The sequence below is a fragment of the Somniosus microcephalus genome, chromosome 16 (assembly GCF_052327205.1).
Source record: "Somniosus microcephalus isolate GS21.2 chromosome 16, FLI_Smic_1.0, whole genome shotgun sequence".
Lineage (NCBI taxonomy): Eukaryota > Metazoa > Chordata > Chondrichthyes > Squaliformes > Somniosidae > Somniosus > Somniosus microcephalus.
The window spans coordinates 26,013,277-26,420,277 of record NC_141002.1 but is presented as its reverse complement, the minus strand read 5'-3'; the positions used below and the strand labels follow the sequence as shown (position 1 = coordinate 26,420,277).

The window sequence follows — 407,001 nt, the reverse complement described above, 5'->3', positions numbered from 1 at the left end:
AGCTAGTAAGATAGATAAATAGATAAATAAGTCAAACCCGTGAGATGTTTTTCTTGGCCCATGATAGCCTGCAGTTAGTAACTAAGTGATTTTGCATGTTCTTTTAATGTCCCCTTTCTATTACAGAGTTGTCTCCAGTGGTAAGCGTGCCATCAGAAGCAATCCTGTAGTGTAACCAACCCGGTGCCATTTACTTCTATTAGAAATAGTTCTGTAATATAAAAGCAACATAAGTGCCACGATTACCCTCCATGGGCGTATGATCATTTTTAGAAAGTGCAATCTAGGTCACGAAATACTTTCCAGCAGGAGACCTGCTGGTATTTTCAGATGAACTTTCTTGGTACATCACTAAGTGATATTGCATTCTTCTGCATAGTTTCTTATCTATCATAACTTCCTTATTGTCTCAGCACATTTTTCTTTGCTTTGTTTTTTAAGTGCTGTATATTTTGCATTTCAGGTTTTACAGAAGTAGGCAATAAGATGGAGATTAATGAGGAAGAGTTTTCTGAAAGAATTACAAAGTATTTACAGCACAGAAACAAGCCATTCAGCCCGTCAGCTCCATGGCGGTGTTTATGCTCCACACGAGCCTCCTCCTGTAGTGTATGTACCTTTAAGGGGAGAACTACTTTTTGCAGTTCCTGTATACTGTAAGTACCGGCAGTGACCACACCGGTATATAAACCCTGAGTAGGGATCTGTACTTTAGTTTTTGAGTAACCTGCATCCAGTACACACCTGTTAATTGTTCCTCTGCACTCTCTGTCGATTTATTGAAGAATACCATACATTAACATTCACGGATTCAACAGTGGCGACGAGTTGATTCGAACCTACCTGCAATTCTGTAAAAGAAGGCCGATTCCACCAGTGCGGGCGTCGACCATCCGGAGAGGACTTGAACATCGCAGAGGAGGCTGTGGAGAGCTGGGCTTGGTTCCCCAGTCGAGACGATCCAGTACAGCGGGCTGGCAGCAGGTACGGCGCAGACCCTTCCCGGACGGCAGCGGCTGGAGCCGATCGACGGCACACAAAAAGGCCGAGCAGCGTCGACGGGGTAAGAGAGAGGGTGAAGCGCACAGGGCGCAGCCGGGGTTGAAGACCGAGCGGCGTCAACGAGAGAAGGGAAAACGCGCAGAGCGCGGCCGGGGTTTCAAGGGCTGAGCAGCGTCCGTGGGAGAGGAAAGAAGTGCGGGAGACGCCATTTTGAGCCGGCGGAGAAGAAGGGAGAGCGCGGGAGACGCCATTTTTAGCCAGTCTAACCACACCCAAGGATGCAGAAGAGTGGCAGTGTCACAGCGTTCGACAATGAAGTCGAAGATTGGGCAACATATATAGAACGTGTAGAAGTGTACTGCAAGGCGAATGAAGTGCCAGATGCCAGGAAAGCACTGGTATTGTTGAATTCCATGGGTGCAAAAACGTACGGCTTACTGCGGAACCTAATAACCCCAGAGAAGCCAGTGGAAAAGGATTTTGAAAGCATAGTGGCAATCCTACAGGACCACTTAAGCCCCACACCGCTGCTGATAGCCGAAAGATTTAAGTTTCACAAAAGGAACCAGCATAAAGACGAAAGTAATGCTGAGTATTTAATGGAACTGCGCAAACTATCGAAACACTGCCAGTTTGGAATGGGACTAGCAGATACTTTAAGGGACAAGTTTGTGTGTGGGCTTCAAAGTGAAGGAACCCAGAAACGGCTTCTATCAGAAAAGGATCTTACGCTGGACAAGGCTTTCAGCATGGCAGTATCACACGAAGCAGCCGCACGGGGCGCTGCAGAGATACAACGGAGATCGCAAGAATATGGCACAAATGAAATGTCATATGGAGCAGTGAAGTGTTATCACTGCGGCAAAACAACACACGACCACAAGGACTGTTGGTTCAAGGACCAAGTGTGCAGACAGTGTGGAAAAGTAGGACACAGAGCAAGTGTCTGCAGGTCGGGAAAGAAAACCAGCAGCAAGAAATCTCCACAGGAGAAGTACAAAAAGGTACATAAGGTGACGGAGAGTAGTTCAGACGAACAGAAAAGTGACACAGATTCCGGAAGCAAGGAGCTGGGTTGTCTGAAACGACATCATGTAATCAAAATGGAGGATCACCAAACTATCTGGGTCACGCTCAAGATAGACGGAGTCCAAGTGAAAATGGAATTGGACACAGGATCAGCCCTAACAGTCATAAACCAAAGGGACTACAAGTGGCTATTCTCACATATACCCTTGAGAGATACAGAGATTGTCTTGAAGACGTACACGGGGCAAAAAGTCTACCCCAAAGGAAAAATAAGGGTGAACGTGATATACAACGGCAAGGAAACACCAAAAATGGACCTATATGTATTGCCAGATGGAGGACCGCCACTACCAGGGTGTGAATGGATCCAGAAGATACAGCTAGATTGGCATTCCATACAAGCACTGACTGTAGATGCCAAAAAGGATGACGACGTCACACCGGGACGACTGTCAAAAATGCTAACTGACAGACAAGTGGTGTTCCAGGAGGGACTCGGAACACTAAAAGGCATAACAGCAATGATCAAAATAAAGGAAAATGCAAGCCCAAAGTTTTTTAAGGCCAGACCGGTACCTTATGCGATCCGCCCAGCCGTCGAACCAGAGCTGGAAGGTTTGGAACGTTCAGGAGTGCTATCCAAAGTGGACTGGAGCGAGTGGGCCACACCCATCGTTCCTGTAATGAAGAGGTCGTTGAGTAATACGCCTGGGGAACCAAAGAAGGTTCGCATCTGTGGGGACTTTAAGGTGACAGTGAACCCAGTCCTTCACACTGTACAATATCTGCTTCCGCGGACTGAAGATATTTTCGCCTCGCTATCTGGAGGGAAATGCTTCACTAAGATTGATCTGGCCCAGGCGTACCTGCAAATGGAGGTAGAAGAAGCCTCGAAACAGTACTTCACGATCAACACTCATAAAGGTCTCTACCAATACAACCGGCTGGTGTTCGGGGTAGCATCAGCTCCGGCTATTTGGCAAAGGGCAATGGATCAAGTCCTGCAAGGGATTCCAGGGACCCAGTGTTATTTGGACGACATCCTGGTCATGGGCGAAAATGACAGTGATCACCTCGCCAACCTGGAGCAGGTGCTCACTAGATTGAAGGATTATGGGCTCCGAGCTAATCGCCACAAATGCGAGTTTTTCCAGAAGCAGATCTCGTATTGTGGCCACGTTATTGATGAAGAGGGGTTACATAAGTCCCCTGAAAAGATTGAGGCAGTAGTCAAGGCTCCAGCACCGGAAAACGTGTCACAACTGAGGTCGTTCCTCGGGTTGGTGAACTACTGCCATAAGTTCTTGCCGAATTTGTCTACAGTTCTGCACCCACTGAACACCCTACTGCAAACGGGGGTACCATGGAAGTGGAATGATGAATGTAAACGAGCTTTCCAGAAGTGCAAAGAATTGATCACATCAAAAGAGGTGTTGGCTCATTTCAACCCGGCACTACCAATTCGGCTGGCGTGTGATGCATCACCCTATGGCATTGGAGCGGTGCTGTCGCACAAGTTCCCGGACGGCTCGGAGAGGCCAGTAGCCTTTGCGTCTCGGTCACTAACCTCAGCCGAGCGTAACTATGCCCAGATTGACAGGGAGGCCCTCAGCCTAGTGTGGGGAGTGAAAAAGTTCAACCACTATCTGCACGGGCAGAAGTTCACCTTGCTGACTGTGGTAAACCACTGTTTGTATTCCACTGTGTACATGCCTGTACATGCCTCGGCTGACTCCTCCCACGAATCCAGGTATAAAGGTGACTGCTCCACAGCCCCTTTGTATTCTGGACCGGTCGACCACTCGAGGCACACCTTCATTCTCTTGTTAATAAAAGCCTGTTAATTACTCGCTTCATCTCAGTCTTTTGAGTTATTGATAGCGCATCACTGACTGACCACCAACCACTTGTCTCCATCTTTAATCCAAAGAAGGGCGTTCCGGTGATGACTGCGCAACGGCTACAAAGATGGTCCCTTTTTCTAGGGGCGCACCAATATGATATCGAGTATAAGGGTACGAAACAGCATGGAAACGCTGATGGGCTATCACGCCTGCCACAACCTACTGCAGAGGAAGCATCAGCAGTGGATCCTGTCGAAATATTTCATTCGACTATAATTGAATGCTTGCCAGTAACTAACGCTGGTATAGAGAAGGAGACCCGAAATGACCCGACACTGTCTCGGGTATATGATTTGACGGTGAAGGGATGGCCAGCACATGGCGACTCACTGTTGCCAGCATTCTCATCCAGAAGCGAACAGCTGTCAGTATGCCAGGGGACCTTGACGTGTGGATCCCGAGTGATAATTCCACCCAAGTTAAGGGAGAGAGTGCTCAATGAGCTTCACGAAGGCCATCTGGGAGGGGTGAAAATGAAAAGCCTTGCTAGGGCTTATGTGTGGTGGCCGGGGATCGATCAGCAAATCGAGGACCTGACAAAGAGCTGCTCAGGATGCCAGAAGGTCCAAAATGCACCACCACATGCCCCTCTACACCCATGGGAGTGGCCCTCATCTCCATGGCAACGGGTGCATATTGATTTTGCTGGTCCATTCATGGACTCCATGTTCTTAATAGCTGTGGATGCGCACTCGAAATGGCCTGAGGTGATCAAAATGTCCTCCACCACCATGGAGAAAACTATTGCAGTCCTACGGACCATCTTTGCCAGGAACGGCTTGCCAGAGCAGATTTGCTCTGATAACGGACCACAGTTTGTGTCCGAAAGAGTTTCGAAGATTTATGAAAAGGAATGGGGTAAGGCATTACACCTCCGCTCCGTATCATCCAGCCACCAATGGATTGGCTGAGAGGTTTGTACAAACCTTTAAAAAAGCCGTAAGGGCCATGTGCGATGACGACATTCCACTGCAGCATAAGGTGGACAATTTCCTGTTAGCCTACAGAAATGCGACACATACAGTCACCAACCAGACCCCGGCCATGATGTTCTTTAACCGAAGGTTGAGATCTCGTCTGGATTTGCTCAAACCAAATGTACGAAGAGATGTTGAGAATAAGCAATTCCAGCACATCAATGAGAAGCCGACAAGGAGCTTCAATGTACGGCAACCAGTCTTGGCTCGCGACTACCGAACAGAGAAATGGCAACCAGGAACGATATGCACACGGCAGGGGCCATTAATGTACACCGTGGATGTTGGGGAGAACATTGTGAGATGCCATGTCGACCAGTTCCTAGAGTCACAGGAAAGAGTCCATCCCAGGTCTCGCGTACCTGGTGATGAACCCGACATACCGGTAGCATCTACCCCAGAAACAGTAGCATCGGAAGCTGATGAACCAACCAACGACGGGGCCAGAATCACCTCCGCACCAAGAGCAAGACACTCAGGAAAGGCGCTATCCAGAAAGGATCAGGAAGCCGCCCCAAAGACTGAATTTATAAATGGACTATTTGCCGTTAATGTTACATGTTAAAAGTGTTAATTGTTAAATGAATGTTATGGTACTGTTAATCTAAAAGGGGAGGAATTGTAGTGTATGTACCTTTTAAGGGGAGAACTACTTTTTACAGCTCCTGTATACTGTAAGTACCGGCAGTGACCACACTGGTATATAAACCCTGAGTAGGGATCTGTACTTTAGTTTTTGAGTAACCCTCATCCAGTAAACACCTGTTAATTGTTCCTCTGCAGTCTCTGTCTATTTATTGAAGAATACCATACATTAACATTCATGGATTCAACAGTAATGCTAGCTGAGTGTGTGGGCATATCTTTTGCTTTGAGAACTTCTGGATGGCAAACTCACAGGCTGGTTTTCTGCTGCACATGAGGAAGTCTTTGAGCTTACACGCAAAAGAACTTACTCTCCAACGATCATGATTAATGCTATGGGTTAGCAGTAATGAAAATTCTTGGTTGTTCTACATTTCAGGTCAATGGAACAGCTCAGACGTATGGCCTGTGGCCAGTTCTTGTACTGCCCTGTGTTTGGGATCACTGATACTTAACTGGGCTGTCTTGAGGAAGCTCTGACCTCTGTGTGACCTGTGCTTGTTTTCCTCTGTGTCTGGGTCATTCACACCTTGTTGGGGCAGTCTAGGGAAAGCTCTGAGCTGCAGGTAACCCTACACCTGTGTTTGGGATAGATAGAAAGTTCTGACCTGTGTGCAACGTATACTTAAGGTGCTCTTATGTTTCGGGTCATTGGCCTCTCATTGAGATAGTCCAGAGGAAAATGAAAGTTGTGTAACTAGTCCTACACTTGACCTAGGCATGGAGAGCTTGATATTGATGCAAAGCAGAATGAAAAGAGTCCCTAGCACTGCCACCCTTCAGCTCAAATAGTAAATCATTACCTCCCCCCAATCCTGAAAAATGCTTGTAAATTAGCAAAACCATTTGAAGTCTAAACTTGTGTTTTCATGCCATAAAGTGAAGAGCATTCTTGGTCATGGTCACTTTATAACGTGCTTTGTCATGATGAGGTGCCACATGTGCTAAAGTTGCACAAATTAATCTGTTAGGTTTTTATTTTTGAAGTTCTCCAAATGTTGCCAGTTTCTATCCTTTGAAAACAAAGCTGAATCTTCACCCCGTGCAACATTTGGAAGAGTATCTCAATGTTACAAAACTTTGTCTTCATAAGGAGAGACTTGGTTTTAGGATTTGAGAAAATTACTGCAGAATGATATCAATAAATGGCAAAATGAATGTTTGTTATAAGCTTTAATCTATCAAGGATCTTGGCGTTAAAACCTAGATGACCACACACCTTCCACGTCCGTTAAAGCCGTTTGATTATAGAAAGACTTGCATTTATATGGTGCCTTTCATGGCCTCAGGGCATACCAAAACACTTTACAGCCAATTAAGCACTTTTAAAGTGTAGCCACTGTTGTAATGTAGGAAACGTGGCAGCCAATTTGTGCACAGCAAACTCCCACAAACAGCAATGAGATAAATGACCAGAATATCTGTTTTAGGAGATGGTTGAGAGATAAATGTTGGCCAGGACACTGGGAGAACTCACCCTGCTCTTCAAAATAGTGTTGTGGGATCTTTTCACACCCTCCCCATCCTATTTGACTCCGAGCTCAACTTCCGACCACATATCCTCTCCATCACCAAGAATGCCAATTTCCACCTCCATAATATCGCATGTATCTGCCCCTGCCTCAGCTCATCTGTGTTGAAACCTTTATCCATGCATTTGTTAACTCCAGACTTGACTCTTCCAATTCTCTCCTTGCCAGCATCCCATCTTCCACTCTCCATAAACTTGAGCTCATCCAACACTTTGCTGCCCGTCTCCTAACTCGCCCCCACCCATTCACCCATCACCCTGTGCTCCTGGTCCGGGTCTGGCAATGCTTCAATTTTAAAATTCTCATCCTTGTGTTTAAATCTTTCCATGACACCCCCTACCTCTGTATCCTACTCCAACTCTACAACCCTCCGAGATCTCTGCGCTCCTCCAATTCTGGCCTCTTGCACATCCCCGATTTTCATCGCTCCACCATTGGCGGCTGTGCCTTCAGCTGCCCAGGCCTTAAGCTCTGGAATTCCCCCATTAAACCTCTCTACCTTTCCTCCTTAAGTTGCTCTTTAAAACATAACTCTTTGACCAAGCTTTTGGTCGCCTGTCCTAATATCTCTTTATGTGGCTTGGCGTCAAATTTTGTCTTGTAATTCTCCTGTGAAGCACCTTGGGACGTTTTACTATGTTAAAGGTGCTGTATAAATACAATTGAACCCACAACTGTCTGACTCCGGAGAGAGTGCTACCACTTGGTGTGTTCACTGTTTGTTTCCATTATTTCCTGTTGTTGCCGATGATCTTCCTGACTTCACAGCAGTGTATCTGTGCAAATTGGGGATTCTGAGACTAAGGGAAGCCATTGTTATTTGGCTGACAACTATTGCGCTGCAAATAACTCCGCACGATAAGAACACAGTATAAAGTTCTGCATTAATATAACCCACAAAAGAAAATTGGAATATAGAATCATAGAAAGTTATAGCACGGAAGGAAGCCATTTCGGCCCATCGTGTCTGCGCCGGCCAACAAAGAGCTATGCAGCCTAATCCCACTTCCCAGCTCTTGGTCCGTAGCCCTGCAGGTTAGAGCATCCCAAGTGCACATCCAAGTACTTTTTAAATGTGGTTAGGGTTCCTGCCTCTACCACCCTTTCAGGCAGTGAGTTCCAGACCCCCACAACCCTCTGGGTGAAGAACTTTCCCCTCAAATCCCCTCTAAACCTTCCACCAATTACTTTAAATCTGTGCCCCCTGGTTTTTGACCCCTCTGCTAAGGGAAATAGGTCCTTTTTATCCACTTTATCTGTGCCCCTTATAATTTTATACACCTCAATAAGGTTTGCCACGTTTCCTACATTACAACAGTGACTACACTTTAAAAGTATTTAATTGACTGCAAAGTGTTTTGGTATGCCCTGCGTATCTGGACCTACGCACTTATTCAGGAGCATAGTGCAAAGATATCTCAAAGGGGTCAAATCAGCTGGATTGAGTGTCAGCTGGATGAGCTGCTCGCCCATTTACAGGTCCGCCTGAATCTTGCATTAGACGGATCTTGGGCCTCAAAGGGGCAAAACTCACAAAAAAAAACTACAAAAATTCAAAAAATGACATATATACTTCAGTAATAAATTATTTTGATATGCAGTTAATACAGGGATATAATTGAATTAATTTATAGACTATATGTCATCTGTTAAAATAATTACAATGAATTTTGGCAGTTTTAAGTTTTTCTCTCTGTTCCTGACAGCTCGTCAGTACATCCATATCTCTCTCTCAGCTGATCAATGCACTCATTCTTTTCTCTCTCCATCTCTTCACAACAGATGGTCAGTGTGCTTCTCTTTTTCTTTCTTTCTCTATCTCTCCAGCTGATCAGTGCACGCCTCTCTCTCTCTCTCTCTCTCTCTGTTCCCAACAGTTGGCCAATGTGCTACTGACTGACTCTTTGGCCGGAATTTTCCCGTGCAGGTTTGGAGGCGGGTCGGCTGTAAAAAAAAAAGGCGACAATCGGCGGCGCGTCAGCAACCCGCCGTCATCCCCCTCCTCGGGCGCGTTTCCCAGCGTGCCACAGACCCAATCGGCAAAGGTGGGTGACCTGATTAAGCTCATTAAATCCTTGTTATCAGACCCTTAACAAGGTTTTTAACTGCAGCTTCTGAATTTAATGACATGAGCACGGGAAGCACGCAGCTTGGGAATCTCGCCTGTGAAAGGGAGGCAGAAGCTCAGTGGCCACTGTGCGAGAGCACTAATTGACAGCTGGGAATAGCAAATAAATACACACACCTTCGCTGCCCCAGGGAAAGGCCGTTGCTGACTCCATTTTGTGCGCAGATTTAGGTTTCTGGAGTTTGCAGGTCATTTCTGCAACATTGGAAGCCACTCTCACCACATTGCTACTTGTAAAGTCTGAGAGTTGTTTAGTTAAATAATACACAGACTACCAGAGTAACTTAAAACAGGACTTTACTATTCGAAGGTCAGGGCGAATCTGCCCAATAAATCCTGACACAGCACTTATATACCGGTGTGGTCACCGTCGGTATTACAGTATACAGAAGCCAACAAAGTAGTGCAACACCTAAAGTAGTTCTCTTAAAGGTGGACGGTTACATACAATAGTTCTCTTAAAGGTAGACGGGTACATACACTACAATCCTCCCTTTTTAGCTTACAACATACTGATTCCCCATTAAACATACATTATAACATATATACAACTTTATGCAAGACAGTTCACAGATTCAGTCTCTCTGGAGGTTTCCGGACTCTGTCCGGATAACGCCTCGGTGGTGTCGTAACTTCCGGCGGGGTAGTCGGTGCTTCTGGCAAGGTCGATTCAGCTTGAAGGACAGTGTCATGTTCATCTGATTCCAGTATTACCAGATCGGAGGTAGGTGTTCTGGGTATCTCTGTCTCAACATTAACCGTGTAAGGTGGTGGAGTAGGTTGGCCATTTGTGGCTGACCCTATGATCTGGTCAACATGGCGCCTTATTATACTGTCCCCAATGTCCACCGTATACATCAACGGCCCTAGCCTTTTTCCAATAGTTCCAGGCTGCCATTTCTCGGTACGGTAGTCCCGGGCCAAAACTTGTTGACCTATCTGAAAAGATCTAGTTGGCCTTTCATTCATGCCCTGGAATTGCCGGTTCTCTACGTCCCTTCTGACGTTTGGCTTAAGCAAATCCAGCCGGCATCTTAGTCGTCTATTAAAAAACATCATGGCGGGAGTTTGATTTGTGACCGCATGTGTTGCATTCCTGTACGCCAACAAGAAGCTATCCACCTTATGTTGTAAGTTAATGGCTTCATTACCCATGGCCTTTATGGCCTTCTTGAAGGTCTGGACAAACCTTTCAGCCAATCCATTGGAGGCGGGATGGTATGGGGCTGACGTGTAGTGCTTAACCCCATTGCTCTTTAAGAATTTCTTGAATTCTTCGGACACAAATTGCGGTCCATTATCAGAACAGATCTGTTCCGGCAGCCCATTCCTAGCAAACATGGTCCTTAACACTGTGATGGTTTTTTCCGTGGTGGTGGTGGACATCTTTATTACCTCCGGCCACTTGGAGTGTGCATCCACCGCTATTAGAAACATTGAGTCCATAAATGGACCAGCAAAGTCGATGTGTACCCTTTGCCAAGGAGATGAGAGCCACTCCCATGGATGCAGAGGAGCCTGTGGTGGCGCGTTTTGGACCTTCTGGCATCCTAGACAGCTCTTAGTGATTTCTTCGATGTCCCCATCAATGCCTGGCCACCACACAAACGCTCTTGCTAGGTTCTTCATTTTCACTCCACCCAGATGTCCCTCGTGCAGCTCCTTTAGCACCTTCTGTTGAAGTTTGGGTGGAATCACCACTCTAGATCCACACATCAGGGTTCCTCGACACACTGACAGCTGTTCTTTTCTCTGCGAAAATGCTGGCAGCGTTGGTTCGCCCTGTGCTGGCCATCCCTCCACCGTTAAATCATAGACTCGTGAGAGAGTCGGGTCATTTCTTGTTTCGTTTTCGATCATCGAATTTGTTACTGGTAGACATTCCACTATGGATGAGTGGAACATCTCTACCGGGTCCACTGTAGTCGCTTCTTCTACTATCGGCAATGGCAAGCGCGATAACCCATCAGCATTTCCATGCTGTTTGGACCTTTTGTATTCGATGTCATATTGGTGTGCCCCAAGTAACACGGACCACCTCTGTAACCTTTGCGCTGTCATGGTGGAAACGGTCTTGTTAGGGTTGAATATGGACACCAACGGCTGGTGGTCTGTCAGTAATGTGAACTTCTTGCCCTGCAGATAATGATTGAATTTCCTTACGCCCCACACAAGGCTGAGGGCCTCCCTATCTATTTGAGCATAATTTCGCTCCGCGGAGGTCAATGATCGGGACGCGAATGCCACTGGCCTTTCCGAGCCATTTGGTAACTTGTGTGAAAGTACTGCTCCAATTCCATAGGGGGAAGCATCACAAGCTAGACGAAGAGGTAACGTTGGGTTGAAATGAGCCAACACTTCTTCAGAGGTAATCAACGCCTTGCTTCTGCGAAAGGCCTTTTTACATTCCTCACTCCACTTCCATGGTACTTCTTTCCGCAACAGAGCATTCAGCGGATGCAGCACCGTGGATAGATTCGGCAGAAACTTGTGATAATAATTAATCAACCCCAAGAATGATCTTAACTGTGATACGTTTTCCGGAGCGGGGGCCTTCACGACAGCTTCTATCTTGTCAGGTGACTTGTGCAGCCCCTCTCGGTCAATGACATGACCGCAGTACGAGATCCGTTTTTGGAAGAACTCACATTTCTTGTGATTAACTCGAAGGCCATATTCCTTCAACCTAGTGAGCACCAGTTTCAAATTTGTGAGGTGTTCTTCCTCGTCTTCTCCCGTAATCAGGGTATCGTCTAAGTAACACTGCATGCTTGGAATTCCTTGTAATACCTGCTCCATGGCCCTCTGCCAAATTGCTGGAGCCGCAGCTACCCCAAAAACCAGTCTATTATAACGATACAAGCCTCTGTGTGTGTTGATGGTGAGGTACTGACGCGACTCTTCCTCGACTTCCATTTGTAAGTATGCCTGTGCCAGGTCTATCTTGGTGAAGTGTTTCCCTCCAGCCAACGAAGCAAAGATGTCTTCAATCCGCGGAAGCGGGTATTGTACCGTGTGAAGCACCGGATTCACTGTGATCTTGAAGTCTCCGCAGATGCGGACCTTCCCCGGTCCCCCTGGCTTGTTACTTGGTGAAGACTTCATGACGGGAACAATGGGCGTGGCCCACTCACTCCAGTCCACTTTTGACAGTACCCCTGATCGTTCAAGTTCTTCCAGTTCTGCCTCCACAGCAGGTCGTATCGCGTAAGGTACCGATCTGGCTTTGAAAAATTTTGGGCTTGCATGTTCTGCAATCTTAACCTTTGCTTTAATTCCTCGCAGTGTTCCCAGTCCTTGCTGGAATACCTCTTTAGCTTCGTCCAATATTCTGGACAACCGTTCAGGTTTGACATCTTCCTTTCCGGAATCTACCGTCATGGTGTTTAGTGAATGCCAGTCTATCTTTATTTTCCTGATCCACTCCCGTCCCAGAAGTGGTGGACCTCCCTCAGGCAACACATACAGGTCCATCCTTTGGTGCTTTTTGTCCTTGTATCTCACCTTGACTTCTATCTTTCCGATGGGGTATACTTTGTGCCCCGTGTATGTCTGCAATACTAGTTCCGTATCCCGTAGGGGAATATGCTTGAATAACTTTTTATAATCATGCTTATTCATGACCGTCAACGCCGATCCGGTGTCCACTTCCATTTTCACTTGGACTTTTGCAATCTGTAGTGTGATCCAGATAGCTTGTCGGTCAGCTTCATTACTCACATTGTGAATTCTCAGACTATCCAGTTCCTTGCAGTTGGAGTGTGAGTCCGAATTCTGTTCTTCCGGACTCTTCCTAGTCACCTCATGTACCTTTCTGTACCTCCTTTTGTGGTGACTCATTATTGTTGGTCTTCTTTCCTGACTGGCATACCTTAGCTATGTGACCGAGCTTGCCACATTTTCTACATTCCTGGTTTTTAAACCAGCATTGGTTCTGGTCGTGTGTTGTCTTCCCACAACGATAGCATTTCGTTGTACCCGAAGTAATTTGCTGCACACTGAGTGCTGCTGCCTTTAGCTGCATTTCCGCCGTTCCTTTCGCTGCGGCTTCGTTCGATGCAGCAATAAGGACAGCCTTATCAAGTGTAAGATCGTTCTCTTCGAGCAGTCGTTTTTGTGTTTCTTCCTTTGACAACCCGCACGCGAACTTGTCTCGCAATGCCTCTGTCAGATTCCCTCCAAACTGGCAGTGTTTCGCTAGTCTACGCAGTTCGACCAAGTATTCTGCGTTGCTTTCGTCTTTCCTTTGCGTTCTCGCATAGAATTTGAATCGTTCCGCCAACATCAACGGTGTGGGGTTCAAGTGATCCTTCAGAACAGTCACAATATCATCGAAAGTCTGATCCGCCGGTTTAGCTGGTGCTAGTAGATGCTTCAAGAGCCCGTATGTCTTCGCGCCCATCGAGTTTAGCAAGGTTATAGCTTTGTCATCTTCTTCTATTTTATTGGCCTCACAATAGATCTCAATGCGTTCCACATACGTGGCCCAGTCTTCTACCTCGGAATTAAAATCGTTGATGTTACCACGCTTAGGCATCTTCCTCTCTTCCTGATAACACCACGAATTATTTCTTTAAATTTTTTTTTTTTTTTTCCAAGATGGCGGTTCCTGCGAAAATGGCAGTTTCCCGCGCTTATCTTCTCTCCCCGCCCACTTCAATGGCGGTTTCCCGCTTCTGTCTTCTTCCCCGCCTAATGGCGGCTTCCCGCGTTTCTTCCCTAGCGGGAGGGGTACACTTTCCCCACGGGCTACGGCCGCTGGCTTTCAGGTTCACAGCCTGCGCGTCGGCTTCAGGGCTTTCCCTTTTCTCGGCAGGGCAACCGGCGCTGGGTACACCCCGTTGACGGCGAACAGTTTCAGCCGCTGGGCTGGCTCTCGCTCGGTTCCCCTTGCTCGGGCTCTGTCTCTCTCCCGTTCGCTCGGCTCTACCGGCGCTGGGTACACCCCATTGACGGAGAACAGTTTCAGCCGCTGGACTGGCTCTCGCTCAGTTCCCCCTTGGTCGGCTCTGCCTCTCCCGCTCACTCGGCTCCCAATTGCGCCTCCCAGCCCTCTCGCAGTCCGGTGCTTCCCTCCCCGGCTGCGGCTGAGTTTATCTCTTCCCGCGCCTACGCTCCCGGTCGCAGCGCTTCGTGGCTTCGGTCGCTGCCCGGCCTTTTTCGCCGGTCACGGTCTAGCTGTCTCACGACGCCGTTGCGTCCCCCAGCCTGTCTGTACCGCGGCTTCCTTGCTCCACGCTGCCCCAGTCTCAGCACCTCTGGACCCGACTTCTGTCCGGCTCCTTTCCCCCTCGACCGTAGTCGAGTGCACCGCCCTTATCCTCCGGTTATTCTTTTTACTTTCCCTTACTCACAGTCACCGTGGCCGCCTTGCTTCTCGTGCTGATCGGCTCACTCCTCACCGTGGCAGAAGGGACAGTCAGTGCCTGTTGCTGATGGAAGTCTTTGTCTCTAACTTCTTCTTCCTTTCTAGTTCTGCAGCCTCGAGTTTTCTCCCAGCAGAACGACGAGGGCGGTTGCCTCTTCTCGACGCTCGTTAACTGCTTCGGAAGTATTGTTGCCGCAGGGTACGATCGGACTCGTCGCCACTGTAAAGTCTGTGAGTTGTTTAGTTAAATAATACACAGACTACCAGAGTAACTTAAAACAGGACTTTACTATTCGAAGGTCAGGGCGAATCTGCCCAATAAATCCTGACACAGCACTTATATACCGGTGTGGTCACCGTCGGTATTACAGTATACAGAAGCCAACAAAGTAGTGCAACACCTAAAGTAGTTCTCTTAAAGGTGGACGGTTACATACAATAGTTCTCTTAAAGGTAGACGGGTACATACACTACACTACTCACTATCACAACATTGAGGGATTGGCCCTCTGATCGCTACTTGACCTGCCATCTTCGACATCAGTATGGGTGCCGCTTATACTGTCTCACATTGGTCCTCAGAATCGGACCAAGATGAGCCCCACCACCACCAACATCAACAGCAGCAACAACAACACCAACCTTCTCCTTAATAACCTGATGCTGCACAGGAGAGAGGGGGTCACCACAGGGCTGCACCGCACCAGAGGCGATACCCCAACACGGTATACAGGCAGAGGATCAGCTTCAGGAGGCTTAGGTTTTCGCGCCAGGCCGTCACAGACATTTGCAGCTTGCTGGAACAAGACCTACTGCCCAGAAGACCTGGTGGACATGCCTTATCAGTGGCTGTCAAAGTCACCACCACCCTCAACTTCTTCACCTCAGGCTCCTTCTAAGGATCTGCAGCAGACATTTGCTGGATCTCGCAGTCGGCTGCCCACAGATCCATCACACAGGTCACGATGCACAAGTCAGCCAATTATATCAACTTTGCCACTGATTAAGTCAGTGTTACAGAGCGGGTGCTCGGCTTTGAGGCTCTGGCTGGCAGGGCATCATTGACTGCACCCATGTGGCCATGAAGGCACCCCCACATCACCCAGGAGTGTTTGTGAACCGCAAGGGCTTCCACTTCCTCAATGTGCAGCTCATCAGCAACCATAAAAAGATCATCATGCATGTGTGCGTCAATTCTCCGGCAGTTGTCATGACTCTTTCCTGCTGCGCCAGTCCACCCTCCCTCAGCTCTTTGTAGCTCCAAACAGACTTACCAGCTGGCTACTTGAAGACAAGGGCTATCCACTGAAAACGTGGATCATGACACCCATAAGGAGGTCAAGTACTGAGGCCGAGGAGCGTTATAATGAGAGCCACATCTCCACCAGATGTGTCATAGAGCAAACAATAGGCATGAAGATGCACTTCAGATACTTTGACAGATCTGGAAGAACCCTTCAGTACGCACCATCCAGGGTCTCCAGAATCATCGTCGTCTGCTGCGTGCTGCACAACATAGCGCAGCAACGAGGATTGGAGCTGCAGGAGGAGCAAGGCGCAGAGCACACAGCCTCTTCAGAGGAGGAGGGGGAGGAAGCTGAGATGCAGATGCCACCAGTAGTGGTGCACATTGCTGCCCAGGATGTCCTCATCATGGCCAGATTTACCTAACTTGCTCCAATGCAGCCACATCCTGCACTAAGGCCGCGCGCCCCCCACAACACCATAAAGCATCCCTACAATGACCAAGGCATTACTGTCACCCAAAGCCCCAATGCTCGAGGTTAAATAATGTCTCACCATTCACTCCAAATGACAAAGCCACTTCCAAGCTTTGAGGCAAAAACAGGCAAGACCTGAAAGTGGTGCAAAGAAAAACATTTATGTGTACAATCAAAACAACTGAAACTTTGCACTAACATTTGCTGACCATGTGCATATCCTTGTGCATCTACTTTTGTGTCAGTTTTCATTTGCGAGCGCTTCTACGAGGTGCAACCCCTGTGGCTTCAGCAGAGGTAGCTGCAGACCAATCACTTCTCTGCTGTGACTGGTTAGGCCCTTTTGGCGGACGTCCTCTGGATTTTGGAGCCTGTGATGGCCCCGCCAAAGTCTGCTCCTCCTGCGACTGTGCAGGGGCAGACATGGCCATTGGGATCTGAGGAAACTTCTGGGGCTCTGACTGCGGGGGAGGCAACGGGAGAGAAGTGGGATCACTTTGAGAAGGGCCCCCACTTCCATGTCCCCTCTCACCATCATCCCTCTCATGGACCACCCACACTTCCCTGCCAGCAAGGAGCTGGCGAGCTCTTTGCTGCATGCACATCAGTGGGATGATGATCACAGAATCACAGAAACCCCACAGTGCAGATAGAGGCCATTTCGGCCCATCGAGCCTGCACCGACACATATCCCACCCGATCCCCGTAACCCCTACACCAACACATATCCCACCCTATCCCCACATATTTAATCCCCCTAACACTAAGGGTCAATTTATCATAGCCAATCAACCTAACTCGCACATCTTTGGACTGTGGGAGGAAACCGGAGCACCCAGAGGAAACCCACGCAAACACGGGGAGAATGTGCAAACTCCACACAGTCGCCCGAGGCCGGATTCGAACCCGGGTCCCTGACGCTGTGAGGCAACAGTGCTAACCATTATGCCACCGTGCTGCCAACAGTGCTAACCACTATACCACTGGCCCAAGTCAATGTTTATATCTCTCCTTGAGAGGAGGTCTATGAGTGCCTGCCATCTGTTGTCCACAGCTAGTATGTGCTCATGTGACTGGCGCATTTGCTGCTCCATGCATCACCTGTGACGTGGTGATGCTCATGTTGGAGATGGACTCCTCCATTCTCTGCACATTTGCAGACAGCACGGCTGCAAAAGCTGCCAGAGCCTCCTGCAATTGTTGCTGCTCCTCCAGGATCACCCTCTTTCTCGATGGCCCCTGAGGCTCAACGTCTGCATGCAGCTCAGCAGAGCTTGGAGCATCCTGTGCCCTCCAGTGAGGACTCGCCACTGCTGCCCCTGGCAACAGCATCTGCTCTTGCTCACTTGTCAATTGTGAGACACCAGGTGACAACACTACTCTATCTCGCATAGGACCCACCGAGGTGTGCGTATCTGCGCTGCTGCTGGCTGCACTTGGGTCTGCTGACGGTGCACCCTCAGAGGCTGGCGGTTCCTCTGAGGAGTCGCCTTCCTCCTCCGGCTGGACAGTGGGGGGGGGGGGTGGTGGGGGGAAGTTCATGGACCTGTGGGAGAGTAAAGAGATGAATTAGAATTGTTATAAGAAGAATGGGTAACATTGCCTTATGCACATGATGACATTTCACTGGCTGCTGACATGAGTCACCATATGTGGCTTTGTGAGATGTGATTCTGTCACCAGGTTGCTGGGATGTCCCCATGTCCGTTTCCCATCGCCAGCATCTCTCAAGCTCCTGAAATTTCCAGAGCTGCCGCCTCTGCTGGATACAGTGCAGGAAACGCTTCAATGACTGGAGGGCCACCTCCGGTTCTCTCCCTCTCCCTGTTGTTGTGGGCTCTCTTCTCCTGCAAGGAGGGAAAGAAGAGAAGTTTGAGTGAGAGTGATGGAATGAGTGTAAGGAATAGATGGGTTCCATCTTCAGATGGTGACTATGATGGAGTGGGGTGCCAATGCCAAATGGCCTCCTCCTGTGGTGTTACTTGCTATGATTACATTAGGATGAGGGTGAGTGTGAGGGGTGGTTAGTTAGATGGGGATGTGAGTATGTACATAGAGAGAGAGAGAGAGAGGGATGGGTGGATGTGCAAGGTACGTTGGTGTGAGGAATGATGTTCACGTGTAGGCTTGGGAAGTCAGAGTGGTGGGGATGTGGTGACAGGCACATCAGGATGGGGGTGAGTGTGGTATTGCACTCACTTTTCCTGACCTCATGAGGTCATTGAAGCTCTTCCTGCGCTGGGTCCGGTTCCTCCTGACCACATCCTTGCTGGTGACCTCCTCAGCAATATCCAGCCAGGCTCTCTTTGTTGTCTGTGGAGGTCTCCTTTGCCTGTCAGTAGGGAAGAGGACCTCCCTGCCTGCTCTGACAGCCTCCACAAGAGTATGCAGCGAAGAATCAGAGAACCAGGGTGCAGCCTTTGGCTATCCATGTTTGAAAATTTTACCTCTCCTGTGGCCTTTCTTTGACACCTTCCACCCTCCTCCGCAAACCTTCAAGTGAGTTCAGTGCAAGGCTGCTTTAAATATAGGCGCTGGTAACAAGTCATCGATGACATCGCTAGACCAGCACCATTTAATAGGGCCGGGAAATGCGTATGCCTGCTTTAATAGGAGCCATTACGGTAAAGTCACTCTGAAGAGCAGGCTGATCAAGACATCGCGGTACCAGCCCGCTATGTGGCCCGCACACACCTGACCCGACTCGGCAGGGAAAATTCCGGCCTTTCTCTTTCTCTCCCAACATCTGAGCACTCCTTTTGAAGCAGAACCTCAATTATTCTCCAGTTTCCATTATCAGCAGATAATTCCTCCATTCTGGCAACTAAAGATTCCGCTGTGTATCGTATTTCATAAGTTCCTGATGATAATCCATAGCAGTTTATAAGACAGAAGGAGCTGTCTGTATTGATTTGTATGTGGGTTCAATAACGACACATTGATGAAAGAGAATGTCTTTTAATCTAAAGTATGTTCAACTCAGTTAACAGCATTACAGGAGACACCATCTTAGAGATCCATCTAAAACGAAACTAAAACTAAACTCTCTCTCTCTCACATGCCCTCTGCTGGTCAGGCATAAATAATCAAACAGGCAAATGTGCTGGTAAGGCATAATAATCAAACAGGCAAATACCATCACTATTTGCTGATATCATTACACCGTCCAGCCCATTGTGATTGTGCTGGCTCTTTGCTGGAGCAGACCAAAGGTAATCCCACTGCCCTGCTCTCTCCCGATAGCCGTGTATCTTCCTCTACTTCAAATATTTATCTATTCGTCCGTTAAAAGATATAGTGGTCTCTGTGCAAAGCATTCCTTTCTTTCACAACTCTCTGCTAATGTGGGCTAACTGTATATATTTAGTAATATTATCCTAATTGATTAGCTGTTATATTGCACTCAAAACCAAAAAATCTAATCTATACAGGATGTGAGTTTTATATGTTAGTACAGTATAAGTGTGCTCCACTCTCATTAGTCCTTGAGAGAATGTTTTGTGTATCAGAGGAAGGGTGTGCTTTGAAGGATGTCTGTGCCCTGAGGTTGTGAAAGGCACTATATAAAATAAAGTTGGAACAAATTCTATGTTGCAACAAAACTTTAGGATAAGGTTTGACTGTGATAAGAACATAGAAACATAAAGGCAGGACTGACAAACTCCCTTTCAGCATACCAAAGCTCATCCCTCCAGAACATAACTCTCCCAAAATCGCATCTAATTCCTTTTGCATAACCCCAATGACCTATTCCAAACCTTTACCACTCTTTGGCCTAGAAATTCAGTTGCGTTAGCCAGCCGTTAGCGCCATAAGAGGGGTAGATTTCGAGCGCTCGGCACTTACCGCCCGGGCGCAGACCGATCTGCGCCTACGCCCAACTTCAGTTGACAGTTAGCGCCGGTGCAAAGTGTTTGCGCGCGCTCAGCTGCGCGCGCAGCTTATGACGTCATTTCGTCGTGCAACGCTGTTTGTGCGCCCCAAACCGGAACTTCAGTGGCGCCCGCCCAATGTGGGCGTGGCGCTGTTAAGAACTGTGAAGTGGAACGCAGCAGAGGCCCTGCGGGCCTCGGGGAGTGCTAATTAAAGGGCACTTACACTGAACTATAAAGGCCAGCCATTTTGCTGCAATGACTTTAGTGTTTTGGATTTCTGGACAGAGACCAAGGAACAGACCTTACTGATTTGGGCCAACATAGGAGAGGTATTTTTGGCTTCTGGCCAGAGCTTGGAAATTTGACTCATTGTGATTTCACTGTTTGCAAGTATATTATGGGGGCTGCATGGGGTTGCAACCCTCAGTTCCAGCATTATGTGCGAAGAGCTCGCAGACGCTGTGTGAGAGGGGCAGCCATGCCTAGACGCAGAGGGGCCATCAGGCGTCGGCAACGTAGGCCTTACCCACTCAGGGAATACCGGCAGCAGGTGTCCTATCTCACCATGACTGCCGCGCATTGTGTTAAGAGGCTGCGCTTCAGAAGGGAGGTGGTTGCAGAGATCTGCCAGCTGCTTCACAGAGATCTGCGTCCACAGCTGATGTGCAGGACGTCTCTGTTGGTGGAAGTGAAGGTCACGGTGGCTCTGAACTTTTATGCAAGCGGCTCCTTCCAAGCCGCTGCTGGGGACATAGCGAACATCTCCCAGTTCGCCGTGCATCGCTGCATCCGGCAGGTCACCGATGCCCTTTTCACAAGGAGACACCAATTCATCTCCTTCCCCATGACCCTAGAGAGGCAGGAGCAGCGTGCAGTCGGATTTGCGAGGATCGCCGACTTCCCCATGGTGCAGGGCGCCATTGACTGCACGCATGTGGCTATGCGGGCACCTATCGACAATGCCGAGGATTACCGCAACCGGAAGGGCTACCATTCCCTCAATGTACAGCTGGTGTGTGACCACAGGCAGCGCATCCTAGCTGTCAATGCCCGCTTTCCAGGAAGCAGCCACGATGCATTTATCCTGCGCCAGACTACTGTGGCTGACATGTTCCAGGCACAGCCTCCCCCAAGAGGATGGCTTATCGGGGACAAGGGCTACCCTTTGTGTACATGGCTCATGACCCCGCTCCGCGCGCCCAGGACCCCTGCTGAGGAGGCATACAACGAAAGCCATCAAGCCACAAGGAACATCATAGAGCAAACGATTGGCGTCCTCAAGCAACGGTTCCGCTGCCTGGATCGTTCCGGCGGCTCGCTACACTATTCGCCGGATAGAGTCTCCCAGTTCGTCATCGTTTGCTGCATGCTGCACAACCTGGCTATCCACAGGACTCGGGCACTGCCACCTCACGTTGGACCACCACCTCAGGAGGACGAGCAGGAGGACCATGAGGAGGAGGAGGAGGAGAAGGAGGAGTACCAGCCCAGGAGGGAGCCACAAGGTCCAAGGGCCGTCCGTCGGCGGCTTATTGAACGACACTTCTAGGCCCCCTGTCAGGGAATGGCTTGTGGCAATGAACGCACCTGAATGCAGCCGCTCCGCAAGCCCTCAGCCGGTTAACGCAACAACCACTTGAAACATCACACATGGACAAGCTGAATAAATAAAAAGCTTTATTTAACAAACTCAGGGCCCTTCCCACATGAAACACAAAAACAGACAAGACCCCCAAAAAACAGTCAAACACATATCTCACTCCCACAACCTGGGGAGGAATAACAAAACTTGTCCATCCAATTGGCCTTCATCTTCGGCCTTACCAAAATAAACCCCCCCCATAGAGAACACAAACGCCCCCATATAAAAAAACATTTGGCAACACACTCTACTTTGTGTGCCGAGAGGGCGAGTCCTTGTGCAGGCTTCTCCGGCCCCTGGCCGACCTGCTGCTCCGCCTCAACCTGGGCCCTGTGGGTGTTGCAAGGCTGGGGGAAGGCTCCTGAGGGGCACAATGCGTGACGGCAGATGCCCTTGGGGGTCGGCCTAGACGAGGTCCGGCCCTGGAGGGGCCGGCTGCTGACTGCTGCAGCTGTGGCTGGCCAGCATCAGTCTTTCCAGCAGCTCGTCGCAGCTTTGCTGGGGGAGTGGCAGTGGCGGCTGGAGCAATGGGGGCAAGCTGGCTGATGCCAGGCGCTCGCTGGTCGCCAGAGATACTGGCAGTCGGCCGGGCTGGCACTGCAGCAAGCGCAGCAATCTGGTGAAGGCCAGACCGCTGTGCTGCAGCAGCGCGGCGGGTGCCCTGGCGATGCGTCCGTGACACAGCGAGTGTGGCAGAAGTGAGTGCCCGTACTGCCCTGGTCTGTGCCCGCATCAGACCAGCCAGTGACTGCACGGCACCACTCATGAACTCTCGACTCGCGTCCTGTGATGCCTTGAATTCTGCCCGACTCGCGTCCTGTGATGCCCCGAATTGTTCAACACCCCTGGCCTGTGCTGCCGCGAGTTGTTCGAAACCCCTGGCCTGTGAGTCCCCGAAATTGGCCACACTATGAGCCAGGGACTCAATGGCCTGAGGCAACTGTGCCACAACCCCCATGAACTCGGTGTGGCGACGCTCCGAGTCCGCGGACATTTGATCAAGGAGGCGCGCCTCCTGGGTGAGGACCGTCTCCGGACTGGAGGCCGGACTCTCCCTCTGGGGAGAAGGCCGCCGAGCTGGCCGACCCTTCCCGCGTGGCTGGACGCCACTGGGCCCAGCAACTGCCCTCCCCTGCAACACTTCCCCCCTCTGGGGAGAAGGCAGCCGTGCTGGCCGACCCTTCCCGCGTGGCTGGACGCCACTGGGCACAGGAGCTACACCCCCCTGCAACACTTCCCCCTGGCTCTCCTCCAGGCAAGACGTGTCCCCTCCATTGCCATCCCCTGGCGCGGATGAGGGTTCCCCCGATGTGCCACCTTCCTCTTGCTCCTCGTCGTCCTCCTCTTCCGAGGGACTGACACTCGCAGCTTCAGGGACCTCCTCCTCACCAGCTGAAAGCAGGAAGGCACAAGAGTAGCTTTAGAGTGAGGACAGGGCGTCAGCGAGGGAGGCATGAGTGGTGGCATTATGCGCATTGGTGGGACAGTGGCAAAGGATGTAGATCTGAAGCGCAAGGGGACCGAGAGAGGTCCAAACGGTCATGTCCTTACCATTGGGGCCCAGCACAGGGTCGGCATCTCCAATAGCAACGGGGCCAATCACCCGGGAACGCATGAGTCGAGCCACGCGCTCCTCCAGGTCACTGAGCTCCTGGAACTGGGAACGGCCTCCCCTGGTGACAGTCCGGCTCTTCAGATTCTGCGCCAGCTTGGCCTGCCAAGAGAAAGGACGGCCTCTAAGTACAGTGTGGTGCCCTGTTGGTGTGTGCACTGCCTCCCATGGTGGAATAGCTTGGCCAGTGTGGTGCCCTGTTGGTGTGTGCACTGCCTCCCATGGTGGAATAGCTTGGCCAGTGTGGTGCCCTGTTGGTGTGTGCACTGCCTCCCATGGTCGAATAGCTTGGCCAGTGTGTAAAGTGCAGAAAGTGCTATTGATGAGCATGCCAGTGCCATAGCTGCTGGAGGAGGGCTGGCCATTAGGCCTTTGAGGTCCCTTTGCCCATAATGTGAGGTGCACATGCAAGGATGAGGAGGACACTGGAAAGGGTACTCACCCTGACCAACCGAGTGAGGTCGTTAAACTTCTTCCGGCATTGGTCAGCAGTCCTGGGGACATCGCTGTTGGCTGACCCTCTGGGCGATTTCCCTCCAGGCTCTCCTGTACAGCCTCTTGGGAGCCTTCTTGCCACTGTCCGGGCACAAGATATCTCTTCTCTTCTCCAAACCCCTAAGCATCACCTTCAAATCATGGGCAGAGAAGCGCTGCGCTCGCTCACGGGCCCTCTGCATCGTTGCTGGCGCTATTTCTCTCCAACAGCAGTGTTTAGGCCTAGCTGGAGGGCTGCAGTATCCAGGGCGTGGCAGCAGACCAAGTTGACCCTTCCCCCTTTAAGAGCTGGCCGGCGTCAGGGTGTCTGCTGTCAATCAAAACATGACCGCACCTGCGCTGCGCCCGGCCTCGGCGGTATCACTCTGCACCGCCGGCTTAGCGCCTAAAGAGAGGGGTGCAACGCCAGTTTTAGCGCTCGCCCAAACTCCTTGGCCAAAGCTACTGAATATCGGCGAAGTGGCCTCCACTTTCCGGTGGGCGCAAACTTTAGCGCCCGCCCGACTTTACCGCCCCAAAAGTGGCTATACTGAATTTCTAGGCCTTGGAGTTCTGACTTTCTCCCTTTACAATCTGTTTGTTACTTTTCATCAGTTTATTTTAATGCACCATTGGTTTACTTTGAAGTAATTCTCTAGGATTACCTCAACTGTACCATTTAATATTTTATATCCTTCACTACAGTCTGCCCTTAATGGCTTTCTTTCTAGATTGTACATCTTAAACTTCTGTAATCGTTCCTAATGTATTTTTGTTTATAAATTGCAATTTATTGTGTACTTACTCATCATAGCACTGCCAAGAGGCAGCAGGCTGCACAGCATCTGTCAGTGGTGGTCCGTAACCAGCTGCTAACAGCTGCATGAGAGCAGCCCAGATGATGCAGCTTCTGTATTTTTCCCCATACTCCCTTTTGGAGAAAGGCCTGGGTCTGCAGTTGGTGCCTCTCCTGAATGTACAGATGACATAGAGAGCCTGTGTGGGCCCTGGTGAGTACGTAGCCATGTCCTTCCACTCCAGCGCACAAGGCATTGGAGGCCAAATGAGTAACAACAACAACGTGCATTTACATAGCGCCTTTAACGTAGTAAAACGTTCCAAGGTGCTTCACAGGAGCGATATCAAACAAAATTTGATACTGAGCGACGTAAGAAGATATTAGGGCAGATTGGTCAAAGAGTTAGATTTTAAGGAGCGTCTTAAAGAAGGAAAGTGAGTTAGAGAGGCGTAGTTTAGGGAGGGAATTCCCGAGCTTCGGGCCTTGGCAGCTGAAGGCATGGCTGCCAATGGTGGAGCGATTAAAATTGGGGATGCTCAACATAGTAAAACATCCATGGCGCCTCACAGGATTGTTATCAAACAAAATTTGACTGCCGTAAGCTAAAATATTAAAAGTTTGTTTTTAATTTCTTGTTTTGATAACTTTGATTCCTGAAAGGGTGTCTCCATAAGGTAAATTTTCCAAGACCTCATGCCCTCGCTTGGGCCCTCGTGTACTTCGGTGACATGACCATTGCTGTCTTCAGTAGTTCAGTTTGGTTATTAATCACAGAATGAGTTTTTTGTTAATCCTAAACTGAAATCTCACACATTTTTATTAGGATTTGCCACCTCACCAAATGTAATCGATGTTTTTTGTAGGTCAAAGCACTCCAATTGATTTGTGTAGATTGTTCCCTATTACTGTTTTTGTGATGATAACGGTAAGTTGCAGTAAAACCTGAACTCTCAAGTGACAAAAAAAAATAGTTTGGTTCCTGATAAACAGCATTACACAAAAAAAATCTATTACCTCAGCATCGGACAATTTGCAGAGTAGAAGGCTCATAAATTATGGTCACATTCCTCTGAAGCTTGATAGGAAGGAGTGCCAATCAGGAAACTTATCAGTTTGTTTATATATGTTGTCTTCACTGGAAGATAACCTATCTCTACTGTCAGTCACAATTGTTTATTGAGACAGTTAAACCAGTTGGCAGAGGTGGATCTCCCCAATCCTGACGTTATGTGATGTAGATAACGCTGCCTGCACAACATTCAGCTGGTTCCATATCTCATACTCCAGTTATCTTGGGGATCTGATTCCAGTGGAAGCAGTTCTGCAAATGAGACCAATCCCACCTGTGAAAACGTCGCCCCAGTTACACTGCGGGGCATATTTGCCGCACACAGTTGACTGATTATCTTGTCCCACGAGCGGAGATTCCCTGACTTAATGACATGGAGCCGAGCATTCCCAACCCACAATCCACATTGTAATGCTTCCCGGTGTCCTTTTCGTGTCTCTCCTGCTTACTCCGTGCGTGTGTGTGTGTGTGTGTGTGTGTGTGTGTGAGAGAAATAGTTCCTAAAAATGCAAACAAAGAACAACTATAATCTTCATGAGGTACAATACAGCTGGGGTGGTGAAGATGGACAGTGCTTCGTTCCTTGCACATACCCCAGACTGGACGAAAGTTGCCCATTTCACTGATATATAAAGATTTGATTTTTATGTAGTAGAGCAAATTACATCTTTGATCACACTGTACTGGTATTTATCTGCTGTTGGAGGTCACCAAATGATCTTCACTCTAGTGTCAGCTGTGGCTCAATGGGGAGCACACATGCATTTGACTCACAAGGTTGTGGGTTCAAATACCCACTCCAGGGACTTGTAGCACATAAATCTCGGCTGACACTCCCAGTGCAATGCTGAGGGAGTGCTGCACTGTCTTTCGGATGAGACGTTAAACCGCGGCCCTGTCTGCTCTCTCAGGTGGACGTAAAAGAACCCATGGCACTATTTCGAAGAAGAGTAGGGGAGTTATCCCCGATGTCATGGCCAATGTTTATCCCTCAATCAACATAACAAAAACAGATTATCTGGTCATTGCTGTTTGTGGGAGCTTGCTGTGCGCAAATTGGCTGCCGCATTTCCTATATTACAACAGTGACTACACTTCAAAAGTACTTCATTGGCTGTAAAGTGCTTTGAGATGTCTGGTGGTCGTGAAAGGTGCTATATAAATGCAAGTCTTTCTTTCTACATTGTGCATCAGATGGTCTTAAGTCTTCTCACATTTTCAGTTGTGATAACATGTTTTTGGATTAAATTTAGACTAGTATTGTCCTGTTATAACTGTACTGCAAATGGTCAGCAGCAATCAACTAAGTGACTTTAAGACTTAAGGTCAACATGGAGATGACTTGTACTTTAACCTGTTCTGGATGTAAAGATGTGTGTTTCTTCCTACTCCCAAACATAGCAAGGTCAATTTCCCTCTGCTTTGCACATGGGGATTTCTCAGTTCCTGGGCACAAAGCAAAGGAAAATGGGGCAGAGACCTGTTACACTGGGCCTCTGCCCCATTTATGTTGGCCAAGTTTTTCCTAGGGTTCCTCTGAGAGGAGCTGGAGCAGTCGCAAGCAAGGAGATCCCATCCAAATTAGGTGGGAGTGATGTAACTGCACCTCCCATACGAATTAGGAGCAGGAGTAGGCCACTCGGACCCTTGAGCCTGCTCCGCCATTCAATAAGATCATGGCTGATCTGATTACTCCACATTCCCGCCTATCCCGCCTCACTTTACTCTGTGTGCACTGGGTGGACACCTATTTGAACCACTGATACCAGAACTTAGGCCTTGCACCCAGCCTTGTTCAGATTGGAGGGTCTGAGCAGAGCCCAGGTGCCAATTGTTGGAACCAGGCAGAAGGTAAGTTGTGTCTTCTCCAGGTGCAGTAAGTGTGTTGAGCCTGGGGGCTTTCCGCGGCAGATTTTGGACAGCAGTAGCTATTGCCATTACGTTAGCCCTACCGGGCCTGCAGCAGTGACTGACTTTTCTCCCAAAACTTCCCTTCCAGATACAGGGCCCTGCCAGGGGGCATGCCTGACTCGGGGAACTATCTGGTCTATTTCAGTGACCTGAACCCAGGAGTGCAGACAGGTTTATGTCATGTCAGATGGAAGATCCTTTGGGGGGCATTCTGTCTGACTAGCGCCCAACCTGGGTAGGTGGAGAAAAATCAGCCCTCGCGACTCAGGCAGAAACCCTCTGGCACCTCACCCCCAAGTGGCTATTATTCATGTGTGAGCCGACATAGCAAACATTGATTGGCGTTTCGAAGTCCCACCTTTAAAGGTTGTCAAATCAGGCTATGCAGTCACTTTCTAACTCTAAGAAGGCCCTTCATTAGCTGAGCACGTGCAGTTGAGGAGTAGCTGTTGTCGAATTATAATCAGGTCCGATTCTGCAAACACTGTTCAGTAGAAGTCACACATAGTGATCAGGAGCTTGATCCCTGGCTGAGGCCAATGGCTGTGCCCCACTATTGCAATGTGTGAGTTGATGTTCTTGAAAATAGTATATCTCCAACAACTATATTCCACGAGGTTCAGTGTTCTCTCAGTCGCTACATACTGATTAAAACACAGCTTTTGTTTTGTGTGATGCAGCACTGTCGGCACGGACTTTGCGTGAACAAAGAGATGGCAACGAGGCCAGTGGATGGAGAATGGGGGCCCTGGGGACCGTATGGAGCATGCTCAAGAACATGCGGCGGAGGGATCAGAAGTGCAGTAAGAGACTGTAACAAACCAGAGTAAGTTCCTCTTAATTCTCATGGACCAGGCAGTTTTAAAGTGCCCTTCTATGGTGGCCGCCTTTCACCAGCGAGGTTTGGGTTCCTCAACTGTGCAGGTCTCACACAACCAGCTGCGAGCCAAGTGTAAAACTGCTGGGAATCTCCCAAGGTAGGCCGAGAGGAAGACCTGGGGGGAAAAATTGGGTTAGTTTGCACCTCTTGTTAAACGGGGCGCAAATCCCCTAATGCCCAGGCACGGTGGCGTTAACGCCTCCCGCGAAATTCAGCAGGAGGTTAACGGTAGCGCCCTGCGCCACTGCACCGCCGCCGATGACGTCATCAGCGCCAACAGCACCCCGCTTGCTCCCCGGCCGCAAACTTCCCTTGCACCCCCTGACCTATCGCTGATATGTCCGACAGGATCAGCAGGCGTTTTTGCATCGGTGGCAGTGTTCCTTAAAGGGCAGGTGTCAGGCGACCATTTTTATTTTGGCCGACTGCCAGCACCTGCCTCCTATCACTTTTTTCATGCAGGGTGCCGGCCGCGATTGATCAGCCAGGCACGCCTCTTGAGTGTCGGGCTGTTTCCACGGCACCCCACTCCCCGGTGGGCCAGCCGAGCTAGGCCCCGCCCCTTTAATCAGGGAGGGAGGCCTGCAATGACGTGGTGCTACTGCACGTAGTGCATGAGATTCAGTACCAGCGCCCCAAGCAGCAGGTGGAGCGCCTCCTGCTTGGGACGCTACTACTGAATTTACAGCGGAGGGGTGCTAACTTTTTCGGGGCGCTAAAATTAGTGCCCTAGCGACGTTAGCGCCCAAAATGGGCGCCACCCAATTTTTCCCCCCTGTTCTTTTTTCGCAGTTTTCCAGGCTACCGTTCGTACATTTGGTTTGCTGCCACCTACAGAAGGTCGTGGTTTCAGAAATACGGCACACTGACGCAATAGAAAAGTGCCTAGAAAGCCATTTGTTTCCCATCTTCCCAAGACATTATAAACACTAGAAGGGCTGTACATTTAATGCCCTAAAATAAGGCTGTTTTCAGGGTCCTTATTGCTCACTATTCAAGGAAGGAAATTCTTTAACTGTGCGCTTCTGAAATAAATAGCAAGGTTGACAAACTATTCCATGGGGAAATGTTAGTTCTGCTTTGATCAACCTCCGTACACAAAAATAAATATTCAGTCATGCAATGGGACAGAAATACCTAGGGGTAATGTCTCTTTTAGAGTTCCACGCCACATTGAGATCATTTGATCAGGTGAAATTCTCATGTGGACAGTTGGACTTATTTTTTTAAAATCCTGCCATCTGTGTTTGCAATGGTCTGTTTGCTTCCTTTTTTCGTTTAATTGGTGTTTATGCTTTAAAATATTACCGTTCTGCAGTAGTTTCTTTTGCAAATGTATAGAAATTTATCAACATTTTAGTTGCTTTGCAGTGAAATTTAGATTTAAAAAAAAATTACGGACACTACAACTGTGGTTTAAACACCTTTCAGTGTGGATTTTATTTAGCATTTTTGGGCTCAGTTTTCCAAAGCCTTAAAAGACTGCTTGTTAAAAGGCAATAGAGGTTCCACTCTTCCACTGCCCACACAGCCTGGGAGCGCGCATCTTGACATTCCCCACCCCCAGCCCACGATTTTCCAAACATTAAAATTAATGGAGGGAAAATCACGGGATAGGAGTGCGCGATTTCACAGCAGGTGCTCCTGAATTCTTTTCTCCCACAGTTTTTTTTTAAGATCTGCTATTTCCCAGTGATTGTCAACCATAGCACTTGCCTGTGTGGCCTGTGGTGTCACACAACTGACAGAAGTATGAAACCTGCCCCAAGCTGAGCTCTCATTGACCATCCAAGTTCCTGGAAGGCAATCCTCCAGACGAGAATAGCCTGCCTAGATTTTTACAAATAAAGTAATAGACAGAAGCAGAAAGACCAGATAAATACTGACCGTACTGTAACCAAGCCCGCCACAGTGGAGCCAACTTTACAAATCCATGCTACCGGTGGGAAATCTTGCCCTGTCAGGAGGCTTGGCAAATAGATGACTGAAGACAGCAAGAATGACCCTGAATTGTAAGGATGTAATTTCCTTTGATGTAGAAGCAATCTCTTTAATGATTATCTTTAACCAACGGGATCTGAGAAAACTAACATCGTAGCAAACAGTGAGCTCGTGGCCTGGGTATCATGTTGCCTCTCGGAGATGGTCACATAGAATCATAGAATGGTACAGCACAGAAAGAGGGCATTCGGCCCATCGTGTCTGTGCCGGCTCTTTGAAAGAGCAGTCGTGCTCAGTCCCACTCCCCTGCTCTTTCCCCATAGTCCTGCACATTTTTTCCCCTCAAGTATTTATCCAATCCCCTTTTGAAAGTTACTATTGAATCTGCTTCCACCGCCCTTTTAAGCAGTGCATTCCAGATCACAACAACTCGCTGAGTAAAAAAAGTTCTCCTCAGCTCACCTCTGGTTCTTTTGCCAATTATCTTAAATCTGTGGCCTTTGTACCACTGGAAACAGTTTATCCTTATTTACTCCATCAAAACCCTTCATTATTTTGAACAACTCAATCAAATCTCCCTTTAACCTTCTCTGCTCTAAGGAGAACAACCCCAGCTTCTCTAGTCTCTCCACGTAACTGAAGTCCCGCATCCTCCCAATTAGACCGGTTCTCGACATCCAGTAGCAGAGGGAAATGCGTTGACCGAGAGGAATTCATATAAAGTGGAGCAGCGGAGGATAACAGACAATGGGCTGTGTGTCGACCAGCCAGGCATGAACGGAAACAACAATTAAGCTCAGTTTAAGACAACCATTGACATTACTGTATTTGAAATGCAGCCAGCCAGTCTATTGGTCATCTACTCACCAACTATACCACAGAGCAAAGGAAATCTCACACAGACACTCCCGAGACAAAGCCGGCTGATCTAAAATTGGCCAAAAGAAAGACAAGACTACCCATTTTCTTCACTCATCCCACAGATGCATCCCTTGCTAATGTGAGCAAAGTATATAGAAGCTCCCTGAACAATGGGCTTGAATCTGTGGAGTGGAGGTTCCAGCCGAGACGATTCACATTGGCTTGGACTGGGTGTGCGATGGCCAGGAAATCAGGTGAAGATCCATACCACCAGATCCCCATCGAATCACACGGCACTTCACCAAAAAAAGGCTCTTGCACATTCTGTTCGATAGCTTCATTTTAAAAAGTAAATCAGTGGAAACTGCAGTTCAATGAGTGATGGTGTGACTTTCTCACGAGGAATGTGCTGGTGGGTGAGCGCATCCAGTGGCACTGCTGCTGGTGTGTGAGCGCATCCAGTGGCACTGCTGCTGGTGTGTGAGCGCATCCAATGGCGCTGCTGCTGGTGTGTGAGCGCATCCAGTGGCACTGCTGCTGGTGTGTGAGCGCATCCAATGGCACTGCTGCTGGTGTGTGAGCGCATCCAGTGGCACTGCTGCCGGTGGGTGAGTGCATCCAGTGGCACTGCTGCTGGTGTGTGAGTGCATCCAATGGCACTGCTGCTGTGGTGTGGAGATGCCGGTGTTGGACTGGGGTGGACAAATGTAAGAAGTCACACAACACCAGGTTATAGTCCAACAGCTTTATTTGAAATCACAAGCTTTCGGAGTGCTGCTCCTTCGTCAGGTGAAGTGGAGAAATGCATAAAGACACAGCTTATATAGTCAGAGAATAATGTCAGATGTTTACAGGTAATCTTTCCAACTGCCATTTATCACACCTCGGCAGAGAGATAATCACAGCAATCAAAGGTGTGAATGGTGTCCAAACAGGTCAGTCAGGAAAACATTACATCAAAGAGCAATGCGGTGGGGTCACAAGGGGTCAAATGTTGCAGATGCTGGGGTCTGTATGAAAAACAAAAAAACAGACAAAAAAACTTTTTTTTGGGCTGGAAATCACAGCAGGTCCGGCCGCATCTGTGTAGAGAGAACAAGCCAACGACGACTCGAGTCTGGATGACCCTACGTCAGGTGGGGTTACATGTAGCGTGACATGAACCCAAGATCCCAGTTGAGGCCGTCCTCATGGGTGCGGAACTTGGCTATTAGTTTCTGCTCGACGATTTTGCGTTGTCGTGTGTCTCGAAGGCCGCCTTGGAGAATGCTTACCCGAAGATCGGAGGCTGAATGTCCTTGACTGCTGAAGTGTTCCCCGACTGGGAGGGAACACTCCTGCCTGGCGATTGTTGTGCGGTGTGTGAGCCCATCCAATGGCACTGCTGCTGGTGTGTGAGCCCATCCAATGGCATTGCCGCTGGTGTGTGAGTGCATCCAATGGCACTGCCGCTGGTGTGTGAGCCCATCCAATGGCATTGCCGCTGGTGGGTGAGCGCATCCAATGGCACTGCCGCTGGTGTGTGAGCCCATCCAATGGCACTGCTGCTGGTGTGTGAGCCCATCCAATGGCACTGCTGCTGGTGTGTGAGCCCATCCAATGGCACTGCTGCTGGTGTGTGAGCCCATCCAATGGCATTGCCGCTGGTGTGTGAGCGCATCCAATGGCACTGCTGCCGGTGGGTGAGCGAATCCAATGGCACTGCCGCTGGTGTGTGAGCGCATCCAATGGCACTGCCGCTGGTGTGTGAGCGCATCCAATGGCACTGCCGCTGGTGGGTGAGCGCATCCAATGGCACTGCCACTGGTGTGTGAGCGCATCCAATGGCACTGCCGCTGGTGGGTGAGCGTATCCAATGGCACTGCCGCTGGTGGGTGAGCGCATCCAATGGCACTGCCGCTGGTGGGTGAGCGCATCCAATGGCACTGCCACTGGTGTGTGAGCGCATCCAATGGCACTGCCGCTGGTGGGTGAGCGCATCCAATGGCACTGCTGCCGGTGGGTGAGCCCATCCAATGGCACTGCCGCTGGTGGGTGAGCGAATCCAATGGCACTGCCACTGGTGTGTGAGTGCATCCAATGGCACTGCCGCTGGTGGGTGAGAGCCCATCCAATGGCACTGCCGCTGGTGGGTGAGAGCCCATCCAATGGCACTGCCGCTGGTGGGTGAGCGAATCCAATGGCACTGCTGCCGGTGGGTGAGTGCATCCAGTGGCATTGCTGCTGGTGGGTGAGCGCATCCAGTGGCATTGCTGCTGGTGGGTGAGCGCATCCAATGGTTTTCAGGTAAATGAAAGCCTCCTTCTGTCAGATTTTCAGCTGACGTTGACCTTCAGGTGGCTAGTTTTCTATTACAGCACTGCAAAATAGTTTTTGTAGGATGTTAATTTTGCAGGATAAGTATTGTTTAATAAAGTGGGTGGATTGAGGACATGTTCTGACCAATGATGACATATTCAGTTCCTAACACTTACTAGTCTTCAGCTGGGGAAAAATTGATTATATATTTTTGTAGCTGGGGAAATCCAGTTCTTGGTGTTGTGTTGTTTTGTCATTCTAGTATTGTACATGTGAGAAGGTAAAGTTTATTTCCATAGGCTTGAAACTTTGTTTACCGTCTAACCTATTTATGTCTTGCTGTCCTGTTTGCTTCATTCCTAAATTATTATTTTCCCCAAACAGGCCCAGAAATGGTGGGAAGTATTGTGTGGGTCGCAGAATGAAATTCCGATCTTGTAACACTGAGTCGTGTCCAAAGGGAAGAAGGGATTTCAGGGAAGAGCAGTGCTCGGAGTTTGATGGGAAGCATTTTAACATCAATGGTTTGCCGCCAAACGTACGCTGGCTTCCAAAGTACAGCGGCAGTAAGTATTGTAAATTGTTTGTGGCGCAAAGTGGCAAAATCTTGTGGCATTTGTAGTCAGTATAAGTGTGTATGTGTGTGTTCTGCCGTTGTAGTTCTGATGAAGGATCGGTGCAAACTTTTCTGCCGTGTGGCTGGGACAACAGCGTATTATCAGCTCAAAGACCGTGTCACTGATGGTACTCCTTGTGGGCCTGATACGAATGACATCTGTGTGCAAGGCTTGTGCAGGGTAAGTCAAGAAATTGTATATTATTGGAAACCTAATGCATTTAACTTCTTATCCTTATTTGGAGTTGGGTGGCAGCTGGGCTGTAGCAGACCAAACACCATTGAAGGAGAACTGCATGCGAGGGTTGATACTGTGAGGCTGGGAACCACATGCTTTTGGGAGAGAGACCTGAGGCATGAAAGGCGTCTGTAGCGTTTCAGCATGTGCTCCAGTTACTCAGCACCAACACACTGGGTGTTGATGAGGGAGGTCCACTGTAATGAAGAAAACATTTTCTTGGATGGGCCTACCCTTGTACCAAAGGCTGAAGTTCCTCAGTGCTGGATGCCCACCTCCCTCCCTCCCCCCCCCCCCCCCCCGCCCCCCGCCACCAAAAGGTGCAGACACTTGCCCGATATCCAACCCCCACAAAGTCTGCACACTCCCAGCACATCCTGTGCTACACACATCATGGTGGTGAGCTAATCTCAATCTGGAGATGTGATTCCTGATGGGGACCCAGGAGTAGGAAACTTGGCTGAAATGTGTTATTGTGAGACGTGTACGTGTCCTGCATTAATATTCTTCATTAGGTTATATATTTTGCAATGTGCTGATCTTCTCCGATACCACATAGCTTCAGTTAATGATGCTTCACTGTGTATCTTATTGTGTAAGCCAGCAGTGGCCTGCCAAATGCTGAATATGTGGTCTCACTAGTGTCTGGTGCTGGCACCACCATTTGCCAGCAATCTTGCTGAGCATCATCAAATGAAAATGTTTAGATGTATTTTGACGAGCTTACCTACTCTCACAATTAATGATAATTTATTTGGCATATTATGAAAGCTGTTATTTATACATCAGCCACGTCTTGAGAGATCGCAACTGCTTAATCCCTAATTCCCAGTGCTTCTTTTACAGCAAGCAGGATGTGACCACGTACTGAATTCCAAAGCAAGGCGGGATAAGTGCGGAGTATGTGGTGGAGATAATTCCTCGTGTCGGACCCTAGCTGGTACTTTTAATAACGCACAATATGGTGAGTTGTGTTCGCTGGATGGTTAGAGAAAAAACTACCAAACCAGTGAGGACAAGAGGTTTTTCTTTTTAAGTGAGAAAGTGTTAACCCCATTTTAAAAGAGTTTGTGTTTTTAAAGTAGCGATTTAAAAATGTTTTAATTAAACCTGGTTTCTAGCTTCACTTTTCAGAATATTAATATTAGAGCTTCAGTTGATAACTGTGAAAATATACTTCAATTACTGACAAAAATTGTGAGAAAATCATGTTGAAAATACCAGGGAATGATTATAAGACTGTATTCTAAGGTCAGAGTTCAAACAATGCCATTATTACAGTCTATAGTTCATGTCCTTCGAACCCTTGATTTAAATTGCTATCTTGCAATCATGCCTGGGGTCTGATTTCCTCTGTGCGCTAATTTTAGGGCACTGGTTGTGCGCTTCTAATAAATTCCCCTCTACACTGCCTTAAACAGTTACAAACTTTTTTGTTTTAGGAAGAGGAAATGACCCCCCCCCCCCCCACAAATCCAATAATATTTTTCCAGTTCTGATGAAGGGTCCCAGACCTGAAACGTTAACTCTGTTTCTCTCTCCACGGATGCTGCCTGGCCTGCCGAGTATTTCCAGCATTTTCTGTTGTTATTTCCAATAATCTTGTTTTGTTTAAGATTTCAGCATGATCCCTACCCACAGAATGTTAAAACTGTGCGCGCACGTGTATATATAAATATACATGTACTGTATATAGGAAGAACTAATCCCAAGACTGTATTCCAATCATGGATCAGATGATGCAATAAACAATTTGAGTGTTAATCTCATCATGCTGTGATCCTCACCCAATTATTAGATTGCTTTCTTTTAGTATAATTCCTCGGTATCCATTATTCAAGGAAGGAACCAAGCTGAGGAGTTCAATAGAACGAAAGAGCTTGCGTTTATATAGTGTCTTTCACCTCCTCAGAACATCCCAAAGTATTGAGTCTTGACAAAGGGTTCACCTGAAACGTTGACTCTATTTTCTCTCCACGGATGTTGCCTGGCCTGCTGAGTTTTTCCAGCATTTTCTGTTGTTATCCCAAAGTATTTCACAGCCAATGATGTACTTTTGAAGTGCAGTCGCTATTGTAATCTAGCCAAACATGCCAGTCAGTTTACACACAGCAAGGTCACACAGTCAGCAATGAGATAAATGACCTGTTAACCTGTTTTTTTTTGGTGGCATTGGTTGAGGGATCAATATTGGCCAGGACACTGGGAGACCTACCTCCTCCTCTTTGAAGAATGCATTGCAATCTTTTATGTCCACCAGAATAGGCGGACTTGGTTTAACGTTTCATCTGAAAGACGACACCTCTGACAGTGATGCACTCCATCAGAGCTGCACTGGAGTGTCAGCCAAGACAGATGACATCATTAAGCTGGAAATGATATTGTTGTTTTGAATTCAGTCTCTGTCTTCATAGGTTTTTGTCGTGTATATGATTTTAATTTTACTTGAGAAGTTTCTTAATTATTAGAGCTCTTGTACCGGCGGCAGTGACTAGCATTGTACTTGCTTCTTTTTTATTCGTTCATGGGATGTGGGCGTCACTGGCAAGGCCAGCATTTATTGCCCATCCCTAATTGCCCTTGAGAAGGTGGTGGTGAGCCGCCTTCTTGAACCGCTGCAGTCCATGTGGTGAAGGTGCTCCCACAGTACTGTTATGTAGAGAGTTCCAGGATTTTGACCCAGCAAGGACGAAGGAATAGCGATATACTTCTAAGTCAGGATGGTGTGTGACTTGGAGGGGAACTTGGAGGTGGTGGTGTTCCCATGCGCCTGCTGCCCTTGTCCTTATAGGCGGCAGAGGTCACGGGTTTGGAAGGTGAAGAAGCCTTGGTGAGTTGCTGCAGTGCATCTTGTAGATGGTACACACTGGAACCACGGTACGCCGGTGGTGGTGGAGGGAGTGAATGTTTAAGGTGGTGGATGGGGTGCCAATCAAGTGGGCTGCTTTGTCCTGGATGGTGTTGAGCTTCTTGAGTGTTGTTGGAGTTGCACTCATTCAGGCAACTGGAGAGTATTCCATCACACTCCTGACTTGTGCAACTTCTGGTTGATGCACGTACAAAATTTAATCATTGTTGTTACCGTAATGGATGGAGTGCTCCATCATTGAATAATGAAAATTACTTTATTGTATTTTTATATCCTTTTAAAAAATAATCAGTTTTTAAGTGGACTTCAGTTAGTTGTTTTTTAAAAAAGAAAACAGAGTTCCTTTTTCTTGGCCTCTGGGCAAGCAATACACTAAACTGATTGGAGGCATTCGTATCTCCAGAGGGGCCATCCAGTCCAGCTGGTTTCCTACAGTGATGTTTGCCTCTGCTCAGAAGTCAGTTGCATTAAAATTTACTTTATGTCTTTGAAAGGCTAAATATATGTGAATGTGCAAATGCCAGTCAGACAACAACTTTCATTTATATAGCCCCTTTAACACAGTAAAATGTCCCAAGGTGAGCTTCACAGGAGCAGGCCCTACGCCTACTTTTACCAGGCGTAAGGGTTTCGTGGGCATTTGTTGGGCAGTAGTTGGGCAAACAGCCCAACCCTGCGCCAGCGAAAGTGATGTTTGGGTTGGTGTAGTCGATCCGTCAAGGCGAACCTTAACAGATCGCGCAGCACATGCGGAAACCCGGAACTTGCGGGGCCTTTTACAAGGCTTACGATTTGCGTAGGCCATCATGGGGAACGGAAAATCCAGGCCATTAGAACAGATAACCAAAAGCATGGTCAAAGCGGTAGGTTTTAAGGAGCGTCTTAAATGAGGAGAGGGAGGTTTAGAGAGGGAATTTCCGAGCTTAGACACTCAGAGGTTGTTCTCAGATCCTGCTGATGATATGAAAGCAGGCAAAGCTACTGATACGTAAGTCAGGTGTGAAAAAGACAAACAACTTACCGAATGGCCGGAAGACCATTATCTGCAGTGAATTTATTTGAATGGTAGAACTGATTAATAACGTGATTGCCTGCCTAATGGGTAACAACTTCTTTGATCTGTTGTGTCAAAGCCTGCCTAGGAATGCTGTAAGTGCTGCTGCTTCACCTTATTCCCAGTTCTCTGCGTGCCTGTCTGTTGCAACAGTGAGAGGGCCTCCTGTAGAGCTCAACATGCACATTTCAATCATCAGAGACCCAACTAATAGACTGTGGATGGAACTGCTAAATTTGAGCAGTTTGTGTAAGTCACATATTGTACTTGCTGTACTCCTTTACTTCTTTAATTCCATCATCCTGCTCCCCCAGTAGGGAAGCCACACAAGAGGTGTGGGTCGGAATTAGGAATACAACCCTGGTCCTCTGACCTGTGCTTTTTGCAAGCATGGCTACCCGATGAAAGCACATGGTTGTGGAATTAGCTCTTGTATTCCTTGTAAGTAGGTCAGCAGCTTCAGTCTGCACAATATGGCCTGACGGTATGGTGTTTTCCGTCTTTCTGTGTGGACAGGAGATAATGGTGGGCACCCAATTAACCCAGGTAAAAGATATTGTTGGAAAGTCCCTGTGGCATTTTAACCCTGGTTAACAGTTGTCCTGGCCAACATTTACCCCTTGACCAACACTGCTTAAAAAAAAACCTGATTATCTGGTTATTATTACCATTGCTGTTTGTGGGAACTTGCTTTGCGTAAATTGGCTACAACGTTTCCTACGTTGCAACAGTGACTGCACTTCAAAAATACTTCATTGACTGTAAACAACAACAACAACTTGCATTTATATAACACCTCCCTATCTCTGTAATCTTCTTCGGCCCCACAACCGCCCCCCCCCCCCCCCGAGATATCTGCGCTCCTCTAATTCTGCCCTCTTGAGCATCCCTGATTATATTCGCCCAACCATTGGTGGCCATGCCTTCTGTTGCCTGGGCCCTAAGCTCTGGAATTCCCTGCCTAAACCGCTCCGCCTCGCTACCTCTCTTTCCTCCTTTAAGACGCTCCTTAAAACCTACCTCTTTGACCAAGCTTTTGGTCACCTATCCTAATTTCTCCTTATGTGGCTCGGTGTCAAATTTTTTGTCTTTTAATACTCCTGTGAAGCGCCTTGGGACGTTTTACTACATTAAAGGTGCTATATAAATACAAGTTGTTGTTGTAGTAAAATGTCCGAAGGCACTTCACAGGAGAAGAGCTTTGGGATGCCCTGAGGTTGAGAAAGGCGCTATATAAATGCAAGTTCCTTCTCTCTTTTCTTTAACTCAATCATTATCACACACAAAAGTGCAGGCTTCAATTCAGAGGAGATGAGTGTTTGCTCCTGAAAGCTGCCTTCATGCTGTGTACATGAATAAAGAGAACCCCAGTTGTAACACTTAACTCTGCAAGCTTACTCTACTCCACCCAGCCTCAGAAGCCCAACCTAACTGCAGCAGTGCAAGTTTGTTCAAAACCACCCATTTTGTGCTACCTCTGCTTGGTAAATTGAGAGTAGTTCTGTGTGGAAGACTCGCAATCGCTAGGAACGATACAGGGAATCTTTATCCAATCAGTCTAGTGTAGATTCAAATCCAGGTCCCAATGGATAGAAGGACTGTGTACAAACCCACATCAAGTCCCACATCTTTCTTCAGAGATAAACTCTGGGGAAATTTTGCAACTAACTGATCTGCTTCAAATGGCAGGAGTGGTAAGAGATTGCAGCGTGATCTACGTGTTTACCGTAAATCTTTTTGACAGCAGAAGAGAGAAATAAATGTTATGGCAAATTGGTGCTCTTAGTTTTTGTATCACGCAGTCTGGATGATAATGCTGGTTTTTTTTTTGTCTAGTGTTTAGAAATGCTCTGCCAAAGACTCAGAGGTTTGTTCAGTAAGTAGCTGAATCACATAAAGCTGCAAAGTGCCAGGTTCGGTCTGTGCATTGTTAGTAGGCCTCAGCTGGGGCTAGGGTACAGGGCGCTACAATTGGCCACAGCACCTCTGCATTAGGGAGGAGAACATTTGGCCAGGGCTCACTGTCAAGTAACACTATAATTACACATGTGTGGACGTCAGGTTTGGCTGTGACCCCAGCAAGTCGTCAATACCTTAAAGCGGGGGGGCGGGGGGGGGGGAGAAGATTTATGAGAAGAAAAAATAACATTTATTCTCCACTGTTAATTAAAATAAAACAATTCCTAAGTTCCTGATTGAACCATCATTGAAATTCACTCTGTTTTGAAGTTAAAGGAACTTAATTCTCCAGTGTCGACACACCCAGGTGTTCAGCACTTTCTTACCATGGGCATGTAAAGCTGCCTGTTGGAGGTGCTGGGCTACAGCAGCCCTCCACCAGTCTCCTTAGTCCACTAATCTTCATGGGTCAGCCTTGTTAGTCTGTGCCTGGAACAATGCTGGTGTCCCTGTACATTCCCTATAACTGGGCCTGGACATTGTCTCAGCACATGACTAGGACAATGTGGGTGTCCATTCCCTATAACTGGGCCTGGATAGACTCTCAGCAGGTGGCTGGAACAATGCAGGTGTCCCTGCACATTCCCCATAACTGGGCCTGGACAGTGTCTCAGCACATGACTAGGACAATGCAGGTGTCCCTGCACATTCCCTATAACTGGGCCTAAGGCGGACATTCATCAATGAGGACCATATTCCAGCTTTGTGAGGGACTGCGCTGTCATGTCATTCATGCACATCAATGATTTTCACCCTTTCTCTCCTGAAGGCCCTGACACTTTGCTATAGTCCAGCTCCACAGACACTGGCAGCCATTGAGTATTAGCCAAAGTGGCCATTATAAGTACGGGAGTCTATGTAGCTGGCGGTCTGTTTGATTGTACAGGGGATTACTACCGAGCCTGATCCTATCCTCAGTCGTGTGTGTAGTGTATGTACCTTTAAGAGAGAACTACTTTTACAGCTCCTGTATACTGTAGTACCGGCAGTGACCACACCTGTATATAAGCCTTGAGCATGCCTTTGTACTCCCAGTCTTGAGACTACCCTACTCCAGTAAACACCTGTTGATTGTTAAGTTACAGCCTCCGTGTAGTTATTGGAAAACATCCTACTTTAAGAATCACGGATGTAACAGTGTGCAGCATGCCTTACTCGTGAGTGATCGAAGGCACTGTCGCTGGTTCACCTCCCCCCCCAATCCTAGCCCAGGGGTGCTGAGCCCAATTGTAGTGCTCCAACCACTGCCTTGATACAGACTGGGTATAAAAACAGGGGCCTTCTAGTCTGTATGGAGCACAGCACTGCACAGAGCAGTGGATTGGGGGGGCGGTGGTGGGGGTGGGGGCAGGGTGGTGTCGGAGGCGGGCTATGTGGGTATTATCACCAGCCTTATGGACCAGGTGAAGGTGATACTGTAATTGCTCCCAGTACCCCGGGGGCGGGCTCCCACTTTTGTATCCCATCCAGCAACATCTGCTGGAAAGTGTATACTGTGGCGGTACCACCGGTTGTACCTTACATAAAGACACGTAATTCCCTTTAACTTACCTTTTGGGGCCGTTGCCCTTTTAACTTACCTGTTGGGGCCATTGCCCCTTTAAGACGCGCCCTAGCGCGCTGACGTCACGTACGACGTGATGTGCGTGCGCCGGCACAGCCCGGCCCAGCGTCTTCGGCCTCAATGGCCAGCCGACGGGAGCGACGCGATCTTCCGCTCCCGCAGCAAGCACCGGCACAGCCCGGCCTCGCGACCTCGGCCTCAACGGCCAGTGACGCAGCGACGCGCATCATGTGATGCCCTAAGCGCGGAAAACGCAAACAACGTGGTGACGTCACAACACAAACGCGATGACGTCATCACGCTCCCCACAGGACTGCGAACTCAGTCCTCGTGGAGTCCCCGCTGGGACAAGACCTATACCACGGTGTTCCTACAGTCAGCCATCTTACCTGCCATCTTACCTGATGTAATTAGTCTGTTCCTGTAAATAAACAACTTGTTAATAGTTCGTCGAAGTCAAACTCTCTTATTTAGTGGCGATCTACACGAACCACTACAATACAGAGCAATGAAGGCTGCCATAGGCTTCTGGGGCTTTTACTGGTCAGTGTAGCCCCTTATATCTGTTTATAAAGCTGCTTGACCTTGGTTTATGAAATGTGTATGTTGTCCACTACAACAAGCATCTCCTATTATAATGTCCAAAGTGTTCCGTTACAATAACTTTAGTGTTGTAGCATTTACTCTGCGGAATATAGTCCTCGAGCTTTCATTTTATCGCGACATTGGTCTTTTGAGCTTTATTCTTTGCAAAATATTAATCTGATAAAGTTTTAAGTAATCAGTTACTCCTGGAAGTTTTCTTTGCTCGTCACTGAGGTTTTGAGTTTAGACAGATTGTCGCCCCCGAGTGGTGCCCAATATTATTACAACAATTTGATCTTAAGTGCATGTTTTGGCTAAGTCTTAAAATATCCCATTTAAGATCTTAAGTAAATAAGATTGATCAGCACTCAGTATAACTAATCCCCCCCCCCTCCAAAAAAAATAATTTATTTTAAAAAATTATAACGATATTTAACATGTGGGTCCAATGGGGCATCTGCTAACACACAGTGTCATTCTTTAGTCCGTTTCCACCCACAGATTTTAAAACTTATTCCACCCCCATTTCCCCACAGTTCCACTTGTGCCTGCAGCCCTCCAGCACTGCACTGCATCCACCGTTCTGGACAGTGACCATTGACAGTTGTAGGAAATCACAAGAAAGCTAATTCCTATCTTTATCTGATGCCCACACACATGGATAGTCACTGGATAGTGATCAGTGTTGGGAGCAGGAACCCTGCCTTATATTTTAATTTAATTGTCGACAGGGTGACCAACCATTTGATGCGGGGGGGGGGTGGAGGGGGCTTGCTGCCCAGTCATTTTAATCATCACAAACCAGACAGCAAATGTCCAGTTTTCAATTGGCCTTTTATATAAAAAAAAACACAGGCTGTGCACATATGGACTTGGGCCGAGACCTGGAATTTCCTGGATTGCACTTGCTCAGAAATGACCCAAAATTTATAGAATCATAGAAAGTTACAGCACGGAAGGAGGCCATTTCGGCTCATCGTGTCCGCGCTGACCAACAAAGAGCTATCCAGCCTAATCCCACTTCCCAGCTCTTGGTCCGCAGCCCTGCAGGTTAGAGCATCCCAAGTGCACATCATTGGCCCAGAAATTCGGGTCGGGGGCTTCCCGCGGATGCAAGCCCCCGACCTGCACTTACCTTGCACGCCGGCCGTTGAGCTGTGGGCCCCCGTGGAATTCCGATCCTGGGCCTGCTCCAACTGCCGGCGCGCAGTGCTTGCGTATCCCAGGGGCGCAGTTAGTTCGATGCGTCCCCTGGGATCACGTGGGCCATGGGGAGCCAATCGGAACAGGGAATGCTTCATTCATAAGTTTGACAGGAAGGGCTGTCAAACTTATAAATACTACAAGCCCCAAAACATCACTAAATCTTCAAATAAATGTTTAAAAAAAATCACATTTTTTAAATAAACTATAAATTACATGAAATAACTATTTTAAACAATAATTTAAATTTTTGAAAAAAATAATTTTATTTTCTAACGGGGCTAAAAATAAACTTACCTTTCTTTAATGTATTTAAAAATAATAAACCTGTGGAAAAAATGTTTTAATTTTAATTAATTCACCACTTACCTTGTAAAAAGCAGGCCTTGCGACTGCTTTTTATATGTGTAACTTCTGGAGACTTACCCTCCCGGGAAAACCTGCAAAAAAAACGTAAGTTCGATGCGCACGCGCAGCCTCTCCTGTGCACGCATTCGAACTCTGAACCCCTTCTTTCAGGGGAACGGAAGTGCCGGTTTCCCACGCATGCGCAGTGCATGCAGGAAACCGGCACTTCCATTGGGCTTACGGGTGAGTACCCCGTGCGTACTCACCCGGGGAGACCTGAATTTCTGGGCCATTACCTCACACTTCTCTGGATTGAATTCCATTTGCCACTCTTCTGCCCACCTGACCAATTTATTGATATCTTCCTGCAGTCTACAGCTTCCTCCTTTAGTATCAACCACACAGCCGATTTTAGTATCATCTGCAAACTTCTTAATCATACCCCCTATATTCAAGTCTAGATCGTTGATATATACCACAAAGAGCAAGGGACCTAGTACTGAGCCCTGCGGAACCCCACTGGAAACAGCCTTCCAGTCACAAAAACACCCATCAACCATTACCCTCTGCTTCCTGTCTCCGAGCCAGTTTTGAATACAACTTGACACTTTGCCCTGGATCCCATGGACTTTTAACTTCGTGACCAGTCTGCCATGTGGAACCTTTTAAAAGCATTGCTAAAGTCCACACACACTACATCAAACGCACTACCCTCATCTACCCTCCTTGTTACCTCCTCAAAAAATTCAATCAAGTTTTTCAGACACGACCTTCCCTTAACAAATCCATGCTGACTATCCTTGACTAATCCGTGTCTTTCTAAATGAGTATTTAGCCTGTCCTTCAGAATTCTTTCCAATAATTTTCCCACCACCGAGTTTAGGTTGACTGGCTTGTAATTACTCGGTCTATCCTTTTCCCCCTTTTTAAACAAGGGTACCACATTAGCAGTCCTCCGGCACCACACCTGAAGCCAGAGAGGATTGGAAAATGATGGTCAGGGCCTCTGCAATTTCCTCTTTTGCTTCGCTTAACAACCTGGGATACATCTCATCCGGGCCTGGGTATTTATCCACTTTTAAAGCTGCTAAACCCCTGCCACTTTCTGCACCGAACTTGCCAGCGGGAACTTGAGTCCAAATTTCCTGCTGAGCTCATTTGTCTTTGCTGGAACACCCGGGGCTCGTCTGTGCACAAGGCAGCCACTGCTCCCAGCTGAAACAGGCAGAGGCCCACTTAACTACGACAATTGTAAGACTCCATTTGCAATTTTCAGTACCAAAGAGTGGAGTGTGTGCCGCACACGATCTGCCCACTGGGCCTAGGCCTTGAGCGGTCTAACCAGCGTTCCTTAAAGGAACCGCTGGAGGCCACTCACAAAATGAAGACTAAAAAACAATTCTGTGTATTTCCGTGGGGTTAGGGTGAGCAGGAATGCTCCTTCTAGCCAGGCAATAATACTGGGACCCACTGCTGGTCGCTCAGCAGGCCCCACTTTGGGTAGCAGGCAGAAGGCCCCGAATCCCACAGATAGAGGGAGAGATACTTGCAGCAGTCTCCTCTCCCTCCAATTTGCTCCCCAGCACTTAACCTGCTGAAGGACTGGTCTCAGCCGAAGCCCTCAGTGGGAGATGTGTGGAAGTCTTTGAGGCTCTTCAACGTGGCTCCCACCTCTTCTAGCCCTGCTGCAACAACGCTTGCATTTCCCGGGGGGATACTGATGGGCTCTCACTGGCTGGCGGGAATCCCACCAGGAGCCCACCATGAATGTTTGATGACCTCCCCCCACAACCAAGGAAACTGGGCCGAGTCACAGAGGCAGGAATAGGCAAATCCAGTCCATAATATGAGTTTCTCAGCAAGCCCCCGCACCAGAATGTTATTGTACAATTGAGTAATTTAGAAAGGAGTTCAATGTGTTAATTTTAATATTTTTATCTCAAATACAGGTTGAGAAATCTCAATCTTCCTGATTCTAGCAAACTTGTGGTTGCAGGAACTGCTTGTAGATTGGAGCAAAATAAATTCTCTACCAAATAGTTCTTTAAAGTTGATTCTTTTCCTGGGAAGTAAATGTACAAATAAGATCGTTTTTATCATATTGTAGGAATGTCTAGTTCCTATCCAAAAGACTGAGGTCCACTCAGGCGATCAAACAAAATGAAGTTTAATGGAAACTAACAGGTTTAAACAAATAACTGCAGGAGAACATCGAATACAGATCTGCTCAGCTCAGAGGCTCCACGAGGCATGAGAGGGAGGGCCCCGGGTCGACATCATGACGTCATCACGTTTTTCCCGCCGCTGGAGGATCACGTGATCAACGTGATGACCTCATCGCGTTTGGACGCGCCCTTAAAGGGGCCACGCTATTTACATGCAAACAATATAAATAAAGATACAGATTCAGTCTGTAGCTAACAAGTTGTTAAAAGGGAATTATGTACATTTGTTTAGAGTCCCTTAGTGGCTCTGCCACATGCGCCACCCCAGAATTGCCTTTAACAGAAAAAGTCAACCGGCGAGGAGGTCTGACAAGCCTGTCAGAGCGACTTCTGTATTCCTGAGGTAGCAGCTGCTGGACGGCGGGCGGGCGGGCTGGCGGGTGGAAGCATTTGGTCTGGCGTGGGAGCCGTGGGTGGTCGACCACGTCTTGGCGGCTGTGCGGTCTCGACAGGACGGTCAAGGTCCAGGTGTGCCAGCTTAAGACGATCAATCAATACGTGGTCCGGTTTACCCCCGATCTCCACAGAGAAGCTTTTGTCCCCTGCTTCCAGTACATGGAAAGAGCCTGTGTAAGGGGGCTTGAGTGGGTCCCGATGGGCGTCATGGCGGATGAACACATATGTGGCGTTCTTCAGCTCTGCTGGGACGTGTGAAGTTTGCAAGCCATGATGCAAAGTTGGTATTGGAGCGAAAGACTTGGCTGTTTCCTGGTGTCTGGTGAGTTGGTCGGATGCGGACCATGGCTCTGTTGGACTCGGGAGGAAATCCCCCGGTACGTGGAGTGGTTGACCGTACACGAGCTCAGCCGAAGACGACTGAAGATCCTCCTTGGGTGCCGTGCACAAACCCAACATGACCCACGGTAGCTTATCTACCCATCCGGCGCCTTGGAGACCAGCCCTCAGTGCCGCTTTTAAGGACCTGTGAAAACGCTCGCACAAGCCGTTCGCCTGTGTATGATAGGCCGTGGTGCGATGTAGCTTGATACCGAGGCCCCGGGCCACAGCGTTCCAGAGCTCAGATGAAAACTGTGGACTCCGGTCTGAAGAGATGTCCGCCGGAACACCGAAACGGGCAACCCAAGTGGATATGAACGCCCTGGCGACGTCAGCTGAAGTGGTAGATGACAAAGGGACCGCCTCTGGCCATCTAGTGGTGCGGTCCACCATGGTGAGGATGTGTGTGAACCCCTGTGATGGTGGAAGCGGCCCAACCAGGTCTACGTTCACATGGTCAAAACGGCGCTCCGGTACTGCAAAAGTGGCCAATGGAGCCTTGACGTGGCATTACACTTTTGATTTTTGGCAGACAACGCAGGTGTTAGCCCAATCGCGGACATCCTTGTGCATTCCTTTCCAGACAAATTTTGACGACATCAACCTTTGGGATGCCTTCATTCCAGGATGTGAAAGCCCGTGTATGGCGTCAAAAATTTTGCGGCGCCAGGCGACCGGAACAATAGGGCGAGGATCTCCCATGGAGACGTCATACAGTAGCGTGGTGCCTGCTGCATGGAACTTAACATCAGCCGGTTGGAGGCTAGAGATGTCGGTTCTGTAAGCCTGCTCCTCAGGGTCGGATACTTGTTCGGCGGCCATGAGGGCATAATCGATGCCCAGCTGGACCGCCTGAACGGTCGCATGGGAGAGGCAATCTGCCACCAGGTTGTCTTTACCAGCGACGTGTTGGATATCTGTCGTGAATTCCGATATGAACGTTAACTGGCGTCGTTGTCGGGCTGACCATGGTTCAGCGGTCTTGGCCATGGCGAAGGTCAATGGTTTATGATCCACAAACGCGGTGAAGGGACATCCCTCTAACAAGAACCGGAAATGGTGGATGGCCAGAAAGAGTGCCAGCAACTCCCGGTCGAAAGTGCTGTATTTTCGTTCGTTGCGCCGCAGTTGACGGCTGAAAAACGCCAGCGGTTGCCACGTCCCATTCACCCACTGTTCCTGTACTGCGCCGATGGCGTAGTCTGACGCGTCGGTGGTAAGGGCGATGGTGGCACCTGGAAGCGGGTGCGCCAGCATGGTTGCATTGGCCAAGGCGCCTTTAGTGTTGACGAAAGCCTGTTCCATCTCGGCCGTCCAGTCGATCGGATCCTTACCGAATTTGCCCTTGAGGGCCTCGTACAAGGGCTGCATGAGCAAAGCCGCCTTAGGGATGAACCGGTGATAAAAATTGACCATCCCGAGGAACTCTTGCAGGGCCCTGACGGTCTGCGGGCGCGGGAAGGATGTAACCACCTCCACCTTCATCTGTAAGGGAACTGCGCCGTCTGATGTGATGCGGTGGCCCAAGAACTGGCACTTGGCCGGGTTGATGATCAAACCGTGTTGATTAAGGCGCGTGAAGAGGGTGCGTAAATGGCAGAGGTGCTCCTCTCTGCTAGGGCTGGCGATGAGGATGTTGTCGAGGTAGACGAATAGGAATTTTAGGCCCCGAAGCACGGAGTTCATCAAGCGCTGGAAGGCCTGTGCAGCGTTCTTCAAACCAAATGGCATCCGCAGGAATTCAAACAGGCCGAATGGGGTGATGACTGCGGTTTTCGGGACACCTTGCGGGTGCACGGGATCCTGGTGGTAACCACGGACGAGGTCGACTTTTGAAAAAATGGTATTTCCTGCCAAATGGGCCGAGAAATCCTGAATATGCGGGATCGGGTACCGATCAGGAGTAGTGGCGTCGTTCAGGCGTCGGTAGTCGCCGCATGGTCGCCATCCACCGCCAGGTTTCGGAACAATGTGTAGAGGCGAAGACCAGGGACTATTCGACCAGCGAATAATCCCCAGCCGCTCCATCGTGCCGAACTCCGCTTTAGCCAGGGTTGCTGTTGATGCAGCTTTTTTTTTTTGAGCGAAAAGCTGCAGGGAGGGCGGCAGCATCTTGTGTTCACGTCAAAACGGGCGTGGTAGAAGCACCACCCCGCTGATTGAGGAGCTGGAGCCGCGTCTGTGGGGGATGGGTGCCTCGTGGCAGCGCAGCACTGCTGTGTCACCGCGAAAATCTTGTCCGCTCCGGCAGCAAGCTCTGCGCAGTCTGTGACTTCGGACCTGGCCAGGGCAGCCTGAACTTGCTCCGGTAGTTGGCTGAGGAATAACTCCCTGAAGAGGAAGCATTCCGGTTTGGAACCGAGGAGCGTGAGCATTTGGCTTATGAGTTCGGACGGCTTGGAATCCCCGAGGCCAGGCATAGCGAGCAGCCGGCGGGCACGCTCCGACTTCGTGAGCCCGAAAACCTGTAGCAACCGCGCCTTTAACGTGTCATACTTGCGATCAGTAGGCGGACTACCAAGTAGGCTGATGATCCGCGAGGCTGTGGCGCTGTCGAGGGCAGAGACCACGTAATAATAACGGGTCTGATCCGCAACGATGTCTCTAATGGCGAACTGGGCTTCAGCCTGGATGAACCACGCGACTGGTTGTTGCTCCCAGAACTGTGGTAGCTTCATGGTAACGGCGTTCGTTTCCATGTTGAGTATCTTCTGCGAAAACCGTTCGCAAAAGTTGGGGTCACCAATGTAGGAATGTCTAGTTCCTATCCAAAAGACTGAGGTCCACTCAGGCGATCAAACAAAACGAAGTTTAACAGGTTTAAACAAATAACTGCAGGAGAACATCGAATACAGATCTGCTCAGCTCAGAGGCTCCACGAGGCATGAGAGGGAGGGCCCCGGGTCGACATCATGACGTCATCACGTTTTTCCCGCCGCTGGAGGATCACGTGATCAACGTGATGACCTCATCGCGTTTGGACGCGCCCTTAAAGGGGCCACGCTATTTACATGCAAACAATATAAATAAAGATACAGATTCAGTCTGTAGCTAACAAGTTGTTAAAAGGGAATTATGTACATTTGTTTAGAGTCCCTTAGTGGCTCTGCCACATGCGCCACCCCAGAATTGCCTTTAACAGAAAAAGTCAACCGGCGAGGAGGTCTGACAAGCCTGTCAGAGCGACTTCTGTATTCCTGAGGTAGCAGCTGCTGGACGGCGGGCGGGCGGGCTGGCGGGTGGAAGCATTTGGTCTGGCGTGGGAGCCGTGGGTGGTCGACCACGTCTTGGCGGCTGTGCGGTCTCGACAGGACGGTCAAGGTCCAGGTGTGCCAGCTTAAGACGATCAATCAATACGTGGTCCGGTTTACCCCCGATCTCCACAGAGAAGCTTTTGTCCCCTGCTTCCAGTACATGGAAAGAGCCTGTGTAAGGGGGCTTGAGTGGGTCCCGATGGGCGTCATGGCGGATGAACACATATGTGGCGTTCTTCAGCTCTGCTGGGACGTGTGAAGTTTGCAAGCCATGATGCAAAGTTGGTATTGGAGCGAAAGACTTGGCTGTTTCCTGGTGTCTGGTGAGTTGGTCGGATGCGGACCATGGCTCTGTTGGACTCGGGAGGAAATCCCCCGGTACGTGGAGTGGTTGACCGTACACGAGCTCAGCCGAAGACGACTGAAGATCCTCCTTGGGTGCCGTGCACAAACCCAACATGACCCACGGTAGCTTATCTACCCATCCGGCGCCTTGGAGACCAGCCCTCAGTGCCGCTTTTAAGGACCTGTGAAAACGCTCGCACAAGCCGTTCGCCTGTGTATGATAGGCCGTGGTGCGATGTAGCTTGATACCGAGGCCCCGGGCCACAGCGTTCCAGAGCTCAGATGAAAACTGTGGACTCCGGTCTGAAGAGATGTCCGCCGGAACACCGAAACGGGCAACCCAAGTGGATATGAACGCCCTGGCGACGTCAGCTGAAGTGGTAGATGACAAAGGGACCGCCTCTGGCCATCTAGTGGTGCGGTCCACCATGGTGAGGATGTGTGTGAACCCCTGTGATGGTGGAAGCGGCCCAACCAGGTCTACGTTCACATGGTCAAAACGGCGCTCCGGTACTGCAAAAGTGGCCAATGGAGCCTTGACGTGGCATTACACTTTTGATTTTTGGCAGACAACGCAGGTGTTAGCCCAATCGCGGACATCCTTGTGCATTCCTTTCCAGACAAATTTTGACGACATCAACCTTTGGGATGCCTTCATTCCAGGATGTGAAAGCCCGTGTATGGCGTCAAAAATTTTGCGGCGCCAGGCGACCGGAACAATAGGGCGAGGATCTCCCATGGAGACGTCATACAGTAGCGTGGTGCCTGCTGCATGGAACTTAACATCAGCCGGTTGGAGGCTAGAGATGTCGGTTCTGTAAGCCTGCTCCTCAGGGTCGGATACTTGTTCGGCGGCCATGAGGGCATAATCGATGCCCAGCTGGACCGCCTGAACGGTCGCATGGGAGAGGCAATCTGCCACCAGGTTGTCTTTACCAGCGACGTGTTGGATATCTGTCGTGAATTCCGATATGAACGTTAACTGGCGTCGTTGTCGGGCTGACCATGGTTCAGCGGTCTTGGCCATGGCGAAGGTCAATGGTTTATGATCCACAAACGCGGTGAAGGGACATCCCTCTAACAAGAACCGGAAATGGTGGATGGCCAGAAAGAGTGCCAGCAACTCCCGGTCGAAAGTGCTGTATTTTCGTTCGTTGCGCCGCAGTTGACGGCTGAAAAACGCCAGCGGTTGCCACGTCCCATTCACCCACTGTTCCTGTACTGCGCCGATGGCGTAGTCTGACGCGTCGGTGGTAAGGGCGATGGTGGCACCTGGAAGCGGGTGCGCCAGCATGGTTGCATTGGCCAAGGCGCCTTTAGTGTTGACGAAAGCCTGTTCCATCTCGGCCGTCCAGTCGATCGGATCCTTACCGAATTTGCCCTTGAGGGCCTCGTACAAGGGCTGCATGAGCAAAGCCGCCTTAGGGATGAACCGGTGATAAAAATTGACCATCCCGAGGAACTCTTGCAGGGCCCTGACGGTCTGCGGGCGCGGGAAGGATGTAACCACCTCCACCTTCATCTGTAAGGGAACTGCGCCGTCTGATGTGATGCGGTGGCCCAAGAACTGGCACTTGGCCGGGTTGATGATCAAACCGTGTTGATTAAGGCGCGTGAAGAGGGTGCGTAAATGGCAGAGGTGCTCCTCTCTGCTAGGGCTGGCGATGAGGATGTTGTCGAGGTAGACGAATAGGAATTTTAGGCCCCGAAGCACGGAGTTCATCAAGCGCTGGAAGGCCTGTGCAGCGTTCTTCAAACCAAATGGCATCCGCAGGAATTCAAACAGGCCGAATGGGGTGATGACTGCGGTTTTCGGGACACCTTGCGGGTGCACGGGATCCTGGTGGTAACCACGGACGAGGTCGACTTTTGAAAAAATGGTATTTCCTGCCAAATGGGCCGAGAAATCCTGAATATGCGGGATCGGGTACCGATCAGGAGTAGTGGCGTCGTTCAGGCGTCGGTAGTCGCCGCATGGTCGCCATCCACCGCCAGGTTTCGGAACAATGTGTAGAGGCGAAGACCAGGGACTATTCGACCAGCGAATAATCCCCAGCCGCTCCATCGTGCCGAACTCCGCTTTAGCCAGGGTTGCTGTTGATGCAGCTTTTTTTTTTTGAGCGAAAAGCTGCAGGGAGGGCGGCAGCATCTTGTGTTCACGTCAAAACGGGCGTGGTAGAAGCACCACCCCGCTGATTGAGGAGCTGGAGCCGCGTCTGTGGGGGATGGGTGCCTCGTGGCAGCGCAGCACTGCTGTGTCACCGCGAAAATCTTGTCCGCTCCGGCAGCAAGCTCTGCGCAGTCTGTGACTTCGGACCTGGCCAGGGCAGCCTGAACTTGCTCCGGTAGTTGGCTGAGGAATAACTCCCTGAAGAGGAAGCATTCCGGTTTGGAACCGAGGAGCGTGAGCATTTGGCTTATGAGTTCGGACGGCTTGGAATCCCCGAGGCCAGGCATAGCGAGCAGCCGGCGGGCACGCTCCGACTTCGTGAGCCCGAAAACCTGTAGCAACCGCGCCTTTAACGTGTCATACTTGCGATCAGTAGGCGGACTACCAAGTAGGCTGATGATCCGCGAGGCTGTGGCGCTGTCGAGGGCAGAGACCACGTAATAATAACGGGTCTGATCCGCAACGATGTCTCTAATGGCGAACTGGGCTTCAGCCTGGATGAACCACGCGACTGGTTGTTGCTCCCAGAACTGTGGTAGCTTCATGGTAACGGCGTTCGTTTCCATGTTGAGTATCTTCTGCGAAAACCGTTCGCAAAAGTTGGGGTCACCAATGTAGGAATGTCTAGTTCCTATCCAAAAGACTGAGGTCCACTCAGGCGATCAAACAAAACGAAGTTTAACAGGTTTAAACAAATAACTGCAGGAGAACATCGAATACAGATCTGCTCAGCTCAGAGGCTCCACGAGGCATGAGAGGGAGGTCCCCGGGTCGACGTCATGACGTCATCACGTTTTTCCCGCCGCTGGAGGATCACGTGATCAACGTGATGACGTCATCGCGTTTGGACGCGCCCTTAAAGGGGCCGCGCTATTTACATGCAAACAATATAAATAAAGATACAGATTCAGTCTGTAGCTAACAAGTTGTTAAAAGGGAATTATGTACATTTGTTTAGAGTCCCTTAGTGGCTCTGCCGCAATATATAAAATGTGCACTTACTGAACGTTAATATTTGGTGATGAGTTTGGCGTTGTGTTCTCCATTTTAAGTTGTGTTCCAGAACATTTGATATTCCCCAATCTGCTGACACGCACTTGTGATTTTCCTCCCCTTTTCTTGCACTCTTTCTCGCCCATTGGCTGTAATTTTACTTATCTCGGCGGGTGACGTCGGTGGCGGATCCCGACCCTGCTGCTGGCTCCATCCCACTCTGTGAAATGACTCCGTTAATAGGGCTTGTTAAGCCCGCCCGGCGCATTTCCTTGGCCAATTAGAGGAAGCAGGTCTGGTGACATCATTCATGACGCTTCATCAGCCAGTTTCCTTAAAGGGACCATGGCCAACTTTAATTTGACATTTGTGCTGTCAGTGTTCTGCAGCATTGAAGTGTTGCAAACACTGACAATCACTGCACAGAGGTGCAGGGCTGCACCCAGATTCTCCCATGACTCCCTCCATATACTTATGGAGGGAGTCACAGCATGCAGGGAGGTTCCCTTCCCTTCTGATGGGCGGAAGAGACCTCCCCAGGAGACCAACACAGCCTGGTTGCACATTGCACAGGAGGACACAAGCAGGGATGTGGTCAGGAGGACCAGGCTGCTGTGGTGCAAAACTTTCAATGATCTCAGTAGATCACAAAGCGTTCGTACAAAGCCACACTCACTTTCATCCTGCTGTGCCTCTCATCACATCCCCATCACTCTGCCTTCCCTACCCTACTCCTGCACATCCTTACTCACACCAACTTACCTTGCACCTCCACCCATCCCTCTCTATCTACATTATCACTTCCCCATCTCACTTGCCACCCCTCACGCTAACCCTCATCCTAGTGCAATCGTACCAACTAACAACACACAAAGGTAGGCACTTTTATCCAATGTTCATGTAAAGTTTCTGTTAATGTGCTGTCAAACATTGAAACCTTTATTTTCAACACTTTGCATTCTTGGACAGATTTGTGTGCACCTTTGGAAGTGGCTTAGTGAGTTGCAGTGAATGGTGAGACATAACGGTACCCCCCCGCAATGGTGATGAATGCGAAAGGATTGGCTTGGGCATTGTAGGGATTCTTTATGGTGTTGGTGTGGGGTGGTGCCAACCTGGCGCATCATGTGGCAGCCATATGGGTGTACAGTGTCAAGTGAAGTAAATCTGGCCATAGTGAGGCTATCCCTGGCCTCGTGTGCAGCAGTGTGCTTGGGTGCTGATGCCCTCTGTCCTGTGCAGCATCATGTGATTGCAGAGAATGTTGGTGTTGTTGTTGGTGCTGCTGTTGTGCCTGGTGCTGCTAGTGTTGGGGCTCATCGTGGTCGGATTCTGAGGACCAAGGTGAGAGAGTATAAAGGGCGCCTATGTTGATGGAATAGATGGCAGGTGAAGTAGAGATGACAGAAGCATCCTGTTAGTGGTGAGAGAGCTCTTCCAATGAGGTAAGAGTGGATGGAGAGTGGAAAGTGGAAAGCCTGCAGAATCTGTGCTGGAAATGGATTGAGAAACAGCTTGTGGCTGAGGAAAGTGATGACCTGTCAGGTGGGAGCTTTTACTGTACATTTGAAGCTGTCAAGGAATCTGCTGGAGCAATGGCCACTGAACTCCCACCTCAGGTTGACAGCCATGGTCCCCGAACAGCATGGTTCCCGTGGCCATGAAGCTAAAGTGAAAAGGTAAGTTAAAAAAGCCTATTAATGATCTGTCAACAAGGCAATAATGAGCTTAATTGGGTCTCCCGCCTCTGCCTGTCGTGTCTGCTCAAAAAAAAACACTTTCCCACCTGACCCACCACCGATGCTGCCCGCTGAGCCACGAAAATTTCCAGCCAGTGTTTTTCCCTCTCTTTCCCTCTTATTTACAAAAGTACCCAGAAGGCATAATTTGATATATTCACTCCAGTTTTTCACGTTCACTGTCCCGCCCACCAGCAGCGCACCAATTAAGAGGAACATCATGAGCAGCAGGCAAATTACTTCCTGACGCGCAGCCAAAGATGAGGCTCCTCGGAGCCACTGCGAACTCAGATGATGGGTCCAAAGTTGCAAGCATTATTCAGCTCAGAATTCTAAAACAATCAACAATGGCTCTAAACAATGACTTAGATCAACAAGCTCCTGTGATAGAGAATGCATGTTCAGGGAGTGAACAGCATCACAGTTTCTTCAGAAGCCTTAGACAGCAGCCCTTGCTAGAGTGAGGAGATGAAAGAATGAGGAAAGAAAAAGGAGTAAAAGAGAGACAGAAGTAGGGAAGAAGGGAGGGAATATGCAGGTACAGCAAGCAATTAGGAAAGCAAATGGTATGTTGGCCTTTATTACAAAAGGATTTGAGTATAAGAGTAAAGACATCTTACTGCAATTATATAGGGCCCTGGCGAGACCACACCTGGAGTATTGTGTACAGTTTTAGTCTCCTTACCTAAGGAAGGATATACTTGCCATAGAGGGAGTGCAACGAAGGTTTACCAGACTGATTCCTGGGATGGGGGGATTGTCCTATGAGGAGAGATTAAGTAGACTAGGCCTATATTCTCTAAAGTTTAGAAGAATGAGAGGTGATCTCATTGAAACATACAAAAGTCTTACAGGGCTTGACAGGGTAGATGCAGGGAGGATGTTTCCCCTGGCTGGGGAGTCTAGAACCAGGGGCCACAGCCTCAGAATAAGGGGTCGGCCATTTAGGACAGAGATGAGGAGAAATTTCTTCACTCGGAAGGTGGTGAATCTTTAGAATTCTTTACCCCAGAGGGCTGTGGATAGTCGTTGAGTATATTCAAGGCAGAAATCGATAGATTTTTGGATATTAAGGGAATCAAGGGATATGGGGATAGTGCAGGAAAGTGGAGTTGAGGTAGAAGATCAGCCATGATCTTATTGAATGGCGAAGCAGGCTCGAAGGGCTGAATGGCCTAATCCTGCTCCTATTTCTTATGTTCTTATGAATGAGAGGAAGAGTAGAGTGGATCAAAGAGGTAAGGAGAGAGGAAATGGGAGGCTGGAAAAGGAACTAGTGGCAGACAAGGGTAGAGCATGGGAGCTGGAGAGAGGAAATGAGAGAAAGGGGGCAAGAGGGAATGGGAAACAGAGGGAAAGAGCTGATTAGATAGATGAGACTGGGAATGAAACAAAATAAATAATGGTGGGACAGGGAGACCGGGAGTGAGAAACCGAGATTGAGAGAGTAACAGGGTTAGAAAAAAATTAGAAGGATTGAGAGAGACAGAGAATGAGAAGGAGGTATGGACAGGCAAAAAACAGAGATAGAGGTAATGAGAGGGTGAACAAGAAATGAGAAAGGAGAAAAGGAGGAGGGAGAGACAGAATGCGATAGAGACAAAAGGGAATACGAGAGACAGAGAAAGGGAAAGACATCAGCAATGAGTGAAATTGTGAGAGGAAGAGGGAATATGAATCAAGGGGGAATGAGATGGAGGAAAAAGAGGCATGAAAAGGAACCCAGGTTTTAGGCAATTAGTCAGAAACAGAGTATGTTAGAAGTAACATTGACTGGCTAGGTTTCAGCATTTTTTGCACAGTATACCTATAGCTACAATGAGAATGTCACGGAGTGTACTATTCAATGGCCTGGATTTTGCGGCAAGAATAACAGTGAGGATCTCAGTGCTCACCGTTATTATGGAGCAAATCAGACAGCAACTTTCAGCGACCGCACATGCACAGTTAAACGTGGAAGTCAGGAAGTTGCTGTTCGATTTGCCCTGCTTCCTCCACAAGCTTCGCTGCACTGGTACCTTGCCAATAGATTCGGCATTAAAACAAACGAAGGGCGTGAAGTTGCGGTACTTGCTGACTAGTTACCCACTAAACACGCCAGAAAGAGTTGGGGCTTGTCCATTCAAATGTAAGTGAATTTTTAACAGCGTGATAAGTCTTAATTACTACCAAACAACCACTCTGGTGCTGAAAATTTCTTGTGAAAGTGTGGAATCTCTTTCCTTCAAATTTTAATTATTGTTAGATTTTTTTTAATTAAAAAATTTAAATAAAATGTTTTACTGTGTTTATCTCTCTCTTAATCCCATCTTTCATTCCCTCTCTTTATTTCTAATCTAGACGAGGGAACTAGATGTAATATCTCCAAGGTTGCCGACGACACAAAGCTGGGTGGGCGTGTGTGCTGTGAGGAGGATGCTGAGATAGTCCAGTATGATTTGGACAGGTTGGGCGATTGGGCAGATGCAGTATAATGTGGATAAATGCGAGGTTATCCACTTTGGTGGCAAAAACAGGAAGGCAGATTATTATCTGAAAGGCAGTAGATTGGGAGAAGGGGAAGTGCAACGAGACCTGGGTGTCCTTGTGCACCAGTCACTGAAGGTAAGCATGTAGGTGCAGCAGGCGGTTAAGAAGGCAAATGGTATGTTGGCCTTCGTAGTGAGAGGATTCGAGTACAGGAACAAGGATGTCTTGCTGCAGTTGTACAGGGCCTTGGTGAGACCGCACCTTGAGTATTGTGTGCAGTTTTGGTCGCCTTATCTGAGGAAGGACGTTCTTGCCATGGAGGGAGTGCAGCGAAGATTCACCAGGCTGATAACTGGGATGGCAGGAATGACGTATGAGGAGAGATTGGGTCGATTGGGCTTATACTCGCTGGAGTTTAGAAGAATGAGAGAGGATCTCATTGAAACTTATAAAATTCTAACAGGACTAGACAGACTAGATGCAGGAAGGATGTTCCCGATGGCGGGGGAGTCCAGAACCAGGGGTCACAGTCTAAAGATAAGGGGTAAGCCATTTAGGACAGAGATGAGGAGGAATTTCTTCACCCAGAGAGTAGTGAACCTGTGGAATTCTCTACCACAGAAGGCAGTTGAGGCCAATTCATTAAATATATTCAAGAAGGAGTTAGATATATTTCTTAAGGCTAAAGGGATCAAGGGATATGGGACGAAGGCAGGGACAGGGTACTGAATTTGGATGATCATCCATGATCTCATTGAATGGCGGAGCAGGCTCGAGGGGCCGAATGGCCTACTCTTGCTCCTATCTTCTATGTTTCTATTTCACTTTCTGTACATGATTTTATATTGAATTAAATATTCTAATTTACACTTCCTGGTTTAGACTCTGCGATGCTCAGTTGGGATTCTTTAATCTGATTGCTTGAAGAGACGCGCTGTTGCTTGCCCTGTTCACACAGGTCCCAGATCCCCTGTAGAGGGTGCCATGCTGTTTCTGACTCCCAATGACTATAAGTTGCTGTGTAAAAGCCCACAAAAAGCCTGTGGACAGCTGTAAGCGTAATGAATGGCGAGCGCTGTTCGATCGCCGCTGACCACAAAATTCGGGCCATTATGTTTAAAACTTGTGGCTCTTTGGATTTCTTTTGACTCTTGAGCTTTGAAAGATTGCCCATGCTCGGTTTAGCGTGTAACTCCGGTGCAATGTCAAACCTGATTATAATGTGTTCAGGGGATGTTTTGGCCATCCTGAGCCCTTTTTAAACTTAGCTGGAGTTGATTTAAATGTTTGGAGAGTACAGATGCACCCCGCTACACGCTTGAAACATTTACTGATGTGAGGGGCGCTCTGTTATCCTGTGTAAGCACAGATATATAGAGCCTGGGTCAGAGTACTGCAGTGGGAGCCAAGAAATATAAACAAGGTAGTGCCTGCCTGTAACCCATACCACAGTTAAAGTGACTGAACATTGCACATATCAGACTGACAAGTGCAAAAGAAAATTAGAGCTAATTCCTCAGATTTTAGATGACGAGGGATTCTGTGAGCCACACTCACACAGAGCCCAGGTTGGAGTCCTATGTCTGTTCTGTGCTCCCTCTGAGTGCGGCTAGTGAAACTGAATAAGAAAGCAATTCTTCATTGTGCAAGATGGAAGTCAAAGTGGTTTTTTACTTCTGAAATTGTCGTTGTTGAGACTTGACAGCTGAGTGTGTGAGGAGCTGTTTTTTTTAGATATAAATGAACCCTCCTTACACTTTCAGTAATTATAGCACAGTCAGTGTTCTGCGAGCAGTAGCATACGAGTGGGAGCTATTATGACATTGCCATAATTGAGCAAATGCTGTCAGCATACAGGTTCCATGTGTGAACTGTCGCTGAGGTTTTCAAGCCTGTTTTCACTTTCACATTCTGTCAGATTCAATTAATTTTGTCAGTGCTGCTTCTTTAACTCATTATTGGGAGTACTATTGAATTTTATATACTTCCTGAAACTTCAATGTGTGGTTGAATGCAGCTCTTGCACATCGAGGGAGAATGAGACAGATTTCCTCTGTGAGTTAAGCATCCAAAAACCATAAGTGTTTTCCTTATCAGTGCCCTTCTGATTTTGCTACATGTTGGGCTCAGAGCAAAACGAGGGTGGGAGGAAGTCGACGTAGGGAGAGCTACCTTCGAATCCCAAAAAACTGCTAGGATGGTAGACTGCACTGGCAGACTGCACTGACCACCTGCTGTGCGCAGATGATGGCGAGAAGGCATGAATTGCTGGTCCGCCCCTCCAACCCTGAGTTGATCTTCCCATAAAAGGCACTAATAGTGCTAGGAGCCTGCCGTGGATATGGCTCAATGTTCATCTCACCTCTCTGCCATCTTTGGCACTGTTTACCATTCCATTCTCTTCCTGCATAGTACAACTGTCTGTCCTGCATAGTACAACTTCATAGGTCTCTCTTAACTCCCATCCTACCTTTTACGATGCAGCTACTACTCTGTCCTACCACTGACTCCAACCGAGCACTATTGCTGTACTGCCTGATGGACACCAGGTCCTGGATGAGTAGAAACTTAGTACGGCTCAAATTTGGCAACATTGAAGCTATTCTGTTGTTCTCTTGCCTCTAACCTCCTTCGCTACCGGCTCAGACTGAGCCCATTAGTGGCCGACCTTGGCATTTTCTTTGACCCTAAGTGAAGTCTATTGCCAAGAACAGAGCCCACTTTCACCCCTACCTCACCCTTTAAAAGCCCAGGAAATTTATTAGTAATTGTAAAGTTTCATTCGTACTAGTTTACTAGCAGTAATAAATCTTATTAGGTGTAGTAGGGTTTGTTAATTATTAATGAATAAAAATAAATTAATTAAGACTCAATAAAGATGGCAGGGCAGGTGATGTGTTGCGACTGCAGTACGTGGGAGCTCCTGGAGACCAGTGTGATCCAGGACGAACATGTCTACGGTAATTGTCTGCGGCTTGAGGAGCTTCGGCTCAGAGTTGATGAGCTGGAGGCCGAGCTGCGAACTCTGCGATGCATCAGGGAGGGGGAAAGTTACCTGGACACTTTATTCCAGGAGACAGTCACACCTCTTAGGATAGGGTCTTCTGATTTGGTCAGTGATCAGGGACAGGAGGATGTGACTGTGAGTGAGGCAGGTGTGGGGACCCAGGAGGTGGAAGAGCCTCAGCCTTTGCAATTGTCCAACAGGTTTGAGGTTCTTGCGGCCTGTATGGATGAAAGCAGTGGCTGCAGGACCATGGCACCGAGGTACAGGAAGCCATTCAAGCGGGGGGAGTTGATAGGAATTTAGTGGTAATTGGGGACAGCATAGTCAGGGGGATAGATACAGTTCTCTGCAGCCAAGAGTGAGAGTCCAGATGGCTGTGTTGCCTGCCTGGTGCCAGGGTTCGGGACATCTGCTCTGGGCTGGAGAGGAACTTGCAGTGGGAGGGGGAGGAGCCAGTGGTTGTGGTCCATGTAGGTACCAACAACATAGGTAGAACTAGGAAAGCTGAGAGAGTATGAGCAGCTAGGGGCTAAGTTAAAAAGCAGAACCTCAAGGGAATAATGTCTACATTATTACCTGAGCCACAAGCAAATTGGCATAGGATAAATAAAATTAGAGAGATGAATGCGTGGCTCAAAGACTGGTGTGAGAGAAATGGGTTTCAATTCCTGGGCACTGGCACCAGTACTGGGGAAAGTGGGATCTGTATCGTTGGGACGGTCTTCACCTGAACCGTGCTGGGACCAGTGTTCTGGCGAGTCATATAACTAGGGTGGTAGAGAGGGCTTTAAACTAAATATTGGGGGCATGGGATCAAAGATTAGAGACAAGACAATAGAGAAAGGTATTAATATGGGAAATGATAAACAGACCGTGACAGGAAGGGATAGAGTGTACAAATCTAAGAGTAAATCAACAGATAAGGCTAGAGGTTACAAAAATAATAAAAGGACAAAACTAAAAGCTCTGCATCTGAATGCATGTAGCATTTGAAACAAAACAGATGAACTGATGGTGCAAATAGAAATAAATAAATATGATCTGATAGCCATTACAGAAACATGGCTGCAGGATGACATAGATTGAGACCTGAATATTGAAGGGTACATGACATTTAGGAAGGACAGGAAGGTGGGAAAAGGTGGAGGGGTGGCTCTGTTAATTAATGATGGTACCAGCACAATAGAGAGGGAGGACCTAAGTTCAGGAAACCAGGATGTAGAAGCGGTTTGGGTAGAGATGAGAAATGATAAAGGCAAGAAGTCACTTGTGGGAGTGGTGTACAGGCCCCCTAACAGTAACCACATGGTAGGATGGAGTATAAAGGAATACATTCCAACAAGAAAGAAAAATTCCAAGGGGAGGACCCACCATCCGTGGTTAACTAAAAAAGTTAAAGATAGTATTAAACTTAAAGAAAAAGCATATAATTGCGCAAAGATGGGTGGCAGGTCAGAAGATTGGACAGAATATAAAAAACAGCAAAGAATGACTAAAAGATTAATAAGGAGAGAAAAATTAGAGTACAAGAGAAAGCTAGCTAGAAATATAAAAACAGATAGTAAGAGTTTCTATAGCTATTTAAAAAAGAAAAGAGTTAACAAAGTGAGTGTTGGTCCTATAAAAAGTGAGTCTGGGGAATTAATAATGGAAAATAAGGATATGGCAGTTGAATTGAACAGGTATTGTGCATCGGTCTTCACTATAGAGGATACAAGTAACATCCCAGATATAGCTGTAAATCGGGAAATGGAAGGGAGGGAGGAACTCAAGAAAATTATAATCACCAGGGAAGTGGTATTGAGCAAATTGTTGGAGCTGCGGGCTGACAAGTCCCCGGGTCCTGATGGACTTCATCCTAGGGTCTTAAAAGAAGTGACTAATGAGATAGTTGATGCGTTGGTTTTCATTTTCCAAAATTCCCTAGATTCGAGGAAGGTTCCATTAGATTGGAAAAAAGCGAATGTAACTCCTTTATTCAAAAAGAGAGGAAGATAGAAAGCAGGAAACTACAGGCCAGTTAGCTTAACATCTGTCATAGGGAAGATGTTAGAAGCTATTATTAAAGACATTATAGCAGGGCATTTAGAAAAGTTCAAAGTAATCAGGCAGAGTCAACATGGTTTTGTGCAAGGGAAATCATGTTTAACCAATTTATTGGATTTCATTGAGGAAGTAACATGTGCTGTGGATAAAGGGGAACTGGTGGATGTACTGTACTTAGATTTCCAGAAGGCATTTGATAAGGTGCCACATCAAAGGTTATTGTGGAAAATAAAAGCTCATGGTGTAGGGGGTAACATATTGGCATGGATAGAAGATTGGCTAGCTAACAGGAAACAGAGAGTAGGCATAAATGGGTCATTTTCTGATTGGCAAGATGTAACGAGTGGTGTGCCACAGGGATCAGTGCTGGGGCCTCAACTTTTTACAATTTATATAAATGACTTGGATGAAGGGACCGAAGGTATGGTTGTGTGGCGGAGCCAACAGGGGATTCAGGACAATTGTATATAATTCCTTTAACAGCAATGTAGTGCAACCGGGGGCTGCAACTTTAATGTATCTGTTAACTGTACTATGGCTTCTTTCCTTTACTCCGCGTGATGACGTCATGCCGCCCGTCACGTGATCCCCAACGGCGGGAAGAACGTGATGACGTCAGTGCTCGGAACCTTCTAGCAGCTCTAGAGAGGCTTTCAACCAGACCAGACCTATTTGCATTGTATCCAGCAGTTTACTGTACAACTTCGTTTGTTCATTAAATTTTATTGTTTTTGATTCTCTGCATCGATCTCAATTCTTCAGCTAGGAACCTCTGTTCCTACAGTTGCTAAATTTGCTGATGACACAAAGATAGGTAGGAAAGTAAATTGTGAAGAGGACATAAGGAGGCTACAAAAGGATATAGATAAGTTAAGTGAGTGGTCAAAGATCTGGCAAATGGAGTATAACGTGGGAAAATGTGAATTTGTCCATTTTGGCAGGAAGAATAAAAAAGCATATTATCTAAATGGTGAGAGATTGCAGAGCTCTGAGATGCAGAGGGATCTGGGTATTAGTGCATGAATCACAAAAGGTTACTATGCAGGTACAGCAAGTAATTAGGAAAGCTAATAGAATGTTATCGTTTATTGCGAGGGGACTAGAGTACAAAAGTAGGGAGGTTATGCTTCAGTTATACAGGGCATTGGTGAGACTGGAGTTTAGAAAAACAAGAGGTGACTTGATGGAAACATATAAGATCCTGAGGGGTCTGGATAGGGTGGATGTGGAGAGGATGTTTCCTCTTGTGGAAGAATCTAGAACTAGGGGTTACTGTTTAAAAATAAGGGGTCGCCCATTTAAGACAGAGATGAGGAGAAATTTTTTTTCACAAAGGGTCGTGAGTCTTTGGAACTCTCTTCCTCAGAGGGCGGTGGAAGCAGAGTCTTTGAATATTTTTAAGGCAGAGGTAGATAGATTCTTGGTAAACAAGGGGGTGAAAAGTTATTGGGGATAGGCGGGAATGTGGAGTAATCAGATCAGCCATGATCTTATTGAATGGCGGAGCAGGCTCGAAGGGCCGAGTGGCCGACTCCTGCTCCTGATTCGTATGTTCGTATGTAGGCTGCTGAAACCCTCATCCATTCCTTCATCACCTGGTGGATCAATTAGTCCACCGCCCTCTTCGCTGGTCTTTCCACTTCCTCCTCTCTTCACAACCCCCATTTAATCCAGAATTCCTCGCCCCAAGTCCTCCGACAGAATGTCCCACACCGACAGCGTCCCTGTCCAGGTCCACTTGCTCCTTTTTGCCCAAACAAATCACACTCAAGATTTTTGCATGCCAGATCCTCTGTGGAATATTTGAGATATCTTCTCCAGCCCACACTCCTATTAATCTGCCTCTGGTTGGCCCCAACCTCTTCTACTCCACCATCGACAGTGGCCTTACAGCCGTTCTACTTTCTGCCCCCTGGGACTCTGTTCCAACCCACTTTGTCTCTCTCCTTGCCTTCTGCTGTTGCTTTTGTTGTTCACTTTTGACTTCAACCGAATGATTTAGTCTTAATCTTATAATGCACGTTATACTGTCTCTGTCCTATTGATCCAGCATAAAGTGAGCATCAGACAGTTGCCTCTTGAGCCTTGTTAATTTTCTCAGCTCATGATAGGGGTGGGTCCTCCATCTGGTGTTCCTAGTAGGGAGGGACACTAGCAAGCAGTGCATCTTGGGAAATTGAAATTCCCCACAGTACCCTCGCTACGAATGCCAGTCTCCACTGAGAGTGCCAGGGAAGAGTATCTGGTACGTGTGTCTATATCCTGCCCAGCATGTCGCATTTTATTAAAGGTCCTTGGAAATCTAGTCAAAATAAAGCAGTTTTAAAATGATGATGCAATACATTACAGTGCCACTTGGTCCTAGGAATTCACAGATCCAGTTCATGGTTGGGGCCTTAAAAAGGTAACCTCTCCCATGGATGGACTGGTATCAGGTGTGACTTATATGGGTTGATTTTTATGACCTTTGCCCTTAAAGAAGACCCATTTCCCTGGGAGCAAAGAGAAGGAAAAGCCTGTTTCACCAGACCGCCTCTCTGACTACCTTGCCTCAGGATTTGGGGCCTCCTCAGCTGGTGTGGGCCTATCACAGGCATACAAAAGTGCCGGGGGAGTGGGGGGGTTATGTATTTCCTGGCCTCCGCTTCATTTTCCTGAGGCAACGCGTGCTGAATGCCCCAGTGCAGGGAACTCGGTGAAACCTGGTGCTATGAGCTTCGCCTGGACCCTGTTGATCAGAAGATTCATGGAGGTACCTGGGGGCAGGCCAAAGATGGGCAGGTAGCTTTGCTTTTTAAATTGTAAAACCCTGCCAGGATGTTTTCAGATAGTCAGGACATTCCAGCTGCCGATCTCCATCAGAGTTAGAAGGTTCAGCTTTGAAAACCCAATCAAATCTGCAACCGTTTTGCAGATGCAAGACCAGCCAGGGGTGGACCTCTGTGGGGTATGCTCATGGCCCAGGACAGGAAACGATCACTACTGGGCTCGGGATGGGAAAACTCACCTGGGGTCCCTGCTTCTGATCACTATCCAGTGACTCCTACTGGAAAGTGCACCTGTGTATATGTTGCGTGAGGTTGGGATCAAGCTCTGCGCTGTTGCTGTCCATGCTTGAATGGTCTGCCGACTCTCAAAGCCTCGGCTCACTTGGATGAGGTACTCGAGAGCTGCCAGTCCCAAAGGAACCGTATCCCAAAAAGAATCAGCTCCGTCAGGGTAGTGGGTTCTGCTGAACTAAACGGTAAACTTTTTGTAGTGTTTTCTGTAGCTATGAGTGAGCATCATTGTGTATGGAAAAACTGAATTAATCTGAATTGATTTTATCCTCTGTTTATATAACCCTGTAGCTGTGTACAAAAGCAATTTATGCCTGGATTCCCATGCGTAGAATCCAATCATGTGTAATGCACTTAAGTGCAATCAGAGCTATTACCCATAGTTATGAGCAAAATCCAGTTCTTCTTCCCATCTGCTGCTGTGAGAACACGTGGAGGGTCATAGAAAGGTCGGCATACGCACTGATTGGATGCAGTTGCCCAAAGTAAAAGTAAGATTGCTGAGAGATGTCTTTAGCATACCTTGAGAATGGCTCCCCTCCTTTAAATGGCGACACCTAATGGTTCTCTTCAAGAGAGAATGTGCCTCATTCAAGAATAGTGCAATGCTGGCACTTTAATGTTTTTCCTGCAGTTTTAACTAATGGTAATTAAATGGAAAACTACAGTACAAAATTAGCAGAAAAACATGTCAGGGTTTTTGGAAGTGAGTGCTGAATTGCATCAGCTAATTCTAATTGTGTGCAAAGTGATAGTTTATTTTTGTTGAAGTTTATACACTTTCTCAGCTGAGTTCCTTCAGTCTCAGCTTATAAGTTTCACAATAATTGCTCATACTTACATTGAGGGTCATAGAGTTCTATACATTATGGTGAGGGGTGCTTGGTGACAGGACCAGAGTTAAATCTCTGTTCAAAGAGGCTAATAGCTTGTGGGGAGGGGGAGAGGGAGGGGTGAAGTGATAGATGGAAGTTCTGCATGGATGATGCCACTGGAGTTAATGATGGTCTCTTGAAGTTAAATATCTACGAGGTCAACCTTATCAATAACTGGAAGCTGAATTGGAGTCTTTCAGATGTGCACAGAATTGCTGAACTAAAGCTAGTTGATCTGAGGGGTTTAGGGAGGGAAGTCCAAAGTGTGAGGCCAAGGCGGCTGAATGCACAACCACCAAAGGTGGGGTGAATGGAGGGAGGGTGTGCAAAAAGCTGGACTGTTCGAGGGAGTTGTAGTGCAGGAAGAAATTACAGAGATGGGAAGAGGTGAGGCGATGGAGGAATTTGAACACAAGCGTATTTAAAATTCCAGGAATGATAGGCGAGTGAGACGGCATAGGATAGGGTAGGGGCAGCATTTGGTCACCACTCCTAATATGTTATTCTTTGGCTTGAAATCCAATTTTTCCTAACATCTCTGTGAACTGCCATGGGACATTTTTCTACTTTATAAAGACGGGTGCTATAAAAATTCAAGCGTTAGCTGTGGCTCACTTGTAGCACACTCGCCTCTGAGTCAGAAGGTTGTGGGTTCAAGTCCCACTCCAGAGACTTGAGCACGAAATCTAGGCTAACACTCCAGTGCAGCACCGAGGGAGTCTTTCAGATAAGACGTTAAACAGAGGTGCCATCTGTCCTATCAGGTGGAAGTAATGGATCCCATGGCACTATTCGAAGAAGAGGAGGGGAGTTCTCCCCAGTGTCCTGGCCAGTATTTATCCCTCAATTAACATCCCTAAAAGACAGAGGGCTTGAAATTCAGTAGGTTAGTGCCTGGCGGGGTTGCTAACGGGGCGTTCAGGCATTAGCGCCGCGGAGGGGCGAATCCTGCGCCGCACAGCAAATTTGTCGGCCCCGTAGCACCGGCGATAACAGTTACTGCCTCGGTCCCTTTCACCATGCAGATTGTGACGTCAGTGAGTGTGCAACGCTCACTAGGCGCCTGATCTGCAAACTTCAGTAGTGCCCCCCGCCTTACCGCCTCGCGCCGACAGCGCCAGAGAGTGGAGGCGTGAACCAGCAGGCTGGCAGGGCGCTACTTAAAGGGATGCACCCCAGCTGTCGAGAAACTTCTGTTCCAAAGGACAGTTATGAGTGGCCGAGAGCACAGGATGTATCTGCAGCCCAATAAAGGCTGCTTAGTCCCTGGAGTGTTGCGGGTTGTCAAAGCACTTCGTATTTCATTCCACAGCATATCGCCGTTCTGCACTCCCCGAATCATTGGGGGCTGGTGTGCAGACTCCAGTGGCCCTCCCCTGTAATGGCTGGGCCAGTGCTCACTTCTGATTACATAACATCTCATTCGGTATCGCTTGGAGCCTAACACCACTCACCTATGCCATTAGCCTGATTTAGCGCTCCCCTGCATTCTTTGAGCGCTGAGACTGAATTTAGTGGGCAGCAAGATTGATTAGCACCAGGCGCTAAATTTCCAACTTCTCAAAAATTAGCGCCCCTTCCTGGGTGCTGCTGAATTTTTCCCCCAGAGTATTTGATCATTATCTCATTGCTGTTTGCAGGACCTTGCTCTGCGTAAATTGGCTGCCACGTTTCCTAAATTACAACAATTCTAGTTCATTGGCTGTAAAGTGCTTTGGGACATCCTGAGGTCTTGAAAGGTGCTATATAAATGCAAGTCCTTTCTTTCTGTAATTGCAAATTGTTGCTGTTGGTGAGTGAGTTGCAGAAACCTGGTCACAGCATCAGATTAAAGAAACAATCCAATGTGGAGTCACAAACAATTTATTATGGCGCAAATCTTGGCTTGTGTTGTGGACGTTAACAGAAGAGATTATCCTTTGCACTGCATGTACTAATATTATTGATTTATTTTAAGGGTATAATGTTGTAGTACAAATACCTTCAGGAGCAACTAATATTGACGTACGGCAGCACAGCTATTCAGGGAAGCCAGAGGATGACAACTATCTTGGTAAGCATTTTGAGAAGAAGTGTTGCGGTTTATTTGTTCAGTGCTTTGTAGTCTTCAGCTCTCTGTAGTAGGGTATCATGATCTACTTTACCTTTAACAATTCAGCCAATTCCCATTCACGAAAAACACCTATTCAACGATTACAATCTTGAGAAAAGTTGACTTCCTCCAGACTATTGTCGTATAAACAAAATTTATTTTCCTATTTGAAATCTGAAATGCAGAATCAGTTTATAGGAGTATTGGACCTTCCATAATTTGTATTTGAACTTTCTTATGCTGAAAATGTATTTATTTATCTATCTGCAGTTTCTAGAGAAAACACTATTTTCTAGGAACCAGTTGAAAAGCACTAGCAACACTGTCTTTGAAAAAAATCTCTTATTAACTTCTTTCCAAATTCTTCCAGTAGACAAGGATCCCTTGTCACTTCCACACCTCAGCAATCCTCCTCCAACACAATGAGCTGGATTTTGTCAATGAGGACATGATGGAGGCAGGACTCCCACATTTTGGGTTGTAGTCCCGCCTCCATCGAGGTGTGGCCAACCCACGCTATTTTCCCTTGATTGACCTTGTTAAGCGCGCCCAGCGGGCTCAGCAGGCCAATTAAGGGACACCTGGTTACTGGTGATGTCAGTGATTGACATTTCATCTGTCACGAGCTTTTGACAGATGAAAAATCAGCGTTTGACAGCTCTGTAAAGCTGTCAAACACTGACAATCTGTCTTCTAACTTGAGTCCTTCTACTCAGACACAGTTAGAGAGCTCTCCAGACCAGAAAGCAGAGGCTGCAGCTTTTGACAGTTCAGCGGCCATTCTGCTTTCTGTGCCGGTGAGCTGAGGGACTCCCGAAAACTGAAGGAAGGAAGCCTGCAGGAGAAAGTAAAGTAAAACTTATTAAAACACTTTACACTTACCTCACACACTTACCTCTGCACACATGCACCTATCACTCACCTGCACAACGGACATCTCGACCCCTCCAACCCCTTCAGACCGACGGCCCGCCTCGCTAACTTGGCGTGGTTCGGAGCCGTCGGACAGCCCACACTTCAGGGCTAAAAATAGGGATTAGGCAAAAAACTGCCTGTTAACTACCTGTTAACAGGCAATTAATTGGCACTAATCCCCTTCCCGCCTCGGGGAGGCGGCTCCCAGCACAGGTCGGATACCCGCCTCCTGGGACACTGGCACGGAGGCAGGTTGGGGGCGGCATGGGTTCGTGCCCCCCCGATTCTGCAATTTTCCCCCCACTCCCACCTCCAAACCTGCCTCCACGGGGCTTGGAAAATCCAGCCCAATGGCTCAAGCTCTGACTAACCGTGACTAATGCCATGGGAGACTTGCTGGTAACCTTGGGACGGGGTTAGGAGGCAGTTGTCATTAGTTTACATAATGTCATGAACCATAACAGCAAGCGAGATCCGCTTATAGAGATTGTCTGAATGCTGAGTTTACGTTACTCTAGTTTTGATTTATGTAAAAATGATTATATGTATATTACACAGAAGCATTGGTTTATTAGTTCATTTAGAATTAGTGCTGTTGCTCTTGGGAGTTTTTTTGCTAAAGTGAGTTAGTTGATTTTAGCTTATTCAGTTCTGCAGCGGAATTTTCCCTTTTAATTGATGATGTGGTGAAAACTGAGCTAGCCTTTATTGTTTTGTAGTGGAATGCCATAGAGTTAGTTTTATTTAGTGGAGTGCCATAGTTAGTTTATGTGTCAGCTTGACTCAGTTGGTAACACTCTGATTCAAAGTTGTGGGATCAAGCTTTAATGCAGGACTTCAGTACATAAACTAGACTGGCCTTTCAGTGCAATACTGAAGGAGTGCTGCACTGGCAGAGGTTGGCCAGAATTTTGAGGAGGAAGGCGGGTTATGGGCGGGGGTTTCTGAGGCGGTCGGGAGGCCGGGTTTCCCGCAGGCCCTGCTGACTTCAACAGCAGGGCCCGACTTGCATTTGAGGCCTCGGTTTCCCACCCACAGCCAGCCAGATTGAGAGGATGGCTGGCTGTGGGTGGGTAGGCCTTCAGCTACACAAAGGAGGGAGGGAGGGTTCGCGTGGGGGCCGGGCTGTTAAATGGATCGGGGTGTGCGGGGGGTAGAGAGGATCGGGGGTCGGGTAGACAATCGGGGGGGGGGGTGTAGGAAGGATCGGGGGTTGGGTAGACAATCTGGGGGGTGGTGTAGGGAGGATCGGGGTCGGGTAGACAATCGGGGGGGGTAGGGAGGATCGGGGGTCGGGTAGACAATCGGGGGGGGTAGGGAGGATCGGGGGTCGGGTAGACAATCGGGGTGGGTGTAGGGAGGATTGGGGGTCGGGTAGACGATCAGGGGGAATAGAGAGGATCGGGGGTCGGTCAGACGATTGGGGGGGGGGCGGGGGTGGGTGAGAGAGGATCGGGGCCGGATGATGGAGGGGGGTGAAGGGAAGATTATGGCTGGCCACCAGAGGATCGCTGGGGGCGGGGGGGGGGTGGCGGGGAGGCTGCGGAGAGATCGTGGCCGGCCACCAGAGAAATCATGGCCGACCGCAGCATCATCGCTGGGGTCGGGGGGGGTGAGGTGAGCAGAGGCCTCGTGGGGGAGGTCTTTGATCGCAGGGAGGTAGGTTAGGTAGTAAGTGTAACATTTGCATATTGAATTATCATTGGCCCGCAGGCATCTGTAAGGAATAGCTATTATATTCACATGTGATCACATGCTGAGTTGTCATTGGCCTGCAGGCATCTGTAAGGACTGCTATTGTTTTGAAGACCCAGGCTAGGGTCCTAACTCCATCTTGTCCCCACTGCTGTATGATTGAAAACACAGACCTGATGCTTCATAAAAGAGTTTAAACTGTAATACTCCGTTGTCCTGCAATTTATTAGTTTTGTACAAAGTGTGCAAAACAAGACATGGGCCCCGATTTTCCCCCAGCCGTCAGGCGGGGTTTCAGGCGTGTGGGGGTGGGGGAAACCTTGAATTTGGGGGTCCTGACACCATCCCGCCCAAAACCCCGCCCCACGTAAGTTTCAGGGATGGCGGGTACCCACCCCGCACTGGGACCCGCCTAAACCAGGCGGGAAGGGATTAGTGCCAATTAACTGCCTGTTAACAGGTAGTTAACGGGCAGTTTTTAGCCTAATCCCTATTTTGAGGGGTTTCGTGTGGGTTTCCCGACGGCTCCAAACCACGCCAGGTTAGAGCAGGCAGGCCATCGGGTTGAAGGAGTTGGAAGGGTCGCGATGTTGGCGCTCAGGTGAGTGATGGGTGCATGAGTGTAAAGGTAAGTGTGTTTGGTGTGTCTAAAGTGTGTAAAGAACTTTTACTTACCTGTACTTACCTTCACAGCCTTTCTTCCTGTAGCCGTCGGGAGCCCATCACTCAGCCGGAACTTAAAGCTGAACGGCTGCGATCTGTCAAAAGTGACAGCCTTCAGCTTTGAGTGCTGCTGAGAGTTCTAACTGAGTCTGTGCAGAATGACTCATGGTAGAACTCAGACTGTCAGTGTTTCACAGCTTCAAACAGCTGTGAGACACTGATATTTCATCTGTCAAAAACTCTTGACAGATGAAATTGCAGTCTGTGACGTCACCTGTTGCCAGGTGGCCCTTAATTGGCCTGCTGAGCCTGCTGGGCGGGCTCAACAAGGTCAATCAAGGGAAAATCACGCGGATTGGCCGGATGTCAAAGTAGGCGGGTCAAAAACCCGAAAGGGGATGTCCCGCCTTCTTCCCGACAGGTTCGGCAAAAATCTACCCTCTGGTGTCAGAACAGGGATTTGAAATGGACATCGTTGGAGCTCCCTTACCTCGAATGAATTGGGAATCTTTGAACTTACATAGAGAATGGTGCAAGTTCAAGCAACATGTGGAGTTAATGTTCTCGGGTCCATTGAAAAGCAAAGGGGAGGAAGAAAGATGCAGCTACCTACTCCTGTGGATCGGAGAAAGAGGGAGAAACATTTTTAACACATGGTCTCTCACCGCGGATGAAGCAAAGGTACTGAAAAGTTATTTTGACCGTTTTGAATCATATGTGATGCCCAAGACAAATACGATATTCGCTAGGTACAAGTTTCAGAAGAAAGTACAAGGAGCTAGTGAGTCGTTTGAACAGTTCGTGACTGAGTTAAAACTACTGGTAAAAGACTGTGAATATGCCGATAAAGATGAGATGGTCAGAGACTGCATCGTGTTTGGAATACATTCAGCTAAAGTGAGAGAGAAACTTTTGAATGTTGGGTCCGGTCTAATGCTGGACAAAGCTATGGACATAGCTACATTGCACGAGGTAGCCCAAGCATAGTTGAAAACCATAACCAGCGCCATGAACAGCTCGTGTGATCAGACAGTGCACACAGTTAATAGACACACACCAAAGAACACTGCCCAGAGAGCGTGTTTCAGAACAGAAAGAACAGCGAGAGTTCTAAAAATGGGCGACACAGACATAAAACGCTTCAAAAACTGTGGATATTATGGAAACAAGATGCATGGAGAAAAGGAGCAATGCCCTGCCAAAGGAAGGCAATGTGCTAAATGTGGTAAACGGAACCACTTTGCTAAAGTTTGCAGGACTGTTTTCGGATAAGCAGTGCACACAGTGAGTGACAGCCAAATGCCAGATAGAGAGCCAAATGCAGAGGAACTGTTTATTGATTCTGTATCACAGAAAAAACAGATTTCAGAGACTGAGCAAGCCTTTGCCAATATTGAGATAGGAAAACAGGGCACAGAGCTTAGGTTTAAACTAGACACTGGAGCTCAGGTTAATGTAATTCCTCTGAGTGAGTATCACAGCTTGAAGGATGAGTGAGCTACAGCCCACCTCATGCAGACTGACCAGCTATGGGGGTGAGCAGCTCATTGTAAAAGGCACATGCGTGATGAAATGCAAGTACAAAGAAAGCGACATGATGTTGGACTTTTACATTGTTGACACTGGAGCACCTCCAGTGCTAGGTCTAAAGGCATGTTTAGACATGGACCTCGTCAAGCTAGTGCTATCATTGACAGCACCAGTTGAGAAGCAGACAGTCATGGAGGAGTTTGCTGACGTTTTCAAAGGAATCGGACTATTCCCAGGTGAATGCACTATTCACCTTGACCCAGCAGCAACCCCTGTGGTTTGCCCACCGAGAAGGATACCCCTTGCTCTATGTAGTCACCTGAAGGAGGAGCTGCAGAGCATGGAGAATACAGAAATCATCGTCCGGGAAACAGAACCGACAGAGTGAGTCAACGTGTTAGTAGTGGTTGAGAAACCACGTACAGGCAAGCTCAGAGTCTGTCTCGACCCCAGAGATTTGAACAAGGCTATCAAACGCCCTCACTACCCTCTACCAACGCTAGATGACATCACACTCAAGTTACTGGGAGCACGTTACTTCAGTGTAATGGACGCACGATCAGGATACTGGACTATCAAGCTCATGGAAGAGTCATCTAAGCTGGACACTACCAATTTCTGCGTTTACCATTTGGTCTTATCTCAGCTCAGGATGAATTCCAGCGGAAGATCGACGAAACCTATGAAGGCCTCAACAGAGTAGTTGCAATCGTAGACGACATCCTCATCTATGGCAGGCATAGAGAGGAACATGACAGGAACCTCCGTGCGATGCTACAAAGATCACGGGAGAAAGGTATCTGGCTCAACCCCGAGAAAAGCATAATCGGATCCACCGAGATCAGTTATTTCAGGCATCGCCACTCAACTGATGGCATTAAGCCAGATCCAGAGAAAATCTCCACCATCAAGAAGATGGAGCCGCCGAAGAACCGCGCAGAGCTGGAGACAGTACTAGGCATGGTTAACTACTTAGCCAAGTTTGCTCCGAGCCTCTCCGAAATCAACGCACCCATGTGTCAGTTGCTCAAACAATCCAATGAGTTCCTGTGGGACAAACAACATGACACAGCATTTCAGAAAATGAAAGACCTAATCACCAGAGAACCAGGACCAGTTCTTGCCTACTTCGACCCCAACAAAGAGCTCAGACTACAAGTGGACGCGTCAAAGTACGGACTAGGCACAGTATTACTGCAAGAAGGAAAGCCCATCGGCTACGCTTCCAGATCTCTCTCAGACAGTGAAATCAACTATGCTCAAATCTAAAAAGAGCTATATGCAATTCTGTTTGGATGTAAGCTTTTCCACCAGTACGTCTATGGCCGACAGGTCATTGTGGAATCCGACCACAAGCCCCTCGAGTCAATCATGAGGAAACCACTAGCCGCAGCCCCACCAAGGCCACAGAGAATGATCCTTCAGCTACAGAAGTACGACTTCACAATCATTCACCGTCCAGGCAAAGACATTCCTGTCGCAGACACGCTCTCCAGAAAGTCTCTTAGCTACCAGGACAGCAGCCTCAGTGAAGGCATGGATGTGCAGGTGCACATGGTGTACAACAGCTTACCTGTGAGTGACTCAAAACTGAAGGAGATCCGAGCAGGAGCAGAGAAAGATGCACAACTCACACTGTGGATGGCCTGAAGAAAGGAGGGAATGCCCTCAGAGCATATCTGAATTCTTGAACCACAGAGACGAACTGTCACAAATCAACAGAATCGTCTTCAAAGGGGAGAAAATCATCATTCCTACCAGTCTCAGAGAAGAGATGTTGACAAAAATTCATGCTGGACATATTGGCATGGAAAAATGCAAACAAAGAGCACGTGACATTATCTTTTGGCCCGGAATGTGCAAACACATTGAGGACATTGTCGAAAAATGTTCCATTTGTCTAGAATGCCGCCCATCAAATGTCAAAGAGCCCATGATACCTCACCGTATCCCAGACAGGCCCTGGCAGGTCGCGGCAACGGATCTGTTCACATGGAACAACGAGGACTACATAGTGACTGTTGATTACTACAGCAGATTTTTTGAACTGGACAAGCTTCACAGCACCACATCTGCAGCTGTGATCCACAAGCTAAAGGCAGCCTTTGCTAGGCATGGCATGGTAGAGACTTTAGTCTCAGACAATGGCCCCCAATACAAATCAAAAGAGTTCGAGTCATTTGCCAAGGCGTGGGATTTCACACATGTCACATCAAGCCCACATTACCCTCAAAGTAATGGCTTTGCTGAAAAAACTGTCCAGATTGCAAAAACACTCATGGACAAAGCCAAAGCGGACAAAAGAGACCCCTACATCAGTCTCCTTGAGTACCGCAACACTCCGGTTGACAACTTCAAGTCACCAGCACAGCTGTTGATGAGCCGCAGACTTCGCTCAATCCTTCCAAGCACCAACCAGCAGCTGCAGCCAGAGGTCGTCAGCTGCAAGCAAGTGCATGCAAAACATGTACAGAGACAGCAACACCAAAAGAGATACTATGACAGGTCAGCTAGACTACTGCCGCCGCTGCACAATGGAGAATCCGTCAGAATCCAGGAGCATGACTACTGGAAGCCAGCAGTCGTCATCCAGCCAGCTGACACTGAGCGATCGTATCACGCCCGCACCCCAGAAGGACAGGTGTACCGCCGCAATCGCAGGCACCTCCTGAACACCAAGGAACAACACCATCATTCTGACGAGAGGATCAGTTCAACAGAGTGTGATGAACAGAGCAATACACAAAACACATCATACTTACCTGAACCTAAACCTGAACCTGATTTGTTGACCGATTCAGGAGCATGCTCAGTTCCATACCACACAAGGTCGGGACGAGTGGTCAAGCCTAGAGTTATCCTTGACTTGTGAACTGTCAAAGGGTGTAGGCGGATCGCTGCCCTAAAAAAAAAACTGTACATCGTTATTGAAATGTTGAGATGTTTTCAGTGCTAGTTAAATGCTGAGTTTACTTATATGTTTATGCTACCGAGAATATTATGTAGAAGAAAGGTTTAAAAGTAATGCATTGTGGCGGTACCACCGGTTGTACCTTACATAAAGACACATAGGCCTAGAAATTCAGTTGCTTGCGCCAGCCGCTAGCGCCTTAGGAGGAGGAGATGTGGGGTGCTAAGCGGCTAGCGCCCGGGCGCAGCGCGATCTGCGCCTCTCGCCAACTTCAGTTAAGATTTAGTGGCGGCGCCAAGCCTTTGCGTGCGCGCAGATCCTGACGTCATTTCATGGTGCAACGCCTTTTGTGCGCCCCAAACCGGAAATTCAGTGGCGCCGGCCTATTGTGCACCTGGCGCCCCTAGCGACTGGTAGAGGGGAACGGTTCCCAGGCGCGGGGGGCGCTAATTAAAGGGCACTCCTCCTGCAGTAGAAATGGCAGCCATTTTGCAACACTCCTTCTTTGTGAGAGACGGCTCTTTGGAGAGAGACAAAGGTAGAGAGCTTTCTGGTTTGGCTCAACACTCGCACAGGTACTTGTGGCTTCAGGCCACAGCTTTGCACTTGTCTTTAACTTCAGAGCCATAGCATTGATTGGAAACATATAATGGGGGCTGCAATGGGTGGAAACGTTGGGTTTCTCCATTGCATTCAAAGGGCTCAGAGACGCCGTGAAAGAGTGCCAGTCATGGCCAGACAGAGAAGGGGCAACAGGCGTCGGCAAAGGAGGCCTTACCCACCCAGGGTATACCGCCAGCAGTTCTCATATCTGAACATGTCTGACGAGCAGTGTGTTCGGAGGCTGCGATTCAGAAGGGCGGTGGTCACTGAGATCTGCCACCTGCTTCGCGGAGATCTGCAGCCACAGCTGAGGAGCAGGACGTCTCTGTCGGTGGCAGTGAAGGTGACGGTGTCTCTCAACTTCTATGCCACCAGCTCCTTCCAATCCGCTACTGGGGACATTTCCAACATCTCCCAGTTTGCGGTACATTGCTGCATCCGCCAGGTGACCAATGCCCTTTTCAGAAGGAGACGTCAGTTCATCTCCTTCTCCATGACCGTTGACAAGCAGCAACAGCGTGCAATGGGCTTTGCAGCATTAGCGGGCTTCCCCATGGTGCAGGGCGCCATTGACTGCATGCATGTGGCTTTGCGGGCACCTCTAGAGAATGCTGAGGATTACCGCAACCGGAAGGGCTACCATTCGCTCAACGTGCAGTTGGTGTGTGACCACAGGCAGCTCATCCTAGCTGTCAATGCCCGCTTTTCAGGCAGCAGCCACAATGCCTTCATCCTGCACCAGACTTCTGTGGCAGACATGTTCCAGGCCCAGCCTCACCCACGAGGATGGCTTCTCGGGGACAAAGGCTATCCTTTGTGCACCTGGCTGATGACCCCGCTCCGTGCGCCCCGCACCCCTGCTGAAGAGGGATACAGTGACAGCCATCAAGCAACCAGGAACATCATTGAGCAAACAATCGGCGTCCTGAAGCAACGGTTCCGCTGTCTGGATTGTTCCGGAGGAGCCCTACAGTACTCGCCTGAGCGAGTCTCCCATTTCGTTGTAGTGCGCTGCATGCTGCACAACCTGGCTATCCGCAGGACTCAGCCACTGCCACCAGACATTGGAGGACCACCAGAGGAGGAGGAGGAGGAGGAGGACCAGCACAGGAGGGAGGCAGAAAGTGCAAGGGCCGCCCGTCGGCGGCTTATTGCACGTCGGTTCTAGGCCCCCTCTCAGGGAATGGCTTGTGCCAATGGCACAAGATGAATGTCGCCGCTCCACAAGCCCTCAGCCGAGCAGGGCAACCAGGACTTCCAAAAGAAAGCATGGACAGTGCGATTTCAGAAAATTTATTACTTTGATACCTCTATGCCCTTCCCACATAACAAACTAATGGAGAGAGGCCCCCCCCAAAAACACAAATAGACCAGTCTCGGCCTTTCCAAAAAAACAAATAGACCAGTCTCGGCCTTTCCAAAAAAACAAATAGACCAGTCTCGGCCTTTCCAAAAAAACAAATAGACCAGTCTCGGCCTTTCCAAAAAAACAAATAGACCAGTCTCGGCCTTTACAAGTAAAACAAATAGACCAGTCTCAGCCTTTCCAAAAAAACAAATAGACCAGTCTCGGCCTTTACAAGTAAAACAAAGACACCAGTATCGGCCTTTACAAGTGAAACAAAACATTTGGCCACACCTTCTACTTTTTCCCCCGCGAGGGTGATGCGTTTCGCATCCATGACTGGCCCCTGCCCGCCCTGCAGCTCCTCCTCAATGGGACCCCAGTGGCTGCAGCAAGGCTGGGGGAAGGCTGCTGAGGGTCAGATGGCGAGACGGCAGATGCCCTTGGGGGTTGGCCTGGACCAGCTCTGGGCCTGGAGGGGCCGGCTGCTGACTGCTCCAACTCTGCTTGTGCGGCAGCAGTCTGTCCAGCGGCTGGTGGCAGCTGCAATGGAGGAGTGACAGTTTCAGCTGCAGGAATGCTGCCAACCTGACAGATCACAGGTACTCCCTGGTCGCCTGATACATTGGCACTCGCACGGGCCAGCACTGCAGCATGCGCAGCAATCTGCTGAAGCACAGACTGCTGGGCTGCTGCGGCGTGGCGAGTGCCCTGGCGATGCCTGGCCGATCCACTGAGGGTGGCAGCAGTTAGTGCCCGTGTGGCCCTGGTCTGTGTCCGCATGACACCAGCCAGTGAATGCACGGCACGACTGAACACTTGGCTAGAAGCCGCCTGTGCTGCCGCGAAGTCCTGCAGACTCCTGGCCTGTGCTGCCCCGAATTCCTGCACACTCCTTGACAGTGACTCTATGGAGTCAGGCATCCTTGCCACTGCAGCCATGAGCTCAGTGTGCCTGCGCTCAGCCTGGGCGGCCATTTCCGCTAGGAGCCGCACCTCCTCTGCGCTCACCATAGCAGGACTGGAGGCCGCACTCACCCTCCGGGGAGAAGGCCGCCGAGCCTCCCCACCCCTCCCGCGTTGCTGCAGCCCGCTGGGCCCCGGAGCTTCACTCTCCTCCGACCCTTCCCCCCTGCTCCCCTCCAGGGAAGACGTGTCCTCATCATCGCCATGGGCTGCCTCGGCTGAGGGTGGCACTGATGGTCCGGCTTCCTCTTCCTCCTCCTCGCCCTCCGATTCACTCACAGTGCCAGCTTGAGGGCCCGCCTCCTCACCTGGCGATTCAGCATCTGAAAGTAGGGAGGCACAAGAGTTGCTTTAGAGTGAGGACAGGGCGGCAGCGAGGGAGGCATGAGTGCTGCTATGCACTGCATTGGTCCGACAGTGGCAAAGGATGCTGTTCTGAGGCGCAAGTGGAAAGAGAGAGGTCAAAAAGGTGATGCCCTTACCATTGGGGCCCACTGGCGACGGAGCCAATCAGCCGGCCTGACATAATGCGCTCCACATGCTGCTCCAGGTCGGAGAGCTGTTTGAGGTCAGGATGGCCTCCCCCGGTCTCACGCTGCTGCCTTCGGTTGTGCGCCACCTTGCCCTGCAAGAGAAAGGACGGCCTCTAAGTACAGTGTGAAGCCCTGATCTTGTCTGCACTGCCTCCCATGGTGGACTAGCCCTGACAGTGTGAAGCACTGATCTTGTCTGCACTGCCTCCCATGGTGGACTAGCCCTGACAGTGTGAAGTCCTGATCTTGTCTGCACTGCCTCCCATGGTGGACTAGCCCTGACAGTGTGAAGCCCTGATCTTGTCTGCACTGCCTCCCATGGTGGACTAGCCCTGACAGTGTGAAGCCCTGATCTTGTCTGCACTGCCAGTGTGTAAAGTCCTGAATGTGCAAGTGATTTTCATGACAGTCCCATAGCTGCTGGATGAGGGCTGGGCATTAGGGCTTTCAGGTCCCTTTGCCCATAAACTGAGGTGCACATGCAGGGATGAGGAGGACACTGGAAAGGGTACTCCCCCTGACAACCCGAGTGAGGTCATTGAACTTTTTCCGGCATTGTACAGGAGCCCTGGCAACCACGCTGTTGGAGGTCACCCTGTTTGACACCTCCCTCCAGGCTTTCCGATAGGCGCTAGGCAGCGGCCTCCTGCCACCTTCAGGGAACAGAACATGGCGCCTGCGCTCCACTGCGCCAACCAGCACCCTCAGGTCACCCTCGCTGAAGCGCTGCGCTCTCTCCCTGGCCTTCTCCATTGTCCTGGGCGTTGTACAGATCAAGCAGCAGTGGTCAGGCCTTGCTTCAGGGCTGCAGTGTGCAGGGCGTGGCAGCCAAACAAATCCACCCTCCCCCTTTAAGAGCTCACCGGCGCCAGAGTGTCTGCCTTCAATCAGCAACTCGCCGCACCTGCGCTGCGCCCGCCCTTGGGGGTATCGCCCCTGGCCGCCGGCTTAGCGCCTAATGATAGTCGTGCATCACCTGTTTTAGCGCAGCAGCAACCTCTTGGGGCGATGCCACTGAATATCGGCGAAGGTGGCGCTAAGTTGTGCCGGGCGCAAACTTTAGCGGCCGCCCGGCTGTAGCACCCCAAACGTGGCTATACTGAATTTCTAGGCCATAATTCCCTTTAACTTACCTTACTGTATGTTTAACTTACCTTTTGGGGCCGTTGCCCTTTTAACTTACCTGTTGGGGCCATTGCCCCTTTAAGACGCGCCTAGCATGCTGACGTCACGTCACGTACGACGTGACGTGCGTGCGGCAGCTGCCGGCCCAATTCGGCCTCAACGGCCAGCCGACAGGAGCGATGCGATCTTCCGCTCCCGCAGCAAGCGCCGGCACAGCCCGGCCTCGCGACCTCGGCCTCGACGGCCAGCGACGCAACGACGCACATCACGTGATGCCCTAAGCGCAGGAAACGCGAACAATGTGATGACGTCACAACATAAACGCGATGACGTCATCACGCTCCCCACAGGACTGCGAACTCAGTCCTCGTGGAGTCCCCGCTGGGACAAGACCTATACCACGGTGCTCCTACAGTCAGCCATCTCACCTGATGTAATTAGTCTGTTCCTGTAAATAAACAACTTGTTAATAGTTCGTCGAAGTCAAACTCTTTATTTAGTGGCAATCTACATGAACCGCTACAGCATAACCTTTCTCTTTTAAAAGAAAGGGGATGTAACATTTGCATATTGAATTATCATTGGCCCGCAGGCATCTGTAAGGAATACCTATTATATTCACATGTGATCACATGCTGAGTTGTCATTGGTCTGCAGGCATCTGTAAGGACTGCTATTGTTTTGAAGACCCAGGCTAGGGTCCTAACTCCATCTTGTCCCCACTGTGCTGTATGATTGAAAACACAGACCTGATGCTTCATAAAAGAGTTTAAACTGTAATACTCCGTTGTCCTGCAATTTATTAGTTTTGTACAAAGTGTGCAAAATAAGACAGTAAGTAGGGGCCCTGGATCCAGGCGGTAGGTATAAAGGCACTTACCTCCTGGATCCAGCAGTCCCCGTCTTGCTGTAACTGCCAGGTTTCACGAATAGTGTGAAACCCATCCACATACAGTTAAAAACAAAACGGAGATTTAAAAAAGAGGCTTCCAGATCCATTATAATATTTAAATTGTCATTCCAATCCCTGGGAGCGGGTTGGTTGCCTGCCCCTGTCCTGCCTACGTTAAAACTGGAAATGGGCGGGTTGGAGGCAGGATCAAGTCGGGAATCCCATTTTTTAACAGTTTAACTATCCTCACGCTCCAAACCCACCTGTTTTTTAAGATTTAAAGTTCCCCCTGTTAAATCAAGGTCTTACCTGCCTGTTGCAGTGGTTCATGTGGACATTGAAGATCCTGTGACACCATAGGAAGAGAGTAGAGGATCCTCTCTTGACGTCATGGCCAACATACCTCCCTTAAGCAGCACCAACCACCGAGAAATTATATGAACTAGTTTCTCACCTCACTATCGCTCAACTTTTCTCAAGATTGTAACCTTTGAACAGGTGTTACGGCAGTGCATAAAATGGCTGCTGCATTTACCTACATAGCTAATCACTGCAGTTCCAAAGAAATTAGTTGTGTGAAAAGCACTTTGAGACATATTTGAAAGCTGTAATAAGGATCTCATTCACAACATTCAACATTTACTGTGGGGGAAGTAATAAAAGCTGATCTTTGTATAACACAGAAACACAGAAACCCCACAGTGCAGATAGAGGCCATTTCGGCCCATCGAGCCTGCACCGACACATATCCCACCCGACCCCCGTAACCCCACGTATTTAATCCCCCTAACACTAAGGGTCAATTTATCATAGCCAATCATCCTAACCCGCACATCTTTGGACTGTGGGAGGAAACCGGAGCACCCGGAGGAAACCCACGCAAACACGGGGAGAATGTACAAACTCCACACAGACAGTCACCCGAGGCCGGATTCGAACCCGGGTCCCTGGCGCTGTGAGGCAACAGTGCTAACCACTATGCCACCGTGCTGCCCTTTGTGTATAACTTGTGATCTATCTGCTTCATTTCAACTGTACTTTCCTAACGGAAAATTCCTGTTCTGTGCTTTAGCGTTATCTGACAGTCAAGGTAATTTCATCCTGAATGGAAACTTTGTGGTGAGCATGTTTAAACGAGAAATAAGTGTGCAGGGAACCACAATTGAATACAGTGGCTCGGACAATGGTGTGGAGCGCATTAACTGCACTGATCGCATTGAGGAAGAGCTGACTCTGCAGGTAGGAATTTTCTGACAGCGCAACACCTTCTTATGTATTTATAAATGGTAATTCTCTGCCCCCGTGCTCCTAGGGAGGAACCTCCCCTGCCAAGAGTGCATACCAGGAATTCCCGTGTGCACTTATGATTTTTCCCAACCATTATTTTGGGAGCACTAAACAGCGCTTGTTGTTAAAGTCACAGCACCTTGACATTAGTTGACATTCACAGATTGCTTTCTTTTAAATCTTGCTAGGTTTTATCTGTTGGAAATTTGTACAACCCCGATGTGCGTTACTCTTTTAATATACCCATAGAGGACCAACTGGAGCAGTTTGTTTGGGATCCGTATGGTTCATGGCAAGAGTGCAGTAGACTGTGCCAAGGTAAACTCCGACCTGTTATTTACATTTCATTTTTGAATCTTAAAGTAAGTTTAATATATAAAAATAATTTAGCTGTTGGCTTCAAAATGGGCCTGTCTTTGTGAAATGTGAACGGTTTACACCATTTCCCTGGCGGCTTCACCAGCCTTCTGCCAGAGGCATCACAGGAGACCGGGGGGAAACCCCACATCATTTCAGTGCCTCTTGATCTTTCCACATATGTTGCACTAACCTGTGCATTACATCAAACTGTGTCATTATGTTAGTTACATGTGACATTGCAGGGAAAACGATTCACAACGTTTCTGTTTCTGTTAACCTCCCCAAACAATTAAATGCTTGTTGGACACTTTCTCATTAAGTCAATTCTCCTTTAAATTTGATAACACAGCCAGTATGTAAACATCTTAACTGTGGACTTACACTTAGGACACTTCTGAATTTTGTAGGCAAACCAGGAGCTTCCCAATGACTGATTCCACTCTGCTAGATGCAGTTGGTACAGCCAATATAAACACTCTGTTCTCCCATAACAAGTTCTTGACTGTTTAAAGTAGCTTATTATCATTGTGCTGCCAATCCTACCCACAGTGTGGAGAAAGCAGGATTATCTTATTTAAGATGTATCTTGAAGTGATTCACCTTGAATTTAGGTACACATATTCCGACAATATTACAGAGAAAGTATTGAGGCAAAGACAAATCTTAGCAATTTTCTTCTCCAATTTTTTTCCGTCCTCCTCTCTTGAAGGTATTGATTCCTTTCTGGCTACTGCTGCAAAGGAATTTGATATTCACCAGTACCTTGCATGAGTGGTCATTGTCCACGTGTGACTCTTCACCCTGAGTATTGGCGGGCCATTCAACCGTGGAGGGATTCTCTCCTTACCTGATGCCCGCCAAAAGTAGCCTTCCAGCAGGGGGACCCCTGGCTGATTTCTTCTTCGTAACCTAGAAGTACTGAGGCCAATTGCCATAGCCCTAACACAGCCCTGGCGAGGATCAGCTAACACAGCACAGACTGGGGATCAACCTTGGACTCTTTCTAACTTGTATGAAGTAGATTACACATCAGAATATATTTACGCATGTAAAATGTCTCCTCCAAAATGCTGGAAAATGCACTAAATAAAGTCTCCAAGATTTGCCAAGGAACATAGATTCTATCCCTGATGTGTGATGTGTAGTATACTCACTTCTGAAATTACCACTACACCATTGCTTGTCTCTGTTTATACTGTACCCAATCCTCCTTGATGTTAGGGAGGAGTGAACTTCACTTCCTCGCAGTGTATCTCAGTAGAATTATTTTGTTACAACCAGACTGCGGTTCTGTATATCAAAGAGTAGATTGAAATAAATCTATCTTATTCAGAGAACACTCCTGCCATATATTATAAACTAAAACATCAGACTTGCTGTCGGGCAGACTCCAGATTCGCTGTAAAACACGAGAATGTATGCGCTGATCTGCTTTCATCTGTTACACATAGGAGAACGGAGGAGAAAAGTTGTCTGTGTGCGTAAGAGTGATCACTTGGTTGTTTCTGACCAAAGATGTGAACATTTGCCTCGTCCAGCCACAGACAATGAGCTGTGCAACGCAGAATGTGAATTAAGGTAAAAAGTAGTATTTTAGTTGGCCTTTATGAAACTGAATTTTCAACAATTCACTTCTGATTTCCAGCCAAGGTCACCATTTGACAACACATCAGAGATCGAGTATCCGTTGTGTGGCGAATCATGGGGGCTGTGTTACCATTAACATACACCCTTCTTAACAACCTTGAACAGAAGTGGCAATGAATCAAGGCTGATGATGCACTGAACAACTGGGCCCCTAACGCTACTGAATGTTGAAAGGGTTAAATTCAGTGTAAAGGAAGCAAGATTTTTATTTTGGAGAGTCATCCTTGCACGCAGCATTTTACTTAAAATCTGCTGCTCGGTAGATTACCAGGTGGAGCAATAGATCACAACGTTAGGGTTAAAGTTTCATTTTAATCGTTGGAAAATCTGTGTGTGGTGTTGTGCGATTGCTTGATTTGTGCTCCCAGCATGCACTGGGAGTGCGAAGCAAAATTTCTACGCCCGCCACCCCTCCCCCCACCACTCCCCATACCTTTTCACCTGTGGGACACAGCTAACCTAATATCAGAAGCGTTAAAATCTCTACTCAGTTGCTAATGGGTACGGGACCACAGCAGAAAGCAGACGTAAGTTTGCACTCAGTGGATATTCTCATTCGGGGAAGCCACAAAAAGTGGCTGATGTGCAAGAAGGAAATGCCGCACTGGGGCAGTGTGGAGGTGCTCTGTTGAAGTTAATGGGAATTGGGGGTGATTTCTCAACTGCTGGCAACCCATTTTGTGCCTGAAAAACGGGTGTTCGGCAGTGGTACATTGTGAGGTGGGAGGGGCACCTCGGCCACCGAAGGCCCGCCTGATGCAATTTTCATTTGGTGCTTGCTGACCCTGAAAATGGTTTGGGCCTCCTGATTCCAGGCGGGTGGATTGGCCACTCGCTTCCCGCCCATTTCGAGCTGAAGTCGAAAATCTCCCCTCCCAAGGACCCCCCACCCCTGCCCCCTGCTTGTCAGTACATCGATATCTGGCTGTTCTATCTGGGACTGCTCAATGCTAACACTACTTGGAACAAACTGAAAAATGGTTTAATTCTGCCTCACAGTCCTCGCCTTGATGAGCACCGAGAACCATCAGGTGAAAAATAAAAATCTCGTTTGCCATATTTTTATGGAAGTTCCAAAAAATAAGTGCTTCTTGATAGAATTAAAAACGATTGACTTTAAAATATAAGTAGCTCTGCTCTAATTCTAGGTGGCACGCAGTAGGTAAGAGTGAATGTACGGCGCAGTGCGGACCGGGGTACAGAACACAAGACATTCACTGTATGAAGTACACCCACGGTAAAGGACCAAGCGAGCCCATGGACGACAGATACTGCAGTGATCAGCCAAAGCCTCCCGACAGACAGCCCTGCCATGGTGACTGTCACAGGACTAGTTGGCATTATACGTCCTGGTCGCAGGTAACGATTAGACTGAGGCAACTTAACTGCCTCACACTGCAGACAGATGAGCCTGGATTTTGTGATTAGTATTTTGTTAACGCCAGCGGTAACACTTACATTAAATGGGTTACCACCAGTATTAAAAGAACGGCAATCAGGAAATCCATGCTCTGAAATCATTGGCCCAGAAATTCGGGTCGGGGGCTTCCCGCGGGTGCAAGCCCCCGACCTGCACTTACCTTGCGCGCCGGCCGTTGAGCTGTGAGCCCCCGTGGAATTCCGATCCGGGGCCTGCGCCAACTGCCGGCGCGCAGTGCTTGCGTATCCCAGGGGCGCAGTTAGTTCAATGCGTCCCCTGGGATCACGTGGGCCATGGGGAGCCAATCGGAGCAGGGAATGCTCCATTCATAAGTTTGAGAGGAAGTGCTGTCAAACTTATAAATACTACGAGCCCCAAAACATCACTAAATCTTCAAATAATTTCTTTTTAAAAATCACATTTTTTAAATAAACTATAAATTACATGAAATAATTATTTTAAACAATAATTTAAATTTTTGAAAAAAATAATTTTATTTTCTAACGGGACTAAAAATAAACTTACCTTGCTTTAAAGTATTTAAAAATAATAAACCTGTGGAAAAAATGTTTTAATTTTAATTAATTCACCACTTACCTTGTAAAAAGCAGGCCTTACGACTGCTTTTTAAATGTGTAAATTCTGGAGACTTACCCTCCCGGGAAAACCTGCAAAGAAACCGCAAGTTCGATGCGCACGCGCAGCCTCTCCCACGCACGCGTTCGAACTCTGAACCCCTTCTTTCAGGGGAACGGAAGTGCCGGTTTCCCGCGCATGCGCAGTGCATGCAGGAAACCGGCACTTCCGTTGGGCCTACGGGTGAGTACCCCGTGCGTACTCACCTGTGGAGACCCGAATTTCTGGGCCAATATTGTTATTAAAATGTGCACCTCAAAAGGAGAACTGTGATGATAATTCATATTACCTGACATTTATAAAACAGTGCATGCAATACTATAAGTAACATCCATATTTATTAAACTGAAGTCCACGTAGAAAGAAGAAGGACTACTCACGGTAACAGGAGAATAATATTGGATTTCCAACTCATATTTGGGTCTCGGTTGTGCATTCCTGTGTACAATCTCAATGATGGGTATTTTGGTTTTCTCAGTGTTCAAAAAGCTGTGGCAGTGGAACAAGGACTCGGGAGGCTTACTGCATGAACAACCTGGGCAGGCGTCTCGTTGACCGAGAATGCAATGAGCATCACAACGATGTATCTCAGAGATGCAATGAATTTTCCTGCCCTGAATGGACAGCCAGTGAATGGAGTGAAGTGAGTAAAGCTTTAAGGAGTTAAACGAATGACACTAAAGACCAAATGAATGTGAATACTTGTCTAAGGAATGCCACTACCTGTATATATAAATCAATGTGCTGCATCAGAGTGTTGGGGCTGGTGGAAGCCCATAACTGTATGTGCTGTTGGGTTTGTGTCGTCAGGCAATATCTTGACACTATCAAAGAGAGAGAGAGAATATCTGACTGTGACCTATGCAGGGGTGCTCTTGTGCACTTAGTGGATGAAGAGCAGTATTGGCTGAGGCCTGGGAGCCTGTCACTTGCTTGCTCCCTAGGCTGGGTTGTGGAGAACTGAAAAGTAGACATGAAAATTTAAATTAAAAAATGCACAGGTACAAACCGAATGGATTTGATCCTTTCTCAAATTGGCCATGTGATTTTAAAATAAATGGCTAAAGTAGTGATGTAAGAGGTGGCCTTATGAAGCAAATTGGCATACCAAACTGTGAGGATGAATGCAAGAAACTGGAGTAGGAACTTGGGAACACGAGTAGGCCATCCAGTCTCTCAAACCTGCTCTGCCATTCAGTTATATTATGGCTGATTTGTACCTGAACTCCATTAACCCGCCTTGGCTCCATAATCACTTGATACCAGAGTTCCTGCTAAGGTGTGTGGGTGCGCGGCCGTGCAGTGGTCTGAGAGGTCCCGCTTTTACATTGTAGATACCGCGCATACACAAAAATTTGAATGGGCCACGTATTGGGAGAGGTAGGCTGTGCAGGAGGCAGTGCAGCTTAAAGGGGCCATTGGGGGAGGCAGGCTGTACAGGAGGAAGTGCAGCTTATGGGGGCCATTGGGGGAGGCAGGCTGTGCAGGAGGAAGTGCAGCTTATGGGGGCCATTGGGAGAGGTAGGCTGTGCAGGAGGCAGTGCAGCTTATGGGGGCCATTGGGAGAGGTAGGCTGTGCAGGAGGAAGTGCAGCTTATGGGGGCCATTGGGAGAGGTAGGCTGTGCAGGAGGCAGTGCAGCTTATGGGGGCCATTGGGAGAGGGAGGCTGTGCAGGAGGAAGTGCAGCTTATGGGGGCCATTGGGAGAGGCAGGCTGTGCAGGAGGCAGTGCAGCTTATGGGGGCCATTGGGAGAGGGAGGCTGTGCAGGAGAAAGTGCAGCTTATGGGGGCCATTGGGAGAGGGAGGCTGTGCAGGAGGAAGTGCAGCTTATAGGGGCCATTGGGAGAGGTAGGCTGTGCAGGAGGCAGTGCAGCTTATGGGGGCCATTGGGGGAGGCAGGCTGTGCAGGAGGCAGTGCAGCTTATGGGGGCCATTGGGAGAGGGAGGCTGTGCAGGAGGCAGTGCAGCTTATGGGGGCCATTGGGAGAGGCAGGCTGTGCAGGAGAAAGTGCAGCTTATAGGGGCCATTGGGAGAGGGAGGCTGTGCAGGAGAAAGTGCAGCTTATAGGGGCCATTGGGAGAGGCAGGCCGCACAGGAGGCAGTGCAGCTTAAAGGGGCACATTGCTTGATTCCCTTACCCAACAAAATCTGTCGATCTCAGTCTTGAAAATTCCACTTGTCCCAGCATCCACAGCCTTTTGGGGAGAGAGTTCCAGATTTCCACCACTCTTCATGTGAAAAAATGCTTCCTGATTTCACTCCTGAAGGGGCTAACTCTAATTTTAAGATTCTTGTTCTGGATTCCACCATCCGAGAAAGTGTTTCTCTGTGTCTACCCTATCGAATCCCGTTATCATTTTAAATACCTCAATTAAATCACCCCTCAACCTTCTAAACTCAAGGGAATACAAGCCAAGTTCGTGCAATCTGTCGTCATAACTTAACTCTTTAAGCTTTGTTATCATTCCGGTGAATCTGTGCTGTACCCCTTCCAAGGCCACTTTATCTTTCTTGAGGTTAAGTACCTAAAACTGATGAGGTCTACCCAAGGCTCATAAAGTACATGGACAGATATGCGGCAAATTTAGTTCAGTGTAGATAAATGTACGCTAAAAATATACCCTAATGGTAAGTCTGTGGAGTTGGGGGAGCAGAGATTCTGGGATGGAAATGTACAGATCTTGAAAAACTGGAAGTGTTAGCAGAAAAAGCCATTAAAAAGGGCAAATGGCTTTTCTAGAGAGGGGCTTAGATTAAAAGCAAGGAGGTGTTGATGAGTGTGTACAATCATTGACCGGGCCACAGCTGAAGTATTGTGTACAGCTTTGGACACCCCATTGTAGAAAGCATATTGGGAATGGTGCAACATAGATTTACTGGGATCAAACCTGGGAGAAGAGGATATCGTATAGTGAGAAACTTGAAAAATGAGGGCTATATTGACTAGAATAGAGAATGTAAAGCACGGATCTAAAGTAGTGGTTCTGCAGTTCCATATTCCCAGTAGAGAGGGTGGGATCATGGAGTCACCCTGTAATAGAAGTACTCAAAGCTGGTCAGTAAATTTAATAATGTAACAATGTGAGAAAAGCTCATTCAGACCATTGGGTCCACTCCATCCAGGATCAATCCGGCTCCTAACAAGGAGGCTTAGCTATGTGCTGCAATAGGATCTGTTTCTGTGGCATCCCTTACGCAGGGGGTGAAAAGCAGTGGTACAAGCAGCAGGGGAAACAAGTTAAGATTGGAGGCTGAAGGCCTGGTTGAGGAGAAGGATTTTATTTAGGTTTTTGAAAGAGATGGTAAGGTGCAGGTATTTAGGAAGGGAGTTCTTGGGGGCAGGGAAGAGCAGGCACTGATGGTAGAGTAGAGTAGAGGAGAGTATAAAGAGGGTGTGTGCAGGGAAGTATGGCTGGAGATCACCACGATAGATGGGGCAAGACCATGGAGGGAATTGAAAGTAAGGACAACGTATTTGGGGTCAATTCTTGGGTGCATGGGGAGCCAATGGAGCTTGGCAAGGATGAGACTAATGGGAGTGCAGGACTTTATGCAGGTGAGGATGTGAGCTGTGGAATCCTGAATGAATTATAATCTATGAAGACTGGCTGAGAGCTAATCACTGGGAGAGGATAGAAGAAAATTTTTCGTGCTAGGGTGTGTTAGAATATGGAATGCATTACCACAGTGGCTATGAAAACCAAGTTGACAACATTTAAGAGGGAATTAAATAAATGCTTGAATAAGAAAAAAATTGAAAGGCACGGCAAAAGAGCAGGGAAGTAGAATTAGAGTTGGTTCTACTACTGGACTAGTGACCCAGAGGCATGGACTAATAATCCGGAAACGTGAATTCAAATCCCACCACGGCAGCTGTGGAATTTAAATTCAGTTAATTAAATAAACCTGGAATTGAAGGAAATCTGCTGTCCTTACCTGGTCTGGTCTATATGTGACTCCAGACCCACAGCAATGTGGTTGACTCTTAACTGCCCTCTGAAATGGCCTAGCAAGCCACTCAGCAAAGTCCTCCTCACTTACATCTGGGGACGTGCCAAAATTGGGAGAGCTGTCCCACAGACTAGTCAAGCAACAGCCTGACATAGTCATACTCACAGAATCATACCTTTCAGCCAATGCCCCAGACTCCTCCATCACCATCCTGTGTATGTCCTATCCCACAGGCAGGACAGACCCACCAGAGATGGCAGCACAGTGGTAAACAATTGGGAGGGAGTGGCCCTGGGATCCTCAATATTGACACCGGACCCCATGAAGTCTCATGGCATCAGGTCAAACATGGGCAAGGAAACCTCCTGCTGATTACCACCTACCGCCCTCCCTCAGCTGATGAATCAGTCCTCCTCCATGTTGAACACCACTTGGAAGAAGCACTGAGAGTAGCAAGGCACAAAATGTACTCTGGGTGGGGGACTTCAATGTCTATCTCCAAGAGTGACTCGGTAGCATCACTGCTGACTGAGCTGGCCAAGTCCTGAAGGACATAACTGCCAGACTGGGGCTGCAGCAGGTGGTGAGAGAACCAACACGAGGGAAAAACCTACTTGACCTTATCCTCACTAATCTACCTGTCGCAGATGCATCTGTTCATGACAGTATTGGTAGCAGTGACCACCGCACAGTCCTTGTGGAGACGAAGTCCCGTCTTCACACTGAAGACACCCTCCATCGTGTTGTTTGGCATTACCACCGTGCTAAATGGGATAGATTCAGAACAGATCTAGCCGCTCAAAACTGGGCATCCATGAGGCGCTGTGGGCCATCAGCAGCAGCAGAATTGTATTCCACCACAATCTGTAACCTCATGGCCCGGCATATCCCTCACTCTACCATTAACACCAAGCCAGGTGTCCAACCCTGGTTCAAAGAGAATTGTAGAAGAGCATGCCAGGAGCAGCACCAGGCGTACCTAAAATTGAGGTGCCAACCTGGGGAAGCTGCAAAAAAGGATTACATGCATGCTAAACGACGGAAGCAGCACGCTAGAAACAGAGCTAAGCGATCCCACAATCAACGGATCAGATCAAAGCTCTGCAGTCCTGCCACATCCAGTCGTGAATGGTGGTGGACCATTAAACAACTGATGGGATGGGGAGGCTCCATGAATATCCCCATCTTCAATGATGGTGGAGCCCAGCACACAAGTGCAAAAGACAAGGCTGAAGCGTTTGCAAAGACCTTCAGCCAGAAGTGCCGAGTGGATGATCCATCTCGGCCTCCTCCTGAGATCCCCACCATCACAGAAGCCAGTCTTCAGCCAATTCGATTCACTCCACATGATATCAAGAAACGGCTGAGCGCACTGGATACAACAAAGGCTATGGGTCCCGACAACATCCCAGCTGTCGTGCTGAAGACTTGTGCGCTTCTAGCTAAGCTGTTCCAGTACAGCTACAACACTGGCATTTACACAACAATGTGGAAAACTGCCCAGGTATGTCCTGTCCACAAAAAAATAGGACCAAATCCATTCAGGCTAATTACTGCCCCATCAGTCTACTTTCAAACATCAGCAAAGTGATGGAAGGTGTCATCGACAGTGCTATCAAGCGCCACTTACTCACCAATAACCTGTTCACTGATGCTCAGTTTGGATTCTGCCAGGACCACTCGGCTCCAGGCCTCATTACAGCCTTGGTCCAAACATGGACAAAAGAGCTAAATTCCAGAGGTGAGGTGAGAGTGACTGCCCTTGACAACAAGGCAGCATTTGACCGAGTGTGGCATCAAGGAGCCCTAGTAAAACTGAAGTCAATGGGAATCAGTGGAAAGACTCTCCACTGGCTGGAGTCATACCTAGCACAAAGGAAAACTGTTGTGGTTGTTGGAGGCCAATCATCTCAGCCCCAGGACATCGCTGCAGGAGTTCCTCAGGGCAGTGTCCTAGGCCCAACCATCTTCAGCTGCTTCATCAATGACCTTCCCTCCATCATAAGGTCAGAAGTGGGGATGTTTGCTGATGACTGCACAGTGTTCAGTGCCATTCACAACTCCTCAGATAATGAAGCAGCCCATGCCCGCATGGAGCAAGACCTGGATGACATTCAGGCTTGTGCTGATAAGTGGCAGGTAACATTCGCACCACACAAGTGCCAGGCAATGATTATCTCCAACAAGCGAGAGTCTAACCACCGCCCCTTGACATTCAATGGCATTACCATCACCGAATCCCCCAACCATCAACATCCTGGGGGATCACCATTGACCAGAAACTTAACTGGACCAGCCACATAAATACCGTAGCTACAAGAGCAGGTCAGAGGCTGGGTATTCTGCGGTGAGTGTCTCACCTCCTGACTCCCCAAAGCCTTTCCACCATCTACAAGGCACAAGCCAGGAGTGTAATGGAATATTCTCTCCACTTGCCTAGATGATTGCAGCTCCAACAACACTCAAGAAGCTCAACACCATCCAGAACAAAGCAGCCCAATTGATTGACACCCCATCCACCACCTTCAACATTCACTCCCTCCACCACTGGCCTACCGTGGCTGCAGTGTGTACCATCTACAAGATGCACTGCAGCAACTCGCCAAGGCTTCTTCGACAGCACCTCCCAAACCCACGACCTCTACCACCTAGAAGGACAAGGGCAGCAGGCGCATGGGAACACCATCACTTCCAAGTTCCCCTCCAAGTCACACACCATCCTGACTTGGAAATATATCGCCGTTCCTTCATCATCGCTGGGTCAAAATCCTAGAACTCCCTCCCTAACAGCACTGTGGGAGTACCTTCACCACACGGACTGCAGCAGGTTAAGAAGGCGGCTCACCACCACCTTCTCAAGGGCAATTAGGGATGGGCAATAAATGCTGGCCTTGCCAGCGACGCCCACATCCCAGGAACGAATAAAAAAAATGCAGTTAGCATTGGCACAATGGATGAATGGCCTCCTCCTGTGCTGCTGTTTCTATGACTCAGTGATAAATTCTGCATTTAAGCTAATTGAGACTGATAATGCGATGGTTGGTGTAGGTAGCATCAATGCAAATCTGGCATGGGTGTGTAGGAATTAACGAATTCCTACGAATAACGGAGATCGACACAAGAGAACAATTAAACAGGTCTTTACTCAACGGAGATGCCACGAGGACTGCCTGGGCAGCCCCGTGGTTTGCGACGTGATGTCATCGCGTTTACCCGCGTTTTCCCACGCTCTTAAAGGGGCCACGCCCCGTACATGCAAACTCTATATACAAAACACAGTAATGCCTAACACAATGGTACAGGTTTAGGCTGGTGTTAGAACATCGTTAAAGAGAATTATATACAGTTAGTCAGAGTCATTCAGTGGTTCTGCCACAGGTGACCCTTATTATTAGGCATTGAGGCCTGTTGTTTGCTCATTGCAGCATCACATGATTGAGGAGCACCTGTGACAGTAAAGCTCCGTACGCCTTGGTGCGAGAAAGGACATGGGCAGCTGAGTTTTGGAATACCTCAAGTTTACAGAGTGTAGACGTGGGAGGCGTTGGAATAGTCAAGTCTAGAGGTAACAAAGGCACGGATGAGGGTTTCCGCAGCAGAGGAGCTGAGGCAACGACGGAGTCGGGCAATGTTATGGAGATGGAAATAGGCGGTCTTAGTGATGGTGAGGATATATGGAGAGCAGGTGTTCTGGCCAATATTTATCCCTCAACCAATTGAAACTGATTACCTGCACATTATCTCATTGCTGTTTGTGGGACCTTGCTGTGCACAAATTGGCTGCCACGTTTCCTACATTAGACCAGTAACTACATTTCAAAAGTACTTAATTGGTTGTAAAGCGGTTTGGGATGTCTTGAGGTAAAATCATATAATCTTACAGTACAAAAGGTGGCCATTCGGCCCATCGTGCCTATTCTGGCTCTTTGAAAGAGCTATCCAATTAGTCCTATTCTCCTGCTCTTTCCCCATAGCCCTGCAAATTTTATTGTTAAACTTAGTGTTAAATCAGTGTTAAACCAGTGAGGAGTGAAGGCATCACAGCATTCTTCACTCTTCAGGAGTCCCCTTGTTTTAAGCCAGAAGACATCCTCAGTGGACTAAGAGATGTCTGTCATCTACAAGTTCAGGGTTGCAATTCTATAGCAACCTGAAATCCACAGCGTTCTGTACTAGATTCTCACATTGTGACTTTACTTCACAAAAGATGATACTGGGCTAAAAGTATTAAATTATGAGGACAGGTTGCATAGACTAGGCTTGTATTCCCTTGAGTATAAAAGATTAAGGGGTAACCTAATTGAGGTGTTTAAGATGATTAAAGAACTTGATAAGGTAGCTGGAGGGAAACTATCTCCTCTGATGGGGGGAGTCCAGAACAAAGGGGCATAACTTTAAAATTAGAGCTAGGCCGTTCAGGGATTGTAAAAGACGCTTTATAAATGCAAGTTCTTTCTTTCATCCTAATAAGCAAATATAAGCAATTAATATACATTTACTATTTGGGTTGAAGTTTCAGCATTCACTAAATGACCACATGCATTATTTCAGTGTCTCGTAACATGTGGGAAGGGCACAAGACATCGGCAAGTATCATGCCTGCTGAATAATGAACATCTGAGGGACGATTTTTGCAACCCAAGTACTAAGCCAGAGACTGCAGGAACTTGTGAGCTTCAGGAGTGTGCTTCATGGCAAGTTGGGGCATGGGGACAGGTGAGTGTGGATACAGATTTTCACCTGATCGGCATAGTGTTACCTGGCGGCTGTGCAGGAGAACACACTCGCATATATCCAGGATTCGGTGCCTACCATGGTTGGATTGCAGAGAGGCAAGCAACTGCTGCTGAAGCTCTGCATTTCCAAAGGTCCACTCTTCCAACAGGTAAAGCCACCATTGGATGGGGAATGATGTGTGACCATGCTGTGGTCAGGAGAATAATGGCAATACACACACATTTTACGACAAGTTGTGCTTCTCACCAGGCAGCTTGTGAGGAGTTCGTAGAAACTGCTGTCCATCTAGGGAGAGCTCAAATTTGCTCTCATCAGTTGTCTAACGACAAAATAGTGACTGTACTCCTTGGGGGGAGTGAAGTCGGGCCTCTTCAGTGGTAAGGTAACTGCAAGATGACATGCTTACCGATGGAAGGCTGGAGCCAATGAAACCACCAGGTGTCAAAAGTCAGTAATTCTGTACATGAGTATAGGCAAATATACAGTTCTCCAGGGCACTATTCATGATCTACCAGCCCGACTGGCTTATTGATGGGATCGGGAGGGGTAGAACTGTCACTTGGGCACTAGGATTGTTCCTATTTGGTTCCAGATAACTCTGCAAGCCAATGCCCTAAGTTATAGAATAAGGAATTCATAAGTTATCTTGTTCACGAATATCCGAAAACTTTTTTTTTGATCAAGTATATTCCCTGAATATATTTTCACATGACAGACTACTAATATTCTATCCTGCTGATTTTCCCTAGTGTGCTACTACTTGCGGACATGGATATCAGATGCGTGCAGTGAGGTGTGTAGTAGGGACTTACGGCGCAGTTATAGATGACAGAGAGTGTAATGCTGCAACTCGTCCAAGAGATAGCCAGGTAAAGAAAAAACTTTTCTACCCCTTCACTATTATAAATGATGTTAATAGAAACAATAAATATTCTAAAATAAATTATTGAATTTCCTGCCTTGAAAATTCAGCTGATGAAACAGTGGACTAGATTTTCAGCTTGTCACCTGGGTATAAAACTGGCATCGCAGATCGCTCCCCGATTTTAATTTCCACACTGTACGGATTGAATCTTTGTTTTAGTTTTTGACGCATCTTAATTTCCACTCAGGACTGTGAGATGCCTCCTTGTTTAGAACCTCCAAAGATGGTCACGACCGCAAGTCCAGCCGTTCAGAGAGGGATGATGACCCAGTGGAGATTTGGATCCTGGACTCCTGTAAGTGACTCTATTTTCACGAGAAACTGTCACTTCCAAGTGACAGAAAATTCAGGATCAAAGAAATCAAGTTCTACAGTACCCCTCAGGTAAAAGCTAACGAGTTGAGCACATCTGGTACAGTATCGATGTGTCTGTGTACTGTTGTTAGCGTATGTCTGTGTTTATTCCTGTCTATGGGCAGAGAGTGGGTGCTGTAAAATAGGACAAATTTATACCACCATAACAGAGGAGCCACTGTTTGAAAGCAGAACAAACGGAAGTTACAGATGGAGGATAGGCAGGCCGTGTTGGTGATGAGGGAGCCAGTATTTCGTCTATGTAGCATCTCAAATGGGTATAACAACTATATAAATGATGTATGTCTCTGAACATATGTCTCCTATTATATGCATATCGGTGTCACCTTTTACATGCTGTACATTGTAAGTTCACCTAAACTGGCAGGCCTGGACTCCAATAATAGGGTGTTAAGAGAAAGTCTTGTTGACCATTGATGGACTTTCAAATTGGAGGGCCCACATTCCCAATAATCTTTTTGTTGTTTCAAGTCTGTCTTTTTTTCAGCAAAACTTAGAATCAGCCAACGAGCAATCCATGCAGTTGGCAGGCTTCAAATATTAATTTGACTAAGATAAGTGGTTGTGTTGAACCAGTCCCAGACATGGCTTTCTTCCACAAAATAAGTTGCCAACAGTCATGTTAAAGGTTCTTTGTGATGTGTTTTTAACACGTGACCTGTACATTCAAGGGATAAAGTTTACAATCCAAAGCTACAGTGTTCTATTTTTAAAACTACAGCCTGGTTTTCTACTGTTAAAAGTCAGTAAGTTAGAGGTGCCTTCAGGCGGGTAGTCGGCAAGTAGGTGGGGACAGAGGAGCCTAGAAAATAGCGAGTTTGCAAACTCACCGGTTCTCTACTCATTTGCGCATCATGTGGAATTTCCCATTTGATTACCAGCCAAAGAGCTCTCTTATATGAACTGTGCAGGAGTTACATCACATACGAAACTTGGCAAAGTAGTAGATAGTGATGAGGATAGTTATAGGTTTTAGGATGGCTTAGACAAGATGGTGAAATGGGCAGAAGCTTGGCAGATGGAGTTCAATGCGGAGGTGTGAGGTGATACACTTTGGGAGGACTAATATTGAACAACAAATGGCATGATTTTGAAAAGTGTAGATGAGCAGAGAGACCTTGGTGTCTATATAAACAAATCCTTAAAGGTAGCAGGGCAAGTTGATAGAGTGGTTAAAAAAGCATCTGGGTTACTTGGTTTTATAAATAGAGGAATAGAATATAAAAGCAAAGCGATCATGCTAGAACTTTATAAATCACTGGTTAGGCCTCAGCTGGAGCACTGTGGACAATTCTGGGCACCACACTTCAGGAAAGATGTAAAGGCCTTAGAAAGGGTACAGAGGAGGTTTATCAGGATGTTACCAGGGATGAGGGACTTCAGTTATGAGGAGAGATTGGAAAAGTTAGGACTGTTCTCCTTGGAACAGAGAAGGTTAAGAGGTGACCTAATAGAGGTTTTCAAGATGATGAGAGGTTTTGATAAAGTAGATAGAGAAAAACTTGGGTGAGTGGGTCAATAACCAGAGGTCATAGATTAAAATCATTGGCAAAAGACCTAGAGGAAAGAGGAGGAGAATTTCTTTTCACTCCGAGTGTTGTCAGGATCTGGAACGCTTGACCTGAAAAGGCAATGGAAGCTGATTTCATAAATAATTTTAAAAGGGAGTTGGACAGAGATTTGAGGATGAGGAACTTACAGGGTTACGGACAAAAAGCAGGGGTGTGGGACTAAGCATGACTGCTCTTTCAAAGAGCCAGCACAGGCATGATGGGCTGAATGGCCTCCTGCTGCGCTGTAATGTTCTATGATTCTATGTATATGGCATTCAAATAAGGGCACAATGAGACTGCCAGGAAATTCCTATTTTTCTGCCCCATTCCCACCTATCGCTAATCTCAGGCAGTTAAAATGGGAATTACAGGCAGGTCCTGTTCTCACCTGTGAAGGGACGTTTGCAGTACTTTTCTTTTTGCTGCCTTTCCATTGAAGGCTTTGGGAATTGGTTTTAGCCATTCCCCCTCTTCGCCAGTTTGATTGACAAGGATTAAGATCAAAGAAGGAACACCAAGGATATCCGATGGCATCAGAAGTGGACTACCTGCACCTACCTTTATGCCACTAACCGTATCTACAAGTCCAGGCATAGCTATCTGTCTGCGACAGAGGAGAACTGCCTTCACGGGCTCCAGTTCAATAGATAGGCGTTTCTCAAGCTGTGCCATCTGCTGCAAGGAGATCTGTAGCTACCCTACAGCACAGGGTAAGCACTGCTAGTGGCAGCCGAGGTTTCGACAGCCCTCCACGTTTATACCTGTAGCTCCTTCCAGGCTATTAAATGGGATGTTGGCATTTAATAGCCTGGAAATTCCTGCAGCTTCCTATTCAGAGATGTATCAAACAGGCGATTAATATAACTTACTCCGCTGTCTCTCACCACACCTATTCATCACCAGCAGAGATCGAGCCATTATGATGTAAATTCAACAATGTTCCAAAAAATAGACTATAGTCCAGTAAAATTGAAGTGTCACTCAAATATGTGATTAGGATTCTTTTAGTTTTATTAAATTCTGTATTTCAGCATAGCCCTCTAAAAGTCCCTGAAAAAGGAATATTACCCTTCATGTAAACATTAAGCAGGTATATTGCAAGTGACATTTATGAGTTCTTGAAAGGTTTATGAAACCCTTTCCATGAGGCTTTGTGCCTCAGTTTAAATGTACCAATTTAAGATGTCGAGCTTTTTTTTTGTATTTCCCTGATGTTGTTTCTTTTACCGAAGTTGAAAGTATAAAATATAATTTTAAGGCTGGAACCATTTGTTTTTTGACCCTTGGAAACACGTTGTTGTTGCAGTGTTCTGTTACCTGCGGGAAAGGAACGCGTGCTCGCTACGTCAGCTGCAGAGATGCTCATGGTGGCGTTGCCGATGAATCGTTCTGCGCCCACTTGCCGCGCCCTCCCGAGACGTCGACGTGCTTCAGTCCCTGTGGGCAATGGCGTGCTGGGGAGTGGTCATCTGTAAGTGCTCCAGCTTCTGCTATTAGAGCATCATTGATGGAAAGCCATGGTATTTTATTATTGGCAGGTCACACGGGGTGCAGGTCGGAGAATGGGGGCTACAATGTTATCACCTATCTTTGACGCCATCTTCTTGGCTGGGAGCACACAATCACCCCTGATGACTGTCCTTTTCTCAACTTTGCCCTTTTTTTCACTGCCTATAGAGGAAACTCCACCACACATTATGAAGAGGGTGGGCAGGCTATTGTCAGTGTTAAAACTGTTGATTTTAGGTGCTGGCTTCTCACCTTCTTGGCAAATTCTATCTAACAAAATCTGTTATGATTCATAAGAATATACATGAATTATTGCACCAACTTTTTTTTCTTTGCCTTCTACTTTTTTCCTCTTTTCTTTCCTGTTTCTGAAAATGTTGGAATCACTCTGGCTGGGGTTTGGTTTCGTTGAGACCTGTAGGTCTCTTCTACCCTGCTCAAGTGGCCATTCTTCACTTCTAAGGCTAGGCAGTGAGCATCAATCAGCAGGGTATTTCACCATGAAAGGCATCACAAGCGAACATGTTTGCATCCAAACCCAACAGGCATATGTAGCAGCAGCAATTTCTGGGCAGCTTCCAGAAGCAGAAGTCCTGGGTGAACTTTACCCTTCCTGGCTTAATGGCACTGAGGCCGATTGTAGCACCCTAAAGATTTCGGCTAACCTAGCAAAGATGGAGCATCAAACCTGCGACCATCTCTGTAAGGCTTAGCATAGAATCAACACAGAAGGAAGCTATTCGGCCCATCATGCCAGTGTCAGGTCTTTGAAAGAGCTGTCCAATTCGTCCCACTCCCCCCACAGCCCTGCAAATCTTTCCTTTTCAGGTATATATCCAATTCCCTTTTCCTTCTATATTCAAAAAGGGAGATAGAACAAAACCTGGGAACTATAGACCAGTCAGCTTAACGTCAGTGATAGGAAAGATACTGGAATCTATACCATAAGAAGTGATAGAAGAGCATCTAGAGACAGAAAACATAATAAATAGTTAGCACGTATTCCAAAAGGTTAAATCATGCTTAACTAACCTGATAGAATTCTTTGAAGAGGTAATGGAAAGAGTAGACAAGGGTAATGCAATAGATGTTATATACTTGGATTTTGAAAAAGGCCTTTGATAAGGTACCACACCGTGGGCTCATGACAAAGGTGAGGGCATGTGGAGTCAGGGGACAAATAGCTGAATGGATAGCAAATTGACAGGAAGGTAGAAAGCAGTGTTCCACAGGATCAGTGCTGGGGCCACTGTTATTCAAAATTTACATTAATGATTTGAACTTAGGAATAAGTAACTCAATATCAAAATTTACAGATACCACCAAACTGGGGGTATAGCTGACACTTAAAAAGAATGCAACATAGAAAACTTGCAGACTGGGCACTTAAGTGGCAAATGAACTTCAACATAGATAAATGTGGGACATAGATTAATGTGAGGTGGTGCACTTTGATAGGAAAAACAGAAACATCACCTACACCTTAGAAAATAAGAAACTGAATGGGGTAGAAGAACAAAGGAATCCTGGCATACGGTGAACAAATCATTAAAAGCAGCATCGCTGGTCAGCAGAGCAATTAAAAATGCTAACACAGCACAGGAATTTATTTCTAGGGATATAGAATTCAAAAGCAGTGAAGTTAGGTTAAACTTGTATAGGACCCTGGTCAGGCCTGTGCACAGTTATGGTCTGCATACTATAAAAGGGACATAGAAGCACTGGCGAAAGTGCAAAAAAGATTTCCAAGGATAGTACCAGAACTGAGAGATTACAGCTATCAGGAAAGATTGAACAGGTTGGAGCTTTTTTCTTTAGAAAAGAGAAGGCTTAGAGGAGACCTGAAAGAGGTCTTCAAAATTATGAATGGGTTGGACAGGGTAGATGTGGAGAGAATGTTTCTACTTGTAGGAGAATCCAAAACTAGGGGCCATAATACAAGATAGTTACTAATAAATTCAATAGGGAAATAAGGAGACATTTCTTTACTCAGAGAGTGGTTAGAATGTGGAACTCGCTACCACAGGAAGTGATTGAGGCAAATAGCTTAGATGCTTTCACAAGGAAATTAGACCAATACCTGAGAGAAAAGATATGCTGAAAGGCTGAGGTGAGGTCGATGGAATGGGAGGAGACGCGTGTGCAGTATAAACACCAGCACAGACGAGTTGGGTCGAATGTCCTGTTTCTGTGCTGTATATTCTATGTAATTCTATGAAAAGTACGACTGAATCTGCCTCCACCACCGTTTCAGGAAGTGCATTCCAGATCATAACATGGGAAGGCCTTCACACAAAGCTGTTGTGGCATCTAATCTTTCATCGCTATCGCACTAACATTGATGGTTGTTTGCTTGTTTCTCTTGCGTACAGTGCTCCGTCAGCTGTGGTGCCGGGAGAGTGACCCGTCAGGTTGTCTGCACCAGCTACCACCACCAAATCACAGACGAGAATGATTGCGATGCCGCGGAGAGGCCGGCGCAGGAGCAAGAATGCAGTATGCCCCCATGCCCCGGGATCTATCAGCAGCACGACTACCCCGTGCACTTCCCACAACACGACTATCCACAGCCCCACGTGGACTATCCCTCCCAGGATGTGGTCAGCCAGACAACGTGGAACAACCCGTCAGGGGGGAGTCAGTGGCGGACAGGACCTTGGGGGGCAGTAAGTGATGCGCGCAGCTTCGAGGCTTTTTGTCGAATAGGGTCATTTGTCGGTTTTGTATTCTTCTAAGAAGGGACATTTAAAATCTTTTTTTCAAGTAAACAACAATTATGTGCATAAATTATTAATGGCTGCACTAAGCCATCACCTAAAATAAAATCAAGGGTTGTGGGGGGGGGGGGTGGATATAATAACCAGTCATTGCAAGCAAGGCTGTGAATAAGGTTGTAGGCTTAAAGAATTTGGTCTCTCGTGTGGTTTCAAGTTAAATGAGACTTTTGTGATCCCTTACACATTTTGCATAATTTGTATTTACATATGTAACAAGGAAAATCTCTCGGTCAGAATGAGATTTTATCCTAGAAACTACTGTTCGTAATATAAGAGTTTAGCATTCATATGACATTCATTTGCCTGCTGTTTCAACAGGCATTAGGTGTTTGAAGTAATACGGCAAAGAGTAATTTTTAGGCTTGCTTATATTCCACTTAAAATTTAACAAAAATTACAAAAAAGGACACTAAGGCTGTTAATTCTACGATTCCGCACTGCCGATGGGGAGTCTCAACTGCTGGCAGTGCAAATCGGAAATGAAGGTGAGCACTGCCCAGAACTTTCAACTGATAATTAGGTGTCAGCCTTGGCTCAGTGGTAGCACCCTCACCTCTGAATCAGAAGTTCCTGGGTTCAAGCCCCACTCCAGAGAACTCGAGGACATAATCTAGGCTGACGTTGCCATGTCTACTCCCTTGTCAAGAGAGGGGACAAGTTCCCGGCCCATGACCAGCACCATTCTTTAGCCAGCTGTTAGGAGTTGTGTGAGGGTGGACCGATGTTACTGACTCCTATTATTCCTGCTTCTCTGTGTGGACTAGCAGCTTGGCTCCTGGATTTGCTTTCCCTGACAGTGCAACTAAAATTAAGAGTTCAATGTCTGGCCGCAAATCTATCTCTGAATGCAACAGTGCACTAGGTTAGGCCAATTGAAAATTTCAAAATTGAGGATGATAGATTTTTGTTAAGCAAGGGTATTAAGGGTTACAGAAACAGAGCGGGTAAATGGGGTTAAGATACAGATCAGCCATGATCTAATTTAATGGCTCAAGGGGCTGAATGGCCTACTCCTGTTCCTATGTAAACACAGCGCTGCAAGAAGTGAATGATAATGAGTCCTTCAATTATAAGGTAATGTCCAGAACTGGGTGAGCACAGAAATTGTCAGGTGCTGCTTTTTCATTCACAATAGCAAGTGATTCTAAAAGCATTGAAAGAAAGCTATAGAAGCTGGCTTCTGCCTAGAAATAGAGACACAGCAAAAATAACCATTTGGAGGGATTTTGGACAGGGAAATACCCGTTTGAGATCTCTTGACCTATCCTGAATATCTCATTCACAGCTACATCCCTTTTTCAATCTGCCATGCATTAACTGGTTGACCAAACAGGTTGCAAAGACTATAGAGCATATTCATCTCCAATTCCTAGGACCACTTTATACTGAAGCCAACATTAGCAAATAGGAGAAAATATCCCCACGTGTGTTTATATTAAAGGGGTAATTTTCCGAGTTCATACTAATGGTGGGAATCCTCACCTGGCAATCCTCATATCCTGAAATCGGAGGTGCACTGCCGTGATATCCCGTGGATAGAAAATCATGGGTAGTGTGCACCACACTTCCAAGATATGCAGATCGGTGGATTTGCATTCCCTCTACCAGCCTAAACATGAGAAATCACATCCCAATTGTTTCTAAAACTTCAGTAGGCAGGTCAGGAATCTTAAGTTCACATGGAGTAAGAATCCATCTGATTCTGTTGCTGCTGTCAGACGAGCTCAGCCATTGATTTAAAACCCTAAAACTTAAATGGTTTTCCGGGGTTACTTATTGACAAACAAAATGTTTTAGTGCTCGAGCACTTGCACAGGTGGATTTCAGCGTCGAGTGGTAGTCTGCCAAGATGCGGAAGGACGTACTGCCAACTACTGTGATGAGAGGGCGAAGCCTGCAGAGACCAGGCACTGCGATGCTGGAGCCTGTCCTCGTTGGAATTATGGGAACTGGGGTGAGGTACGTATTCTGAGAAATGAATGACCTTTTCTAGAAATTATTTAATGATTAAACATTGTGTTCATTGTACTCCAAATCATTTCAGTTCCATATTGAATTACTTGATATTTAGAGTTTACATTTTCCGAGTGTTGCTTTTAGAGTGGAATTTGATTGATCTCAATTGCCATTTAATGATCATAAATGTTATCCATACATGCTGTAGTCTCCCTCAGTTGCCCTTGTACTTGTGCAGTCATGGCTGAGTGGTTAAGGCGATGGACTAGAAATCGATTGGGCGCTCTCCACATAGGTTCGACTCCTGCCAACTTCTTGCAATGTTTGGCTGTCCAGTACTGGAACCCATTCACCTCTGCATTTAGAAATTCACCAAGTGTTCCCACAGAATCTCTAAACTAATCTTGATGTGTTATTAACATTTACTTCTCCTTTATGCTTTCAAACAGCTCCTTGTAAACAACCAGGAGACATGTTAATTAAAAGATTTCCCTTTCAGTGACATCATCTACTTCCTGTTCTGTTGATGACATGGGAGAGCTGTATTCCACGTCTCTTTAGTGGATTCTGCACAACACCATCTGTGTTATAAAGAGAGATATCCAGGCACTAATTTGTCTTGGTCATGATTTTCTCTGGTGTTTAAAGTTTTAAAGCTGCTGGACTTCACAATCGTGAAAGAGCCTTCAGCTGCCTAGGCCCCAAGCTTTTGAGTTCCCTCCCTAAACCTCTCCGCCTCGCTTTCCTCCTTTAAGACACTCCTTAAAACCTACCTCTTTGACCAAGCTTTTGCTCATCTGTCCTAATATCTCCTTATGTGGCTCAGTGTCAAATTTTGTTTTATAACTCTCCTGTGAAGTGCGGTGGGACGTTTTACTACGTTAAAAGCGCTATATAAATGCCAGTTGTCGCTGTTGTGGGTGACTCGTGGTGTGCGTGAAACAATTATGAAATCTGATAGTAATCTTCTTGCATTGTGCTCTTAAAGACTATTTGATAATTGTAATATTTTGTTTACAAGCAAGAAAATAGATAAAGCTGGTCACTTCAAATAAAATTCTATAATCAGAAAGCCAGCAGTGAACCAGTAAAGTCTTTGGTTTATGGCTATTAGCTAATTGAAGTGTATTAAAGGGCAGGAGTGGTGGATTTAGCCTGTTGAGAGGCGTTGTACATGAGATCAAATCCCATTTAGGTGCAGTGCCCAGTTAACCTATTGTTATCCCCGTTCTCATTATGGTTTCTGATTATTGTGCAGTGTACACAACCATGTGATGGTGGAACAAGAACAAGACTGGTCATCTGCCAACTGCCACAAGGCCAACGACTGAGTGACCAAAACTGTGACATCTTGGAAAAGCCTCCAGATAGGGAACAGTGCAACATGCATCCTTGTCCTGGCGGTGTTTCATGGCATCGAGGACCATGGAATTCGGTACGATAGTATTCTCTTTCTCTTTTTCTCTAGTGTACCTACTCGAGTCATAATACATTCGTGTTTAATTGCAGGGAGATGTAATTATTTTTGTTCTTGAATGTAACATAAGCAATAACCACACACTTAATTTTTTTATGCGAAGATGGGGAGAGGTTAGAAGGCAAACTGTTGCCAGGGATGCATTCCACGTAGCTGTCCCATTTTCAGGTCAAGAGCTAAGATGGTGCTTTTTGATATATAAAAGGCATTGTTAAAGTCCTGTTTACTAACAGCCTTTGAAGAATTTGGCTTTAATAGCCACATATGCCTAATTATAGAACTAAATAGCGGGCTGGTTTTAGATGTAGAGTGGAAGCATTTTTATACTGGAAAAAATAATGGCAATGTATAACTTGTTTTCCATTGGTTTCACTTGGTTAATGGTTACCCTGTAATCAATGTGAATAATTTGTAAATTTGTGTATAGGGAGTTTTTTTTAAATAGCAATGGATCAAAACGGCATCAAATGAAAACCAGATAATTTGTATAATAGAAAGTGTAATTTTGTACAGTCTGTATCTTTAACGTTTGTTTTAATCATGAATGCAGTGAGGAAACTCTTTTAGTTATGCACATTTTTTTAATGCTATTTTTCTGACGGGTGCTTTTAATATCCACAGGCAGACTTTAGGGTCTGTCTGCAAAAAGCAACAAGAACAAAACTTGCACAATGGAACTGATGTGGGATTTGCTGTAATAAACCCGCTTCTCATTTCATAATCTAATGCAATGTATTACAAACACAGATTGTATGTGGATGGCTGAATATTATTAAAGTAACTTAGCTGTATTACCTTATATATGTAAAATAATTCATATGGAATATGAGTATTTATCTCATTATTGACGAACACTCTTAAGCTGGAAGCTCTCACCCAGGAGCTGGATTCCATTCTGTGGACCTGTTCCTTGCTGATAACTTCCAGTCACAGTTGGTGGATGCTGCATTAGCGTCAGAGGCAGAGATACGATATTGTGATTACATTAAAGGCAGTAGGCCATAAAACTACACACAGAAAACTGTAAAACGCCATAGTTACAAAGTTGTATCCTGACTATTGAGGGCAGGCTGCTTCATGATACATTGAATTGAAGAGAATCAGATCAGCACTACAGGGACTATTCTTTTTTTACTTCATTGAAAATGGCTTGGTGACTGCGAGTTTGATTGCGGTCACTGGTTTGCAGCCATTAACAGATTATTACCTCTCAACATGCTGCTCCAGTTTCAATAGAACAAATGGCAAAATACCTCCATTCATTTGTGATGATGCAGCTTTTGATGCTTCATTTGTTGCCGGCATTGTGAACAATCTTAACCGTGTCTTTGTGCTTCCTGTCGACGCTCGGCACTGTAGTGCTTCGAGTTCCTGCAGCATCACGAGCAACTGCTCGCTTCCTTAAACTAATCGCAGGATTGCCACACCTTTCCTTTCCTGTTTTACCTTTTAAGGTATATAGTTATATGACAAATATCGTATATTTATTGATACAGAAGCCGGGCAAGCAGTTGTAAATGTTGTAGCCACAATTATTTGGTTTGTTTCTATTGGTCACATTGGTAAAGTCAGTTTGAGCTGTGGGTGTGGCAAGCTTTACAATTCTCTCACTGGCAACTCGACGTTTAACCTTGGTGTCCAGTGTGCCGTTACCCCTTTAAATATATTCAAATAAAATGCATTAAAAAATGCTTCAGCTTTGCTGTATTTATATCAGACTTTGATTCTGTAAGGAAGTGAAATACATTTTTAAATCAAAGGTCAATATTTTCATTTAAGTTTTGAATTGGTTCCTTCCCAATCCCATTCTATTTTTTTTTTTAATTTCCTGACCATTCTTTACCCTGAATATGACTATCTAACCCCTTTCCCTGCATCCTTTTAGTACATCGGTTTTATGTTCATTTGTAATCCATAGTTTCTCCAACCCTCACCCTGGGCATAGGTAAGCATCAGCACAAGATATGTGCTTTTATGGACATATTTCTCTGATTTAGCCATCTTTCCTCACAATCACCATCCCTTATCAGAGTAACCAGTAGATATTGTAGTGTGCTTAGACTTTGATCATAGGGTATGAACATTGCTCTCCTCAGGAATGAGTTTTATTTCCTCTTGACCAGACCGTTAGAGCCCTTTATGCAAATTGAGTGATCCGTCTTAACTGGGAAGGGCAAGAGGTGCTGCTGTGCAGAAACCGACCTCTTATTATCCAATCATAGGCCAGCATTGACGAAGGACATGGGGAACTCATGGGCATAGGATTTTATTGCTCCTGAATGAAGGAAGAAGCATCGTATTGGGCGGAAACAGTGGAGATCTTTAGGAGTTTGAGAAATATTAGTAAAATCTGGCAGTAGTTGTATGTGAGGAGCAGGCAATTGCTTTTATATGCCGATCTTTAGTTATTTGAACTCAAGGATGTAAAATAAAAATAGAAAATGCTGGAAATACTCAGCAGGTCAGGCAGCACCTGTGGAGAGAGAAACAGAGTTAACGTTTCAGGTCGATGACCCTTCGTCAGAACGACACTGAACACAGAACCCAACTATATCCTACTTCTTCAAGTAGGAATTGGTTGGGTAACTCAAAGAGCTACTTTTTCTCTCAATCATCGAGAGAAGAACCAAAAATCTGCTCAAAGTACTGCAAAGTGATGAAGCTGTTATTTTTAATGAAAAAGGCATCATTTTCATGAAAAGAATTTTGACCGGCCTTCTTAATGGTTTACTCCCACACATGATGATGTAGGTTGCATCATTGTACCTCTTGTTTTTGATGAAAATGATGCGAAGCTCTCCTCGCTCTCTCTGGCCCCGAACCAAAAAGATTGCAAAATGCTTTTCCACAAAGTTTCTTTAAGTTTTATTCTGTTCTGCCGATGTAAAAGCAACTTGAAAAGGCACACTGTCCACCAGGTATCATGTTCGAGTGACCAGCCAAAGCCATTTTCCCTGTCAATAGTGATTTGCAAATAATACCTATTTGTTGATTCAACAAGTGTGATTTGCATTTTGATTTGTTTTTTGTGTCAATTTGCTCTGTGTCTCTCTAGTCAAACATTGTGACCTTCCTGTTTTTTGTTTGCTAACATTCTTGTGTTCACTATACAGATGTTTTTTTTTGTTGGCCTGTGCTGCTATTTAATATACTTTTCATTTTCTGTTGCTTGTGAATTGTGATGCATGATTTGCCTTACGTGTTCTGAGCAAGACCTCCATGGATAAGCCCACCTTTGCCCATCCGAAATAACCAATAGGCTAAAATGAATGAGTTGCAGTGAATGCTGCATCATCAGCGCTGAAGACACTTAAAATCCTTTGTTTAAAGTGTATTTATTTTTGCATTTTTTCAGTGATAATATTTATTTTAAATGATGGAAAATAATTACTTTGTTCACAAACTTATTTTCAAATTGTAAAATATTAAAGAGTACAATATTGTAGAATCTATCTGGTGTTTTTATTATGGTGTAAACATTTTAAATCTTCTATACGTGGTTTGTTGAAACTGTTCTGACTAGACTGTGGACTGCTTATTGCTCAACGGTTTGGCCCATGCTTCAATTCAAAAACTGATTGCAATTTTACTTTTATTGGTCTCTGATTACAGCATCCTGGGTAAAAGCTCCCACTTTATGAAATGTTATTTAAAGTACATTGAATTTTGTGTAAAAAAAAATGTAATGCAGAATAGGATAACTGTGACTTGCTAATTAGGGCTCACTGATAGAAATGAACGATTCTAATTTTTGAGACCGTTGCCATTAAGTAGATCCCATCAATATCTGACGGCATGTACAGTGAAAGTCAGCTGGTGTCTCTGAATTGTTCCATGTGCCAGAATGTCAAGAGTGTCTTTGTGAACCATTGTACTAGTCCATGAAGTGGCATGATGCAGGTTTATACTCAGTTCCCCATACCAAACCACGTTGCTTCTCCAGAGGACAGCCGGGTAAGCTACTCCCACTCATGTCCTTGGGACTAGCTAAGGGGTAGCATTGGTCTAAGGCCTTACTGCAAATAATCTGCCCACTGTCTTCTCTGGGGTATTAAAACAGCTTCCTTCCAACATTAACCCATACAAACTGTATTAAATCCAGTGTATCCAGTGATCCTGAACATCATTTGTAGATTTTTGACTTGGTCTCTTTGTAGGTTGGTCATATAATACTCCTGTTTCCATTTGGTCTGAAATCCATGTCATCTTGGTACGCACTGAGACTTTTTTAGGGGGACCCCATTCGCACTCCAGTGTTAAAGATTCTTGATTCTTCATTTAGCAATTGTGATCCGTATCTGGGATCAGCAAGTAGAAGAATGTCTCTTCTGAAAGAAGTAATTATTATACAATCGAGCCCCGAGGACAGTCAATCAGGAAAATAATTGTTTCAATGTTATGTCTAGTCATTGGATATCATAAATAAAATGAGGTTTGCATCCTGATATACTTCATAGGTTTACCACTGAAATCCAGTATTTGGTAATGGTATCGAGTGAACAGAGGAGATATGTTGATCAGCTCCAACTAACTGAAAAATATAACACAGAATGAAACTTGACCGTGTACCACAACCATTGGGCTCATGGGTTATCCATTCCCATTGTTATGAGATGATTTAACAGTCAATAAACTATAAGTAGGTTTATCCAATGTACAGCACACTTTATAGTGGCACCAGGAAACCAGTAATAAATCTCTATAAATAAACCATGGCTGCAACTTTTACCTGTGGTACACATGGTTTATTAACCGCTGTTTTATATTGTGAAACAAGAGCTTTAATAACTTTATCAAGGTTCAGTGTTGCGTGACTTGTAACTGATGTGATTCCAGATATAGGAATCCACTTGAATGAAAGTACAAGATTGCAGCTGGCTTGTTATGAGGATAGATATCTTTGAAGGGATAGAAGATAAATAAGGCCTGTAAAGTAGGTTTCTACACTCTTTACTCTATGTTGGTCTTATTAAAGCTATCAATGAAAATCTTATACTGATTTACAAAGATGAGGGGGGAGAAATTGGGTGAGTAGCGCCACCTGTTAGCGCCTAAAGAGGCAGTCAGTGGCTGTAGCGCCACTGGCTGCGTCTCCTGCGATATTCAGAAGGGGCGCTAATGGTGGCGTTAGGCTTTTGCGCTGCGCCGCCACCGATGACGTCATCGGTGTGCCCAGTTCGCAATATTTGGTAGCGAACGCCGCAGTTGCGCCGCTCGCTACCCGCGCCCAGTTCACGGGGCCTTATTGTGCCGGCAGCGGCGCAAGTTAAGGTGGAGGTGTGGGGCGGCCGCTTTTTCGGCGGCCGCCTGCCAGCATCTCCGTCCCCGGCCTCCTAACCCCCCCCCTCGCGGCATTGCCGGCTGTTTCCCGAGAGCCCGGCACTTCTCCTTGGTGCCGGGCTCATTTGCCGGCACTCGCGATCGGGGATTGCGCTGTTGCAGGCACCTCCCCCTTAACAGTGGGAGGAAGGCCTGCAGTACCGCAGCATGCCGTGCCGCAGCGTGTGGCGCTGCGGCACGTTGCGTTGCGATAATCAGTTTCAGCGCCTTAAGAGGGACATGGAGCGCCTCGAGCCTCGCCCCGTCTCCCTCGAGCGGCACTGAAACTGAATTTCTGGCGATCGGAATTACTCCGATCGCTGCGCTAAATCCTGCGCTCAGGCGACTTTTGCGCCACTTTGGCGCCCCAACCCAATTTCTAGGCCGAGGAATTTTAGGCTTCATAATATAATTTTGCCGAAAGCAGTTACTGTAGAAGAATAAGATATATCCGAGAACTTTTTAACGTGTTAGGAAATGTTTTCTATTTTTCTCTCCCAAGACCAGATATTGGGGTCGATTCTACTGTACTGTACTGTACACTGGGAAAGCAGAAAACAGAGGGGAGACTGAACTGGGAGAGTAAGCCTTGCACCAATTTCTTTCTGGCCAGCAATTCAGCAATCCTCTTTTTTTTTTAGAGAGTTAAAGTGCCTGTATCCATTTCCTGTGCAAGCCTCATTAAGGTCCCAGATTTAACGCAACGGTATTTAAAACCACATCTAGCACAATTTAATGGTATTTGTGCTGGGTTTGCTGTTTTTTCTTTGTACACCCATCTGGAATGAGGCCAAGAGAAGGTGTAAAATAAATAGCCCATCAGAAGGATTTTTTTTATAATGTTGAAAATACATCAGCACTGTGTTTCTGTTAAACATTTTTGTTAAATTTATGAAATTATTATTAATATTATTTTGTGTGAAAAAATGGCTGGCCATTTTTTCACTCCTTAAGGTACGTTTATTTTTAAAGTGTCTCAAATACCATATTTCATGCTTGAGGTAGCACAAGATGGAGGAAGGAATGCCAGCGAGATCAGCAGGCACTATTCTGCCATTCTTGGCACTTTAATTTGTCATTGAACCAGGACAAGTGTTTCAGTTTGCTTAGGTCGGCTAGACAAAGCTTTGCTATATGCAGCAAAGGCAACTGCAGCAAACTTGCAACATAGAGATTGCACCACCAGTGGTTGGCATGATCACCACTGCCCTCAGTTGTTAACCTTATGGCTCATTTCTGGCAAATACTGTATCAGTTAAAAAGTTAACTGATGTTCAGTATGGCTGACTTCGATCCAACCTAAAGCCCTGGAAAGATGCGAGTATGGCAAGGCTTTTATTGAACTTTGCACCTTGATGGTGTGCGCTGCTGGAATATGGCTATGTATGAGATGCAGTTAAAGAAGTGTAAGGTTGTGTGAAGACTTGGTATGGGGCAATAGTAAATGTGCAACAGATTGATATATGCACTTAGTGGAATGCAGCATCTACTCAGTACGTGGTACTGTTTGTTAGTCTGACCTTGTCAGATCCCTTAGAGTAGATGGCAGTCTGACTGAACACTGGGCACAGTACCATGTCCAGTATTCAGTCAGACTGCCACCTGGAGTGCCAAACCAGGCCAGCCTCAACTGACCTGCCCAATACAGCAGATTTCTCACTCTATCTGTTGTCAAACAGGGGGTCAAGGACAGTACCACTGTGCCATTTGCCCAAAAACTTAATTTGTTGTCTCCACATTACGTTGTCTGTTCTTTTGCCTGTCAGTTCTTCCTCCATCCCCTATATGCAGCCATTTACCTTTAAAGGGCCAAATCCCTTTGATTTTGGGCTGCACCTCTGCAAGGGTTTCCCGCTCTGGATTCAGCAGGTCCTCCTTCATTATGCTTCTTGCACAAAGGTCAAGCAACGCAGTGACCAATGTCAGTTGTCTCCACACACTCCAGGACAGCAGGGAACCAGTTGCAGATCAGTGCCATCTGTTGCATGGAGACCTACAGCCAGTTTGTACCATAGGGTGCCATCAAGATGGCCATTACCCCTAATTTTTCCACCTTTGTCTCATCTATTGGATCATTTGCATATCGGTCAGTATGCTGTCCACACGTATCAAACAGGTGATTGATACGTTGGTCAGCATTGCCAATAATTTCATCTCATTTCCCATCGAATATCACCAGGACAATGGCTGCTGTATTTCCCAAAATAGATGGGGTCATTGATGACGGCCACGTGGCCATCCAGGCATCAGGTTCTTGATCTTCAGCCACCACCACTTCCTCGCCTGTGCACTGCGATTATACGAACATACGAAAATGACGGGCAGGAAAAGGCCAGCTGATCCATCAAGACTGCCTCACACTCATGATGGCTGGAGCATCTTAACTAGGCACTTCCTATCACCCCACAGCCATGCAATTGCCTGGGAGAGGCAAAAAAAAAGAGAAAAACCCAGGGCCAATAAGGGCAATAATACTCTGGAAAATTCCTCTCCGACCCCTCAGGCAATCCAAAGCAATCCAGGAGATCACATGGACCACGTGTTCTCTGTAAAGCCACTTACCCTTCTACATGATGCGATGTCTGCCCCAGTCCAGAACTGGTCCAGTTCGCTCTTGAAGGCAATGAAGAGAGTCAGCACCCACCCACCACAAAAAAAAACAAGCTTCTCCCAATCCAACCTCCTGAAACTTAGTAAGCGGATTCTCCAGGATGTGTGTAGCTGTGTTAGTGTTGGCAAGTGGTAAGAGAGACACTGAGTACTGCGAGGCACTGTTTTGTTCTGAGTCACTGCCTCTGCTGTTTCAGGCCCACAAATGTTAGAATGTTAGCTACAAGGCACACTTTAAAACAGCACTTGCGGTGCTCGATATTATGCATGATGTTTGTGTGGAAGTGAGTGACAAAGGAGATAAAGCATAAGAGCAGGGTGGTCTTACCTTGAGCTTTACCCACCCCCACTCCCTCCACACTCTTGTATTCCAGAATGGGTAGCTTCCTCCAGTGGACTCAAAGGCTTGTAACTTGTGACCTCTCCGTCAATCCAATTCTGTTCCTTTGTATTATATGCCGTCTTGTCATATAAGCAGTGAAGTAGTCTTGATAGGTTGTAAGTTGCAGGAGCACTATATAATGACATGATGGGTGGTCACTTACATAGGATGGGCAACCTGCAGCCCTTCCAATATATCTGTAAGTGAAGTAAGCACACATGAAACCCTTTGAAGATATGGGCAGGATTTTAACTCAGGAGTCGGGTAGGAGGCGGGACTACAACTTTCGGGGTTGTAGTCCCGCCTCCATTGAGATGCGGCCAATCCACGCGATTTTAACGTGATTGACCTTGTTAGCAGGCCAAATAAGGGCCACCCCAGCAACAGGTGACGTCACACATTGAAATTTCATCTGTCAAGAGGTTTTGACAGATGAAATACCAGTGTTTCACAGCTGTTTGAAGCTGTCAAACACTGACAGTCTTACTTCTAACATGAGTCTTTCTCCACAGACTCAGTTAGAAATCTCTCCTGCACAGAAAGCTGCAGGCCGTCACTTTTGACTGCTGGCGGCCATTCTGCTTTCTGTGCCGGTGAGATGAGGGACTCCCGAGACCTAAAGGAAGGAAGGCTGAAAAGGTAAGAAAAGGTATGTAAAACTTATTTAATCACTTTAGACACACCAAACACACTTACCTCTGCACTCATGCACCCATCACCCACCTGAACACCGACATTTCGACCTCTCCAAGTCCTTCAACCCGACAGCCCGCCTCCTCTAACTTGGCGTGGTTTGGAGCCGTCAGGAATCCCACATTTCAACCTTAAAAATAGGGATTGGGCTAAAAACTGCCTGTTAACTACCTGTTAACAGACAGTTAATTGGCACTAATCCCTTCCCGCCTCGAGTAGGCGGGTCCCAGTGCGGGGCGGGTACCCGCCTCCTTTGAAACCCCCACGCCTCCAATCCCGACTCCACGGCCCAATGAAAATCCTGCCCATCATGTCCAAATCTATCAAAAATAAGTTGCAGCCTGAACGTGTGTCCCCTGTTGGAGTTTGGTAGCAATATAAGGGCTGTCGGGTTGTGGTGAGAGCTTAGTACGAGCCAGCAGTAAATGTAGAACAGGTTGATAAGCAACACTTTGTGGCATGCCTACTTGGTTCTTTTATCTGGTAGGTAGAAACGTTGCCTGCCGTTGTTTTGGCAGGTTCCTTAAGGTGTGTCATCATCTTCCGCATCTGTTTACCGGTCCTGTGAGTGCCAGGCATGTTGAACTGCTGTCAGCTGGGGAGAGTGCCCTGGAATGCATAACAGGGCACCCACCTCATACAGCGGTACCTTCACATCACCAGCTACCAAACAGGGAATTTAGATGCTGTGCTGCTCCACCCGTTCCTGATTGACCCTGTTTCCTGTTTCCAGATTTATTTTGACATTCACTGTTTTTGGCAGCCACCTCTTCTGCCCCATGCAGCTTTTAGGAGACAGAGAAACAGCTGAAAAGCTCTTCCAGTCTTTAGAATGGCTGAAAAAGAATGTGTTTCTTTTAAATGCCTGCAGTCTCATAAGCCTTTTGATGCACTGGATCTTTCCCCCTCCCCTCCCCATGCCCCCTTTCCCCTGGCCAACCCAACTCCTAGTGTCAGGCCCAATCCAGCCCGGGAGCGGCCTTGAATAAAAAACGAGGGTCAACCCCGGAGGATCCGGCTGGCTCGCCTATTTAGGATTTGTGCGAGTGAAAAGCTTGCAGTACGCTGATCCTGCTGCTTCAGCACCAGGACCTAAAGGAACCCTTATATATTTAAACTAACTGGGGAGCCCCGCGTTGCGAGGGCAATTTTGGGGCGCTTGGTCTCCCTGCCCCTGTGTGTCCCCCCTCTCCCTGTCATGTCCTCTCCCTGTCCTATCCCTCCCTCCCCTCCTCTCCGCTCCCTCCCCTCCCCTCCCCTGTCTCCCTCCCTCCCTCCCCTCCCCTGTCTCCCTCCCTCCCCTCCCCTGTCTCCCTCCCTCCCCTCCCCCGCTCCCCCACTCCCCTCTGTCCCTCTCTCCGGCCCCTCCCCCTGCCTAGCGCCTGAGGTCCGGAGCTGAGGTCCCCCATGTATCGCGCGGCTGATGGACGGCCGCTGTGGGCGGGCGGGCGGCGCATGCGCGGTCAGTGCGGGCGGCGCGAGCCCCCCGCGATTTCCCGAGGTTCGCCCCCCCCGCGATTTCCCGAGGCTCGCCCCCCCCGTGATTTCCCGAGGCTCTCCCCACCCCCCCCCCCCCGCGAGTTCCCGAGGCTCCCCCCCCGCGATTTCCCGAGGCTCTCCCCCCCCCCCCCCCCCCCCGCGATTTCCCGAGGCTCTCCCCCTCCCCCTATTAAATTGCTATTTAATTCCCTAACACATCATTAAAATATTTACCTTAGTTCCCTAACACACAGAAAGTGTGGGGGAAAAAATTGTGAAAAATCAAGAGGGCGGCCACTCACCTCGGTTCAGAAGGATAAGGCCCGCCCACACACGCGGGCGACCAGTCAGGTCACATTGGTCGACCAGTCAGGTCACCGAAGCGTAGGATTGGTTAATCGTCGAGTCACTCGACACTCAACTGTAGGAAGGAACCCGCCGTCCGATTGGTGGACCTCGACGTCACACGGTCGCTAATGAGATGCTAATGAGCGGAACGCTGAACGTTTTTGGGATACCGCGGGCGGGATTTTTGTCCGGCCGAAACGTAAATACGCCTATGAACGGTCCGGAATCGCAAGCTTTCTTTTGAGGCGACGCGCGCGTCGGTACGCTCTATAACTTTCAAACGTATAGAGAATGGACAGACAGACATCGGGACAGACAGAAGAGCCGCTTTATATATATAGATAATTGAGCAGGTTTTTACACTAGAAATTCCTCCTTTATCTGTTAGCTCCAACCAGATGTTATGGGCATGTTGTAATATGCACAAGCTGGATTTTTAATTTTTAAAATGCTTATTTCTTTGAACATGGCCATGCTTAATTGAATGCTGGGCAAAGGTGGCTCAAAGTAAGATGGTTACAATTCTGCTTCCAATAAACAAGAACTACTAATCTTTGACTGGAACAAACATATTTTCATTAAATACTGCTTTCAAGGTGCCCAACCAAAATGTATCATGATCAGATTAACTGAAGATAATGCTGAGAGAAAAGATTTTCGGTCGGATTCCTGACCCTTGAGCAGATTTTGTTAGTATCTTGCTTTGTTCTAATACCACTCAGAATCTTTGATCTTGTCTCACACTTCTAATGATCAAGGGTCATTGTTGTAAAGACTTGAAGTTGCTGCCTGAATATCCCCACTTGCCAACTATATCATTTACATTTAAAATGCTCCAAAATTTGCAGCAATGTAAACACAGCAGTTCTGCGTGACTCCAGTGGAGTCACTTTTGTGTGGCATTAAAAGATTGCTATTTTTAAACAGACATGCTATCACAAACATGCTTTGTTGGGTTTGTGTTGAGATTCAGGCCCTGTTTTTATGGTAGGGTGGGATCGTTCTGTGCGAAGGGCCTGGGCGAGCAACAAACTCGTATGGTGAGGCACAGAGAGATTTTAACTCCTGGGTCTCCACACCCCGACTCCCACTCCAAGCCCGGCAGGAATCACGACCTGGCCGGCAGGTGGGCGGGCGAGATGGGGCATTCAGGTGGCAGGAGCGGGAATTGAGGCGGCAGGAGATCGCCACAGGTGACCTGTTGGAATGGTCCCCGGCAGTCGGGTAAGCGGTGAGAGGGGATCGTGGGCCGATCGCGATCGAGGGAACCTTGCGGCAGGGGAGGCACATGGTTTCCTTGTGTGCCCAGAAGAGCACTCCTATTCTTTCTGGCCCACAAGGAAACCAAGAAATGTTTTTAAAACATACTGCTTGGACCTCTTCTGGCCCACAATCCAGCTCCTGGCAAGTTTGGCCAGGTAGGGAAACCATCACTGCTCCCCCGCTCAGAGCTCCACTTAAGGTAGCAGATTGGGCCCCCACCAATGACGTCATTGGAGCCTGATCTGCATATTTAAATAGGACCCTTCCGGCTTGGAGCGGGTGTCCTTGCCGCCTGCTTGCCCCCCTCACAGTTGTCTTCTCAGACTTAACTGAGGCTCTCGGCCAGCTTCCGAGCCGATCGGATTCACTCTCCCCTCCATTACCGGCGAGCTGCCTCTGGAGCTGTGACTGGTGCCCGCAGCAGGTAATAAGCAAATGAGGTCGGCGGACCAATTTGCCATGGACCGGCCTAATGAGGCCCGTGCAGCACCGGTATCACACTCCGATTCAGGCACGATGCAATTTTTCTAGGTCCAAATGTTAAAACTGCAGAACAGTGTGAAGCACATGAAAATATTATGTGTGTGCGTGCAAACAATTTCTGTTATTAGGAATTGACTCATGAAGTCTGGAAAAGACATGCTCCCAATGAAACTTTTGCTTCATTTACAGCTGGGTCAAAAGGGTCAAGTGGAAAATCTTGACTGACCTGGTCATATTCAGGAAGACATGGCATTTATCATGTTATCTTCGATTAGGTCATCTATTTTGGTGTGTTATCAATTAAAAGTTTTTTTTGCTGTAATTGGAGAGAGGCCAATGCACCATGAAACGTTCTGAATACGGCTGGGAATTTGAAATGTAATGCTTTTTAAATAAGATGAATGCTGACACAATATCCGTCTTCTCAGAACATCTACTAAGAAAAATTGCTCTGAACCATGACGGCAACATAGACTGAAACATTTGTTTGCCTTCTGATCGTTTAAGATGGTTGTCTTGTTTTTTTATATATAAGAGAGAATTACTGACAGCAGAATATTAAAGAAGCTGTAAATCTCTGTGGAAACAACCCTTCCCCCTCCCTCACAGCTACTGTCAGTCTTTCCCACCGAGCTATAGGGTTGATTTTAACTGGAGCCAGGCGGGGATGCAGGAGGGGAGGGAAACCACCCTCCCTCTCCGCCACCCCCCCCCACCCCCCAGCGTCCCCATGGGGAGGGCAGCGTGAGGCCCGGGCCATTTGAACTCCTGTGCCTCATTTGAATGATCCAGGACAGTCTCCCACCTGATGCTGGAGGGACTAACGTCAGGGAGAGCAAGCAGGAGCAAGACTCGGGTCGGGAGCCCCAGAGCGGCGGGGACCCAAGGGAATGATCCTCTGCATGGTTAGTGCTGGGCAAGGGGCTTTGACAGCCGATGCTGGTGCCGATAGCGAGAGACAAGGGCGGGGCTAGGGAAGCCCAACGGCTCCTTGCGGGGATTGTGGGGGGTGGAGTAGCAATCCTGCTCCTCCTGGCCCACAAGGATTCCACACAAAAGTACATTTTGTAAGACATACCTTGGTCTCTTGTCGCCACTCGGCGACTCCCGCCATGGTTTGGCTGTCTGGGTTGACCTTGTGCGGGCACCCCGAATGACCGTTAAAATGCCATCATGGCATTGATGTTACCATTGGGCCACGACTTTTACTTTTAAATTAGGCTCCCGCCTGCCTACAGCGGGAGCATCGCTAACTTCAAAGTCAGTGAAGGTAAAATGTTGCTGGGCGGGAGCGGTTTGGCCTTGGTGGACCCGGATGATTTTAACCCCATACACGCACCTCCCACTGGGCGGGGGGGGGGGGTTAAAATCGACCCCACAGTCTGTTGGGTTCTAACATTTCAAACAATCCACCTCAAGCCAGTACCACTACTTTACTTATCTTTTTGTTTCAAAGTTCTTGTTGAAGTTTTTTAGTTTAGGAGTTTAAAATCCATGTAAACAGTTTGAGGAGAGGTTTTTCCTTTAGAATACTTCAACATCATGAATTAGCACACGTATTAATATGCCGACATACGTTTTCAGATACAAAGAGTGAGCTTACTTTGTAAAGTATTTCTAAAATGTTCTAAAAATTCAGATGAATATCAGAAGTAATTGAATTTCTTGCAAGTTACCAAATTATTCTTTATAGAAGCAAAAAAAATCCTAATAAAATGTGAGATCCTTGGCCATCTGGAATTGTCGTACAGTATCTAGCTGGTCATATCCAAGACTCCAGTAATGTGTCTGTACAGGAATGCCACAACACTGCACTAACGTTGATATGGTTGTCAAGTTACATCGTCTTTAGAATGAGGAGAGTGTGTGTAAACTGCATTTAATGGAAAACACATATCTTGGTCATCTATGCTCAAAATGTCAGTCTTCAATCAGGTCACAACAATTTACTTGTCCGGATTGAGAAAATACCTCTTGTAGATAGAATCCTTGTGGGCCAGGAGGAGCAGGATTGCTACTCCACCAACCCATAACGTTGTTTCAAATGAACGTGGAGTGATGTCCCTTGAGCTTATAGCTCAAAATATCTATCATTTTCCTCATCCAGATTAGGAATTTCCTATTCCCTCCCTTTGCCCCACTATTGGCGGTCCTGCCTTTAGCCAGTTAGGCTCTATGCTTTGGAAATCCCTCCCTAAACCTCTCCACCTCCCTCACCTCCTTTACAATTCTCCCTAAAATCCACTGCTATGACCAAGCTTTTATTCACCCCTCCTAATAGCGCCTCCTTTGGCTCGGCGCCCATTTTTGTTTGATTATGCCTCTGTGAAGCGTCTTGCACATTATTCTACATGAAAGCCGCTATATGAAGGCAAGTTGTAGTTGTTAAGAGTTGCTGAAATGTTCTTTCTGACCTAGTCTGTGTGACTCAGTTCCATATCATGCAGTGCATTCACTCACTAAGCTATGAGGAGAATTCACATGGAAAGCTCTTGATCTTGACCATAGAAAGAAAAGGCTGAGTTGCATTTATATGGTGCCTTTCATGATATCTGGATGTCCCAAAGCACTTTACAGCCAATTAAGTACTTTTGAAATGTAGTCACTGTTGTAATGTAGGAAACACAGCAGCTAATTTGCGCACAGCAAGGTCCCACAAACAGCAATGTGATAACCAGATAATCAGACATTAGGGAGAACTGCCTTGCTCCTCTTCAAATAGTGCCATAGGATCTTTTACATCCACCTGAGAGGTCAATGTAATATCTCATCTGAAAGAAGGCACCTCCGACAGTGCAGTCAAGAGAGTACAGATGGAAGATAAACATTTTTAACTGAGAAAATCTGAAGAACAGTATTTGGGCCTGATTCTAGCAGATAGCTCAACAGTTGCATTGGCAGAAGCCTGGGAAACCATTGCCTCCCAGCCAAGAAAGACTGTGTGCCATAGGGAGTCGAAAAGATGAGAGGCAAACAGTTCATAAAGAGTGTCAAAGTAAATTCATTTCCCAGTATGATCTGGTTCTCCCTCAGACTGATAACGTAGTTTAGGTGCATGCAGCCACATATTTAAAAAAAAATAATTGTGAGATAACTGAAAAATGTCAGTCAGTTGCCAAGTTAACTGGCATTTTAAAATCATGCATTTAGTGGTAATTTTTAAAAGTGAATCATTTTATTTGATTGCCAAACCTGCTACTCTCCTGCTATTAGTGCCACGTCTTACTGATGATGCCAGATGTTAAATCTCAGCCATTCCCTTGCACTTCTGTTGACCTTATGACCTCATCCAATGGAAATAATTTATTTGACGAGAAGAGAGTAGTTTGCAGTACGTATGAAAGCAGGGGTTCCAACCTTCTACTGGATCATAATAAATGATTAATCAGTTATCAGAATTGAGTTAAATTTGTTTGAACTTGGGGATTACCTTTGAAATTTTACTTAAAAAATACAGTAGTGTCTTGAATTAAATAACATTTGGATTACACTGCTGACTGTGCATTGCTGTTCAATTTCGAAATGGTACATATTTCTAGCAGAATGAAAATATTGAGTTTATGGATCTGTTTCTGAAATCAAAACTGTGCATTGTAACAGTATTATAGAAGTGATAGCTTTATTGAGTGAGCATACCATTTATGTCTACATAGTATGAAGAAATAAGTACTGAATTGAATTGCTATCACCCTTTTAGAGACTGCATAATGAGGAACGTTAATTTTTCTGTGGTGAAAGAAATCTTGCAACCCATAAGAGACTATAGCATGTGTGACACATCAGAGATCTGTCTGCTCTCAAATTATAAGAGCCTCTATACTTTATCATTTCATAAACCTCTGAGATCTCTGCGATCCTCCAATTCTGGCCTTGTGCACATCCCCGATTTCCGTTGCCCCACCATTGGCGGCCGTACCTTCAGCTGCCTAGGCCCCAAGTTCTGGAATTCCCTCCCTAAACGTCGTCTCCTCTCTACCTCTCCTCCTTTAAGATGCCCCTTAAAACCTTCCTCTTTCACCAAGCTTTTGGTCACCTGTCCGAATGTCTCTATGTGGCTCGGAGTCAATACTTGTCTGATTACGCTCCTGTGAAGCGCCTTGTGACGTTTTACCACATTAAAGGCAATATATAAATGCACGTTGTTATATATAATTTTAACTAAGGCAATGCCATGGGATTATTGAAATGGGTTCCCATCATTTCTGTAGGGATAGCTATTTCTCTGTGGCTGCGGAGCTTTACTGGATACTGGAACAACACAAGAATGTTACAGCCCTATCTCCGATCAACTCTTGTAATTTCTGCCCAGTTGTCTCCGTAGCTTGGAATGCAAAATTAAGGTCGAGTAGTTTGACACTGAAGTGCATAGAGGCTCGGTCTACCTTTTTGTTTACCGCATTGTCAGCAAGCAATCCCGCCTCCGGTTTTTATTACTTATTCCAGACACCTCGGGCCACTGGAATGTTGATCTGTATCAGTGTGCTGCTGCAAAGTAAACGCATATTGTTATTCTTGATGGATGAACCATCAAGATAAGCCTTGTTTTTCAAAAGTCAGCAGGGTGCACATTGCATCACAATTAGCAACTCCTGGTTATGGCTGACGTTGGGCGTTACCGCCGATCAGGACGTTATTTGAGCCAACTCCTGTTTTTTCCTAATTATTTGATTGACTGGTCTATACCGAGAGGTTGTCCTGTTGCTTTTGCCTTTGAGTCCTATCCTTGATTGACTGCTTTGTTTAATTGTGAAGGATGCCTTTTTATCTTCCTTTATATCAGATAAACAACTCTGGTCTTCCTTGCATTGTATGCTCCCTTCGCCCCATCAATTCAGTCCTTCTCTCTGAAACTCCCTCCCTAAACCTTTCCCCCTCTACCTCCGTCTCCGTTCTTAGAAGGGGTGGATTTTAAGAAGGTTTCTACCAAATTTTTCCTCAACTTTCCTAACTCTCCTTAAATGGCTGAGCATCTGTTCCTTTTCTTCCCTCTGTAAAGTGCTTTGGGACATTTTCTATGCTAAGGGCAATATATAAAAGTAAGAGAAAGAGGCTGTATAACTCAGGTTGGCAGCCCTGGTTTTCTGGTTCCTTGCTCGCGGTACTTATATAGTTGTTGAGGAGAGCAAAAAGGCTCCATGGGTTGTCTTTCCCACTTAAAATCTTTTCTTCACTGCCAACATTTTTGAGAATTACTGTGGCTTTGGTAATATGGTTGTTTTAAACTAGTTTTAAAGTTCTATTGATCAATCAAGTATTCTTGCACTGCGCTCAGTCTGCCAAGTTATCCTTGATTAATACTATTTCTTAATAAATGCAATTTAGTAGTTTGTTGCCTGTGATATGCAGTCTGACAATATGTTACTTTCCAACCATTTCCAGGAGTTACGGGGTTAATTCTTAGCATATCCAGTGTACGTGACAAAGTAAAAGGACTTTATTGTTCAGCCTTGGGCACTCTACACCTGAGCTACTTTGTGCATATGGTCATATTTCTGATCAAAGAGAGTGTGAGCTCACCAAGGGTAGCTGACTTTGGCATTGAGCACAAGTAGAAGGTATTGGGGGAGAGGTTTCAAATCGTAACAGTATAGTCATAATTTATTCAGCTTCAGGCAGTCGGCAGCTGTATAAATGGGATCAGTATTGGGGAAACTGAAGTTCATTGGGGAGCCATGGAGAAAGGACAGATGCAGGCTTGAGTCCTGCTCATCTCGTTCCCGATCTATGCTATGCCAAGGACAGGCTGCAGCGTTTCCCAGCAGCGGGAGGGAACATCAGAGGAGGACGTTATGTCTAGGTGGTCCTTGGTCCCTTTCCCATTACAGGAATGTTGGTAGTAGCCCAGAAACAGGCTGTGTATCCAACTACTCGGCTGCAGGTGTCCGGGCCAAGTGAGTGAAAAAGAGAGGGGACAAAAATGTAAAAAAGAGAATGGTTGCCCAAAATGCTCCCATTAAAAATAGAGAATGGGGGCAGTGGGGGGGGGGGGCAATCAATAAAAGGGAAGGTGTTTTAAGTAGGCTTGAAGAGCAATAATGTAGTTTATCTCATGAATTCCCTCTGTTAATTAGTGTAAGCAAAAAAAGATGTGAGTAAAGAATGGTGCACTACCAAAACAGAGCTCTTACAAACTAATTACATATGTTCAACCACGTTGGATTATCATTATTCCTTTGCAAAATTGATCAATGAACATTCATGAAAAGTTCTGTAAGAAGCCAATTTGTGTTTGTTAAGACCTTGTTAAAGACTAATCATGATATACATGAGGCGGGGATTATGATGGCACAGAAAGAAAGAAAAACCTTTGTGCCAATTAAGTACTTTTTTAATGTGTAGTCACTGTGGTAATGTAGGGAAATGTGGCAGCCAATTTACGTACAGCAAGGTCCCACAAACAGCAATGAGATAATGACCAATTAAACTTTTTTTTATGATGTTGGTTGAAGGATAAATATTGGTCACTAGCTTCCCTACTCTTTTTCAAATAGTGCCATGGGAGCTTTTACATCTCATCTGAAACACAGCACATCCAACAGTGCAGCACTCCCTCAGCACTGCACTGGAGTGGCCACCAAGATTATGTACTCAAGTCCTGGAGTGGGATTTGAACCCATAACCGGACTTGGAGATGAGAGTGCTATCACTGAGCCAAGGCTGACACATAGTCAAAAATATAAGTATTTTACTCCAGGTTACACCTATTAGAAAGTTCAATGAAGTAAATCTCAGTGTGTCATAGAAACAGTGGATCAGGAGTAGGCCATTCTGCCTCTTGAGTCAATCAGATCATGACTGATCTTTACATCAGCACTACTTACCCGTCTTTGATCGATTTGCCTTGATATCCTTACCTAACAAAAATCTATCAAACTCAGTCTTGACATTTTCAATTGACCCAGCATCCACAGCCTTTTGGGGGAGCAAGGTCTAGATTTCCACTACCCTTTGTGTGAAAAAGTGCTTCCTGATTTCACTCCTAAATGACCTAGCTCTAATTTTGATTATACTCCCTTGATCTGGATTGCCCCACCAGAAGAAAGACTTACATTTATATAGCGCCTTTCATGACCTCAGGAGGTCCCAAAGCGTTTTACAGCCAATGAAGTACTTTTGAAGTGTTGTCACTGTTGTAATGCAGGGAGCGCAGCAGCTAATTTGCACACAGCAAGCTCCCACAAACAGTAATGTAATAATGATAATTTGTTTTTTGTTAGTGGTGTTGATTGGGCAATAAATTTTGGTCAGGACACCGGGGAGAACTCCCCTGCTCTTCTTTGAAATAGTGCCATGGGATCTTTTACGTCCACCTGAGAGAGCAGACGGGGCCTTGGTTTAATGTCTCATCGGAAAGACTGCGGCCTAGAAATTGGGTTGTGGGCTCGCCAGGGCTGTAGCGCCAGAAATTTTGCGCCAGCGTTAATGCGGCAGCGCCCGACGAAAATTCGGTTGCGCCGGCCCCAGAGGGCGGCGGGCGCTAAAGGAGGGTTTTAGCGCCTGAAAACGGGCGTTGAATTGGGTTTCCCGGCGCTAATCCCCCGCTGCGGCACCCGATGCGGTGCGGCAGGCTGGGGAACTGCAGGCCTCCTCCTTCTGTTAAGGAGGAGCTGCCTGCAGCCGACAACTGTCCGGCGGATTCCCCCGACATCTGAGCCCGGCACCTCGGGGAAGTGCCGGGCTCGCAGCACACACACATCAGGGCCGCGGGGGGGGTGATGCAGGAGTCCGGGAAGGGAGGTGCGGGCAGGCGGCCGCCGGGAACGCGGCCGGCCGCCGCTCCACCTTTATGCGCCGGCGCAAAGGCGTGTAAGAACACTTTTCACATTCGTTAGTTGCGCCTGCCACGGGCGAGGCGGGCGCAACTGAATTTGGGCTTGGGGCCGGGTTACCACGGCAACCGGGACGCTGCGCACACCGATGACGTCATCGGTGCCGGCGCAGCGCTACCGGCTAACGCCGATGGTAAGGCCCAAGTCAATTTGCAAAACGGCTATAAGTCCGGCGCAAGGCCCTCTAGCGCCACTAATTGGGCGCTAAGCCCACTCAATTTCTAGGCCTGCACCTCAGCACTGCACTGGAGTGTCAGCCTAGATTTTTGTACTCAAGTCTCTGGAGTGGGACTTGAACCCACAACCTTCTGACTCAGAGGCGAAGGTGCTACCAACTGAGCCACAGCTGACACCAGAAGAAATAGTTTCTCTGTATCTACTCGAACCTCTTAATCATGTTAAATACCTCGATTAGATTATCCCTCAACCTTCTGAACTCAAGGGAATTCAAGCCCAGTCTACAGAGTCATGCAGAAACAGTTAACCATCTATAAAACTGTGCCAGTGGCACTGCCCTCAGCTTATATGTCATGGGATCATTCTAGGCAGAAACAAAGGCATCACAGGAGTCAACTGCTTTACTGTGCAGTTTATTAAGGAGGTAGCTGAAGCCCTGTTTAGCCATGAATCCTCCTGCATTCACTTCATCTGTACCCAGCAGTAGCTGAAACAGCAGAAAGCTTTTTTCCAAATTGGCTCTTTCCCCATGGTACAAGCCATCATTGACTGTACCATTTGTGTGCCCGCTATCAATGCCCTATCTGTGTGCAAGTGTTATGTGGCCCTACCAGAAAATGATACATGCCAGTGCACATCTCGAGGGTGTGCATGATGCCTTCATCCTCAAGACAATTAAACATTACACAGTTCTTTGAAGTAAAGGGAAAGATGGAAGCCTGGTGCTTCCAAGACATTAGCCATATAATTCAGCCATGCTTGATGTACATTCCCCATACCATGTGCACAGCAGATGCAACAAGGTACATTGGTCAGCCATTGTTGAATTGACATTTGAGATGTTGAGCCAAAGCTTTAAAAGGTTTGCAAAATTGTTATGAAATGCTGCACGCTGTGCAATATTACTATATATACAGGCCTAACCATTGACTAAGCAGTTACAAGCCGTAGAAGAGCAAGAGGACAATAGTGTTTAGCCGCCAACAGCAGCAGTCCAGCCCCCTGAGGCAGGGAGACGGGTGCGTGAACGTTTCATTGCAGTTCTTTCTTGACCTCTTTCTATTGGACATATTTACAACCAGTGAACTAAGTTACTTCAGCTGTTTATTTTTTGTATAGAACTGGTAGCTTTACTTTTGGACAACTGACGTCATCTTTTCTACACAACAAAATAATAACAAAGCGCAAAAAACAGTGGAAATGAACTAATATCATTAATGTGGTGTGTGTTTCACGTGTGTGCTGTAGTTGACTTTCCCCTTTGATGTCATCTGCATGTTGGCTCATGATACGTGTGTCTGCTATGTTTCCCCCCTAATTGAAGGAAAACCAATGGTAGGTGGGTGCTTTTGCTTCCTGCCTCCCAATGGCTTGAATTTAAAATGTTTGTCCTTGCCTTTAAATCACTCCAATGCCTTGCCCCTCCTTATCTCTGTAACTTCCTCCAGGTGTACAACCCCTCCGCCCCCAAACGCTTCTCACTCCAGCCTCTTGTGAAGCCCCTCGTTCCTTTTGCTCTACCATTGGGGGCCATGCCTTCAGCTAACTAGTTCCCACTCTCTGCTTGAACAGGCATGTGTGAAATGTTTGAATTCTGTCTAATGATTGCCTTTAACCATTATCCAAGAACATATAAGCTTGTCATGACTGCTTATTGGAGTTGAATCTCAAACTCTCTGAAGCAGTAGTGGAAGCATTCACTGAGAAATGCTCCCCACTGTGCCCAGAACCTGTGCAACTGAAGCCTTGTCTTTAGATAAGGCTGCCCGTGTCCTAACTCGCACCAAGTCCCATTCACCCTTAACCCTGTGCTCGCTGGCCTACATTGGCTCCCGCTTAAGCAACACCTCAATTTCAAAATTCTCATCCTTGTTTTCAAATCCCTCCATGGCCTTGCACCTTCCTATCCCTGTAATCTCCTCCAGCCCCACAACCCCCCCGAGATATCTGCACTCTAATTCTGCCCTCTTGAGCATCCCTGATTATAATCGCTCAACCATTGGTGGCTGTGCCTTCTGTTGACTAGGCCCTAAGCTCTGGAATTCCCTACCTAAACTCTCCGCCTCGCTACCTCTCTTTCCTCCTTTAAGATGCTCCTTAAAACCTACCTCTTTTACCAAGCTGCCCTAATTTCTCCTTATATGGCTTGGTGTCAAATTTTTTGTCTTATAATACTCCTGTGAAGCGCCTTGGGACATTTTACTCCGTTAAAGGTGCTATATAAATTCAAATTGTTGTTGTTGGTACCATGGTGTTTCCACATTCTACCCTTCCTCCTCTTTATCTCCTTTACCTCCTTTAACACCCTTCTTAAAAGCCAATTCCTTGACCAAGTTTTTGGTAACCCCTCCTAATCTCTCTTCCTTTGCTCAGTGTTCACTTTCCTCACGCCTCTGTGAAGGGCTTTGGGATTTTTTTTAAAGGTGCTATATAAATACAAGTAGACACATCTGAATAACATGGTACAAATCAGAATATGTTACAAACCAAGTTCTCTGCTCGCCACCAACCTCCAAAGGCCGCACGCCTCCTAGCTTCTCCCTCCGAAAACAACTTGGTTCGTAAGGAGTGGTGCTAACTCGTTAACTAATTTATAAGGAGTGAGCTGTTTCTTGCTGAAAGCTGCCACCTGCAGTTAGGTGTTCATTTAGCCTTCAGCTGTAGGAGCAATGTGGATCAAGACAAGATCATTTGAGCCATAGACATTCCTTCCTGCAATACATTTTCTTTCCCATTGTAGCATATGTAACATCAAATGCATTACCCTACTATTTTCACTACTGTTACATACTTGCTACATCCTTGCTAATATTTCTCTGTGAGCAGTTTTTGCACGTATCTTTAGCAATTCTTACTCTTTCTCATGCCCAGATGTGTCCAGTGTTACTGCTTTACATTAATAGTTATAGTCATGCCTTCTTCTCTTCTTAGGCAGTCCCTCGGAACCGAGGATGACTTGCTTCCACATTAAAAATGAGTTCTCAGGTGACTGATGAGTCCAATGTAGGACCTACAGTCTCTGTCACAGGTGGGGCAGACGGTGTTTGAAGGGACGGGTGGGTGGGGTGCTTGGGTTGACGTGCGCTCCTTGCGCTGCCTGCGCTTGGCTTCCGCTTGCTCCCGGCGAAGAGACTCGAGGTGTTCGGCTCCTTCCCGGATGCTTCTCCTCCACTTTGAGCGGTCTTGGGCCAGGGATTCCCAGGTGTCGGTGGGGATGTTACACTTTTTCAAGGAGGCTTTGAGGGTGTCCTTGAGTCGTTTCCTCTGCCCACCTGGGGCTCTCTTGCCGTGCCAGAGCTCCAAGTAGAGCGCTTGTTTTGGGAGTCTCGTATCAGGCATGCGGACAATGTGACCTGTCCATCGGAGCTGATCGAGCGTGGTCAAAGCTTCGATGCTGGGGATGTTGGCCTGAGCAAGAACACTGACGTTGGTGCGCCTATCCTGCCAATGGATTTGCAGGATCTTGCGGAGGCAGTCCCTTTGTGCTCTAAGACCTGCCACCAACTCCTCTGAGTCACAGAGAAAAGGAGCCGCCTTTATCCGTCGCTTCTTGCGACGATAATTGCCTCCTATGCATTCATGCTGGCTGCCCTTCCTCACCGAGTGTTGCCTGATGTTGCAGTGTCCAGTGCCAGGCCTGTAAAATGGGCTAATTTGCATTCGCTACAGCTGGATGGATGAACTTTTCAACCTTTCTGTCTATTCAATGGTTCATCAGCTGCTTGAGATGTGTTGAAGGGTCGTTATCGCAGGTGTTTCATGATTGGATCTTTTATTTCTATTGCTGTAAATAAGCTTACATTCTTGAGGATCGCACACACTTGAGAGTAAATCCCACAGATTTGTATGGGGATCATAAATCTTAACGATGACTGGGCATATCGATTTTTCCTGGATACAGCCGTAAATATTTGCAAAATTAAGGATCAGCAAAAGGACGAGTGATCTCAGGAATCAGTCCCATCCTTCAGTCATGAATTGGTAAAACGGTAAATATGAACATGCATTGTTGCTTAAGCAGTAGTGGTCTTAATAAATCGGTTTATCAATAGACTTAGGCCAGCCATTATAGTGGAATTTGAAGTATTGTTACTCTCAGTAAACCACCTTAAAACTTAGCGATACCAATTCAAATTGGCAGGATTTCCCAGTTCAAGCTCTGGAAATCTGTCTTTTGCAAAGATTCCGATAATCCACAATTGTATGGTGGCTAATTAATATGGATCAACAGGGAGGCAGTGTCTGATTTCACTCATTGCTGTACAAATTTCTGGTTAATCTTGAAATGATTACAGCTGCTACCCCAGTCTATGCAACCAAAATGGTGCATCCAAAATGATTTAAACTTTTAATTCGTGAAAGCACCTCAGGAAATAACATTCATTTTTCTCATTCTTCTCCCAGATGTGCCCCAGGCCTTGAGGTCCCCGATTTGGTTGTCCTATAGATATTGAAATAGTGTGCAGGATCATTTTTAAACTTTGGAAGCAGAAGTAATTCATTTGTCATGCCACTTGAGACAGATGAAAACTAGAGGGGATGTAACAATGTGCTGTGCAGAAGGATAAGTTAAGGGAAAATGTTTGGAATGAGTCAATTCAAGTGGAGCATGTTTCTACATGCGGTCTGCAGCCAAGTGGTTCATGTGTGAAGGTGGAACCAGGTTTCGGCTGCTGACTGCACGAAGGAGCTGTACACAAGTGTTTCCAGTCATGTAATGGAATGCCATTTTGTTTCTCTCTCATTTTCTCTGCCGAATTTTCTCCCCTCCTGAAAGCATTGACTCCCTTATTTGGCTATGATTCTACCAGCTGAGGCCATCCTCTGAGGCTATTATTCATGTGTGAGTTGAGGCAGTGGGTGCAACCAATTATTCAACCCTGGACCATATTCAAGTCAAACCCAATCCAGCCCTCAACCAGTGTGTATACGCACGGCCACACACATTCTCTTCCAGCAGGGATTGTTCTACAGAAATCAGGACTGAGTTCGATAGTTTATTTTGATTTTCCAAACCGAGGGACACTGAATGAAATTGTAGCATTCCAATCGCTGCCCTAACTGAGATTTCCTAATCGCACAGGCCGAGGATTGCTTCTGGAATCTTCTTTTTCACCCATTTTAAGTGATCTTTCTTCCTCCTTTGGAGTCAGTTCAGAGATAGAAATTCTGATCATCGAAGATCAGGTACAAATTTACTCAGACTATTTTTCTGCATTTACTTTAAACGTGTCTCTGAGGCCAGAGATGATTGTACATGTTTAAAGAGCCTATACTTGGAATTGCACATTGCACTGCTGTCCCAAAATGCATAACCCCTCAATGATAGACTGCAGCTTTGTATCTGTGAACCCCTACTGTGAACTCTTAATTTTGTCCACTAGTAAGTAATGCTTGGGACAGCTGTTATGTACCTCCGAATGGTCAATCCGAGTGACAGTGACAGAGTCATAGAGCAGGTTGTTTAGCCATGACCCTCAGCTAGTGCAGAGTATGGAATGGAACCTAAAGAGGGAAGGAAGATAGTTTTAAAATGGGATATAAAAATATTTTAAAAAAACAGAGCTCTTAACTAAAGTTGAAATCTATGGTTATAGACTGTTTCATTCCTTACTACTGTATGTTGATGTTTCAGTTGTGCATTACCCACTGAATCTTTATGTTCTGCCTCACATCAGTGGAGATGGGTGAACTAGACATTTCCTACCAGAAGACTTAGCAAATTGATAATTTTGAAGCCACTATGTCCTTGAATATGAATACAAAAGTGCATTGATGGCACACTTTAAATCTTAAATGCTTAGGTGGTAGTGAATTGGCAGCGCGTTTTACACCCTGACCAACGTTATTGTTCAGTGGGGGAAAATATGGTTGCTTTGCCCTAAGAGGGCGCTAATGGAGCGCAAAGCAACTAGCGCCCAGGTGCGGCGCCTCCCGCAAAATTCAGTGGGAGGTTAGCGGCGGCGATGACATCAGCGCCCTGCTCGCCCCCCTGGCCGCGATCTTTGGTAATGCCCCCTGACTTACCGCCGGGCGCTATGTCCGGCGGGGGTCAGGGGGGCCTACCTGCGGCTGGGGAGGCGCAATTTAAAGGCGAGGTGCGGGGCGGCCATTTTTGTTGCTGGCCACCTGCCAGCACCTGCCTGCGCTCCCGTCCCAGCCTCCTGAATGGCGCCCCCCCCCCCCCCTCGCGGAGTGCTAGCTGCGCTCCAAGAGCCCGGCACTTCTCTTGCGTGCCGGGCTCTTTGCCGGCACTCCCGATCCCCGGGGACCCAACTGGGCCCGGGTTGCACTGCACAAGGCCCCTCCCTTTTAAGAAGGGGATGAAGGCCTGCAATACTGCGGCGCGATGTGCCGCGATATTCACTCTCAGTGCCCCAAGAGGGATGCGGGGCGCTTCCAGTAGCACCCCGCGTCCCTCTTGGGGCGCAACCACTCAAGTTCCAGTGCGGGGGTGCTCATTTTTCCGGGCCGCGCTACTCAATTTTTAGCCCAGTGACTTTAACGGAAGAGAAAATTGGGCAGGGTGTAAAATGGGCTAACAATTTCACCCCCTTAGACTCACCCTGGTACAGAGTAGTATCCGCTGAGAGTACAGCGATAAAAAGAAAACTACAAATTGGGGAGAGACAAATTGGGGAGAGTCTGAAGTGAAACCAGTAAGAGATAAGAAAGGCTGAAATGTTGAGTCAAGACCCTTCATCAGAAGTTTTGGCAGAGTGTGTCAGGACCAAAAATCTGCCTTTCCTCCTGGAATGCTGACTGCCTCTCGGTGCACTTTGAGCATCTTCGATGTCCATTTCTCCTAAAAGCATTGATTTGCGCCTGTTGAGCTGAGTGCAGGTATGAAAGTCTGCAGACATTCATGCCTCTACCAAGCTGGCAATTCATAGATATCTTTAACCTTAAGGAGTACTTGACCTTTACAAATTGGTTAAAAAATTCCTAGACCATGACCCCATTTGTTGTCTCATATTATAGAATCCATAAAGTAAATAGTGGGAAGTGCAGTGGGAAAAGTTAAAGCACAGCAATGTTTGTTCAAGTGTGTGGAGAGGTTCTGAAAAATATTAAATAAGTAATAAAACTAGTCACTAAGTTCAGTAAAGATCGCTCAGATGAGTTCCAGGAACATTCAAAAATTAAATCAAAAAACATGTGAGAAATCAATGTACTGCAGTCCATAAACTTTATTGCTGAAAGCACCCCTCTGCTACAAAAGGCAAGTGGTGATGTGTGATATAACTCAGCAGGACTGTCTTGGCAACAGATAAAAGTGTTAAAAGCAAACCCAGAAATTCTGTAATCCACTATAAATCATTGCACTTCATGACAGAGATTGGACCATGTCTGGCAATGAAGAGTTTTAGTGTTATCCATATTTTAAAAAAAATGTATATTCTATTTTTAATTAATTTGCTGCAGATTTTCAACTGAGCAGTTTCTTTTTAAACTACACTCAGTCTGATTGTTTAAGGATTTCTCTCAGGTTTATCTTTGCAGTAAAATCTAAATATATTGAACTACAAAAGGAAAGATCTTTGGATGAGATAGTGTTTTTTTTGGGTCAAGGGTATCAGAAGATTCAAGCAGTTTGTACAGAGCGTGTAGGTCTTCTGAGGAGTGCTCCTTTGGTGCAAGCACTCGCTCCAAATTACAGGAAACTTTCGATTAACCGGCCCCTAAATAACCGGAATGCTCTATCCACCGGCAAAATTCAGGAGTCGATTCAGATAACTTTTTTTACTTTTAGTTACTTTTTTTTTTACTCCATTTGTTGCTGTGCAAGGGTGTAGCTGAAGCTGTTGCTAAGCTAGAGATGCTTGCAACTTGTGCCGATTGTTCTGAAGCTGAGCAACAGGGTTTGTTGCTTTATACGGAGCTCTGAGCTCCGTATCTTTTACTATAGCGTTCAGATATCCGGAATTGTTGATGAACCGGCACCACGTCGGTCCCGTCCGTGCCGGATACCAGAAAGTTTCCTGTAGTACCAATGTTATTTTAAAGCAGGCGTTAACTTTTTTAAAAAATAAATAAATAAATAAACGGGTGTCCCGAAAAGATGGCCAATTGGAAAATTCCCCTCCTGGATTTCTTGCAACGGAAACCCCAATTGAGCAGAGTAAAAATAAAGTTAGAGCTCCTCCAGTGGCCAACGTCGATACTGCAGAAACATTTGTCTTATCAGCCTTTCTACTGAGTGTACCCCCTTGGCCTTGGGTTAATAGAATTTTGCAGGAGTTCCTGTATAACAAAAACAATTTTGAGTTAACTGGGTGGTGAAATGGATACTGTTCTTTCAATTTCAAAAAGGAAATAAAAGGGGCAAAGAGAGTGTATTAGAATAGATTAGCAGGTAACATAAATGGGAACCCAAAAGTCTTTTTATATACATATAAATAGCGAACAGGTAGTCAAAGGAAGGGTGGGGCTGCTTAGGGACCAAAAAGGAGATCTTCCTGTGGAGGCAGAGGGCATGGCTGAGGTACTAAATGAGGACTTTGCATCTGTCCTCACAGAATCACAGAAACCCCACAGTGCAGATAGAGGCCATTTCGGCCCATCGAGCCTGCACCGACACATATCCCACCCGATCCCCGTAACCCCTGTACCAACACATATCCCACCCTATCCCCGTAACCCCACGTATTTAATCCCCCTAACACTAAGGGTCAATTTATCATAGCCAATCAACCTAACCCGCACATCTTTGGACAGTGGGAGGAAACCGGAGCACCCGGAGGAAACCCACACAAACACGGGGAGAATGTGCAAACTCCACACAGACAGTCACCCGAAGCCGGATTCGAACCCGGGTCCCTGGCGCTGTGAGGCAACAGTGCTAACCACTATGCCACCGTGCTGTCCTCACAAAACAAGAGGATGCTGCCAATGACACAGTAAAGGAGGAGGTAGTAGATAAATTGGATAGGATAAAAAATAGCTAAAGAGGGAGTACGTAAAAGGTTGGCAGTGCTCAAAGTAGAAAAGTCACCCAGTCCGGATAGGATGCATCCGAGGTTGCTGAGGGAAGTAAGGATGGAGATAGCGGAGGCTCTGGCCACAATCTTCCAACCCTCCTTAGATATGGGGGTGGTGCCAGAGGACTGGAGGATTGCAAATATTACACCCCTGTTCAAAAAAGGGGATAGGGATAAACCCGGCAACGACAGGTCAATCAACCTAACATCTGTAGTGGGGAAACTTTTAGAGACGCTAATCCGAGACAAAATGAATTGTCACTTGGAAAAATATGGGTTAATAAATTAAAGTCAACACGGGTTTGTTAAAGGCAAATCGTATTTGACTAACTTGACTGAGTTATTTGATGAAGTAATGGAGAGGGTTGGTAAAGGTAGTGTGGTTGATGTTGTGCATATGGACTTTCAAAAGGGATTTGATAAAGTACCATATAATAGACTTGTTAGCAAAATTGAAGACCATGGGATTAAAGGGACAGAAAGCAGAGAGTAGTAGTGAACAATTGTTTTTCAGACTGGAGGGAAGTGGTGTTCCCCAGGTGTCAGTATCAGGACCACTGCTCTCTTTGATATATATTAATGACCCAGACTTGGTTATATAGGGTATAATTTCAAAGTTTACAGATGACACAAAACTTGGAAATGTAATAAAAAATGAGGAGGATAGTAACGGTCTTCAGGGGGACGTACACAGACTGGTGAAATGGGCAGACACATGGCAGATGTAATTTGGCGCAGAGAAGTGTGAAGTGAAGCATTTTGGTAGGAAATATTGGAAAAGGCAATGTAAACTAAATGGTACAATTTTAGAGGGGTTTCAGTAACAGAAATACCTGGGCGTGTACATGCACAAATCTTTGAAGGTGACAGGACAAGTTCATAAGGCTGTTAAAAAAGCATCTGGGATCCTTGGCTTTATAAACAGGCATAGAGTACAAAAGCAAGGAAGTTATGCTAAATCTTTACAAATCTCTGGTTAGGCCCCAGCTGTAGTATTGTGTTCAATTCTGGGCACCACACTTGAGGAAGGATATCAAGGCTGTGGAGAGGGTGCAGAGGATCTTTACTAGGATGGTACCAGGGATGAGGGTCTTCAGTTATGTGGAGAGACTAGAGATACTGGAGTTGTTCTCCTTAGAGCAGAGAAGATTAAGGGGAAATTTAATAGAGGTGTTCAAAATCATGAGGGGTTTTGATAGAGTAAATAAGGAGAAACTGTTTCCAGTGGCTTAAGGTAACCAGAGGACACAGATTTAAGGTAAATGAACCAGAGCTGAGATGAAAGAAAGACTTGCATTTATATAGTGCCTTTCATGACCACCAGACGTCCCAAAGCGCTTTACAGCCAATTAAGTACTTTTGAAGTGGAGTCTCTGTTGTAATGTGGGAAACGCAGCAGCCAATTTGCGCACAGCAAGCTCCCACAAACAGCAATGTGATAAAGACCAGATAATCTGTTTTTGTTATGTTAGTTGAGGGATAAATATTGGCCAGGACACCGGGGAGAACTCCCCTGCTCTTCTTCGAAATCATGCCATGGGATCTTTTACGTCCACCTGAGAGAGCAGACGGGTCTTCGGTTTAACGTCTCATCCGAAAGACGGCACCTCCAACAGTGCAGCACTCCCTCAGCACTGCACTGGAGTGTCAGCCTAGATTTATGTGCTCCAATCCCTGGAGTGGGACTTGAATTCACAACCTTCTGACTCAGAGGCGAGAGCGCTACCCACTGAGCCACAGCTGACAGGAGAATTTGTTTTATGCAGCAAGGTGTTGTGATCTGGAATGCACTGCCTGAAAAGGTGGTGGATACAGGTTCAATAATAAATTTCAAAAGGGAATTAGATAAATAATTGAATTGGAAAAAATTGCAGGGCCATGGGGAAAGAGCAGGGCAGTGGGACTAACTGGATAGCTTGTTCAAAGAGCCGACACAGGCACGGCAGGCTGAATGGCCTCCTTCTGAGCTGTATCATTTTATGATCTGTGATTCTATGAATTCTGGGGTCTGAGTTGCACATCACACCAGACTGATGAAAATCTCCCTCCTACTCTCTCCTCTTATGGGTCATGTGTGCAAATAATTTGGACAATCCCAGCCCAGGTATGTCAGGGGCGTTACATAAAGGTAAATTGTTCTTGTTTTCCCCCTACCTTCTCGGGAAGCAATTCACTTCTCCTCATCACATCATTTCCCATTCCCAAATTGCCCAGCTGAGATCTGATATTTTCTATATGGAAACTGCAGCAAGAACCCTCCATCGTACTATTCCATTTGGCTCAGTATTAATATACTAAAGCATTGGCCAACAGGCCACCATAGATTTTAAGAACAAAAGAATAGTCAAGGATGAGAACAGGCCACTCGACCTACCCAAGCTGGTTCATCTAGTAGACATAACTCTTTCAGTTTCACATCCAACTACATTTTAAATGCCATAAAGCCTGTATTTCTACTACGCTGGCAGATTATTCTGGACATTTATCACCCAGTAATTAAATTAGTTCCTTCTATAGATGTAATTTAAATTTGCTTTCTACTAGTTTAGACTTATGGGGGAAAAATGCAGTTGGTTTGTGCCTCCCGTTAGTGCCTTAAGAGGGCGCTAATGAGACGCAAAGCAACTAGCGCCCGGGTGCGCCGATGTTTGCGCCTCTCACGAAATTAACTAGACATTTTGCGGCGGTGCTAAACACTACCACCACGATCTCCTGCGCCGGCAGATCGTGACGTCAGTCGAGTGTGCAATGCCCCGGTAGCGCCCCGGACCGGATATTGAGTGGCGCCCCCTGCCTTACCACCTGCTGCTAGCAGCGACAGGTTGAGGGGAGCGTTTTGCAGTCAGGAAGGGACTGGGGGAGCGCTATTTAAAGGTGACCACTTCCTGCCTTTTTTTGTTGGTGACATTTTTGCACCATGCATTCTGAGAGAGAGAGAGAGACTTCAGGAGAGATTCAACGCTGTGTGAAGGAGTTTTGAGTACTGAGCAGCACTTTACATGTTCATTTTGATTTTCCCTTCCTTGTATTGATTTAGAAGAGACTGTGGGGGCTGCACTCTGAGCTCTTTCCCTGGGTCTCTCCATTGTTCTTTCCAGCAGATTTGATGTACAGGTCTCTCCAGGCCGAGATTCAAGGCTGCAATGAGCAGGATGTGGATGGAGAGCAAGATCGACCCTCCCCTTTAAGAACTGGCCGGCGCCATTGTGTCTGTGTTCCATTGCTGACTGACATCACATGAGCTCCGCCAGTGCTCTGAGGTAGCACCTCGCTCCTCGGCCTTTGCGCCTTAAGACAAGTGTGAACAGCCTGATTTAGCGCTCCAATCACCTCCAGGGGCGATAAAAGCCAAGTTTGCAGTCGGAGGCGATAATTAGCGCCAGCCGCTAATCTTTGCGCCCGGCCGATAATCGTGCCCCAAGCAGGGCGATACTGAATTTTTCCCCCATGGATTCTAATCCTTATTTTAATGTACTCTGGATTTAACTTTTTTGCCATTTCCTACGTTACAAACAGTGACTACACTTCAAAAGTACTTCATTGGCTGTAAAGCGCTTTGGGATGTCCTGAGGTCGTGAAAGACGTTATATAAATACAAGTCTTTTCTATTTGTTCTTGGGATGTGGACAATACTGGCAAAGCTGGAGAAATGGGTTTTGCTTCTTGGGACGCTGGCACCAGTACTGGGACAGGAGAGAGTTGTTCCGTTGGGACGGACTTCACTTGGCCAGTGCTGGGACTAGAATCCTGGTGAATCGAATAACTAGGGCTGTAGAGAGGGCTTTAAACTAATTAGTGGGGGGGAGGTTTCAAGTGAGCGAAAAATAAAAATGTCAGCGGGGAAGGCAATAGAGCAAAGTAGCAGTGGGGAAATTAAAAACCAGATCGTGTCAGGAAGGGACAGAATATATAAAGATAAAGGTAAAGTAGTAAAGGGGGTAAAAGCAGGAATAAATTGTCACAAAACATATTTAAAAGTTCTTTATCTGAATGCACGCAGCATTCATAACAAAATAGACGAGTTGGCGGTACAAATAACTACACATGGGTATGATCTGGTGGCCATTACAGAAACATGGCTGCGAGGTGACCATGACTGGGAACTAAACATCCAGGGGTATTTGACTATTAGGAAGGACAGACAGGAAGGAAAGGGAGGTGGGGTGGCTATGTTAAAGGATGGAATCACTGCAATAGTGAGAAATGATATTGGGTCAAAGGATCAAGATAGTGAAACAGTTTGGGTGGAGATAAGGAATAATAAGGGGAAAAAATCACTAGTGGGCGTAGTCTATAAGCCTCCTAACAGTTGCAACTCTATTGGTCGGAGTATAAATCAGGAAATAGTTGGGGCTTGTAATAAGGGAACAGCTATAATCATGCGAGATTTTAACTTTCATATTGACTGGACAAATCAAATTGGGCAGGGCAGCCTTGAGGAAGAGTTCATAGAGTGCATTAGGGACGGGTTCCTTGAGCAGTATGTTACTGAACCAACTAGGGGGCAGGCAATCTTAGATCTGGTCCTGTGTAATAAGACAGGATTAATAAAAAATGTCCTAGTAAAGGATCCCCTTGGAATGAGTGACTGTAACATGGTTGAATTCCAAATTCAGTTGGAGGGTGAGAGAGTTGGATCTCAAACCAGCGTACTAAGCTTAAATAAAGGAGACTATGAAGGTATGAGAGCAGAGTTGACTAAAGTGGACTGGGAAAATAGATTAAGGTGTAAGACGGTACATGAGCAGTGGTGTACATTCAAGGAGATATTTCACAACTTTCAAGAAAAATATATTCCACTGAGGAAAATGGGGCATAAAAGAAAAGACAGCCATCCGTGGCTAAGTAAAGTAATAAAGGACAGTATCCGACTGAAAACAAGGGCATATAAAGTAGCCAAATCTAGTGGGAGGATAGAAGATTGGGAAGCATTTAAAAGCCAGCAAAGAATAACTAAAAGATTAATTAACAAAGGGAAGATAGATTATGAAAGTAAACTAGCAAAAAATATAAAAACAGATAGCAAGAGTTTCTACAGTTATATAAAAAGAAAAATGGTGGCTAAAGTGAATGTTGGTCCCTTAGAGGAGGAGACCGGGAAATTAGTAGTGGGGAACATGGAGATGGCAAATACGCTGAACAAATATTTTGTATCAGTCTTTACAGTAGAGGACACTAAAAATATCCCAACACTGGACAAACAGGGGGCTATAGGGGGGGGGGAGGAGCTAAACACAATTAAAATCACTAAGGAGATGGTACTCGGTAAGATAATGGGACTTAAGGTGGATAAATCCCCTGGACCGGATGGCTTACATCCTAGGGTCTTGAAAGAAGTAACGGTAGGGATTGCGGATGCATTGGTGGTAATTTTCCAAAACTCCCTGGATTCAGGAAAGGTCCCAGCAGATTGGAAAACATCTAATGTAACGCCCTTATTTAAAAAAGGGAGGTAGACAAAAGGCTGGAAACTATAGACCAGTTAGCCTAACATCTGTGGTTGGTAAAATGTTGGAGTCCATTATTAAGGAAGCAGTAACAGGACATTTGGATAAGCATAATTTAATCGGACAGAGTCAGCATGGTTTTATGAAGGGGAAGTCATGTTTGACAAATTTGCTCGAATTCTTTGAGGACGTAGCAAACAGGGTGGATAAAGGGGAACCAGTGGATGTGGTGTATTTGGACTTCCAAAAGGCATTTGACAAGGTGTCACACAAAAGATTACTGCACAAGATAAAAAATCACGGGATTGGGGGTAATATACTGGCATGGGTGGAAGATTGGCTATCTAACAGAAAACAGAGAGTGGGGATAAATGGTTCATTCACGGGTTGGCAATCAGTAACTAGTGGTGTTCCGCAGGGGTCAGTGCTGGGACCCCAACTCTTTACAATCTATATTAACGATTTGGAGGAGGGGACCAAGTGTAACATATCCAAGTTTGCCGATGATACAAAGATGGGAGGGAAAGCAGTGAGTGAGGAGGACATAAAAAACCTGCAAAAGGACAGACAGGCTAAGTGAGTGAGCAGAAATTTGGCAGATGGAATATAATGTTGGAAAGTGTGAGGTTATGCACTTTGGCAGAAAAAATCAAAGAGCAAGTTATTATCTAAATGGAAAGAAACTGCAAAGTGCTACAGTACAAAGGGATCTGGGGGTCCTGGTGCATGAAACACAGGAGGTTAGTATGCAGGTACAGCAGGTGATCAGGAAGGCCAATGGAATCTTGGCTTTTATTGCAAGGGGGATGGAGTATAAAAGCAGGGAAGTCTTGCTTCAGTTATACAGGGTACTGGTGAGGCCACACCTGGAATACTGCGTACAGTTTTGGTTTCCATATTTAAGAAAAGATATACTTGCTCTTGAGGCAGTTCAGAGAAGGTTCACTCGGTTGATTCCGGAGATGAGGGGGTTGACTTATGAAGAAAGGTTGAGTAGGTTGGGCCTCTACTCATTGGAATTCAGAAGAATGAGAGGCGATCTTATCGAAACATATAGGATTGTGAGGGGGCTTGATCGGGTGGATGCGGGGAGGATGTTTCCACTGATGGGTGAGACTAGAACTAGGGGGCATAATCTTAGAATAAGGGGCTGCCCTTTCAAAACTGAGATGAGGAGAAACTTCTTCGCTCAGAGGGTAGTAAATCTATGAAATTTGCTACCTCAGAGAGCTGTGGAAGCTGCGACATTAAATAAATTTAAAACGGAGATAGACAGTTTTCTAACTGATAAGGGAATTAGGGGTTACGGGGAGTGGGCAGGGAAGTGGACGTGAGTCTAGGTTCGGATCAGCCATGATCCTATTGAATGGCGGAGCAGGTCCGAGGGGCCGTATGGCCTACTCTGCTCCTACTTCTTATGTTCTTATGTTCATTGCCCATCCCTAGTTGCCCTGAGAAGGTGTTAGTGGACCTTCTTGAACGACTGCATTTCTTGTGTTGATGGTGCTGCCATTAATTGTTTATATACTTCAACTTGAGTGTGTAATTGGCTAAGGGATAGGAGGCAGAAAGTAGTGGTGAATGGATTCTGACTGGGGTGAAGTATACAGTGGGCTCCCCCATTGCTTTTCTTGTTATATATAAATGACCTGGACATGGGTATAGGGAGTACAATTTTGAAGTTTGCAGATGATACAAAACTTGGCAACACAGTAAATAGTGAGCAGGATAGCAGCAGACTTCAGGAGGACACAGACAGTCTGGTGAAATGGACAGACAAGTGGCAGATGCAAATTAATGCAGATACGTACTTCACAAATCCTTGAAGGAGGCAGGGCAAGTTGATAAGGCAGTTAAGAAAGTTTATGGGATTCTTAGTTTCGTAAATAGGGACATTGAATACAAAAACAAGGAAGTCATGCTGTGCTAAAGTCATGGTTAGGCCTCAGCTGGAGTATTGTGTACAATTCTGGGCAATACACTTTCAGAAGGATGTCAAGGCCTTGGAGATGGTATAGAGGAGGTTTACCAGAATGATACCAAGGATGAGGGACTTCAGTTATGTAGAGAGATTGGAGAAGCTGGGATTCTTCTCCCTAGAACAGAGAAGGTTAAGGGGAGACCTAATAAAGGTGTTCGGAATTATGAGGGACTTTGATAGAGCAAGTAGGGAGACACTGTTTTCCTCTGGCAAGTGGGTTGATAACCAGAGGGCATAGATTTAAAATAATTGGCAAAACTAGAGGGGAAATGAGGAGGAATTATTCCACACAGGGATGTTCTGATCTGGAACGTACTACCTGAAAGGGTGGTGGAATCAGATTCCATAGGAACTTTCAAAGGCAATTGGACATGGATTTGAAGGGAACTAATTTGTCGGATTATGGGGAGAAAGCTGGGGTGTGGGACTACATTGGACAGCTCTTTCAAAGAGCCGGCACAGGCACGTTGAGCTGAATGGCCCCCTTCTGTGCTGAAAGATTGCATGATTCAGTGGGGTCCCCTTTAGACAGCAGAAATTGAGCTTGTTCAACCTTTTCTGAGGCCCATCTCCCTTACACTTGGAATCATTCTTGTTGCTTCTTTCTGCACACTCTTTTGCACATCCCTTCTGTAGCTTGGCAACCAGGACTTTATACAGGACACCAGGTGACACTATCTGAAACCATATACAAATAAAAAGAAAAAGGAACTGCAGATTTTGGAAGTTGATTTAAAACAGAACATGCTGGCAATACACAGCAGGTCAGTCAGCATCTGTGGAGAAAAAAAGACAGGTTAACGTTTCAGGTGTAGCCCTGTCGTCGGAACTCAAAATCCAAATCCAACTTTTTACCTGAGGGACAGAAAAGAAAAAGAAAGACTTGCATTTATATAGCGCCTTTCACGACCACTGGACATCTCAAAGCACTTTATAGTCAATTAAGTACTTTTGAAGTGGAGTCACTGTTGTAATGTGGGAAACAAAGAGCGAAGGGTAGTTCCTGGCCCTGTACCATTAATTTTACCATTCGCAATCCTGCCATGGGACTGCGCCTGCCGAGCGTGCACATCAGGAAATGGTGCAGCTGCAACCTGTGATTCTCTGCCAGTCGCAGAGTGCGGTTTTGCAATTTCACGATATTCTTTCCCGATGGATGCAATTCCATTTTGGAAGCACCAGTGCAGAAAATTTACCGTGCAGCCTTTTAAAAAAAAATCAGATGTTATTTCTGTAAAGTTTGGCAGAAACAAGCAATTAGAGAAGCTAAGGTTCGATGGCAACTTAATATCAGGACCACAAGGCAGTATCTGATTAATAAACATTATAGCAAAGTCTTTCTCTAGTCAACGTAACGGTGCTGCACAGCAGCTTAAATCATAGACGTAATGAGCTTATTGATGTGAGTACTTTTAAGTATTCCTGAACTTGCAATATTATCTTGCAAAACACCTGACCATATTTTGAAACCGAGGGAAGTGCAGTGACATAATCGGAAACAGGCCGTAGAATTGATGGGCTGAATGGCTTCTGTGCTGTAGCATTCTATGATTCTGCGATTAAAATTAGTTCTTGAGCGCCCCCCCCCTGGAATAGTAGGTGAACTGCTGGAATCCCTCGTACTGCCATGGGTAGCTGTTCCTGTTCTGTCGGTACCAGGCCTGCTCCCTGCTAGTCCCACTGCTTACTGAGAACCCCCAATGAAAGAATCAGCTCTGATAACTCACAAACACCTTGATCCAGGGAAGATTCTGAATCTCTTCTAAAAGCAAAGTGTGGCAGTTTCGTAAATGTTTTTATCATGTTTCTCTCTAGTTTCTTACTAAGAATATTTGTAGCTCCCCCAGTGCTTTATTGGGTGAGCACCCTACCCAGTGTACTACACTGATGGGAAGCTCCCATGCAGGATCAGGGATGCTACAGTTAGCTTCAGCACCCTTGGGCTAGAGAGGAAAAATCAGCAAGGTTCCTGCTCTTGATTACAATCCAGTTACTGCTGCCAAAATGTGCACATTAGGTAATGTGGGAATCGGGCTCATTGGTGATGACTTTCAGAGGAAAGGTTTTTTTTTTAAATCTCACGATTATTCTCAATAATCCCCTGTACTCTGCATCAATTATATTCATTATTAATGAATGCAATGAGTAATTACAATTTTTTTTAAATGGTCACAGACAGATTGCAGGGTAGCTCTTACTGCAGGCTATTGCAGTGGTTATGGTCCTGGATTAGCACCCTAGAGAACATAGGGCCGATTCCTTAGATAAAGGCATTGATTATCTTCCCAAGAAGCAAATCTGCAGAATTAAACTCTGCACTGTCTGGTGTGGCTGTCCCACCTATGAGACAATACAGCTCTTTACAAAATGTGCACAGTAGTTTTTAGGTAGGTAACCAGCATTTCTGGCATCCAGTTAAGTTGAATTACTTACAACATCTGTAAAATATAACATCTCGCCCTTCATCTCCCTGCTTGCCTCTTTTTGGGACATTCTACTTTTTTCCCATTCTGCAGAAATATGAAGCCAGTTTATCTCTAGCTCTTGACAAATTTTGCTTTCTGATGTAAATGGCATGTCTAATTCAGATAAGGGCTCCGCTTTGAAAAGTCTTTTTGTGTGAAACCTGCCGTGTAGTAACTCTGGTTTCCAGGTACCTGCTGCTGCGTGCATTGAATCAACAGGAGACATGTGTCTGCAGCACGGTGGCATAGTGGTTAGCACTGTTGCCTCACAGCGCCAGGGACCCAGGTTCGAATCCGGCCTCGGGTGACTGTCTGTGTGGAGTTTGCACATTCTCCCAGTGTTTGCATGGGTTTCCTCCGGGTGCTCCGGTTTCCTCCCACAGTCCAAAGATGTGCGGGTTAGGTTGATTGGCTATGATAAATTGACCCTTAGTGTTAGGGGGATTAAATACGTGGGGTTACGGGGATCGGGTGGGATATGTGTCGGTGCAGGCTCGATGGGTCGAAATGGCCTCTATCTGCACTGTGGGGTTTCTGTGATTTCTGTGATCTGTGATGTGTCTGCAGCTACAAGTTAAACTTGGGTTGGCAGATGTTTAGAATTGTGAAAGAAAAAGAACTCGGGCCAAATGAGTTTCAGTCCAGCTTCTGCTGTAAAACGTTCCCTGTAGCATCTTTCATTAGCCCCCCTGAAAATGGAGTCATTATGTTGTGTTTAATAAAGCAGCAGCTCCCTCCCCTCCCCAAGCTTCATACAACATTATTGATCATGGTCGCTCTGCCTGGTTTTTTTGCGCATAGAACCAGACTACTCCTTTCAGCTTTCCTGATTTAATTGTTTTTCTTTGTATTTTTAAAAGGACTCTAGGGTAGGTGTTTCCCATCACTGGTGTGTGCGGATTGGTTGCGACTAAAATTGAATGAGCGGTAAATTTCAAAATACTGATAAGGGCTTAATCCCCGACTCCCATTGTTGAGTGTTATGGATCTACTGCAGGGGCTTGGGGATGGGCTAGTATGGCTCCATGAAGTGGCGGGGGAGAATAGAATCATAGAAGGAGACCGTACGGCCCATTGTGCCGGCTCTTCGAAAGAGCTGTCCAATTAAAGAAAGAATGAAAGACTTGCATTTCTATAGCGCCTTTCACGACCACCGGAGGTCCCAAAGCGCTTTGCAGCCAATGAAGTACTTTTGAAGTGGAATCACTGTTGTAATGTGGGAAATGCGGCAGCCAATTTGCACACAGCAAGCTCCCACAAACAGCAATGTGATAATGACCAGATAATCTGTTTTTGTTAAGTTGGTTGAGGGATAGATATTGGCCAAGACACCGGGGATAACTCCCCTGCTCTTCTTCAAAATAGTGCCATGGGATCTTTTATGTCTACCTGAGAGAGCAGATGGGGCCTCGGTTTAACATCTCATCCAAAAGACGGCACCGCCGACAGTGCAGCACTCCCTCAGCACTGTACTGGAGTGTCAGCCTAGCTTTATGTGCTGAAGTCCCTTGAGTGGGACTTGACCCCACAACCTTCTGACTCCGAGGCGAGTGTGCTACCAACAATTAGTCCCATTCCCCTGCTCTTTCCCCAAAGCCCTGCACGTTTTTCCTTTTCAAGTATATATCCAATTCCCTCTTGAAAATTATTAATGAATCTGCTTCCACCACCCTTTCAAGTTGTGGATACTTGATCATAACAATGGTCACACTAATTTATATTATTATTCATCATATCTCAATGATCAAACTGAAAACTAATATTGATGTTCATGTGGGTTGGGTGACATCTCAAGCTAACAAATGTGACCCAGTGTCCTCTTCTCAGTGGTACAGCACTAGAGAGGGTGCCAAAGACATAGGCCCTTATATCCCTCTCTCCTCCCACCCAGGCGCAAGTCAGGTGGAGCAGACCTGCTCTGTCTGGCATGAACTGAACCTGCTTGTATATCCAGGTTCAGGTCATTAGCATGACACCAACTCTGTCAGGACCTGGACCCAGAATCGGGGAGGAAAATTCAGCCACTGCTGCAGGCCCAAGGGGTATCCAGGCCTGCAAATCCGTTCGGGACCTATGGGGGGAAAAAGGTGCAACTTCTCTTTTTAAGCTTCGATGGCCTCGCTGGCTGCCCCTTTCAGATCTTTTAATCCGAGGGAGGTCAGGCTCAAGACATAATGCCAACTTCTCCTGAACGGCTCTGTATTTGGGTGCAAGCGCAGAAACCTCAGAGGAAATGAGGTGAAAAGCCCTGTTAGGATCCTCCCACCTCATTTGCATGTCTCTCCCATGCTTTTGCTGTTTCCCCAGGCACACAGGAGAGGAAATCCTATTTCTTACCTCACAGAAAACTTAGCTCACAGCTAAATTGATCATCCTCCATACTGGTGATACTGCAAAAGTGGACACACTGAGTGAAATCTGCTGAATGGGTATTTTCCTTTCCCCTCACATAAGAAAACAACCTAATGCCCTTTAAGCTCCTGTGGCCAGTTTGTGGTTGTCTATTTTTTCTGCCAGGGTACGTTATTCTCTTTTCCCTTTCTCCTGGCATTCTCCCTACTCCGACCTTTCTGGTCTACACCCCTCCTACTGTAAAGAGGTGGGTTGAATGTCTACTCCCAGAACTCTGCCTGTGATGCTCTAGTGTCAGCCACTAGGGAGTGTGCAATGGCAGCCCAACAACACCACTCCCTGCTGTGGAGAGGTACCTGGCCTCTGCTTAGTGTCAGCCCAGAGCAAGGTGGCAGACATTCTGATCACAGTGGGGAAATTCTGGGACCCCTCACTCTAGCTGTGTCCCAACACACTCAGCCGCTAGACCACCAATGCCTGTGAAGTTATCGAGAGTCGTCGGGAAAATGCTGGAATCCATTATTAAGGAAGTGGTAACAGGGCACTTAGAAAATCATAATACAGTATGATTAAGCAGAATCAACTTGGCTTTATGAAAGGGAAATCATGTTTGACAAATTTATTAGATTTTTTGAGGATTTAACTAACAGGGTAGATAAAGGGGAACCAGTGGATGTAGTATATTTGGATTTTCAAAAGACATTCGATAAGGTGCCACATAAAAGGTTGTTATGCAAGATAAGGGCACATGGGGTTGGGGGAAATGTATTAGCATGGATAGAGGATTGGTTAATGGACAGAAAACAGAGAGTAGGGATAAACAGGTCATTTTCAGATTGGCAGGCTGTAACTAATGGGGTGCCGCAAGGATCAGTGCTTGGGCCTCAGCTATTTACAATCTATATTAATGACCTAGATGAAGGAACCGAATGTAATGCATCCAAGTTTGCTGAAATACAAAACTAGGTGGGAAAGTAAGCTGTGAGGAGGACAAGAAGAGTGTGCAAAGGGATATAGACAGGTTAAGTGAGTGGGCAATAAGGTGACAGATGGAATATAATGTGAGGAAATGTGAGGTTATTCAGTTTGGTAGGAAGAATAGGAAAACAGATGGTGAGAAATTATTAAATGTTGGTGTTGAGAGAGATTTAGGTGTCCTAGTACAAGAAACACAATTAGCATGCAGGTACAGCAAGCAATTAGGAAGGCAAATGACATGTTGGCCTTTATTGCAAGGGTATTGGAGTACAAGAGTAAGGAAGTCTTGCTACAATTGTACAGGGCCTTGGTGAGACTACACCGGGAGTATTGTACACAGTTTTGGTCTCCTTATCTAAGGAAAAATATACTTGCCTTAGAGACGGTGTAACAAAGGTTCACTAGATTGATTCCGAGGGTGCGAGGGTTCTCCTATGAGGAGAGATTGTGTAGATTGGGCCTATACCCTCTGGAGTTTAGAAGAATGAGAGGTGATCTCATTGAAACATAAAAGATTCTGAGGGGGATTGACAGGATAGAGGCTGAGAGATTGTTTCCCCTGGCTGGAGAGTCTAGAACTAGGGGGCGTCGTCTCACGATAAGGGGTCAGCCCATTAGTCTTAAGACTGAGATGAGGAGGAATTTCTTCACTTAGAGGGTAGTGAATCTTTGGAATTCTCTACTTCAAGTGGCTGTGGATGCTGAATCGTTGAGTATATTCAAGGCTGAGATAGATAGATTTTTGAACTCTAGGGGAATCAAAGGATATGGGGATAGGGCAGGAAAGTGGAGTTGAGGTCAAAGATCAGCCATGATCTTAATGAATGGCGGAGCAGGCTCGAGGGGCCATATGACCTATTCCTGCTCCTAATTCTTATGTTCTTATGAAAGTGGTTCAGCTGGGAAGCTCTGGACATGTAGGTGAGTCTTCAAGTTACATACTTCAACACACCGCTTTAGAGAAGTGTCTCCAAATGTTCCTGGACTACCCTGGGAATTCCACCCAGCACACCCCTAATAAGCCCAGCAAGACCCACACCAGCAGAGCTGATGTAGGTCCCACACTGGGCCTTACTATGGTTTTCTGCCAAAGGTAGTTGATCCCAATGGGAATTGATTAGCTTTACATTAATGGTCATGTTTCTTTTTGGGAAGTGAAATGCATTTTCTCCTGTTTGTTGGCCCTATGAGAACCATCAGAGTGGGACAGTGCCGCTCCGACTTTCGGGCCAGCAGTCAGGGCTGGGGCATCCATTATAACTATAGAAATGACCCCAACCGCACTATTTGGGATGGGGACCATGTTTTCAATTCCAGGCCCATTTTCACCAGGTGGAACTAGTGACCCCAGAATTTGAGGCCCTTTGTTTCTGAGGACATGCTGTTGGTGTCTATGTAAGGAGTAAATTTGATTATTGCTTGATTATTTATTTACAGATTAAAATAATATATCGCTGGTCTCACTGCTTCTGTGTATTATTTTATCTGTAAATAAATCTGGACAGGTAGTTTAAGCCTGTGCACAGTTGTTTAAAGGTGTGGCATTCTTCTGCCTTCTGAGGCGATTGGAGAACATGGTGGGCTTCTCGCATGTTCTATAGCTTCCCACCTACCCAGACAGTCACAGTAAGGTCAAGTGATTTAAATGTAGAATCAGCAAACTTCATTCAGTGAATACTTGAACATAATGGATAAGCTGTTGAGAAAGACAGATGGAAAATCACAGGCTGCAGGTGTGCAATTTCTTAATGTGTTCCCGGAAGATGCAATTTCATGTCGGGACTCCCAAAGTGAAAAATGTACCCTTATATTCCAACTATTCCTACCTGTGCAATAGAAATATTTTACTCAGTGTTCTGCTGACAGTTTCTCTTCTGTTTTTCTCTTCAACATTAGCTGTACTGAGTGCAAGTAAATCACTTTGTTGTATGTTCACATCTGCAAAACATAAAGCTTACCTGTATGTTCACACTTTGTACATCACATTCAAGGTCCTGGTTCCCCAGGATATGCCTTAGATGACCAGATAACCTTGAGTTGACAGCCTAGATTTTAAGCCACCTATCTTCACCAATGGACAGCAAATCCCATCATGGCAGTTTGAGAGTTTGAAATCAGTTTTAAAATCTGGAAATAAAAAGTTGGTGTCAGTAAGAATGACCATGAAGCTGTTGGACTGTTGTAAAAACCCATCTGGTTTAACACTGTCCTTTAGGGAAGAAAAGCTGCCATCCTTACCCAGTCTGGACTATATGTAACTGCAATCTCACACCAACGTGGTTGACAATTAATTGCAAGTTGCACTCAGTTACATCAAACTGCTAATGGAATGCAATGGTTCAAGAAGAGGGCTCACCACCACCTTCTCCGGACAACGAGGGATGGGCAATAAATGTCTTGCCAGTGCCGCCCATATCCCAAGAATTCATTTGAAAAATCACGTGCTGGTCACCCACAATCTCCCGATACACACAGCTGACGGGCTTAACTCTCCACAGCAGAATGTCCGCATAAAATCAGTCTCAACACCTGAGCTGAGACAAACGTAAATGATTGAGTATAAATAAATAATTAATTTGCTCTTTTATATCATGTGTTTTAAACAGTCCATTAACAGATTATATATTCCTTAAAAGGTCAAATGCTTATCTCAAGTAACAGGTTATCCATGTGTCTCACAGATCTTAACCTATGATGCATATGCATCGCAGTTGGTTCCTTTCTGTATTCACTGGATGTAAGCGTTGCTGGCAAAGTTGCATTTATTGTCCATAATTAGTTGCCCTGAGAAGGTGGTGGTGGAGCTTTTTCCTTGAACTGCTAAAGTCGTTGTGGTGATGGTGCTCCCATTGTGGTGTTAGGTAGGGAATTGCAGGATTTGGACCTAGCGATGATGAAAAAATGGTGGTGTATGGCATGCAACTTGGAGATGATGCTGTTGTGATGATATTGCTGGTCTTGTCCTTTTCGGTGTTAGAGCTCGCTGGGTTGGGGGGCACTGCTGAAGCAAACTGGTGCACTATGGCTACAGTACATACTACTGTAGTGCATCCTGTAGATAGTATGTACTGTGGTCATAGTGCACCAGTGGTAAAGGGGCTGAATATTGCAACTCTCAGGATTATAGAAGAGATAATGCCCAATTACTTGTAATATTTTTAGCAGCTCAAGATTTGTACCTAGTGGGTGACACTGTAAACATAGTGCAAGTGTTAATCGATATCTGTGTAATACAAAAAAGTGGAGCTCATTGAATAACACAATAAGATGGCACAATGGGCTGGAACACTGCATTTTGAGTCTGAGACCTCGAGTTTGAATCCAATTCAGAATGATGGGATACAAACTTCCACTGCTCCTGTCTCACATATTTAGCCTCACCTCCCCTACAGGCTGATACTTTTGTCAATTCACAGGCAGATTCCTTTTCATATGTTACATCCATGGTCATTTCTATTTCTTTCTTCACTCTTTTGTACAGAACATAATTATTTATACAAAAGCAAAGTACTGCAGATGCTAGAAATCTGAAATAAAAACAGAAAATGCTGGAAATACTCAGCGGATCAGGCAGCATCTGTGGAGAGAGAAACAGAGTTAACGTTTCAGGTCGATGACCCTGCGTCAGAACTGGAAAAAGCTGGAGATGGAACAGGTTTTTAAGCAAGTGTAAGGCTGGGAAAGGGGGAGGGGAGGAAAGTACAAAAGGGAAGGTCTGTGATAGGATGGAAGGCAGGAGAGATTAAGAGATGGTGCAAGGCAAAAGGAGATGGTAATGGACAAGTTAAGAAACAAAAGATGGCTTTAGATGAGGTGTAAATGGCACTGGCAGAATGAAAGACAGCTGCCTTGTGGGAGAGAGAAAAATAAATAAATAAATAAATAAAATGGAAAAAAAAGGATAGGGGCAGAGGTTATGATCTGAAATTGTTGAACTCTATGTTGAGTCCAGGAGGCTGTAAAGTGCCTAATCGAAAGACGAGGTCCTGTTCCTCGAGCTTATGCTGAGCTTCATTGGAACAGTGTAAGAGGCCGAGGACAGTGAGGTCTGAGTGGGAGTGGAGCGGAGAATTAAAGTGACAGGCGACCGGAAGCTCGGGGTCACCCTTACGGACTGAACATAATTATTTTTGTCACGCTTTCCACTGTTGAGAAGGAGATGGGTAGAAAAGTATTATGAGGAGATGGATACAAAAGTACCATGAGGAGGAGATGAGTAAAAATGAACATGAGAAGGAGATGGTTACAAAATTAGCGGTTCAGCCACCCATTGATTTCAAAGGAATGGAATATCAGGCGTGGTGTATAATTGATGGCCGATCCACTACCATCCATTTACCGCAACCACCAAAAGCTAAAATCAGCCCATGTGAAGCATTGCAGGAGGGCCTTTTGCCGGCGGGGGGGGGGGGCGGGTGTTCATGAACATGACACAAAAACAGTGAACATAGGTAAAAGTTTATTTGATTTGGTGCTTTTGCATTTGATGGGGTTGGAAGTTAATTGAATAACCGGTGGCTGCTGGGCAGTCCTCGGGTTGGTCGCCAACAGCACATGTAATGTGACACTTTGGGAAGTATTCAACTGGTGTCTGTCCTTACGAGTTGCCATGAAGATGATTATTACAGAAGATCACCACTGTTAAGATGTGTGGTCTAAATGATCATACAGTTGAATACTCTGCTTTCTGACCAATTAAATGAAACAATGTACTTTGCAATTGACTTGTGACTTGGGAAATAAGATGGATAATCCACTGCTGTGTACTCCTTTTGATCTGGTGCACTTCAAATTAAAACATACTGCCAGCTATATATGAAATAGGTAGAACTGAAGTTAATGTTGGATTTCTTGTAAAATTTGCTTCACCTATCGTTGAAGTAAAATAAATTTAGATGAGACGTTTGGCCTACTCCTGCTCCTGTTTCTTATGTTAAACTTGAAACCTGTTTGCCTATTCAGGTGGACGTTAAAAATCCCATCATTTGACAAGCAAAAATTTCTCCCAGTATCCTGGAGAACATTCAACCCTCAACTAGGCATCAGCCTTGGCTCAATGGTAGTACTCTCGCCTTTGAGTCAGAAGGTTGTGGGTTCAAGTCTTACTTGAGTGTACAATTAAGGCTGACACTTCAGAGCAGTACTGGAGGAGCGCTGTCTTTAGGATGAGCTATCTGCCCTCTCAGTTGAACATAAAAGATCCCATGGCACTATTTGAAGAAAAGCAGGGGAATTCCCCCAATGTCATGGCCAATATTTATCCCTCAACCAACATCACTAAAGCAGATTCTCTGGTCATTTATCTTATTCCTGTTTCTGGGACCTTGCTGTGCGCAATTTGAGTGTTACATTTGCCTACATAACAACACTTCAAAAGTACTTCTTTGGCTTCGAAGCACGTTGGGACGTGCTTAGAATGTGAAGGGCACTAGAATGCAAGTTCTTCTTCTTTCAACCAAAACCAGCAGAAATTGCTCATTTATCTCATTGCTGTTCATGGGATGTTGCTGGCACTAAACAGCTGCCGAATTTGTCTACATAGCACTTCAATCGTAATTCATTGCACGTGAGGCACTTTGAAACACTTTAATGATGTGTTAAAGAGCTGTATAAATGCAAGTGTCTTAGAATTGCTGTAACATTTTCTCTAAGGATCCTTGATTTCACTGTAAAATTAGAAATTGTTCTTGCAAAACTGCACAACACAAGTTGCAACCAGCAGCACCACACAAAAATAATAAAGGGAAAAAAAAAATAAACATTATAATGACATAATGAAATGACTTGAAAAGGCTTTATCAGAAAGAAATTTTCAAACAAATTATGGCTATGTTGAGATTTATTATATACATTAGTCATTTCATTTTATATAGTCATCCAGCACTCTCTTCTTAGTCCAGTTTTAATACTTTTCTCATTGTTACAACTTCCTCTCCCACCCAAATATGATTGAATAGTTATAGCTCAGCATTTAAGTTTGTTACATACAGTAAATTTTAAAGAGGTAAAGAGTATAATTTATTTCTCTGTAATCGGTTGCCAAGAAAATCTTGCTCTGTCATAATACCAGTGTCGCAATCTCACATAACGTTAGCCATCTGCCACGGTCAGCTTTATTATTTACTCACCTATGTTACAGCGCCTATTTCGTTCACATGTGCAACGCATCAGTGGTAAGAAAAGTTGGAAATTAATGTTATGAAAATAAAAACTACCATTGGCAGTGAGCTTTAGAGCAGCCATTCAGTCACCAGGTCTTGCTGACATTCACACTTTCGTCTCCCTGTTTGACTTCATCAGAACTATTCAATTGAATTGCCGCCTTGTAACTCACTGCTAGCCATCCATTATCCTATAGATGTTTGCAGGACATGACTTCTGTTTGATGAAAGGGTGTAATGACTGAAATGGGTAAAATCCTTTTTATACCAACGTTTTAAAGGATATAGATTTTCTGCTGATATGTAATACTTTGATTCATTTTAAATCCTCTTTTCATAAAATCACTCAAACTGAAAGCCTCTCTCAAGACTTCAGTTAGTTGCAGCTCTACATTTTCCCAAGTTGGATTGCAGCAGCTGAATTAGCGAGATCTTTAGTTAAATGCAAAATTTGTTGGAGGAAAAAAATACACAATTTTACAGAGAAGTCTCTTATGTTTTTACCAGCTTTACATATCAACATTGTCCTGTGAATTACAATCTATTTCTAATCCACAATAATAACTGTTCTTTTTGCACACATGCGAGGAAGGGTTAAGGGACGAGCGATGATTGCAGGTTGCGTTTGGCTTACCTTGATACAACAAGTCCAGTCACCTTCACTGCGGAGACACAGCGAGCCATCATTTCTTTGTCTTTGAAAGTTGTTTGAAAAAGATCTTTAGGACCCAAACATGTCTCAGTCCTGTCGAAAAGCTGTGGTTATGAGATCAGAAATCACTTGGTTACGCCACTGAAATGTGATTAACTGTGCACAGCAGCAATTTGCTTTTCAGAACCTTGAAGGTGGTGGAAAGAGTTTTCACCTCCACACTTCACCAACATCTCCCCAGTATGTGATTGTGTTCAGCTGTTTATGCCAGCAAATAGTTAGCCTTGGATACAGCCTAAACAGAGCGGATCTGGAGGAAAGGTCATGCTCCCATGAGAAGATTAGACGTGTCGATTGAAAGTACACTGCTTACCTTTAGTGCTGCTTTAGCTGGCCAGTACATGCATTTTAGTGCAGCCGATTGCGCGATTACATTTTTTTGCAAATAGCTGTACTTTTTCTTTGTGCTTTGTATTAATTGTTAACGGGTAGGGTGTTTTGAAACTTACCTGCATACTTGTAGGATTCTAAGTGTCCATCACTTGTTGGCGATGTTAGATCCGTGAGTCTGCGAGTATGATGTTTTTCAAACCACACGGATGCTGTAACTTAACAATAAACAGGTATTTACTGGAGGAGGGTAGTCTCAAGACTGGGGGTACAGAGGCATGCGCAAGGTTTATATACAGGTGTGGTCACTGCCGGTACTACAGTATACAGGAGCTGTAAAAGTAGTTCTCTCTTAAAGGTACATACACTACAGGTGACAGCTGAGGTTTTGCAACGTTAAACATTTGAGAACAGCTGTAGTGTTTTTGTAGCAAAACCACAAACCTTAATTTCAGGAATACTGCGGATTATAAACTCATCCCTTTAAGGTCTACTTTACAATAGTCCTAAGATTTTCAGTGAAGGGATTGTGTACCTGCTGAGGCATGCAATGTCTGAGCTGGTGCATTGCAGCATCAAACTGATATACCATGAAGTGGTGGGGATGAGCCTTTATGTCCTTTTTACCGACACAGAGGGGGAAAAATTCAGTTGTTTGCCCCTCCCGTTAGCGCCTTAAGAGGGCGCTAATGGGGCGCAAAGCAACTAGCGCCCGGGCATGGCGATATCTGCGCCTCGCGAAATTGACCAGACATTTTGCGGCGGCACTAAATAATACCACCCGATCTCCTGCGGACGCCAATCTTGACGTCATTCGAGCGTGCAACGACCTTGTGGCGCCCTGAACCGGAAATTGAGTGGCGCCCTCCCTCCTTTCCGCCTGGCGCAACCAACGACGGGTAGACTGGAATGCTTCCCAGTCGCTGTGGGGCTGGGGGGGCGCTATTTAAAAGGGGCCTCTTTCTGGCTTTTTCTGTGGTAGACATTTTTGCACCGCTCGTTCTGTGAGAGAGAGAGAGAGAGAGAGAGAGAGAGAGAAAGAGAGACTTCTGCATTGAGTCAACGCTGTGTGAAGTAGTTTTGGCATCTGACCATAACTTTGCAGGTACTTTGGTTTTTGACCTTCATTACTTTGATTGCCAAGAGACAATGGGGGCTGCACTAATTGGGGGCATCATCCTGCGCCAGCAGATTCGGAGGCCACAGAGATGCAGAGAGAGAGTGGCAATCGTGGCCAGACGGAGGAGGGCCAACAGGCCTCTGTACAGGAGACTTTACCCTCCCAGGGTATTTAGCCAACAATTCTCATACATTAATATGTCTGAGGAGCAGTGTTTGCGAAGGCTGCGCTTCAGCAAGGAGGTGGTCACTGAGCTCTGCCACCTGCTTCAGCCAGATCTGCAGCCTCAACTGAGGAGCAGGACGTCTCTGTCGGTGGCAGTGAAGATAACAGTGGCTCTCAACTTTTATGCCACCGGCTCATTTCAATCAGCTACTGGGGATATCGCCAATATCTCCCAGTTCGCGGTCCATTGCTGCATCCGTCATGTCACAAATGGCCTCTATAAAAGGAGACGAGAGTACATCTCTTTCCCCGTGACCCCGGCCAAGCAGCATGAATGCGCTATGGGCTTTGCGAGGATAGCGGCCTTCCCCATGGTGCAGGGTGCCATTGACTGCACGCATATGGCTTTGCGGGCATCGCATGAGAATGCAGAGGATTTCTGCAACTGAAAGGGGTTCCATTCCTTAAATGTGCAATTGGTCTGTGACCACAGACAGCTGATACTCGCTGTCGATGCCTGCTATCCTGGCAGCAGCCACGATGCATACATCCTGCGCCAGACTACTGTGGCAGAACTTTTCCAGGCACCGCATCACCCAGGTGGTTGGCTTCTCGGGGACAAGGGATATCCTCTATGCACCTGGCTGATGACACCGCTCCATACGCCCAACACCCCTGCTGAGCTGCGGTACAACGAGAGCCATCAAACTACCAGGAACATCGTTGAGCACACAATCGGCATGCTCAAGCAACGGTTCTGCTGTCTGGACCATTCTGGAGGAGCCCTGCAGTACTCGCCTGAGTGAGTCTCCCACTTCGTTGTTGTGTGCTGCATGCTGCATAACCTGGCAATCCTCAGGACCCAGCCAGTGCCACCAGGCCTTGGAGCACCACCAGAGGAGGAGGAGGAGGATGATCATCAGCAGCACCAAGGCGGGAGGGAAGCCCACAATGTAGAAACTGGAAGGGCCGTCCGTCAACGGCTGATAGCAAGCCGCTTCTAGGCCCCTGCTGAGGAAATGGCTTCTGCCATTGAGAACAACATGAATGAAACCAACCCGCAACCCCTAAGCCGGCCAAGGCAGCAATGATTGCAAAGACCAAACATGTACATTTTGAATAAAAAAACGTATTTATTTTACAAACACTGTGTGTGTCATTTCCTCATGACAAACTAATAGAAAGAAACACAAAAAAACAATCATTAACATAACTGGTTCTCACAACCTGGAGATAATGTCCAAAACACTAAACAAAAGTTTGACCACGAACCTCGGCCTTTAATAAAAAAAATGAACAACATTTTGTCACACCTCCTACTTTTTGCCCTTCGAGGGTGATCTTCCCTTGTGCACTTCCCCCCCTTCCCACCCTACTGCTCCTCCGTAATGGGACCCCAGAGGCTGCAGCAAGGCTGGTGGAAGGCTGCTGATTGTCAGAACCTGAGACTGCAGATGCCCTTGAAGGACGGCCTCGACCAGCTCTGGCCTGGAGGGCCTGGCTGCAGACTGCACCAACTCTGCATGGGTAACAGCAATCTGTCCTACAGGCGGTGGCAAGTGCAGTGGAGAAGTGATGGTGGTGGCAGCAGGCATGCTGTCATCTTGAGAGAGGACAGCAACTCCCTGCTCGATCGACACACTGGCACTCCCACGGGGCAGCACTTCAGCATCCGGAGCAATCTGCTGGAGCACAGATTGCTGGCCTGCTGCGGCACAGTGAGAGCCCCGGGGAAATGTGTCCGAACCAGCGAGGATGACAGCAGTCATTGCTCACGTGGCCTTCTGAGTCTGCATGAGTGAGAGCAGTCAGAGATGGGGTCATGGCAGCCAGTGACTGAATTGCAGCACTAAACATTTGCGTGGCATCTGCCTGTGCTACAGCGAAGTGCTCCACACTCCTTGCCAGTGATTCAGTGCATTCGGGCACCCTTCCCACTGCACCCATGAACTCAGTGTGCATATCCACCGCCTGGGTGTTCATTTCAGCGATCAGCCGCTCCTCCTCTGCATCCAGTGCAGTAGGACTTGCTGGCATACTCTCCCTCCGGGGAGAAGGCCCCCGAGCTTCCCTACCCCCATCGTGTTGCTGCAGCCCGCTGGGTCCTGGAGCTTCACCCTCATCAGACCCTTCCCCCCTGCTCCCCTCCAGGGAAAGCGTGTTCCCAGTGTGGGCATGGGCTTCCTCGGGAGAGGGTGGCGCTGATGCTCCGGCTTCATCTGCCTCCTCGCCTGCAGCTTCACTCCCACTGGCAGCTTGAGGGCCCGTCTCATCAGCTAGTGAATCACCATCTGAAAGCAGGGAGGTACAAGAGTGGCTTTAGCGTGATGACAGGGTGGCAGCAAGGGAGGCATGAGTGCAGCGATTTAGTGATTTGGATTGAAAGTGTCAAAGGCTGCTGTTGTGAGGAACAAGTGGAAGGAGAGAGGACAAAAAGGTGATGACATTACCATTGCTGTCCAGAATGGGGTCGGTGTCTCCAGTGGCGACGGGACCGATCACCCAGCTTGCCACAATCCTGTGGACACGCTCCTCAAGATCGCTGCGGGGTTGCAGCTGAGGCCGCCCTCCACCCGTCCGTTGCTGCTATCTCCTATTATGAGATAGCTTGGCCTGCAAGAAAAAGGATGGCGTCTGAGTAAATATACAGCCATGGTCTTGCCTGATGTGCCTCCCATAGGTGAATAGCCCTTACTGTATGCAAAGTGTGGATTGTGCGTGTGTGTTTCATGAGAGGGCCATAGGTGTTGGATGGGTGTTGGGCATTGGGGCTTTAAGACCCTCTGGCCATAGAGTGAGGTTGAGATGGAGGGATGGAGAGGTATTGAAAAAAGCCACTCACCCTGACGGCCTGAGTGAGGTCGTTGAACTTTTTTCTACATTGGATATGGGTCCTAGGCACCATGCTCCTGGAGGAGATGCTCTGTGCCACCTCCCTCCACACTCTTCTGTAATCGCGCAGCAAAGGCCTCCTGCCACTCTCTGGGTACAGTATTGATCTTCTGCGCTCCACCGCGCCAACCAGAGCCTCCAAGGCCCGCTCGCTGAAGCGCTGTGCTCGCTCCCTGGCCATCTCCATAGTCCTTGGCTGCAAGATTTAGGCACAGGTCTCTCCAGGCCGAGATTCAAGGCTCCAATGAGCAGGGTGTGGCTGGAGAGCAAGATCGACCCTCCCCTTTAAGAACTGTCCAGCGCCAGTGTGTCTGTGTTCCATGGCTAACTGACAGCACCTGCGCTGCGCCCGCGCTCTGAGTTAGCGCCTCGCTCCTCAGCCTTTGCGCCTTAAGAGAGGTGTGTAGCGCCTGATTTAGCACTCCAATCACCTCCAGGGGCGACAAAAGCCAAGTTTGCCATTGGAGGCAATAATTAGCGCCTGGCGCTAAACTTTGCGCACGGCCGATAATCGCGCCCCAAATGGGGCGATACTGAATTTTCCCCCCAGAGTCCCCAGTAGTATGGGTGGGGTGCTGAGCAAAGGCCAAATGTTTCCCCACAGGGTGGGAGGGGAAATTCAGAAGGTGAATTGCTGCCTTGAACAGCTTTAGCAGGAACTTGAGGGCAGCTTGTCTGGAGAGACTTGAGGGCAGCTTAGGAACATAGGAACAAGAGGAGGCCATTTAGCCCCTCGAGCCTGTTCGGCCATTCAATGAGATCATGGTTGAACTGTAGAGTCTCTATCTACAGAGGCTTGAGGGCAGGTTGTCTACAGAGGCTTGAGGGCAGGTTGTCTACAAAGGCTTGAGGGCAGGTTGTTAACAGAGACTTTTTTGAGGCTTTTTGAGTGAACCACCTCAGGAATGAGACAGTTAGCACAGCTCCTTTTCAGGAGCATCTCCATGGTTTGGATGGACCAAAGCTACATGGCAGAGTTCAGGTCAGAAACCAGGAGTGAGGGAGATGGGAAGATGTTCTGCCGTGTGGTACTTGGGTGAAGCCCACAGATGGTAACATTGTGTTTGATAGCAGGATGGAAAAGCAGGGCTGGAGAGGGCTGGCTTGCAGATGTGCATTGATTCATCGTTGCACAGTGCAGTCCACATCTGGTAAAACAGGCACTGTGGGATCTGCAATAAGTCTGGGTCTGTACATAGTGTAACCAATAAATCTCAATTTTGTATTATATAAATGTGTTTTCTTATTTGCTTTAAACAGAAGGCAAACAGGATAAAGAATGGTGCGTGGGGTGGTGGGTTGTGAAAATGAATCACCTAGTTGCCTTGTCAACGGTGAATTCTATTTAATGCGCCAGTTTGTGAAAATAATTAGATTAGTAGCTAGATAATTGAAAACAAGTAATCCAGTTAGCCAAGATTGTGTATAGCTCACAATCCCAACAGCAGTGCAAGTTATTACTGGGCCTGGATTGCTACATTCAAGGAATGATTTGGGAATGTCCAATTTACTCACAAGGCTATAATAATGATTATATATCGGTATATTTTATACTGCAGGAGGGGATCTCTCAGATTAAAGTATACACCTATCACTTTTACTTTAAATCAGCTGTCTGTTTCCCATTCCAGTACAAGAATGCAGGAACATTCATGAATTAAGTAATGCTACTGTTAGCTGCCCAGAATGCACTTTTCTGAGATGTATATCACTGCTTACAACAGTGCTTGTTCACATGGGGTGGTAGAGTTGCTTTACATTTATCAATCATGTGATAACTATCTACATTGATAATACAAAACATGTCTACCTGCAGGCAGTTGCCACATAACTGAGGACATTGCTCAATGCATTCTACAGTTGAAGCCAAGAGTTTAACGTTTAATTGTTAGCTGAGCTGTTTCAAAGAAGCAGCATCATATATTTAGACTTAGATAACTGTTGAAACTGTGAACTGTTTACCCAACCATACCATTAAGAACTGGCTAATGTACATTTAAAAGAATACCTTTCTTCTGGTGAGATAGTGCATGATAATGTTCGTACCTCATGACCTCGTGAGCTGTTTTTCTTTCACGCTAATGGATTAAACCAACATGTGCATCTAACAGACATGATAGTATCTGCATATTTTCAGCAGTTTCTATAGGCATGATTGGATTCTCTTGTACCGATATTCTGTACGTCGCTATCTAGAATCACAGAATTTTACACCACAGAGAGGTGTCATTCGGCCCATTGACCCCTTGTCGGCTCTCTGATCTATCGATAAAAATGTGATGGTTTGTGTGATGTCTCATTAGGTTAAGTGTAGATTTAAAAAAACAAAATTTACAAAAACATGGTAACAAGATAATGCAGGGGAGATCTCCGTAATGGTGCTCCCAACATCTAAACAATCAAAATCACTGGCTGAAGATGTGCAATTTCTTGATGTGCGCTCCCAGAATGTGCCAAGAGCACCAAAGTTAAAAATGCTTCCCTTCTAAGTTTAAAATCAAGGTAAAAGTCTCTCAGGATCACATGGAACAGTGGGTTTGTAGGCTTACCACTGGGATCCAGGTTCAACTCTATCTTAGAATAATGGAGTGAAAATCTACTTTCTGCTGGCTGTAAGAATCCCAGTTTGTCCCTTTGTAAGCCCACCTCGCAATGATACTGAAGTAGCAATTACACTCTGAGTGACCATGAGCATAGCTATTGTTGGAAATGGAAATATTGGGTGATCTGGTGGAGGAGCTGTATCTTTTTTTAAATTCGCTTATGGGATCTGGGCGTCGCTGGCAAAGCTAGCATTTATTGCCCATCCCTAGTTGCCACTGAGAAGGTGGTGGTGAGCCGCCGCCTTGAACCGCTGCAGCCCGTGTGGTGAAGGTACTCCCACAGTGCTGTTAGGTAGGGAGTTCCAGGATTTTGACCCAGCGATGCTGAAGGAACGGCGATATACTTCTAAGTCAGGATGGTGTGTGACTCGGAGGGGAATTTGGAGGTGGTGGTGTTCCCATGTGCCTGTTGCTCTTGTCCTTCTAGGTGGAAGAGGTCCCAGATTTGGGAGGTGCTGCCGAAGAAGTCTTGGCGACTTGCTGCAGTGCATCTTGTAGATGGTACACACTGTAGCCGTAGTACGCTGGTGGTGGAGGGAGTTAATGTTTAAGGTGGTGGATGGGGTGCAAATCAAATGGGCTGCTTTGTCCTGGATGGTGTCGAGCTTCTTGAGTGTTGTTGCAGCTGCACTCATCCAGGCAAGTGGAGAGTATTCCATCACACTCCTTACTTGTGCCTTGTAGATGGTGGAAAGGATTTGGGGAGTCAGGAGGTGAGACACTTGCCGCAGAATACCTAGCCTCTGACCTGCTCTTGTTGCCACAGTATTTATGTGCCTGGTCCAGTTAAGTTTCTGGTCAATGGTGACCCCAGGATGTTGATGTGGGGGATTCAGCAATGGTAATTCCGTTGAATGTCATGGGGAGGTGGTTAGACTCTTGCTTGTTGGAGATAGTTATTGCCTGGCACTTCTGTGGCGTGAATGTTACCTGCCACTTATCAGCCCAAGCCTGAACGTCGTCCAGGTCTTGTTACATGCGGGCATGGACTGCTTCATTATCTGAGGAGTTGTGAATGGCACTGTGCAGTCATCAGCGAACATCCCCATTTCTGACCTTATGTTGGAGGGAAGGTCATTGATGAAGCAGCTGAAGATGGTTGGGCCTAGGACACTGCCCTGAGGAACTCCTGCAGCGATGTCCTGGGGTTCTGATGATTGACCTTCAATCACCACAACCATCTTCCTTTGTGCTAGGTATGTCTCCAGCCAGTGGAGCGTTTTCCACCTGCCGACCCCCCCGACGACCCCCACCCCCGACCCCCCCGCGGACCCCCGCCGACCCACCCCCGACAAATTTCCCAGTCTTATAAAATATTTTCCGAAAACCGAAACACGGCTGGTCCCGAGGTTTTCGGATAAAGGATAGTCTACCTGTACTGTCAATGACACCTTCCATCACTTTGCTGATGATTTAGAGTGGACTGATGGGGCGGTAATTGGCCGGATTGGATTTGTCCTGCTTTTTGTGGACAGGACATACCTGGGCAGTTTTCCACATTGTCGGATAGATGCCAGTGTTGTAGTTGCACTGGAACAGCTTGGCTAAAGGCGCAGCTAGTTCTGGAGCACAAGTCTTCAGCACGACAGCCGGGATGTTGTCGGGGCCCGTAGCCTTTGCTGTATTCAGTGCGCTCAGCCGTTTCTTGATCACGTGGAGTGAATCGAATTGGCTGAAGACTGGCTCTGTGATGGTGGGGACCTCGGGAGTAGGCCGATATGGATCATCCACTTGGCACTTCTGACTGAAGACGGTTGCAAACGCTTCAGCCTTGTCTTTTGCACTCACGTTCTGGGCTCCACCATCATTGAGAATGGGGATATTCATGGAGCCTCCTCCTCCCGTTAGTTGTTTAATGGTCCACCACCATTCACGACTGGATGTGGCAGGACTGCAGAACTTTGATCCGATCCATTGATTGTGGGATCGCTTAGCCCTGCCTATAACATGCTGCTTCTGCTTTTTAGCATGCATGTAAACCTGTGTTGCAGCTTCCCCAGGGTGGCACCTCATTTTTAGGTACGCCTGGTGCTGCTCCCGGCATGCTCTTTTACACTCCTTATTGAACCAGGGTTGGTCCCCTGGCTTGATGGTAATGGTAGAGTGAGGGATATGCCGGGCCTTAAGGTTACAGATTGTGGTGGAATACAATTCTGCTGCTGATGATGGCCCACAGCGCCTCATGGATGCCTAGTTTTGAGCTACTAGATCTGTTCTGAATCTATCCCATTTAGCATGGTGGTAGTACCACACAACATGATGGAGGGTGTCCTCAGTGTGAAGATGGGTCTCCACAATGACTGTGCAATGGTCACTGCTACCAATGCTGTCATGGACAGATGCATCTGCGACAGATAGATTGGTGAGGACGAGGTCAAGTAGGGTTTTCCCTCGTGTTGGTTCTCTCACCACCTGCCGCAGACCCAGACTGGCAGTTGTGTCCTTCAGGACTCGGCTAGCTCGGTCAGTAGTGATGCTACTGAGCCGCTCTTGGTGATGGACATTGAAGTCCCCCACCCAGAGTACATTCTGTGCCCTTGCTTCTCTCAGTGCTTCTTCCAAGTGGTGTTCAACATGGCGGAGCACTGATTCATCAGCTGAGGGAGGGCGGTAAGTGGTAATCAGCAGGAGGTTTCCTTGCCCATGCTTGACCTGAAGCCATCATGGGGTCCGGAGTCAATGTTGAGGACTCCCAGGGCCACTCCTTCCCGACTATATACCACTGTGCCGCCACCCCTGGTTGATCTGTCCTGCCGATGGGACAGGACCTACCCAAGGATGGTGATGGAGGAGTTTGGGACATTGGCTGAAAGGTATGATTCTGTGAGGATGACTATGTCAGGCTGTTGCTTGACTAGCCTGTGGGACAGCTCTCCCAATTCTGGCACAAGTCCCCAGATGTTGGTGATGAGGACTTTGCAGGGTTGACTGGGCTGGGTGTGCCATTGCCATGTCCGTAGCCAGTGCCAGGTGGTCCATCCGGTTGAATTCTTATTATGTTTTGTAGCGGTTTGTTACAACTGAGTGGTCATTTCAGAGGGCAGTTAAGCGTCAGCCACATTGCTGTGGGTCTGGAGTCATATATAGGCCAGACCAGGTAAGGACGGCAGATTTCCTTCCCTAAAGGACATTAGTGAACCAGATGGGTTTTTACAACAATCTGATAGTTTCATGGTCACTATTACCGATACTAGCTTTTTATTCCAGAAAAAAATTGCAGAACTGAATTTAAATTCCCCAGCTGCCGTGGTGGGATTTGAACTCACGTCTCTGGATCATTAGTCCAAGCCTAGTCTCTGGATTAACTAGCCCAGTGATTACCACTACACTACCGTTCCCCTAGTCTAAGCTGTACGTGACCTGCAAGTGCTTAATGCTGACCAACTGTGCCAAAATGGATAGGTGTTGCATTCCCAGCACTGACTTTAGCACTCATCTTGATGAACACAAAAAGACTCACCCTGAACAAGAAAAATGTCTGACTTTCTAAGCTGCATTTTAGATATCGTAGCAATTATCAGGTGCACAAGGGCTCACTAATACATAGAATCGCAGAATGGTTACAGCACAGAAGGAGGCCATTCGGCCCATCGAGCCCATGTCGGCTCTCTGCAAGAGCACTTCAGCTAGTCCCACCCGCCCTTTTCCCGTAGCCCTGCAATTTTTTTTCTTCAGGTACTTATATAATTTCCTTTGAAAGCTATGATTGAATCTGCCTCCACCACCCTCAGGCAGTGCATTCCAGATCTTAACCACTCGCTGCGTAAATACGTTTTTCCTCATGTCGCTTTTGGTTCTTTTGCCTATCACCTTAAATCTGTGTCCTCTGGTTCTCGACCCTTCTGCCAATGGGAACAGTTTCTCTCTATCTACTCTGTCTAGACCCCTCATGATTTTGAACATCTCTGTCAAATCTCCTCTCAACCTTCCCTGCTCCAAGGAGAACAACTCCAGCTTCTCTAGTCTATCCTCGTAACTGAAGTCCCTCATTCCTGGAATCATTCTTGTAAATCTTTTCTGCACTCTCTTTAAGGCCTTCACATCCTTCCTAAAGTGCGGTGCCCAGAATGGGACACAATACTCCAGCTGAGGCCAAACCAGTGTTTTATAAAGGTTCATCATAACTTCTATGCCTCTATTTATGAAGCCCGTATGCTTTTTTAACCGCTTTCTCAACTGCCCTGCCACCTTCAACTATTTGTGCACATATACCCCCAGGTCTCTCTGTTCATGCACCCCCTTTAGGATTGCACCCTTTAGTTTATATTGCCTCTCCTCGTTCTTCCTACCAAAATGTATCACTTCGTACTTTTCTGCATTCATCTGCCACGTGTCCGCCCATTCCACCAGCCTGTCTATGTCCTCTTGAAGTCTATCACTCTCCTCCTCACTGTTCACTATACTTCCAAGTTTTGTGTCATCTGCAAATTTTGAAATTGTGCCCTGTACACCCAAGTCTAAATCATTAATATATATCAAGAAAAGCAGATGCAATTTTATTTTTCCTTTTTTAATTATCAATTGGAAAGTCAGATGCAGGCTAGGGAGGCAGAAGGGGAAGCAGTGACCCCTTAATTAATTAATTCTTTGACTCCCCATTCACCATGGCAGAAAATATGGTTCTGCCGGTCATTAGCACTGCAAGCTGCATTGGAAGACCACCAATAATTTGTCACTTGCAGTACTTGGTTCTACAGCTGAAATAAATGTTAAATCAAAACCAGAATTTCTTCAAACCTAGATATTGGCCGCATGCAAAATGAAGTCATCACAATGCCTGAGATAGTTAGTGTTCATTGTTGATTTCCAGCAGAATGATGTAACAAAATATAGCCACATACATGTTGACTTGCCCTGAACCTTTTCATTAATCTGATAGAAGTCTCTGTGAGATGAACCCTTGATAACTGTAGAATTAAAAATGTTGAATGTCTTTGTGTGACTCCTCAACATGTTATTAACGGAACATAGCGCAAGTGACAGAAATGTTCAAGTTTATCTTTCTTCAACTCTCAGAACCCAAATGGCTCCTTTAGTTGCTTAAGCAATGGACAGTCTTCGAAATGGTTCATGTAAAATGCTGACCATTTAAACCTATTTACCAAGGTAAGCAGATGAGCATGGTTGCCGTAGCGACAATTGAATCTTGAAGCTCAAAGAAAACTAATGAATACCAGGTTATTCACAGCAGTTTGGTTTACTCTTGTGGGTTCAGAAGTCGAACATCTGGTGCAAATAACACCAGTTTATCCTTTGTTTAGACAACTGAGAACGTATTTTTTGTCTCTAAGATGAGGGAAAATTCTCTTCAGCTTGTTGTGTGTTTGGATCAAGTGACCTGGGTTTATAAATAGTTAATCTGGTGCGGATATTGTGATATCTGCAAATCCTAACAGAAGCCTGCATTTTAAAACCCTCATTTATATAATCCACAAGTGTATAAAGAAACCTAAAAAATTACAAAGTATATAACAAATGGGCTAACGTTTGTTTAACGTGGCAGACAGAGGAATATAGCACCTAAGTGTTAAGTGTTTGCCCACAATTATTCCCAGTACTAGTTTCTATCCGGTAGTGGGGCGTTTTCGTGGTCATATTGGTATTGAGCCTTTTTACCGATTACAAATTTGTGCAGTTGGACACTGAAGGAAACTTTGTGGGGCAAAGTTTGTTTGTGCACTGAACAGTTACATAAGCATATAAGTGTCACAGAAACTAAAACCCTAATTTAGTCAAAATCATATCCACAGGGTTCGGCACAAGCCTCTCTGGTTGTGTCCATGTCCACATTTCAGATGAGAAAATGCGTCAGTTTGATAATTGTACATAATCTTGGTAAAAATTCTAGAGATTAAGGCCATTACTGATCCAACCAGATAACCCTAGATCTTTAATGACTCACACAAGTGCCATAAACACTTCCATTTCATGAGTTAGTGTTACTATGGAGCTCTACATTTTATGCTTGGTTGTACTTTGTGTTGTACTCTCTTGCAATAATTCCTTATTAACATTCTTCCATCTATTTGGCCATCCTTTTATTGGGATATAAACTGTATACAGTAGATTCAAGAAGCCATCAACCAGATCAGCATTAAAAGGAAGTTGTAATGAGTGGGATGTTGTGGGCAGTGTAGATTATTGGAGCAGATTGCTGCATCAGAGACGTGGGCATACAGAGGGACAGCTGGTTCTTGCATTTATATAGCGCAAGGTCTCACAGACAACAATGAGATCGTGACCAGGGAATCTGTTTTAGTGATGGTAGTTGAGGGATAAATATTGGTCAGGACACCAAAGAGAACTCCCCTGCTCTTCTTCGAATAGTGTCATGGGATCTTTTACGTCCACCTGAGAGAGCAGATGGGGCCACGGTTTAATGTCTCTTCTGAAAGACGGCACCTCCAACAGCGCAGCAATCCATCAGTACTGGACTGGAGTCTCAGGCTGGATTTTGTGCTCAAGTCTCTGAAGTTGTACTTAAACCCACAACCTTCTGACTCAGAAACGAGAGTGCTACCAGTGAGCTACGGATGGCACCTAATTCTAGTATTTAAATACATAATTTAGTATTATCTTCCTTTGGGGAAACTCCCCCTTTGACTGCACTGACTGAGCCTAGAACTGCAACACTTCTGTGGGAATCTCACAAATGTTGAAGGGACCAGCACACAAAAGACCAGTACCAATTTTGAGTTTGCATTGACTTTGCAACCCTGTAATATAAGTGAGATGGCATGATGCATCTAGTGACTTGGGGTACCACCTGAAGAGGGTGTTTTGCCTTGTACCACCATGGGCACAGAGCCAGCAATGCCAGAAAACATTTTTTTTCTGGCTGTAGGTGGCCTAAGTGTCTGGGGCACACACATGGTTTTGTGGCAAAGCCACCAAGGGACTCCTGTATAACTGTATAACTGCCTTTAACAAGAGTGCTACAGCACCTAAGTTGTTTACTGTATGTAAATAGCCAGTTCTGGGTAGGTCCCAGAACCAGCGCGATGGCGTCATCACGTTGGTCACGTGACGTCCCGAACGGCGGGAAACGTCATGACGTCAGACTGGGAGGTTCCCAGCTCAGAGCTCGTGAAGCCAGCATTAAGAAAAGACCTGTTGCTTGTTTCTCCTGCATACCATTGTTTGTTCTCTAGTTTACATTAAACTTCGTTTTATTATCGGACTGACTCGACCTCAGTACTTCAGTTAGGGATCTGTCGGATTCCTACAGTTTATTCATTGTTCTACCCCACCCACTGGGCAAAGAGCCGCTGGTGAGAATGAAAGTTTGAGATAGTGACTAGTGCATGTGCGGCAATTCTCGTGTTGCCATGGACACAGTGAGTCTTACAATGCAAATGGAGTAGATCTCAGATTATCTGCAGCTGAAAGAGACAGAACTGCTTCTTTTTGAAGTGGGTGTTAAAACAGCCCCAAATTGATGCCGTTTGTGGGGCCGGGGGTTGTGGTGTTTGATGCTTACCCAGCCCCCCTGGCTGGCCCCAAACCCGCTCCGAATTTAAATTCCCCCCCGTATTTAAATTCCCCCCCATAATGTTCTGTTTATTATTTAATCTGGAACAATACTGTGCCACATTAAATCACAAACTAAAATGACTGCATTTACTTATAAATTTGTGCACTATTATCTATGACTATTGGAGTGAACGTATATCATTAATGTTCCTACCTGTCTGATGGTAATAGAAAACATGTTTTGGCTCTGTATTGTAGCTGTGCTTAAACATGAACAATTGCTACCCTGGATTATAGCAAGCCATCATATTAGGACAGGAATTGGCTTGGCTCAGATGACCCTCATGATCATATACATGTGCCAATACTTGCTGTCTGCACTAACCTGAAGGGTACCTAGTTGTCTGAAATACCAGTAACCATGGAACCATATCCCACCGTGAGTCCCCCATCACAAACAGAAGAGGAAAGGAGAAAAGGGAACACAATTGGAGAGCAGAGGGGTAAAAACCCAATGCACTCATTTGAGCTAAGTGTCTGCCTGGCAGGCCAACAGAGGGTTTGCTGATCACTGTGGCATCTGTAACTACTATGGTTCTGAGTCAGGTACTTCATAAGAAAGTCGAAGGGTGAGAGAGAGTTTGAAAGTGTTCCTGTACAGACATAGCGGGATAGATTTTCAACTTGCTGCTCAGGTGTAAATCCTTGAGTCGTAGACTAATTGATAGAGATTGTTGCTATGATTAGTCAACAACTCCATTATCGTTGCATCATGTGACGACCAGGATGGTAGAAGGTGAACTCAGTGGACTGTGGTCTTTTTTCGTCTAGCAATTCCTATGATGCTAGTGTTGTGGATCAGCCATCCATTATAGGAACCACCCGATTTTTATTTCCGTTGAAATCAATGGAAATGAGAATTGAGCGGTTTCTATAGCAGGGGGCTGATCCTCAGCGCCAGTTTACCACCCGGGCAGTGAAGCTGAAAACACCAGTAACACCTCCCCGTACTAAACCTGAAACATGCAGGAATTAAATAATTTTTTCCCCCCAATTTGCTTTGTTGGAACATGTAATCATGGTAAGTGGAAGGTATTATGCCAATGAACTAAGATTATCTGTAAATGAGTTTCCAGACAGAACATAACCAGCCTGTGTGGAATCCGTATTACCCCATAGCCGCCAGTGTCTGATGGTTTGGTATTTTTATTAGTTTTATACATCTGTGAGATTCCCCAAACACATCTGCAATCATTTTTTTGCTCATAATTCATGATTTCTGTCTTTTAACAAGGAGCATTTAAAGCCACAGTCTTTGGCAGAAACCTTCCTTTCACATTCTGAATCCTAAGGGCACAGATTCATTCACTGACAGTGAAGAACAGTGAGAATTATCTGACGTACCCTCATAATTGTCGTCAGATATTTTAGAATTGGGAAGGTAAAGACATTCGCAACATTTTTCAATGAGGTAACTCCGGAAAAAGTTTTCAGAGTGTGGGTGAGAGAAGTTGTTTGCTCAGTGGTGGCATTCCCGCCTCTGAGTCAGAAGGTGAAGGGTTTGAGCCCCACTCACGACAGCCCCAGAGAGTGGGCCTAGGAATTGCGTTGTGCCCGAATTCAAGTGTGATGCGGGTGCGGCGGCTGTTGTAAGCGCCTAAAGTAGCCGGCAGAATGACCACGTGAAATTGGTCCGGCGAGCTGCGGGTACCAGTCGCGGCCCAAGAGGCAGCTCGCCAGTCACAGAAGCCCGCAGTTTCAACGTGAAACCATGAGGAGACTGAAGCTCTGAATACAGGATTGACATCCAACGGGAATACTTGTGTCCTCAGTGTGCAAGTGGCCCTCCTCCCCCATTGTAAAAGGGGGGAATGGGGCTCTTTAGCCTTGATTGCTAGTCCTAGGCGAAGGTATCGAGGAAAAAACTGTGAGGAAACCACCTCAGCTATTCTTTCGTAGTAAGCGTCTCAAGAAACTTATGCGTGAGACTTGAGTTAGGAGATGGCCTAGGGCAGAGCATAACGTACGGACAGACTCCTGGATAAGAAGCCTCACTACTGTAGTAATTCGGACTGATTTCCCTACTGGTTCATTATATGTGACATTCACCCTATCTGCATGTACGTGTCAAATGAATCCTCTGGTATCTCACCTCACTGAAAATAAAAATTCCATTTAATTCACAATCAATCTTTTTATGCTTTACCTCCTGAAGGTATTAACTCATGCTGGGGTTGTCTCACCTTGCCGAAGTGATTGTTCTTCCCATGTAAGCATTAGCAGGCTATTTAATTGTAGAAGGCACCACCACTGATTGCCCATTCGTTATGGAAACGGCCTGATTTTCATTGCCCTTGATTCCAATGGCAGCTCCGATAATGGTACACCACCCAAGCAGCGAAGATACAAATTAGCCTCTCCATGTAAAAGTACTTGTAGTTCAGTGGGAGTAAATGGCTAGTGAAAGACCAATCATGACATTAGAAATTTTGGCCATTTGTAGTTCGGTCACGTTTGATGCTGATCCTAATGCACAATTGATGATGCTGGTGCGGTTTTAACATCCACGGAGAAGAAATATCAGATAGAATTAATTCAGATGTAGTCCGTGGTCAGGGACAGGACGGTGTGACTATGAGTGAGGCAGGTACGGGGAACCAGGAGGTAGTGTTGGAGGAGCCGCAGCCCTTGCTCTTGTCAAACAGTTTCGAGATTCTTTCTCCCTGTGAGGGCGGGAGCGGGGACTGCAGGGAGGATGAGCAACCTGGCCACAGCACCGTGGAACAGGGGGCCATTCAAGTGGGGGGAGTAAAAAGAAATGTTGTAGTGGTAGGGGATAGTATCATTAGGGGGATAGATAGGGTTCTCTGCAGTCGAGAGCGGGAGTCCCGAAGGCTGTGTTGTCTGCCCGGTGCCAGGGTTAAGGACATCTCTTCTGGGCTGGAAAGAAACTTGGAGCGGGAGGGGCAGGATCCAGTTGTCGTGGTCCATGTTGGTACAAACGACGTAGATAGGACAAGGAAGAAGGTTCTGTTAAAGGAGTATGAACAGCTAGGGGTCAAATTAAAAAACAGAACCTCAAGGGTCATAATCTCTGGATTATTACCTGAGCCACGAGCAAATTTGGCTAGGATAAATAAAATTAGAGAGTTAAATGCGTGGCTCCAAGACTGGTGTGGGAAAAATGGGTTTTGCTTCTTGGGACACTGGCACCAGTACTGGGACAAAAGGGAGCTGTTCCGTTGGGACGGACTTCACTTGGCCAGTGCTGGGACTAGAATCCTGGCGAATCATATAACTAGGGCTGTAGAGAGGGCTTTAAACTAATTAGCGGGGGGGAGGTTTCTAGAGAGCAAATAATAAAAATGACTACGGAGAAGGTCATAGACTTAGGTAGCAGTGGGGGAATTGAAAAACAGAGCATGTCAGGAAGGGACAGAAGGTATGGAGTAAAAGGTAAAGTAGTAAAAGGGGAAAAAGCAGGAACTAAGTGTCACAAAACATATTTGAAAGTTCTTTATCTGAATGCACGTAGCATCCATAACAAAATGGACGAGTTGACGTCACAAATAACTACATATGGGTATGATCTTGTGGCCATTACAGAAACATGGCTGCAGGGTGACCATGGCTGGGAATTAAATATACCAGGTTATTTAACAATCAGGAAGGACAGGCAGGAAGGAAGGGGAGGTGGCGTGGCTATGTTAATAAAGGAAGGAATCACTGTAATACAGAGAAATGATATTGGGTCAAAGGATCAGGATAGTGAAACAGTTTGGGTGGTGATACGGAATAATAAGGGGAAAAAAACACTAGTGGGCGTAGTCTATAGGCCTCCGAATAGTTGCAACTCTGTTGGACAGAGTATTAATCAGGAAATAGTTGAGGCTTGTAATAAGGGAACAGCTATAATTATGGGGGATTTTAACTATCATATTAACTGGACAAATCAAATTGGGCAGGGCAGCCTTGAGGATGAGTTCATTGAGTGTATTAGGGATGGGTTTCTTGAGCAGTATGTAACTGAACCGACCAGGGGGCAAGCAACCTTAGATTTGGTCCTGTGTAATGAGATAGGATTAATTAAAAATGTCCTAGTAAAGGATCCCCTTGGAATGAGTGACCATAACATGGTTGAATTCCATATTCAATTAGAGGGTGAGAAGGTTGGATCTCAAACAAGCATGCTGAGCTTGAATAAAGGAGACTATGAAGGTATGAGAGCGGAATTGATTAGAGTGGACTGGGAAAATAGATTAAAGGGTAAGACGGTACGTGATCAGTGGTGTACATTCAGGGAGTTATTTTACAACTTCCAAAAAACATATATTCCACTGAGGAAAAAAGGGTGTAAAAGAAAAGATAGCCATCCATGGCTAAGTAAAGTAATTAAGGATAATATCTGACTAAAAACAAGAGGATATAAGGTAGCCAAATCTAGTGGGAGGATAGAAGATTGGGAAGTCTTTAAAAGACAGCAAAAAATAACTAAAAGATTGATTAAGAAAGGGAAGATAGATTATGAAAGTAAATTAGCAAAAAATATAAAAACAGATAGCAAAAGTTTCTATAGTTATATAAAAAGAAAAAGGGTGGCTAAAGTAAATGTTGGTCCCTTAGAGCATGAGACCGGGAAATTAATGGTGGGAAACATGGAGATGACAAAAACACTGAACAATTATTTTGTGTCAGTCTTTACGGTAGAGGACACTAAGAATATCCCAACACTGGACAAATAGGGGGCTCTAGGGGGAGAGGAGCTAAATACGATTAAAATCACTAAGGAAATGGTACTTGGTAAAATAATAAGACTCAAGGCGAATAAATCCCCTGGACCTGATGGCTTACATCCTAGGGTTTTGAGGGAAGTGGCGGTAGGGATTGCGGATGCATTGGTAATAATTTTCCAAAACTCCCTGGACTCAGCAAAGGTCCCGGCAGATTGGAAAACTGCTAATGTAACACCCTTATTTAAAAAGGGTAGTAGGCAGAAGGCTGGAAACTATAGACCTGTTAGCCTAACATCTGTGGTTGGTAAAATTTTAGAGTCCATTATTAAGGAGACAGTAACGGAACATTTGGATAAACATAATTTAATAGGACAAAGTCAGCATGATTTTATGAAGGGGAAGTCATGTTTGACAAATTTGCTTGAGTTCTTTGAGGAAGTAACATACAGGGTGGATAAAGGGGAACCAGTGGACGTAGTGTATTTAGACTTCCAAAAGGCATTTGACAAGGTGCCACACAAAAGATTATTGCTCAAGATAAAAAATCATGGGATTGGGGGTAATATTCTGGCATGGGTGGAGGATTGGCTATCTAACAGAAAGCAGAGAGTTGGGATAAATGGTTCGTTCTCAGACTGGCAATCAGTACCTAGTGGTGTTCCGCAGGGGTCAGTGCTGGGTCCCCAACTCTTTACAATCTATATTAATGATTTGGAGGAGGGGACCGAGTATAACATATCAAAGTTTGCAGATGATACAAAGATGGGAAGGAAAGTAGTGAGTGAGGAGGACATAAAAAACCTGCAAAGGGACATAGATAGACAGGCTAAGTAAGTGGGCAGAGATTTGGCAGATGGAATACAATACTGGAAAGTGTGAGGTTATGCACTTTGGCAGGAAAAATCATAGAGCAAGTAATTAATGGCAAGAAACTGGAAAGTACTGTAGTACAAAGGGATCTGGGGGTCCTAGTGCACGAAACTCAAAAAGTTAGTATGCAGGTGCAGCAAGTGATCAAGAAGGCCAATGGAATGTTGGCTTTTATTGCTAGGGGGATAGAATATAAAAACAGGGAGGTATTGTTGCAGTTGTACAAGGTATTGGTGAGACCGCACCTGGAATACTGCATACAGTTTTGGTGTCCATACTTAAGAAAAGACATACTTGCTCTCGAGACAGTACAAAGAAGGTTCACTCGGTTAATCCCGGGGATGAGGGGATGGACATATGAGGAGAGGTTGAGTAGATTGGGACTCTACTCATTGGAGTTCAGAAGAATGAGAGGCAATCTTATTGAAACATATAAGATTGTGAAGGGGCTTGATCGGGTGGATGTGGTGAGGATGTTCCCAATGATGGGTGAAACTAGAACTAGGGGGCATAATCTTAGAATAAGGGGCTGCTCTTTCAAAACTGAGATGAGGAGAAACTTCTTCACTCAGAGGGTAGTAGGTCTGTGGAATTTGCTGCCCCAGAAAGCTGTGGAAGCTACATCATTAAATAAATTTAAAACAGAAATAGACAGTTTCTTAGAAGTAAAGGGAATTAGGGGTTACAGGGAGCGGGCAGGAAATTGGACATGGGTCTATGTTCAGAACGGTCATGGCCCTGTGGTTAACGGAGCGGGCCCAGGGGCCGTGTAGCCTGGTTCTGCTCCTACTTGTGTTCTAATTATGTGTTAGATTTCAGGAGATGGTTCTATTCCTGTTCCTGGCTGGGGTGGAGATCACCTTTTACAGAAGGTAAGTACTGTAGAAAATATAGGGATAGTGATCTCCTGGACAAGTTTCGATCGCCTAGATGGGTCGGAGAGGAATTTCCCAGATTTTTTTCTCCCAAATTGGCCATTGGGTTTTTTATCTGGTTTTTCGCCTCTCCCGGGAGATCACATGGGTTCAGGAGGGATGTCGAGTGATAGTAGATTTGAGGTTAGGATCAGATCAGCCATGATCTTATTGAATGGTGGAGCAGGCTCGAGGGGCCGATTGGCCTACACCTGCTCCTATTTCTTATTTTCTTTAGAAAGTCAGCCTCGGTCATTCTAGTGTGTTTCCCAGGACACAGCAGAAGCGATGGAGGCCTAGAAGCAAGTTTCTTGCCTGTCCTCTGACTCTAGTTGGTGCATAGGACGAGGGGAAGAAAAATGTTTTAAAATTTTTTTTAAGTTGAAACAAGTAATTTATTTTGGAAAACCTGTTTACAATTGGAGCACGTCACTTTACATAAAGTTTCTAGTATTCTGGAAAGTTCAGCAATATGTTGTGCATAAACATGGACCAGCAAGTAAACAGAGCTGTTGGCAAAGCACAATTTTTTGGAAATTTTGATGAAGCTTTAAACAGCATCTTCCTTATTTTTGGGATGAACGTGGGACAGGGAGGTGTTTTTCCAGCAGGAAAAAGCATTCATGGTTAGTTCGATACTACAAGAACACCTTTACTGTTACTGTGAAAATAAGGAGTTCCATTTTATTTTTGTGAGGCCACTAATCCTCCAGAGTCCCTGCTTCTGTCTGGACAAGAGCACCGTCAAGAATTATATCCTCTTTAGCCAAATCTTTTTGTGTAATTTGCAGTGAGGTACCCCACCACCCCTAGGCCTCCTGACAGTTGGAATAAATGATGCAGTGGGTCTTGTACCAGGTCGTGGCAATCGCTTAAGAGATGAAGAGTTGCATTAATAAAGATTTCTCCCTGCCCACTTTGCCATAGCAATACCGCATGGAAATCTTTTGCTTCCGGCAATGGATGAGGATGTGGGAATTCAAATATCCTGTCAGTTTACCAAAGGTGTGTTCATGTCTTGATTGTGGGGATGAGCACTAATTAGCAGACGCACTATTTGGATAATATTTATCCCAGGGAGTAAACGAAACATGTACTATAATTATGATAATACGCTGTAATCTGAAAGCAGTACAGCATGTTTCCACTGCCATTGTGTCCTGCAAGTAAAGTGACCTTGTACAATGTCGAGCAATTTGTGCTAAGCTTTGTGGAATGCATGGATTAGACAAATGAACAAAGCTTGAACAAGGAACTTTGTTCCTGCACCTCCTGTTGGGACTATACTAGGTTGACTTTGGTTACGTGAAATTTGGGTTTTTTTGATGAAAAATGACTTGAAATCACCAATTAGAGTGGAGGAAATGGGTCTTTTTATCATTCTTTTGGTGACTGAGGAAGAGTTTAAAAGAAGCTGCTTGATGTCATTTAGAAATAGAACTAGCAGTCTGCTTGTGTTTTTTATCCAGTTGCAGAAGTGTTAACCCAGTTTCCCCTCACATCAATCTGTCTGCCGCGTGAGGTATTTTTGCAGAAGTCTCTTGTTAACCCTTTCCAACAAGTTGATGTATTCTCTGAGCACCCCCCCTCCCCCTACCCCTACCCCCCACCACCCCTCACAAGGCCATTAACTGGCTTTGATGTTTCCTAAGTGCAGTAGTCGAGATTGTTATCTGACTGGATGAATGTGGTTTGAAACATCAAAGATTGATTTAGTGATTGCAGAACATGGCCTCGTGTACGGTTCAGCTTTGTGCTATTCAATAACTTTGTTACTTTGTGTTGTGCACCAGCCAGAATGCTATTCCTCTAGTTTTTTTTAAAGTGAGATCATAAATGAGAAAGGGTTAAAGCAAATATTTTGATATATCGGTAGCTCAGAAAGTGTGATCATTTAACCCCATTTTGTCCCCTTTCGCAGCCTTCCTCCACACTGTTCTTCAGGTGGAGGCAGCAGAGGTGAAGGGTTGAAATGGTGCAGTAATAGACTTTTGTGTGTCTGATATTACTGCTGTATTCTGAAACGGCAAGCGTGAGGGATAGCACTCACAGTGGCTTTCATTTCCTCTCCCTGAAATCCAGCATTTTGCTTTTACAAGGTGAGATTTGCCGGCCTTCACTGCCCAGCTCCTTGAGACTATCATTCAAATGTACAGCAATGAATCAGCATTCTGGGGGCCAGGTTAACATGTCAGCATTTGCTGACATAAATCGGTATAACAGGGGCCCCCCCTCTGCCCTTTCCTCCATCCCACTCGTCCAAAGATAGGTAATGCACCCAGCAAGGGGGAATGGATAGGGAGTGAATGGTAGTGAAAGAGGGAGTGGAATGAATGGCATTGATGAGCAGGGGGACGAGTGGGTAACTGTGAATTGGAGAGGGAAGGGGAAATTCAACAGCGATGAAGAAGGAGGTAAATGGATGGCCAAAGAAAAACTGGATGGAATGCAGTGGAGAGGCAAGGGGGCAGAAGCTGGGAAGGCTGCTTTGGGCGGAAGAGGATGAAAGCTAGGCTCAGCGCTTTGGGAGGAAGAGGGAGACGCTGGGAACAACACATTGGGGTGGCAGAGGAAGGATAGTACCAGCTGAACTGAGTTGGAGTGGAAGAGTGGCAATTGAAGAGGGAGAGGATTGCCAGTATGAACTGGGAGGGTTGGGGAAGAAAGTGTCTCTGTGAAAGGGTGGGGAGCTGGATGGGTGTAGTATCTCTGTGAACAAGGCCTGGAGGGGTAAGAGTGCCTCTGAATTGGGGTATTGGGGGTTGATGAGGGAGAGTGACTGATTTTGTAAGTGAAAATCCAAATGTCACTTTATTTTTCTTTAAAAAAAAAACTATTAATTGTGAAGAGTGACAGTGTTTAAAATTAGCCATCATTTTTAATATAAATAAAATATCGTTCCACGGAAACGTGCTTTTTATCCAATGAAATGAACCACCAACTTTGTACCTTTTTAATTTCTGCATATAAGTGAAGGAATATTGTGTATACCTGACACATACATTACAGAGTCTGTGTAATAACTTGTTTTCACACATCAGGGTTGTTCTTGATTTGTCAGCCCTTTTGTGGGGGGCTTTTTTAATGTTGTTTGAGAACCTTTGCTAATTTTCTAAGTTATATGTGTGATCCTGTATTACTGGAGCTAATGTTCTTAATCCCCAGCTTGTACTTTTAATTTCAATTACTCAATGTGGCCCATATCACAAAACTGTCCTGAATTTGGTACTAAATTGGGGATCTCATTTAGAGGTCCGAGAACATGCAAAGTGTTCCATTCACTCCTTGAGTACAAAAGTCACACAAAGTGTCTAACAAAGGCTAACAGTCGTGTTTTCCCATGTCCAGGAAGTTGCCCTGTTTTGGGCTCTGTCTGCATCCAATGTTCAGAGTCTATTCTTTCACCGGTTTTCTAAAGATTATGATTGATTCTCAGAGCTATGGCACCTGTGGATTTTGAAAAAGAATGGCTGGGGGTGTAAAAGAAATGAAACTTGAAGCTGCACGTATTCAATTGGCCAGACAAGTCATCCAAATTCAAGCATGGTGAACTGGCAAACTGGGAACGGAAGCTAGTAATCATTTTCAGGAATGATGTTTAATTGGTTGGGATATATGGAATGATGTACTGTGTTTCTTTTTAAACATCTTTAGAATTTTCTCATCACTAATTTAATTTTTTCACTATAAAAGGACAGTATAACAAATGCAGCAGTACTGTGATTAGTGCATGCTTACCAGCCAGTTAGGTAATGTTAGTTGAATAAACAGCGCACTAATAATTTGCTCCTTTTCATATGGCCTGGTTCTCCTCAGAACTTAGCTTTGCTGCTAGTTCCTCTTTTGTTGCAGAATGGAGCAGAATGTTTTATCAACTTTACTACTTTCATAGGAACAGGAGTAGTCATTCAGCCCCTCGAGCCTGCTCTGCCATTCAGTTAGATCATGGCTGATCTGTATCTCATCTCTGTTTACCTGCCTTTTCTCCGCATCCTTCGATACACTTACCTAACAAAGATGTCATCATTGTGCACTGGTTCTGCAGCCTGTGGAAGTAGTTAATTTGGAAGTGCTGTCACATTTGCCGACTTCTTATTATCACATGCCACATAAGAGCTGGTCAACCAAAAATCACAACTTGCCAATTTGGAAATTTTTTAAGTGTAAAATTGTTCTGTGGACACGACAGACGGGAAATTGAAGGTTGATTTGAATGTTTTTGTGGGGGAGGTAAACTGGGACTTTTGCATAACCGGCTCCCAACATGATCCCAGCTATTTGAAATAGAAAATATCCATATAGAGTTTGTAGGTTACACTTTTGGATCAAATACACATCTCGAATGATCCAGTCGAGTCTAAAGTTGCTTCTAAAATCAGGCTCATACATTCAGTGACATAGTGAAAAGTAAAAAAAATGACACTTCAGTTTGGTGAATCATGCTTTTTCCTCTCTGTCTTAATTTTTTTTTAAACCAAGTTGTTGAAGTTGAGCAATATAATGTCCACTTTTTGTCCCAGTATCATCATCAACCACTCTCAGATCAGGTACAACATGGGTTAGGTGAAGGGCAAAGGCCAGAAATTACTGTTGATAATAATAGCTGATCAACACATAATGGGGTTCCGATGACATTCCTCTGTCTGCTATTTTAACACAGGTATCAAGCCTTTAACTTTAAATGGGTTGGCGCCTTCGAAGAAATAGCAAACACCATACAAGCACATTTACCATTCATTGACTAATACTATTACCAGCAGTCATTTCTAGGCTTCAAGCTCTGCCCCATGAATGTGCAATAATCTCAGAAGAATGTTCTCTACTGCAACATTGTGATATTTCCCTCTCCTCACCAGCCACCCTGTGGTCTCCCTGAATAAGATTTAATGCCATATATCGCTGAATTACACGTCGTTTTGCGCTTGCATCCGCTAGGAAATTGCATTAAAACTGACAAAATCCATTTCACGTAGGACTCCTTGAACTGGCAGAAATATAGAGGCTTTTGGACTGAGCTGGATTCAAGCTCGGGTGCCAGAGGTGAATGGACAGTGTGCTAAAGCGCTGTGCTGCTCAATTCCTCCGTGACTGTTGTTCTTCAAACAAACTTTTTACCTTAGTGAGATTAAAGATCTTCCAGATCTGATCCCTGTCCATTGATTATCATAAACAGCTGTGCCACAGGTAGACCTTTAAGAAACCTGAGCTCTAGATGGTATGAACCTCGGCGTTTGTTTCCGCTGCTGTTTAATTTATTGCATGGGATCAATAACATTTTGCATTAGTGTTTACTTTTCTGTGAGTCTGATACATGTGAAGTTGATTTAATCCATGACATAAGCCAAAATAAATTAACCAGATATGACTTCCCATCAACCAGGTGTAATATAAGCTGCTGGCTGAAAGGGTTCATGACCAAAACCCTGAAATACTGTCATGTTCTCTCTTCATGACTGAAACTGGGGCACTGGCTGAGACACGGAACGGCCCTTATTAAGAGATAAATCTACAGCAAGAATGAAAGCGATGAAAGAAATAGCTTTGTAAAGTAAATCTCGAAGTGTTACCCTGCTATGTGAGGTTAAGTATTGTTGAGACTGAAAACTTTTTTTGTCTTTTTGCTAAGTAAACAGTATCTGATTTTTTAAAAAGTAAGACCTCATTTGTACCAGCACATTGTTTTCTAAGAATAATGTTTTTTTTGTTCTGCCACTTGTACAGAAAGTGTTGAATAAAACTGATTTTATGTGGTTGCAGCCTGTTAGGAAAGTGTAGACCGCTTTATTACTTATGCATTATTTTTTAAGACATGACTGATTGAATAGCTGAAGGGAATGCAGTAGATGTAGTGTATGACCATTTTGAGAAGGTGTTCTCGCAGAAAGCCTGTTCACAAAATTCAGGCGTATGTTATAACAGGAAATGTAGCAGCATGAATAAAAAGTTGGTTGATGGACAAGAAATAAAAGATAAATTTAACAATGAGTGTTGCTCAGATTGGAGAAGGGTTGTCAGTTTGCACCCCACGAGTCAGTGTTGGATCCACTTTTGTTCTCCATTTACATAGATAATTTGGGCATTAGGAGCACAATTTTGAAAATTGCCAACAACACAAAAGTAAGTGGTTTGGAGGACCATAAAAGACATCAATAAGACATTGGTAATTTAACAGGACATTCGGCAGCAGATGCAATTTAACATGGAGAAGTGTGAAGTAATATATTTTGGGAGGAAAACAATAAATGGGAGTTTACAGTCAATGGAAAGAGGTTGTAGAGTCTGAACGAATAGTGAGATCGAGGGTTTCAAATGCAAAATTGTCTCAAAGTGCAAGTGCGAGCAGATAAAGCCATAAAAAAGTGTAGCATTTTGGGTTCCCTAAATAGGGGCATAGGGTACAAGAGTAAAGGAGCAATGATGAATTTATACAATGCAATGTTTACGCCACAGTTAAAGTACTATATGCAGTTATGGGGACGCCTTTCTAGAAAGGGCATTAACACCAGTACAGTGTAGATCCACCAGGAAGATGCTAGGAAAAGGAAACTATAATTATGATGAGAAGAGACTTGAGATGCTGGGACAATTTCCCAGTGGAGCCGAGAAGGCAAAGTAGAGATTTAAAAGAGGCTTTTAAAAGGCTTTGATAGGATGAACTGGGAAAGAATAATTCCTCCGGCCGGAGAGTCAGTGATAAAAGGCCATCAATTTAACATTGTCATTATAAGAATGAGGAGAGAGGTTAGGAGGAATTTCTTTGCTCAAAGAGTTGTTGGAGCATTGCCACAGGGAGTGGTTGAAACTGAGGCCATTGCATCGTTGATGGGAAAAGTGGATAAAGATTTGAAGCGTTACATGATACAGGCCTATGGGGAGAGAGCGGGGCAGTGGGATTAGTTTTGGATTGCTGTAGCAAAGAGCTGGCACAGACACAAAAGGATGAATGGCCTCCTATGCTGTAAGTTTCTATAGCTGTCAAGTTCATTTAATTCCTGAGTGTAATTATGAATAAAGCAGAGGTTTTTTTTAATCGTAGGTCAAATAGGAACATTTCTGTACTTTTATGTTCAACCTTAGCTACACAGGGCAAATGTGTTTCAGAAATAACTAAAGTTAAGATGGCAGATGCCTTTTCTGACTAAACTACAGTTAGAAACTACTGTGAGAAAGCAGGCAGGTTCTTTGATCTGTACGAACCAGGATGGGAAAGCTTTACCCTAGGTGCTAATAAAACTAACGCATCGATAGATATGTGAAGCCTGGCTGGAGTATCAATCAAGTGATTCTATTTACAGGATGCCCCATTGTGTCTTTGGACTTGTTTTGATTCACAATTTTTTATTTAGAGGCCCATTGACCTTTATTATATGTTGGGGGGATTTGTGCCCATTGAGGTTTTCCACTGGACACTGGCCGGGCGTATTTAAATGAGACAGCAATGACGCAATGGCATCATAAGTAAAGCTCCCTGTCACTATCGTCTCAGTAATGAAGAATGCCAGAACTGAACAAGCGTCGAGCACTGTTGAAGAGGCTCAATGAGGGCAGATGTTTAAAAGGCTAAAGCAGGATCATCAGTCAATGGAGGGAAGATGAATTCGCCAGGTCTGCCTTGCTAATTATGTGCGAAACCTTTTTTTTCCCCTTCTTCCGCATGGTTGCTTCCCCCTTGAAGCCGCCCCATCCCGCTGCTCCCTGTCCCCGTGTTGAGTTCCCAAGTGCAAGTGGGAATAGCGGCAGGAGCCTGTCGAAAAATTTAAATGAGGCTACTGGCAGAAACTTTTCCTGGGTAAGTGCCAGACCTGTCGGGCAGGTGGCGCATGTCCCACCCCCACATCTCCACTGGCGCTCACTTTGGGAAGAAAAATCTCAGGCATAGCGTCATTTTAACTCAAGTATGTGTGGCAGCGTTTCATTTGTATTATTTTTCTTCCCCCAGTTTTCTCCCTTCCCCTCCTGAAGGCACTGACTCTAGCTGGGGTACAATCCAATGGGAGTCAACCACGATACACTCCCTCATGCAAGTGACATTATTCATGTGTAGGCCTAGATAGTACATGTTAAGCTGTTGAACCGTGAAGGGCACCACAGCAAACTTATTCCAGTCCCCACCTGAGTGCATATTCCTGCAAGGATCGCTGGGCAATAATCAGGGATGGAACCCTCATCCAGGGGCACTGAGGCAATTACTGCCCCACCTGCTGAGTTTAACTAAGTCATTAAATGCTGACTTTTAAATGAGTGCCTTAGATCCGATATTAGAATAGTAGATGCCTTTACCCACGAGGTCTTGGGAAAAGTCACCAACATTAACTTATATAAAAATAGAAATTATTTGGGGGCTAATAATTGCTCAGTTGTGATTACTGGACAACAATATAATTGTGTAGTTAAGATGGTGATCTTACAAACTGTGATAGTGAAGATTGAGCAGTTTGGCCATCATCCGGCCGCCAAGTTGAAATCACTGTCTGTGAATCACTCCCTGTGAATTTTAGCAGATACCCCGTGGCATTGCTCTCCATTTTAGCAGAATATGGGTGTTATCCGCAAAGTGTGATGGCGAAAGTGTTTACAGGATGTGCACACTACCAGCAATACTTTTCACAGATTATCCGACACACACCATAGGGACAAATTATTTTGCTTTTGCGCTTTTTTGTTTGCGTTTGATGATGTTGGCACTGTAAGATGAAATAGCTACGGCATAATTACGGCAAGAAAATAAATCGCTATGTGTATTATATGTTGAGGTTTTGTCTATATTACAGCTTTATTCTAACAACTTTTTGATACCTGTAATTTTCTTGTTTGCATTTGTTAGTAATCTTAGCTACGCTTAGGTTAATTTCTATGTGGTTACATTATATTCTGCTTGGCTTAAAAACACAGTACAGACTGACGAGGTGAGAAGCTTATATTAGAACAGGTCCTGTGATGTGGTGCTGTGTACACCTTTCAGGTATTATGTCACAATTGGCAGCAACAGCTGAGCTCCCTTATTATACTGCCTCAACTTACTACCACATGCTAGCAAGATTACTACAAAACAGCAAACATATAATAATGATTACCTGAGAATGATTTAAGGATGTAACCTGATCTGAGTTCAGATAATCACAAACTGCTTGAGCTTAAGTTCACGCAGTTCATGATGTCACCTGAGCTCTTCAAGCAAATCACGTTATGGCCTCCCAGGTATTTCTGTTGAGCTTCACGATCTAAGAGCATTTGCAAAGGAGAAAATGCAAACAACATTTGCAAAGTAGAGTGCATATAGAGTACATATCACTTGTTCTAAATGCCTGTGCTTCAAAAGATTGAACAAAATGTATACACTGAAAGGAATTTGGCATTTTTGAGTGTTTTTCTTTTGCTGTATATTCTGCTTTGCGTTACAGCTGAATACCGATGGTATGTTGTTTCTCGCTGGCATTCCATCAAATGTTTCTTCACTTTGCATGCAATTTGTTACAGTACAAGTTTGATTACTCCTGTGAACTGTATTAAGTGTGTAATACCCTTTGTGCACTACTTTCAGGAGTTTTTAAATAACAGCTCATTTTTCACACATATTGAAGCTTGCAGTCATTTTGAAATCCCATAAGTAATTTAATGGATTTTCAAAAAGTACAATTGTTTTCAGCCAAAAGCTAGAGAACAAAAAATTGTAGCACTAGTCTTTGTTTTTTGCTCATTGGGGGTATATGCTTAGCCTTCATTTTGTTTTGTATAAATGTGGCATCCAGGAAAGCAATAATGAAACATGAACCTACCTGGCATTGTCGTTCTGTGGCGTTGCATGTATCAGTTCGCAGGCTGAAGCCATTCCTAAACTGCAGAGCTCTTGGGCTGGCCTCCTGATATTATAAGTGCATCAGAGAGAGAAAGAGAGAGAGAGAGAGAGAGGAGTGCCTCAGTTGTCGTTCTGTTCTCTGTCTGGAAGGATTAACAACTTTGATTAACTCATGCCTGGCGGATGAGGTTTTCATGGAAAGGAGGGGCATTTTGCCCATATGGATGTGATATCCCACTGTTAAGTAACAAATGCTGGATGGTTGAGTGACGTAATCCAGGAGGCATGGTTTTGGGCAGTAAAGCCTGGGCTGAAGAAGCAATTTACAGAGATAAGAAATCACTTCCTTGTGCATTTAGGTTTTTTTTGTGCACTGTGCCATCTTCAAAGTACATAAAGCTCTTAGAGCGTAAACACTCATTATAATGGAGCAGCCACTCATTTTGTAGGAAATTCAGGCTGAGATTTTCTCAGAACGCTTTGAACTCCATGTCTGCTGACATCTTACCCTGTGTTTGAAATGCCTGCGTAATTACCGTGTTTATGGAAGTTGCAAGATGCCAAACACAGTACAACCAACTCCAGGACTAGAATTCAAGTGAAAGAAGTGCTTCAGTGAGACACATTGCAGTGTTTCCTGTTGTCCCAATGCAATTCAAAAAAGACAGATTCCAAGGCTTCCTGAGGTAATGTAGTTCTCCCCTTAATGACTTGAATTAGGAATCTACTCAAACAAATTGTGTTGTGACCCAATAATTTGTGCTTACCTTTTGCAAAGTAGCAGGCCCAGTTACCTTATATAATTCTGGCACAATATTACAGGAGCATTGGCCTGTTGCTGCTACTGATATAGTATGTGGGTAGGAACTATATGTTGTGTTCCTCAGTATTTAGCTCTTTGCCTCCCCATCCCTCCCCAATTAATGCCTTTATGGTGTAGAGTCATCCATTTTGAAGTTAAAGGATCACACTGTATACTTGTGATATTTCAGAAACAGTTTTTACGATCTGCTAAATACTGTAAACAAAGCATTAGTATTATTCTCTCAAATTGTTCCAAGCTTAATTGCCAGTTACAATTTGAATATTCATTCTGTACTAAAGCTTTATAAAAATCATCTGGAAACAAAGATTTCTTAAATATAAATAATGTACAGTGGGCAATTAGCGCTGAATATTGGACTGGTACAGCGTGCCATCAGAAAGACTATTGACAAACAAATTGAGCTCAGGTGTGCCAAATGCGAATGCTTTAATGATGTCGGGCTATTCAATGAAGTTTGCAGTTTCCCGGCACTCGAACAGTTTGATACTGGCCTTGAGCAGAATGTTCTTCCTGAACTTTGCAAAGAAAACAAGTAAGCAAACGTTGCAGCAGATCGCACCAGGTGGAAATGATAAGAAAACAACGAAACAAGCTAAGTTTAGTTGAAGAAGTTCCCAGATTATATAATATCCTTTCAATAGGCTGAGCTACAATACCTTATATTTAGCAGCTGGGGTGGAAGATGCTGCCAGATTGATGTTTAAGAAATCTTTATATATGAGTAATGGGGAAATTCTATTGGAGAAAAATCTGGAGGTCTACCGTAATATTCATCATTTTTATATATGATGGCCTTAAGTGTGCAAGAGGATCATTCGCACATGCATTTGGAGTTAATAATATAAATGTCATATTCAATTGTATGTGTGCATTCTTAAGCATTATTCCCAACTCTTTACATTATATATTTCTGATATTGTATGATATGCTGTTGTGGCAGAGCCACCAAGGGACTTGTATATGGATGTACATAATTGCCTTTAACAGAGTGAATCGGTACCTATATTTGTTTGCTGTATGTAAATAATGCGGTCCCTTTAAGATGTAGACCGAACGCGATGACATCATCATGCAGGTCACGTGACGTGCCCAACGGCGGGAAACGGGATGACGTGACGTCATCGGGGAAGCTTCTAGATTCAGTCCTCGTGGAGTCAGCCTTAAGCAAACACCTGTTGTTTAGTTCTCTTGCGTTTTAACTGTTACTTCCACCAGTTTGTATTAAACATCGTTTAATTACCAGAGTTGCCTGGTCTCAGTACTTCAGATAGGAATTCGGCAATTCCTACAGTGGTGACCCCGAATCTTCATGGACGATCTTCGCGGAGGAAGCGAGACGCAGTGACACGATGGATGCGAACGCGGTGGCCTTGAAGCTCCCTCGGTTTTGGGAACAACAGGCGGCCTCCTGGTTTGTGCAGGCGGAGGCTCAGTTCGAGCTTCGGAATATCGTGGTGGATCAGACCCGGTATCTATACGTGGTCTCCGCACTCGACAGCTCCATGGCTTCGAGGATCATCAACCTGCTGGAAAAACCCCCGGCCGACAGCAAGTATGATACCCTTAAGGCGCGGCTACTTCAGGTTTTTGGCCTCACGAAGGCGGAGCATGCACGACGATTGCTCACGCCGCCCGGGCTAGGCAACTCCAAGCCATCGGAGTTAATGAGCCAGATGCTCGCACTCCTCGGGTCCGAACCGCAATGTTTCCTCTTTCAGGAGTTGATCCTAAGCCAGTTGCCTGAACAGGTACAGGCGGCCCTCGCACGGTCGGAAACCACGGATTGTGTGGCGCTTGCGGAGGAAGCTGATACTATTTACGCGGTCATGCAGCAACGTTGCACCGCCTCGAGGCATCCTTCCCCACGGGACCCCACCCCGACGCCTCCACCATCCGCCTTGTGTTATTACCACACCCGTTTCGGCGCGAAGGCCAGATGCTGCCGCCCGCCCTGTGGTTTCACGCCCAAGGCATCCAAAAAATACCAGCACCAGCTGCACGACAGTAAGGCCGAACCTGCAGTATGCCCCACGGCTGCGATGGCAATCGGCGACTCCGGGAATATAGGAGTCGTTCGAACAGGCTCGTCCAACCTCCTCTTCGATTGACTTTCGCTGTGAAGGACAATTCTGGGGGGGCGCATGTGGCAAAGCCACCAAGGGACTCTTATATGGATGTACATAATTGCCTTTAACAGGGTGAATCGGTACCTATATTTGTTTGCTGTATGTAAATAACGTGGTCCATTTAAGATGTAGACCGAACGCGATGACGTCATCACGCAGGTCATGTGACGTGCCCAACGGCGGGAAACGTGATGACGCGTCATCGGGGAAGCTGCCAGATTCAGTCCTCGTGGAGTCAGCCTTAAGCAAACACCTGTTGTTTAGTTCTCTTGCGTTTTAACTGTTACTTCCACCAGTTTGTATTAAACATTGTTTAATTACCAGAGTTGCCTGGTCTCAGAACTTTAGATAGGAATTCGGCAATTCCTACACTGTAACAATTCACTGCGGCGTACTCAATTTTGGATTTATCCAGCTTTATAAGTAATATGAATCATTGGATATATGATGTGAATTAATTGGACTTCTGTTTAAAATTATCAAAATGCTCTTTTTAAAAAAAGAAATGCACACAATTACCTTTTTGGTTCCCGTTGTTAGTATTCACTGGGGCAAAAACAGGCCCACACAGTCTCCCTGTATGTTCACCTAAAGACTTGTTACTTTTGCTTGCACGTGTGATGGGTTTGAGCCACATCCGACTCCATCATCCTATTGAGTTCACATGCTGTTTATTTTCAGGCTGGCACGTATGAATGTTAATGAATGTGTTCTTTCCCAGCTTTCATCTGTCCCCCACACAGCGAGTTACAATAGCTGAATTATGTTCTCACTTAGCAAAATGTGGAATGGAATGAACACTCCATTTGTGACCATGTATGGTTAGGAACTGGACTATCACTTCCTATTAGTACATCATAGAGTTCTATTAGTAACATCTGTGATGGGTAGAAAAATTTGCACTTGAATGTTTGAATGCAACATAGCAAAAACAGAATCCCCATGAGATCTTTTCAAAACATATATAAGACTAGAAATTACTGTTAACAATAAAAGAAAGAACGAATTGCCTTTATATAATGTCTTTCACGATTCAGGACGTCCCAAAGTGCTTTACATCCTGTGAAGTACTTTTGAAGTATAGGGCTGGATTTTATCAATGGGGACGCGTTGGGGGCGGGACTGCTGGTTGTCGGGTTTCAGTCCCGCCCCCAATGACATCCAGCCAATCCACGCTATTTTCCCTTGATTGACCTTGTTAAGCCCGCCCTGCAGGCTTAGCAGGCCAATTAAGGGAAAGCTGGTGACGGAGAACGTCAGCGTATGACGTTTCATCTGTCAAAAATTTTTGACAGATGAATTGTCAGCGTTTGACAGCTTTGAGAAGCTGTCAAACAATGATAATCTCTGTTCTATGGTGAGTCCTTGTACTGAAGACTCAACAAACCTCTTTCCTTAACAGAAATCAGATTCTGTCATCTCTTCCATTGAGATGAGGCACCTCCGGATCCCCAAGGGTTGAAGCCTGCAGAAAGAAACAAAGGTAAGTCAACTTTTTCCACTTGCCTCTCATACTTACCTCCCCACACTTGCACCCATCACTCACAGCGGGCTTTTCGACACCTCTCACCCCTGCAGACCCATTGCTCGCCTCGCTGACCCTGGCGAGGTTCACAGCCGCCGGGAAGCCTGCACTTGTGTGGATAAAATGGGGATACGCCTTTTAACTGCCTGTTAACTACCTGTTAACAGGCAGTTAATTGGCTGTAACCCCCTTCCTGCCTCGAGGAGACGGGTCCCTGCGCAAGTCGGGGACCCGCCTTCCGGGAAGATGGCACGGAGGCGGGTTGGGAGCGGGTTCGGTACTCGCTCCCAGTTTCTGCCATTTTCCTGGCAGTCCCGCCTCCCCAGGACTGGCAAAATTCCCCCCATAGTCACTGTTGAAATGTGAGGAAACATGGCAGCCAATTTATACACAGCAAGCTCCTACAAAGAGCAATGAAATAAATGACCAGATCGTTTATTTTAAGTGTAAGTGGAGGGATAAATGTTGACCAGGACACTGGAGAGAAGTTCCATACTCTTATTTGAATAGTGCTATGGGATCTTTTACATCTACCTGATATGCCAATCATTACAACCCTTCTTGATTTTGAGTAAAGAAAGAAAGACTTGCATTTCTATAGCGCCTTACATGACCTCAGCGCTTTACAGCCGATGAAGTACTTTTGAAATGTAGTCATGGTTGTAATGCAGGAAAAGCGGCAGCCGCCTTGCACACAGAAAAGTCCCACAAACAGCAATGTGATAATGACCAGATAATCTGTTTTTCGTCGTGTTAGTTGAGGGATAAATATTGGCCAGGACACTGGGAAGAACTCCCCTGCTCTTCTTCAAAACAGAGCCATGGGATCTTTTATGCTCACCTGAGAGGGCAGACAGGGCCTCGGTTTAACATCTCATCTGAAAGATGGCACTTACAACAGTGCAGCACTCCCTCAGTACTGTGCTAAAATGTCAGCCTACATTTTGTGCTCAAGTCTCTGGAGTGGGACTTGAACCCACAATTTTCTGACTCAGAAGTGAGAGTGTGACTGCTGATCTGCGGCTAATACCTAAGTAGCATGACAGTACCACACAGCTGTTTCTTGAAGACTGGTCTGCCCAGTTTTGTAACATGGTGATGAATAGAATCCGCTTCACAAATGACATTTTACCATCTGCAGCATAATTGGTAGTTTTCATATTTCTCGTACACTGTAAACAATTGTCAGCTGTGTACTGAAAGAGATGATAACTTTAGGTGCCTAAATTGGAAAAGCACGGAGATGTAAAGGTAGATTTTTTCACAAATTAAGTGATCAGCGCAACTGTTGCCCTTTCCGGTTGTTGAATTTGTCCTACTTTATGGATACAAATTATTAGCTGAACAAAGAATACGTGAGTTGCAGCATGATGCTGCATTATCCACTGAGCACAGAAGAACTAATAATATATGAATGGGCTAAATTGCAATCAGATGATTGAGATCCTCCTTACTTACAGGTTAACTGCAACATCCCACTGTAAACTGTGATTTTTGTGTGTTATTCACAACTTGTTAACTCCTATTTTAAAATGGGGGACAAAAGCCTCCTAATTTGTAAGATTCAGACCTTAAAAAATCTTTGGGCTGAATTTTACGGGGGGTCAGCGGGCGCGATCGGTGGGGGCTCGGGTGGGAAAGTGCTTTTTTCTCCCAGCAGGTCGGGACCCCGCTGTGAACGCGCCACCATGTGCCTTTCCCCGATGCCGGGTCTGTCAGCGCTGAGCAGACCCGACACGCAGCGGCGGGTTCACAGCAGGGGACCCAATGCAGGTAATTAGTGGCTTGTTTAGAGTCACTCAAGAATGAATTTGAGCTCACCTTCTGCATTTGACAGCTCGCCCACGGGGTCCACGTCTGTCAAGCTGAGGTGGGAGTTCAGTGACCATTGAATCAGCTGTTGAATTAACAGCTTCAGATGTACAGTAAAAGCACCCACCTTACAGAGATATCTTCCCTCAGCCACAAGCTATTCCTCACTGCATTTCCACAACAGATTCACCATGCAGCAAGTCTTTACACAAGTCTCCATCCAGTCTGACCTCATTGCCTCTTTCACCATTGACAGATCGCTTCTGTCATCTCTACTTCACCTGCCATCTATTTCATCAGCATGGGTGCCCTTTATACTCTCTCACCTTGGTCCATAGAATCCCACCACGATCAGCCCCAACACCAGCAGCACCAACAACACCACCAACCTTCTCCGCAATCACCTGATGCTGCACAGGACAGAGGGCATCAGCACCTGAGCACATTGCTGCCCGGGAGGCCAGGGATGGCCTCACCATGGCCAGATTTACTTCACTTGATGCAGTACACCCTGGCTGCCACATGATGCGCCAGGTTGGCACCACCCCACACCAACACCATAAGGCATCCCTACAATGCCCAAGCCATTCCTTTCACACTCATCACCATTGCGAGGGGTACCGTTATGTCTCACCATTCACTGAACCTCACTAAGCCACTTCCAAAGGTGCACACAAATCTGTCCAACTTGAGAACTAATTGTTGAAGAAGTTAATGAATGGGGCAGGATGAAGGTTAAAGAACCTCCAGCCCTATAACCCTCCAAGATCTCTGTGTACCTCCAACTCTGGCCTCTTGTACATCCCCCATTTACTTCAGCCCACCATTGACAGCCGTGCCATCAGCTGCCTAGGCCCAAAGCTCTGGCATTCCCTCCCTAAACCTCTTCATCTCTCTCTTCCTTTAAGACCCTCCTTAAACCCTACCTCCGTCATGTGTCTTTCTTTGGCTCGAAGTAAATTTTTGTTTGACTACACCCCCGTGAAGCGCCTTGTGACTTTACACTACATTAAAGGCAATATATAAATGCAAGTTGTTGCCATTGAATTTTGAGTGCAGCTCTTTATATTTCTTGACAAATTTTTGTGCTTAAGGAAGTCGGGGATGACTTTATGTTGGAATGACCCTCCCTTTGTATAAGTGTCAACATCAGGACCTCCCAGGTCAAATACGGCATGCACAGCGTAACTTTGGCTATTCTGCCCTGAAATAGTGCTGCAACCTCAGGTTCAGAACAGCGCCACTTCCTGTTACAGCGTGGACTTTTTAAACGCCAGCCAACGTTTGATGAATTGTAGATAGATTTGTGCTGTGGGTCAGCGCCAACTAGAAGTTGGTTGAGGCCCAATTGAATACAATTTTCATAAAAACCCTGCAGCAAGCAGATAGGAAATTCTCCGTTCCGTCAGCCGGTGCTGGCATGTAACCCAGGTCCCATAGCTGAAAGGATAATGGGGCAGAGTACGCCATCATACCGCCTTCGAAATATGCCGCAAGTTCGGGATTTCCGCTTGCACTAAATCCCAAACTGGCGATCTGTCAAGGTACGCCTTGACAGATGATCCGCACCGACGGGGAAGCACTCATTGCTGGAGCAGAGTTGGGCGAATTGCCCAGCAATTACATCCGAAAATGTTACGGTTAGTGAAAGCAGGCACAGGAACCTGTTTCACATCTTAAAAGAAGATCTCTGTATCTCTATTGTGTCGTTTTGGTGGAGGAAACGTTTTTTGTCGGTCGAGTTTCATTTTAATTACGTGGGAAGTTGAGTTAAATAAAGTGAACATCTATCAGACAATTCTGTCCTTTCAACTCAAAAATGAACAACATAGCGTAACAATATAATGCATCTATAACGAGGAAAATAGATTTATCTATTACCAGTCTAAATGAGGTCTGAATAATGGCCCAGAAATTCGGATCCCCACACGTGAGTACGTGCTGGGTACTCTCACGTAGGCCCAACGAAAGTGCCGGTTTCGTGCATGCACTGCGCACGCGCGGGAAACCAGAACTTCTGTTCCCTTGAAAGAAGGGGTTCAGAGGTGGAACGCGTGCGCTGGAGAGGCAGTGCATGCGCATCGAACTTACATTTTTTTTCCAGGTTTTTCCGGGAGGGTAAGTCTCCAGGAGTTACACATGTAAAAAGCAGGCACAAGGCCTGCTTTTAACAAGGTAAGTGGTGAATTAATTAAAATTAAAACATTTTTTCCACAGGTTTATTATTTTTAAATACTTTAAAGAAAGGTAAGCTTATTTTTAGCCCCGTTAGAAAATGTAATTAATTTTTTCAAAAATTAAAATTATTGTTTAAAATAGTTATTTTATATAATTTATAGTTATTTTAAAAATGTGATGTTTTTTAAAAAATGTATTTGAAGTTTTAGTGATGTTTTGGGGCTTATAGTATTTATGGTTTTGACAGCTCTTCCTGTCAATTTTATGAATGAAGTATTCCCTGCTACCATTGGCTCTCCATGGCCCACGTGATCCCAGAGGACGCATCGAACTAACTGCGTCCCTGGGATACGCAAGCACTGCGCGCCGGCAGTTGGAGCAGGCTCAGGATCGGAATCCCACGCGGGCCCACAGCTCAACGGCCGGCGCGCTAGGTAAGTGCAGGTCGGAGGCTTGCACCCGCGGGAAGCCCCCGTCCCGAGTTTCTGGGCCATTATATTTTAATCCTGAAAATTAACATTGAATATATGGCTGGGAATCTCTTTCTGAAGTTCAACAACATTACTTGTAGGAGTGTTTGACCTTTACTGAGTATCAAAACAGGAAGTTGTATACATAAGGACTAATAAATTGTGAGTTTGGATGAAAAAATAAAACAAAATGCTGATATATGAAATAAATCCAAGTACCAGTTTAAATAAAAGTTTGTAAAGTATATTTTCAATGGAAGAGACTGAGAGACGTTTCTGTGGGCGTGGTTTAGTTTTGACGGATTTTGTGGGCATGTCTTCCCTTACACATAGGCTGTACGCTGCGCTCCTGGCCTTCATGATGTAATACGCTGCTCACAACTCTGCAGTGCCGAAGAGCAAGTCTACGTTCTGGGCCTCGCACAAGGGAGGTTCGTATTCTTTTCGTAGGTCAGCGGTGTACTCCGTAGCTACGCCACCGACCGTAATCTTTGGGGCAATATTCTAACTCACTATACCGTCCAGTCACCAGCATCTAGTTAAAGCCAGGAACCTTGGAGTCGAAAGCCTTCACAGTTAAAAAGAAAGACTTGCATTTATATAGCACCTTTCACGACCACCGGACGTCTCGAAGCGCTTTACAACCAATGAAGTACTTTTGAAGTGTAGTCACTGTTGTAATGTGGGAAACTCAGCAGCCAATTTGTGCACAGAAAGCTCCCACAAACAGCGATGTGAAAATGACCAGATAATCTGTTTTTGTTATGTTGGTTGAGGGATAAATATTGGCGGAATTGTTGGTGCGGAAGGAAACAGATATCACCCTCTAATGCGAGATGAAATTTAGACAGTGCGATAACTGTGACTGGAACTCGTGCTCCATCTCTGACTGCTGCCATGGCCAAACAGGTGTTTTATGGTTGCTCCCATGGTTATGGCCTGCAGTGCTGTGTGGAACTGAAAGCAGCATCAGCTGGATTTCTTTCCATCTGGTGCCTGGTGGTGAATTTGACAACCTATTTCATTTAAGGGATCTTTAAATGCAAACGTGCAGTCAACCGTGAACATTTTGATACTATTTTCTTTGCTTTGCAAAAATTTTAAGTAACCCATATTGTAGATTATCCACTGTAGCAAGTCAGCCCTATTTTTTTAATTCATTCATGGCATGTGGGCATCACTGGCAAGGCTAACATTTATTGCCCATCCCTAATTGCCCTCGAGAAGGTGGTGGTGAGCCGCCTTCTTGAACTGCTGCAGTCCCTGTGGTGAAGGCACTCCCACGGTGCTGTTAGGGAGGGAGTTCCAGGATTTTGACCCAGCGACGATGAAGGAATAGCGATGTATGTCCAAGTCAGGATGGTGTGTGACTTGGAGGGGAGCATGGAGGTGGTGGTGTTCCCATGCGCCTGCTGCTCTTGTTCTTCTATGTGGTAGAAGTCATGGGTTTGGGAGGGTCTGTCAAAGAAGACTTGGTGAGTTGCTGCAGTGCATCTTGTAGATGGTACACACTGCAGCCATGGTATGCCGGTGGTGGAGGAAGTGAATGTTTAAGGTGGTGGATGGGGTGCCAATCAAGCGGGCTGCTTTGTCCTGGATTGTGTCAAGCTTCTTATGTTGTTGGAGCTGCACTCATCCAGGCAAGTGGAGAGAATTCATTCACACTTCTGACTTGTGTCTTATAGGTAGTAGAAAGGCTTTGGGAGTCAGGAATCGAGACACTTGCCGCAGAATACCTAGCCTTTGACCTGCTCTTGTAACCACAGTATTTATGTGGCTGGTCCAGTTGAGTTTCTGGTCAATGGTGATCCCCAGGATGTTGATGGTGGGGGATCCGATGATGGTAATGCCGTTGAATGTCAAGTGGCGATAGTTAGACTCTCTCTTGTTGGAGATAGCCATTGCCTGGTACTTTTGTGGCGCGAGTGTTTCTTGCCACTTATCAGCCCAAGCCTGGATGTTGTCCAGGTCTTGCTGCATGTGGGCACGGACTGCTTCATTATCTGAGGAATTGCGAATGGAACTGAACGCTGGGTTCTTCAACAGCACCTCCCAAACCCATGACCGCTACCACCTAGAAGGACAAGGGCAGCAGGTGCATGAGAGCACCACCACCTGTGCAATCATCCCCACTTCTGACCTTATGATAAAGTGAAGGCCATTGATGAAGCAGCTGAAGATGGTTGGGCCTAGGACACTGCCCGGAGGAACTCCTGCGGCAATGTCCTGGGACTGAGATGATTGGCCTCTAACAACCATCTTCCTTTGTGCTAAGTATAACTCCACCCAATGAAGTGTTTTCCTGATCCCCATTGACTTCAGTTTTACTAGGGCTTCTTGGTGCTGCACTCGGCCAAATGCTGCCTTGATGTCAAGGGCAGTCACTCTCACCTTGCCTCTGGAATTGAACTCTTTTGTCTATGTTTGGACCAAGGCTGTAATGAGGTCTGGAGCCAAGTGGTCCTGGCAGAACCCAACTGAACATCGGCGAGTAGGTTATTGGTGAGTAAGTGCTGCTTGATAGCACTGTCAATTACACTTTCCATCACTTTGCTGATGATTGTGAGTATGCTGAAGGGGCGGTAATTGGCGGATTGGATTCATCCTGATTTTTGTGGACAGGACATACCTGGGCAGTTTTCCATTTGTCGGGTAGATGCCAGTGTTGTAGCTGTACTGGAACAGCTTTGCTAGAGGTGTGACCTGTTCTGGAGCACATGTTTTCAGCACGACAGTGAAGATGTTGACAGGGCCCACTGCCTTTGCTGTATCCAGTGCACTGAGCTGTTTCTTGATATCACGTGGAATTAATCGAATTGGCTGAAGACTGGGATCTGTGATTTTGGGGACCTCAGGAGTAGGCCAAGATGCATCATCCACTTGGCACTTCTGTCTGAGGATGGTTGCGAACGTTTCAGCCTTTTCTTTTGCACTCACATGCTCAGCCACATTGCAATGCACAGTGATGAGGGCTTTTATTTTGAAACTTGTGTGTATTAACTTGATATAAAATGCCATAACAGACCATCCAGCAGACATTTATCTATGACTTTGTAGCTTCATTACAGAGACGTGGACAACAAATACACTTGTTAACTTTTCTAATCTGTTTGCCATGGATTTTTGTTTTCTTGCAATTAGTGAGACACAAAATTTGAAGAAATGTGTTGCTATGGATTGTTAGAATTTAACCTCTGTGCTTTGTTCCTAGTGTTCTGTATCCTGTGGAAAGGGCACCAAGCACCGGGATGTCTACTGTGTTGACACGGAGCAGATAGCTGTGGACAACAAGTACTGTGATCACTTAAAGAAGCCTCGAATATATAAACAGTGCCGAGCCGGCCGATGCCCAGGCTGGAAAGCCACTCGATGGAAGGAGGTATGATCTAATGCAGTTCTGTACCTTTCTTTATTCCCTCTCTGTTGAAAAATTATGACAGTCATTTCTTTTAAATTTTGACATGAGCCTGAATCTGAATTTCCTAAGGCGGTATACTAAAGGTTTTTGGTTCACAATTATACACTTTTTTTCAAGCTGTGTAATTTTATTGAGTATTTCAATGGTAACGACTTCCTTTAAAAAGAATCCACTGATATAGTTCACTTTGTTAGTTTTAATCTCTATTTTCCCTCTGATGTGCCTCAATGAATCCGAGACTTGACGTTAACGGAGCAAAGCAAGGCTTTTATTAACTCAGAAAGTAATACACATTGGAGAAGTGTCTCTCATCCAGAGATCTGCTGTACTGCTGTGAGACATGCTGGGGCTTGCTTAAGTAGGGGCCAGGTATGGGCGGAGCCCTACACACAATACAATACAGGTAAGGAAATGAAACTGAAACTAAACTAAACATAGGGAATACAGTGCCTGATGAATGGCATATTTCATCACACCCTCTACCTCCATTCCTTCAACCAGAAATGTAGAACAATCTTGGCTATAGACTTCTCCGCAACCATTGTCAATGCTGCTCTACATTGGCTGGAAGGAGTTGAACTTTGAATAGAGCTTCCTCTGAATTTACTAGTTTACTTTAATCAATTCTTCCCCTCTCCAGAGACGGCTCACTCCCTCAAGTGGTGTGGCCAGATTCGGCAAAATATTTTCATTGGAGGGTAATCGAATTCAATTCAATCTGAACCTGGCTGCCAATGAAGCAGTTTAGTACTCGACCGCTGTAACTGTTACATTGCCTGCATCTAAATATGTTCCAAGAACTGCAAATACTTTGAATCCTCAAACTCTTCATGGCCTACTGTAGATCACAAGATACTTACAAATGATGAAGGCTACTCAGCCCATCTTAATTCATTCATTTAGAAAGGCCGTACACTCCTCCCTGCCCCCCCCATCTCCATTGATATCAGTCCCAAAATTACCTTTTACTAGTTTAAACCTGTGCCCCTTTGTACTACTCCCGCAGTTTAATTTAAAATATTTTTCCATGTTGTTTTCTATCTTGTAAACCTCTAAATGATCGCCTCTCAGATGCCTCCTTTCCAGGCGGAAGAGCCCAGGTTTCTCCAGCCGTTCCTCATAATTCACACCCTTTACATTCAGGATCAGCCTCTTGGCTTTTCTCTGCACTGCTTCTAATGTGTGTGTCACGTTGACCAGAACTGACCAGAGGACTTATGGTGTGGTCTGACTAGAGCACTGTGCCATTTGGTCACAACTTCCTCTGACTTATATTCTACTGTGTTGGCTATTTGGTTCAACATTCCATTGGCTTTGTTGATTGCTTCTCGGCATTGGTTGGATATGTTGAGTGGCGATTTCAGCGACTTGATCCTTAGTCATTTCAACACCACATATGTCACTCATTTTTCCTCCCAATCTAAATTGGGAGGAAATGGCTACATTAAATTTCATCTGCCATTGTTTGGTCAACTCACATATTTTGTTAAAATCAGTGTGTAATTTTTATGCTGCCTCTTGATTCCACTGGCCCTCCTAATTAGGTATCATCTGCAAATTTGACCCATTTTCATTGAGTTTCTGAACTCAAGTCAGTGATGTAAATTAGAAACAGTAGTGGTCCCGACACCAATCTCTGGGGCACCCCACGCAGTGCTCCCCACTGGCATGACTCCGCTAATGAGTACTCGTTTTCTATTCTTTAGCCTGGTTCTTATCCCTTCCCAAGGTTTACCCTGAATGCCCACAGCTTTGCGCTTAACTAGGAGCCTTTCATGTACAACTTTATCAAAATCCTTTGGGAAGCCTTAAGGACACAACATCGTAAGGTTTGCCATCATCCATTTGGGTCGTCACTTCCTCACTCAAATCAAGGAGGTTGGCCAGACAGTACCTTCCCTTCTCGAGCTGTAGTAACTGCTGTTTACCAGGTTTTTGTTCTACAGATAATCCTCAGCTTTGCTCCTGATAATCAATTCCAGTATTTTACATCTATCCAGGCCCCTCATGATTTTGAACACCTCTATCAAATCTCTTCTCAACCTTCTCTGCTCTAAGGAGAACAACCCCAGCTTCTCCAGTCTATCCACGTAACTGAAGTCCCTCATCCCTGGAATCATTCTCGTTAATCTTTTCTGCACCCTCTCTAAGGCCTTCACATCCTTCCTAAAGTGCAGTGCCCAGAATTGGACACAATACTCCAGTTGTTTTATACAGGTTCATCATAATTTCCATGCTTTTGTACTCTATTTATGAAACCCAGGATCCCGTAAGCTTTTTTAACTGTTTTCTCAACCTGCCCTGCCACCTTCAACGATTTGTGTACATATACCCCCAGGTCTCTCTGTTTATGCACCCTCTTTAGGATTGTACCCTTTAGTTTATATTTCCTCTCCTCATTCTTTCTACCAAAATGTATCACATCACACTTATCTGCATTAAAATTCATCTGCCACGTGTCCTGTCTATGTCCTCGTCATGTCTATCAATATCCTCCTCACTGTTCACTATACTTCCAAGTTTTGTGTCATCTGCAAATTTTGAAACTGTGCCCTGTACATCCACATCATTAATATATATCAATAAAAGCAGTGGTCCTAGAACCAACCCCTGGGGAACACCACTGTATACCTTGCCCCAGTCCGAAAAACAACCGTTCACCACTACTCTCTGTTTCCTGTCACTTAGCCAATTTCGTATCCATGCTGCCACTGTCCCTTTTATTCCATGGGCTTCAACTTTGCTGGCAAGCCTATTATTTGGCACTTTGTCGAACACCTTTTGGAAATCCATGTACACCATGTCAGCCGCATTGCCCTCATCAACCCTCTCTGTTACCTCATCAAAAAACTCGATCAAGCTGGTTAAACACAATTTACCTTTAACAAATCCCTGTTGGCTTTCCTTAATTAATCCACACTTGTCCAAGTGACTATTAATTTTGTCCCTGATTATTGTTTCTAAAAGTTTCCCCACTACTGAGGTTAAACTGACTGGCCTGTAGTTGTTGGGTTTATCTTTACACCCTTTTTGAACAAGGTTGTAACATTTACATTTCTCCAGTCCTCTGGCAAAACCCCCGTTTCTAAGGTGGATTGGAAGATTATGGCCAGTATCTCTGCAATTTCTTCCTTCACTTTCCTCAGCATCCTAGGATGCATCCCATCTGGTCCTGGTGACTTATCTACTTTAAGTACAGCCAGCTTTTCTAGTACCTCCTCTTTATCAATTTTTATTCCATCCAGTATCTCCTCTACCTCCTCCTTCACTATGTCTGTGGCAGCATCTTCTTCCTTGGTGAAGACAGATGCAAAGTACTCATTTCGTACCTCAGCCATGCCCTCTGCCTCCATGCGTAGGTCTCCTTTTTGGTCCCTAAATGGCCCCACCCCTCCTCTTACTACCCGTTTACTATTTATATGCCTATAGAAGACATTTGGATTAGCTTTTATGCTAGCTGCCATTCTATTCTCATAGATGTTTGCAGTGTCTGTTTTCAGGAGGCACAGTTTGTTTCTACACTATCTTACTCAAGAACGTCCATTGGAGTCACCATAATGGACTAGATTTTCATTGCAATCACAAAATTAGCAACATCAATTTAGCCATTCCACAGTCATCATCTCATCATCGATAACTTCCTCCATTTCTAATGAGAATTCACTGCAGTGAGCATGGCGGTGAATCAGAAGCGGCACAGCCATTTTTTCCCCAGCGATTCAATGAATACATTTGATGCAAAGTATTTCACATTATTGAGGGACAGGGATTACTACTAGAGTCCAAAAAGATAACCTGTGTGTGGAGGCAGAAGACGTGGGTATGGTTCTTAATGAATATTTTGTGTCTGTCTTCAGAAAGGACAGGGACGATGCAGACATTGTAGTTAAGGAGGAGGAGTGTGAAATATTAGATGAGATAAACATAGTGAGAGAGGAAATATTAAGGGGTTTATCATCTTTGAAAGTAGATAAATCGCCATGCCTGGATGAAATGTATCCCAGGCTGTTAAGAGAAGCAAGGGAGGAAATAGTGGAGGCTCTGACCCTCATTTTACTCATCATCTCTGGCTACAGACGTGGTGCTAGAGGACTGCTAACGTTGTACTGTGTTTAAAAAAGGAGAAAGGGATAGACCGAGTAATTACAGGCCAGTCAGCCTAACCTCAGTGGTGGGCTAATTATTGGAAAAAAATTCTGAGGGACAGTATTAATCATCATTTAGAAAGGCACGGATTAATCAAGGACAGTCAACATGGATTTGTTAAGGGATGGTCATGCCTGATAACTTGATTGAATTTTTTAAGAAAGTAACAAGGAGGGTCGATGAGGGTAGTACATATGATGTAGTCTACATGGATTTTAGCAAGGCTTTTGACAAGGTCCCACATGGCAGACTGATCAGAAAAGTAAGAGCCCATGGGATCCAAGGGAGAGTGGCAAGTTGTATCCAAAATTGGCTCAGTGGCAGGAAGCAAAGGGGAATGGTCGACGGGTGGTTTTGTGACTGGAAAGCTGTTTCCAGTGGGGTTCCGCAGGGATCAGTACTAGGTCCCTTGCTTTTTGTGGTATACATCAATGATTTAGACTTCAATGTAGGGGCATAATTAAGAAGTTTGCAGATGATACAAAAATTGGCTGTGTGGTTGATAGTGAGGAAGAAAGCTGTAGACTGCAGGAAGATATCAATGGACTGGTCAGGTGGGCAGAAAAGTGGCAAATGGAATTCAATCCGGGGAAGTGTGAAGTAATGCATTTGGAGAGGGCTGACAAGGCAAGGGAATAAACAATAAATGGTAGGATACTGAGAAGTGCAGAGGAACCTTGGAGTGCATGTCCACAGATCCCTGAAGGTAGCAGGACAGTTAGATAAGGTGGTTAAGAAGGCACACGGGATACTTTCCTTTATTTGCTGAGGCATAGAATATAACAGCAGGGAGGTTATGCTTGAACTGTATAAAACACTAGTTAGGCCACAGCTAGAGTACTGCGTACAGTTCTGGTCACCACATTACAGGAAAGATGTGATTGCACTAGAGAGGGTACAGAGGAGATTTACGAGGATGTTGCCAGGACTAGAGAATTTTAGCTATGAGGAAAGATTGGATAGGCTGGGGTTGTTTTCTTTGCAACAGAGAAGGCTGAAGGGAGATTTAATTGAGGTGCTAAATTATGAGGGTCTAGATCGAGTGGATACGAAGGACCTAATTCCCTTAGCAGAGAGGTCAATAACCAGGGGGAATAGATTTAAAGTAATTGGCAGAAGGATTAGTGGGGAGTTGAGGAGAAATGTTTTCACCCACATGTGGTGGGGGTGTGGAACTCACTGCCTGAAAGGTTGGTACAGGCAGAAACCTTCATCGCAAGTACTTGGATATGCATTTGAAGTGCCATAACCTACAAGGCTACAGACTAAGAGCTGGAAAGTGGGATTAGGCGGGATAGCTCTTTTTTGGCCGGCACAGACATGATAGGCCGAATGGCCTCTTTCTGTGCTGTAAACTTCTATGATTCTATGATTAACTGCTAGAAACAGTGATAGGGATCTCCCAGAGTAACCAAATAAACCTTGGACTGAAGCAGGTTGGGGCTCCAGTTAAATCCAGGCCCTTTCGAATGTTGAGAAAAAGTAAAGCAAATTTTGTGTGATTAACAGGTCCAAAAACCAGCATTTGATGCATACAAAATATTTTAATCTAAATGTGAGGGAAGAGCTGGGACCAGTGTCCTTCAGCTTTGTGACTTTAGGGACCGATATACTTTGTACCAGTTTTTGCTACACTCTCCAGCAGTTTACTTGTGTGAGTGTTTCTGCCGTTATTTCAAAACAATTATACTCTTCAGAGCAACAAACAATGCTTAAAATGAAACATCGTTATAAAAAATATTTCAAAGAAAAGAATTGTTAATAATACATTTTTATTGACATGGAAGTGCAACCTGTCTTTCAACAAGTGCTGATCAGTAAAAGCGACGTGAAAACTGCCTTAAATGCAGGGAAATTGCAATCGCCATTGATTTTAATGGGGTGTGGTTGGCGGGGGGGGGGGCGGTGGTTACGGAGGTATGATAATTACCTTCTAACTATATTCAGCAAGGGTAAAGGTGCAAAAGTCCCCGGAAAATATGGCGTGCTGTAAGTAATGGCGTAAGTCACTTACTCCATAATTTCCTCTTTTTGAACCATTCAAGGGTTATTACAATGACACAAGTCCCCAGGAAAATCTGGGCCAAAAGGTAATAGTTTCTGGGAGAAGAAAGTTGCCATACGACTCAACTTAGCATTGAAAAAATAACAGTGGGTTTCTGCATTTCATCAGTGATGGTGAAGACTAGCAATAATTGTGGTTGATCATTTCTCCTGACAGATAATTGAGTGGTGCTGAGTTTTATTCATCTGTTAAGTGATGTGCGTGTCTGCTACATCCGACTTATTTCATCCGCTCTGCTGCTCCTTTCAGCTTTGCTACTGTCCTGCACTGTGTGGACCTTTTCCCTTCACTTAGGTTTTTCAACTTAAGGTTGACTCCTAATTGTCCCTCTGAGAAAAATGACCTTGCCTTCACTTGGACCTCACTAATGTTCTTGCTGAGATCAGGAACTCACTATGGGAGGGGGAGGAATTGGAAGGGAAAACCTTCCTCCTAGCTTTCTATCCTGCAGTACACTTGTGCCATTAGCCACTATACCATCAACACCCTAAACATTGTTACCACTTTTCTCTAGAGTCAGAATTTAGAAGCATTTTAGCTTTTAAAGGCTTCCTACTTAAATGCGAATTTCCTGTATGCCTGGTTTTATGCTTTTCTTTCTCCTTGGTAATTCTTTAGTTCTGTTAAGAGTGACCTTCCTTTTAATCTCGAGTCGGTAGTTGACACTGCATAATGCAAGTCCACACTGACAAGTTGTTCTGTATGATCATATAACACTATGCTAATGAGCTTTTTGAAGTGCTCCATTTATCAATGTTTTTTCCCACCCATTAAAGAGAAAGGATCCACGATTTGATCTCTTCTTCCTCCATTGCCCATTTGTCATATTGAGCACAACCACATTTTATTCTCACCTAATGTACTGTAATATTCGCCAGACTTACATTCTGCTTTCTCGATTGGGTCGATTCCTTGTATTTTTGCAGGTTCAATCACAGCAGTTTTTAATTTAATTTTTGCATTGAGTTTTTCATCAATTTTCAACTAACCTGTACTAAGGCTGTTAAGTGCAACTGTTGCCAATTCAGCCGCTGAGGAACTTATACTAAAAGTCATTTAATCCTTATACTGTATATTACAAAGATAATGTAAGCATTCACACATTATAATAACCAGGTTTTGAGTCCATTTGGGTCTAGTTGACTTCCTGATTGTGCTTTAATCCCACGAAGCTGTTCAAAGGGATTCCATTTCTGATCGAAAATTGCATACTTCCCCCAACCTCCGGTGAGCTAGCCGTTTCTAATTTAATTAAATCTAGCCACTGCTGTTTAAGAGGTGCTCCTGGTGACCTTCATGCAATCATAATAAGCCTTTCAGCTGTCAGAAGGGAGAAGCGTATCATGCGTTTTATGATCTTTCAGGCTCCCAACTGGGAGGATTCCCATAAGGGAAACACCAACCCAAAGGCCTAGGCAGGAGAAGAGGGAAGGGCCAGCTGAATCTTGACTGGAGTTAATAAAATATCTCCCACCTCATGCCAAGAGCAATTGAAGCATTCCCAGGTCATATGTAGAATGGAGCGTGGGATACCTTGCAATTGAATGAACTGTACCGAGGAGCCATAGTTAAATAGGTTAGAGATGAAGGGGGTATAGTTCAATTTTGGTGGGGTCGGAAAACTGGCAGCATCGGATTGGCAACACGTTATACCACTCGCCCGATAATGGACAGGAAAATTGGGTAGGGTGTATAACGGGCAGCCCCTGCTGAGGGTAGGGTGTATAACGGGCAGCCCCTGCTGCAGTTGAAAGTTAGCCCCCCCTCCCCCCAAAGACTTTAGGTGAGGAACCAAGTTGCCCATCAAATCCAGCTGCAGTTTGTATCGCCTGCTGATGATCCTGCATGTCTCTCGCATTCTGTCTGGGTACCATTTGCTCTTTTTCTGACGACCTTAAAAAAAAAAAAAAGCTGGGGGAACAAAATTAGGTTTTGATTGAGTTTAACTGGTAAAGACGCAAAGTAGGCTTATTTTAAAATGAAACCTTTCTACAATAGTTGATTTAGGCTTGATGCTAGAGCCGCTCAAGGTCAGACAGCGTGGGAAGAGTGTTCCAAAGCTGTAGTACTGCTTCTAACGTCCTGGGAAAAGATAAGTCATGTACTGTTTGATTTGTACATATACTGTTCAGTCTTGTTTTCTGAAAGACTTCTTGCGTTTTTGAACCATATATGCACTCTTCGATGGAGGGGCGTAGAGGAGGAGAAAACCTAAGTTCTTGAGCCTCTCAGATCAGTGCCAGATGCTTTGGAATCTACCTTTAAGTGTTAAATAATGAAGCTGATCCACCTTTTTATGAACTGCTTAACATGATTGAGTTTCTGAGTTGTGCAGGATTTTTTAATTTTCCTGAAAGCTTTTATTCAGTTGAGCTATTCCTGATGAAACCAGCACTTGTAAAAACATTTCCAAAGAAATTACCGCTGTATATATACCCTTCTGATCTCAGATCATAATCTCTCTAATTCAATCCGTTCCCATTTACATTTCAGCAGGACTCATGTAATGCCCATCAAGTACTTACCTACTGGCAAAAACATAGTTGGTCTTTTGAACATTTTATTGCACTTGAAAAGAGAACAGCTGGAACCGTAGATATTACATGCATTTAGATCTGATCACCTACATGAGGAGGTTGATTGGCTCATGATGATAAAGTGTATATGGACTGTGTCACACCCCTTGAAAACATTTTCAGTATCTAGGGTTGAAAATGTCATTAATCCAAGATGTAAGACCTACTTTCTTTTTGGCTGGAGGTGTGAAGTTGTAGCAAATATTTACAGTATTTAAATCTGAGTCCTGTGGAAAATATGCCCCCTTCCCAAATACATCAGCCAAAAGCCAATGGTGCAAGATGGACTCTTGCCCAATTGCCTCTTTTTAATTGATCCATAAAGATGACATTGGGTTGCCCCAGTGAAACTAATTTCCACGCGCCTCTTTGTTTTAAGGAGGCACAACTAATAAAAGAATTGATACGTAACAACAGAACCAAAAGAAAGAAAAAAAGACTTACATTTATATAGCGCTTTACAGCCAATGAAGTCCGTTTAGAGTGTAATCACTTTGTAATGTGGGAAACGTGGCAGCCAATCTGCGCACAGCAAGCTCCCACAAACAGCAATGGTGATAATGACCAGATAATCTGTTTTTTGTTATGTTGATTGAGGGATAAATATTGGCCAGGACACCGGGGATAGCTCCCCTGCTTTTCTTCAAAATAGTGCCATGGGATCTTTTACGTCCACCTGAGAGAGCAGACGGGGCCTCAGTTTAACGTCTCACCCGAAAGACGGCACCTCCAACAGTGCAGCACTCCCTCAGCACTGCACTGGAGTGTCAGCCTAGCTTTTTGTGCTCAAGTCCCTGGAATGGGACACATCTGTGTGTGTTCTAGAATGGTCCTTTCAAATGATAAGTATCTTCTTTCAACAATTCGAAATGCAAGGGCTCTTCCATAGAATCCAAGAATGACTCATTTTACATAGTCAGATTCAGTGTAAATTTGACCTGATGACGTTGGTTAAGGGGAACCCCACAATGCGTGATGTCAGGTTGCTATTGGGTTTTGTAGCTTCCTTCTTTATCCATTTAAAAGCCTGTGTATAGCAGACCACACAGTGAAACTCAGACACAACAGGTTTGTGCAGTTTTCCACAAAAGTTTAGTTTTTTTAAACTTACTTCCACAATTTGTTCCTGCACTTAATTTATTGTCCTTTGCCGATGTGTCAAATTGTACAACCTGCTTCTCTTGCTAGTGTCATACGTCTTCTAGGTAAGCTGTCAGGAGGGGTTGTGACAATGCAGGTGACTTGGTCTCGTTGCCTTAGCACCTTAACCTGCACTTAGCGCTGTGCCTAAAAACCCAGCACCTATCGATTCAGCCTGGATGAAAATGTCAGCTCAACTGGGATTCAAGAACATAAGAAATAGGAGCAGGAGTAGGCCATTCGGCCCTTTGAGCCTGCTCTGCCATTCAATAATATCATGGCTGATCTTCTACCTCAACTCCACTTTCCTGCTCTATCCCCATATCCCTTGATTCCCTTAGTAGCCAAAAATCTCTTGATTTCTGTCTTGAATATGCTCAACGACTGAGCACAGCCCTCTGGGGTAAAGAATTCCAAAGATTCACAACCCTTTGAGTGAAGGAATTTCTCCACATCTCAATCCTAAATAGCTGACCCCTTATTCAGAGACTGTCACCCCTAGTTCTAGACTCCCCAGCCAGGGGAAACATTCTCCCAGCAACTACCCTGTCAAGCCCCTTAACAATTTTATGGGGGTGAAGTTGGGTGCCTTAGCCCCTCCCACTCTGCTTGAGTGTCGGGCTGATCGCGCGGTATCACGGCTGCCGTAGCAATGACTCTTCCCTTTAAGGGAGGGAAGGAGCCTTTGAACGCGGCAATTATAGACAATCACATCGCTATGTGGTGATGGATGCTTATATTGCATTTGTAGAACGTGAACTGAAGCAATAACAGAACCTTGCTTGCCTTCTGTTTATTGCATTGCATTTAGAACAAGAATTTTGTATAACTAGTGCGTCCCTTTTCATCGATCAATTCCATATTTCACCATATCCCTCAAATACATCTCCTTGATCCTTCTGAATTCTACATTAGAATAAGTGGAATGGATGAATACAAAACATTTAAAAGCATTTTAAAGCCTGTAATTTTGCCATGCTTAGTAGCTGAGTGGACATATTCTGTCTCTTTCAGTATTGAGAATAAAGCTGTTTATAAAATGAAAGGTATCTTCATTCTAATTGGCAGGATAAGTAGTGATACGTGATAGGCCCAAATCTCTCGGGTATCAATGGGATGCGTATCAGCACTGGAGGATTTATCGTGGAATTTGCCAGGGACATGGTCTAGCTGAATAGGGAAGACCTAATGAGGATGTGTACTTTAATTACCGCTGCTTGATCTTCTGTATTTTACTAATGATAACAGGTAGATTTGAAATGTCTCAAACAAATTCTAAGCCAATTTTTAAGCATAACCCATCTTAGAAGGTATTCTATAGGTATAATTGAGAGTCTTGCAACCTATACAATTGATATTTAACATTTATGAAATCAAGAAAGAACATTTTTATACTAGATTTTAAACTTAATGGTCAGTAGAGCTTGATGTTAATAATATGCAATCCCGAGTATCCATTTGAAGCACCCAGATTCACAGTAGAAAACCAAAGTGTCTAATTCTCCCCATGGCACACACACAACCATGAATTAAAAACCAGAGGACAGTCTCCCAGTTGGTGCATGACATTCCCATTGCTAGCTTTACAACACGACTGTCAGAGATTGAATTGAAATTCCATGCCACATTGAGTACCTCTACCTTAACCTGGCATTGGATGTGAGAACTCGGGCAGATTGTAGATCATCTTTCATTAATAGCATTAGTGGTAAGTGTTTTTGACAAAAATTAACAAGACAGCAGATGGAGGTTTAGGTAGCATTCATTAAATTTCATGGCGAAAGAGAATAAAGTAGATTCCTTTTTCAGAATACAAAAGCTATTCAACATTATATATCCACACATCACAATGCAATGTCCAGAATCTTTATGAATTTTTCTCAATTTTAACCTGTATCATACAATAATATTATCATTCTGATAGACAAACTGGATAAATACACCCTTCTTGAAAAGGTTTTGTTTAGTCCATGTAATGGATTACATTGTAGACCTTATACATAAAATAAAAAGTCTAAGGGCTAGAAATTCGGTACCTTGGCGCCTCCTGTTAGCGCCCAGGCGCGATTCTAACGCCGCCCACAAAATTCAGTCGGCATTTAGCGCCGGCGCTAACACTTCGCGCCTGGCCCTCTAGCGCCGCTCAGACCGTGACATCAATGAGTGTGCAACGCCCCGTTAGCGCCCCAGATGCGGAATTCAGTCGCTTCCCCTGACTTACCGCCTGGTGCTGAGAATGACAGAAATAGCAAGCGTTGATATCTGGGATTGCCGCTCCCGGGGCGCTATTACCGGTTCATTGGGAGGTCAGATTCACTGCTGGCTTGTCAGATAGCATTTTGGCTGCGTTCACATTTTCTCCATTTTTACTTTGCTGCTGCTCTAACAGTTTCTTCACTTGTATTGCTCTGAACATTTCTACGTCCTCTTTTCTCTCATTTATGGGGGCTGTACTGGCACTCCACCTTGCCCTCTGGCAACTACGTCGGAGGCAGCGGCTGCAGAGACAGAGATTGCCAAATGTGGCCAGAGGTAGGAGGAGGGCCGACAGACCTCGCAACAGGAGGCCTTACCCTCCCAGGGTTTTCCGGGAGCACTTCTCCTACATTCATCTCTCAGAGGAGCAGTGTCTTAGAAGGCTCCGCTTCAGCAAGGAGGTGGTCACTGAGCTCTGCCACCTCCTGCAGCCAGACCTCCAGCCTCAGCTCAGGACCAGGACGTCTCTCTCAGTGGCAGTTAAGGTCACAGTCGCTCTCAATTTCTACGCCAGCGGCTCCTTCCAGGCTTTAACAGGGGATATTGCAAACATTTCACAGTTCGCCGTCCATTGCTGCATTCGGGAGGTAACAGACGCTCTCTACAGAAGGAGAAGGGAGTACATCTCATTCCCCATCACCAGAGAGAAGCAGGACGAACGCTCATGTGGCTTTGCAAGGATAGCGGGCTCCCCCATGGTTCAGGGCGCCATTGACTGCACCCACGTGGCAATGCGGGCACCTCACCACAATGCAGAGGTGTTCCGAAACCACAAAGGCTACCACTCTCTGAATGTGCAGTTGGTGTGCGACCACAGACAGTGCATCCTTGCTGTCAATGCCCGCTATCCTGGCAGCAGTCACAATGCATTCATCCTGCGACAGACTGGTGTACCAGACCTGTTCCACCCACCACATGAAGCTCGTGGCTGGCTGCTCGGAGACGAGGGTTATCCACTCGCCACCTGGCTGATGACACCCCTCCGCAACCCCAACACGCCTGCTCAGCACGCATACAATGAGAGCCATAGCGCCACCAGAAACCTGATCGAACAGACTATTGGCGTGCTAAAGCAACGGTTCCGCTGCCTTGACTGCTCTGGAGGAGCCCTGCAGTACTCCCCTGATCGAGTCTCCCTTTTCATCATTGTGTGCTGCATGCTGCACAACTTGGCCATTCTGAGGGCCCAGCCATTGCCACCAGGGATTGCAGGTCCACCTCAGGAGGAGGAAGATAGACAGGAGGGTGAAGAGGAGGAGGAGCAGCAGCAACGGAGGAGGGAGACACTCAATCTTCTGCCATGGCCGTGTGTGAGCACCTCATTTACAGTGCTTCCAATAAATGAGATAGCCCATGGTGTTTGCGCAGCACAACCACATCATTACATCCAGCTCGCAGCCCCTATCACCGGGCAAAGGTCAAATGAGAAATATCACAAAAAGTGCTACGTCGAATTAACAATTTATTATCGAACACAACTCTCTCTTATGAAACACAACCATTCATAAACAAACAACCATTTACCAACAAACACAACTCTTTCTTATTAAACTGAACTATTTGTTACCAAACACAAATATTTACTTACAAGCATAACTATTTTTTCACAAACACAACAATATATTTACAAACACATCAATTTATTAACACACACTACCCCTATTTGCTAGTAAAGTATTCTTTACTCCCCCTTCTTCAATGACTTCCTTCCCCTTTTGAGTTGCCCCCTCCCAACCCTACTGCTCCTCTGTAATGTGGCCCCAGTGGCTGCAGCAAGGCTGGTGGAAGGCTGGGAGCCAGAGACTGCAGATGGCCTTGCAAGGACGCCCTCGACCAGCTCTGGGCCTGGAAGGCCCGGCTGCAGACTGCACCATCTCAGCATGGGCGGCAGCAGTCTGGGATGGCTGGATTACAGGCTGTGACAAGTGCAATGGTGGAGTGGCAGTGGTGGGAGCAGGAATGCTGCCATCCTGAGAGAGGACAGCACCATCCTGCTCGACCGACACACTGCCGCTCCCCCGGGGCAGACCCTCAGCATCCGGAGCAATCTGCTCGAACACAGATTGCTGGCCTGCTGTGGCACCGTGAGATCCCCGGTGGACTGTGGGTGACCCAGCGAGGATGGCAGCAGTCAGTGCTTGCGTGGCATCAATCTGAGACTGCATGAGAGCAGTCTGAGACTGGATGCCACCAACCACTGACTCCAATACAGCATTAAGCCATTGCGTTGCCTCGGCCTGTGCTACAATAGCAGCTGCCACCTCACCCATTACATGCGGCATGAGGTCTGGGTCCTCACGGTCTCTCTGCGAGTTGACCATCCTTTGCAAACTGCCAAGGATGGGCTCGACAGTGTGAGCAGAGCTGAGTGCAATGTTGGAGGCAGACTCCACCACGCTCCTTGCCAGTGCATCCATGCTCTCGGGCACCCTTGCCATTGCATGCATGAGCTCAGTGAGCATGCCCATCACCCGTCTGGTCAACGCCTCCACATCGACATCCTTATCGGAGTCCTATGCAGCAGAACTCGCGCGCGCGAACTCACCCTCTGGGGTGGTGGCCCCTGAGCTTCCCTTTCCCCATGGCATTGCTGCAGCCCACTGGGTTCCGGGGCTTCCCCCACATCAGACCCATGTACTAGGCTCCCCTCCAGCAATCGCGTGGCCCCATTATCGGACCTCTCAACCTTAGGAGACACAGGCAGTGAGGCTCTGGATCGTTCTTCCTCCTCCTCTCCTGCATCGCTGCCACTGGGAGGCTGAGGGACAGGCTGGGCAGATGGTGGCTGATTATCTGAAAGCATAAATGCACAAGAGTGAGGTTAAGGTCAGGGGAGGGGGGCAGAAAGGGAGCAAGGAATGAAGACATTATACTTAGATGGAAAGTGGGAAAGGCTTGTGGTGTGAGGGGGAAGTGGCATGAGAGAAGAGGGAGAGGTGATGAACATGCCGTTGTTGTCTCCAAGGGGGTTGACGTCTCCGACGGCCACAGCGCCCACAACCTAGGCCCCAATGATGTGCCCCACTCGCTCCTCCAGGTCTGTAAGGGGGTGCAGGTCCGCTTCATCTCCTCCCATTCGTAGCTGCTCCCTCCTGTTGTGAGCAAGCTTGGCCTCCAAGAAAAAAGACAGTGTGCGAGTGAGTGTGCAGCTGTGTGTTTGGCAGATGTGCCTACCATAGTTGAATAGTGGTAAATGTATGCAAGGCATGAGATGTGGAATGTGACTTTTAGTAGGTGGGCATAGTTGGTGGGTGAGTGTTGGGGATGTGGCGGTTTATACAGTGTGTACACAGAGTGAGGTTGAGATGGTGGGATGTAGAGGTTTGTGAAGCATCTACTCACCTTGACCATCCGAGTGAGGTCGCTGAATTTCTTCCGGCGCTGGGTGGGAGTTCTGGGGACCACACTTCTGGCCAACACATCCTGGGTGACCTCCCTCCACATCCTCCTAAAGGCCTGTGGCAATGGCCTCCTGCCAGTGTCCGGGAAGAGCGCTGCCCGTCGGCGTTCCACGTCCGCGAGCACAACCTCCAAAACGTGGTCGCTGAACCGGCTCTCTCTCTCTCTGGGCCTCTGATCAGCCATGACTTCTTTGAGTGAAGGCTTGCAGCTCCTTGCAGGTCCAGTTCACAAGCAGCAATGATCAGAGTGAGGCTGTGCAGCATGATTAAACATCCCCTTTAAGAACTGGAAGGCGCCAGTCTGACTGAGATGACTTTCTAATTGACAGCGCCGGAACTTGATTAACGCTCTGAAGGTAGTGCCCCACTCTCCGACATTAGCGGCCTAAAAGAAATGTGTAGCGCTTGATTTAATGCTCCACTTCCCTCCTGGGGCGCTAAAACTCAGTTTTGCGGTCGCCGGCAGTAATTAGCGCCGGGCTAAAGTTAGTGCCCAGGTGATGTTAGCGCCCCAAAATGGTCGATACTGAATTTTTCCCCCTAAAAGTAGTAAGCCACTATAGCTGTAAAGAGCAATTGGGTGGAAAAGTTTATCTTTTACTTATTGTATTTACGCTTTAAGAATATATTTTGAGAAAATCAAAATATTCAGAGGTATCCCTGCCTCAATTTGCTTGTATATTATTTCTTGCCTTTGTTTTTCTGTTTTTCTCTCGTCCACAACCGTTTGAAAGGGCGCGCAAGCCTGGGAAGCTCTGCCTCACCGCATGGGGAAATTGTGGCCATGAACCCATGGCTGAGCAAACTGTGTGGAATAGAAGGAGGGCAAGTGATCTGGGACACGTCCAATGAATGTTCAGACTTCCTGCATGTTGCTGCCTGAGTACCGCAATGCTGCGTAAAAAGTTGCAGAGATTGTGAAAATGCTAGTTTTAGACCCACAACAAACCACTCGTCTTAAACACAACATGTGAAAATAAAAAGCTCGTGAACAAAAAGGGCCATTCAGGCCTTCGAGCTAATTCTTTTCACAGACTGTGTAAAAGTTGCCCCACGGTGACCTCGACCAAACTTGCTCAATCTCTTGACAGCAGCCAAACACAGGGCATCAGTCTAGTCCCTCAGCCCAAACCAACTCAACCCCAAGCAATGATATTCCATGAATGACACCATTGTGCTTTTGAACATCCACTTATCCTTACAGCCTTCCGTCAAATTCCCCAACAGTTATTTATCTAGAGCTTTTCTTAAAAGAAAAAGGCTTGTTAAGATAAGGAATATTAGTGCTGAAGGATAGAACACTTTCTCATTTCAAGCACCTCCTATCAGTGAAATTTCCTATCATTTTCCCCCATGATATGCCTGGGCCCCGCCCTCAATACAGCACCCTGTACTGCATCAGTGTCCATATCCATCACCAGCTATCCATGCGACTATTCTGAATAAGATTGCTAATAATTAATAACAACAACTTGCATTTATTTAGAGCCTTCAGCATAGTAAAAATGTCCCAGAGTGAATCACAGGAGCAAAGTTTCAGACAAAGTTTGGCACTAAGCCACATATTAAGACAGGTGACCAAAAGCTTGGTCAAAGAGGTAGGTTTTAAGGTGATACTACAAGGTGTCAAATTAGGACTGGTATTGTACCGTGGGCCCCTGCTCACTAGGAATTTAGCCAATACTGCCTGGCATAATTTCAGTTGGCCAACTTCAGTCAACAGAGAAACCAGACTGTCATCCCACCAGTCTGTGTTGGATTCAAACTTGAGTCCCAGATCTGAGAGGACAACATGCGCAAGTACGGTGCCATTTAGTTTCCCTTAGCAAGCTCTTTGGGGGAAAAATTCGGTTGGTTAGTGCCTCCTGTTAGCGCCTTCGGGGGGGGGGGCGCTAACAAGGCACTAGGAACTTAGCGCCTGAGCGCAACGATTTTAGCGCCGCTCACGAAATTGACCAGTCATTTTGCAGTAGCACTAAACACTACCACCACGATCTCCTGCGCCTGCAGATCGAGACGTCAGTCGAACGTGCAACCCCGATAGCGCCCCGGACCGGATATTGAGTCGCGACCCCTGCCTTAGCGCCTGCCGCTAGGAATGGCAGGTAGAGGGGTACGTTTTGAAGTCGGGAAGGGGCTGGGGAAGCACCATTTAAAGGCAGGCGCTTCCTGCCTTTTCCTGTTGGCAAAATTTTTGGTACACAGGTTGAGAGGGAGAGAGACATCTGGAAAGATTTAACACTGTCCTAAGGAGTTTTGGCCCTCAGCACCACTTTGAGGTTCCTAAGCGCCGAGCTCTTTCCTTGGGCCTATCCATTAGTGCTTCCAACATAATTGCTTTAGAGGTCTCTCCAGGCCGAGATTCAAGGCTGCAATGAGCAGGGTGTGGCTGGGTAGCAAGATGGGCCCTCCCCTTTAAGAACTGGATGGCGCCAGTCTGGCTTCCATGGTAACTGGCATCACCTGAGCTTCGGTAGCGTTCTGAAGTAGCGCCTCGCTCCCTGACGTTTGTGCCTTAAGAGAGGTGTGTAGCACCTGATTTAGCGCTCAAATCACCTCCAGGGGTGATAGAGGAAAATTTTGCAGTCGGAGGTGATAATTAGCGCCGGGCGCTAAACTTTGCGCCCAGCCGATATTAGCGCCCCAAAATAGGCGATACCCACTTTTTCCCCCTTTGTTTTTAAAAGAAGTTAGTTTATGTACCATTATTCTGGGAATTTATTTTACACAGCCACTCTTCTGTGGGGATAACGTCTCCCAAAGGCTAATTAATTAATCAATCACATTATTAATTTATGCCCAGTTTTGCAATTTACAGTGTTAAATATTGTTTTTATATCGATATTACCCATACCTTTCAAAATGCTGAAAAAAAACTGGATGGTGTCCCCTTTCAACTTGAGTTCTGTGAATCTTTCTTCATAACTTACAACATAAAGCCCCAAATAATTTTGTTCTAGTTCTCTGAAAACTCTCCAGTACCTCCTTGCATTTTTGAAGGTAGATTGCCAAAAATGCCCACGAAATTTGAAAAGTAGCAGCACCAATGGGTGACACTGCATTAAAATCTGTTTTGACTTGCAATAAAAGGTATATCGCAATATTAGTGTGCTGCATCACTGAAGCTGCATCTTAAGTGTCAAACGTGGCTCAGTGTAGCACTCTCGCCTCTGAGTCAGAAGGGTTCAAGTCCCACTCCACAGATTTGAGCACAAAATGTAGGCTGGTACAGTACTAAGGGAGTGCTGCCCTGTCGGACATGCCATCTTTTGGAGGAGACATGAAACTGAGGCCCTGTCTTCCTTCTCAGGTGAACGTAAAAGAGCCAATGGCTCTATTTCGAAGAAGAGCAAGGGAGCTCTCACCTTGGTCCTCAGAATCCCAACACAATCAGCCCCAACACCAGCATCACCGGGCACACCAGCAGCACCAACATTCACATCAACCTTCTCCGCAATCAACTGAGGCTGCACTGGTCACAGGGCATCATTGCCCGTGCACATTGCAGCCTGGGAGGCCAGCGATGGTCTCACCATATCCAGATTTGCTTCATTTAACACTGTACACCCTGGCTGCCACATGATGCACCAGGTTGGCACCGCCCCACACTAGCACCATAAAGCATCCCTACAATGTCCAAGCCATTCCTTTCGCACTCATCACCATTGGGGGGGTGGATGTGTGTCACCATTCACTACAACTCACTAAGACACTTTCAAAGGTGAACACAAATCTGTCCAAGAAGGCAAAGTGGGTGACAATAAGGATTTCAATGCTTGACTACACATTAACAGAAAGTTTACACAAACATTGACTAAAACACCCAAGTGCCTACCCTTGTGTATTGATGTTGGTATGATTGGACTAGGGTGAGGGTGAGGGTGAGGGGTGGCTAGTGAGATGGAGAAGTGATAATGTAGATAGAGAGGGATGGATGGAGGTGCAAGGTAAGTTGGTGTGAGTAAGAATGTGCAGGAGTAGGGTAGGGAAGGCAGAGTGATGGGGATGTGATGAGTAGAACAGGAGGATGAGGTTGATTGTGGCTTTGCAGTAACGTTTCGTGATCTACTGAGATCATTGAAAGGTTTGCGCCACTGCAGCCTGGTCCTCCTGATGACATCCCTGCTTGTGCCCTCCTGTGCAGTGTGCAACCAGGCTGCGTTGGTGTCCTGGGGAGGTCTCTTCCATCCATGGGAAGGGAAGAGAACCTCCCTGTGTGCTGTGACTCCCTCCAGGGAGCCATGGGAGAGCCTGGGTGCAGCCGTGCACCTTTGTGCAGTGCTTGTCAGTGTTTGCAGCACCTCAATGCTGTAGAACCCTGACAGCACAAACTGTCAAAATAAATTTGGACATGATCCCTTTAAGGAAACTGGCTGACGACGCATCATCAAATTATGTCATCAGTCCCGCTTCCTATTGATTGGCCAGGAACCTCGCAGGGCGGGCTTAACAAGTCCCATCATCGTAAAATCTTGTTGGAGGCCGGGATCGAGACAGATGCGACGTCGCCCGCCACGGACCCGTCAAGGTTGGAAAAATCCAACGTTTCAGGTCTATGACCATTCGTTACAACTGTTCTGATGAAAGGTCATCGACCAGAAATGTTAACTCTGTTGCTCTCTCTCCACAGATGCTGCCTGGCCTGCTCATTATTTCCATGGTGTGGAGATGCTGGAGTTGGACTGGGGTGGACAAATGTAAGAAGTCACACAACACCAGGTTATAGTCCAACAGCTTTATTTGAAATCACAAGCTTTCGGAGCGCTGCTCCTTCATCAGGTGAAGTGGAGAAATGCATAAAGACACAGCTTATATAGTCAGAGAATAATGTCAGATATCTGACATTATTCTCTGACTATATAAGCTGTGTTTTTATGCATTTCTCCACTTCACCTGACGAAGGAGCAGCGCTCCGAAAGCTTGTGATTTCAAATAAAGCTGTTGGACTATAACCTGGTGTTGTGTGACTTCTTACATTATTTCCAGCATTTTCTGTTTACACTTCAAAATTACTTCACTGGCTGTAAGGCGCTTTGGGAGGCCCCGAGGTTGTGAAAGGCGCTATATAAATGCAAGACTTTCTTTCTTTATCATACGTTTGAATATTTCAATGAAGGCGTTACTTAAATCTTAATGAGATGTTATAAGTAAATGCTTGGATACAAAGGTACAAAGCAAAAACCTAATGTTAAAAGCTCTCTGTCACAAGTGATCACATGGGTCATTGTACATCAACCATGGCTAGTAGAACCACACAGGCATTTTGAATATAAGCAGTTTTATGAAAATGCCTTAAAATGGGGACATCCAAGTAACTTATTCAGTTTGGCAGCAACTGTTGATAGAGAAGAGCTTCCCCAAGTAAAATATCTGGAGTATGGTCTGACTGACCTTAACAGCTGCTCTTTATTTTGTGGTTCGGTTTCTCATGGAACGCAAGTCTGATGTAGAAGTAATTGCTCTGTCAATTTTTTTTTAAAGTTCTGTCTCACTCTTAATCGGCAATTCATACATGATTTGCTCTGTATGTGAAGTCTCAGATCACTTAAGTATATCAAACAAACATAACCGCATAGGCAGGGCATTATTTATTGCTAACTTTGCCTACGATTTTTGCCTTAAGAGGCATTAATAAACATTCGAACAAACGTATATATTAGACCAATATATAAATTGGTCACTTTGACATTGTTACCTAATGCATTCTTTACCTTCACCTTTGTTTTCCCTGGCTCTTTTTTTGGTGTTAGTGCTCAGTGACCTGTGGAGCGGGGATTCAGCAAAGGGAAGTCTTCTGCAGGCTGAAGGGCGTAGGTCGAATAATTGAAGAGACGTGCGATCCATTCTCTCGCCCAGCCAGCGCACAGCAGTGCCGACTGCCTGACTGTCTGCACTATGAATGGCTTGCAGATAAATGGCAAGACGTAAGTATGGCCTGATAAGATGAAAAAGTTAACGTCAGAAATGACAGAGGGGCTTCTTTTACGGGGCTTCCTCTCGAGTAGGAACTTCAAATAAATGTTTGCATGTTCCGGCATAAATAGTGCCTACAGTTATTTGACCAGGTGCCAAACCAGATATGCATGGGAACTCGAAAGGAAGCTGCAAACTGTGTCTCCAAATATCCAGACAGTATTGTTTAAATGTTCCTTTTTTTTGGTACCAGAACTTTAACCCTGTAGTGTGGCTGTTTCGCTCATTTTTAGAGAGTCTGCCCAGCGACATATTCCTGGATTGCCTCTGTGTTCTTTGGAATAGGTTGTATTCCTGCTCTTTTCTTTCTGCGCTGGGCTGAATTTCAGTCATATCAAAATTAATGTAATTTTGAGCCTCCAGAATGTTTAAAAAGGATTTTATTCTAGGCATTAACTCTTTGGGTGAAGAAGTACTTTATAACATCAATCCTTTTACTAGTTTCTACCAATGTCCCCATTACAAATTCTGGTCTGCCTTAGATACCTTCTTTTGTTTAGTTATGTTGGTCATCCAGTAAGTGCTCCGAGGGTCTTACTTTGATTCACAATACCCTATATTTACTTGTATTATAGCAGAATGTGTTCTGGCCTGGGTATTCATGTCTTTCACACCAATCTCCCTGAAGGCAAAATGCTTGGTAAGGTGAAGCTTAATTTGAATCATTAAGCTGCTTTATTTCACAGTAGGTGAACATACAGAGCAACAGTTATGGTAAGGTTCACTTAGTTCAATCGGCACAACTTATCTTCGTATAATGATACCAAATAAAGGACATGCTACGCTTCCTCACATCAGTGGGTTGTCTTACTGGACTTAATGTCTTCTATGAGTTCCTCCAACATGAGCCGTCCTGAAGCATTCTCAGTTGTCTGCTTTCCCTCTGCCTCTGCACAGGAAGACAGGGATGAAAGTATTTTCCAACCCAATTGGGGAAGTTTTAACACCCCACCCCCTCTGCCACCATGGGTGCGAGAGGAGCAGGTGGGGTAGGTAAAAGTTTGAAACGCGCCCACTTCCGGTTTTATTGGAGGCGGGTTGGGTGAGCGGGTGACTAACCTGCTGTCAAGAGGCGGTTCAATTATTTAAAAGTGCTCGTTAGGCTGCCGCCTTACATTTGAACAGACTTTTACATTTAACGGCTGCGGGCCAGATTTCCTACGGCTCAGGAAATCCAGCAGCTGAAGGGAGGCGAGAATGGCCGGCTCCAGCAGGTAAGTGCCTTTCCAGCACTGCTTGTGGGCCAGGAGGAGCAGGCGTGCTTTCCCCCAACACCCCAAGCAAACCTGCATCACTCCCTGCGATCGGCCACCCACCCCCATGATATACCTTAAATAGCTACAGAGACTGGTAGTTATAACTCAAACAGTTGGCTTTTAATAGCTTAGAACTGGACAGAACAGAACACACATGTTAGCCTTCTGACCAGCTTCTCAGAAGTGAACTAGGAGGCGGAGCCAGGGGCGAAGTAACAGATCAGGACAATCAATGGCACAGCAGAGTGGTATACAGTACATCAGCATTCCTGGCCAACCAAGAAAACAGCAGGGTTACAATAGATTACAATAGGAAACTATACACAGGTAGAATAAGGTATATACTTATAAGACTTATTTCACCACACCCCACAATCCACCACCCCCTCCAGGATTCAAAGCCCCCCCGACCTGCAAGTTTTTCAGTTTACCCCGCCCCTCCCCGCGATCACCCCTTGACCAATGGTCTCTTTAATTCCCTCGCTCCGATCTTGCCCCTCCCCCACCCGACCAGCGATCTCTTCAACCCCCTGCGATCTCTCCCCCTCCTTCCTCTCCGCCCCCAGCTGCAGCCTTCCAGTGCAGACCTCTCAATCTGGCTGGCTGCAGGCCAGATTTCCCAGTCACTATGACCCCCATCCGCTTCCTCCCCGTAAATATCAGGGCCAATGGGTTTGAGGTATTTTGCTGTTACCTAGATAAGCAAACACCTGTTTTCCAAGAGTTTCCTTATGACATTTATTCTGGCACACTTTATAAACTTGACAACTTTGCGAGATGTGTAATGTTGTTTGTAAAGCCATCGTGTGTCTGCAAGCTTAGAAGTGTGTTGTCTACCACTGACATTAAGATCCAACCCATCATTCAACATTGTATCCTGCAGAAAAATGATTGACCAAACATTTAACGTTACAATTTCATCCATTTGTGCAATTCAAAACCCTGCTAATTTTGAAATAAATCTGCATGGTTTCCTTGAAGTTCCATCCCTGGTGCCATCTTCCCACAAGTAGTTTGATGATTTTAAGCTTCGATTTCTGTCAACTCTTCTGAACCTTTGGGCTGAATTTTACACAAAAATGGGTGGGTTAGGGTCGGGTCAGATGTTAAAATTTAAAAAATCTGAAGCCCAATCCCAACCTGCTCACTTCCGGACAACCAACCCACTCTCAAGAGGCGGGTTGGTAATTTAAATATTTTAATGAGGCTGGCAGTCTCTGATTTAACCACGCGGCTGGGTTTCCCAGGCCTCGGGACACCTGACAGCTGAAGTGAGGCAAGGACAGCTTCGGGGAGAAGGTAAGTGCCTTCACAGGACTGCTTGTGGACCAGGGAGGGGGGCAGGAGTGCTTCTCCCCGGCCCCCCAAGATTCCTCCCATCAGACACCTCCCACCCCCCCACCACCATACAAAGGCCCCTGGGATTGGGGATTGGACCCCCTGGGATCGGACCTACCCCCCACACCCGGCAGGGTCAGGAATCGGACCTCGGACCCCCCTACCCACCCCGGTCAGGGCCAAAAGGCGCACGCTGTGGAGTTCAAATTCCACAGCATGCTCTGCCCCCCCCCCCTCCCGCCCCACCCTGCCCATGTTAATATCCAGGCCTTTAAGTCTATTGATGTTATCTGCATTCCTCCTGCTCTGATATCAACTGTCGACCTTTCTAAAACTATTTTTTTCTGAATAATGGCACTGAAAATTTGGGTCTCTCTGAGGCAGATATAAAGCTCCATCACTTTTTCTTGCACACAATTAATCATGTTGTGATAGGTGAAGAAATGATTTAACACATCTTCCTTCTTTAACTTTATTCGGGCATTCCGTGAAACTTCAGTAAAAGTTAAATGAAAATTAAAGCCTTGGACTTATGGGAGTTTTAAGTAATTCCACCTTCTGCATTGGTTGTATAGATGCCCCTATAAAGAGGAGAAAGGGAATGAAGGCGGCTTTGAGATACTGTAGCGAGGTTCAGGATTGTGATACGATTGTGAATGCACATCGTATTCAAAACCAAATTGGAGAGTTTGAAGCATTAATAACTCTGAAGGGATATGATATAGTAACTATGACAGATGTAGAAAGGACTCGGGCCTTAATATGCCTGGTTATAACATTTTCAGGAGGATAAACAGGAAAAGAGGGTTGGAGTGGTAGTGCTAGTAAAAGATTCGATAATTCACTGGAACGTGAGTATGTCCCGAGGCAGCTGCATTAAAACAGAATCCTGATGGATAGAGGGAGAAATAGGAAGGCAAATGATACAATTCTCGGTGTGCATTACCGGCCAGCAAACAGTGGTGATAAGATGGAAGGGAATATCTGCGGACAGATCAGAAAGACATGCAAGAATAACAGTGCAATGATACGGGGTGATTTGAACTATCCCCACATAGACTAGGATAAAGGTAATGCATGTGGTTAAAGTGGGGAATGTGTTTTAGAATGCACCCAGGACCGCTTTCTAAATCAGTATGTTTCTAGTCCAACAAGGAAAGAAACGTTGTTTGATTTAGTTCTGGGACATGAAGCAGGGCAAATAGCAGATATGAGAGTAGAGGAACAATTGGGAAATAGTTATCACCACATAATTAGGTTCAACGTAATAATAGAAAAGGAGAATGAAGAATCAAACATAAGGATGCTGGACTGGCAAACGGTCAAGTTTATTTATTAGAGATAACTGCAGAAAAGGAATTGGTTCTGAAAGAATTAGCAGATCTCAAGGTGACTAAGTCACCAGGCCCTGTAACATCCATCCTAGGTTGTTGAAAGAAATCGGAGAAGAGATAACTGAGGCTTTGGCCATAACTTTTCAATCCTCCTTAAATAGGTGCTGTTGGACTCGAGAAAGGGCTAGTTCAAAAAGGGAGAGAACAATAAACTCTGTAGTGATGCTCCCTTTTAATTTCCCCCCTTCCTTAAACTTGATAACTTAAACTTATCAACTTGTAGAAGAGTCTGTCACCTAGCACAGTGAGTGCTGGTTCAGTTGAAAAGGGATTTAGACAGATTCCAGATTCAGCGGGGACTATAGAGATCTAAGTTTGAGTCAGAGAAATATGAAAAATTGTCAGTACAGATTTTGAAAGAGTACCTAAATAACAGGGCAAGCGAAATCGGCTAAATATATGATTCCACTCCAAAAAAAGTAATTCATTGTGTGAAGTATATTGAGACATTCAAACATAACTAGGTGATATATATAAGTACTTTTCTTCCTCCTGTTATTAAATGGCCGTCTCCATTTGATATATTCTGTTCTTATTGAATGTAACACACAAAGCCAATCTGGATGCCCCTCCAGTGATGTGGATACCTGCATCTTTTCACATACTTTTAGACATACTTATTTCCACCTCTATAAATCTTCCCAGAGATCCACAGTCTAAGCAACCCACTAATGTCTGTATCATGGGCTGAACGATCCATGACACAGCGGAGCACCATGGAATGTGGAGAGCTATACATAGGTTACTTTATTTACTCTACATAGGATGTCCCAGTGGATACAATTTACATTGCAGTGCAAACCGTGTGGGCCAAGCTTCTCATTTTTAATAAAAGAAAAGGCCAATTAAGCCGTACATGTTTCTACAGATTTGTTAATTGAAAATGATGGATGCATTGAGTAGTTCATCAGTAAGTACATGTTACAGAATCATAGAATGGTTACAGCACAGAAGGAGACCATTCGGCCTGTTGAGCCCGTGCCAGCTCTCTGCAAGAGCACTTCAGCTAGTCCCACTGCCCCGCCCTTTCCCTGTAGCCCTGCAAATTTCTTTCCTTCAGATACTTATCCAACTCCCTTTTGAAAGCCGTGATTGAGTCTGCCTCCACCCTTTCAGGCAGTACATTCCAGATCTTAACCACTCGTTGCATAAAAAAAGTTTTTCCTTATGTCGCCTTTGGTTCTTTTGCCAATCACCTTAAATCTGTGTCCTCTGGTTCTCGACCCTTCCGCCAATGGGAACAGTTTCCCTCTATCTACTCTGTCCAGACCCCTCATGATTTTGAACACCTCTATCAAATCTCCTCTCAATCTTCTCTGCTCCAAGGAGAACAACCACAGCTTCTCCAGTCTATAAACGTAACTGGAGTCACCTATTCCTGGAATCATTCCCATAAATCTTTTCTGCACCTTCTCTAAGACCTTCACATCCTTTCTAAAGTGTGGTGCCCAGAATTGGACACAGTATTCCACACTTTTGTACTCTATACCTCTATTTATGAAGCCCAGAATCCCGTAAGCCTTTTTAACTGCTTTCTCAACCTGCCCTGCCACCTTCAACAATTTCTGCACATATACCCCCAGGCCTCTCTGTTCATGCACCCCCTTTAGGATTGTACCCTTTAGTTTATATGTCCTCTCCTCATTCTTTCTAACAAAATGTATCACTTCACACTTTTCTGTTAGCAGATTGAATGTAGTGTTTTGTCATTCAAATCTTTTTCAGTGGCCTTGAAACCGAATAAGGGATCTTTTTTCTCAGATGCATAGGACTTCTTAAACCCCCATTGGAAATCTTGTATATATCCCAGATGATTTACTGAGTGCAATTAGAGCTGAAGACAGATTTCCAGCCCGTATAAAGTAGTCTTGTATTTATGATCCATTGTAGGCATATTCACTGCACTCATTCAATCCCTATACACTCTTAACTGTTAATGCTAATTACTGTGTTACAGATTTGGATGTCAAGCTGTGAGGGAGAACTGCTGGGTGCAGTGAGATTTGCTGGAAAGAATACTAGGAGGCAATTTGAGCTCAACCTATTAGTGCTCCACTTTACACACCATTTTATAACAAACAGGGCTAATCTGCTGCAGATGGCAGGAATATTAGGCAGTGTGCATGTTAGAAAAGTGCACTGTACGTATTTGTGAATATTGAGTTACTGAGCAATAAGTACCAACTTTCAACAGGATACGCTTGAATCTCAGTTGAAAATAATCTCAAATTCTGTTGAAGATTTCACGATTTCTGTGCAAAATTGAACTGAAGTTAAAAACGGGTTGAATGACCACAGAACCATATTATGGTCTGTCTGGAATCTTCACCTGTCAGTGATACTCGAAGAGAAGCCTGAAGAGGAGCCTTATCATCAGAATCCCTTTGTGAAAAGCTAATCATAAAGAGTGGGTAATTTTCACCTTCACCCCTTGGGCAGTAAACTGACGGATTGGATCGGGCATCCATTGCATGATTGCCCCGGGTTTTCCATGGCTTTTCCACCAAAGTTAAGGCAGACGAATAATAGAGTCTGTGCGGAAATTAGCCCCCAAGATTTTCAATATATTATAGAATATTAGTAGATACTAATGACCCAGTTCTGATGAAGGGCCCTCGACCTGAAACATTGGGTTAGATTTTCGGGGAGCCATCAGGCGGGGTTTCAGGCACGTGGGGGGGGGGGGGAATCCCGACTTTGGGGGTCCCGACACCATCCCGTCCAAAACCCCGCCCCACGTAAGTTTCAGGGGTGGCGGGTACCTGCCCCGCACTGGGACCCGCCGAAACCAGGCGGGAAGGGATTAGTGCCAATTAACTGCCTGTTAACAGGTAGTTATCAGGCAGTTTTTAGCCTAATCCCCATTTTGAGGGGTTTCGTGTGGGTTTCCCGACGGCTCCAAACCACGCCAGGTTAGAGCAGCAGGCCGTCGGGTTGAATGAGTTGGAGGGGTCGCGATGTCGGTGCTCAGGTGAGTGATGGGTGCATGAGTGCAAAGGTAAGTGTGTTTGGTGTGTCTAAAGTGTGTAAAGAACTTTTACTTACCTTTACTTACCTTAACAGCCTTTCTTCCTGTAGCTGTCGGGAGCGCATCACTCAGCCGGAACTGAAAGCTGAACGGCTGCGATCTGTCAAAAGTGACAGCCTTCAGCTTTTAGTGCTGCTGAGATTTCTAAATGAGTCTGCGCAGAAGGACTCATCTTAGAAATCAGACTGTCAGTGTTTGACAGCTTCAAACAGCTGTAAAACACTGATATTTCATCTGTTAGAAATCTTGACAGATGAAATTTCAGTCTGTGACGTCACCTGTTGCCGAGTAGCCCTTAATTGGCCTGCTGAGCCCGCTGGGCGGGTTCAACGAGGTCAATCAAGGGAAAATCGCGCGGATTGGCCGGACATTGAAGTAGGCGGGTCAGAAACCCGAAATGAGAAGTCCCGCCTTCTTCCCGACAGGTTCGACAAAATCGACCCCATTAACTCTGTTCTCTCTCCACAGATGCTGCCTGACCTGCTGAGTATTTCCACCATTTTCTGTTTTTATTTCAGATTTCCAGCAACCGCAGTATTTTGCTTTTGTATTAGTAGATACTTGATGTGGGACTAAATTGTACAACTCTTTCAAAGAGCCAGCACAGGCACGACGGGTCGAATGGCCTCCTCCTGTGCTGTAAGATTCTATGATTCTAGATGGATATACAGCAAAACAGAACAGATGCACTCATAAATGGAGTGGGGTGAGAAAGAAATGGGAATGCAGTAGTAATATCTACTGATGTTAATTGGGCTTGCTTGCGTACATTCTTGGGCATAGCAACTCACCCAAGCCACTGTCCCATAGTGATATCCGCCCACTTTGTTTAAACAAAAATATTTCATTTAAATGTGGCCCAAAGTGCGCCACGTTCCCTGCTCCCAGTTTTTGGCCCATATATCAGAATCTCACCTGTTGATGGGTTTAAAAAGCCAGCAACATCACGAAGGGCAGCAGTTAATCTCACTCCCCCAGGTGGTACTTGGCGTCTGCCACTGGGACTTCCTAGGGGTAATTTTCCGACTTGGCACTGCCAGCAGGGAGCCTCGTCCATGGACAGCACATATCGGAACTTTAGGTACTTGCTGTGCATGGATTCCAAACTCTTTGATCAGAAAATTACATGTAGTGGGCAACCAAATTGCCAATATGTGCTCTCTGCCGGCAAAGGCTCCTGTCAGCAGCATAACAACAACTTGCATTTAATAAAGCGCCTTTAACATAGTAAAACATCCCAAAGCGCTTCACAGGGCCGTTATCAAACAAAATTTTGACACCAAGCCATATAAGGAGATATTGGGACAAGTGACCAAAAGCTTACAGACGAACATACGAATTAGGAGCAGGAGTAGGCCACTCGGCCCTTCGAGCCTGCTCTGCCATTCAATAAGATCATGGCTGATCCGATTACTCCACATTCCCGCCTACCCCCGATAACTTTTCACCTCCTTGCTTACCAAGAATCTATCTACCTCTGCCTTAAAAATATTCAAAGACTCCGCTTCCACCGCCCTCTGAGGAAGAGAGTTCCAAAGACTCACGACCCTCTGTGAGAAAACATTTCTCCTCATCGCTGTCCTAAATGGGCGACCCCTTATTTTTAAACAGTGACCCCTAGTTCTAGATTCTCCCACAAGAAGAAACATCCTCTCCACATCCACCCTGTCAAGACCCCTCAGGATCTTATATGTTTCAATCAAGTCACCTCTTATTCTTCTAAACTCCAGCGGATACAAGCCTAGCCTGTCCAACCTTTCCTCATAAGACAACCCGCCCATTCCAGGTATTAGTCTAGTAAACCTTCTCAGAACTGCCTCCAACGCATTTACATCCTTCCTTAAATAAGGAGACCAATATTGTACACAGTACTCCAGATGTGGTCTCACCAATGCCCTGTACAACTGAAGCATAACCTCCCTACTTTAGTATTCAATTCCCCTCGCAATAAATGATAACATTCTATTAGCTTTCCTAATTACTTGCTGTACCTGCATAGTAACCTTTTGTGATTCATGCACTAGGACACCCAGATCCCTCTGCATCTCAGAGCTCTGCAATCTCTGCACCATTTAGATAATATGCTTCATTTTTATTCTTCCTGCCAAAATGGACAATTTCACATTTTCCCACATTATACTCCATCTGCCAGATCTTTGCCCACTCACTTAACTTATCTATATCCCTTTGTAGCCTCCTTATGTCCTCTTCACAATTTACTTTCCTACCTATCTTTGTGTCATCAGCAGATTTAGCAACCATACCTTCAGTCCCTTCATCCAAGTTATTTATATAAATTGTAAAAAGTTGAGGCCCCAGCACTGATCCCTGTGGCACACCACTCGTTACATCTTGCCAATCAGAAAATGACCCATTTATGCCGACTCTCTGTTTCCTGTTAGCTAGCCAATCTTCTATCCATGCCAATATGTTACCCCCTACACCATGAGCTTTTATTTTCCGCAATAACCTTAGATGTGGCACCTTATCAAATGCCTTCTGGAAATCTAAGTACAGTACATCCTCCGGTTCCCCTTTATCCACAGCACATGTTACTTCCTCAAAGAACTCCAATAAATTGGTTAAACATGATTTCTCTTGTACAAAACCATGTTGACTCTGCCTGATTACTGTGAACTTTTCTAAATGCCCTGCTATAACGTCTTTAATAATAGCTTCTAACATCTTCCCTATGACAGATGTTAAGCTAACTGGCCTGTAGTTTCCTGCTTTCTGTCATCCTCCCTTTTTGAATAAAGGAGTTACATTTGCTATGTTCCAATCTAATGGAACCTTCCCCGAATCTAAGGAATTTTGGAAAATTAAAACCAACGCATCAACTATCTCACTAGCTACTTCTTTTAAGACTCTAGGATGAAGTCCATCAGGACCCGGGGACTTGTCAGCCCGCAGCTCCAACAATTTGCTCAGTACCACTTCCCTGGTGATTATAATTTTCTTGAGTTCCTCCCTCCCATTTCCTGATTTACAGCTATTTCTGAGATGTTACTTGTCTCCTCCTATAGTGAAGACTGATGCAAAATACCTGTTCAATTCAACTGCCATCTCCTTATATTCCATTATTAATTCCCCAGACTCACTTTTTATAGGACCAACGCTCACTTTGTTAACTCTTTTCTTTTTTAAATATCTATAGAAACTCTTACTATCTGTTTTTATATTTCTAGCTAGCTTTCTCTCGTACTCTAATTTTTCTCTCATTAATCTTTTAGTCATTCTTTGCTGTTATTTATATTCTGTCCAATCTTCTGACCTGCCACCCATCTTTGCACAATTATATGCTTTTTCTTTAAGTTTAATACTATCTTTAACTTTTTTAGTTAACCACAGATGGTGGGTCCTCCCCTTGGAATTTTTCTTTCTTGTTGGAATGTATATATTCTGTGTATTTTGAAAGCTTGGTTAAAGAGCTAGGTTTTAAGGAGCATCTGAAAGGAGGAGAGAGCAGTAGAGAGGCGGAGAGATTTAGGGAGGGAATTCCAGAGCTTGGGGCCTAGGCAGCTGAAAGCACGGCCGCCAATGGTGGAGCGATTAAAATCGGGGATGCGCAAAAGGACAATTACCCTCACATCTACTTGGAGTTCTCTGTATGAGTAAACCATTGGCTGTTTATCTGGCTAAAATCAGGTATTTGCCTCTGATTGGGCGAGGAATGTTCTCATGAACAACTACGACTTGTGTCACAGTACTTCCATCTCTCCCGCAGTCCTCAGTGGAAAAACTCTGTCAAGTTTATTCTGAAGTAAAATAGTTTACATTTGCCAACCTACACCTATCCCTTGCATAAGTCATAAATACCCCATGTATATATTTAACACCTTATCATGTCAAACAATGTATTACTTTTGAAGCACCGTGATATATTGATATATAGGCAAAGGCAGATGCTATTCTTAGGAAGGTGGCATTGGAACAATTTTACTTTAGTGGGGCATCATGTTCTTGAAAAACTATTTCAAAAACACTTCAACTGGGAGAAAGTTATTACTGCCTGTGAGCAACAAAATCTACCTCAAAAAAGGGCATATTATAGTAAACATGACAATGAATGCAGTTTATAGAAAGAATGGCGTGATCATGGGCTATGTAATTTTGATGTCTGAAGTAGTTTACTTGGATAGCCATGGTAGGTGTGAATTTCTTGAATTTTAGAATGCAGGCTATTGAAGAGAAAGTCATAAGATAGATGTTAAAGTAAATTTTCTTTGTCTAGAAAATGTCTGGCCACACATGTGCGATACCATATAGGCTATTGTGTCTGACTGTACAGGGTCCTGTCTGCGACAGTATAGATGCTTATAGATATGCCTGAATCGATCAGTAAAATAGATCATATTGGATTCCAAATTCAGTTCAGACTGCACGTGGACCTGAAAGTCCATGGGGGAAAAATTCAGTTGGTAGCGCCACCCGTTAGTGCCTTAAGAGGGCAGGATGTGGATGGAGACCAAGATCAACCCTCCCCTTTAAGATAAAAACAGAAAATGCTGGAGAAACTCAGCAAGTCAAGCAGCATCTGTGAAGAGAGAAACAGAGTTAACGTTTCAGGTTGATGACCATTCATCAGAACTCCCCTTTAAGAATTGGACGGTGCCAGTGTGTCTGTGTTCCATTGCTGACTGACATCACATGAGCTTCGCCAGCGCTGTGAGGTAGCGCCTCGCTCCTTGGCCTTTGCGCCTTAAGACAGATGTGAAGCGCCTGATTTAGCGCTCCAATCACCTCCAGGGGCGATAAAAGCCAAGTTTGCAGTCGGAGGCGATAATTAGCGCCAGGCGCTAATCTTTGCGCCTGGCCGATAATTGCGCCCCAAATGGGGCGATACCGAATTCCTCCCCCCATGGGTTTCTGTACTCAACACTGAGTCTGCAAAAACTGAAAGAAATCCCACATCTGTGCTTCTTACACGTGTTTTTGTTCATGTTTCTAGTGCTCTGCACCATGTGGTCAAGGTATGCAAAACCGCAAGGTGCTGTGCGTCAACCACATCCAGGAGCAAATGGAAGAAAGTTACTGCAACCTTTCAACCAGGCCTCCTCCTGTGCAAAACTGTGTCACTGCACCTTGTGAATATGTCTGGATTACAGGAAAATGGTCACAGGTAACGATTATTCAGAATCTTGAAAGTGATGCTATTTTTGTGACATTTGTAACATTCTCAAGACATATAATGGCCTTGAATTCATTACCACAGTGACTACACTGTAAGCTGTAAAGCGCTTTGAGGCATCTGGTGGTTGTGAAAGGCGCTATATAAATGCAAATCTTTCAAGTCTTTCTTTATGGTCGGTATGACGGCGATCTGTCAAGTTCCGACTGCACATGGGTTTCGCCAGCACGTTTCACCTTCTCATTCAAATCAACGTGCTGGTGAAACGTTGGGCTAATTGCCCACCTACTACAAATTAATTACCCTGAAAATATTTACGTCTGGTGCAAACCGGCACAGGAAGCCTGTTGTACAGCGTAATGGGAGGGGGATGAGAAAATTGTATTGCAAACCTGTTCCAAACATTGCTGCTGTCACACAAAAAGCAAATTTGTTTCCAGCGGATTAGATTATTCATACTGAAAGAAAGGGATTATGTCCATTATTCCAGCTGTGTTTTGCATTTACCAATAGAGTTAATCTTGATTATTGGGTAGAAATAGTTTTGAGAACAGTGAATGGAACTAATGTCACACCTTACGTTTTATTAACTGACTATTGTTTTATGAGGTGAGCCATGGCCAGGAGAGTCAAAACTCCCCCCTTTTAGAAGTCAGGTGGGATCGGACTGGGTCACCTTACCCGACCAGCAGTTGAAGGGTTCCCGCTTGGGGAAACGAGTTGCTCTTAGCAAAAGCTCACTGTGCATTTATGGCAGAAATAGTCCGAGTAAATACTTGTTTCTATTCAGCAACAGAAGTTGTGGCAGAAAGAAAATTACAGACAAGTACAGGTGATCTTTAGAATCAGTGAGTGATAAAAACAACATAAGGGGATTGGCTGAAAAGAGGGAGGAAGTTAAACATGTTCCACACACATACTGTAACTGTGTGTTCTAAACATGCATTTTGTGAAACAAAGAGGTAAATTTAAGAAGAAAGCTTACAGTGAACATTGAAAAGAAGCAAAGACTTTAAAACAACAGAAACTGGAAGAGTAAAAATAAAGAATTGAGCACTGAGCAGTGGATGCATTGGTTGTCATCTTCCAAAATTCTATAGATTATGGAATAGTTCCTGCAGATTGGAGGGTGGCAAATGTAACCCCACTATTTAAAAAGGAGGGAGAGAGAAAACAGGGAACTACAGACCGGTTAGCCTAACATCAATAGTAGGGAAAATGCTAGAGTCTATTATAAAGGATGTGATAACAGGACACTTAAAAAATATCAACGAGATTAGACAAAGTCAACATGGATTTATGAAAGAGAAATCGTGTTTGACAAACCTACTGGAGTTTTTTGAGGAAGTAACTGGTAGAATAGATAAGGAAGAACCAGTGGATGTGGTGTATTTGGATTTTCAGAAGGCCTTTGATAAAGTCCCACATAAGAGGTTAGTGTGCAAAATTAAAGCACATGGGATTGGGGGTAATATACTGGCATGGATTGAAAATTGGTTAACAGACAGGAAACAGAGAATAGGAATAAATGGGTCTTTTTCGGGGTGGCAGGTGGTGACTAGTGGGGTACCGCAGGGATCAGTGCTTGGGCCCCAGCTATTCACAATATATATCAATGATTTGGATGAGGGAACCAAATGTAATATTTCCAGGTTTGCTGATGACACGAAACTAGGTGGGATTGTGAGTTGTGAGGAGGATGCAAAGAGGCTTCAAGGTGATTTAGACAAGTTGAGTGAGTGGGAAAATACATGGCAGATGCAGTGTAACGTGGATAAATGTGAAGTTATCCACTTTGGTAGGAAAAACAGAAAGGTTGTGTATTATTTAAATGGTGATAGATTGGGAAATGCTGATGTACAAAGGGACCTGGGTGTCCTTGTACACCAGTCACTGAAAGCAAACAAGCAGGTGCAGCAAGCAGTTAGGAAGGCAAATGGTATGTTGGCCTTCATTGCAAGAGGATTTGAGTACAGGAGCAAGGATGTCTTACTACAGTTATACAGGGCCTTGGTGAGACCACACCTGGAGTACTGTGTACAGTTTTGGTCACCTTACCTAAGAAAGGATATACTTGTCATAGAGGGAGTGCAGCGAAGGTTCACCAGACTGATTCCTGGGATGGCAGGACTGTCGTATGAGGAGAGATTGGGTCGACTAGAGTTTAGAAGAGTGAGAGGGGATCTCATTGAAACATATAAAATTCTGACAGGGCTAGACAGACTGGATGCAGGGAGGATGTTTCCCCTGGCTGGGGGGTCTAGAACAAGGAGTCACAGTCTCAGGATACGGGGTAGGACATTTAGGACTGAGATGAGGAAAAATGTCTTCACTCAGAGGGTGGTGAACCTGTGGAATTCTCCACCACAGAAGGCTGTGGAGGCCAAGTCACTGAATATATTTAAGAAGGAGATAGATAGATTTCTAGACACAAAAGGCATCAAGGGGTATGGGAAGAGAGCGGGAATATGGTATTGAGATAAAGGATCAGCCATGATCATGTTGAATGGCGGAGCAGGCTTGAAGGGCCGAATGGCCGACTCCTGCTCCTATATTTCTATGTTTCTATGAGCACTATTCATCTCTATAGCCTTTTAAAATAAGTTGTGGGCAAATCAGCAATCTCCTCTGTTTCCTGATTGTCTAAGAGTCAGGAAGTGAAAGGAGCTCCGCCCCACGTGATCCCAGGTTCGCATACGCCCAACTTTGCGCTCCTGGGATCCATGGGCCACTACACTGCGCACAACTCCGCAATGTTTGAAAGAAACTTCTCGAAGGGAGGTTCGCACAGATGTCAGCGGCGTACTCCTTAGCTACACCGCCGACGCAAATTCAGGGCCATATATAATATACTAGCTGGAGTGCCCGGCGGTGCCGAGGGTTTTTTGAGGGCATATTGTTATGAAAAAAGTAGAAATAATTTTTATACATATAAATGAGTTTGTCTGTCTGTGTGGGAAGGAGAGAGAGAGAGAGGGAAGAGGAGAGAGAAGGAAGGAGAGAGAGAGAAGGAAGGAGAGAGAGAGAGAGGGAAGGGGAGAGAGAGAGAGAGGGAAGGAGAGAGAGAGAGGGAAGGAGAGAGAGAGGGAAGGAGAGAGAGAGGGAAGGAGAGAGAGAGAGGGAAGGAGAGAGAGAGAGAGGGAAGGAGAGAGAGAGAGAGAGAGAGAGGGAAGGAGAGAGAGAGAGGGAAGGAGAGAGAGAGGGAAGGAGAGAGAGAGGGAAAGAGAGAGACAGAGAGAGAGAGGGAAGGAGAAAGAGGGAAGGGGAAAGAGAGAGAGAGAGGGAAGGAGAGAGGGAGAGAGAGGGAAGGGGAGAGAGAGGGAAGGAGAGAGAGAGAGAGAGAGGGAAGGAGAAAGAGGGAAGGGGAAGGAGAGAGAGAGGGAAGGAGAGAGGGAGAGAGAGGGAAGGGGAGAGAGAGGGAAGGAGAGAGAGAGAGAGAGAGGGAAGGAGAGAGAGAGGGAAGGAGAGAGAGAGAGGGAAGGAGAGAGAGAGAGGGAAGGAGAGGGAAGGCGAGAGAGAGGGAAGGAGAGAGAGAGAGGGAAGGAGAGAGAGAGCGGGAAGGAGAGAGAGAGAGAGAGAGGGAAGGAGAGAGAGAGAGAGAGGGAAGGAGAGAGAGAGAGAGGGAAGGAGAGAGAGACAGAGAGGGAAGGAGAGAGAGACAGAGAGGGAAGGAGAGAGAGACAGAGAGAGGGAAGGAGAGAGAGACAGAGAGGGAAGGAGAGAGAGACAGAGAGGGAAGGAGAGAGAGACAGAGAGGGAAGGAGAGAGAGAGAGAAAGAGGGAAGGAGAGAGAGACAGAGAGGGAAGGAGAGAGAGACAGAGAGAGAGAGAGGGAAGGAGAGAGAGACAGAGAGAGAGAGGGAAGGAGAGAGTGAGGGAAGGAGATAGAGAAGAGAGGAAGACACCCCAGGGAAGGGGCTGGACTCAGAGCCCGGCGGGTGAAGAAGGGCAGTTGCCATTTTGTGAGGTCGGCGGGAAGTTTGAATTGCGGCGGCCGAAGGAAGGATAAAGGCAAGCTCTCCCTCCCTCTCCCACCCCTTCACTCTTTCCCTCTCTCTCCCTCCCCCCTTTCTCTCTCTGCCGCTCTCTCTCTCCCCCCTCTCTCTCCCCCCCTCCCTCTCCCTGCCCCTCCCTCTCCCTGCCCCTCCCTCTCCCTGCCCCTCCCTCTCCCTGCCCCTCCCTCTCCCTGCCCCCCCTCTCCCTGCCCCTCTCTCTCTCCCTCCCTCACCCTCTCTCCCTCCCCCTCTCTCTCTCTTCCCCTCTCTCTCTCTCTCCCTGCCCCTCTCTCTCTCCCTCCCTCCCCGCTCTCTCTCCCTCCCTCCCCTCTCCCTCTTCCCCCTATCCTCTCCCTCCGACTCACCTCGGTACCAGAACGGAGTATATCCGACACCAGGAGGCCGGGTGCCCATCGCACAGAAGCGAGCCCGGGGTTCCTCATGTTTAACCAGGCGGGCCTTTGGACCCGGTTGGCCGGGCGGCAGTGGAAGGCCTTTCGCTCCGGACTCCCGTGTCCGATTTAGGTCGGGGATGGCTCGTTTGAAAGCTCCGGTTTTCCCGGTCCTGCACTATTGGCAAGAGAGAGAGGGGGGAAGGAGAGAGAGAGGGAAGAGGAGAGAGAGAGAGAGGGAGGGAAGCGGAGGGAGAGAGAGAGGGAAGAGGAGAGAGATAGAGAGAGAGGGGGGAAGGAGAGAGAGAGAGAGAGAGAGAGAGCGGGGGGGGAAGGACTTAGAGGCAGGCCGCGGTGACCATGCACGGCCTAGCGCTTCAGGCCCGGCCGGGCTCTCGGGCAGTGACTCACCTCAGCTGAGCTCCCGCTTCGGGAGAGAGAGAGAGAGAGAGCGAGAGAGAGGGGGGGGGGAGGAGAGAGAGAGAGAAATTCCTGAATCAATACTAATGAATCAACAATTTCCTCACCTCCATTACCATTTTTTTTAGCTTCAGGCCCGGCCGGTCTTTAATGGCCGCCACTTAGCTCAGCTCAGCTCCCGCTCGGCAGTTTGAAGGATTAGGCCCTGCCCACAAACGCCATGAAACGCCCCCCCAATTGGTCAACTATCACGTCACTCAACGCTAATGAGCGGTAGGATTGGTCGACCGCTAATGAGCGGATTTTGTCCGTTTTTTGAATGGTTTTTGTATACTGTCGGAACAATTTTTGTCTGACCAAAAAGTAAATACGCATAGGTTTTTAATACGCATAAATTCCCTAATCATAAGCTTTCTTTTGATATAACATATGTGTAGGTACGCTCTATAACTTTTGAGTGTATGGCTGGCGGACGGACATACACGCAGACAGACAGACACGCAGACAGACAAACGGACGGATCCTTTTATATATAGAAGATATTTCAACTTTTTCCAGTTGTCATGATTGTGACACCAGTCTACTAAAATCAGTGGCAGACACAATGTAACACCGTCTTGTACAACAACTTGTACTTATATAGCATCTTTAACATAGAAATTCATCCCAAGGCGCTTCATATAGGCGTAATCATATAAAAATGGATGCTGAGCAATGTTTCCCCTCATTTGTTTTGGGTGCACAGCCCCTTTAAGGGGCCGCGCGGCTCAAGTTAACATTGAAACAGTCGATCCCAAGCTGCGCGGGACCAGCAAACAATTGGGTAGCCGCTTATAGGAACGTTGATACTGAGCCAAAGGAAGAGATATTAGAAGGAGTGCGAGGTGGCCAATAGGATCAAAGAGTGGCGGCCAAAGTTTCCGAGTATTGCCATTTGTCCTGAGGGGAGGGGAAGTAAAATTTAAATTGAAACTCTACCTTCCTGTCATCAGCCTGTAGCCTGGCCCCCCCTGCAGATCCTCCGTTTTGGCATGGGTCTCGGAGCAGGTAATAGTGTCAGGTCCTGTGGGCTGTTCAACAAGTGGATTCAGCAGATGATTAGGTCGGAGGCCGGGAACACGCCTTCACTGGGCTTGTGCCTACTACAGGTGCAGATCCAGCAACGCTTCATGGAAATCCCAAGACAGCGCGGTGGGGGCGGAGACTGACTTTACAAGTCTCCGTCCATTTCTCCTCCGTCCATTTCTCCAGGCACAGCGCAGAGGGAAATTTTCCCTGCTATTTCTTCCATGAGCGCCGCCACAGGAGATTCACTGGCAATACATGACAAGTCTTGTGTATAGCGTGCAGTACACTTTAAAAGTGCATTTCACCCCAAAAAAATCATGGCCCAAAGATTACGGATGGCGGCGTAGCTACAGAGTACACTGCCGACCTCCAAAAAGAATACGAACTTACCTTGTGCGAGGCCCAGAACGTAGACTTGCTCCTCGGCGCTGCAGCGTTGTGAGCAGCGTATTACATCAGGAAGGCCAGGAGCGCAGCGTACAGCTTATGCATGAGGGAAGACACGCCCACAAAATCAGTCAAAACTAAACCACGCCCACAGAAATGTCTCTCAGTCTCTTCCATTGAAATTACACTTTAAAAACTTTTTTAAAACTTTTAATTAAACTGGTACTTAACAATAATTCGGCATCTGTTTTCCACTTGAAGATTAAAAAAGATAATTTGAGGTCAATGGAAAGATTCTCGTCCTTTGACCATTTACTAAAGTGAAATAAGTCGTTTAGCTGTTTAATCTTCTATTGAGGTTAAAGCAGTTTCTATCACTTGGGAAGTGTATTAAACATTACGTTATTTATATTTCATACTAAGAAAAATGTTACACTTATATGCATTAAGGAGCATTGTAGAGCGTTGTAGAGTGTTTTGCTAGCCCGAAGAATTACCTGTGCTGTACTTCAAACATCACAGCTTTTTATTTTAAGATGAGTTCGGTTTATTTTATGTAAATCAAGTAATTTTTTTATTCTTTTAAGGCTAGCATTTAATATCCTGTCAAAGGTCCATTAGTGAAAAGAGATGACGGATTGCGATTTAACAGCACTGAAAGGCATTGGCAATGATCCTTTTGATTTACTACACACTATGCACGTAGCACACCAGCTGTGGGGCAGCTTTAAATGTATTAAATAAAATAATTCCATAGCAAAAGGGTTTTATTTCACACATTTGGAGGGAGTATAAATGACCTGTGCCAAATGCCCAATTCTTGATCGTACAATTGGAGTGCAGAAAACATTGATAATTTAAAATATTAATTGTCATATTTTATATTTTTTTATGTTTCTAAATGTTGTCACTCGGTACATGTATTTTATTGTGAAGTGATACCAGAAGAGTTAATAATCCTTTCAGATGCACTCAAATAGGTTCCTTTCACAGTGAAATAAGCTCCTGCGCCAATTTCACTAACCGTAACATTTTCGGATGTAATTGCTGGGCAGTTGGTGGGCAATTCGCCCAACTCTGCTCCAGCAATGAGTGCTTCCCCGTCGGTGCGGATCATCTCTCAACGCGTTTCTTGACAGATCGCCAATTTGGGAGAAATCCCGAACTTGCGGTCAATTTCAAAGGCGGTAAGACGGCGTGCTGTCAGAGGACGCCGTCATACCCACCGCAAACTCTGCCCCTTTGTCTTTTCGATTGGCTCAAACTTCCCAGAAACCAAAACAACAAGCGTTTTGTTTCTGTTGACGTAATTTGATTGGCTGAACCAATTAAAACACTTTACCATTATCCACTTACAACCTTCTACCATATGCACTAATTCACTGTAAGCAATCCATTGGAGATCCACTAGCAGTGGGTAACAAAGATGTAAATTGATAATCTGCTTTTATTGTGTAAATACTGTAATCACAAAATGCTACATTGTAACTATTTCAATTTTGGGGAATTCGCTTGATTTTATTTAACCACACTTAGCTATAGCCCTGAGTCTGCTACAAGCAATAACTTGGCCTAGGTCCATGCTATTGGTTTGGATTTGAGTTTCCTGGAAGAACAGACGATTCACAAGGATCCTGAACATATCCTGGTGAAACTCATTTAAATCAGCTTCTGGCCTGGGCTGACTCACTAATGTCAGTCACTTCAATTGCACTTCTGCAACAGAATTCCGAAACCCAGATTGCTAGTACTCACTTTCCCACTGTGATGAAATAGTGAATGTGATGAAATATTCCATTCATCACTCATTGGTATTCTCTGCCTGTGACTGTGGTTGGTTTCAGTTTCATTTCCCTTACCTCAGTTCCGTTTCCTCACCATTGTATTGTACTGTGTGTAGGGCTCCGCCCATACCTGGCCCCTATGTAAGCTGGCCCAGCCTGCATCACATCCAGTACGGCAGACCTCTGGATGGAAGATACCTCTCCTCTGTGTGTTACCTTCTAAGTCAATAAAAGCCTTGTTTTGTTTCGCTAACATCGAGTCTTGGATTTATTGAGGCACATCAATTTTATATTGAGGCACATCACCCACATTGCTCAGCTTTTACTGTACATTGTTAGAACCAGTATATGAAACATTGCAGAAGGCTTCGCCAGGGGTTCAGCTGATTAAGGCAGTTAGCAACTGGGCCATTCAGGCCAGGAAGTTTCTTACGAATGTGGCTTTGATGACTGCTGTATTAGCTCATCTGTTACACAGAATTTACAGCGCAGAAACAGGCCATTCGGCCCAACTGGTCTGTGCCTGTGTTTCTGCTCCACACGAGCCTCCTCTCACTCTACTTCATCTAACCCTATCAGCATATCTTTCTATTCCTTGCTTCCTCATGTACTTATCTAGCTTCCCTTTAAATGTATCTATACTATTCGCCTCAACCACTCCACGTGGTAGTGACTTCCACTTTCTCACCACTCTCCCGGTAAAGAGGTTTCTCCTGAATCCCTTATTGGATTTATTAGTAACTAGCTTATATTTATGACCCCTCGTTCTGGACTCCGCCACCAGTGGAAACATCTTCTATACATCTACCCTATCAAACTCCTTCCTAATGTTAAAGACCTCCAGCCTTTTCTTTTCTGGAGAAAAGAGTCCCAGCCTGTTCAGTCTTTCCTGATAGTTATAACCTCTCCGTTCTGGTAAAATCCTTGTAAATCTTTTATGCACCTTCTCCAGTGCCTCTATATCCCTTTTGTAATATGGAGACCAGAACTGTGTACAGTGCTCTAAGTGTGGTCTAGCCAAAGTTCTGTGCAAGTTTAACATAACTTCTTTGCTTTTCAATTCTATTCCTCCAGAAATGAACCCTAGTACTATGCATTTTTTGTGACTAATTAGATTAGATCAGTGTCACAATACCCGCTCTCAGATCGATGCCTAACTTTATGTTGCGCTCCACCTCGCCGTACAGCTGGGAATTACTGCTTTGCTATTGCTGTTCTGTGACCACTCCCAAACACAGTGCACAAGAATGGTCCCTGGTTAACTTGCCCCACAGGTAGTCTCTGTTGAATTCTTAAATGTGTCACATAATAAATTACTTGCGTTCATACAATGCTATACCATTTGAAAATGTCTCAAAGTGCTACGCACAATGAATTCATGGTGCCCATTACCTGGACTTCGAGACCATTTCCAACAGAAATAGGTCACTAGAAAGAAGCATTTGATAAAATGGAACTTTCCTGCCTCTAAAACCTCCAATCTTTAGGCAGGCTGCTGCCGACTACAGGGACCTACTGGAAACATAAAGCTAAAATGATGTTTCCCAGCCTCCCTCACAAATATCCCACCAAACTATGTGGCCAGGTGATAATCATTAGAGAGACTGACAATATTCATTCAAAGAGATCCTGAATAATTACGTGGATGGGCAGATGGATTTTAATTTGGAGATATAAATGTAAAGCTATGAATATTGGAAGATAACATGAAACGTACATATGAAGAAGGGATGTCCATTAGCAAAGGTGGAAAAGCAAAATGATTTAGGTATGATTAGTAATAATTCACTGAAAATATACAGTCAATGTAAAGACTAATCATGTAATGGCATCCCTCTGAAAGGATTCTGACTGAGTCAAAGCAACTTATTCTAACCTCACACAAAGTATTAGTGAAACCACATTTGGAAAACATGCAACCTGTACTATTTGACATCTCCGTGGAGCATTTACTGTAGATTAAGGCCTCTTTTTGAAGTCCTCAATAACTCTGAATTGAAGTCAAATGCAAATTATTTTTGTAAAACTTTCACATTGTGTACTGTGTGATGCTGCTACTAAATTCAGCCTGCTTGTTTTATTTTGCAGCGTATTCCACCTATACATTATGGTCAGGGTCTGGACAGCAGGGTGGAGTTGGGGCCTGAGTGCTAGAACCAACTCCAGGACTAAGCATGACTCTTCAGTGAGTTGTCTGCAGCAATGACCCGCTCTAGATTGTTTGCTCATGGTAAATTGTGCGACGAGTCCTGTTGTCCCTGACCTTATTCAATATAAAAACAAGGACAAAACATTTGGTTTAGATTTCCCATTATATGCTACCTAAAAAATGGATGGTAATTCAGAGGCCAAAGATGTAACAAAATGCAGAATGCATTTAGTGCGAGAAATGTAAACTTTTATATCAAGATTCTGCATAGAGCAACCAGTCTGACGGTTGATGTGATAAGTCAGCTTGCACTTATTGTGTACAACCTACTTTCAAAAGCACATTGAGACACTTGCCGGGAAATTCCTCGGAGCTGCTTCCACTCCGCCGCTGTAACTTTTTCACTGCAACTCCAAGAGAATTTTGGGTCATAAAAAAGAGTTCCAGGAAGAGAAACGAGCAATCCACAAAACTAAACTCTTGTTTTCATTAGGAAAAAGACTGAAAAGACATGATCTAGGTACATGAAATGCCAACAAAAATAGATAGAAATAGGTAGCTTAATTTAGAGTGCAACCACGGAACTAGAGTATGAACAAGCCTCCAGGAAGACTAGAGATTAAAAACAATTTAATAATGGGGCAGATGTGGAATAGACCCCCAGCTAAGACAATTAATGCTAATTAACAACAACTTGCATTCATATAGCACCTTTAACGTAGTAAAACGTCCCAAGGAGCTTCGTAGGAGCGTTAACGAAATTTGACACCGAACCACATAAGGAGATATTAGGACAGATGACCAAAAGCTTGGTCAAAGAGGTAGGTTTTAAGGAGCATCTTAAAGGAGGACAGAGAGGTGTTTAGGGAGGGAATTCCAGAGTTTAGGGCCGAGGCAGCTGAAAGCACGGCCGCCAATGGTGGAGCGATTAAAATCAAGGATGCGCAAGAGGCCAGAATTGGAGGACCACAGAGATCTCAGAGGGTTGTAGGACTGGAGGAGGTTGCAGAGATAGGGAGGGGCAAGGCCATGGAGGAATTTGAAAACAAGGATGAGAATTTTAAAATCGAGAAGTTGCCAGACCGGGAGCCAAGGTCAGCGAGCACAGGGGTGATGGGTGAACGGGACTTAGTGCGCGTTAGGATACGGGCAGCAAAGTTCCAGATGAGCTCAAGTTTATGGAGCGTGGAAGATGGGAGGCCGGCCAGGAGAGCTTTGGAATAGTCAAGTCTAGAGGTAACAAAGACATGGGCGAAGGCTTCACTTTAACTCCTTTAAAAGAGCTGGTTTGGGGCAGTGATAATGCTCCCTCAGCACCTCTCACTCAGGAGTGTTTACGGGATGGTTTCCTGGACCAATATGTCGAGGAACCAACTAGAGATCAGGCCATCTTAGACTGGGTATTATGTAATGAGAAAGGATTAATTAGCAATCTTGTTGTACGAGGCCCCTTGGGTCGGAGCGATCATAATATGATAGAATTCTTCATTAAGATGGAGAGTGAAGTAGTTGACTCAGAGACTAGGGTCCTGAATTTAAATAAAGGAAACTACGATGGTATGAGGTGCGAGTTGGGTAGGATTGATTGGGGAATGTCACTCAAAGGGTTGACGGTGGATAGGCAATGGCAAACATTCAAAGACCGCATGGATGAACTACAGAATTTGTTCATCCCAGTTTGGCATAAAAATAAAACAAAAAAGGTGACTCAACCGTGGCTAACAAGGGAAATTAGGGATAGCATAAGATCCAAGGAGTGGACATATAAATTGGCCAGAAAAAGCAGTAAACCTGAGGATTGGGAGCAATTTAGGATTCAACAAAGGAGGACAAAGGGATTAATTAAGGGGAAAATAGAATATGAGAGTAAGCTTTCAGGGAACATAAAAACTGACTGTAAAAGCTTTTATAGATATGTGAAGAGAAAAAGATTGGTGAAGTCAAGCGTAGGTCCCTTGCAGTCAGAATCAGGGGAATTTATAATGGGGAACAAAGAAATGGCAGACCAATTTTGGTTCATTTTTTGGTTCTGTCTTCACAAAGGAAGACACAAATAACCTCCCAGAGATGTCGGTGAATATAGGGTCTGATGAAAGGGAGGAACTGAAAGAAATCAGTATTTGTAGGGAAATGGAGTTAGGGAAATTGATGGGATTGAAGGCCGATAAATCCCCAGGGCCTGATAATCTACATCCTAGGGTACTTAAGGAAGTGGCCCTAGAAATAGTAGATGCATTGCTGATCATCTTCCAACATTCGATGGAATCTGAAACAGTACCCATAGATTGGAGGGTAGCTAATGTTACCCCACTATTCAAAAAAGGTAGTAGAGAGAAAACGGGGAATTACAGACCGGTAAGCCTGACATCGGTAGTGAGGAAAATGCTAGAGTCCATTATAAAAGATGTAATAGCAGAGCACTTGGAAAATAGTGACAGGATTTGACAAAGTCAACATGGATTTACAAAAGGTAAATCGTGCTTGACTAATCTACTGGAATTTTTTGAGGATGTAACTGGTAAAATAGATAAGGGAGAACCAGTGGATGTGGTTTATTTGGACTTTCAAAAGGCTTTCGATAAGGTCCCGCATAAGAGATTAGTGTGTAAAGTTAAGGCACATGGGATTGGGGGCAATGTATTGACTTGGATAGAGAACTGGTTGGCAGATAGAAAGCAAAGAGTTGGAATAAACGGGTCTTTTTCCGAGTGGCAGGCAATGACTAGTGGGGTACCGCAGGGATCGGTCCTTGGACCCCAGCTATTCACAATATATATTAATGATCTAGACAAGGGAACTAGATGTAATATCTCCAAGTTTGCAGACGACACAAAGCTGGGTGGGCGTGTGTGTTGTGAGGAGGATGCCAAGAAACTCCAGGATGATTTGGACAGGTTGGGTGATTGGGCAGAAGCATGGCAGATGCAATATAACGTGGATAAATGCAAGGTTATCTACTTTGGTGGCAAAAACAGGAAGGCAGATTATTATCTGAATGGCAATAGATTGGGAGAAGGGGAAGTGCAACGAGACCTGGGTGTCCTTGTGCACCAGTCGCTGAAGGTAAGCATGCAGGTGCAGCAGGCGGTTAAGAAGGCAAATGGTATGTTGGCCTTCGTAGCGAGAGGGTTTGAGTACAGGAACAAGGATGTCTTGCTGCAGTTGTACAGGGCCTTGGTGAGACCACACCTTGAGTATTGTGTGCAGTTTTGGTTGCCTTATCTGAGGAAGGATGTTCTTGCCATGGAGGGAGTTCAGCGAAGATTCACCAGGCTGATACCTGGGATGGCAGGAATGACGTATGAGGAGAGATTGGGTCGATTGGGCTTATACTCGCTGGAGTTTAGAAGAATGAGAGGGGATCTCATTGAAACTTATAAAATTCTGACAGGACTGGACAGACTAGATGCAGGAAGGATGTTCCCGATGGTCGGGGAGTCCAGAACCAGGGGTCACAGTCTAAGGATAAGGGGTAAGCCATTTAGGACAGAAATGAGGAGGAATGACTTCACCCAGAGAGTGGTGAACCTGTGGAATTCTCTACCACAGAAGGCAGTAGAGGCCAATTCATTAAATATATTCAAGAAGGAGTTGGATATATTTCTTAAGGCTAAAGGGATCAAGGGATCCGGGCCTCATTAATATTCTGCAACTCCGACAAGTGTGTGAACGCGAGGTAAAAACAGGAGCAGGCTCAGATGTAAGTGCTCCCGCAGTCAAGTAGCCTGCGGGAGCACTCTAGGCTCACTTGGGCAATGCAGTACAGCATGAATCTTAGCTGGAGCTCTGTATCAAATAAAGGAATCAATGCCTCCAGGAGAGGGGGGTGAACAGGGTGACAAAGACCAGCAGGAAAGGGTGCAGAAAAAGTACATTTCACAGGTTTTGTAAATGTTACACAATTGAAAAATGTGCTTATTTGTAAAACTGAAAAGGTCTCTTAATCTTAGCCCTCCATTCACACATGTCATACGAGCTAGAACTAACACTACGGAACTCTTGGCTCAGATGCGTTTTGGGTTGGAGGCTGCCATCTACCAGTTTTTTTCTAAACTCTTGGAGATAGAATTTTATTGATCTGCTAGAGAACCAGTGCCTTAAAAAATAAAGTTAGTGGAATGGTTGTAAACAAAGCCAATGTCGTATGCGAGTCCTAGTCCTGGATCTTTAAACCTGCAAAGATTTAATGACCATCAATTCTTCAGTGCAGATGATGAAAAGATTCAAGTTAAAATAAAAACTAATGAACACATTTTTTTTTTTTAATTGGCAGCATATTTATTGCTTCAAGCACATAACAATTGTTAGGTCAAAGTTAGTAGTTTGAACACACACCAAAATAAAAGTCATTACAATGGATCAATGATATTTCATTACCGTGTTTGAATTGCAACTGGATTAAGTGATGGAATTATCTGACTGGGCGATTTTAAATGGTCGATGTACCTTGTGCAGTGGAACTGATTGATACAAAATGTATCGCAGTATGCTGTTATCATCAGTTTTGAGCTGAGGCTGGACATACTCAATGTCCCATTTCCTGAATGCTTCAGCAGCTCTTGTGGATTTGTTCATAGCTGTAAAGCAGAAGAAAGCGAAGGTTGGTCATAAATGAAATAATCTGAACCAGATCTGAGCAGTTATATAAGAAACAAAATCTGGAGTAGATGAGAAACACAAGCAGAGAAAGGAAGATTAACGAAGAGACAAATCTGACAAAAGGTATTGGAATAAAAGGGCAATTGGGTGGGAATATACCACATGGTTGACTTGAAGGTGGGGAATTTGGCAGCAAAGTACAAATATTTAATATTCAAGGTAAACATATGCTCATTAAGGAACTGATCGGATTGATTAAAAGAAACCCAAACTGGTTGGAGCCCATCCAAAATGAGCCATCAATATAAATTCATTCAGACTAGTTTGCAGAGTGCTTTGTTTCATTTTAGATTAGTTCCAGTTGTTCTCCTGCGCATAATCATGGCACCACATTGATAGTGATTTCTGTGCAGCTGACAACAACTAAGATTAATCATTAATACGCTAAACACAAGGTTGCCAAAATTCCGCTGTTGGCCAAACGTGGCACAAACTGGCTGCCACGTTTCCTACATTTGAAGTGACTACACTTTAAAAAAAAAAAAGAAGCAATTAATTGCCTGCACAGCGCTTTGGGGCATCCCCAGGTCATGAAAGGTGCTTTATAAATGCAAGTTCTTTTTTTTATACATATCACTTCCCGTGATTTCCTGATATGCCAGTTGGTGGACAAAGCTCTCTACTGGCACTGTGTACTCAGAAAATCAGCCCCCAGGGGTCAACTTCTTTAAAGTGGCAAAATAAATGAAATGACTGGGCTACACTTCCAGAAAAGAACTCATTTCCATCATAAAATATATAGATATTCCATAGACTTTGCTCGATCTTATACAAGTCTAAAATATTTTCTACGACTTCAGATGCCTCTATTTCATGCAGCAGGTGAGAGGTTCAGAAAAGTCAGGCATGTCACTTCAAACAAACAATAACTGTGCAGCTTCCAATAAAAATCTGAAAAAATATTTGCCCAGATATTGCTGCCAAACTAACGTCAAGTTTAATGCGCAAATCATCCAGCAATTTGTGGCCGTGATTTGCGAATCGCCACAAGTTCCTGGATGATTTGCGCCGCACTGCCATTAGCCGCGCGAAAACAGCAGCTCGTCGTCAACCTCCCTGTGAGTTTCATGAATATGTTGCATTTGCACATTAATTGCCAATTAAACTCACCGTAGAAAATTAGGGCTGGTACTTAACAGCGCAAGTACATTTTTAATGAAGAGATTCATTTTCCTGCAATGCCGATCAAGCTCGCCGACCCAGAAAGGGAACAATTTAAGCTGTGGAGTCTCATTCCTACAGGTAGTAAATTGTTGTTAGAGATTTTTTTAATTAAATTTTTTTTTTTCCTTTCTGTCTCTTTATCCAATCTCTTTTCCCCTCTTTCTGTACCTGATTTGACTCTAATTCACCCTATTTCCTCCTATGTTGTTCCTCTGTTTCTTTCTCAATCCTTAAATCTTATTGGTTAAGTAGTTAAGACTGTTGGTCTGGTCATTCACCAAGGTCCTAGATGTCCTGATCATGCTATTATCAGATCACTCTTCCAGCAACTTACAGGGCAAAAACATTTTGAGATGAAGGGTAAGGGAAAAGTCTAATTAACGGGGCACGCCACGAGATGCCTTGCTCCAGCAAATTCTGGGCCATTATTTGGTTCTGGTTGTAGTATTTTCTGACAGCTTATAATATAATATTTGTCAACTTCAAGTAAAACACAAACCCACCCACAGTGGAGTTTGCTGGGGACAATCTATGCGCCTACTCATTTTTACAAAGAGATTTACTTTTATCAGAAAGACTGAAGATACCGATTTCAAAGACATTGGGCCAGATTTTCAGTGTGCCGTGAGGCGGGCTTTTAGGCGTGCGGGGGCAAAAATCCCAAATTCGGGGGTCCCGACACCACGTAAGTTTCAAAGGAGGTGGGTACCCACCCCGACCTGAGACAGGAAAGGATTAGTGCCAATTAACTGCCTGTTAACAGGTAGTTAACAGGCAGTTTTTAGCCTAATCTCTATTTTGAGGGGTGTCGTGTGGGATTCCCGACGGCTCCAAACCACGCCAGGTTAGAGCAGGCGGGCCGTCGGGTTGAAGGACTTGGAGGGGTCGCGATGTCGATGTTCAGGTGAGTGATGGGTGCATGAGTGCAAAGGTAAGTGTGTTTGGTGTGTCTAAAGTGTGTAAAGAAGTTTAAATTACCTGTACTTACCTTAACAGCCTTTCTTCCTGTAGGCTTCGGGAGTCCATCACTCAGCCGGCACTGAAAGCTGAATGGCTGCGATCTGTCAAAAGTGACAGCCTTCAGCTTTCAGTGCCGGTGTGAGAGTTCTAACTGAGTCTGCGTAGAAAGACTCATGTTAGAAGTCAGACTGTCAGTGTTTGACAGCTTCAAACAGCTGTGAAACACTGATATTTCATCTGTCAACACCTCTTGACCGATTAAATTTCAGTCTGTGACGTCACCTGTTGCCGGGTGGCCCTTAATTGGCCTGCTGAGCCCGCCCAGCGGGCTCAACAAGGTCAATCAAGGGAAAATCGCGTGGATTGGCCGGACGTCGGTGGAGGCGGGACTAAAACCCAAAAGTTGTAGTCCCGCCTCCTTCCCGACTGCTGAATGAAAATCCAGCCCATAGTAGACAAGGCAGCTCCTGTTAAGAACTTATTTCTCATGTACATTGGCCATAAGTGATGGAACGGATATTGCATCTCTCTGAAGAAAAGCAAAATGATAACCCCTTCACATCTGAATTATTTGTAATTTGGGATACTTTACTCGGTTTATCAGAAACTCATCATAATTGTACATTGATGCTTTTAACAATTAAGTAACTTGTGCTTGGTCAGAGCCAACCTTGTTTCAATGAGTACGTTCGACAGCTTCAAATACCCATAATTTGGGGCTAAGTGTGTAAACTCACTCAGATGCCTGATGTGGGAAACTGAAACATTATATTGGTACAGTAGGGAGTGCTCATTTGAGGTTTGAGGTTAAATCATGGTGGCTCCATTCAGAAAGAGCTCTGCGTTGATGATGTATCAGATGCCGCCGCAGTTTTGTAGTACAACCACTGTTATATGTCCCGTTGTGCAAATATCTTAAGTGGGAGGGGGGCATTGCTGAATTTTATACTGATGAAGGTGAGAGATGCCAGTTGACAGTATACCAGGTGATGATAAATGGAAGGGATAGAATCTCTGTCTGGGGCCTTGACTAGCAAGGTCCTGCAGCTGTCACTCTGGGTCCCATTCTGTTTCTCCTACTTGTAAACACTATAAAGCAGGATACATCTAGTGCATTATAATTTGCTAATAACACCAAGCTTAGTGATAAATTCTATAAAGATTAAAGGTACAGTGATATCAATGGAAATGCATACTTAGGTCTATAATTCTGAATAGCAGTGTCCATTAGAACATATTCATTTTAACTACATAGTGTTCAGCAAGCTGTGGCCCAGGATATCAGCAAAGGATGGTTTACTGCACTGAGGTCCACTCTGGCCAAGACCATTATTCGTATGACCTACCATCAACATCATTCAGTGACTGTCCAGATCCACCACCTCCCAGTGTTCATGAATGTAACGTCAGAGAGTGTCCCCCATCAGCCAGCTGGAGAGTGGGAGCCTGGAGCAAGGTACGTGTGGTGTGCAAAGCTGCACTTTATTCATTTATACTTACTGATTTTTATTTTCCATTTACACCAAAATGAGAAAATTGACAAGATTTAATCTTGTGAAAGTGACTAATATTTTGAACAAATGTGATTTTTATGAAGAGTTTTAATAATCTAATTCCAGTGAGAAATTTGGGTGTTCTCTCCCAATGATTCAGTTTAAACTATGAATAGCTGAGCCATACAGACAAAAAGTAACCCAGAATTCAGTCTCTGATCTGTGCCAAGTTAGCTGTTGTTTATTCGTTCACGGGATGTGGGCATCGCTGCCAAGGCCAGCATTTATTGCCCATCCCTCAGCCAGGGTGACAATAAGAATGCTACAATTGGCTCAGAGTCCCTACTGTAAGGAGAGGAAAATAGGTTAGGGTTCAAACTCCTGATAACTATCCAACAAACCCTGCTTGGAAGTGCACATGTGTGGATGTTGGTTGAGGGCATGATCAGGGCCATGCCCCTTTTGATCAAACAGCCTTTTGACACTTGCTGTCAAGGACAACGCATGAATATTGTCTCCTTGTGAGGTACCGAAAGACAATTGCACTGTTAATCTGCAGGAATGTGAATGAAACCTAAAATTTACTCAATGACTGGCATATTGGCACATGAATGGGTCCTGAAGGTGGCGAGGTGACAACTGCTGAGCAGTCTTGGCTCAGTGGTCACACTCTTGAGGCCCTGTCTGCCCTCTCAGGTGTATGTAAAAGATCCCATAGCCAATATTTATTTCCCAGGACACCGGGAGAACTCCCCTGCTCTTCAAGTAGTGCCATGGGATCTTTTACGTCTGCCTCAGGTGGGGCCTCAGTTTAACGTCTCATCCGAAAGACAGTATAACACTCCCTCAGTACTGCACTGAAGTATCAGCCTAGATTGTGCACTCCAGTCTCTGGAGTGGGGCTTCAACCCACAACCTGTTGACTCAGAGGCAAGAGCCAAAGAGCCAAAACTGTCACGAAGAGTAAACAGGAAATTAAAGTTGTCAAACGTTGAGATTTTTTAGTTCTGTGTAGCGCCCTCTTTTTTTTGTCAATTGCTGGCTATTTAGTCTTGATTTACTTAGTGTTAACATTGAACTAGTTTATTATAGTAAAGGCCGTCAGTGTTTAAAATTAACATCTGTTAAATTAACCACAGAAAATTAAAAGGTTAACAGGCAATTACACAACAATGAACAAGTTGAATTATCAGTTAATAATGCACTACAGCACCAGCTGCAAAATGAAGAGAATTAATATCAATAGTCCACATTTAAAAGCATTATAGTTAACAAATCACTTGTTTTTAATTCCTCATTAAGATTGTTTTCAAATTATTTCAGTGCTCAGTGACCTGTGGTGTTGGGATAATGGAGAGAAAAGTGCAATGCCTGACTGATGACAGTCTACTTAGTGAACTGTGCCTTCCAAACCAGAAGCCACAATTTCAGACTCCTTGCTTCAATGACGTTTGTAAGTAATTTGATTTCTAACTTTTTTAATGTAATAAACTTAATTGTACATGCACTTTCACATCTAACAAGATCAATCGATTTGTCTTATCCCATCAAAAATTTTAATATTCCTCCTTTCATCTGTGCTGTGGTGAGAAATCTTCTAAACTTTACCACCCAGAAGCTTTTTGTTAATAGATCACACAGAGTAAAATGGTTGGACTTTTCCGCAACTCTTTGCCAGAGGATTAACAAAGAGAAGATTCACCCCCTTGCACCCCCCCCCCCCAACTAAGAGCCAACTTCCCCCGCTCCAGCTCTTAAACAGAATGTCAGTGTTCCCTCTCGGGCAAATGTCATGGAGCTTGGCCTAAAGAACTGATTCAATTCACAACGTGTAGGCAGATTGAAGTACCAGGCAGTGACCATAGAAAGATGAGGTAATGAAAATCCAATTAGACTGCTGCCAAGCTGTGGCCACTCAATACTATTAACTCAGCAGCTGACAACGCGAGGGAATTCCAAGCTCCATTGATTTTAGTTCACATGCTGTGATGCTGAAGCAATCCCTAAAAATGACGGTAATAATGCTGCTCAGGTTTACTGTTTTATTATCCTTATACTTAAAAATATCTTTATTTTAATTTTAAGTAGAGGTGATTCCCACAGCTGGCAAGCCCAGTGCGATGTGCTCATTGCAAGGAGTGCTGGCCAGGAAATCGCGGGCCCGCAATGCATGTTATTTTGTCTATTTAAAGTAATGGTGGGAAAATCACAGATCCCATGATTAACCAAACAACACTCTGTGCGAGCACCACTCCTCGTTGGGAGTGACCAATTCAAAAATCAGCCCTCATGCCAGCTTTCCCTCTCTTCCTTTACTGTTCTCTTTTCTTGCCTATTCTCTATTTTTACTAATTTAACTTTAATCCCACATTATTTCTAACACGTTGTACTCACCATGTTTTTTTCTTACATTTTTTTTAAACTTGCGCCTTTCATGACCTCAGGACATCCCAAAGCACTTTACAGCCAATTAGGTACTTTTGAAATACAGCCATTGTTGTAACGCAGGGAAGCGTGGCAGCTAATTCGCGCATAGCATGATCCCACACTCAGCAATTAGATAATGACCAGATAATCTGTTTTTAGTCAGTTTGATTGAGGGATAGTGGCCAGGACACTGGTAAGAACTCCATTGCTCTTCCAATCGTGTAAGGAATCTTTTGTATCTACCTCCGAGGGCAGATAGGGCTTTGGTTAAATGTCTGATCTGAAAGATGGCACTTCTGACAGTGCGGCACTCCCTCATAACTGCACTGGTGTAAGGCTTGAACTCACAGCCTTCTAACTGAAGAGGCAAGAGTGCTACCCAACGTTCCCTCTAAGTTGTGCAGCTGTTTGCCCGTCCCGCACAGCGCAGGGCCAGCTTTTACCATGTGAAATCTGGCGCATGCGCAAAACATTTAATAGGCTGCGCAGCCCGTTAAAGGGACCATGCACCCAAATTTAAAACATGGGGGAACATTGGTGCTACCACTGGACCAAGCCTACCATGGAGTCACAGTTTTACAAATATCCCCGTGGATGATGATATGCTATATATAATCTTCAATGTTTTAAAGGTGATGTTTCAGCAAGTTGCAGTGATATCCAGAAGACAAAGGAAGTGCAAAAAGATGGAGAGTACCTGCTAAAAATTGATGGCAAAATAATAAAGGTATTGTGTCAACAAACTGCATACTGTTTGCTCAGAATCGTGAGTGTTACATCACTATATTAATGCTTTGGTTTGCAGATATATTGTGCGGGAATGCATTCTGATTATCCCAGGGAGTATGTAACTTTATCCAGTGGAGAGGCAGATAACTACTCCGAAGTCTATGGATACAGGTGAGTGACAATTAGTTTGCATTTGCTGGCAGAATGTTCAATAGATACCCAGTTACCTCACTCATTGCTGAGTCTTGTTCATGCAAGAACTACAAACAGTTTCTCCTCAGAATGTTTTAGACATTTTTCCCATTCAGGTTAAAGAAAGAAAGAACATGTATTTATATACTACCTTCAATATATTCAGGATGCCATAAAATGTTTTACAACCAATGTCTTACTTTTTTGAAGCGTTGTCACTCTTGTTTCATAGACAAATGTGGCAATTTGTGCACAGCAAGGTCCCACAAACAGCAAATGAGATTAAATAACTTGTTTTGGTGGTGGGAAGGGTCTATGTTAGAAAGGGCACCAGTGTGTTTTTTGTAAATGATACCAAGGGATCTTTTACACCCATCTAAACAGGCAGAATGGGCCTCCATTTAACATCTCATCTGAAAGATGACCTCTCTGACAATGCAGCATTCCGTTAGTACTAAATGCAAGTTCTACTGACCCAGGAGTCGGGCTTAAACCAACAACCTTCTGACTCTAAGACACAAGTGCTATCACCGAGTTAAACTGACACAGTTCAGAGATCACTTGATTAAAAGTGTGATATCCGAGTGGTAAGGTCAGAAACTGAGATGAGCCAGACTTCAGGAACCAAAACTCCACTGTTTAATTATACATATGTAGCAGAGAAACATCTCTTACAGCTACAGGCAAAGCACTTCCAATTCTTACTGTGCGATCACCAAGATGGAGGATCAACCTCTGAGTCATACCCAGAATGCAATGCCACTACCTTAATAAGTGGTGTGCCAGGACATTACCTTAATACTGGTAAATATGATCCCTGAATATTTGTCTCCATCTGGTGGATAACTTAAGCATTACATCCCAGATTACTATATCCACCCCTCTTATGTTTACAATAATTTCTTAACAACATTCTTAAAAAGTCTATAAGGAAACTCCTTTAATGATAGTCCATACTGAACGAATCTAGCAGGTCATGATCAATCTCTCTGGCGGCTTGTGAGTCCTTGGTGAACGTCTTACTGTCAAGTCCGTGCTTGGTTTTGGTAGAGCCACCTGCTGCTCCTGAGCAGTACTCAGAGTATCTGACTCTGCTACGATGGTTTCCTCTTGACGAAGGGGTCCAGGTGTAACTGGCTCTGTTCATGGTATTGGTACCACCAAGGCATTTGGATAACTGGGGGCCAACTTGTCCTCCAACATTTCCTCTGGAACCTCCAGTTCAATTTCCCTTTGTCTGGTCAGTATCTGATCCACATGTCTGCGTACTACCTGACCAGTTCCCACCATGACCGTATATGATACTGGACCGGTCACTGAGTCTATGACGCCAGGAATCCATTTTGGACCATAACTGAAATTCCTGGTAAGGACCGCATCACCTTCTCCAAAACTGCGGCTCTTTGTCCTTCTGTCATGGTTCTCCTTTTGTTTGATTTGTCGGCTTTCTACCTTCCTTTTTAGATCTGGGTGAACCAGGTCAAGAGTGGAGCGTAGTCGACGTCCTAACAACAGCTCAGCAGGAGAGAGTCCTGTGGTAGATTGAGGTGTTATTCTGTAACTGAACAGAACTCATGACACTTTTGCTGCCAAACTCCCTTCCGCACTTTTTTTCATCATCTCCTTAAATGTTTGTATGGCTCTCTCCACAAATCCATTTGAAGACAGATGATATGGAGCTGAAGTCATGTGCACTATGCCATTGTTTCTCATGAACTCTTTTGTTTCTGTACTCACAAAACACGTGGCATTGTCACTGAAATAAAGAATAGATTTGCCTTTCTAATCCAGGCTTTATTAACTTAAAAATCCTGTAGCACATCTTCAACACCCAGTCCCAACTAAAGGCTGGAAAGAACTGAATTTAAGATGGCCACCACAAATCACATGACATCAACTACCAATGAGATTACAGCATATATCCCAAGGCAGGAAACAAACAACCAATCACAATACTTCTTACTAACAAAGAATAATCACCACATTCACCCCTCCTTTTAAAATATACTCCAACCTAAATAACCTTTACAATTTATAATTAATTATTTACAACTAAAACTATGCACAGACAAAATAAAACTATTCAACATAACACAATACTAAGTGAGCAACAACAAATAGTAACATTGCACATAAGTATTAAGTATCTCTCAACGAAAACAATATAATATATTTCAACAATTTTAAAACATTACTATCAATTTAAAAGTCCATTTTCAATCGGTCGACCGGATATCTTGTTCGTGTCGACCTCCTCAACCTTGGTGAAATTCCTTGCCCTCCCACACCAGGAGACACAGAAGTATCTTCTGCAGGAAGGCTATCCATATCCCGATTTTCAACGGTTTCCGGATTAGAAATCCCATCAGGAGGTAAACTGGGACGGTCATGAACATCCATCGAGGGCTAACTAATAGAAGTATAATTATCTGCAGTCGGATTGGAAATATTCGTAGTATCTGTAACAGCATCCACATTATCTGAATCATGACTATTGTTAATATCCTCAGAAGAGGGCTGGCCACCACAAGGAGCCAAGTCTTTAATTGAAACGGTACTTTCTTTCCCATCTTGGAATCGAATATGAGCATATTGGGAATTTGCCTCCAACAGCTCCACCTCCTCCACTAAAGGATCATATTTTGACAATCTAACATGGCATCGAAGCAGCACAGGTCCCTGCATAGTAAGCCATGAAGGTACCGAATATCCCGTAGTAGATCTCCGCGGATAGTTAAAGAGCCTTTCATGGGGGGTCACATTAGTAGCCGTTGAAAGCAATGATCTAATGGAATGCAGGGCATCAGGCAGTACCATTTCCCACTGTGTATTCTTAAGGTTCCGGGATGTCAAAGCCAACATAACTGCCTTCCAGATCACCCCATTGTATCGTCCGCACTGTCCATTACCCTGGGGATTATACGGGGTAGTTCTGCTAGTAGAAATTCCCTGACTCTGAAGGTATTCCTTCAACTGGGAAGACATAAAAGAACTTCTCTGATCTGAATGGATATACGCAGGCATCCCAAAGATGACAAAAAGTTGAGTCAGACATTTGATAACTGTAGCAGCTGATACATCTGCACAAGGAAAAGCAAAAGGGAACCTTGAAAACTCATCCACGACAGTAAATATATATCGGTTTTGAGTAGTTGAAGGAAGAGGCCCCTTGAAATCGACGCTCAAACGTTCAAAAGGAGAAGTAGCCTTTATAAGATGAGCTCGTTGAGGCTTAAAGAAATTCGGTTTACACCGAGCACAGATAGAACATGATGAAGTCATCCGCTTGACGTCTTCAACTGAAAAGGGCAAATTCTTACTGCGTACGAAGTGTATCATCCTCGTAACCCCAGGATGGCATAAGGCATTGTGAAGATTAATAAGCATATCTCCGTGAATCACAGAACAATAAGCCCTCGACAGCGCATCAGCAGCAACATTATCCTTCCCCGGACGATAAACTATATCAAAATGGTAACATGCCAACTCAATCCTCCACCTCATTATTTTATCATTCTTAATCTTTTCAAAATGTTTGACATCAAACATAAAGGACACAGACTTTTGATCAGTTACCAACGTAAAATGTCGCCCCGATAAATAATGTCTCCATTTACGCAGTGCTTCTACTATTGCATACGCCTCTTTCTCTATTGAAGAATGCCTTTTTTCACTATTGTTCAAGGTACGTGAGAAAAAGGCCACAGGTCTTCCATTTTGGTTCAGAGTAGCCCCAATTGCAAAATCAGAAGCGTCCGTCTCAATCACAAAAGGAACCTGCTCATCAATAGAATGCACAACTGCTCCAAGGATATCCTTTTTAAAATTATCAAAACACATCCTGGCCTCCCATGATAGAGGATATGTTGTAACCCGAATAAGAGGCCGGATCTTCTGTGAAAAATTTGCAATCCAATTAGAATAGTAAGAAAACAGTCCAACAACTCGTTGCAAAGCCTTAGAATTAGTAGGACAAGGTAAATCAATCAATGGTCGCAGACGTTCTGGGTCTGGTTTAATCTTGTTTCCCGAGATAATGTAACCCAGTAGATTTACCTCCGTGGTCGAAAAGGTACACTTCTCTTTATTGAAAGTTAAACCAACTTTTTCCGCAGCTTGAAGGAATCTTTCTAAATTAGAATCATGCTCCACCCTTGATTTGCCACACACCGTGATGTCCTCTAAGTATGAAAAGGTGTCAGAGAGAGAGTTATCACTTATAAAAGCATCCATTGCCCGTTGAAAACAAGCAACACCATTAGTAACACCAAATGGTATTCGGCAAAACTGATACAGCTTTCCACCAGCCTCAAAGGCCGTATATGGTTGATCCTTCTTAACAATAGGAATCTGATGATAAGCACTCTTTAGGTCAATAGTGCTAAAAACCTTATACTGAGATACTTTATTGATAAGCTCATCAATCTTAGGCAAAGGGTACGCATCTAATTGAGTATACCTATTAATAGTTTGGGAATAGTCTATCACCATTCGTTTCTTATGTCTCTCGTTAGTCGTGACAACTACCTGTGCCCGCCAAGGCGAACAACTAGGTTCAATGATTCCTTCCAATAAGAGACGTTGAACTTCAGAATTAATAAATTCTCTATCCTGACTGCTATACCTTCTTGACTTGGTAGCAATTGGCTTACAATCCGGCATCAAATTGGAAAAAAGTGATAATGGAGAAATGGATAAAGAGGTTAATCCACAAATAGATAAAGGTGGCTTAGTCCCGCCAAATGAAAGACTGAGAGACTCGTGTAACTGAAGCACATCATGACCAATCAAAATATCCGCACAGAGATCAGGCAAAACAAATAGGCATATATCAGTATACGTATTACCTAGAAGAATCAATTTCACAAGGCAACAACCAGCTACTTGTGAAGTGAGAGTCGTCTGAGCCATACACACCTGATAGGAAACAGGCGAAATTTTCAAATGCTTCTCCTTTGCAAACTGAAGACTTATAAAACTCTCGGTACTGCCCATATCTATAAGGGCCTTCACTTCCAACCCATTAACTTGGGCCGTAACTATAGCTTTGTTTAGGCCATGAGCAAATGCAGCAGAAATTGATGCAATAAACGCCCTATCTAAAGGCTGAATAGTCACAGAGGAAGTAATTGAACCTGATGATTTACACACACATGCGTAATGACCTCTCTTGCCGCATTTACTACACACAGCCTCCCGAGCAGAACACTTCAGACGAGGGTGCCAGACGTTCCCACAAAAATAACACTTCTGAATCCTAGAGGCAACAGCTGCTGAAGTAGAAACTGTTTCAGAATCTAGTAAACCACTCCTATTAAGTCCACATAATTCCTTTTCATCCGGAACTGCCGAAACCACAGTCACAGGCCGATTAAAAAGAGCATAAGAATCCGAACTTCTCTGAGCCACATCCAATGTAGAAGCTTGCTCAAAAGCACTCTTAAGATCCAAAGTCTTATTTTCTAACAACCGCTGACGAATTGATCTAGACAGTAATCCATTAATAAAAGCATCTCGTACCGATTCTTCCTTATATTCTTAAGCCGTCACGGCCTTATAATTACAGTTAACACTAAGGCACCGAAGTGCTTGTAAATAAGTATCCAAAGATTCTCCCACCTGCTGCCTACGGGCAGATAGAAGGTGACGTGCAAATACCTCATTCTTTGGTTTAACAAAAATCTTTTCCAATGTAGAAATAGCCACTTCGTAAGTTTTACAGTCCAAAATATACTTATACACATCCGGAGCAATGTAGTTGATCAGCATATTCAGCTTATTTAGAGACTCTTGATCCAACACACCCAAAAAGTTTTTAAATGTACAATACCAATGTTTCCATTTATCATCCACTCCTGCAGAATTAGGGTCAGCATTGAATCGTTCTGGTTGAAGATATCGCTCCATTCTGACAAAGTTAATAAATTGAAATAAAGAATAGATTTGCCTTTCTAATCTAGGCTTTATTAACTTAAAAATCCTGTAGCACATCTTCAACACCCAGTCCCAACTAAAGGCTGGAAAGAACTGAATTTAAGATGGCCACTACAAATCACATGACATCAACTACCAATGAGATTACAGCATATATCCCAAGGCAGGAAACAAACAACCAATCACAATACTTCTTACTAAACATAAAGAATAATCACCACAGTCACTTACTACGATCTCCGGTATCCCTTGATTACTAAAACTCCTACGCAGGCAGTCTATAGTAACAGTAGAAGAAGCAGAATTTACAGGATACACATCCATCCATTTGGAATGTGCATCAATGATTATGAGGAACATCTTTCCCATGAATGGACCCGCATAATCTACATGTAATCTTCTCCATGGTTGATCCGGCCACTCCCAGGGGTGGAGTGGAGCCGCTGCTGGTGCCTTCCTGTGTACTTGACAAGTGCTGCATGTCTTGACAAGATTTTCTATCTCCTCATCTAGCTTTGGCCACCACAAGTAACTCCTTGCCAATGCTTTCATATGCGAAACTCCAGGATGACACTGATGTAGTTGCACTAGGATAGACTGTCATGCTGGCTGTGGAATAATCACTCGAGCTCCCCACAACACGCAACCATCCTGCACACTCAGCTCTGTTTTCCTGACACTGTAAGGTATGAAATCAGTCCCTTCCGGATGTTGTGGCCAACCCCTCATCACATACTCTCGGACTCTAGACAGTACTGGATCTTTACCAGTCCAAGTCCTTACTTGTTCTGCGGTCACAATTGCCGTGACCGTGTCCTCCAACATCAAAACTCTGTCCTCTGGAGCTGCACGGATAGGTGTGTCTGGCAGTGGAAGACGGCTCAAGACATCTGCGTTCCCATGGTACTTGCCCGCCTTGTAAACGATGACATACTCATATGCCCTTAACGTCACTGCCCACCTCTGGATCCGGGGTGACACCATCTGTGGTACTGCTTTCATTTAATTAAAAAGAGATAGAAGAGGTTTATGATCAGTGCATATGGTGAATTTCCTGCCATATATGTACTTGTGAAACCTCTGTAACCCAAACATTACTGCTAATCCCTCTTTGTCTAACTGGGAATAGTTTTTTTCCGCTGGGGTCAGAGTTCAAGACATAAACCCTATCGGTCTTTCTGTTCCATCTTCCAAGCTGTGTGAAAGAACTGCCCCCACCCCATAAGGTGAAGCAGCACAAGAGAGAATGATGTCTTTCTCTGCATTGTAGTGAACCAGCACATCCAAGGACAGCATCAGTTTCTTGGCCTGTTCAAATGAAACCCTCTGTTCCTCTTCCCACTGCCACTGTGTCTCCTTGCGCAGTAGTTTGTGAAGAGGTGCTAACACTGTTGCCAAGTTTGGTAAAAACCTGTTATAATAGTTTAGCAGTCCCAGGTAAGCTTTTAACTCAGTCACATTTGTAGGAGCTGCGGCCTCCTGCAGTGCTTGTACCATATCCTTGATTGGATGGAGCCCTGTGGCACCCACTCTGTGTCCCAGGAACACAGCCTCATTCCCCAGGAAAGTGCACTTACTCTTGAGCCATAACCCAGCCTTATCCAATCTTTGTAGTACCTCTCTCAGAGTGCTCAGATGCTCCTGGTCGTTTTTTCCCGTCACCAGAATATCATCCAGATAGATTGAAACATGTGGAATCCCTTGCAGTACACCCTCGATAGTCCTCTGGAAAATAGCTGGACTAGATGAGACACCGAATGACAAGCGGTTATAGGTAAACAAACCCTTGTGTGTATTTATGGTTACATACTTCTTGGATTCCTCATCTAGTGTAATCTGCAAGTATGCATGACTCATATCCAGCTTCGTCAATTTCTTCCCTCCAGCCAGGTTTGCAAAAAGATCCTCAGTTTTAGGAATAGGATACTGTTCAAGTTTTTAGACACCCTATTTACTGTCAATTTATAATCTCCACAGATTCTTACTGAATTGTCTGTTTTTAAAACAGGTACAATGGGAGCTGCCCATTCTGAACATTTCATGGGTTCCAGAATGTTCTCTCTCAAAAGACGGTCAAGCTCAGCCTCTACCTTCAGTTTCATGGCATACAGCACAGGTCGTTGTTTAAAAAACCTTGGCAGTGCCTCCTTGTCGACATAAATCTTAGCCGGGGGGCCATTAAATGTTCCAAGTTCTTCCTTGAACATGTTCTCATGTTCAATCAACACTTCTTGCAAAGACAATTGTTTGCCTCCCTCTAGTTGATTTATTGCTCCCCAATCTAATTTAAGTTCTCGTATCCAGCCCCGACCTAACAAGTTTGGTCCAGAACCCGATACTACAACTACAGGTAGCTGTTCCACGGTGTCCGTGTTTCACAGTTACAGTAGCTGTACCCAATGTCACCACTCGTTCACCGGTATAGGTTTTAAGCTGCATAGAGCAAGACTTTAACTCTGGAACTTTTGCACAGTTCCACAATTTTGAGTACTCTTCCCTGTTCATTATGGTAACACCACATCCGGTATCCACCTCAAAGTTCACCTTAGAGTCATTTACTATCAGTTACAAAGTGATACGATCCACTTTTGGAATGTCCTCTACCATACTATGCAATATGAACATGTCGTCTTCTTTCTCAGCTTCTCCACTGATGTGATGTGCTCCCTGTTTTTTCACTTCTCTTCCTAGGTTTTGCTTTTCTCCCCCTTTAGGTCTGTATACCTCCAGGGTAGCTTTTGCTCGGCATGCACATTTTATATGTCCTTTTTTTCCCACACTTGTGGCACTTTTCCTCCAGAAACCTGCATTCCCTAGCCAGGTGATCTCCATTGCATCTATAACATGCCTTTACATGCCCACGTTGTGGTTTCTGACTCATATTTAACTTGTGCACCAGCGGACCTGCAACATGCCTCGTAGTAGCCCAGTCTGAACCTTGTATTTCTTTTACATCTCGGTTAGCTGTCTCTATGGCTTGAGCAAGTTCTAACGCTTTTTCATACGTAAGCCCAGTCTCGGACAATAATCTCCTCTGCATTCGAGCATCCATTATCCCGCAAACAAGCCTATCTCTCAGCATGTCTTTCAAACTGTTCCCATAATTGCAATCGTGTGCCAGTTTTCTCAACACCGCTACATAATCCAATACAGTCTCTCCCAGTTTTCTGTTCCGTGAATTAAGTTTGAAACGCTGTACAATCTCACTTGGTCTGGGATTGAAATGTTCCTTCAGCAAGGCCACTAAGTTAGCAAATGTAATGTCTCCAGGCTTTTCAGGACTACATAAGTTCCTCATTAAACTATATGTCTGACTTCCCACGGAAGTGAGCAAAATAGCTCTCCTTTTTCCAACATCAACTATATCATTTGCTACAAAGAAATGCTCCAGCAACTCTCAGTATTCGTTCCAGGTCTGTGTCTGAACATCAAAAGCAGAGAGCTGTCCTACCATAGCAGCCATGATTCCTTGATTCAGTGCTTTTCTTTTCTTTTTCCATCTTCAAGATGAGATCTGTTCAGCCTCGTCGCCAAATGTGATATCCGAGTGGTAAGGTCAGAAACTGAGATGTGCCAGACTTCAGGAACCAAAACTCCACTGTTTAATTATACATATGTAGCAGAGAAACATCTCTTACAGCTACAGGCAAAGCACTTCCAATTCTTACTGTGCGATCACCAAGATGGAAGATCAACCTCTGAGTCATACCCAGAATGCAATGCCACTACCTTAATAAGTGGTGTGCCAGGACATTACCATAATACTGGTAAATATGATCCCTTAATATTTGTCTCCATCTGGTGGATAACTTAAGCATTACATCCCAGATTACTATAAAAAGCAATAGGTTTTCCTTGTATTTGATAGTAAAGTAGAGCTTTCTTCTTCATTCCTTTAACCCAACGCATAACTTAAGTCAGGCTCACTGTGCACTGGATGAATATCACTTTGAGTTATCTTAAAGGAGCTTTAAACTTTCTTAATTCACGTAAAAGGTATGCAAACTCCTCGCAGCACAATCAGTTCACTGTATTCTCCCATTTCTCCCATTATTCATCATGTCACCATTGTGCACCTTGCTCCTGCTCCTTGGGTAGGATGGAAAACTGTGGACGATATACCTGCAACTTCCCGACATGCACAGCTGACAGGCAAGGCTTCCCATCCACAACACACAAGATAATCAGCCCAATAATGTCAATATGTATCTCCCCACTGGGCAATATTTCCCCCCACCCAGTCTCCCAGTATAGGCAGTTGTATTAATTAAAGCTGATGCTTCCAAACCATTTGTAGATAGACTTAGCCATCAAAAGATTTTGGATGAAGTTGGCCAGACTCCACCAAGTGAAAGCTTGGCCTAGTTGGTAGTACACTCACCTGAGTCATTAGTTTAACCTCCACTGTGGATTTCAGCACATAACCCTGGATAACACTTCAACGCTATAATGGGGGAGTTTTGCACCATCAGAGCTGCTGCCTTTCAGACCAGTGGTTAAAGCGAGCTCCTACTGCTTGCTCAGGATCCCATGGAAGAGGAACAGTTTCCTGTCATTCATGACCATCATTCCACCCTCAGCCAACATCACCAAAAAGAAACATAGGGGGCGATTTTGCCAGCCCTGAGGAGGCGGGTATGGAGGCAGGACTGCCAGGAAAATGGCAGAATCTGGGAGCGGGTACCCATCCCGCCCCCAACCTGCTTCCGTGCCATCTTCTCAGGAGGTGGGTACCTGACCCGCGCCGGGTCCCGTCTCCTCGAGGCGGGAAGGGGATTAGTGCCAATTAACTGCCTGTTAACAAGTTGTTAACAGGCAGTTTTTTGGCTAATCCCTATTCTGCAACCTTAAGTGTGGGCTTCCCGATGCCTCCGAACCTCGCCAGGGTCAGTGAGGTGAGCCATGGGTCTGCGGGGCCAAAAAGTGCACTGTGCAGGTGAGTGATGAGTGCAAGTGTGGAGAGGTAAGTGTGTGAGGTGAGTGTAGAGTGTTTTAATAAGATTACTTACCTTTGCTTCTTCCTCCAGGCTTCATCCCTTCAGGCTGCGGACAAACTCATCTCAGCGGCAGAGAAAGCAGAATGGCCGCTACATTCTCAGATGCAGCAGCCTTCTGCTTTCTGCTCAGGAAAGCTTTCTAAGTGCGTTTTCAGTAAAAGACCCAACTTAGAAGACAGATTATCAGTGTTTGACAGCTTCACAGAGCTGTCAAACGATGACAATTCATCTGTCAAAAAATCTTGATTGATTAAACGTCATACGCTGACGTTCTCTGTCACCGGCTTTCCCTTAATTGGCCTGCTAAACCCGCTGGGCAGGCTTAACAAGGTCAATCAAGGGAAAATAGCGTGGGTTGGCCGGACGTTGATGGAGGCGGGACTAACACCCGACAAGCAGCAGTCCCGCCTCCATCACGTCCCCATTGATAAAATCACCCCCATAGTACCTAGTCATTCATTCATTTGCTGTTTGTGGGCATTTTGTTGTGTGCAAATCGGCTGCTATTGTTGCCCACACATTGCACTTAAAAAAGCATTCCCTTGGTGAGAAGGTGTTCTGTAAATGCAATTTGTTCTACTTTCATGCACGTGTTTGCCTTGATGTTGGTTGCCACAAAGGATTTGATATCCCGTGTAATTGTTTTCATCCAACTGATACCAGCCTTCGTTTGACCTCAGCCATTGTTCACATCAGTGGGAGGAAGAACATCGTCCCATAGGGAGGGCAGGAAAATAAAGTTGGAGGACAGCAACACAAAACACCTTTACATACAGAACAGCATTCACAGAGAATTGGAAGTGGTTGGTTACAGCTCTTCTCTAGGGATGATGCCTGGGGAGAGGGGGAAATGTAAATTTTAAAAAAATTGTTGCAGATATGAAGATAAGGAAAGGTATTAAGGACTCATGTAATAGACTTTGATCAGAACATCAGCTTGAAAAGAATTGCAGTACCAATCGGAATTTCTGAAAGTGTTGTTTTTGTTTAGGCTGCACAATCCTTACGAATGCCCTTATAATGGAAACAGAAGAAATGACTGTTCTTGTAAAAATGATTATCTCGCAGCTGGGTACACAGTGTTTCACAGAATACGCTTTGATATCAGCTCGATGCAGATTATAAGTAAGTACTTTTCTCATCTAGTTCAGGGCTGGAAAATATTTTGCATTACACAAATCAGAGAAAACAATGAACAAGCAGTGATGAATCGCAGAAGTAATCCAGGTTGCACTTGTGAAATTCATCCCAGTTCCATATAATGTAACATTATATGAAATACAATTAATATACTTTTAATACAAGTAACTATACTTCTTTAAGTTATTTTTGTTGCTGCTGTTTTGGACAATGGAATTTTGGGTTGAATTGATGAGAGAGATGAAGAGGTTATGGGTAATGAAAAAAATGGCGCATAATGTTAGGATTGCAGCAAATTTGGAGATGAAAATAGAAAGAACTTTCATTTTATAGTGCCTTTCATGACCTTGGGACATCCCAAAGCATTTTACAGCCAATGAAGTACTTTTGGAAATGTAGTCACTGTTGTAACGGAGGGAAGTGCAGTCACTGTTGTAATGGAGGGAAGTGCAGTCACTGTTGTAATGGAGGGAAGTGCAGTCACTGTTGTAACGGAGGGAAGTGCAGTCACTGTTGTAATGGAGGGAAGTGCAGTCACTGTTGTAATGGAGGGAAGTGCAGTCACTGTTGTAATGTAGGGAAGTGTAGTCACTGTTGTAACGGAGGGAAGTGTAGTCACTGTTGTAACGGAGGGAAGTGTAGTCACTGTTGTAATATAGGGAAGTGTAGTCACTGTTGTAACGGAGGGAAGTGTAGTCACTGTTGTAACGGAGGGAAGTGTAGTCACTGTTGTAATGTAGGGAAGTGTAGTCACTGTTGTAATGTAGGGAAGTGCAGTCACTGTTGTAACGGAGGGAAGTGTAGTCACTGTTGTAACAGAGGGAAGTGTAGTCACTGTTGTAACGTAGGGAAGTGTAGTCACTGTTGTAACGTAGGGAAGTGTAGTCACTGTTGTAATGTAGGGAAGTGCAGTCACTGTTGTAATGTAGGGAAGTGTAGTCACTGTTGTAATGTAGGGAAGTGTAGTCACTGTTGTAACGTAGGGAAGTGTAGTCACTGTTGTAATGTAGGGAAGTGCAGTCACTGTTGTAACGTAGGGAAGTGCAGTCACTGTTGTAATGTAGGGAAGTGTAGTCACTGTTGTAATATAGGGAAGTGTAGTCACTGTTGTAACGTAGGGAAGTGCAGTCACTGTTGTAACGTAGGGAAGTGCAGTCACTGTTGTAATGTAGGGAAGTGTAGTCACTGTTGTAATATAGGGAAGTGTAGTCACTGTTGTAACGTAGGGAAGTGCAGTCACTGTTGTAATGTAGGGAAGTGTAGTCACTGTTGTAACGTAGGGAAGTGCAGTCACTGTTGCAACGTAGGGAAGTGTAGTCACTGTTGTAATGTAGGGAAGTGCAGTCACTGTTGTAACGTAGGGAAGTGTAGTCACTGTTGTAATGTAGGGAAGTGCAGTCACTGTTGCAACGTAGGGAAGAGCAGTCACTGTTGTAATGGAGGGAAGTGTAGTCACTGTTGTAATGTAGGGAAGTGTAGTCACTGTTGTAATGTAGGGAAGTGTAGTCACTGTTGTAACGTAGGGAAGTGCAGTCACTGTTGTAACGTAGGGAAGTGTAGTCACTGTTGTAACGTAGGGAAGTGTAGTCACTGTTGTAATGTAGGGAAGTGCAGTCACTGTTGTAACGTAGGGAAGTGCAGTCACTGTTGTAATGTAGGGAAGTGTAGTCACTGTTGTAACGTAGGGAAGTGTAGTCACTGTTGTAATGTAGGGAAGTGTAGTCACTGTTGTAATGTAGGGAAGTGCAGTCACTGTTGTAACGTAGCGAAGTGTAGTCACTGTTGTAATGTAGGGAAGTGCAGTCACTGTTGTAACGTAGGGAAGTGCAGTCACTGTTGTAGCGTAGGGAAGTGTAGTCACTGTTGTAATGTAGGGAAGTGTAGTCACTGTTGTAATGTAGGGAAGTGCAGTCACTGTTGTAATGTAGGGAAGTGTAGTCACTGTTGTAACGTAGGGAAGTGCAGTCACTGTTGTAATGTAGGGAAGTGTAGTCACTGTTGTAACGTAGGGAAGTGCAGTCACTGTTGTAATGTAGGGAAGTGCAGTCACTGTTGTAACATAGGGAAGTGTAGTCACTGTTGTAATGTAGGGAAGTGTAGTCACTGTTGTAATGTAGGGAAGTGCAGTCACTGTTGTAATGTAGGGAAGTGTAGTCACTATTGTAATGGAGGGAAGTGCAGTCACTGTTGTAATGTAGGGAAGTGCAGTCACTGTTGTAACGTAGGGAAGTGCAGTCACTGTTGTAACGTAGGGAAGTGTAGTCACTGTTGTAATGTAGGGAAGTGTAGTCACTGTTGTAATGTAGGGAAGTGTAGTCACTGTTGTAATGTAGGGAAGTGTAGTCACTGTTGTAATGTAGGGAAGTGTAGTCACTGTTGTAACGTAGGGAAGTGTAGTCACTGTTGTAATGGAGGGAAGTGTAGTCACTGTTGTAATGTAGGGAAGTGTAGTCACTGTTGTAATGTAGGGAAGTGCAGTCACTGTTGTAATATAGGGAAGTGTAGTCACTGTTGTAATGTAGAGAAGTGCAGTCACTGTTGTAATGTAGGGAAGTGTAGTCACTGTTGTAATGTAGGGAAGTGCAGTCACTGTTGTAATGTAGGGAAGTGCAGTCACTGTTGTAACGTAGGGAAGTGCAGTCACTGTTGTAACATAGGGAAGTGCAGTCACTTGTAATGTAGGGAAGTGCAGTCACTGTTGTAACATAGGGAAGTGCAGTCACTGTTGTAACGTAGGGAAGTGCAGTCACTGTTGTAATGTAGGGAAGTGTAGTCACTGTTGTAACGGAGGGAAGTGCAGTCACTGTTGTAATGTAGGGAAGTGCAGTCACTGTTGTAATGGAGGGAAGTGCAGTCACTGTTGTAATGGAGGGAAGTGCAGTCACTGTTGTAACGGAGGGAAGTGCAGTCACTGTTGTAATGGAGGGAAGTGCAGTCACTGTTGTAATGGAGGGAAGTGCAGTCACTGTTGTAATGTAGGGAAGTGTAGTCACTGTTGTAACGGAGGGAAGTGTAGTCACTGTTGTAACGGAGGGAAGTGTAGTCACTGTTGTAATATAGGGAAGTGTAGTCACTGTTGTAACGGAGGGAAGTGTAGTCACTGTTGTAACGGAGGGAAGTGTAGTCACTGTTGTAATGTAGGGAAGTGTAGTCACTGTTGTAATGTAGGGAAGTGCAGTCACTGTTGTAACGGAGGGAAGTGTAGTCACTGTTGTAACAGAGGGAAGTGTAGTCACTGTTGTAACGTAGGGAAGTGTAGTCACTGTTGTAACGTAGGGAAGTGTAGTCACTGTTGTAATGTAGGGAAGTGCAGTCACTGTTGTAATGTAGGGAAGTGTAGTCACTGTTGTAATGTAGGGAAGTGTAGTCACTGTTGTAACGTAGGGAAGTGTAGTCACTGTTGTAATGTAGGGAAGTGCAGTCACTGTTGTAACGTAGGGAAGTGCAGTCACTGTTGTAATGTAGGGAAGTGTAGTCACTGTTGTAATATAGGGAAGTGTAGTCACTGTTGTAACGTAGGGAAGTGCAGTCACTGTTGTAACGTAGGGAAGTGCAGTCACTGTTGTAATGTAGGGAAGTGTAGTCACTGTTGTAATATAGGGAAGTGTAGTCACTGTTGTAACGTAGGGAAGTGCAGTCACTGTTGTAATGTAGGGAAGTGTAGTCACTGTTGTAACGTAGGGAAGTGCAGTCACTGTTGCAACGTAGGGAAGTGTAGTCACTGTTGTAATGTAGGGAAGTGCAGTCACTGTTGTAACGTAGGGAAGTGTAGTCACTGTTGTAATGTAGGGAAGTGCAGTCACTGTTGCAACGTAGGGAAGAGCAGTCACTGTTGTAATGGAGGGAAGTGTAGTCACTGTTGTAATGTAGGGAAGTGTAGTCACTGTTGTAATGTAGGGAAGTGTAGTCACTGTTGTAACGTAGGGAAGTGCAGTCACTGTTGTAACGTAGGGAAGTGTAGTCACTGTTGTAACGTAGGGAAGTGTAGTCACTGTTGTAATGTAGGGAAGTGCAGTCACTGTTGTAACGTAGGGAAGTGCAGTCACTGTTGTAATGTAGGGAAGTGTAGTCACTGTTGTAACGTAGGGAAGTGTAGTCACTGTTGTAATGTAGGGAAGTGTAGTCACTGTTGTAATGTAGGGAAGTGCAGTCACTGTTGTAACGTAGCGAAGTGTAGTCACTGTTGTAATGTAGGGAAGTGCAGTCACTGTTGTAACGTAGGGAAGTGCAGTCACTGTTGTAGCGTAGGGAAGTGTAGTCACTGTTGTAATGTAGGGAAGTGTAGTCACTGTTGTAATGTAGGGAAGTGCAGTCACTGTTGTAATGTAGGGAAGTGTAGTCACTGTTGTAACGTAGGGAAGTGCAGTCACTGTTGTAATGTAGGGAAGTGTAGTCACTGTTGTAACGTAGGGAAGTGCAGTCACTGTTGTAATGTAGGGAAGTGCAGTCACTGTTGTAACATAGGGAAGTGTAGTCACTGTTGTAATGTAGGGAAGTGTAGTCACTGTTGTAATGTAGGGAAGTGCAGTCACTGTTGTAATGTAGGGAAGTGTAGTCACTATTGTAATGGAGGGAAGTGCAGTCACTGTTGTAATGTAGGGAAGTGCAGTCACTGTTGTAACGTAGGGAAGTGCAGTCACTGTTGTAACGTAGGGAAGTGTAGTCACTGTTGTAATGTAGGGAAGTGTAGTCACTGTTGTAATGTAGGGAAGTGTAGTCACTGTTGTAATGTAGGGAAGTGTAGTCACTGTTGTAATGTAGGGAAGTGTAGTCACTGTTGTAACGTAGGGAAGTGTAGTCACTGTTGTAATGGAGGGAAGTGTAGTCACTGTTGTAATGTAGGGAAGTGTAGTCACTGTTGTAATGTAGGGAAGTGCAGTCACTGTTGTAATATAGGGAAGTGTAGTCACTGTTGTAATGTAGAGAAGTGCAGTCACTGTTGTAATGTAGGGAAGTGTAGTCACTGTTGTAATGTAGGGAAGTGCAGTCACTGTTGTAATGTAGGGAAGTGCAGTCACTGTTGTAACGTAGGGAAGTGCAGTCACTGTTGTAACATAGGGAAGTGCAGTCACTTGTAATGTAGGGAAGTGCAGTCACTGTTGTAACATAGGGAAGTGCAGTCACTGTTGTAACGTAGGGAAGTGCAGTCACTGTTGTAATGTAGGGAAGTGTAGTCACTGTTGTAACGGAGGGAAGTGCAGTCACTGTTGTAATGTAGGGAAGTGTAGTCACTGTTGTAATGGAGGGAAGTGTAGTCACTGTTGTAACGTAGGGAAGTGCAGTCACTGTTGTAATGTAGGGAAGTGCAGTCACTGTTGTAACATAGGGAAGTGCAGTCACTGTTGTAATGGAGGGAAGTGTAGTCACTGTTGTAACGTAGGGAAGTGCAGTCACTGTTGTAATGTAGGGAAGTGCAGTCACTGTTGTAATGTAGGGAAGTGCAGTCACTTGTAAAGTAGGGAAGTGTAGTCACTGTTGTAACGTAGGGAAGTGCAGTCACTGTTGTAATGTAGGGAAGTGCAGTCACTGTTGTAATGGAGGGAAGTGTAGTCACTGTTGTAATGTAGGGAAGTGCAGTCACTGTTGTAATGTAGGGAAGTGCAGTCACTGTTGTAATGTAGGGAAGTGCAGTCACTGTTGTAATATAGGGAAGTGCAGTCACTGTTGTAATGTAGGGAAGTGTAGTCACTGTTGTAACGTAGGGAAGTGCAATCACTGTTGTAATGTAGGGAAGTGCAGTCACTGTTGTAATATAGGGAAGTGCAGTCACTGTTGTAATGTAGGGAAGTGTAGTCACTGTTGTAACGGAGGGAAGTGCAGTCACCGTTGTAACGTAGGGAAGTGCAGTCACTGTTGTAACGTAGGGAAGTGCAGTCACTGTTGTAATGTAGGGAAGTGTAGTCACTGTTGTAACGGAGGGAAGTGCAGTCACTGTTGTAACGTAGGGAAGTGCAGTCACTGTTGTAACGTAGGGAAGTGCAGTCACTGTTGTAATGTAGGGAAGTGCAGTCACTGTTGTAACGTAGGGAAGTGTAGTCACTGTTGTAACGGAGGGAAGTGTAGTCACTGTTGTAATGTAGGGAAGTGCAGTCACTGTTGTAACGTAGGGAAGTGCAGTCACTGTTGTAATGTAGGGAAGTGCAGTCACTGTTGTAACGTAGGGAAGTGCAGTCACTGTTGTAACGTAGGGAAGTGTAGTCACTGTTGTAACGGAGGGAAGTGCAGTCACTGTTGTAACGTAGGGAAGTGCAGTCACTGTTGTAACGTAGGGAAGTGCAGTCACCGTTGTAATGTAGGGAAGTGTAGTCACTGTTGTAATGTAGGGAAGTGCAGTCACTGTTGTAATGTAGGGAAGTGTAGTCACTGTTGTAATGTAGGGAAGTGCAGTCACTGTTGTAATGTAGGGAAGTGCAGTCACTGTTGTAATATAGGGAAGTGTAGTCACTGTTGTAATGTAGGGAAGTGTAGTCACTGTTGTAATGTAGGGAAGTGTAGTCACTGTTGTAATGTAGGGAAGTGCAGTCACTGTTGTAATGTAGGGAAGTGTAGTCACTGTTGTAATGTAGGGAAGTGTAGTCACTATTGTAATGTAGGGAAGTGCAGTCACTGTTGTAATGTAGGGAAGTGTAGTCACTGTTGTAATGTAGGGAAGTGCAGTCACTGTTGTAACGTAGGGAAGTGTAGTCACTGTTGTAACGTAGGGAAGTGTAGTCACTGTTGTAACGTAGGGAAGTGTAGTCACTGTTGTAACATAGGGAAGTGTAGTCACTGTTGTAATGTAGGGAAGTGCAGTCACTGTTGTAATGTAGGGAAGTGTAGTCACTGTTGTAATGTAGGGAAGTGTAGTCACTGTTGTAACGTAGGGAAGTGTAGTCACTGTTGTAATGTAGGGAAGTGCAGTCACGGTTGTAATGTAGGGAAGTGTAGTCACTGTTGTAATGTAGGGAAGTGTAGTCACTGTTGTAACGTAGGGAAGTGCAGTCACTGTTGTAATGTAGGGAAGTGTAGTCACTGTTGTAACGTAGGGAAGTGCAGTCACTGTTGTAACGTAGGGAAGGTTAGTCACTGTTGTAACGTAGGGAAGTGCAGTCACTGTTGTAACGTAGGGAAGTGCAGTCACTGTTGTAATGGAGGGAAGTGCAGTCACTGTTGTAACGTAGGGAAGTGCAGTCACTGTTGTAATGTAGGGAAGTGCAGTCACTGTTGTAATGGAGGGAAGTGCAGTCACTGTTGTAATGTAGGGAAGTGCAGTCACTGTTGTAATGTAGGGAAGTGCAGTCACTGTTGTAACGTAGGGAAGTGCAGTCACTGTTGTAATGTAGGGAAGTGCAGTCACTGTTGTAATGTAGGGAAGTGCAGTCACTGTTGTAGCGTAGGGAAGTGCAGTCACTGTTGTAATGTAGGGAAGTGTAGTCACTGTTGTAGCGTAGGGAAGTGCAGTCACTGTTGTAATGTAGGGAAGTGTAGTCACTGTTGTAATGTAGGGAAGTGTAGTCACTGTTGTAATGTAGGGAAGTGTAGTCACTGTTGTAATGTAGGGAAGTGCAGTCACTGTTGTAATGTAGGGAAGTGTAGTCACTGTTGTAATATAGGGAAGTGTAGTCACTGTTGGAATGGAGGGAAGTGCAGTCACTGTCGTAACGTAGGGAAGTGCAGTCACTGTTGTAATGTAGGGAAGTGCAGTCACTGTTGTAACGTAGGGAAGTGCAGTCACTGTTGTAATGTAGGGAAGTGCAGTCACTGTTGTAACGTAGGGAAGTGTAGTCACTGTTGTAACGTAGGGAAGTGTAGTCACTGTTGGAATGGAGGGAAGTGCAGTCACTGTTGTAATGTAGGGAAGTGTAGTCACTGTTGTAACGTAGGGAAGTGTAGTCACTGTTGTAACGTAGGGAAGTGCAGTCACTGTTGTAACGTAGGGAAGTGTAGTCACTGTTGTAACGTAGGGAAGTGTAGTCACTTGTAACGTAGGGAAGTGTAGTCACTGTTGTAACGTAGGGATGTGCAGTCACTGTTGTAACGTAGGGAAGTGTAGTCACTGTTGTAAAGTAGGGAAGTGTAGTCACTGTTGTAATGTAGGGAAGTGCAGTCACTGTTGTAACGTAGGGAAGTGTAGTCACTGTTGTAACGTAGGGAAGTGTAGTCACTGTTGTAATGTAGGGAAGTGTCACTATTGTAATGGAGGGAAGTGCAGTCACTGTTGTAATGTAGGGAAGTGCAGTCACTGTTGTAACGTAGGGAAGTGCAGTCACTGTTGTAACGTAGGGAAGTGTAGTCACTGTTGTAATGTAGGGAAGTGTAGTCACTGTTGTAATGTAGGGAAGTGTAGTCACTGTTGTAATGTAGGGAAGTGTAGTCACTGTTGTAACGTAGGGAAGTGTAGTCACTGTTGTAATGGAGGGAAGTGTAGTCACTGTTGTAATGTAGGGAAGTGTAGTCACTGTTGTAATATAGGGAAGTGTAGTCACTGTTGTAATGTAGGGAAGTGTAGTCACTGTTGTAATGTAGGGAAGTGCAGTCACTGTTGTAATGTAGGGAAGTGTAGTCACTGTTGTAATGTAGGGAAGTGTAGTCACTGTTGTAATGTAGGGAAGTGTAGTCACTGTTGTAATGTAGGGAAGTGCAGTCACTGTTGTAATGTAGGGAAGTGTAGTCACTGTTGTAATGTAGGGAAGTGCAGTCACTGTTGTAATGTAGGGAAGTGCAGTCACTGTTGTAACGTAGGGAAGTGCAGTCACTGTTGTAACATAGGGAAGTGCAGTCACTTGTAATGTAGGGAAGTGCAGTCACTGTTGTAACATAGGGAAGTGCAGTCACTGTTGTAACGTAGGGAAGTGCAGTCACTGTTGTAATGTAGGGAAGTGTAGTCACTGTTGGAACGGAGGGAAGTGCAGTCACTGTTGTAATGTAGGGAAGTGTAGTCACTGTTGTAATGGAGGGAAGTGTAGTCACTGTTGTAACGTAGGGAAGTGCAGTCACTGTTGTAATGTAGGGAAGTGCAGTCACTGTTGTAACATAGGGAAGTGCAGTCACTGTTGTAATGGAGGGAAGTGTAGTCACTGTTGTAACGTAGGGAAGTGCAGTCACTGTTGTAATGTAGGGAAGTGCAGTCACTGTTGTAATGTAGGGAAGTGCAGTCACTTGTAAAGTAGGGAAGTGTAGTCACTGTTGTAACGTAGGGAAGTGCAGTCACTGTTGTAATGTAGGGAAGTGCAGTCACTGTTGTAATGGAGGGAAGTGTAGTCACTGTTGTAATGTAGGGAAGTGCAGTCACTGTTGTAATGTAGGGAAGTGCAGTCACTGTTGTAATGTAGGGAAGTGCAGTCACTGTTGTAATATAGGGAAGTGCAGTCACTGTTGTAATGTAGGGAAGTGTAGTCACTGTTGTAACGTAGGGAAGTGCAGTCACTGTTGTAATGTAGGGAAGTGCAGTCACTGTTGTAATATAGGGAAGTGCAGTCACTGTTGTAATGTAGGGAAGTGTAGTCACTGTTGTAACGGAGGGAAGTGCAGTCACTGTTGTAACGTAGGGAAGTGCAGTCACTGTTGTAACGTAGGGAAGTGCAGTCACTGTTGTAATGTAGGGAAGTGTAGTCACTGTTGTAACGGAGGGAAGTGCAGTCACTGTTGTAACGTAGGGAAGTGCAGTCACTGTTGTAACGTAGGGAAGTGCAGTCACTGTTGTAATGTAGGGAAGTGCAGTCACTGTTGTAACGTAGGGAAGTGTAGTCACTGTTGTAACGGAGGGAAGTGTAGTCACTGTTGTAATGTAGGGAAGTGCAGTCACTGTTGTAACGTAGGGAAGTGCAGTCACTGTTGTAATGTAGGGAAGTGCAGTCACTGTTGTAACGTAGGGAAGTGCAGTCACTGTTGTAACGTAGGGAAGTGTAGTCACTGTTGTAACGGAGGGAAGTGCAGTCACTGTTGTAACGTAGGGAAGTGCAGTCACTGTTGTAACGTAGGGAAGTGCAGTCACCGTTGTAATGTAGGGAAGTGTAGTCACTGTTGTAATGTAGGGAAGTGCAGTCACTGTTGTAATGTAGGGAAGTGTAGTCACTGTTGTAATGTAGGGAAGTGCAGTCACTGTTGTAATGTAGGGAAGTGCAGTCACTGTTGTAATATAGGGAAGTGTAGTCACTGTTGTAATGTAGGGAAGTGTAGTCACTGTTGTAATGTAGGGAAGTGTAGTCACTGTTGTAATGTAGGGAAGTGCAGTCACTGTTGTAATGTAGGGAAGTGTAGTCACTGTTGTAATGTAGGGAAGTGTAGTCACTGTTGTAATGTAGGGAAGTGCAGTCACTGTTGTAATGTAGGGAAGTGTAGTCACTGTTGTAATGTAGGGAAGTGCAGTCACTGTTGTAACGTAGGGAAGTGTAGTCACTGTTGTAACGTAGGGAAGTGTAGTCACTGTTGTAAGGTAGGGAAGTGTAGTCACTGTTGTAACGTAGGGAAGTGTAGTCACTGTTGTAATGTAGGGAAGTGCAGTCACTGTTGTAATGTAGGGAAGTGTAGTCACTGTTGTAATGTAGGGAAGTGTAGTCACTGTTGTAACGTAGGGAAGTGTAGTCACTGTTGTAATGTAGGGAAGTGCAGTCACTGTTGTAATGTAGGGAAGTGTAGTCACTGTTGTAATGTAGGGAAGTGTAGTCACTGTTGTAACGTAGGGAAGTGCAGTCACTGTTGTAATGTAGGGAAGTGTAGTCACTGTTGTAACGTAGGGAAGTGCAGTCACTGTTGTAACGTAGGGAAGGTTAGTCACTGTTGTAACGTAGGGAAGTGCAGTCACTGTTGTAACGTAGGGAAGTGCAGTCACTGTTGTAATGGAGGGAAGTGCAGTCACTGTTGTAACGTAGGGAAGTGCAGTCACTGTTGTAATGTAGGGAAGTGCAGTCACTGTTGTAATGTAGGGAAGTGCAGTCACTGTTGTAATGTAGGGAAGTGCAGTCACTGTTGTAATGTAGGGAAGTGCAGTCACTGTTGTAACGTAGGGAAGTGCAGTCACTGTTGTAATGTAGGGAAGTGCAGTCACTGTTGTAATGTAGGGAAGTGCAGTCACTGTTGTAGCGTAGGGAAGTGCAGTCACTGTTGTAATGTAGGGAAGTGTAGTCACTGTTGTAGCGTAGGGAAGTGCAGTCACTGTTGTAATGTAGGGAAGTGTAGTCACTGTTGTAATGTAGGGAAGTGTAGTCACTGTTGTAATGTAGGGAAGTGTAGTCACTGTTGTAATGTAGGGAAGTGCAGTCACTGTTGTAATGTAGGGAAGTGTAGTCACTGTTGTAATATAGGGAAGTGTAGTCACTGTTGGAATGGAGGGAAGTGCAGTCACTGTTGTAACGTAGGGAAGTGCAGTCACTGTTGTAATGTAGGGAAGTGCAGTCACTGTTGTAACGTAGGGAAGTGCAGTCACTGTTGTAATGTAGGGAAGTGCAGTCACTGTTGTAACGTAGGGAAGTGTAGTCACTGTTGTAACGTAGGGAAGTGTAGTCAGTGTTGGAATGGAGGGAAGTGCAGTCACTGTTGTAATGTAGGGAAGTGTAGTCACTGTTGTAACGTAGGGAAGTGTAGTCACTGTTGTAACGTAGGGAAGTGCAGTCACTGTTGTAACGTAGGGAAGTGTAGTCACTGTTGTAATGGAGGGAAGTGTAGTCACTGTTGTAACGTAGGGAAGTGTAGTCACTGTTGTAATGTAGGGAAGTGTAGTCACTGTTGTAATGTAGGGAAGTGTAGTCACTGTTGTAATGTAGGGAAGTGTAGTCACTGTTGTAATGTAGGGAAGTGCAGTCACTGTTGTAACGGAGGGAAGTGTAGTCACTGTTGTAATGTAGGGAAGTGTAGTCACTGTTGTAATGTAGGGAAGTGTCGTCACTGTTGTAATGTAGGGAAGTGCAGTCACTGTTGTAACGTAGGGAAGTGTAGTCACTGTTGTAATGGAGGGAAGTGTAGTCACTGTTGTAATGTAGGGAAGTGTAGTCACTGTTGTAATGTAGGGAAGTGCAGTCACTGTTGTAATGTAGGGAAGTGCAGTCACTGTTGTAATGTAGGGAAGTGCAGTCACTGTTGTAATGTAGGGAAGTGTAGTCACTGTTGTAATGGAGGGAAGTGTAGTCACTGTTGTAATGTAGGGAAGTGTAGTCACTGTTGTAATGGAGGGAAGTGTAGTCACTGTTGTAACGTAGGGAAGTGCAGTCACTGTTGTAATGGAGGGAAGTGCAGTCACTGTTGTAACGGAGGGAAGTGCAGTCACTGTTGTAATGTAGGGAAGTGTAGTCACTGTTGTAACGGAGGGAAGTGCAGTCACTGTTGTAACGTAGGGAAGTGCAGTCACTGTTGTAACGTAGGGAAGTGTAGTCACTGTTGTAATGGAGGGAAGTGTAGTCACTGTTGTAATATAGGGAAGTGCAGTCACTGTTGTAATGTAGGGAAGTGTAGTCACTGTTGTAATGTAGGGAAGTGCAGTCACTGTTGTAACGTAGGGAAGTGCAGTCACTGTTGTAACGTAGGGAAGTGTAGTCACTGTTGTAATATAGGGAAGTGCAGTCACTGTTGTAACGTAGGGAAGTGCAGTCACTGTTGTAATGTAGGGAAGTGCAGTCACTGTTGTAACGTAGGGAAGTGCAGTCACTGTTGTAATGTAGGGAAGTGCAGTCACTGTTGTAATGTAGGGAAGTGCAGTCACTGTTGTAACGGAGGGAAGTGTAGTCACTGTTGTAATGTAGGGAAGTGCAGTCACTGTTGTAATGGAGGGAAGTGCAGTCACTGTTGTAACGTAGGGAAGTGTAGTCACTGTTGTAATGTAGGGAAGTGTAGTCACTGTTGTAATGTAGGGAAGTGCAGTCACTGTTGTAATGTAGGGAAGTGCAGTCACTGTTGTAACAGAGGGAAGTGCAGTCACTGTTGTAATGTAGGGAAGTGCAGTCACTGTTGTAAAGTAGGGAAGTGCAGTCACTGTTGTAATGTAGGGAAGTGTAGTCACTGTTGTAACAGAGGGAAGTGCAGTCACTGTTGTAATGTAGGGAAGTGCAGTCACTGTTGTAACGTAGGGAAGTGCAGTCACTGTTGTAATGTAGGGAAGTGCAGTCACTGTTGTAACGTAGGGAAGTGCAGTCACTGTTGTAATGTAGGGAAGTGTAGTCACTGTTGTAACGTAGGGAAGTGTAGTCACTGTTGTAACGGAGGGAAGTGCAGTCACTGTTGTAATGTAGGGAAGTGTAGTCACTGTTGTAACGGAGGGAAGTGTAGTCACTGTTGTAACGGAGGGAAGTGCAGTCACTGTTGTAATGTAGGGAAGTGTAGTCACTGTTGTAATGTAGGGAAGTGTAGTCACTGTTGTAATGTAGGGAAGTGTAGTCACTGTTGTAATGTAGGGAAGTGCAGTCACTGTTGTAACGGAGGGAAGGTTAGTCACTGTTGTAATGTAGGGAAGTGTAGTCACTGTTGTAATGTAGGGAAGTGTAGTCACTGTTGTAATGTAGGGAAGTGTAGTCACTGTTGTAATGTAGGGAAGTGCAGTCACTGTTGTAATGTAGGGAAGTGTACTCACTGTTGTAATGTAGGGAAGTGTAGTCACTGTTGTAATGTAGGGAAGTGTAGTCACTGTTGTAACGTAGGGAAGTGTAGTCACGGTTGTAATGTAGGGAAGTGTAGTCACTGTTGTAACAGAGGGAAGGTTAGTCACTGTTGTAATGTAGGGAAGTGTAGTCACTTGTAATATAGGGAAGTGTAGTCACTGTTGTAATGGAGGGAAGTGCAGTCACTGTTGTAATGTAGGGAAGTGTAGTCACTGTTGTAACGGAGGGAAGGTTAGTCACTGTTGTAATGTAGGGAAGTGTAGTCACTTGTAATGTAGGGAAGTGTAGTCACTGTTGTAATGGAGGGAAGTGCAGTCACTGTTGTAATGTAGGGAAGTGTAGTCACTGTTGTAACGGAGGGAAGGTTAGTCACTGTTGTAATGTAGGGAAGTGCAGTCACTGTTGTAACGGAGGGAAGGTTAGTCACTGTTGTAATGTAGGGAAGTGCAGTCACTGTTGTAACGGAGGAAAGTGTAGTCACTTGTAATGTAGGGAAGTGTAGTCACTGTTGTAATGTAGGGAAGTGTAGTCACTGTTGTAATGTAGGGAAGTGTAGTCACTGTTGTAATGTAGGGAAGTGCAGTCACTGTTGTAATGTAGGGAAGTGCAGTCACTGTTGTAATGTAGGGAAGTGCAGTCACTGTTGTAATGTAGGGAAGTGTAGTCACTGTTGTAATGGAGGGAAGTGTAGTCACTGTTGTAATGTAGGGAAGTGTAGTCACTGTTGTAATGGAGGGAAGTGTAGTCACTGTTGTAATGTAGGGAAGTGCAGTCACGGTTGTAATGGAGGGAAGTGCAGTCACTGTTGTAACGGAGGGAAGTGCAGTCACTGTTGTAATGTAGGGAAGTGTAGTCACTGTTGTAATGTAGGGAAGTGCAGTCACTGTTGTAATGTAGGGAAGTGCAGTCACTGTTGTAACGGAGGGAAGTGCAGTCACTGTTGTAATGTAGGGAAGTGTAGTCACTGTTGTAACGGAGGGAAGTGCAGTCACTGTTGTAATGTAGGGAAGTGCAGTCACTGTTGTAACGTAGGGAAGTGTAGTCACTGTTGTAATGGAGGGAAGTGTAGTCACTGTTGTAATGTAGGGAAGTGTAGTCACTGTTGTAATGTAGGGAAGTGCAGTCACTGTTGTAATGTAGGGAAGTGTAGTCACTGTTGTAATGTAGGGAAGTGCAGTCACTGTTGTAATGGAGGGAAGTGTAGTCACTGTTGTAACGTAGGGAAGTGCAGTCACTGTTGTAATGTAGGGAAGTGCAGTCACTGTTGTAATGTAGGGAAGTCTAGTCACTGTTGTAACGGAGGGAAGTGTAGTCACTGTTGTAATGGAGGGAAGTGTAGTCACTGTTGTAATGTAGGGAAGTGTAGTCACTGTTGTAATGTAGGGAAGTGCAGTCACTGTTGTAACGGAGGGAAGGTTAGTCACTGTTGTAATGTAGGGAAGTGTAGTCACTGTTGTAATGTAGGGAAGTGTAGTCACTGTTGTAACGTAGGGAAGTGTAGTCACTGTTGTAATATAGGGAAGTGTAGTCACTGTTGTAACGTAGGGAAGTGCAGTCACTATTGTAACGTAGGGAAGTGCAGTCACTGTTGTAATGTAGGGAAGTGCAGTCACTGTTGTAACGTAGGGAAGTGCAGTCACTGTTGTAATGTAGGGAAGTGCAGTCACTGTTGTAATGTAGGGAAGTGCAGTCACTGTTGTAACGGAGGGAAGTGTAGTCACTGTTGTAATGTAGGGAAGTGCAGTCACTGTTGTAATGGAGGGAAGTGCAGTCACTGTTGTAACGTAGGGAAGTGTAGTCACTGTTGTAATGTAGGGAAGTGTAGTCACTGTTGTAATGTAGGGAAGTGCAGTCACTGTTGTAATGTAGGGAAGTGCAGTCACTGTTGTAACAGAGGGAAGTGCAGTCACTGTTGTAATGTAGGGAAGTGCAGTCACTGTTGTAACGTAGGGAAGTGTAGTCACTGTTGTAACAGAGGGAAGTGCAGTCACTGTTGTAATGTAGGGAAGTGCACTCACTGTTGTAACGTAGGGAAGTGCAGTCACTGTTGTAATGTAGGGAAGTGCAGACTCTGTTGTAACGTAGGGAAGTGCAGTCACTGTTGTAATGTAGGGAAGTGCAGTCACTGTTGTAATGTAGGGAAGTGTAGTCACTGTTGTAATGTAGGGAAGTGTAGTCACTGTTGTAACGTAGGGAAGTGCAGTCACTGTTGTGATGTAGGGAAGTGCAGTCACTGTTGTAATGTAGGGAAGTGCAGTCACTGTTGTAACGTAGGGAAGTGCAGTCACTGTTGTAATGTAGGGAAGTGCAGTCACTGTTGTAATGTAGGGAAGTGCAGTCACTGTTGTAATGTAGGGAAGTGCAGTCACTGTTGTAACGTAGGGAAGTGTAGTCACTGTTGTAACAGAGGGAAGTGCAGTCACTGTTGTAATGTAGGGAAGTGCACTCACTGTTGTAACGTAGGGAAGTGCAGTCACTGTTGTAATGTAGGGAAGTGCAGTCACTGTTGTAACGTAGGGAAGTGCAGTCACTGTTGTAATGTAGGGAAGTGTAGTCACTGTTGTAATGTAGGGAAGTGTAGTCACTGCTGTAACGTAGGGAAGTGTAGTCACTGTTGTAATGTCGGGAAGTGTAGTCACTGTTGTAACGTAGGGAAGTGTAGTCACTGTTGTAATGGAGGGAAGTGCAGTCACTGTTGTAACGTAGGGAAGTGCAGTCACTGTTGTAACGGAGGGAAGGTTAGTCACTGTTGTAATGTAGGGAAGTGTAGTCACTTGTAATGTAGGGAAGTGTCGTCACTGTTGTAATGGAGGGAAGTGCAGTCACTGTTGTAATGTAGGGAAGTGTAGTCACTGTTGTAACGAAGGGAAGGTTAGTCACTGTTGTAATGTAGGGAAGTGTAGTCACTGTTGTAATGTAGGGAAGTGTCGTCACTGTTGTAACGGAGGGAAGGTTAGTCACTGTTGTAATGTAGGGAAGTGTAGTCACTTGTAATGTAGGGAAGTGTAGTCACTGTTGTAATGGAGGGAAGTGCAGTCACTGTTGTAATGTAGGGAAGTGTAGTCACTGTTGTAACGGAGGGAAGGTTAGTCACTGTTGTAATGTAGGGAAGTGTAGTCACTGTTGTAATGTAGGGAAGTGCAGTCACTGTTGTAATGTAGGGAAGTGCAGTCACTGTTGTAACGTAGGGAAGTGTAGTCACTGTTGTAACGTAGGGAAGTGTAGTCACTGTTGTAATGTAGGGAAGTGTAGTCACTTGTAATGTAGGGAAGTGTAGTCACTGTTGTAATGTAGGGAAGTGTAGTCACTGTTGTAATGTAGGGAAGTGTAGTCACTGTTGTAATGTAGGGAAGTGTAGTCACTGTTGTAATGTAGGGAAGTGCAGTCACTGTTGTAACGTAGGGAAGTGTAGTCACTGTTGTAATGTAGGGAAGTGCAGTCACTGTTGTAACGTAGGGAAGTGTAGTCACTGTTGTAATGTAGGGAAGTGCAGTCACTGTTGTAACGTAGGGAAGTGCAGTCACTGTTGTAACGTAGGGAAGTGTAGTCACTGTTGTAATGTAGGGAAGTGCAGTCACTGTTGTAACGTAGGGAAGTGCAGTCACTGTTGTAACGTAGGGAAGTGTAGTCACTGTTGTAATGTAGGGAAGTGTAGTCACTGTTGTAACGTAGGGAAGTGTAGTCACTGTTGTAATGTAGGGAAGTGTAGTCACTGTTGTAATGTAGGGAAGTGTAGTCACTGTTGTAATGTAGGGAAGTGTAGTCACTGTTGTAAAGTAAGGAAGTGTAGTCACTGTTGTAACGTAGGGAAGTGCAGTCACTGTTGTAACGTAGGGAAGTGTAGTCACTGTTGTAACGTAGGGAAGTGCAGTCACTGTTGTAACGTAGGGAAGTGTAGTCACTGTTGTAACGTAGGGAAGTGCAGTCACTGTTGTAACGTAGGGAAGTGCAGTCACTGTTGTAACGTAGGGAAGTGTAGTCACTGTTGTAACGTAGGGAAGTGTAGTCACTGTTGTAATGTAGGGAAGTGCAGTCACTGTTGTAATGGAGGGAAGTGCAGTCACTGTTGTAACGTAGGGAAGTGCAGTCACTGTTGTAACGTAGGGAAGTGCAGTCACTGTTGTAATGGAGGGAAGTGTAGTCACTGTTGTAACGTAGGGAAGTGTAGTCACTGTTGTAATGTAGGGAAGTGCAGTCACTGTTGTAACGGAGGGAAGTGTAGTCACTGTTGTAATGTAGGGAAGTGCAGTCACTGTTGTAATGTAGGGAAGTGCAGTCACTGTTGTAATGTAGGGAAGTGCAGTCACTGTTGTAACGGAGGGAAGTGTAGTCACTGTTGTAATGTAGGGAAGTGTAGTCACTGTTGTAATGTAGGGAAGTGTAGTCACTGTTGTAATGTAGGGAAGTGCAGTCACTGTTGTAATGTAGGGAAGTGCAGTCACTGTTGTAATGTAGGGAAGTGCAGTCACTGTTGTAACGTAGGGAAGTGCAGTCACTGTTGTAATGTAGGGAAGTGCAGTCACTGTTGTAATGTAGGGAAGTGCAGTCACTGTTGTAATGTAGGGAAGTGTAGTCACTGTTGTAATGGAGGGAAGTGTAGTCACTGTTGTAATGTAGGGAAGTGTAGTCACTGTTGTAATGTAGGGAAGTGCAGTCACTGTTGTAATGTAGGGAAGTGCAGTCACTGTAACGTAGGGAAGTGCAGTCACTGTTGTAACGTAGGGAAGTGTAGTCACTGTTGTAATGTAGGGAAGTGCAGTCACTGTAACGTAGGGAAGTGCAGTCACTGTTGTAATGTAGGGAAGTGTAGTCACTGTTGTAATGTAGGGAAGTGCAGTCACTGTTGTAATGTAGGGAAGTGCAGTCACTGTAACGTAGGGAAGTGTCGTCACTGTTGTAACGTAGGGAAGTGCAGTCACTGTTGTAATGTAGGGAAGTGTAGTCACTGTTGTAATGGAGGGAAGTGTAGTCACTGTTGTAATGTAGGGAAGTGTAGTCACTGTTGTAATGGAGGGAAGTGTAGTCACTGTTGTAACGTAGGGAAGTGCAGTCACTGTTGTAATGGAGGGAAGTGCAGTCACTGTTGTAACGGAGGGAAGTGCAGTCACTGTTGTAATGTAGGGAAGTGTAGTCACTGTTGTAACGGAGGGAAGTGCAGTCACTGTTGTAACGTAGGGAAGTGCAGTCACTGTTGTAACGTAGGGAAGTGTAGTCACTGTTGTAATGGAGGGAAGTGTAGTCACTGTTGTAATATAGGGAAGTGCAGTCACTGTTGTAATGTAGGGAAGTGTAGTCACTGTTGTAATGTAGGGAAGTGCAGTCACTGTTGTAATGTAGGGAAGTGTAGTCACTGTTGTAATGTAGGGAAGTGTAGTCACTGTTGTAATGTAGGGAAGTGCAGTCACTGTTGTAATGTAGGGAAGTGCAGTCACTGTTGTAACGTAGGGAAGTGCAGTCACTGTTGTAACGTAGGGAAGTGCAGTCACTGTTGTAATGTAGGGAAGTGCAGTCACTGTTGTAACGTAGGGAAGTGTAGTCACTGTTGTAATGTAGGGAAGTGCAGTCACTGTTGTAACGTAGGGAAGTGGAGTCACTGTTGTAATGTAGGGAAGTGCAGTCACTGTTGTAAAGTAGGGAAGTGCAGTCACTGTTGTAATGTAGGGAAGTGCAGTCACTGTTGTAACGTAGGGAAGTGCAGTCACTGTTGTAATGTAGGGAAGTGTAGTCACTGTTGTAACGTAGGGAAGTGTAGTCACTGTTGTAATATAGGGAAGTGTAGTCACTGTTGTAACGTAGGGAAGTGCAGTCACTATTGTAACGTAGGGAAGTGCAGTCACTGTTGTAATGTAGGGAAGTGCAGTCACTGTTGTAATGTAGGGAAGTGCAGTCACTGTTGTAACGGAGGGAAGTGTAGTCACTGTTGTAATGTAGGGAAGTGCAGTCACTGTTGTAATGGAGGGAAGTGCAGTCACTGTTGTAACGTAGGGAAGTGTAGTCACTGTTGTAATGTAGGGAAGTGTAGTCACTGTTGTAATGTAGGGAAGTGCAGTCACTGTTGTAATGTAGGGAAGTGCAGTCACTGTTGTAACAGAGGGAAGTGCAGTCACTGTTGTAATGTAGGGAAGTGCAGTCACTGTTGTAACGTAGGGAAGTGTAGTCACTGTTGTAACAGAGGGAAGTGCAGTCACTGTTGTAATGTAGGGAAGTGCACTCACTGTTGTAACGTAGGGAAGTGCAGTCACTGTTGTAATGTAGGGAAGTGCAGTCACTGTTGTAACGTAGGGAAGTGCAGTCACTGTTGTAATGTAGGGAAGTGTAGTCACTGTTGTAATGTAGGGAAGTGTAGTCACTGTTGTAACAGAGGGAAGTGCAGTCACTGTTGTAATGTAGGGAAGTGTAGTCACTGTTGTAATGTAGGGAAGTGTAGTCACTGTTGTAACAGAGGGAAGTGCAGTCACTGTTGTAATGTAGGGAAGTGCACTCACTGTTGTAACGTAGGGAAGTGCAGTCACTGTTGTAATGTAGGGAAGTGTAGTCACTGTTGTAACGTAGGGAAGTGTAGTCACTGTTGTAATGTAGGGAAGTGTAGTCACTGTTGTAATGTAGGGAAGTGTAGTCACTGTTGTAACGTAGGGAAGTGTAGTCACTGTTGTAACGTAGGGAAGTGTAGTCACTGTTGTAATGTAGGGAAGTGTAGTCACTGTTGTAATGTAGGGAAGTGTAGTCACTGTTGTAATGGAGGGAAGTGCAGTCACTGTTGTAATGTAGGGAAGTGTAGTCACTGTTGTAATGTAGGGAAGTGTAGTCACTGTTGTAACAGAGGGAAGTGCAGTCACTGTTGTAATGTAGGGAAGTGTAGTCACTGTTGTAATGTAGGGAAGTGTAGTCACTGTTGTAACAGAGGGAAGTGCAGTCACTGTTGTAATGTAGGGAAGTGCACTCACTGTTGTAACGTAGGGAAGTGCAGTCACTGTTGTAATGTAGGGAAGTGCAGTCACTGTTGTAACGTAGGGAAGTGCAGTCACTGTTGTAATGTAGGGAAGTGTAGTCACTGTTGTAACGTAGGGAAGTGTAGTCACTGTTGTAACGGAGGGAAGTGCAGTCACTGTTGTAATGTAGGGAAGTGTAGTCACTGTTGTAACGGAGGGAAGTGTAGTCACTGTTGTAACGGAGGGAAGTGCAGTCACTGTTGTAATGTAGGGAAGTGTAGTCACTGTTGTAATGTAGGGAAGTGTAGTCACTGTTGTAATGTAGGGAAGTGTAGTCACTGTTGTAATGTAGGGAAGTGTAGTCACTGTTGTAATGTAGGGAAGTGCAGTCACTGTTGTAACGGAGGGAAGTGTAGTCACTGTTGTAATGTAGGGAAGTGTAGTCACTGTTGTAATGTAGGGAAGTGTAGTCACTGTTGTAATGTAGGGAAGTGTAGTCACTGTTGTAATGTAGGGAAGTGTAGTCACTGTTGTAATGTAGGGAAGTGTAGTCACTGTTGTAACGTAGGGAAGTGCAGTCACTGTTGTAATGTAGGGAAGTGTAGTCACTGTTGTAACGTAGGGAAGTGTAGTCACTGTTGTAATATGGGGAAGTGCAGTCACTGTTGTAATGTAGGGAAGTGTAGTCACTGTTGTAATGTAGGGAAGTGTAGTCACTGTTGTAACGTAGGGAAGTGTAGTCACTGTTGTAATGCAGGGAAGTGTAGTCACTGTTGTAATGTAGGGAAGTGTAGTCACTGTTGTAATGTAGGGAAGTGTAGTCACTGTTGTAATGTAGGGAAGTGTAGTCACTGTTGTAATGTAGGGAAGTGTAGTCACTGTTGTAATGTAGGGAAGTGTAGTCACTGTTGTAATGTAGGGAAGTGTAGTCACTTGTAATGTAGGGAAGTGCAGTCACTGTTGTAACGTAGGGAAGTGTAGTCACTGTTGCAATGTAGGGAAGTGCAGTCACTGTTGTAATGTAGGGAAGTGTAGTCACTGTTGTAATGGAGGGAAGTGTAGTCACTGTTGTAATGTAGGGAAGTGTAGTCACTGTTGTAACGGAGGGAAGGTTAGTCACTGTTGTAATGTAGGGAAGTGCAGTCACTTGTAATGTAGGGAAGTGTAGTCACTGTTGTAATGGAGGGAAGTGCAGTCACTGTTGTAATGTAGGGAAGTGTAGTCACTGTTGTAACGGAGGGAAGGTTAGTCACTGTTGTAATGTAGGGAAGTGTAGTCACTGTTGTAATGTAGGGAAGTGTCGTCACTGTTGTAACGTAGGGAAGTGTCGTCACTGTTGTAACGTAGGGAAGTGTAGTCACTGTAACGTAGGGAAGTGTAGTCACTGTTGTAATGTAGGGAAGTGTAGTCACTGTAACGTAGGGAAGTGTAGTCACTGTTGTAACGTAGGGAAGTGCAGTCACTGTAACGTAGGGAAGTGTAGTCACTGTTGTAACGTAGGGAAGTGTAGTCACTGTTGTAATGTAGGGAAGTGTAGTCACTGTAACGTAGGGAAGTGTAGTCACTGTTGTAACGTAGGGAAGTGTAGTCACTGTTGTAACGTAGGGAAGTGTAGTCACTGTTGTAATGGAGGGAAGTGCAGTCACTGTTGTAATATAGGGAAGTGTAGTCACTGTTGTAATGTAGGGAAGTGCAGTCACTGTTGTAACGTAGGGAAGTGCAGTCACTGTTGTAATATAGGGAAGTGTAGTCACTGTTGTAACGTAGGGAAGTGTAGTCACTGTTGTAACGTAGGGAAGTGTAGTCACTGTTGTAACGTAGGGAAGTGCAGTCACTGTTGTAACATAGGGAAACGCAGCAGCCAATTTGAGCACAGCAAGGTCCCACAAACAGCAATGAGTTCATGACCAGATAATATGTTTTAGTGATTTTATAAAAAATTATTTATTCATTCACGGGATGTGGGCGTCACTGGCAAGGCCAGCATTTATTGCCCATCCCTAATTGCCCTCGAGAAGGTAGTGGTGAGCCGCCTTCTTGAACCGCTGCAGTCCGTGTGGTGAAAGTACTCCCACAGTGCTGTTAGGGAGGGAATTCCAGGATTTTGACCGAGCGACGATGAAGGAATGGTGATATATTTCCAATCAGGATGGTGCGTGACTTGGAGGGGAACTTGGAGGTGGTGGTGTTCCCATGCGCCTACTGCCCTTGTCCTTCTAGGTGGTAGAGGTCGCGGGTTTGGGAAGTGCTGGCGAAGAAGCCTTGGCGAGTTGCTGCAGTGCATCTTGTAGATAGTACACACTGGAGCCACGATATGCCGGTGGTGGAGGGAGTGAATGTTTAAGGTGGTGGATGAGGGGAGCTGATCAAGCGGGCTGCTTTGTCCTGGATGGTGTCGAGCTTCTTGCGTGTTGTTGCAGCTGCACTCATCCAGGCAAGTGGAGTATTCCATCACACTCCTTATGTGTGCCTTGTAGGTGGTGGAAAGGCTTTAAGGAGTCAAGAGGAGGTGAGCCACTCGCCGCAGAATATCCTGCTTCTGACCTGCTCTTGTAGCCACAGTATTTATGTGGCTGATCCTGTTAAGTTTCTAGTCAATAGTGACGCCCAAGGATGTTGATGGTGGGGGAATTCGGCGATGGTAATGCCATTGAATGTCATGAGGAGGTGGTTAGAGTCTCTCTTGTTGGAGATGGTCATTGTCTGGCACTTGTGTGGCGTGAATGTTACTTGCCACTTATCAGCTGAAGCCTAAATGTTGTCCAGGTATTGCTGCATGTGGGCATGGACTGCTTCATTATTTGAGGAATGTGAATGAAACTGAACACTGTGCAATCATCAGCGAACATCCCCACTTCTGACCTTATGATGGAGGGAAGGTCATTGATGAAGCAGCTGTTGGGCCTAGGACACTGCCCTGAGGAACTCCTGCAGCGATGTCCTGGGGCTGAGATGATTGACCTCCAACAAGCACAAGCATCTTCCTTTGCGCTAGGTATGACTCCAGCCAGTGAAGTGTTCCCCCACCCCCCACCCCTGCCCCCGATTCTCATTGAATTCAGTTTTACTTGGTCAAATACTGCCTTGATGTCAAGGGCAGTCACTCTCACCTCACCTCCAGGAATTCAGCTCTTTTGTCCATGTTTGGACCAAGACTGTAATGAGGTCAGGAGCCGAGTGATCCTGGTGGAAGCCAAACTGAGCATTGATGAGTAGGCTATTGGTGAGTAAGTGCTGCTTGATAGTTTTGTCAACTCCATCTTTCATTGCTTTGCTGATGATTGAGACTAGGCTGATGGGGCAGTAATTGACAGAATTTTGTCCTGCTTTTTGTGGACAGGACATACCTGGGCAATTTTCTGCCTTGACAGTTAAATGCCAGTGTTGCAGCTGTACTGGAACAGCTTGGCTAGAGGCTCGGCTAGTTCTGGAGCACAAGTCTTCAGCAGTACAGCCAGGACATTGTCGGAGCCCATAGCCTTTGCAGTATGCAGTGCGCTCAGCCGTTTCTTAATATCATGCGAAGTGCATCGAATTGACTGAAGACTGGCATCTGTGATGGTGGGGACCTCAGGAGGATCATCCACTTGACCCTTCTGGCTGAAAATGGTTGCGAACGCTTCAGCCTTGTCTTTTGCACTTACGTGCTGGGCTCCACCATCGTTGAGGATGGGGATGCTCATGGCGTCTCCTCCTATTGTCCCCCACCATTCATGAGTAGATCTTGCAGGAGTGCAGAGCTTTGATCTGATCTGTTGGTTGTGGTATCGCTTGGCACTATCTATAGTATGCTGCTTCCGCTGTTTAGCATGCATGTAGTCCTGTGTTGTAGCTTCACCAGGTTGGCACTTAATTTTCAGCTACGCCTGGTGCTGCTCCTGGCATGCTCTTCTACACACCTCAGTGAACCAGAGTTGGTCACCTGGCTTGATGGTAATGATAGATGATGGACGACATTCAGGCTTGGGCTGATAAGTAGCGAGTGTCTTACCTCCCGACTCCCTAAAACCTTTCCAACATCTGCAAGGCACAAGTCAGGAGTGTGATGGAATATTCTCCACTTGCCTGGATGAGTGCAGCTCCAACACTCAAGAAGCTCGACACCATCCAGGACAAAGCAGCCCACTTGATTGGCACCCCATCTACCACCTTAAACATTCACTCCCTCCACCACTGGCACACCGGGGGCTGCAGTGTGTACCATCTACAAGATGCACTGCAGCAACTCGCCAAGGCTTCTTTGACAGTAGCTCCCAAACCTGTGACCTCTACCACCTAGAAGGACATGGGCAGCAGGTGCATGGGAACACCATTACCTCCAAATTCCCCTCCAAGTCACACACCATAATGGCATTCTGCCATTTTGCATGGTCACTGGGTCAAATTCCTGGAACTCCCTCCCTAACAGCACTGTGGGAGTACCTTCACCACACGGACTGCAACAGTTCAAGAAGGCGGCTCACCACCACCTTCTCAAGGGCAATTAGGGATGAGCAATAAATGCTGGCCTTGCCAGTGACACCCACATCCCAGGAATGAATAAAAAAGTGAGGGCTATGCCGGGCCATGCAGTTACAAATTGTGGTAGAATACAATTCTGCTGTTGCTGATGGCCCACAGCACCTCATGGATGTCCAGTTTTGAGCTGCTAGATCTGTTCTGAATCTATCCCATTTAACACGGTGATAGTGCCACACAATACAATGGAGGGTGTCCTCAGTGTGAAGACAGGACTTTGTCTCCACAAGGACTGTGCAGTGGTCACTGCTACCAATACAGATGCATCTGCGACAGGTAGATTGGTGAGGACGAGGTCAAGTAGGTTTTTAGATGTTAGTGAGGAGGACTTTGGAGGGTCGACTGGGATGATAGTGTGCCTTTGTCAACTATCAAACCCCTATAATCTTGGAATTATCGCTTAAACACCTCGCTCCATCTCTCTCTAATTACAAGGCCCTCCTGAAGACCCAACTCTTTGACCACATCTTTCATCACCTCCCTATAGCTTGCTCAGTGCCCTCAGTTTTGAATACAGGAAACTTTCTGGTATCCGGCACTGACGGGGCCGAGCTGGTGCCGGTTGATCAACACTGCCGGAGAAACGAGCGCTATAGTTAAAACATACGGAGCTCAGAGCTCCGTCTAAAGCAACAAACCCTGACAGCTTCAAAACAGTCGGCGCAGCTTGCAAGCGTTTCTGTAGCTAAGCAACAGCTTCAGCAAGACGCTTGCACAGCCACAAATGGAGAAAAAAAGCAACTAAAAGTAAAAAAAAGTTATCTGAACCGACTCCTGAATTTTGCCGGTGGATAGAGCGTTCCGGATATTTAACCTCCGTTTAAACAAAAGTTTCCTGTATCTCTGTCAGATCTCCTCTTTACCTTCTTTAGATACAGTAGTATTTTTTAAAATTCCTTTATAGCACACAACATATAAATGGGGGAAGAGGAGGTGTTTTCACAACTTTGAATAGCTACTCAACATAATATCATGGCAATAAATTTATTTTCAGAAGTATAATTTTTAGCTGAATTAAGCCTGAATTCTCAGCAGTGCCAAGAACGTGGGCAATTTCTGTTGGCCGCGCCCCCTACCTGTGTTTTGCTGGAGCTGTAGCACTCGAACTTCCCTCAGTAAGCCAAACTGTGCTTCACTAGCTGTAGCAACAAGTTGAGCTCTCCTTGCACTCCAGCTCATATGATCTTAGTCACAGCAGTCCATTCAAACATTTCCGTACCACAATGTCTGCAATGTTAGTTTGCCTGCGCTCGCAGTGGAGCAGCCCCTGCAAACAATATGTTACTCATTTGTTGCACTCTTTCTGCGAGAAAAATAATGGCTTCAAGATGGTTTCGAGTTTACACAGATGAGCAATTCTAAGAATTGTACTATGCTGTAATTTTCTACCAAAACCGCTTGTTCTTTTAATTAGATGGAATCCATGTCATCAGCCTGTTTCAAAATAAGTAAATAAATAAAACAAAAGGTTTAAGTTATGTTTTTTCTTCAAAATGTCAGTGTAGCCTTATTGGGGGGGGGGGGGGGGGAAACAAGTTAATTTACTTTTTTTTGATAATTTTGGACTTGATGCGGCAGTCCTCAATTTCCTATTTGATGGTCATTTTACCATCATAAATTTATCATCAACAAAAGAATGAAGGGAGAGGTTGGGAGAATTTTTCTTTAATTGCCGAGGGTTGTTAGGATGTGGAATACCTCACCAGAAGCAGTGGTGAAACTAGAATCCATAATACCTTGTGAAAGAGAAGTGGGTCATTATTTGAAAAAGAAACATTTTAAGAGATTAGGGAAAGGGTAAGGGAATAGGGCTAACTGGATCGCTCATTCCGAGAGTCAGCACAGACGCAAGGGCTAAACAGTCTCCTTCTCTCCTCTGAAATTGTCCGATGGTGCAAGTATAAAGTAGAATTCACACTTATTTTGAAAGAAACTGACATTACCAAAAGTTGGAGGGTACCACGTTTCTTTTCTTTGAGAAATATAGGTATAGGACTAAGGCATATAGTGCAAGACACCACCACATTTGAATAGACAGGGACAAATCAAGGAGTAGTGATTTGGTGACACCAAATTTGGGTTTTCAAAAGCTTGTAGATTGAAATGCCTGACATGGATAAAGAGTTCCACAGTTATGAATGGAAATGAATGGGTTAGAGTAAGTGAAAAAGTGATTTATCTTGATAACAGTGTAGTGAATGAGAGAAGAGCGCGTAGGATGGAGGAATAAGAGAAAGTTCCGAACAGCACTGACCTTCGTAGCAACAAAGAGGTGAGAAGCTAGAGGTGACGGAGGGCTCACCAAACAGAATCCTGTTCAGGAGTGAAACCAGTTTTGTGATCATTCGGTCAAAGACCCGGTTTAGGAATACAGTACACAGATTAAATATATATTGAAAACCTTTAAAAAGTGCTATGGGATCTGTGGTTAACTACATTTCTGTATAGGATAGATACCCTGTTGGGTACCTTTGAATGAAAACCATTCTAATATTAAAGGTGAAAAAATCTCTGGGCTCTGATGGACACCTCCCCATTGTCTCAAACCGATATAATATGTAGAGATACACAATTCTGAGATGGCGTATTCATCTGGTGTTCGAACCAATTTGTTCTAAACAACATCCTAGATAACTTGTTTGTCTATGGGGCCTAAACCTTGCCATAAACCACTCTTAACATAGAAGATAGGAGCAAGAGTAGGCCATTTAATGAGATCATGGCTGATCATCCAAATTCAGTACCCTGTCCCTGCTTTCTCCCCGTATCCCTTGATCCCTTTAGCCTTCAGAAATATATCTAACTCCTTCTTGAATATATTTAATGAATTGGCCTCAATTGCCTTGTGTAGTAGAGAATTCCACATGTTCACCACTCTCTGGGTGAAGAAATTCCTCCTCATCTCAGTCCTAAATGGCTTACCCCTTATCCTTAGACTGTGACCGTTGGCTCTGGACTCCCCTGCCATCGGGAACATCCTTCCTGCATCTAGTCTGTCTAGTCCTGTTAGAATTTTATAAGTTTCATTGAGATCCCCTCTCATTCTTCCAAACTCCAGCGAACACAAGCCTAATCGACCCAATCTCTCCTCACACACCACTCCCGCCATCCCAGGCATCAGTCCGGTGAATCCTCGCTGCATTCCCTCCATGGCAAGAACATCCCTCCTCAGATAAGGCGACTAAAACTGCACACAATACTCAAGGTGTGGACTCACCAGGGCCCTGTACAACTGCAGCAAGACATCCTTGCTCCTGTACTCGAATCCTCTCGCTATGAAGGCCAACATACCATTTGCCTTCTTAACCGCCTGCTGCACCTGCATGCTTACCTTCAGCGACTGGTGCACAAGGACACCCAGGTCTCTTTGCACTTCCCCTTTTCCCAATCTATTGCCGTTCAGATAATAATCTGCCTTCCTGTTTTTGCCACCAAAGTGGATAACCTCGCATTTATCCACATTATACTGCATCTACCCAATCACCCAACCTGTAGAAATCATATTGGAGTTTCTCTGCATCCTCCTCACAGCACACACATCCACCCAGCTTTGTGTCGTCTGCAAACTTGGAGATATTACATCTAGTTCCCTCGTCTAGATCATTAATATATATTGTGAATAGCTGGGGTCCTAGCACCGATCCCTGCGGTACCCCACTAGTTACTGCCAGCCATTCGGAAAAAGACCCGTTTATTCCAACTCTTTGCTTCCTGTCTGCCAACCAGTTTTCTATCCAAGTCAGTACCTTACCCCCAATCCCATGTGCTTTAACTTTACACGCTAATCTCTTAGCGGGACCTTATCGAAAACCTTCAGAAAGTCCACATACACCACATCCACTGGTTCTCCCTTATCTATTCTACTAGTTATAGCCTCAAAAAATTCCAGTAGATTAGTCAAGCATGATTTACCTTTTGTAAATCCATGCTGACTTTGTCCGATCCTGTCACTGTTTTCCAAGTGCTCTGCTATTACATCTTTTAAAATGGACTCTAGCTTTTTCCCCACTACCGATGTCAAGCTTACCGGTCTATAATTCCCCGTTTTCTCTTTACCACCTTTTTTAAGTAGTGGGGTTATATTAGCTATCCTCCAATCCATGGGAACTGTTCCAGAGTCTATAGAATTTTGGAAGATGACCAGCAATGCATCTACTATTTCTAGGGCTACTTCCTTAAGTACCCTAGGATGTAGATTATCAGGCCCTGGGGATTTATTGGCCTTCAATCCCGTCAATTTCCCTAACACCATTTCCCTACAAATACTGATTTCATTCAATTCCTCCCTCTCATTAGACCCTATGTTCTCCGACATCTCTGGGAGGTTATTTGTGTCCTCCTTTCTGAAGACAGAACCAAAGTATGTATTTAATTGGTTGCCATTTCTTTGTTCCCCATTATAAATTCCCCTGATTCTGACTGCAAGGGACCTACACTTGATTTCACCAATCTTTTTCTCTTCTCATATCTATAGAAGCTTTTACAGTCAGTTTTTATGTTCCCTGCAAGCTTACTCTCAATCTATTTTCCCCCTCTTAATTAACCCCATTGTCCTCCTTTGCTGAATCCTAAACTGCTCCCAATCCTCAGGTTTGCTGCTTTTTCTGGCCAAATTATATGTCCTCTCCTTGGATCTTATGCTATCCCTAATTTCCCTTGTTAGCCATGGTTGAGTTGCCTTTTTTGTTTTATTTTTATGCCAAACAGGGATGAACAAATTCTGTAGTTCATCCATGCGATCTTTAAATGTTTGCCATTGCCTATCCACCGTCAACCCATTAAGTAATGTTCCCCAAGCCATCCTAGCCAACTCGTGCCTCATACCATCATAGTTTCCTTTATTTAAATTCAGGACCCTAGTCTCTGAGTCAACTACTTCACTCTCCATCTTAATGAAGAATTCTATCATATTATGATCGCTCCTCCCCAAGGGGCCTCGCACAACAAGATTGCTAATTAATCCTTTCTCATTACATAATACCCAGCCTAAGATGGCCTGATCTCTAGTTAGTTCCTCGACATATTCGTCCAGGAAACCATCCTGTATACACTCTAGGAATTCCTCCTCCACAGTATTGTTACTAATTTGGTTAGCCCAATCTATATGTAGATTAAAGTCACCCATGATAACTGCTGTGCCCTTATTGCACGCATCTCTAATTTCCCGTTTAATGTAATCCCCAACCTCAGCATTACTCTTTGGGGGTCTGTATACAACTCCCACTAACATTTTCTGCCCCTTGGTATTTCTCAGCTCTGCCCATACAGATTCCACATCATCAGAGCTAATATCCTTCCTTACTATTGTGTTAATCTCCTCTTTAACCAGCAATGCTACCCCACCTCCTTTTCCTTTTTTCCTGAATATTGAATACCCCTAGATGCTGAATTCCCAGCCTTGGTCACCCTGGAGCCATGTCTCTGTAATCCCACTAATGAGTCCTCCAAGTACTCCCTCTTATGAAGATAAGTTGCCTGCCATAATATACCTTCTATGAGTAATGGTGACATTGTAAAGAAATAGAAAACAGTGCCTGTATTGTGGAATATGTTTCTGACGTCTCAATTTTTCCAGTTACAGACTTGCATTTTGCTCAGACGCTTCATGGAAGGGCAGTGCCATTTGCGACAGCGGGAGATTGTTACAGCGCAGCCAAGTGTCCCCAGGTAAGGAATGATCTGTTGGAATGGAATTTATATACCATCTGCATTTCCAATTTAAAAGTCCGCAATTGTAGGTTGAAGCATAGATTAAAACAAAAAGAGAAACATAGTCACACATTTGCACGGTATCACCAGTTTTCATTCATTGTTTCCTCACAAACTGCAAGTAGTAGTCACACATTTATTTGGGGGTTGGCTAATAATCCGGTCTGTCCCACCTTCAGCAAGTGCACCTCCTTTCATTGATCATGGAGGTGAGAACCAGTGGAACCCAGACTGTCCTGGTTGAAGCTGAAGGGCCCAGTAAATGGTTGTAACAGTTCATTCTAATTATCGGGTGGAGTGAAAGTTGAAGTTTACAAGAATACACGTCCTTTTAATTCATTATACCTTTGTGACATTTATATCTGTACCGTTTCACACAGAAATAGATCTTGTAATAAATTATTTTGGAACATAGAAGTAAATTCAGCATTCCCAGTGCTGAAAAGGGGTGTGGGTCGGAGATAACATGGTGGCACTTTAGCACCGATTCACTACTCTTCGATGAAGGCACGAAATCGCTGAATTTACTCTAATCTGTGCACGTGGAAACACAAGAATCCACTTCCAGGTTTTATGGTTTACACAGCATGTAGGGACTGTTCTCAGAGTGACTGAGTCCTCGATTCAGACAGATGTCACAGGCCACAAACCCGATGATCCCCTGGCTGCACAAATGACAATGCTGTTTACTTGATGAAACAGATAACAAAAGGAGGGTTGACAGAATTGTTCTTTACCTTTGTGAAGAGAATGGTAAGACACCCGTTGGGGCCTCTAATGAATGGAAGGATTTTTGAGATGACCAGTTTACTGCCTCCAGGGGGATGACCTACTCGAGTTTTCAGAGTGATGCTAGGTCACCAATAAAAACCACCCTGCAGCGGAAAGTGTCATCTTCATCAGTTAAATGAAGCTTCCAGAAACAATACAATGGGCAGGCTTACCAAATGGCCATATTGTGATGGCAGAAGTGTAGTTACAGAGAAATAAAGAATATAGTTTTTTTTTTAGAAGTTTATTTGCCCTATCCCTCCATTTTCACTATCCCTGTAGACCAGTACTAGTGGTTTAAGTGGCTTTAACTCAGTTTGATGTTATGGGAAAGTATGGTGTGTGATATTTAGCATAGATTTGTATAAAGTAGCGGATTGCAAATTCATCAACTAGTCTTCTCATTTTGTAATCTTCCGTGATTTTAATTTTTAAATGTGAAAGTAGGGTGGCTTTGATTCTGAATGGGATAAATAAACCATCGTTTCTAATACGATTTTAGCCTGAGGATCCCAGCTGGAAACTCCTGAGAAACTCGGTGTTTGAGTGTTTTCCCAGGCAGTCACAAATACCCTGACTTCACTAACGACTTCACATTTAGGTGCCTCCGAGAATGCCTTAATCTCTCAATTGAAAGCAGAGTTTGTTGAGGTACCAGTTATGGTGTTCTGAACATTTCTCATCACATCTTGTCACATACGATCATGTGTCTGTTTTACATAAATAGCTCAGTTACATAATGTTTTTCCCCAAAATTAAGGTCAACTAACATCTGTAGGGAGCAGAAAGCTCTCAATGAACAAATGTGTACAAATGTGCTGTAATTATAGAAAATCTCTCGGATTTGTTTTGGAATACAAACAAAGTAATATCAGTTTTTCCAGACACTGCTTTTTGGCAGTTTGGTTTATCTAAGAGCGATTGACATATTCAACAGCCCAGTGTCAATACATGGCCATAATCTGCAGCTTGTGTTTTATAACTTTCTACACCGATTGGTGGGGGGGATAAAGTAAATTTTCAAAAAAATGTGTGCACGATGAGGAAATTGTCACACCAATAATATAATGAACAGTTATTCCATTGATCTGTGTAACATTGAATCTTGTCTAAGTAACTGCTCATCTTTCCCAATCATCTGGATTACCACTTTATGTAATAAAGCTCTTAACAGTCCAGCTCACCTAATCAAATGGGCTGCCTTGGATATCGGATCTGGGCATTAGAAACAAGAGTCTGACAAATCAGCGGTCCATTTTACTGCTTTCCAGCTTGAACAAGAATAATGAAAGAAAGGGACAAGCTGGCTTGCTTTTAGTGTTATATCTGGTTATTTGCAGTAGATCTGTGATCAAGTGATGTAGGACTTTTATTTTGTGCAAATCATCACCCCCGCATGTAGATCTCTGTCATGTGTATCGGGGTGTGGGGTATATCACTGTTACAGTGCGGGGTGTGGGGTATATCGGAGTTACAGTGCGGGCTGTGGGGCATATCACTGTTACGGTGCGGGCTGTGGGTTATATCACTGTTACAGTGAGGGGTGTGGGGTGTATCGGAGTTACAGTGCGGGCTGTGAGTTATATCACTGTTACAGTGAGGGGTGTGAGGTATATTACTGTTACGGTGCGGGGTGTGGGGTGTATCGGAGTTACAGTGAGGAGTGTGGGATATATCACTGTTACAGTGAGGGGTGTGGGTTATATCACTGTTACAGTGAGGGGTGTGGGATATATCACTGTTACGGTGCGGGGTGTGGTAATATGTCTAAGACGTACCCAGGAGCGAGTATGAGCCCAGCAGTGTGGTCAAGGCCCAGGATGGCGCAACGTTGACCAGCAGCGGGGTCCGGGCTCAGGGAAGGTGCGGCACGGGCCAACAGCAAGGTCGGGAGGACCACAATGCATCCTACGAAACCCAGGCAGAGAGGACCTGCGGGAAGGAGGGAGGAGGACAGTAGCAGTATGTTTGTGTGTGTGTGCTAGGCCGATGTAGCAGAGCCTGGTCTCCAATCGTCTTGAATCCCCTTGCCATTGGACCAAGACCTTGCTCTGTCAAGCCCGTGTGGTAGCTGGTGTGCAACGGCCACCCCACGTTAAAAGAATTCACGCACAGGCATCTTCCACCCTTTAAAATGAAGTTCGGGACCTGGAACGTCATGGACAACCCCAACAGTGACAGACCGGAACGCCGTACTGCTATCGTTGCCTGGGAGCTCAGATGTTTCAACCACCATCTGCCCCACCTGTGACAGAGACTGTAGGTCCCGCAATGGATTCATCAGTCACCTGAGAACTAATTTTTAATGTGGAAGCAAGTCATCCTCGGTCCCGAGGGACTGCCTAAGAAGAAGAAGAGTATCGTTAAGGCCCTTATCTCACCACCACATCCATTCTTTGACTTTGCTTTTTCTGTGGTGTTTAATTGCTGGGAGGTACAAACCCATAATCCACAGCATGCTCAATGTCCACAAGTAGAGAGCATTATTTATGCCTGCCTGCCCCTACACAAAAGTAAAGCCCACTGTGAGACAAACCCTTTCAAACTGTGCTCACCTGCAATAGTGATTTCCATCGTAATCAGCAGCATGCTGACTGTGCACCAGATATGTGGTGCTGTCTTTAGATAAATTCAGGCTGTCTGATCCCACCTCTTATCCACATTATAAAAGTAGACAATGAGAAAGAACCAAGGTGCCAGTTATAACACTGATTCAAACAAGCAGGTCAAACATAACTGGCCTGAATTCCCATGGGCAGATGCCTCTGATCATCAAAAAATCTATGCATTTACCTGGTGGTCCGGGAGATAGGGAGGCTTGCGATCCTGGGCCTCTCCTGGTAGAAATGCGTAGAGGCCCACGTATCCCAAGGGCGCATGCGGTTTTCAAGCGCCCCTGGGATCATGTGGGCCGGCCCAACCAATGAAAGAAGGGAATCCCCATTCATACTTATGGGAGTTCCATATGTACGGAACTGTCATAAGTATGAATGGGGATCACTTAAAAAAAAAATACACGAACACATGAAATATATAAAATTAATTAAAATGGCATTTAATTAAATACTTTAAACAAAAATTTCATTTATTGGAAAAAAATGTATGGGGGAAAAAATTCAGTTGTTTGCGCCTCCCGTTAGTGCCTTAAGAGGGTGCCAAGTGGGGCGCAAAGCAACTAGCGCCCGGGCGCAGCGATGTTTGCGGCGCTCGCGAAATTAACTAGACATTTTGCGGCATCGCTAAACACTACTGCCACGATCTCCTGCACCGGCAGATCGTGATGTCAGTCGAGTGCGCAACGCCCCGTACCGCAAATTGGGTGGCGCCCCCTGCCTTACCGCCTGCCGCTAGCAACGACAGGTTGAGCGGAGCGTTATGCTGTCAGAAAGGGACTGGGGGAGTGCTATTTAAAGGCGGCCACTTCCTGCCTTTTTTTGTCGGTGACATTTTTGCACCACGCATTCTGAGAGAGAGAGAGAGACTTCTGGAGAGATTCAACACTGTGTGAAGGAGTTTTGGGTACTGAGCAGCACTTTGCAGGTTGATTTTGATTTGACCTTCCTTGTATCGATTTAGAAGAGACTGTGGGGTCTGCACTCTGAGCTTTCCCTGGTTCTCTCCATTGTTCTTTCCAGCAGATTTGATGTACAGGTCAGTCCAGGCCGAGATTCAAGGCTGCAATGAGCAGGATGTGGATGGAGAGCAAGATCAACCCTCCCCTTTAAGATAAAAACAGAAAATGCAGGAGAAAACAGAAAATGCAGGAGAAACTCAGCAGGTCAAGCAGCATCTGTGAAGAGAGAAACAGAGTTAACGTTTCAGGTCGATGACCATTCTTCAGAACTCCCCTTTAAGAATTGGACGGTGCCGGTGTGTTTGTGTTCCATTGCTGACTGACATCACATGAGCTTCGCCAGCGTTGTGAGGTAGCGCCTCGCTCCTCGGCCTTAGCGCCTTAAGAGAGGTGTGTAGCGCCTGATTTAGCGCTCCAATCACCTCCCGTGGCGATAAAAGCCAAGTTTGCTGTCGGAGGCGATAATTAGCGCCAGGCGCTAAACTTTGCGCACCGCCAATAATGGCGCCCCAAATGGGGCGATACTGAATTTTTCCCCCTGTATGTTTTAACAGGGCTAAATATAAACTTACCTTATTGGACAGGGTTTTTAATGTATAAGTGAGTGATAAAATTTTATTTTACTCTTTTTAAAACTCTTATGCTGGTAAAAGCAGGCCTTACACCTGCTTTTACCAGGCGTAAGAATTCCACGGCCTTTCAGCGGGCGGAAGTTGGGCAAATAGCGCAACTCTCCGCCCGCAGAGGCCCATCTCCCGGGGATGCGGAGGGTCTGTCAAGATGACAGACCGCAAGTGCTGGGTTTCAGCGCATGCGCTCCGCACGCCTAAACCAGGAACTTGCGTGGCCCCTACGGGCGCGTACACACCTCGTACGCACCCGTAGGGTCGCAAAATACGGCCCAACGTTTTCATCAGTATGTTAAGCTTTGTTATGAGCCATTCTTGAAAGGGGTTGAACTGGACCAAAATAAAGACATTTGATCAATTTGAATTTCGGTCTCAATCTGATTATTTGGTTTTAGATATTGAGGCCTTTTTTAAAAAAGGGAGGTGGAGCACAGTACTTGTCCACAAAAGGAAAGGTGTAGCAATTTCTGTTCCTCTCTGCATGCACAATGCCAGTTTTCACTTTTTCACCTTTGTGGGTGTTGGCTGGAGAGGAAGCTTCAAAAGGTAGAGAGCGAGTTATTTCTGTTCCCAACCATCACATTCTAGGTGGTTGATTGATAATTGTTTGGAATTCAAGGATTAGTCAATCAGTACAAATCTGAAATCCAAATTTATATGAATGCTCATTCCTACTGTGCCCAGACTGCCTTTGAAAATGAACTGGATCCAATTTGGGCCTACTTTGGATTGTTGCAGCAAGCCAATACTAGGCACTTTCTATTCCTCGTGAAACTGTAAAGGCACAATAAGTTTAAAGCAGATCCAAACTAGTTCTTCTTCATGTTTTGGGAATTGCACAAGAGCCAGTTTGACAGGACAAGTAATGTTTGTTATACCCAATGTTTGTACAATCCAGTGTCACTGAATGAATGAGTGTTTGCATGTGGAGAACAGGGGCAGACAAGTACACTAAAGGTGCCTGGTAGAATTTCCAGGACTATACAGATTTATATTTATAAAATCAGTTTATGATATTTATTTATTTTCTCTGTCTTTTCTCCTCCGCCCCCACCAGAATCAGTAATCGCCCTTAAAAGGGAGTTGATCAACTTTTGCAAAAGAAAAATTGAAATGGGACATATTGGATAGCCCTTTCGGGGAGCTAGCACAGGCGCAAAGGGCCGAATGACTTCCTACTGTGAATTGTAAAATTTTGAATAACTGTGTTCTGGGAGGGGAGATTCAGCAAGGTTGTGAATTTTCAACTGAAAAATCGATTGATTCAGAATTGTCTTGAAATTTGAGAATTCAACAATGAAAGACCAGTAAAAATTAAACTTACTTCTACGCTGGAGGGTGAATGAACTTACTCCTGAGAATTCCTCTCTATCTTATGACGAGATTCTTACAGGTGACTATTCTAGTCCCAGCATTCCAAAATACAAACTACAGGCATGTGTCAGTAGTTTGCTGCTAATTATTTCCTCCGAATGATTCTCCACAAAAGGTGCTGTAGAGAATCATTCAGAAGACAAGTTTTTAACAACAAAACTATATAAGAGCCATATTTCCAAAAAATGACCTTTATTTGGGACACTATATTCTGACTAAAATGCCTCTGAGGAAGACAAACTCTAAAACTGTTGGGTGATTTTTAAGCAAAGTTGTTGTAAGAGCTTTATTAAGTTCATCTAGCGGCTGTTTTATTTAAAGGCTCATTGCACCTAAACATTCTTATGTTGTTATTGATGTTTGACAAATTGCTTTTCAGGGACAATTTAGCATTAATTTAAGTGGAACTGGGCTGAAGATATCGGAAGCATCAAAATGGATTGCACAGGGAAACTATGCAACAGTCAATGTACACAGGTCACAGGTATGAGAGTTTGGAGCCAGAAATAGCCACACATTCTCTATTTTGTTGAAACTATAGTCAAAATGTTATTTTCATTCAGTAATAGTTAAAATGTTTGCTATTTTATATTGTGATGTTGATAAAGAGTCAGAAAATGATCAGGAGCGGGAAACCCTGACTGATTATCACCTCCTTACTCCGAGAGTGCTGAAGCCAGTTGTAGAGACTCTAAGACTCTGGCTGAGATTAATACACATTGGCACTAGACCCGCGCCCATTCGATGTAATTCAGGCAGTACAGCATCTTCGTGCTACCTGCTCTTTTACATGATTTCTGCATGCAGCCAGCGCTAATCGCGCTGTTGATTGGCTGCACGCATCAGCAGGAGGCCCAAAATCAATACTTGCTAGCACTACTTAAAGCTAGCCTGCACTGCTTAAAGCTAACCTACACCTCTTAAAGGGGAGGTGCATTGTGGCTGGAGCAGGTGCTGGGAGTCCTGTGTGAGCTGAATCTGATCTGGGAAAGACAGAAGAATGGCTGAACCTGGGAGAGAGCAGGCACCTAGGTTTTCTTACTCTGCACTGGAGGTCTTGGTAGAGGAGGTGGAAATGAGGAGAGCCATCCTATATCTGCAGGGGGCCAGGATGCCCTCCAGGCACACTGAAAAGGCAGTGGGAGGTAGTCACGGAGGTCAATGCCAGGAGTCTAGCCCCGACGGCTTGGATGCAGTGCCACAAGAATTTTAATGACCTCACACGAGTGGTCAAGGTCATTGAATTCATCTTCAAATGCTATATCCTACCAACTGCACCACTAGCTTCAGCCACTGCTCATATCACCACACCCCCAATCACTCACCTACCAACAATCTCTGTCAATCAGGACTCATACCTAACATGCATATGCTTCACCTCACCCTCACACACTTAGCACTGTTGCAAGCATCACACCCACATCTCACAGCTTGCACACACTGCAGGCTATTCAACCATAACAGCCACATCACCCAAACTGATTGCACCGCACTCACCGCTCTCTTGCAGAAGGTGGCGCACAACCGAAGGCAGCAGGAACTAACCCGAGGAGGAAAGGGGTGCCTGTATGCTCTAACCCCCATGGAGGAGACAATGCTGGCCATTATTGCATAGGCCATTGCTGAGGCCGTGGCCAGCGGTGGAGCTGAAACCATCGAAGATGACAGTATTCTCATACCTAATCCTCCTTCTCACATCCCACGCCTTCCTCATCCCACAATCTTTTGACTTACAAGCTGCAGATAGCGTAAGCATGCACCCCTTACTTTCCCCCACTCCCTTCACCACAACCTTACACCTGTGCCTTTGTCCTTTCAACTAGAGAACAGGCTATATTAGATCTAGTGTTGTGCAATGAGAAAGGGTTAATTAATAACCTTATAATAAAGGAGGTCCTGGGGAAGAGTGATCATAATATGATAGGATTTTATATTGAGTTTGAGAGCGATTTAGTTAAGTCCGAAACTAACGTATTAACTATGTAGGTATGAGGGGCGAGTTGGCTAACGTAGATTGGGAAACTCGATTAAAAGATATGACAGTAGGTAAGCAACAGGAAACATTTAAAGAATTCATTCATAACTCGCAACAAATATACATTCCCCTAAGGAATAAAAACTGCACGTGAAGTGGTCCAACCATGGCTAACAAGAGAAGTTAATGATAGTATTAGATTAAAGTAAGAGGCTTATTTGCCAGAAGGTGTAGTAAGCCTGAGGATTGGGAGGATTTTAGAATTCAGCAAAGGATGACCAAGAAATTGATAAAAGAGAAAAGTGAATATGAGAGTAAACTAGCAAGATACATAAAACTGATTGTAAAAGCTTCTATAGGTATGTAAAAAGGAAAATATTAGTGAAAGTAAATGTGCATCCCTTAAAGGGAGAGACAGGAGAAATTATAATGGGCAATAAGGGAATGGCAGAGACATTAAACAAATACTTTGTATGTCTTCACAGTAGAAGACACAAAAAACATTCTGGAAATAATGGGGAAGCAAGGGTCTAGTGAGAATGAGGAACTTAAAGAAATTAATATTAGTAAAGAAATAGTACTGGAGAAATTAATGGGACTAAAAGTCGACAAATTTCCTGGACCTGATGGTCTACATCCTAGGGTTTTAAAAGATGTGGTTACAGAGATAGTGGATGCATTGGTTTTGATCTTCCAGAATTCCCTAGATTCTAGAGCAGTCCCGGTGGATTGGAAAGTAGCAAACGTAACCCCGCTAGTCAAGAAAGGAGGGAGAGAGAAAACGGAGCTATAGGCCAGTTAGCCTGACATCAGTAGTAGGGAAAATGCTAGAATCTATTATTAGGGACGTGATAACAGGGCACTTAGAAAATCATAATATGATTGGGCAGCGTCAACACGAATTTATGAAAGGGAAATCGTGTTTGACAAATCTGTTAGAGGTTTTTGTGGTTGCAACAGGGTAGATAAGGGGGAACCAGTGGATGTGGATTTTCAGAAAGCATTCGATAAGGTGCTACACAAGAGGTTATTACACAAAATTAGGGCTCATGGGATTGGGGTAATATATCAGCTTGGATTGAGGTTCACTGCATCTGCACCAAGATGGTGTCCGATGTGCTTCACGTCACAAGTGTGGAACTTTAAGGGCACTCGTAGCACCAATAAATGGGCACTACTGAGCCCAATTTCTCACCCAATGAATCAGACCATACTACAAATGATTTATTGCAACCCTGGCACTCCAAGATCATAGCAACTCCGTCTTAAAACTCCAGTAATTCTACCTGATACAGAAGGTTTTTATAGACCCGATAGGGACCAGCCATGATTTAATCAAACTACAATCACATGATTATCACAGAAATGACCAAACATGAGGCCAAGTCCGTTGCTGTCGGTGGCGGGTCGCTGCCCCGCTGCTGGCTCCATCCCACTCTGGAAAATGAACTTACCTCAATGGGGCTTGTTAAGCCTGCCCAGTGCGTTTCCCAGCCCAATTAGAGGAAGTGGGTCTGGTGATGTCATTCAGGACGCGTCTTGAGCCGGTTTCCTTAAAAGGGACCATGGCCACCTTACTTTTGGCGTTTGTGCTGTCAGTGTTCTGCAGCATTGAGGTGCTGCAAACATTGACAATCACTGCACAAAGGTGCAGGACTGCACCCAGGTTCTCCCATGACTCCCTCCATATGCTTATGGAGGGAGCCACAGCAGGCAGGGAGGTTCTCTTCACTTCCAATGGATGGAAGAGAACTCCCCAGGAGACCAACGCAGCCTGGTTGCATATTGCAGAGGAGGGCACCAGCAGGGATGTCATCAGGAGGATCTTGGTGGAGTGGCGCAAACCTTTCAATGATCTCATTAGCTCACGAAACATTAGTACAAAGCCACACTCACCTTTATCCTCCTGTGCCTCTCATCACATCCCCATCACTCTGGCTTCCGTACCCTACTCCTGCACATCATTACTCAAATCAACTTACCTTGCACCTCCACCCATCTCTCCCTGTCTACATTATCACATGCCCATCTCACTAGCCACCCCTCACACTCACCCTCACCCTCATCCTAGTCCAATCATACCAACTAACAGCACACAAGGGTAGCCACTTGGGTGTCTTATCCAATGTTCATGTAAAGTTTCTGTTAATGTGCTGTCAAATATTGAAACCTTTATTTTCAACACTTTGCGTTCTTGGACAGATGTGTGCGCACCTTTGGAAGTGGCTTAGTGAGTTGCAGTGAATGGCGAGACATAACGGCACCCCCGCAATGGTAATACGTGTGAAAGGAATGGCTTGGATATTGTAGGGATGCTTTATGGTGTTGGTGTGGGGTGGTGCCAACCTGGCGCATCATGTGGCAGACAGGGTGTACAGCATCAAGTGAAGTAAATCTGACTATGGTGAGGCCATCCCTGGCCTCCCGGGCAGCATTGTGCTCGGGTGCTGATGCCCTCTGTTCTGTGCAGCATCAGGTGATTGTGGAGAAGGTTGGTGGTGTTGTTGGTGCTGCTGGTGTTGGGGCTGATCATGGTCGGATTCTGAAGACCAAGGTGAGACAGTATAAAGGGCACCCGTGTTGATGGAATAAATGGCAGGTAAAGTAGAGATAACAGAAGCATTCTGCCAATGGTGAGAGTTCTTCCAATGAGGTGAGAGTGGAAAGCCTGCAGAATGTGTGCTAGAAATGGACTGAGAAACAGCTTGTAGCTGAGGAAAGTGATGATCTGTCAGATGGGAGCTTTTACTGTACATTTCAAGCTGTCAAGTGATCAGCTGGAGCAACTGCCACTGAACTCATGCCTCAGGTTGACAGCCATGGTCCCTGAACAGTGTGGTCCCCGTGGTCATGCAGTTAAAGTCAAAAGGTAAGTTAAAAAAGCCTGCTAATGATCTGTCAACTAGATGCTAATAATTTTAATTGGGTCCCCGCCGCTGCCGGTCGGGTCTGCTCAGCGTTGACAGACCCGACATTGGGAAAGGCGCGTTGCGACCCGTTGTCAAAAAAAACATTTTCCTACCCGGAAAATCTCAGCCGAATTGTTTAAACATTCCACTGGAGTAATAGAACTCAGGCTGCACCTTACCTGAATAATGGGCTTCTACAGATACCTACATAACATCTGTGAAGTGCTACAGAATGTCCTGAGCATGTGATACAGCACTAAGTGAATACACTTTTTTCTCTCTCTCATTCAATAGCTGAGAATGCCAATATTTTTCACACATTGAACACAATGTAGTATACAGTTCATTATAATGATATAAGGGAACCTGATGCACCAACTCCCCCCATACCACCAAGAAAATTAATGCCTCGAGTTCATCCACCCATGAAATGGATGGCACCATCATGGAAATAAGAAACATTGGACAGATACAGACAGGTTTCTGCAACAAAAAACCTGACACAATTGTTTCCCACAGTCCATGTCAGAAAGTTCAAGAGGCAGACGGTGTACCATTTGTTGGTGCAGTACTAAGAGATTTGCAGATACTTGGAAGGAACAAAAACTGTCATTGTCTCACCAGGTTTGTCAACCATATTCTTAAAGGGATATGTCTACATATCATCTGAATTGAGTTAAATTCATATTTGTGAGCAAATCTGATCATTGGGCCAACTCTTTCTTATTTGAATTGCAAAGCCTGATCAGATCCCAAGCCGCATCGAACTGCAGCGTCACTGTAATTACTATTAAGTCTTGTACTAATTGCACTCTGCCTAAGTCAGTTCCAGATCCCTGGGGTAACTGTTATTCCATCTATTCAAGGTAACTGCAAATTGCTTTCAATCACTCGAAGACCATTTCTTTATGCATATAAAGATCTATTGTTGTTACAAAAAAATAGTTTATCATACCATTTTTTTGTACATGCCAAACACTACAATGTAACGATGCTACTTGAATTGTAATATATTCTTCTGTTACAAAAACAATGGCCTGGATTTTGCAGTGGTAATGACGGTGAAACTGTCAGCATTCGCCGTCATTACCCCTCTGAAAGTGACAGCAACTTCAGGATTTAGTGCACGTGCAGATAAACGAGGAATTCCAGAAGTTGCGGTCAATCATTCAGGTTGCGCTGTGGAATTGCCCAGAGCCGGAATTGAAAGGATGAAAACTTCCCCTATTACGCTGGTATATCGCTGTTAAACACCTCCCCCTCCACCCCTCCTCTCCCCCCCGCCCGAAAAAAGTTAGCCTTTTTGAAAGAGGTGTAACTGGATTTTTAATGACAAATTGATTGTTGAACAACCACGCTGGCCCTGAAAAACTAATTTTATATTTGTGGAATGTAAAATGTTACTATTAATATGATTAAGAATTGCATGGTTTAAAAAAATTTTTAAATGATATTTCAGCTTCTACCTTAGAATATCTCAATCATTATTTCACTCAAGTAAAATTTATACAAAGTAAATTAGAAACTGTGCATTTTACTTCCTGGTTTGCTGTCTGTGAGAATTCTTCAATGTGATTGGCTGCTTAGCCTGCTTGATGACATCACTGTTGCTGGACGCTGGAGATGTGCTTGATTTGGCGCCAGATTCAAACAAAGGTCGGAAGAGCTGAAATTCATGCCACAGAGATTGCTAGATCTTTGTAGGCAGCTTTCTTCGAGGTCAGCGGCGCGCACCATCGCTTCATTGTTGACCACAAATTCCAGGCCATAGTTGCATGCTTTGTGCGTAACCTCATCACTGCAGAAATGGCGTGCAGCTATTCTGGTTTTGGGTGCAAGTCCCACTCCAGAGACTTGAGCACATGATCTAGGCTGCCACTCCGGTGCAGTACCTGGGGAACGCTGCAATGTCAGAGGTGCCATCTTTCAGATGAGCCATTAAACTGAGGCCCCGTCTGCCCTCTCAGATGGATGTAAAAGATTTCATGGGACTATTCAGAGAAGAGCAGGGGAGTTCTCTCCAGTGTCCAGGTCAATATTTATCCCTCCACCAACCTCTAAAACAGATTATCTGGTCATTTATATGATTGCTGTTTGTGGGATTTTACTGTGCACAAATTAGTTGCCACATTTCCTACATTACAACAATGGCTTCACTTCAAAAGTACTTCATTGATTGTAAAGCGCTTTGGGACGTCCTGAGGTTATGAAAGGTGCTATATAAATGCAATTCTTTCTTTCTATTTGAAAGGATGGTACAAAGATATATGGAAGATGTGGAGGCTACTGTGGAAAATGTGTTCCCCAAACAAGCACTGGTCTTCTGATGCAAGTACAGTAGCGACCCGGGTATGGCATGAAGTATGCAGCAGTTAAAGAAATGAAGAAACTACCTTGTGGATTGGGACCTGACTGGAGGCAATTTATCATGATAGAGATAATGACCGGTCCAAATTTCAACAATCTCTAGAAATTTATGTTCATTCTCTTATCATTGGCAGCTAATACCAGAGTGCAACAATTGTTCTATAACTTCATTATTTGGAACATACTTAGCTTGCTAGTTTCCCTTTTATGTTGAAGTCCAGGACAGACATTTTAAACATCAAGGAATAGCCCAGATTATATACATGCACTGGGGGGACATAAATATAGTATATGCTGCAGGGTAGGACGGGAGGGGCGCTAATACATAGCTTAATTTCTACCAAATTGAGAGTCAAAACTCAGTCCATGCTTAACATTTTGCAATGGCTGAACAGATTCACTCTTCTAATCCCTGTCACTGTTTCTGCACATCATTCCCTCCCTGTTTATTCTGAAACCATTGCAAAAACAGAACATCCAGAACATCGTACCAGCGACAACGTCATATCACCATTTGGAAAACATCTTTTTCAAGGAGAGAAACTAAGACAACAGTAGTGCCCTAAGGTGCTATTATAGACAATGTTACTGAATTTCCAGAGCCCTGATGAACATTATTTATTGAAATCAACCCCCTTCAAACATAACTAAGTAGATTTACTTCCCACTGAAATGAAAAAAAATAGTACTGTTTGGTCTAACAAATGGTAACATGCTGCATGACATGGCCACATTACTGGTGCTTCAACTCAGTCACTGCCTCTTCTGCCTTAATAAACAGGTCTATTACCCATCTCTCTGTTTAAGTAGCAATAACATCCAATGTCCCAGTTATACTGCACAAGACAGGTGAAGCAGCTTTGGCTTTTCTGAGAGCAGTGCATGTTTTGGGGAAATGGCCACAGTAAACCACGTGCATCTCTGCTCACTGGCCTCTAACTGCTAGTTCAATTTTTTTTTAAACTCTGTCAATGTGAAGGTGGTGAAGCCTGAACACTAAGTGCAAAAAAGTTGGCCCTGTACCAGCTTCTGTTTTATGCTCCAGAAGTTAGCAATTCTAAACTGGGCACACAAAGTCGGTGCCGTGCGAGAGACCATGCTGCACTGTTACCAAGCACACAGTGTAACTGGGATGATATTCTGTTTCTTGTTGCTACGTGTCAATACTTTATGTAAGGTAGCCAAGGACAGTTACATTCAAAACAGTTCTGACTTTTACCAAGATTGCACCAATCCTGAGGAAAAAACCCATTGTGGCTGGAAGAAGGCAGAGAAACATGCCATTTGGTCCAACAGGTCCATGCCAGTGTTTATGCTCCACACGAGCCTTCTCCCATCCCTCTTCATCTAACTCCATCAACATATTTGTGTCAAGGGATTGTTTTTTTTCCCTCTTGTGGATAAAATGAGATTCACATTTATCTCCTTATCCAGCGACAGTACCGAGCGCTTTAGTTGGAGGGAGGGAGTAATGGAACCAGACAGTACTAGTTTCTCCTGGCAATCTCACATGAAAAATAGTGATATAAATCCATTGACACATCTATTGTTTGAACTTCAATCTTCTCTTCTATAGCCCAGACCGCCAAATGTAAAGCAGTTTTTGGACTAATGGCTCCTGATGGTGCAGTAGATGTCGGCTGTCAGAACTCATTTTGTTTATGATTATTAATAACTATTTTTCTGAGAAGAACTCCATCCCCATTCCTTGTACTTTATCACAACGCGGGTCTCGGAGACCAGAGACTAACATTTTTTGTGGCATTTAAATGTAGGAAAATGAATATTGAACACATTTTCAACTTTGTTTAGAGAATACTGAACCCTTGGCATAATTTGAAATTGCCTCTTTAGAAGTTAAAACACATGATTATATTGAAAGGTACAAGGCTGGTTACAGCATCTCTCACCATCTTCTGTTATGATCAAAATAACTGATGTTGCACTACTGGTCCACAGTTTGCGTAACACCAAAGCATTTAGAAATTCTTAATGCCAAAATAGTATTTAACTCCTCCAGTTAAATAGGATAGTTGCAGGGAGAATGCCAAAGCAATCAGAGTCTGTAGTGAACACTGGCCTGAGTGGAAAAGCTACCTCTCTTAGCAAAAGATGTATATAAAAGAGATATATTTTATTATGTTGTAAAATATTTATGCACTGTCCTATTTATTACTTGATATTTTTGTACATATGCATTTAACTACTAAAATTGTGTTAGATATCAACCACTGCCCTGTCAACCACCATTGCTTGTTCTATAAGTTATTGGATGTTTGTATGCAAGGTTTAAAGGGGAGGGACGTGCCATTGTCACCATTTTGTGGACAACTGTTGAATAGAACAGATGTGATGAGCATGGTATGACATCACACTGAACTGTCAAAATTACAAATATGCAATGCAGTGAGATTTTTCAATAACACACTGTGTCACGTGTTTACATAAAAGAAAGCTTTGCAAACTAATTTTCAAGGGCGACAATGCCCTTTAACAAAAACTCATGTAAGCTGAACTGTTCAGAATAACAAGGTGCTTACTGTTGCTGCTGACTACTGATAACTGCAGTTGTATTCACGTTGGTATCAAGTATTCGTAAGCTACATCAGATGTATGAATCTACTGCAAAACACTTAAAAAGACAGCATTCCTTCTGATATACTCTAGTGAGGGCAAGACTGAAATGATCAAAGACAGATCAATGCAACATGTCTTCCTTGTTTGCATTAAGAGATTCTATACTGACGTTTGCATGGATTTTACTTAATTTCCTATTCAATATTGAAGATTGGTACAAAAGCAGCATTGTCAAGCTGGATATCTCATCCTTCTGACCTCATTGCTTTATACCAGTGTAACATTGATATTGGTCCAGTATACCGTGGGATTGGAGTGACATTAAAATGCTCTCAATGCACTGACAGCCACCTTTGTGAGATCAGAGGTATAGAGCAGTTTCTGGAGTTGAAGTTTGCCAATGGCCAGATTCATACCTTTACCCTCATACTGGAACAATGATTACTTTTCTAAGACTACACTTACCTTATTGTTCCTTTTGTTAGAACAGATACCCAAACCCTGGGTTTTATCATGCTGGGGAATGGATGCCCCAAGGGCCATACTTCATGTGTCAGTCAAGATAGCAAGTGTCAACAAGTTATTTAACCATACAGGGTACAAGAATCAAGTCTAATCCTGTCCTCATCCAACATACACACACCTCAGCAAAGGTCACTTAATAGTAATCAGGAGCAGGAACCAGCTCAATTGCAACACCCCTATAACTGCCTCAACTGCGATCAGCAATGAAATCGAAGAGCTCCCTGATCCATGTGGGGTTTGGTACCTCACTGAGCCAATGGGGAGATGCATGGAACTTTAGCCTGCACCTGAAGTCTGTTCAATAGAGAAACAGTGTAGGTTTTGATCCAAGAGCTATAAAGTTTTCATTTATTTTTTTGGACCAACAGAAGGCATTCTGTCATTTTAAGGATTTGTTTTGCTGTTCTAACCTCATACTTTATGGTATGTTATGATGAACTGATGGCTAATGATGATCTCTGACCTCTTATATGATATGAAGACTGTAACTAAACAAGGTAATACACTATACAGAAAAATCTACACTGGAACAGATTCAACATGTTAGATAATCATGACAACAAGCTGTGTTAAAACCTCAAAAAAAGTGAAACTTTTATAAATGTTTCCTGTTTATTACAATGCTGTCCCCACGTTAGGTGCTCATGGCAGGATAGCAGGGTATTACCATCCTGTCAAGATAATAAAACAAGGCTGTTATCCAGAATTAGTCTGGAGACACCTTTCTTATGGTGCTCAAGATTGAGTAGTGTAAAACATACTCAGTGTCTGTACGACACTCTGGACATAGCTTAGAAATTAGCAGATGAACATTATGTTTGCATGGCAATTCTCAGTCAGTTATTTTAATAGAGCTGTTACCCTGTGTGTTTTAAATGGGTTAATGCTCACCACTAAAATAGCAGAGGAATGCCATGCAAACTTATTAAGCATTTGGTCATTATTACGCCCAACAGCAAGTTCTAGGCTGGTAGATTTTCAAATAAAAAATAAATTTAACAGGACTTTTTTTTTATACATATAACTGGAAAAGGACCGAGCTGAATTGCTTAAGATTCTGTTATAGTAATTTAACTAAAAGTCACACCCTGCCTTTCAAAATATAATTGTAAATGTATCTGTACATTGAAGCCTATACACCATGAATCCTTATTTTAATCCCTCCATCATAGTCATTGGAATTATAGCTTAAACTAAAAAGAATATCCAGTAATGGTAACATAGAGCCTCTATCATTAAAATATCACTTTGTGAATTAGATGCTGAACACCATTAACCTTCTAATGACCATATTGATATATGTGAAAGAAAAAGAAAAATTCAGTGACTGCTTGAATTTCTACAATTATTTGTTCCTAATTATGTTTTCAGTACTTTTTAAATTTATAGTGTAACAATCTATTTTTAAAATCACGGTATTGGATGTCTAGTTGATCATGAATTCACTCAACGGACCTGAAAAGGGCATTTGAAAATATTATTGCTGCTTTTTGAATAATTCTTCAGAATTCTCTTGCCTAATATTGCTAATTACATTGACCGCTTTCCAGAATCCTTTACTGATCTTTTGTTCCAATCACAGTTCTGCTCGGAGACACTTATGAATGTAAACCAAATCCAGCCAAAGTCTAAAAGCAACAAATTGACTATATACACAAGTTGTGAAGAAAGTCGCAGGCTCCCCTTTAAAAAGATGCATGTTTGGAGACACAAAACAAGTTACTAATCAGGCTTAGCACATGCTTGATACACAAGCCTAACAATAAGGTCTGTATCAGGGGAAAAAAGGTACAATTTGCACTATGTGTCATGAAAATAGTTGTCAAAACTGTACTATGCTGCGTACTACTCTTTGTTAATTCATATTTTTTACATAAACAATATACAACTTAATGACAGTTTCATAAATGTGTGTTTACGACAGGTACATGAAGACTTTGTAGCATGACTATTGACTTTAGCATTTCTTCCCATTAATTCCTTATTACTGAACAGACTAACAGAGGAATTGCAAAGCTCTGAGCTTGTGTTACTGCAGTCTCCAAAGAAATATATGGTGTGCATTTGTCCAATCAAAATCTTTTTATGAAAGAACAGCTATTAAATAGGTTTGGTGCTATAACTGCATATCTACTGTTATGCTTCATTGTTTATCTTATGATGTACTGATTCAAGTCACAATTATGACTTTAAAACTGCAATATTCCCGAATAAAACTATTGTTTTATTTAGTATATCTTTCTCTCATTATTTTGCCTTTTAATGTTCTCAATTATCACAGACCTACTTTGAATTCAACACCTCATACATAATTTTACCTCTGAGAAAACAACTTGCATGCTGAATGGAATATGCTCCAGTGCAATCATGACCAGTTTAGATTCCACAGTCAGAATAGGGCAACACTGGGAAATCACTGCATTGTCACTGTTCTGTCACCTGCACACACGTGCAGTTTGTTCTTTCTCCAAATCAATGCCCCCCCCTCCACTCATTACCTAACCCCATCACCTCCTCTTTTGCAGATAGTTTCAACCTGTGTTTATCAACTTCCTTCAGATTTCACAGCCTTCAACACTCAGAGCAACAGTTAAATCAGAGTGAATTGCAAAGTCGTAATTTAATCAAGGGGTCCAGAGAATTCCCAACATTCAAGAGCATGGCTCTAGATCAGTAATTCTCAAACTGGGGTCCGTAGAGACTTTCCAGGGGGGGGGGGGGCCATGAAAAAAACTCCAACCAGTGATGGAGAGCGAGTCGGTGCGGAGCGGCTGAACGGGGCGGTGAATGGTCACCACGGCGGCGGCGGCAGCAGCTGTACGCTGCAGGAAGAGGAGAAGGAGGGAGAGAAAAAGACTATGGGCCGGCAGCGGCCGGAATTCCACCGCCAGCAAGTGTCGGAGGCAGAAAAGCGTAGGGCCAGCTGTTCAGAGAGGAACCAAGCGTCGGTAAACAAAGATCCCATCCCGACAACCAGCCGGCTGCAGCAACGCCGGGATACGGCCATAAAGAACAGGCCCCATAAGACGGACATACATTACATTAGAGATCTCTGTCCAAGAAGCAAATCTAACATCATAATCTGGGCAGCACTTGAATACACTAAATAACCAATGCATTTGTAATTTTTAAAAAATCAATGCTTTAAAATCACTATCAGTTTATGCATCCATACTTGAGGGATTCCTGTTTTGTAAATGTCACCATAGCTATATTGCAATTCATTGTCAGAAGATCCTGGTACAGTATCAATACAAGGGGGCAATAATCATTTAGAAGGGGTGGTCCATGATTACTAATCCATTTGAAAAGAGGTCCTTCAACCAAAAAAGTTTGAAAACCACTGCTCTAGATATAATCAGGAGCCAGGGATTAAACTACTTCCGTACATTCATTCACTACCACATGTTCTTTATTGGCTCTTATTGTAACTTTTGATATTTCCTTTAAAAAATTACTGGGTTGTTCATAGAATAGAATCGTAGAAATTTATGGCACAGAAGGAGGCCATTCGGCCCATCATGTCTGTACCGGCTGAAAAAGAGCTACCCAGTCTAATCCCACTTTCCAGCTCTTGGCCCGGCACTTCAAGTGCATAGCCAAGTACTTTTAAATGTGGTGAGGGTTTCTGCCTCTACCACCCTTACAGGCAGTGAGTTCCAGACCCCCACCACCCTCTGGCTGAAAAAAGTTCTCAAATCCCCTCTAAACCTTCTACCAATTACATTAAATCTATGGCCCCGGTTATTGACCTCTCTGCTAAGGGAAATAGGTCCTTCACTCTATCTAGGCCCCTCATAATTTTATACACCAGTACTATGCATTCTTATGGTTGTTCTTAATGGAATTCCCAAAGTAATGCCAATTAGGGACAGACTCATCCCACTGACATGAGGTGGATTCAAACCCAGATTCTAGAACCGAGTATGAATCCAGAACAATTGGAGCTTCTTATGACTGCACAGTGTGAAATAGAAGAACAGCAAAGACCACATGTTAGTATGGTCTGATTAATACCATCATGGCATTGGTCCCAGAGATGCAAGGACAGTCTGCTAATGCATTACACCAGCCAAACTTGCTTGATGACCCAGTAACTACAGAAAAATACTGCCATGTTTCATTAGAGTACGGAAGGAATTATTTTGCGTTTCCAAAGTAAAATGAGGATTTAAAAGCCTAGGAAATTATAAGGAACTAAACATGGGTAAATGGAATGTATATAGTACACATTATATTTGTGTATAATATGGCTCCTTTACTTTCCACATGTATTATTATTTCTATTAAGATTAAGCAAAGTTTTCCTTCTATCCGCCTCCTCCCGAGGTCCCCACCACCACAGAAGCCAGTCTTCAGCCAATTCAATTCACTCCACGTGATAGCAAGAAACGGCTGAGCGCACTGGATACAGCAAAGGTTATGGGCCCCGACAACATTCCGGCTGTCGTGCTGAAGACTTGTGCTCCAGAACTAGCCAAGCTGTTCCAATACAGCTATAAAACTGGCATCTATCCGACAATGTGGGAAACTGCCCAGGTATGTGAGGTCCACAAAAAGCAGGACAAATCCAATCCAGCCAATTACTGCCCCATCAGTCTACTCTCAATCATCAGCAAAGTGATGGAAGGTATCGTCGACAATGCTATCAAGCAGCACTTACTCGCCAATAACCTTGACATTCAACAGCGTTACCATCGCAGGTCAGAGGCTGGGTATTCTTCGGCGAGTGTCTCACCTCCTGACTCCCCAAAGTCTTTCCACCATCTACAAGGCACAAGTAAGGAGTGTGATGGAATACTCTTCACTTGCCTGGATGAGTGCAGCTCCAACAACACTCAAGAAGCTCGAAACCATCCAAGACAAAGCAGCCCACTTGATTGGCACCCCATCCACCACCTTAAACATTCACTCCCTCCACCACCGGTGCACCGTGGCTGCAGTGTGTACCATCTACAAGATGCACTGCAGCAACTCGCCAAGGCTTGTTCGCAAGCACCTCTCAAACCCGCAACCTCTTCCACGTAGAAGGACAAGGGCAGCAGGCGCATGGGAACGCCACCACCTCCAAGTTCCCCTCCAAGTCACACGCCTGGAACTCCCTCCTTAAAAGCACTGTGGGAGTACCTTCACCACACGGATTGCAGCAGTTCAAGAAGGCGGCTCACCACCACCTTCTCAAGGGCAACTAGGGATGGGCAATAAATGCTGGCCTTGCCAGCGACGCCCACATCCCACGAACGAATAAAAAAAATGAAATTCTTAAATTACCTCAAAGATGCCTGTACACCTCTGAGCGTATACAAATCCTTTGTACAACTAATGTGCCGGAGGGAAATTATTTCATGGTACAGGATTTGGTCAAAAGTAGTCAGCATTCTATTGAACATTGCATGTGAATTGCTTCTTAATTGCAAAATATTTTCATCTGTTGTTGTTCTGAAGAAATCATGAATTTTGTTTCATGTTATGTGTAATGGTTTTTTAAAAAAAACAATGAGATTAAATTTCTGAACAAACCAAGCCATAGTTTAGAAATTACATAAAAGTAATGATCCTCAAAAATTCACATGTGTACACAATTGGAATCGCTTAATGGTTCACGAGCACTAAGAAACATAAGAACAGCAAAGACCACCCTTGGTTGGTATTAAATACCAAGGAACATTATCACATGCAGTCAGAGAAAATCAATTAAACAGATTTGTTTTATAATTCAACCATGATCAAAATATATAAAATGATTTCGGCACCACCAATCCAGTGATTGAAATTTTGCATTATTTTTACTGCCAGATTTCCCTAAATTTCTTAATGCAAATACATGTAACTAAATATGTGCTCAAGTCGCTTCAGAATCGGAGTTGGTGTACTTTAGACCCATTTTATATCGGGGAGGTTGCTGTGGCACAAGATGAAGTAAAGTGATAGAGCAAGAAAACACAGTGAAACGCATGTCTTACATACATCTCCATGTTCATTGTTGGCACTGGTACTCATGCTCATTGCTATGGAAGTGAACATTTATTGTGTTAACTGAATTTTGTTTTAGAATCTGTCTATACCTTGATCTAGAGAGAAGTCAATGGTCCTACCAGCAAGGGAAACATCTTTTTCCAAAATAGAGAAAGCAGAAGAAAGAAACAACTTGCATTTATATAGCACCGTTCACAACCTCAGGGCGTCTGAGCCCACTTCACAGCCAGTGAGGTATTTTGAAGTATAGTCACTGTTGTAATGTAGGGAAATGTGGCTGCCAATTGCACACAAGGGGGACTAATCTAATCGCCAGTCAACATTGCCACAGGCTCTTTCCAGTTCTTAAAGGAGAAGTTCAATCATGCTACAGAACCTCATTCTCAGCATTGCTGGTTCTGCAGCTGTCTCAGCAAGCAGCAGAAGGCCAAGGAGAAGGAACCGGACCACTGAAGGAGGTGTCATCATAGCAGATCAACGGCACAGGGAGAGAGCTCGCAGATTCTGCGACCAGGCATTGGAGGTGTAAAGTCTGTAGGTATTACGGCGAATTAATACACAGACTACAAGAGTAACTTTAACAGGACTTTACTATTCGAAGGTCAGGGCGAATCTGCCCAATAAATCCTGACACAGCACTTATACACCGGTGTGGTCACCGTCGGTATTACAGTATACAGCAGCCAAGATAAAGTAGTGCCACACCTAAAATAGTTCTCTTAAAGGTGAACGGTTACATACAATAGTTCTCTTAAAGGTAGAACAGTTACATACACTACAATCCTCCCTTTTTAGCTTACAACATACTTATTCCCCATTAAACATAACATCATAACATATATCCAACTTCATGTTAAAACAGTTCACAGATGTAGTCTCTGCGGAAACCGTTCACAGATTCAGTCTCTGCGGGAAACAGTTCATAGATTCAGTCTCTGCGGGAAACAGTTCATAGATTCAGTCTCTGCGGAAAACAGTTCACAGATTCAATCTCGGTGGATGCGCTTTCCGTGCTTCTTGACTCGGTCCTGACAACACCTCAGTGGTGTAGCAGTTCCCTGTGGTGTAGTCGGTTCACGTTGCTGGAGTGACTCATCCAATAGTCCTTCACTGGACTTAACAGCTTGAACTTCCGTCCTTCTGAACCAGCATTGTTGGCTTGTAAAAACTTGAGTACCTTGGGAAGTTTTTCTACTTCCAAACTGATTTGGCTCCGTTCGAAGGGACCCCGTGCGTGATCTAGTAGTGATGATGATGGTCCAGATGATCATCATCTTCTGCTTCGTCTTTTCCTTTTCTGCTTCTTGGAGACTCTCTGGGCTCCACTGTCAGCTGCCAGCTGCATGCACAGTTCCTCCTTCTCGTCCTCCTTTTTCCGTAGTAGCGCCACCATCTCCCGATGTTCCTTAGACTTTTTGTGATTCTTCATGGTTTCTGCACTTTGGGAGTTTTCATCACAAGCTGGGGGAACAGGTCATCGTAATATTCGATGTCGTCCAACAGGTCATGGTAATATTCGGTGTCATCTTGAGCTAGGCCAGTGAGAGGGTCTTCTATTTCCTCCATACCCAGCTGGACATTAGCCAGCTTTTGTTCCAAATCCAGACATCTTTCCTGAAGAGACTTCTTCAGGCGTTCAGCTTCATCCAGCTTTTTCTGGGCTTCCTGCAAGTCTTTTACTAATGACGTCATTTGTGATTTCAATACTTCAACTTCATTCAGAGATTGATTGATCGGACTATTCAATCCCTCTACTGCAGCAGCTGTTTCAACCTTCTGTTGTTCAACATTGACGTGAGTCAGCGTACTTTTGGCATCCAAGGGTTGCTCTGCTGCCATCTTCTCAGTCTGTGTTGCAACCTCAGCTATTTCAATAACTTTTGGGAGCTCCAAACCCCTCTCCTTTGAAGATTTAAACTCCTGTTCAATTTGTTCCCATTTCAGAGTCTTGTCCTTCAGCATATGAAGGAGTTGGCTGACCGTTAACTCCAAACCCCTCTCCTTTGAAGATTTAAACTCCTGTTCAATTTGTTCCCATTTCAGAGTCTTGTCCTTCAGCGTATGAAAGAGTTGGCTGACCGTTAACTCTTCTGACCTCATACGTTTCCCAGTAGCTGCAGGGCTGTTTATAACCTTGCCCTGGGGCTCCTTTGCTGTTTCTACTTCGCCATCATCCGCAGCCTCCACCATTCGAATTTCCCCACTTGAATCGTCCGGTGATGCTGCACCCAACTTCAGTAGGAGCTCAGAGTTCATGGCGACCAAATCAGTCTTTTCTGCCTGCAATCCGCTAACAAGCGCTTTCAGTTGCTGAACCTCTTGCTCCACCAGATTAAAGCACGCACCTTCTGAAACCGAATCAGCTTTGATTCGTTTGGCCTCCTTGCCCCGACGGTTTGTGTGCTCCTGCTCCTTTTTCTCCATCAGCTGTTTCTGTTGTCTTTCCAGGTTCTCCCACTCTGTGTCACAGAACTTTTTCATTGCTTTCATCTCTTGTTCGAGACGGCAACTCAATTGTTCTAATTGCTGTTGTAATTTGAAATGGAGTTGAGTTCGAGCCCGGTGTTCCTCAGAATTGTGCATATCTGTAAACTGGACAGACTCAGAATTCTCTGTCAAACTATGTTGTTGTTGTTCAGTGGAATTCTGTTCTGAAACTTTGTTCTCCTCTGAAGCATAAGCATTTATGCACTCCTTCGTTTTTCCAACCTTAGTCAGCAAGTCCATTTTAAACTTGTCTTTCGCACCTGGGCTGGTCTTATCGTCATCCGTTTCAGAGTCTGAGCTGATTGTCTTCACCGAGTTCTCACTCATTATTGCTTTTAAATAGTGCCATTCCATGTTTATTTCCCAGATCCACTCCCGTCCCAGAAGTGGTGGACCTCCCTCAGGTAGTACATATAAATACATTCCTTGGTGTTCTTTGCCCCTGTCTCTCACCTTGACTTTTATCTTTCCCATGGGGTATACTTTCTGCCCCGTGTATGTCTGCAATACGATCTTGGTATCTCTCAAGGGTATGTGTGAGAATAGCCGGTTGTAATCCCTTCGATTTATGACTGATGGGGCTGATCCTGTGTCCAATTCCATTTTCACTTGGACTCCAGCTATTTTTAGCATGACCCAGATAGTTTGCAGGTCAGCTTCCTTACTCACATTGTGAATTCTCAGACTACCCAGTTCCTGAACGGTTGGGTCTGAATCCAAATTCTGTTCATCTGAACTCTTCTCAGCCACCTTGTGTACCTTATTGTACTTTTCCTGCGGTGACTTTTTTTTGTTGTTGTTGGTCTTCTTTCCTGACCGGCATACCTTAGCTATGTGACCAAGTTTGCCACATTTTCTACATTCCTGGTTTTTAAACCAGCATTGGTTCTGGTCGTGTGTTGTTTTCCCACAACGATAACATTTCGATGTACCCGAAGTAATTTGATCCACACTGAGTACCGCTGCCTTCAGCTGCATTTCCGCTGTGCCTCTCGCTGCGGCTTTGTGCGATGCTGCAATAAGGACAGCCTTATCAAGTGTGAGATCGTTCTCTTCTAGCAGACGCTTTTGTGTTCCTTCCTTCGACAACCCGCACACGAACTTGTCTCTCAATGCCTCTGTCAGATTTTCCCCAAACTGGCAGTATTTCGCTAGTCTACGCAGTTCGACCAAGTATTCCGCGTTGCTTTCCTCTTTCCGTTGCGTTCTCGCATAGAATTTGAATCGTTTCGCCAACATCAGTGGTGTGGGGTTCAAATGATCCTTCAGGACAGCAACAATATTAGCGAAAGTCTGATCCACCGGTTTAGCTGGTGATAGAAGATGCTTCAATAGCCCGTATGTCTTTGCCCCCATTGCGTTTAATAAGGTGAGAGCTTTATCATCATCTGCTATCTTATTGGCCTCACAATATATCTCGATACGTTCTACGTACGTGGCCCAATCTTCCACCTCGGAATCGAAGTTGTTGATGTTACCATGCTTAGGCATCTTCACTATCTCTCACTATCTTTCTGCGAAACAAACACAAAATTTTTCTTTAACTTTTTTTTCAAAATGGCGGTTTCCCGCGCTTGTCTTCTTCCCCCGCCCACTTTCAAAATGGCGGTTTCCCGCTTCTGTCGTCTTCCCCGCCTACTGGCGGCTTCCCGCGTTTCTTCCCCTGGCGGGAGGGGTAAGCTTTTCCCTCGGGCGACGACCGCTGGCTTTCGGGGTTCGCAGCCTGCGTGTCAGCTTCAGTGCATTCCTTGTTCCCTTTTCTCGGCAGGGCACCCGGCGCTGGGTACAACCCGTTGACGGTGAACAGTTTCAGCCGCTGGCTGGATCTCGCTCAGTCTCCCTCGCTCGGGCTCTGCCCGGCCTTTTTCACTCCAATCGCGCCTCCCAGCCCTCTCGCAGTCCGGTGCTTTCCTCCCCGGCTGCGGCTGAGTTACCCGCGGTTTATTTATTTTTATATCTTCCCGCGCCTTACGATCCTGGTCGCAGCGCCTCGTGGCCTCGGTAGCTGCCCGGCCTTTTTCGCCGGTCGCGGTCTAGCTGTCTCACGACGCCGTTGCGTCTCCCAGCCCGCTTGTACCGCGGCTTCCGTGCTCCACGCTGCCCCAGTCTCAGCGCCTCTGGGCCCGACTTCTGTCCGGCTCCTTTCCCCCGACCGTGGTCGAGTTCACCGCCCTTATCCTCCGTTTATTTTTTTATTTTCCTTTTACTCACAGTCACCGTGGCCGACTTGCTTCTCGTGCTGATCGGCTCACTCACCACCGTGGCAGAAGGGACAATCAGTGCCTGTTGCTGATGGAAGGCTTCGTGTCTGAATTCTTCCTTCTTCCTTGCTCTGCAGACTCGAGTTTTCTCTCAGCAGAACGACGAGGGCGGGTGCCTCTTCTCGACGCTCGTTAACTGCTTCGGAAGTATTGTTGCCGCAGGGTAAGATCGAACTCGTCGCCACTGTAAAGTCTGTAGGTATTATGGCGAATTAATACACAGACTACAAGAGTAACTTTAACAGGACTTTACTATTCGAAGGTCAGGGCGAATCTGCCCAATAAATCCTGACACAGCACTTCTATACCGGTGTGGTCACCGTCGGTATTACAGTATACAGCAGCCAAGATAAAGTAGTGCCACACCTAAAATAGTTCTCTTAAAGGTGAACGGTTACATACAATAGTTCTCTTAAAGGTAGAACAGTTACATACACTACAGGAGGCGTTGGTCTTCACTGTGGAGAGACGGAGAGCGGTGCTGTACCCGACAAGTGGCAGGAGGCCCTCGCTGCAAGTCTTTCGCACCATGTGGAGGGAGGTAGCCCAGCAGGTCTCGGGCAGCACTGTGGTCCCCAGGACCCACACACAATGCAGGAAGAAATTTAACAACCTCACTCAGGTGGTCAGGGTGAGTTAATGCTTCAACAAATGCTACATACCACCATTTGAACCTCAGTCTTCATAAACTGGCCAAAGCACCACACCCCCAGCACTCACCCACCAACAATCTCCACCTACCAACTCTCACACCCACATCTCACACCTTGCACACAATAACAGCTATTCAACTATGGCAGGCACATCTGCCAAACACATTGCTCCACACTCACTCACACACTTTCCTTTCTCTTGCAGGCCAAGTTCACTCACAACAGGATGGAGCAGGAGCGCACAGGTGGTGAATAACCTGACACCCAACCACTTTGAGCTGAAGGAAAGGGTGCTGCAAATCATTGGGTGCCAGGTGGTGGGTGCCATGGCCACTGGCGACGTTGACCCCCTTGGGGACAACAACGGTATGTTCATTCCTACTCCTTCTTCTCACGTCCCACTTCCCCCACACCCAACAAGCCTTTCCCACTTTCCAGCTAATCATGTTGTATGCATGCCTTTCTCCCTTCCTGCCCCCCTCCCCTCACCTTAACCCGACTCTTGTGCCTTTATGCTTTCAGATAAAGAGCAAGCACCTGAGCAGCCTGTCCCTTAAGGTACCATAGAGTGAGGCAGAAGAAGAGGAGGACGAAGAACACACGTCACTGCATGTCTCACCCGCAGGCACCAGCTCAGATACTGGCACTACGCGTTCTTTAGAAGCTAGTAGTGGGATCTGCACAGGGTGATGCACCGGGAATGAGTGGGCTGCAGCAAGGCCAGGGGGAAAGGGTAGCTCGGGAGTCAGCTCCCTGGAGGGCAAGTTTGCTGCACAGGACTCAGATGAGGAGCTCAATGGGGAGGCCTTTAGAAGAAGGGTGATGGGCATGCACACACGATGATAGGTGCAATGGCAAGGGTGCTTGAGAGCCTCTCGGTAATGGTAAGGAGCATGGAGGAGTCCACCTCCAACATCGCACAGAGCTCTGCGCACACCATTGAGCCCATCATTTGCAGTCTGCAAAGGATGGTGGACTCAGAGAGACCGTGGTGACCCAGACCTGATGCCACGTGATTGGCGATGTTGCAGCTTCCATTGCAGCACAGGCGGAAGCCACCCAACATCTTAGTGCTGTAATGGAGTCTATACTTGGTGCCATCCAATCTCAGACTGCTCTCATGCAGTCTCAACTTGATGCCACGCAAGCTCTGACTGCTGCCATCGTGGCTGGGTCTACCACCGTCGACCGGGGATTTCACGGTGTCACAGCAGGCCAGCAATCTGTGCTCCAGCAGATTGATAGGGATGCTGAGGTGCTGACCCGGGGGAGTGGCAGTGGGTCAGTGGAGCAGGAAGCTGCTGTCCTCTCTCAGGATGACAGCATTCCTGCTCCCACCACTGGCACTCTGCCATTGCCCTTGTCGCTGCCTGTCATCCAGCCAGCCCAGACTGCTGCCGTCCATTATGAGGTGGTGCAGTCTGCAGCCGGGCCTTCCAGGCCGAGAGCTGGTCGAGGGCGTCCTGCAAGGCCATCTGAAGTCTCCTGTATGGACACTCAGCAGCCTTCCACCAGCTCTGCTGCAGCCACTGGGCCAACACTTCGTAGGAGCACTGTAAGAATTAAAGTATATGTTTTGTATGTGTGATGGACTCGAGACTATTAATATAAGATGTATGTAATGAAGATAAATTTGATGCGTATGGATCTCCCCTGGGTAAGGCAACGGCGTGAAACTTAACAAAGGAAACCTACATAACAGGATAACCCCCCACAGAGACACCATCGAAATTCATTATCGAAACTCAAGAGCCACTAAAAGGTGTCAACAATTAACTTAAGCAAGAAATGGCACCAGCCACTGCAGACAGACACATGTTCAAAGGAAAGCCAATCAAGGACTGCCATGAATCTAAGACCCAATCCTGGGGCCTTAGCAATAGACAATGGACTTAAAAAGATATAAAACAAGGAACCCAAAGGCTCTCTCTCTCTCGCTCTCTGGACAACCACACGAAAGAACAAGAAGCCCTCCCTCTACAGACCAGACCAAGAAGCAAGGAAAAAGGCCGCGTGCATTGCTTAATTCAGGGAAGTACCAGTCTGTGTAAATCTAACCCATTACCTTACGATCTGTAATCAAGTAGAGTTCATAAATACCAGTAGGCTATTGTTTCGATGTGCATGAGTGTGTGTTTAATAAACTTGCATGAGTTTGTGTGTTTAATAAACTTATTCCAAATTGTTTCAAAAGAATTGGTCTTGCTGTCAATTTAATGCCAGTTGAAATAAAAAGCTTACAGCACTAGAGCAGGCAAAGACACTGTAACGAGGGGCACTCAGGGATTGCACAAGGGGGAATAGCTAATATTGTTGTTGTAAATATGTGTTCACTGATTATTGATAAATTTATTAATTGGCTTTGGATGATTGTGGCATTGCTCATTTCAGCTTTGCGCTGTGATAGGGCCTGCGACAGGGGTGGAATGATAGGGATGTGGTGTGAAACGGGGATCTGGGGTTTAATTTATTGGAACTGCAGTCTGCTGAGGCGATCACGGACCGCCCTTCCAGAAGGGTGATTGAGTGGCTGCCTCCTCCCTCTCTCCTGTTCCTCCTCCTTCCCATCCTCCTCTTCTGCCTTGTCCTTGTCCTCCTCTCTCTCTTCCTCCTCCTGAGGTGGTCCTGCAATCCCTGGTGGCAAGGGCTGGGCCCTCGTGATGGCCAAGTTGTGGAGCATGCAGCAGACCACGATGAAATGGAACACCCACTCCGGTGAGTACTGGAGAGCTCCTCCCGAGCGGTCAAGGCAGCAGAACCATTGCTTGAGCACCCCGAAAGTCTGCTCAATGATGTTCCTGGTGGCAGCATGGCTCTCATTTTATGAGTGCTGAGCAGGAGTGTTGGGGTTGCTGAGGGGAGTCATGAGCCAGGTGGAGAGCGGATAGACCTCGTCTCCGACCAGCCAGCCGCGAGCTTGATGTGGCGGCTGGAAGAGTGCTAGATGAAGGCATCGTGGCTGCTGCCAGGATAGCGGGTATTGACATTGAGGATTCGCTGTGTGTGGTCGTACACCAACTGGACATTAAGTGAGTGGTAGCCTTTGTGGTTACAGAAGACCTCAGGATTGTTATGCGGTGCCTGCAAAGCCACGTGGATGCAGTCAATGGCAACCTACATCATGGGGAATCCCGCTATCCAGGCAAAGCCACAAGCACATTCGTCCTGCTTCTCTCTGGTGATGGGGAAGGAAATGTAGTCCCTTCTCCTACTGTAAAGAGCCTCTGTGACCTCCCGGATGCAGCGATGGACGGCAAACTGCGAGTTGTTCGCTATATCTCCTGTTGCAGACTGGAAGGAACCGCTAGCAAAGAAATTGAGGGCGATGGTGACCTTAACTGCCACTGAGAGAGCCGTGATTGACCTGATCTGAGGCTCGAGGTCTGGTTGCAGGAGATGGCAGAGTTCGGTGACAATAGCCTTGCTGAAGTGGAGTCTTCTAATAACACTGCTCCTCGTTTAATTGGAGGTAAGAGAAGTGCTCTCGGAATACCCTTGGCGGGTAAGGCCTCCTGTTGAGCGCCCTGGTGGTCCTTCTCCTCCCTCTGGCCACATCTTGCAATCTTTCTCGCTGCCTCCGCAGTAGGTCCTGGAGGGCGAGGTTGACTGCCAGTACAGCTCCCATTAATGTAACGATGTGTAGCACTTTGAAATTTTATCAGAATAAATGTAACAAATTTTTAGTAGCCACAACACTCCTGATACTAAAGAACCTTTAAATGACTGAATTAAACTTTTGTACAATTGCAAACTGACAAGGAAGCAGTGAAACAGCACTAATCTGACAGCTGCGACTGATCCCTTTAAATAACGCCCCTGGAGCCGCCATCCGCCTGCTTCACGCCACCTCATCCTGTCATTGTCGGGGCGAGGCGCTAAGGCAGGGGGCGCTAATCAATTTGGCAGATTGGGCACTGAGTGAGCATTGCACGCTCACTGACGTCACGATCTGCCTGGCACTAAAGCCCCAGGCGCTAACTGTTAACGGCGGCGCTAAGGGACGACTGGATTTGGCGGGTGGCACTGGATTTGTCTCGCCCTGGCGCTACTTCAGTAGCGCCCCGTTAGCACCCCCACCAGGCGCTAACAGGAGAGGCTAACCAACCAAATTTCTCCCCCCTTAAGGTATTCAAATCTTTCCATGTTCTAGCCCCCTCCCTATTTTTGTAATCTGCCCCAGCCTACAATCCTTCAAGAACTCTGCTTTCTTCCAATTGTGGCCTCTTGCGCACCCCCAACCTTCTTCGCCCCACCATTGCCAGCCGTGCCTTCAGCTGTCTAGGTCCCAAGCTCTGGAATTCCCTCCCTAAACCTTTACGATGCTTCTTGAAACCTACCTCTTTGACCAAACTTTTGGTAACCGGTCCTAATATCTCCTTCTTTGGCTGGGTGTCAATTTTTTGTTTGATTACACTCCTGTGACGCGCCTTGGGATGTTTTATTATGTTAAAGGCGCTATATAAGTGCATGTTGTTGTTGTCGTCCCACAAGCAGCAATAAGATAACTCATCAGATGATCTGTTTTGGTGGTATTAGTTGAGGGGTAAATATAGACCAGCACACCAGAGTCCCATGCTCTTTGTCTACCCGAGAGGGCAGACAGGGCCTTGGTATAATGTCTCATTCGAAAGACTGAGAACTCCCTCAGTACTGCACAAGTGCCAGCCTAGATTATCTGTTCATGTCTCTGGAATGGGGCTTGAACCCACAGTCTTTTGACTCAACAGCAAGAGTAGTGCCGCTGCTGAGTGCTGACACATATGAAATTGTAAAATCAACAACTGAATTGAGCATAATTTGGATTTTAGTTTGGCAGCCAATCGTAACAAGAGTCATTATTTCACAGTTGTCTAGTCTATATTAAATAGCATAAAACATATACCTCAATAATCAAAACCAAATGTTCAAGAGACCTAGAATCACAGGTACATAGGAAGAAATCTGTCACTTTCACAGAATTCACCAATCAACACTCAAAAGATCTCATGACCCATCAACCAATCAAAAAATAAAGAATGTCAAACATCTGAAAGCAAAGGCCCAGAAATTCCGTTCGCAGGCCTCCTGCGGGCGGAGGGCTGCGATCTGGAAAAATCTGCGCCTGGACCGGAGGGCTCCCGGGAGACGCAGAGTTCCGTTCCTGGGCCTCTCCAAACTGCCGGTGTGCAGGGCCCACGTATCCCAGAGGCGCAGGCGGTTCGCAGCGTCCCTGGGATCACATGGGCCATGGGGAGCCAATCAGAGAAGGGAATCTCCATTCATACATTTGACAGGAAGACCTGTCAAATATATGAATAGAAATCACCCCCAAAAACATAGTAAAACTTTAAATAAATTTTTAAAAAATCACATTTTTAAAATGACTTTAAATTACATAAATTAAGTATTTTAAACAAAAATTTTGTTTTTTGAAAAAAATTAAAGTTTTTAACGGGGCTAAAAATAAACTTACCTTTCTTTAAAGTATTTTTAAATGATAAATCAGTGGAATTTTTTTTTCTCTTATCCTGGTAAGGCCAAAACAGAACTCTCCATCCACAGAGGCCCTGCTCCAGCGCAGCCGGAAGAGCTGTCAAGAGCTTTCTTGACAGATCGGAAATGCCGGTTTCCAGGGCAATCATCTCCACTATCTATTCTAGCCCATATGACGCCTTCCAACCCAACTTTACCTCTGCGTATAAATCAGCAAGCCCACCATTAGTTACTAAGGGGGTGAAATTCGGTTATGCCCTGTTTGGGGGCAGTAACCGAATTATCGGTGGAGATTTAGCGCCCGGTGCGGAAGTACCACCCCAGCCGCTAAATTCAACTTACCGCCGCAGCGAGGAAGCAAAGGTCTATCTCAGGCGCTCCACTTCCTCTCGGGGCAGTGTCAGGGGCACAAAGCGCACTATTCGACCGCTCCACATAGCACTGACGTGCTTCAGCGCCCCTCTCCTTCTGTTAAAGGGGAGGGATGCTGCGAGCTCTGCAGGGCCTCCGATGGTCCACACAAGCCCACCAGGGCAGTGTGGTGCTGTGGCTGCAGCCCAGCACCGAGATGCAGTGCCGGGCTGTGCGATGGCGGCCACGGACCATGCCAAAGGCCGCCACGGAGGGCTGACCAAGAGGTGGGCCAAAAAAAATAAAATGACGGCGGGGGTCGCGGCTGCACCTCCCTTTAATTAGTGCCTCACGAGTGGAGGTTGGCCTGGCTCGCGACCCGCGAGGTTGGCGTTGACCTTGCCCATGGCTGCCTTGCGGGGCACAGACGAATTTCTGCTGCGGGGCGGTAAGGGGTCGCGGGGGGGCGCTAAGGGGTCATGGCGCATGGCGATGACTTAATTGGTGATGGGGGTGCGGCACTATCGGCTAGCACCTCAGTAGCACCCTGCCGAATTTCTTGGAGCGCTGTCCTCTCCTGGGTGATAAACCCTTTGCACCCCGTTCGCGCCCCCCGGAGGACCTAACAGCAGGCGCAAAGGAGACGAATTTCACAGCCTAAATGCAACTTTATTGAAACAAAATCAGCTGCTCTTTCCCTGCCCTTCCAACACTTGCCCCTGCTGCATCTTTGAAAAATCTGTCTTTCAATATACCTGTGCTTCTCACTCCATTTTATTGCTATTGTTCATCTGAACTTTCCTTTCTTGTACTTGAAGTTTAGGAGCTACATCAGCCCAAAGGTCTTCGTGTTCCATGCATTCTTGCTGTGTTCAAATCAAAACCCATTGCACTGTCTCCCACTCTAACTCGTTCTTCCCCAGAACCTCAAAACTATGGAGCCTGTTTCCCTCCTCTGCAATCTTTTACGTTAAGACTCAGACCTGGCATCACTGCTTCTCGATTTCTTTCAACTTCGCCAAGTAAAATGAGAGGTGCCAAAAATACTCAACACAATGGGGTAGATTGGCAACTTTCCGCCCGGTGTAAAGCTGGCCTTGTGGTTCAGCCGCCCAATACAGAAAACGCCCCATTTTCATTTTCATTGAAATCAGCGCAGGTGACAAGTTGAGTGCTTTCCTTAACGGGTGGCTGATTGGCAAGGCCAGCTTTACACCCGGGCAGCAAGATCAAAATCTACCCCAATATTTCTTAATTAACTACAAATTATTGATCGATACGATTGCAGTAATGGGCTGACCGTAATAAATCCTCTGTGAATGCCACCAGAAAACAAGAACAGCATCTACATCACCAAAAAATAGATTTAAAAAAAAACCTATGATGAGAGCCACATATGTTTCAAACAATCCAATACCGCAGATGATTTCAAAGCTGTAATCCTACTTTGGAAAACAGATGATGGTTATTAGGTACTTGGCTTTACTCAGTTTTTAGATCATCTGAAATTTGACTAGAACCTTGGAATCATTCCCAGATACCCATTTTCTCTCCCATATTTTCCTTGCTACTATTAATGTTGCAAGATTTTATTTTCTCACAGCTAGGAGCGATTAACCCTTAAACTGCTTGCAGGTCCAAGGCAATGATGATCTACCTGGGGCAGCCGTTTTTGAAGTTTAAATTCATTGTGCGACACTGAAACCATCAGTGTTACAGTAATAAACTTACTCAATAACCTATCACTAAAACTGCAACACTGCCCCTACCTCAGCCCCCTGCTGCTGAAACCCCCTATTCATTTCTTGGTTCCATTCCGACCTGACTATTCCAACGCTCTCTTTGCTGTCCTCCCATCTACCATCCTCCATAAACTCCAAGATGTCAAAAACTCTCCTACACATATCCTGTCCTGCTCACCCATCACCCCCATCCTTGCCAATCTGCACTGCCTTCCAGGCCACAAGGCACCCAATTCAAAATCCTTGTCCTCATTTATAAATCATTCTGTGGTTTTGCTCCGCCATTCTCTGTGATCTTCTCCAGCGCTATATCCTTTCCCAAAACACTCAAGTTCCTTTGATTTTCATCTTCTCTGCCACCATATCATTGATCCTGCGCCTTGGAATTCTATCCCTAAATCTCCCCATCACTCGCCTAACTCTTTAAAACCAATCTCTTTACTCAAGCTTTCAGTCACCCTTCCTAATGTTTAACTTCCTGGCTCAATGTCCATTGTCCTTACTCCCTATTTGTGAACATTCTTAGGATAAGAGCGCTATAAGAGCAAGTTGTTGGAATTATTGCTTTCAGCCAATTGGAAATCCAAAGAACCGTAGACAGAATTGGGTCAATGTTAGTCATACAAAAGGTCAAACCCAAAAGGATTGCTATCCTTGTAAACTCATCAATGGCCCCCAGAACTTGATCACACCATGATGAACAAACTTAATAGCGATGAAAAAAACCTCATGCCCCCAAAATCAATAGAATTTTTTACACACACAGAAAAGTATTACTAATAACATTCACAAACCTAACTCAAGTTCATTATAGAGACGAGTTTAAAATCCTGCTCCCAGCAAAGGAACACCTCAGGAAATCAAAGGGTGTACATACAGCCTATGATTTTCAGTCCATTAAAATCAATGGCTGGAAAATGATGGCCTGCTTGCCTTTCATTTTGCCTGAGGAGCGCTCCTTACAGCCTGCAAGTGTCGGTTTGGCTTTGTGATAGCTTTCTTGCCTCGGAGTCAGAAGCTCGTGGTATCAAGCATCAATCCAGAACTTGACCAATAATCTAGTCTGACAATTCAGTGCAGTACTGAGGGAGCATTATATTGTTAGAGATTCTGTCTTTCAGATTACACATTAAATCGAGGAAAGATTCCATGGCAGTATTCGAAGAATAGCAGGTTAATTCTCTCATTGTCCTATGCAACAGTTATCTCAACCAAAAGTAGATTATCTGGTTATTTATTTCATTGCTATTTGTGGGATCTTGCTGTGTGCAAAGTGCTGCTACATTTGCCTACATAACAGTGACTACACTTCAAATGTAATACACTGGTTGAAAAGCACTTGGGAATTAAGGGAGATTGTGAAAGGCACTATATAAATGCAAGTTCTTTCTTTCTTGCAAGAGCTGCCTCCACTGGGAGCACTGGATCATGGAATCGCTCCTTAAATTTCCTGATCCCACCCCCAGGAATAATTACAATCCTGCAACAAAACTCAGTACAGGTGGAGACAAGTCAATGGGGGAGAAATTCGGTATTGCCCTGTTTGGGGCGCAATTACCGGCCGGGCGCAAAGTTTACTGCCTGGTGCTAATTATCGCCTCCGACTGCAAACTTGGCTTCTATCGCCCCTGGAGGTAATTGGAGCACTAAATCAGGCGCTACACACCTATCTTAAGGCGCTAACACCGAGGAGCGAGACGCTACCTCAGAGCTCAGGTGATGTCAGTCAGCAATGGAATACAGACACACTGGCGCTGGCCAGTTCTTAAGGGGGAGGGTCGATCTTGCTCTCCATCCACACCCTGCTCATTGCAGTCTTGAATCTGCTGGAAAGAACAATGGAGAGACCCAGGGAAAGAGCTCAGAGTGCAGCCCCCATAGTCTCTTCCAAATCGATGCAAGGAAGGTCAAATCAAAATGAACCTGCAAAGTGCTGCTCAGTACCCAAAACTCCTTCACACAGCGTTGAATCTCTCCAGAAGTCTCTCTCTCTCTCTCTCTCTCTCTCTCTCTCTCTCAGAACGCGTGGTGCAAAAATGTCGCCGACAAAAAAGGCAGGAAGCGGTCGCCTTTAAATAGCGCTCCCCCAGTCCCTTCCTGACTGCAAAACGCTCTGCTCAACCGGTCATTGCTAGCGGCAGGCGGTAAGACAGGGGGCGCCACTCAATATCCGGTCCGAGGCGCTACCGGGGTGTTGCACACTCGACTGATGTCACGATCTGCGGGCGCAGGAGGTTGTGGCGGTAGTGTTTAGCGCCACTGCAAAATGTCTGGTCAATTTCGCGAACGGCGCAAACATCGCCGCGCCTGGGCGCCCTCTTACAGCACTAACGGGAGGCGCAAAGCAACTGAATTTTTCCCCCAATGAGCTCACTCCCTAAAATCATGTTCATTTAAGACCTTGACTGAGCTCATCCCTTTGAGGAACACAGCAATGGGTAAATTACAATTGGATTCAATATCCTTGAGCAGGGAAGGGGAAAACAAGACAAGGTTCTTGTTCCAGTTCACAATCTACTGACGACTAATGGAAAGTATGCATTTAGACAGATGATCAGCTCAAGAAGACTTAACTGTAATGTCCTTCATGAACAAATAGCCTGCTCATGCTCACTGCCTAGTCCTACACATGTTAAGAGGCCCTTTGGCCAAGGTACCAGGGACCTGCCTCCCACCCATGGAACTGTATCCTTTGGGAGAAGAGGGGGCGTGATGAGGCATGTCTTCACATTTTAAAGTCCTGCACTACCTCAAGATGGATTTGATTAAACACATGAAAACTTATTTTGTGGTGAAAATCGTTTTCTTATTCAACTACAAAAATATTGGACAATAATGGAACATGTTCTGACATCAGTTATTTTCAGCACATAAAATATCCTGTATATACTGTCTACTAATTAAATATATCCAGTAGATTTATTTCAACAAGTTGAATAAATGGCACAGGAGGGATTACTGCTCTGGGAAACAAATCAAAATAAGCAGATAATCCAAATTGAGCAACTTTGAATTAAGAGTAGATTTATACTCAATGGATCATACTTTAATTTTTAACATTGAAAAACTACTCAGTGTTGTACAGAACATACTTGGGTAGAGAGAGGAACTGGGGGGTTAGAACTCTGACCTTTCATTTCTGAAATCACTGAATGTAGTCCTGGCTAAATGTTTCCTTTCTGACAGCCATTAAGGTTTGTTATCTCCAAGTAGATGTAATATCTCCAAGTTTGCAGATGACACAAAGCTGGGTGGGCGTGTGTGCTGTGAGGAAGATGCAGAGAAACTCCAGTATAATTTGGACTGGTTGGGTGATTGGCCAGATGCAGTATAATGTGGATAAATGCGAGGTTATCCACTTTGGTGGCAAAAACAGGAAGACAGATTATCTGAACGGCAATAGATTGGGAGAAGGGGAAGTGCAACGAGGCCTGGGTGTCCTTGTGCACCAGTCGCTGAAGGTAAGCATGCAGGTGGTTAAGAAGGCAAATGGTATGCTGGCCTTCATAGCAAGAGGATTCGAGTACAGGTGCAAGGATGTCTTGCTGCAGTTGTACAGGGCCTTGGTGAGAACACACCTTGAGTATTGTGTGCAGTTTTGGTCACCTTATCTGAGGAAGGATGTTCTTGCCATGGAGGGAGTGCAGCGAAGATTCACCAGACTGATACCTAGGATGGCAGGAATGACGTATGAGGAGAGATTGGGTCGATTGGGCTTATAGTCGCTGGAGTTTAGAAGAATGAGAGGGGATCTCATTGAAACTTATAAAATTCTATCAGGACTAGACAGACTAAATGCAGGAAGGATGTTCCCAATGGCAGGGGAGTCCAGAACCAGGGGTCACAGTCTAAGGATAAGGGGTAAGCCATTTAGGACAGAGATGAGGAGGAATTTCTTCACCCAGAGAGTGGTGAACCTGTGGAATTCTCTACCACAGAAGGCAGTTGAGGCCAATTCATTAACTATATTCAAGAAGGAGTTAAGATATATTTCTTAAGGCTAAAGGGATCAAGGGATATGGGGAGAAAGCAGGGACAGGGTACTGAATTTGGATGATCAGCCATGATCTCATTAAATGGCGGAGCAGGCTCGAGGGGCCGAATGGCCTACTCCTGCTCCTATCTTCTATGTTTCTATGTTTAAAATAGCATCAACCCTGTTCCCTTTGGACAGAAGTTCTAAACTGCCCTGATTGGCACGACTCAAAGATCACATGGCTGCATAATGTAAGTGAAGGATGAGATGCTGAACTTGGCATGAAGGCAGTGAGACGGTAACTTTGTCCTACTTCAATCTCAATCTGATGCTAGCACTGGGTCGGGGAAAAAAAAGTGAAGAAAAAACGGTGATGCCTCACCATTTTGATTGATTAAGTCACGACATAAAAAAGCCCTAAGCCGAGGTAAAATGTACAGGCTGGATTGTAACTTTCTTGACATAGATGGTGGCTTCAGCCTATGACCTAAATTTCTACATCTGACATAGTCAAGAAAATTTAGTTTGAACACTGCACATTTTGGATGGGAAATAGTTCAACTTGTCCAAAACCATATGTTGATTGTTCTCTGCAGAATATGAGAGTGGATTGAATCAACATGTGATTAATTATAGAATGCATTCTCATCATTCAGCTTGTCATTTTTTATAAGTTGCTGCGTTTTAAGCCATTTTCCACATTGATTTCGTTTAGCAGCACTCAATTTTTTTAAATGAAATTATTTACCAATTTCATGTTAAATTTGTCACAGTAATTTTGTTTTAAGTACCAATCAAGTATTTAAGTGTTACATTAAAGCCAGTTATAGCATTTGGACAATTCTTTTTAAAACAGATCTCCTATGATGTGGCTCTCGGCAAGTCAGAAGATGCACTGTTTTATAAGGACAGGAGCTGTGTACCAGTTAGTATTATTGCTGCTGCTAAGGTAGAGTGAAGTCCCTTTAAAGCCACGTGGTCAAATTGCTGTAAATAGTGACATTCCTTAGCTCAATTACAAGCTTGTTCCTGATGGGCACTTCCTGAGGTCAGTTTGAGGACATTGGGGCTGATAATGCGATCTGAGAATATGATCTTCAACAACGTGTAGCACTGTTGCACATCTGAGTGCTAATCACAGGGCACTGAGGTCTACAGAACACTTGATGCACATGGTAAGTGATAAGTGCGCACCAGAAGTGCTTGTGGCATCAGAGCTTGCTCGCTTGTGTGCACGGCTCATTGTACTCAAAATATTTAAATGAGTGCTGTTTCGCATTAAGCCTGGAGTACCTGAACAGTGCTCCAGATACTCAGTGTCCATACAAAATGGATACGTGAACGGAGGCCACAGTCATCATAGGACCATAGGGTCCCGTGACCATGGAGCTGTTGGGTTGTTGGGTTCCCTAATGTCCTTTAGGGAAGAAAATCAGCTGCCTGGCCCATACGTGGCTCCAGTCCCACACCAATGTGGCTAACTCTTAACTGGTCTCTGAAGTGGCCTAGTAAGCCACTCAGTTGTGTATCAAACCGCCACAAAAAATAATAAGAATTTTTAAAATGATGTCTCGTGGCTTCAGGTCAAAGATAGATATTTAAGAAGGAGATAGATAGATTTCTAGACAAAAAAGGCATCAAGGGGTATGGGGAGAGAGGGGGAGTATGGTATTGAGATAGAGGATCAGCCATGATCATATTGAATGGCGGAGCAGGCTCGAAGGGCCGAATGGCCGACTCCCGCTGCTATTTTTCTATGTTTCTAAATATGGCCACGGAAACCTCCTGCTGATTACCACATACCAGGCATCACGTCAGCAGGTGCAGGTGCAGGAGAACAACACCACCTCCAAGTTCTCCTCCAAATCACACACCATCCCGACTTGGATACATATCCCTCTTCCTTCATCGTCGCTGGATCAAAATTCTACCGAACAGTGGCAGCACCTTCACCACATAAAGTAAAGCGATTCAAGATGAAGGCCCACCACCACCTTCTCATGGGCAACTACAGATAAGCAATAAATGCCGAGCATGCTAGCGACACCCATATCCTGAGAGTTAATTTTTTTTTTTTTTTTTTTTAAAGTCAGTGCTCCTCTAGGCCTACGTTCCTCACAATTCACTCCCCTACTAATCCTCTTTGGGTACATGTTTCCAGAAAATAGTCAAAATGCAAATGCATGGCCCGAGTTTGACAGTTACTACTCAGCCCCCAGCAAATAGAAATCCCCCCGAGAAAAAATAATTCGTTAATGGGCCACTAAAAGTTCTCACCAAAATTACCACGCATTAAATTAAAATTTTACCCAAACTTAACAATCATTATTCACTGTCGCTTGACTATTTTAAATAGTTAATGGATACTTGAGCATTATCCTATTCTATTGACTGGGTCTAGTTTGACTATTTGCAGTAGGATTAAACATTTCATACATTGCAGATGCAAAATTTCACATTAACAAAATGATGATTGAATAAGTGATACCAGATGCTTGAAGAAAACATAAAATCTGCATGGTTCCAATTTGCTTTAAATTATACCCCATTTGTGTCATTCATCAGGACTTAAATTGGAATTTGTGGGAAAGGCTTAAGATCTTACTATTGAACCCAGTTAATGTGACAGTATTTCAATAACAGTTTTCATATGTCAGCAAGAATACAATAGTTTTCATTTTTAAAATGAGTTGCACTTTATTATCAGTAAATTCCCCAGATTTATCCTGCTCAGAATAGCAATAAGAGTACATCTTAGTGAAAGTCTGAGGCCGATAGTGTGGAACACAAGCAATGTTCAAAAAGAATAAAATAAATTACAAAGTCATGATTAGGGGACAGCAAGCTTGGGTGTTAAAAGCCTGTAGAGTATAGGAAGGAGGAAAGACTTGAGTTCCATAGTTTTGATGTCGCAGGAAAGAATGAGTAGGAGATAGTGTACAAAGGAAGCAGCGGATTATAAGAAATCAGTGGCTGATACTTGAATCAGATAACATATTGCAGCTTAAAAGAAATGAGTGACCAAAGCTCAAAGGAGCAATGTTCACATTAAGGCTGGTGATTTGTCTTAACAAAAACATACTGCGAACCACAAGATATTTGGAGCTGAACATTGGGAATTCTGCCTCCCCCAATAGTCAAATCCAAGTAGGACTGAATGACCGCTGGTCCCTCTGCTCTGGTCCTTATGTCCAACAACAACCGCAAGCCTACAACTGGTCAGAGCAAGTGGCCAGCGGAACTCCTCCAGAGTAGGCAATGAACAATAAGATGGAGATAACTGACGCCAGTCCTGGCTCCTGCTCTATCCTACACAACTTCCGACTCTAACCCTCTCCCATTCCAAACAAGGGAGATCAAACGTCATGGTTAGTTATTAAATAGAATCCAAGCCAGACAAAAATCATCGTCTTGACTACAGTAGTATGGATAAAGTAGAAAGTGAAAGTTGAGCAGCTTTAGCGGTGTAGGTTCCATGCAAGATCAGAGGATTTAGCAACACCAAGAACGCCAATAGATTGAGGACTATGAGAGTGGAGTCAAATACACGCTCTTGGTAGCTTTATGTAGGTTATATGACAGTGAAGTTGGTTAAGAAAGGCTAAGAGTATGCAACACAGACTTAAAGAAGTTTATAATACAATTAATTTATAAATCAGCTTTATAGCCTTCCCGAGTCCTTACAACAGGCTTCTCCAGAACACAATTTGTTTCACACCTTTAATTATTCATATAAAACAATTGCATGATCTGCAAAAGGGGCAAAATAAGCAAGGGAGGAAAAAAGTGAAATCTGCTTGCTTCTTGTCTTTGGGAAGGTCAAATCATTACATTTATTTTGACTTTCATGGATTGTTGGCAAAAAGTCAGTGAAGTTTCAAGAAGGATCAGTTATTTCAGGCCAAAATGACTTGTAATACAGGTGCTTTTTTGAGCTACCTTACATCAAAAGCCCTAACAGCTCTCACTCAAATCGTGCATACTTAAAAGGATGTCCCCTTGGAATGCTTTACAAAGTTGTAAAACCATTTTTAAAAGGTTTTTGTTCCAGGCCAAACAGCTCAATCTTTGCATAGCAAGACAGACAAAAGGAGGTACAGTAATACGACACAATGGCTGTATTTGATCATCTTATGGTTATGGACTCAATATTGAAATATACTGGCTTAAGCTACACAATATTCAATCACTCACGGAGTGGAAAGTCCTCTGTGCTAGTCAATCAGCTGCACATTAAGGGGAAATACCTCTATCGTTTTAAATGGTCATTAAGTGACATATTTTAAACACATTAAAAACATTAAAGCCGCAAATAGGAATCTTATGCAAACTTATAACCAATTCTGAAAAGTAGCACACCAAAGGATTTCTACTGGTAATGTGGTCAGCAGACAATAGCCAAGCAAATCATAACAAGAGTACAATAGAGACCTGCCGTATCCAAGAATGAATATAGTGTGGCGGAGCCACCAAAGGACTCAGATCATTTGTACATAATTCCTTTAACAACATGTTAGCTACAGTCTGAGTCTGTATCTTTATTTATGCTGTTTAACTGTACAGAGTGTGGTTGCTTTAACAGCGCGGCTAAAACGTGATGACGTCACGCCGTTCATCACGTGATCCCCCACTGGCGGGAAAACGTGATGACATCATGACATCAGCCACAGGACTGCAGGGGCAGTCCTCGTGGAGCCTCCAGAGAGAGCAGACCTACATTCGATGTTATCCTGCAGTTTTTTGTTAAAGCCTGTTTGTTTCATTAAAGTTCATTTTGTTTGATCGCCTGAGTAGAACTCAGTCTTTTAGTTAGGAACCCACAGAATCACAGAATCACAGAAACCCCACAGTGCAGATAGAGGCCATTTCGGCCCATCGAGCCTGCACCGACACATATCCCACCCAATCCCCGTAACCCCTACACCAACACATATCCCACCCTATCCCCGTAACCCCACGTATTTAATCCCCCTAACACTAAGGGTCAATTTATCATAGCCAATCAACCTAACCCACACATCTTTGGACTGTGGGAGGAAACCGGAGCACCCGGAGGAAACCCACGCAAACACGAGGAGAATGTGCAAACTCCACACAGACAGTCGCCCGAGGCCGGATTCGAACCCGGGTCCCTGGTGCTGTGAGGCAACAGTGCTAACCACTATGCACGTTCCTACATTGGTGACCCCGACTTTCGTGAACAGTTTTCGCGGAAGATCTTCAGCATGGACACGAACGCCGTGACTCTGAAACTGCCACAGTTCTGGGAGCAACAACCAGACGCCTGGTTTATCCAGGCTGAAGCCCAGTTCGCCATCAGGAACATCGTTGCGGATCAGACCCATTATTGCTACGTGGTCTCCGCCGTCGATAGCGCAACTGCCTCGCGGATCGTCAGCCTCCTCGGTAGTCCTCCTACTGACAGCAAGTATGATACGTTAAAGGCACAGTTGCTACAGGTCTTCGGGCTCTCAAAGTCAGAATGCGCTCGCCGACTCCTCACGATGCCGGGCCTCGGGAACTCCAAACCGTCCGAGCTCATGAGCCAAATGCTCACGCTCTTGGGTGCCGAACCGGAATGCTTCCTCTTCCGGGAGCTATTCTTCTGCCAACTGCCGGAGCAGGTGCAGGCTGCCCTAGCCAGATCTGAGATTACAGACTGCGCCGAGCTTGCTGCCGAAGCAGATAAGATTTTCACAGTAACCCAGCAGTGCTGTGCGGCCACGAGGCGCCCATCCCCCACAGACGCGGTTCCAGCTCCTCCTGCAGCAGGCTGGTGCTCCTATCACGCCCGTTTTGGCGCGAAAGCACGACGCTGCTGCTATCCCTGCAGTTTTGCGCCCCCCAAAAAAAACAAAGCTCCTGCAGCGTTCCTGGCGAAGGAGGACCGGATCTAACGGGCGCTCCGCGGTTGCGATGGCCGTCGGATCTACGGCGAAACTTCTTTACATCACCGATTCTCTATCGGGTCGATGTTTCCTTTGTGACACCGGGGCGCAGTGCAGCATCCTACCTGCATCGAATCTCGATGTGCAAGCTGGGAACCACGGTTTTTCCCCTCGTGGCGGCTAATGGCGCAGCAATTCGAACTTTCCGTAAGCGGCGGGTCCAAGTCCGTTTCGGCGGTCAGCGCTTCCATTGGGCATTCGTCACGGCCACAGTCTCGCAGGCCATCCAAGGGGCAGATTTTCTGTGTGCCAACAGCCTCCTCAGCGATGTCCGGCACCGCCGGTTGATCAATGCGGCCACCTTCCACTCGATTCCGTGGTACCACCGTGGCGCGCTCTATCGCCTGCGCTTTCTCTTCTCCGGATGACTTCACTCGGCTCCTCGGAGAGTTCCCGGAGCTGACAAGGCCCACTTTCTCCTCCTCGGCCACGAAGCATGGTGTTGAACATCATATCACCACTACTGGCTCCCCGGTTTATGCACGGGCTAGAAGGCTCGAACCCGGCAAGCTCATGGCTGCGAAAGTGGAGTTCGACACGATGGAGCGGCTTGGGATTATTCGCCGGTCGAACAGTCCCTGGTCTTCGCCTCTCCGAAACCGGGCGGCGGCTGGCGGCCATGCGGTGACTACCGACGCCTGAACGACGCCACTACCCCTAATCGGTACCCGATCCCGCATATTCAGGATTTCTCGGCCCATTTGGCGGGAAATTCTATCTTTTCTAAAGTCGACCTCGTCCGGGGGTATCACCAGGTTCCCGTGCACCTGCAAGATGTCCCAAAAACCGCAGTCATCACCCCTTTCGGCCTCCGAGTTCCTGCGGATGCCGTTTGGCTTGAAGAACGCGGCACAGACTCCGTGCTCTGAGACCTAAACTTCATCTTCGTCTACCTTGACAACATTCTCATCGCCAGCGCTAGCAAGGAAGAGCACATCTCCCATTTGCGTACCCTCTTTACACGCCTCAGCCAGCACGGTTTAATCATCAACCCGGCCAAGTGCCAGTTCGGCCTGCAGCAGATCGATTTCTTGGGACACCGCATAACATCAGATGGCGCCGTCCCCTTACTGACGAAGGCGGAAGCTGTTACCTCTTTCCCGCGCCCGCCAACCGTCAAGGCCCTGCAAGAGTTCCTGGGGATGGTCAACTTCTATCACCGATTCGTCCCTAAGGCGGCTCAGCTAATGCAACCTTTGTACGGGGTCCTCAAGGGCAAGTCCAGTAAGGATCCAATCAGCTGGACGGCCGAGATGGACCAGGCATTCGTCAACACCAAGAGCACTTTGGCCAACGCAACCATGCTGGCGCACCCACTTCCAGGTGCCATCATCGCCCTTACCACAGACGTGTCAGACTACGCCATCGGCGCAGTGCAGGAGCAGTGGGTGAACGGCACGTGGCAACAGCTGGCATTTTTCAGCCGTCAACTACAGAAAAATGAAAAAAAATACAGCACCTTCAATCGGGAGTTACTGGCCCTTTTCCTAGCCATTCGCCATTTCCGGTTCTTATTGGAAGGACGTCCCTTCACGGCTTTTGTTGACCACAAGCCTCTAACGTTCGCCATGGCCAAGACCGCCAAACCGTGGTCCACTCGTCAAAAACGTCACCTGACGTTTATTTCTGAATTTACCACGGACATTCAACATGTGTCTGGTAAGGACAACCTGGTGGCGGATTGCCTCTCCCGTGCGACGGTCCATGCGGTTCACCTGGGGATTGACTACGCCCTCATGGCTGCGGATCAGGCCTCGGACCCAGAGGTCCAATCATACAGAACCGTCCCCTCTAGTTTCCAAGCGACCGACGTCAGTTTCCAGACCGCAGGCGCCACGCTCCTTTGCGACGTCTCCATGGGCGTTCCCCGACCTATCGTGCCAGTCGCATAGCGCCGGAAGGTGTTTGATGCCATACACGGGTTGTCGCACCCTGGTATAAAGGCTTCACAACGGCTAATGTCGGCGAAGTTCGTCTGGAAGGGTATGCACCTCGATGTCCGTGACTGGGCCAACACCTGTGTGGTCTGCCAGAAGGCCAAGGTCCAGCGTCATGTTAAAGCTCCAGTGGCTACGTTCGCTGTTCCGGAGCGTCGTTTCGACCATGTGCATGTGGACCTTGTGGGGCCATTTCCGCCTTCTCATGGTTATAAGCATCTCCTCACCATGGTGGACCGCACCACTAGGTGGCCAGAGGCAATTCCTTTGGTTTCCACCACTTCGGCAGACGTCGCTAGAGCTTTCATCTCCTGTTGGGTTGCCCATTTCGGGGTACCGGTGAACATCTCTTCCGACCGTGGGACACAATTTTCCTCGGAGCTCTGGAACGCTGTAGCTCAGGGGCTCGGCACCAAACTTCATCACACCACCGCCTATCATCCACAGGTGAACGGCCTTTGCGAGTGATTCCACAGGCCACTTAAAGCCGCCCTTTGGGCCAGTCTTCAAGGTGCAGGATGGGTGGACAGACTTCCATGGGTCCTTTTTGGGTCTTCGTACGGCGCCCAAAGAAGACCTGCAATCGTCCTCAGCCGAACTCGTTTATGGCCAGCCTCTCCGAGTACCAGGGCATTTCCTCCCTTCTCCCACAGAGCCATGGTCCGCCTCCCAGCAACTCGTCAGCCACCAGGAAGCGGCCAGATGCTTCGCTCTGGTACCTACATCAAATCACGGCTTACAGAGCTCCCACATGCCAGCAGAGCTGAAGAATGCCGAGTACGTATTTGTCCGCCACGACGTTCACCGGGATCCGCTCAAGCCGCTTTACACTGGTCCTTTCCGCGTCATCGAATCAGGAGACAAATCCTTTTCGGTCGACATCGGAGGAAAGCCAGATCGCATTTCGGTGGACCGATTGAAGCCGGCTCACCTGGACCTGGACCGCCCAGTCGTCGTCGCTCAACCGCTGAAACGTGGCCGACCAACCGCAGCCGCCGTGCCAGATCAACCACAGCCGCCCGCCAACTCGACCACACTCGCTGCGCCAGCTCAACCACAACCGCCCGCCAGCTCGACCACCGTCCATCAGCTTCCTCTGCAAGGTTACCGAAGTCGCTCGGACAGACTTGTCAGGCCTCCTCAACGTCTCACTTTTGCTGTTAAAGACAATTCTGGGGGGGCGCATGTGGCGGAACCACCAAAGGACTCAGATCGTTTGTACATAATTCCTTTAACAACATGTTAGCTACAGTCTGAGTCTGTGGGGGAGAAATTGGGTATGTTGCGCCACCTATTAGCGCCTAAAGAGGGCAGTCAGTGGCTGTAGCGCCACTGGCCGCGCCTCCCGCGATATTCAGCGGGGGCGTTAATGGTGGCGTTAGCCTGTTGTGCTGCGCCGCCATCGATGACATCATCGGTGTGCGCAGCGCCCCATTAGCGCCTCGATCGCGATATTTGGTAGCGAACGCCGCTGCAGCGACGTTCGCTATCCGCGCCCGGTTCACGGGGCCTTGCTGTGCCGGGCGGCCGCCTGCCAGCACCTCCGTCCCTGGCCTCCTGACCCCACCCCCCGCGGCATTGCTGGCTGTTTCCCCGAGAGCCCGGCACTTCTCCTCGGTGCCGGGATCTTTTTCTGGCACTCGTGATCGGGGATCGCGCTGTTGCAGGCCCCTCCCCCTTAACAACGGGAGGAAGGCCTGCAGTACCGCAGCGTGCCGTGCCGCAGTGTGTGGCGCTGCGGCACGTTGCGCTGCGATATTCAGTTTCAGCGCCCAAAGAGGGACGCGGAGCGCCTCGAGCCTTGCCCCGTCTCCCTCTAGGGGCGCTGAAACTGAATTTCTGACGTTCGTTAATGCTCCGAACGCTGCGCAAAAATCAGCGCCCAGGCGAACTTGGCGCCACTTTGGCGCCTCAACCCAACTTCTAGGCCCTATCTTTATTTATGCTGTTTAACTGTACAGAGTGTGGTTGCTTTAACAGCGCAGCTAAAATGTGATGACGTCACGCCATTCATCACGTGATCCCCCACTGGCGGGAAAATTTGATGATGTCATGACTTCAGCCACAGGACTGCAGGGGCAGTCCTCGTGGAGCCTCCAGAGAGAGCAGACTTACATTCGATGTTATCCTGCAGTTTCTTTTTAAAACCTGTTTGTTTCATTAAAGTTCATTTTGTTTGATCGCCTGAGTAGAACTCAGTCTTTTAGTTAGGAACCCACGTTCCTACAATAGTACGCATTATGTAGCATCTAGCCACACCAACCATTAAGTTGTTTCATTCAGCACCAGCCTGCTTGCACCAAAAAGCTGTAGGTAGATTAAATAGCAAAGACCACCATTGTTACACAAGGTGTACACTTCTTGCTACAGATAACATCTAGCTTGCTAACCCTCTTGTACTTGTTAGGGGTTAATTTGTGAGATGCTGGTGAGTTTCACTTCAAAAACCAGGTGATAGGATAATAGAATTCCCAACGTTTTTTAAAAAACCAGGCAGATTTCCAAACCTGCACTCATTTTAAGACATTGGTTCCAGGTCTATTAAGTCTAGAACCAATGGCCGGACCTCGGTGGGTCCGTGGTGGGCGATGTCGGTCCCAACCCCGCTGCCGTCTCCATCCCGGCCTCTGAAATGAATTTCCCGATTGGGCTCGTTAAGCCCACCCAGCTCGTTTCCCAGCCAATTAGAGGAAGCGGGTCTGGTGACATCATTTGATGACACGTCATCAACCGGTTTCCTTAAAGGGACCATTGTTAAGTCTGTGAGTTGTTCAAGTAATTAATACTCAGACTTAATCAGTAACAATAAAACAGGTCTTTACTGGTTGGAGGTAGAGACTACACGTAGGTCTTTACTTCATGCCCACAGGCGGGAACTGAGGGGAGATCAGTACCCACAGTACTATTTATACCCCTATGGCCAGGAGTGGTACTGCGTATCACTACGCCGTACAAGTAGTGCAGTCCTGTCCATAGGTTCAAAGTAGCACACATATTACATACACAACATTCCTCCCTTCCTAGCTTTACAGTCATCTCCCCATTTAACATAACGTAATAACATATATACATATATAACTTCAGGTTTACATAACAGAATAACATAGATACATAGATAACTTCATGTCAAAACAGATCACAGATTCAGTCTCTGCGGAAAACAGTTCACAGATTCAATCTCTGTGGTGTAGTCGGTTCACGTTGCTGGAGTGACTCATTCAATAGTCCTTCCATGGATTTAACAGTTTGAACTTCCGAACTGAATTGGCTCCGTTCGGAGGGACCACGTGTGTGATCTGGTAGAGGTAATAATGGTTCAGATGGGTCATCTTCTGTTTCGACTTTTCCTTTTCTGCTTCTTGGAGACTCTCTGGGCTCCACTGTCAGCTGCCAGCTGCATGCGCAGTTCCTCCTTCTCTTCCTCCTTTTTCCGTAGTAGAGCCACCTTCTCCCGATGTTCTGTAGACTTTCGGTGCTCCTCCATGATTTCTGTATGGTGGGAGTCGAAGTTACAAGTTGGGCAGGACAGGACATAGTAATATTCGGTGTCGTCCTGATCTAGGCCAGCGAGAGGGTCTTCTATTTCCTCCATACCCAGCTGGGCGTTAGCCAGCTTTTGTTCCAAGTCCAGACATCTTTCCTGAAGAGACTTCTTCATGCGTACCTCTTCATCCAGCTTTTTCTGGGCTTTCAGCAAGTCGTTTACTAATGACCTCATTTGAGATTTTACTACTTCAACTTCTTTTGGAGATTGATTGATCGGACTATTCAATCCCTCTACCGGAGCAGCTGTTTCAGCGGTCTGTTGTTCTACGTTGACGTGAGTCAGCGTACTTTTGGCATCCAAGGGCTGCTCTGTTGCAGTCATCTCAGTCTGTGTTGCCACCTCAGCTCTTCCAATAACCTTTGAGAGCTCCGAACCCCTTTCGTTTGAATATTGAAGTTCGTGTTCAAGTTTTTCCCATTTCAGAGTCCTGTCCTTCAGCATATGCAGGAGTTGGCTGACCGTTAACTCCTCTGACATCAGACGTTTTGTGTGCTCCTGCTCCATTTTCTCCATCAGCTGCTTCTGTTGTCTTTCCAGATTCTCCAACTCTATATCAAAGAACTCTTTCGTTGCATTCAACTCTTGCTCAAAACGGCGAAGCATTTGTTCTAATTGCTGTTGTAGTTTGAAATGGAGTTGAGTTCGAGCCCGGTGTCCCTCAGAAATGGGCACATCAGTAGACTTGCCAGACTCAGAATCCACAGTTAAACTATGTTGTTGTTGCTCAGTGGAATTCTGTGCTGAAACTTTGTCTTTTGCACCTGAGTTGGGCTTACCATCATCCGTTCCAGAGTCTGGGCCAACTATCTTCACCGAGTTCTCACTCGTTATTGTTTGTAGGAAATGCCAGTCCATATTCATTTTCCTAATCCACTCCCGTCCTAGTAGTGGAGAACCTCCTTCAGATATCACATATAAGTCCATTATTTGACTGTCTTCGCCCTTGTGGACCACTGCAACCTCTATTTTCCCGATGGGGTACACTCTTTGCCCCGTGTATGTTTTCAATATAATCCCCGTATCCTGTAGGGGAATATGTTGGAATAACTTTCCGTAATCTTTCTTATTTATGACCGTCAATGCCGATCCAGTGTCCAATTCCAGTTTTACTTGGACTCCTTCTATCTGAAGAGTGACCCAAATTGTCTGGAGGTCTGCACCCTTACCAGCGTTGAGTACTCTTAAGCTAGCCAGTTCATTACAGCTTAAGCTAGCCAGTTCATTACTGCTAGCGTCTGAATCGGACTCCTGTTCGGTCACCTTGTGTACCTTTGCGTATTTTCCTTGCGGTGACTTCTTGTTGCTGGTCTTCTTCCCTGACCTGCATACTCTAGCTATATGTCCAAGCCTACCACAAGTTCTACATTCTTGGTTTTTAAACCAACACTGGTTCTGATCATGCGTTGTCTTTCCACAACGATAACATTTGCCAGAACTCACACCCAATTTGTGTGCACTGAGCTCCGGTGGCCGTAGCTGCATTACTGCCGTGCCTCTCGCTGCGGCTTCGTGTGCTGCTGCCATAGTGACCGCCTTCTCAAGCGTCAGCTCATTCTCCTCGAGCAGTCGCTTTTGTGTATCCTGTTTAAATAAACCACACACAAATTTGTCTCATAGTGCATCTGTCAGTCCCGTTCCAAACTGGCAATATTTCGCTAATTTACGCAATTCCAGCAAATATTCAGCATTGCTTTCATGCTGTAGCTGCCTTCTGTCGTAAAATTTAAATCGTTCCGCTAGCATCAGCGGCGTGGGGTTTAGATGATCTTTCAGGACAGTAACAATCTCATCGAACGTCTTATCCGCCGGTTCATCTGGTGATAACAGGTGTTTCAATTGCCCGTATGTCTTCGCACCCATTAAATTTAATAATGTTAGAGCTTTATCTTGGTCACGAATTTTATTGGCCTTACAATAATTTTTTACTCTTTCAACATATATGGCCCAATCTTCGAGGTCACTATCAAAGGTGCTAATATTCCCGTGTTTAGGCATTGTAGATTTGCAATTTCTCAGATTTTATTTTGTTTACTTGTTATCAAAGATGGCGGCTTCCCGCTCTTGCCGTCGTCCTCCGCCCACAAAATGGCGGTTTTCCCGCGCTTGGCGGTCTTCACCCGTCCCCCGACGCCGTCTCCCTTCAGCCCCCGAGTGCGACCCTTATCTTCGCCGCGATCGATAGCCCGCGCTGTGCACCGCGGCTCTCGCACCTTGAGCTTCTGCAGCCGCCGCGCCTTTCAGTCCGAGTGCGGCCCTTATCTTTGGTCCCGATCGCTGGCCCGCGCTGCACCTCGCACTTGAAGCGGCTCCCGGCCTCTGGCTCACCCGCTCGCGCGGCTCTTGCTCGCTCCCTCCCGGGCTCTGGCTTACCCGCTCGCGCGTTTCACCGCGGCTCTTATCAGGGATTGCGATCGCCCTTATCTTCTCCAACTTCCCCAGCCCTGTCTTTGCAGCCAACGCTGCACGGCTTACCCCACCACCTAGGTTGAACAAGGAAACTGCAGAAAGACTTCTGTCAGTCGCTGGAAGCTGTCAGGATGGCTGCTGCACTCCAGTGCTCAGTCGCTGATGGAGGCTTCAGAGTCCTAAAGCCTGTCACTTCTAGTGGGGTGGTGATATTTGAAACCTCTCTTCAACTGCCGCAGGGTAAGAACCTGACTCGTCGCCAGTGTTAAGTCTGTGAGTTGTTCAAGTAATTAATACTCAGACTTAATCAGTAACAATAAAACAGGTCTTTACTGGTTGGAGGTAGGGACTACACGTAGGTCTTTACTTCATGCCCACAGGCGGGAACTGAGGGGAGGTCAGTACCCACAGTACTATTTATACCCCTATGGCCAGGAGTGGTACTGCGTATCACTACGCCGTACAAGTAGTGCAGTCCTGTCCATAGGTTCAAAGTAGCACACATATTACATACACAACAACCATGGCCAACTTTATTTTGACATTTGTGCTGTCCATGTTCTACAGCATTGCGGTGCTGCAAACACTGACAAGCACTGCACAGAGGTACACGGCTGCACCCAGGCTCTCCCATGACTCCCTCCATATACTTATACTTATGGAGGGAGTTACAGCACGCAAGGAGGTTCTCTTCTCTTCCCATGGGTGGAAGAGACCTCCCCAGGAGATCAACACAACCTGATTGCACATTGCAGAGGAGGGCACAAGCAGGGATGTGGTCAGGAGGACCTGGGTGCAGTGCCACAAACCTTTCAATGATCTCAGTAGATCACGAAATGTTAGTACAAAGCCACACTCAACCTCATCATGCTGTTCCTCTCATCACATCCCCATAACTCTGCCTTCACTACCCTACTCCTGCACATCTTTACTCACACCAACTTAACTTTCACCTCCACCCATCCCTCTCTATCTACATTATCACATCCCCATCTCACAAGCCACCCCTCACACTCACCCTCATCCTAGTCCAATCATACCAACTAACAACACACAAGGATAGGCACTTAGGTCTTTTATGCATTGTTCATGTAAAGTTTCTGTTAATGTGCTGTCAAACATTGAAACCTTTATTTTCAACACTTTGCGTTCTTGGACAGATTTGTGTGCCCTTTGGAAGTGGCTTAGTGAGTTGCAGTGAATAGTGAGACATAACGGCACCCCCGCAATGGTGATGAGTGTGAAAGGAATGGCTTGGGCATTGTAGGGATGCTTTATGGTGCTGGTGTGGTGTGGTGCCAACCTGGCGCATCGTGTTGCAGCCAGGGTGTACAGCATCAAGTAAATCTGGCCATGGTGTGGCCATCGCTGGCCTCCCGGGCAGCAATGTGGTCGGGTGCTGATGCCCTGTGTAGCATCAGGTAATTGTGGAGAAGGTTGGTGTTGTTGTTGGTGCTGATGGTGTGCCTGGTGTTGCTGGTGTTGGGGCTGATCATGATGGATTCTGAGGACTAAGGTGAGAGAGTATAAATGGCACCCATTTTGATATACTAGATGGCAGGTGAAGTAGAGATGACAGAAGTGATCTGTCAATGGTGAGAAAGGTAATGAGGTCAGACTGGATGGAGACTTGTGTAAAGACTTGCAGCATGGTGAATCTGTTGTGGAAATGCAGTGAGGAAGAGTTTGTGGCTGAGGGAAGATATCTCTGTATGGTGGGAGCTTTTACTGTACATTTGAAGCTATCAACTCAACAGCTGATTCAATGGTCACTGAACTCCCACCTCAGCTTGACAGACGTGGTCCACAACCAGGGTGGACCCCGTGCGCGAGCTGTCAAATGCAGAAGGTGAGCTCAAATTCATTCTTATGTGGCTCTAAACAAGCCACGAATTACCTGAATTTGGTCCCCCGCTGCTGTCATAGTCATAGAGTTATACAGCACAGAAAGAGGCCCTTCGGCCCATCGTGTCTGCGCCAGTCATCAAGCCCTATCTATTCTAATCCCATTTTCCAGCACTTGGTCCGTAGCCTTGTATGCTATGGCATTTCAAGTGCTCATCTAAATGCTTCTTGAATGTTGTGAGGGTTCCTGCCTCTACCACCCTTTCAGGCAGTGAGTTCCAGATTCCAACCACCCTCTGGGTGAAAAAGTTTTTCCTCAAATCCCCTCTAAAACTCCTGCCCCTTACCTTGAAACTATGCCCTCTGGTTATTACCCCTCTACTAAGGGGAAAAGTTCCTTTCTATCTATCCTATCTATGCCCCTCATAATTTTGTACACTTCAATCAGGTCCCCCCTCAGACGTCTCTGCTCTAAGGAAAACAACCCCAGCCTGTCCAGTCTCTCTTCATAGCTGAAGCGCTCCTGGTGAATCTCCTCTGCACCCTCTCTAATGCAATCACATCCTTCCTATAGACCAGAACTGCACACAGTATTCCAGCTGTGGCCTAACTAGCGTTTTGTACAGCTCCATCATAACCTCCCTGCTCTTATATTCTATGCCTCCTATGCTGTGTGTCGGGTCTGCTCAGCGCTGACAGACCCGACATCGGGGAAAGGCGCGTGGCAGTGGGTTCACAGTCATGTCCCGACCTGCTGTGAAAAAAAAACACTTTCCCACCCAACCCGCCACCGATCGCGCCTGCTGACCCCCTGGAAAATCCTACCCAATGTCTTAAAATGGCTCCTTTGGGCTCTGCTACAACTTGGGTCTTGTTGAAAGGCCCAGCCGACATGTGGTACAGTTTCTGAAGTCTCTGGACCATCGCTTTTTGCCTTAGAGAACAGCCTGACCTCAAATTACCCAGATGTAATTGTCCCTATTCTTAGTTCAGAGGCTCCAGAAAAAACCTTTTATTTGGGACCTTGTGCTTTGGGGAGGTCATTTGTGGTCTATACACTTTAAACCAGCAGGCGCTTCCCTTGAAGGAGAAAGATTGGAAGAACCTTCAAAGTTTAAGAATATGGCATGCAATACCATCAACAGCTATTAAAGCCAATTCAATCAACATGAGAAAATTAAATAAACACTTCAAGAATAATATTGGGCACAGGGAAATGGAATTTAAGTGTACAGCTCTAATGTGGAACTAGCACATATATTAAAGGGCCAAACAGCTCCTTCTATGCTGATTTAAAAACAAATCTACAAGCTCTGTTCTTATCCTGGTTTTTGACTTTATCCCCTTCATGCTATTCCTAAATACAGCTCCATTTACAAAACAAAAATTGAACTTAACTTACAGCTGTGTTTGATCAGTATCTTCACTCCATCAGGTTTCATATACTTCCATCCATCTGGTGTGAGAGATGCAGATCGTTGAGAGAGAGAGAGAGAGATATGTATAAATATAATTGCGCACAAGCAACAGAGAATAAAGGGCGAGTCGCCTGTGTGATGGTTTCACACCTCTCTCGTGCCTGAGTGAATGGAGCTTTAATAGGGAGAGAAGGATCCCCATGACTCTCCCACTGTTCCTTCCAATCAAATGCAACCTATTCTGGGCCCAGGAACCTTTGTCTGGCAGCTTGTGTGTATGGGGAGTGCATTTGTGGTGGCTACTCATTTAAACCAGTAGGAGAAAAACAAATTAAAACAAAGTGGGATAAGAAAAAATGAGTACAAAACAAACAAAACAATTAAAACATTGGGAAAGGATAATACTAAGTCAGAATAGGTCCAACTCAGACCATTACCAGTGGGAAGGGGGACATCATGCAATCAGTGAGACAAGTCTCCAGACTTTTCAGAGAAGGTCCAAGATTGGATCCACTGTCTGTGCGGAGTTAACTGATGGCAGCCAATTAATCGCAGCCCCTCTCCCACCCACCCCCCTCCCAATGGTAAGTAAAATGACCAGGGTTTCTGTCACTGATCACTGTACAATGACTCCTCCTGGAAATTGTGGTGTGTCCATCATGTGAAGACAGGATCAAGCTCGGCTGCATTGTCCTATGTGGTGAACAGCTCATTGACACTCTGCCAAGGCTCACACATGAAGAATGTTCACTTTGCTGAGGATCCAGAGAGTGACTGCTGTCTGTGGATCCTTAAGTCAGTGAGGAACTAAACGTGTTTGGGAGGGGAGAAGAGAGTAACAAAGGAATATTCAATGAAGAGAAAGAAAAATGGGAAAGGTGGCAATAGTAGATCTCATTCTGCACAACAAGTAACTTTATCAAGGGCTGCACATAACTAGTGATTGTGTTAAACTCCTCCATAACCTACTTAGTGTAAATTTATGAGAAACAATGCTAGTCAGTGTGGAGGGGTGGCCTGCATATCTCCTTCTACACCCCCACCCACCCCTGGAAGGTTTTTGTGCACTGGTTCACAAATTGTTCAGTTTAAAGATAGAAGCATACATTGACAGAGCAAGTCTGGTGACATAATTGTACATTTTGATTTTATACTTTAAAATTACATTACAACAGCGACTACACTCCAGAAGTACTTCATTGGCTGTAAAGTGCTTTGAGACGTCCGGTGGTCGTGAAAGGCGCTATATAAATACGAGTCTTTCTTTCTTTTATTAAGGGTGGCTCGTTGAGGTGCTTATGAAGCAAAAGTGCTGTGGGCCTCGCTCCTGTCTTTTCTGGGGTATCACTGAGTTGGGTCTTGATTTTTGTGGTGTCTGTTTCAGATAATGGTAGTGTGATCTCAACTTTTTTTCTTTAATCAGCTTACTGCTACGGTTGTTGTATGTTGTGGGGTTCAGTGAGGGAGGGTATTCTGTAAAGGTCCAAGAAAGGGTTCCAGGTTGCTTGCTGCTTTCCTGGTTCCTGATAAGGACCATACGTCACATACGCCAACTGCAATATTGTCAGGAGGACACCCTGTGATATTAGGAGAATCACGCCCCCACCCCCGCCTCTCCCTGGGCTGGAGGTCATGCTTTCACTGTGGACTTTACAGTCCCCTCACAATGTTGTTCTGTCAAATACTTTCAATAAGCTGTCATTCACTAATATGAATTTTCCTTTTCCACTTTTCTCTCCTCCTTGTCTGAAGATGCTAACACACACTGGGATACGGACCTACCAATGCCAGAGACCCTCTGGTGTCTCGCTCGAGTGGCTATTCTCATTACGTGAAGCTGGACAGTGAATATTCATAGACTATTCAATTATGAGTGTCACAGCTGAGCCCAATCCAACCCTCATCTAATGCACATGGATCCAAACAGCATGAGCCACTGGAAGGTAAACCCTGACTGATTGTTTTCCCCCTACCTTGGTGATATTGAGACCAATTGTAGTGCCCCCATTACTGTCCCAGCTAAGATCAGTTAGCTCAGCACATACCAAAGGTCAAACTTGAGATTTCTTGGTGTGTATGTGTGATGAAATAACTCTGTGTTTTGGCATTTGTATTGTCTGTTGTTGTTGTACTTGTTAATGTCTGGAATGTTCTACAGGTGTAACCACTAATGCTCCTCCCTAGCCCCGCCCCTCTGGATCCTCCGGATTGGTGCGAGTCTTACTCATAAGGGCTGGGTCGGTGATGAATGATGGTTGCCCTGTGTTAACTTGATGCCATGTTCTTTACTTAATAAAAGCCTTTAGTTTTAAGCTTTAACCTCTTGGATTCAGGCCATTATTTGGCACATCAGTATGATTCAGGACTATAGCATATAAAATTCTCATCCTTTTCTTCACATCCCTCCATGGCCTCGCCCCTATCTCTGTAACCTCGTCCAGCGCTCCAATCTTCCGAGAACGATGCATTTCTCCAATTCTGGCCTCTTGTGCGTTGCCGATTTCCTTCGCCCCACCATTGGTGGCTGTGCCTTCAGCTCTGGAGTTCCCTCCCTAGACCACACCGCCTCTCTACCCCTCTCTCCCCCTTTAAGATACTCCTCAAAGCCTACCTCTTTGACCAATCTTTTGGTCACTTGTCCTAATAGCTTCTTATGTGGCTCGGTGTCAGTGAAGTTCCTTGGGATGTTTTACTACATTAAACGTGCTATATAAATGCAGGTTGTTGTGGTGCATTTACCTACTGAGGTATCAGCAAGTCCCAGAATATATTAGTTAAGGCGCATGTACTACAATTTCCACTTTTTTTTATTGGAAATGAAAGCTGACATCTATACTGAGTTCAGGCAATGTAGGAACGGAACAAGATTACAATTAAATATTAGGCCACACGTCAGGGTGTGAAGTACACAGAGAACACGTTCAATTCAGATGAAATATAACTAAAATAAAAAAACATAAATTACACTTTTGACATCCTAGAAGCTTACAGTCATTAATTAGAAATAAAAACAGAAAATGCTGGAAATACTTAGCAGGTCAGGCAGCAGCTGTGGAGAGAGAAATAGGGTTAACGTTTCAGGTCGATGACCTTTCGTCAGAACTGGAAAAAGTTAGAGATGGAACAGGTTTTTAAGCAAGTGCAGGGGCAGGGAAAGGAAGGGGGGGAAGGGGGACGGGGGGGAAGGGTGAGAGGGAAGGGAGGGGGAAGGGGGAGAAGGGAAGGGGGAGGGGAGGAAAGAACAAAAGGGAAGGCCTGTGATAGGATGGAAGGCAGGAGAGATTAAGAGACAAAAGGGATGATGGTGCAAGGCAAAAGGAGATGGTAATGGGACAAGTTAAGAAACAAAAGATGGCTCGAGATGAAGTGTAAATGGCAGTGGCAGAATGAAAGACAGCTGCCGTGTGAGAGAAAAAAAAAGGGAAAAAGATAGGGGCAGAAGTTATGGTCTGAAATTGTTGAACTCGATGTTTAGTCCAGAAGGCTGTAAAGTGCCTAATCGAAAGATGAGGTGCTGTTCCTATTGCTAGTTTGGAAACATCAATAGAAAATAAAGTCAGCAACTCAAGCTGATATTATTAGCTAACAGTTAACTATTGCCAGTTATTTTCTTCTCTTTAAATGAAATAAGCTTTAACCTTTAGCTAATGATACCAACTTGAACTAGCGATGCTGGATTTCAAAATCTTTCCAATTCCCTCCCTGTGCCTCCCCAACACCCCCCAAAAAAAATCATGATCAACTTCACTGACAGAAACACAGTTAACTTTTCTTGACCCAGCTTAACTAACTTGGCCGACCCTTTAATTTTATATCAGTTTTTAACTAAAGCAACATGTGTGTACACATAATGTTCAGAGGACTCGATGAGAACCAAGACGCAGGTGGCCTTATAATTCCGAGCACTTTGGCCGTGTTCAGCTTCTCCTCCAGGTGTTCCTAGTTAAAAGTGGCTTTTCCCACACCATCACCGCTAGAATGTGCGTGCATGAATACTGAACAGTTCTAATGAGCTGGGTAGCAAGTAAGATGGGTTACACATTTACTGTATATTGGCTGTCGGGCAAGGTAGGAACGGAACAAGCTTACAATTAAATATTGGGCCACACGTCTCCCATTTAGCGCAAGGGGAAAAACAGTATTAGTTCCTCAACTCTGTAATGTAAAATAGATGTGGAAATACAAAAGTAATTATTCTTATTAAAGTGACATTACCACAAGGGAAAAATGGACGTAACTCTGAATCCATCCTACCAGACTGTACAGTTAGAAAATTACCTTCATCAATTAGCCTAAGGGAGATGTGTTACTTTCCTGATTCACTCGGCTGAGGAATAATGACTCAGAAGAATGTAATTGATGTGCTTGTCCCTCTTTCCAGTTTTTTTAACATTTCATATTTCTTCTGCTTTCTCATTGCATCTGGTTGTTTGAGGCTGTTGAGTGTGTGTTTCTCTAGCCCCCCTGTCTATATGTGTAAATTCAGACACTAATCACCTTCGGTTAAAGTTTAAGTGATTACTGAAGTGTAATGTTATGATTTTGTAGTTAAGGCTACCAGCTCTGCTTTATTGTGTTCTACACAGTGGATGTGGTGTATTTGGATTTTCAAAAAGCATTCCATAAGGTGCCAAACAAGAGGTTATTACACAAAATTAGGACTCATTGGATTGGGGGTAATATATTAGCATGGATTGAGGATTGGTTAATGGACAGAAAACAGAGAGTAGGAATAAACAGGACTTTTTCAGGTTGGCAGGCTGTAATTAGCAGGGTACCACAAGGATCAGTGCTTGGGCCTCAGCTATTTACAATCTATATTAATGACTTAGATGAAGGGACTGAGTGTAACGTATCCAAGTTTGCTGACAATACAAAGTTAGGTGGGAAAGTAAGCTGTGAGAAGGACGCAAAGAGGCTGCAGAGAGATATAGACAGGTTGACTGAGTGGGCAAGAACATGGCAAATGGAATACAATGTGGGGAAGTGTGAACTTATCCACTTTGGTAGGAAAAACAAAAAAGTAGAATATTTTTTGAATGGTGAGAGACTGGGAAATGTTTGTACTCAAAGGGACCTGGGTGTTCTTGTACGTGAATAACAGAAAGTTAACATGCAGGTACAGCAAGCAATTAGGAAAACAAATGGTATGTTAGCTTTTGTTACAAAGGGATTAGAGTATAAGGGTAAAGAAGTCTTACTACAATTATACAGGACATTGGTGAGGCCACACCTGGAGTATTGTGTACAGTTCTGGTCTCCTTACCTAAGACATACTTGCCTTACAGGGAGTGCAACGAAGGTTCACTGGACTGGTTCCTGGGATGAGGGGATTGCCCTATGTGGAGAGATTGAGTAGACTAGGCCTATATTCCTTAGAGTTTAGAAGAATGAGAGGTGATCTCATTGAAACATGTAACATTTTAAGGGGCTTGACAGGGTTAATGCTGGGAAAATGTTTCCCCTGGCTGGGGAATCTAGAACACGAGGTCACAGTCACAGAATAAGGAGTCGGCCATTTAGGACTGAGATGAGGAGAAATTTCTTCACTCAAAGGGTTGTGAATCTTTGGAATTCTCTACCCCAGAGAGCTGTGGATGCTCAGTCGTTGAGTATATTAAAGACAGAGGTCGATAAATTTTGGGGAATTAAGGGATATGGGGATAGTGCGGGAAGGTGGAGCTGAGGTAGAAGATCAGCCATGATCTTGATGAATGGCAGAGCAGGCTCGAAGGGCCAAATGGCCTACTCCAGCTCCTATTTCTTATGTTTTTATGTTCTACCATATTGCCGAGAGTACGTAAGCATACAGGGATTTACTGGTGTGCAGAAAACAGCAGAACAAAGCCAGGGAACAGAGAAGGGAAATAAAAACAGAAAATATTGGAAATACTCAGCAAGTCAGGCAGCATCTGTGGAGAGAGGCACAGAGTTAACATTTCAGGTCGATGACCTTTCATCAGAACTGGAAAATGTTACAGATGTAACAGGTTTTAAGCAAGGCAGGGAAAGGGGGGATGGGAGGAAAGCACAAAAAGGAAGGTCTGTGATAGAGTGGAAGGCAGGAGAGATTGAGTGACAATTAATGGCAGATGATAGAAAAATTGGCTGTGTGGTTGAGAGTGAGGAAGAAAGCTGTAGACTGCAGGAAGATATCAATGCACTGGTCAGGTGGGCAGAAAAATGGCAAATGAAATTCAATCCAGGGAAGTGAGGGGTAATGCATTTGGGGAGGTCTAACAAGGCAAGGGAATACACATTAAATGGTAGGATACTGAGAAGTGTAGAGGAACAGAGGGACCTTGGAGTGCATGTCCACAGATCCCTGAAGGTAGCAGGACAGGTAGATAAAGTGGTTAAGAAGGCATACGGGATACTTTCCTTTATTAGCCGAGGCGTAGAATATAAGAGTAGGGAGGTTATGCTAGAACTGTACAAAACACGAGTTAGGCCACAGCTAAAGGACTGTGTACAGTTCTGATCACTTTACAGGAAAGATGTGATCGCACTAGAGAGGGTACAGAGGAGATTTACGAGGATGTTGCCAGGGCTGAAGAATTTTAGCTATGAGGAAAGATTGGTTAGGCTGGGGTTGTTTCTTTGGAACAGAGGAGATTCGGGGAGACTTAATTAGAGGCCTAGATAGAGTGAATAGGAAGGACCTATTTCCCTTAGCAGAGAGGTCAATAACCAGGGGGCATAGATTTAAAGTAACTGGTAGAAGGATTAGAGGGGAGTTGAGGAGAACTTCTTTCACCCAGAGGGTGGTGGGGGTCTGGAACTCACTGCCTGAAAGGGTGGGAGAGGCAGGAACCCTCATCACATTTAAAAAGTAATTGTATATGCACTTGAAGTGCCGTAAACTACAAGGCTACGGACCAAGAGCTGGAAAGTGGGATTAGGCTGGATAGCTCTTTTTCGGCCGGCGCAGACACGATAGATCAAATGACCCCCTTTGGTATAAATTTCTATGATCCTATGACAAAAGGGATGATGATGCAAGGCAAAAGGAGGTGCTAATGGGACAAGGAAAGAAACAAAAGATGGGTCTAGAAGAGGTGTAAATGGGATAGTAGAATCAGCACCTTCTATCCAAAAAAATGGGACCAAGGTTATGACCTAAAATTGTTGAACTCAATGTTGAGTCTGGAAGGCTGTAAAGTGCCTAATCAAAAGATGTGGAACACCTCCGTTCAGTCTGCAAGCGTGACCCTGAGCTTCCGGTCGCCTGTCACTTTAATTCTCTGCTCCACTCCCACTCAGACCTCGGCCTCCTTTACTGTTCCAATGAAACTCAACGTAAGCTTGAGGAACAGCACCTCATCTTTCAATTACGTAATTTCAGACCTTAATCTCTGCCCCCCATTTTTTTCAGGCAGCAGGTGCTGATTCTGTTATTCCCATTTACACCTCTTCTCGACCCATCTTTTTTTTCCTGTCCTTGTCCCATTACCATCTCCTTTTGCCTCGCACCATCACCCCTTTTGTCATTCAATCTCTCCTTCCTTCCACCCTATCACAGACCTTCCCTTTTGTTCTATCCTCCCAGCCCCCCTTTCCCTGCCTCCGTACGTGCTTGAAACCTGTTACATCTCTAACATTTCCCAGTGCTGATGAAAGGTCATCGACCTGAAACATTAACTTTGTTTCTCTCTCCACAGATGCTGCCTGACCTGCTGAGTATTTCCAGCATCCGCAGTATTTTGCTTTTGTAACAGAGAGGTGACATCTTGTGTAGCGCTCCCGTGACACACACAAATTGAGAGAGTAGTTCTCGGAAAGCCACTTTCTCTGGTCAGCAGCTGAGGTTACGGATGTATTTCCCCCCCCACATGAATTAGCTTTGTCCACCATTGGTGGTAGGTTTGGGTTTTGTCAGTGTTGGGCTAAGAGCTTGTGTATGTCACAATGTAGTCAGACTGCTGAATGGTTACACTCAGTACAACCCACTGAAGTCTGGTCCCTCCACTACTCCACTTTGTTTCAGTTGAGGGCTGGGTCTGCAGTAGTGTGAATGCAGAAGTTATACCAACAGAAATCTTGGGTCAGATAAACTCAGTAATACAGGGACTCATGACAGATGAAGTGCAGTGATGTCATGTGCAATATTAGCTGCTCGGCAGGGCTTTATTTGCACTTTGTTTTCTACTTCCGCAATGGCCAACCCTGTGATTTCTCCTCCATTTATTTCAAGGGGTCACGAAAATCACAGGCTGGCAGGTGCTGAAGCAGAAAACCCTGGCCAAAATGATTATCAAAATGTAAATGGTATCTTAAATTTTTCAGAGCTAAGAACCAAAAATGTCATTATACTTAAACTATATTTTCTCACGACCTCCTCTCCTTGAGGTGTCAGCTGTGGCTCAGTGGGTAGCACACTCGCCTGAGTCAGAAGGTTGTGGGTTCACAGTCCCACTCCAGGGACTTGAGCACAGAAAGCTAGGCTGACACTCCAATGCAATGCTGAGGGAGTGCTGCACTGTCGGAGGTGCCGTCTTTCAGATGAGACGTTAAACCGAGGCCCTATCTGCTTTCTCAGGTGGATGTAAAAGATCCCATGGCACTATTTTTCGATGAAGAGCAGGGGAGTTGTCCCCAGTGCCCTGGCCAATCTTTATCCCTCAACCAACAGAACAAAAATAGATTATCTGGTCATTATCACATTGCTGTTTGTGGGAGCTTGCTGTGTGCAAATTGGCTGCTGTGTTTCCCACATTACAACAGTGACTCCACTTCAAAAATACTTAATTGGCAGTAAAGCGCTTTGAGACGTCCAGTGGTCGTGAAAGGCACTATATAAATGCAAGTCTTTCTTTCTTAAGGTGCGGACTCTTGCTAATGTACCTTTCCAGGGGCTGCCCACTGTACATTGTCTAAATGGCCATTGTTCGCATGTGATCCAAGACAGATAGTGCTGGCAGACACTATGTCATGGCAGACATTACAGGTAAGCCCCATCCTGCACTCATCCAAACATCCAGATGTATACTTACCCACAGTGGGGTCACTAGATAAGGATATAGAGGAGGTACTAGAAAGACTGGCTGTACTTAAAGTAGATAAGTCACCAGAACCAGATGGGATGCATCTAGGACAGTGAGGGAAGTAAAGGAAGAAATCACAGAGGTACTGGCCATAATCTTCCAATCCTTCTTAGAAACGGGGGGTTGTGCCAGAGGACTGGAGAATTGCAAATGTTACACCCTTGTGCAAAAAAGGGTGTAAAGATAAACCCAGCAACTACAGGCCAGTCAGTTTAAGCTTGGTAGTGGGGAAGCTTTTAGAAACAATAATTAGGGACAAAATTAACAGTCACTTGGACAAGTATGGATTAATTAAGGATGGCCAGCATGGATTTACTAAAGGCAAATGGTGTTTAACCAACTTGATTGAGTTTTTTGATAAAGTAACAGACAGGGTTGATGAGGGCAATGCGGTTGACGTAGTGTCTATGGATTTCCAAAAGGCGTTCGACAAAGTGCCGCTATAATAGGCTGCCAGCAAAGTTGAAACCCATGGAATAAAAGGAACAGTGACAGCATGGATACGAAATTGGCTAAGTGACAGGAAACAGAGAGTAGTGGTGAACGGTTGTTTTTCGGACTGGAGGAGGGTATACAGTGGTGTTCCCCAGGGGTCGGTTCTAGGACCACTGCTTTTCTTGATATATATTAATGACTTGGACGTGGGTGTACAGGGCACAATTTCAAAGTTTGCAGATGACACAAAACTTGGAAGTATAGTGAACAGTGAGGAGGATAGTGATAGACTTCAAGAGGACATAGACAGTCTGGTGGAATGGGCGGAGACTTGGCAAATGAAATTTAACGCAGAAAAGTGCGAAGTGATACATTTTGGTAGAAAGAATGAAGACAGGCAATATAAAATAAAGGGTACAATTCTAAAGGGGGTGCATGAACAGAGAGACCTAGGGGTATATATGCACAAATCGTTGAAGGTGGCAGGGTAGGTTGAGAAAGCATTTAAAAAAGCTTATGGGATCCTGGGCTTCATGAATAGAGGTATAGAGTACAAAAGCGTGGAAATTATGAAGAACCTGTTTAAAACACTGGTTTGGCCTCAACTGGAATATTGTGTCCAATTCTGGATCGGACAAAGTCAACATGGATTTACAAAAGGTAAATCGTGCTTGACTAATCAACTGGAATTTTTTGAGGATGTAACTGGTAGAATAGATAAGGGAGAACCAGTGGATGTGGTGTATTTGGACTTTCAGAAGGCTTTCGATAAGGTCCCGCATAAGAGATTAGCTTGTAAAGTTAAGGCACATGGGGTTGGGGGTAGGGTACTGACTTGGCTAGAGAACTGGTTGGCAGACAGGAAGCAAAGAGTTGGAATAAACGGGTCTTTTTCCAAGTGGCAGGCAGTGACTAGTGGGGTACCGCAGGGATCGGTGCTAGGACCCCAGCTATTCACAATATATATTAATGATCTAGACGAGGGAACTAGATGTAATATCTCCAGGTTTGCAGACGACACAAAGCTAGGTGGGCGTGTGTGCTGTGAGGAGGATGCCGAGAAACTCCGGTATGATTTGTACAGGTTGGGTGATTGGGCAGATGCAGTATAATGTGGATAAATGCGAGGTTATCCACTTTGGTGGCAAAAACAGGAAGGCAGATTATTATCTGAACGGCAATAGATTGGGAGAAGGGGAAGTGCAACAAGAGCTGGGTGTCCTTGTGCACCAGTCACTGAAGGTAAGCATGCAGGTGCAGCAGGCGGTTAAGAAGGCAAATGGTATGTTGGCCTTCATAGCGAGAGGATTTGAGTACAGGAACAAGGATGTCTTGCTGCAGTTGTACAGGGCCTTGGTGAGACCACATCTTGAGTATTGTGTGCAGTTTTGGTCGCCTTATCTGAGGAAGGATGTTCTTGCCATGGAGGGAGTGCAGCGAAGATTCACCAGACTGATACCTGGGATGGCAGGAATGACGTATGGAGAGAGATTGGGTCGATTGGGCTTATATTCGCTGGAGTTTAGAAGAATGAGGGGATCTCATTAAAACTTATAAAATTCTAACAGGACTAGACAGACTAGATGCAGGAAGGATGTTCGCGATGGCAGGGGAGTCCAGACCCAGGGGTCACAGTCTAAAGAGAAGGGGTAAGCCATTTAGGACTGAGATGAGGAGGAATTTCTTCACCCAGAGAGTGGTGAACCTGTGGAATTCTCTACCACAAAAGGCAGTTGAGGCCAATTCATTAAATATATTCAAGAAGGAGTTAGATATATTTCTTAAGGCTAAAGGGATCAAGGGATATGGGGAGAAAGCAGGGACAGGGTACTGAATTTGGATGATCAGCCATGATCTCATTAAATGGCAGAGCAGGCTCGAGGGGCCGAATGGCCTACTCCTGCTCCCATCTTCTATGTTTCTATGGACACCGCACTTTAGGAAGGATGTGAAGGCCTCAGAGAGGGTGCAGAAAAGATTTATGAGAATGATTCCAGGGATGAGGAACTTCAGTTGCGTGGATAGACTAGAGAAACTGGGGTTGTTCTCCTTGGAGCAGAGTGGAGAAGCTGGGGTTGTTCTCCTTGGAGCAGAGAAGATTGAGAGGCAATTTGATAGAGGTGTTCAAAATCATGAGGGGTCTGGACAGAGTAGATAGAGAGAAACTGTTCCCATTGGCAGAAGGGTCGAGAACCAGAGGACACAGATTTAAGGTGATTGGCAGAAGAACCAAAGGCGACATAAGGAAAAACTTTTTCACTCAGCGAGTGGTTAGGATCTGGAATGCACTGCATGAAAGGGTAGTGGAGGCAGATTCAATCGCTGCTTTCAAAAGGGAATTGGATAAGTATCTGAAGGAAAAAAATTTGCAGGGCTAAAGGGGAAGGGTGGGGGAGTGGGACTAGCTGAAGTGGTCTTGCAGAGAGCCAGCACAGGCTCGACGGGCCGAATGGCCTTCTTCTGTGCTGTAACCATTCTATGATTCTAGAGTAGGGCTGATTGCTGATTTTATCTCCCTCCCAAACATTGGGACATTCTGTGGTTGAAATCAGCTGATTCAGTACTTATTGCAGATAAGAGTATGCTTAATGTTTCAGTGCCGGGCATCATCCAAACACCAAATTGTGACAACATGCTGTTAGCAAAAGGCGCTCTATAAATGCAAGTTCTTTCTTTAGAAAGCTAGCGTTATAATATATGTTGTTCTGTAATGGAAGCAAATGGACTCCAGGATGAAAGATACATTTGCTGATCCAAATATCACCCTTCCCTTCTATCTCTGTAACCTCCTCCAGCCCATGAATCCTCTGAGAACTCTGCATCCCCTATTTCTATTGCCCCACCACCGGCGGCAGTGCTTTCTGCCATCTAGGCTTTCAGATCTGCAATTCCCTCCCTAAACCACTCTGCCTCCTTTAAGGTGCTCCTTAAAACCTACCTCTTTGACCAAGCCTTTGGTCACCTGTCCTAACGCCTCCTTCTTTGGCTCTATGTCAATTTATGTCAGATTACACTCGTGAAGCCCCTTCTGACGTTTTTCCATGTTAAAGTGCTACATAAATGCAAGATGTTGTTGTTGGAAGAGAAAGAGTCAGTCAGTACTTGCCCACCCAACACTTTGTGAGCTTCGAATTCATCGTGGAGTTGAGGCGTATGACAGCTATACGTGATCGCTGTATTTTGAGAATTATTGGGTGGATGTGTCCCTTGATGTACAGGAAGAATATTTTGATATCGGCCATGGTGTGTTTTACTACAGTTTACTGTCAATGGTGGTATAAGTGTTCTCCATGGTGTGAACTGGCGGGCAGGACAGACAAGAACACTGTGAGCCACTTGCGCCATTTTTTCTGGTCTCTCTTGGTCCATTCTGGACGGTGCTATGCTCCCATGTGCTGGACTAGGCATCCTGTATCAGCTTTCCATGCTGTCCCTGTGAGTGCAAGATCATTCTTACTCTGCTTGACACGGCATTTGGCTGGATTCCCCTCTCCTTCCCCCTATCCGCCACCTTCTGTGACATGGGGGCTACAAACTGTTCTCTTGGAGTGGGAGCACTAGGTACAGTTTGCTCAGTCTTGTCCAGCTGGTTGCCCATGGCACGTGGGAGTTCCTTGAGGTGACCAATTGAGGAGAAAGTCTTACTCTGCCAACCTCAGTGTGTCTTTGCAGAGAGGGGGGAGTGAGCAGAAGCCTCCTGTGGTTAATAGCACAGTAGAAATCAGTGGTGGTGATTTTGATTAGATTAGTTGAACCAACAATGATTTTGAAAAATTGTGTTCTATTGTTAAAGGTGATCGTTCGCATTTAATAAGTGTGCTCACGTCTCCATCTTGTGGCAATATTCTGTCAATGCAGATACTACTAACCTCATTAAATCAGTCCTGTACTACAGCCACTAAATGATGGCTTAATTATACTCCAAGATCACAAAGAGAAGTATAGATGTGGAGGAAAATTTGGTCCAATCAGCTCAGCATTCCAGATGTAAGAAGTCACACAACACCAGGTTATAGTCCAACAGCTTTATTTGAAATCACAAGCTTTCGGAGCGCTGCTCCTTCTTCAGGTGAATGCTGTGGCATCTCCACACCACAGCATTCCAGAGACACCCTCAGCTAATCGTGTTTTGAACAGCCAGTACTATCGGTACTGATGTGATACAAGTGCTTTATATCGCATGGAATGTTTCACTGGCAGGTTGGATTCCTTTACATTACAGTATTTCTGTAACTACCTGTCAAGACAGGTGCAGTAAGAATGCTCGATACACTGAAGTTCATTTGGCACCCACTGTGTATTATCCACCCCAGGGTTTTACTCCAATACTGTGCTTTGCTGACAGTACATCTTCTAGAATCTATTCAAGTGATGCTTCTTCCCCCGTGGCAGGAATAACATGAGGTGGCTGGCTATTGGGTGTGAGCAGGAGTCGCTTGGAAATGGTTGGCCCTTAACTCCTTGTGACGGCCCTGGGGGTGGGTAGAGCGCTGAGTCGGTCAGGTATGGCAATAGGCAAGGGTGCTGCCTGAAGATCAACAGCACCATGAACCTCTCCGTAACAGGCCATCTCTAGCCGATCCCCCAGCACTACATGCATCTGTATAGATGAGCTAAACAGGATCTTGGAAATGTAGTCCATTATGAAGTTCAGGGACTGCTACAGCGGAGTCAATGTGCTCTCCTCCACACCTTGCATGGTGCTTTGGACAAACCCAAAAGGCTGCAAAAAATACTTGTGCTCATATAGCAAACTTCTTTTATATTTAGTGCCCTGGGAGGTCTGAATTCCAGGACCCAGCAGCTACGGACTTGAGCTGGTCCTGCTTCCCCACTGCCACTAGCATGCGCTCCATCACACGCACGCTCTGTACTTCACCTGGTTCAAAGTGTTGGCTGCAAAACGACCATTATTATATTACTTGCACGGTAATATACTGTGTGCAAGGTATCTTGTGTATGAGTGAGCTGGGGAGAAAGAGCAGGTAAAGGATGGTACTAACCTTGATGTTGAGGGAGGCCTGGGCTTCACCCTGTCTCACGGCCTCTATAATCACAAATTCTATGATCTCCAGTGTAGCATCCTCAAATGTACTTTAGGAAGGCCCCAGAACTTTTCTGCCTTTTGTATGGGATTGTTCCCTATTGTTGGGTGCTACATTGTCCTGCAAACAGAAAAGCCATTTTGAAATGTTGGAAACTTGAAGAGCACACACAGTAAGAACTCAAGTGCCCACGCTGCAGCTCCACAGGGATCAGGAAACAAACTTGCATTGTTTAGTTTGGTTTAGTTGCAAGCTTGCTTTCTGGGTTCACCTTTACAATGTTAGCATAGCAATAGTTCCAGTTTGCAGTTAGAAAGTTTGCCCCACTGCAATGACAAAGGGTTAATTAATAACCTTGTATAAAGGGGCCTTTAGGGAAGAGTGGCCATAATATGATAGAATTTTATATTGAGTTCGAAAGTGATAGCTAAATCCGAAACTAGGATCTTAAATCTAAACAAGGCAAACTACGTAGGTATGAGGGGCGAGTTGGCCAAGGTAGATTGGGAAGCTACATTAAAAGGTATGATGGAAGAGAAGCAATTAGAGAATTAATACATCATTTACAACAAATATACATTCCTTTAAGGCACAAAAACCCCACAGGAAAAGTGGTCCAACCATGGCTAACAAGAGAAGTTAAAGATTGTATTAGATCAAAGGAAGAGGCTTATCACAGAAACCCCACAGTGCAGATAGAGGCCATTTCAGCCCATCGAGCCTGCACCGACACATATCCCACCCTATCCCCGTAACCCCACGTATTTAATCCCCCTAACACTAAGGGTCAATTTATCATAGCCAATCAACCTAACCCGCACATCTTTGGACTGTGGGAGGAAACCGGAGCACCCGGAGAAAACCCACGCAAACACGGGGAGAATGTGCAAACTCCACACAGACAGTCGCCCGAGGCCGGATTCGAACCCGGGTCCCTGGCGCTGCGAGGCCAAAAAGAGTAGAAAGGATTGGAAGGATTTTAGAATTCAGCAAAGGAGGACCAAGAAATTGATAAAGAAAGGGAAAATAGAATGAGAGTAAACTAGTGAGAGACATAAAAACAGACTGTAAAAGCTTCTATAGGTATGTGGCAAAGCCACCAAGGGACTCCTGTATAACTGCCTTTAACAGAGTGCTACAACACCTAGGTTGGTTTACTGTATGTAAATAGCCCATTCTGGGTAAGTCCCAGAACCAGCGTGATGACATCATCACATTGGTCACGTGACGTCCCGAACGGTGGGAAACGTGATGACGTCAGACTGGGAGGTTCCCAGCTCAGAGTTCGTGAAGCCAGCATTAAGAAAAGACCTGTTGATTGTTTCACCTGCATGCCATTGTTTGTTCTCTAGTTTACATTAAACTTCATTATATTATCGGACTGACTCGACCTCAGTACTTCAGTTAGGGATCTGTTGATTCCTACATTGGTGACCCCGAAGCTTCGTGGATGATTTTCGCGGAGGACGCGCAGAACAAAACGATGGACGTTAACGCAGCGACCTTGAAGCTCCCTCAATTTTGGGAACAGGCGGCCTCCTGGTTCATCCAAGCAGAGGCTCAGTTCCAGCTTCGGAACATCGTGCTGGATCAGACCCGTTATCTTTACGTGGTCTCCGCACTAGACAGCTCGGCAGCTTCGAGGATCATCAGTCTGCTGGAGACCCCGCCCGTAGATAACAAGTATGATACGCTTAAGGCGTGACTAATGCAGGTTTTCGGCCTCACGAAAGCGGAGCGCGCGCGACGTATACTCACACTGCCCGGGTTAGGCGACGCCAAGCCGTCTGAGTTGATGAGCCAGATGCTCACGCTCCTCGGTTCTGAGCCGCAGTGTTTTCTGTTTCGGGAACTGTTCCTGAGCCAGCTCCCCGAGCAGGTGCATGCAGCCCTCGCCAGGTCGGAGGCTACGGATGGTGTAGCGCTCGCGGCCGAAGCCAACACCATTTATGCGGTGATGCAGCAGTACTGCGCCACCTCGAAGCGTTCCGCCCCGAAGAACCCCGCCTCGGCGCCTCCACCATCCGGTCTCTGCTACTACCACGCCCATTTCGGTCCAAAAGCCAGATGCTGCCATCCTCCATGTAGTTTTGTGCCAAATGCACTGAGAAAGCAACAGCACCGACTGCGTGAATGGAAGAACGACCCCGAGGTCGGTTTCGCGTCTACGATGGCGGTTGGAGATTCCGGGAAGTTATTGTATATCACCGACTCCATTTCGGGCCGGCAGTTTTTGTGTGACACGGGCGCTCAGTGCAGCATCCTCCCCGCTTCGCTCCTCGACGTCAGGGCAGGGAGGCGCGGTTCTCCACTCCAGGCCGCCAACGGCAGTGCTATTCGTACGTTCGGGAAGCGGCGGATCCAGGTGTGTTTCGGCGGGCAACTTTTCCAATGGGAGTTTATAACTGCCAAAATCGCACAGGCAATCCTCGGCGCTGACTTCTTCTGTACCAATGGCCTATTGGTTGATTTACGAAATCGCCATCTGATTCACGCCGCCACGTTTGCCTCCATCCCATGTTTTCGGGGCTCAGGCGCGCCTCACATGGGTTCCTGCACCGTGCCGGCGCCTTCACCCGGCTTCTCGGGGAATTTCCGGATCTCACTCGACCCACCTTCTCGACGACGATCGCTAAACACGGTGTAGAACACCACATCGCAACGACCGGCCTCCCGGTTTATGCCCGGGCTCGACGGCTGGAGCCCAGTAAACTCGAGGCCGTGAAGGCGGAGTTCGCCACCATGGAGCGACTGGGAATCGTTCGCCGGTTGGATAGTCCCTGGTCTTCGCCGCTTCATATCGTCCCTAAGCCCGGCAGTGGTTGGCGGCCCTGCGGCGATTATCGGCGCCTCAATGAGGTCACGACTCCCGACCGGTACCCTATACCGTACATCCAAGATTTCTCCGCACATTTGGCTGGCAATTCGTTTCTTTCCAAAATCGACCTCATCCGGGGGTACCATCAAGTGCCCGTCCACCCCCAGGACGTCCAGAAGACGGCGGTCATTAACTCTTTCGGACTTTTCGAATTCCTCCGAATGCCGGTCGGACTCAAAAATGCGGTGCAGGCGTTCCAGCGCCTTATGGATTCAGTGCTGCGGGACCTTAAGTTTCTGTTTGTGTATCTCGATGACATCCTGGTCGCCAGTACTTTGAAAGAGGAACATCTCAAACACCTGCGCCTCCTTTTTCGCCGCCTCCATCAGCATGGCCTCATAATTAACCCGAACAATGTCAATTCGGACTGCGACAGATCGACTTTTTGGGCCACCGCATCACTGCGGCAGGAGCACTGCCGCTTCGGTCGAAGGAGGCGGCCATTGCTGCTTTCCCGCACCCGCAATCCGTTAAAGCGCTCCAGGAGTTCCTTGGTATGATAAATTTTGAGATGAGGAGGAGGAGGAACTACTTCACTCAGAGGGTGGTAGGTCCATGGAATATGCTGCCCCAAAAAGCTGTAGAAGCTACATCATTACATCAATTTAAAACAGAAATAGACAGTTTCCTAGAAGTAAAGGGAATTAAAGGTTACGGGGAGCGGGCAGGAATTTGGACATGAGTCTAGGTTCGGATCGGTCATGGCCCCGTGGGTAGCGGAGCGGGCCCAGGGGCCGTGTAGCCTGATCCTGCTCCTATTTCGTGTGTCTAATTCTGTTAGATTCAGGAGATGGTTCTGTGATAGTAGATTGGCGGTTAGGATCAGATCAGCCATGATCTTATTGAATGCCGGAGCAGGCTTGAGGGGCCGATTGGCCTACTCCTGCTCCTATTTCTTATGTTCTTTACCATCGGTTCGTTCCCCGGGCTGCGCAGCTGATGCGGCCGCTCTACGAGGCACTCAGAGGGAAGCCAGGGAAGGAACCTGTGGCCTGGACACCGGAGGTGGATTGCGCTTTTGTGGACATGAAGGATGCTCTCGCAAACGCAACGATGTTGGCGCACCCGCTGCCTGGCGCCACCATCGCGCTTACGACTGACACTTCAGACTACGCTATAGGCGCCGTGCAGGAGCAATGGGTCGACGGGACGTGGCAAGCGCTGGCATTAGTCGCCAATTGCGTCGTAACAAGCGTAGCTACAGCACGTTCGACGGAGTTGTTGGCGTTGTTTCTGGCCATCCGCCATTTTCATTTTATATTGGAAGGACGCCAATTCACCGCGTTTGTGGATCACAAGCCCCTGACGTTTGCAATGGCCAAGACGGCTGAGCCGTGGTCAGCTCGACAGCAAACCTTTATTTCCGAGTTCACCACCGACATCCGGCACGTGGCCGGCAAGGACAACGTGGTCGCCGATTGCCTCTCGCGTGCGACTGTCCAGGCCGTCCAGTTGGGACTCGATTATTCACTCATGGCTGCTGACCAAGCGGCCGATCCGGAAACGCAAGCTTTCTGCACCGACTGCTCCTGCCTTCAGCCAGCAGATGTGCTTTTCCACTCGGCTGGCACCTCCCTGCTCTGCGACGTCTCCTTGGGGGACCCCCGCCCGATCGTTCCGCTGTCCTGGTGTAGGAACGTTTTCGATGCCATTCACGGGCTTGCGCACCCTGGCGTGAGGGCTTCACAAAAATCACTGGTGTCCAAGTTCGTCTGGAGAGGAATGCGAAAAGATGTCCGCGACTGGGCCAACACCTGCCTCGTGTGCCAGCGGGCTAAGGTGCAGCGGCATGTCAATGCTCCCATCGCCATTTTTGAAGTACAGGAGCGGCGTTGCGATCACGTCCATGTCGACCTCGTTGGCCCACTACCGCCGTCACAAGGTTTCACACATCTTTTGACTATAGTCAACCGTACCACCAGGTGGCCGGAGGCCATTCCTTTGACGTCCACCACCTCCGCGGATGTCGCCCGGGCTTTACTTTCATCCTGGGTTGCACGTTTCGGCGTTCCGTCTGATATTTCGTCGGATCGCGGGCCGCAATTCTCGTCTGCTTTGTGGAACGCCGTAGCCTTGGGTTTGGGCACCAAGCTCCATCGGACCACGGCTTACCATCTGCAGGCCAATGGATTAAGTGAGCGTTTTCATCGGTCCTTGAAGGCGTCGCTGCAGGCCAGCCTCCAGGGGACCGCATGGATGGACAAGCTGCCTTGGATGATGCTCGGATTACGCACAGCGCCTAAAGAGGACCTGCAGGCATCGGCCGCCGAACTGGTTTATGGCCAACCGCTCCGGGTGCCCGGCGAGTTTCTTCAGTCACCAACGCGTCCTTGGTTGGCGGCCGAACAACTGGAGGCTCATCGGGACGCAGCTCAATCGGTCCGACGTCACATCACGGGTTGCCCGCGTCACGCCAGAGCTTATGCGGGCTAAATTCGTTTTTGTCAGGCATGACGCCCACCGTAGTCCTCTCACACCTCCATATACAGGCCCTTTCCAGGTACTGCAGGCGGGCGGCAAGAGTTTTTTAGTGGACGTCAGGGGCAAGCCTGACCACATTTCCGTGGACCGCCTCAAGGCCGCACACCTGGACCTCGAGCGACCGGTCAAGGCAGCGTAACCACCGCCTCGTGGGCGGCCGCCACGCCTGACCAGACTGTTCCGCAGACCAGCTCATCGCTTACCCAGCCCATTCCTCTCCAGGAATATCGGAGTCGTTCGAACAGGCTTGTCCGACCTCCTCTGCGATTGACTTCTGAGGTTAAAGACACTTCTGGGGGGGGCGCATGTGGCAAAGCCACCAAGGGACTCCTGTATAACTGCCTTTAACAGAGTGCTACAACGCCTAGGTTGGTTTACTGTATGTAAATAGCCCATTCTGGGTAAGTCCCAGAACCAGCGCGATGACATCATCATGTTGGTCACGTGACGTCCCGAACGGCGGGAAACGTGATGACGTCATGACGTCAGACTGGGAGGTTCCCAGGTTAGACCTCATGAAGCCAGCATTAAAAGACCTGTTGATTGTTTCTCCTGCATGCCATTGTTTGTTCTCTAGTTTACATTAAACTTCGTTTTATTATCGGACTGACTCGACCTCAGTACTTCAGTTAGGGATCTGTTGATTCCTACAGGTATGTAAAAAGGAAATGATTAGCAAAAGTAAATGTGGGTCCCTTACAGGCTGAGACAGGAGAAATTATAATGGGGAATAAGGAAATGGCAGAGAAATTAAACAAATACTTTGTGTCTGTCTTCACGGAAGACGACACAAAAAACTTCCCAGAAATAGTGGAGAACCAAGGCTCTAGCGAGAATGAGGATCTGAAAGAAATTAGTATTAGTAAAAAAAAATTGTACTGGAGAAATTAATGGGACTGAAAGCCAATAAATCTCCTGGACCCGATGACCTGCATCCTAGGGGTTTGAAAGAGGTGGCTATAGAGGTGGATGAATTGGTTGTCATTTTCCAAAATTCCATAGATTCTAGAATGGTTCCCGCGGATTGGAAGGTGGCAAATGTAACCCCACTATTTAAGAATGGAGGGAGAGAGAAAACAGGAAACTGTTAGCCTGACATCGGTAGTAGGGAAAATGCTAGAATCTATTATTAAGGACATGGTAACAGTCCTTAGAAAATAATAGGATTGGGCAGTCAACACAGATTTATGAAAGGGAAATCGTGTTTGACTAATCTGTTGGAGTATTTTGAGGTTGTAAGTAGCAGAATAGATAAGGGGGAAACCAGTAGATGTGGTGTATTTGGATTTTCAGAAGGCATTTGATAAAGTGCCACACAAGAAGTTATTAAACAAAATTAGGGCTCATGGGATTGGTTAATGGACAGAAGAGAAGGAATAAACGGGTCATTTTTGGGTTGACAGGCTGTAACGAGTAGGGTACCGCAAAGATCAGTGTTTGGGCCTCAGCTATTCACATCAATGATTTGGATGAGGGGACCAAATGTAATATATCCAAATTTGTTTATGATACAAAGCTAGGTGGGAATGTAAGTTGTGAGGATGCAACAAGGAGGCTTCAAGTGGATATAGATAGGCTAAGTGAGTGGGCAAGAACATGGCAAATGGAATATAATGGAGAAATATGAAGTTATCCACTTTGGTAGGAAAAATCAAAAACAGAGTATTTTATAAATGGAGATTGGGAAATGTTGGTGTCCAGAGGGACCTGGGTGTCCTTCTACAAGAATCACTGAAAGTTAACATGCAGGTACAGCAATTAGGAAAGCAAATGGTATGTTGGCCTTTATTAAAAGAGGATTTGAGTATAATAGTAAAGGCTGCAATTATATAGGTCCCTGGTTTGACCACACCTGGAGCATTGTGTACAGTTTTGGTCTCCTTACCTAAGGAAGGATATACTTGCCAGAGAGGGAGTGCAATGAAGGTTCACCAGACTGGTTCCTGGGATGGTGGGATTGTCCTAGGAGAGATTGAGTAGACTAGGCCTATATTCTCTAGAGTTTAGAAGAATGAGAGGTAATCTCATTGAAACATACAAAATTCTTACAGGGCTTGACAGGGTAGATGCAGGGAGGATGTTTTCCCTGGCTGGGGAGTCTAGAACCAGGGGTCGGCCATTTGATGAGATGAGGAGAAATTTCTTCAGAGGGTGGTGAATCTTTGGAATTCTCTACCCTAGAGGGCTGTGTCGAGTATATTCAAGACAGAGATCGATAGGTTTTCAAATATTAAAAGGGAATCAAGGGATATGGGGATAGTGCAGGAAAGTGGAGATGAGGAAGATCTTCCATGATCTTATTGAATGCAGGCTTGAAGAGCCAAATGGCCGACTCCTGCTCCTATTTCTTATGCTAAATCTAGGAACAAATTGTAAGGTTGCTTGAGTACTTTGCATGAGGCCTCGGTCAGAGTGACGCCGCCACATGCATGTTTGCTTGGTATGCAGAAATACTGGATAGTCTCACCATTTAGATTTGCTGAGGTTGAAGCTTCTTCATCCGCTGCCAGATACACTGATTGTGAGACCACCACGGTGACCCTTTGGGCCACTTCTTCACAGTCTGGGCGCCTCTCCTATGAGCAACCCTTGTTTTACCTGTTCCTTGGAGTTGAGGTACAGATCAGCCATGATTTAATTGAATAGCAGAAAAAGCTGAATGGCCTAAGTTCTTGAAGGAGGTCATTGAATATAGGACTTCTTTGAGGATGCAGTGTCAATGCTGTCCATCAATGCACTTACTGTCTGTAATGCTCTTGCTACCAACAAAGTTAACGTCCCTTTTTTAATAGCAGCTGGATTTTCTGCCATTCCCAGCCCCCATTCAACAACTCCCAGAGGCAGACCCAATCCACCTCAAGGACTCGCAACAATAGACAAATGAGCCATTACCTTTGAAGTCTCTAGTATAAGTGCAAAGCTCACAGCAATCCTGTAGACTCAGCACAGGGACCAGATCATGTCCCCTGTGGGATCACTGCAGAGCCTCGTCCCAGACTTAACACTTTATATTCAGTCAATTTCTTTTGGAGTTGCATTGATTTTGAAATCTGAATATATCTATCTGGTTTTCTTTTATCCCTTTCTCAGATGCTGGGTATAGTTCTAGCAGCCCATTGATTTAATGGCAACATCCTGCCTGACCAACCACCTTGATTTTTTTGAGGAAGTGGCATCCCAAATGGACTGCAGAAAGCCTAAAATATGTTGTACCTAAAGGCATATAACAAAGTCCAAGCTGAAATATTACATTGTGTTCAAAGCTATGTGGATTCAGGATAAATCTTGGAAATGGATAACAGCTGAAGGCTAGAAACCAACAGGCACTTGTTAGGGAGCCACAGTGGGGTGGACAGGTAAGTATTGAGTGGGGCACTCCTAGGTTCACTGTTGACACCACTATTGTTTGTGACTTGGATTCACAAACTCAGTACAAACTGATCAAATTTGCAGATGATACCAACTAGGATGGACAATGGATTCAGCGAAGGGGGCAGCACAGAAATTACAAAATCAGTTGAATAAATATGTAAGTGAACAGAGCAATGGCGGATGAAATTTAATACAGACAGGTATAAGGAACTGCACAAGTAGGAAACAAACATACTCCATAAATAGTATGAATAGTTAAGGATGAATTGAAGAGAGACCTAGGGGTCTCGCTGCTAAACAGGTAAATGTAGGGCCAAAACAGTAGAGTAGAAGTCAGAAGAATTCATTTTTATATGGCTCTGGTCAGATCGCATCTAGTGTATTAGGCACAGTTCTGATCATTGAGACACAGGAGAGATATTCAAGCACAGTTATGAGGAAAGACTAGAGAAACTTGAGCTTTTCAGCCTGCTAAGGGTTTGAGAGCTGATCTTGTAGAGGTATGCAAGATAGTAAATGGTATGGAAAAGATAATTTAAAGTAATTTTTTGGATTTATGAGTAGGACAAGGAGACATAGGTTCAAACTAGTAAAAGAGAAATTCAGGTGTTGAATGAAGGACATTCCTTTTCGCCCAAAAAATGATCAATACATGCAAATACTTCTTAAATATAGCAGAGATGGCAAAAACCCTGAAATCATTTAGGAAACTGCAGTGGGAGGAGGAAAAGTTGTTTCTGGATAGATGAACTAAGATGGGCCAAATAGCCTTCCTCATCTACTGTTTTACCTGAAGGGTGGAGTTGGGGAGAAAGTAGGGTGCAATTTTAAAAGAACTCTGCTTACTATATGAAACTGTTGGGAGTGGTGGCTCCATAGAATTGCTCAGTGGTAAGACCGTAATTGGTAATGTTTGGACATGAGCCCAGATTTTCCAAGTCTGTACTCTTGGCAATGTATTCCTTCAACATCCAAGCCATAATTTGTAAGCTCAGTGGATCGAGGTTAAGGATCTGACTGAACAGTGTCCTTCTGTATCAGGTCAGACTTCCACAAGTGATGTCAATATGTAATTCCCAAGTATTGTACCGTCAACCCTTCCATTTAAAGACTATGAGGAAGAATGAATTGAGAAAACGTGTTAAAAACCTCTACTGTTAAAACAAATGGCAGGTTGTCTGATCTCCATATTAACCTCGCCACAATCCCCAGGCAAAAATCTGACAAAAATAAATTGAGAACACAAGATCAGGTACCATCGTTCAGGATACCATGAAGGTTAAAATAGTAAGGAGGAGGTCATTCAAAGAGTAATGGGGAGGTTTTAGTTCAGCTCAGGGTTTAAAAGTTCGAAGATTGCAGGAGGAGGAAAAGATAGAAAGTTGCCAAGTTTCACAGTTGAGGTCCTGGGAAAGAATGAGTTTTGGTAGATCAAACCATCAAGTCGGATGTAGGGAGGAGGAAGATTGTGAGGGATGGCAGATTTGCAGCCACGAAAGGAGGGCAGGAAAATTTAGAGTTCCGAATGCTATAAATAAAACAAAGACGAGAAATATAGTGGATAGAGTTTCCCAATCAGCCAAGTCAATGTTCATAGTCAGTCATTTATTTATTTTTAATAAAAGGATAACCTTTCAGTTTATTAGAAAACTAGAACAGGCATTCATCCCTAACTACGGAAGGTACAGAATTAAAAGAAAACCAGATCGGCCTTACTTGCCATGTGAAATTCCAGAAATCATCCAGAAAAGCTACTGATGCTAACAGAAGCTGGATCTTCTATTCCTGCCACCTGCAAACAAAGTCTGCAATATGTTAGTGAGACAGGAGTGGGAAAAGTTGATAGTGATACAACAAAATGTTAATGATCCTAACTCTCAAAAGTCAAGCTTAACACGCACGAGAAAATGTTCTTGCATTTTATAATAAATGTGCCGCAATACATCCCGAGGAGTTATTTTTCCTTCAGCAAATTAAGAGACTGCAAATAATTAAAGAATATTTTACGAGAACCTCTTCAATATCATTTTATTCTAGAAGTTGACCATGCCTCACAATGACCATTTATGAATTAAAACATTTTTTTAATTGCCTCTTATCAAAACATTTCAAAATTCTTCACACCATGACTTATTTTTTTGAAGTTCTGATCAACTTAGACAGTGCCATGAGCAAGTTTATAGAGACTGATGATGATCACACGTGGAACAGGTACACTAAACATGTTCCCACCTAGCATCTCAATAAAACAATAGTTAAAAAGAAAAATTCAAACTTGTCCCAGATGACACATGCGATAAAAGCCTGAAGCGAGGAGCAGTTTGTGAAATGCTCACTTCACAGCAAAATAAATTACAAGCAAAAAAAACACACACTGTAGAGAAGGAAACATGGTTCGGGGAACTTACAGTAGGAATGAAATTACGATCTTTTAAATTTTATATGGAAATATCAGAGATTTGCTTAAAGTTGGGTTCACAGGTGCTGAAGGAAACCTTTCCAAAATATATAAACACGCAAAAGAATCAGGAATATTGAGATATTGGATGATTTCAGTTGCATGCACCATAGAGCCTTTCTTTTTAAAGAAAAAAAGACACTGAAGCTTCATTTCAGTTCATGCGAATGAATAAAGCTATGAACTTCGACGAGAAAAAAACTCATCCACTGACAGAAGGCCTAAAACAATTTCTCCAATCATTTTTAGGGTGGTTGAAATAAGCATCTCTACAGAAGACAGATACAGTTTCTGAACAAATCAAAAAAAACTCTGGAACCTTACCAATATTAATATTTTGATGATTTGATAGATTCATCACGCCTGTATATATTTATGTACTTTTACTTAAATCAAATCAAAAAATGACCAATTTTTTTTTCAGATGCCGCACAGCACACTGTACCTACCCGAGATGCAAGCCAAAGGAATGGTCCACAGCCATTATGGTTTATTCTGCTTTGCCAAGTCAGCTACCTACCCAGTTTACTCCACTTATATAGAGTTAGGCACCTGTTAAGCAAATGGTGAATTTTTACCTGGTGTACACTGTTAAAACATGGAAGAATATCAGCGCTTCTCTTTTTGTTTATGTTAAAAAGAATAATTTCAGCAGATAGAATCACAAGCTTTTAACCTTGGAAATAATTCTAACAAGTGTACGCCTACGGTAGCTTCACCTACATCCCAGAATTCCTCCTCCAAAATGTTGGTGCCACAAAGTACACCATTGCTTGTGAGCGAAGGTAGAAACAGTTACCGTTACCTCATTGAGTAACCCCCACTAAATTGGCCTGGGTTTTAAAATCGGTTTCTTTTGCCTCTCCCAGAAGATTACATGGCTCCTGGTGGGGTGGGGAGTGTATATATTGTGATGTACAAGGCATAACAACTGTGTGGGACAGACTGGACAGACCAGTGTCCGTCATTTCCATGTTTGTAGCATTAGGAACTCAATAAACGCAACTTTTTTTTTGGGAGGTGGGGGTGGGGGAAAGAAAGTACAGGAAACTTTGTGCTATCCAGCACCGACGGGGCCGAGCTGTTGCCGTCCCATCAAAACCGCCGGACAAACCAGCGCTAATGTTGAACGATACGGAGATTTTGAGCTCCGTATCTGGCAACAAACCCTGTTGCTTAGCAACAGCTTCTAAACAGTCGGCCGTACCTTGCAAGGGTCTCTGTAGCTTAGCAACAGCTTCAGCGAGACCTTGCAGAGCCTGACTGGTGAAAAAAAAACAACGAAAAGAAAAAAACCTAACGAAATGGCTCCTGATTTTTGCCGGTGGCTCGAGCATTCTAGACAGTTAACCTCCGGATAAACCAAAGTTTCCTGTAAAGGGAGAAATATCACCCATGGTTCCTGCTTCTTACTGCTATTCAGTGACTCCAGCTGACTGACGCAGGTGAATGTCACGGGGACAGCTTTGCGCTCAGCTGGGACATCCCACACAATTGAAGTTTGTCAAATTCACTACTCGGCATCGTATGAGAAATGGTCACTTGGATGATATACCAAACGACAGCCTGCACCCACTGATCTGTACACCAGGACGAGTAACTGCTTTTTCAGGCAGCAAAGGAGAAAGGAAGAGGACTGCAAAAGAAAATCAAGAGAAAGGTTTGAAATTCCACCCCGCTACCCCACCAAATGCATTTCTAACAAAGGTGGATGGCTATTAAATTAGTTGGATGAGATACCAGTAGAATGGTTGAGTGTCTCTCTCAAATATACTCCTAGCATACAACGGTACAATTGTTTATCACAAATACATATGTGTTGCCAAATGTTAACCACATTAAAGAAAACCTCTTTCAATTTACAGCTTCTGTCAATTAGGTAAGTTAAAAAAAATGTGCACATCTGAGGTTCAGCCACCATGTTTCACAATCTCATAAAAATGAGTTTTAAGCAGTCATTTAAAAGCAGGGTTCCACTAAGAATTCATGGTTCCTCTTCTGCATCGTTATCACTTCCACCGATGCTGCTGTCTGTTGAAAGATTTTCTTCATTCCAATTTTCTTCAGCCTCTTCCACTTCAGACACAGAATCAATCACATCTTGCAGTTTACTGTCCTCTGGAGGTGTTGCACTCCCCATTGGTGGTCTTCCACTGTCCTCTGGAGGGGTTCCACTGTCCTTTGGAGGTGTTGCCCTGTTCATTCGTGGTCTTCCATTGTCCTTTGGAGGGGTTCCACTGTTCATTGATGGTTTTCCATTGTCCTTTGGAGGTGTTGCCCTGTTCATTCGTGGTCTTCCATTGTCCTTTGGAGGGGTTCCACTGTTCATTGGTGGTCTTCCATTGTCCTTTGGAGGTGTTGCCCTGTTCATTGGTGGTCTTCCATTGTCCTTTGGAGGGGTTCCACTGTTCATTGATGGTTTTCCATTGTCCTTTGGAGGTGTTGCCCTGTTCATTGGTGGTCTTCCATTGTCCTTTGGAGGGGTTCCACTGTTCATTGATGGTTTTCCATTGTCCTTTGGAGGGGTTCCACTGTTCATTGATGGTTTTCCATTGTCCTTTGGAGCAGTTACACTGTCCATTGATAGTTCTCCAGTGCCCTCTGACGGTTTTGTACTATCCTCTGGAGGAGCTGAGATTTCCGCAGACTCTTGGCTGCTTGCCTGTGTCGTCTTCTGCTCATCAGAGGACTTAACTGTGGATGGGTCAACTTCCAAAAATGACGCCCATGATTTTAATCGATCCTCTCTTTCCCTTACAGTCTCTTCAATCTAGAAGTTCAAAATGATATTTAACAAGTTTCTTTTCTTTTTAGACAGTGATTTTTAAACATTACTGTTCTGCTAGAAATAAGATTAAACGCTTTGTTGCTTAATAAGATATTTCAATTTGTTTATGTAAAAAGATTATACCCCTTTAGTTGGGCAAACATATTCTAAAACATGCTGTGTAAGTAAATGTTTTGGCTAGAAAGGCCCAACAAAGGTTCACCAGACTAATTACTTAGGAGAGATTGAGTGGACTAGGCCTATATTCTCTGGAGTTTAGAAGAATGAGAGGTGATCTCATTGAAACATACAAAATTCTTACAGGGCTTGACAAGGGTAGATGCAGGGAAGATGTTTCCCCTGGCTGGGGAGTCTAGAACCAGGGGTCACAGTCTCAGAATAAGGGGTCGGCCATTTAGGACCGAGATGAGGAGAAATTTCTTCACTCAGAGGGTGGTGAATCTTTGGAATTCTCTACCCCAGAGGGCTGTGGAGACTCAGTCGTTGAGTATATTCAAGACAGAGATTGATAGATATTAAGGGAATCAAGGGATATGGGGATAGTGCAGGAAAGTGGAGATGAGGTAGAAGATCAGCCATGATCTTACTGAATGGCAGAGTAGGCTCGAGGGGCCAAATGGCCTACTCCTGCTCCTATTTCTTATGGGATCTGGGCAAGACCAGAGCGGGAGCAGAGCAAGAGAGGCAGCAACTCAACAGAGGCAGAATCCGAAAGAATGACGTCAGAGTAGAAAAAGTGATGTCGGCACAAGGGAACGAGCTGATTGGTGAGTTTTTTTTTTAAGTTTTAAGTTTATTTCTGCTAAGTTAGTTCTTAGTCTATTAAATAGAGGCATGGCAGGGCAGCTCAGTCCCGTGGAGTGCACATCCTGTGGGAAGTCCTGGACACTTCGCGTAGTTTGGACGACCACATGTGCAGGAATGGTCACCAGCTACGACAGCTCGAGATCCATGTTTCAAAGCTCGAGTGGCAGATGGTGCATCTGCGAGGCTGAGAGTTACGTGGATAGCACATTTCTGGAGGTGGTCACCCCACAGCTTAAGAGTATGCAGGCAGAGAGGGAATGGGTGACCGCCAGACAGAAGAGGAGGACCAGGCAGGTAGTGCAGGAGTCCCCGGAGTGCATCTTGCTCTCCAATCAGTATTCTGTTCTGAGTACTGGGGGGAGACTATGGTTCCTCTAGGGAGTGCAGCCAGAGTCAAGTCCACGGCACCATGGATGGCTCAGTTGCGGGGGGTGGGGGTGCGGGGAGGATAAAGAGTGGAAGAGCAATAGTGGTAGGGGATTCGATAGTTAGGGGAGCAGATAGGTGTTTCTGCGGTTGCAGACGTGACTCCAGGATGGTATGTTGCCTCCCTGGTGCCAGGGTCAAGGATGTCACTGAGCGGCTGGAGAACATTCTGAGGGGGGAGGGTGAACAGCCAGAGGTCGTTGTCCATATCGGTACCAACGACATAGGCAGAAAGAGGGATGAGGTCCTGCAGGCAGAGTTTAGGGAGCTAGGAGAGATTAAAAAGCAGGACCTCAAAAGGTAGTAATCTCTGGATTACTCCCGGTGCCACATGCTAGTGAGTACAGGAATAGGAGGATAGCACAGATGAATGCATGGCTGGAGAGATGGTGCAGGAGGGAGGGCTTTAGATTCCTGAGGCATTGGGACCATTTCTGGGGAAGGCGAGACCTGTTCAAGCTGGACGGGTTACACCTCAACAGAGCCGGGACCAATATTCTCACGGGGAGGTTTGCTAGTGCTGTTGGGGAGGGTTTAAACTAGCTTGGCAGGAGGATGGGCACCAGCATATAGGAGTAGAAAAGAGGAATACGATGCATAAGAGTGAATGTGTTGGATAGTACTAGAGAAGATAGTAGTACCATATTAGATAGGAGCAGACTAAGAAAGACTTCGAAAAATTCAAAAATGGGTTTAGAATGCACGTACGTAAACGCACAAAGTGTGGTGAATAAAGTTGGTGAGCTACAAGCACAATTAATTGTGTGGCAATAACGGAAACGTGGCTTAAAAACAGTCAGAACTGGGCACTTAATATTCAAGGGTACAAGATGTTCAGAAAAGATAGGTGGGGTGGCAGTGCTGATTAAGGAAGACATTGTAGTGTTGGAAAGGGAGGATGTTCTTAAGGGGACAAGGACAGAATCCATTTGGTTAGAGTTGAGGAGCAAAAAGGGTACGATCACACTTTTGGGGGTATTCTATAGGCCTCCAAATAGTGAGAGGGAGGTAGAGGAGCAAATCTGCAGGGAAATCGCAGAGATATGCAAGAGTTATAGAGTGGTGATATTGGGGGATTTTAATTACCCAAATATCGATTGGGATAATGCTAGAGTAAAGGGAAAGGAGGGAGGAATTTCTGAAATGTGTTCGGGAGAATTTCCTTGACCAGGATGTTCTTGGCCCAACTAGGAAGGAGGCATTGCTGGGTCTGGTGCTGGGGAATGAGGTGGGCCAGGTCGACCAAGTGTCTGTGGGAGAACACTTGGGTACGAGTGATCATTGTATCATAAGATTTAGATTAGCAATGGAGAGGAGCAAGGAACAATCTAGAGTGGAACTTCTAAACTGGAATAGGGCCAACTTCAATGGGATGCAAAAGGATCTAGCCAGGGTAAAATGGAACCAAAGACGGACAGGAAAAACTAACGGAAAAATGGGTGATCTTTAAGGAGATGTTCCAAGTACAGGCTAGGTACATTCCAACAAGAGGGAAGGGTGAGGGAACCAAAGCAAGGGTTCCTGGGATGACGAGGGAGATAGAGATGATGATGAAACAAAAAAAGTGTATGATGAATGTCAGGTGAATTCTCCAAGGGATGAAGTAACAGGGAGGATCGATGAAGGGAATGCAATGGATGTTGTCTACATGGATTTTAGGAAGGCGTTTGACAAAGTACCACATAGAAAGCTGGTTAACAAAATTGAGGCTCATGGAATAGGTGGGTCAGTGGCAGCTTGGATAAAGAATTGGCTTTAGGACAGAAAACAGCGAGTTGTGGTAAATGGCTGTTTTTCAGACTGGAGATGGTAGACAATGGTGTTCCCCAAGGGTCAATGCTGGGGCCACTAATAGAAATGACCTGGATATTGGAATACACAGAGTAGAATTTCTAAATTTGCCAATGACGCCAAACTTGGGGGTGTGGTAAACAGTGAGGACGATAACAATCGACTGTAACAGGACATAGAAAGGCTAGCAGAATAGGCAGACAAGTGGCAGATAGAATTTAATAGAGAAATGTGAGGTGATGCATTTTGACAGAAGGAACAGGGAGAGGTAATATACATTTAATGGCAGTTTTAAAGAGTGTGCAGGGACAGAGGGACCTGGGAGTTAATGTGCATAGGTCCCTGAAGGTGGCAGGATATATTGAGAGTGTGGTTAACAAAGCATATGGGATCTTGGGCTTCATAAATAGAGGTATTGAGTACAAAAGTAGAGAAGTTATGCTGAACCTTCATAAAGCGCTCGTTAAGTCACAACTGGAGTATTGCGTCCAGTTCTGGTCACCACACTTTAGGAAGGATGTGAAGGCCCTTGAGAGGGTGCAGAGGAGATTTACCAGAATGGTTCCGGGGATGGGGGATCTTAGCTACAAGGACAGGTTGGAGAAGCTGGATTTGGTTTCATTAGAGCAAAGGAGGTTGAGGGGTAATTTGATAGATGTGTACAAGATTATGACGAGTTTGGATAGGCTAGACGGGAAAGGCTGTTCCCACAAGTTGATGGTACAAGGACTAGGGGACACAGATTTAAGGTTTTGGGCAAGAGATACAGGGGGGATGTGAGGAAAAACTTTTTTATGCAGCGAGTGGTGATGACCTGGAATTCCCTGCCGACGGAAGTGGTGGAAGCGGAGACACTCAATGTTTTCAAGGGGAGACTGGATAGGCACTTGAGGGAAATAAACTTGCAGGGCTACAGGGATAGAGCGGGGCGAATGGGACTGACTGGATTGCTCTAGAGAGCCGGCACAGACTCGATGGGCCAAATGGCCTCCTTCTGTGCCGTTATGACTCTAAGACCCTATGTTCTTAAATGCCCTTATTGAGCAAGGCAATCCTCAATCTTTGAATAAAGTTTGTCTCACTCTCGTCATTAGTTTAGCCTAAAGTCAGGGAGGAGCTTATATCTACAATAATTTTTAGCATGTCGCCACTTGAATTCCACCTATGGCGTATACGCAACTGACTTTAATCTTACACCTGCATTCATTCAAGATACAGACGTCACCATAATGGCCCACCAAGTTCCACCTTCTGCTGACATAAAACAATACCCCAGAATAAAGCCATATTCGCTCCCGAGTACCTATTACAGGAAGCTTTGTGCTATCCGGCACCGACGGGACCGAGCTGCTGCCGTACACTCCAAACTGCCGTACACTCCAGAGCTAATGTTGAAACATACGGAGATTTTCATCTCCGTATGAATCAACAAACCCTGTTGCTTAGCAACAGCCTCTAAACAGTCGGCAAGTGTCTCTGTAGCGTCTGTAGCTGAAGCTGTTGCTTAGCTACAGACCTTGCACAGCTTGACTGTTCAAAAAAAGCAAAGAAAAGAAACAAAAAGAATAAAAAATGGCTCCTGATTTTTGCCGGTGGCTCCAGCTTGCCGGACGGTTCGCCTCCGGATAACTCAAAGTTTCCTGTATTACAAAATTTGGAAGGTGGGTCACAATGTTCATTTCAAAATGCATTGAAAGTCCCTACATCAATTGCCTTTATGACATCTTTATACAAGATTTGCTTACAATACCTGCAGGTGGCGCTGATGGGGGTTTTCAGTGTTAAAGTTTCAGCTAACACTAAATTGCAGTAACACCTTTAACTGCTATTTTATATTGGAAAAAAAAAGGTTGGAATCTGCATGCAGCTCTACACCCTAGCCACTAGGTGGCTCTGAACCAATGCATCTGCAATATCAGCAAGATTTCTCTTACTTTCTTTGGATTGGTGTCTCAATAGTAATGCAATTTATTTAAATTGTGCTATCTCAATATTTCAACTGATTTTAGATGGGGACTTGCAGTCTTAATCCTCCTGGTCCCATGATCACTTTATCAAGTTTTGAAATTTCCTGATCCCTCTACCTTATAGTGACTTCCTCAGTCAACGGTCATCTACTTACCAGCTCGGCTCACCGCCCCCCCTAAACCCCACACACATTGATTGAGTGATGGTGGTCTTGCTTTTCACAGCCATCCTCGTCATAGCACACATTCTGCTAATTTTTCTTGAAAGCTTCCAGCCAAAAATACCTTTCCCGTCGAAGGGTAGTTATAATAACTGTTCCTATAGTTCCCATGACAGAGATACTACACCAGAAGTTATGGATCTCACTGCCGAGTCTAGGGCATTAAACCACTACTGGGGAAAATAAACTCGTACAATGGCGCAGGTCCCGGGGCTTGGTGACATGCTTGTAATGAAACAAGGCAGGACGATTTTTCTGCAAAGGATAACAACCAATGTACCCTTTAAGCTACGCAGCCGGTGAGCTGGCATTTAAATTGAACAACCGCGCATTCACGGAATTTTGAATGGCCCGTGCAGCCCGTTAAAAGGGTCACGCGGGCCAACAAATAATTAGAGGGAACATTGATAACGTTTTAATGCGTGTTCAGGTTCTGCGGAAACTAGATGCTATCATTCAAACTGGGCTACAGCTCTAGTGTGTGGAATTAAAGAGAATGTCTCTTTTCTTTCTCCATGCTGAGCTACTTTGAAAAAGTTAAGAGTTGTACACCATCAAAATACTGACAGTGGATCATTCTGCAATAGAACTGAACAACTAAGTGAAACTATTACTTGGGACTTTGTTTTTGATGAATTGAACAAAATTAGGTTTTCATTGTTCATTTATATGAAGAACCAGGAAAAAAGGCCAGATCGTTGTAAAAGCTGAGCTGAAGAGAGAGTCAGAGGATTCCTGCGGCACAGATAGAGCACTGTGAGAAGACAATATATAGCCATAAACTGATCTACGGTAGATCATATGATGGGAATGTGTTCAGAAAAGTACACTGCCGGACCAGATCAACAGCTGTAGAGCTGTCAACAACAAATGAATCACCAAGCTGTTCAAGGGCAGAGTTCCAGAGGTGCATAACACAACTATGATTACTGGTGGAATGGCACATCCCTGGGCTTTGCTTCCCTTTAAGTATTAATTGGATTATCATAGAATCACACAGCACAGAAGGCGGCCATTCGGCCCATCGTGTCTGTGCCGGCTCTTTGAAAGAGCTATCCAATTAGTCCCGCTTCCCCACTCTTTCCCCATAGCTCTGCAAATGTTTCCTTTTCAAGTATGTATCCACTCTCTTTTGAAAGTTACCACTGAATCGGTTTCCAACACCCTTTCAGGCAGTGCATTCCAGATCATAACAACTCGCCACGTAAAAAAGAAAATTCTCATCTCCCCTGGTTCTTTTGCTAATTACCTTAAATCTGTGTCCTCTGCTTACTGACCCTTCTGCCACTGGAAACAGTTTCTCTTTATTTACTCTATCAAAACCCTTCATGATTTTGAACACCTCTATTAAATCTCCTCTTAACCTTCTCCGCTCCAAGCAGAACAACCCAGCTTCTCTCGTCTCTCCACGTAACTGAAGTCCCTCATCCTTGGTACCATTCTAGTAAATCTCCTCTGCACCCTTTCTAAGGCCTTGACATCTTTCCTAAAGTGTGGTGCCCAGAATTGGACACAGTACTCTAGCTGGGGACTAACCAGTGATTTATAAAGGTTTAGCATCACTTCCTTGCTTTTGTACTCTCTGCCTCGGTTTATAAAGCCAAGAATCCCATTATGCTTTTTTCTTTAAAAAACAGCCTTCTTAACTTGTCCTGCCAATTTCAAAGATTTGTGTGTGTACAACCCCAGTCCTTTGCTCCTGCACCCCCCTTAAAATGGTACCATTTAGTTTATATTGGCCTCTCCTCATTCTTCACACTTCTCTGCATTAAATGTCTGCTGTCTGTCCGTTTCACATGTCAGTCTATGTCCTCCTTAAAATCTGCTATCCTCCTCACTGTTTACTACATTTCCAAGTTAACTGCATTTTATTTTCATTTAAAATTCAAGCCCATTTGCTTCAGTATTAGACTATATGTAAAAAAGGAAAATATCTGGAGATGCACAATAGTGTATAGGGTAGCTAGCAGTCTCACAGTAACTAAATCAATAGCTCAGCGATTCTGGTGCCATTGAACTTTCCTCTGTCCATATCATTTAACCCTATGAGAAGACTGCACAGAAATGTTTTAGAGGCTGAGGGGGTGGGGGGGGGAAGTGTGGAGCAATACTCTAAATGTTGCACAATTATGTTTACAAGATGACATATTGCTTGATCCTATTAAGCAAGTACATTTACTGGATCATTTGAATTAATAACAACTCAACAGAAATGGCTGAACATATGTTCCAAGAACCATTTCATCCCAATCTTTCTTTCATACCTGGTAATCCATGACACCATCCCATGTTTCAGCAGTTATTTGGCGCCCACCAAACCATCTTCCATTAAGCGCCAGTATACACTGATCCGCTTCCTCTGGTTCTTTAAATGCAACGGAGGCCACTCCACCAGGGTGTCTCTGGAAATGACAGAGAACAGATCCAGCATTAAAACACTCCTGCACCGTCTATTAATAATCCATGCATGTCATGTAGAAAATAGATCTAATTTTTTTGAACAGCAAAAATTCTTACGTCAAATAAAAGTACTTTTTTGACTTGACCGAATTTTTCACATTCCAGTTTAAGGTCTTCTCGGATCTCATTCAAAATCAACGGATCCTCCTATAATAAAAAAGTTAATTAAATTTGAAACATGAGCCGTATTATTCAGAATGTAATATTTTCTCACGCTGGTTTGAACAGCCTTGCTGCATGCAATAAGAGACGACTTACTACAGGAAACTCTCTTTTAACCGGCACCTAAATATCCGGAAATCTCTCTTAACCGGCAAAATTCAGGAGTAGGTTCAGGTAAGTTTTGCTATATATTAGTGGCCGTGTAACCGGGGTCCCTGCACCTGTGGCCGTGCAACAGGGACTCCTGGATCTGTGGCCGTGTAACCGGGGTTCCTGCACCTGTGGCCGTGCAACAGGGACTCCTGCACCTGTGGCCGTGTAACCGGGGTTCCTGGATCTGTGGCCGTGTAACCAGGGTTCCTGCACCTGTGCAACAATGACTCCTGGATCTGTGGCCGTGTAACCGGGGCTCCTGCACTTGTGGCCGTGTACGGGGCTCTCATACCTTGGTAAGTATACCTCTCTGTAATCCGGACTTTTTGATCAACCGGCACCATGCCGGACCTGTCGGTGCCAGATAAAAAAGTTTCCTGTATATAGTGAAATCTTACTATTGGAAATTTTCCCCCCTCTGTGCAACCAATGTTCCCGTGAGTAGAGAATCTGAAGTCTTGGTAAGACAAATCCCCTGACAAGAACTATTCTGTAATCCCGATTCGTATAATGTGCCTTACCATTAATTTTCTTCGGTCTCTAAACTAATCTGAAATGCAATAAAGTCACAAGCTGCATCAGCTCATCCCGCACATCCTTCAAGTATGTAAAAAAAAATTACAGATGATACTTAGTCTGTGCTATGTTCTCCAATTAAAAATGAAACCATTTAAGAATTGTTTTTAAAGCAGAGAACATAGCAGATACCAGGTACCACTGCCATGCATGCTATTTAACATTAGGAAAAAAGAATTATGTGATCATGGGTACGTGCCGAAGTTGACAAAGAATTGTCATAAGCTCAAGATATTTCCTAGTTTGGCAACTTGCGATGGTGAAACTGTCCGTCTCCTAACCAGAGCATTTGATTGGATAAGTAGCATTGGCATATGAAGAATTTTCTTGTAGCCACCATCTTATTCTTCTAGCCAAAGATTAGTGCAAGACAGATTCAAACTGAACCACCTCGGCATGAAAACTCTGGGATAAAACCAGCAGCAAAAACACAAAATTCTGAGCCCTTAAGAGTAGACTGTCCTTTGCAGATTCACAAATGTGTACAGCTGTTAAATCAAAATGTTGTGGGGGATTTGCTGTGTATATTTCTCGTGCAGACCATTTTAATATAAGCCTTAATACAATTAGATCATAATATGGTTAGAACAAAACCTGGTTATGATTTAATCCTGATACAGGATTTAAACAATACAGAGAATAAATGTGAAAAGTACATCAATGCGTAGACCATCTGTGCCTCGACCTACCTCAAAATCCTTTGGATGAAACATGTTCTTAAGAATCACAACTCGATGGTATCGGAATCGTGAACTGCCAGGTTTTCTCTCTGGTCTCCAATCCAGCTGCCTAACAACAAGGATTTGTTGTGTCAACAGAAAGCTCCCCTTAAATTAAGGACCTATAAACATGCGGAGTTCTGTATCCACAAAAATCCACACTGCAAGAACTAACTTTATATAAAATATAGGTTATTTGAGACAAAGAATATATATTTACCAGCAGATCTCCTGTGGTGTTGCTCTTGGTAAATTGAAGGATGATATTTTATAAGAACTGGGGTATTATATCATGTACAGGAAACTTTGTGTTATCCGGAGGCTAAATGTCCGGCAAGCTCGAGCCACCGGCAAAAATCAGGAGCCGTTTTGTTAGGTTTTTTTTCTTCTCGTGGCTTTTTTTTTTCCCCAAACAGTCAGGCTCTGCAAAGTCTCTGTAGCTTAGCAACAGCTTCAGAGAGACACTTCCAAGGTACGGGCCGACTGTTTAGAAGCTGTTGCTAAGCAACAGTGTTTGTTGTCAGATACGGAGATGAAAAGCTCCGTATGTTTCAACATTAACGCTGGCGTGTCCGGCAGTTTTGAGGGAACGGCAACAGCTCGGTCCCGTCGGTGCCGGATAGCACAAAGTTTCCTGTAACATACAGTTTATTATTCTGCTACTGTTATTAACCTAATCATGTCCCTTTAAGGCTAAAATATCTAATTGCTATAACTAGGCATCTAGTGAAGTCAGTTAGAGGAGAAGTTTTTCTGTAGATTGGCAGCCACTTGTAATTTTTTTAAATTCATTCATGGGATATGGGCGTCGCTGGCATGGCCAGCATTTATTGCCCATCCCAATTGCCCGAGAAGGTGGTGATGAGCCACCTTGAACCGCTGCAGTCCGTGTGGTGAAGGTAGTAAACTTCTTTGTAGCACTTTGGTACAACTGAGTGGCTTGCTAGGCAGTTAAGAGTCAATCGCATTGTTGTGGGTCTGGAGTCACATATAGGCCAGACCGGGTAAGGACGGCAGATTTCCTTCCCTAAAGGACAATAGTGAACCAGATGGGTTTTTACGACAATCCGGTAGTTTCGTGGTTACCAGATTTATTTAATTAACTGAATTTAAATTCCCCAGCTGCCATGGTGGGATTTGAACTCATGTCACTGGATCATTAGTCCGGGATTACTAGTCCAGTAACATAACCACTATACTACTTTAACCCCAGCTCCTCCTCAAAATCAAAAGAAACCGGGAGGAATTTCTATTTCAGACTGATGGATTGTGTTCTCACATCTGATGCCCATTAAACCAGCGTGTCACTTATTCATTTTGGAGAATAGCAAGAGGTGTTTTCTTTAAACCCACACGCAGGGGCCGGGAGGAGGGGGGGGGTGGGAGTGATAACTTAACTGGTTTTATTGACCGGCCTATTGACAATTTAGAGAACAAGTCAGAGCAATAGCTTCTCAATGGCTACGTACACAGAGAAAAGGGACAAAGATTTATGAGCAGTTAGTCAACTAACTAGCTAGGTCTGATCTACTGAGAGGAAACTCGCTCATCTCGAGCCCAGGGCCTGTCAGGTCAGATAGCTGACTCGGAAATGTTAAGCCAACTCGCTAATAGAGATAGTGTGGCATATTCTTATTATTTTTCTAGTTTTCAAAGAGGGTTCTGCAGTTAGTTGAATTAAGGTTAGACCTAATTATATCTATTATTCTGTACGTTGAATTGCTGTCTGTAAAGTAAAGCAACTCAACAAATTTGTACCTGGCCGCATCCCACTAAAGTGTTTGTCCATCTTTGGAGAGATTGGAGAAGCAAACAAGTGGGCAGATCAGAAAGACCCAATATCCGGTTTGGAGCACAAGGCATCCTATTGTTACATTCCCTGGTAAGCTGTTGTATAATTAGGTATTAGACGATACGGGCACATTCCTGAAGGATAAAGCACCAGGCTGCTGCTCCTTATTCTTTACGCCTATATGGCTGACTTGGAACTCTGATAATTGATGACATTGAGCACCAAACCTCAGATGGCTACCGTAGTAATTTAATTCTATCCATCAAATAAAAAAATTAAAGCCTCCCGAATCAGGAAAAATTGGATTTTAAATGTACTTTTTTTGCAGAAGCAACTTCTTCTTGTAATCTCTGCTTTTCTTCTTCTTTTTGCTGGCATCATATTGTCCTTTCATTCTGAACTTGGCAACTTCTACGTGCAGCTTGTATCCCCTCACTTCAGTTTCATCCAAAAATTTGAGAGCAAGATCAATAGATTCTTTCTGGAATACAAAAAAAGTGTAAAGGGTGGGCAGAAAGTACCTTTCACCAGCCAGTGGGGAAAGGAAAGTCCTAACACAAACCGCAATAAACACCTTTAACACAGTATCACTTCCGAAGGCACTTCAGAGGAGCGTTATCAATCCACATTTGACATCGAGCCACATAAGAGATTAGGACAGGCCGAGGTGGGTTTTAAGGAGCATTTCAAAGGAGAGCAAGACGGAGGATTTAGGGAGGGAATTCCAGAGCTCGGGACGTTGACAGATGAATGAATGGCCGCCAATGGTGGAGTGATTAAAATCGGGGATGCACAAGAGGCCAGAATTAGGGGAGCGCAGAGATCTGCGGGTTGTAGGAAGTTAGCGATAGTCTCAAATATTACATTCAACAATAACGCTGAACAAAACAAAAAGTGGATCTCCTACAACATTGTTGACACTGAATCAGAGGCTATGGCAGAAGCTGGAGAGAAAGCCAGTGAAGTGGATTGTGATTGATGCTTTCCTGATTTACTCCAATCAATACAAGTGGATGGTAATGGTGTTTGTAGATTCAAAATTTCAGTCAAATCAAAAAAAGCATGTTTGTTCCACCAAATATTTAAAGTCTTGCATATAAACAAGATTTTCAAGATTACTAGCTGATATGCCATGGCATTGCTCACTTTAAGTAATAAAATGCGCAATTTAATAACAGAAGCACTATACCACATGATGCACAAAGTAGGTAAGGCGGAGCCATGTCCCTTAAAAGTCTGCTTGTAAAAGTTGAGGTCTATTACAGCTTAATTCCGCAGACACCTCCTGAGGCCAATTAGATTGGTAGGTAGTGAATGTCTGACTGCTACCCAAGGTCAGGAAAACCAACAGGAAATGACTGGCTCTTTTTTTTATTAATGCTTTTCATCTGTAAGAAAGTCTGATTATCTGAAATATGACCAATTCAGTTTAGTTTGAAGCAGGTTTAACTCATTAACTTTCAGGTTTAACAATGTCCTACACCTGATCTCATTGTAAACAAAGTGGAAAATTGCCCAGGTATGTCCTGTCCACAAAAAGCAGGACAAATCCAATCCGGTCAATTATCACCCCATCATCTACTCTCAATCATTAGCAAAGTGATGGAAGGTGTTGTTGATGGTGCCATCAAGTGACACTTACTCACCAATAACCTGCTCACCGATGCGCCAGGGCCACTCGACTCCAAACCTCATTACAGCCTTGGTACAAACCTGGACAAAAAGAGCTGAATTCTAGAGGTGAGGTGAGTGACTGCCCTTGACATCAAGGCAGCATTTGACCGAGTGTGATATCAAGGAGCCCAAAAAAAATTGAAGTCAATGGGAATCAGGGGGAAAACTCTCCACTGGCTAGTCATACCGAGCATAAAGATGGTTGTGGTTGTTGGAGGCCAATCATCTCAGCCCCAGGACATCACTGCAGGAGTTCCTCAGGACAGTGTCCTAGGCCCAACCATCTTCAGCTGCTTTATCAATGATCTTCCCTCTATTATAAGTTCAGAAGTGGGGATGGTCGCTGATGATTGTATAATGTTCAGTGCCATTCGCAACTCTTCAGATAATAAAGCAGTCCATGGCCACATGCAGCAAGATCTGGACAAATTCAGGCTTGCGGTGCTAAGTGGCAAGCAACATTTACGTCACACAAGGGCCACGCAATGACCACCTCCATCAAGAAAAAGTCTAACCACCATCGTAATCATCATTACCATTGTCTAATCTCCCACCATCAACATCCTGGGAGTCACCATTGACCAGAAATTTAACTGGATCAGCCACATAAATACTGTGGCTACAAGAGCAGGTCAGAGGCTGGGTATTCTGTGGCGAGTGACTCACCGGATTCCCCAAAGCCTTTCCACCATCTACAAGGCACAAGTAAGGAGTGTGATGGAATACTCTCCACTTGCCTGGATGCGTGCAGCTCCAACAACACTCAAGAAGCTCAACACCATCCAGGACAAAGCAGCCCACTTGATTGGCACCCCATCCACCACCTTAAACATTCACTCCCTCCACCACCAGCGTACTGTGGCTGCAGTGTGTACCATCTACAAGATGCACTGCAGCAACTCGCCAAGGCTTCATCGACAGCACCTCCCAAATCCACGACCTCTATCACCTAGAAGGACGAGGGTGGACAGCTTTAAGTTCCTCGGAGTCCACATCACGGAAGACCTCTCCTGGTCCCTCAACACCTCCTCTCTGGTGAAGAAGGCCCAGCAGCGCCTATATTTCCTAAGGAGGCTGAAGGGATGTAACCTGTCACCCCTGATCCCCTCTAACTTTTACCGCTGCACTATAGAGAGCATCCTGACAAACTGTATCACAGTATGGTATGGCAGCTGTAGCTACTATGACTGGAAAGCCCTGCAGCGGGTAGTCAAAACTGCCCAACTCATTACCGGCACCCGGCTACTGACCATAGAGCACATATACCAGAAACGCTGTCTACGGAGGTCACGGTCCATCATCAAAGACCCTACCCACCCCAGCCAGTCTGTTCGCCCTCCTGCCATCTGGGAGACGCTACAGATGCATTCGCACCCGTACGACCAGATTTAGGAACAGCTTCTTTCCCAGGGCTGTCATCCTACTGAACTCCACAAATAAACTCTAAAGCCTGCACATCTGCCAATGCACTTTATGGTTATGTTTATGTTAATATACTACAAGCCAAATGTATGTTGAATGTTTAAATGTCTTAATCCAAATGTACACTCTCGGGAGCCGCAAGCCTACATTTCGTTGTACTGCACTTGTGCACTAACAATGACGATAAAAGTTGATTTGATTTGATTTGAGGGCATCAGGCACATGGGAACACAACCACCGCCAAGTTACACACCATCCTGACTTGGAAACATATCGCCGATCCTTCATCGTCGCTGGGTCAAAAATCTTGGAACTCCCTCCCTAACAGCACTATGGGAGTACCTTCACCACAAGACGGCAGCTCACCTCCACCTTCTCAAGGGCAATTAGGGATGGGCAGCAAAAGCTGGCCTTTCCAGCGACTGCCACATCCCACGAATGAATAATAAAAAAAGCTCTTGGTGTACCCTGTTTCATTCAAACACACATTTCACTTGAAATTTCTCACACACTCGCGTCCCAATCACAGCTGGAAAGTCACAGCATGTGGTAAACCAGTTATACCTGCCTGTGGGTGTGTTTGTATTCCACTGTGTACATGTCTGTACATGCCTCGGCTGACTCCTCCCACGAGTCCAGGTATAAAGGTGACTGCTCCACAGTCCCTCTGTATTCTGGACTGGTCGACCACTCGAGGCACACCTTCATTCTCTTGTTAATAAAAGCCTGTTAGTTACTCGCTTAACCTCAGTCTTTTGAGTAATTGATAGCGCATCACAGCATCCAACCGTTTCTCAAATGATTCCAAGATGTTTGCTTCCACTACGCTACCCAGAAGCTCAGCCCTTCTCTCGTGAAGAACTTCTTCACATCAGTCCTAAATGTGTTTTCACTAGGTTGAGCCTGAATCTCTTGTGCCACTATCAGAGTTTAATTTGATGTAATGTTCTGGATTTACCTTTTCTGGACCATTGACTAACTTATTACCCCACAACGTCACCTCTTCTCCTGGCTGAAAAGCCCAAGTTTCTCCATTCTTTGATCAGACTTTATCTGACCAGTTTGCATTGAGCTGCCGAGTCAAAATCATTAAAGTGTAAATTTAGAAACAGCAGGGAGTTCTAACATCAACCACGCGGCACACCACTCAGAGATTCACCCCAATCAAACTTAATTCCCCAACAAGTATTCACTACTTCTTATCATTCAGCCAATTTCTTATCCATTCGCAGGTCTGCCTCGAGTCCCCATCATTTCCAGCTCAATTAAACAACCTTTTGTGTGGAACTTCATCATGGGAATTTTAGAAGTCTATGTACAGGATGCCATAAAGTACTGGAACTGACTTCCTCAAAAAGGGTCAGAGGATAGCCTGGCAGGATCTTCCGGTTCTGCAGCCAATGTTTACTAGTTTAACATACAGGTAACCTCAAGTTTACTCCTGGCAATTAATTCTATCATTTATGTCCCCGGTACCGATTTGAAACTAACAGCTCCAGTTACCTGGATCTTTTTCCCCCACCAGTTTTGATAAAGGGGACTGCATTCGCCTATTTCCAATGAAACCAGCTCCCCACTGGTGATTTATTTGTTTTGAGCCCTCTTTGCCTTGCTAGGATCTCCATCTAATTTATGTTAAAAGTGCTAATTCTATCACCAGTCGTGCTAATGACTTCTTTGGAACACTTGGTGGAAATAATGAGTTAGTATAAAATAATTCAAAACAGGAAGAGTCACATTTTAAATATCTGTTACAGAATGCAGCAGATATCACCACTAATAAATCAAATGTCCAGTTAAAGGTCAAATAGTTGTGTACCTTTAGGTAGCAGCAGAGACCATCTCCCTTGAGATTTCCATCTTTGTCTTTGTACAATTTAATTTTATACTCTTCTGTTTCAGGGTTTTGCATGATGATCCCAAACTTTGACATAAGCTCCACAAATTCATCATTTGTAATGTCTGGTGGTAACCCTGAAAATGAGAACTAACTAACTTAAAACAAACAGATATCCAAACATCAAATTACTATTTCAGGAGTTCCAGGTAGAAATAAAGGTTTTGACTGCCCAAATAGCATTTCCCTTTCACCACATGGCAATAATTTAAAAACTATGAATAAATCACTCCAGCAGCTTTGAGGTGAAAATGGTGGACGAGTACTTCTTAGAAATAGTCACACGATCATTAATCAACAATATCAATTGTATATTGCAGCCCACCTAGAAGGTACTCCCAAGATAAAAACAGCGAGGAAAGTAATGGGAAACCATCTCAGCTAATCTTCCCTTAAAAGCAGCATTTGGAATCTACAGAAAAACTCTGCTGAAACACACATCAGAGACAGTGTCAGCTCAGTGATCGCACTCTCACCTGGAGTCAAAAGGTCATGGGTTCAAATCCCATTCCAGTCTTGAACACAAAATCTAGGTCGACACTCCAGTGCTGCACTGAGGGAGTGCTGCACTGTTAGAGCTACCGGTTTTTGATGACACGTTAAATCGAGACCCCGTCTGCCCTCTCAGGTAGACATAAAAGAACCCATGGCACTATTTTGAAGAATTGCATGGGAGTTCTTCCCAGTGTCCTGGCCAATACTTATCCCTCAATCAACTTCTTTAAAACCAGGTTATCTAGTCATTATCACATTGCTGTTTGTGGGAGCTTGCAAAGTGGCTGATGCGTTCCCCACATTACAACAGTGACTACACTTTAACAGTACTCAATTGGCTGTAAAGCACTTTGGGACATCTCGAGGATGTGAAAGGAGCTATATAAATGCAAGTCTTTCTTTTTTAATTTTATAACATCTGCATCTCCTTAGTTGAGGTTTGAGTAAACTGATCATGTGTTGACTTATCCATCAGACCCTTAGCCTGAAAGGAAAATCCACCCAGACTTCAGCAGGATAATATATGGTGTTCTACATGGTATAATGCACCTGTACTTGTAAATGCTTCTTCTGAATCACTCAATAGGGACAAAGATTTGCGAGTGATATTAAAAATTATACAACCATACTCACTTCCTATCGATCACTCACTCAACCAAATTTCTCCACTACAGGGGCTGATGTGCAAATTTATTAACTGTTATTTGGTCTTAAACAAACTTCTTAGAAAGCAGAAGGCTCAAAACACTTTAAAACTGCTTGTATCTCAGCTCCCCAACTACAAGCTTAAAATAAGATTTCTAAACATAAATAAATTAAAAGATTACACACTTCACAATAATATTATTAAACTTAGATATGAAATTGTCTTTTGTAACTTTCAGGACTTTTTAACTCGAGGATTTCAAACATCTGGGTTGCTACTTCCTAATTTTTCTGCAGATATTGTTGTGCTTGTAATTGCCTGGATTCTGCCGTCTAAGCATATGCATAATTTCCAATGTACACCTTAAAGTCTCTCTTTGCTCACGCTGTAACAGGATTGATCAGTGCCCTTGATATTCTAAATTAGTTGGGAAACTGCTGCACTGAATTTAAAAGCTTTATGCAGGTAATGTTTCATACTTATATCAAGTCCTTCATTTCAGAGAATATGCTAAAACCCACTATTTGTAATTGATAATGTTACTTTCATCTAAGTTCTAAAAGTTTATAATTGATGGTGTGCGCCATTCAGGGCGTGATGGAAACAACTTTCGAATGGATTTGAAAAGCTCTCAACTCTTAAGTAAAGGTTTAGATTTAAACCATCATCAAATGCTTAACTTTACTTTGACAAAATTAGAGTTCTTTTATTTTACTTAGAAATCATATTGTTTACAGAAAATGTATTTACATTTCTGATTACAAATACTGAATTGCGCCTGTCCGGTATTTAACAGGATTTCAGCTTTTCCAAATGATACGAAAAATTATGAATTTAAGAGGCTCTTTTAACCCATGATTCACATGAAAGCGATCATTAGCTTTTTTAAATAAACCTTATTTTGAAAGATATTCTAACTGAGACACATTTTGTTCTGCTGATTGGAACACCTGTTCACCTGTTTTTTTTGGAATGCCAAAAATAAATCACGGTTTACATCAAGATTCTTTATACAGCTGCAGCAGGAAGAGAACCGCGTATTGTCCAAATTGATCACTGTTGACATGTACTTCTCTCCCACTTTCACATCCCAGCACCCAAGATCCGAATCAGAGGAGGGAAGCTATTCTCATCCACCAAGAGGAAAAACCCTACACCTCTCCCCATCATGTCATCTAATTGACTCTTTGGAGTCTAGCTTTGTGTCCCCACACACAGGAAATGAATTCAAGTACAGATCACTCTATATGAAGTTCATTTGGAAGCTGTTCTCAACTTTCCTTTCATCAGTTTTAACCTACACTTTCATTCAAATATTGTGGAAAACCTTGAAGCAATACTCCAGATTAGCCTCATCGAAGCCATTTAATCTTACATACTTTTATAATATCTCTCGATCACCTCCTTTCAAGGCTAATTGACGTCAGTTTTTCGGTTCTTTTCTCAAAACTCAGTCCTTTGACATTAGGGATCAGCCTTATGGCTCTTCCATGGCATGAATGCTTCTATTTTATCTTGGTAACAAAGCTGAATACAATGCTCAAAGTACGATCTGACCAGAGCACTGTAGTTTTAACATGACAGGGAGTTCGCGTGCTAGCTGCTGCTAGTAGAACACTCTGTAAATACCCTATTTTAAGTATCAACTTCACACAGTGGACATTCGTCCAAAGTAAAAGTGAAAGACTAGAGAGACCCTTAAGGCATTTTGTTCTGTAACAGGTTCTATAATTTCTTATAGCTAAGAAACGCTATGTTTTCTAATTTTTGCTTCCAATTTTATTTCTTAATAAACCCAATTTGCAATTTGTAGCCAGGGGTGTACAGTCTGTCAGAGGGTTATCGGTTCATCAGTCAGAAGAGTGTATTTCTAGTGGGTACCCACTAAAAAAAAAAAAAAATTCCCAGTGTTCACCCTGCAGTCCTCTATCCCAGATTACTTTGTACATAGAGCCATATTCGGTTCATAGGGAGTGCTGGCTTGCCTGTGGAAGTGGAACTTTGAACTGGACGCCTGAAAAGTTAATGGAATGCACCAGAATCATAACAATCATCTCATCATGGTGAAACCAATCAAAGATTAATTTTTGTCAACTGACAAACATACATTCCTCAGCCCAGTACTTACCAGACACGTACACATTTGTGTTCTTCTGTTCCTCGACATCAATCCAACCTGTAAAAAGTATAAATCCGTATTGCTAAATATGAATGAAGCTGCATAATACAGGTGAGATATACAAAATGTTGGGAGTATTTTTGCAGCACTACAAGTTTCCTAAAGACCATTGTGATATGGGGCTAGGCAGTAGGGCAACACAGTGTACCCTCAGCTCACAGTATTAATTTAGCAGCTCTCCAATTAAAAAAAATCCATACAAAGCATTAAGAAACATAGAAAAATAGGAGCAGGAGTAGGCCATTCGCGCCTGCTCCGCCATTCAATATGATCATGGCTGATCCTCTATCTCAATACCATATTCCCGCTCTCTCCCCATACCCCCTTGATGCCTTTAATGAGATCTTCAACAGCACAAATGATTAGAGTCAGTGTGGCCAACATTTGTCACTTCACATGGATGCATGAACAGCCATGTAGGTTATAGCATCAAAACTGAGAACGATCATTTCTTCTGCTTTTCAAATTGCTCCTCTAGGTGAGAAAATTCCATCTATTTTAACAGCATGAAATATGAGGCGACGCGTTGGTAGACAATGTCTTTGCCTGTTGCTTTGCAGATGCTGTTCAATTAAGTCTGTATCGAAGGTCAAGTGACAACTTAAAGCAACACAAAATACGACAAGCCAGCCTTAAAATGATTCGCTAGTGTGCCTTTTCTAAAAAATGTTGCCAGTACAAAATAAGTTACTCCAATAGTTTTGTAGGTTCAATATATTATCAGTAATGTCAACACTGAGATTACTGGAACGCAAATGGGATAATCCATCGGCAGGCACACAAGAAGGTGCATTTAATATAGTGCCTTTCACAACGCCCCAAAGTGCTTTACAGCCCTTGAAGTACTTTGGAAGTGTAGTCACTGTTGTAATGTAGTGGAAACGCACAGCCACTTTGCACACAGCAAAGTCCCACAAACAGAAATGAAATAACTAACCAGGTAATATGATTTAGTGATGTTGGTTGAGGGATAAATACTGGCCAGGACACTGGGGAGAACTCCCCTGCTCTTCTTCAAATAGGGACTTGGGATCTTTTACGTCCACCTGAGTGGGCAGATGGGGCCTCAGTTTAACGTCTCATTGGAAAGACGGCACCTCCAACAGTGCAGCACCTCCCCATAGTACTGCACCACAGTGTCAACGTAAATTGTGTCCTCAAGTCTGTGGAGTGGGACTTTAACCCACAACCTTCAGACTAAGGTGAGAGTACTACCACTGAACCATGCCTCACACATGCACGGTGTTTGCTGTTCAGAAGAATTCAAAAAAAAAAATCAAAAATATGACCTCTAACTTGCTGTTAGGCCAGAAGATATCGATGTGGTGAACTAACTGTTCACATTAGGAAGACGTGTGCAAAAGCAACTAAAACTTACACAGGAAACTGAACTAACATGCATCATAGAAACATAGAAGATAGGAGCAGGAGTAGGCCACTCGGCCCCTCGAGCCTCTTCCGCCATTTAATGAGATCATGGCTGATCATCCAAATTCAGTACCCTGTCCCTGCTTTCTCCCCATATCCCTTGATCCCTTTAGCCTTAAGAAATATATCTAACTCCTTCTTGAATATATTTAATGAATTGGCCTCAACTGCCTTCTGTGGTAGTGAATTCCACAGGTTCACCACTCTCTGGGTGAAGAAATTCCTCCTCATCTCTGTCCTAAATGGCTTACCCCTTATCCTTAGATTGTGACCCTGGTTCTGGACTCACCCACCATCGGGAACATCCTTCCTGGATCTAGTCTGCCTAGTACTGTTAAAATTTTATAAGTTTCAATGAGATCCCCTCTCATTCTTCTAAACTCTAGCAAATATAAGCCAAATTGATCCAATCTCTCTTCATACGTCATCCCTGCCATCCCAGGTATCAGTCTGGTGAATCTTCGCTGCACTCCCTCCATGGCAAGAACATCCTTCCTCAGATAAGGCGACCAAAACTGCACACAATACTCAAGGTGTGGTCTCACCAAGGCCCTGTACAACTGCAGCAAGACATCCTTGCTCCTGTACTCGAATCCTCTCGCAATGAAGGCCAACATACCATTTGCCTTCTTAACCACCTGCTGCACCTGCATGCTCACCTTCAGCGACTGGTGCACAAGGACACCCAGGTCTCGTTGCACTTCCCCTTTTCCCAATCAATTGCCGTTCAGATAATAATCGGCCTTCCTGTTTTTGCCACCAAAGTAGATAACCTCGCATTTATCCACATTATACTGCATCTGCCCAATCACCCAACCTGTACAAATCATACTGGAGTTTCTCTGCATCCTCCTCACAGCACACACGCTTTGTGTCGTCTGCAAACTTGGAGATATTACATCTAGTTCCCTCGTCTAGATCATTTATATATATTGTGAATAGCTGGGGTCCTAGCACCGATACCTACCCCACTAGTCACTGCCTGCCACTCAGAAAAAGACCCATTTATTACAACTCTCTGCTTCCTGTCTGCCAACCAGTTCTCTATCCAGGTCACTACCTTACCCCCAATCCCATGTGCTTTAACTTTGCACGCTAATCTCTTATGTGGGACCTTATCGAAAGCCTTCTGAAAGTCCAAATACACCACATCCACTGGTTCTCCCTTATCTATACTACCAGTTACATCCTCCAAAAATTCCAGATTAGTCAAGCATGATTTACCTTTTGTAAATCCATGTTGACTTTGTCCGATCCTGTCACTGTTTTCCAAGTGCTCTGCTATTACATTTTTTATAATGGACTCTAGCATTTTCCCCACTACCGATGTCAGGCTTACCGGTCTATAATTCCCCGTTTGCTCTCTACCACCTTTTTTGAACAGTGGGGTAACATTAGCTACCCTCCAATCCATGGGAACTATTCCAGAGTCTATAGAATTTTGGAAGATGACCAGCAATGCATCTACTATTTCTAGGGCCACTTCCTTAAGTACCCTAGGATGTAGATTATCAGGCAGGCCCTGGGGATTTATCGGCCTTCAATCCCGTCAATTTCCCTAACACCATTTCCCTCCAAATACTGATTTCATTCAATTCCTCCCTCTCATTAGACCCTATGTTCCCCGACATCTCTGGGAGGTTATTTGTGTCCTCCTTTGTGAAGACAGAACCAAAAGTATGTATTTAATTGGTCTGCCATTTCTTTGTTCCCCATTATAAATTCCCCTGATTCTGACTGCAAGGGACCTACGCTTGACTTCACCAATCTTTTTCTCTTCACATATCTATATATAAGCTTTTATACAGTCAGTTTTTATGTTCCCTGCAAGCTTGCTCTCTCAATCTATTTTCCCCCTCTTAATTAATCCCTTTGTCCTCCTTTGCTGAATCCTAAACTGCTCCCAATCCTCAGGTTTGCTGCTTTTTCTGGCCAAATTATATGTCCTCTCCTTGGATCTTATGCTATCCCTAATTTCCCTTGTTAGCCACGGTTGAGCTGCCTTTTTTGTTTTATTTTTATGCCAAACAGGGATGAACAAATTTTGCAGTTCATCCATGCGATCTTTAAATGTTTGCCATTGCCTAGCCACCGTCAACCCTTTAAGTAACGTTCCCCAATCCATCCTAGCCAACCCGTGCCTCATACCATCGTAGTTTCCTTTATTTAAATTCAGGACCCTAGTCTCTGAGTCAACTACTTCACTCTCCATCTTAATGAAGAATTCTATCATATTATGATCGCTCCTCCCCAAGGGGCCTCGCACAACAAGATTGCTAATTAATCCTCTCTCATTACATAATACCCAGTCTAAGATGGCCTGATCTGTAGTTGGTTCTTCGACATATTGGTCCAGGAAACCATCCCATATACACTCTAGGAATTCCTCCTCCACAGTATTGTTACTAATTTGGTTAGCCCAATCTATATGTAGATTAAAGTCACCCATGATAACTGCTGTGCCCTTATTGCACGCATCTCTAATTTCCCATTTAATGCCATCCCCAACCTCAGCATTACTGTTTGGGGGGTCTGTATACAACGCCTACTAACGTTTTCTGCCCCTTGGTATTTCTCAGCTCTACCCATACAGATTCCACATCATCAGAGCTAATATCCTTCCTTACTATTGTGTTAATCTCCTCTTTAACCAGCAATTCTACCCCACCTCCCTTTTCCTTTTTTCCTGTCCTTCCTGAATATTGAATATCCCTGGATGTTGAATTCCCAGTCTTGGTCACCCTGGAGCCATGTCTCCGTAATTCCAATTATATCATATCCGTTTACATCTAT

The 407,001-nt window shown here is 45.3% G+C and overlaps 2 protein-coding genes and 1 long non-coding RNA gene across 5 annotated transcripts; 1 reads left to right on the top strand and 2 right to left on the bottom strand.

Annotated features, from left to right (window-relative positions):
* The first annotated feature begins 28,373 nt into the window (after nt 1-28,373).
* Nucleotides 28,374-317,107, top strand: LOC147106027 (A disintegrin and metalloproteinase with thrombospondin motifs 20-like). 2 transcript variants are annotated; one of them, XM_086008707.1, is made up of 28 exons: nt 28,374-28,514; nt 34,053-34,234; nt 34,329-34,465; nt 35,369-35,486; nt 69,021-69,116; nt 83,406-83,572; nt 83,809-83,938; nt 85,432-85,558; nt 86,776-86,986; nt 88,162-88,326; nt 96,189-96,353; nt 97,124-97,243; nt 97,487-97,594; nt 100,534-100,698; nt 103,109-103,402; nt 105,311-105,472; nt 106,728-106,904; nt 199,651-199,818; nt 221,192-221,365; nt 233,382-233,552; nt 251,795-251,995; nt 253,356-253,485; nt 255,092-255,186; nt 255,265-255,359; nt 267,303-267,436; nt 298,039-298,130; nt 304,900-305,004; nt 311,656-317,107. In XM_086008707.1, the coding sequence occupies exons 1-28, from the start codon at nt 28,402-28,404 to the stop codon at nt 311,743-311,745; spliced, it is 4,092 nt and encodes a 1,363-aa protein (XP_085864833.1). In that variant the 5' UTR covers nt 28,374-28,401; the 3' UTR covers nt 311,746-317,107. The 2 variants fall into 2 exon arrangements, with proteins under 2 accessions (XP_085864833.1, XP_085864834.1); XM_086008708.1 differs by lacking the exons at nt 267,303-267,436; nt 298,039-298,130; nt 304,900-305,004; nt 311,656-317,107 and adding an exon at nt 256,845-257,153.
* On the bottom strand, nt 127,586-156,787 carry LOC147106028 (uncharacterized). The gene is made up of 3 exons (XR_015081316.1): nt 156,529-156,787; nt 151,692-151,860; nt 127,586-133,034 (listed from the first exon to the last, which is right to left on the bottom strand). It is a non-coding gene; the product is annotated as an uncharacterized LOC147106028 (long non-coding RNA).
* Nucleotides 317,108-380,158: 63,051 nt separating the features above from the next.
* On the bottom strand, nt 380,159-403,067 carry htatsf1 (HIV-1 Tat specific factor 1). 2 transcript variants are annotated; one of them, XM_086008706.1, is made up of 8 exons: nt 402,730-403,067; nt 399,383-399,537; nt 394,785-394,948; nt 392,646-392,745; nt 391,123-391,212; nt 390,870-391,007; nt 382,835-383,375; nt 380,159-382,792 (listed from the first exon to the last, which is right to left on the bottom strand). In XM_086008706.1, exons 2-8 carry the CDS (start codon nt 399,494-399,496, stop codon nt 382,590-382,592), a joined length of 1,350 nt encoding a protein of 449 aa, XP_085864832.1. In that variant the 5' UTR covers nt 399,497-399,537; nt 402,730-403,067; the 3' UTR covers nt 380,159-382,589. The 2 variants fall into 2 exon arrangements, with proteins under 2 accessions (XP_085864832.1, XP_085864831.1); XM_086008705.1 differs by having other exon boundaries at nt 380,159-383,375; nt 402,730-403,059.
* Nucleotides 403,068-407,001: the final 3,934 nt, after the last annotated feature.

Bases quoted from the DNA above. Each gene is read 5' to 3' on its own strand.
- LOC147106027 (XM_086008707.1), top strand. From the start codon at position 28,402: ATGGCAACGAGGCCAGTGGATGGAGAATGGGGGCCCTGGGGACCGTAT. The intron at 86,987-88,161 runs GTAACGATTAGA...TGGTTTTCTCAG, and splicing joins ATTATACGTCCTGGTCGCAG to TGTTCAAAAAGCTGTGGCAG. The intron at 233,553-251,794 runs GTAACGATTATT...TTAACTACATAG, and splicing joins TTACAGGAAAATGGTCACAG to TGTTCAGCAAGCTGTGGCCC.
- htatsf1 (XM_086008705.1), bottom strand. From the start codon at position 399,496: ATGTCAAAGTTTGGGATCATCATGCAAAACCCTGAAACAGAAGAGTAT. The intron at 394,949-399,382 runs GTACACAACTAT...TTTGTATTCCAG, and splicing joins GTCTCTGCTGCTACCTAAAG to AAAGAATCTATTGATCTTGC. The intron at 391,213-392,645 runs GTAGGTCGAGGC...TTTTTATTATAG, and splicing joins TTCATCCAAAGGATTTTGAG to GAGGATCCGTTGATTTTGAA.